Source organism: Hibiscus syriacus, unplaced genomic scaffold (genome assembly GCF_006381635.1).
Source record: "Hibiscus syriacus cultivar Baekdansim isolate YM2019G1 unplaced genomic scaffold, ASM638163v2 tig00110198_pilon, whole genome shotgun sequence".
NCBI classification, from domain to species: domain Eukaryota; kingdom Viridiplantae; phylum Streptophyta; class Magnoliopsida; order Malvales; family Malvaceae; genus Hibiscus; species Hibiscus syriacus.
In genome coordinates, this window is record NW_024062623.1 from 1 (window position 1) to 435,000 (window position 435,000).

The 435,000-nt window shown below is 33.6% G+C and overlaps 45 protein-coding genes, 3 long non-coding RNA genes, 3 other non-coding genes and 26 pseudogenes across 60 annotated transcripts; 23 read left to right on the top strand and 54 right to left on the bottom strand.

The window, feature by feature from the left end:
* Positions 1–162: 162 nt before the first annotated feature.
* LOC120218445 (sucrose nonfermenting 4-like protein) lies at positions 163–18,698 on the bottom strand. The gene is made up of 10 exons (XM_039215373.1): positions 18,688–18,698; positions 7,906–7,910; positions 2,762–2,870; positions 2,459–2,623; positions 2,264–2,351; positions 1,722–1,841; positions 1,187–1,321; positions 1,033–1,092; positions 663–752; positions 163–533 (listed from the first exon to the last, which is right to left on the bottom strand). Exons 4-10 carry the CDS (start codon positions 2,587–2,589, stop codon positions 369–371), a joined length of 789 nt encoding a protein of 262 aa, XP_039071304.1. The 5' UTR covers positions 2,590–2,623; positions 2,762–2,870; positions 7,906–7,910; positions 18,688–18,698; the 3' UTR covers positions 163–368.
* LOC120218373 (cysteine-tryptophan domain-containing zinc finger protein 7-like) lies at positions 7,364–9,871 on the top strand. The gene is made up of 5 exons (XM_039215325.1): positions 7,364–7,457; positions 7,554–7,673; positions 7,761–8,191; positions 8,300–9,504; positions 9,670–9,871. The coding sequence occupies exons 1-5, from the start codon at positions 7,364–7,366 to the stop codon at positions 9,869–9,871; spliced, it is 2,052 nt and encodes a 683-aa protein (XP_039071256.1).
* LOC120218443 (cysteine-tryptophan domain-containing zinc finger protein 3-like) lies at positions 10,015–11,538 on the top strand. The gene is made up of 2 exons (XM_039215371.1): positions 10,015–10,062; positions 10,156–11,538. Exons 1-2 carry the CDS (start codon positions 10,017–10,019, stop codon positions 11,451–11,453), a joined length of 1,344 nt encoding a protein of 447 aa, XP_039071302.1. The 5' UTR covers positions 10,015–10,016; the 3' UTR covers positions 11,454–11,538.
* On the top strand, positions 11,455–14,459 carry LOC120218444 (cysteine-tryptophan domain-containing zinc finger protein 3-like). The gene is made up of 5 exons (XM_039215372.1): positions 11,455–11,857; positions 11,970–12,127; positions 12,262–12,422; positions 12,875–13,035; positions 13,791–14,459. The coding sequence occupies exons 1-5, from the start codon at positions 11,564–11,566 to the stop codon at positions 13,989–13,991; spliced, it is 975 nt and encodes a 324-aa protein (XP_039071303.1). The 5' UTR covers positions 11,455–11,563; the 3' UTR covers positions 13,992–14,459.
* On the bottom strand, positions 14,804–16,938 carry LOC120218446 (cullin-1-like). The gene is made up of 6 exons (XM_039215374.1): positions 16,913–16,938; positions 16,063–16,348; positions 15,703–15,750; positions 15,391–15,594; positions 15,220–15,297; positions 14,804–15,085 (listed from the first exon to the last, which is right to left on the bottom strand). Exons 1-6 carry the CDS (start codon positions 16,924–16,926, stop codon positions 15,005–15,007), a joined length of 711 nt encoding a protein of 236 aa, XP_039071305.1. The 5' UTR covers positions 16,927–16,938; the 3' UTR covers positions 14,804–15,004.
* Positions 18,699–18,918: 220 nt separating the features above from the next.
* Positions 18,919–32,051, top strand: LOC120218375. Its single transcript, XM_039215326.1, has 3 exons — positions 18,919–18,954; positions 19,024–19,179; positions 31,573–32,051. The coding sequence occupies exons 1-3, from the start codon at positions 18,919–18,921 to the stop codon at positions 31,849–31,851; spliced, it is 471 nt and encodes a 156-aa protein (XP_039071257.1). The 3' UTR covers positions 31,852–32,051.
* A 258-nt stretch (positions 32,052–32,309) lies between these two features.
* On the bottom strand, positions 32,310–36,425 carry LOC120218447 (mitochondrial thiamine diphosphate carrier 2-like). Its single transcript, XM_039215375.1, has 7 exons — positions 35,943–36,425; positions 34,502–34,618; positions 34,180–34,291; positions 33,822–33,949; positions 33,259–33,411; positions 32,913–33,059; positions 32,310–32,739 (listed from the first exon to the last, which is right to left on the bottom strand). The coding sequence occupies exons 1-7, from the start codon at positions 36,057–36,059 to the stop codon at positions 32,521–32,523; spliced, it is 993 nt and encodes a 330-aa protein (XP_039071306.1). The 5' UTR covers positions 36,060–36,425; the 3' UTR covers positions 32,310–32,520.
* An 11,019-nt stretch (positions 36,426–47,444) lies between these two features.
* On the bottom strand, positions 47,445–52,157 carry LOC120218449 (TOG array regulator of axonemal microtubules protein 1-like). The gene is given in 7 exon segments (XM_039215377.1): positions 47,445–47,761; positions 47,763–47,855; positions 47,922–48,116; positions 48,222–48,360; positions 48,440–48,546; positions 48,631–48,716; positions 51,876–52,157. Coding segments are annotated over 7 exon segments (912 nt in total). The 5' UTR covers positions 52,009–52,157; the 3' UTR covers positions 47,445–47,602.
* A 1,134-nt stretch (positions 52,158–53,291) lies between these two features.
* On the top strand, positions 53,292–58,140 carry LOC120218448. The gene is made up of 12 exons (XM_039215376.1): positions 53,292–53,648; positions 53,756–53,939; positions 54,062–54,130; positions 54,209–54,307; positions 54,506–54,585; positions 54,678–55,476; positions 55,756–56,450; positions 56,841–56,925; positions 57,090–57,141; positions 57,250–57,299; positions 57,438–57,485; positions 57,669–58,140. The coding sequence occupies exons 1-12, from the start codon at positions 53,356–53,358 to the stop codon at positions 57,843–57,845; spliced, it is 2,631 nt and encodes an 876-aa protein (XP_039071307.1). The 5' UTR covers positions 53,292–53,355; the 3' UTR covers positions 57,846–58,140.
* Positions 58,141–59,647: 1,507 nt separating this feature from the next.
* Positions 59,648–65,196, bottom strand: LOC120218451 (annotated as a pseudogene).
* A 1,756-nt stretch (positions 65,197–66,952) lies between these two features.
* On the bottom strand, positions 66,953–68,590 carry LOC120218450 (translationally-controlled tumor protein homolog). Its single transcript, XM_039215378.1, has 5 exons — positions 68,470–68,590; positions 67,705–67,778; positions 67,493–67,621; positions 67,250–67,407; positions 66,953–67,155 (listed from the first exon to the last, which is right to left on the bottom strand). Exons 1-5 carry the CDS (start codon positions 68,495–68,497, stop codon positions 67,038–67,040), a joined length of 507 nt encoding a protein of 168 aa, XP_039071309.1. The 5' UTR covers positions 68,498–68,590; the 3' UTR covers positions 66,953–67,037.
* A 3,355-nt stretch (positions 68,591–71,945) lies between these two features.
* Positions 71,946–73,409, top strand: LOC120218452 (annotated as a pseudogene).
* Positions 73,410–74,258: 849 nt separating this feature from the next.
* Positions 74,259–78,546, top strand: LOC120218456 (annotated as a pseudogene).
* Positions 78,547–79,486: 940 nt separating this feature from the next.
* Positions 79,487–82,569, top strand: LOC120218376 (UDP-glucuronic acid decarboxylase 4-like). Its single transcript, XM_039215327.1, has 6 exons — positions 79,487–80,086; positions 81,304–81,451; positions 81,621–81,700; positions 81,776–81,934; positions 82,007–82,099; positions 82,306–82,569. Exons 1-6 carry the CDS (start codon positions 79,487–79,489, stop codon positions 82,528–82,530), a joined length of 1,305 nt encoding a protein of 434 aa, XP_039071258.1. The 3' UTR covers positions 82,531–82,569.
* A 3,305-nt stretch (positions 82,570–85,874) lies between these two features.
* On the top strand, positions 85,875–88,309 carry LOC120218457 (annotated as a pseudogene).
* A 1,094-nt stretch (positions 88,310–89,403) lies between these two features.
* LOC120218458 lies at positions 89,404–93,129 on the bottom strand (annotated as a pseudogene).
* Positions 93,130–97,330: 4,201 nt separating this feature from the next.
* On the bottom strand, positions 97,331–99,022 carry LOC120218455 (annotated as a pseudogene).
* Positions 99,023–99,931: 909 nt separating this feature from the next.
* On the bottom strand, positions 99,932–101,216 carry LOC120218377 (annotated as a pseudogene).
* A 2,360-nt stretch (positions 101,217–103,576) lies between these two features.
* Positions 103,577–105,364, bottom strand: LOC120218454 (probable pectinesterase/pectinesterase inhibitor 21). Its single transcript, XM_039215379.1, has 2 exons — positions 104,383–105,364; positions 103,577–104,307 (listed from the first exon to the last, which is right to left on the bottom strand). The coding sequence occupies exons 1-2, from the start codon at positions 105,362–105,364 to the stop codon at positions 103,607–103,609; spliced, it is 1,683 nt and encodes a 560-aa protein (XP_039071310.1). The 3' UTR covers positions 103,577–103,606.
* A 1,280-nt stretch (positions 105,365–106,644) lies between these two features.
* On the bottom strand, positions 106,645–107,709 carry LOC120218378 (annotated as a pseudogene).
* A 63-nt stretch (positions 107,710–107,772) lies between these two features.
* LOC120218459 (eukaryotic translation initiation factor 3 subunit J-like) lies at positions 107,773–110,798 on the bottom strand. Its single transcript, XM_039215380.1, has 7 exons — positions 110,688–110,798; positions 110,547–110,596; positions 109,796–109,917; positions 109,119–109,255; positions 108,759–108,906; positions 108,512–108,668; positions 107,773–108,147 (listed from the first exon to the last, which is right to left on the bottom strand). Exons 2-7 carry the CDS (start codon positions 110,557–110,559, stop codon positions 108,056–108,058), a joined length of 669 nt encoding a protein of 222 aa, XP_039071311.1. The 5' UTR covers positions 110,560–110,596; positions 110,688–110,798; the 3' UTR covers positions 107,773–108,055.
* An 880-nt stretch (positions 110,799–111,678) lies between these two features.
* On the bottom strand, positions 111,679–113,128 carry LOC120218460 (peroxidase N-like). Its single transcript, XM_039215381.1, has 5 exons — positions 113,060–113,128; positions 112,777–112,999; positions 112,513–112,698; positions 112,265–112,430; positions 111,679–112,174 (listed from the first exon to the last, which is right to left on the bottom strand). Exons 2-5 carry the CDS (start codon positions 112,993–112,995, stop codon positions 111,753–111,755), a joined length of 993 nt encoding a protein of 330 aa, XP_039071312.1. The 5' UTR covers positions 112,996–112,999; positions 113,060–113,128; the 3' UTR covers positions 111,679–111,752.
* A 4,326-nt stretch (positions 113,129–117,454) lies between these two features.
* Positions 117,455–118,131, top strand: LOC120218461 (annotated as a pseudogene).
* Positions 118,132–119,293: 1,162 nt separating this feature from the next.
* LOC120218659 lies at positions 119,294–119,489 on the bottom strand. The gene has a single exon (XR_005525253.1). It is a non-coding gene; the product is annotated as a U2 spliceosomal RNA (small nuclear RNA).
* Positions 119,490–122,283: 2,794 nt separating this feature from the next.
* LOC120218466 (protein DEHYDRATION-INDUCED 19 homolog 4-like) lies at positions 122,284–124,611 on the bottom strand. 3 transcript variants are annotated; one of them, XM_039215384.1, is made up of 6 exons: positions 124,328–124,608; positions 124,095–124,243; positions 123,548–123,625; positions 122,987–123,249; positions 122,456–122,583; positions 122,284–122,371 (listed from the first exon to the last, which is right to left on the bottom strand). In XM_039215384.1, exons 1-5 carry the CDS (start codon positions 124,404–124,406, stop codon positions 122,475–122,477), a joined length of 678 nt encoding a protein of 225 aa, XP_039071315.1. In that variant the 5' UTR covers positions 124,407–124,608; the 3' UTR covers positions 122,284–122,371; positions 122,456–122,474. The 3 variants fall into 3 exon arrangements, 2 of the variants coding, with proteins under 2 accessions (XP_039071315.1, XP_039071314.1); XM_039215383.1 differs by having other exon boundaries at positions 122,284–122,583; positions 124,328–124,607; XR_005525238.1 differs by lacking the exons at positions 122,284–122,371; positions 122,456–122,583 and adding an exon at positions 122,854–122,879 and having other exon boundaries at positions 122,919–123,249; positions 124,328–124,611.
* A 909-nt stretch (positions 124,612–125,520) lies between these two features.
* LOC120218462 lies at positions 125,521–128,303 on the bottom strand (annotated as a pseudogene).
* A 3,005-nt stretch (positions 128,304–131,308) lies between these two features.
* Positions 131,309–132,305, bottom strand: LOC120218468 (GATA transcription factor 15-like). 2 transcript variants are annotated; one of them, XM_039215387.1, is made up of 3 exons: positions 132,117–132,305; positions 131,859–132,014; positions 131,309–131,767 (listed from the first exon to the last, which is right to left on the bottom strand). In XM_039215387.1, the coding sequence occupies exons 1-3, from the start codon at positions 132,135–132,137 to the stop codon at positions 131,510–131,512; spliced, it is 435 nt and encodes a 144-aa protein (XP_039071318.1). In that variant the 5' UTR covers positions 132,138–132,305; the 3' UTR covers positions 131,309–131,509. The 2 variants fall into 2 exon arrangements, with proteins under 2 accessions (XP_039071318.1, XP_039071317.1); XM_039215386.1 differs by having other exon boundaries at positions 131,859–132,305.
* Positions 132,306–135,003: 2,698 nt separating this feature from the next.
* Positions 135,004–138,163, bottom strand: LOC120218465 (annotated as a pseudogene).
* Positions 138,164–140,039: 1,876 nt separating this feature from the next.
* Positions 140,040–164,090, bottom strand: LOC120218463 (acetate/butyrate--CoA ligase AAE7, peroxisomal-like). Its single transcript, XM_039215382.1, has 5 exons — positions 164,089–164,090; positions 150,160–150,168; positions 142,650–142,895; positions 141,098–141,688; positions 140,040–140,996 (listed from the first exon to the last, which is right to left on the bottom strand). The coding sequence occupies exons 3-5, from the start codon at positions 142,860–142,862 to the stop codon at positions 140,100–140,102; spliced, it is 1,701 nt and encodes a 566-aa protein (XP_039071313.1). The 5' UTR covers positions 142,863–142,895; positions 150,160–150,168; positions 164,089–164,090; the 3' UTR covers positions 140,040–140,099.
* On the top strand, positions 156,672–156,745 carry TRNAV-AAC. Its single transcript has one exon. It is a non-coding gene; the product is annotated as a tRNA-Val (tRNA).
* On the bottom strand, positions 160,282–162,206 carry LOC120218467 (GTP-binding protein SAR1A-like). The gene is made up of 3 exons (XM_039215385.1): positions 162,005–162,206; positions 161,710–161,841; positions 160,282–160,668 (listed from the first exon to the last, which is right to left on the bottom strand). The coding sequence occupies exons 1-3, from the start codon at positions 162,131–162,133 to the stop codon at positions 160,351–160,353; spliced, it is 579 nt and encodes a 192-aa protein (XP_039071316.1). The 5' UTR covers positions 162,134–162,206; the 3' UTR covers positions 160,282–160,350.
* Positions 162,970–163,724, top strand: LOC120218469 (60S ribosomal protein L29-1-like). Its single transcript, XM_039215388.1, has 2 exons — positions 162,970–163,138; positions 163,473–163,724. The coding sequence occupies exons 1-2, from the start codon at positions 163,037–163,039 to the stop codon at positions 163,554–163,556; spliced, it is 186 nt and encodes a 61-aa protein (XP_039071319.1). The 5' UTR covers positions 162,970–163,036; the 3' UTR covers positions 163,557–163,724.
* Positions 164,091–165,914: 1,824 nt separating the features above from the next.
* Positions 165,915–176,332, top strand: LOC120218470 (annotated as a pseudogene).
* A 1,396-nt stretch (positions 176,333–177,728) lies between these two features.
* Positions 177,729–179,755, bottom strand: LOC120218368 (DELLA protein RGL1-like). The gene has a single exon (XM_039215322.1). The coding sequence runs from the start codon at positions 179,706–179,708 to the stop codon at positions 177,918–177,920; it is 1,791 nt and encodes a 596-aa protein (XP_039071253.1). The 5' UTR covers positions 179,709–179,755; the 3' UTR covers positions 177,729–177,917.
* Positions 179,756–180,606: 851 nt separating this feature from the next.
* LOC120218363 lies at positions 180,607–183,600 on the bottom strand. The gene is made up of 7 exons (XM_039215318.1): positions 183,533–183,600; positions 182,604–182,980; positions 181,732–182,275; positions 181,441–181,541; positions 181,258–181,347; positions 181,044–181,171; positions 180,607–180,968 (listed from the first exon to the last, which is right to left on the bottom strand). Exons 2-7 carry the CDS (start codon positions 182,958–182,960, stop codon positions 180,824–180,826), a joined length of 1,365 nt encoding a protein of 454 aa, XP_039071249.1. The 5' UTR covers positions 182,961–182,980; positions 183,533–183,600; the 3' UTR covers positions 180,607–180,823.
* An 814-nt stretch (positions 183,601–184,414) lies between these two features.
* LOC120218379 (probable pectinesterase/pectinesterase inhibitor 61) lies at positions 184,415–185,029 on the bottom strand. The gene has a single exon (XM_039215328.1). The coding sequence runs from the start codon at positions 185,027–185,029 to the stop codon at positions 184,415–184,417; it is 615 nt and encodes a 204-aa protein (XP_039071259.1).
* Positions 185,030–187,636: 2,607 nt separating this feature from the next.
* Positions 187,637–188,248, bottom strand: LOC120218380. The gene has a single exon (XM_039215329.1). It carries the CDS (start codon positions 188,246–188,248, stop codon positions 187,637–187,639), a length of 612 nt encoding a protein of 203 aa, XP_039071260.1.
* A 7,301-nt stretch (positions 188,249–195,549) lies between these two features.
* On the top strand, positions 195,550–200,649 carry LOC120218381 (annotated as a pseudogene).
* Positions 200,650–204,529: 3,880 nt separating this feature from the next.
* LOC120218471 (21 kDa seed protein-like) lies at positions 204,530–205,212 on the top strand. The gene is given in 2 exon segments (XM_039215389.1): positions 204,530–204,637; positions 204,640–205,212. Coding segments are annotated over 2 exon segments (678 nt in total). The 5' UTR covers positions 204,530–204,532.
* Positions 205,213–208,820: 3,608 nt separating this feature from the next.
* LOC120218472 (21 kDa seed protein-like) lies at positions 208,821–209,536 on the bottom strand. Its single transcript, XM_039215390.1, has one exon. The coding sequence runs from the start codon at positions 209,508–209,510 to the stop codon at positions 208,836–208,838; it is 675 nt and encodes a 224-aa protein (XP_039071321.1). The 5' UTR covers positions 209,511–209,536; the 3' UTR covers positions 208,821–208,835.
* A 3,195-nt stretch (positions 209,537–212,731) lies between these two features.
* On the bottom strand, positions 212,732–213,589 carry LOC120218474 (annotated as a pseudogene).
* A 3,227-nt stretch (positions 213,590–216,816) lies between these two features.
* LOC120218473 (21 kDa seed protein-like) lies at positions 216,817–217,638 on the bottom strand. Its single transcript, XM_039215391.1, has one exon. The coding sequence runs from the start codon at positions 217,602–217,604 to the stop codon at positions 216,933–216,935; it is 672 nt and encodes a 223-aa protein (XP_039071322.1). The 5' UTR covers positions 217,605–217,638; the 3' UTR covers positions 216,817–216,932.
* An 8,911-nt stretch (positions 217,639–226,549) lies between these two features.
* LOC120218383 (jacalin-related lectin 2-like) lies at positions 226,550–227,146 on the bottom strand. Its single transcript, XM_039215330.1, has 2 exons — positions 226,934–227,146; positions 226,550–226,840 (listed from the first exon to the last, which is right to left on the bottom strand). The coding sequence occupies exons 1-2, from the start codon at positions 227,144–227,146 to the stop codon at positions 226,550–226,552; spliced, it is 504 nt and encodes a 167-aa protein (XP_039071261.1).
* A 589-nt stretch (positions 227,147–227,735) lies between these two features.
* On the top strand, positions 227,736–228,708 carry LOC120218384 (annotated as a pseudogene).
* A 1,983-nt stretch (positions 228,709–230,691) lies between these two features.
* LOC120218385 (13S globulin basic chain-like) lies at positions 230,692–231,450 on the bottom strand. Its single transcript, XM_039215331.1, has 2 exons — positions 231,412–231,450; positions 230,692–231,358 (listed from the first exon to the last, which is right to left on the bottom strand). Exons 1-2 carry the CDS (start codon positions 231,448–231,450, stop codon positions 230,756–230,758), a joined length of 642 nt encoding a protein of 213 aa, XP_039071262.1. The 3' UTR covers positions 230,692–230,755.
* Positions 231,451–234,835: 3,385 nt separating this feature from the next.
* Positions 234,836–235,373, bottom strand: LOC120218386 (jacalin-related lectin 2-like). The gene is made up of 2 exons (XM_039215333.1): positions 235,161–235,373; positions 234,836–235,075 (listed from the first exon to the last, which is right to left on the bottom strand). The coding sequence occupies exons 1-2, from the start codon at positions 235,371–235,373 to the stop codon at positions 234,836–234,838; spliced, it is 453 nt and encodes a 150-aa protein (XP_039071264.1).
* Positions 235,374–236,788: 1,415 nt separating this feature from the next.
* Positions 236,789–237,866, bottom strand: LOC120218647 (glutelin type-A 2-like). The gene has a single exon (XM_039215575.1). It carries the CDS (start codon positions 237,857–237,859, stop codon positions 236,789–236,791), a length of 1,071 nt encoding a protein of 356 aa, XP_039071506.1. The 5' UTR covers positions 237,860–237,866.
* Positions 237,867–239,435: 1,569 nt separating this feature from the next.
* On the bottom strand, positions 239,436–242,814 carry LOC120218387 (annotated as a pseudogene).
* Positions 242,815–252,129: 9,315 nt separating this feature from the next.
* Positions 252,130–252,214, bottom strand: TRNAM-CAU. The gene is given in 2 exon segments: positions 252,130–252,165; positions 252,177–252,214. It is a non-coding gene; the product is annotated as a tRNA-Met (tRNA).
* Positions 252,215–252,947: 733 nt separating this feature from the next.
* On the bottom strand, positions 252,948–255,835 carry LOC120218477 (annotated as a pseudogene).
* Positions 255,836–256,949: 1,114 nt separating this feature from the next.
* Positions 256,950–261,922, bottom strand: LOC120218475 (serine/threonine-protein kinase pakF-like). 4 transcript variants are annotated; one of them, XM_039215395.1, is made up of 13 exons: positions 261,483–261,922; positions 260,896–261,313; positions 260,198–260,792; positions 259,921–259,961; positions 259,396–259,464; positions 259,183–259,283; positions 258,953–259,031; positions 258,691–258,789; positions 258,524–258,592; positions 258,344–258,393; positions 258,134–258,215; positions 257,835–257,929; positions 256,950–257,512 (listed from the first exon to the last, which is right to left on the bottom strand). In XM_039215395.1, the coding sequence occupies exons 1-13, from the start codon at positions 261,905–261,907 to the stop codon at positions 257,386–257,388; spliced, it is 2,250 nt and encodes a 749-aa protein (XP_039071326.1). In that variant the 5' UTR covers positions 261,908–261,922; the 3' UTR covers positions 256,950–257,385. The 4 variants fall into 4 exon arrangements, with proteins under 4 accessions (XP_039071326.1, XP_039071325.1, XP_039071324.1 ...); XM_039215394.1 differs by having other exon boundaries at positions 256,950–257,560; XM_039215393.1 differs by having other exon boundaries at positions 259,840–259,961.
* A 10,699-nt stretch (positions 261,923–272,621) lies between these two features.
* Positions 272,622–273,667, top strand: LOC120218478 (annotated as a pseudogene).
* Positions 273,668–304,513: 30,846 nt separating this feature from the next.
* Positions 304,514–306,230, top strand: LOC120218479 (probable WRKY transcription factor 48). The gene is made up of 3 exons (XM_039215396.1): positions 304,514–305,124; positions 305,215–305,358; positions 305,473–306,230. The coding sequence occupies exons 1-3, from the start codon at positions 304,598–304,600 to the stop codon at positions 305,918–305,920; spliced, it is 1,119 nt and encodes a 372-aa protein (XP_039071327.1). The 5' UTR covers positions 304,514–304,597; the 3' UTR covers positions 305,921–306,230.
* A 5,996-nt stretch (positions 306,231–312,226) lies between these two features.
* LOC120218388 (Werner Syndrome-like exonuclease) lies at positions 312,227–312,922 on the bottom strand. Its single transcript, XM_039215334.1, has one exon. It carries the CDS (start codon positions 312,890–312,892, stop codon positions 312,227–312,229), a length of 666 nt encoding a protein of 221 aa, XP_039071265.1. The 5' UTR covers positions 312,893–312,922.
* Positions 312,923–314,583: 1,661 nt separating this feature from the next.
* LOC120218389 lies at positions 314,584–315,240 on the bottom strand. The gene has a single exon (XM_039215335.1). It carries the CDS (start codon positions 315,238–315,240, stop codon positions 314,584–314,586), a length of 657 nt encoding a protein of 218 aa, XP_039071266.1.
* Positions 315,241–318,134: 2,894 nt separating this feature from the next.
* Positions 318,135–321,595, bottom strand: LOC120218480 (annotated as a pseudogene).
* Positions 321,596–324,897: 3,302 nt separating this feature from the next.
* On the bottom strand, positions 324,898–325,254 carry LOC120218352. Its single transcript, XR_005525235.1, has 3 exons — positions 325,228–325,254; positions 325,082–325,140; positions 324,898–324,998 (listed from the first exon to the last, which is right to left on the bottom strand). It is a non-coding gene; the product is annotated as an uncharacterized LOC120218352 (long non-coding RNA).
* A 42-nt stretch (positions 325,255–325,296) lies between these two features.
* On the bottom strand, positions 325,297–326,486 carry LOC120218351. The gene is made up of 3 exons (XR_005525234.1): positions 326,399–326,486; positions 325,495–325,638; positions 325,297–325,423 (listed from the first exon to the last, which is right to left on the bottom strand). It is a non-coding gene; the product is annotated as an uncharacterized LOC120218351 (long non-coding RNA).
* A 971-nt stretch (positions 326,487–327,457) lies between these two features.
* Positions 327,458–332,129, bottom strand: LOC120218481. Its single transcript, XM_039215397.1, has 10 exons — positions 331,895–332,129; positions 330,414–331,376; positions 330,015–330,144; positions 329,510–329,925; positions 329,222–329,302; positions 329,041–329,139; positions 328,739–328,888; positions 328,512–328,598; positions 328,177–328,248; positions 327,458–327,925 (listed from the first exon to the last, which is right to left on the bottom strand). The coding sequence occupies exons 2-10, from the start codon at positions 331,236–331,238 to the stop codon at positions 327,587–327,589; spliced, it is 2,199 nt and encodes a 732-aa protein (XP_039071328.1). The 5' UTR covers positions 331,239–331,376; positions 331,895–332,129; the 3' UTR covers positions 327,458–327,586.
* A 3,078-nt stretch (positions 332,130–335,207) lies between these two features.
* Positions 335,208–335,699, top strand: LOC120218390. Its single transcript, XM_039215336.1, has one exon. It carries the CDS (start codon positions 335,208–335,210, stop codon positions 335,697–335,699), a length of 492 nt encoding a protein of 163 aa, XP_039071267.1.
* A 4,543-nt stretch (positions 335,700–340,242) lies between these two features.
* On the bottom strand, positions 340,243–342,481 carry LOC120218645 (transcription factor MYB108-like). The gene is made up of 3 exons (XM_039215574.1): positions 342,298–342,481; positions 340,966–341,095; positions 340,243–340,870 (listed from the first exon to the last, which is right to left on the bottom strand). The coding sequence occupies exons 1-3, from the start codon at positions 342,464–342,466 to the stop codon at positions 340,357–340,359; spliced, it is 813 nt and encodes a 270-aa protein (XP_039071505.1). The 5' UTR covers positions 342,467–342,481; the 3' UTR covers positions 340,243–340,356.
* A 10,196-nt stretch (positions 342,482–352,677) lies between these two features.
* LOC120218366 lies at positions 352,678–354,657 on the bottom strand (annotated as a pseudogene).
* Positions 354,658–357,020: 2,363 nt separating this feature from the next.
* On the top strand, positions 357,021–359,027 carry LOC120218483 (craniofacial development protein 1-like). Its single transcript, XM_039215398.1, has 5 exons — positions 357,021–357,226; positions 357,586–357,675; positions 357,796–357,908; positions 358,005–358,253; positions 358,485–359,027. Exons 1-5 carry the CDS (start codon positions 357,193–357,195, stop codon positions 358,845–358,847), a joined length of 849 nt encoding a protein of 282 aa, XP_039071329.1. The 5' UTR covers positions 357,021–357,192; the 3' UTR covers positions 358,848–359,027.
* Positions 359,028–363,299: 4,272 nt separating this feature from the next.
* On the bottom strand, positions 363,300–365,515 carry LOC120218484 (annotated as a pseudogene).
* Positions 365,516–366,220: 705 nt separating this feature from the next.
* Positions 366,221–367,390, bottom strand: LOC120218649. Its single transcript, XR_005525249.1, has 3 exons — positions 367,155–367,390; positions 366,495–366,589; positions 366,221–366,353 (listed from the first exon to the last, which is right to left on the bottom strand). It is a non-coding gene; the product is annotated as an uncharacterized LOC120218649 (long non-coding RNA).
* Positions 367,391–373,395: 6,005 nt separating this feature from the next.
* On the top strand, positions 373,396–374,758 carry LOC120218358 (annotated as a pseudogene).
* A 1,194-nt stretch (positions 374,759–375,952) lies between these two features.
* LOC120218486 lies at positions 375,953–377,822 on the top strand (annotated as a pseudogene).
* Positions 377,823–378,073: 251 nt separating this feature from the next.
* On the bottom strand, positions 378,074–381,645 carry LOC120218485 (annotated as a pseudogene).
* A 3,249-nt stretch (positions 381,646–384,894) lies between these two features.
* LOC120218487 (probable inactive DNA (cytosine-5)-methyltransferase DRM3) lies at positions 384,895–390,094 on the bottom strand. The gene is given in 14 exon segments (XM_039215399.1): positions 384,895–385,253; positions 385,255–385,516; positions 385,518–385,886; positions 385,888–386,057; positions 386,059–386,361; positions 386,559–386,638; positions 387,095–387,197; positions 387,454–387,566; positions 387,796–387,898; positions 388,593–388,700; positions 389,047–389,093; positions 389,196–389,292; positions 389,541–389,713; positions 389,992–390,094. Coding segments are annotated over 13 exon segments (2,118 nt in total). The 5' UTR covers positions 389,667–389,713; positions 389,992–390,094; the 3' UTR covers positions 384,895–385,016.
* A 1,751-nt stretch (positions 390,095–391,845) lies between these two features.
* On the bottom strand, positions 391,846–395,653 carry LOC120218488 (YTH domain-containing protein ECT4-like). The gene is made up of 7 exons (XM_039215400.1): positions 395,533–395,653; positions 394,645–394,787; positions 394,486–394,559; positions 393,910–394,353; positions 393,237–393,785; positions 392,912–393,124; positions 391,846–392,709 (listed from the first exon to the last, which is right to left on the bottom strand). The coding sequence occupies exons 2-7, from the start codon at positions 394,727–394,729 to the stop codon at positions 392,101–392,103; spliced, it is 1,974 nt and encodes a 657-aa protein (XP_039071331.1). The 5' UTR covers positions 394,730–394,787; positions 395,533–395,653; the 3' UTR covers positions 391,846–392,100.
* A 1,360-nt stretch (positions 395,654–397,013) lies between these two features.
* Positions 397,014–402,942, bottom strand: LOC120218489 (DEAD-box ATP-dependent RNA helicase 46-like). Of its 2 annotated transcripts, none has more exons than XM_039215402.1 (7): positions 401,800–402,942; positions 400,982–401,200; positions 400,545–400,613; positions 399,712–399,981; positions 399,223–399,573; positions 398,533–398,810; positions 397,014–398,447 (listed from the first exon to the last, which is right to left on the bottom strand). In XM_039215402.1, exons 1-7 carry the CDS (start codon positions 402,925–402,927, stop codon positions 397,280–397,282), a joined length of 3,483 nt encoding a protein of 1,160 aa, XP_039071333.1. In that variant the 5' UTR covers positions 402,928–402,942; the 3' UTR covers positions 397,014–397,279. The 2 variants fall into 2 exon arrangements, with proteins under 2 accessions (XP_039071333.1, XP_039071332.1); XM_039215401.1 differs by having other exon boundaries at positions 400,982–401,215.
* Positions 402,943–407,834: 4,892 nt separating this feature from the next.
* Positions 407,835–411,077, bottom strand: LOC120218493 (annotated as a pseudogene).
* Positions 411,078–412,220: 1,143 nt separating this feature from the next.
* Positions 412,221–415,423, bottom strand: LOC120218391 (the record flags this gene model as incomplete). The annotated part of the gene is made up of 7 exons (XM_039215337.1): positions 412,221–412,476; positions 412,931–413,060; positions 413,199–413,398; positions 413,479–414,154; positions 414,588–414,758; positions 415,037–415,252; positions 415,340–415,423. Coding segments are annotated over 7 exons (1,635 nt in total), but the record flags the coding sequence as incomplete, so codon positions are not given.
* Positions 415,407–416,163, bottom strand: LOC120218495. Its single transcript, XM_039215408.1, has 2 exons — positions 415,873–416,163; positions 415,407–415,733 (listed from the first exon to the last, which is right to left on the bottom strand). The coding sequence occupies exons 1-2, from the start codon at positions 416,009–416,011 to the stop codon at positions 415,501–415,503; spliced, it is 372 nt and encodes a 123-aa protein (XP_039071339.1). The 5' UTR covers positions 416,012–416,163; the 3' UTR covers positions 415,407–415,500.
* Positions 416,164–416,811: 648 nt separating this feature from the next.
* On the bottom strand, positions 416,812–419,048 carry LOC120218494 (EEF1A lysine methyltransferase 4-like). 2 transcript variants are annotated; one of them, XM_039215405.1, is made up of 9 exons: positions 418,790–419,047; positions 418,595–418,708; positions 418,439–418,507; positions 418,335–418,354; positions 418,196–418,248; positions 418,070–418,100; positions 417,865–417,943; positions 417,097–417,236; positions 416,812–417,014 (listed from the first exon to the last, which is right to left on the bottom strand). In XM_039215405.1, the coding sequence occupies exons 1-9, from the start codon at positions 418,971–418,973 to the stop codon at positions 416,994–416,996; spliced, it is 711 nt and encodes a 236-aa protein (XP_039071336.1). In that variant the 5' UTR covers positions 418,974–419,047; the 3' UTR covers positions 416,812–416,993. The 2 variants fall into 2 exon arrangements, with proteins under 2 accessions (XP_039071336.1, XP_039071337.1); XM_039215406.1 differs by lacking the exon at positions 418,595–418,708 and having other exon boundaries at positions 418,790–419,048.
* A 5,533-nt stretch (positions 419,049–424,581) lies between these two features.
* On the top strand, positions 424,582–426,350 carry LOC120218491 (S-adenosylmethionine synthase). 2 transcript variants are annotated; one of them, XM_039215403.1, is made up of 3 exons: positions 424,582–424,727; positions 424,901–425,825; positions 425,929–426,350. In XM_039215403.1, the coding sequence occupies exons 2-3, from the start codon at positions 424,911–424,913 to the stop codon at positions 426,193–426,195; spliced, it is 1,182 nt and encodes a 393-aa protein (XP_039071334.1). In that variant the 5' UTR covers positions 424,582–424,727; positions 424,901–424,910; the 3' UTR covers positions 426,196–426,350. The 2 variants fall into 2 exon arrangements, with proteins under 2 accessions (XP_039071334.1, XP_039071335.1); XM_039215404.1 differs by having other exon boundaries at positions 424,630–424,739.
* An 825-nt stretch (positions 426,351–427,175) lies between these two features.
* On the bottom strand, positions 427,176–432,240 carry LOC120218490 (annotated as a pseudogene).
* Between the last annotated feature and the right edge of the window lie 2,760 nt (positions 432,241–435,000).

The following is a 435,000-nucleotide window of genomic DNA, read 5'->3' on the forward strand; positions in this document are numbered from 1 at the left end:
TGCATGACCAACAAGAGAGTCATACACCACTTGTCTAGCCTCTCACAAATGGCATGGCAGAACGGAAAAAGAGAAGAGACAGAAAGGCAATGACTTGTTTTCTCACTGGATGTGATTCGTAAAAATGAACTACAGCTACATTGAAGTTGAGCTGAAATAAGGTTCCAGGACGACATCATAGCAAAAAATATCTAGTTATAGTGGTAACCATCCAGACCTAGACTCACACTACACCTGGATATGTATGCATATGTCTATACTACCTCAATAACAAACCAAAAACATGAATGGAGAAGCAACTTGCTTCATTTGTACAAACAAACAGAAAATGCACATGCAGGTGCAAAATAACAACATTTCTTAAGTTATTATCCATGGCAAAGCATTAAAACACTAACAAGGATGATTTGTCTTGGAATTGGTCTTCCGTGTCCATCAACTTGCCCATTCATGTATGCCTTTCCTTCTTTCCAGGCAGCAATAGTGTGTGTTTCAAGCTCTTCTTCTGTTAAATTTGATCCATGATTTCCAAGCTGCATAACAAAATGAGTATGCATTCAGAGAAATACACCGAAATATATATCATATATCAGACTAATACTTAGTTTAATTAAGAAACTTTCCTAGCACAAAAAACACTTGATTAAGAATCATGAACATACCTCTCTCAGAATCAAAATAAAATCCGAAGCACTAATAACTCCAACAAATTTCCCCTTGCTGAAGTCCCAAAGCGGAGCAACAGGGATACCCTGAAAACGGCTCGACTCAGAAAAAGATATGTATACAGCTCTTTATCAGCAACAATCAAATAGGCATGAACATTACTAAGAATGCAAGTAATGTCCATGGAGAAATCTAGATACATCTACAGCTAGAAAAAGGCTCTAAGAAGCAATGATTAGCAAAGGAAAAGTACAGACACACTCTATCTTTTGGAACATGTATCTTAACCAACAAAAAGATCAGGAACGCACAGATATCCCAAAAATAATAACTAAACTCTAGCCTGTGGATGAACTAAACAGATACCTGCTCAGCCAGAATATGAAATGCTTGTTTTACAGGCAAATCAACAGCCAAGGCAACAACCTGCGGAGCAGATCTGTCTAAATTAGCAAACTGGAAGTAACATGCAGAGAAACGTGTATATCATGGAGGAGGGCCAATGGGAATGCATCCAAACCTTGCCTGACTCAGGTAGTAACTCATAAGCCGTATGTGCTGCCAAGAATGCAGAGATTTGACTGCGGGCAGCCTGTACATCCTCTTCTGAAATCCTAGGCATTACTTGATTTAATATAACAGCAGAAAGTTGCTGCTGGTATTGCAAAAAGGTATCAAAATCCGCTTACATGAGAAAGTAAAAGGAAGTAATAAATGAATAAATAAATAAATAGATGTAGTACGTACTGAGCATGTGTTAAGAACTAAAATGAAAGCACCAAAACAGAAAATACTACAGTGCTTGCAATGCCCATCTAATCTCTGACGAGTTAAATTGATATTATAAAAAAAACCAAATCATTAGAGTCCATTTGACATTGCGATTGGAATTGCATTTGACTGCAAACTTATGCCAAACTAGGCCAAATTATCAACATCCATCTCAAAACTAGGCTAAAGAAGGAAAATACTTCAGGAAAATGTTATGCATAAATCTATACCATGACACTGTTATCCACTCTCATGTTATTAAGAACCTCTGAATGAGGTTGTACCTGAGGAATGACCTCTGCAGGTACAGGCCTAGTGTCGAAAGTATTAACCATTCCATATTCGCTGCTCCTATAAGGTTGTTGTTCATCATGTCGCCATTCACCATCGACAAGAAACTTGTACTATATGTAAGAACCAACACAAACAATCAAATAAAGTACAAAGAAAGGTCAGGGCTAAAAGATTTGAAATCACATGCTCTATAAGTCGACAATAAAGTCACCCAAAACTAAATATCCACTCATTTCAACTAATAAAAGTGACACAGCAATTATATAAGAGCACTGAACATATTAAAAAGATATGTTACTCAGATTCAAGTGTAAGAGTCAACACGGGTACATTTCCAAAATTTGTATGTTCAATTTCAATGGAGCAAACTTGGAGAGTTATATACCCATAAGTATATTAAAAAATGCGTCAAATATAGGTGTCAGATACCAATAAATCAAGAAAAATGACAGTCGCAGCAACAATGTTAGAAATTACAAAAGTTTCTAAAAGTTTGAATTTCCAATTCCTATAGAGCAAACTAACCACCAACCTCGTGAGAACCATGTGGCACGGCACAAACGGCTTTAAATACATTGGGGCAACCTTCAACCTGTGACATTCCCACGAGCTCAGTCCACCTTCAATTTCAAACGATAATACATTAATCCAATTGCTAATCATACGCCTAAATATCATATCAATAGCATGTTTAAGAAAAAGAGAAATAGATTATTTAAAGTATCACCCATTGAAAGAGCCGGAAACAGAGACACTTCTTCCACCATATGGCCATGTAAATTGAATTGGAAACAACACCATGCCGGCCGTGGAAACTCTGCCGCCATCCCTCGCCCGATTCATATCGGAAGCAAACATTTGGCAGCCGCCTTTTTAATTGAATTAATCCTTTGAACAACCAAAAGGGGGGAAAGAATTTTTTCAGTAATCAACTCCCTTTTTTAAGACAATTTTTATCTTCTTCAATCACTGCAAATAAAGAAGAAGAAAAAAGCTCAATAAAGCAACAATAATAACACCGAAGACTTACCTTTAACTTGATTGCACGGACAACCTGGATTTTTTACGAAACAGAAAGTGAGAATTGGAACTCAACAAACAATGGAGGCAAAAGGGTCGAATTTTGTTTTGGGGGGGAACTGTTTAATTGAGGATGAGAAAAATAAAAATCCAAATCTGAAAAGGGATTGCCAAAGTAAAAAATAAATAAAAGTTCGAATTTTTCCTGAATTTATTGAATGTGGGTGAAAAGATCGAGATTGGGGTTCTTGCGATATGGAATCTGCTTTTCTTAATAAAAATAATCTTTTATTATTAATAATAATAATAATTTTGCAAACCCTAAGGAAGAACAGATGAAAGCTTTGAAAGGGACATTGTCTTCGGGTAAAATATAAGGAGATTTTGATGCTGAAAGTGAAAGGGGATTTATATATATGTAATATATTCATTATTTTTCTTTGTTTTACCATCTGTTATTCCATAAGCATATTATAAAAATTAGGATAAACTCATATTTAGTATCTCAACTATTATTTTTGTTTCGTTTTGATCAATTAATTATTATTTTTCAAAACAATGCATAACGTTATGTTTTAATTTCATTTTGATCATTCGCCGTTAAAAAAATTAACATATCTGTTGATGTGGTATTTTTTAAGCTTCTTCAATGATGACATGATAATATCTTATGGCAATACATCAACATCACTATTAAATTTTTAACAATTGGTGGTCAAAATGAAATTAAAATGTAATGTTAGATATGATTTTGAAAAAAAATTAGTTAGATTATCAAAATAAAACAAAAATGATAGTTGGAGTACTAAATGTATTATTTAATCTAAAAATTATCTTTTAGTTTTTTTCTTTCACAATTAAAATTTAATTTTATCTAACATTCTAAAGTATGATCATTTAATTATTCATATGATACGATATAGTATTAATGAAGTTTACGATAATAATTATTGTTTGATTTAATTTTGTTTAATTAATTATTAATAATGTAAAATAATATAAATATATAAAATTAAGTATATTTTAATGTTTAATATTGTTTAGAGTAAATTCTATTTGATGATCCCTTTATTTTCAATTTGTCTTATTTTGATCATCGATTTTAAAAAAGTTATATTTTGATTCCTTTTATTTTCAATATTCTTATTTTGGTCACTCGATCTTCAACTCTTGTTGGTTTATTGACCCTTAAATCCGATCAAAATATCCATCACCACTAGGGTGCTTAATGAGTCAAGCAGCTCGTAAGTTGTTCGAACTTGACTTAATCAAAAAGTGGTCAATATTTAATTCAGGTTGACTCGACTCGAGACCTTAACGAGTGGAATTGAACAAGATCCAACTCGACTCAATAAGTTCGCTAGCAATTCATTATTTTTTTTATAATTTTTTAATTGTTAGCTTAATAAATTATTTCATTAAAAGTAAAAATTCTCATTAATAATTACTAATTTACAAATAGATAATAAAAAAGATGCTAAATTGCTTATTAATAATTACCACTAATTTTATTAAATTTTCTAATAAAGAATAAGAAATGTAATGAATTATTAATTTAATTATTAATTTACTAATTATTAATAATTAATTTACTATATTTTATATCTATTAAAAGACAAGATAAAAAATTCTGATGAGCTTAACGAATAACAAGTCGAGTTGGACAATAATTTTTTTTAACGAGCACAAACCGAGAACTGCTCAACCTACAATAGACATCATTATCACCACTCGTATTATTATTACATGTGTTGAGAATGTAATTATAAAAGATCATTGTATTTAAGTAAGAGTTCAAGGAAAGATCGAGCCGCGACCTATCCATGTACAAGTTTAAAATGTAAAGTTAAATGTCATTTTAAACATTTATGTTCTTCGAATTCACAAACTTTTAAAACAATAAATCAAAGTTTATCATTAGTATACGTAAGAAATGGATTTAGTCTATATACTTTAATTTAATTAATTCTAATTATTATTCTTTTAAAAATTTCAATACGAAGATATAATCAAATAAAAGAATAAAAAATAAATCTATAATTTACGTACAATATGTAAACTAATAACTGATTTTGACTCAATAGATTTCAAAATAAAATTAATTAGACTAAATCTAAAAATAAATCTATAATTCAAAATTCAGAAAGTGTAGAAATTAAAATTTGACAAAATAAAACTAATTAAACTAAAGCTAAAAGTTTTACACAATAGAAGGACTAATAGAAGAATTTGGAGAAAAACACTAAGAACTAGGGACGACCATTTCACACATATCCGACAGGTTGTAACCAGACTTGATTTGATCGTGACGGTTTCTTTATTTTAAAGTTTTGGGTTAAAGTTTGAATCAAATTTTTTTTAAGGATGAGATTGAGTATGAATCAAATTTAGGGTGAAAAAACTCGAGTTGAATGTAAATTTTGACCTAAAAAAGAATTATATATATAAGTTAGATCACATCAGGTAGAATAAAAAAACTTGACACTAATAGATATTTATTTTACATAATAAAAACGAATTACATATAAGTTGGGTCGAATCAAGTCGAATGTATATTTATCTAAAATTAAAGTCACGTTTGAGTTAACTGAGATCTTTTTTTATTTGATCGAATTAAATATAAATGAGGATATTTAATTTTTAAATCAAATTTGAATAATAAAAAAATTTGATCTAACCCAATTATGGCCATCCTACTAAGAACCTAAAAGAAAGAGTTGCTTCATGTGGGAGGAAAAAACAAAAAAGATTCCCGTTTGTCCACAAAATGTGCAACCGCAAGAAAAATGCCCATAAACGTTGTCGTTTTGTACCGGTTACAAACAGTCCCACGTTTTCCACGCGCCATCAACGGAATTTATTTACACCTGAGAAAAGGAAACAAAAAGAGCGAAGCCCATTTAATATTATTAAAAAGATAAAACATTTTGTATATCTATTTATTAATCAATTAATTTAAATAAACTATTATAGAAATTCATTATAATAATTTCAACTACTTTACTTTAAATATCAATATTCAAAGATTTGATTTTTACATATAATTTATAATACAAATATTTTAAACTTTGTAAGCTTTTTTATTTTTTTAATAAATATTTTTTTTTTAATTTCTTCAGACGTAAGTGTGAACAAATTTGCTGGAAATAAAGAAAGGGACCACAAAACGAACTCGGCACCGCGTCGCGGGAACGAGTCAATCATGCGTCGGCGCCATTCGTCGATCACTACAATCTTCGTCATCTGACCATCAACATTTCTCTGACTGTGAGTTAAAAGAAGGGGGGAAAAGCAAGAAAAATGAGAAAAATATAAATTAACGATTTTTGTCAAATCGATTGATATTAAAATGGATTGCTTATGCAATATTTTTCTTGTCTTTTAATTTGATAGGATTCCCTTCGATTTCGAGACATTTTCTTTGTGGGGTTTCTAGTATTTTTTTTGATATTTTGTTTCATTTTCATTTATATTTTTAAATTTTGGTAATGTTGAACTTTGAGGGGTTAAGGTTTTGCGAGGTTAGGGTTAGGGTTTTTGGAGGGGTGGTGGGTTTGGAGATGGATGAAATTCAGAGCTTGAAGAAGGAGAAGCTTACTTTCACGATTATGAAGACGACAATATTAACCTTGATACCGCCTTCTCTTACATTGTAAGGCTCTGTTTATTGTTATGTATTTTTTTGAAGAAAAATCCAATTATTTCTACTACTGCTTTCTCTTTCTGAAATTTGGAATTGTGCTCTAGTTAATGACATTTGAGTTTTGGGTAGGAATTAGGTTGAATTCCGAGTTCCAATATGCATTTATGATATGTAGGCAATGCAATTCTATTAAGCATAATAAGCAATGAACTTATCAGGATAAGTTGTGGCTCTGAGGCTTTAGGTTTGAGTTTATTTGTGGTATGTGAACATTGATTCACTAATAGTCTAATACAATTTGTTGGTATAGAAATGATGAAGAGTGATGATGGCGAATGTTGATAAATGAGATGATATTTTAACTTCCTTTGCATACTTGGTGGTTATCTAGATTAATTTTTCATCAGTAGGAATGTTAAAAACAACTAAAAGAGTAGATTTTTAATGTCTTCCTGCAGTTTTTATAGCTAGTAATGCAATGTGACAGTATTGATAATGATAAACTAGATACACCATTTTCATATCATTTTCTAACTTATTAAAAGTTTGTGGTCGTGTCACTTTACTACTAATAATTTATTGACATATTGTTTGAGAAAGACGAGACATAGAAAAGAAAGTAAATGATAAGCTGAACTTCATAAAACACTTGTCTTGTCTCTCGGTAGAAATATGCCTGTATGATCTCCGAAATTTCCTCAACATTTTGGAATTTTTTATGTTGATACTGTTTGCCAAATGCCCAATTAAATTTGATTAGCTTTATTTGTTTTCTTAACTTATTTGATCTAAATTTCTATTTGAAATATTGAACTACGATTAGCTCATATGTTCCTGAAAAGAATGAACTTCAAGATGCTTATAACAGTTGGCTTGTTGAGTCTGCTATAGCTTTACTTCAATCTGGTCTATATTGCAGTTTTAATTTACATAAACTTTCAAAATTCTCTGTGTTATTCTGATAGTAATATGGGATTTTATTTCTTAAAGGATGAGAAGATCAAAAATGTTTTGGGCCATTTTCAAAAAGATTTTGAAGGTGGAGTTTCTGCAGAAAATTTGGGTAAGTGGTTGATCGCTGTTTTAACAAATTTGCAGTTATATCACAAACTTAATGTTTTCCATTGAAGACGATGATTTGGACTTATTTTTTTTTCAGGGGCAAAATTTGGTGGATATGGGTCATTTTTACCTACCTATGAACATTCTCCTCCAAGATTATCATGTCCGAAGATACCACAAAAAAACACCGGCATCAACCAACAATTTTTCTATGGAAGTATATGGACGATATCCTTGCTATAGTTTGTTAATTTCTTTGGAATATGTCCATAGCTGTTGCTTTGACAACTTAATGAAATTCTAGTTTACTTGAGTGCTGTGGATTGTATTACCATACAGGATGCATCTCAGAATTTGAAAGCTCCTCCAAATGCACTCCCAACTGGGAGAGCAAGGAACATTTCCTGCCCAAGTGCCAATATTGCAGCTAATCACGATTCACATTTGACTTCTGCTCAAGTTGTTGAGAAGTCTGCCTTGAAGGATGAGAGTTTTAACAGAGCAAGGATTCCAAGTGATCAGAAGACATTGAAGGTTCGAATTAAAATGCGGTCTGAAAAAAAAGCACAAAAACTTGCTGCAATCTATAGCGGTCTTGGGCTTGATTTTTCTCCATCTTTGTCATTGGGTGACAGTCCTGATGAATGTGGAGGAACATTAATGGTATCTCAAGAAACCACCAGCAAATCACCCACTAGAATTCTCCAGGTAGAGGTTTCTTTTGGTTCTTTTCAGGTCTGCTTATGAACTAAAGAAGTATGCATTGATATTTTCTGCCTTTAAACAGGTTATGACTTCCAATCATGTCCCTGGTGGTATGCTCATATCTCCTCTTCATGACAGTCTGCTATGCTTATCAAGAAAGGAAAATCTTCAATGTTAATAGATGATTCTGTTTTGGGTAATAGAAAACAATTACATGAGAAGAAACCAAAATTTTTAATCAGGAAAAGTGAAGAGCTGGTGGAATCAAAGCATAGAAATCACATGTATGTTGAGAGTGGGAAGACATTGCTCATAAAAAAGAAGCAAGAGACTAAGATTGCAGGGGGGGAGTCATTGCCCAATGACTTGAAACACACATCTCCATCTAGCCCTTTGAATATTGCTATGGAGGCCACCGCCAGGGTCTGTGATGTCTCTGCAGAAGCTAATCAGAATGCATTGAGGGGTGGATTGTTTTCTTCTGACTCTGGAAAGGAGGATTCTTTGGAGTCGATATCTGGAAGAAGCAGACCGAGTGGCAAGAAAAAGAAGCGGGATAAGAGGAGTAGTTTGGATGAAAAGGGTTGGGAACAAAGTGTAGATAATTCCAATAAAAATGCTTCACTCGACCTAGGGGACAATTTTGGAAGCAAATGCTACCAGAAGTCTGCTCCTTTAAAACTTGAGGAAGATTCAAAAACAAAGGTTGGTCAGATAGCCATATTTCATGTACAAAATAAAATAAGTATTCCCTCCAAGAAGGAAAAGACGCTCGAGGGCAAGAAGTCAAAAGATAGCAAAAATACTGGAGAAGTTGCTGATTCGATGAAGGAAAGCTTGAGACCTGATGTGGGTTTGACCCTTAAAGATACCACTAGTTCTAATCAAGGTTTTTCTTCAGATAAAGATAAGATTTGGAAATTGAAGTTACAGGAGGATATTAATAAGGTTCAAGGTAATGGTAGAGATGCACTGGAAACAAATTCCGAACAGAAATGGGGCCAAATGGGGTCAACAATGAGGCATTTTCAGAATAGGCTAAAAGGTTATGATCCAATGGATTTTGAGATGGAGCACGATGGCTATTTGGATAAGTTGAAGGTAAAAGTTAGTGGTAGAACAGTTGATAACCACCTGTCTGGAGTGGCTGCTCCAGATGTGGTTCCTCACCTCTATGATAGGAGGCTTCCCTCTCAGATGGCTGCACCAGCTGCACCTGCTCCTGTAGTCATAGAAGAAAATTGGGTTCTGTGTGATCGTTGTCACAAGTGGCGACTTTTGCCTTTTGATACTAGACCAGAACAACTCCCTGAGAAGTGGTTGTGTAGCATGCTTAACTGGCTGTAAGTTATTTAGATTAGTATCTAATAAATTTTTTGTTGAATATATCTCTCTTTGTTTGAGTGCACACAATGATAGGTATATGTATATATGCATTGTCCACCGTGTGTAAACATATGCATTTATATTTTTCTTTTGCTGATTTCTTTGTTGAAATCATTGTATAGGCCAAGAATGAATCAGTGTGACATTAGTGAGGATGAGACAACAAAAGCTCTCAATGCATTGTACCAGGCTTCAGTTGCTGGGAATCAAATAACCCACAAAATCATGCAAATGGAAGTATGCCATTTATTACTTCAGCTCAGTCTCAGCATCTTGATCAGAACAACTCTAGTTTCAATTCTCAGGCTTTATCTATTCAAGTAAAGAAGAACAATGGTCTTAAGGAAGTGCAGAAAGTGGGTAGCTGTGGCCTGAATCAGATGTCAAACTCTAAAAAACAACAACAGTGGGAATCTTTGAAAAGCAAGAGCCTAAATGACATGACTCAGGCCCCTGTGAACCAATTGTCATGAAGAAATCCTCCTTTGAAAAGAAAGAAAGGCTTATAGCCGGAGGTATTTAGTTGATATTACAGCCTGAAATTCAGTAGCAGTTGGACTTTTATATTGAGATTATTGTTATTCATTTTGAGCATTGTTTGAGTGTAGGTGAGACCAAGAAAACAAAGATGAAAAACAAGAGGGAATCTGGTCCTTATGCATATGAAGGTTCAAAGAAAAGCAAAGTAGAAGTAGAATACACTAACGAGAAACATCACAGTTCTAACTTAGATCACAGAAGGGTGGGCCTTAGTTCAAGAACTAGCTTGCCAACTCAAGCAAACGGAAGAAGCATGAAGAATTGTAATGGGGGCTCTAATTCTGGGGATGTAAAGCATGATATTAAAGAAAAATCAGTAGCTTCCGTGAAGAAACTTGTGGATCAAACTCTGGCGTCATCAGATGGTGGGTCATTAGACATGAAAATATGTGATAAAAGGGCTACTGTGAAGAAAAGGAAACCGGATGACTGGCAGGACAGTCAAAATGGGAATGAGTTGTGCATGAAGGATGAAAGTAGTGAGAGTGGTTTTAGGAATGAAAAGAAGTTACGGTTTTCTAAGATTGAAGGGAAGCAGTTCAATAGAAATGATGGTGACAGTACAACAAACAGGAAAAGTATGGATCATTTGATTGGTGGCATTGAGGATGTCCACTGTATTGATAGGAACCTGAAATTAAGTAAGCAGAAGAAAAAGTCATCATCTCAAAAAGAATTGGATGGCCTTGATTTGTCGAGAAGGGATTCCGGAACTGGACGAATTTTGATAGCAGCAACTTCTAGTTCTTCAAAGGTTTCCAGTTCTAGTAAAACCAGAGGAAATTTTGAAGAAGCAAGGGGTTCACCAGTTGAATCAGTGTCTTCATCGCCAATGAGGACCTCATATCCAGGAAAACTTGCATCAACTGCTGGTTCAGGGAAGGATGCTGCTAATAGTGGAATTCCTTCAAGTGGCAGTCTTGGAAGATGTTGGAATGGTGAAGGTGATTTTGAGCTTGCTCAATCTGGTGTAGAAATGAAAGAGAAAGTGTCAGTTGATTTTAACCCTGGATACCATAAATTTTCTACCTTGGATTATCGGGATAAAGACTCTGTTTGCAAAATCAGCATTAAAAGTAAACCTTCTTCTAGGTTGAGCCATGTGCTCAATGGTGATTCTCGTTCTGCTGAAAATGCGCAGCATACTGTAGAATGTTCCCATAATGAGGATAGACTGAACAAGGAGTGTGGTAGGAATGCATTATTTTCTCAAATATCTAAGAAGGTTTCTACTTCACAGACAAAAGACAATAAAAAATGTTCTGCTGCAGATAAGATGAAATGTAGCGAGGATGGGAAGAACTATTCTGGAAGGAGGAATCCTTCAGGACAACCATCAAGTGATAGTAGAATGGGGACCCAATAAAAAAAAAGCATGATGAATTCAGTGTAAAATCTGCTGCTCCATGCAGCAAAAAGGGGAACAATACCCCTGAGCAAAATGTGATCCAGGATTTTAGCGGTCAAACTAAAGTAATGCAAGTAGAGGTAAGAAGCGGAATGACAAAATCATCCCTGTGTTCTGGAACTGAAAGTTGGCAAGAGAAAAAGTGTCATCGAACAGTCCCAGAAGCAGAACATGGAGTTGTCTCTGATGAGGTTCCAGTTAATGGTTCTTCCAGCGTCAATGTGTCAAAGGCTCTAAAACAGCCTGGAAAAGCTAGCAGCAAGAATGCTTGCAGTCTTGTGAGAGAAAATTCCTTCAGCCTGACAGTAACAAATGCACTGAATGATGCTAAAGGACTTAGAATTTATGCCGATCGTCTAAAGGTTTCTTTTCAGATTTTGTCCTTATATTGATAAGCTTCTTCCATAAAAAGTTATATAACAGAAATGGTTTTGTTATTCTAACTGTTACTACCATTTCCTTGCCCATTTTCAGAGTTCTGGCTTTGTTTTTGAAAGCAATGAGATTTACTTCCAAGCTGCTCTTAAGTTTCTTGGTGTTGCTGCCCTTCTAGAGACCAGTAATAGTGAGAGCGGTAGACATGGAGACATGAACCAAATGCAAGTGTATAGCATTGCCACTAAACTTTGCGAGTAAGTGAATGTTTCTAAAGTGAAGGGAAACTGTTGTTTCTTGAGCTTGAATATAATTTTTTGGTTTAAATTAACAGTATGAGGGTTGATATATCCCTATATTTTGCTCTATCTTGAAATTCTCAATTTGACAGAATGTGTGCCCAAGAATATGAAAAATGCCAAGAAATGGCTGCTGCTACTTTGGCCTATAAATGCGTGGAGGTAGCGTACATAAGGGTTGTTTTTTGCAAACATTCTTCTAGCAGCAGAGACCTGAAAGAGTTGCAAGCAACTCTACAGATGGTCCCCCAAGGTAAGAAGTCATTGGAGGAATACTTGGATTTTCCCCATGATTTATTGCCAATCCCTTTAGATGGTATGAACCTTCTATATTGTAATGTTTCATTTTAAAATGTGAATTATGTGCAATATAAGTTGTGTCCTCTTTAGGGCAGGAGCTCTGCAACTGTGATTTGTTTATTTGGCAATCAGCAGTGCACGTTGTTTTATGCCATGTAGATATTTCATATTTGGTTTTCCCTTCCTACAGAGCACTCATTGGGCTAGTGCCCCAATTGTAATTGCATATCATGCTTTAAGGAGTCTAACATAAAGTATCCACTGTAAATATATGCTTTTTGTTTTGGTTAAGGTGCGACATCAGTTGAAAATTTTGTTTCTTTCATATTAATTAGTAGTCTCGCTTTCATGATGCAATGCTCAGATTAAATACTTCCCAACATCATTTTAAATGGCCTCTTTCAGGTGAATCTCCATCATCTCCTGTATCAGATGTTGATAATAACTTAAATAATCAAGCAATTGTAGACAAGGCTCCATTAGCCAAGGGAAATGTTTCACATGTTGCTGGAACCCATGCCGTTGTTGCTAGAAACTGCCCGAGTTTCAGACGGCTGCTTGACTTTGTAAGTTATTTCTGTCTGAAAGTGCTAATCTTCCCCATCACCATCCTCTCTCTTTCTCTCGCTCTATTACGCAGTGATTATGCCTATAAATATTCTTTTCCACTTGAATGTTCCTTCATAGTTGAAGACCATTATATGGACTTATAAAGTAGTTATGAGGTGGTTGAAGATGGATATGTGTTAATTTGGTGGAAATAAGATGATAATCTGAATCCTATCAAAAAAAAAAAGATGATAATCTGAATGAAGACTTGTCGAACAGGATAATGACTAATGAGATTACCTAGCAGGCTAGCCCTGGCATACAGTATAGATTTGCATTTTCTGACCAGGGTTCTTTGGTAGTGTAGGTCTTTCTTAACATGCTGGCAGTAGAAATAATTCTTTTTATTGTTTTGCTATATGATTAGAACAGGAAGTCAATGCACTTGTTTTTATGTACCGTCTAATAGATTGGTGTTAACACCCTGGCCAACCTTCTTGTAGATTTAGTGTCAGGCTTATGCTGTTTTTCTGCTTAATTTGAGAGTTTGCCTGTCCTGGAGTTTGGAAAAAAGAAAAAAATAATAAATAAGATCTGAAGTCTGTGCGATGTTTATTTTAAATAAAGCTACAAAATCATTCCGTACTGGTCATAGATAACCACCTGGTATAATCTCATACGAACTTGGTAAGAGTTCTGTCTCTCAATGTCTATGCTAGCTGATTAGGTGGTTCAAGTAGGTTAAATGTGTTAATAAGTTAATGTTCTGCAGACACAGGATGCAAGTTTTGCCATGGAGGCCTCTAGAAAATCCCAAACATGTTTCATAGCTGCTACTTCATCTCTGGAAGATCCACAAAATATAGAGTGGATTGCTTCTGTTAAAAAGGTGATTGATTTCGGCTTTCAAGATGTAGATGAACTTATATCTTTGGTTCAGCAGGCTACGCAGGCCATAAGTCGTTCTGGCTAGGTAGTGCTAGAGATTAAACACCCTGTATATAATTTTTTGTTTTTCTTTTTATAACCCTCCCGATGCGCATTGGAGAAGAAAGGTGAAAAAGATGCCTACATAGACCTGCATTTGGAAACAAACAAAGACACCGGTCGTGAACAAACTATTGCCTCAGTGTACATCTGTATAAAGTGAGATTGATTTGCAAATTTGCAATGTATATTTTTTCTTAGCCTACTCATCAATAAGAGCACATGATGCTCGCAAAGAGGGGAAATTCTAGCTTGTTCAGCTAGAGATTCGGAGTTCTATTTAAGATATCGGTTCTTATCGTACTTTATTTTTCGCTCCATTTTTTCGGGGCCGAGGAAAAGAATATATAGGGAGTTCGGAATTCATTAGGCAATCATTTTCAATAGGTTGAATACTGATTAGTTTTGAGAAATAATCAATTTATCCACTAACAGTTCTCTATTCTGTTTCCAAATTCTCTCTCGGAATTCTATTGGAACCGAAAATTATATTCTTTTGGAAGATGGTTGTGTATTTTAATTGTTGTCTAGCTGAGTTTGATTCAGATAACAGTGCAGGTTTCCAACATAAAGATTTTTCTGGTGCTTGTTTCTCCCTTGTTCTGGCTTGTTTCCATCGCTTGTTAGAACTGCAGGATATCTATGTTACTTGGATTCGAGAGTCGGATACGTTAACATTTCGTATTATATAAGATTTTAATATGTTTGTCTTTGTATCATATTCGGATTATGTAACTAAATGTATTAATCGGATTCGGGGCTTGTGTCATATACCATCATTTCAATACCCTTATCTCAACTACCAAAGCTACAAAATATCCTAATTAACAAAACCCTAAGTGTCAGAATTTGCCAAAAAAAATCATAACTTTAAGCAACAAAGTTGTGACTTGAAACACTAGCAACATTTTCTCAGCAACCAAACAAGAAATTAAATTTAACATTGAAGTAAAGATTAACAAGAAAGCCCGTTCTCTCAAACATGGATCATGTTGCTTCTCATCCTTCAGGAGATTCATCAGCCTGTTTCTTCTCTTTCATTTCATTTTCATAAACAGATATCAATTCATATTCAACAATCTGTAGCCATTTGAAAATGAGAAAAATAAGTCAGAAACAGAGACTTATGTTACTTGGACATGAGTGTGAGTGTCGGACATGTATCGTGTTCGACATGAGTACTTCCAAGTAAAGAAGCGAAACAAGAAACGAACCTCAAGTAACTTCTTTTGGCTCGTATTCTGCAAATAACAAGAAACTGTCTCTCTTTCATGTTTCAAGTAGCATTCAACCTAAATTTTCAACATAAAAAATGCAGAAGATTGATCAGTTCTGGATGGAAAACAGGGATTTAAATGCATCTGAATACATGTCTGCGACCGCACCTTAAGCATGTAATCGTTGTAAGATCCATTTTTGATCCAGTTAGCGGCCTTGGTGGAATAAAATGCAGCAGTAGCTTTAAGCATGGCTTCTTCAAAGTCTCGTTCATAGTATTTCATCGAGCCTTGCCCAACATCTACATAGATACCTACAATGTTCTTCACCAAGGTTTGATCAATGCCTTCTCCTTCCCGCTCCTGATTGATCTAAATTAAAACCAGATACTTTACGACATTTAAGTAGTTGTAAATGCAGCAAGACCGAAAACGCGAATTTTAAGTATAGAAGAAATGCATGCAGAAGCTTGTTCATACCATGGACAATACAACATCTCTGATTTGATTATTGAATTCTCCAAATACCTTGACAAAACAACACATCCATATAACTAAAATTTAGGTTTGTCATTGAATATTGTTGAAGCATTTCATGTTCATAGGGCATTTGCGTTCAATTTTTTATGAGATTTTGTCTCTCGTACTCTTCTGTTTGTGTGCGGAAAGATTCGATCTCATAACCTTAAGTATGACTCGAATCTTCCTACACACAAATGCTCACATTTCACATTTATGTAAACCTTTCGTGACTCTTCATATGATCGAGTGAACGACAAATACGTAGACACCTCAGAAATACAATATCGAATATTATATACAAAAGAATTTAGGACTGACCAGATTATAGAACGATAAAAGAGCAGAGTCTTGGAGAGTAGGAAGCTTCCTTTTAGGAGCAAAGTATCTATCCAAATAGTGAAAGAATCTAACGAGCCATCTGGTCATAACTTTGTGATTTGACCATCTTTTTACTGTCTCTTTCACCAAAGCTTCATCTTCTTTCCCTTGCAGTGATGGCAAAACCTGGCTGTTGATGTAATCTTTGAAAACATCGTTATACTTCTCATATAATACCTCACACATTCCACCAGTAGGGTTAGGATTACACATGTTGTACACAGTTCTAACAATTAGTTAAGGAAACCTACCATTTTTACGATCTGAAAGTATCAACCGAGCAAAGACTCAATCAACTATTGATCAGTAGGATTAGGCTTACACATGTTGTACACAGTTCTAGCAATCAGTTAAGGAAACCTACCATTTTACTATCGGAATGTATCAACTATTAACCGATCGCTAAGACTCAATCGACTATTGACTAGTAGGGTTAGACTTACACATGTTGTACATAGTTCTAGCAATTAGTTAAGGAAGCCTACCATTTTTACGATCCGAATGTATCAACCGAGTTAAGACTCAATCAACTATTGATCAGTAGAGTTAGGCATACACATGTTGTACACAGTTCTTGCAATTAGTTAAGCAGAACCCACCAATTTTTACGATCTGAATGTATCAACTGAACTAAGTCTCGATTGACTATTGATCAAAAGGGTTAGGCTTACAGATGTTGTACACAGTTCAAGCAATCAGTTAAGAAAACCCACCATTTTTTACTATCCGAATATATCAACTGAGCTTAGACTCGATCGACTATTGACGTTAAAATCGAATAAAAGGATACGTGTAGATGTTCATGTACTCTTGGGATGAAAACTTTGGGTCTTGTCGCCTTCTATGATCTGAATCAGTTTGTCGATTCCTTGTTGAATCACTGCCCATCCTTCTTCAACCTCCATCATCATGTGCTGTTGATGTTCTTCGGTGCCTGCCATGGTTTTCAAGGAAATGAGATGGAAGATGGTCTGGAATTTGATAATGTAACAATCGTTGACTGAAAAGACTTTGAATTTTCTTGTCTGCTAAAGCCGTTGAGTGGAAGTTTCTTTCATGATTCCTTTATTTTACCCAAAGCAAACTTCGTCGTCCTCTTGATCAAACTAGTCATCATCAATATATTGGGTAAAAAACACAGGATGTCACATACTATATAAAATTATATTTTTGGTCAACAACCTTTTAATTATTACAAAATAGTCATTAGACTTCTTAAACAGTTACAAAATGATTTCCTACAACGTTAGAATAATAATATTTTTTTATAAGACCATCTTATAATAGTTCGATAAATTTTAATCATCATTTTATAATTTAAAAGATTAATAATATTTTTTAACATTAGAAAGATTATTGACCAAAACATCTCAAAACAATTAAATAAGGGTTTAATATTTTCGTGTCTATTCAAATAATAACCTGACCTTTTAAAACGGTTGAATAAGAGCTTAACATTTTTTTAATAAACTCAAGTAGGCTCTAAAACTTTTCAAAAACATTATTTTAAATACACTTATTTGATGAAATTTAAAATTGTTGAATCCTTATTTAACCGTTTTAAAAGGATAAACACCTATTTTAAAAGACCTTGTTTGAAGATGCATGGGAAAAAATGTTGTTGATATTAAAGGGAGTATATATAAAATAGACTCCTTTAATTGCATGCAAAAATTAATTAAGGCACTGATTTTTTTCCCTTTCGATTTTAAAATTTTATCTTGATTAATCTCGATTGACTTGTATCGTGCATCTAATTTGATAGATGAGTTTCTCAGCAAATATTTTTTTACATATATAAAGTTTTAAACTCGAGAGATGCTTAAACAAAATCTAATTAATTTTAAGATTAATTGACAGTACACGTCATGTTATTCATTGTATAATCAAGAGACAAATTTTGTAATTTAATACTTTTAAAATTTTATTTTTATTTTTATTTTTTAGATATACAAGTATTATATTTCTGAACCGTAATATATCACAATCTTTTAATTAAAGACTGATTTGATTATAATTTTTTATATAATAATACATTTAATAAATAATTTAATATAGGAACTCATTTGATTTTTAGGTATAATTAAAGTAAGGCAAACCAACGTTGTTTCATAGAAAATCACCACGTGGTAAACAAGAATCAACCGTCACTCTGCTATATTAAAGAAACTAGCGCGTGGTCTCCACACATGATTTATCCTCTTTTTCCTTCGTAGCTCTCTTTCTACCCGAATAAATCCCAGAAATAATAACGTTGGACAGTTTTAATATACGGTTAAAAAAAGATGTTATCAGTTTTATTATTGTTTAAATAATAAATCAATAAAAAATGATCGAAAACATTATTAGGCGTAAAAAATGACCGATTTTGTTATTATTAGACATTTTAACCGAATTTTCAAAAGAAATATCAAAAACATTATTAAACGCTAAAAAATAACCGAAATATTACTAGACGTTAAAATATTAAAAAATAATATTTTAAATAAAAATAATAATATTATCAATAATTTTTATCAATTTTATTATTTAAATAATAATAACTGATAATAACTTATTTTAAACTTAAATTAAAGTGTCCGGGTTTTTAAAGACCGTATAGTTTGGGAACAATGATATAGAAGCAAAATAGCAATCTGGGTGTTTTCCTTTATCCCGGAAAGCAGAAGGTTATAACTAAATGGGCGGAGAAATAAGGGAGAAAATGGGTCAGGCATTTCGTCGAGCGACTGGTAGGCTCCGATCGGTGGATCAATCACAACCCACAAAAAACAAGAAGACCTTTGGGTCCCACCGATGAACAGAAGATACCCAGAGCTTCCCAGCATGAAGGTAATTCATTTCCCTATTCAGATAAAATGAAAGTTAATTTTTACTTTGAGTTCTTATGTTTCCTGGTAGATGATTGAATTTGAATCTTTGGGATTTAAAGGTAGAGTTACGAGAAGTAATCCTGAGAATGTGCTGGAAGAAAGAGATCCCAAGTATGATGCAATGCTTAGTCAAATAGTGGGTAGGATTTCAGCTAAGCCTGGTGGCAAACTTGAGATGGGTGAGGTCAGTTCAGTTCATTAAAGTTTTATTTCTCTTTTCTCTAATTTGGTTATATTTTAGTGAATAACAGTTAATTCAAAAAGGTAATTTATAGCTGTAATAGTTAATTCAAAAAGGTAATTTATAGCTATAATAGTGTTCGATAGAATCAAAACAATGCCTTAGGTAGGATTTCCCCCCAAAGGTTTCCACTTGAAGGAAATGGAATGTAGAGACTAGGAAACCATTCAAAGAACTAAACCACTAAACATATTTGAAGTAAAATTGCTCAGAAGTTTGATTCATGGACTGGCTATGCCTTATAGCCGTTTCAATTCTATTATCCAAAAAAGCCCTTTCTTCATATTGAGAACCTAAAATCGAACAAAACTACTAAGTGAGACTCAATCTCGTTTAATAAAAACAGAAACCTGCTTTTGAGTTGAAAAGCTGGAATGGAGAGAGATAGTGACGTTGAGAGAGTAAAATTGAGAGGGGAATTTTCTTCAGAGAATGTTTGGACGGCGTTCGTTGATCATCTCAGTAAAAGAGTGTCTCGACGAGAGTTAAGGGAGTTGTTTTCATCTCACGGTCCGGTAGTCAGAGTGTTCATTCCCAGAGAAACAAGGAATCCGAAATACAAATTCTTCACTTTTGCTTTTGTGCATTTTGGCAATGAGGAAAGTCTAAGAAGGGCGATAGCCAAACTGAATGGTTCGATGATTGATGGTTGGAGGATTTCAGTGGGTACTGCAAGATACAAGGATGCTAGGGTGAGGTCAGTCGGGAAGAACACTTCTTTGGTGATGCCTTCAAGGTCGAACACAGAAGATCTTTCAAGGTTCAAAGAGAAAGGTGTTATTAACAGGAGTGTAAGGGATACAAGATCTTACAAGGAGGCCTTACTGTCTGATAGATTGAAGAACAATGCATCGGACCATAGGGATCGGTCGATCGATGGTTTCAACAGGAGGAAAGGTATAAAAAATAGTTGGGAAATGCATATTCCGTCTGAGAGCTCCAGTTGGGTGAAGAGATCATTAACGGGGATCATCAAACATTCTTTTGAGTTCGAATTAGTCCAGAAGGCCTTAGTTAATGAAGGTTTTGATGTCCAGATCTCCAGATGGGGTTATGTCTGGAATTCGTGTGTTATTACATTTAAGTCGACTGAAGAAATGATGGATGCATGGCTAGAGAAAAATGATGAGTTATTTTTCTGGTTTGATAGGTTGGCACTTTTATTGAACGATGATGGTGTTCCAATGGCTTTTTGCCTCGTACATCTGTTTGGGGTTCCATTGTTATGTTGGCAAAATTCCTTTTTGGAACGGGTAGCAGGAAAGTGGGGATTGGTGGAAGAGATTCATGAAGATATAGTTATCAGAGCAGACCTATCGATGGTGAAGATTTTGGTTAGGGTGGCCAGCCCTTATGACGTCCCTGAGGAGATAACTATTGGATCCTATGGAAGATCGTTCAAAGTTAAGATTAAGCTGGGTTCGGTGCTTGAGTATTCTTCCGTTTCCTTTAACAAGTCGCCGGTGGGAGGTTCCGACGATAGACAATTTGGTGAGGAATTTTCTGGAGACAAGGTTGACAGTAGTCTGTCAGATAGCATGGAAAGTGCTGAACGTTCAGAAGAAAACAACAGACAAAAGGTAGATATTTGGTTTGACCAAGGAGCTAACACGGGTTTGGTTGGAGTTGGTGAGGAAATTCAACTCCCAACGTTTAACAAAGTTGGGAAAGGCATTAATTGTGTGCTGTCAGCGTGTCAGGATCTTGGGACTAACAATTTTGGTGAATACGCGGGTTTGGGATGTAGATTTTCAAATTTTTCGGCTGATGGGTCTATAGCCCAATCATCAGATAATGGGCAACTTGGTTCTCCACCTCTAAAAATTATTCCAGCTGGGCCTGGTGTTAAGCTGGATAAATTTGGGAAAATGGACCAGAAGCAGTTTCTGGTTGAATTTGCAAACTCAAAGGAAGATAAAAATGGAGGTATGCCACTTTCTGGTTTGAGAAAGTGTTCTAGAGGATTGGAATCAAATTTAGAGGAAAAGTCGATTGACTACATTTTATGTTCTGGAAGTAAGATTTCCAGGGGAAGAACGCTTGATCGACCCAACTCTCCATTGACTACAAAGAGTGAACCGTTGGAAAAGAGAAGTATTAGCTTCAAAAGGGTCTACAAGAGATCCAGGGAGAGAAGACATTGGTTAGAGAAAGATGAAATTGTTGTTCCTCGAGAAGAGGAATCTCTAGAGAGGCTAAATGGGAAGATTTTGGATCCTAATTCAGTTCTGCCGGTCAGTGCAGTTGCAGAACCTAATTTGGAAGGTTGTATGGGGTCTACTTTGGAGAGACAGGTTGTTGACAGCAGTTTGGATAGTATATGGGAAGGGTGGCACTTAGAAGGAGATAGTTATTCCTTCAACTCTAAGTCCTTTAATAGAAGAGCCAAAGATTGTTGACCAGATTGGCATTGGATCAAGTTAGCATTGAAACAGTTTCTTCTTCAGATTTTGTTGTTCTTTTGGAGGAAGCTATAGCTACTTGGGAAATCAGTAATAGATTGGGTGTGTCTTTCAAGGGTGGGAAATCATCTTTTTTGGAGAAAATCATAAAGTTGGAGGAGGATTTGAGGCTGGTTTGATTTTCGGTGTTTATTGGGTTTTCTAATACTTATTTGAATCATGATGAAATTTCAATTAGCCATTATTACGTGGAACGTTAGGGGTTTGGGAAGGAAGGAAAAACACAGAGCTGTTCAAAATCTAGTTTTAAAGAGACGTCCTATTCTTCTTCTATTGCAAGAAACAAAAGTGGAGAAGGTTCAGGGACAATTTCTAAGGAGAAGTGGTTTGAATACTCTTCAAGGTTTTGCAGAATCTCCAGCAGTGGGTTCTTCTGGAGGGCTATTGAGTTGCTGGGATGAGTGCTCTTTTGAAGTTGACAACCTTATTATAAACAGAAGGTTTATTGCAGTTTTTGGAAAGTTTCTAACTTCACAGTTTAGGTGTGGTTTTATTAATGTTTATGGGCCTAGTATCGAAGAAGAGAAAGCAAGCTTCTTTGAAGAGTTAGCTGTTTTTATTTGTGGACTGAATATCCCTTTATGTGTGGGAGGTGATTTTAATGTGCATCTTTCTGAAGAAGAGAAGGTGGGGAGAGCTCCAAACAGAAGTTCAATAAGAATTTTCAGCCAATTTCTGCAACATACAGGGTTAATTGATTTACCTTTACATGGGGGCAGATTCACTTGGTGTACCAACCAGGATTTACCCACCTATGTTAGACTGGACAGGTTCCTCGTTGATGTTCATTTCCTAGAAGCATTTCCTGATGTTACACAATACTTGTTGCCAAGGTCAGTGTCAGATCATAATGCTGTTTTTCTGGAGAATGAGGGGGTCAGTTGGGAGAAGAAACCGTTCAAACTCTTTAATTATTTGATGGAAGAGGACGGTTTCCAGAATTTAGTTGAGTCTACTGTTAAAGAATGCAAGTCTGATCAGAGGAAAGCAAGAATTCTATCTATCCTGAAATCCACTAAACTGTCGATCAAACAATGGGCGGGGAAAAGAGACCATTTTCCTTCTGTAGAGATTACAGATTTAGAAAAGAGGATTCACTTGGAAGAGGTGAACTTGCAGCAGAGGCAAGGTACATATGTTTGGGACACAGGATCAGATTTGAACAATATGAGATCAGAATTATGGAGGTTGTATAAGATTGAAGAACAAATATGGTTTCAAAAATCGAGAGCTAGATGGGTAGAAGAAGGGGACCGCAATACAAGATTTTTTCATACTTGTGCGTTGATTAGGAGAAAGAGGAATTCCATGAATGTTTTGAATGTCAATGGAGAGATAACTCAAGATCCATCTGTCATCAAAGCTTGTGTCAAAGATCATTTTTTTGGAATTTACAACTCTAGTTCTACTTTGGAAGTAGAAGATATGAAGATGAATTTTTCAAAAATTTCAGTGGAGCAAAGTAATATTCTGGAAAAAGAATTCACGGAGGAAGAAATATGGGAGACTCTACAATCATGTGATAGCAACAAAGCTCCCGGCCCGGATGATTTTAATATGGGTTTCTTCAAGAAATTTTGGGTTGTTCTTAAGGTTGATATTCTGAAATTCTTTCATAACTTTTATTTAGTAAAAGATTGGGAACATGGAGTAAATCATACTTTCATTACTCTTATCCCCAAGGTGGCCAATATTGGTGGATTAGATGACTATAGACCTATAAGCCTTGTAGGAGGTTTGTACAAGATCCTCTCAAAATGTCTTTCGAGGAGATTAAGGAATTGCATTTCTGATGTAATGAGCCCTATGCAGTTTGCTTTCATTCCAGGTCGTCAAATTCTGGATTGTTCTCTTATAGCCAATGAGGGGATTGATTTTTGGAGGAAAAAGGGACTCAAAGGATGTGTGTTTAAAGTGGATTTTAGAAGGGCATATGACACTGTGGATTGGTCTATTCTTTTTAAGGTTATGGAGAAAATGGGTTTCGGTTCTAAATGGAGAAGTTGGATAAAACAATGTGTTACTACTGCTTCTATTTCAGTTTTGATAAATGGGGTACCTTCTCAGGAATTCCTATGGCAAGGGGTCTCCGCCAGGGCTGTTCTCTTTCGCCCTTGCTTTTTAACTTAGTTGGGGAACTCCTAAATGTCTTGCTCTTAAAGGTTGTCTCTGATGGATTGTTTTCTGGTCTGCATATTGGGAGGAATGAGACTGCTTTCAACTTATCTCATCTGCAATTTGCAGACGACCTAATTATTTCTGTGGGGCTTCGAAAATGGAGATTTCAAATGTTAAAAGGGTTTTAAGAGTGTTTGAAGTTATGTCTGGTCTGCAGTTGAATCTTAAGAAAAGCAAGTTATTTGGTGTTAATACGGCTACATAGGAGGTAGAGGAGTGGGCGTCGTCTATTGGCTGTGCAGTGGGGAAATTTCCTTCTGAGTATCTAGGTCTGCCGCTTGGTGCAACACGGAATTCAACATCTCTTTGGGATCCGGTTGTTTCAAAATTTAACAACAAACTAGCAGGTTGGAAAGCTGCCACCCTTTCCTTGGCAGGGAGATTAGTTTTGATTAAATCGGTTCTCTGTTCTCTTCCTACTTACTACTTGTCTATATTCAAAATTCCATCACCAGTAACTTCTAAACTCAACTCAATCATGTCTAAGTTCTTATGGGGAGGTGGAGCGAAGAAAAATAAGATTCATTGGGTTAGTTGGCTTAACGTGTGCAAGCCAAAGGAGGCTGGTGGTTTAGGAGTGTTAAATATTAGCAATATGAACAGAGAACTATTGGGGAAATGGTCTTGGAGATTTGCTAATGACAAGGATGCTGTTTGGAGGAGAATGATCTGTTCAAAATACAATATTGATCCTTTTTCTTTATTGTTCAATAGCAAAATCCCAGCTCAAGCTTCTTGGATTTGGAGCTCGGTGGCGAATTCTTATTTTAAAGAAGACTCTTTTGGTTGTTATTTCCGCAGCATGTTCAGACTAGGAGTTGGGAATGGTCAATTTATTCAGTTTTGGCAGGACAAATGGGCAATGGACTACCCTCTTAAGGTTTCTTTTCCGAGACTGTTCGCAATCTCTACAAACCAGTTTGGAAAACTGATTGAATTTGGCGAGTTCAGTTCTTTGGGATGGATCTGGAATATTCAGTTGAGGAGAAGCTTAGCCGATTGGGAATTTGAACAGTGGGCTAACCTGATGGCTATCATTTCTAATTTTTGTCTGTCTAAAGAGGCAATCGATGGTCTGATTTGGAAAGGAAACGAAACTGGTGTCTATTCTGATAATTCATGTGTGAAGACTTGTTCTTTGGCTCAGAAGGAGGATTATGTTTGGAAGAAATTTGTGTGGAAAGGTCTGGTGCCACCAAGAGTCGAGGTATTCATGTGGCAGGTAGTTCTTCAAAAACTGCCAGTGAGGTCTGAACTGGTTAAGAGAGGGGTTACGGGTATAACAGATCTTTCTTGTCCTCTATGTAATTTGGAGGTTGAATCTTCTTCTCATTTATTTTTCTCGTGTTCAGTTGTGTGGTCACTTTGGAACAAATTTGTGCAGTATTGGAGTCTTTCTGTGGTTTTTCATACAAATGCGCAGAAGTTTCTTCAAGCTTGGGAAGATCTAAATCCTAGGTCTGCTATTTGGAAGTTCATTCCTGCCGTTGTTATTTGGACTGTTTGGAAAGTAAGAAATGATATTGTTTTTGATAGAGGGAAGTTTGACCATCTTAATCTATTTTTCCTAGCAAGAGTACGACTTGCATCTTGGTTCTCAGCTAAGTTTGCAGATTCTGTAATTTCAATGGATTCTCTAATCGGGGACCCTTTTCTTGGGGATTCATGCTTTCCTCTCAACAAATCGATTGTTACTACAATTCCTTGGTCCCCCCCTCCTAAGGGCTTTGTAAAATTGAATGTGGATGCAACTACAAATTCTGATTGGAACAGCAGTGGAGTTGCGGGTATTCTAAGAGATGAGGAAGGTATTATTCTAGGATCTTTTAAGGAGGCCACGGGTCCAGGTCCACCTATTATGATGGAGCTAAGGGCTATTCAGAAGGGCTTAATTTTCTTTGATTCAGTGAAAGGAGGTATTAATGGTCGTTTGTTGTTAGAATCAGACTGCAAATTGGCAGTGGATTGGGTTAAGAATGGAACTTTCTGCCCTCAGATTTTTGTCATTCTTGTAAGGAACATAACAATTAAGCTAAAAGAAGTTGAGGGTGTTATTAGATGGGTTGCTCGGACAGCCAATATTGAGGCTGATGGGTTGGCTAAATCCGCCATTGGCTAATTCCAGTGTGTCTTAGGGGTATTTTATGTTGGGATTTTCAAATTGTTGTAAGGGGCTTATCTTCTTGTTGTAATCTTATGTATTTTCATTAATGAAGTTTAAGGCACTCTTTTCCTCCTTCCTCTGATGAAGGAACTCATTATAAGTTCCTTATTCAAGAAGGGGGTTTTTAATGAGGCTTACAATTCCTATCAAAAAAAAATTCTATTATCCAAAAACATGGAATTCCCTTTTTAGGATGATTTTGCTCACTCCTATGTATTTCTAGTATTGTCAAATTTTTATTGATTTTTTGTTGTGTAGTGGGATCTGCTGTTCTTTTGAAATGAGATGGACCAGAATGCAAGTTCATGTCAAAATAGTGGTTGGTTTAGCACCAATCTTAAGCAACATTCACATATGGCCTCTCTCTTGAGCTTGACTCAGATTGCTAGGGACCTTGTTTTTTCAATTTAAGGAAGTGACTCTGAAGTCCCTATGCTATCTCTCTCTTATACCGTTTAAACTCTCTGCCTTTGCGTTGATTCATCTTCTAGTGCCATTTCTATGATAACAAACTTTGTAGGATTTGATGAAGTTTAGAGTCTATAGACCTCCATTTGACCTGAGCTTTGTCTTGTTTTCACTGAATTGAATAGTATACTATGATATTCATTGGGATAGAGGGATGAGTTACTAGTGTAAATAATTTAGTAGAATGATTTCAATTGGTCTTTTTTTTATAGGAATTGGGCCCCGTTAAAAACCCCCTTCTTAGTTATTGTGTTGAAAAACACAGTAACCAAAGGAAGGGGAAAAGGGTGCCCTAAGTTTATTACCAAACATAGGAATTACAACCAAACCGAAACACACACAAAAAAACCTTCAACAATAACCCTGAAACCCCAAACTCACACCCTCAACACTCACTATCCTATTCCAGATTTAGCTAAACAGTCAGCTTCCCCATTAATACATCTGTTGATATGCCAAAGAGTAACACTAAACTGCAACACTGTCTTCTGAATTTCTTTGATCAAATCAACATAGAGAACCGGACACAGATCATGGTTGTTGATCCATTTTAACGCAAGAAAAGAATCACTTTCCAATATTAGATACCCCTTATCCCTCCAAGCTGAATCAAAAAATAAGTCTAACCCTGCTTTGATCGCAAAAATCTCTGCCTGAATCGGAGGGTACGGATCTGTTGCTCTAGAAAAGGAAGCCAACTTCATATTATCAACATCCTTAAGGATTCCTCCTATTCCACTTCTTCTCCAATCAAAAGTAACTGCCCCATCAACATTCAACTTAAAATAACCCGTAGGAGGAGGACACCACTTCAAATTTTGCAGCCGCACCTTTGAAGGTGAACGATGCACATCCGCTAAAGATAAATCACCCACAAGGCTATCAAAATGAATAGAAATACTCTTATATTTAGCAAAGAACCACGAAGCCACCCTATACCTTACCAAAAAGAAAAGATTAGCATTATCCATCTTGCCATTCTGAAACACAATCTGATTCCTACAAATCCAGACAATCCACAAAACTGCACCCTGAATAAATTGCCAAATAGCCGATAGGCCTTAATTCCACCCATGAAAGCAAGAAACCTTTAGGGTTATTGGGTAGCACTGAACAAACATTCCACAACCGGAGGAATTTAACCCAAATCTCCCAAACCTGAACACAGGAAAAGAATAAGTGACTCACCGATTCAGGTTCCCCTCCATAGAACACACAATTAGGATTTTCGATACCTACGTCACCTCTGCTCAATAAAACTGATTTGACAACCAATTTATGGTGAACAATTTGCCAAAGGAAAACCTCCACTTTAGGTGGAACTAACCCCTTCCACACAATCTCCGCCCAGGAGACATCTGGCTCGGATAGTCTTGAAAAAATCCTAGAGCTGGACTGCACCGAAAACACGCCATCCCCGCTCCCTTTCTAGGCATAGCAATCTTCACCCATCAAACTAGGACGGAAATTATTCAACAAAACCATCATTTGCAGCCATTGATCAAATTCCCTGTCCATTAAATCTCTCCTAAGCTGAACAACCCACTCCCACTCCCTATTACTAACACTCCCAAACTCAGCCACAACTCCATCCTTATTAACCGAAAAAGCATATATCCTTGAGAATAGAGACTTCAAGGTATAGTTACTTGCCCATACGTCATGCCAAAACCTAATAGAATCACCTTTCCCAACCTGTAGCACTAGGTTATTTCGAAAACAAACACCAAAAGTATCATTCAACCGATAGTTTTGTAATATGCCATTCCAAATCCAAGACGCACTTGTATGCAAATTAGCATAAAAAACAATAGACCTCTTATCAACGTTGTACTTTGCACAGATCATCTCCTTCCACCATGACTCCTTCTCACTACCAAACTTCCAAACCCATTTGCCCAAGAGAGCCCTATTCCTAACCTTTAGATCTGAAATTCCCAGTCCCCCAAATTCTTTATTCTTGCAAACAGTATTCCAGTTGACCCAATGGATCCGTTTCTTCTCTTCCGATGACCCCCATAAAAAATTAGACATTAAAGATTCCAATTTTTTCCGAACAGCCACAGGCATTTTGAAAAACGACATATAATAATTAGGAAGAGCATTCAGGACTGATTTTAACAAAACAACCCTTCTTGCAATGGATAATGAACCTGATTTCCAGCCTGCAAGTTTCTTGTAGAACTTATTCACAACCGGATCCCAAAGTTGAATTGAGTTCCTCCTAGCTCCCAAGGGTAACCCCAAATACTCCGCTGGAAAAGAGCCTCGCGAGCAGCCTATTGAGTTAACCCAATCCCCGACAATTGAGTCATGTAAATTAATGCCGAAAATCCTGCTCTTTAACAAATTCAGCTGCAGCCCTGTACACAACTCAAAGACAGTCAAAACCCGTTTCAAATTTTCCAATTGACCTTTAGAGGCTTTGCAGAAAATTATCAAGTCATCGGCAAACTGAAGATGAGAAAGCAAAACCGGAGAAGAATCACAGCCTATCTGAAAACCTTCGAACAAACCCAACACTACTGCTTTAGAAAGCAGAAGATTCAGAAATTCACCCACTAAATTAAACAATAGCGGTGATAAAGAACACCCTTGTCTAAGCCCCCTAGAAACTTTAAAACTTTTAGTAGGTGAACCATTAACAAGAACTGAAATAGAAGTTGTATTTAAACATTTAAAAATCCAAGACCTCCATCTTTGACCAAACCCCATGCACTCCATAATTTTGATTAAGATATCCCAATCCACGGTATCATAAGCTCTCTTAAAGTCCACTTTAAACACTAAACCTTCCCTACCTTTCCTCCTCCAAAAATCAATGGCTTCATTAGCAATTAACGAGCAATCACAAATTTGTCGCCCCGGGATGAAAGCAAATTGAGAATGACCAATCAACCCTCCTATGCACATTCTTAGTCTTTTTGACAAAACTTTGGACAGAATATTGTATAAACCCCCTACCAAACTGATAGGTCTATAGTCCTCAATACCAACTGAATTCGACTTCTTTGGAATTAGAGTAATGAAGGAATGGTTCACACCTTTTCCGAACTTCTTCCCATCATAGAAATCTTTAAAAAAAATTTGGATTTCTCCTTTCAAAACCGGCCAAAATTTCTTAAAAAAGCCCATATTCAATCCATCCGGACCCGGAGCTTTGTTGCTATCCGAAGACTGAATTGCCTCCCAAATTTCCTCCTCAGAGAAATTTCTTTCAAGAAGAGCTCCTTGCTCCTCCGATAGCCTGTTAAAATCCAGATCAAGCTTCTCAACCGCAACTGTCGGCTTGAAGTTGTAAATATCCTTGAAAAAATCGAAAATAATCGATTTTATCTTTCTAGGATCCTTCATCAAATTTCCTCTCACATCCAAGGTATTAAGAGCATTGACCCTCCCTCCATTCGTAGCACATCGATGAAAGTACCTCGAATTACGATCTCCATCCTTGATCCAAATCGCCCTAGATTTTTGGAACCAAACTAATTCCTCCTTTTTGTACAAAGACCATAAATCTTTTTTCTCTTTTGAAATATACATCATTGATACCATTGGATTCCTTTGTTGAATTTGTTCTTCTCGGGTCGAAATTAACCTCTCCTTGCTATCAATTAATTTAGGCAACTCCAGTCTGCACTCGTTAGACCATCTCTTGATCTCATTCTTTGTTTCTCTAAGCAGCACTTCAATACTCGGCCTCTTCCTCCTCTTCAAGTCTGAAATTTTCGATTCAACAGCATCTTTAAAGCCCTCCTCATCCATGACGTAATTGAAAAGTCTAAACGGTTTTGGACCCCAATTAAACTTGTTGGATTCTAGCGTCACTGCATTATGATCCGAGAGAGATTTTGGTAAAAGAATTTGGACAATGTCCGGGAAAAGACTAAGAAAATTATTCGAGACTAGAAACCTATCCAGTCTCACAAAAGAAGGATCTTCCCTATTGTTACCCCATGTAAATTTCCCTCCAACCAAAGGCAAATCCAAAAGATTAGCTTGAAACAGAAAGTCCCTAAACAGACTGATTGAAAAAACAGAAACTGATTTTCCCATTTTCTCATCTTGAGCTAAATGAGTATTAAAATCACCAGCTACACAGAGTGGACAAACCACTGAAGAAATAAAGCTTAATAATTCCTCAAAAAATGCCTCTTTATCCGAATCAACAGAAGGCCCATAAACATTGACAAAACAACATTCTTCTTGACTATCCATTAATACACCTTTCATAGCGACAAACCTAGAAGAAATTTTCAACAATCGAGGAGAAAACCAATTCTCATCCCATAAAGTCAAAATGCCTCTTGAAGCTCCGACAGCCGGAGACTCAGCAAAACCACCAAGGTAATTACCCCCCAACTTTCTTCTCAAAGAAAGATTAACCACCTCCAATTTCGTTTCTTGCAGAAAAAGAAACGAAGGTTTCTTATTCGACACTACCTTCTTCACTGCCCTAACCTTCTCCTTCCTTCCTAAACCCCTAACATTCTAAGTTACACAATTAACACCAACCATTACTAAAAAAAACTAAAACCTTCAGAAGAAAAGTGAGATTAGAGCCCACCCTCCTCACACCTATTCGGATTAACCCCCAAAAACTTCTCAGCAAAGGCGGACTTTCCCCCCTTAAAATTAACACCTAACATTTTGCTTATCCTCCAGGTTAAGTCCAAATCCACATTCTCTAATGGACAGTCATCTGCATAAAAAAACTTCTCCGAATCGCCTCTTTGACTCTTCTTCCTTAGCCTGCTATAAACTCTATCGCAGAAAACAGTTGCAGCATATACCGGGCGACTACGAATTAAAGGAGGGGATGAAGAACACCTCCTGCTAGACAAAATCCCTGCTTGTGGAGTGGAGTATCCTTTCTGAAATAAATCATCACCTGTTTCTGACGAGGTGATATCAGTTTATTTGTTACCCTTCTTTTATATTACAGTTTTGGTTTGTGGTACACCCGATACAATGATTGTATCTGCTAATGGTGTTGGAGAGGAATGTTTTTGACACGATATAGTGTTCCTTTAATGTTGGTTAATAATTAACTTCCTCCTACTGCAGGCATTTGTGGCCGAAAATCCTAGCAGACCCTTGCCAAAATTGCGGAATACAACGCCCGAGTCCACAAGGTATGAAGAAAGGACTGCACCTCCAGGAACCTTGAATGTGAAACAGCTACACCACATCATGCTTTTACATCAGGGCAAGGCCGAAGATCATGATGGTCCCATGGATGTTAACCGGATTGCAGATAAGTTCAGATTGGATGTCTCAAAGGTCCAAACAATCTTGCAATTCATATCCCTTCCTCCAGAGGACATGAAACCCAAAAACCGCTAAATGAAGAACACTGACTTCCATTTTCCTCTTATTCACAAGTTGGATTTTGTGTTTGAATAGGGGTGCTGGTTTCATTTCAGAATAAATTTTGAAGTTTATCAATTGACATTAGTTTATATTCCTCAGCATGTAAAGGAACAGTTTAGAATGTTTTTGATGTTCATTCTGATAGACACTGTATTATGTATGAATTTATGAAAAATATAATAGAAAGATGGGTTGTTTTACCATGATGCTCATCTGATTCTTACATTCCAGAGGGAGTAAATCTCACAAAGCCTTGAAATCGGATAATGTCATGATGAAGAGTTTCAACATTACAAAACAGAGTTATCAATATATGTATCATTTTGGTTCTGATATTGATCTATTTCGATAAGAACAAATTCGCGATGATTCAACATTTCAAGCTTTTCATAGATCATGCATCTAGGAAAAAGAAATAGCATTTCCTTGAGTTTCAGAGGTATAAGAAGTTACTCTCCATCTTTATTTCACCACTGAATTCTATAAACAATATCAACTTCCTGTAAATAATGACAATTGAATGTAATAATATGATAAACCCTTCCCCTCATTTTCTTATGAGGGCCTCTACAAAATCCAGGGAAAAAGAATGAATGATGTAATAGATGAGAAGTAAAACAAAAATGAAAATCCGGTTCAGCATTAAGTCGAAAAGGACTCTAACCAATCTGATGTAAACTCGTAAGCCACAAATGTTACAGCACCGGCCGGCGCAGCTTTGATTGTTGACGGAACAATCCCCTTATAAAGACCATGTAAACCCTCTGATTTCAGAATCCGATTTAAGGCATCAAACATGTTCCTGTAAGCACGATGTTCTACTCGGGCACCGTACTTCGGGTGCCGCTGTAATCCTTCAATCTGCAACCAGACAATAACATTAAAGCTACATAAAGTATTACTATCTTTTAAAATGATACAAGGAAAGAGATCTAACACCTTCAGCACAACATCTAACATAAAACAAATAATTATCTAACATTCAGAGACCGGGTGATGGAGGAACGTGAGTTTCAAGAAGCCCCGAGATGTACCTGGAACCTTTTCTTGACTACATCAAGGGGATGACAGACAAGTTTCGCACAAGTACCAGCTGCTAGTCCACAAATGAGAAGTTGTAAACTTGAAAGGCTATCATCCGTGGTTGAGCTTGTATTTGATGATCTTAACCGGTTCCAAGCCTAAGATGATGACATAAATACCAAACCAATATGTCAGAAAAGTGCTCTTTAGAAAAAACATATTCAACGCTTAAATGTATCAGAAAACTAAGCAAGTCTCAAGAGCAAACCAAAATTTCAATATATGCAAGAAATTTCATTTTATTGAAATCTAAAATTTAAGCAGTATTAGTCTCAGTAAAACAAAAAAAAACCTCACCATGATCCAACGCTTAAATGTATCATAGGTGCCAAATTGCAAGCCAGCATAAGGAATGATCTCAACCAGTGTTGGTGACAACCCCGCATACAATCCACTGAAGCCACGAGTTTTGAGTATATCAAATAGTGCTGATCTCATGTTAGGATATACCTACATGTAATTGGGAAATGCCGAATAAATGAGCTACATTAAAGAAATTAAAGCCTTTGCAGGCAGGGTTTTAAAAAACGGTCCGCGACAGCTATTTCGGCCGCGATATAGCGGTTTCGCCGCTGTCCGAGTTACCCGCGACTGCCGCAATAGCGCCCGCGACGACCGCAATCACGGTAAATCCGAAATAACCGAAACCGCGATTTAAAACCCTGTTTGCAGGTAAGAAGTATGAGGATACAATGGGCGCTTGCATGCAATAGTTTTCACACATCACTTTATGGGTTCAAGGAATTTCCAAAGAGATTATGAATAAGTAATTGTATAGGGATTCAAAATTATATTTCCCACAAATGATTGAAATGTTGTCAAAGCAGAAAATGACATCACAGAATTATACAATTTAATACCTTAGGTTCACCTTGTGAAGCTAATAAAGTCCGTAGAAGATCAAAAGGATAAGATCCAACAGTAGCTGCACAGCCTGCGAACCCTCCACTGACATAAGACAGGTAGGGGCTTATGTTAAGGTGATCCGCTGCACCGTTACAAAATCAAAACGTAAGAAACAACATAAGGCTATCATCTGAAATAATAAAAGCTTGATATTAAAATACCACATATAACGGTGGACATTAAGGACAAATAATGTGTATGCTTCTACATTAAATAGCTGATTGTCCCAGATTAGTGTCAATACAGAGCATAACCCGAAACTTGTTACTTTTGATCAGAACATAAGAAAAGACATTGGGCAATGTAAAGTACCTGAATTGGAAGAACCAGAAGCAAAAGTTTTCAGTTTGTGTAACACCGCAAATTGTATAGCAGTATATGGCATAACCATAAGCAGGGCTGGGACATTACCTCGCCAAAAGCCCTGCCATAAACAAGCATAGTGAATAAGAGAAAAAAGAAACAAATCTACCAGAATTCAGGAAAATCAGCAAACATAAAAAAGAAAAGACTAACTAACAATGTGGCTAACTACAGAAATTAATAAGCACTATATATAAACCATTATCAAACATAACCAGATAAATAAAAGAGGAAACAAACATACAAATCTACAAGAAAATGGCCTTCTTACCCGTAAACCCTCTTCCCTGAATATCTCCTTTGTTGCTTGAAACATTCCAGTATATTTTGATGATCCAGAAAGATCTTTCCGGATCAAAGACCATGAAGATGTAGGCTCCAATTGTACCTATCAGCATAGAAAAAAAAACTTCTCAGTGCTTGCAACAAAGCATTAATATATCCTGATCCATGCCCAAAGGTGAAATGAAAATTTTCATAAATGGAAGCATATGAGACGAGATGAAGGTTGCGTTTCATCATCATACAATGAGGATAAAAATATGAAAACATGTTTAAGATAATCCAACATGAAAGAAGGGGACAAAAAAATTGCTATGGTGAGAAAACAAGAATGAATAGCAAACTTTGAAGGGGATGACATAGAACATGGTCAGAAATTATAGAAGAAAAAAACTGATTTTTGCTGCTCTCATCTGATATCCAATGTCCTGAATGCTTATATACACTTAATAAAAGACTCACTTTCATTCATTCATTAGACCAGCGTGAAGCTAAGAAAAAAAATATATACCTAAGGCAGCATACAAGCAAACCGTGCACTTTCATACACTTTCATTCAGGATATCCAATGTCCTGAATGCTTATATACACTTAATAAAAGACTCACTTTCATTCATTCATTAGACCAGCGTGAAACTAAGAAAAAAATATATGCCTAAGGCAGCATACAAGCAAACCGTGCACGCTACAAGAAAAGGAGAGATGTCCGCAATTGCTACCACAAGAGAGCCACCTCTACCATCTATTAAGGGGGCCGTCACTTTGTTCGTACCTTCTTTTAGCAGAAGATAGGCCAAATATGAAGATTATGCAGTCAGTATTTCAAGGGTGATTTCACACTATACATAATTGTCCAATGAGAAATTTCAAAGGTCTATGAAGAAATTATCTTTATATATACATAGTTACATACTACTACTGTGTTTATTCTGACAACTATTACTTAATACTTATCAATCAAGTGAAGCATATGTTTTGAATTGCAGCATTGCAAACTAAACTCCTTGAATTCACCAAACATCCTACGAAGCCTAACAACCTGTTCTCTAAGATTTTGCTAGGTAGCAAGGCTGGAGAAAACTTGTAAAGCTACAAAGTAAACTCATTGAATTCACCAAACACCCTACGAAGCCTAACAACCTGTTCTCTAAGATTTTGCTAGGTAGCAAGGATGGGAAAAACTTGTAAAGCTACGAAGTAAACATATAATACGAATCCAAACCATTAGATTATCGAGCTTTTGATCTTTGACCTCTTTCTATCAAATCCCACCAAGAAAATCCTAAAAACAGTTTAATTCACAGAAAAAAGGGGAAAAACCAGAAAGAATATCATAGATATAACAACATATGCAGTAACCCCAGTGTTCATCATATTAAAATAAGCAACAGCAATGAAAATAATAATAATGAATAAAACCCCTCGTTCACCTGGAATCTTATCTTAATAACATCAAGAGGAGAAGTAACTGTCCGGGAAATTCCACCCGAAACGGCACCTGCGGTGGCATCGAGTAATGCCCTGTTTAACTGCCCTCGTTCTTCCATTGCCAGAGCTTTGCTTTTTATTATTATTATTATTAAAAAGAAAAAAGAGAACCCTTTCTTTTTTTCAATCGCTCTCTGGAATTAGGCTACCGAATTGAAAACCCAATTTTCAGAAGGGAGAAGAACTAGAAAGATGGGGTTAGTGAGAGAATGCAGGTGAAGAAGAAGAAGAAACGTAAAGGTAGCTGGAAATTGGGAATGGGCTGACCGCGTGAAAGGTTACCGTCGGATTAAAGCTACTTCTTGAAGGAAATTAAAGGGAAGAAAACAGATATGTTAAAGGAACGAGTTTTCTCTTTTTGCCGCCTTACTGAATTGTGGGAGCGGCGAGTCCATGTGAAAACTGAGAACACACAAGGAAAACTGTAAAAATTACATATACTCTTAGTGGCTGTTTGATCTGGAATCTACATTTTTCTGTTTGATATTAATAATGGATTTTTTAAGTTATATTATCGAGAATTTCATTACTTTGCTTTTCTTATGTATTATTGAATTATTAGCGTTTTGAATTAAAATACCGTTAATTTTTTTTTCAAAAACATCATTATTTTGTCATTGAATAATAAAAATTATACGAAGGTTAAATTACAAATTTATCCTTAAACTATTTTAGATTTACAAAAAAAAATCTATAATTAAAATTTTATATAAAGTTCAAGGGGTTAAAATTAAATTTTACCCTTTCATTAAACCTTTTTATATTTTTAATTTTGTAAAAAATTATATAAATTTTATGAATTTAAATTTTTTGAAGAAAATATATAAATATTTTCTAACTTGTTAAAAAAATATATATAATGAGAATAATTTGGTCAAATATACATTTCCATAATATTTTATTCCTTTAGTCAAACACAGTAATCTTACATTCCTGCTAAATCAACTAAACACAAAATACAACATTCTCAGTAATCCTATTCACTGGTAATCTTTTATTCTCACTGGTAATCTTACATTCCGTGAACCAAACGCACCCTTAAAGTTGAGAGAATATATTTCAGTTAGATTCTGTTTTAAAATAGATTAATCATTAATGATTTTTATATATATATACGGTTAAGATTTTGTTACATTATAAAATTATTTTAGTTTTACATTAGATCAATATAATTAGATGATTGAAGATTAAAGAGTTTAACGTTTGCACAATATAAAATTCTTCTAATTTTATATAAATTTAAAAATGTTAGAAGAGTGGAAATAAATAATTATGATTGAAAATAATTTTAATTATAAAATAAATATTCAAATCATACAATTTCTTTTAAGCAATTAATCTTAAACTCTTAACTTTTAAAAGTTTTTAAATTCAAAAAGAAAAAAAAAACCTTAAAATCACTAGATCAATCATTCCTAATCCTCGGATCATCCACTGATTCATTATTATAGACTAACTTGCATCGCTAAATTATTCACCGTTGTTTATCTTTTTTGTTATTGGAATTCATTGATTGATCACTAAATCATTCACCATTGTTTATCTTTTTTTGTTTATCTTTTTCGTTATTGGAATTCATTGATTGATCACCTCTTTATTGTAGTAGAAATATTCAAATCTCTAAATAGTGGTGAAATTTGATAATAGAGTTTGAGATGTTAATTTAATTTTTTTTTTAAAATAGAGATTCAAATTTAAATTTTCAAAAAATTTGAAAGGTTTGATTTATAATTTTTCAAGAAAAATGGGGTCTAAATAAAATTTTAATATGCTTAATGAGAATTTTTAAAAATTATGAGAGGAATTTAATCAAAAATATTTAAAAAATTAAACTTAATATGAATTTCTAATTCCAAAGGTCTAATTTATATTTTTTGACTTTTTTTTTTTTGTTGTGTCCCTATTGTGTTTCGCCTTTATCTCTAAATCTCCTCAAAACATATTTTTTGTTTATCAATTATCACCCATTGATTCGATAAAAATTGTAAATCTACATCTTTATCTAAATCGTATCGATATATTATGATGCATGAATCTCTAATAGGTTTGAGAGGTTTAGAGATTTTAATTAAAAATTTTGTACCATAACGATGGGAGATGTTTAATCAATGGAGATACTACGAGAGAAGAGGATACAAGAATTTGAAGATTTTATGAATGATTTAAAAAGTGACTTTTTTAAATTTTAATTAAAAAAACAAGTTTAGTGCTATGTATTTATTGATTGACGAATTTTTTATGGCCATTAATGGACCGACCTTAAAATGATAACAAAATGAAATGTTAAACATTTATTTTGAACCAAAAAACTTTAAATGTATAAAATAAAAAATATATAATTTAAATATTTATTTTTATATTAAATTGTGATAAACAAAATATATAATGATAAAATTAGTCCTAACATTTGCACAAATAGTCATTTTAAAGATCTCAATATTTTAATTTTTTTGTCAAAATAGTCAATGTTGAATGAAAATTTTTAGTTGATTAACGACGGTGAACATATGTTGTTAATTTGATATTTTAATATGTTTTAGTTGATGATATGACATGTATTACGTTATTAAAGTAACAATGTAATATATACCTCATCACTCAAAATAATAACATGACAAATGCGACCGCATTAATCTAATAGATTCATCTTAAAATCTTGTAATATTTTATACTATTAATATTTTAATAGAACAATTGTTTTTTATATACATAGCTAAATTACGTGTGGTTCCTTAAACTCTTAAATTAAAGATAATTATATTTTTTATGGTAAGATAATTACATTCGAATGTATGCCAATTTATTATTTTTTAGTAGGAATCAAGCGATTTTAATGGTGAAGTGATTTGTTATTATTTCTTGAGATCTTGATTTTGAGCATCGTAAATGTAAAAGATATTAACGTTTATTGTTAAATTGTTAAGAATGTTTGAATAACTACTACTTTATATTTACTCAAGAATTATCAAAATAATTTATCTTAAAAAAATACCAATTGAGGGAATACTCGAAATGATTCTAAAAGATTAACTAATAAATATAACAATTTTGTATTTAAATTTAAAAGAGATTAAGTGATACATTTTTATCTCACACATACGTACGTATACGCGCGCGCATATATATACACGCGGGAGGGATCCATTTAAAGCAGTGTAAAAATTCACGAAAACTTTTTTAAGATTAATATCTTAATAATTCAATCATTGAATTTATTAATATATTTGTATTTATTATGTATATAAATCTTTAATTAAAGCGATATTTATTAAAATATTAAATTTATTAATATATTTATATTAATTATGCATGTAGTTTTTATATAAAATAAGTAATCAAATATTTTCAATTTACTCAAAATTTAATATACATTATTTACGCAAAACACAATAAAATTCGATGGTTAATTTATTAAAATATTGATCATAAAAAATTAAAATTATTTAAATTTTAAACTAGTGTAAATAGATGCCTTCTTATGATATTTATATAAATTAATTAATTTAATTTACATATGAAATTTGTGTTTATCATAGAGATGCTGGTGGTTTTGTCAACTTATTGCATTTTCATATAAATTTTTTGAATTTATTAGTTAAGAGATTCATCAATAATTTTGTCAACTTGTTCTATTTTCAAATTTTAAATAAATATATTTGTTTATTGAAGAGATGCCGGGGTTTTATAAATGGTTAAACTATAAGTTTCAATCATCGAACTTTGATAATATTCCTGTTTTGGCTACAATCATTTAGAAATTTCAATTTGATCATATAACTTTGACATTACTCCCTTTTTTTACTATACTGTTGATTATTTAATAATTTTATTACAGGATATATATCTTTTAAAAATAGTAAAAATACCCTAAAAAATCTTTAAAATTTATTAAAATAATATTGAAATATTCTTTCTCAAATTTTAAACTTGGCTTTTCAAAATTTTGTTATTTTTTCGACGTTGAAACATCTTTCTTCGTATCTCAATGGTGGGGAGATGAAAAAGGAAGAGACAAGTATTTACTTCATGGTTATCATACTATGTGGATCGTAGACCGAAGTTGTTTTCTTTCGAATTTTAAGTTGAGGTTTTACGGGTTTCTAAAGATATTTTGGGAAAATCTAAATTGATTTAATGATAGGGGATGATAAGCTGAATTTATCGGGTCGAAAGTGGTAAGAGAAGATGCTAAAGAACGACAACGTCGATGATGACTTGATATAGGATTAAAACTCTAAGAGTCTTAAAATTAATTGGGAAGATAATTAAATGAGAAAAAAAATATAAAAATCAGAAAAAGAGGAGGTGGCTTCCACGACAATAAAAAAAACCCACATCAGGAAAAAAATAGGACATGTCACCTTGTTATTTATAATTTAATACCCGAATAACTAAACAAAGCAATCTGAAAATAAAAATAGGATCAAAGTTGAATGATGAGAAGTATAATTAATTTTTTATACATAAATAATTTCAGTCAAAAGATCAACGGACATTAGGTTTTATTTTTCATTCAAAAGATGATAACCAATATAGTTGTTTGATTTTATTAGTTTTAAGTTGTATTTTATCGTATTTCTAAAAATATTTCTTCTTTGTTAATGAACAATGAGTCGAGTCGAACAATAACTTTTTTAATGAGCATGAATTGAGTATTATTCAACTCACGATCAACTCGCTTAATAAACACCCTTCTCACAAGTCAACTGAACCCTAATTATCTCTTGTTAGATCAAAATGAGTGGTGCTTGGTTTTTCAATAGACATGCAACTCTTCCAATTGAGAATCTTGGTTTTAAGTTTGAGATGTTAATTTAATTTTTTTTTTAAATAGAGATTCAAATTTAAATTTTCAAAAAATTTGAAAGGTTTGATTTATAATTTTTCAAGAAAAATGGGGTCTAAATAAAATTTTAATATGCTTAATGAGAATTTTTAAAAATTATGAGAGGAATTTAATCGAAAATATTTGAAAAATTTAAACTTAATATGAATTTCTAATTCCAAAGGTCTAATTTATATTTTTTGACTTTTTTTTGTTGTTGTGTCCCTATTGTGTTTCGCCTTTATCTCTAAATCTCCTCAAAACATATTTTTTGTTTATCAATTATCACCCATTGATTCGATACAAATTGTAAATCTACATCTTTATCTAAATCGTATCGATATATTATGATGCATGAATTTCTAATAGGTTTGAGAGGTTTAGAGATTTTAATTAAAAAATTTGTACCATAACGATGGGAGATGTTTAATCAATGGAGATACTACGAGAGAAGAGGATACAAGAATTTGAAGATTTTAGGAATGATTTAAAAAGTGACTTTTTTAAATTTTAATTAAAAAAACAAGTTTAGTGCTATGTATTTATTGATTGACGAATTTTTTATGGCCATTAATGGACCGACCTTAAAATGATAACAAAATGAAATGTTAAACATTTATTTTGAACCAAAAAACTTTAAATGTATAAAATAAAAAATATATAATTTAAATATTTATTTTTATATTAAATTGTGATAAACAAAATATATAATGATAAAATTAGTCCTAACATTTGCACAAATAGTCATTTTAAAGATCTCAATATTTTAATTTTTTTGTCAAAATAGTCAATGTTGAATGAAAATTTTTAGTTGATTAACGACGGTGAACATATGTTGTTAATTTGATATTTTAATATGTTTTAGTTGATGATATGACATGTATTACGTTATTAAAGTAACAATGTAATATATACCTCATCACTCAAAATAATAACATGACAAATGCGACCGCATTAATCTAATAGATTCATCTTAAAATCTTGTAATATTTTCTACTATTAATATTTTAATAGAACAATTGTTTTTTATATACATAGCTAAATTACGTGTGGTTCCTTAAACTCTTAAATTAAAGATAATTATATTTTTTATGGTAAGATAATTACATTCGAATGTATGCCAATTTATTATTTTTTAGTAGGAATCAAGCGATTTTAATGGTGAAGTGATTTGTTATTATTTCTTGAGATCTTGATTTTGAGCATCGTAAATGTCAAAGATATTAACGTTTATTGTTAAATTGTTAATAATGTTTGAATAACTACTACTTTATATTTACTCCAGAATTATCAAAACAAATTATCTTAAAAAAAATACCAATTGAGGGAATACTCGAAATGATTCTAAAAGATTAACTAATAAATATAACAATTTTTGTATTTAAATTTAAAAGAGATTAAGTGATACATTTTTATCTTACACAAACGTACGTATACGCGCGCGCATATATATATATATATATATATATATACACACGGGAGGGATCCATTTAAAGTAGTGTAAAAATTCACGAAAACTTTTTTTAGATTAATATCTTAATAATTAAATCTTTGATTTTATTAATATATATGTATTTATTATGTATATAAATCTTTAATTAAAGCGATATTTATTAAAATATTAAATTTATTAATATATTTATATTAATTATGCATGTAGTTTTTATATAAAATAAGTAATCAAATATTTTCAATTTACTCAAAATTTAATATACATTATTTACGCAAAACATCATAAAATTCGATGGTTAATTTATTAAAATATTGATCATAAAAAATTAAAATTATTTAAATTTTACGCTAGTGCAAATAGATGCCTTCTTATGATATTTATATAAATTAATTAATTTAATTTACATATGAAATTTGTGTTTATCATAGAGATGCTGGTGGTTTTGTCAACTTATTGCATTTTCATATAAATATTTTTGAATTTATTAGTTAAGAGATTCATCAATAATTTTGTCAACTTGTTCTATTTTCAAATTTTAAATAAATATATTTGTTTATTGAAGAGATGCCGGGTTTTTATAAATGGTTAAACTATAAGTTTCAATCATCGAACTTTGATAATATTCCTGTTTTGGCTACAATCATTTAGAAATTTCAATTTGATCATATAACTTTGACATTACTCCCTTTTTTTACTATACTGTTGATTATTTAATAATTTTATTACAGGATATATATCTTTTAAAAATAGTAAAAATACCCTAAAAAATCTTTAAAATTTATTAAAATAATATTGAAATATTCTTTCTCAAATTTTAAACTTGGCTTTTCAAAATTTTGTTATTTTTTCGACGTTGAAACATCTTTCTTCGTATCTCAATGGTGGGGAGATGAAAAAGGAAGAGACAAGTATTTACTTCATGGTTATCATACTATGTGGATCGTAGACCGAAGTTGTTTTCTTTCGAATTTAAGTTGAGGTTTTACGGGTTTCTAAAGATATTTTGGGAAAATCTAAATGATTTAATGATAGGGGATGATAAGCTGAATTTATCGGGTCGAAAGTGGTAAGAGAAGATGCTAAAGAACGACAACGTCGATGATGACTTGATATAGGATTAAAACTCTAAGAGTCTTAAAATTAATTGGGAAGATAATTAAATGAGAAAAAAATATAAAAATCAGAAAAAGAGGAGGTGGCTTCCACGACAATAAAAAAAACCCACATCAGGAAAAAAATAGGACATGTCACCTTGTTATTTATAATTTAATACCCAAATAACTAAACAAAGCAATCTGAAAATAAAAATAGGATCAAAGTTGAATGATGAGAAGTATAATTAATTTTTTATACATAAATAATTTCAGTCAAAAGATCAACGGACATTAGGCTTTATTTTTCATTCAAAAGATGATAACCAATATAGTTGTTCGATTTTATTAGTTTTAAGTTGTATTTTATCGTATTTCTAATAATATTTCTTCTTTGTTAATGAACAACGAGTCGAGTCGAACAATAACTTTTTTAATGAGCATGAATTGAGTATTATTCAACTCACGATCAACTCGCTTAATAAACACCCTTCTCACAAGTCAACTGAACCCTAATTATCTCTTGTTAGATCAAAATGAGTGGTGCTTGGTTTTTCAATAGACATGCAACTCTTCCAATTGAGAATCTTGAGTGAGTCATCATCAAATTACGAAACCAGTCACCGCAAAGTGCTCGTACACGCCCCTTCCAATAAAGTGATCACCTACTGTGAAATTTTTAAAGAAAAATTATTATCTCTCCAATGAAATAAGTATCATGATAATCTTGAGCTTCTTTAGTTCCATAAAGTCATAGAGAAGCTATTATGTCTATATGATCTCTTTTCCTAAATATTTTTAATGAGTTCAAATCCTTATACATATACAATATTATCGTCCAAAACCGTGAATCGTTTGAAGTTAAGGATATGTAAGTTAATCATATTTGATCAACAATAATTATGTGTGGGATTTGGTATTTAAAGTAAATTTGGGTCTTCTTCGATCAGAAGCGAAGGCCTAAGGGTTTGCTTGCATAGTAGCTTTGGCTAGTTTGCCTAATTTGTCAACCTTTTATGATCTGAGTTAATTATATTATATATCCTCAAAGTATGATCTTCATTTTGAATTAATCCATAAATTTTTAAAATTTTCAATTTTAATGAGCAACAAAATAGTTTTCTCTTAAAGGGGAGGGGGAAAAACAAGCGTCTTCCCTGAACTACTAAAATGTGAAGAGAAATGGCATAATCGCAAATATATAACAACGTCAGTGTCTTTCTCTTACTAACAATCAGTTATAATCCCAAATCCTGCCCTTCTTTCCACTCGCTGCTTCAGCGAAATTAGAAAACTAGAGGACCTAAAAAATGGGAAGCTTTAGATTCTTCTCCAACTTCCTCGCCATTTGCACGATACTGGCCTTACACGTGGTGGTTTTGCCCTCGTCTCCCACCCTCGATTTCCTCGGCTACCATTTTCTTCCAATTAAATCGGAGTGCCGCGGATCCATCTCCGAGTGCCTAATGCTAAATGGGAGGAATCTTCGGGATTCAATGCCGAGTTCGCCGTGGACTCCCATATCAGTAGGCGCATTTTAACGGCGACTCGTTACATCAGCTATGGTGCGCTGAGGAGGAACACGGTGCCCTGCTCGCGACGTGGCGCGTCGTATTACAACTGCCGACCGGGAGCTCAGGCTAATCCTTACTCACGCGGCTGCAGTAGAATTACGCGCTGTCGGCGCTAGATTTATTATTATCATTTTAATTAAAAAAAGTTTATTGGGTTTAAGTGTATCTTATATTTGATTCATAATTATGTGTATTGTTTTTTCAAATATTTTCTAAATTTTTTGTTAAATGCGTGCTCGTATATATAAAAGTTGTAATATTTATTTTATATAAAAATAAATCAAATATCTTTATAGAACCTTATAGAAATATGAAAATTGTAATAAAAATATATACAAAATATTTATAAAATATATATTAATATGAGAAAATTATAGAACGAACGTTAGACTTCATAACATACTACTAATATGACTTCTCGATGCACATAATTAATTGAAATATCTTTCATTTTTATCTCAGTAAAAGTGTCTGTTGATTTTTTAAGATATATTTTTTACAAAATATCTTTAATGATAATGTTCACTTCACGTCTTAAGCTGATTGTTTCGAAATTTTTTATTATTTGTATTACACTATTAGTATATAATATATAATTTTTTAGTATATAATATATAATTTTTAGTATATATATATATACACACATTAAATGTTAGTATCTTACTAAATTAATATAAAATTTTGAATTTTTCTATTTAATATTCGATTTCTTTTCACAATTTTCTGTTTTTGATGCACTGCTAGTGTCCATGAAATTGGATACTAAGTCATGGCGGTAGTACAGTTAGTTGGAGGAGAAAAATATTTTAATTTGTAAAATTTTTGGATATGGAATTTCATTTTTTATTTTATTTTTTCATATTGAGTTTTGTGGTACCGAATCTCCCTTTCTAAAGTGATTTCAGACAACAAATGGCCCCCAAAAAAGTACAATTTGTTGTTAGAAAATAGTTGGATACATTAAATTGTCCCACCTTCATTTAAAGTACAATTTTAAGAAATAACCATTGTTATTGTAAACAGTCAGACTGAAATCGAACCAATATAAAATCAAAATTGAAATAGAATAAATCTGAATAAAAATCTACATAAACGGTAAGATTCGAACATACAAATATACAGTGATCATAAGACTCAATTTTAAATACTAAAAGTATCAAGACATCAAAAGATGAACAGAGTGGAATGTTGGAGTTAGGGTTGAGTCGGATACTGATTGACTCAAATTTGACTCGAATAATTTACTCTCTTTTTATTACTTGACTCAAGTTTAGAGAGATTCCACTTATTCTGAAACCCGGTTTAATTTTTTGAAATAAAAACTCGTATCATCGGCTCTCTCATTTTTTATTAGGTAAAATAGGAATCCAATTGAAAAATCTATAAAGAGAAATATATTATTGTAATTATCTTTAAATATATAAAGGATAATTATATTATTATGTCTAGTTAGGTTCATATTGTTCACCTTAAACTAGGATGTAAATGAACAGAGCGTTCAGTGAAATGTTTGTAAACTAGTCATATAACGCTCGTTTATGTTTGTTTGTTAAGTTAAATAAATGAGTATGAATAATTTTTAATGCTTATTTAATAAACGAATAAAGACAAATAAAGGTGTGTTCAATTCATTTATGTTCATGAACAAGCTCGTTTATGAACTCGTTTATAAGCTCGTTTATGAGATCATTTATCAATTCATTCATTTATGTTCATGTACAAACTCGTTTAACCGGTTCTCCTTTTCCTTTTATATTTTTTTACATTTTAAATATTTATGAAGGTATGGACTAAATTAAACAAAAGGTAAAAGTTAAAATTTAAACTGTAAATTTTAAGGAATTTAAGCATCAATGGTGTCATTTTATCATTTTTTTTAGCTTACAAATGAAAGAGTAAAACTATAATTTAACATATAAATGAACACTAAACAAACATTAAACGAACATGCTCGTGAACGCTAAATGAACACATTCGTGAACATAAACGTATACGTTCGCGAATATTGAACGAACATGTTCGTGAACAATAAATAAACGAATATGAACACCTTAAAAAATAAACAAATGAACACAAACATAACATTATTCGTTCAAATTTTGTTCATTTACACTCCTACCTTAAACCCGATCCAACCTTACCTCCGATCCAACCTTACCTCATTTAAAAAAAACATCTTAAATCAGAATTTTCTATTTTTTTTAAAAAAAAGATAAAATCAAATTCTGAGTCTTGAAACTCATCGGGTCCAAATATCATACCCATCCGTAACTGGAGGTGTCAAATTCTCATACATGGTTTAAATGTTTTATTTTTATTTTCTATTAATAATTTAATTTCACTTCTTTTAAAATTTTATGATTTTAAACCCCTAATTTTTAAAATAACTTTTTAAAAATTTGTACCTCTAATAAAAGATCGTCCGTGTTGCATCAAATCATACCTCTAATAAAAATTTAGTTCGGTGATGCATATGAAATGCTTGTTCTTGAACATATAATAATTGGCTGATAGTGTATTATTCCATCACTAAAAAAAGAACAAAGTGGAGGAAACAAGAGTTCTATGGCCATACCAGACCAGAACATCGACATTTCTACTCAGAAATAATGTAAAAACAGCATTTACATGACAGAATTTCAAATCTCAAAGCATTATTCTACTGTGAAGAAGAAGAAATAACTTTGATCATGGACTGAGCTTGAATGGTTGTCAAATTCGTCTCACAAAAGCTTTGCCAAGCCTCCCCTGGATTCGGCTTTTCGTTTTCCATAAATGTTTTGTATACAGAAAACACGATGCTTCTCGCTGCTTCTCGCTGCTTCTCTGGCCTCTGGTAATCTGTCATTCAACAGATCTGAAGCTATTTGTAGCAACGAAACCGACCTGAACTCTCCAATTTCTTCGGATCCCTGCGATATCCGATGAGTGAGACGATGTTCAAACGTTATATAAATGCAAAATAACGGTAGTTTTACCATCTTTGAAACGGAATTGGAAATGGAAACTGCAGCTTTGGCTCGGACTCTAAGGTTGCCATGGTTAACAAATCCGTGGAGCCTTTGAAGAAGAGGTAAAGGAGCAATGGAGTTAACCAGCGCCGTCAGAGACTTATCGGCTTCTTCGCACACGAACTTCTTGTCTTGAGAAGCTTTCAATAACAACTGCAATAACTGTAAATCCACACCGCGAGATTAGAATCATTTCCAACACATGAAAACGAAAACTTGTAAACCTGACAAGAGAGATGATAATCAGGGTCAAGTTGGATTACCCACCAACTGATCAAATGCACTAGAATCAAGCATCTTTTCACCAAAGGAACCGAAGATATCCGAAGCAGCCATAATCGAAGTCTTGCAAAGAGCACTCCTTGGGTTCTTCATTGCCTTTACCTCCACCAAAATCACCTTCTCTCTGGCATTTTCACATACATTTTACCAGTTTAATATCCAGTAAGTATGGCTTTGGTACACTATAAAAAAGGGAATCTTACAGGACTGGAAGCAGTAAATCGGAGTGATATATAGCGAAACGCCTAACAAAATTCAATGACTCGCAAACCGTTACCCAATCCTTTGAATCTAACCCTTCAACCAAGCTCTGAAATTTTCAAAATAAATAAACAGAACGATCAGAATCATGAAACCTTGAACAAGGCTTACTTTTTAAGTAAAAATGGATTACTTGGATGTTTGATTCTGGGTCTTCAAAGGGTTTGAGATTCTCGGAAGCGATGTAATCGACGGAAGCATCGACGGGTTGCGGCAAAGGAGCTGTAACATCCGTAATATCGGGTTAGTGACCAAATTGTAAAGTTTCAGAATTTGGTGACTAAAGTAGAAGAATGAAAGAATTCAACGATTATTTGAATATATATATCGAAGGTTATTTGGTAATTATTAAAGGAAATTAAGGGTATTATGGTCATTTGACCAGAAAGATTTTTATAATTTTTTTAAGGTAATATAAACGTGGGGAAATTGAGAAGCATCCAGAGTTCTCTGCTCCTTTCTTCTTCTTCATACGTGGGAGAGCAAGGCAAAGGTAAGTTTAATTTCAGTTGGTTAATTCTTAAGTTTTAAGCTTAGTTTTGATTCTTTGGGTATTAAATAAGCTTAAGGAAAGCTTATATGGGATTTAAACAATAAGATAAAGGAATTATGAAGGAATTTGCAATATGAGTTTTAAGATGAAATTTTGATATGGTATGGTTGTTGAAGTTTTATGGATGAATTTGACTTGTCATCAATCCAATTAAGAAGTATGAAGTGTTAGAATTGGAATTAGAACACATTGAAAATTTGGTATGATTTTTGAATCTCATATGGAAGATAAGATTTTGAGGTTTAAGATGAAATAAATGAATATAGATTGGTTTAAGTATGTGTACTAGAGTTAAGAATGAAAAGGGGATAATATATGAAGTGTTTGAGTGGAAATGAAGTAATTTTCGGGTTGAAAATATGATTTCTGGGCAAGGGGAATCGGTACCCATTCAAGGGGAACCGATACCCCTTCAAACGAACAACATTTCCAGAATGTCATTAGGGAATCGATACCCCCATAGTAGGGAACCGATTCCCCCTAAAAGAAATTGTGAATATGGGTTTAATAAGTTCGTTTAAGTTGCTAGTATCCAATTACAAGGTGTAGGTATCTAATGATTGCCTCAAAATGTACATTTATGTAGATTCTACGCATAAAGCAATTCCGGAACGTTTGGCAAGTAAGATCGATCAAGGGGAAAGATAAGAGATTGGAATTGACTAGTGAGGCCAGGTGAGTGCATATTCAATAGTATACGATGTGCGATGGGAATAAGACTTGCGATGAGTCTATTTCCTAAAGTGTTACACATGAATTCATGATTAAAGGCATGAGTGGAATATGCATGTATGTATGCTTGATTATATGGATTGATCTGTTCTTTTATGTGTTAGGTGATAAAGTATAAGTAATTACATAAGAAAGGTTATGAATTATATGAGATATAAACTATGTGATCATAGTAAAATATAATTATTATTATTATATGATAAGTGAAATAAGCTGGAAAATATTGATCTATAGGATGAAGTGAGAATAGTACACTAACTAGGAGATTTGAACATAAATGATAAGATGAACATATAAGATAAGCTAGATGGGAAAGATTCATATGTTTAAATAAAACTATAACATATGGGTTGTATGATAGAAATTTATGAAGTTATATGAGAAGATTATAGGAGTTATATGAAATTGAATTAAGTAAACAGATTAGATTATATATATAAAGAAATAATAGAAGTGAGATGTGTTTATAAGTTGCCATAGATGAATATGAATATGAATTATAAGAGTGCTATATGATTTATATTAGCATAAATCTTGAGGATATATATATATAGATAGATATGAAATGAAATGAGTTATAGGAATACATAATTATGTGATGAAATGGTGGATTACCCGAACATGTGAATATATATATATATATATATATATATCTAAGAGAAGGCATAAGGGTAAGATATAAGTAAAGTGACTATAAGTATATATGCTCTAAGTGATATGACTTATAGTTATTTCTATTATAATGTTACATGATATGTTATGTATGTTAAATGAATTATGTGAAGGTATAAGAAATGATATGAAATATATATGTGAAAAAAAAATATATGTTATGAGATAAGACCTATGACTATAAGCTACGTGAAAGTGTTCTAGGTGTTTCTATATATTATATGAAGTATATGATCTTATGTGAACAAGATATGATAAGTATGTTTACATAAATAAATGTGATTGGGTGAGAAGTGATAGAATTATATGAAAACATGATATATGTGACATGTGAATTATATGGAAATGATCTACGTGTAAGTGAACTACGTGACTATGTGATAATATGAAAAGAAGCTATGTGATACGTGATATGTGAAAGTGAATTACATGTTTATGTGAATATTTGAAATGAAATAAATGATAATGCCCATGTTATGTGTCATGAGAGCTAGGGATATAGTTGGCATGCCAAGAGTCGAGGGTTTACCTATGTTCTACGGAACATATGGACAGTTTTACCTATGTCTTTCGAGACATATGGACAGTATACCTATGTTCTAAGGAACATATGGACAGTTTACCGAGGATCTTTATGACCTCTGGACAGTTACCGATGATCTTTATGACCTCTGGATAGTTACCGGGGTCTTTGTGACCTCTGGATAGGTCCTTCGGGACATTTATATGAGCTGTGGTGACAGCATAGTGGTGCACAACCTCAATAGACTCACATATCTACAGTTCTCACAGGTGCACATGGGCTAATAAGAGATAACATGGAATGGAATGTATAAGATATATGTGATGTATATACTTATGGTGATATGTCATGTGTTGCTTGAATTATAATGATGTTGATAAAGATAATAATATACATGGGCAATGCAATTGGAAGACAAACGAAAAGTGAAAGTAATACAAGAAGATATGTTGCGTGTGTGTATGACATGATTATATATATTGTTATCATGCAATAGATACATGCATATTGAAATGTCATGATTCAATGGTAGAAATGCACGTTCATGAATTTATTGTTATATGTTTAATTATTGCCTCACTAAGTCAACGACTTAGCGTGTGATTGTTTCACACGTATGTTTCGAGAAGAATAAAGAGTAATGCGGAACAAGACAGGTCAGTTCTCCTTACCAAATGTCAGATCAGAAAATGTATGTACTGTTTACAGAGTGTAGTTGGCATGTAGTCTAAAGATATAAATGGTATGAACTCTGATATCTGTTGTAAACGTTTTGAAATAATTTAAATGTTATCAAAGTTTTTAAATTACTCACTATTTTATACGAATAAATGTTTGAAAAGTCAATGTGATACTTCGGACTCGTATCCGGGTTGGATACGGGTTGGGGGTGTTACAGGAGCTTTGTTCTCGTCATTTACGCCAACCTCGGGAGCTCTTTTCTGGGTTTGAATCGACACCTTGGCATGTTTCTTGAGTCTAGGATTGTCTGGAGAGATGGGCAGTGCATTATCTATGGGTCTCAAAGCCATCTTTTGCTTTTGAGAAGAAAACGAGAGGAAATCTATGATCGGGAAACAGATTGATTCAAAGCTATGAGAAAGGATTTGAGGCAGAATTTGAATTTTAAAAGGGTTTGAGAAATTGAATTTACTTTCTGATTCGGAGAAGGGGTGGGGGAGGGAAAGGGTTAAGAACGTTTCGAAAATTCAAATTTTGAAGAAAGTAGGTGAAGGAGGCGTTGGACTTTATCTACTAACGGTCGAATCTTTAAAGCGTTAGTCTCTGCAGGTTAGCATGAATTTTTCAAACAATATATATATTAAATTATTTTAAATATTATTATTTAAAGGGTACAATCTCACATCCAATCTGATATGACTCAATATGGATACAAAAGAATCTTTTTTATTTAATAAAATAAGAGTTAAGTTAAAAAATATAGAGATGAATATTATAAAAATTATTTCTAAATATATATAAAAATGTACTTATATAAGATAACATCTATTTAAAATATTCGTTAATTATTAAAAATGTATACATCTGCAGATATAACTATTTGAACTCAATATTTTTAAATGATAAAATTGTCTAAATAATATGATGAAAATTCTTTTTGACTCATTTGGGATGTATGATAAATTATTTTTTCAATTAGGGTGAAATGAACGACGAGTAAGAGAAGACAATCATATCATCTGACGTCTTTATGAAGACACGTGAAAGATTCAAAGTATCTATATGCTCCCATGGTAGGTGCACATCCATACCTTCTTAGACTATATAAAAGATGCTTACTGTTTCATGCGTCTTTCTTGGACAATGTAAAAGACGTCAGTTTCTCTATACGTCTTTCTTATGTTATTGTTTAAAATATCCTATTTGAGAGAATAATTTCAAGGATACAATATATAGGATATTTTTTCATTGCCATATTTGATCGCTTTTGTCCTTTTAGAGAGACCAACATCCCATTTAACTATTGAGATCATTTGATGTGTTTAATATAAACTAGACTTAATTAAATGGTTAAGGGTTATTAGGATATAAGGTTTCAACTTTAATTCATGCTAACATCAAATTAAAAATATATATATAATTTAAGGATTAAAATTATTGTTATATATAAATTAAATTTTAAGTATTAAAATTATTGTTATATTCTATAATGTCATTGTTTCTATTAAATCAACGATTAATCTAAACATTAAGGATCAAAGTAGAAGAACAATTAATGTTAGCCACTATTTTACAAATAGAAATATAGTTAGGCGACCAAAAATAGGTACCAATTAGCCAGTTTACCCTCTTTTTTGTATGTTTATCAATGGCTGCCACTTTCTCTTCCTCATGAATCTTAAACGAGGACGTTTCGGATGGAACCGCAATTCTCGAAGCACCGATCGTACGGTCCCCCGGCGCACCACCGTCACCGCCAGAACCAATCGAAAATGATGATTCCGACTCCGTCACCTCCACCGCCACAGCACTCCGACAACGATCGGAGCTGCAGCGAACTCAGAGCCTTCGACTGTAACCTCAATTCCCTTTGTGAACACATCCAAACGGAAGGTTTCAACGGCGGTTCATTCTCCGATATTGTCGTTAACGCCATGGGATCCACCTACCACCTCCACCGCTTAGTCCTCTCTCGTAGCTCCTACTTCAGGTATAAAATTAAGACAAGATTAAAATTCTGAAAACGAAAAAAAACCTAAAAAATAACCTAAGTTCTAATTTTTCTATAATTTAAAACTATTTTTATTTTTGAATAAGGAACATGCTGCACCGGCCTTGGAAAGAAGCTAATTCTCCGGTTGTAACGTTAAACGTCGACGATAGCAACGTTAACGGCGAAGCAATGGCCGTCGCGTTGGCTTATTTGTACGGACACCACCCCAAGCTTAATGATAATAATGCCTTCCGCGTTTTAGCTGCTGCTTCATTTCTCGATCTTCAGGTCATTTAAAAGATAAAAAAAAATTTAGTGTTTTTCTTTTTAATTGACCATTTAGAGTTAATGAATTAAATTTTATATATATTTGTTTATAATTTTTTTTCGGAATTTGAAATTGATTGCAGGATTTATGTGCTATATGTACGGATTTCATTATATCTGAGCTCTGGACTTCGAATTTCTTAGCATATCAGGTTTGAACTATGATTTAACAATTCCATTTTTATTTTTTGTCTCTGCTTTTTTAAATCGAAATTTGGATTTACGTTTAGGTGTTTGCCGAGAGTCAAGATTACGGGATACATGGAGAACGAGTGAGAAATGCTTGTTGGGGTTATCTGTGTCAAAGTGGCGCCATGGAATTGAAAGAGGTAAGCATAAAAGGTCGTAATTTTGGTGTTTTTATGGAGCATGACTGAATTGTAGAGGAACTAACTAGAATACAGAAAATGAATATTAAGAAGCCAAAACATTTTCCCTCAATTGTAGGTTAATGGTGAATGTTATTTGTTATGAATTTTCCAGTATGCTTATCTTATTGGTCATTGGGTTTTCCCCATCATGGATAGGTGCTTCCTAAACTTTCATCTCAGACTCTACATGCATTGCTCACGTCTGATGAGCTGTGGGTACCTAGTGAAGAAAAACGGTAAGATGTGTTGGCAGCCCTGTAGCTAAATCTGGGTTTTGCGGTTTGTGATTAAGTTGTTTGATGATAAATTGTCTTCATTTTTATAAAAGATTTGAGCTAGCATTGTACACCCTCCTTGCAAAAGGTGCTTTTTACCAGCCTGAAAGATCTGGTCAAGGAAGCCACTCTCCTGAGATGGATGTGGGCACTTCTCTTGAGTCTTCTAAAGAAAAGGGAAAAACCTTGGTTGATAGCTTCCAGGGTAAGACATTGGAATCCGAATTGGGATGCCTAAATTTAAAAGATGACCAAGAGCATTGTAAGAGTGCTCAGAAGCTCCCGGTTGATCTTGCAGCTTGTGTAGTTGACATACCGGCAGGGGTATCTGACCAACAGGTTCAGCGACCCAAATATGCTTGCTCAGAACCAATGTATCCCTGCAACAAAGATCAGTCTTCATCAATGAGTAGCTCATCTTCAGAAGGGATAAGAACTTCACGTTCGTATGCTGAACTTCCAATTGGTGATGGAATGAGTGGAGGAATGGCTATGGAGGGGCCATCTGAGGAAGGTTCATGTTATCTGTTGAATAACAATAACTGGCTTGCAAGCAATCAATCAAAGCATTGCTCTTCCGAGGATAGTGGGCTCATGTTGAATGATTGGGGAAGATGTGACATGGCTTCTCTTTCTTGGGGTGGCAGGGTTGTGGGTAAAAGACAGGTGAAAAGCTACGCAAAAGGGAACTGCGGGGTACATGGCGAGGAATATGATGCTTTTGTCAATATATTTGAAGGGGGTTCTCTTCTATATTGCAACATGTCCTTTGAGGCACTCTTGAATGTGAGGAAGCAACTTGAAGAATTGGCGTTCCCTTGCAAAGCTCTGAATGATGGCCTTTGGCTGCAGGTTTGCTTTCTGTTCCAATTTGTTTCCATTTCTGTTCTTCTGCTGTATTAAGAAATACTTGTAGGAAGTTGGATATATCAACATATTAATGGTTATGCTAGTTATAAACACAACTGATATTGATGATTAGGTTTTAGATGGTATAGTAGAGTTTCCCCCTCTCTTTTTTGGGGTTCCCCCTCTTTCTAATATAAGAATTTATAATTTCTTTAAAAATTGGTTGCTGCTTCTAGATTTAATAAGAACTTGATTGCATTTGTTTGCATTTCTATAATGTAGATGCTGTTACACCAGCGGGTGCAAGAAATTGGAGCTGACACATGCAAAAATTGTTGCCTGACTAGTATGCAATGCAGTTGCAGGCAGCCCTTTGGATACCTTCATGGAGTAGCTACTACAGGTTATTACATGCAAGAGCATGATCAAAATCATCTAACTGCCAACATTGAAAATGTATATATGGCTGAGAATGCTCCAGATGAAGGAAATGGCCTCTTTAGGCCGGTAAGAGTGCAGGTTAGGAGGGTTAATGATGGGCTTGCAGGTATCGGGTGTGGTGCTACTTTTGTTCCTGCCACTTCGTGGACTCCAACACGTTTTGTCTTTTCCCGTGTGCCCTTTGGTATTGGCATCCGAAATGGCCAGCAATCTCTTGCTAATGATGATTCAGAGGCTAGAGCAGACCATAATGGAGACATGTCTGGAGGTGGCTTAACGGCTCTGGTGGAGTTAATCCAAGAAGGAAGTAATGCCAATAATGTTCATGCAGAACAAACAGATAGGAGTTCTGAGATGGACTCGCATAACAAAGTGTCTGTAACTTCCATTGCAGGCCCGGCTACTAGTGGGATTGCTGTGCAGATGTTAGAGTCACCAGAGCATGCCATTGGAATTGATTGGGAAAATGCAACTAATTCTTCTATATCTTTGGATTTGAGAACCCCTCTGAGTCACTTCCCTTCCTTTCGTTTTGGGTAAGTTTTTTCTTGTCATGCAACTGTTGGTCTGTGCTTCTGTGAACTGTGAAGGTTGGTGCATACGATATTGGTGGAAATTATTCTACTTGGCGTCTTGCTTGTGCTTTATTCTATATTTGTAGAAGATAACTTTTCTCTGTGATAATTTTACCGATGTTACTTTTTAATTTTGCATTCTTGATCTTGTTTCTAACACATGCCGTACTTATCTCAAGAGAAGCAAGACCTCATTGGTTGGGGTTTTAGGGCTCGTTCGATTTGTTATATAGTGCCTTTGTTAAAATACACCTATCTTGTCTCAGCATTATTCCGTTTCTTTTTATTTTTCACTATAGAGTCGAAGACTATTTTCAATAATGTTCTGTAAATCTTTCCCCGGCTGTACAGGGTTGAATTTGAGGATGTGCTCAGGCTCAGTGATGGTCAAGTCAAGCACTCTCCTGAGTTCTTTTACGCTGGTTCATTGTGGAAGGTATTTAAATATGAAAAATCCTTTCAGATCCTTCAGGACGGATTTACCTCCCACAACTGTCCTAATTCTCCTGCTTATAGAATTTCTTGATGTTACAAGGCTTTTCAATTCTATATTCCATGTTTTTGTGAAGATTTGCATCATAAGATCCATTTCAATTACAGGTTAGTGTTCAGGCCTTCAACGACGAAGATCCTCAAGGACGAAGGACTTTAGGTGATGTTCTAACGGAAGGCTCTATCTTGAGAACTTATCCTTTTTTTTTCGAGATCATTAAAGATGGTTTTGCAATTGTTTTCTCAACTCATTTTTGGCCCACTTCAGGATTGTTTATTCACCGTCGGAAAGCCGAGATAACCGAATCTCTCAGTAAGGTCAGTCCTCTTTCACCTAATCATGAGATGGTCCTTTATTTCATGCACGGAGACCAATCTTTTCCCGTTTTTGTTATTGTTTGATAACTGTAATTATAGCTTTTGAATAATTAGGAACATCTTGTTTCTACTTTTCAGGTTCACATGTATATCGATTCTCGGGAAAAGGTTACGGCTCGATATCAGGTACTAGATTCTATTACTTAATCTAGATTTTAGTACAGTCGATTCTTGTTGTCATCTTTAAGTGGGGACAATATCGTCTTGTAAGTTTAACCTAATTCTTTGGTTAAAGATCTTATGCCAAAAGAAAGCATATATGTATTTGATTAATGCTTCCGATTTTGATGCGGCGTTTCATTTTTCCAGCTAATTTGTCCTTCAAAGCGAGAAGTAATGGTGTTCGGGAGCTTCAAACAGAGGGGCACTCTTTTACCGAAAGCTCCCAAAGGTTGGGGATGGAGGACAGCTTTGTTGTTTGATGAACTTGCTGATCTTCTACAAAATGGGGCTTTGAGAATAGCTGCTGTTGTGCAGCTTGTATGAAATCAAACAAATCAGATGTACAAAGGCTTTTTTTTTTCTTTTTTCTTTTTTTCGAGTTAATCAGACTTGGATGAGAGATTCGGATTTGAGTATGTTTGCATATTTAGAGATTTCTCGGAAGGTTCTAAACTTCGATACTTCAAGAAATGCGAAGAATCGGAGAAACGGCACGGATCATTCAAGAAACTAGAACTTGACATCCATCGTCTTCTGCACTTGTAGTGACGATTCTTGTATCACGGTGAATTATATTTAAGTCAAGCATATGATAAAAGTACAGATAATGCTCCTTGAATCACTTGCCAATGCAATCAATGCAGATTTCAAGAAAAATTAACAATTTCAGCCTTTTTACATTTTACTTGATCAAAGTTGTAAAGTTAGTTTTATTTTGTCTTTATCTTTGTATTTTACGAAAATTGAAAATTTAATCCAGTTATTGATGAACACATGTACTTGCATTGTTATTTTTTAAAATTAATTTCTCGTTTCTAAATTGTATGATTACTGGTTTTCTTTTTTCTTTTAATTTTTTTAGAATAGATACCAGTGAATCATTGTTTATATTACTATACTTTCAGTTTTCAATTATGATATTGAACTTTAGTTTTGACTTTAATAATACTATTGGTTTGTTAAAATTTAAACAACGAATATTTCAGTGCGACTGTTGACCCAAAATAATATCGTTTAAGAGACTAAACTGCATCACTTTGTGCTATTAAAATTTTAAATTGTTCACTTTTAGGCACTGCACTTTTTTTTATCGTCATTGGAAGTGAATCATCGTCCATCACATGGAATCATTCATGACAAGATTAATATCAAGATATTTACATTTCACTTCACACATCATTTTCTTAGTATTGATTTTTCATGAAACTTACTTAAAATCAACAAAATTATTTCAAACCGTAAAATAAACATTCGAAACGAGTGGAACATCAATCCAGACTTCAACAAAGAAAAAGAAATCGCCCAATTTAATAGCACCTCTCATCCAAATATTCGATAAAATGGTCAGTTTTGACCATTGGTAAAAATATTTAAGTATATACATATATATTTCTTAAAACCATATAGAATATTACATGACATGAACAATGAATGTGCTTTTGAGGTTATAAACCAAAATAAAGAATGAAAAGGTTTTTTTTTTAAATATTACACTAGGCATCAGATTCATCACAGATGTACCTGAATTGCAGCTAAATACGCCGGAAATATGCGAACAAGCAACGTCGATGCCGGTGTGAACGACCCGAGATTTGAAGAATTGCGGAGTTTTCTTGAAGACCCCTAAAAGAGCTCCCATGCATTAGACTGCCATAAGCGAGTAGATTCGTACAAGAGAATTTATCTTTCAGTAGAAATATTTAGGATAAATTACACTTTTAGTACCTCAATTACCACTTTATTCCGTTTTGATTATTCATCTATTTTTTTCAAAATCATACATAATGTAATATTTTGGTTTTATTTTGGTCACTCACTGTTAAAAATTTAACAGAAATATTGACGAGATATTTTTTTAATGATAATATAACATTATCTTTCGGTGATACGTCAACATCACCATTAATTTTTTAATGATGGGTGACCAAAATAAAACAAAAACTAAACGTTAAATATAATTTAAAAAAAAAACATTTACATCACTAAATGGAATAAAAGTAATAGTCGAGATATTAAATAGTAGTTTAGCCAAATATTGAATGTAAATGGCGACCCGGGACGGGTAGTACGTAACTAGACATACGAGAGATGGAGTTATAGGACAGGGTCGGATGCGGCAACGAAAGCGGTCGTGGCGTGCGTTAACGAGGAACTTTCTTCCGACTCAGTATCTCCTCCTCTTTAAGTCGATGCTGGAACCTGGCAAGGCGAGCTTGAAGGCTCACTAGGCTGGCGGCCTTGCGCGAAAGCACAAAACTCAGCTTGGTAACATAACTGTCAATCTGGCTGCCTGGTTGGTCCACCTCAGCCAACAGCTTCATTTCCTGAAATAAAGACGCAAAACACAACAGACATGTTAATTTTGAACTAAAAGGTATGATAATCGCGAACTTATCGATGCGTGTTTTGGTAGTTCATGAGGATCATGACTCAGAAAAGAACGTAAAAGGCATCGTAGATGTCTAGTGTGAATCACTTATGAGCCATGAATCGGATGGCAAATTCAGTTCATTGCTAAGCCTGTATAATTTAAAAGCTTTGAACAATGACAAAAATATCTCTAACATCTACTAAACAGTCATTTTTGACTTTTTTTTTAGTATTTGATCATAACATTTTATTTTAAACAAAATGATCCCTGGTTCGATATAATTAACTATCAATATTCTTCATTATCTAGTAAGATCTACGTGTACATGAGTGATACATGACACATGCCACATATTCAAAATGAGATATACACATAATACGTATCTAAAATGATAACACGAGTACATGAATGATGGCATGACACATCATATATCCAAAGTGATGACGTAACACATGTCACATGTCTACATTAATGACATAACATGTGATACATCCTCATTTTGGACATACAAGTCTTATCACGTGCTTTTATTGTTAGTTAATTAATTGTTTTCATCCAAATAATGGTAATTTTACCTGAAAATGAAATATTGTTAGTCAAAGTGCTAAAAAAAATAGAGACCAAAATAACTATTTAGTTAAACGTCATATATATTTTTAATATTATGAAAAAAAAATACCCTTAATTAAGCGCAAGGTTCTTACTTCGCGAACAGTCTCCATTGTATCCTCGATTTCTTTTCTGTGAGCAACGATTAAAGCCTCTTTCTCCTGCAACAAACCAAAAGTATAAGCGAAATGAAGAAAATCCAGAGAGATCTTACCAAAATAAAACATAATGAACCGTATTGATCTCTACATCAACTATTGATTTGATATTCCCATCCGTAGGAAGCTCGGGATCACATTGTCTATGTCCAACATTATTCGAGCCGATATAATTAACATAATCCGCCAGGCTTGAGTTTGTAGCAGACAAATCAGATCCTCCTACATCATTCTTGATCCAGTTCTCCTCCATCTTCTCAGAATTTTCTTCTCTAGTCGCTTTTCGATGCGGTGGTGATACCTTGTACACTTTCTCTTCTGTATCAATTGAATTTTGAGAACTTAATGAGTATGTCCTTTGACATGCTGAACCACCATAAGAATTATTCCCTTCAAGTCTCTCCCTATCTGTTGGGCCAGAGCTCGTTCCACTTTCCTCCCTCCTACCTAAAAATCGACTTGAAGAAAAAGCCGAAGGTTGTTTGTCAAAGTTGACAGTACACACATCTTTCTCTGTAATCCTTCGATCTGTATCGACAACTTTTACTTCCTTCGGTTGCTCATAAACATCTTCTACATCTGAGGTAGCTGAGAAAGAAGATGCATCCTTATTACTTGGTGGTGAAGAAATTACGGCCGGCTCTTTTTTGGGATTAGCACTTTTTGAAAGACTTTTAACCCTGTTCAGTTGGATGACAATAACCTTTACTTAGACAAGAAGTAAATACAATCTACAGTAACGAAAGGAAATTTGTTATAGAAACAAGGATACCTATTAGCATATCTCAGAGTATTGAGAGTGTGTTCACATGAACCGGCGTTCGGAGAAATACAGGAGATCATAACTGTCCTCGAGCTGCCAACAAAAGAGTCACGGAGCACTTCAGTAAGTTTGCTCCCTCGGAATGGTATATGGAGCTTGTCATTTTCCAGAGCACGAATGCACTCCTTAAGAGCCAAAAGGCTCTTATTAATTTCAGCACCCTCAATCCTGGCAAAAATTCAATGAATCAAAAATAAACCAGGTATGTAGGGGAAAAAATACATGTTAATAGGAAAAATCGGACTTACCTTGTTTGCCTGTCATTGTCAGTGGTGTCCGCACCTCTTTCACTGCCAGCAAGATCAATAAACGAAATTTTTCCACAACCTTCCCGGCTTTGGACTCGTTCCCATCATTGTTCCGCTTGGACACCTTCGCCTTCGAGTGCTTCTTGATGACAAGTTGTAAAATAGCATGTGACCTTGAAGATTCCTCATTTGCACCAGTAGATCCTGTGCTTCTAGCAGCATTTCCCCTCTCAATGTATTCCTTCACGATTTGCACGTCCGAGACCTCAAATTCTTGCAGTCCAACAATGCAGACGCTTTGTTTCCCATCTTCTCTCATAATAAGTCTCCTACAGGAGGAAGTTTAGATTATTGAGTGAATCATTTGTTTTTATTACATATGTGCACACATATGTAAACCGGAAATGCATCTTGAAAGAGAAAAGGTGTGCTTGATATGGGACAAATTGTGCTCGATACGGTCAGAGCAGCAGACGTTTTCAAAGCCATTATATATAGCATAAATCAATCAGGTATGTCTTCAAGAAAAAAATAAAATGGAAGACACACAAGCAAGAGAAATACTTTCTTTCACTCAGAAGGTCGTAGAGTTTTCCGCCATATATCTCATAAAAGCCAAGCCACAGTTTAAATCTCTGATTACGATAAACTGGCTGGTGCAAGTATCTAACAAGATCTTGGGCAGCTCTGAGAGGTAATGGTTGCATTGTGAACGTCTTACCACTACCTGTAAATAATATATATATTCCGTGACATAGAGCAGAAATTAGTAACAATGCCACATTACCACGAACTAGAGACGTGCAGAAAGATCAAGAACCAAGAAAAATGAAAAAAAGACTACCTAGATATAATTTTAAACCTCCCAATTAACGTCTATCATGTTTAAAATACTAAAAGAACTCCATTTGGTTCTCACTAGAACTAATTTCTTCCCAAGTCTTTGAATACGGTAAATGATTTAGAGTTGAGCAACAATCTACATAAACCAAGGCAGAAGTTCCCGGCATGTATGAGGGCAAACATCAAACAGTGCAATAGAAAATAACAAACAGTTGCTTCAAAAAAAAAAAACAGAGCCCAAAAAGATGTTTGTACATTTAAAATCCAAATTTATTTCCCAAGAAGGTCTGAGAACCAGTTTCATGTAAAAAATATAACGTCAACGAAACTGAAAGGAATAGATCATAGATGCCTACGTGCTATCCAAGATGCATGTAGCCTTTGAACAGTTTTCCTTCGACACGAATATAGCATAAAAACAGAACATAATATATATAGCACATGTGCCTGCCATTCTGGAAGAAGGTTTAGAAACTATGCACCTGTTTGCCCATAAGCAAAACAAGTGGCTTTTGTTCGCTGAAAGATGATGGGAATAATCGGCTCAACAGTTTCTCGATAAACCTGTTGAAGCAAACAATAGAATAAATTGATCTTTTGCTCTAAGAAATCAACAAACAACTTTGGTCATGCACATAACATTATTCAGGAACCATGTTCGGATGGCATTAAAGAAATATATTTCAACTAAGTATTACCTCATCATTGGTTACATGCTCATCCAGAACAGCATCAAAACAGAACTCATGCTTCTCAACATATGCTGTCAAGTCCACCTCTCGTATAACAATTAAAGCAAATATCAGAAAGAGTGGAAAAACATATCAAACAGGTAAGAACAGTTTAAAATATTCATCTCAGGAACACTTAGTGTTGTCACATAACTACTGTTAATAAGGAACAAACCTTTAGCTTGGGTTCATGGACCGTCAAAACATTCTCTCTCACAGTTACTATGTCATCCTCCTTCCGAGAAATTTCCTTCTTGTTTAATGGTCTTTTACGTACCTTTGTACCACAAGATAGAGAAAAAAATAACTTACCTTAGGATTAATAAGGAATCTACTTCGTCCAGCACATATATAATGAAAGGCAAAAATGCAAGATAGAGAATATAGACTGTAATCTTAGTTAGATGTCCCCATCTCTACAAAAGGGTGAGAAAGAGAGGAGAGAGAAACGAAGCACCATGGATAGAAACCAACATACCACAACTTTAATCTTAGCAACATTATTTTCCTTCATGCTGATATCCTTTTCATTGGCAGAGCATAAGGCATCTGCATCACCTTGATCTTTTTGCTGCTGACTAGTACTAGATTCATTTCCAAACGGTTTGTTCACATCAGGCATGAATGGTGATGGTTTAAAAGGCTCTGAGGTAACATGCTGCAACCAAAAATAAATAAAAATTTCTTTCCTGGAAGGGAAAAAAAGAAGGCATGCAAACTTAAATTTGAAGTATTTTTTTTAATTTAAAAAATATCAAAAGGAAACAACATCAAGAAATATCTAATCAAATCATCACAAAAATGAAAGAAGAATGGTAGTCACATGCAATCAACCTAAACTTCTAGCGACCAACCATTGTAGAAATCTCAAGCAAAGCCAGGTGCAGTGCCCTAAACCATACCCCAGACATAAGTTCTGTATCATCCATAGCATGAAGATCCAAAAGCCCAAATCCAAACACCCCCCTGGACTCTGTAGAATAGAACCTATCAGATATAGCTTGCCCTCCGAAACTTTGGACAGTTGGAATGCATGGCTCCGATCTAGATTCCCCATTAAAATTGAGGTTCCTCATTAATGTGACAAGCCTCTGCTTCTCTTCTGCAGACTGTGCTCCATAATCCTTCAATAATGAAATAAAAACTTCCCATTATCTAAAAATTCCCAGAATGTAAAACATTTTAAAACTTATAAAAGTAACCGCGCAATGAAGTTTCTAAAACATAGCGTTTCTTTAACAAAAACAAAAATCAAATAGTGTTCAAAATGAGATGAAAAACAACAAACTCGTGAGAAAATAAGATAATATGCTTCAGAACGATCAATTAGTTATGGACTTCAATTTTCTTAAACTGCTTGTCGCCTTAACCGTTCACGACTTCATGCTAAAGTGGAATTAGTTTTTCAGAACTTCACGCAAAAGAGAAAAGAACGTTTTCATTCCATCAACTGTCATGGAATATAAATTGTAAAAAAAGGGCATATGATTAGGTGCAGAACAATGTCGAAACTTCAAAAACACTTCCCTTAACTAGACTGCAATAGTCACGGTTGTTTTCATCAAATGAAGTTCCACCAAATATGAAATTTCGACGTAAATTTAAAGCATTCAAAAACATAAACGTGGAGATTAAATGTAGAGCGTTGCCAGGTTTACGGTTTACCTGCACTAGGGGATTGGAAAAAGGCTTTCTTCGATGTCGGAAGAAGCCGAGGGAGATGCAAGCTGCCGCAAACCAGCAGACCGCAACCACAGCGCCATAACGGCATCCTCGGCATCGCCACCGCTAGAAGCGGAATCAGCGTTGCGCAATGATTCACAGCCGGAGTGATCGTAAAGCGCCGTCGCGGCTGCATTGCTTCGATGCATTTGGCCACCCACGCAACGCTGCGATCGCCTCTGAGGAACCGATTCTTAAGACCTGTTTATCAAAGCTAGCCAAAAAAACTCGTAAACAACAATAACGATAACAACAATAAAATATAATAAAATCGTAACTGAATTTCACTTTACAAGACGAAGACAATCCGAACTCGAAGAAGAACATGAAAGTTAAATGCTAGAGAAAAAACGAGATTTCCAATAATTCGTGCAATTTTCTTAACTCTATCGAAGAAAACAAAAAAGTCACTCAAAATTCACGTATTCAAATTAAAAAAAACACACAAAACATAAACAAACAAATGAATGAATGAATGAATTACCAGAGAAATAGACGTCGGCGATTCAAGATCTGCAATCAGATATCAAAGACAATGTGATTGTACGGTAGCTTTTGATCATATAAAAGAAATTTTAAAATTTAACGAGAGATGCGATATTATATAACGTTGATCGTTTAGATTTTTGTTTCTTAAGCTAAAACTTTTATTTTTTTCATTAGTTTTTTGTTTGCAATAATGAGTTTCGTTTTGGTGGCGAAAGAAATGGCTATTAACGTTGGTTTTTCTACCTTTTAATTCTGGATAAATTACACTATTAGATTGTTCAATTATTAGTAGAATTATAAACAGGTTACTGAATTTAATATATATATATATATATATATATATATATATATATATATACAAATATGTCACTGAGTTAATTAATTGTATCAAACAAATTATTCTACCCTTGAAAATGAAACAAACATTAACTTTTTAGTTACAATATGATCACCATATTTATCACTTATAATAATCAAGTGACTCTATTTATCGATTATAAAATTATAACTAAAAAATTAGTACATTTTATGTAACCTAATTTTACATTTTAAAAATTATATAAATAGGATATAACCTATTTTATGTATAACTATGAGTAAATTTTGTGTTATTAGACATATATTTTTAAACTAGGGTAAAGCACATCAATTTCACTAAACTACACTTAAAAGATAATTTTGATCGTTAAACTTTTAAAAGTTATGAAACTGTCATTAATTTTTTTTCATTAATCACTGGTATCTGATCTTTTGATCGACTAATCTGATCGGGTACTGTAGAGGAGTGGGTGACCTAATTTATTCTATTCACAAATGATAAGGTTCAAACGACTTACCTTTTGAAACAGTGTTTTGAAAGCGTTTAGGCGAATGAAATCGAGGATTGAATGTGGTGTTAGGTTGTTGAAAAGTCATATTTGTGCACATTAAGCTTTTGAAGTGTCCTGTGTTATAAATAATTTCGATGCGTGGTTAATTTGTTGAAATGCTATCTTTGTATTCTTAAATGAAAATGTGCAAAATGATAGTTATGATAATTATAAATTGTATGAATTGTTTTTAAAACACGCTCCGAAGTTGGATTGATGATATACTGAGTTGGATGTGCACACATGGTGTTATATATGATGAGTTTTAAAAAAATTTGAAGTAGTGCACTTGAATTTATGAGTTCTTATAGTATCAATACTTTTTACCAGAATATCAAAATTAGAGATTTCAGAGAAGATTCTCTTGTCCAAAAGTTACAAAACAAAGACATTGTCGGTTATTTTAATAACAAAGTCATTGTACGTTAACATATTTTAAGAAAATTTGTCCAAAAAACAAACCAAAAAGAATACCAATTAAATAGAGTACTAACAAAACAAGGGTTTAAGTTATTATTAATCAATGCATAAACAATTAAAAACATAACATCAAAAGACACAAACCATTGTCTTAGAAGTACAGAAGATAGAAAATAAGGGCAAAAAACAATAATAAAGTCTGAAACTTGAACAAGTTTGGTGCTTCAAAAACCTCAGCACTTGACCTCCTTCAATGCATAAGCAAAGTACAAAAATGTTGGGTCAGTAGCACCATCCTTGTAGTATGCAAACACCAAACATCCGTCATCGTGCATGCTCTCTCCGACGAAACTGCAAGAAAAAAGTTTCCCCAGTTTTAATTACTAAAAACCAAGAAGAATTCAAAAAAAATGCAATACTATGGGAATGGTAAGATGCGACTCACAATTGAAGGTCCTTCAGTTTCGGAAGCAAATACTTGATTGCTCCCTCAATGTTCTTCTTAAAGGTTTCTTGCTTCTCCCCATCCAATTTGGGTGTCAAATTCTTGATAAACTTCTTCATGTTTGCGACAAACGTCTTCTTGTCAAAGGGAGGTTGCTCCTGCAAGAGTCGAAATACAATCTTCAGCTTCCAACTCAAAAGGTCAAAATACATTAAAATAACATTTAGAGTAAAACAGACTAACCTGAAGCCTGAAAGTGTCAACAATGTCGACAACCTTCACAGCTTGATCATCAACACCCTCATCATCTTCTGCACCTTCAGCAGAAGGATTGGCACCAATGTCAACGTTAACAGCTCCTTGCACAACCCACTAAAGGTAGCAAAAACATCGAGGTTAAATTATTTTCTAAAGTACAAAACTTTTTAACTTAACAATTAAACCAAAATGCTAACCTTTCCCTCAACTTCCCAAAGCATCCCATTCTCGAGTTCCCTGTAGGTAAAGGAGTCGGAAAGAAGCTCGTCACCTGAAATTAACCAACATAAAACAATTTCAAAACATGTCCATATGCATGGTAACAAAAGGATCGGTATATTTCAACTTTAAAAACATCAAGATTACTAGATATTTTAAACCAAACAGTTAAAATTATTGATATTGAATTTCGTTAGCTAAGTGAAACTGTCAACTCGACTAAATCCCACAAAGTTCAACACACATGCATCTATGTAATCCCATTAAATTAAATCACCCTAAGCATAATAGTCAAAGATCCATCAAAGGTCAATACACTTGCACAGCAAAAAAAATCACTGATAAATAACACTGACCATAGAAGTAAAAAATAAATATTTTTTAGACTTAAAAAGTACGAAGAAACTTAAAGATCAGTCAGCTAAATAAACACTTCGCTCAACATACTTCAATCGACAAGACTGCACAGCATATTCTTAAGCAAAGTAATTTAAAGATCTGCAATTTTTTAGCTTTAAAACATCAAGATAACTATAACTCCCAGACCCAAACGCTAAAACCTGAAATTTTAATAGGATTTTTATTTTTTTACATATTAAATATTACATCGAAACAAAACCTAATAAAGTCAAAACATGAATTAAACTAAAACCCCAAAAATCACAAAAGCAAACAAAAAATATATACAAATCAATAGAAAGCATATCGAGGTTGAAGAAAACAGCAAAACGAACAAAAATTACCGGAAATAAGATCTTGATAGACCAACATGATTGCAGCCTCTCTCTCTTTGAGGAATTGAAGCGAGAAGCTAGAGAAACTTAGGTATGACGATGGAGAGAGACTCGTGGGGTTACGGTGGCTATTGCGAGCGAGAGAGGGTTTGAGAAGATGAGACGATAGGTATTTATAATCGAGGGTTTCGGCTGAGGACTTGGGTTTTTAGGTTTGGGCTAAAACTTAACGCTAAGACGAATCTCTGCTTTCTACCGTGTTTGGGAATAGGGATGAGTGTGTTCATTAGAGGGATAGGATAGGATCTTACTGTTCCGTCTTCTACAGCCCAACTTTGGTAGTACTTTTAGAAAGTGGGATGAAAAAGTGATTTCAAAAATAATTTTAAAAGGTGTTTCTACGTTATTTGTTTTAAATTTTAGAAAATTAGTTTTTTCATACTTTATTTTTATGAAATCTATTTTTATATTATTTTTATTTAAAATTTTGACCTCTTATTTAATTTATGTATAATTTAATCGTTAATTGTTGATTTGGTAACTAATTTTTTTAAATCCTTATGATAATATTTTCCATCAATTTAACTTTCTTTAAAAAAAATCAATTTAAGAATTATCATTAATTAAATATTTATAATTTCAAAAAAATCAATTTGATAAAATTATAAATTTAAAGGATTAAATAAGTTATTTAGCTTTTTAGGCATCAAATCATAAATTAACTATGAGATTTAACATAAATTAAATAAAAGACTAAAATTTTAAATCAAAACAATATAAAATTTATAATTTTAAATAAAATATAAAAAATTAAATTTTAAAATAGTACAGGTACTATTAAGACATCTTTATAAGAAAAACTATATAAATGATTATTGATGTTTGGGTAAATTTATCTTCTTTCATCAACGTTTCGAAAATAAAATTAATCATTTATTGTTGTTAATAAGATAACAAATTGTTGATGTAATACGTAAACCAACTGACATGATACCGTTTGGTCATACAAGACGACCATTTGACTCTCATCTCTTTGTAATTTAACTGTTGAAGATATTGTTTTTTGTCACCATCCATCCACCATCATCCTCCAAAAGCATCGCCATTGGGCCATCATTCACCCAACCCAACTGGTTACTGACATCTTCGAGGTTATAGTCGTCCCAGGCAGCTGAGTTTGTGCACTGAAAAAAATAAACATGACCATAAACTACAAGTCGCCATTTCACGAGAACAAAAGGAATGATTGCTTTTACTGATGTTCCAGGTTCAATACGTTTTGGAGTGGTTTTGATAATTCGACTACCTGATAATAAAAATCAAAAGATTTATGTTTCTACTATCTTTCCATTTCTTTTCATATCGAGGTTTAAGATTCACTACGTTATTCTAGAAATTCATGATTACCTCCTCTGTTGTAGGTACACAAAGATGCTTGGTGCTATCTAGATATCGGGACAGTGCATACTCTATGGATCGAGCTGAGGAAGCTTTGAGTATATTTAGGATGTTCATAAAAATCTGAATTATTCGATCAAACCAAAAAAAAATCTGTTAACGATTAATAATTTATCAAACTTTAGTTATCGATTAATTCAATTAAACTTCAGTTAAAATTTTTTGAAAAAATTCTTATCTGGTTAACGGTTAAAGGAAAAAACCGATTAATAGATTTTGGATAGTTTAATTTGATAGCTTAAACGATTAACCGATTGAACACCCCTAAATATTTTGTAGCTATGCTTCCTGACCATGTTGCATTGAAACGTATATGAAAATAAACATAGAAATAGATATAGGAATATAAAACGATAATTTTCAAAATAATAAGATATGAGTATAACAAGCGTAGAATAAATATAAATAAATTTTAAAATTCTAAAAAATATAATAGCATCAGAAATATTCATTAGAATTTATAGATAAAATTTTTAAATCGCATATTAGACTCATATTCAATTTTTCCTTGCATTATCTTCACTAAAATATAGATATTTTGAGATATTCGATTGATACATTAGAAATATAACTGAAAGAAAATTTTATACGTAAGAGAACATCTCAACCCATAATTACTTGGATCCCATCCGAAAAATCATTGTAAATCAACTAATGTTTCAGACTTCAAAATCAATTTCAAATTCTTATTCAAAGTATCTTCTTCTTTTTTTTTTGAAAAACAAATATAAAAAAAAACTTTCAGTACATACGTGAAGATCAAACTTCGTCTCCGATATGTTTTCGAAAATTGTACCCAACTGATTCTAATTGTACCCCTTCAACATGGAAAGTCCTCTGTAAGTACCTAAACAGTATCCATCTTGTATCCATCTCGAATACATGTTGAGTACTTGAAACAACATTGGGTTGTCATATGCGTACAACATATCTCTATGAGATCCAATACTTCCGGTTTAATCCAGGTACGAAACAGGTTCGTTGTGGCTTTCACAGTTGAGGGTTGGAGGTATATTTTACTAGCTCCTGGCATGATATCTCCATAACCAGCTTTAATCCAACCAGTTTTAACTTTGATCTTGAAATATATCTTTGTGTAAGAGCTCTTTAGTTAAATAATTACGAACTTGTCATTGTTTTATATTGTTGCCGTTGCCCCTTTAGTGGCTTAACGTTGTGACGTGGAGCTGGATGAGACTGATCCAAAACAATTCAGATTCCTTGAAGAACGTATGTGACCTATACACATGATGAAAGATGGGCACAAAGTCTGAAATCTCCAGCTTTTTTCGGGTCAATGTCATCAACTCCACATGTTCCAACTTTCTGGTGCCATGATTTTTAAATTCATTTTATGCTGATTGAGTATCCTCATGAAATAGTGATTTACAGTTCATGGTTATGTTTATTTTTTTTCAGTGTACAAACTCAACTGCCTCGTCACTAGGACGACGGCTATAACCTCAAGGACGCCAATTCCCAGCTGGGTTAAGGATGGCCCAACCGCGTGTTTTCAGAGGTCGAGGGCGGATGGATAGTGATGATAAACAATATCCTTATAATAGTTAAATTATAACAGAGGAAAGTCAAACGACCGATTAAAATATTTATCCTGTATGATCAAATGATTGTGTCAGTTGGTTTAACGTGCTACGATAACATTCTATTACCTTAATAACGACGTAAATCAATAACATCAGTAATTAGATCATTATTTTTAAAACAATACTTAGAAAAAGAGAAAATTACTCGAACATCAGTGACTACTTATATAGTTTACCCTTTAGGTAATGGAAAATGGAGAAAACGAGAACGAAAGCTTAGATCCTCATATATCGTCCCTGAGACTGACATGGCGTGTTCTCATTCCGTTTCCATGAAGCATAAAATTCAAAACTCGGGTCATTCATGCCATTCTGTTGAATTCCAGTAAACTCCTTCTCTGTCGTTCTTCCAATCTTCGATCTCGTAAGTTTCCTCTCTCCCTTATCTTTAATTTTGAATAAAATTTCTGCTTTACACTATGCACTTTTTGCTGAATTTTTTAGTTCCATAATCTGTATTTCCTCTCGATTTAGTTACTCTCTATTCTGGGATTTTTTTTTGTTTCTATTCAAAGTTTGTGAAATTTCATTGGGAAAATTTAGGGTTTTGGACTAAAGAGATTCGGTATTATGGATAGTAATAAAGATGAAGCTTTAAGATGTTTCCGCATTGCTGAAGAAGCAATTGCTTCCGGTAACAAACAGCGTGCGCTCAAATTCATTAAAATTGCCCAACGCCTGAATCGTACTTCATCTGTTGATAAGCTTTTGGATGCCTGTGAAAATCTTGATTCTGGGTCGTCCCTGGTTTCTTCTGTCGATGAAAAGTGTGTTTCAAATGATACGAATAAAGGCGGTTCATCAAAGTTGCGTGAGGGTTTTGATGGGGAGAGAAGTTTTACCCAGGAACATGTTCAGCTGATTAGGCAGATCAAGAGTAACCAGGATTATTATTCGATTCTTGGTGTGGAAAAGACTTGTTCGGTCGATGAGATCAGGAGAGCGTATAAGAAGTTGTCCTTGAAATTTCATCCGGATAAGAATCAGGCTCCGGGATCTGAGGAAGGATTTAAGAAGGTGTGCAAGGTGTTTAAGTGTTTAAGCGATGATGATTCGAGGAGGCAGTATAATCGAGTTGGTTTAGTTGATGATTTTGAGTTCAATCAGTGGTGTAATGTGAGACAGAGACGGAGAAGATATGGGAATGATTTGATTTTGATCCTGATGAGATATTTATGTCGTTGTTTACTCAGGGATACATGTTTAGGACATCTCATGTTTACAGGTCTAGAGGAATGGGTGGTCATCATCAGAGGGAGGAGCAGCATAGAGGAAGACCTAATTTCATGCTTCTTATCCAAATGCTGCCAATTTTGTTGATTTTCTTGCTTGCTTACCTTCCTGGTTCCGAGCCTGAATACTCTTTTTTTAGGAATTACTCCTATCAGATTCCCAAGACAACTGAGAAACATGGAGTGGAATTTTTTGTCAAATCATGGAACTTCGATGTGAACTTTCTGCAAGGAAGTGCTGCTAGAGCTAATGTTGAGGAGTCTGTGAAAGGATTACAAACATATGCTCTGGCGGTATTGCCAAGTAGAGCACCATAAGCGCTGTTGGAATAAGGATTTACCAACCCCACACTGTAATCAACTACAAAATCTTGGATTCACATGAAGGTAATGTTTAACTACCAAGTGTTTCTGTTTCTTCTGTGACTGTTGTATGATGTGATGTTACCGATTTGCATTCAAATGATACTTTTTTCTGTTCGAATGGGGGATATGACTAGACTCTGCTAAAGCACCAGCAAGATGTTACCTTGCTGGGCAAGGAACCTGGAACTCACACGATATTGTCAATTCCAAGGGTGTTATTTTGCCATAGTTGGTCATTTGCGGAGATGGTTCTGGACTGATTTGCATTGTATCCCAAGGTGCTAATGAGGCTTCCCCTGGATATCGATTTGCATTGTATCCCAAGGTGCTAATGAGGCTTCCCCTGGATATCGCTAGGCGATAATGCTTCTCTTTTGGTAATGTGATGAAATACGACAATATGACGTTTGTACCTAGTATGATCATCGTGCCGATAGAAGGATAGTTTGTGTAAATAATGTAACTAGAACGCAAAATGGTCTTAGAGATTGTTTCTTTTTTATTGATTTGAGGGGATGTATTTGTCAGATTGTTTCACTTCTAATATCACAGAGCCTTAATATTTCTAGCATTTGTGCTACAAGTAAGCAAAAATAGACCTCAGATCAACAACTAACAATTAGGGTACGCCCTTGTATATTATACACGAAACCAGATAAGCATCGAATATGCAAGCCAAATGCAAGCATTTAAAAAAAATGAAGAGTCGGAACAACATAAATGAAATAATCAGCCCATGTAGAAGACAGTGTGAATGGCATGAAACATTACGATCAATCTTTAAGCATGGAATAACTGTGATATCTAATCTAAGGAGAGTGAGAAGCATTTCGGTTTCCACCGCATTGTAAGAGTTTAATGTTGATTCTGTAATTTTTAAAAATTCAATCTTTATGCATTTAATATTTTTTATCCAAAATAATTTTAATTACAATTTCAATCAATATATCTATATGATTATATATGACTAATATTTTAATGAATAAATTATTAAATATATGTATTTGTCATGTATATAAAATCTGAATCAATTCAAATATATTTATCATTTTGCATTAATCCTATGTTTTTTTTTAAGAATAAATTAAATCCCATGTTTTTATATTGGGTTAAAAATTGTGTCGAATTAAACCTTCTTACCCCTGCTTTACTCGTCAACACCCGACAGCTACCTCTCCCTCTTCCTCTCGCTGGAATAAAAAGGAAAGGGTTTAAGGATTCCAATTCGGTTTGAATTAACTTAAATCCCTAAATCCCAAATCTTCTTAACTGGGAGAAGATGGGAGGGCCAACGCTGGAGATGGAGCCGGTAGAGCCACAGTCATTGAAGAAGCTCAGTCTTAAATCCCTAAAGCGCGCACTGGATCTCTTTAGCCCTGTCCATGACCATTTCGCTGCTCCTGACCATTTCGCTGTTCCTGACCCCGAAAGGTTTAATCTTTTTTACTTTTAAATTGTACAAATTGCAATTTCCTCCCTTCATTTGTTCACTCAAATTTCGTTGAGCCGTACTTGAAAACTAAGCTCTTTTTTTGGTTGAGTGCAGCAAAAAAATTCGCATGAGCTACAAGGTTTGTCTGTTTTGCTTGAACTTTAGTTTTTATCATTAATAGTAGTACTATAATGTGGATTGGTTATTGAATTATAAGTGTATTATTTCTTTTGATTTAAATTTGTAAGATAAACGTGGAGTACCGTGGAATTAAAACTGCCCCCGGTCAACCTTCGAAGCAAGTTAATTCCGCTGCTGGGAATCAAGGATTGGTGCCTTCGAATTTCCTATCTCTTACAGGTAATTCCAGTGCCGGAATCAAAGTTCGGCGCCTTCGAATTGCTTGATACTTAATGATTGTTTGATACAGTGATTTTGGCATGTCATGTTGAGAAGCAGGTCCATCTGACTCTAGGAATTCTCAAAAGGAAGGCACTCAAAATGCTTTAGTTGTTGGACCATCTTTGCAACCAAAGGGGAAGTAAGTTCTCTTGTTCTAAACGTTCTATATGTTTACTTTGGTACTGTCTTCCCTGATGAAACAATCAGATGTGGGTTCAATGTTAAATGGGATTGATTGTAATTTGTATAGACCACTACATCATTGTTCTCTTGGAATCTTTTTCTGTTATGTAGAAGAAATTTTGTTGCCGATTCGTGTGACTAATTTTTGTCTTTCTTTCTTCTTACCAGAAATGATGTTGATAATTCTGGCAAAAGCACTGTCATTACTTCTGCTTCGGCACCCTTTTCTGAAAGGTTCTCTCTCCCCCCATTCCTCCTCTCTCTTTATTATGCATCTCAGGCTCATTAATAATTCTGGGAGTTGTGTTACCATGTGATTGTTATTCCGCCATGATACATTTCTTTTCCATGGTGTTTTGTTTTTTCATTGTTTACCTGCTGTCAAATGTAAAAATTCATCTCTCACACAGTTAGGTCTATAATTTGTTTGTATCTTTAATTGACCTTTGTTTAGGCATGGCAAGCTTTTTACGTGAATGTGCTGAAGCATGTTTTCACATTTGAATATAGAAGTATTTTTGTGGTTATATGATCTATTTGTGGATTGCAACATGGCGTGCCACTCTTATCCTTCAAATATAGGACATTTACAGCTTGAAGATTTATGGTTTCCTTCATGTGACAGGCTGACAACCTCTGCTATAATAGAAAGAATCCCAAGCAAATGGCCACGCCCCGTGTGGCATCGTCCATGGAAGAACTACAGGGTGAGAATCTCTGTCTCTGCATCATGGTAGTTGATAGAAATATCAATGGAGTTTGTTGCTGATTTTTTGGTCACGTGTGAAATATTGTTTTCTTCTCTAATTCATTTCTCCTTGGGGGAACATGCTGATTGCGTGTCTTATTCTTTTGATAAACATGTTTATAACTAAAGCTACATCGAGAATATTACTCACTATTTTTTCTATGTATAATGCCAGTCGATTTCATTTGTTGTTTCTTGTTGAACCTCTTTCATCACTGATTCTGTGTATTTCAGTTCCTGTAGATTTCTCGACATGTTTAAATGATTAATGTAGGTCATCAGTGGACATTTGGGATGGGTGAATCTGTTGCCTTTGATCCAAGTAACAACTGGTTCTGTACTGGTTCTGCGGACCGTACAATCAAGGTATATAATTGTGTAGTTGGTAGTTATCCATTTTTTTCTCATTCTCTCATTGTTTCTCCTCTTCTTTAATGCGAGTCTATAAAACAGATATTCATTTGAAAATCCAGTCGTTACTTTTTGAAAATGACTTCCGCCTCTTCCTTGACTTGATTTCGGCATGTTAGATATGGGATGTAGCAAGTGGGAGGCTGAAGCTCACACTGACTGGACACATTGAACAGATACGAGGTTTGTTTTAAGAATTTTTCTCGGGTGTGAATAGTTTTTATGGGCCAACCATACTGTGGGTGATGAATATCAATCATGGATTCAGAATCATTTGAAATCTATATTTTATTCACAGGCCTTGCTGTCAGTAGCAAACACACCTATATGTTCTCCGCTGGCGATGACAAGCAAGTAAAATGCTGGGATCTTGAACAGAACAAGGTTAGAACTGCATAAACTTATTATTTTGGATCCGTAAACGAGTAAGAAATTAGAATGTTTTTATCTGTTGTTGAAATCATTCTTGTTATAGAAACTTTTAAATTGCTGTATAGGTTATCCGGTCCTACCATGGTCACCTAAGTAGTGTTTATTGCTTGGCTCTTCATCCCACAATCGATATATTGCTAACTGGGGGACGTGATTCTGTCTGCCGGGTATGAAAATTTCAACACGTAGAAAACCCTCGGAAATTTTGTTTTAATACAATAATTTTAGTTGTGCTTATGTATATGTGTTTTCTTGAGTCATGAAATCTATTTCATATCTGAGAATAACAATTTTCAGGTATGGGATATTCGCACCAAGATGCAAATTTTCACACTTTCTGGGCATGATAACACCGTTTGCTCAGTCTTTACTCGACCAACGGTACAATGACTATTTTTCCTTTTACAATGCTTTTTGTTAATTTACTGAAAAGAGGATAGAGTTTACTGGAAGAGAAAGAGAGTTATTTTTCTCTGCTATTCCTCTGTTATTCGGATAAACAATTAAATCAGACCTATTAAAATAAGCTGAGTTACGACAGTAGAGTTTTCTAGGTGTTTACTTTCTTATCTGAACAGATAACTATATTATCTTCTACTAAGATAAATTTAAAATACAAGTTTAATACAAAGTAAAACACTGCATACAAAGTACACGGCTATATCCTACACTTTTACCGCAAGAAATTATTGAATGACGGAACTTATGAGTCTCGTGTTATAGGATCCACAAGTTGTTACTGGCTCTCATGATTCAACGATAAAATTCTGGGATCTTAGACATGGTAAATTGAACGTATGCGACTTTTTTTCTTTCTATATTTCCCATCCTTTTTGTTCCATTTATTACATATTGGTTGTTTAACGTCCAGGAAAAACGATGTCGACTCTAACACACCATAAGAAGTCTGTACGAGCAATGGCACCGCATCCTAAAGAGTATGTGCCCCGACATCCAATTAATTGATTTATGCGAAAAACGGAGTTATTCCGTGGTTTTAAATATTTTGCAACTTTGCTGCGTTAGGCATTCTTTTGCGTCCGCATCAGCTGACAACATTAAGAAGTTCAGTCTTCCGAGAGTTCTTACACAATATGCTGTAAGTGAAAGGCATTTTACTTCCATGCTTGAATTCTGGATGTGTGTGTTTGTTCGTATTTTTAATGTAACACGGTGTCGATTGTGTTTCCGGAGCAGCTCTCAGCAGAAGACTATTATTAACACCATGGCTGTAAATGAGGATGGCGTAATGGCTACCGGAGGTGCTTATAATTTCGGTTTTCGTATCAAAATAATTCCGATTTTGTGAATTTCCGTGTACATGCCTCTTTGTAGCCAGAAATATGCAAGGTCTTCTAATAATTTTCCGATGCAAATTATTGAAGGTGACAATGGGAGTTTGTGGTTTTGGGATTGGAGGAGTGGTCACAATTTCCAGCAAGCTCAAACAATTGTACAGCCAGGTATGTTTTTCCGGATTCTTTATCTGTTAATTCTTGTTGATCGTGGATATGGGAGGACAATTAACACTACGGGTTGCTTTTATTACAGGCTCATTGGATAGCGAAGCCGGTATCTACGCTCTCTCGTACGACATAACCGGTACAAGACTGGTAAGCTGTGAAGCAGACAAGACCATTAAAATGTGGAAAGAAGATGAAACTGCAACTGAACAAACTCATCCTCTCAACTTCAAACCACCAAAAGACATTCGCCGGTTCTAGCTGAGCATGTCGGTTTCTCAGGTCGGTGTCTCTATCTTAGTTTTGGTAAAATTTGCTTTTGAGATAATGGAAGACTAGTAATGATACATTCATTAACCCTATTTTGGTGTTAATTGCTAATATTATTATATTCTAAAGCCATTGCTGGCGGTTCAAGAATGTAAGAAGTTTCATATAAAAGTCAATCTGGAGATTATTTGAACTAATCAGTTGATAATATTAATTATTTGAATTCAATTATTACGATTATAAATGAGTTAATTTTTTGTTTGATGGAATAGTGACATTGTTTGATTATATGAAACAACAAAGAGTTGTTTTTATTGAATTATTGTTAATTAGGATTAAATTGACCGAATAACGATATTTTTTTTCTTATTATAAATTTAATTTTAATTTTAATCCTACTTAAAGGAGAGGAGAGGAAAGGGGTACTTAAGAGAAGGAAGGAGAATGCTTCTAGTGGATATATAAATTATGATCTAAGGAAATATGAGAGAACAAAAATGATCAACTTAATTAATCAGCCAAATGTATTTGCTTAATAATGACATTGTTTGAATAAGTTTTTTAAACTGAAATTATAATTATATCAAGTCATATTAAATGTTTGATTTTTTTTTTTAAACTGATTATAATTATATCAAGTCACATTAAATATTTAATTTAATTTTATCGATGGATTAACTTGTTTATAATAATATCTTAATTAATTAAATAAATCATATATTTTTAAAAATTTATTTATACTCAATAAATAATTAAGTAACCTCACGTGTAATTTAACCTTAAAAAACAGACAATCGTAATAAAATCTTCACACCGACCAACCACAAAGCTCGAGAGCGATTATCCCGCGCCAATTTTGATGCAAGAAAACCCTACTCAACCGGTGAATTGCAACAAATGCTCACTCTCTCCTCATAACTCTCGTTTTCTCAACTTGTGGAAACATTCAAGTTCCATCCAAAAAGCAAAGCTTTTCCCTTTAATTGAACTCGGTTTTAATGCCTGTTTTTCATCATAAAAGGAAAATGGCGTCCGAACTGACTCAGAGAAACCACACAGCACCACCCACGGACCAACTCTCGCCAACTCTCACTTCTTCGATCCCTGCCGGAAACTGGAAGACCCCATTCCGTTACATGGCTCAGAAACAGCGTTTTGTCTACGTTCTCGTCGGGATCGCCATTTCCGCCCTGTTTTTCAACTCGCTCCCTGTTTCCACGTTGCAGCAACCGAGCCACGGTTCAAACTCGGTGTCCGAGTCGAGTTCCATGACTCGGAGAGTTCTCTACGAAGCTTACCCCGAAGTCATTCGAGGGAGGAACGCTGGCGGCAAGGTGCCGTTGGGGTTGAAAAAGAAGAGCTTGAGGATTGTCGTGACCGGTGGAGCCGGGTTCGTGGGGAGCCACCTGGTGGACCGTCTGATCGCTAGGGGTGACAGTGTGATCGTGGTTGATAATTTCTTCACGGGTCGGAAAGAGAATCTGATGCAGCATTTTGGGAACCCGAGGTTTGAGCTGATCAGACATGATGTTGTTGAACCGATTCTGTTGGAAGTTGACCAAATCTATCACTTGGCTTGCCCTGCTTCCCCTGTTCATTACAAGTTCAATCCTGTCAAGACCATTATATCCTTTTCTTCCCTTCTCCTTTTCACTTATTTTTCGTTCTTTTGAAATATTCTTATATCGAGAGATTACGGGACAGAGCCATGATAATAGCTTAAGGGGTAAAATATAATTAATCATAAAAGATAAGAGGGATAAAATGTAATTAATCACATAAAATGAGGGGTAAACTTTGTGAAGTGTATTAACATTTAACGATAGGTAATTATGGTTAGGGATCATCATGAGTGAAGTTAGATTAAGATTTTAGTTATTTGAATTCGATTTGAGTATAATATTTTTTTATTTTTCATCTAACCAAATCTAGGTTTAAAGAAGTTTTATCTAATCCGAAATCTAATCCAGTTTCAAAAGTAAAAGCTTATACTCGACTTGACCTGATTAGGAAAAAATATAGACAATGAGTATTATAGTATTTATCTCTAAATATATAAAAATTAATTTAAATATTATTTTAAGATCAAATATTTTTCATTTTAAATTTGAACTAATCCGATCTTATCTTTCAAAAAAATACAACTCCACCTCACCCGAACTTGCTTTTTAATTTTTTTAGAAAACCCAATCTTATGTGTTTAAATAGAGTAAAAATCCGCCAAGTTTGAACCAAATATCTATCCATAATTATACCAAAAATGCCTCGAGAGAACGGTATGTACACATACATGAACATGTGCACACGAAGGGCTTATCAATTGGGCTAGTGATCCTTCAACATGTATGGAGGATATATTGGCTCAAACATTTATTCAAATCCCAAAAAATATGAATTCGGGTTAAGTTCATCTATTTGACATACTATTAGGCTTATCAATTGAGTGGGTCGAATAGATTTGAGTTGAATTAATTTAATGCACTTTACTTTAAAACTTTTTCAAGTCATTATATTTTTTTAGTAATTTTAGGTTCGATCATTTTGGATTTGACTTGTTTCAGATTCGAGTTATTTTAGATTCAAGTTACTTCGTATTTTCATCATTAAATATAAAAGTTAAATATTTTGTTCAGTCATTATCTGTTTAGATCATTTTAAGTTTTAATCACTTTAAGTTTGTGTCATTTCTTTGGATCATTTCTGATCCAGATGAGTTTGAATTCGAGTCAATTCAGATTTAGTAGATAAGTTTAAATTGTTAAATTGGTTTATATTTGAATCGAGTTAGATTGAATTTTTGGAATCCTTGATTTTGATTATTGGGGCTATGGGATGGATCCACAAGACCAATGTGGTGGGAACATTGAACATGCTAGGACTTGCAAAAAGAGTTGGGGCCCGTTTCTTGCTAACCAGCACCAGTGAGGTCTATGGTGATCCTTTGCAGCATCCCCAGGTTGAGACCTATTGGGGCAATGTCAATCCCATTGGTTAGTTCATTCCCAGTTTATGTATATTTACAAAAAAAGAATCGTAATTCGAGATAAGAAAAGGAGTTATAGATGCATAAGTTCTGAACCGTAACTGATCGGAACTCGTATAATCGAGCTAAAATCTGATTCATATGTATTTATTTAACATATTTTGATACGCCGGTAGGTGTACGGAGTTGCTACGATGAGGGCAAACGGACTGCAGAGACCTTGACCATGGACTACCATAGAAGCCTTGGCATTGAGGTTAGTGTTATATTTTATAAGACTCGGAGTGTAATAATCAGAGTAACATAGTCCGATTAACCGTTTATTCAACAGGTGAGGATTGCTCGGATTTTTAACACGTACGGACCACGAATGTGCATCGACGACGGTCGTGTCGTCAGCAACTTTGTAGCCCAAGCATTGAGGAAAGAGCCGATGACGGTCTATGGTGATGGAAAACAAACCAGGAGTTTCCAATATGTTTCAGACCTGGTAAAACCCTAATATTGATATGGAAAACTAAATTAAAACCGCGCTATCATCTGAGTCACTTATGATGCATAGGTGGAGGGTCTAATACGGTTGATGGAAGGCGATCACGTCGGTCCTTTCAATCTCGGAAATCCCGGAGAATTCACCATGCTCGAACTCGCCGAGGTTAAAAATAAAACTCGAAAATCCTCATTATTCATTGAAACCCTAAATTATTCGATGAATGTAACATACTTATTAGGTCTTTGTTACTTTAAAGTTAAACCGATTTAATCTTGAATTCATCCCTGAATGTAAACATACTCTATGAGAAGCACATACCGGTACAATTCGAAGAAGCTAAAGATAGTTCGATATTGTTGTTGTTGTAGGTGGTACAAGAAGCAATAGATCCGAATGCAAAGATAGAATTCAGACCAAACACAGAAGATGATCCACACAAGAGGAAACCAGACATTTCCAAGGCCAAACAGCTTCTTGGTTGGGAACCCACCATTTCCCTACGCAAAGGCCTTCCATTAATGGTGAATGATTTCAGGCAAAGAATCTTTGGTAACCCTAAAACACTTGTTGTCGGAGGTGCTGCAATGGCTTAATAATCATAATTATTAGTTTATTACTCTTTATTAGAAAAAAACCATAGCTATAATATTAAATATAACTTGAGCACTCTTTTTTTTCTTGCTTTTAGAAAATAATAGTAATAAATATAATCATTTTTGTATTATCTTTTTGCAATATATAACGTGCACGTATATTTATGATGTAATAAATATTTAAAAATTAAAATTTTAAAATATGTATCAAGCGATTTGTGTTTGAGTCTTATTTGGACTATGTACTTCAAATAAATTATATAATATTTTTTATCAAGTATTAATTCAGGTATCATCTCTTAAATATCATGTTTTATAATGTATTTAAGTATAATTGCCTTCTATTTAAGATTTAAGGAGATTATAGATATTTTAAATATTGTTTAAAAGGATTTAGACTGCTATTTTAAAACAAAGACTCCCAAAGGAAAAAGAATAGTCGAAAATATGGAATGATTTCATTTTAAATATATCCGATAAAGTTGACCCGTACTCGATTACCTAAACAGATTTACCCGACCCGAGACCCGATATAAACCCAATTATGATGACCTGAAATTGAAAAAAAACCCGGAATAAACCGAATCGAATCGAAAACGACCCAATTTTTAGTTGAATTGAAAACAACCCGAACCAAAAACAACCCGAATTTAATTTACCTATATTCGATTCCAACCGAACTTCGACCCAATTTTAACCCAATAATCGAGTCTAAGTAAATGGATTATTATTATTATTTTGATAAATAGTAAAATGATGCATATTTTATTCTCATTTTGTCCTGAAAATCTAAATATTGACCTGAATCGAGACTATTCAATTCGATATTGACCCGACCCGAAATCAATCGATCTGGTATTGACCGACCCGATCAATCGATCCGATTGATTCGACCCGAAAACCATCGATCTGATATTGACCAAACCCAAAAACCAACCAATCCGATATTGACCTACCTGACACCGACCTAACTTACCATTGACCCAAATTAAAATCAAACCCAAAATGGCCCAACCGACCCAAATCAAGTCTCAAACCGAAATGACCCAACCAAAAATGACTCAACCCGAACCCGATCCGAATGACTGCTTGCCACCTCTAATTTTAAATAAATTTTAAAATTGATCTCAATTTGATGAGATTATTATTTTTATGTAAATAATTAAACAAATAGATAAAACGCATGCAATTTATATAATATATATAAAAATGAATGCATGATTTTATATTTGAATATGAACTTTTTAATATTTTAAGAGAACGTAATTAGATTATCAATAAAAATATTAAAAATATATCAACTTTGAAATTTTCAAGAAACGATTATTCCGCGTTACTTCTCTCTTTCTCCTCTCTCTTTCTCTCTATATTTATTTATATATACACATCTAGAACTCAATATCTATATCATTTTCCATAATTAACGAACCATGAAAATAACGTATAAACAAGAACTTGAGCTGCCGCCTTTACGGGCATCAACCCAACAAACATTCCTTCAAAGCAAAGTTAGAATATATATATATATCTCATAAATTTTATAAAAAAAATATTAGCATAAAGTACACAAATAGTCTCTCTACTAGAAGATGATGTTTTGTTGAGTCTCTTAATTATTAAAAGTTATAAAATGACCCCTGGTATAGAGAATTTTTTTGTTTAATCTCTTGATTATTAAAATTTATAAAATGATCATCTAACTATTCATGTTTTCAAAATTCGTCATTTTTCATTAAAAATTAACAGTAGTCTGGTTGGATTTACTTTGTTAATTCGGAATATGATAAAATCATATTTTAATAATGTCTACTAGCATCATCGTTGCTTTCAAACACTTGCTTGACAACACAATGTTTAAAGCACTGACTTAACGACGTAATGTAAAAGGAGAGTTGATCCATAAAATACAATTTAAATGGTTTGAGGATCAGATTCTATCATATCTCAATTCACATGTTAACATCCAACTCAGACGACCGCTAATCTTTTAACGAAAAAGGACGAGTTTGGAACATGTGAATAGTCGAGTGATCATTTTATAACTTTTAATAGTCGGAGACTCAACAAAGTATCTCCATATAGTCATGATACCATTTTCTAACTTTCAATAGTAAAGAGACTCAATAAAACAACGTCTTATAGTCAAAAGACAATTTGTGTACTTTACCCAAAAGATTATAACATTTAACTAATTTTATATATTCATTTGGATTTTATTCAATCTTGTGAAAAATAATATAATATAAAAGTTTAGCTAACAATCAAGGCAGTAAATTTTTCTTTTTTGAGAGTTTAATTTAAGTGTTAAAATTTTAATTAAAATCGAGTTTGAAATCAGATCAAGGGAAGCAATATAAAAAGGACTCGGGTGGGTAAAAAATTGCCCCACCCAACCTTTTTGGGTCATATCTAATTATATTATAATTATTATATAGCTTTTTAAAGAAAAATATTAATTATAAATATTGAATATTTTAATTTATTGCATTTTGGGATTTTTACAGTTTAAACTCGTTACTTGAGTTAATGGATGAGCATTCATTACCATTAAACTAAACTACTAAAATTACGATGATAAATGATTTGTACTTAAATTTATTGGTCTCACATTTAATCTTTAGTGTTTTTTTTTAATTTACTTTATTTATGTTATATAAAAATGTAAAGATAAGCTGTCAAAAAAATGTAAAATAAAAATATCATTAAAATATTATATATTACACCCTTAAATTTTAAAATTCAGTTGAGTTGATGTTCAATTAACCTATGGCGTAAAACTCAAACATACTTTTATTTAAAACTATAATTTTTAGTGAATTATTTTTATAATTTATACATGAATTTTAATAAAAATATGTAATGTAATTCATAAGTTTTACTTTTATATATAATTTATATATATTTTAACTTGATATTTACAAACTGTTAAAATTATTTTCAATGGAGTACCATTTCATTTGAAGTAATAGTTTGAGATGAATAAAAAATAATATTTATTCATAATTTTTACAGTCGTTGACAATACACACTGTAAACACAGTTATTTGAATCCAAACTTTCAAAAGATAATAATATTTTCTTTTATCACTAAAATTATTCAATGAATACGATATATATATATATATATTGAGAGAGAGCTAAAAATATATATATTTTTTAAAATAATATTAAAAAAATAAGTTTAATGACGAAATTGGTAATTCAAGTACTAATTAGGTATAAAAAGTACCAAATAGATATAAATTGAAAATTTGGGGACTGATGAAAAGGTTTACCCAAAACATCAGCTGAGAGTACATTTACATAGTGACTTACCGCTCACGATTGCAAACAACAGAAAAAGTAAAAAAAAAAAAAAAAATCAATCTTTGTCCTCTCTGCTCTTTCCTGTCGTATCTTGGCTCTGAGATATTTATCTTTTTTGGAGAAAAAAAAAACTCTGAAAATGAGCAGTGAAGAATCAAAGAGAAGCATAACCGGAGCTATGACGGTGAAACCGAAAACGGATGAACGGAAGAATTCTCCGGCCCTTACTGCGGAATCGACTACTTCACCAGCCAGAAAAGTCGTCATCAAAAGCGCCGACATGAAAGACGATATGCAAAAAGAAGCTGTCAATATTGCCATCTCCGTTAGCTCCCTTTCTCAAACTTCCATCTTTTACTAGATTTTAATGGTTTTCGATTCGATTTCGTTTCTGGGTTTTGATCATTTGATCTTGATTTATTAGTAACTATTATAAATTTGATATCTCTTGACTGCTTCTTTTTTCTTCTGGGTTTTCGATTAGGCATTTGAGAAGAACAATGTAGAGAAAGATGTGGCGGAGCACATAAAGAAGGAATTCGATAAGAAACACGGACCCACTTGGCATTGCATGTTGGTCGAAATTTTGGTAGCCCAATTTCCCATTTAGATTTAATTTATCTTCATGAATATACACAAGTTTGATTTTTATGCAAAATAGTTTCTTTCCAGTAATGCTGCTATTTTAGATTAAATCAAAGCAGATCTAGGCTTAAAAGAGATTTAGATTTCCATTTACTTTATCTGTTTCTGGTGTTGTATTGTAATTGTTTCTTCGTTGCTATGGAATTTCTGGGTTAAGATCAAGAATGAATTTAGTATTTCAATGTAAGGGAATACTCCGATTTTTGGTCTCAAACTTTATCTGGCGCTTCAATGAATGATTTAGTAACTTTTGTTCGGTCAAGAGTATGGCCTAATCCGTCTTCGTTCAACCCCGATTTATCTTTTGTTGTTATATTTCACTATTTTTAGTTTATACAGGATTTCATAGAGCCTGGTTTCATTAGGGGTGTGAGTATGGCCGTTGGCCATGTGTGGATTTACTCCCAATGTTGTCAAGGGCGGTAGGCGCACTCTAAGGGCTAAGACCTCCATATAGCCCGAGACACGAGTTGCAAAAAAAGCCCAGGTTAATAATAATTCATCAATGTGCTTAATAACCTATTTGATACCTCCAACAGCCTTATTGATATGCTATTTCCATTTAGTTGATGGAATTAATGTTGGACCTGTGTTTTGTACTGTATATCATACGTGATATATCTTTTTCTATTGAATAAGAAAGTGGTTGGAACTCAGATTCGAGGAAGGAGATGAGAGAAGGGGTGGGGGATTCATGGGATGTAAGATCGCTAATAGGTTAGATATACCTTACTGCATTACAAAGACAAGTAGCCGATATAAGTGAAACGCATATTACCCAAATATGGAGCATGTAACAATACTATGTTTTTAATGAGGCTGTTGTAATTTTTCATACATTCCGCAGAATTTTAACTGCTATAATTTTGGGAATGCGTTGGTAGTTTAACCAAATCATACTCTTTGGGGTTCATCCTGGATTCCGTGGATTGTATGCTACACGTTATAATAATTGATGTATGCTGTGTCATGGTATACAACCTATCTAAAATACCCGTATTTATAAACTTGGACTGATAGTGCTACACTTCCTCAGTTCTTAGTAATAGTGCTACCTGTATTTATAAAGTAGTTCTGGGTAATCTACATCCATAAGGTGGATATGGAGTTATAGTGCTTGTACCATAGGCATTTATTAGAACATTTTCTTTCAGGTTTCTTTATGAGATGAATATTTCCTTCAAGTTTTAGATCTTCTTGGTTTAGTTGAAAACATATTAGAATGATAATTCCGTCCACGCTAAAAAACCATGTCACATTAATATTTGTTTCTTTTAATTTGATGCAGGTTCGTACGTCACACATGAGACAAACCACTTTGTTTATTTTTATTTGGATAAGAAAGCGGTTTTGCTCTTCAAATCCGGTTGAGCGTGTTTGTTATAATGATGAAGAGTGGCGATCACGACGATCTTGAGATCAAGAAGCTTTTACGTGTCCCAGCTGTGGTCAGAAACGGTATGTTTTAAGCCGAAGCGTTCTTGTTTGTTTGTCTGTCAATCCTCTATCCTAAAGTTCTTGTGCCTAACTTGTATATTTCGTTACACCTGAACTCGAATTTGAACCATGGATGTCAATTACAGTCTGTCGGTTACGGTATCTTCGGTGTCGCTCTTTTAATAATTTTGGGTGTGGTTTTCTTGTTACTAAGAGATTGATAAGGACGTATTATTATTCCTCGTAATGGTCTTTTTGGAGGGGTACGGTGTTGCTAAGGAACTTCGGCAATTTCAGCCACCGTGCATTCAACCAAAGGGAGCTATGGTTGTTTGACTTGTTTCATTTCGACATATCGGAATCTATTCGAGCTAAAGTCAAAGTGTGTTTAGTTGCATTTTCTGGACCCTTGTTTTGTTGAGCAAAGAATCAGAATAAATCGAATTGAAACGTAATATTTTGGTAGTTTATAGTTCACATGTTAAAAATGATTATCGGTGGAACCAAATTTTATTTTTATTTTACATTTTTATATTTTTTATAATGTACAAACAAGTATATGATATTTAAAATAATAAGAATAACTTGAGAGTAATAACTTGAGAGTATTATATAAGTTTTTTATTTACAATGATATTTTAACAAACTGGTCGTTGAATTTAACAATATTGTTGCACTTGTCATGTATATAAATTTTCCAATCAATATATTATCTCTACAATGTCGACTCAAAATAATATTTTTATTAATATGTATTTAATAAATCAAAAGATTTTTTTATATAAAATAAAGTTAAAAATTTTATTCAAAACTTGATGTTTATTATCTAAATAAATATAGAGTTAATTGCATTATATGTCATCGAAGTATGATTCTCATTACAAATTGTTCCCTAAAATTTTAAATATTTTAATTTAGTCCCTAAACTATAACTATCATTCTAAATTCTCTCAAACTTTTGAATATTTTAATTTCATCCCTAAACTATGACATTCATTTTAAATTAGTTCCCAAACTATACGTATATAATAATATCCCTTGTTAATAAAATCGATACAAGAAGTTATATTATTATATGTTTAAAAACAAAATTTAGGTTAAACTATGGTTGAAACTAGTTACATATTTGGATGATTTGAGGATGAAATTTAAATATTCAAAAGTTTTGGGAACCAATTTAGAAAGAGGGTCATAGTTTAGGGATAAAATTAAAATGTTCAAAACTTTAAAGATTAATTTAGAATAAAAATCACAATTCGAGGATGAAATTAAAATATTCAAAAATTTAAGGACCAATCTAAATTAAATTATAATTTAAAGACAAATAATACAATTAATTCATAAAAATAACATAAAATTTAACCGTTAAATTACATTATTGAGCGTATCTCGATAAACAAAAAGTATTAGCCACGTGGCTAATTTATGTTATAGAAAGTAACAAGTTGACATTATCATTACATAGCATGAGTGCAAACTCTACAAGGAAAACATGTAATAGTAGTATATTAATACAAGCCATTTGGGACAGAGATAAAAACATCCTAAGACTGAGTTACACCAATAATACAAATTCATACCTAACATTGTCAAATAATATAAAATCTATGGTCAGAAATCTTCACAGCTATTCAGCTGAGCTGTTGAATTGCTGCAACAACAGAAGACTGCCCCAACTTCTACTCCATGTTTTGTGTCACAATGCCGATTGCAAGTCCACGGGTTCGACCAATCGAGATCTTCGTCTCCTCTTGTTTTCTGGAGTGCACCTTACACTGCCAAGCTTTCCAAGCTTAGCAGAAGCTTTGCGGTTCTGCTGTGATGACAACTTTGCTGAACAATAATCTGAATCCGAATTGACCGGTAGACATTTCTCGGGTGAAGATGTGTTTTTATCACATTTTGTACGTTTTTTACTCAAGGGCGATTTAACTCTATTTTTGGGCATTCGAAGTTCCACCCTTCTCTTGTCATGCTTGAGGAGTCGAACATGGAAAGGGTTTATGTCCGTATGACAAACAGACTCTCCGTCAAGTCCGCTTCGATCTAAAGCAACATCTCCATTGTTCACCTGTATGACAAAAGTCAAGTTTCGCGTGAAAGTGTTACTACAATAATTTAACCACCGACTTCTAGCTAGAAAGAACCGACTACAAAGATTTGCTAACAAATGAGAAAGAATTACCAATTGGAGAAGTGCGCTAAAGGATCGAGCAACATCATGCTTTTCTTGACCCTTAACAAGACCACCGAACGGCATGACATCTCCTTTGTCGGATTCAAGTGAGAGTTTGTCAAGAATCGTTTCACCGTACTCATGAATATCAAATGGAGGATGTGAATCCTATTAAAAGCAAAACGGCATCCTTACTGTTAATCGCCAGGAGAAAAGAACAAAGCGATTATAATGATGTAAAACCAAAATCAAGAAATGGAATTGAACCTAAATTCATTTACCTGCTCTTCCAAGTTGAGCTCGATGTTCTTTTTCCACGATGAAACTCGAGCAGCCAGTTCAGATTGCTTCTCGTTTTCAGCCATGCTGGCAAGGAGAGCATCCTGCAGGAAAAACACATATAACTATTCAAGCAATTGATATCCAAGCAACAATTCATCATCAAACCATAGTTCAATGCATATTTTATGGTGCCAGCCTGAGCTAACCGGCAGCAACTTCAACATCACCACTTTCCCTTTTTATTCTCTAAACTAGTCACAACTTCTTGATGGAGAAAATCAGGTATTCAAGCATCTCTCCTTTTTAAGAGAATATTTAGGAATACAGTCCTGAGTAAAGCAGAAATGCAGAAGAGCATCGTAGAAACCGTGTTCCGTGACCAATGATGGGAGAAGGTTATCGATTGTTTGCTTAATGTAAATGTAAAGACAGAGTATGCTACCAGGTGAGAGTGGCAGAGATCTTCCAGGCTTGCTTGAGAACACGGATCTCCATCATCAAACATTTCATTCCTTCCAAACTCAGCATCACCATCCCAATGCTTTGAAAAAGATCGCAACAGAAAATCTCACACTATCTAGTGGCTAAATATAAGAACGAATCAAATCACTGATATGCTAACCTTTTTGTTCGTGAAAGGTAAATCTTCATCCATAGGCATGTTCTCTGGCATGCTGAAATCGGGTCCACCAAAATCAACATTCTCATCATTATATCCATAGTCCTCGTTATCTTCTTCGAGACTATGAAAAGCATTAGTAGTTCCCGTTCCTCGCCCAATTAGTGATTGACGAAGCTGAAATAAGCAAACTTGTTTTACAAATCAACTATCCATCACCTTCACCTATGTAAAACTTTTAGTAAATATACCTTTTCATATAACGGAGGAGACTTGGATTCCCTTTGTTTTTCAAAGGCATTCTGCTGCTTCTCCCACATTTCTATAAGTTCGGGACTAATGGTCCCATGCAATCTAGAGAGTGGAAACAAAGTAATTATAGGATTACTCTTCGTAGAATTTACCGCGTGCGTTCTGGAAGCTTTTACTGCTTGTGAAGGGGCAAAAAATGGACTATTAGGTACTGATCAAAATTAAAAAGGTAGAAAAAAAGCATGCAAGAAACCAAATTTAACTACCTTTTCTGAAAGGCATCACTTTCAAGTTTCCAGGTTCATGGGGATTCAAAGGTTTCCATGGATCATTATCATCGTCATCTGAATCATCTAAGTCTCTAGGTTCTGAATGCCTATCATCCATATCAAATCCATGATCTACATTTCCAAAGTCATCGGCGGCAGACTGATCAGGCCCTATATTATGGTCATTAACACCAAAATCGCAATCAAGCCTGGGAGTTTGATTAACATTAGTATCCTTATTCTTTCCGTGAGATGATTTATGTGCAGTCCCCCCTGAACGCCGTGTGGGAGACTGAAAGGTCTTGCACCTTGAACTGCCCTTATTAGTGCCATGCTCACCTTTACCAGCATCATTACCCTTCAAATAATCATCGACTGCTACCGAATCATATGGATCTAATAGAATAAAATCCTGGTAGAGATCATTTGTTGCCAACTACAACCACAAATATGTGCATACCAAACAAAGATTTAGGCAACATAGTTTGTCAAACTTCATCATACTATCGAGTGAAGCAACTATAAATACCAGATAGGACTCTAACTCGCTGCCATCACCAGAAGTGACTAAGCAATCACCTTCGAGAACAACTAAATTTGCAGGGGGCTTCACAAAGTGGTTAACCAGAGTGTCTTTGTTGGACAAACTATCTAAGCTAATATTCGTTTCCACTGCAAATGTAAGCACTCATTTCAGCTGATACTATCAGTATAATTTCAACCCAAATGGGAAAAAAGTCATTGGTTTAAGGGTCACCAGGAATGTCATCTAAGCCCCAAAATTTATCATGGTCCTCATCCGAGGCAGCGTGTGCACACTTTGTTCAGCCTGATCCGATGCACCATCGGGTTGGTCCTGTTGCCTGTTCAAATATGCACCATTTTAAATAAAAATGCTTCATTTCAGGACCCTTACTGAAATGGAAAATAAAAATGTCGAAAAACAGAGAATTTGGGAACTTAAAAGAAACCTCTTTTGAGAAATAAACTCCAAAGCATGCAAAACCAAGTTGTATAGATACTCTACTTTTCGGCTATACACTTGAACCGAACCCTGAAGCAGCAATGCAGCTACACACAAAATAAAATAATGCATAAATACATATAATTAGAAAATCCAGCCAGAATTTAAAAGAAGAAAGATTCATTTTTAGGGTGAATAACAAATTAAGGCAGAACCTTCGGTGAAATTCACTGAGCTATGTCCGTCATCATATTGGGAGCCAGTAATTTCACCGGAGCAAATCTTCAAGAGGTAGTCTTCAAGCTTTTTGGCAAGATCGACTTCCCAATTAGCTTCCAAATCACGCTCCGGCTGGACTCCGTGGAACTTCCCAAAATCGCCACCGCCGGATGTTCCTGCTTGGGGGTTGTTCTGGTGGCCGGTCATCTTCTTTCGTCCGTAGTTAGGGTTTGTTTTGGCGTTGACGTGAGTTGAATTCATTTGAGGGGGAAAACCAGGATTTTGGGGTGGGCAAATTTGGGGGTTTCTTCTGTTTGTTTTCCGAGAAAGTTTTGAGAGAAACTCAAGGAAAGTTTGGGACTTTGGGAAAGCAAAACACCAGTGGATAACTGGATATGGCGAAGAGAGAGAGAGGTTTCAAAAACTTTCGAGGGACTGTTTTTCCCGCTTAGTCGAGAAGTTTGCTTTTGCTGTTTCGTGGGATGGTAAGAATTGGGTCAGGCCGGGTTTGACATGCGATGTGTCTATGGCGGACCGGTATGATTTGGGTTATTATTTAATATTAAAAGTTTTATTTAAATTTAATTACATGTAAGTTTTATAGAGAAAATATATAATCTTTTGATATTTTTCTTCTAAATAATATAAAATATATCTAAAACAATATAAATATAAACTATTTTTAAGATTACTAAATTATTAATCCATTCTATTTACTCAATTAATTTTTCTTGAATTTAATCTCAATTTTAATTAAAAATAAAAAATAAAAGAAATCAAAATGTAAACTTTTTTTTTAAATCAAGATGGAAACTTGAATATAAGATATAAGGATGGTAGACTAATACAATTTCGTAGATTCAATTAGGGCGGCAATGAGTATAAGTTTAATAAGTAATGGGTGGGTGAGGATGTAAAAAGTCATATTCGCCATGAGTAAAGGGTAGGTGATGCGTTTGAAACATTACTCGCCCCGTATCCTCCCGCCTACTAACTCCCGCCCATGTAAATTTTAGATCATTATGAATTTAGGTATAATTTCAGGGACAATTATGTAATTCTTAAGATTTTATAATACATGATTTGTAATTTAACCAATTAATCATCTTATGTAATCTGTAAGGTTATTGTCAGGTGGGTATGGACATGTACATATGAGTACGAGATTGGTGGTAGGTATCCAATTGAATAGTATGTGTGGGGGTGGATTTGAAAATATAATAGCGTGAATTTAAATTTTTTACCCGTCATAAATATCTGTACTCGTCTTGTTCGTTTGTCATCCCTAATAAGATATAGCAAGTATGCATACACTTAATTATTGAATCAAATTTAATACTTGATTTATAATTAATAGTATATATAGACTTAACTAAAAAATAAAGTTAATTGTATCATGTGTCTCTAAACTATAATCTTCATTTTAAATCAGTCCTTCAACTTTTAAACATTTTAATTTCATCTATAAACTATGATCTTCTTTTTAAATTGGTCCCCAACTTGAACATTCCAATTTCATCCCAAATTCATTCCAATATGTAAATAGTTTCAACCATAATTTAATCTATTTTTTTTCAAACAAATAATAATATAACTTGGTCTAACAATTTTATTAACAAGGGATGTGATAAGTATATACGTATAGTTTAGGATGAAATTGGAATTTTCAAAAAATTTAAAGACTAATTTAAAATGAAGGTCATAATTTAGAGATAAAATTAAAATGTTCAAAAGTTTGAGGATTAATTTAAAACGATAGTAATTATTTAAGAATAAAATTAAAATATTAAAAGTTTAATAATTAATTTAAAATGAATATCATACTTGCAGAGCGATTCACTTCTGTAGCTCCTCTTGAAATTTGTTCTACTGGGTGCTGATACAATTTAATTCATTATTCATCGATTATTTTTTTCTTTTATTTTTTTAATTCTATTACTATAAAATTATATTTTTGTAAAATTTTGTATATTCATTATAGTACATCAACTTAAAATTAACTTTTATTCATTAGCTATTTATAAGTAATCCTCAATTCACCACTGTGAGCAGGTAATATAACAAAGACCTCTAGAGCATTTACAACTTCCTATAACACTAAGAAAATCAAAAGAACTTTAATTTTTAAAATTAAATTTAATAGTTTTTATAATTATATATAATACTTGAATTGATTTTTTAAATTTAGTTAATAATTTAAAATTTTATATTCATTTATGAAAAATATCAAATAAAATCATAATTTAATTGTTGTAGAAAATAACAATAAATTTTCTAAGAATCCGATACTTTGGATCAATGAAAATTACAAAGATACGTAAAATTCTTGTCTATCTTCCACATTTATTCTTCTTAACCTACTAAGTGAACGTAGCAAGACCCTAACACTTAGATCCTTTTTCTAGTCTATAAACAATAACCTTACTCTCCTCCTTATTCTCATTCTTCTAATCAACGTGTGATGTAATACCCCAAATATTGAGTTGGTGACCATAGTGAAAGGATAAAAATGTTGGTGGATTAAATTGAGTAAATTGACAAGTATAAGGAATGATTTAGGAAATTGCGTTTGAGACTTATTATTAAGAATGGAAGAATGGAGGGGCAATTTGGTCCTTTAGATGGAATGAATTTAATATTCATCTAAATTGGGTTATTTAATAAGTGAATGGGAGAAATAAGAGGATACGTTCCGAAAGTGGTTATCTCCTCTTCTTCTTCATGTTCTGTGTCCTCCATAGCTAAGGTAAGGATTCTTCAATGTTGATTTTTCCTTTCGTTTTTGGGTTGATTTTGAAACCTCAAGTGATATAGAGGCTTAAGGAAAGTTCAAGGAGGATTAAAAACTTAGAGATGAATGTTTTATTTGAGATTTAATAAAATGGGATTTTAAATGATTTGATTAAATATGGTCAGTTATGGAAGTTTAAAGGCATTTTTGACTTGTCAAAGAAGTGAATAAGAGAATTGGAGCATTAGAAGTGATTATAAACAAGTTGGAAAAATTGATATGATTCTTAGTTTTGAGTGTTCTTTGGAGATTTTAGATGTTATGAGAAGATTTATGGATGTAATTTAGTTGGATTAAGTAATGATGAATTTAATGGTATGGTTAAGGATAAAAGTAAGAGATTTAGGCGAAAATGTGATAAAAATTGAAGTGAAATATGTAAAATATGGGTAAAGGTAAAGGTATTAGAAGAACAATATCGATACTATAGGATTAAATTTGAGGAAAGATGATGAACACGATGAACAATATCGATACTTATGCAAGTAGTATCGATTCTGAAGTGGGGTATCGATACCAAGAGGAAAATATCGATACTATTATTTAGAAATGAATTTCAGAATGCAAAATTGGTATCGATACTGAATAAAGTATAGGTACCACAGTATAGATGTATCGATACCATATGAGGGGTATCAATACTATTAAGCCTGGAATTTTAAGTTAGGATGAATTTTAATAAAATTCGAAAATAATAGTACTTTTAAGTATTATTATTTTATATAAATGTTAGATAGTATACTAACAATTGTTATGTATATATGATTATGGATGCTTGTGTAGATTGTAACCAAGCTCCTAAATCTAGCAAGCAAAAAGGTAAGAATAAAGTTGTAGAACAATCGGACATCAATAAGGCATAATAGTGAGACATACCAGGTGAGTGCATTTATTGTACTTATATGAGATGAAGATGACTTGCGATGAGTCAACCCCGAATATTTGATAAAAGTATGTTTTACAGTATTTTGATATGTTTTCATAATGTTTATGGAAATAATATTACGAATAATTATAGAGTATGAATTGCTCTAAAAAATGAATAGATTAACGTTTATGTTGTTTAATCTGCTAAGTTGTTTGAATAGCCCATGGTATGTGCATTGAGAGTCATAAAAGTTATTGAACGATTTTGTTTAATGCATAACGATGCATTTTCATATCAGTACTATGTGTACCTTCGACACTAAATGTACAATCATGGTATTCATAATAATTTTGTGAATTACCATTTCGATATACAATTATGTATAAAAGTTATCGATCGATTTTGTTTAATGCATAACGGTGCATTTTCGTATAAATTCTACATGTACTTTCGACACAGAATGGGCAATCATGGTATTCATAATCGGCATTTCGGTGCAATGCATGTACCTTGCATTAAATATAACTTATCATATGACAAATAAAGGATAAATTAGAAAATACAGATTGATATGTATGCTGGACATACTAAATATAACTTATCAGGTTATGTGAATGAAACTTGGTTTACTAAGCTAGTTTATGATATGTTTATATTTAAGTACACTTCATTTTGTAATAATATGTCTCACTAAGTAAATACTTAGCATGTGTTGATTTTACATGTAAGAAATAGCAAAGGCCAGCGGAGTAAGGAGTGTCGCGGATATCATTTATCAAAGGTTGTCTCATCAGTAACTGTAGGAAATTATGTATATATACTTTTGATAATTAAATGGTATATATTGGATTTATGAAAATGCTCTGGATTGTATTTGACTTATGTTTGTAAAATGTTATAATTTAAGATTATTTTAACTTCTAAAAGTTAACGAATGTTTTATTTTTATTATATTAAAATGTTTCAAAATATCTATAGACCAGGGATCATGCCAGCAATGTAAGGCACCCCGGCGTTCTGAATCCATTCCCCACCACGTAAGAACACACCGGCGGTGAATTGCTGGGCTTGAACGCCGTTGATCTTTTGGATACCTCTCCATTTAACCCTGTTAGTTTGCACGGCGCCCGGTCCCCGGTTGTTAAACTCTGCGTACCATAGGGTGTCGAGGGCGAAGTTGCCCTCCCACGGCATCCATCCATCTGGCGCCACGATGTCGTCCAGTTGAGATTGCATGATGATGGTCCTTGAGTAAATTTTCCACGGCCGACCAAGGTACGTCTTGCTTCTCGCCTTCACCGGGAGGTAGTCCGGGGCCCCAGTGAAGGTGCAGTTCTGGAAGACGAAGCCGGAGTCCTCACGACGATCCTCCCGTCCTTGTGCGGTGACCATGCATTGTTGTTTGTCAAGCGGCTTCCGGACGATGAATTTGCAGTTTTGGTAGACCGAAGCGGCATCGCCAAAGACGAAATCGATGGTGCCGGAGACGGTGCAGTCCCTATAATATTGGCGATGACTGTGAGAGTAAAGGGTGTCTTGGTAGCCATCCATTTGACAATTATGGAAGATGGATTGATCACCTTGGACCTTAAGGGCCACTGCTTGATGCTTGATGGCTCCGGCAGAGTTCTCGAATCGAATGTTCTTCGCCATGAATTTTGGACCAATGACAGCTGCAATATATTTCATGTTATACAAATTCAAGTATGAGTTTTATAATATTTGAATTCAACAGTAAATACTAACCAACAGTTGCGGTCTTAAATGTGGCAGTGCCATCGACGAAGTTCAAGCGTCCGGTGATGGTGGTCCTAGTCGGTCCGTCTCCGATGACAACATTCGACATATGCTTATCAACAATAACATATTCATTGTAAAACCAGCCTTGATGTATATCACAAATGGAGAAGCATTTTTCTTAGGGACTTCTTTCAACGCTTGATTGATGTTATCATATTTGCCACTACCATCTTTAGCGACGACGACATTAGGTCTAATTTGCGATGGATTTTGTAGCAATAACTTGCGTTGCCTAAAACTAACCCACGAAGGGAACCCATCTTTAGCCATTAGCCGACGTTTAGCCCCGCCGGTGTCACTTTTCCCGAAACCCGGAATGTTGAGATCATGGACGAGTTTAGGAATTTCACTGACCATGGCTAAGCCGTTGCTAGTGAGCATTTGTGAAGTGTTCATCAGTTTTCTCATTTTCTCACCTGCCTCGGTCGATACATTCACGAACCCGTCCAAGCATGTTTGTTGATACGTGATGGAACCACCCATCCAAATCTTGAGGTTCTTGACGTATTCGTCTAGCTTGCTAATCAGCTCTTTGCAATTTTCGAGAGCTTGACGAGACATTGGGTCTTTGGCCGCGTCTTGAATGGTGCCAGAGTTGTGACAACCTTCTTTATCTCGCGGATAGCCGCTTGGAAACCCGCCTGGATGAGCGCCTTGGTCGGTGGTGTTGGTGTCCGCGAGGCTGTTTTCGCATGCTTGTTTGTAATCGGTGGGTTGGCAAATGGTTTGCACCGCCTTCGTGGAAGTCGTCGGCTCATCACTTCCGCCTCCTTTACGACTGCGTGTCACACCAACCGCCACCGCCACCACCATGGCCACCAGTATGACAGAACAAACCCCTATTATTGCCGGTGCTTTTCCCATTTTTTTCACTACTGTACTTTTAGAAGAACAAAGACGATTGTTGATTTGTATTAGGTATTTGAAACAACTGAGGGAACTCTTTCTTCAAATATATAGAAGAAACTTGAGAACTTGAACCATTAAAAACAAGAACAAAATGAAGATTTATCGTTAAAAAACATTGAACTTTATACTGATATGAATCTTTGGTTTCAATCTAAAATATTGGGTTTTGCTTGAAAATTGAGTGGTGAGATTTACTCTACACCCATTGTCTTGGGGGTATTTTTAGTTAATTGGAACTATCTTTCACACAAACTAAACAGTCTAACAAAGCATTTATTTAGAAAGTTAGAAAGGAAAAAATGTTAAATATCTTGCTATGATAAATAAGTACTAAATAATTAGAAATTTAATAATTAATCACATAATTATTCTACACTATGTCCGATGTCGTGTCAGTCACTCTGATATCGTTATTATTGCAGCATTGCCAATTTAATAGTTAAATACCATTTTCGTGCTCATGCTAATTTTGATTGTAAAGATTTTTTGTCACTAGAGATTTATTGCCATTTTCGTGCTCATGCTAATTTATGGGTAAACTACGCCAATGGTCACTGATGTTTGGGTAAGTTTTCATTTTCACCACTAATGTTTCAAAAGTTACAAATAGGTCACTAACGTTATCATTTGTGACAAAAAGGTCACTGGCTGTTAACAGCCATTAAGAGGCGTGACGAAAAATACAGCTGGACCATTATCTGCTGAGATGATCGTTGACTGCCATTTTGATCGGCTCTTCTTCTTCTTCTTCTTCAACCCATTCCCCATCTTCTTCTTCACTTTCTTTCTCTTCACTTTTCTTCATTGTTCATTTAATACCAAAATTTTCGTTCAACATGTTAAAGGTTAATCATGTGATCAGAACTAGCTAAAATCTATTGTGGATTCACTAATGAATGAAATGAGCATTTGGGATACTTTCCCTGCAGTTGTATTCTCTGGCCTCTTTGATTGAAAACTCCAGGATTCCAAGTAAAGCATATATCTCATTTGCTTTTGGATGAGATTTATCAACAAACAAGAAACTCGTGTACATGTCCATTTAGTTGTATCAAACTACAACCGGGGACTTTCTTTAGTCCTTTCTCTTTAAGAAGTTTCCTCATTTTAGCAAATTTGTCCTACTTCCCTGCGACTGCATACATGTTCGATAGTAAAACATAATTTCCAGCATTTTCAGGTTCCATTGTTAATAGTTTCTCGGCTGCAGATTCTGCTAACTTGGTTTCTGAGTGCAGTTTACATGCACTCAACAAGGGCCCCCACACTCGAGTATCAGGTTTGAATGGCATTTCGTTGATAAGTTCTCTCGCTACATCAATACGTCCGGCGCGCCCTAGTAAATCCACCATGCAGGCATAGTGTTCTTGGTTGGGTTGACAACCATAGATTTCCCTCATCTCCTTAAAAAAATACTCGACCTTCTTTAGATTCAGTAGTACCAAGAAAAGTAACTTGATCCAGTTCAGATTCAACTGTTTCATCCAGTTATACAACTTGAAACATTGTGGCCAGTCTCCATGCTTAACATTAGCACCGATTATCGAATTCCATGTTATGATATCCTTGACATCAATTCTCTCTTCATCAAAAAGCTTTCTAGCCAAAACTATGCATCCACATTTCGCATAACCGATAAGAATTGCATAATTAATCGATGACAACAAATTCAGACCGAGCTTCAATGAGCATCCATGAAGGGCTTTAACTTGTTCTAGGCATATTCACACATGTAGGCAAGAAGTTGATAACTATAATGAAATCGGCTTTAACTCCATCTGCTTTCATCCTGGAGAAAAGATAAAGAGCATCATGATTCTGGTCATGGTTTACCCATCCTTTGATCATTGAGCTCCATGAAGCCACAGTTTTCTCTGCTAAATTTTCAAAAACCTTTTGAGCATAGGTTAAACAATCGCATTCATAAATACATATTAATAAAAGAATTATGAACAAACACTTGATAGCCTAAATCGTTTTTCATCACATAAGCATGCATTTGCTTGCCCCACCCAATAGATTTCAACTGCCTAATAGAGGAAATAGCAGGAATAGCAATAAACATATCAGCACTAATCCCAAAATTTAACAAGCACCTCAAATTATGAACATAGCTCCATTGTTCATTTAATACTAAAATTAAAGTCATTTCAATTTTCAGCTTTTTGATTCGATACGAAAGAAGAAAAGTGAAGAGAAAGAAAGTGAGGAAAAGTGAAGAGAAAGAAGAAGAAAAGTGAAGAAAAAGATGGGGAATGGGTTGAAGAAGAAAAAGAGCCGGTCAAAATGGCGGTCAACGATCCACTTCAGCAGATAACGGTCCAGCTGTATTTTTCGTCACGCCTCTTAACGGCTGTTAACGGCCAGTGACCATTTTGTCACAAACGATAACATTAGTGACCTATTTGTAATTTTTGAAACATTAGTGGTGAAAACGAAAACTTACTCAAACATCAGTGACCATTGGCGTAGTTTACCCCTAATTTATAAATACTATAAATTTAAGAAATTTTAAAAATAAAATATATAAATCAAAATTTTAAAAAATTAAAATTAATATTAAAAATATATATTTTTTGGTTTTGAAATTTATATATTTTAAAATTGTAAAATTCATAAAATAGAAAATCTTTAAAAAAAATAAAAAATTGAAAATTCTAAAAAAGCAGTAAACTTCATGTTTTAAAATTATAAAATTATAAAATGTATATATGTTTAAAATTAAAAAATATATAAATTAATATTATTTTAAAAAATATCTCTTAATTTTTATTATAATAATTTATTTTACTATTGGCATTCTTTGATATGCTACAGGACATTTTCTTACAATGTCACAATAAGTCAAAGCATGTGGAATCTGCACATATAATAAGCGTCAAACTAATAGTGTCCTTCACTCCAAGACGAGACTACTGAGATTATTAATGTCATTGGAGAATCTTACGGTAAAAGAAAATGCAATTCACACTCAAACACTTGCAATCCAGAATGAATAGATCATCATAACTTGAGTTATGAACCAAGACCATAAAACATGTCATATATGAATCAACATAACACTTTCTATAAACCACAACCATATTCATTGTCAAAACATCCCTCGGAAGACACAGTGCACTCTCTTGCCATAAACCTACAACAATTTCAACAAGCAACAAGGTCGATTATTAAAAATCTCGAAACACATGCCATTTTTAAAAGAAGAAGATCTTTGTAATCCTAATCTAATTTTACAAGGAAGACCATTTTTAAAAACATTAAAAGCAATAACTAGTGTGCATGATGGTGCCCTTACTATGGAGTTTGATGGGGATGTCATCCAATTAACATAAATGATGCCATGAGAAATTATAGAGATGCATTTGATTTGTTTTCTTTAGATGTCATTGTCCCTTTTATGCATGAAGCCTTGGAAACGATTGAATTGAATATTATATACAATAAAGCACCATCATCGATAATAAAAGATAACATCATCAACATTAACTTAAAAATATGTTAGTCATACAATTTTTAGCATCGAATCGAGTTGAAATTTCTAATTTTTTGAGTGGACTCAAGTTCTGCTCACAACTACCCTTAGGTGTGCTCAAATAGAATAGAATTATATCCCGACTTCCCAGTGCATTTGGATTTAGGGATGGATGTACTAAGTTCTAGAAAGGAGTATTTGTATACTCATTATTTTGAAAAAAATAATTAAATTTAATGTGTTAAAAAAAGAAAAAAATAAAGAAATGTTTATACTCTAAAAAAATAGCAACAGAACTCAATTCACCAACTCATAAATCCAAGTAATAACCGCATTAGGTAATTGAAAAGAAAACACGTTTTACTAATATCAAACGGTATAAATAAAAAAATATCAAACGGTTTTACCCATAAATTTGCATCTAAAAATATACGTTTTTGTTATTGGTGTTTTAAATATCTAATAATATGACTTAATATATTAGTAAAGGAGTTAAATTTTGATTTAATCCTTTAATTTTAGATAAAATATTAATTTAATATAAAAATTTAAATAAAGTATCAATTTGATCCTTAAAACTTTAGATAAAATATTTATTTAACCTCTAAATCCGACTTTAAGAATCGACCAATGCTCACCACCGGTTACTGCCAATTTTGTGGTATTTTATTTTCCAATGCATAATATATGTTCTTTTCACGTTTCAAGTTTGATTAGGGTAAATTTAGTTGTTATTAGCTGCTCGTAGATAATGACCCTCTTGCAATTGACATTGGATGATAACATTGCTTTCATAGATAAAAATTTACGTCCCATTCTTTTTTTAAAGGTCTTCATAATGTTATGCCTTCGTCAAACATTCTTCGCATGTTATTATTTTCTTTACACCTCGAAGTCTTCAAAAGAATAAATTTCTCTTTAAGTAGGATCTCGAAGAACATCTTCGAAGAAAGAACTTCAGAAGACATAAAAATACATCTCTAGAAGAAGGATCTCCAATATCCACCAACGTTGCAAGCTATACGTAGATGAATACTTATTCATATGTATTTTGCTTAGAATCTTTATAGACCGGGGATCATGCCAGCAGTGTAAGGCACCCCGGAGTTTTGGATCCACTCCCCACCACGTAAGAACACACCGGCGGTGAATTGCTGGGCTTGAACGTCGTTGATCTTTTGGATACCTCTCCATTTAACCCTGTTAGTTTGCACGGCGCCCGGTCCCCGGTTGTTAAACTCTGCGTACCATAGGGTGTCGAGGGCGAAGTTGCCCTCCCACGGCATCCATCCATCTGGCGCCACGATGTCGTCCAGTTGAGATTGCATGATGATGGTCCTTGAGTAAATTTTCCACGGCCGACCAAGGTACGTCTTGCTTCTCGCCTTCACCGGGAGGTAGTCCGGGCCCCCAGTGAAGGTGCAGTTCTGGAAGACGAAGCCGGAGTCCTCACGACGATCCTCCCGTCCTTGTGCGGTGACCATGCATTGTTGTTTGTCAAGCGGCTTCCGGACGATGAATTTGCAGTTTTGGTAGACCGAAGCGGCATCGCCAAAGACGAAATCGATGGTGCCGGAGACGGTGCAGTCCCTATAATATTGGCGATGACTGTGAGAGTAAAGGGTGTCTTGGTAGCCATCCATTTGACAATTATGGAAGATGGATTGATCACCTTGGACCTTAAGGGCCACTGCTTGATGCTTGATGGCTCCGGCAGAGTTCTCGAATCGAATGTTCTTCGCCATGAATTTTGGACCAATGACAGCTGCAAATATTATTTCATGTTATACAAATTCAAGTATGAGTTTTATAATATTTGAATTCAACGGTAAATACTAACCAACAGTTGCGGTCTTAAATGTGGCAGTGCCATCGACGAAGTTCAAGCGTCCGGTGATGGTGGTCCTAGTCGGTCCGTCTCCGATGAACACAACATTCGACATATGCTTATCAACAATAACATATTCATTGTAAACACCAGCCTTAATGTATATCACAAATGGAGAAGCATTTTTCTTAGGGACTTCTTTCAACGCTTGATTGATGTTATTATATTTGCCACTACCATCTTTAGCGACGACGACATTAGGTCTAATTTGCGACGGATTTTGTAGCAATAACTTGCGTTGCCTAAAACTAACCCACGAAGGGAACCCATCTTTAGCCATTAGCCGACGTTTAGCCCCGCCGGTGTCACTTTTCCCGAAGCCCGGAATGTTGAGATCATGGACGAGTTTAGGAATTTCACTGACCATGGCTAAGCCGTTGCTAGTGAGCATTTGTGAAGTGTTCATCAGTTTTCTCATTTTCTCACCTGCCACGGTCGATACATTCACGAACCCGTCCAAGCATGTTTGTTGATACGTGATGGAACCACCCATCCAAATCTTGAGGTTCTTGACGTATTCGTCTAGCTTGCTAACGTCAAACGCACCGAGTTGGTCGAACGAGTTTTTGAGGTCGTCGATGGCGTAACCCATCAGCTCTTTGCAATTTTCGAGAGCTTGACGAGACATTGGGTCTTTGGCCGCGTCTTGAATGGTGCCAGAGTTGTTGACAACCTTCTTTATCTCGCGGATAGCCGCTTGGAAACCCGCCTGGATGAGCGCCTTTGGGTCGGTGGTGTTGGTGCCCGCGAGGCTGTTTTCGCATGCTTGTTTGTAATCGGTGGGTTGGCAAATGGTTTGCACCGCCTTCGTGGAAGTCGTCGGCTCATCACTTCCGCCTCCTTTACGACTGCGTGTCACACCAACCGCCACCGCCACCACCATGGCCACCAGTATGACAGAACAAACCCCTATTATTGCCGGTGCTTTTCCCATTTTTTTCTCTTTTTTTGCACTACTGTACTTTTAGAAGAACAAAGACGATTGTTGATTTGTATTAGGTATTTGAAACAACTGAGGGAACTCTTTCTTCAAATATATAGAAGAAACTTGAGAACTTGAACCATTAAAAACAAGAACAAGAATGAAGATTTATCGTTAAAAACATTGAACTTTATACTGATATGAATCTTTGGTTTCAATCTAAAATATTGGGTTTTGCTTGAAAATTGAGTGGTGAGATTTACTCTACACCCATTGTCTTGGGGTTTATTTTTAGTTAATTGGAACTATCTTTCACACAAACTAAACAGTCTAACAATGCATTTATTTAGAAAGGAAAAAAGTTAAATATCTTGCAATAATAAATAACTAAATAAATAGAAATTTAATAATTAAACACATGATTATTCTACACCATGTCCAATGTCGTGCGGTCACTTCCGATATTATTATTGTTGCAGCATTAACAATTATCTCTTCATTATCACCGTCATTGTTCTTATGCGGAAACACCGTCAGCATGACATTATTAACGTCGCCCACGGTTCCACCGCTATTATTAACTTCACCCAAGCTCACATAGTTATAAGTGAGGCCACTAGGGTTTCCAAGCATGGAAAGTTCGTTAGCATGAAACCCTAAGTTCATATTGGCTTGATTTTGGAGCGTGGCGAAGGCTAAGCTGAGGTCATTCACTGATTTGTATCATAGCTCAAAGGTGGGAGGGTGGTGTTGGGGTTAATTGTTGATCTTTGGTCCTTTTTGATGACGATGACAACGGCTTCGATTTTTCCTACAACCGCCACGAACCGAAACGTTCCTCAGTGTGCCACTTTTGGTCCAATATCCCCTACATGACTTGCAGAAGTACTTTGACTGAGACAGGCTGTAGTTGTTGTAATAACAGAACTTGGTGTGGTGGAATCACATCTTGGACACTTGAGAGCTTGGTTCGGTTATGGCCTTGGTCTCCTCTCTTGTTGTTCATTTTCTTTTGTGGTAATCACCATGTTGTAATAACAGTTTTATCTGATGAACACGTAAATGGGAAAAGATGTACAGTTTAGATATATTCTTTATATTAAGTCAATTAATTACACAATTTTTCGTGCCAACATATATTATACAAAGGTATTTTCTTTAATGTTACTCGAACCGAATATAGATATTATCAGAAAAAATGAATAATTGAAACAACTTCGAACGTGACAATGAAGTCTTTAGCACATTCATTTTCACAATGAAATGATCCTTTATAATGCCTCTATCAGAATCGGTTCTTCCAGCACTTACAAACATGGAATCCATACATCACCTCGTCATTTCCGATTTTCTTTATTTTCCTCTCTTTTCCTCCACATGCTCTTACGGAAAGCATTGCCGTCCGATGTTCTTTTTTAACTTCCTACATTATTCTACATGCATTCGGATTTTCCTCGCTAAACATTGATGTGATATTTTCATTGTCGTTGCCATTGTTGCTGATGCCATAGCATAGTTACTGTACTAGTCATTGTTGTAATGATCGATCCTGCTGTAACATGAGTATCACGGCAGCGAACGGACATATTCGTATCCGGTTACATACGGTGACGGCTTGTACGTGTTGCAGCTGTCACTTACGAAGGGTGGTTGTGGTTACGAATGTAGTGGAAAGGTTGACCACTAGGACAGAAACTGTATTGGCTGTGGCAAGTAGGGTATTGCCTAGTGCATGGTACGTCGTAACAATGGACATATCCATATCTCGGTCTGTAATCGGGTGAATGGTGACATATTACATGAACTTCTCCTGCATCTTTCGGTCCGAAGGTTGCGACAGTTGTTGCTGGCCGGCATTCACATTTGTATCTGCGGCAGCAGTTGCTGGCTCAGGTTGTAGATTCTCCATAGGTGGTTGGTCTTTCGGTGGCTCTGCAGTTGGGGCTGCTGCTTCAGGCTGTGGAATAGCAGCTTCTGCTGTTCCAGAGGCTGCGCAGCCACGTCTGTTCGGAATGGGAACAGATTGTTACAGTCTTTGTAGTATTCCGAAGGCTGTGGAATAGCAGCTTCTGCTGTTCCGGAGGCTGCGCCCAAAGGATGTGGAATAGCAGCTCCTGCTGTTCCGGAGGCTGCGAAGCCTCAGCCACGTCTGTTGGTTCCGAATGGGAACAGATTGTTACAGTCTTCGTAGTTTTCTGAATTGCCTTAACGATTTCATCAGGATCCGCCCATCCTATAACTGTCGACTTCTGTTGAGCTATATCCGGAAAAACTTTATAAATAACGATAAAGAAAAAAAAATAACCAACTCGGAATCCTTGATTAAGTGAAGACATCTGATGAGTTGACTGATACATTATTAAATGACATCACAAACAACTAGTTCTCATAATGCACAAACAGTATAACTCTCTTTCTTTTCTTACAAATAGAATCAGTTTTCAACATTAGGCAAAACAACATCCTTTGATCTTTTGTTCTTTTTGGAACTGCCCAAAACAATCTTAGAAGACTTTTGTCTCTGAAAGTTCAATCTAACGGTTCATCATGTAACACTATTCATATCCATGGTAAGGATTTCTCCAAAAATTGGAAGAAAAAAAAAAGAAAACGAAAAGAGCCGCTGGATCCTCTTCTACATTGCTGCTGCAGTAACCACTGGATCTGTATTGCAAACACCAAGTGGTATTTGTACGAAATGAATCACATAAAGTCATAATCATCGACATCATCATAAGCATTGACAACCAAATCGTCATCTGGTTTATCGACATGAAGCTGTTTTTTCTTCCCACCTGGAAAACAACCCCCCTTGGGATCAGAGAAATGTTTCATATCTAAAACTCACAGTAAACCAAGATTTCCGAAAAATGTGCATTTCTAGGCTTTACCCTATAATATCGAAGAAAATTTTTGTTGGGAGAAAGGTAATCAACATACAATGAAATTACGCAAGGGAGTGGCAGTTACCTGTGGCTTTTTACCTACTCTTGCTATTACCATAGTGCTCAATTATACATGCAAGTAATTCTGCTTAATGTAATCCATTAAGTGAAAAAATCGAAACCACTGCATGTTTCTATTTTCTCTTCTGACAGACGTTTATAACACGGGTACACGGGCTACGAGAATGAAAAGAACAGCAGATTGCTGTTTTACCTGTCTTCTTTTTAGTTGTGGCTTCTTTTTCTGCTTTTAGCTTTTCATTTGCAATTGCCGTGACTGAAGATGCAATATCTTTGACATCGGCCGCTTTCAAAGAAGTCAATGATAGTCTCATTACGGCCTTGAGTAGTGCGGTATAATGGTAACTTTTCTGCATCAAATAATGTATTTGGGCAACAATCAACATGAGAACTTCCTCAATGCAGTGCCAATGAAGGAACAGAGAGACGGTTAAGTTCACCTCATACGGACAAAGCTTGTGAGAAATAAGCTCGGCATACTCCACAAAGTCACTTTCAGATTTGGGAATAAAATTATCAAGAGTCTTATCATCTCCTTTTTTGGAAAAGAGCTCAGTAGTTGACCTATAATCGGCTTCTTCCACAAGCCTATGAAAGAAAGCAAAATGTCAGATCATGGCACCTTACCAAGAAAAGCAACAAAGTATGAGAAAAATATCAATTTCGGATACATACGTGAGTGTATGTGTGTAAACATGAGCGGAAATGGTGCCTTAACATTTAGAAACAAACTACAACCTAATGACAAAGGAAATACCTCATTGTCATCACTGTGGAAGTTAAAACTACTGAATTTCTACCTTTGTTGGCGAAGTTTCTCGGCCACTGGATCAAGGGGCTCTTCCTTAGCTACTTCAATAGTTTTCCCTTTCTTTTCAGTAGCTTTGGGTGCAGCCTTTTTGGGGGCCTTCTCCGCTGGAGCTTTCACAACAGGTTGCTGATAGCAGTTAAGGAAGAAAATGAGTACAAGCAAATAATCTTCACTCCATTATCGGAAATACAAAAAAAAGGCCTCATGTATCACATAGAATGTCCACGGAAAACAGCTAAGCTACAACTTAGACGTGCTATAGGTGACATTCTAATTAGCATTCAAGCCATTCTTATGCCATTACCAAAAAATGCAGATTTACAAGACAATACAACAGCTCTAGGAGACACTCTAAATACTTGATTCTAACTCCAAATGGTAAGAATTAAGTGCAGAGAATCACTATTAATCACCAATCAAATTTCTTAAACTGATGCTGTATGATGTTAACAAGCAACAATAAAGATTGAATTACCAAATCCAAGTTACAAATCAGGTTTGCTAATTCAAGATTAGATACTATTTATCCATCTAACAATGCCCAGAGATACAAATATCAAATTCAAATCAGGATCAATCTGAAAAGAAATAATAACTTTCAGAATAACAGTAGCAGCTCCATACATCATGCTGAAATAATCCAAATTACAATGAAAACCATCATACCTGAGGAGGTACAGGTTCATCTTCATCCTCCCATGATTCCTTGACATCGGAATCATCAATATCTTCATCATCCCATTTGCTTTTAGGTAGCACCTTTGTAGGGATAGGTGGAATCTCTTCCTCTGCAACAATAGCATACAACTTCGTGAGCAAAAGAAAAGGGTTAAAGAAAACGAAATCACGAAAAGCAGCAGACCAAAACAAAAAGAACGACTGAATGCAATAGGTTTCTTCAACTAAGATTCGAAGTAGACCATAGTTCTAGGCCTAGCCCTTAATAAACATTAAAAGCATATGAAAGATAAAATAGAATTGAAACCCTTAAAACTTTAAACCTCCTATACGATACTATGAAACTAACTTCACAAAATGTCCTCGGCGCAATCAGGGAGCAATAACTAGTGAATCCTGTCAATTGAATCCAGGTAATGCTGCCGCAGTGACTAATCTTAATAAAGAGAAAACACCCTAAATTTCTCTGTTTCACCTGGCAACACCATATCCAATTTCCCAATAAACTTTTACTCAAAGAATTCAGCTTTGAAACATCACAACTCCATCTCATTAAAACGAAAAACAAAAAACAAATAAAAGCTCTTAATTTCATTAAATCCAATTAACTTTTAGCACTTAAGGAAAGAAATCTTACACATTCAAATTCACGCATAATCAAACAGACAAAAGTAAATGGAATCACTAATCGGTCAAAACCCTGCCAATAAACAACAAATTTGGGCAAAAAGAAACGTACCCCAGTCTTCCATCTTCACTGAACGACTTTCCACTAATCGAAGAACAATCCTGAATACCACAAGATAAAAAAATATATAGTCCTTTAGATTTTTTTTTCCAAAAAAAATTCAATCAGAAAACCCAAGAAGAAATTACTTGCCTTTAAAATAACTATAATTGTTTGTAGTTGTGTGGATTTATGTGTAAATCTCTCCTTTTCTTCTCAGTTCAAATCAGATGCCAAAGAATCAACCTTAAGGAAGTGAACTGTTTTAGGGTTCTTATATTGTTATTTTTAATAAACATTAATATTTTGTATTTTACCTAAATGCCCTTCCACTTAGTACGCTTTGCAAATTTGTCCCCGGGATAAAATCCTTACAGTTTAGTCACCCAAATTACAAAGTTATTTCATTTCAGCCAGATGAACTTCCTATCAGCTTATACATTATAATATAAACAAATTGATTTCCAAATCTCCCGTATAAAAATAGGGTATACTATTCGTATGACTTAATTATACATTTTTTTTATTTTGACCATTGATTTTGAAATTTTATCAATCAAAATCACCTAACTATTTAAATAGTTCAATCAAGTCACTTATTGTTAACATTTAACACAGGAGATGATATGACAGTTAATAAAATTGACATAATTATACATTTAGTCCTTAATATATACATGTTCTATCAATTTAAATTACAAGACGCATGAAATATAAAAAAAGGAAAATAATTTCATGTCATTGTTGTCGCTAAATTTTTGGAGGCAAGTATCAAACTGAAACATAAATTAAATTTTAAATATGATTTAAAAATAAAATTTAAGTATTAAAATAAACAAAAAATGATCATTTAAGTACTAAATGTATAATTTACCTTAAATTAATAAAACAAAGTTTACCCTATTTGAAACATAATGAACTTTCACCTGGTTTATATGTTAGTTCTGTTTATAGGGATGTATTGAAAATTCATATTTTCTTATATAATTTAGAATTTTTTTATATTTTTATTTATAATTTATTTTCGTCCCTAAAATTTTATAAATTCATCCTTTTAAAAATTTATAAATTCGCCGATCCCAACACAAATTCATGCATATAATACTTTCTATTTGATTGGTATTGATGACACATGCAGGGTATAGTTCTTCCATCAACACCAAATTTAAGTATGATTCTTTTTTATTTGATCAAACCCTGTTACTATTAAACTGCAAACTAAGAATTAACAGCTCTGCAGTTCTTCCTAATCTCTCCATTAGACCCTGTAAGTGGACTTATGTTCCCCATCTTGATCATGGAGTTGGCAAAGTCATTGAAGAACAGTTTCGAATCCTTGCTGTAGCTTTCGACGAGGCTTTTAGTCGTCGAAACGGCCGAATCACTGGAATATAATATCTGATCAGAACCTAATAACCCCTTCCCATCCACCAAGTTCTTGAAATAATGGTTGTCGAATAGATCAGTCGAGTTCCTATCGAGCACGGTGAACCTGTTGCTGTCACCGTTAGCCGGACAGAAGCTTTTCAGATCCGATAACATGCTCACCTCCATCGTACCGTCGGGCGCACCGGTTCCCGAGAAGTTGAATAGCCTGTTGTTGAAGGTGGAACACTTTGCTAATCCGATTGTGTGACCGCCTAAGAACATGAATGTATATTAAATTCCGAAGTTTATCGTGATTCTTCGTGATAAAATTCGAGTTCGTGACCATGATTATAGTAGCTTACCTGATAATGACACTACATCAGTTACGTTCAGGCCAACATTGGTGTACTTTTGAATGATTTCATCCAGTGCCTCAAATGGAGAAGGAAGCGTCGCATTCGCTTGCGTCGCGCTCGAAGCCGTTCCGTCTCTCCTTCCTAATAAGACTCTCCATGTCGGTCCTCCACTCTGCGAACGAATAATTTCCAATTAAGATCGAAAAAGGGAAGCAATTTGGGTTGGTATGTGTCATGTGTGTGTGTTAACTTACTAAGACAACAGAGTCACGAGCAGCGATGGCTAATATATCAGCACACGATACAACTCCGCTGCACGAGCTCTCTATGGCACTTTTTATCGCATCAACAACTTCAAATCCCCTCGCCGAGTTTACGTTAGCAAGAGCGAACTTCTCGGTCGTGTTGTCTCCGTCCAACAAAACCGATGCATCGCAGCCCTGCAAAAAACAAGGCCAAATTGTTTAATGATTATGTTTTTGCTTCATAAGAATGCTGCCTGCATTTTCAAAGCTCACATTCACAAAGCAATCATGGAAATGAAGCCGGAGCAGAGAGGCCGCCATTCTTATCTCCGTCTTGATCGCATTTTGAACTTGTTTTCGGACGATCGAAAGAAGAGTCGGGCATGTTTCCGAGTAGAAATCAGTTGTTAGTTGGGATCTCACACCTAAACAAAGCAGCAAGCTGATCAAAAGCAGAGAATCAGCCTTGAAGTTGTTTGAACTCTTCATCATTAATTCTATATATATACAATTTCCACACAACAAAGTGTATTATGGTACTCGGTGGAATCCTAATGCTAATAAGGTTTAGGGCCAAGGGGTGACATGAATCAGAAATCTTTGAAGCTCTATTTATAACCGGTGTAATGGATGAATTTGTAACTTTAAGTTCCATTTTGTTAGTAACAAATGATATTATTTTTTTAACTATAGGTTTCATTTGTTTATCCCTTTAACAGTTTAAATAAAAAAAAATTATCTTTGTCTAATGGAAAAGATCACAATGACAATAATTTTATGTATTTATAAACGCTACTGCAATTTCAAGATCTCAGATATGAGATATTAATTAAACTAGAACAATCTTGTACCGATTGATCTAATCACTTGATGGTGTGATTAGAGGTGAGTAAAACACGATTCGATTAGACTCAAATTTCATACATTTGACTCGGCATGTAAAAAATTAAATAAAATGTGAATGATAAAATATGACTCATCAACTCGACTAACTCGAATTTTGTTAACTCAATTCAACTCAACTAACTATAATACTTACCCTAATTCCTCTAGAATATATATGTAGTAGCATCAATTCATGTAGAATATCTATGTGACTTCAATTCTTATTTTTAAGGATAAAATATTTATATATAATTTAGTCATTTAACTTTACATTTTATTCCTTTAACTTTGCATTTTATTCAACTTTTTTTTTTTAACAAATTCTTTCTTTCCATCAATTTATTAACTCTTTTATACACTCTTTAATATTTTTTCCCTAAAATACATTAATTTAAAAAAATAAAATTATAAATATATTTTATAATTTCATATATATTTGATTTATTAAATAACATTGCAATGTTAAAAAAATATGAATGAATATATAAATATATCTTATATGATTAGATAAAGTCGTTAAATTGGACCAATCCATACCATAACATTATAAATATTTATAAATAAATTTGAAAATAAATTCAAAATTTTGACTCTATGTTATAAACTCAACTGGAAAAAAAATTAAATTAAATTTAAATTATAAAATAAAACATATCAATCCGACTAATTCGAAATTTTTTTATTCGAGTTGACTTAATAGTCACTCCTAAGTATTATATTACTTCATGGCTGAGTAAGTGGTGGTCTGATGTATGGCGGCTTCTTGGTGCTGCTAGTGCTCACAAAAGATGCAGTAAACTTGGTATATATATCTCCGCGTAAACCTGACAGATAAACCCATTTAATATTGCAAACATTGCAGATATAGCCAAAATTCGTGCGTTAATAGTTATCAAATGAGATACCATATATATAGTAATGAATGCTTTGCTTTGCATGCAACAAGCAATAAAGCAGCAGCAAAGTGCTAACTTTCTGCTACCACTAGGGCGCATGCATGCAATAAAAAGGTTCAGACTTCAGACTTTATAAAAAAAAAACAAGCATTAGCAACCAGAGAGTGGGCGGATTCATATCGGCACGTTGATTTGATGGTTCAATTTTGAGTTTGTAATGGCAGCTGGTGAGTTTGACAGTGGTTGACTTTATTAGTGCTGTGCAAGTCATTAAGCAAGCAGGTTATATACTTAATGATTTTTATGGCATATTCATTTGAAATGGATTATGGGTTTGTTTAAACATTGAAGAAGATGATATTTCGGCAATATTTTGAGCTTTAAATTACTCCATTCAGTTTTACTTTTTTTTAGCATGGGTGTACTTGTTTGGGGTTGCTTTCATGTTCATGTTCCCATCAAGTATCCAAGAAATAAAAATTGGGAAATTATTTGGTACATTATGGGAACTTCTGTTGTGCGGCACTTAAAAAACGGTTAAAAAATGGCGTGATTTGTTAAATAAGTGATCGGTTAAAATTTAGACCGGTTATGTTATATCATTTAATCGAAAATATTAGCAAGTACAATAATATATTAGGTATCGCTTATACAATGTAATAGGTAGCGTTTATATTGACATATTTTCTAACAAAATAGATATATTTAAACCGATAACATTGTAAATTTACCTATTACATTATAATTATTGGTTTTGATGTTTTTGGGATTGATATAATTTTAAATTAATCGACACTTTATGCGTGCACCTCGTTGTGCTTTCATTTTGGGAAAAAAAGATCGACACATATTTAAAGAGTATCGATACATAATGTAAACATATTTGCTAATTAATCAGTATATTTTTACCGGTTACATTGTAAATTTACATGTTACATAATAATTATCGATTTCAATGTTTTTTGGATTGATATTTTTTATAAATGCATTGACACTTATGCGTGTACCAGTTTGAGTTCTTCAATCAACAGTTTCAATGACACAAAACCCTAACAAAAAAAAACTAAAACTGACCTAACTTTATCATATGGAGATAATAAGATTATATCATAAGTTTGCGTTAAGAGATGTCTGTTTTTGGGTTTTTGTTCTTTGAGAAATTGATAACATGGTGGGTTTCTCAATGTTATTCTTTTGTTACTGTAAATTTTTTGTTCTTTTCTTATTGGGTTTTACTTAAAATATTCAACTTTTTTGTATTAAAAAATGAAAATTCTGAAATAAAAATGACCACACAAGCACATTTTTTTACTACCGATTTTGTCATTTCGAGACTGATTTTGTCATATTTTTACATGTTATATTGTTATGGATCAATACATTTTATAAAGTATCGACATTTTATTGGCGCTATAACTTCTTTTCTTTTAAATTCTAAAAGTGTCGATACTTATAATAAAGTATCGACACTTTCAACATATCCGATAGCTTTTTATCGGTTTTGTCATTTCGAGACTGGTTTTGTCATATTTTTATCTGTTATATTGTTATGGATAGATACATTTTTATAAAGTATCGATACTTTATTAGCGCTATAACTTATTCTCTTTTAAATTCTAAAAGTGTCGATACTTATAATAAAGTATCGATACTATCAGCATATCCGGTAGCGCTTTATCTGTTTTGTCATTTATAGATCGGTTTTGTCATTTTTTTACCTGTTATATTGTTATAGATCGATACATTTTTATAAAGTATCGACACTTTCAATATATCTTGTAGCGTTTTACTTGTTTTGTCATTTATAGACCGGTTTTGTCATTGTTTACCTGTTATATTGTTATGGATCGATACATTTTTATAAAGTATAGACACTTTCAATATATCCGGTAGTGCTTTACCTATTTTGTCATTTATAGACCGATTTTATCATTTTTTTACCTGTTATATTGTTATGGATCGATACATTTTTATAAAGTATCGACACTTTCAATATATCCAGTAGCGCTTTACCTGTTTTGTCATTTATAGACCGATTTTGTCATTTTTTTACCTGTTATATTGTTATGAATCGATACATTTTTATAAAATATGGACACTTTCAATATATCTGGTAGCGCTTTACCTGTTTTGTCATTTATAAATCGGTTTTGCCATTTTTTACATGTTATATTATTATGTATCAATATATTTTTATAAAGTATCGACACTTTCAATATATCTGGTAGCGCTTTACCTGTTTTGTCATTTATAGACCGGTTTTGTCATTTTTTACCTGTTATATTGTTATGGATCGATATATTTTTATAAAGTATCGACACAAACCGACAAGCTAAGTTTGTCGGTTGCCAAATTTTTTAATATTTCTTCATGATTTTCACTTATTACATTATTATTACTCGATATTTCCGGTAGCGCTAAATCGAATTTGTTAAATATCTTTTAATGTATCTGGTAACACCGTATATTAATCCGTCTTTCCTGATTGTGAGATAATCTAGTACATTATGATTAGACTCCCCAATCAATGTTCGCTAAATGATTAAAAATAGAATTTAATTTATTGACGATAAATAATTTTTATATGACTAATGAATAAAATTATGTCAAATTAATTATATGTATAGGGTTTTTTTTCTTTTTTTTAACCTAAGTTTTATCTTAATATTTTTGTGTTCACCTTCCTCTTTTCCTTTGATTTTTGTTTAGTTCGATGTGACATTAATCTTAATATTGATTGTCGATCGTTGGTGATTATTATTTTTCTTGTTCTTTTTCATACTATTTTTTTTTAATTTTTTTAAATTTAAATAAGAATTTTTGTCATTATGACACACTTTTCTCTATTTTCGTGATAAGTTTTTTCTATGCTCATGTCGCACATTTCATGACTTTTGGTAAGTTTTTCGCATATTTTTACGGTCGTGTTGATGCTTGCACAAAGATTCTGGTTTGTGTATTGGCTTCGCATGTTCTTGGATATGAAACAGATAAAGAACAAAATCATGGATCTTTGAAAGGAAAAAAAATAGTCCCTCTATTAAAATATCCGTCCATATTTTCTATTAAGTATTGATGTGACTATTAAGTATCTGTTTCATATCGAAGAACATGCGAAGTCAGTACATAAACCAGAATCAGTATTGTAAGTTTCCTCAGCTGATAAACAATCCAATAAAAGAGGCCATGCTTCATTATTCCCAGTCTTATAAATACTGCATCTTCAGGTTTACATGTCCACAGCTCCAAACCCTCAGTGGTCAGTAGAGAATCATGGGAGTTTTCACTTACAAATCTGTGATTAATTCATCGATCCCACCGGCCAAGATGTTTAAGGCCTGTATCCTTGACGGCGACAATCTCATCCCCAGGATTGTTCCACAGGCTTTCAAGAGTGTTGAGTACATTCAAGGCAATGGTGAGCCTGGCAGCATCAGGAAGGTCACTTTTGCACAAGGTTACCTCATTTTGTAATTTATGTAACTTTATGTATACTTAAAAGTTTGAAAGGAAAAAAGGGTGAAAATCATGTGTTTTTGGACATGCAGAAAGCCGATTCAATTACATGAAGCAGAAGGTAGAAGCAGTAGACCGAGACAATTTGTAATACGTTTACAGTGTGATCGAAGGAGATCCATTGATGAACAAGCTCGATAAAATCACTTACGAAATAAAGTTAGAGCCATCTCCAGATGGAGGATCCATTTGTAAGACTACCAGCAAGTATTACACCAGTGGTGACATTGAGCTCAAGGAAGAAGACATCAAGGAAGGCAAAGAAAAGGCTTCGGGAATACTGTTCAAGGCCATTGAAGCATACCTCCTGGAAAATCCTCATGCCTACTGAAAACATATTTGCTTCATGGTTTTCCCAGAAGCTTCATCTGAAATGAGACTAATAAATAAAAGAGCATCGAATTAATTAGCTAATAAGGCTTCAGCTTGATGTTATATGTTAGAATTAAGATAAGTACACAAACTAGAATCAATTGAGAAGGTCTATGTATTTTTCTAATAGTGAATTTCAAAATATCATGTTGAAACTATGTTCTCTGCAAATCAGTAGAAATGATGGGTGTTTTCACTTATGAATCCGAGGTTATTACAGCAATCCCAGCAGCCAAGTTTTAGGCTTGGGAATCTTTAAGACAAAATTCTTTAGACCGTCTCCCTCACCAGCTATTAGAGTGGAACAGCGGAAACATGGTGAGCCCATAACCCACATGTCCCATGATCAAAATTCGACTGTGACATGAAATTTAGCTCAGCTGGTCAATATTCTCTATAACATTAACTTATAGATGAAAATGCGCATAACCAACACAGAATGCAAAAAATATTTGAGTAATAATGACGAATGTGAAGCCCATTAGGAAATAGCAATCCGAGGAATCTCATGAGTAAACAAAACCAATTATGTAAAAATATATTGGTATCACAACCATAACAGAATCAAAAAAGTAGAAATTGACCCGGATTTTTACATCAAATTTAGAACCAATTGTAATAGTAATCACAAGCTAAGTAGCAAAGAAAAATGATACTTATCACAACCCAAGTAGAAAAGAAAAATGATGATGAAGTAAAGATAAAACAAAATGCTTGTTGGTGAATTGAAATAGTCACCCACCTGGCAGAGAAACATTTGAAGGCCACCGGAGAGGAAAAGATTCCTTCCGTACTCGTTGACGGTGGCAATGAAAACAAGTGTTTCACAAAAAAAGAAAAAGAAAAAAGATCAAACCAGATTTAAAGTTCTTTAAAATTTTGCACAGAATTCTCACCATTATATATACATACGTTATATTTAATAAGAAAATATTAAAATACAACAAAATTATTCGAACTCATTTACAGTTTTATAATATTAATTACAACACCCACCAACAATTACAAATAACCTACTTACTGCGATAAAGAAGCTAAATAATCATATAATTTCTTTATTTAGTAAGGCTCTTGTAAACACAAGAGCAGGCAACTGAGAGAATAATTTGTACTGAGATTGGGTGGGGTGCGCCAGGCCCGAGCTTTAGTGCAACGCTTGGGCGACGCTTGAGAGACCCAATAGCAAGCTATTGTGGTGGCCTCTCCCCCTCAAAAAATAAATTTAATATCGTGTGAGCCATTGGCCCACGTATCAGATATTAAACTGATAAGAACAGATTCTACACTTGATCTTAGCCAAAAGGCCGAGAAAGGTATGCCCTTCATCTGCCAAGCCATCCTCTTTTATAAGCAGCTTCTTTCGTCTTCTTTTCATGCCTTCCAAATGTGGGATTTGGGACGACTACCTTCATTCTCATCTTCAAAACCTTGTGCCATGAAACTCCAAAACAAACTTCAAAACAGTCATTTCTTTTCCTTAAGTGTACATTTTTCTAATATGAATGTTATTATTCTCGAATTGCTTAACTTTTATTTTTTCCTGATAATTCTTTTGCTATTCTTAATTTATGTTTTTTGTATTTCTTTTCCCAAAAATAATGCTAAACTAACTTCAAAATTGGCACTGTTTTCTTTTCTGGAACGGTGGACTTGGAAATTCATTTGTCATTAAACATTAACCACGAAAACTACAATTTTTATAAATATTTTTTATTTCGAATCTAAATAATCTAAATAATATAATGTATCAAATTCAAATCAATATTGAAAACCACACTAGATGACGCCAATTACTGTAATAAATGATGAAGATTATCACAATTGAACACTTAAATCACTTTCAAATGTACTCGAAGATGTTCTTTGCTTAAAAGCTTAACCGCAGAACAAAATTGTCTGCTCTCGTGTTGTGTCGATAACTCAAGATGTAGGACTTAAAAAATTATCTTAATTCGATAAAATTCATTAAAATTAATTCTTCGTTATTCAAAAATTTAATCATTTAATCTGTACTCTTATATTAAATTTCATCAATTTAATCATCTGTGTAAAAATATGTTTGCATCAATTTAATCATCTGAGTAAAAACATGCTTGCATGGGCAACGAAACTGCATATAGATATTTAGTTATAATAAATCAGCTAATTCTGGGCATTTTTCCTGAAAAATAACCGTTGAACAGTATATTTTTCGATCAGGCACCCGTCAAACTATATTTCTCGATCTAACACCTATTGCAATATAGTGCACCCCAGGGGGCGCTTTATCATACGTGGCGTAAAGCGTGCTCCCTGGGGGCTATACCTAATTTGTAATAAATCCGGGTGTTAGTTTTGTAAATATTTTTAAACTGGTGTCTAATATGTAATTAATTTCTGTTAGGATGATATTTGTGTACAAATTTCAATTTCAAAACAAACCAATATGCAGTTTAGACAAATAATTATGCAAGTAATCTTTGATGGCCCCCACACATTTTTACTGTCTTTCGTTTGTCTCTTCCGCTGCCAGATTTAAATTATATTTATCCTACTATGACGGATTCAATTACAATGTATTACCCCCACAATTTATTATTCGATTTTAATTATCCTTTTTTGTTTAGCTTTAATTTTTTTTATTTAGAAATATACTAATATTATTACAGAAAAGTTAACTTGTTATTTCCACATAATAATTATAGAAAAGTTATACAATTTAATTAAATAACAATAATTAAATTTATATTTTATATATAATATATAAATCAATAACACAATTTGACAGCCTTAAAACGTTTCTATGATCCTTTGCATTATTTGGAGAATTCAGCCGAGTCCTTGCTTTTATTTATTTGTGGTTGGCACTGCCACTGTCAATGCAGGGAGTCAGAGTTGCCTTACAAGTTGTGCTTTTTAATTCAATGCTAATCACTTTTGTTTTGCCCTTTTTGTTTGATTGACTGTTGCAAACAAATCAGACTTAAAAATTATTATTTCTTTATTTAAAATATTCTTTATAATATTAATTATAAAAAATATAAAATAAATAAAAATGCAATAAAAAATAATTAAAAATGAATAAAATTCAATAAAAATATAATGTAAAGCTAAAAAATATAACCTCTTTATTTAAAATATTATTTATAATATTAATTTTAAAAAATATAAAATAAATATTAAATTTTAATTTTATTAAAAATGAATAAACATTATAAATATTATTAATACATATATTATTTTGCATGAATGTTATAAAAAAAGGAATTCATACGCAGGAGAAAATGATAAGACAAAACAATTTTTGTGAAGATGGAGCAGAAAAGATCAACTCTTTGATCGAATGTTTATCCATAGTACAATTGAGTTGATATTTAGACATTAGTTAGACAATTTTGAGTTATTAACTTTGTATGATCAAATTTTCATTCAATCCCTGTAACTTTTCACACCTACGACTGTTTAACAATCATAAACTTGACTTTAGGTCTTGAAAATACAATAATTTAAAATTAATTGTTTAAAAATATAAAAAAATATTAAAATAAATTTTTAATTACACTTGATAGATCAAAGGAATTATTATTCATTAATTATTATTTTTTAACAATAATTAATAATGTTTATTTATTTTTAATAAAATTAAAATTTAATATTTATTTATTTTTAAAAAAGTGAATAATAATTTTTAAAATATTTTAAAAAAATAATTTTAAAAGTTAATAAATATTATTAAATATTTTTAAAAAATAATTTTAAAAGTTAATAAATATTATTAAATATTAAAAAAATTATTATTAAAAAAAAGACAGTAAAAACGTGTGGGGCCATTCCTTGCAGTTTGTTTTAAAGTTGACATTTTTACATAAATATCACCATAATAGAAATTAATTACATATTAGGCACTAGTTTAAAAATATTTACAAAACTAACATCCGGATTTATTACAAATCAAGTATAACGCACCTCAGGGACACGCTTTACGCCACGTATGGGGCACATTATACTGCAATAGGTGTTAGATCAGAAAATATAGTCTGACGGGTGCCTGATCAAGAAATATATTGTTCAACGGTGATTTTTCGGGAAAAATGTCCTACTTCGGGCACAAATACACACGCATATATATATATAGGATAAAAGTTATTCCATCTTTCCATTATGCACAAAAGCCCTAAATACAATAGGAATACATAGTTTTGTTCGAGCTTTAACCAACCGATTGCCATTTATGAGGCAGACTGAACATCTTCCTCTTTATGCTTTACTCTCAGACCTATTATTATATTTTTGCCAATAGATTCTACAAACACCCTCATTGACTTATAAATTCTCATCGAGTATAGTCGATATCAACAGTCCTCGGACAAATTCACACCTTCGAGCCTTCTCCTCGTGCTCCTTGTCTGACAGTTGTGACTGTTGAGGTTTTCTGTCATGATAAACTATTGTTAGAAACTTGAATCCAACTGAAAATTATGGATCCACGGGGAAGTAAATACAGGCAAACTCTAAGCATCCACTGCCATTAAAATTTCGTGGATTGAAGGCATTGATTGCCTTCATAGCCCTTTCCTACAAGGGAGGCATGAGTAAAACCGACAGCCTTCTTAAGACTTTAGTACCCGTATCTACCTACAGGCCAGCATCGCTAACTATAACAGCACAGTATTTTTTTTCCTAAGCCACACCATTTCATAGCATTGACGACTTGCTCAAAGTCATTCACTATATCGAAGGGCATAGTGGACTACCAACAGCTCGACTTTTTTACAGGACCAGATAAAGAAACAAAATGACTCGTATCACAAGGATATATGACTCGGTATTTTTACCTTTCTAGAGATTCTTTATCTAAGCTTTCCTTCTCTGCACTTGGTTCAACAATCGAAAGAGACTGAAAGCTTAAAGGCTCATCGGTTGTCAGTGGATTGAACATAAAGGATGACAGTAATGGATCGGCTTCAACATTGGAGGGAGAAACAATGCACGAAGATCCTCCAAGAAGGGAATGCAAGTTTCCTTCTCGCAGTTCTTTTCTCAACATAGAAAATGTCAAATTCGATCCACCCTTGCGTAATCTTCGCCTGCGCTGTAGGTAAATTCCAGTCAAGGAATAACCTGAACCTTTCAAGACATTCCAACTCGCAAACAAACAAAAGAAAATTAAACATACAAAGAAAAAAGAAAAGGCTTTAACGGGGCCAGCAAAGTATAAGTGTGGCAACCGCGAGCCGAAATGTATTCACGTTTCACATGCATTGCATCACCATGGCAAATGTCACACCATCGTAGACATCAAATCAAATTGAAGTGTTTAGCATTTTTAGAGTAGCGAATATTATATAACCATCAAAACCAAAAAAGCCCAGACAAAAGCATCATAAAAAGGATATCTTAAGAAAATTCCCATGTTGCATAGTAATGTGGCTAACAATATCCATCCCGACTCTCTTCACGCAAACCGGGCACACCTGAAAAGGTTAACATTCAACCAAACGCCTATTAAGCAAAATTCAAATTTAACTCTCATGCAATGTTGTGTCTAAGAGACCAAATAATTTTAAAGTTTAGACCTAAGCAGCTTCATGCCATACACCAGAAATGAGAATGATATTCAAGCAAACAACATCTGTAACTCTAGCAGCGGTAAATTCACAGTGAAAGACGCATAATTAGTAAAATTAGCAAGGATCTATTTTAAATTAAATTCCCCAATTCAACACAAACTCAGCTGTAAATCCCTAATTCAAATTTCAATTTCCTTTTTTCCAATTACGAAATACTACATATACATTTCTCTACTTATAAAGTTCAAACGCCCTCCCCCAACAACATTCAAACAACCTAAAAAGTTCAAATTGATTCCTGATAAAGTCAATAAGAAAAACACAAATTTCATCACTAGAAATAAACTTTTACGAGAAATTAGGAAAAAGTTACCCCATTTTTTACTTCTAGGGGATGCTCCTCATCGATGTGACAACAAAGTCCAACAATATCGAAATCCTCAGCGCAGAACGGACATAAAAACTCCGCCTTGAAATCCTCATCTCCGTCAACTTCTTCATATCCTCCTCCCAGAAACAGATCTAAACACAACAAAAGCAAAATTGATCAAAAAATTAATTTTGAAAAATCATTTTCTAGAACCCAACAGAAAGAACAATACAAACCAGATCGGGGTTGATGACGCCTTGAGGAAGACGAAGACGAAGAATTGGAAAATCTAAATCTCCATGAATTTGACTCCATTTCCCCCTTTAGTTGAGAAAAGAACGCTACTTTTCCCCCTCTCGTTTGAGTTTCGATCCAAGTAGTTGAGGATTTTTTTATGAATTTATTGAAATGGAGTCCCTAAAAAGTCTATAAATGGTTAGTTTATGTTAAAAAAACCCTAAATACGAAGAAATGAAGAATTAAAAGTGAGAGAGAAAACAAAAGGGAGGGAAACAGAGCAGATACTCTCCACCGAACTTCTGGTATGAGAGTCAGGCAGGCGTTCAGCTTCTTTTATAAACACGTTTAATTTATTGGTTGTTTTATAAACTTGCCCATTAAGTATTCCGAAATTATGGAAACGCCCCTCTCCAGTCTCCACGTTCGGTTGATTTATCCGAATATACTATTTTAAAAGATTAAAAATCAAAATGGTAAATACCTTTAATTATTTATTAAAATGATATATTTTAGATGAAATTCTATGAAAATGTAATTAATCAGATATACCTTTTCACATATGTGATACAATCTTAAAAAGATAAATTGATGAAACATGTTTTTATTAAATTTCAAATAGTGTAAAAAAATATATTCACAAATTTAATAATAATATGTGTACGATTCTTATCTTTAGTTAAAAAATAATTATATTTTAGAAAAATATATATTTAAAGAGATAAAAAAATCAATATCTAACTGATGTAAATTTTACTAATTTATATTAAGTATTGCGAATGAAAAATATCATTTTACTAAAATTGATTTTGGTAAAGAAATACTATATTAGAAATTTTGCTATAGTTTTAAGTGTCATTCTTCATGCCACTCTTTTTGTAATCACGTTATTTTATATAATAATTATATTTAAAATAATATATATTTTTCATAATGTTTAATACGTTTACAATTTATGTTATAAAAATTTAATATACAACACATAATTGAATCATTTCCATGTTTAAAAATGGCTTTGAAATGGACCTGAGCTTATAATAACTTGTGTTATCATAATATCTAATTTAGATTAATGATCAATAAATTAAATATTAATAATTATATAAATGATAATAATAATTTAATAAGAAACATTAAAAACTCAGTTGGATTAATAAATAAATAATTACATAATACCAAAAATATAATCAGCTTGGGAAAATCCCCCCCGCCCTGTATTGTAAATCCACATGTTGTCCAAGCTCTTCATACATGAACAAAACAGAAGAAACGGCAGAAAAGGACAACTAAAAACCAAGTAATGGCACATTAATTTCTATCTATTGTTGAACCAAGATGAACACAAGAACAGCTAGGAAGATTGAGATTACCGTTGTAGAGCCCTTCCGATGACCCCCGTTTGTTGGTAACATCGAAGGGAGTGCACACTCCTCGCCGTTGAATAACACTTTCGAGGGGAATCCATCCCTTGCAGCAATGTTAATGGAAGGGGTAGTTTTCTTGGTGAATGAGATAACTGATTGTTGTTTGCCGGGCACCCTAGGATCTCTCTCCGGGTTCGCTCCATCGGTTTCTGCAACTATATAGTTTAATCCGGGAAGTCCTTGCATGAATATAGTATTGTTAACACCATCCAACTCCAAGGCAGTTCCATTGAAGGAATACATCTTTTGAAACCCAGGGGTTGCTTTATCCAATTGTACCGCAGCAAACCAATCCGGGAAGGCGATTTCATCCCAATTGAAGATTGTGATCCTAGCACTCCATCCTCGAGAGAAGTCCGAGTAAAGATGCCAGTTTATGCTGACCCCACAATTGTCACCGCACGGCATTGGATTCGGCACTTTTAGATGTTTAAGATCGGCCCATGCATTGGTTACAGCAATTCGGTTCTCAAATGGGACAAGAAGTGCCTCCGGTGGAACAAGAACAGCCGGAGCATTTGTTCTACAAGTGTTGTCAGTGCTGCTAGGGCACCCACATGCACAAGTCGGGCATGGATGACTGATTCGTTGAAGTATGCGGAAAACGATACACAGCACTTGGGCTTTGCATTCTTGGGCTGTGTAATATTGCAAACCACCTGCCAGCTAGCAACTACTGTCTTATTTGATGGCAAACCACTAGGATCGGGGAATTGGCTGGGGCTTACGCGGACTGGGGGACCACATTTGTAATCGGGGTTCAATGTGCCGTTGATCTTCCAATTCTGAGGAGGAGAGAGCTCAGAGCGGTTGAGGTCCGGTGGCATTTTAAAGACCTGCATCTGGAATACTGAACTTGACTTGCTAGGGTCCATTGTTAGTGGCAAGATTGTACCATTACGGCAACAATTCGGTATCAGCCCAAGGGTCGTATCATTGGCCTTCGTCGGGGGCAGGTCAATAATTGTTGGCCTCCTCTCACAATTTAACACATTAGCAAAATCTAGCTCCCTATAGTACTGCCCTTGCGGACCAAATAAGCAGTCCGTTGAATCCACAATATATGGATAAGCCCCTTTCATTATATATATAAATTCATCCCTCATCCAATCAAAACTCAATTTCCAATTATCAAGTCGCCCAAGGGGGTTATGGTTTGAGATAGTAACCTGTGCCCAGTAATTTGAATCATATGTTCTCGTCACATCATACATGATACTAAGATCACCGCTTTGCCGAGGTAGGTAGTCATCGTCTACCGTAACATTAGTTTTGAATTTTGGATCTTTGGTACAACAAACTTGCATCTCACTTTTACCTGGAAGAACCGGCAACAGCAAAATATAAGTCCATCAATACACAAACAGCAAATCCAAATAAATTCATAAAAAGAAACTATCGGAAACAGAGATGAACAAAAAACTAGACTAATGCTCGAAATTATGTTCCGACAACAATAATCAGTCTAAAAAGCAGCCATGATAAGTTGAAACGAGATCAAAGGGTTTCCATATCTATTCAACCATGGTCAAGAAAACTAAACTAAACTAATGCTCAAAGTTATAATCCGATAACAACAATCCAACTAATTAGGAGCTATAAGAACTTGAAACAAGGTCAAAGAGTTTCCATATCAATTCAACCATGGTCAAGAAAACTAAAGTAAACAAATACTTGAAATTATGATCCGACAACAACAATCAGTCTAATTAGGAGCCATAAGAACTTGAAACAAGATAAAAGAGTTTCCACCTCCATTCAACCATGGTTATTAAAATGATAATTAACATTGAAAAAACCGGGATAAGAGGGCTAACTCTGTGATAAAATCTGTAACAACATATGATTTTCATTGCAACAACAGAAAAAACCTCGGTTGATCCAACCCAAACATTGAAATTTGACCAAATCCAGAAAAATCCATGCAGGACACAAGAATCAAACGTATACATATACATATAAAATATATAAAAAAAATACCCATTTTTTTACCTTGCATAGAAGGCTTTGGACAAATGAACCCATCATTAGCAAGCTGAATGGTTTCAGGCAAAGGCACATTGGGAGGCTTCACTCCAAACTGAGTCCCAAGAAGCTTAACTTGAACTGAATCTGATTTAAATCACCGGCTGTCTCAATCGCCGTTTTCAGATCGGTCATCGGATACCCAGCAAAAACGGTACCGTTACCAACATTAGCAGGCAAACTCGTCCCATCAGCCAAAACCGCATTCGACGCCGAAACCAAGTACTCGTCATTTTGAAACCCAACAAAAACCTTCCACGATTTAAGTTTCTCGTCGCCGTTGTTCAGCACCGTTAAAACCGACTCGAATCTGTACGGCTGGTGCTTGGGATCCGTGGGTTTTAGCTTGGTTCCGGAGCTGTAAGCGTAGGATAAGTAGATCCCATTGCAAGAATCGGCGGCAGGTGATGGAGCAACGTCGACGGTTTGAGATGAAGAGAAGGGTAAAAGAGTGAAAATGAGTGAGAGGTTGAAGACGAAGAGCGGATTGTAGCTCTTGTTTGACGCCATGAAAATTGAGAGTTTCCGAGGAGAATGATCGAAACAACGAAAGCAAATCGAAAGCGATATTTGTAGTGAAAAGGAAACGCGTTGGATTGGTGTTCGAACAGGACAGCTTAGAAAAAGCTGGAAATTTTTTTAAATTATTAAACTCCACACGACAACGCTTTGATCGACTTTTTCATTTTTTATTGTTTAAGTTTTAAAAATTATAAAATAGTCATTAAATTTACTAAATCGATACAAAACAATCCTTAAATTGTTGAAATTATTATTTTTTACAACATTCAATGACATTTTGTAGATTATTTTATAACTTCTAGGTAACGTAGATTGAAAAAAGGTGAACAACTAAGCAGGATTTCAGGATAAACTAGGCAAAATTTCAAGATTAATATAATTTATTTTTAAACCGATGTAATGATTGATAGTGACATATTAAAATAAATTATTTTTAAAAAATTGAGAAAAAAAATTAGTAAAATTTTCAAAAAATATTAGTTTAATTTATCTTTTTGAAATAATTCAATAAATAAAATAAAATCTTAATTTAATTTCAAGATTGAAAATTGAAAACATAGGAATGCTGATTTATCAAAACCTAGGGTGGGCTGTCAACCTTCAACAAGCAAAACCCATCCCCAATCACGGTCACTAATGTTATCAAAGCCAAACTCCAAATTAGTTACTTCTGTGGAAACTTCCTGCAACATTGGATTATCATATAGATATAATAAATTATAATGCCATCAACTTGTGCTACTTAAGTTAAAATCAAATTCTAAATTCATCAATAGATCTCAGTAATTAAACGTAAGGATAAACGTTCGATCGAATCGATTTTAGTATAAAAACAATGTGAGTTATTCGAGATAATAAGTCCTATTTTATAATTTGAACTTGACTTGAAAATTTTTCAATTCAAGTTTAGTTTTTGTTAAAATTTATTATAAATATTTATAATACTATAATATTATTTTATTTCAATTTAAATAGTTTTTATAAACATATACAATACATATATATTTCTTCGTATTTTTTATGTGATATACATATATAATACAGCGTCGAGGGACTCGACTCATAAGGGTGAGTATTCGGTCGAGTCGAGTTGAGTCAAAAACTCTGAGTTATTCGAATCTATGAGTCATATTTTATGACTCGAACTTAACTTGAATTTTTTTAGCCAAGTCGAGTTTAAGAAATTTGAGTTGTTCAAGTTTCTATACAAATCTAATTGTAATAATTTATAGTACATATTTGTTCCAATTTTTCGACTTTCTCTAACTAGCTAACTATATATATATATATATAGTCATATTCTTTTCACATTATAATGTTATTTAATATATCACATACAATCTAAAATTATAAAATATATTTACAATATTATATTTTAAAGGTATTTTGAAGATAAAAGATTGATGTGAGTATTAAGGAGTTAAAGGATTGATGTGGAAAAAAAATTGCAAACAATTGTAGTCAAAAGATTAAGTATGTGGCTTAAATTTAGTCAAATACATACTTAAAATGAAGGATGAATTTAAGAAATATTTTAAAAAATAGAAAATTTGTTATCAAAAGTGGAATTGAAAATATGTATGTATTCTGTGATGGTTTATAAGCATGTGGTTGAAACTAGGTAAAAAACGACTTAAAATGAATGAGAATTTGAAGGGATATGACCAAATCACAAATATGTTAAGAATACTCATCCATGGTTTTTCGAGTTACTCAAAAATTTGAAATTCCAACTTGATTCGAACTCAAAAACTGAATTGATAATTCAAGTTAACATGAATAACTCGAAAATGATAAAAATCGATTTTTTGAGTTGAGTTTTGCTCATCTCTTTCGGCTCAAACTTGAAAATCAATACATTAATTACAAAAAAAAATCGAGTTATTCGAGTTACTATTCAAGTTACTATTCGAATTATTCGAGTTGTATTTTTATTTTATAACTCAATTTGATCTATGAAATTTTTTTGAGTCGAATTAAATTTATAAAATTACAACTCGATATCAATTCATGTTGAGTTTTTTTTAGTCGGGTAGAGTTTCGCTTACCCCGAGATACTTATTTATAATAATTTGGCCGGATTATAAAAAATCTGAGATCAAATCGTATAGTTTATTTTTTTTACAAATAATACAATTAAGTAATAATAGTACAATTTGTTTTTTTAAGTTAAATTTAAATAATATTAATAACTAGTGAAGAAAACTTTAATGTCTAAGCATAAAATTCAAGAGTTTAAATATTAAAATTAAAAATTCAAATTACATAATCTAAATATAAAATTTAAAAATCTAAATTGCATTATTCAAAGTCTTAACATAAAACTTAAAGTTTTTAATATATATTAATAAAAAAATATAGTTCATTGACGATCATTTCTTACCAACCTAAACATTACCTCAAATCATCTACTTAAAATTTAATATTATATTTACATGTGATGTCTAAACATCATCCTTTTTATCAATGAAAATTGTAGATTGCTCCAAAATCAAATCATACATATAAAAAAATATTTTAAATATATAATAATATTATAATAACATATATTTAGAAATAATAATATTTAAATATTATAAAATAAAAAAAAAATCAAATTCAAATTCTCAACTTCAGCGTATATTTGGAAAAAGGTCTAAAATAAAAAAAATTATTTAAAAGGTCTAAAATAAAAAAAAATATATTGTCTGAGTTATCGAGCATCTATCTTAAATACCAATATAAAACAATAATAATTAATATTATATTGAAAATTTTAAAATTCAAATTCTCCACTTCAGCGTATATTTGGAAAAAGATTTGAATCCCCACCACACAAAAAAAAGAGTAATTTCCACTTTATGCTGTTTGGCGCCTCAGAAAATTTCATTTGCCCTTTTTCCTGTCAGCCTTATCCTTAGTTCCTCACTATCCTTCTCTTCCCTTTTCTGGGATCCAAAGCTGGTACTGAAACTGGGAATTTCCCCTTTTGAACAAATACATATAAACCACACGTTCATAACGAGAACGTCAAATTACTAATACAATTTGATTAAGAAAATCAGAATTAAAAACCTCCATTTTCTTACACTTTCCTTCCTCAAACCCAAAGATATATAGAGTTAGCCAACACTAAAAAGAACTACAAATTAACCAAAGATTACACTTGAAAACGGTTAGATACCCATCACAGAGCCTATTATGTTCGTTCTAAAATATATATTCCACAAATTAAGCATAAACAGAGCCGTACGATAGCGCCATTAAAAGGACTGCAGCTTGTTCTTCCTCTCCTAACTTTCTTCTTTGCTTCTCAACCTTTGATCTTTGCATCAGAACTTCTCTCCGTAAATATAGCAATCTTTGCTTCAAATTATCGCCAAAATTTTTATTGTTTCCCTTCTTTGATTTCTTGTATTCTCCTTTGTTTAATCCCATAATTGCTCTCCTCTTTTTCCTGCTTCTGATTCCACACGCATTGCATAGTGACTGTAAAACAAACAGAAAAAAATAAGATTAAACGCCAAATCAGATCAAATCAAAGTGAAATAAACGTCAAAATGGGTTTGAACAAAAATACCTTGGGGCCAGCTGGGCCTCCTCTCCAAAGGGGAGTCTTAGAGGTACCGCAATCGGCACAATTCTTCTTTGTTTCAATGCTAATGGCTTGATCTAGCGATTCTTCTGGTGAAATACACTCTGGGTATTTCTTGTTTCGATCTTGAGAAACTGATCCCTGCAAAAAAAAACCCCAAGAAAACAGAGAATCAGCTAAGAGAAATGGGAAGACGAAGTACAAGAACGAATCGAATAAGGTAATGAGAGATAAATCACTCACTTTTTCACTTTGATCCGACATTTTTACTTCATATTCCGAAGATCTGAAACCAACCCAAGTTCTTAAACACGAAGAGTTAGAATGGGCAGTGAGAATAAAAGCTGATTGGATAAGAAAATAAGGTTAAAGAGATCAGATAAATGGATGTTTTGGGAGGAAATTGAAGGAAAGTGACAATAAATAAACCGACATGAAACAACACACGAAGGGCGGATCTAGATACCGCTTTTATAAACTGGATGGGAAACCCTAGATCCGAGCATATGAAATGACGAAAATACTACTGGTAGGTATAGTATTTATCGTTTGTTGCCACCCGCCAAATTCCCTAATAATTGTCCATGAAATGAACAAAAAGGGCGTCATTGTTCTTTTTGCCTTCATTTGTTTCTGTTTTGGGCTCCAAATTTTTAATTTCGTTTACTGTTTGTTTTCCCGGAAAAAAATTGGATTTGAAAGAGGTCATTTTTATTCGGTTAACTTACGTGAATAATTTTTTATTATTATTAAAGTAAAAGATGTTTTAAAATTTTAGTTTAAAAATAGCATTTTTAATATTATTATAAAATAAAACATCATAACATCAATTGTTAAAAGCAATTTTTTAAATAATTACTATGATCCGATTTATTGATAGACTAATTCAGATTAAATATTGCATAATAAGAGTGACCCCCTCAACTTAGTTTATTCATTTCACAAACCCCAAGATTTTAATTCTTAACCTTACTTAAATAATCTAGTACGTCGCTTTACTAAACCAATTAATTGTTGGTAGTTAAAAATAATTTTTTAATATTATATTAAAATAAAACTCATTTATTATTATTATTATTATTATTATTATTATCCCATATGATTTGAAACAGTATTGACCTTTTTAAGTTTGAAATTGTACTTTTGATAATTAAACTCAAAATTGTTAATGTTGGGCATATGAAAGTCAAAAGAAATAGAATAATTAAACTCAAAATTGTTAATGTTGGACCCTAATCATATTTATATTTATTGTCTTCAATCTTTTTTTTTCATTAATAATATCGGATGATTATAATATAGTATATATTCAGAAGTTTTTTAACCAATCGACGACATACATACATGTTACAGACGTAATTACTTAAACTCAAAATCTATATAGACAATAACATTCTTTTTACCATAAAGTCACTTAATGTTTTATCATCAATCTTTTTATTTAATAAGCCATCCAAGGTGAAATTATTCCAATAATATGATGCTTTTTTTTTACAATATAAGATGTAAAAAAATATTCAAATAGGATACTTGTTACGAAATCCATTAAAAATTGTCAGTATTTTATAATGATTTTTGAAAAATACTTAGACCATTGAACGGGTCCTAGAATACCGTTAGTTTTTCATATCATCGTACATAAAATATAAAGAAAAAGTCTTACAATCCAAATAATTTTCAAAAATTATAGTGTACTTCAAACGACTTTTAATAAAAGTTGTAATAAATATATTAGTTGAAAATATTTTTTTTCATAGTCTATAGGATCAATTTTTCTTTCAACACAGTATTCAAAGAATTTTGTCAATATAAAATATTAAAAATCTAAATTGTTATAAAATTATTTCAAACTATGATATAAAATATATATTATAAGTCACATTATATTATAACAAAAATAGGATAAAGGAAGGAGCAACTGGTTTTTGTGGTGCACAAAACTCAAAGCCAATGACAAGTGAGTATCAAACAGCTGTTAAAATGAAACAGTCCATTGAAACATTCTCAAACAAGTCAATATTTGTCGGTAAGAAAATGACTCCACCCATATCTATTTCGATTTACTTTTTTAATTTATTTTTTATATAATGGTTTGTTTATATAGATTAATTCGGTTAAATTAATAAAATATTGTAGTTGAAATTCCTTTATTTTATAATGATTATTAAAATGATTAGTAATTGAAATCGATCTTAACAAAATTATTTGTAGTTTCTAGTAACTTTATTTTAAATTTTTTATATTTTTAGAATCAAACTAAAAAAAATATTAAAAGTATAATAATTATAATAAAATTCTCAAGAATACATTCAAAATAATTTTTTAAAATTAAATTCATTTAAAACTGATTTCTTAAAATACTTATTTTAGTTCCTCCACTTTTTTATATTTTAATTTTAAAATATAAAAGTAAAAACAAAATAAAATTATCGACGTAACACTCACTTCACTATTATTTTTTCTTTTATACTTTTAAGATCAAATTTAAAGGATATTAAAAGTATATAATTTAAAATAGAATTTTATATTCTATAATAAAATGAAACGATGAGTTAAAAAATCGCCCAAAATGATTTTTGAAAATTTAGTTCACTTAAAATTAATTTCTGAATTTTTTTAGTTCTTTTACCTCTCTTTTTTTACAATTTAGTTTCAAAATATAGATTTATAAAAATTTTATACTCGATATATATATTATCTAAATGTATCTAAGAATAACTTTGAAGCTCAATTAAATTTAAAAACTTATTCAACACAAAAAATTGCTTAAATAATGACAAAATCAAGAGAAGAGACAGTTTATTAACACTATTTTTCGTTATTATCATTATTGAAGATAAAAGTATTTTATTATCTTATTTACATGATTTAATGAAAAATTTTATTTAAAAAAATAAATATTTGAAGTAAATGATAATTGTGAAAGGCACGTGATTTTCTCCATAATCATAGGACTTAATTTTTCAAAAGACTGGAAAAAAAATGACTGACTAATTAAAATTTATCTTTTTTTCAACAAACAAAACCCAACTACTTCCTTAATATTCCGTACATAGAAAATACACACACGTAAAGACATGCTGTTAATTTCTTTAATTCTTCTGGCAAATAGAGAAACCATAAAATGAGGTTTATCAATACTCAGTACTCAAACTCTATTTCATGTGACATGGGACAAGCAAATAACGACCGAAACAAATTCAGACACAAATACAAGGCAACTACCGCAACCCACATAGCCATTTGAGTGGAAGGGCCATACTTATACAATGATAAAAACTCATGGAACCTCCCATGGCATTAGGTTGCACCAGTTCACATGTAATTTTATTGCTCTCACAACAGTAATCACTCCCTTCGTATTCGGATATACCATATTTTCATAGACTTACCTCGGTAACTCGTTCATCACAGTGAAAACCGGACCAACTAGATAACTGGACACATTGAGGTGTCCTGACCAAACTCAACCAAACTTTGACTCCAAGTATCAATCATTACCCCATTACGAACTGATTGCTTCATCAGACCGGCTGAGACCTGCGATAGAATTAACAGTCAATTTCAGCAAACAATTAAAGAAACAACCCTTCGAGTTCGGGGTTAAATCCGATGAAAGAATACAAACCCTCAACTGAAGTTGAATCCACCAGATGGAACTTTAACATCATTTCCTCCAAACTGGAAATTTTGTTGAGTACCATCACCAGGAGGCACTGTCTCTTCATCCTCCTCCAACCAGTAAGTCTCGAGAATCTTGACTGCCTTCTCATAGATCTCGTTATTGTCGTGACTCTGTAGATTTTCAATCTTCTCTAATCCCTCGGCATCTTCTATCAACTGGGCACAATAGTTAAGCTCTCCGCCACCAGCAGCCTTCTCAGCTTCACCGACCTTCAGAATATTCTCCAACCCTTCTAGACAGACTGTTATAATTCTTGGATCGGGGCATGCTAGGAGATCACACAAAGGTCTTATGCATCCTTGACTGACCAGGTACCTACATGTTCACATCAGGACAATGATTTAGTGGTTGGTTCAATAAGAACGGAACCAAGGAATCAAAACAGGAAAACAGATAAGTTGAACAAATAACATACTTGATTTGATCGTGAGTGCCACCAGAGGTAGCATTTGAAATTGCCCATGCTGCTTCTTTCTTTATATCAAATTCAGCACTTTGAAGTAGGTTCACCATGGGACCAATTATCCCAGCATTGATCACATCCTAGAATAATTTTAAATATAATGATAAACATAGCATAAGCGAGAAGTCCAGTAGTAAAAGGAGCAGCAAATAAATAAATTCAGACGATTAGAAACATGTTTGAAGCAAATATTGCCATAATTTCTCACCTGAATCTGTTCCTTGTTTCCGGCTGTAATGTTTGAGATAGTCCAGCAAGCCTCCTTTTTTATGCTCTTTTTATGGTTATGGGTCAACAGGCTCAAAAGGCATGTTAATGCACCATGGTCAATAATACACTGAAAATGAAGGCCATGAAGTCATAAAAGAATAAAATAAAAACCAGCAGAAGCAGAAAGCAAAAAAATTAAGAACGAATCAGAATCTTAAACTGTACCTGAGTCTGTAAATCATCTCCCGTCACAATATTTCCGACTGTACGGAGAGCGGGAATGAGCACTGAAGGAGACGAACTACTGCAAAAAAAATGTAAAAACCATTTGGTTCACAGAAAAATAAAGAAGACAACCCAAAGATGGTTTTAGGTGTTCTACTCACAGTAGGAGCTCAACAAGACGTGGGCAAACTCCTGCCTCAATCACAGCTTGAATTTTGTCATTTGTGCCATCAGACAGATACGATAGAGCCCAACAGGCATCAGTGAGAACTTCTTCATCATTTGAATGAATGAGACGCTCAAGTGCAGGAAGGGCAGGACTCACCTAGCCAACAGATATACAACATTTAAAAGCTCAATTAAAAACACAACATAAAGATGGGTATAAATGACAATGCACGAAAAAGATGAAAACTTGATCAAATGGAGGTTGTGGCTTGCCCCTGCAGAAATTTGATAATGTCCAGGTCGCATTTCTCAGCATTGACAACTTCGAGTGTTCATTCAACTGTGCTAACAGCGGCATCAAGGCCCCATGACTGAGAACAAGATCACGACATCTAGGGGAATCTCCAGCAACATTCCCTAATGCCCACACTGCCTAAATATTTACAAACATATCACTCAATACAAAGCTCTTTATCATCATTACTAGTTAAAACAACAATATTCTAAAAATTGCAAGTCTCAAACCTACTTCAATTAGGATAAAACTTCAAAAAAATATACCTGCTCACGGACATCATCACTTGGGGAAGCAAGAAGCTTTACAATATAGGAACAGCCCCATGATCAATAACTACCTTTGTATTCTCAGATGTTCCAGAAGCAATATTTGTAAGTGCCCAAGCAGCCTCAAACTTCATGTTTTCCAAATAGACCAATGGTTATTAGCAATCAAGAAGCAACATTTGCAAACTCCCAAGCAACCACAAAATACAAAATTTCCCGTTATATCACCAATAATAGCATACAATTAAACCCAAAATATGGGTTTTAACAATCAAGAACTTATACCTGAAGCTGGGGGAAATCTTCCCTCATAAGAAACTCAACAAAGCGAGGAACGACGCCAGACTGTATCACTTCCTCAATTGGAGGACTCCGCTCTGTTTATTAAAAATTCAAGTTTCCTTCAACAACTTGGTTAACAATTAACAAAAAAAAAAGATAAAAATGTATAAAAAAAATTACCAATTGAAAGCAATTTCCGAAACTGAGTTGTTGCTTCTAGATGCGCTGCGCCGTCAGCAGACCAAACGCCGGCAACCATCGAAGGGAGACTCTCTAACTGCAATAACAAAACCCCAAATCAATAAAATTTCAGGGGTAAAGAAAGCATAAGTTGGAAATTTTGCTTAAGCGATTTTTAGATTACTTTTTTCTCGACGTTGGAAGACTGAAGAGTAGCGGACAATTGTTGAGCTTGGAGACCTTCGCGACGCTTCTTCTGCAGACTCTCTTCGCGCTTGCTTTTACGGATTTCAACCATGTTGTCTTCCCTTCTACGGCGACCTTCCTCCGCGTCAACCGCCACCTTGTAGCGGTTACGGCGGACCTCCGTTCTAGTGCTCGGTCTCAAAGACATATTCGGCGGCTGCTTTTTCAAAAACGAAACCAGGGAAAGGACAACGTCCAAGAAATTTGAGATTTTATAGAAATGGATCGAAAGAAGAAAAACCCTAGGGAAATTTGGGATTTTGAATTTTTATATATTAATGTTTTTTAGGAGAGAAGTTTAAATCATTAAATCAAAAAGAGAAAGTTGCAAGAGTGGGTTATATTTCTTTTTCATTTTAATAGTTATTGATTTTCAGGTTCGTTAAATATAATTATTATAAATTTTAATCATTTAATTACGCTAGTAAGTATAATATAATTATATTTTAAATCCTCATTTCATATTTAATTATATGAATTTTAAATAATTTTAATTTTAAACTATACAAATCATTTTATAAATATCTTAATATTTAAAAATAAATATTAATATTATAAAATTATAAATTATAGAAATAAAATAAATTATAAGCAAAATTAAATAAATAATTACGCTGCAATTTTTTGATAGGAAAACTATATGCAAAACTGAAAACAAAATATCGATTATGTTAATATTATAAAAATACGTATTATAAAAAATAGGTTTTTCTGATAGCAAAATCGATCTTTTTATAATATTATAACTATAAGCAAAATTATAATTTATAATTATAAGCAAAATCGATCTTCTTCTTTTTTACCTATTATGAAGATGGAGCTTTGATTTCGTTAGCTTTATAAGCTTTATTCTCTCGCTCACCGAAAAAAAAAAGCAAAACAAAACAAAAAAAAATCATATAAGAGTTATACAATAATTTTTTTAATTTGAATTAGTCATGTAAACGAACCGAATGAACACGAACAAGGTATGTTCATATTTGTTCGTTTAACTTTAACTGAATAAATCAACAAACACAAACATAAACGAACGAAAAATGTATTATTCGTGTTTGTTTACTAAGGAATGTAGCTTGTTTGTGATCGTTCATTTAAATGATAAACGAACACAAATGAACGAACATAAACGAACACAATAAACGAACGCGAACGAATACAATAAACGAACATAAATGAAAATATATATTTTATTTCCTAACAATTTTAGGATTATATTTTATTTACTTTTGAGCTTTTTTAGTTGTATTTAAAATTAATTGAATTTTAAAATATTTATGTGTATCAAATTAAAATTTATTAGGCTTTAATATTTTTAATGGGTCTAGAGAGATTGACCTAAACATAAATGAACGCACATAAACGAACATATTACTGAACGTTCACGAGCGTAAATGAACGAACGAGCCTTCTGTTCATGTTCGTTCATTTAATTAAACGAACAAAAAATATTGTTCATGTTCGTTCGTTTAATAAATAAACGAACATAAACGAACTTCCGGCCGAACGATTTACGAACGATTCGCTGAACGTTCGGTTCGTTTACCTGCCTAATTTGAATAATTATAAGTAAACAATTTAATATATATATAACTTTAGACCTTCATAATACATATAACTTTTTTTAGGAATATACATAACTTATTAAGAAAGCTCAATTATTATCCTATCAAACGACGCAATGATATTAATTAACCTTCAAAATCATTCCTTCTATTTAAAAGCGTTAAATTAATGCTTTTATTGTTCCGAGGAAGGGATTAACCTTATTTCAAATTGTACATTAGATAGACAGTTTTAGAATATTCCGAGAAATTACGAATTTCTTAAATCAAATTTAAACTGTATTTTTATTTTTTTTATTCTCGTTGATGATAATAAATTGAACTTATCATTTTTATATTTTATTTCTTTCGACGTAAATAGAATACAGTTGACAAAGGAACAACTATTGATCGATATTTTTATGTTGAAAAGAATTATTCATATAAAATAAAAAAAAAGAATATAAATATTATGAAAGTTTCAACTCATTTCTCAATTGTGTTGAAAAGTATTTATAATGTTTTAGCTGATAACACAAAATTATATGACATTAACATCGATAAAACTAAAAAAACATAACACCATACGAAAAAACAATTCAAACCCACAATGATACATAAATCATTAGAGTATACAGACTTGTATGAATATACTATCCAAGTTACAACTTACTCATCTTCACGGGTCCCAGTTGTTTTGCCTTTGCTCTTAACACATGCTTTTGGATCTTACCTGTAGCTGTCTTCGGCAATGGACCAAACACCACCGATTTAGGAACCCAGTAAGCCGGCATTTTCGACTTGCAAAACTTCATTATGTCCTCCGCTAACTGCTGCTCTTCCGATTTGTCAACCTCCACTTTCAAAGTCACGAAAGCGCAAGGTGACTCTCCCCACCGTTCATCGGCCCTGGCTACCACGGATGCCTCCAACACCGCAGGGTGTAGGTATAGACTATTTTCTACCTCAACACTGCTGATGTTTTCACCTCCGGATATGATGATGTCCTTTGATCTATCTTTTATTTCAATGTACCCATCTTGGTGTTTCACACCGAGGTCCCCAGAGTGAAACCAGCCATCCGCGAATGTCTCCTCATTTGCTTTCGGGTTCTTTAAGTAACCCTTCATCACAACATTTCCGCGCATCACTACTTCTCCCAAAGTTTTTCCATCAGCGGGGACAGGCTCACATGTTTTGGTATCAATGACGTCTAGTCGTTCTAAAGTGGTGTATCGAACTCCTTGACGTGAATTTAGAAGAGCCTGAGTTTCATCCGGAAGTGAGTCCCACTCGGGCTTCCATGCACAAATCGTAGAAGGACCATAGGTTTCTGAGAGACCGTAAGTGTGAGTGACTCGGAAGCCTTTCCGAGACATTGCGAAGAGAACAGCAGGAGGCGGGGCAGCACCGGCTGTCATTACTTGAACAACATGTGGGAGGGGTAGAATGGTGTCCTCAGCTGGGGCATTAACTATGGTATTAAGCACCACAGGTGCACCACAGAAATGAGTCACGCCATACTTTGCTATAGCCGAATAGACTCCCTTTGCTGTTACCTGCAGATACAAAGCACTACTGTATTTAACACCAGTGTCTTATAAATTCACGACTCCGACATTTACATCTAAGTAAAGCAACTATTGTGCATCAAAATTACCTGTCGAAGACATATGTTTGTTCCACAAAGAGCTGCAAGTGCCCAAGTGAAACACCAACCATTGCAGTGGAACATAGGGAGAGTCCACAAGTATACAGCTCCTTCATTCATTCCCCATACAAGAGGATTACCCAAAGACATTAAATACGCCCCTCGGTGATGTAAAACAACCCCTTTCGGGCTGGCGGTCGTGCCCGACGTATAACCCAATGATATACTTTGCCACTCGTCCTTGGGAGGTTTCCAAGCGAATTCAGGGTCACCACTTTCTAAGAACTCCTCGTACTCGATGGCTCCTTTTTGCAAAGCGTACCTGAGTTCTTCGGGATCACAGAATTCGTCCCCTACGACAACCAGAAGCGGAGGCTTGAAATGGCCTTGGCTTTCTTCCTTCATGATTTTCAAAGAATCCTCTGCTAAAGTGAAGAACTCTTGGTCCACAATGACAATGGCAGATTGTGAATGGCCCAAGAGGAAAGCGATGGTTGAAGCATTTAGTCGAATATTTACTGGGTTTATAACAGCACCACACATGGGGATTCCAAAATGAGCTTCGTAGGTCGCAGGGATGTTTGGTGCAATCACAGCTACCTGCCAATAGTTCAAAATAACTGAACAAGTCAAATACATAAAGAATTAAGAGCAATTGAATCACTAAACTTCCATAAAAGCATTTCTTCCTTTAAATATACGAAAAACTTCAAAATTAAAGTTATAACACATTCATATCGAACATATGTAGAGATTCATATCCGAAGCTCAATAACCATTCTCGGTACTATAATAATTTGTTATTAAAAATTAAACATTTCCAGCGTTTTTCTAATAGAGTAATTGCTAGAGTTCCACCAGATTTCGATCTGATTCAAATTGAGTCGGGAAAATGGAAAAACAGGAAATTTAGTTTGATTTAAGACAATTAGTCTATTCCATTTTATATTAATTGAGAGTAATAAACATAATTTGACTAATGTAATTAGTTAATTATCTTGTTTATAAATATTAGAGTTTATGGTTAGATGTGAAGTTTTATTTTTCTATTTTTGATATTAGTAAAATTTCTCCACTTCTATTTGTTATTTTTTCTAAAAATATTTTCTACGTAAAATCTTAATATCTATTTTATTATTCAGTCAATATTATTGTTGTTATCTTTCAATATTAATACATTTGGCAACTGCAACAAGACCATCACCAAATATTGACTAAAGTAAACAAATCTATCCATATGCATAGGGACGAAGCTAAAAGTATCACGAACAATGTGTGTGTACGTGTGTATTTAAAGAAATATATATAGAAAAAAATTAAGACAATATTCATCAATCAATCCAAAACATACCTTAGTATTTAACAATTTACAAACCTAAATTTGAAATTAGTAAACATCAATCTCTTTATACTGCAACTAAAAAAGTTGGAAAGCGGACAAAAAATCCATAAGATTCCTTTTCTTTTTTTCATTTCATTCTCTTTGTTTGTTTGTTTTTTTCTACTCGGCAAGTAAAGCATGACTAGAAACGCATGAACTACGAGGGGATATTTAGATTACCGTGCTACCGACTCCGACGGACCGTTTAGACAGAGCCGACGCCAAACGACGGCAACGCAGATAAGTTTGGAGCCACGTGTAAGTACGAGATCCATGGACCACCGATTTTCTGGTCGGATGAACCGTGGCGGCTCTTTCCAAGAACCACAACGGCGTCAACGCGGTGTAGTTTGCGGCGTTCTTCGGAAGATCGTCGATATCTCTGATCTCCATCACCGTCGATTCACCAACTTTCTCAGTTGTAATTTTTTTTCCTTGTTTGGCTCAATTTTTGTTGTTGGACTTTTGGGGCATATTCCTGAAGAGATTGTATTTATTACGGAGAATAGTGTCTAAGGCGCCACGTGAAGTGTTGAAGAAAATATTATACTTTTATTTATCTATTAAATATCCATTTATCTATAATTTCATTAAATTAATATAAAAGTATCATTCAATATTTTTTACAATAAATATAGTTATAGAAAACAAAATATTAATAAATTACTCATAAATCATTTTCTTAAAAAAAATCAACTGCTTATCACATGGTTAGAATTTCAAAATTTGTTGTTGTGATTGAGTTTAAAAATAACTTTTAAATGTATTTTTTCTTCTTCAGAAACAGCCTAGCTATTTCTTCAACGACCTTATTGCATTCTCGAGGGATATAAGTATTTTCAGGGGATTGTTTCAGGAAAGTCGGGTTAATATACGGTTAATATATGGCAGTACCAGATACATTAAAATGTATTTAATAAATTCGGTTTAGTGGTATCTATTATGTAGACAACTAATAATGTTTTAGGTAGAAAATATGAAAAACTATTAAAAAATTTGGTAACCGGTAAACTTTGGTTATCGGTAAGTATCTATCATTTTATAAAGTGTACATACTTTTACTTTTAACATATCAAGTAAATTTACCGGTTTTGTCATAATAAATCTGGTTTTGTCATATTTTTACCTGTTATATTGTAAAGTATCTATCCTTTTTATAAAAGTGTCTATACTTATTTCACTGTGAAAATATATTTATTATTATCTTTGGTTAATATTGTTAAATTTAAATTCTAAATAATATTTTATAAAATATCAAAACAATCAAATAATTTTGTGTGTACATGAAATTATTAAATTAATATTGTAGGTGAAAAACATGAAACACTATTAAAAAAAATTGAAACATAAATTACATAACTTTAAAAAAGTATATATCATTTTTATAAAAATGTTCATACTTATTTCACTGTGGAAAACATATTTATTATTATCTTTGGTTAATATTGTTAAATTTAAATTATAAATAATATTTTATAAAATATCAAAAAAATCAAATAATTTTTTGTGTAAATGAAAATATTAAATTAATATTGTAGGTGGAAAACATGAAACACTATTAAAAAAAATTGAAACATAAATTACATAACTTTAAAAAATATATATATCATTTTATAAAAGTGTCCATACGTATAAAAGTAGGTCTAAGTCATGAAGAAATATTAAAAAATTGTGCTACCGGTTCGTGTCGATCCAAATAAAAAATGTGTCGATCCAAAACGATATAACAGGTAAAACTATGACAAAACCGGTATAGAAATGATAAAATCGGTAAAACGTTACCGGATACATTGAAAGTGTCGGTACTTTAATATAAGGATCGACACTTTGTGAATTTAAAAGAGAAGCAGTTTTAAATCCTATAAAGTGTCGATACTTTTAAAAAATATATCGATCCACAACGATATAACAGGTAAAAATATGATAAAACCGGTATCAAAATGATAAAACCGGTAAAATGATACCGGATATATTGAAAGTGTCGATACTTTCGTAAGTACGTGTAATAAATTATCGACACTTTCAAAGAAATAGGTAATTATCCTTTCGAAAGTATCGACACCTGACATAAAAGTATCGACACTTTTGTATTTGTATCGATTAAATATAAAACATATCCGATGAAATATAAGCTAAATATCCTCTGAAAATAGATAGAACGGACAAGTTTTTGAAATCGAAGCGTAATTGTTGTTGCATTTCAGAAGGCGTTTCTAAAGCGAAGTTTGTTTGTTGCTGCAGTCGAATCGAAAAGTATGTTGTCGAAGCCCTAATTTTTTATTATTACAGTAATCGCGATAGGGTTTTTATGTGTTGTTTGGGGTTTTGGAGTAAAGAAGAATTTGGGAACGATTGCAGGTAGAAAGTGATATTCAAGGAAAAATATAAATGTCGATACTTTTATTAAATATTATAGGTAGAAAATGATATTATAGGTTGTATAAATGTGCCGACACATTTTGGTGTGGCCATTCAAATTCTTTTGAAGAAAACCGTTTTACCACAAGAGTAGTTATCTATATTTGTATATTGAATAAAGTGTATGTAACAAAATAATTTGATTTGCGTAAACTGATATATGAAGGAAAAATGGAGTCAATGGGTTGGAAAATTGTTGGTGGAGCAGATGACTTTGAAATTGAGGCCGAGACTCGAAAGCAACCCAAGGGTGGATATATGTACTTCTAGTAAGTATCAATGTCTTTTTGTTATTATTGTTGAAATGGTAATTGGATTAAAGTATCGATAAACTTTAAATTGATTACAAATTTTAAATGTTGACAGTATGGCCGAATGCAAAAGGATGAAGGAAGATGGCACACAGAGCGGTTCGGTATGTAAAATGAAATTGAATTTGAGTAGTATTTAGTGTTAATGTATTGATTAAGAAACGTTTATGTTTTATATTAGGTGACAAAAGATGTGAGATCCAAATGGAATTCAATGAGTGATGCTGAAAAGGAACCTTACATCACACAATCAAGGAATGATAGTAAAGAATACAAAGAACGGAGGAAAGCACATGAAAATAAGGTATTCATTAAACTTGTAAATACGTTGGTACAAAATATATAAGAACTATAACATTATATATTGTTAAAAAATGTAGGAAGTATCGACAAGATGCAGCATTAAAAGGGTGAATTTATTAATTAAACACCTTAAGGAGAAGGGTCAGTTGAATGTGCTGGGAGAAATAGGTTTTGGATCGTTGGTAGGAGTAAGGGATCGACCTATTCGGAGGGAATTGTGTCGATCCTTGATGGCGCAATTTGATGTCAGGCAATGTATTGCTAAATATGGTGATTTTTCATTTCCTCTCGGGATCCCATGTGCTGCAGCCGTATTGGGGGTAGAAAATGAAGGCAAAAGTGTTGTAGAAGTTTGTAATAGTAAGGACTGGAAAGCACTTGCCTCCAAATATGGTTTGAAGCATAAGGTGACATATGCTGAAATTGAAGAGGAAATAAAAAGTAGATCTTACGTTGGGGATGAGCTGAAGGCCAGAGTTCTATTATACCTTGTCGGTATCTTTCTTTGTCCAACGGGTAATACGTCAACGAACAAAGAACATATGAAGCTCATTTGTGATGAAGGCTTGAAGGGTGAATTCAATTGGGCTGAATATATCCATTCGAGATTGATTAAATCAATAATCACCTTTAAAAAGGGCAGCCAGAGATACCTCAAAGGGTGCATAGCAATCTTAGAGGTAAATGAGTTGAAGAACTTTTTTGTGTTTTTATATAAAAATATAAATTTTATTATAAATGCAGGTTGCACTGTTCGATTTTTGGTCGGGCTGTGAGGCAGTGCCGACTTATGAAAGAACCGGAGTGGCACGCATCCGTGCATGGGGGAAGGAAGAGGTGGTTAGAGTGATGGTGAAGTTGAAGTTGGATAGAGCGAAGAAGCAAGAAAGGGTAATAAATGTAATTAAATAATATTAAGAATATAATCAATGTCTTAATATTGTAATTTAATTTTGAAGTTTATTGGCAAGGATGTAAAGGAGGCAGTGGAGGCAGAGGAGAAGAAATGAGGGATGGTTGTATTGGGGGATGACGGTGAGTGGGACGATGGTGAGGGAAAACGTAGTAACTTCGACATTTTGATGTCTGAATTGGCTGATATCAAAAAAATCCAATTTGAAATCATGCAAAGACAATCAAGAGTCGAAGAGAAACTTGAGAGAGTCGAGATACACTTGAGAGGCATAAGGGGTAGTGGAAGGAAAAATAGATGGAGTGGTGAAAGAAGTAGAGGTGTGAGGGGTGAAGTGGTGAAAGAAGTTGGGGTGTTAAGGGGTGATATTAAGATGGTGACGGGTGAAAATTTGAGGAGTGGTGAAGGAGGTTGTGGAATTGAGGAGTGAACTTACGGGGGTGAAGGGGTGGTTGATAAATACTTGGATGAAGGAGATCAATTGAAGGGTGAAATAAAAGAGATGAAGAGCTATGTAGAAAAAATACGATGAACTGAAAATATGAAGAAGAAAAGAGGGAGGAGAAGAAGAAGAGATGGAAGAAATGAGGAGGAAGGAAGTCAATGTCATTTATACACCGGAGAGTGTTATAGCAGCAGATTTGGATTCGGAATGTCCTGCACCCCAGAAGAAGAAGCAGAAGGTAAGTTGAATAAAAGAAAACTTTTGAGTGAGTTTTATTATGTTGTTGTGACAAAAATTTGTATGCAAAATTGTAGGTTGAAAAAGCGGATATTCCAAGCGGAATTGATGACATCGAAGCTGCAATTTGTGATTATTTATGGAATAGCGAGTTAGAATCGGAGTAAGTGAAATATATTGTTTTGTGAGTGATATTTAAATATTTCATGACAACATATTAATCCTAATGATTCATACATATATTCTGTAATCTCAATGGGAAATCAATTCGCTACTGTATACGACGTTGCAACGTTGAAGCCTACGGAATGGGTTGGCGGTGTGGTAAGTAGAAAGTAGAAAATGTTTAAAACTTATTGAATATGTTCTGATTGTGTAATTAATTTTGTTAGGTTATCGATTTGCTCGCCTGGACAGTATGCTACGATTCTCAAAAGTCACTCCGGAGGATTGGCTACCTTCCATACCTCTTAGCGGTGAGTTAAATTAATAAATGTTGAAAAGTAGTGTTATAGACGGTAAATTAATAATGTTTGTTGCGTAATTGCAGCAACAGGCGTTGGATGCCAACAACAAAGAAAGTGTTGAGGGTATTGCTAGCTTATGGGGTCTCATATTGGATAACTATGTGAAATTCATCGACTGTGAGAAGGTAAGACACCATACCAATTGCAAATGATGTTTTCGGATATAGAATGTTGAATTTTGTCAAATTGGGTGTGAAATTTGTTGCAGATCATGATCACAATAAACTACCATAATTCACATTGGTATCTGTTGGTGTTGGATATGGTAGATCGTGTTGCAACAATATATGATAGTATGTTTACAACTGAAGCAGCTAAACTGAGAGTGAAGGATGCTAAGAGATTGGTATGTATGTATGTATGAAAGGACATTATGTAAATTATAATGCATAATTTTTTTGGTGCATAACTTCTTCTATTTTAATGCAGATTAAAATATTAGATTCTTATAATAAGAAACGCATTTGGGTTGAATCCTGTGGATCTCTAGGAAAGTATCCCTTGAAAAATTTCAAATTTGTGGAGCATAAGAAGAATAAGCAATTAAATAGGTATGAGATGTTATCACAAATAGAAAGCTTAATTTATGCAGTATTCATCATAATTGGCATGTGTGGTTTTCAAATTTTGTAACAGACATGATTGCGGCATGTATGTGATGATGTGGATGGAATCGATCGGTTCTACAGGGCAACTGGTGATTTTGTAAGTGGATAGAAAAATTCGTTTGTGGTAAAATTGTTAAAAGTCGTAGATTGAATGCTGTAGTTGACAGTACTTAACGTTCTGACAATTTGAATATAGGTTGTTGGAGACTGGGATCGATCGCGAATATTAAACGATCTCGTAAGCTACAATCAAAATGAACGAAGACAGGAGATAACAAAAGCTGCCATATTACATAAGAATAACAAAAGGATGCAATGATGTAAATGTAGGGTTAATTTTGTATAAGATTTATAATTTTGTATACGATTATATTTTGTATGTGAATATAATTATGAATGAGATGAGAAAAGTTAGCCGTATGTTGTTGTACATGTTTCTTATACAATTAAGGGTCATGTTGATACTTTGAAGTAAAAGACAAATTACAATATGGCCAACAGGGTGCAACCATAAAGTGTCGAACCATATATAAAAAGTGTCGATCCCAAAAACATCGAAAACCAAAAGTATAATGTAATATGTAATTTTTCAATCTAACTGGTACAAGTATACCGGTTTTATGAGAGAATATGTCTAAATAATGTGTCGACACTTTTTTAGTTTGTGTCGATATTTTTGTTCCAGAATGAATGGCCAACAGGGTGCAACCATAAAGTGTCGATCCATATATAAAAAGTGTCGATCCCAAAAACATCGAACCCAAAAGTATAATGTAATATGTAATTTTTCAATCTAACCGGTACAAGTATACCGGTTTTTTTGAGAGAATATGTCTAAATAATGTGTCGACACTATTTTAGTTTGTGTCGATATTTTTGTTCCAGAATGAATGGAAAACAGGGTGCAACCATAAAGTGTCGATCCCAAAAACATCGAACCTAAAAGTATAATGTAATATGTAATTTTTCAATCTAACAGGTACAAGTATATCGGTTTTATGAGAGATTATGTCTAAATAATGTGTCGATACTTTTTAGTTGGTGTCGATATTTTTGGTCCAGAATGAATGGCCAACAGGGTGCAACCATAAAGTGTCGATCCATATATAAAAAGTGTCGATCCCAAAAACATCGAATCCAAAAGTATAATGTAATATGTAATTTTTCAATCTAACCGGTACAAGTATACCGGTTTTTTAGAGAATATGTCTAAATAATGTGTCGACACTATTTTAGTTTGTATCGATATTTTTGTTCCAGAATGAATGGAAAACAGGGTGCAACCATAAAGTGTCGATCCATATATAAAAAGTGTCGATCCGAAAAACATCGAACCCAAAAGTATAATGTAATATGTAATTTTTTAATCTAACCGGTACAAGTATACCGGTTTTATGAGAGAATATGTCTAAATAATGTGTCGACACTTTTTAGTTGGTGTCGATATTTTTGGTCCAGAATGAAGTGAAAACAGGGTGCACCTATAAAGTGTCGATCCCAAAAACATCGAACCCAAAAGTATAATGTAATATGTAATTTTTCAATCTAACCGGTACAAGTATACCGGTTTTATGAGAGAATATGTCTAAATAATGTGTCGACACTTTTTAGTTGTGTCGATACTAATTTAAATATCAAGTGTTTTTCCACCGTTCACTATATAGTACTCTTAATCGAGAAACCCTAAACATAAAGGCAAGCAGGCAGAAGATAACTTCCTCTTTCTTCTACCGTTTCATAAGTGACGATCAGATCAGGTAAATTTATCGATATTTTAGGGGTTTGATTGATTTCTATATTGGAGTTTTTTCCCTGAATGTGTTTGTGTTCCATTGTAATAGCATCCAACCAAAATGGCTCCAAAACGTCAGCGTCAGAAGCGAGGTCTTTCTCAAAGCTCTTCTCAACCCAGTTCTTCTTAACCACAACCTCCTTATGTAACAAACGATTCTTCTCAGGAATCAGGTCATTCGAACTCTGAACTTTAGATCCGATATGGAGAAACAAAGATGGCATACGAGTTTAAAGTAAGGAAGATCCGTCCGAACGAAGTGTCATTGACCTGGGTTTCTGTTTGATGATAAATATGCATTAGTTTTAAATCCATATTTACATCTTGGGGTTGGCTTGAATTCCTTGGTGTAGAACCAGATATTATCCCAACCTAGTTAGAGTCTTCTACAACAATGCTTCCTTACAGCACGAGCCTAATAAGACTAATATAATAGGAATTATACACATGTCATGGGAAGGATATATATATCTCCAGAAACTATTGCGGAGGGTTTAGGTGTAGCGAATACAGGCGATTCATGAAAATGGTGTAGATTGGTCTACAATTAAACGGGTGCTAGAAATAGCCAATTCACCTCGATGTAGAGTCGAGAGTGTTTCACAAAATGCTCATATGGTATATCTGCCTGGGGGAAACATTCAACGCTTCGAGATAAATTATTGGGGATAGCAAAGTATAAATCCAAAACGGCTCCAACATTGCAAAACTCATATTTATACAATTATATATGGTCACAAAGGGAGCAACAATTTCAACTACACTACCATATGGATGTGTCATCACCCATCTGTTTGAAGAGAAGAAGAAGTTGCTTTTTCGCATGACGCCCCTGTTCGATTAACCCGCAAGATTGACATGGTATTATTAAAAAAGCGGGATATGATTTTGTTGAAAACTCGGTTGAAGCGTGTCAAGGAGGTCGGATTAGATCAAGAGAGGGAGGAAATGGACCCCGTTGGCCATGAAGAAGAGCAACCAAGTGGAGACGCAAAGATGGAAGAAGCTCCAGTTGCAGAGGATGTCACAATTAAGACCGTGATGGAATACATGGTCAATTTTCGGGAGCATATTGATTCCTTGTGAGTGGAATGCGATCCGATATTTCATCATTGCAACGTGAAGTCTCCATGTTTGCGTAACGAATTACGTCAACGACATCAAACGAGTTAGGTAATTCATTATCTATGTTTCTTAACATTTACACGTTATGAACTTATTTTATTTTCTTTTAACAGATGTGGACAACCAAGCGGTCGTAGAAGATGAAGCTGACGATGAAGATGACGATGATGATGACGATGAAGCTGACGATGAAGATGATGACGACGACGATGATGATGATGAAGATGATGATCCAACAAGTATATCGTGGCTACAACGCCGCCTTCAAGAAACTTTTTAATTTTTGATCTCAATGTGTCCTTGCCTACATCCCAAGACTGCATGCAGGTTTTAATTCTATTCTTTTGTATCCATTATTTTAACATATAGCGTAGAACTTTAATCTCATTTTCTTCATGTTGTAGATGTTGTCATCAGAAATGATTATTTGAATTTATGCAATTTGTGTCGACAATTTGTTGTTGCCCTTTAGTCTTCAAGATGAGGTTAGAACATGTTTGAAGCAATTGAATTAACTGTAGTCAAAATCGTATTATACATTGAATGTTAACATTCAAACTTGATTACAATCTCAGGCATAACGTCGACCGTGTACTTGAGAAACTACCTGTATTTTCCGAGCATTTTCTATTCGTGTGGGTAAGATGAATGTCATTACAACTTGCTGACTTTTCGTTGTCTATGATTCCTACATATTTATGTTCGACTGTTTGTGATCAGGATCAAAAAAAATGCAAAACATACGATTCTGTTACCTACTGTAAAGATCTCAATGATGTTTGGAACGCGTGTCCAGATTTTAACGAGCTAAATACACTTTTAGTCGATGATTCAGCGGAAAAAATGATTTATAATCCGGTAAGTTGCATTTATGCAATATGTTTTTTCCAGTTGAACAGGTGTTCAGACATTAATTATTTTAACAACTTATGTGTTATTTATAGAAATACAATTACATATGTCCACATACCTTTGACGCTGCTTCCCATTCGAACGACAATGCTCTAGGTATGACACAAATTTATTCAGCTTATGCGAATTTAGTTTTATTGTTAGTAAATTGCACCTCATTAGTTTGATAATGAAATTTTTATGTATGTCCTCAGAAAAAGGCAGAACATACGAGAGTATTTGGAAAATTTGTTGAAGGCCTCTAATGTTCCGAACTTCGTTAGAAATAACCCTTTTCATCGGATAATTTTGTTGTCGGTACATTATTTGAACATTCTTGTGTATTTATATTTTGGTGTGATTATATTGTGTGTATATTTTCATTAATTATTCCATATTTGCTTCTATATGTACATATACATTTGAGGATTGTTGAAATATCAATACTAATGTATTTTACATCTGCATGCAAATGTATCGAAACACATGACTATAGCATTGTTTTCGATGATATCCACAATAAAGTGTCGATTTAAAAAAGTGTCGACTGAAAAATGTAATAGACAATTTTGTAATATAACGGTATAAAATATCGGTTTACTTATAAAATAGGTAAATATAAGCGCTACCTATTATATAACTAACAATATTATTAAATTAAAAAACAATAAACATATATTACATATTTATTATTATCTTTGGTTAATGTTGTTAATTTAAATTCTAAATATTATTTATAAAATATCAAAACAATCAAATAATTTTTTGTGTAAATAAAATTATTAAATTAATATTGTAGGTGGAAAACATGAAATACTATTAAAAAAATTGAAACATAAATTACATAACTTTTAAAAAAAGTATCGATCCTTTTTAAAAAGTATGGACACTTTCAATATAATAGGTAAAAAATGATGTATAGGTAGCGCTTATATAATGTAATAGATATCATTTATATAATGTAATAGGTAGTGGTTATATTGTAAAATATCTATCCTTTTTATAAAAGTGTCTATAATTTTTTTCACTGTGGAAAACATTAATTTAAGGTTATCTTTTGAGTGAGTTTTAAGATATTAATTTAGTAATTATAGGCGTCTAATGATATTTTTTACATTACGATATATATTATATTAAATTAAAAAATCTAATATATTTATAAAATATCAAAAACAATCAAATAATTTTTGTGCAAAATGAAATTATTAAATTAATTGTAGGTGGAAAACATGAAACATACTTAAAAAAAATTGAAACATAAATTACATAACTTTAAAAGAATATGTGTCATTTTATAAAAAGTATGGACACTTCAATATATAGGTAAAAATATGATGTAATAGGTAGCGCTTATATAATGTAATAGGTATCGTTTATATAATGTAATAGGTAGTGGTTATATGTAAAATATATCCTTTTATAAAAGTGTCCATACTTTTTTCACTGTGAAAACATTAATTTAAGGTTATCCTTTGAGTGAGTTTTAAGATATTTAATTTAGTAATTATAGGCGTCTAATGATTTATTTTTACGTTACGATATATATATTATTAAATTAAAAATTCTAAATATTATTTATAAAATATCAAAACAATCAATAATTTTGTGCAAATGAAATTATTAAATTAATATTGTAGGTGGAAAACATGAAACATACTTAAAAAAAAATTGAAACATAAATTACATAACTTTAAAAGAAGTATCGATCCTTTTTATAAAAAAGTATGGAACACTTTCATATAATAGGTAAAAATATGATGTATAAGGTAGTAGGCTTATATAATGTAAAGGTATCGTTTATATAATGTAATAGGTAGTGGTTATATTGTAAGTATCTATCCTTTTATAAAAGTGTCCATACTTTTTTCACTGTGGAAAATTAATTTAAGGTTATCCTTGAGTGAGTTTTAAGATATTAATTTAGTAATTATAGGCGTCTAATGTATGTTTTTTACGTTACGATATATATTTATTAAATTAAAAATTCTAAATAATATTTTATAAAATATCAAAACAATCAAATAATTTTTTTGTGCAATGAAATTATTAAATTAATATTGTAGGTGGAAAACATGAAACACTATTAAAAAAATTGAAACATAAATTACATAACTTTAAAAGAAGTATCGATCATTTTTATAAAAAGTATGGACACTTTCAATATAATAGGTAAAAATATGATGTAATAGGTAGCGCTTATAATGTAATAGGTATCGTTTATATAATGTAATAGGTAGTAGTTATATTGTAAAGTATCTATCCTTTTATAAAGTGTCCACTTTTTTCACTGTGGAAAATATTAATTTAAGGTTATCATTTGAGTGAGTTTTAAGATATTAATTTAGTAATTTAGGCGTCTATGATTTATTTTTTATGTTACATATATATTATATTAAATTAAAAATTTTAAATATATTTTTAAAATATCAAAACATCAAATAATTTTTTGTGCAAATGAAAATTATTAAATTAATATTGTAGGTGGAAAACATGAAACACTATTAAAAACAATTGAAACATAAATTACATAACTTTAAAAGAAGTATCGATCCTTTTTATAAAAAGTATGGACACTTTCAATATAATAGGTAAAAATATGATGTAATAGATAGCGCTTATATAATGTAATAGGTAGCGTTTATATAATGTATTAGGTAGTGCTTATATTGTAAATTATTTATCCTTTTTATAAAAGTGTCCATACTTTTTTCGCTGTGGAAAACATTAATTTAAGGTTATCTTTTGAGTGAGTTTTAAGATATTAATTTAGTAATTATAGGCGTCTAATGATTTATTTTTTACGTTACGATATATATTATTATTAAATTAAAAATTCTAAATATTATTTTATAAAATATCAAAACAATCAAATAATTTTTTGTGCAAATGAAATTATTAAATTAATATTGTAGGTGGAAAACATGAAACACTATTAAAAAAATTGAAACGTAAATTACATAACTTTAAAAGAAGTATCGATCCTTTTTTATAAAAAGTATGGACACTTTCAATATAATATAATGTAATAGGTAAATTTGCAATGCTATCGTATAATATACGGTTACTTATAAAATAGGTAATATAAGCGCTACCTATTACATTATATAAGCGCTACCTAGTATGTTATTGTACTTTATAATATTTCCGGTTAAATAATATAACATAACCGGTCTAAATTTTAATCGGTCACTTGTTTAACCGGTTACGCCGTATATTAGCCGTTTTTTAGGCGCCGCACCGCATAACTACCCGTATTTTCAGCCTCAAAAACAGTTTTAGAAATGCTAATCTGGATCTTAATAAGTTGATAAAGATTTTTAAGTTCAAATATCAAAGTAATGAAAAGAAAATATTTAGTTAAAAAAAACTAATTCAAACCGAATTGGAACAATAGTATAAATTTCTTTTATATTTTTAAATAGTTATTATAATATCATTTTTTTTATTTTTTTTGTCAATTAAGTCTTTATTTATTAAATAAAATAAGAATTTTAAAATTTAAGTCGATCCAATGTGAAGTTTTACCTTAAAAACAGTCGATTAAAATCCTTTTAAATCCGAATTGAGTTGAAAATCAAATAAAAAAAGTATAATACTTAAACTAGAATTGAATTAATTAGATTCGATCCATTGTCATCTGAATTAGAGCCATTTATTATATTAAGCCTTGTTTAAATGTAGAGATTATCTAGCATTTTTTTAAATAGTTTGATATCCTTCTTCAAATATTATATGAAACCAAGGCTTATTTTTTTAATTAAATGTGTATTTTATTTTAATAAAATATTTTTATTTTGTATTTGAGTGTTGCATATCGATTAGTAAATGATTTCTTTGAAATTAAAATCTAAACTGGTTAGTAAAATAAAAAATATCATGAACGCTCATGTAAAACAATATCTATTTAAAAATTTTAATTATTTTATAATGAATGTTTATACACCCTACATATGTCACGCTTATACTCCGGAGCTCTAAGGATAATAACAATCTCTTAACTGCTGAGTTCGCTCGGTTCATGAGTTTATCAATTGATTTAAATATATTTAAATATTTATTTTAATAATTTAATATAATAAATCATGTATTTTAAATTTTATATCATATTTATTTCAAACATAATCTGAGCTGATAAATTAAATTTGGAAAGGAATTCATAGAAACGTCGAGGTTACAGAACTTTATGGTTAAGTATAACTTGCTTTGTGATATTCGTTTATATTAACTGTTTTGAAAAAAATATAAAAGTTTATATTAAATAAATTTATATTAGATGTAAAATTAGTTTCATATGGAAATAATATCAAATTTATTATACAAATAACGATATTTGAATGTTAATGTAAAATTAATTATAAATATATACATTTTCTAATCTTAATCTTAAGATTTCTGTTTATACAATAAATTTTATTAAAATTTTAATCAAGGTATGTATTTTTATAAGAATTTTAATAATTAAATTTAAAATTTAGAACTAAAGCAGTATAATGAATTACACAAAGTAATTATTCCTTTTAACTAGTATTAATTAAAAGTACGAACGTCACTGATGCGTTTTATTAGTAGCTGTGAATCTTTTTTATTTTATTTTATATATGAGTAAAACGAATCAAACCACAAACAGTAAGAGGTGTCGTGGTGTAGTTGGTTATCACGTCAGTCTAACACACTGAAGGTCTCCGGTTCGAGTCCGTGCGACGCCAAATTTTTTCCTCAAAACCGGGTGTTGCGTGTCAGGGTTGAAACCCCATGGGCCCAGATCTGGGAGACGCCAACAATGTTTATTTATTTTTCAAATTGACTGTTGCATGTCTGTGTTAAAAACACATGGGCCTGGCTAATTTTTTTTCTTCCTAACATCATTTTTTACTTGATCCTTTATTATTTTATTTAATATTTAGAAATATTTTTATCTATATACTACTAAATTAATTAAATATTATATTAATATATAAAATTTAAATAAAATTAATATAAAATAAAAAAATCATTTTCAAATCCCATCCAAACCTAGTAGGTTATAATACATTATAATTATTATCCATTTGATTATAAGTATATAAAGGTATTGATAGTATTTAAAAAGTTATGCGTAAAGTATACCAAAATTATTGAATTATGTTAAATAACTTTTTATGCTATTAATCTTTTAAAAGTTATAATATGATCATTCAATTTATCGAATGGTTATAAAATGATCATTAAATTTATTGAATGGTTATAAAACAATAATTAAATTTTATTAAACTATTACAAAATAATTATTAAATTATCGAGTTACTATAATCTCACAAATTCAAAATGATCAATTCGTAACGGTATGATAAGTGTAATGACTATTTCATAATTTTTAAATTTTAATGATTAAAATAATTATTTCAACAACTTCTAATATACTTTATCCTAATTTTATTTGTGATTAATTTAAACGGTAGTTAAATAGCGAAGGAGGTGATGATTAAGCTATTTGGCCAGGCCAATCAGATGTGTAGTAGTTGAACTTATAAATCAGCTTAGTACTTGAAAAGTAGAAAAATCAAACAACCGTCCACAGCATTTTCTATTGCAAACTTGTTTTATGATAATCAAAGACTCTTAATTTAATCTTTAAAGCAGTTCACATCTCACTATATATTTATATATACGTATAAAAAGCCAAAAGATAATCATGTGTAAAGAAAATAAATGAATAGTGGTTAAGGTTATGTATATATAATTATGTATAGCATATCTAGGTTATATTATTTTATTTAGTTTGATTAATTTTTTTTCGTGGAAAAATAATGAAGGAAAAAAGGTATCAGATGTTCTTGTCTTTTTAAAATAAAACTAATGTGGTCATCGTATTTTTTTTTCACCCAATGTAGATTTATCGGCGCTTATATAGAATAGTTTTATTAGATTAATCGTGACTTACAAATTTTGTTTGTGGTATTGATAGTTGGAATCTATTCGTTTGAATAACATACATTAACTTTGGTTGTGTTAATTTGCTTTGACCTTCATTTATCTATTAATTTGCAGATTTTAGTCATTGGATTCTTTCGTCAAGGTTACGAACATTATGCTAAGACCAATTTGTTTTGCGTATGTGGTTATGTATGTGCCTCGGCAGACATCGTTCAGGTCCGGGTTTATCGCTGTTTGTTATCGCAGCATTCCCTGGGACTAGTGAACCTGTATATGAGCCTTGACAGTGACAGCCGTAAACCCATCAGCCGAGTGCTTTGTTTCGAGTATCGTACTCTTTTTTCGCGTGATCCAGTAGTGCCTGCAGAAGACGAGTCCTGGTGGGAGGAGTTCCTATTGCAGTCGAGGCTTGCTTATTTGCTCTTCTCTACTTCCAAGCTCCTTAACATTTTGTCGAGCAATAAAGTGTCACTAAATACCCCGAAAGAGGCTAAGAAGTTTGCTTATAAAACTACTAACATATCCGATTGTCGGACATATTTGATTAAGTCATTCAAAGAAAATCGGGTTCCGTCTACACAAGATAAAAATAATTTACTTGAAATTGCTTTAAAGAACAGGCTAAGGACTGGCTGTTGTAAAGAATAATCGAATGCGGTAAATTACCCGAATACGATACTCGAGGTCAAGGTGTTCTTCATCTGAGTGCCATTCTTGGTTATACTTGGACTATTCATCTATTTTCATTGTCTGGTCTCTCACTGGATTTTCGTGATAAATATGGATGGACAGCTCTTCATTGGGCAGCATTTTATGGGTGGTATGTTTTCAGTTTATTCTTATTTCAATGATTGTTCGTTTAAGCGAACATATTTTTTCTTAAAAACCTTCATATGCAGGGGAAAGATGGTCGTTGTTCTTTTGCCTGCAGGGGCAAAGCCGAACTTGGTAACGGATCCCACCACCCGAAATCGAAATGGTTTTACTGCTGCTGATCTTGCATCTTCGAGGGGTTACGAGGGACTAGCCGCCTATCATTCAGAAGAGGCTCTAGTAGCACACTTCAACGATATGGCGGTAGCCGGATACACTAGCAGTTATCTTTGAACTAGTAGAACGGAGTCGACAAACTGCAAGAACCTTAACGAAGACGAACTATTTTTGAAGGAAACTTTAGCAGCTTATAGAACAGCCGCTGATGCAGCTGCACGGATACAAACAGCATTCGGGGAGCACTCCTTGAAAGTACGAACTAAAGCAGTTGAGGCTTCCAATCCAGCGAGGACAACCAAAACAGAAATAAAATATAATGTTAGGTGTGATTTTGAAAAAAAAATAGTTGGGTGACTAAAATAAAAAAACTATAGGAATAAATGGGATGACTAAATACGTAGTTTACCATTAATTTTTTTAATAGGTGATCAAAATATAACTTTAGATATAATTTAAAAAATAATAATTTGATGATCAAGACGAACTGCTAGAATACTTGGACGACTATAAGTAGTTTACCCTATATATTATATCAACCGTTAAAAATGTCTACGAATATTGCCTAGAAAATTGGAATAGAAAAGATTCTTTGACAATTGACATTGCACAAATTTAAACTAGGCAATTTTCCATGGCTTCCAAGTAAGGAGACAGTACCGTAAGATTCTTTGGTCAGTCGGTGTGGTCGAGAAAGCGATTCTGCGGTGGTGATTAAAAAGACGAGGTTTTCGCGAACTAAAAATCAACACATACGAACCAGTTGCAGAGCGAAGCCAAGAGCCCAAGAGACTGACACAGAAGAGGACTTCTATAGAGATGGCCGAAGACAAGGCGAAGAACGCATCAAAAAATCCGTTGTATGAGTACAGTCTTTGTTCCGATCAAAGAAAACACAGCAGGAGCACCGGAGGATGAAGTTGGCTCATGATAAAGCAAAGGTAAGTTACTGCCAATCCTTTAGTTTCTTTCGTTTCGATTTTGATACGTTCGATTCTGATCAAGTCCGCGCTTCGGGTGTACAAGCTAGGTGGAACTTGGATATAGGGTAATGCGCGATATGATCCCAGTGTAAATTTGCATAAGCAAAGATCTTTCTTTGTCCCTTGTTTCATTCTCTTGTGAAAGATGTTTCTATGGTTTGAGAATATAGTACTCCGCTCCAATTGTTAACAATAACAAATCTGATAAAACCACAAGAACCTCGGACAGAATTAGACCCTATTTTTTTGTGGCAAGAATGGAGTTGTATGCACTCCCAAGTACCAAAATCTTGTTTCTCAACAGAGAACATAACAAAATAAACAGAGTTTCAAGCATAAATACAATATTAAAATGAACTTCTCAACAAGGACCATACATGTTTTCTTATAGACATGGGAATTGTGTTATTGGTTTTGCTTTTTACTTAAATGTACTGAGAGAGCCATCGGAAACCATCACCGTACCCCATCTTACGCACGATGCTGCACATGAAAACTTCGAGCGGCCTTACGTTGGTGCCTTCCAGATTAACCTTCCCTTTCCCTGTTGTGAAGTTTGTCAACCCCATATGGTAACGTAATTCATCCTCTGAAGCCGCATAAGGTAGGTCGATCTTGTTCCCTAGAATGAGGAACGGTACATCTGCTAGTGATTCATCTGAAAGGAGGGCGTCGAGCTCCTTTTTCGACTCTGCGAATCGCTCCTTGTCGTATGCGTCGACCAGGTAGACCACAGCATCGACCTAGGTTACAATTGACATCGCATACAATTCAGTTTAGCAACAAACAAAAACAACCAAATTGAAGAATCAAATAGTAGGTCTCTTAAAAGTACTCTTTAAGGTTATTAGATGTATGTCTTTAGCTAATATGGAACTTGAATCATAGCTCATATCTATACAATCACACTTTTAGGATGAGACTTCTAACAAGTATGGAGTTCCAATCCCCGGAATATGGAACCCCTGCCCCTATCTCCAAACCTAAGAACTCCTTTGTATCGAATAATATTCGACCAATTCTTATAAAGTAATCATCATTAATATCATTAATATGAACAAGTGCATCATCATTCTCGGTAAAAACGACCTATGTTACTAGTACAATCCATTTTCCCCTTAAGAATTCGTATTAAGGAAACCTTCAGATATGACATTAAATAATGAATCTAGGATAGTATAGCTAATGACAGACCAGGGTAAGGAAGCTTAAATAGCTCCCTCCAGGGGAAAAGGGTCTGAAATCACACATGACTCCGAACATACGGAACGAATCGGTCCAAACCCTAAAACCATCCCAAAATGATTTCAATCGCATAGGAAAAGTTACCAATGTTATCCATACCTATGCAGATCAAAACAATCAAAATCAAAGCTCTTTAAAGGATGAAAAAAATGTCTATCCACAAAATTACAGCAAAAATATGGACACAAAACGAAGCAAATGCTAATTATCTGGATCCATGGCACTAAAGTTTAGGCAAAACTTTGCTGACTTTTGAGTTTTTTCACCATCATCAACCATCCATTAACAACATATGTGATGATAATATTTGATAAACACTTGACTTCTAATAAAACCAACAAACCAGAAAGTGTTTATATACATAGATGGACGGAGGGGCGTCAGGCTGATAATTTCAAGCTATCTTATGATTTAGATATTTTATATTGATAATCTATTTTTACCGCCTAAAATTTTATAAGTTCGTCCTATATAAATCATGTGTCCATATATATATATATATAGAGGTACACAATACACATCCACATGAATGCAAATACCTTGGCGTAATAGTCCTTCCAGACTCTACGAGCAATTCGATGGCCACCCAAATCAAAGGCCTTGAATTTGATCTTCCCTATGCTTAGTTCTTCCGATGTTGGGTACTGTGTTGGCTGATGCTGAACAAGTCTCTGCAATTTTCAACTCCCAGAATTTCACTCACGATTCAACAAATATACACTGAGCTACCATTTCCTTACTTTGCAGATGATAAGTACCAAACCAGAAAAAAGGTATTCGTATTTGATTATTACTTTGAAAATAAAATTGAAAAAAAGCAAAAGAAGAATTTACCTCATCTTTGAGCATATGGAGCAGAGTGGTTTTTCCAGCGTTATCGAGTCCCAGAAACAAGATCTTTGCTTCCTTCTGATACAAACCAAGAGATGCTAAAATCCCATAAAACCAATCTACAAGAAACATTTTCCTTTTTTGTTAATTGAAATTGAAGAATTGAAACAAAAATAAGAAGGAAAGTTCTCTTCTTCTTTCTTCTCTAGACTTCGGTTTGTTGGTTTTTAAAAGATTTTTCCGGGGTTTTGATTTATATATAGTCTTGAGCTGGCTAAACGGGACTGGTTTGGCCGGTGACGGTGCTGACGTGTGCGGTGAAATGGAGAGAGAAGTTACTGGAATCGCCGGTTATTTTAAAAAGTGTTGCCGCCGTGGAGGACGGTGATTGGTTGGTGCGCGTCATAAGGGGGTGACGTTGCCGTTTGATTTTAGAATAATTAATAGTAACTTAAATAGCTTGAATTTTTTAGTAATTAGTAAAATATTTTTTAAGTTTGAGTTTAGTTACTCAACTTTGTATTGTATATAAAAAAATATGAAGAAACATATATATATTGTATATGATTATAGAAAATCGTTTAAATTAGAATAAAATAATACCACAATATTATAAATATTTATAATTACATTTAAATATAAACTCGAATAACTTGACCCGAATAAAAAAATTTAAATAACGTTTGAGCTATACAATAATATTCATCAACTCAAATAACTTAAATTTTTTTACTCGATTCGATCGAATGCTTACCCATTGTACAATCAAAATTCTAATAACAGGGGGGCTTTATTAGAATTTATGAGGCCCAAAGCCCAATAAAAAGAGTTTAACCCCATTTTACGAGATGACTAAAACCCGACCCATATATAAATGTACAGTTCCGGGGCATTATCGTCTTTCAAATTCTCACACCAAGTAATTAGGGTTTCCAATTTTCCTCATATATAAAATCCAACAAGAACCCTCGCAAGTGCCTCAGCTACAGCATCTTGATATACATTTCTCTTCCGTCAGATTTTTGTTGAGCGAATATGGCTAAGTCAAAGAACCACACCGCACACAATCAGTCTTACAAGGCTCACAAGAATGGCATCAAGAAGCCCAAGAGGCACCGCCATACTTCTACCAAAGGGGTATAATTATTGTGTTATTTTCTTTATTCATTTTTGAGTAGACTTGTATTCTTGTTAATCTTTTAAATTTCCTTTTTTTTTGAATACGTGTAGATGATCCAAAGTTCTTGAGGACCAGAGGTACGCGAGGAAGCACAACAAGAGAATGGAGATCTGCCGCCGGAAGAGTAAATTTTAATGGAAAAAAGAATTAGCCCTGATTAGGGTTTTCTAATTAGGGCTGTTTTTTCTACCAAAGGGGTATAATTATTGTGTTATTTTCTTTATTCATTTTTGAGTAGACTTGTATTCTTGTTAATCTTTTAAATTTCCTTTTTCTTTTGAATACGTGTAGATGGATCCAAAGTTCTTGAGGAACCAGAGGTACGCGAGGAAGCACAACAAGAAGAATGGAGAGTCTGCCGCCGAGGAAGAGTAAATTTTAATGGAAAAAAGAATTAGCCCTGATTAGGGTTTTCTAATTAGGGCTGTTTTACTTTCTTCTATGGAATGTAGTGTTTGCCGAGCTTTAGTAGTGGCATTACCTTTTTTATTTTGGGGATTGTTGATTATATATTTGTTAGAAAAGATTTGAGATTGTGAGCTTTTCATTGAATTTTTAATAATACTATATACCACTAAGCTCTGTATGTTATTTTTTTATACTATTGAATTTTTAATTTTATTAATTCTAATATCAAATTTTATTTTTACATTCAATTATGTCACTGGTTGTTAAGTTACTAACCTGACGAAAATACTTTAGTGGTTTATAGTTTATCTTGAAAAAAAATAAAAAAACTTTGGGTAAGTTATGCATTTAAGTACCTAAATTATCAATTTGATATGTTTTAATAGTTAAACTTTTAATTTTTAAAAAAAAATCATACATAACATTTAGTTTTTGTTTCATTTGAGTATCTCATCGTTAAAAACTTAACAAATGAGCTCGCTTGTCATCGCATCTATAGTCGTCGCCCAATAAAGCTTTCAGTCCGCACTTTTTCGACTCTCTAAACGCGATTGTGACCCCCGTTTTATCGAAAAACGCCTAAATCTCTCCAAATCGACGATTGATATTTGCATCTTTCAATGCGTACAATAACATTAATGATAACTTCTTTACTTTTAAAACGTCAGTAGTCAAAGAATAAATTTATAAATACTTTAGTGGTTTATATAGTTTATCTTGAAAAAAAATTAAAAAACTTTGGGTAAGTTATGCATTTAAGTACCTAAATTATCAATTTGATATGTTTTAATAGTTAAACTTTTAATTTTTTTAAAAAAATCATACATAACATTTAGTTTTTGTTTCATTTGAGTATCTCATCGTTAAAAACTTAACAAATGAGCTCGCCTGTCATCGCATCTATAGTCGTCGCCCAATAAAGCTTTCAGTCCGCACTTTTTCGACTCTCTAAACGCGATTGTGACCCCCGTTTTATCGAAAAACGCCTAAATCTCTCCAAATCGACGATTGACTCTTTGATTTCTTCATTCTCCGATCTTCATGGTCAATCATCTAATGAACTTGAAATTTGACTATATTGGTTGACTCATCATTCTCTTGTGATCCACACTTTGAATTGATTGTTCATCCGTCGGAGTTATGCCACGTCAGTCCATCAGTTAAGGGTCTGTTTGTTTGGTTGTAATTGATTTTCTGAAAAATGAATTCCTGGAATTTGAATTCATAGAATTTGAATTACTGAAAAATGAATTACTGTAATTTAAATTCTGAAAAATGAATTACATTTATGGAAAACGTTTTACGTAAAATGAATTACATTTTTTTGAAAAACATCTGGAAAACGTTTTATGATGTTTGAAAGATGTTATTTAAACATACTAATTGATGAGTTTTTTAAAAATTATTTATTACAATTATTAAATACAATAAATAATATTATTTATCATAAAACTTAATATTATTATTTTAAAACATTAAAACAATTTATTTTTTATTAAATATTATTTTTTATAATTTAGAAATAAAAATATGATAAATTATATTAATTATTTATTAAAGTAATAGTGTTATATTATATTTTAAAAATATTAATTAGTATATTTAAATATCTTTATTAAAATATTATTAGATTATTATATTAATATTAAATATATAAATAATATTATTCATTATTAAATATATAAGCAATTTATTATATATTTATTAAAATAAAAATAAACTATCTTATATTATTATAATATAATTGACTATTTTATTATAATATTAAAAATATAATATTATATTATTATAAATATTAAATATTTCAATAATTAATATTTTTGATGAAAATAATATTAAAATATTTTATTAATATTAAATTCATAAAATAAAATTATTTTGAGTATTTATTATTTGAAGTGAAAAGTTTGGAAAATGACTTACGGAAAATCAGACCGTAAGACATTTTTCAGAAAACACATAGGAAATTCTGTTGACCAGGAAAATGAATTATGTTGACAAACTAGTTTTCCTACAACCAAACACTTGAAAATATTTTTCGGAAAACGAATTACGTGAAACAAACACAGGAAAACATTTTCCGGAAAACGAATTACATGAAACAAACACAGGATTTCGGGGAAAACCAATTCCGTAATTCAAATTACGACAAACAAACATACACTAAGTTTTTAACTATGAGTACTAAAATGAAGTAAAAATTAAATATTAAGTATGATTTAAAAAAAATAAAAGTTTAAGTATTAGAACGATCAAAATTAATAGTTAATACTAATGTGTAGTTTACCCATAAACTTTCAATTGTTTTTCTAGTTTCGTTTTATTTTCTATTGATCCCCTTTCACAGGGGAAATTCTTATTTCTCTCCCGCCTAGTATTCCAATAGCCCGCTCTTCTCTCTCTTCTCATTTCCCTAAAGCCCTAATTCTTGAGTCTCCCCTAAGTCTCAATTTTAACTTCCGAGTCCTCAATCTTTACGGTTCCCCGTGGCTATTTTCTTGGTCATCGAAGGTCGGGGGAAGGAAAGAAGTTATTCTCAGCGTAGAAAATACAGAAAAGGAGAGAGTGGAAAAACAAAAGAAGTTTCTTCAGCTTTCGTTAATGGCGGTTAGGGTTTTCTATTGATCCTCTTTCACAGGGGAAATTCTTATTTCTCTCCCGCCTAGTATGCCAATAGCCCGCTCTTCTTTCCCTCTTCTCATTTCCCAAAAGCCCTAATTCCTGAATCTCCCCTAAGTCTCTCAATTTTAACTTCCGAGTCCTCAATCTTTACGGTTCCCCGTGGCTATTTTCTTGGTCATCGAAGGTCGGGGGAAGGAAAGAAGTTATTCTTAGCGTAGAAAATACAGAAAAGGAGAGAGTGGAAAAAGAAAAGAAGTTTCTTCAGCTTTCGTTAATGGCGGTTAGTGTTTTCTATTGATCTCCTTTCACAGGGGAAATTCTTATTTCTCTCCCGCCTAGTATTCCAATAGCCCGCTCTTCTCTCATTTCCCAAAAGCCCTAATTCCTGAGTCTCCCCTAAGTCTCTCAATTTTAACTTCCGAGTCCTCAATCTTTACGGTTCCCCGTGGCTTTTTTGGGATTCCAGAAATTTTGTAATCGGAGAGCGAGAAGATTCGATGGGCGCTCAAGAGAAATCTCAAGGCAACTCAAATTCGCTTCAGGTCAGTTCATCTTTATCTGCTCTTATTTGGGCCCTCTAAATTTTCCTTATTTTTTACCAGTTCACTCCTAGGATGAGTTGGGTATTTGCTTCGGCTTTTGTGTTTTTTTTCATTATCGAGGAATAATTGGAATTTACGGTGTAAGTAAAGTTCTTATCTTTCGATTAGTTCTAAATTCATTTCTGCTTTATAGGTAAAGTTGCGACTCTTTTTTTTCCTGTTGCGTAGTACTATTTATTAGGTTTTGGGTTGAAGTGTTTCGTGAAGTGAATTAACTTAAGAAATGTGGTCAGGGCTTTGTTTTTAGTCTTCGGTAAATGTTACGCATGAGAAATTTGGAATAAGTCATGATTCATTTTGCAGTATGTCTCTACTTCAGTTGATGACTACAGACTTTTTGAAATAAGTAGTTATTCATTCCACATGGTTAAATGCTTATGTTAGGTTACTAGTTAACTGGGATTTTAGCTTGTTTTGCTATGTTAGTTAAATGTAGGTGTTATTTTATGGGAAAAGGATATCATTGTCTAGTGAACTAGATTTGTACCATTTTCGGCCGGTGTTATATATTCTGTGAATTCATCACGAGTTTGAGAATTCTATTTAACTATTCTCTTCATTTTTTATTCAAATGATATCTTCTTATGGTAGAAGGGCTCATATAGCTGCTAAAGGTTTAACTTCATGTTGTGGGACTATGCAGTGTTTTAATGATATAATCCCCTGGTACACCAGACCTTTTTTCAGTCTGATGTTTGTTTCTTGAAATTTGCTCGAGTCTTCATATGCTATTGAACTAATCTCCTTTTTTGTGTCAATTTATCGTACTTATAAATTCAGCGAGTTAAAGTCTATCGTTTGAGTGAGGACGGTAAATGGGATGATCAAGGAACTGGGCATGTCACTGTTGATTACCTGGAGGTCTGTTCAGATCTTCTATTTGATTTAGGTTTTTCTGTTTTGAATCTGGATATACTGGATTTAGTTTTTGAAAATAAGTTATTTTGATGAAAATGTCTTCCTCATTATAAAAGCATGAACATATTATAATTCAGAGATCAGAAGAGTTGGCTTTGTTTGTTTTTGATGAAGAAGACAATGAGACGTTGCTTTTACACCGTATCAGCCCTGATGACATTTACAGAAAACAAGAAGGTATTCTTTTGCTTTCACTAAAAGCCACGTCTGTTATTTGTGAAAATATCAGTTTCATTGGATGATATGTGCATTTATTATCAGATACAATCATATCATGGAGGGATTCCGAGTATTCTACAGAATTAGCACTTAGTTTTCAAGAGAACACAGGATGCTCTTACATATGGTAATAATGTTTATAAATTGCTTCATCCTCTTTCAATGCTTTTGATCGCAATTTTTATATCCTTTCTCTTAGAGTTCACTGTGCTGGAAGTTTATGGTGTCAACCATTTTCCTTTCTTCTCCCCTTTGTTTATCCTCTTTCTCTATTGCAGGGACCACATCTGTAACGTCCAAAGAAATATGCATTTCGCTTCTCTCAACAGTAAGTTTTTCTTGAAATCCTTGAAGCTCTTAACTCTTCATTCAAGTTGATCCAACATTGTATCTGTGTAAATGGTTAACTCTCTTAGTAACTCTGGTCCAAACAAAGATTTTAGGTTGGAAATTTTCCAAAAAGTTCTTTTTAATCAAGTAGTATATTTTTCTTCTGCCTTAGAGGTAGGAAGACCTTAATTAAATGGGATTCTTTAGTTGAGTGGTCATCATCTTCGGCTTTGATGCACAGAATGATCATTTTCTGAGAATGTGCAATGTTTTTCTATTAGACATAATATAAAAGTTATCATTGTGTAATTTTGGAGTACCGTCATGAATAACAACTGTTTCATATGTTATTACTGCAGGTGAAACATTTCACTCAATGAATAGTGAGTTGAGGGAGTTGCCAGCTGTGGAGCTTACCACTCTCCCCATAATCCTCAAGGTTCTAATGTGATTCAGTCCTCTTGATTGTATTTTGTTTAGCTTTATTTTTGTTGCATGGTGTGAGTTTTTGGGTCTTTCCTTTAAAAGTATTGGATATTTTCAGTCATAATGCTTTTCATCCTCATTTCTTCCTTATTTTTCATATGAATTAAGGGGGTTTATTTATTTATTCATTTTTTATTTATGCATGCATCGGTTATCTATATTTGAGCTTATGCTATAATTACTTGTAAATTGTAATATGGAGTAAGTGGTTCTTTTAGTCTCTATATTTTCTGTATGCCCTGCTTATATTTTTGGAAAGCTTCTTCAGATTACTCTGCCTAAGAATACCTGTTTATACATTTTTTCATTAAGTTGATCGATTTTTCGCCGCAGATAATGACTGAGAGTGGCATTGATGATCAGATGCGGCTGACAGAACTAATATTAAATGATGTATGCTTCTTTGAAAACTTTGCTCAAGCATATGGATTTCTTCTGTATCTAGATCTTGTGCAGTTCAGTATTCTGTGATTAACTCCCATTGAACCTTTGATAATGTTGGTATTATGCCATATTAAGTTATTGGTTGTGGCTGTGTTATGATGTTTGTAGTTTGGTTTCCTCTGGCTTCTGTACCTTCTGAGATTGTGTAATCTCAGTGATTTTCCATTTCATATGGGAGAGAGATTAAACATCGTTCTTCTACATGTAACTATGAGCTTTATTTATTGGTTAATTTCATTTATTTTCCATATGTTTTTATTGTTTAATTTCCTGGTTTTCTTTGTTTCTGTTTCAACTTTGTATTTTAATAACTTTGTCTCGACTTTCGACATGTGTTAATTCTAAATACTCAGACATGCTAAACTGAGTTTGATCACAATGCAGCAAGATTTCTTTCAGAAGCTGGTGGAGCTATTTAGAATCTGCGAAGACTTGGAAAATATGGATGGTCTTCACATGATATTTAAAATAGTGAAGGGGATAAGTTAGTCCACTTTCACTTGAATGTTCTTTTTTAATTTTGTTAATACATGTTGTATTTTACAGCTGATTCGTGAATCCATGATTTATATTATTGGTTGTCTTACAGTTTTGCTCAATAGTGCTCAAATTTTTGAGAAAATATTTGGGGATGAATTGATCATGGATATTATTGGTTCTCTTGAATGTAAGTACACCACTATTTGTTTATGGATTTATCATCAGTGACTGTTTGTGGATTGAATTGGATATTCAATTTGCAATTTTACTTATATAACTGTTTGGATGTGGCCTTCAGTAATAAAATCATGTACAATTATTTTTTATGCTAATAACCTTTTTAATTTTTTTTTTCATTTTGAAAGTTCTATGTTTTCAAGTTTATTTCCCTGAAGTTGACAATTACTTGACGGTTTAGCTTGTTTTGGTATGATGGTTTCTTCTTCTTCTTCTTTGGTTTGCAGATGATCTGATGTTCCTCGGGTGCAACGCTATCGTAATTTTCTGAAAGATCATATTGTTTTTAAGGAGGTAATGTTTTCTTCAATGGGTCTTACTGCATACTGCGTAGGTGTATATAGGGGGTTTAGATCCGGTGAAATAATGTAAGAAAGAGTTTATTCATATTTTTTTACAGGCTGTTCCAATTAAAAATTCAATGGCCCTATCAAAAATTCACCAGACATACAGAGTTGGTTATTTGAAGGTAATGATCTTAAATGTTTACTTTTGAGTCATCCTCATGTCTTTAGATGTGTAATTCTTGCTTTTGATTGCTTCTTTCAGGATGTTGTTTTGGCAAGGGTATTGGATGAGGCTACAGTTGCCAGTCTCAATTCTATAATTCATTCTAACAATGCAATAGTAAGATTTTCATTGCTTCTTGTTAATATATTAGGCTATTTGTTTCTTTCGTCCTTAAACTGCTTATTGTTTTGTAGGTTATTTCTCTGTTGAAGGATGACAGCACCTTTATTCAGGAATTGTTTTCTAGGTTGAGATCACCCACCACAACTGCTGAATCAAAGAAAAATTTGGTAATTACCCACATTGAAGTTTAATTGTATAATTATTTTTCATTTGGTTATGAATGCTGCTTCATTTACTCTTGAAACTAATTGGTATGAGCGGCAGATTCTTGGAGATATAACTTTGTTGACTCTCAGTTTGTGCCCTTCTCTTTTTAGAATTTGAGGGAGATTATTGATTTTTTAATTTTTAAAAATCCATTTTGATGTTAGATTCCAGGCTGAAATAACAAAAAAAAATCCTTTGAACTTTATCACTTTGTCTAGGTATGTCCTTTGTTAGCAAGCCATCTCAGGTTTACAAGCGCTACACTCTTGGGTCAAGTCAAAGTGTAGGCTGCAAAGTAATTATTTAAGTAATCTTTGGAAGTTCTCTTACTTAGGTTATTTTCTATACAGTTGTCAGTTTCTCTTCTGTATTTATGACATCCGAAAATTAACAATTTATACTTCAGAATTCATCTTATTCTCAAGAGGTCATCAGGTTATGTCCTTAGAGCATGAACAATTGTGATTGTAGGTTGAAAGAAGAAAACCCCCTTCCTTCATCTTCAAAATCCATTCGCCTGTTAAATAGACCCATAATTGGATCCAATTCGGGAGACCATAACATCCTTACATTTCTAGTGTACCCAAATACGACATTAATCTATATTTTAGTCTGAAATAACAAAAAAATCCTTTAAACTTTATCACTCTGTCAAGGTATGTCCTTATACTTCTATTATACTTATATTGTACCTCAAATAAGTCATTAACTTTTAATTCTGTGGAAGCCCTTAACGTAAGTCTAACTTTCATTTGATATAAAGGCTTATATAGGTACAAATTGAAGAACAAGGGCTTATTGAGTACAATAGAAGTGTAGGGGTTTAACTTAATGAAATGAAAGCAGTTTAGGAGTTTCTTTTCGTATTTTACCATATGTTTTAATTCATTCATAAAATTTTTAGATTTTGATTAAATGAATTATGCTTAGTTCTGGACTGTGAGTTTGCTTAGAGCTTCCTTGCTTGTACTTTGTCTAAGGTGATCGGTTTTTTTGCTTTCTTGTATGCATTTAGATGTTAGATTTTTATATGGTCCTGAAAGGTCTTGCTTTGGGTGAGATCAAATATCTGAATGTTTTTCGGTTTTGAATATCTGCAGCTCTTTTCATGGTTCAACTATATGATTTATTCCAGTTGATTTGGCATTAATTATGTTGACTTTTTCTTTTTTCAATAGGTATATTTCTTGCACGAATTTTGTAGTTTAAGCAAGAGCCTGCAGATGGTGCAGCAGCTTCAACTATTTAGGTAGGTTTTTCTACAAGTTAGGCATCTCGTATTAGCATTCTTTTCATGTTGCTATCTTGATTCTGAAAGCTACTACTTCTCCAGGACTATATTTTAAACAATTAATTGGTTATATTTTGTGGCTGAATGGTTCTTTTTTCCCTATCATTTAGGGATCTTATAAATGAAGGTATATTTGACATTATCACTGATGCTCTGCAGAGTCGAGATAAAAAGCTTGTACTAACTGGGTAATTCAATTTTAGTATATCTCTTTATTATGTTTGTGACTTCCTGCTTAGTGTGTAAACTTTTCTTTCCCTAATTACAGTCCTAATAATAGATCTCAATAATGGATGCAGGACAGACATCCTCATACTGTTCTTGAATCAGGATCCAAACCTTCTGCGGTCTTATGTTGTTCGACCGGAAGGAATTTCTCTTTTAGGGCTTTTGGTACATACTTTATTCGAGATTTTTTGGATGATATGATGTACTTATTTCCTATCAAAAAAAGATATGATGTACTTATTGTATGGAAGCATTACTACTGGATGAACTTACGAGATATCGATCACTGTGTTAAATATGTTCTCTGTGGAGGTAGAATTAAAACTAATATAGTGTATGCTCACAGGTTAAAGGGATGATAACAGATTTTGGGGATGATATGCACTGTCAATTTCTTGAAATTCTCCGTAGTTTACTGGATTCGTTCACATTGTCAGGAGCCCAGGTGCCTACCTTTATCTCTATTTTTATGTGCAAATGTTATATTTTGGTAGATGGGAATTGTATAGACTTACAGTTAACCTAATTTACAAAATAATTGGGGTAGGTTACATGAATTCTTCAAGGCCACAAGACTTTTGGGTCTAGCCTATCCTTTTTTCCAATCTTTACGTGTCTTAAGTTGCTTTACTGCACGAGAATATGGTGCTTTTCTTTAATGCAGTTCTTAGAGAAGCACATAATTCTATAAATTAGATTCTAGGTGGTTGGAAGATGAGAGTCCTGAAAACAAGTTGAGTTGGCTTATGCATAGAGTTATAGAGTTAATTGATGAGATGAGTTCTTACAAAAGTTTGCTAAATTCATATTTTCACGTCTAACTTGCCTAATCAGAATTCTGTAAGCTTCGTTTTAAAAAAAAACTTCATTAGGCTTATGTTTGATCCTCTGGTTGTTGTAGATTACTAAGAGATTGTCACCATATAACTTAGATATCATCGAAGAAGAAAGATTAGTATTGATTTTCATGCCTCATATTTTGGTTGTGCAATATTTGGAATCAACAACATTTTTTGCCTTCACTTGTGCAGGTGGAAGAGTTTTGTATGTTGAACTTTGTTTTATTATATGTATCTGTTTATTATTGGAAAAATGTCAAACTTTAAGATAAGTTTTAATCTAATTTCCTTATGCTGGTTTCATTGCTAGTTCCTTTTTTATTTACCATTTCCATTTTTTCCCTGTAAGTGCTTGACCTCATTTCATTTTTATTGCAGAGAGATACGATTGTTGATATCTTTTATGAGAAGCATTTGGGTCAGCTTATTGATGTCATAATATTATCATGTCCTGATGTGGCTGGGCAGTCAACAAGTAATTTGACGAGCAGTGCTGAAAGTCAAAATAGCACAACACCTGAAATTCTGTTAAACATATGTGAATTGCTTTGCTTTTGTGTTGTGCACCATCCTTACAGAATAAAGTAATCTCTTGGATACTTTTTATGTATCATTTAGAAAATTTTGGCTTATGAATCTAAGATGTTATTTGGCCTTTTCTTAATTGCTCAGGTGTAGTTTTCTCCTTAACAACGTTATAGACAAAGTTTTGTTACTTACACGGAGAAGGGAAAAATACCTAGTAGTTGCTGCAGTTCGCTTTGTTCGCACTATTCTCTCTCGTCGTGTAAGTGAGTTCAGTTCAAGCTTTAGAATAATTCTATCCCATCAAAGTTGAAATGTTCACACTCACCCTTGATGATATCTTTAGAATGAAAAATGGCATTGATATATGAAATTGGAGGTGAAACAATTTAGTGTCCAACTGTGCTTGACTGTTGTTGGTTTCTTATGGGGACATGGAGAATTAGTTTCTCAGTTCGAAGATCTATTTATCTTTTGAGATATGTGGTATGTATATGTGGCTCTGATTCTTCATTTTACCTCATGTTATGCTGGATATCATTTGACACCGTCGTCAAAGTGGACATAAGCTTTGGCCTAGAGACACCAAATGATAATGGACGCATGCCATCTCATATAGGGGTACTATGAATAACATAAAACGCGGTTTGCTAATTGTTGGCATATCTTCTGCCTCTGGTGTTTCTACTGTTGTTGTTTCAGATGGCTCAGTTAAAAATTGAGTTATTCTGTTTGAATGATTGCTACACTACTGGGAAGGGTATTAAATTATTAATAGGAGAGGATGGACACCTTTTCACTTCCTTTTCTGAACTTTTTCCTCATAGCCTGTTGTGCATGTGATTGTATATATTTTTTTCATTTTTGTGCATTTGTAAGATACAATTTCTAGGACTTCGATTTTCCCGTTTTTATAATTATTTCAATTTATTGCAAATTAGCAAATTTATGGACACGATTTGATTAAAAGCTATTACATCTTTTAACTGATTAAGCTTTCATTTTGCAGGATGAACATCTGATAAATCATTTTGTTAAGAAAAACCTTCTCAAACCAGTTGTTGATGCTTTTGTTGCTAATGGAAATCGTTACAATGTACTGAACTCTGCGGTCTTGGAACTTTTTGAATATATCCGGAAGGTGGAATATTTATCTGCTGCTCTAAATAGTGATGTTAGACATTTCTTGATGATTCTTTCTGCTAATAACTTTGTTTCATGCAGGAAAATGTGAAATTATTAGTTAAACACATAGTTGATTCATTTTGGGATCAGTTGGTTAAGTTTGAGAATTTGGCTTCCATTCACTCTCTGAAAGTCAAGTATGAACAGGTATGCCAGTTAGTTACTAACCTATTTTACTGCTGAGATTTTCAGATCCAGACTTTCATTGATATGACTTGTCTGTTTGCAGTGCTTGGAAAATTGTGGAACAAAAGCGAATGTTAATGTGTTGGACTCAAGAGAACGAATTGATAAGCGTGCTCTAGGGAAAGAGGAGGAAGACAATTTCAATGAGGACGGGTATGCTTTCATCAACAGATGTGTTTAGACTTCTCCCACTGAGCCATTTTCACTATAGTGATTATATCTGGATGCATATGCAGTGACGAAGAGGATACAACATCTGAATCTTTCACTCGGAAAGTACAATCTCAGCCTGTTTCATCTGATGGAGTTGCTGCAAGTTGCCCATCATTAAGGTATTTCAGCCTTAACCTCATCCTAGATGGTTGATGACTGAAAATGCTGTACGGTGTGCTTGGGTTCATAATTGATATTTTTGTTCTGATTATTTAGCCCAAGATCTGGCGGACTCGTTGACTATGATGATGATGATGATGATGATGAAGACTACAGACCACCCGCCAAGAAGCAGACTGAAACATCAGAGGATGATGAAGGAGGCCTGGAGCCCCTTAAGTTAAAGCGAAAGTTGATTTCTAGGGAGCATGAGGACGATCTAGCTTATAAGAAGCAGGGTCTGGGTAAAAGCTCCAAATCAAGAGAGAGTGTATTTGCGACTTTGCGTTCGACCCTAAGCCAGGCAGTGCTGCCAAGTAAGAAAACTGCAAATGCCGTGCCTTTATCTAGTCAATCAGCTGATGGGAACAAAGGTTCGGGTGAGAAAAATCATACAGAAACAGAATCTAGCAGTGTGAGAAGTTCTGATAAAAGTAGTTCAGAAGAGGACAGCCAGAGAGATAAGGAACCTCCCAGAAACAGTTCAGATTGCTTGCATAGCTCCTTGGACAATAGACAACTTAGTGGCGAGGACTGTCCCTTGGTACCACCAAAATCCTCACCTGAAATGGCTGTGAATGGATCTTAAGGGTAATTTCGGAGAATCACTATGCACAGTTTAACTCGTTTTCTTGATTGTTGAATTCGACTCAAGGATTTGCTTGGTGACTAAAGGGTCTCGGCATTGGCTACCACAGAACCAGATTCAGAAACATTGGGAAGTGGATGAGAAAGAAATTCGAATTGTTTTGTCCGTTGGTGATGGATGATCCAGTGCAAGCGGAGGTGCAGGAAAATTATACTGAAGTATGCAAAAAGCCAGGAGGCTTTTCCGATGCTTTGAGCTCTGAGCTTTGGACTTTCTGCTTTTAGGCTCACCACCAAACTGTTGCTTCTGTAGAAACATACCTGTTTTTGTCTAATTTTTAACTTTTTTTTTTTAAAAAAAAGAATATATTTTAGCATTCTGAACCGACTGATAGAGAGACTGGGGCATGCACAAGTGTTGTTGAGTTTTGGTGGTGGGTGTTGTATAGAGGAAAGGCCAAGTTTTATTGTTTGTAGGCTAAAAATCTCATCAATAGACCCACTTTGTACATTACAAGTTGGTAAGTACATTTTTTTTTCTATTTCCCTTATGTTCATCATCCTTTTTCTTTTTGCTCAATTGAATACAAAATTGGATATATATACAAATTAATGATAACATGTTAGAAACGCTTCATTTTCTTCTAAATTGGTTAACAAATGCATTTTTCCAAAATTGAATATTATGATAAAAGCAATACACAATATGATAATACAAATAAAAATAATTAAAAAAAATAACATAAAACAAGCCTATGAATTCAAAGCTCGTAGGATTTTTAGTGACAGAAGCTGCAAACTAGGGGGATTTGGTTGGATGCTGGGATTTGAGCCCAGGTCTCCACGGTCATAACGCGGAATTCTTACTACTAAACTACAATCACTTCGTTGATACATTTAGCTCAACAATAATAATTATTTAGAATCTAGGATTTATCTCTCTTGTTTTGTCATGTTGAGTCTGCCCGGTTGATACATGGACCCAAACTTCCAAATTTTACGTTTTATTGCCTGATGGCTGCAATACTTTGCTTCCCAGACATTGTCTAGCTTCTCCATGTTCATAAATGTCTTGTAGTGTGTGTATATAGGGACTATATAAAAATAATACACATATAATATGTTTCCTGTCTCATTATGCGTATACTTGACATGGCTATTTCTCTCATAAACTAGTAGTGCGGCAAGGAACCGGAACGCCGGCTGGTAGTGGTACTGAAACCATGGTGGAGCCACCAACGCTGGAAGAGGCGGGAGTAAAGCTGGAAAACTCCTAGGGTGAGGGCCCGGCATGCTGTCCACTTGCAGAACCATGTGGTTTGCTGGTCCTGCACTTGCCATGGTGGGCGGAACCATTGGCTCGAGCTAAATGGTGTGTATGAGTGGCGGCGTTGTGAACGCCTCGAGCAGCACGCCAGCACCCTGGATAGCTCCTTCAAAGGCGGCCAAAGGGTAAACCAGGAACCGATGGGCTACGCGTTGCAGCTTATTTATTTTGTATTCTACTGGACAATGGGTTCCGAGTTTGTGTTCGAACGAGTATATTTAAATTTTGAAATGTTTCCGAAATATTTTTGGAGAGTTGTATTTTCGTAGTCATTATATATATATATATATATATATATATATAAACGAAACGAAACGGATATCGAATATAATTTTTTGAACAGTTTAGGTAAGAGGAATTTTGCTCCTAGGCATCGAAAACTTAAAAAATAAAATAAACAGTCAAAGCTAACACATTCAAAACAGCAAAATCACAGAGCTTGTTGCTTCCACAAAATTTCAAAATGGACATCCATAAGCAAAGATCATGAGATAAAACTATATCATCACATTCACTGCTGCTGCTGCTGCTGATTGATGATGATCACGACTTTCATACTTCAAACAGTTGAACGGAAGTATCGAAGATTAGAGACGTTAATCCGTCGGTTTATAGACACTTCCAAACCGAAATTGAATGCATCGGCGTTCCCTTCCAACCTATGAGTAGACTTTTTCCATTCATATCGAGCGTACAGCAAGTTCCACAGGCAAAATTTTTTAGAATAAGGTCTACCTGGTACCTGGATAACATGCTTAATGCCGCCTCCTCCATCCCATACCGAACGAAAAACGCCCTCCAAACATCGAACTTCACGTGCCGGACCTTCCTTTCGTCGCCTTCACTCGCTATCATGTTCCGAATACCCTCACAAAAGAACACTGATTCTATGATCTCTCTGCTTTTGATATCATGTTTCATGCAAGTTGCGATGCAATCGAAGTATGCACCGAAGAAAAACAGTACTTCGATGAAACGGTTCACGAAGATTGGTGAGTTATGGTTGGCTTCGATTTCGGTTACCACCATTAAACAAGGATTCATAACTCTGAGTACCCTCATTATATTTTCGATCCGGTTCGGCATCACGAGCATTTTCTGGAAAGCAAACCCCGCATATGCCACAATGGATTCTTCGGCATCAATTTCAAAGAGATCTTCTTTAAGATCTAACATATCCGAGACCATAACAACCTTGAAGGCAAAGGGTATTCCTAAGCTCTGAGCAAAACCCAAGAGCCTCTTGCCGGTGCCCTCAACGTAAGCCTTCGCTTTGGTCGAAATGGCTGTTATTTTCAGGAGCTCCATACGGCATTCGTGTTGTTGAGATGCAAGAGCTTGCATTAAGATAGTCCACTGAACACCATGTCTTATTTCAAGATCAATTATGTGAACCTTTTTTGCATCAGCAACATTTTCCACAATGGCCTGGATCCCTGCAAATTGGGTAACCTTTGAAAAAGGAAGCTCTTGATGACATGCCAATACAGCCGGGTTCATGGTCATCATCGCCTTGTCGATATCAAAAAACGGCCTCCACTTTAAACCCTTTGACGAACTTCTTTCGATCTTCTCTCGAAGCGCCTCGGTGAAATAATAGACTACTCGCTGAACTGGATTTCCGGTTTTCGACGACATGAAATCACATTGTTTAAGCAATCTGCCAGCACTTTCATATTGTTGGTACCCTATTTTTTCTGCAGTGGCTAGAAGAAGCACAGCAAGCTCGACGTCTCTCGTCTCCTGGTCCGACAATCCCGAAAAACAAACATTAGAAGGTTGATCAATCATGGAGATTCCATCAACACTTTGGCCACATGACTTTATAAACATCTCTCCAGCAATCCTCATGATTTCTTCAGTCGAAAAATTTCGGTCTTCATCATCCCGAGCGTCGGATACGGTTATATCATCTTCTATTCTTCCTTCCCCATGCAAACGTTTGAATCCATTGCCGTAGCTGTTCAGCAGTCCAAGGGAAGATAAACAACGAGGCTGCTGTCTTCCCTTCTTTTTCTCATCAATATCCTCACAAACTCCATCCCTGATCCGACCGAGCTCCGTGATTTCATTGAAACATGTCGGAATCAATGGAGATTGAGCATTGAAACTCACACCATCAAGGAAATCACAACACCTAATATTCTGTTGCTGCTGCTGCAGGCCTCGTTTCGAGTAACCGAAACCTGTGGCAGCCATTGATTCATCTCCATAGAATTCATAATCAGAAGGCAAGGAATCAATGGCTACAGTTTCACCCCAAGCTTCAACACCATAAAAACCACTTTGTTTCCCTTTAATACCGCCAGTAAAGCTCTCGAATCCTTTATCGGAAGGACTTAACTTATCTGGAGCTGCATAAATATTAAAGTCGTCCCAAGAATGCACATAATTCCCCATGGTAGACAGAAATGGAAACTAAGAGACCCCTCAAGGAAACTATATAGAAAGCACTCAACAATTCCAACTAATTCAATATGATGTATAAAAGAAAATATTTTTATGAACAAGAAGGAATATTTTAGTATATTGTCCAATGAAAGAGTCTTATTGATGTTTCCAAGGTGGCCTGCACCATTGATGGAAATCAACCACATTTACTTGAATGCCACTTGGACTAATGAATGAGTTCTGTAATACAATTAGACAAACAGTTGGTATCCGAGTTCAAACTATGTTACTCAAACTTAGTATGAGTAAATTTCTTCTTTCCGATAATATGACCGATATGGACGTTTCGGACCTAAGTGCTTTAGAAAAATTGAAGTGTCGGAGGTTTATTTATATGTCACAGTCTACCTGATATCATCTTGTCGGGAAAGTAATGAATCAGACAATTGCATGGTTACAAGCACTAAGAAAAACATAGAACGGTAAGCAAATAAGAAACAAAAAAGATTAAATAGCTTTGAATAATCATAAAGTAAAACTTTGAAAAGGACTTGAAAATGAGATCTGACAATGCAGCCTGCAACAAAGACTGGAGCTTTGAGATTGACAACCAGGAAATTTACTTACATTTTTGTCCTTTGTACATATTTCCATTGCCATCTCCATTTTTATGTATTTTTGGAGGAAAATCAACTTATTAGCTTAGTCATCAACTTGGGGTTTTCCCAATGATGATGGTGTCATAACTTGGTTTTTAAAATCATTAAAATTTTACAATCACAAAGCTCATAAAAGACCTTGCTCTTGACAGAATTGGGATTTTAAAAGGTTGAAATAGATTAGGAGAAGAGAAAATGGTGGAAATAGAGAAAGGAGAAGAGAAATGGTGAGCTTCTGTTACTGTGGTTAGGTAAATGAATACATCCTCCTCGAACAAACGAGTTCGAAATGAATAAAATAGCAACAATGAGGGAGAGAGAGCATCGTCACTCGGTAGGAGCTCGAGCTCGAGCTCAAACATTAGAAGTGAAAAATGACAGTTCAATAGTCACCTTCAATTCTCATCTCAGAAATAATATAATGGAACCATTTCCGCATCAGTCAGTGAAATCAAAGGGAGAATCTCAACATGCAATCGAAGGTTGAGCCTTTGCCTGTGTTGCTTTGTAGCAAGCAAGACTGCATAATGGAAGCTTCGACTTGGAATCTCGATACTTGTATGGATTTGTACAATTCAGACCCGCGCATTTTTCTCGTGGCGGTGGATAACTAGAGGGAAAAGAAATGCATAAATAACATGAAATTAATGGAAAAACATAAAGACAGACGGATTTATAAGAGTACCTTGATGGTGCTGAATTGAATAGCTGTGGTAGACCGATATCTTCGGAAAATGTAACTGTTGTTCCACTAGGACTCATAACCCATCTCACTGTGTTCGATGCAAGAGTTTCGGATTTGGTAGCTTTTTCCTGCATCAATAACAGCATCAAAATGAATGAAAATAACACTACAAAGCACACAGAAAGATGCATGATACCTAAAAAGAGTCACGAACCTGTGCCAATTCATCCCGCTGCTTCTTCATCTTATCCTCCTTTTTCTTTCTTGCGGAATCCTGACCGAGTATTTTTCTGATTGCCTCAGCCTAAGACAAATTCAAAGACCCTACTGAATATCGTTTCTCAAATGATCATGGAGCAACAGTAAAATGAGACAAAAGAAATAGTGGGTTAAAAACCTCAGCATCCCGGGCTGCTTTCTCGGACTGCATTCTACGTCTCTGTGCAGCCACGGCCTTCTTCAACTGTAGCTCCACTTCAGAAAGTATCTCCTTTTGCTCTATAATAAACAATTATTATTAAAGCAATCAATTTCGCGATCTTCAGCATTTAAAGCTCAAATATACTTAAAAACACATTGAGGCTGAATCACCAATCCAACTTATTAAAAGGGAAGTTAAGTGAAAGGATTAAAGTAGGGTTAAAAACAAATGGATGTAAACAAAGTAGTGAGTGAGGGAATTGCTAACTTTTAGGTGGTGCAGTAGGTAAACCATCTTGGAACTCAACAAGACCAGCACCTGGACCAGATAAGTGATCTTTCCAAGACTGAAGAGCAACATTACGAGTAGTGTGAGTTGATTTGGTTCTTCCATCCACAAAAAAATCAACCGATCCACTTCTCATCTTCTTCCTTTTAGATCCAGGCTCTTCGTTGGATTCCCACTCGTCCTCTTCCACATAATCTCTATCCTCACAAATAGCACTCTCTCTCCCGTTTATCTCATCCTCTTCATCTTCATGATTCGAGACACCATTTGAAGCATTCAGTCTCCCAAGATAACGGATTTCCTCGTCTTCATCATCGTCATCACTATTTTTGCCTACATCCAAGACACGCCTCTTAGGAACCCGCTTGCTCTTACGAGTTGGCTCATTTCTGTCAGTTTCATTCTCATGTGCCTTTCCCCTAGAAGAATGTCCCTTTCCATAACCCGAGCCACTTCTGGATAAATCCTTCCATTGAACTCCATAGCCTTCTTCCTGATCAGAAAGATGGGAGCCTTTCTTGCTCTGCAGTGAGTGTTTATGCAACAAATCATCAGCTCACAAAAAGTTCAATTGCATTATAAAGAATACCCGAAGAACAAATGAGACACAATAAATTTGTATATATACACACATGTGCATATATACGGCAAAAATAAAAGTAAAATGACAACGAGACTAGATCAAAGACTTATTTTCCAAAACCTGTACGAGAAACCTCTTCCCATTGCAATGACAAATGGAATAGAGAAGGATCAATTTCATAGTTCACACCAGATTGCTGATCATGACAAATAAATTCTATACAAACAATATAACCAGGCAGTGCTGTGTTCGAATAAGATGGAAATACCAGAAAAAGGGGCCTTTCTACGGCTTGAGAAACTTCAGAGAAATTGGAATACTTAGTTAAGCTAGGCTCGCTGCCAAAGGCATGATCAGCAGTGGAGTTAGTGTGGATCATACGCGTAACCCCACCAAGCTTGAGCTTAAGTTTCAGCTTATTCTCATTTCCAAAACCATTATAACCGTTCTTAAAATTTTGATCTTTGTTGCCACTAAAACCTATGGTTGGTGTTGGCGATGACATTAAAACATGATTATGCGTAAATGTCGGTAGAGTAACACGTGGACGACGTAACATGCCACTCCTCTTCTTCTTCATGGCACTACCCACGACAGCTAACGCCGGCCCGCCAAAGCTTTCCATAATGGCCAGGAGATCCAAGTCTTAAGTAGCAAATGATACGAGTAAGCTCAAAACAGACAGCGAAAAAAAATTAAGAAAACAATTCAAACCACAAAAGAAATTCAATAATCATGTTCACAATAAATTAAAACAAGAACAAAATTCTTAGCAGATAACAAATCCCATACTTCTTTAGTCAACTAGGTCCTTTACAAGTCTAAATCAATATTAATATAGTAGAAAATCAACCAAACCCAACTTTAAAAAACAATCCTAGATGTTTCCATTTCATATTTACCTAATAAGAAAAAGTATTAAATAAAAAACTAAAAAATAATATTCACTTTGAAGCTCAAAATCTTCAATGCTAAGGCAAAGATCGATTAAAAAAGGCTGCATTTTCACCCTAAAAACTACAACAATGAACTTAACAAAAGATTTAATTTTCCGGAAACTAGCTTAAAAGTATACACGTTTGAAATATCAAAAGCAATAAAAATCGAAGCTTTCTACGAGATTTTCCAAGTAAACAAACAAAGGGTAAGAAAAACCGACAAAGAAGAAAATGAATAAAGAAAAATGTAAACACTTACCCAATTACAAGAACTGAAAAAGAGAGGTAGTCCCTTTACAGAGGGAGGGATTTGTCAAATTTTCCTTTGCTTTTCTGTTCTGAGGAAAATTTGGGTTTGAGAAAGAGGAGGGTTTAGCTCTTACGAGGATGGCTTTGGTAAAGGATACTGTAAGTAGGAATTTCCAGTTTTCCGCTCCGTTTTTATTTTCAATTTCTTTTTTTCGCTCCTAAACAGTGGGCTTGGACCCACTTTTCTTTTATTTGTTTATTTATTGTTAATTTTTATTTACTAACCGGCGGTGATGGGCAACGACAATCAACGATGACCAGCGACAATGATGAAGAAATTTAAGGATTAAAATAATATTTTAGTAATACTTAAAGTCAAATTAACATTAGGTCTAAAATTTAAAGATCAAGTTAAATTTTGTGGTAAGCTACTCACATTAACTATGTCGTTTGTTATATAACGACATGTTACTACATTGAAATCACCTAAATAGTTATGTGATTATATTGTCAAAATTAAAAATATGATTGTTATATCGATACCAATCCTATAACTAAGTGGTCATTTAAGTAATTTATGGTTTACTCTAAAATTTAATCATTTACCTAATGTTTCACGTTAGCAAAGTAACAAAAATTAATAATACAGTGATCAAAATAAGACAGATCAACAATAAAATGACTAAAATGAAACTTTTTCAAAATTAGTGATCAAAATCAAACAAACCTAAAAATGAACCATCAATATTTTGAATAATCTTGATTATAAAGTAATATTTTTAATAATTTTATTAATCTATTAACAATGTATATCCTCTGTAAACTAACTTTTCGAATTTATATAAAAATAAGACGTTCTATTTTAACGGTCATTATTCAATAAATTCTAGTATTATGTCAGTATCTTTGGTATTATGTCAGTGATAACGTCACCGATATTTGTAAGTTTTTCATTAATCTTCGCCATTGGAGAGACTCCGTCAGTAATAGTATTATCCGGGTGCCTCGTAAAACCATTGTCACAGATTTCGTAATCGTCCTGGGCTTGAGAAACCTTGGTTTCGACTGTTTCGATTTCACGAACCAGAACCGCATCCATGGCTTCTTTCAAAGCCACCAAAGCATCGTCGTACTGTTGACGGCAGCCGTTAAATTCCGACACTAACATCGGATCATCGGAGTATAAAGGGTCAGCAGCCATTTTTGTTGCAGTTTTAATCGCCCTTTTGGAACGCTCACTCATGGCTTTTATCAACATTACGGCCACGGATTGTGGGTCTGTTTTGCCATTGAAGAATGGTTCAATGGACCTTATGCAAAGACGGGGGTAGAAAGTTTTTGCACATAAGGTCCTGATCCGAGGATTCGAAGCCGCCGTCGACGGCTGTGGTATAGGCGTCGGAACCGGAGCTGAGGCAATTGTTGGAGCGGATGCCGGCGGCTGTTGCCTTACGCAAATGACAGGGTTGAAGAGAATGATGCAGCAGAAGAGTAAGACAAACACCATCTTTTGTTGCAGTGATTGTAGTACAAGAAACTAAAGAGAAATGGTGTATTTAAAGATGAAATTAAGAAATGTGAGCTTTCGGACGTTGCTTTTATTTATTGTAATCGGGGAGTTACCAGTTATCCAAACTTACATAACTTTGTTTAGTATTTATTTAACAATAAATTTAGTATAAGGAATTATATCACTTCAACAAAACTGTTATGTATCGGTGATTTCAGCAGCGTTGGAAGAGTAAATGCCACAAATTTAAAATATATAGCGGCGTTTACAATCTAAACACCACAAAAGTGACACTTTAGTGGGTTTTTTTAGATAAACGATTTGATATAGGTGTACGTTAGCGGCGTTTTGATACAAATGCCGTAATATGATTAGTTTATAGTGGTGTTTTCCCAAAAAAACGTCGCGATAGAGTAGTAATTTAGCTTTTTTTTACAAATTTGCAGACGACGTGATAAAGAGTACTTTAGCGGCGTTTTTATACAAACGTGAGCCAATAAAATTTAAAAAACAAACCAAATTTAGAGATAATGATTAGGCATCATCTTCTAACTAAAACATCTTTGTTAAAATTATTTTTCATTAGTATTAACTAAATAAAGTATTTGATGAAATACTCCAATAAAATAATTATGAATAAAAGTGCTAGGACGAAACAAACAATATAGAAATTCATAATTTTCATAATAATACTCGAACACAATATAATACGATAAAAGAATTGAAAACAAATTCTATAAAATGATACAAAGGTATTTAAAAAGATAGAAACCGTCATTACAAGCCACAGAGGACCGACTAATCATATCACACATATCGTGCATGCATCATGAATGCTATGATTATACACTTCACAAAGATATATTATCTTAGTGATCTAATGATAATTTAGGCATCGATTGTAAATTTCATTACACATTAAACATGAAGAGCTAGCGGCTTAAGATATACTTATATCTTTAAATTAATTTTCAGCATGAATTCGATAAGACCTCAATCAGAGATGAATCAATAGGAGCAAATAAGGGCAGTCACCACTTGAAAATTTAAAATTATCATGTGTTTTAAGTTTTTTTATAGGTATTTTCTATTGAAAATCTGTTTTTGTCTCCTAAAATTTTATAAGTTATTTCATTCTTACAATTTTAAAAGTTGACCCCTTAACATAAAATCTTGCGCCCACCTCTAACTTCAACAATGTATTAACGTATAGAAACATGTCTCCACATACTAGATGTTAAGGGTTAATAAGATATCATCTAACTCTCAATCTTTTATACACAATAATCGTAGGCGCAAGATATAGGTTGCTTCAACCGGTCTTCTGTTAAAGGTTGCTTGCAGTAATAATAAATGACCTTTTAACTTTCATTAGATACAATTTAAAAACGTTGACTCTGGATATATTATTATGCTAATTATTTAACGTACACATATCCTTCATTAAAAGTTAACAATATAGTGACTGAAATAATCAAACGTGACGGAAAAATATATATTTTTAGCTCAGTATCCAAAATATAATTCAATTAAGTCATCTTACCATAAGTAATTATAGTTTAAACCCTTAAAGAAAAATAAGTTTACAGGAAAGTCATCCTACCATAAGTAATTATAGTTTAACCACAATGTGATATTGTACGTACGCGAGTACAAGTTAATAAACCAACAGTAACAAAACGCGTATATAAATTTTATCTTCAATTATTTAATGAATTCGTAGTTAAAGGTTTATATTTAATTAATCAAAAAAATATTTATATTTAAACACTTAAAAAACTTCATATCTAAATAATGTGAGAACTTATTCAATATGATAATTAGAGACAATTATTACCTTTTAATTTGAAATACTCGAGATCCTAATAACTAAAATTATCTTTGATTTTTGTACTAATATAAGTTTAGATATGAGTCTGAACGATAGATCTTTGACAATCATAATCTATAATTTTTGACAATAAGATTATGAAATCTCGTATCGTTTAAATATAATTTTTATAATATGTATTTATTGAGGGATTGAATATAAATGTAAGAGGAAAAAAACCAAGTAAAATGCATCTTCCTTCCTTCAGTTCCTTGGAGGATACTGGAATTCGTACAATGAGAATCTGCTTAAGTTGCTTCCACATTCCACATTCCACATTCCACATTCCACATTCCTTCGTTTGTAATATAAAGACATGTGACTATATTGAAACTACCTAAATAGTTATATGGCCATATTATCAAAATTAAAAGTATGATTGTCATATCGATCCAATCCTATAACTAAGTGGTCATTTAAGTAATTTGCATTTTACTCTAAAATTTAATCATTTTATCTAACGTGTCACGTAAGTAAAGTAGCAAAAGTTGATAATAAACTGATCAAAATAAGACGGACCGACAATAAAAATGACTAAAATGATCAAAATCAAACAAACCATAAAATAATGAACCATTATTATTATTATTTTGAATAATCTCGATTATAAAGTAATATTTTTCATAATTTTATTAATCTATTAACAATGTATATCCCTATGTATACCAACTATTCGAATTTATATAAAAATAAGACATTATGTTTTAACGGTCATTATTCAATAAATTCTAGTATTATGTCAGTGATAGTATTATGTCAGTGATAACATCACCGATATTTGTAAGTTTTTCATTAATCTTCGCCATTGGAGAGACTCCGTCAGTAATAGTATTATCCGGGTGCCTCGTAAAACCATTGTCACAGATTTCGTAATCGTCCTGGGCTTGAGAAACCTTGGTTTCGACGGTTTCGATTTCACGAACCAGAATCGCATCCATGGCTTCTTTCAAAGCCACCAAAGCATCATCGTACTGTTGACGGCAGCCGTTAAATTCCGACACTAACATCGGATCATCGGAGTATAAAGGGTCAGCAGCCATTTTTGTTGCAGTTTTAATCGCCCTTTTGGAACGCTCACTCATGGCTTTTATCAACATTACGGCCACGGATTGTGGGTCTGTTTTGCCATTGAAGAATGGTTCAATGGACCTTATGCAAAGACGGGGGTAGAAAGTTTTTGCACATAGGGTCCTGATCTGAGGATTCGAAGCCGCGATCGACGGCTGTGGTATAGGCGTCGGAACCGGAGCTGAGGCAGTTGTTGGAGCGGAAGCCGGCGGCTGTTGCCTTACGCAAATGACAGGGTTGAAGAGAATGATGCAGCAGAAGAGTAAGACAAGCACCATCTTTGTTGCAGTGATTGTGGTAAGAAACTAAAGAGAAATGGTGTATTTAAAGATGAAATTAAGAAATGAGAGTTTCGGACGTTGCTTTTATTTATTGTAATCGGGGAGTTATCAGTTATCCAAACATACATAACTTTGTTTAGTATTTATTTAACAATAAATTTAGTATAAGAAATTATATTCATCTTATCGGTATATCCATAATCAAATGCATGACATTCCTACGTTATTATTGATGAAATTATAAGAGTAACAATTCACGTACTTTTATTTTACATTATATAAATAATCAAAATTGATAAAATACATGTAAGATAAAATATATCTTTCAAATATTTTTCACATTTAATTTATTTTACATTATTGATTTTAAGGTTAGGTTTAGGGTTTTGATTTTATTGTATTAGGGTTAGTGATGTGAATTTATTGGTTATAGATATAGGGTTTAGGGTTAAAATTCACAATAATATAAAACCTGAGCCAATAAATTAAAAAAAAATTTAGAGAAAAAGATTAGGCATCATCTTCTAACTAAAACATCTTTGTTAAAATTATTTTTCATTAGTATTAACTAAATTAAGTATTTGATGAAATACTCCAATAAAAGAATAATGAATAAAAGTGGTAGGAAGAAACAAACAATATAGAAATTCATAATTTTTATAATACTCGAACACAATATAATACGTTAAAAGAATTATAAACAAATTCTAGAAAATGATACAAAGGTATTTAAAAAGATAGAAACCGTCATTACTAGCCACAGAGGACCGACTATTTATATCACACATAGCGTGCATGCATCATGCATGCTATGATTAAACACTTCACAAAGATATATTATCTTAATGATCTAATGATAATTTAGGCATCGATTATAAATTTCATTACGCATTAAACACGAAGAGCTAGAGGCTTAAGATATACTTATATCTTTAAATTAATTTTCAGCATGCATTCGATAAGACCTCAATCAGAGATGAATCGATAGGAGCGAATGAGGGCAGTTGCCACCTGAAATTTTAAAATTACCGTATGTTTTAGATGTTTTCTATGTATTTTCTATTGAAAATATGTTTTTGTCTCCTGAAATTTTATAAGTTATTTCATTCTTAAAATTTTAAAATTTTACCCCTTAACGTAAAATCTTACGCCCACCTCTAACTTCAACAATGTATTAAAGTATAGAAACATGTCTCCACATACTAGATGTTAAGGGTTAATAAGATAATCATCTAACTCTCAATCTTTTATACACAATAATCGTAGGCGCAAGATATAGGTTGCTTCAACCGGTCTTCTGTCAAAGGCTGCTTGCAGTAATAATAAATTACCTTTTAACTTTCATTAGATATAATTTAAAAATGTTGACTCTAGATATATTATTATGCTAATTATTTAACGTACACATATCCTTCATTAAAAGTTAACAATATAGTGACTGAAATAATCAAACGTGACGGAAAAATAATTATTTTAGTTCAATATCCAAAATATAATTCAATTAAGTTGAGTGACTGTGGTTGTAGTTTACTCATTTGATTATCATAATGTTTAATGTTACCAATACTAATTCATGGGTAGATTTTTGCTATTCCTGGATTATAATCCAAGTAAGATGATCAATAACAATCCTTTGTAGAGATGCATGTAAGCATGTATACACGCTACAAAGTAGAATTTATACCTAAAACAAGAATCAGTAAGTCATATCAGCGAAGTCAAGGACAATGCCACCAAAATTTTGAAGTTCTTCATTAATATCCGCCATCGGAGACACTCCGTCCGGCTGCATCGCAAAACCAGAGTCACATTTATCATAATCATCCTCGGCATTAATAACGAGGTCTTCGACGGTGTCGATATCGTAAACCTGAATATTATCCATGGCTTGTTTCAAAGCTTTCAAAGCGTCACCGTACAGTTCACGGCAGGCTTTGAGTGCCGACACTATCCTCGGATCATGGGAGTACATAGGGTCGGCAGCCTTTTCTGTTGCGGCGGTAATAGCCCTTTTGGTTCGCTCGGTCATGGCTTTTATCAACATCACGGTCAGGGATTGTAGGTCGGTTTCGCCATTGAAGAATTGTGCGATGGAGGTTAAGCAAAGATCGGGTTCAAAAGTTTTGTGACAATAGCTTCTGATCTGAGGATTCGAAGCCACCGTCGACGGCTGTGGCGATGGCGCCGGAACTGGGGCTAAGGCAGTTGTTGGAGCATAAGCCGGTGGCTGTTGCCTTACGCAAATGACAGGGTTGAAGAGAATGATGCAGCAGAAGAGTTAGGCAATCACCATTTTTTCTTGGTTTGTTGTTGCTGTGATTGGGAGGCCGTGGATTCGAAGATTAAATAGAAAATTTATAAACTTTCGGTTACTTTTATTTATTGTAAACGGGGGAGTTATCAGTTATAATATCCAAAGTGAATATTGGTAAAAACATACTAAACGTAAAGGTTAATGCAAGGGCTTGCTTTAACCCTTGAAGAAAAATACGTTCAGAGGAAGGTCATCTTACCATAAGTAATTACTGTTTAACCACAACGGGAGATTGTCCGTACACGAGTACAAGTTAATCGAACTAGAAGCATATATAAATTTTATCTTCAATTATTTAATGAACACATATTTAAAGATTTATATTTAATTAATAAAAAAATATTTATATTTAAACATTTAAAAATTTTCATATATAAATAATGCGAAATTCGAAAATCACGTGATCATAACTTATTAAATACGATAGTTAGAGAAAATTATTACCTTTTGAAATACTCGAGATCCCAGTAACTAAAATTATCTTTGATTTTTGTACTAATATAAGTTTAGATATGAGTCTGAACGATAGATCTTTGACAATCATAATCTATAATTTTTGACAATAAGATTATAAAATCTCGTATCGTTTAAATATAATTTTTATAATATGTATTTATTGAGGGATTGAATATAAATGTAGGAGGAAAAAAACCAAGTAAAATGCATCTTCCTTCCTTCAGTTCCTTGGAGGATACTGGAATTTGTACGATGAGAAATCTGCTTAAGTTGTTTCCACAATCCAACCCATTTATCCTTTGGAAATTTGCGTAGTTATTGCATAAATCCTACAACCCATGAACAAAAAACCCTATCATATAGGGTTCTCAATCGATAAACAAGGAATTCAAGTTTGGGGGTTCTGAGGAAGATGAATGTTGACGAAAAACATTTTAATAGTATGTTTAAAAGTTGAAGACTAATGATAAAATTAATGAAAATTTTAAAGGCTAAATATGTTGTTACTAATTCTATTAGTGTCACGTCATCTTTTATTAAAAAAATAACAACGAATCAATTTATTAACTTTTTTAAGTCGAACATTTTTTTTGGAATTTAAGTTGAACAATTATTTTATGATTTTTATAATTAGAGGATTAATAAAGATGTCTTATAATCAATCGAAATGACCATCCAGCTCAATTGATAGAGCACAAGGTTCTTAACCTTGAGGTCGTGGGATCGAGTCCCATGGAGGGCATTTTATAATTCGGAGGTCTCTTACGGAAGCTGCTATCTCCCTAGTGTTGGGGGTAGCCTACTATCTTACCTCCCCTTACCCATATATATGGGAAAAAGAGACAACCATTTTTGTTCTTATAATCAAATCATCGTTATGTTTGTTTTATTTATTTATAATATAACTATAGATATTTATGTTCAATTGTTTCATATAAAAATAATATATGTGTTCATATATTATTTATTTATTATTTATGAACATAATTTAATTATTCATGAATTGTTTAAGTATATACTATACTTAAAACAAACAAATATGAATAAAGGTTAATTCAATAAAATTCGATTGGTTATAATCTAAATAAGATTTAAATGTTTAGTATTATTATAAAAATTACATTTGAATAGAACCAAGTGTCTTCAATAACAAAAGAGAACATTGATTTATTTAGAGGTATTAGGTTAAAGTAGCGATGTTGAAAAATTCTGAATATACTACCTTATAATCACTATAAACTATTAAAAATATATTTGAATAAATTAAGTATTTATTTATACATTATATTTCAATGTATGAAAAGTTTGATGATATAAATCCATTTGGTTTTTATGTCGAAAGAAAACAAAGTTAACAGCACATTAATCAGATTAATCGTGACGTAAAACTATTTTTTTAGTTCGATAATCAAAACTAATTTAACTTGTAGGTGAGTTACAATAGATATGTTGTTCAAAATATCATTGATGTCAATCGTATCAACGATGTCAAGGATAGTGTCACCAATATCTGTAAGTTTGTCATTAATCTTCGCCAATGGAGAGATTGTATCAGGATCCTCATCCTCCATAGGAGAGACTCCGTCGGGAATAGGATCCGGCTGCATCTGAAAACCAGAGTCACATATAAAGTAATGGTCCTTTGCTGCAATAACCATGGAATCGCATCCATGGCTTGTCAAAGCGTCCAAAGCATCATCGTACTGTCGACGGCAGCCATTATGTCCCAACACTATCGTCGGATCATGAGAGTATTTAGGGTCAGCAGCCATTTTTGTTGCAGTGGTGATTGCCCTTTTGGTTCGCTCATTCAAGGCTTTCGTCAACATTTAGGCCACGGATTCGAGGTCTGTTTTGCCGTTGAAGAATGGTGCAATGGTCTTTAAGCAAAGACGGGGGTGAAAAGTTTCTGCACATATGCTTCTGATCTGAGGATTCGAACCCGCCGTTGACGGCTGTGGTATAGGCGTCGGACTGGGGATGAGGCAGCTCTTAGAGCAGAAGCCGGAGGCTGTTGCCTTATGCAAATGACAGGACAGGGTTGAAGAGAATGGTGCAGCAGAGTAAGACAAGCATCATTTGTTGTTGTTGTAGTCAATTTAGTGATTGTAGTTTAGAAACTAAACGGAGATGATGGTTTTGAAGATTAAATAAAATGTATGAAGTTGAGAGCTTTTGGATGGTTACTTTTATTTATTATAATTTGCAAATGGGGAGTTATAAAGTAAATATCGGTAAAATCATGGTAAACGTAAAGGTTAATGCAAGGTACTGATTTTTTAATAGTTCGGGATAATTATAATGTAGTATTTGTTTAAAATTTTTAAGGGTAAAGTATAATAATGGTCATTGAACATTTCAGAAAGCTTGCATTTAGGTCCCCAACATTTAAAACTTGCAATACAGTCCCCCAACATTTATTCCGTTTGCAATATGGTCCCCAACTTAAACCACAGTTAGAAAATTAGGATAAATTATATAAATGGTCATTGAACTTTTCAGTCACTTGAATTTAGGTCCCCCAACTTTTAAAACTTGCAAAACAATCATCAATTTCATTCTAAACCCCAATTTCCAAGTAATTCAATTTTATTCTAAACCCTAAATTCCAAAATACTTAAATTAAATTCAATTATGTCAAAGTTATTATTATTTAATTTCATCTTATTTCATGTGATACGTATTTTTTATAAATATAATAGTATAATTCTTATCTGTTGAAGAAATTTTTAATTAAAAAAGTAGTTAGGATATAAAAGAGGTTGAAAATAATTCGAATTTTAAATTTATAAAATGTTATTTTGACGTATAAATAAAAGTATAAACTACTCGGTTGACAACTTAACTATCTAGCCCTTTTTACTTTTGTCATCGATCTTTTAAATTTATCAATCATACCACATAATTATTTAACTGTTTCAACTAAGCCACTAGTCGTTACCAATTGATAAAAATGATGATGTGGCAGTTAAAGGAATTGACATATTATACATTCAGTCTTTATTTATATAATCAATTTGGTCCTAAATTAAATAAAATTTAATAAATTAATCATTTAATTAGGATCTGACATGTGTTAGCACATGATCATGACACGTGTCATTGGTGACACGTGTTACCACCTAATTATTTATATATGCTATCAATTTGGTCCTAAATTAAATAAAATTTAATAAATTAATCATTTAATCAGGATCTGACATGTGTTAACACATGATCATGATATGTGTTATTGGTGACACATGTCACCTCCTAATTAGAAGAAAATTAAGTTACAAAGAAGTAAAATTTGGGTCTTGGGCAAACTCAAACCTGAGTCACGCAAATGAAAGATATAGGGTGGAGCCACTAAGCTAACACCATCGTTTGTGTTAAGATATACAATAATACATATACTAATAGTATGACCAATGCCAGAAAAAAAAGAATATAATGTAAAATGGAAATAATGAGATTTGAACTTCGACAAAAAATTTGAAAGCAATAAATGATGGGAAAATATATATTTTTTACAATAAAAAATATTATATTTGATAAATTGTTTGATAGATTTAATATATTTTTTAAATATTAGTTGATACAATATTTTAAAAGAATAAATTTAAGATTTATATATTTTAAACTAAATTAATAATTATATTTTCATATTTATAATTCATGATTATATATAAATCTTAAGTTGAGTATTTCTAATATAATTAATAATTTTAATTTCTTATTAAAAATAAAATATTCAAAAATATAAATGATTCATACATTAATATATGAATATATTTTTATTTATACATCTAAATATAAATATACATTTATAAATATTTATTTTTTCGTTGTGTCTGTGCCTTGAACTCTTTCTTCAAGCCTATATTACCTTAAATTGAAGTATTTTAGAATTTAATTGAAGTATTTTAGAATTTAGGGTTTAGAATAAAATTGAATTACTTTGGAAATTGGGGTTTAGAATGAAATTGATGACTGTTTTGCAAGTTTTAAAAGTTGGGGGACCGAAATTCAAGTGACTGAAAGTTCAATGACCGTTTATATAATTTATCCTAATTTCTAACTGTGGTTTAAGTTGGGGGATCATATTGCAAACGGAATAAATGTTACTGTTTGCCAAGTAAATGTTGTATCTTTAGGGAAATAATATTTATTTTTACCACTAAAACCACTAAATGGATTCAAAGATATTGTTTTTCGATTAAGCCAAAACTTAATGCCAAAAGGATTAAAAGGAAGAAATCCGGATATTTTAATGATTAAAATGAAAATATTTATAGTCAAGTGACTATAAAGAAATATACAAAAGGTTAGATGACTAATAGTATAGTTTACTCAACTCAAGTGCCAATTCACGGGCCACTGGGCTAAGCCCACTTTTATATTTGGGCGAATAATCCGAACAGATTTAAAACCACGTCCTAATCTTAAACCTCTAAAGAAGTTCAAATTACAATAAATGCCATTGCTTATTCAATAAAAAAAAAAGCAGAATCTATTTTTTTTCTTCCTTTAAAATAAAAAATATCACTCACAGTTTACTTCAGAGCAGTTCTTCAGTCATCTTCAAGATAAAAAAAGTATTCAGTCTGTGGAGATCGAAAACGATGGCGTTTGGTGGCCGATCATCGTTCTCGCCTTTGCCTATGCGATCTGTCGTTTTCTTACTGATGCTCATTCCCCCAAATGTTCCATCCATTGATGTCGATGCCTCCGACGGTACGTATTGGATACGGAAAGCACGTATAATTTTTCCTTCTTTTCTTATACGTATTTTATACTTTCTACATCTGATAATTTTTTTCATTGAATTGTTTATCACAGTTTGGATGACGGCAACCAAACTCAAGAAAACAGCTTTATTTACGTGAGTATTCCTTTATTTCTTTTTTTTTTTCAATTTGTTTTCCCTTTTTTGAAGTAATTTATTGAATTCGAACTTTAAAGATTCGGTTTGTTTAGTGAATTTTTGTTACTTAAATGAGCTTAATGAGTGATGATTTAATGAAATAGATTAGCGATTTATTGCAATGTGGTTCTGATTAAGCTTTTTTTTCCAGTTAAATCTTGAATCAGAGTATCTTTTTTAATACTTTCTTTTAGTGGACTGAAATGAATCTAAGATACACTTGATTGGAATTGATTTAGAAATCTGGTGTAATTTCTGCATGTAAAATTAGAAATAAATTTTGAATATGATAATTTCGTAGTTGTTTTTTTTTTGTGAAATGAGATAATGATTATTGATTTAATGAAACAACTTCGACAAGTATTACAATAAGGTTCCGATTTAAGGTTTCTGTTTCCTGATAAATGATTATTGATTATTGCTCCTATTTTTTAAATAAAAATACTTGCTTTTACTGGAATGAAATGCATCTGAGGTAAATTTGATTGAAATTGATTAATTAATTGAATATAAATTTTGCATGTAAATTAGAATATGCTTTGATATGATAAAATTGTAGTTGAGCTATACGAATCTAACTTCATGTTTGATTGTACTTTTGACTGCTTGCGTTTTACTCTTGGGATAAAAAAAAGGTTATAAGCAAAAGCGTGTAGTTTTTGGTTACTTTAATCTCATGTAGAAATGCTGTGCAGATACCGCCGAGAGGAAGGACTCAACAATCAGACAGAAAGTTCAATGCTATGAGCCAGCTACTATGAAATACTGGCTTTTTCCCGGCATTAACACCGCCGAGGTCAGTGGTGTTCCGGATTACATTTTCTAGAACTGCTAATGAAGAGTATTTATGTGTTCATGCTACACACCCTAAATGGTTCACTTTGTTATTTTTTTTGCCAAAGCTTCTGCGTGCATGCATGTACGTGTAGCCCATGGACCACTTATCTGTTTGCCTGTTTGTGTCAATGGATGTATAGTGTTTATACTGCTCATTGTTATATCCATCTATATGGTATGCTTAGGTCAAGGAGCGTGTGGCACAAGCCCGGAAAGCACAGAAAATTTGGGCAAAAAGTAGTTTCAAGCAAAGGCGACAGTTTTTGCGGATTCTTTTAAAATATATTATTGAACACCAAGAGCTTATATGCGAGTAAGGATTCTGTTCTTTATATGGAGAGTGATTGCTTATTTTTTTTATTTTATGTCATTTCCCCTTTTTCTCGCATTAAAAACTTTATATTCTGCATTTTTCTTTCATGTATTTTCTATTTTCTGTATACTAGAAAAGTTAAACGCGTTACTTGAACATTTTTATGTGACCTAATGTCTCATCATCTTACTTAAGAGTCTCTTCGCGCGATACGGGAAAACAATGGTTGATGCCTCTTAGGAGAAATAATGACTACATGTGAGAAGATAACCTGGCTTCTTTCAGAGGGTGAAAAGTGGCTCAAGCCTGAATACCGGTAATTCCAGGTTTTGATATGTTTTCTTCTTTCTAGATATTCTTGGCTGGATCAGGACAAGAGACTATCCATAATTGCATGCATCTTACTTTTTATCTTTGAATTTGTAGGCCCCACTGACCTTTATTTGCTAATGGAAAATCAAGAAATTATTTTTTGCATGTATTTACTTTGTTGTGCCATCAACATTCTGCCTGGAAACTGTGTCATAAGCTTGAAGATGAATGCCTATATATTCTACAGCAGCATTATTTTCATTTCTTACTTCTGAAAATTAGCTTTTATGGTGGCTTACTATTATTTGGAATCGATGATCAGTGTTTGCTATCGTTAAAATTAGTGTTTGTATGTCAATATTCATTTGAACTTGTGCAGATCTTCTGGAAGATCAATGTTTTACAAGAAATCCAAAGTGGAATTTCATCCGCTAGGGGTAATTGGGGCTATTGTTTCATGGAATTACCCTTTTCATAATATTTTTAATCCAATGCTTGCAGCTGTGTTCTCAGGAAATGGTGTGGTAATTAAGGTACTTAATGATGGATCCTAATGCTTTAGTCTGTTTTCATCCTTTTATCTTATTCATTCCAGAACTGCTCTCTTGTCTCACTGGAATTAACAGTCATTTTTGACATTTTATAACTGTGCTGATTGGAAACTATGTGATTGTAAGCATAGGTTTCTGAGCATGCAAGCTGGTCTGGCTGTTTCTACTTTCGGATAATCCAAGCTGCTCTTGCTGCAGTTGGAGCTCCTGAAAATCTGGTTGAAGTAATTACAGGGTATGTATTTATCCCAATTATTCTGGACATACTATGCTCTTGGTTTCCATTCATGTAGTTTTAATTGGACTTCTCTTTCGTAGATTTGCTGAAACAGGAGAAGCGCTGGTATCTTCTGTTGACAAACATATTTGTTGGATCACCAGGTGTAGGGAAGATGGTATGACCTCATGAATGGCTCTGCTGTATTAAATCTATTTAGTTACTCGATGCTAATTACAAATTTGATTTCACCTTCATATTATTCAGATTGGATTTATCGTTATCGATTATGTGGTCTTCAAGTATGTCACAATAATTTGAATAAAGCATATATTGAGAACTACTGTTCTTTAATACTAACAATCGAAAATAAACTACTTTCTCTTTTGCCTCTATTCATATGTTAGTTTCTAGAGCAGGACTATTGTTGCCGAGGGAATTCACCATAAACAAGTTTTATCTAGATGGGACTTATTTTAACTGCAAAGGGATTGACATGTTTGCTTTTATTGTAGATAATGGCAAAGGCTTCTGAGACTCTTATACCGGTTACACTTGAGCTTGGTGGGAAAGATGCTTTTATTGTGTGCGAAGATGTAGATATTCCACACGTATGAACCCTTTCCACCTGTTTTGATAACTAATATGATTGAACATATATTCTGATTGAGAGCTGAAATCACACTGATCAGTGCTGTTGAGCATATATTCTGATTGAACATATATAGGTTGCGCAAGTCGCTGTCAGGGCTGCTCTTCAATCAAGTGGGCAGAACTGTGCTGGCGCTGAGAGATTTTATGTTCACAGGGATATTTATACTTCATTTGTCGATCAAGTGACTAAGATTGTGAAGTCTGTTTCAGCTGTAAGATGTCCCTTCTAATACATCCTCCGTGAAAAATGTGTTTGTCTGTCTAGGCCGGTATTATAGCCTGTTCTCTGCTACATTAATGTTAAATATAAAATATTTACCAGCCATCCACTGCCATTTGGCTGTTGTGTTCGTCTGTGGCTTATAAACTATAACCCGCAGTTTCAGCTTTCCGTTAGGTCTATAACTTGTGTGCTTACTTCTGGAGTTCAATTGCAGCATTTATTGTTGAACTGTCACTAATTTACAAGCTAACTCGGCCTTATATGAATTGAAATTAGATTTCTAATATTTGGATATCTTTTATAGGGCCCACCACTAGCTGCAAGATACGATATGGGTGCCATATGCGTGCAAGAACATTCTGACAAGCTTCAACACCTTGTAGATGATGCTGTTGACAAAGGAGCAGAAATTGTGGCTCGTGGAAGTTTTGGCCATCTAGGTGAAGGAGCGGTCGATCAATTTTTCCCCCCTACGGTGATCATAAATGTAAACCATACAATGAAGTTGATGCAAGAAGAGGTAAAAGGTTGTGCTAGTCTTATTAGAATTTTCAGTGCCGAACTTTATTTTTGCACTCGACTTGTTTCTGCTATTTTAACAAAACTAGACTGCCAATGAATATATCTCCAAGAAAACCAAGGCCCGTGAACATGGTTATGTGGGGGAGTATTTGCTAATTTGTTATAAAACTTGAGTGGCATGCAGACTTTTGGACCGATCATGCCGATAATAAATTCAGCACAGATGAAGAATTGTCGAGCTTGCAAATGATTCAAGATATGGGCTCAGCTGTGCTGTATTTTCGGGCAGTCAAAGGCGTGCAAAGGAGATAGCTTCCCAAATACAATGCGGAGTTGCTGCAATTAATGACTTTGCAATCAAATTATATGTGCCAGGTACCTCTTTTTTCCTTCTATTCGTATACGAGGTGTCACCATTTGTGTTTGCTTGAGTTGGAATCCATCATTCTTCGATCCCTATTAGAACAGTTCCAACTGTGGAAATTCTCTTTTTTTTATTTTTAATCATACTGAACTCAAGATGGTATTGCGCTCTTGCAGTCCCTACCTTTTGGTGGTGTAAAATAGTGGGTTCGGGCGGTTTGCTGGTGTTGAGGGATTGAGAGCTTGCTGTCTGGTAAAGTCAGTCGTCGAGGATAGATGGTGGCCTTATATAAACCAAGATACCAAAGCCTATTCGGTCAGCCTTGCATCCCTAACTATTTGAACTGAACTTGCTGAATTGTTTTCGAGCCGAACCATAGCAATTTACGAAGAACAAAGTGTCTTGTTTACGCGACTAATCATCTTTCTCTTTCTTTTTATATGCCGAACACAATAGTATCCCGTTGCTGAAAATGGGTTTGAGTTTCAAGAATCGCTGGTGGAGTGTCTTTATGGCTTGAACATTTGGGATCGTCTTCGAGCTTTGGTCATGTTCTAAAGATCGTTTCGGAGCAAAACCCTGTTGCCAGTAGCAAGAGAAATGATTGAGTTCCACATCCCCACATGCAACTAGTTAGTTCTACTCTCTCAAGCATTTATATTTCAGTAATCTAAATCAGAAAACCCAATTACCTTTTTCTAAAGCCTTAAAATGTTGTCTTTTTTTGGCCCAAATTGACGAGGATATTCAATCTACTATTAATAGATATTCCACCCCAAATCTCCATTAATAATCTTTGGGTTTATCCGATCAATATGTTACGCCTTTGAGCTTTTTAAAATAGAATGACGTAAAAATGTGAGTTAATACAAGATGAAATATGTATGTTCGCTCCAACTATTTCGTATATTTAAATATGAAAATAAATATTTATTAAGCATGAATATACTTATTACTTTTTCATATTTGATGTTCAGACGAATATGCAAAAATATGGAATGTGTACATCTTCAATTCTTAAATGCCAAGTTGGAAGATTAAAGGTTCTGTGTTTTCAAATTTTCTTAAATTCAGTTAGAAAAAACATTCAAATTCAGTTCCCGTTGATAATCAAATTTATTGCAAATATTTTAATTATTTTATGTTACGTGAAATAAAACTATAATATTATAAACATCCAATATTAGGAGTAAAATATAGCATATTTTAAATGTCATAGGACCACTTGATTCTAATAAAATATACAGATAATGACCTCGGCAATGCTGTTGTCGGTTAACAAGTCTCTTTGTCCAAAGCATGTGGTTGATGTTATGTCTCTGCTTTGTTTTTTTAATCAAATCTATAGTCAAATAAACAGCTCTCCTAACCTTGTTTTGGTGGAAAACAAATATTTTAATAATTTGTATTAATAGTATATTGTTGTTCTGTCTTCTTACTCTTATCTTGCAGCCAAATAAACCGATGCCATGAGATTCCTCATGTTTGCACCAATTTTTTTATGAATAGTTGAACTAGATGCAATCTAATATTTTTATTCATGTTTCTTTCTTATTAATCTCACACAACGAATATCTTTTCAAAATTTTTTCTATCATTAATTAATTGCAAGTGGTAATGTACAGTAATTAACTACCTAATCACCATGAAAGTGTTCATGTATAATTTTTTTTTTATAACGTAGGACCTCCCAAGACCAAACTGAATGAAAGTGTTCATTCATAATTCTACTAGTTTCTACATGTTTTTTTTTCTTCTTTAATAAAAATTAGAGTTAGAAAACTTAAATATGATGCGTAATAATTTATTATATTTGAAGCTTGAATAAAAATAAATGTAAAGATAATGATAATAAGAAACAGAAATTAAAAGAAAAATTAGAACCTTAAATTATAAGACATAATTGGCTTGGTAATTGAAGTTGTGGAATCTAAGATAATTTATTATTTTTTGGTGTTTAAGAAGTTGAGACGTCTATCTCTTAAAGTACAACATTCTTACACCGACAATAGTACAACTTCAATGAACATTGAACTTAATTTTATTTTTTTAAATCACTAAACGACAATCAAATTTTGAAGGAAAAAATTCAAGTCAAAAATAAAATTTTCTGTCAATTTGTTTACTGAAAGGAGAGTTAAATGAAAAAAACAAATAAAAAAATTATAAGAAATTGATGGGCACAGAGAAAGTAAACAATCACAAAACGATGAAGAGCTATATTCACTATGAAAAGACTGGGCAAACTCCAAAAACATACGCATGCTGCTTTCAATCAAGCACGAACAGCTTGTTGAATCCCCTCTGTTGCCTCTTCTGCTTTGGGAAAACATAAATGGCCATCCTTGGCCAGTGGTGAGAGCCAAACGTATATGTCCATATGCATCCAATATCTTGATATTTCGTTGCATAAAGTCGGGCATGAATCACCTACTGAAGGGCAGTACTTCAATTTGTAAATAATTGTTGCCGACCTTCTCTATTTTAAACCAATTCATCCGAGTATCCGGACCTCGATTTCCGTTAGTCCCTCAATTGACACGCACCATTTTCCTGTCAAATCGTCGTAATCGGTGAGCGTCCACAACCGTTGATGTTTGGCAAATTTTTTCTCTAAGTGGAATGAACTCTATGTTTACATCGAGGATAGGCGGACAATCCATCACCGGGTTTGCATTAGAGAACATCACGGGAGTACCGTAACCGCCAAATCGTATCGGAACACCGCTCTCCGGGCATGGTTTGCTAGACCAGCCTATGTCAAGCACTGCACCACTGGGACCTGATATCGCTGACACGATGTAGTATTGGACGCCTTGCGGAGCTGTTCACCATCAGTGTCGAGCACAGGATCATTTGTAGCGTTTTCAGTGTCGAGCACAGGATCATTTGTAGCGTTTGCCACCCAAACAAAAAGGATGACTGCGTGATTGAGAAGACAAAAAGAAGGAACACTGAAGCTGTTGTGGTTCCATGGTTTGCAGACTGTATTTGTTATGTGTTGGTTTAGTTTTAATGGTTTTAATTCTTATTAAATTTAGTTATATGTATTTTTTTAAATCACATAACCCCACCGCAACAGCTTTTATATATATATATATATATATATATATATATATATATATATATATCTTATATATATATATATATATATATATTATTTTTTGTCTTCTTATTTAACTAAGCATGTGTATGAGTAATACATTCAAACTAATTGATTACAAAATATTATTTTTCCTGTGTATAGAATACTTAGAATATATATCCTACAAGTTGAGTTCCTATATAAGTGTGTTGTTTATGTTATATTGATACCCAAAAAAGAGGATTCTCTTATTTAATTATATCATCATTTGAAAACCTTAGCTTTTTTTTTCTTTTTCAATCCGTTAGTCTTATTTTTTCTTTAAATTTAATGTTGATCCTCAATAGTCGATATTCATTGTTTTTTATTTTATTTTATTATATTGTATTTTACTTTTTTTTATTTTTTAATAACTTTACATTTATGATATGTTTTCTCTATCTTTTAATATATTTTCGGTTGGTTGAACATTATTTTTGTTTATCCTTTTTCTCAATGTTGGATTTGATATCGTCACGATTGATCAAGATGACATTTATTTATTATCATGCTGATCTTCTTTGTTTTAGACCCTCGAATTGGATTTGGATACATTATTTGCATTCATGAATAGTTTTTTTCACATCGCTCGACTTTGATTTACGATTTTTTGGTGTCTTTCAATAGCTTGATCCCCCTTTGTGATTTGTTTGCCGATGTCAGTCAGATCTATTCGTATATACCTTTTGCTCAAGTTTATTTTATTAGATTTTTTTAATATTTTCTTTGTATGATCTTTATGTGATCTTAAATGATTAGTTTTTTTATAGTTTTTGTTAGAATTATAATTTTATTCGGATTTGATGGATTTAGATTTGATAGAATCATCTTTTTATTTTGAAAATTTAGGGTTTGGGTAGGATTCCTTTTCAAGAGTTGAGTCGAATCCGATTTGGATTTAGAATGAAAAATTCGATCCAATCTGATTCAATATAAAATTATAATTATCTCTTATATATTTAGAGATAATTGTAATAATACATCTTTTATATTATTTTTTTAATTAAGTTATAATATTACATCTACTGTGTTGCATTGGGTGAGACGTGCAGGAGTAAGTTCTGGTAGTTAAATTGCTATGGAGTTAGTAATATCCACAGTTCCATCATTACAAACTAAAAAAACAAGATATAAGTAACATAAAATAACATGCACACCGCACTTATACATGAATTTAGCTTGTAGGATATATGTATTTTAATATTATGCACAAAGGAATGATAATATTATTCTCTCTTCAATTTGAATGCGTTACTCATACATATGCTTTAACAGACAACACGAAGACAAAAACAACAATTAAAAACACAAGACACAACGTGAAAGCTGTCGCGGTGGGGTACTTCCATTTTAAAATTTTATATTTATATTCTAATCAATTTTGAAATGTGGTGTATTATGTATATTCTAATGAATTTTGAAAGTTCAAGGGGCCTTAAACCTCTACAAATTGGCATGGTGAAGAGCTTCAAATACAGCCTGCAAACCATGAAAACCACAACAGCTTCAGTGTTTCTTCTTTTCATCTTCTCAATCACACAGTCATCCCTTTTGTTTGGGGTGGCCAACGCTACAAATGATCCTGTGCTCGACCAATGGAGGGAGAGCTCCGCACCGGCGTCGAATACTACGTTAAGTCGGCGATATGGGGCGCCGGTGGTGGAGGGCTTGCCATAGGCAGGTCTAGCAAACGACCGTGTCCGGAGATTGTCGTTCAGAGACTATCCGACATGGACAACGGTATTCCCGTGATATTTTCTAATGCGAACACCAGCGACCGCGTTGTCCGACTATCGTCCGACGTGAACATCGAGTTCTTCCCCCTGAGGGACAGACTCTGCATGAAGTCAACGGTGTGGAAGTTAGACAACTACGACGGTTCAGCCGGAAAATGGTGGGTGTCACTGGGCGGGACCAAAGGAAATCCAGGTCCCAAGACTTTGATGAATTGGTTTAAAATAGAGAAGTCCAGCTTATTTGGCTACACCTTCAAGCACTGCCCTTCGGTTTGTGAATCATGTACAAGTTTATGTAACGAAATTGAGAGAGATTTAGACTCCGATGGAAAAATGCGTTTGGCTCTGTCCAGAGAGCAAGGAGGAATGCCATTTATCTTCAAGAAAGTAGAAAAAGCAAGAGAGGAGATTCAGCAAGTTGTTCGTGCTTGATTGAAAGCCATCGTTATATAAATAAAAAATAAGCCTTTGGGAAAGGTTTCCTTGTTTGAGGCAGCACCAAGCGTATGCTTACCTGCTTTGTACTCTTTTTCAAGTTAATCAATGAAGCCATTTAGTTGTTTATATCTTTTGCTCCCACTGATTCTACTATTACACTCCTTAACTTGGATACCATACTTTTTAGTTAAAAACACACAAATTTGCTTTGATTGGTGTAGTCTGCATTAGACGATGTTCTCGGGATCAACACAGACTTTCTAAAAAATTCAAACACCAAATATTTAAATAAAATATTATTTTTTTAAAGGTCGTGAATTTAAACAACGATGTGTGTTTTTAAGGTATTTGAATTCTTTTATTTAATGCTCCATTTGTATTCTATAACATATTAGAATACCCAGAGCAAATCCACCACTTCAAAGCAAATGGCATGGTGGACTTATAATATCTAAATTTAATTATAAAAAGGTTTTGAAATCAGAGCCAACTCGTTGGTATTATCCAAACAGCGTGCGTACTTCCCTCGGCAAGGCTTCTTCTCTTTGTTTAAAGCATGGTGGTTGGCGTTATCGAAAATCTAAAAAAAAAACAGTTTAATTTTAGATTAAAAAACGGTAGAATTAAGCATTATTAAAAATGTTATTGAAAGACAGTAATATTTTAGTTTGAATATAATTTAAAATATTATATTTTTATAATACTTTATTAACTGAAAATATTACGCGGAAGATAACATTTTAATTTCAACCTAAAATATTATAAAATCGAAAATATTATAGAAAATATAATATTTTAAGTTATGTTTAACGTAAAATTTATAATTTTTAATAATATTTTTTACAACGCCCATTTCTACCATTATTTTAACTTTAACTTATTAGGTTGTACCCCTTGATAATGTGTCTTCTTACTCTATTCTTTTTTTTGTCAAAATATATCCATTTTTATAATAATTATTAATAATATATTATTTGCTTTGTCTTCTTACTCTTTATCTTGTAGCCAAAATAAACTGCTCCCAGAAGATTCCTTGTGCGAAGCAATATTTTTTTAAAATAATAATAATATTAAATCTTGAATGAATTTAATTTTATCAGTTTCGAAGTCACTTATAATAATTCAAATATATTGAGTTTTAAAATAGTTTATCATGTGATTAAAATCATTATTAATTGTTTTAGATTATGTATGATCGAATATTCATAAATTTGATCTACGTTTACATTGAAATAATGATCAGATTAGAAAATTAATTACGTATGAGGAATGTTGAAACACTCCCGCAATGCCCGAGGTTGATATATGAAAGGATTATGTTTCCTTAAAAGAAAATTGTCACAATTACGGGATTAATTAAAAAAAGGAAAAAAATATGTGAAAGTGAAGAACATAGTCAAAGGTAGAATCAAATAAAAAAATAATCAGTAATTAAGGTTAAATTTATTAATTAATATTCGAATTAAGGATTAAACTGAAGTTATTAACAAATTTAAACTAATTTTATTAACCAATTCTAAATTATGGACTAAACTAAATTAAGTAAGAAAGTTAAGTCAAATTTATTAACTAATTTTAGATTGTGGACTAAACTAAATTAAGTAAGAAAGTTAGGTCAAATTTATTAACTAATTTTAACTTGTGGACTAAACAAAATCTAATTAAGAAACAAGATTAAATTTATTAATCAATTTTAATTTTGGGAACCTAGTCGAATAAGTTCTTAACTTGGGCAATCTCTAAACTCCAGTTGATCTGTTGTAAACTTGAGTTGAGCTTCCTGCTTTTGTTCATTGATTCCAACTGCTTCATGTCTTTTCTCCTTTCTCATAGTTGCTTAATACCTTTTTCATCACCATCATCGGCTGATTATGAGATGGACCAATGCTTGGGGGTGCTCCCATGGATTCCTGGTTGTCCTCCTAACAACCCTAGTGTCTGATGTGAAGTTAAAGTATCATCTTCTGAATCTAATCCAAATTGGATGCAGAAACCGACACTTGATTCTCATTTGCAACTGTAGAACCAAAGTTGAAACCAGCCTGCAAGCTAGCCAACTGCTGATTTTTCATCACTGATACTGAATTTGTATACCAGCTGATGCTTTAATCCACTCTGATGCTTGACCTATAAACCCTTGTTGCGTGGGAACTGAACTTAAAAGATGGTGTTCTGAATCAAAAGAGTCGGTATTTTTACAAATTTCTTTTATGAATTTTGAGACTAATTTCTCAGTGTTCATGTTGAATTTTTTCTAATAAAATTTGGATTTTTAGGTAATTTCTTGACTTTTTTTATAAGTAATAATTTTCCCTATCTTTTATACTGTTACGTTTAGTTTCTGACTTAAGTTTTGTAAAGGGTTCATTTATATGGTAACTCAAAAGTTGATTTATGATTTATACCTAAATCATTTGAGAAACAAATTTGAGAACAGAAATTAAAAATTGGTAAATGATTTAATATTTTATACTAGACCTACATAGCAAAAAGTAAAATTTTATCTTATTAATTATTTTTTAGATTCAATATATTATTTTTTATTTTTAAATGTTATTCAAATAATTGATATGCATGTTAACAAAATTAAAATACAAAATTAAAACGAATTGTAATAATATACCATGGAACCCTTAGATTTCCTTTAAAACAAAACTATAATAATAAATTTATCATTAATATTCATTTAAAAAATAAGGAAATCAAATATATAAATATATATCATAATCAAATCCAAATATTTTTAATTGTAATATTATTATATTATATTTTTTATGTTATAATTTTTTATTTATAAAAAATATTACAAACATAGTAAAAAAATATAACATAACAATATTATAAATAAAAATTATGGATTTGATTATGATATAGATTTATGTTTTTGCTATTTCTATTTTTAAAGAAATATTAATTATAAATTTGTTAATTTAGTTTAATTTTAAAGGGAGACAAGGTTTTTATGCTACATTTGTTAAGTCTAGAGTATTTTTAAGTGAAATAGACATCTTATTGTGTTCAAAAAGTCAAAAAAGACTGAACTAGAAATTTTAAGGTAAAACAGTCGTCGATGGGGGATCAATGGCCATTAGTGGGTGTCGACAACAATAGCAATTGTGATGAGTGACAGTCGATAACGGGAGACTTTGATCGAATTTATGAATTAAATTGATATTTTATTTAAAGCTTAGGTATTAAATGAATATATGATCTAAAATTCATTAATTAAATTAATATTTTATTTAAAGTTTAAGAATCAAATTAATCGTTAATCTATTTTATTAATATGTATCACATAAATAATTGAAGTAATGCGGACCAATATTTTATTCATATAAATTTGACAAAACGTTGTGTTCCTTCCACTATATTTTTCTAATTACCAAGTAAGTTATCAAAGTTAGTAGTCTAATACTATAACCAATGGCAGCAAGAAGTAAATAACTACATAGTTTTATTCATTTAGCTGAAAAGAGTACAAAGTCGGGCCACGAGAGGCATACCCTGTAAGCATTAGCATGCTGCTGCCTCAAACAAGGCAACTTTAACGATAGGCTGTCTCAGAATTAAGCAGTGGCCTAACCTTTATTTACTTAAAACAAATATTAAAGTAGTAATTAAGCATTAACAACTTGTCGAGTCCTCTTGTTTACTTCGTTTGCTTTGATAAATACCCATGGCCATGGATATCTTGAGCCACCGGATAGAGCCAAACGTATTTGTCCATCTTTATCAACAACTCTCTCAATTTCGTTGCAAGCAGTTATGGATGAATCACATACTGAAGGGCAGTAGTAGTTAAATCGATACGTACCATACTTGCCGGCCTGCTTTATTTTAAACCAATTCTCCAAAGTGTCGCAACCAGGGCCTCCTTCAGCCCCACCAAGTTCCACCCACTTTTGGTCGAGATCTACCTTCCACACCGTTGATGTTAGGCAGAGTCTGTCTCTAGGTCCAACGAACTTCATTTTTACGTCCGTGGACACACGGACAACATCATCTTTAGTGTTTGCATTAGAAAATACCACGGGATTACCATAGTCCCTATCGGATCGTCTCTGAACGACGATTTCCGGGCATTTTCTACCGCTCCCCCTGCCTATGGCAAGCCCTCCACCTCCAGCGCCCCATATGGCCGACAGTACATAGTATGGGACGCCTGTGACGACCTCTTCACCGTCTCTATCCAGCACAGCATCGTCTGCAGCGTTAGCCACGCCAAACAGAAAGGATGATTGTGTGATTGAGAAGACGAAAAGAAGAAATACAGAAGCGATTGTGGTTTTCATGGTTATCAGATTGTGTTTGAGATGTGTTGTGGTTTAGTTTTCCGGGCCAATTTATGGAGGTGTAAGGTCCATGAACGTCCAAAATTCATTGAGAAACGGTATCACGCATTTCAAATGCGACTTTAATTATTAGAATCACCTGCTACATGTCATGTTAAAATTTTCAATATGTATTTGAGGTCCCAATGTGTGGAATCCCAACACCTATTAATCCAAAATTCAGTGGGCGACTGTAGCATTTATTCTTATTTCTGAAGTTGTCTGCCATACACATTTATTTTTGCTTGAATTTGGTGAGCCTTTTAATTTTTGCTCTTGTGTGTATACAGAGACTGTTGAAAAGAAAAGTGAGAGCAAAACCACAAGGGCAGCTTTGGCCAATTTCAATCAATTATTCGATTGGGAGATTAATAGTTGTTCAATTAAACAATTCAAATTTTCAATATTAAATCTGTCATAATTGCCAACTTGTAATATCGGAAGAGAAATTGTACTTTTTATGTGTTTTAATTATTTGGTTTCTTTCCAACGAACCTATATAAGAGTTTCGTTAGTGAGTCAAGTAGTTATAAAAGTTAATGCATGCACATATGTGTGATTTTATTCAATAATGTGTTAAAAACAATATTTACAACCACATTGATAAAAATACATGCACATACATCGTGGGAAAAGCTTAAATGCATGTTCGCTTCGAAATCAAGCAACAATAAACTACTTTTCTTAAGGAAATGATGACGTTCGGATATAAAGAATGAACATATGCATCTGACAATGTTAGTAAGTTCCGTTTCAGTATGATATGAAATAGTTACTTGGATTAGTGTCAAACCGGATTATAAGATTTTATGACTTTAGTTACTCACTGCTTTATTAAATTTTTGGTAAACTTTTCAAGTTTTGCTAATTAATTTTGCTCTATAAAATATTATAATTTTGAACTTAGTCAAGAGTGTGGTGTTGAATACAGATTTTATAAGAGAGTCTCATGGTTCAATGTCACAATATGTAAGGGTGAGCATTCGATAGAGTTTAGTCTAGTTGAGTCAAAAAATTTCGACTTATTCGAGTTGACGAGTCTTATTTTGTAACTCGAACTTAACTTGAACATTTTTCAAGTTGAGTCGAGTTATTTTTGTTTCTATACAAATTTTATTATAATTATTTATAGTATTATGGTAAGGATTGATTCCAATTTTTGGTTTTATTCTAACCGTATAAGATATATATATTCATATTTTTCCCATTATAATGTTATTTAATATATCAAATACAATCTAAAATTATAAAAAAATATTTACAATATTATATTTTAAAAAAGATATTTTGAGGGTAAAATATTGATCAGACTATAAAAGAGTCAATGAATTGATGGAAAGAAAGAATTTTCAGTCAATTGTAGTTAAAAGACCAAATTGAATAAAATGCAAAGTTAATGGACTAAATAAAATGAGAGTATATTTTTAATCAAAAAAATAGGAATTGAAGTTACATAGGTATTCTATAGTGGTATAGGAGTATGTGGTTCAAATTTGATAAAAAAAAAATAGACTTAAAATGAAGGATGAATTGAAGAAATAAGAAAATTATGAAAAATTGAGAACTAAATTATTATTTTTTAATTATCAAAAAGATAAATTGAAAGCACATAGGTATTCTATGATGATTTAGGAGCGTGTAGATCAAATTTGGTAAAAATCGACTAAAAATAAAGGAGAAATTGAAGGAATAAGGAAATCATGGATTAAATCGTAAAACTGTCAAAATAGTCAATCAAATTTTTAGTTTTTCGAGTAACTTGGAATTTTCAAATTTCAACTCGACTTGAACTCGAAAACTGAATCGATAACTTGAGTTGAATCGAACAACTTGAAATTAAAAAAAAATTAAATCGAATCAAATTTTGTTCACTCTCAATAATACTAGATTTTGATTACCCAAAATAAGGGAGAAACAAATAAAAAGATAAAATGATAGAGATAAAAACGGAATCAAATCATGACCCAAATACAAAATTCTTTATTGATGTCATTGTGACAAGAAAGACAAAGAAATAATACAAGTGAAAGATGGAGAACAAAGGCAGTAGTGATAAAATAAATACATAATTTAAAATTAACAAACAAAAATATTTATTTGTACGTAGACATAGAATCAAATGAAAAAAGTTGATTAAATAAAAGAATATTTTTTGTTGAGGAATGTATGAATAGTTTTCTTAAACAAATTCATCATTTCTTTGGTGTTTTCAATACCGTTAGACGTCAATCTCTAATGATATAATAAACACAAAAGTAGTGAACAGTCAAACATAATCTTATATTTTTCTATCATCAAACAAACGAATTTGAAAGAACTTTCTCTAGGGTTTTTTTTAAATGTTATGTCTAAATTGTCTACTCCACCGAAAGACTCAACAAATATAGCATGAAACCCTTAGATTTTCTTTAAAATAAAAGTATAATAATAAATTTATCATTAATATTCATTTTAAAAAATAAGGAAATAAAAAATATAAATATATATCATAATCAAATCCATAATTTTTTAATTGTAATATTATTATATTATAATTTTTTATGTTATAATTTTTATTTATAATTAATATTACAAACAGAGTAAAAAACTATAACATAACAATATTATAAATAAAAATTATGGATTTGATTATGATATAGATTTATTTTTTTGGTGTTTCTATTTTTAAAGGAATATTAATTATAAATGTTAATTTGGTTTAATTTTAAAGGGAGACAAGGGTTTTATGCTACATTTGTAAATTAGAGTTCATATTCGTGTTTAGAAAGTAAAAAAAAGACTGAATTAGAAACTTTAAGGTCGTCAAACAATCGTCGGTGGGTGATCGATGGCGATCAGTGGGTGTCGACAGCGATAACAATTGTGATGAGTGACATCTGATAGTGGGAGACTTTATTCAAATTTATGGGTTAAATTGATATTTTATTTAAATATTGGTATTAAATAAATATCTTATCTAAAATTCATTAATTAAATTAATATTTTATTTAAAGTTTAAGAGTCAAATTAAACATTAATCTATTTTATTAATATGTATCACATAAGTAATTAAACTAGATGCGGTCCAATATTTTATTCATATAAATTTGACACAACGTTGTGTTCCTTCCACTATATTTTGCTAATTACCAAGTAGTTATCAAAGTTAGTAGTCTAATACTAAAACCAATGGCAGCAAGAAGTAAATAACTACATAGTTTTATTCATTAAGCTGAAAAGAGTACAAAGTAGGGTCATGAGAGGCAAACCCTCTAACAAGGCAATATTAACGATAGGCTGTCTCATTATTAAGCAGTGGCCTAACCTTTATTTACTTAAAACTAATATTAAAGTAGTAATTAAGCATTAACAACTTGTCGAATCCTCTTGTTTACTTCGTTTGCTTTGATAAATATCCATGGCCATGGATACCTGAGCCACCGGATAGAGCCAAACGTATGTGTCCATCTTCATCTACAGCTCTCTCAATTTCGTTGCAAGCGGTTATGGAAGATCACATACTGAAGGGCAGTACTTAAATTTGTACGTACCATCCATGCCGGCCTTCTCTATTTTAAACCAATTCTCCAAAGTGTCGCAACCAGGGCCTCCTTCAGTCCCACCAAGTTCCACCCACTTTTGGTCGTGATCTACCTTCCACACCGTTGATGTTAGGCAGAGTCTGTCTCTAGGTCCAACGAACTCTACTTTTACGTCGGAGGACACACGGACAACGTTATCTTTGGTGTTTGCATTAGAAAATACCACGGGATTACCATTGTCCATATCAGATAGTCTCTGAACGACGATTTCTGGGCATTTTCTACCGCTCTCCCTGCCTATGGCAAGCCCTCCACCTCCAGCGCCCCATATCGCCGACAGTACATAGTATGGCCCTGTGACGACCTCTTCACCGTCTCTATCCAGCACAGCATCGTCTGCAGCGTTAGCCACGCCAAACAGAAAGGACGATTGTGTGATTGAGAAGAGGAAAAGAAGAAATACAGAAGCGATTGTGGTTTTCATGGTTATCAGATTGTGTTTGAGATGTGTTGTTGGTTTAGTTTTCCATGCCAATTTATAGAGGTGTAAGGTCCACGAACGTCCAAAATCCATTGAGATATGGTAACACATATTTCAAACATGAGGTAAATAATTTTTGCTCGAGTATGCAGAGACTGTTGAAAAGAAAAGTGAGAGCAAAACCATAAGGGCAGCTTTGGCCAATTTCAATCGATTATTCGATTGGAGATTAATAGTTGTTCAATTAAACAATACAAATTTTCAATATTAAATCTGTCATAATTACCAACTTGTATCATCGAAAGAGAAAGAGCACCAATTGTACTTTTTATGTGTTTTAATTATTTGGTTTCTTTCCAACGAACTTATATAAGAGTTTCGTTAGTGAGTCAAGTAATTATAAAAGTTAATACTAATAAGATGATTATGTTTTTTTAAACAATATAATATTTATGGTAAATGATATGAATAGTTAATTTTGACGGAATAAAATGAAAGATATATTCGGTTATGTATTTTCATACTTTTGCTACTCAAAAATGATGAGAAATCGAATATGAACATAAACATATATGTGATTTTATTCAATAAATTGTTAAAAAAATATTTACAACCATATTGATAAAAATAAATGCACATACATCGTGGGAAAAGCTTAAATGCATGTTTGCTTCGAAATCAAGCAACAATAAACTACTCTTCTTAAGGAAATGATGACGTTCGGATATAAAGAATGAACATATGCATCTGACAATGTTAGTAAGTTCCGTTTCAGTATGATATGAAATAGTTACTTGGATTAGTGTCAAACCGGATTATAAGATTTTATGACTTTAGTTACTCACTGCTTTATTAAATTTTTGGTAAACTTTTCAAGTTTTGCTAATTAATTTTGCTCTATAAAATATTATAATTTTGAACTTAGTCAAGAGTGTGGTGTTGAATACAGATTTTATAAAAGAGTCTCATGGTTCAATGTCACAATATGTAAGGGTGAGCATTCGATAGAGTTGAGTCTAGTTGAGTTAAAAAATTTCGACTTATTCGAGTTGACGAGTCTTATTTTGTAACTCGAACTTAACTTGAACATTTTTCAAGTTAAGTCGAGTTATTTTTATTTCTATACAAATTTTATTATAATTATTTATAGTATTATGGTAAGGATTGATTCCAATTTTTGGTTTTACTCTAACCGTATAAGATATATATATATATATATATATATATTCATATTTTTTCCCATTATAATGTTATTTAATATATCAAATACAATCTAAAATTATAAAAATATTTACAATATTATATTTTAAAAAAGATATTTTGAGGGTAAAATATTGATCAGACTATAAAAGAGTCAATGAATTGATGGAACGAAAGAATTTACAGTCAATTGCAGTTAAAAGATCAAATTGAGTAAAATGCAAAGTTAATGGACTAAATAAAATGAGAGTATATTTTTAGTCAAAAAAATAGGAATTGAAGTTACATAGGTATTCTATAATGGTATAGGAGCATGTGGTTCAAATTTGATAAAAAAATAGACTTAAAATGAAGGATGAATTGAAGAAATAAGAAAATTATGAAAAATTGAGAACTAAATTGATTTTTTTTAATTATCAAAAAGATAAATTGAAAGCACATAGGTATTCTAGGATGGTTTAGGAGCATGCAGTTCAAATTTGATAAAAATCGACTAAAAATAAAGGAGAAATTGAAGGAATAAAGAAATCATGGATTAAATCGTAAAACTGTCAAAATAGTCAATCAAATTTTTAGTTTTTCGAGTAACTTGGAATTTTCAAATTTCAACTCGACTTGAACTCGAAAACTGAATCGATAACTTGAGTTGAATCGAACAACTTGAAATTAAAAAAAATTAAATCAAAACAAAATTTTGTTCACTCTCAATAATACTAGATTTTGATTACCCAAAATAAGGGAGAAACAAATAAAAAGATAAAATGATAGAGATAAAAACGGAATCAAATGATGACCCAAATACAAAATTCTTTATTGATGTCATTGTGACAAGAAAGAAATAAAGAAATAATACAAGCGAAAGATGGAGAACAAAGGCAGTAGTGATAAAATAAATACATAATTTAAAATTAACAAACAAAAATATTTATTTGTACGTAGACAGAATCAAATGAAAAAAGTTGATTAAATAAAAGAATATTTTTTGTTGAGGAATGTATGAATAGTTTTCTTAAACAAATTCATCATTTCTTTGGTGTTTTCAATACCGTTAGACGTTAATCTCTAATGATACAATAATAAATACAAAATTAGTGAATAGTCAAACATAATCTTATATTTTTCTATCATCAAACAAACAAATTTGAAAGAACTTTCTCTAGGGTTTTTTTTAAATGTTATGTCTAAATTGTCTACTCCACCGAAAAATGTTGAAGACTCAACAAATATAGCATGAAACCCTTAGATTTTCTTTAAAATAAAAGTATAATAATAAATTTATCATTAATATTCATTTTAAAAAATAAGGAAATAAAAAATATAAATATATATCATAATCAAATCCATAATTTTTTAATTGTAATATTATTATATTATAATTTTTTATGTTATAATTTTTATTTATAATTAATATTACAAACAGAGTAAAAAACTATAACATAACAATATTATAAATAAAAAATTATGGATTTGATTATGATATAGATTTATTTTTTGGTGTTTCTATTTTTAAAGGAATATTAATTATAAATGTTAATTTGGTTTAATTTTAAAGGGAGACAAGGGTTTTATGCTACATTTGTAAATTAGAATTCATATTCGTGTTTAGAAAGTAAAAAAAAAAAGACTGAATTAGAAACTTTAAGGTCAAACAATCGTTGGTGGGTGATCGATGTCGATCAGTGGGTGTCGACAGCGATAACAATTGTGATGAGTGACAGTTGACAATGGGAGACTTTATTCGAATTTATGGGTTAAATTGATATTTTATTTAAATTTTGATATTAAATAATATCTTATCTAAAATTCATTAATTAAATTAATATTTTATTTAAAGTTTAAGAGTTAAATTAAACATTAATCTATTTTATTAATATGTATCACATAAGTAATTGAAGTAGATGCGGTCCAATATTTTATTCATATAAATTTGACACAACGTTGTGTTCCTTCCACTATATTTTGCTAATTACCAAGTAAGTTATCAAAGTTAGTAGTCTAATACTAAAACCAATGGCAGCAAGAAGTAAATAACTACATAGTTTTATTCATTAAGCTGAAAAGAGTACAAAGTAGGGGTCATGAGAGGCAAACCCTCTAACAAGGCAACATTAACGATAGGCTGTCTCAGTATTAAGCAGTGGCCTAACCTTTATTTACTTAAAACTAATATTAAAGTAGTAATTAAGCATTAACAACTTGTCGAATCCTCTTGTTTACTTCGTTTGCTTTGATAAATATCCATGGCCATGGATATCCTGAGCCACCGGATAGAGCCAAACGTATGTGTCCATCTTCATCTACAGCTCTCTCAATTTCGTTGCAAGCGGTTATGGATGAATCACATACTGAAGGGCAGTACTTAAATTTGTACGTACCATCCATGCCGGCCTTCTCTATTTTAAACCAATTCTCCAAAGTGTCGCAACCAGGGCCTCCTTCAGTCCCACCAAGTTCCACCCACTTTTGGTCGTGATCTACCTTCCACACCGTTGATGTTAGGCAGAGTCTGTCTCTAGGTCCAACGAACTCTACTTTTACGTCGGAGGACACACGGACAACGTTATCTTTGGTGTTTGCATTAGAAAATACCACGGGATTACCATTGTCCATATCAGATAGTCTCTGAACGACGATTTCTGGGCATTTTCTACCGCTCTCCCTGCCTATGGCAAGCCCTCCACCTCCAGCGCCCCATATCGCCGACAGTACATAGTATGGGACGCCTGTGACGACCTCTTCACCGTCTCTATCCAGCACAGCATCGTCTGCAGCGTTAGCCACGCCAAACAGAAAGGACGATTGTGTGATTGAGAAGAGGAAAAGAAGAAATACAGAAGCGATTGTGGTTTTCATGGTTATCAGATTGTGTTTGAGATGTGTTGTTGGTTTAGTTTTCCATGCCAATTTATAGAGGTGTAAGGTCCACGAACGTCCAAAATCCATTGAGATATGGTAACACATATTTCAAACATGAGGTAAATAATTAGGACCACCTCGTCCATGTCTTGTTAAAATTTTTAATATCGCAGTACCCCACCCCAACTTCGTTTTTGTTGTCTTGTTAATTATTGTTCTCGTCTTCTTATTATTTATTTAAGCACGTGAATGAATAGTAATTCAAATAATTGATTCCAGAAGGTCCCATTTGGTAGTATATATCTTAGGCTTGTTATAAAGATTTTTTATTTAGGTGCTTAAATTATATTTTGATCAATTCAGATATATAAAATTGTAAACATTATCATTTTAAGTATCTTGACTGTAACGGCCTTCAAAATATATAGTTAAATGATAAGTGTCTTATTCTTATAATTTTAAAGATTTTATTTAATAAACTTCAAATAAATTAAAATGTTTCCCCTTCCCTTTCACTCACCCATTATCTCCCGGTCCCCTTTTCTCAATTTTAACATTTGGTGACGTTATGTTAGTAACGATGATTGTATTGTCGGTGAAGGTGTGATCGACAACAACGATGATAAATGATGGTGGTCGGCGTAGGTAAGATATTAGAATAATTGTTTTCAAAGTTTTGGGTATTTTTAAGATTTTCAAAACTTTTGGATTTTCTTTATAGAAATTATATTTTTAAATTTATTATTTTAAATAAATATTTTTTAAATTATCGGAATATGCCACGTGTCACCTAATAAAAATTTTTAACACTACTACGGTCGGATACTTAAAATGGTATCTTTTGTAAGTTAGACACTTTAATTAATCAAAAAATAGTTTAGACACCTAAATTGAAGAAACAAAATTAGGCGTTTATTTTTATATTAAGCTTTAAATACATCATTTAAATTCAATATATTAAAAATTATTATGAATATTTGTGTATGTGGATTGTGTATTATTATCATAACGATATGTATTAAAATATAACTTTTATGCACATTATTATTAGGATTTCGGTATCCATTAAGACTAAAGTTTTATGTGATATACACTTCTTACTTCTATAAATATAGAGTTTAGAGAAATCATTGTATACAATTCATATTGAGAAAATAATACAGATCTATCTCATTATTCATATCACTTCTTTTTATTGTTCTTCTCATTACTTCGTTTTTTTTAAATTTAATTATAACATATTATCAGCAGAACTTGTTCAGAATGAATAATTTGGTTACGTTGAAGAATTGATTCACCATTCACGACTCTTAGTTCAAGATCTTAAATGGTAAAGATAATATTTTGAACCATGTCAATACACCACAATTTTAAATAAATATATCATATACTACTTTTGTATAGATTAATGCTTTATATATTTTTATTTAAATATCAGTTACATATTTATTTTAGTTAGATTAAATATTAGATTTTGATTAAATCTTATATGTTGGTCTTTAATAATATATGTTGGATGAAAGGTTTAAAATAAATCTTTGATATTTTTTAACCATAATTAGGGATCACTATTCATTTATATGATTCCATAAATAAAAGTTTACATGTTTAAGTTTATTAGATAATTTCTTGGAACTTTTTAATCTCCCCCTCTACTAATTGATATTTTATTATGTTTATTTCATGAGTTTTGTTTTTCAGAAAATAAAAATGAGTTTTATTTTTCAGAAGAAGCTTTCTTGTTTTTCTTTGTTCATGTGTGTTGTCTTGTCATCGGTCTTGATTTGCTTTTGATCGAAACAACCCTTTGGAGGAGAGAAACCAATGAACATGAGGGCATATTTTAAAAGAGGAGAGCATTCGATTGGCGTGAAAATCACGCATTTCCGTCGTCAGCAAGCGACAATCGACGCCGACATTGGATGACCGACACGGCGAAAACCACCGGAATCTAAGTTTCTCTAAAAACTGGTTGAATGCTCTATAAACACTAAAGAATAATTGAGAGATTTTCTTTGAGGAATTTTTTTATCAAAAATTTTCAAATGAAAAAAATAGAGTTTGTTCTAGTATTTGACTTTTATTGAAGAATAGATGATCCGCACGGATCCATGAAGGGTAGGGGATATTCCTCTCCGTGGTCCTTCCAATATTGTTAGAAAATCCTGATTAGTCTCCCCTTCAAATAAATGACTATCTTGTAATTTTTAGGAGTTTGATGACTAAAACAAAAGGTAGAACATAGTTAAACCAAAAAGTAACACGTCTTGAATGTTAAATTCGATGTTAATTAGGACCCCAGCCTTTTTTGTTTTATTCATGGTTTTACGAGGCAACTCGTAATGGCATAATTGGTTTTATTACTGTTTTTTATTTAATTAGGACCGGCAAATGTCAAATTCTATGTTACCTAGGGCCACCTCGTCCATGTCTTGTTAAAAATTTCAATATCGCAGTACCCCACCCCAACAGCGTTTTTGTTGTCTTGTTAGTTATCGTTCTCGTCTTCTTATTATCTATTTGAGCACAAGCATGAGTGAGTCATTCAAAATAATTGATTCCATAAGGCCCATTTGGTAGTAGACATCTTAGGTTTAATATAAAAATTTGTGTTTAAATTATATTATTTTTTGGTCAATAAAGGTACATAAAATTAGAAATGTTATCATTTTAAGTGTCTCGACCGTAAAGACCCTTAAAAAATCTCGTTAAGTGAAGCATGTCGTATTCTGGTAATTTTAAAGATTTTCATTAAAAAAAATTGAATAATTTATTGTATTTAAAAGATATATATTTTAAAAAAATATGAAATCATTAAGAATATTTAATAGTTTATTCTATCAATTTGTTTAATTCATCAAGTTTGTCTAAAATAAAAATAAAAATAAAAATGGTTGTTCCTTATTCCCATATGTGATGGGGTAAGGGAGAGGTAAGATAGTAGTCTACCCTCAATGAGAGCAGTTTCCGTATGAGACCTCTAAATTATGAAATACCCTCCATGGGACTTGATCCCACGACCTCAAGGTTAAGAACCTTGTGCTCTACCAACTGAGCTGGATGTTCATAAAAGACAACCCAAAATCTTAGATTATGAACTCATTAAGATCATAAAAGGTCATCCTTTCATGTTGGTTGATTCATCAAGTCCATCCGACTATGATTATCCAAAACTTAATATATGAATACATTTAGAGCAAAACTCAACCTTGTGCATATACATTATTCGTCATAGCTATAGGTAGAAATGTGCAATATGAATCTTTCTATGGTTTAGTTTAACCACATAAAACTTAGAAGACTAAATTAAATATCCACCATAAATTCCTCAACTAATGAACTTAATATCCTCTCGATGAATCATGAACCACTTTCATCTTTAACTCCTAAATTAAGGAATCAACATAAATCCTCTTCAATCATCTCATATTTCAACATACATACTCATGTTTGCTCTTATCATTATAGATTTAATTTTAAATCATACATATTATAATTTATGAGTCACATAAAAATACTAAGGATGAAAAAAAATGTCTTTAAGGATTTTCAACAAAATAAATTCATGTGCAATTCATGTACCATCGGGTAGTAGATACCTCTATGAAGATTTTCCTAGTACGGTATACAGTTGTTTGCATAATTTTTAAGAAAATATTTTGTACTACTTTTTAGGAAAGATAAATTACTTCATATATCACTTAATTTTTTCAACTCACTCGTTTATTTTTAATTTTATCAATTATAATATTAAACTTAATTTTATATTTTATTATATTACTCCATCGTTAAGTCAATAATAGAATTATGACATGACTAACAGTTGTTGATGTGATCCGTCACACCAAAATAACATCGTTTTAAGCACTAAATTTTAAATATATATTGATTTATTTTAAACTTTTAAACAATTTATTTTTTTGACATTACACTTTTCGATCGACGGCCAATCAATGCATGTCATCGGTCATAATTCAGGACAATATCAGTACCAAAACATTCGTATTTTACTTCTCTTTCTTCTTCTATGATTGATTTTTTACGAAACACACTTAGACTCGACGAAAAAATTAATCTTATGAGAATTGAAATACGAATGTTTTGATACTGAGTTTGTCGCGAAAGACAATCGATGATGGGTGGTGAATAACAGTCAAAAAGTGTAGAGCCAAAAAAGTAAAATATTTTAAAGTTCAGTGATGAAAGGATACACCATTAGAGTTCAACGTCTAAAATAATGTCGTTTTAGGCATCGGGACAGTCGTACCAAAATAATGTCGTTTTGGTGTGACAGGTCACGTCAATAACCGTTAGCTATGTCTTCATCATGTTAATGACTTAATGACGGAGTGACATAATTAGATGTAAAACTAAAATTTAATGCTATAATTGACAAAAATAAAAGTTGAATGGTATAAACGATTCATCATGTAAAATGAAGTGATATCTAAAGTAGTTTATCCTATATTAAATTACATCTTCAAGCGCTGTTGTTTCCCAACTCCATATATGATCAAATCAAACTCTTTGAAACATCCCAAAACAAATTTATAAGAATTTAATGAGATTCAGTGGATACTATGTTAATGAGATTAAGAACTTAATGTTTTGGTAATTATTTCGGTTCAAACAAAACAAATATTCAACTCTTTTTAAAATATTAAGGCTAAAAGTACACAAGTGGTCCCGCGGCTATGGCGTGTTGCTTTGTTGAGTTCTCCGACTATTAAAAATTATAAAATGATCCCTCGAATATAAGATGCTACTTTGTTGAGTCATCCAACGATCAAAAGTTACAAAACAATCATTTGACTATTCATATGTTCCAAACTTGTCATTTTTCGTTAAAAATTGACAGTTTGTCTGAGCTGGATATTAACATGCTCACTCTGATATGATAAAATTTGATTTTAGAACCCTTTGAGATGTATTTCACTATTTTGTGGATCAAGTCTATGTTTACATTATATCATCGCTTCATTGCTTCAAACATTATGTTATCCAATCATTGCTTGAAAATAACGACGGTATCGGTAGACATAACGTCTAGTTCAAACTACCGTTAATTTTTTAACATAAAATGATGAGTTTATAACATATACATAGTTGGATGATTATTTTATAACTTTTAATAGTCAGAGACTCAACAAAACAACACCTTATAATCGAGATATTACTTTATAGATTTTAATAGTCGAAAGATTCAACAAAGTAATACCCTATAATCGAAATATTATTTGTGTATTTAACCAAAAAAAATTAAATTAAATTAAAATAAATGACTAGAATAAAAATAACAAAATTTATAAATATTGAAAATTAAAATTACCTTTATGCTGTTATATTATGAAGATAGGAGCACGTGATTCTTCTGTTGTTGTCAGAATAGAGGACAAAGTTTTCGTACTTCGTTATCTACTCAATTATTGCGTTGTCTTCTTTCCCTTAACTTTACCCAAAACAATTGATCCCATAAAAATGTCTTGTGGCAAGGAACTACAACCACCATAATAATAATTTTATAAAATAATTATTATGAAAATTTTAACCTCCTACAAGAATATTCCTGATAAATTACATTTTAAAAAATAATAATTAACATTCTTAAAAATATTTAATAAATTATGATAATTAACAATTTCAAATAATCAATAAGTATTACTCCTTGGACCATTATATCAAATATTAAATATGAATATTACTCCTTGAATCGGATACAATTCAAGTGTTACATAAACATATATAAAAATTCGAATATTTCAAAATTTATAAATAATAAAAATTAAGGGTAAAGTACACAAGTGCTCCCCCGATTATGACGTGTTACTTGTTGAGTCATCCAGCTATTAAAAACTATTAAATGATCCCTCGAATGCTCACTTGGATATGATAAAATTTGATCTTATAACTCTTTGAGTTGTATTTTGTGGATCAAGTTTATGTTTACATTATATCATCGAGTCATTGATTGAAAGCAACGACGTTATCGGTAGACATAATTAAAATATAATTTTATCATATATAGATTAGCAGTTAACGTATAGTTCAAATGACCGTCAATTTTTAACAAAAAATGATAAGTTTGGAATATATAAATAGTTGGATGATTATTTTGTAACTTTTAATAGCCAGAGACTCAACAAAACAATACCTTATAATCGAGATATTATTTTATAATTTTTAATAATCGAAAGACTCAATAAATTAGTACCTATTGTCGAAAAATCATTTGTGTACTTAGCAAAAATAAATAAATTAAACTAAAATAAATGACTAGAATAAAAATAACAAAATTTATAAATATTGAAAATTAAAATTACCTTTATGCTGTTATATGTTGAAGATAGGAGCACGTGATTTTTCTGTTGTTGTCAGAATAGAGGACAAAGTTTTCGTACTTCGTTATCCACTCAATTATTGCGTTGTCTTCTTTCCCTTAACTTGTACCCAAAACAATTGATCCCATGAAAATATTTCTTGTGGCAAGGAATTTTAATATACGATTAAAAAAATGTATTATGAAAAATATTAATATTTTAAATAAAATATTATCTAAAATATTATTTTTACTAAAAATATTAATTTTATTATTTAAATTTTGGTAAAAAAAAAAATATTTTAGGTATTGTTCAATATTAATATTTTCGGTAGAAAAAATAATATTTTATGTAGCGATTTACCTGAAATGTTAAACATTTTAGGTAGCATCCAATATTAACATTTACGATAAAAAAATAATGTTTTAGGTAGCGCTTTATCGAAAATATAAAAAAAATTATTAACATTTCTGATAGCGTTTTTCCCTTAACCGCATATTAAAACTGTTGTACCTTAAACATCTCTCAAGAAACTACAACCACCATAATAATAATTTTATATAATAATTATTATGAAAATTTTGAATATTCTTGTTATGAGAAATTACATTTTAAAAAATTATAATAATTAACATTCTTAAAAATATTTAATAAATTATGATAATTAACAATTTCAAATAATCAATAAGTATTACTCCTTGGACCATTATATCAAATATTAAATATGAATATTACTCCTTGAATTGGATACAAATCAAGTGTTACATAAACATATATAAATTCGAATACCTAAAAATTTATAAATATTCTATTCAAATGAGATGCATGTATTTTCTATTAAAAAAAATATTAAATTTTATATTTAATAATATTATACCTCCTTCGAACAACCTTCGTTTTCACTATTTTTAGTATTATACATATTGAAGCTCTTGGTGATCGAAGCGTTTAGAGGAATTTCTTCACCGATCAGAACTTTTAGAGATCCATAGCATCTAATCATTAGAAGTTCATTGATATTATCTCTTGTAGACCCACGTGATCTTTCAAAATCAAATTTATTGACAGACGATCATATCTACTTGCCTTAGCAACCTATGAGTAAACATTAGAATCTTATGACTCACGTCAACACTAAGGGTAGTTATATACATTCCTCATGCAAGACTGAAAGGGATATGGACTCTCTCTCTCTCTCAACCTCAAATCACCTATGGCCTTAAGCTCATTATTACTCATAGAATCTTATGACTCACGTCAACACTAAGGGTAGTTATATACATTCCTCATGCAAGACTGAAAGGGATATGGACTCTCTCTCTCTCTCAACCTCAAATCACCTATGGCCTTAAGCTCATTATTTTCTTAAATATCACATATTATGGTTTTCTATCTAAATTAGAAATGGTGAATTGCCTACAACTATAGTAACCTGAATGTTATCATAAACAATTGATGTGGTGAGCGTGAAGGTACCTCCTCACTGAAAAGAATCATTCGAGATGAACTCCCAGAAGAAAATTAACCAGTGTTATTTCTTGTCTTCTTCCAGAAATTCCCCCTAATGCGCTCATAGATTCTAGCCAACAACTACAAATTGTGTATGATCCAGCATACTGACAAAGCTCATTGCAAGTTATCTCTGGAAGCTCATTGCGAGTTATCGACTAACAGAACAAGTTGCAAAACTTGCATTCGCGGTTCTAAGCCTCCCAAGCGGCCCTAATACAACTACAGAAGCAATGCCAACAAGCGTTGACTCAGAAAGCTTCTCAAGAACTATTGATTCCTTGCCATCAAGGAATCAGGTGATGTGAAGAAGGGGGACAACATGAACACTATGACGCACTATTCTCACTCGGATCATTCTTCCTATAAGCGCTTGAAATGTGAAGGTGACACCCCTTTGGGACTTGCTTTTACGAGACATGTTCTTCTGGTTTACTCCATCTCGAACCCCATACAATTTTCATTTATCTGGACGTCCGAACATAAGAACGAAAAAAGTAACACGTATCGTCGGTCTCAAACAACAGGTTAATGAGTTTCCTAGGCTAATTGACCGAGAAGTGGAGAATGCTGCTACCGTGGATATTACCACAACTCCAGAGGTAACATTGATCGTGGTTGTGACTACAACTTGCTGATAATAAGTAATTTTTCAGAGGATATTCGACATATTATATTGTTCTATGGCGAGCGTTTGAAGCTCTGTTTTCAAGATTTCCGAATGTATGGTGTTGAAGAGGTGATCTCAACATGGAGAGAACATAGAGGATGTCGGGATTTGAAGAAAGCAATTCATTGGTGTTGAATTGTCCTTGGTGACCATGGTTTAGTTTGTATGTTTCACTCATTAAACGCGAAACCAATAGTTTGATGGATGCTTTAGCCAAAGTGAAATTGATCATAAAACTTGATCTTTTGTGCTGTGATTGTGGAGTTGGATTGGATGTGTTCCGATGAAAAATCAAATTAGTTGTAAGGCCGATGAAACATCCAACAAAAATTTCAGAATAAGAGAGATAAACTTAAATAAAGGATAGAAATACATAATAATTGCGCAATAAGATATAGCAATATTATGCATCTGAATTCTGAAACCATGACATTTCATAACATTCATTAATTGGTCCAAAGATAAACTCCAATGGAGGTTAGTTGTCCATCTTTTAAGCGGCCAAAAAATCCAGCAAGCCGGCGTGAATCCCCAAATTGTAAGTCGAATGGTGTGTAAGAACAAACAGGCCAATTAATGAGTTTACCAGAACCACCAGCAGCAGAATCATCACCATCGATGTAACCGAAGGGTCCAAATTTTCTTTTATCCGTTATAAAGGTAAGTGATCTAATACCTTTCTCTCTATCGAACATCCCCTTTACCCCTGTGATGTACTCTGAATCATCGAGACTTACCTTCAATATATACGCACGTTAAGATAAATAAATAAATGACTTGTACATTAGAAAAAAAGATTAAATATTCAAATAATATGCCATATAACTTACAACATTGAAGTGTGAACCATTGGATTTTCCGTATTGCAAGGACAAGACATTTCTTGCACATAGATTTGTATACTTAAATTGTAAAGAAACAATGGTAGATGGGGTATAAGAAATATATATTCGAGTGATTTCATCAAATCCCTTCACATTCCATTCAAATCCCTCGTCATCTTTCCCAATCGGCCCTATTTTTACCATTTCTGGGAGACTCATTTCCGAAAAATATATAACTACAGACTTCCCTTCCTACATATCTCACACACACACACACACATATATATAGGTAGAGCATGGGTTTAGCATTATTGCGTGTTTTTGTTAATTGGATGGCATTGATAAGTTTTGTTGATTTACGAGGCGCTAGGGTTATCAAACCAAGAATCATATGTCAATGAATCAAGGTCAAGTTCATCCTTTATTATTTAATGTAATTTAATGATACTTAATATGTTGGAAACAGTTAAATCCCTTCAATTATATTAACTAAAGATGAATTGAATTTAAATTAGGTATAATATAAAAAAAATATCTGAATTACACTTCTTTTCTCATTTAGATGTCTAAGTTTTTTTCGGTTAATGTAGATGTCTAATGTTATTAACTTTATCATTTTAAGTACTTAAATCTGTTAAAAATCCACCAACCACGCAAAATATAACACGTGACTTAATTTTTAATTTCATTTATTAAAAAAAACGTAAATTAAGAAAAAATTATTTTTCAAAATATAACTCAAAATGGAGTTAGGGTTAGTGATTGATTTTTGAGGAATTCAGGCTGTTGGTTGAAGGGATGGCCAACGATGCGGATACTGTCGAAGGGTGAGCAGGCGGCCATTGGCAGGGCAGCTATGGGGACGACCAGCGAGTCAATTGATGTTTGGAAATTAAAGATTTAAGGAATTTTTTGAGATTTTAGAAAAAATTTGTAGATTTTTAAAAGAAATTAAAAAAAATTATAAATGTGTCACATGGGACATTTTGAATGGTTGATTAATTTTTAAAGGACTTTTTAATAATCGTGACAAACCAAATACTTGAAATGATAGTGCTATGCACCTTGACAAAAAAATTAAAAATACATGATTTGGACACTTTTTTAAAATTAAGCATTTAATTTACTAAAACTGATTTTGTGAAAAGAGCATGGGATGTGGATGATGAAACTGTTAAAGCTCTTATCGGCAACCAAAACGGAAAAGGCATCATCAAGCTCGATGCCAATGTTAAGATGCCCGAACCGAAGCCGGAGCATCGAAAGGGATTGGCTTTGAACTGCAAGGAAGCTCCGTTGGATACCGACATCAAAGACGCTGACAATGTTGTTCTCTTGAAAACCAAAAACCTCCCTCTAGTCGGTCAGGTAGGGTTAGGTGCTGACCTCGTTATGTTGGAAGGCAATGCAATGTGCTCTCCTGGCTTCTCTTGCGATTCGGCCTTGCAAGTTACCTATATTGTCAAGGGCAGCGGTCGTCTCCAAGTCGTTGCAAGCGGGTACTGGAGACCATTGTGAAAGCGGGTAATCTATTGATTGTTCCGAGGTTCTATGTTGTTTCGAAGATTGCTGATTCGGAAGGCTTGTCGTGGTTCTCGATCATCACTACGCCCAACCCTATGTTCACACACTTGGCTGGAAGCATTGGGGCATGGAAGGCCTTATCTCCTGAAGTTCTTCAAGCGGCATTCAATGTTCCAGCTGACACAGAGAAGGTTTTCCGTTCAAAGAGGACCAATGATGCCATTTTCTTCCCACCACCAAAGTGAACAAACAGAACCCTAAGCCATCTTCTTTAGCTTTCTCCTAGTCTTAGTTTTATCAAATAAATGCTTTTTAGTGATTTTTTTCTCTCAGCTCTTTTTAGTGTCAGTATTTTTTTTGAAAAGTTTAGTCTTCTTAATTTTAATTATCAATGTTTTATTCTTTTGAGGTCTTGGGTTTAAGCACAATGAATATTAGAGATGTGAGCATTCAATATCAAATGGTAAGTCATCTTTGAACATATATTAAATCATGAAAATTTTATTCTTTAGCATTCAATTATGAAAAATTATATTTTGATTACAAATATTACTGAATTATTTTATTTTAAATGGTATTATTGTACTCTATTATTAAAAACGGTTTTATATCAATTTTTTTTTCTGAAAATACAAATAAAGATAAATTTAAATGTAAAAATTTCTTTGAATTTTTTTTGACATATGCTACAATTATATAAAAATTCTGAAAAATGTTTGGCGTGATCATGAAGGTAGGTTCATTGCGGGTTTTACTTGGAATTTGGGTATCTCCACAGTAATTAATTCCGAGCTGTGGGGAGGGGGGGTTTCAGAAGGTTTAAAGTTTGCTTGGAGCAGGGATTTTCATGTAGGTTTTCATGAGATCTTGGATCGAGATGCAATCGAACCTCCTTGTATCCATTTTTGTCAATTCGCCTAACTATGTGTTTTAGGCTTATTTCTATTCGAAAAAGAAAACTAAATTTTATATTTTTCATGGAACTCAATTTTAGTAATTTGAATTCAATTATCTTTAGTTAATATAATCGAAGTGATTTTACTATTTCCAACATATTAATTACCATTAAATTATTTTAAGTAGAGCATTTGGATGAGTGGGGGAGCGGTAAAATCACTGAAATATATATTTCTTATAACCCTTCTACCATAGTTTCTTTACAATTTAAGTATGTTAATCTACAAGGAATGGATGTCTTGTCCAAGCAACATGGAGAATCCTATGGTTCAAATTTCAAAATTGTAAGTTATGCGACATTGTACTTTGATTTTCTTGTACTAAGTATAAAGTAATTGTTTTCATCTTGGAGATATATTTGTCTTCTTCATAATGTTTGTCTATATATATTACAGGTAAAGCTTGAGTTTTCAGAGTACATCACAGGGGTAAAGGGGATGTTCGATCGAGAGAATGGTATTAAATTGCTTACTTTTATAACCAATAAAAGAAAATTCGGACCCTTTGGTTTGAACATTAAGTGTTAGTTTTGCTACTGGAGGCTTTAGCAGTACATGTTAGAGGATTTTTATATTTGGATATTGATTTTTTTTATTTGTTTCTTCCCTATTTAGGGTAATCAAAACCTCATATTATGATATAGAACTATACGACCTTCTGACATCTTTATCAACCCACCATTTTTTACTAAATCCAAAATTATATTATCTTATGAAACAAAATTAATTAGTAAATCCTGAAAAGTCAAAAATTAAAAGACTCACCAAATTCAAACAAAAATAAATGCAACAATCGCCCACTGAATTTTGGGGTGATAGGTGTTGTGTTTCCACATATTGGCCTGGAGAACTAAACCAACAACACAATCTGCTAACCATGAAAACCACAACTGCTTCTCTATTTCTTCTTTTCGTCTTCTCAATCACACGGTCATACTTTCTGTTTGCCGTGGCCAACGAGGCTGTGCTGGATATTAACGTTCATTGATTCAATGATGATACGACCGGTAAAGTTCATTTATTAATTTGATCATAATTTAATTAATAATATTATATATGTTATGGTGGTTCATATTATCTGGTAGTGACTATCTTTTATATGTAAAAGACTGATCATTAGAACTTCATTTGAAACTAAAATTATGGACATATATGAATTCTCATCATTTATTTAATAACACTAACACTAGCCTAAAGTTTAACATTAAAAATTTTAAAAGAGCTGAAAAAAAACCACTAAAACATATTTATTTGATAAATCTATCGCTAGCAGAAAGTTTAGGCTTCAGTTTCTTCACTTTGGTGGTGGGAAGAAGATGGCATCATTTTTCCTCTTTGAACGGAAAACCTACTCTGTGTCAGCTGGAACCTTGAATGCCGCTTGAAGAACTTCAGGAGATATTGCCTTCCACGCCCCAATGCTTCCAGCCAAGTGTGTGAACATAGGGTTTGGAGTGGTGATGATAGAGAACCATGACAACCCTTCCGGATCAGCAATCTTCGAAACAACATAAAACCTCGGAACAATCAATAGATTTCCCGCTTTCACAACGGTCTCCAGTACCCGCTTACCGTCGACGCCGACGACTTGGAGACGACGGCTGCCCTTGACAATATAGCTAACTTGCAAGGCCGAATCGCAAGAGAAACCAGGGGAGCAAATTGCATTGCCTTCCAACCTAACGAGGTCAGCACCTAGCCCTACCTGACCGACTAGAGGGAGGTTTTTAGTGTTCAAAAGAACAACATTGCCAGCGTCTTTGATGTCGGTATCCAACGCAGCTTCCTCGCAGTTCAAGGCCATTCCCTTTCGGTGATCCGGTTTTGGTTCAGGCATCTTAACATTGGCATCGAGCTTGACGATACCTTTGCCGTTTGGGTTGCCGATAAGAGCCTTAGCAGTTTCATTATCCACATCCCATTCTCTTTCCACATCCCATTCATTTAGCAACTATCAAAACATGCATAATCCACATCCCATCCATTCAAAATAGTTTCGATAACCCAAGCGTCTCGTAAATCAACAAAACTCATCACTGCCATCCTATTAACAAAACGTGCATTAATGCTAAACCCATGCTCTACCTATATATATATATATATATGTTAAAGTCAATGGTGGCGCCAACAATTGTTGAAACTAAAGCAATTTTTTCGGTGGCTTTAAATGCACCAAAAGTTTTTTGAAATTGGATAATTATAATTAGTCCCTGGACTTTAGGGTATTTATAAGATCAGTCATTAAGCTTCAACTATAAATACCCTAATTCATTTAGCTTCAAAATCATTTCAAATCATTTCTTTCTTCTAATACTAGAGAGTTTTCTTGTGAGTAGTGAGTGTTTTGTAAACACCTGTAAATTTTCTCTCTTAGTAAAAGATCTGCAGCAGTCCGAAGACGTAGGCATAATTGGCTGAATTCCGTTATCAATTTCGGGTATTATTTTCCGCTTTTATTTCGCATTCTCACTAATCTGGTTATAGGGAAATTACTCGTACTCGATTTATTTTCAAACAACTGGTATCATAGATGTCATTTTCAATGAGAATGTGATGTACAAAGAAATGTCAACCATAGAATCAAGTAGCTCCAATACCGAAGTTGAAACAAAGGAATTTGTTGAGTTTGAGGAAATTTCTGGAAATGATGTTCAGATCAGTCCTGAAGCAGTTCAAGAAGAACCAAGCACACCAAAACTGAGACGCTCCTCTAGAATTCCTAAACCAACCCAGTGTTATTCACCTTCTTTGCACTACTTGTTGCTGACTGACAATGGTGAACCAGAGTGTTATGATGAAACAATGTAGGTGGAGGATTCAGTCAAGTGAGAGTCTTCCATGAAAGATGAGATGGACTCGTTTATGTCAAATCAGACGTGGGAATTAGCTGAATTACTATCAGACAAGAAAGCGCTCCATAACAAGTGGATTTACAGTATAAAAAAAAGAGCACGATGGGAGCAAACACTACAAAACTAGATTGATTGTCAAAGGTTTTAAGCAAAAAGAATGTATTGACTACAATGAAATTTTCTCTCCAGTCGTGAAACTGTCTACAATCAGACTGGTGTTGAAAATTGTAGCTATAGAAAATCTACATCTTGAGTAGTTAGATGTAAAGACAGTTTTCCTTCATGGTGATTTGGAGGAAGAAATCTATATGAGGCAGCCAGAAGGCTTCATAGAGGCAAACAAGAAAAACCTGGTATGCAGGTTGAAGAAGAGCTTGTATGGTTTAAAACAAGCTCCTAGACAGTGGTACAAGAAGTTCGATAGCTTCATGAGTAGCAGTGGTTTTACCAGATGCCAAGCAGATCATTGTTGCTACATCAAGAGGTTCGACAACAACTTCATTATTTTATTATTATACGTTGATGACATGCTCGTTATAGGCTCATACATGCAAGAGATTATAAACTTGAAGAAAAAATTATCGAAGCAGTTTGCTATGAAAGATCTGGGCGCTGTAAAGCAGATTCTTGGGATGAGGATTAAGAGAAACACAAAGTCGATGAATTTGATGTTATCACAGGCTGAATGCATCAACAAAGTACTCTTCTGGTTCAACATGCAAGATGCTAAACCAGTAAGTACACCTTTAGATGTTCATTTTAGACTCTCCAAAGAACAGTCACCAAAGATGGAGGAAGAACGTGCACACATGGTGAAGGTGTTGTATGCCTCAATAATTGGAAGTCTGATGTATATCATGGTTTGTACTAGATCAGATATTGCTCATGCAGTGGGAGTTGTTAGTAGGTACATGAATAATCCAAGCAAGGTACACTGGAAGCAGTCAAATGGATCCTCAGATATCTGCGGGGTACCACAAACAAAACACTTTGTTTCAAATGTGGAGATACGATACTGACAGGCTATGTAGATGCTGACTTAGCCGGAAATGTTGACATCAAAAGGAGCACTACAGGGTATGTCTATACTCTAGGAGGTACTGCAGTGAGTTGGATTGCTCAACTACAGAAGATAGTTGCTCTCTCCACAACTGAAGCAGAATATGTCGCTGTTACAGAAGCCATCAAGGAGATGGTTTGGCTCTAAAGTTTCTTGGAATAGTTAGGCAAGAAGCAAAAAAACAACGTCTTGTATTGCGACAGTCAAAGTGCTATCCATCTAGTGAAGAATCCGTCTTTTCATTCCAAGACGAAGCACATACAATTGCAATATCATTTTATCCGGTCTCTTCTGGAAGATGGGATTTTGAAACTTGAAAAGATTAGTGGAGCTCAAAATCCGGCAGACATGTTGACAAAGACGGTGACCACGGACAAACTGAAGTTGTGTTTAGCTTCAGTTGGCATGCTAGAATAACAAGACTAGAAATGATGCTGCATTAATCGAGGTGTGAAGACAGATTAAAATCAGTCTTCAAGTGGGAGAATTTTAAAGTCAATGGTGGCGCCAACAATTGTTGAAACTAAAGCAATTTTTTCGGTGGCTTTAAATGCGTCGAAAGTTTTTTGAAATGAGATAATTATAATTAGTCCCTGGACTTTAAGATATTTATAAGATTAGTCCTTAAGCTTCAACTATAAATACCCTAGCTCATTTAGCTTCAAAATCATTTCTTTCTTCCAATACTAGAGAACTTTCTTGTGAGTAGTGAGTGTTTTGTAAACACCTGTAAAATTTCTCTCTTAGTAAAAGATCTGCAGCAGTCCGGAGACGTAGGCATAATTGGTTGAACTTCGTTATCAATTTCGGGGTATTATTTTTCCGTTTTTATTTCACATTCTCACTAATCTGGTTATAGGGAAATTATTCGTACTCGGTTTATTTCCCAACAATATATATATAATTGGCTGAAGTGGTCCATAGCTGAGGAGTTGCCGTTGGAGAGAATCCAAGCAAGGTTACACTACAGGACAAGAGCAATGACACCTGTAAACAAATAATTGGTGGCTGTTAGAGCCTTATAATATATATTTTGAGCTAAAGACTATCATTTATTCATACGGATGAGCACATACAATTGCAATATCATTTTATCCGATCTCTTCTGGAATATGAGATTTTGAAACTTGAAAAGATTAGTGGAGCTCAAAATCCGGCAGACATGTTAACAAAGACGGTGACCACAGACAAATTTTATAATTTCGTCATCTTAAATATTATAAATTTATATATAATATAAATTCTACATCTAATTATTAGTGACATTACCAAATAATAAAATAGTTCTGGCCTCTCAATGATGAACTTTACACAAACAAAAAATTCCATCTCAAATATCAAATTACTTGCCAAGTTGGCCATAAATCCATACGAGATTTCAGATAAAAAGATAGATTCTTAAATGAAAGATAATATTATATTTCCAAACAAAATACAAATGCAGTAAGATAAAAAGCATATGAAAATCCAAATGAAACCATGATGTTTAGCATATATTTCTTCTTCATAATATTCATTATTCATCTCTAGTCTTAAGATAAGCTCCAATGGAGGTTAGACATCCATTTTTGGTGTGGCCAAAAAATCCACCAAACCGACGGTTCAGCCCAAATTGAAAGTTGAATTCTCTTGAACGAGTGTTAACAGCACCAAAGGGACCGAATTCTCTTGCATTGGTTATAAAAGTAAGTGATTCAATATGAAAACAACATTTCCCCTTTACCCCTGTGAGGTACTCTGAAGAATTGAGCTTTACCTGTAATTTACAAATACATAAAAATAAAAAGTTATAATTAGAAAAAAAAGATAAATTTTTTGAAATAAAATGGCGTGTAACTTACAACATTGAAATGTGAACCATTAGATATTCCATGTAGCCTGGACAAGACCTGCATTCCTTGTGGATTAACATACTTAAATTGCAAAGAAGCAATATAATAAGAGCAATAAGAAATATAAATTTCAATGATTCTATCATTTCCCTTCTCATCCCATTCTCCTCCAGAACGATCATTTCCGACCGGCCCTACTTTTATCATTTCTGGGAAACTCATTTGCTAAAAGTAAACAAGGATGGACTTTCCTTCCTTCTTAACTCATATATATATATATATATAGGTAGAGCATGGGTTTAGCATTAATGCATGTTTTGTTAATTGGATGGCAGTGATGAGTTTTGTTGATTTACGAGACGCTATGGTTATCGAATCAAGAATCATATGGCAATGAACCAAGGTCAAGTTCATCCATTCTTATTTAATGATAATTAGTATGTTGGAAAAAGTAAAATCACTTCCATTATATTGACTAAAGATTAATTGATTTTTTTAAAGTAATACGGGAAAGTATTTATTTATCGGAAATCGTATCAATAACGTCTTGCCAATTACAAACTGAACAAAAACAGTTGAGACTATCATAACACCTTACAATGATCACCTAGTGATAGCTTGATAAGTAAAAGTATGAACAAATCAAGCAACGATGGATATAAATTGATCGCACCAACAGCTCCAAGCACCAACCATGGAGGAGAAAAACTTGGAGAATATCCAAAACGATAAACGGAGAAGACGATTTCCCCGAAAGGTAATCCCATTCATGGAACCATATTGAAATACATATCAAGAAACAACCTACACCGAAAGTCCACAAACACCAGCCATGATACCCTTTACTAGAAAAAAGGCCAAGAGAAAACCATAATAAAACTAAAATTAAAAATTAGTAAAAGTAAAAGGAAAGAACGAAAAATAGAAACAAAAGGGCATGGAGATGGCCATGAACGACCACCACCATTGTCTCAAAGATCCTGTCGATCGGCTTGTAACTCCTGAACAGCCTCAGAGCAAGAACAAATTTGATAACTGCCGCAGAGCGTGTTGGTAACTTTTTTTTAGAGAATATAAATGTGAGTAAACATAAGATTAATTGAATTTAAATTACTAAAACTGAGTTCCATCAAAATATATAATTTAGTTTTCTTTCTTATAATTTGAATTTTTACAATATTTTTTGAATATTTCACATAATTATTACATTTATAATTTTTTTAAAGATTTTTTTGTATTTTTTATTTATCGTTAAATTTTTTTTATAGAAGCATCAAATTAATAATTTAATTATATTTTTAGGAAAATTAGATATTAAACCTTTTTTTAAGATGCAATATCATCATTTAAAATAAGATGATTTGATAATATTAATAATTAAAGCATAATTTTCCATAATTGAATGGTAAAAGTAATATATACACATAAATAAACCATTTGTAATTGATTTATCTTTTTATATATAAAAGATTGGTGATGAAAATTTCATTAGAATCTAAAATAATGGACATATATGAATTCTCATAATTTATTTGATAAAATTAACATTAACCTAAAGCTAACACTAGAAAGAGCTGCGAACAAAAAAACTAAAAAAAAACATTTATTTGATAAAACTAACACTAGCAGAGAGTTTATCACTTTGGTGGTGGGAAGAAGATGGCATCATTTGTCCTCTTGGAACGGAAAACCTTCTCTGTCTCGGCTGGAACCTCGAATGCCGCTTGAAGAACTTCAGGAGATAAGGCCTTCCACGCCCCAATGCTTCCGGCCAAGTGGGTGAACATAGGGTTGGGTGTGGTAATGATTGAGAACCACGATAAGCCGTCCTGATCCGCAATCTTCGAAACAACATAGAACCTCGGAACGATCAACAGATTACCCGCTTTCACAACAGTTTCCAGTACCCGCTTGCCGTCGACGCCGACGACTTGGAGATGACCGCTGCCCTTGACAATGTACGTAACCTGCAAGGCCGAATCGCAAGAGAAGCCAGGAGAGCACATTGCATTGCCTTCCAACCTAACGAGGTCAGCACCTAACCCTACCTGACCGACTAGAGGGAGGTTTTTGGTGTTCAAGAGAACAACATTGCCAGCGCCTTTGATATCGGTATCCAACGGAGCTTCCTCGCAGTTCAAAGCCATTCCCTTTCGATGATCCGGCTTCGGTTCGGGCATCTTAACATTGGCATCGAGCTTGACGATGCCTTTTCCGTTTTGGTTTCCGATAAGAGCCTTAGCAGTTTCATCATCCACATCCCATGCTCTTTTCACAAAATCTGTCGTGAAGCCGGTGAAGATGCCGTTGGAGCCGGTGAGAAAGAAATCCGTGAATTGACCGGCTTTATGACCTTTTGAAGTATCTCCCATGAAAAGGACGACCAATTCAGTGTCCTCCTTGTTATACCACCAGGTGATAACACCGAAAGGAAGGGCGATGGCATCACCCTTCTTGATAGAAATCACCTTCTCCTCGGATTCAGGCAGAATAATCCCGGCAACTCCGACTCCTTGAAGAACATAAGCAACTCTAGAAGAATCCGAGTAACCAGGAAGGGCAAAGCCGTTCTTTTCAAGAGCTAATTTGGCAGCACCAATGTTGCCTTGACGCAACATAGGAAGTTCATTAGGGCACCAAGCATGGTAGCTTCCACCATCGTCTCCGTATACTTTCTTCGCCAACTTCGGAGAAAGATCGAGTTCCATCTTTATGATTCACCTGAGAATTGAAACACAAAATAGGGCTATTGGATATATATAGCCGTGAGATGAAGATGTTTAGGGCTATTGGATATATATAGCCGTGAGATGCAGATGTTTGTTTCTCTTTTAATCACCAAAATCTAGAGTCCTATATATTTAAAACTTCTAAAACAAATCACTCTGTTGATAATTGTTAACAAACAAGAAGAATTCAATGATTACACAAATCCTTAAGGATAGTTGATATCTACTTAGTTTTGATGCACAAATTTATATTATATTGATTACTTAGACATAATATATTGTATATACAATTTTAAACTTTATTATAGACAATTAATATAAAATATTTATATGAAAACTATTAAGAATAAATTGTTACAAATATTATCAATTAATATAAAGAATTTATGCAAAGTGATTTGAATATAACATTAAAATTTAATAAATATATAAACTATTTAATTTAAAAGATAAATATCCTTTTATTTTTGAAAAAAAAAACCCTTTTCACGTAAATATAAGAGTTTTCTTTTTCTTAAAACTTTTATAAAATTTGTAATATATTGTACTACGTACCTCCTTCCCATTAATTGTGTCAATTATTGATTTTTTAAAAGTTAAAATTTTTAAACTTTGATCATAATTATTTTAAATAATTAAATTTTATAAAATGTATATTTAAAACTACTTGATTTAAGATTTTTAAAATATATTTTTTTTCATATTTTTTTTTCATTTGTATTAGACTGATAAACCTCCCTTGACGTGGAAGCAAAGATTGGAAATATGCATTGGAGATGCAAGTGGACTTCACTCTCTTCGCACTGGCGCAAGGTATCCAATCATACACAGAGATGTTAAGACTACAAACATTTTAGGGAACAAGTCAATCTGGCCGATTACGCTCTGCATTGCCAAACGAAAGGAACACTCTATCAAATCATCGATCCACATCTTGAGGGAAAGATTAACTCGGAGTGCTTTAAGATATTCTCGGACGTATCGGTAAAGTGTTTATCGGATAACAGGATTGATCGACCTTCGATCGGCGACCTGCTTTGGAATCTCGAGAAGGCCAATGATGCTTATGATAGTGTTAGTTTTATCAAATAAATCACGATAGTTCATGCATGTCCATAATTTTTTTTTCAAATGAAATTTTAATGGTAAGTGTTTTATATATAAAAGACAATTAATTACAAATGATTTATATATATATATATATATTACATTTACTATTCAATTATAAAAGAATAAAAAATCTATTAAGTATTTAAATTTAAAAATCGAGTGAAAATTTTTAATTGACTAATTTTTAAATTAAAAGAACTAAAATACCATTATACCTAAAAAAATTGGGAGGCACAATTCCCGATCTCTTAGTGGCTTCATCTCTGCTAGTAAAATTTTGATCAAATAATTAATCATTTGCTATGTTGCTCTGGCTAGTTCATTCTTATCCTAAAATGCATTTACTTGATATCCGTATCCGTATTCGTATCCGAGACTTTTTTACGTGAATACAGGTGTGGTTGTCCAACATGGAACTCATCTCGGAATCCAGGTAGCACATGTATCATCTTCCTTTTGGATCCGCAAACGTTGAGTGAATGGGGCTTAACGTGCTCGATTCGACTTCATTGTTAGCTATCTGTTCATAAATGGAGATCGTTGCAGCATGTATATCATAAGCATCATTGGCCTTCTCTTGTGCCAATTCAACTCTTCCAGGGTTTTCCTGCAATTGAAGGCAGAACTCGAGATTCCAAAGCACGTCTCCGATCGAAGGCCAATCGATCCCGTTATCCGATAAACACTTTCCCGCTATGTCTGAGAATATCTTAAAGTACTCCTGGTTAATCTTTCCCTCAAGATGTGGATCGATGATTTGATGGAGTGTTCCTTTCGTTTGGCAATGTAGAGCGTAATCGGCCAGACTGACTTGTTCCCTCGGCAAGTTCGAATCCAATACCGGCCTTGCGCACAACACCTCGAAAAGGACTACTCCAAATGAGTACACGTCGGATTTTTCGGTTAATTGTTGCCTACGGAAGTATTCAGGGTCCAAGTAACCGAAGCTACCTTTCACCATTGTACTAACATGAGTTTGGTTAAGACTTGAACCGGTTTTCGATAGTCCGAAATCGGAAACTTTCGTGACCCAATTCTCATCCACTAAAATGTTTGTTGTTTTAACATCTCCGTGTATGATTGGATACCTTGCGCCAGTGTGAAGATAGTGAAGTCCACTTGCAGCTCCAATGCATATTTCCAATCTTTGCTTCCACGTCAAGGGAGGTTTATCAGTCTGATACAAATGTTCCCTTAAGGTTCCATTAGCCATATAATCGTAGACCAAGATCATCTCCCCGGCTTCTTCGCAAAATCCGATTAACGAGACCAAATGCCAGTGTCTAAGCTTCGAGAGCATCTCGATTTCGTTCTGGAATTCGTGAAGTCCTTGTTCCGAAGAAGGGTTTGCTCTTTTGATAGCAACTTTAGTCCCTCCATCTATAGTACCCTTATAAACATTGCCAAATCCACCGACACCGATGACCTGTGATTCATGAAAGTTCTTGGTTCCGTTTTTTATATCCAGTAAGGAGAAATGCCTGCAGAGACCGGCGGCCGCTGCTTTTTCGGCTCGATTTGTCTCCACGGGAACTGCCATAAATTGGCAACAGATTGACGGTTTGACTAGCACCATCATGCTGGCTCTTTTTCTTAACAAAAACAAGTATGGCAGCCACTAAAGCACAACTAGTAATCCCTCCAGCCACCCCACCAAGCATTTTCTCAACTTTAGACCTTGATGTTGAGAAATGTCCACCATCTTGTTCTTCTGCATTAGTAAGCATTTCTGATGGCAACGGATTCGGACCGGCCAATTGAAAACCTCCAATCCGTTAAGAATCGAATCATAACGCTTGGTTCTCCTCCATCGGACCGGATGCAATGTCACCCGAATCTCGTCCACTCCGGTTTGATCCAAAACATAGAGTGCATAATCTTTATAACTGGTCTCCCCTTAGCTCCTGACCATGCAAGTACATCAGCCCTTCGCTCTGCTGTTTGGTTGTTAAGAAAGATATCAAACACTCTTTCCCTGATACTACTCAGCTGATTCTCACAAAAATGAAGCCTAACAACATATGTGAAATCTGCATCAACATGGAAAATCCAAGTAAGGTTATGTTTCTCGTTAACTTTCGAATAAGCCCCATCGTCCGCGCCTTGCTATGCACATTCAACGGCGCGATGTCTTCGGTTACTTCCTTCGTATATTAGATCTTAACATCTCTCTTGGCATGGGAGATGGCACCGACCCCACCACCGAAAAAATACGGCAAATCGTTGTACCACGTCCGAGTAAGGCCGGAGTCGTTGTGCGGTGCAATGAACCGTCCGCCTATGTGTAGCCTAAACGTCGTTTGCAGAGTTGAGCCATGGAGATCAAGAGTTTCAGGCTTTCAGCACTATATCCAGCAATACCAACAGGTTTTTGGAATATATCAGGCATAGGGATCACTTCAATTCCATTGATGAATGCATACGATTCCTTGCAGGGTGTGATCTTAAGGTTGAGATTGCCCGATTGGCATCAAAGAGAATTCCCTTTGTGGCGATTGGTTCGGTGGAATATTTTTGAGAGAATTGAAATCTGGGAATGAATTGAAATATGTATGAATTGGAATCTGAATCTAAAACTTGTTTGGTTAGCAGAAAATTGAATTGAAATTTAATTACATATTCTGTTTAGTTCGCAAAATGTCAGATGAGTTTGATTTCAGTAATGTAAAATGACAGAATTACTTTTCTTATTTTTTGCTTAATTTTAGTTTGTTTTATAACTTACATGTAGCAATATATTATAAAAATTTAAAAAATATTAAAATTTCATTTTATTGATTGATTATTCATTTCAATAAATTATAAAAATCATACTAATAAACATCATAAGTTAAAATTATTCCAATTAGGATGGTCATGGGTCGAGTTGGGTCGGGTTTTTGGTCCACCCGACCCGAGAACAAGGGAACCTCCACCTGAGACCCGACCCGACCAAAATAAAGTTTCACCCGACTATATAAGGTAAAATTATATTTTTTTCGGGTCGGGTCGGGTATTTTTCACCCTAAACCGAACTCGACCCGAATATCAAACTTAAAAAAACCCGACCTGACCCGAACCAGAAATTTTTTTAAAAAAATCCGACATGTTCCCGAATTTTTTAAAAAAATTGACCCTAACCCGACCCAAATATCACACTTAAAAAACCTGATCCGAACCCGATTTTTTAAAAAAAATCCGACCCGAATACCAAAAGATTGATGAGGATAATATGGTCAAATTTCACATTCTCTCTTCTAAAGGATTTCAATTCCATCATATTATGGATGGAATTTACTTTCACTCTTGATGAAATTGGATTCCAACTCTCCCTTTAAAAACTTGAACCAAACATGGAAAAGTGATGGTTTTGGATTCCAATTCCCCTAATTCTGATTCCAGCGAACCAAACGCCACCTTAAGACATAAGCCTGCGTGAACGCTTTCGCCGTGAAAGCCGCGCTGAAGTTGTTGAGCAGCGTGATGCCGTTGGCAGGGACGGAGAAATAGGCGCTGAAAGGATCGAAGTTGCCGTACGTGGCGGGGTAAAAATGGAGCCGAAGCCATAGGCGAGACTTGGAAAAAACCGGGAACTTTTACATCGTCAACGATGATTGAAAAACTCTGGCGTTCATTTATGGAACTGTCGATGGCAATAAAGGGTCCTCGAATTCAGCCTCGACGGCCTCCGTATCATCTCTGCTATCGGACGAAGCTATAAACTCCTGGTCGGGAATCCAATTTCGGCCATCGGAATCGATGCCATCGCCACCACAGCAAGAAAGGATGTAAGAGACGGGTGCTGATTCTGGACTATTTTCTCCAAGAACATGAAATGCGTTCATAGTAAAAGTGCAACAATAAAAAGCGAGAAACAAGGATTTGGAGATGGATTTCATGTTCAAGAGAAAAGGAAGAAAGAAATTGTGAAAGATGGCCAAAAAAACAGAGGACTTGCAAATCCTCAACAATCCAGGAAAACAATGAAATCCATGGATTTTTTTTTTTGGAATCTTGGAAAAGAGAAAGGCGATGAAGGATGCATGAGGGACGTTCAAAGAACGATTAAAATATGTGTGTAAATGGTGATTTTTGGAAAGTATAACGTTCTATAGAAAAACGGCAAAGTTTGGAGTTTGCTGCATTGAAATATGGCTTTTTCTGTACGTGAGAGCACTTGGCGATTCTTTAAGGATGTAATATGCAAATAATCATGCAATTATAGAGTGATATTTTTAATCTAGCAAAGCTATAAAATATTCATATGAGATTAAAAAAATAATAAATTAATTAGATTATATGATTGTTAACAAATTGATACAATTAAATTTTAACCCTCAATATCTATATATTATTATACTTTATTTCTAATTCTAAAATTTTAACCCATAGTGTAAGAGGGAGTGTATTTATCCCTAGAGGTTTCAGATTTAAATAGTTGCGTTTGTAGGTGTGTGTATGTTGTCAATTATTATGAAAGATTTTGAACATATAGTATCTACATAAATTGTCATGCAATCGAAGACAATGATGATGATGGTCACAACGTGGAGGAGGATGACAAAGAGGCTAACGAGGGACGAGAAGAGGCGAAGGGAGAACACAACGGAGATGCAACTGGAGATAATATTGGATATGATGTAAATAGGGATAGATCAAGGGAGCATTAACCGTACGAAAATTTCAAATTCTTATATATTTTAGATTTTTTTGTATTTATATTGATAATTTGTTTTTATCCCTTAAAATTTTATAATTTTATTCTTTCTAAAATTTTATAAGTTTGCTCCGTAACATTAAATTCTACGTCCATCTCTTGAAGTAATGTAATTGTAAAAGAAGATCTTGTGAGTATGGTAGTAGGATTGGGTGATTGTGAATAGGGATAATGTTCAAGTACAATACATGCCTAATGGAATTTCGATGGATTTGCAAGAGGTATTAATTGGTGGATCGGATTGGTTTGCTGAGACTCAATGAAATTTTGATAAATTTGTAAATATTTTAAGAGAATTGAGAGATGATTCAGATTGGATTGTCTCAGTGAACTTAAGAGTTGAAGATATAGGAAGGCATCCATTGTGACCAAATATATAGTTTTGCAACTTTTCAAGTTAGTGTAAATGTTATTTATAGAACACGTCAAATTGTTTCAGTGATAAAAAGAAATATTGCTTTACTTAGAAATCACGAGTCCGAACAGCTACGTCTACAGAATATTTGTTGTCAATTAATTAAGAAATTTCTAAACAATTATTACCTTATATTCCCATCATACTATTAAATGTTTGTCTTTCTTAGCCTCTAATTTTAGTTTGGAATTCATTTAATTTTTGCTGTTAATAAGTATAATACTTGATAAATAATTGAAAATTCGAAAAGTAGAAAAACTGAAGATTTTGTCAAAAGAGAAGAAGGGTGAATGAGGTTAACTTGGTATAATATGGAATGTTGGGATTAATTTTTAAAAATTATAATTATATTCAATTTTTTAAATTAACATATCATCTTTTGTTAAATTTTAAAAAAAATCAAATTGTTACTTTTTAAGTCTGATGATCATTTTATATTTTTTCAATAATCAAAAGATTTAACAAAAAATACCTTAAAATTAGATGATTATTTATATATTTTACCCTTTGAAATTATTTGAGTTTGATATAAATTTAAATATTTGGATATATTAACTCATCAAGCAAACTCAATGATAAAAAGGAGTGTTGTTCTCCCTAGAGGTATCGGATTCGAACAGCTGCATCTGCAAGATGTGTATTGTGAATGACTAAGAAAAACTCTAAACAAATATTAACTTATAATCATCATAGACTATATAAAAAAAAATTTGGATATAATCATGTTTGGATCGAATTGAGTCCATTTTATTAATTTTTATAATTAAATGAGATGTCCACCTTGCTCGCATTCTTTTCATGAACTTTGCATTGTGACCTAGCTGAAGAAGAAACGCTGCCCTTGTTGTCTTTTTGACATGTCAAATGTGAAAAATAAAGTTTAGGTGAATGTACTTATTAAATTTATATATAAATATATCAATTTTACTCGTATACTTTTTAAAAACTAAATAAATTCAAATAAAATTTTAATTTTAATTAAAGAAACGAATAAGATATTATTCATTAAATTTATATATTATGCTATAGATTTTTTTTTAACAATGGTAACATGATTTCATTAATATAAATAATAGAAAAATCAAAATTACAACACATCTAAACATAAAGCAAAAAATGAGACAATAGTCACAAAAAAACTCATAGATAAAACGAAAATATTAAAAGATGCGAAGAAAACGAAACATTCTACTAAGAATTACGTCCAATATCAAAAGAACCTAGTAACCCTCATAAAACTCATTGTCTCTATCGAACTAGACACTTTACGAAGTGATAAAAGAGTTGTGAGTGAACCAAACAATTTAACAAGCTACTTCGCTACACAATTTTGATTATATCAGCAAACAACATTTAACCAATGAGGGGATCTGACAATACGTGACCTTCAACAAACTAATCAGAAAACAAATATCGTAAGGATCTTTGTGCAGGCATCAATACGGTCACAGAGGTATTCGAAAAACATACCAAAACTGTTGCGGAAGACGGCTATCGGATAGAGCAAAATCACAACTGATAATTTGAGAAAATAAAAATGAAGATAAAGAAGACACAAAATTTACGTGGAAAACTCCTAAATAATATAGGGTAAAAACCACGGGCAACTGTAGAAGAATTTCACTATGAGAAAAATAGGAATTACAACCTCTCTCGATCTACCAAGGAGAAAACAATGATAATTCTCTCTTGATAAAAAGGAGAAAACAACTCTCAAGAAACTCTCTAAATTCTCTATAGTATTGGAAGAAAGCTAGAATGCTTTGGGATGGTTTTGAAGCTAAATGAGCTAGGGTATTTATAGTTGAAGCTTAAGGACTAATTTGTAAATACCCTAAATTACAATGACTAAAATTAAGATTTTACCATTGTTGATTTTCAACAAATAGCCAACCCCTTTTGACAAAATTGGTGGCTGCCACCGAAAGTGGCTTGGCCACTTGTTTATTTTTCAACAATCTCTCACTTGAAGATTTGATTAGAACAATCATATCTTCATACAATTCTTTCTACTTTGTACCATCATGTTGCTTATGTCTCTGACAGGCCACAAGAGGATCGACACCAAGTAAATTTATCAACGTTGATCGCCTTTGTCATGAAATCTGCTATGTTGTCTTTGGTATGGATCTTCTGCATATCTACTGTCCCTTCTTTCACCTTTTCACGAATGAAATGATACTGAACTCGTATGTGTTTTGTCCTTGAATGAAATGTTGGATTCCTTGCTAGATGCAAGGCGCTTTGACTGTCACAAAACAGAGAGACATACTCTTGATTATGCCCAAGCTCCTCCAATAGCATCTTCAACCAAATTTCTTCTTTACTGGCTTGTGTAGCTGCTACATATTCTGCTTCTGTTGTGGATGTAGCCACAACTGACTGCAATTTTGAAACCCAGCTTACAACTCCACCAACAACTTTGAACACATATCCTGTAGTAGATTTGCTTTTATCCAAATCCCCTGCATAGTCAGAATCTACATACCCATTTATTAGTAAGTTTGATCCTCTGTAACATAATGCAACATTTGAGGTCCCTTTGATGTATCTCAGGATCCTCTTTACTGTATTCCAATGCTCTTTGCCTGGATTCGCCATGTACCGACTAACCACTCCCACTGCTTGTGCAATGTCTGGTCTTGTGCATATCATAGCAAACACTAAACTTCCCACTACCGATGCATACGGTACTCGAGACATCTTCATCCTCTCTTCTTCACTGCTAGGACTCATACTGGAGGATAATTTGAAGTTAATAGGAAGGGAGATAGAAATTGGCTTACAATCTTGCATGCTGAATTGTGACAAAATCTTCTTTAAGTAATTCTTTTGTGAAAGCCAAATCTTCCTATTACTTCTGTCTCGGTGAATTTGCATCCCTAGAATCTTGTTTGCTGATCCCAAGTCCTTCATTTCAAATTCCCTAGCCAGTTGTGCCTTCAATTCGTCAATATGATCTTTTTTGAGTCCTGCAACCAATATGTCATCCACATACAACAGCAATATAACAAAATCGTTATCACCAAACCTCTTAAAATAAGCACAAGGGTCTGCATTAAGTCTGTTATATCCAAGGCACATAATGAAAGAATCAAATCTCTTATACCAACACCTCGGCGCCTGCTTTAGACTGTACAGAGATTTGTTTAACCTGCAAACCAAGTTCTTCTTTTCTTTTTCTTCAAAACCTTCAGGCTGGAGCATGTAAATCTCTTCTTCAAGATTTCCATGAAGAAAAGTTGTTTTAATCTAGCTGCTCTAGATGTAAGTTCAATGTAGCACACATTGCCAAAACTACTCAAACTGTTGTTAGTCGAACAACAGGAGAAAATATTTCATTGAAATCAATACCTTCTTTTTGAGCATATCCTTTAACCACCAGTCTTGCACGATACCTCTCAACTTGATCATCACCATTTCGCTTGATTTTGAAGACCCATTTGTTACCAATTGGCTTCATTCCTTGTGGTAGTGGCACAATGTCCTATGTATTATTTTTATGAAGGGCTTCGATTTCTTCTTGCATCGCCATCATCCACAGTGAAGCATCTGAGCTGTTTATTGCCTCCTGGTATGTTGATGGCTCACCGTACTCTGTTAAAAGGCAGTATGCAATATTACCTTCTATAACATAATCTGAGTTCCAATTGGGACGTCTTCTCACACGATCTGATTGACGAGTTGTTGGAGCTTCAGAACTCTCTGGTTCTTGTTCATCATGTGCTGGTTCTGCTTCAGAATAATCTCCTTGTTCAACCTCTTTTTCCATATGTATCTGTGTAATCTCTGACTTTTCAGCACTATCATCATCTTCTTTTCTTTGTAATTTATCTTCTACAAAGATAACATCCCTGCTGATGATCACTTTGCGGGCAGTGGGATCTCACGAGCGATACCCCTTTACACCATTAGCATACCCCAAGAATTTGAATTTCCTGGATTTTGGATCTAGCTTTGAAATTTCTTGGGAGTTGTACACCACGTACACAATACTTCCAAATACTTGGAGGTTTGAATAATCAGCTGGTTTACCAGTCCATATCTCCATCGGTGTCTTTAGCTCTATTGCAGTTGATGGAGCTCGATTCACCAAATAACAAGCGGTATTGACTGCTTCTGCCCAGAATGATTTTTCTAGGCATGCATCCCTCAACATTGCTCTTGTTCTTTCTAACAAGGTTATGTTCATCCGCTCTGCCACTCCATTTTGTTGAGGAGAGTTCGCCACTATGAACTGTCTTTTGATGCCTTCTTTCCTGCAAAAGTCATCAAATTCTTCGCTTGTGTATTCTCCTCCATTATCTGTTCTGAAACACTTGATCTTATTTCCAGAATCAAGTTCCACCCGCGCTTTGAAGTTTTTGAAAGTTGAAAAAACATCTGACTTCTTCTTAATAGGGTATACCCAGCATCTCCTAGAGTAGTCATCAATAAATGAGACAAAGTATTTTGCTCCGCCTAGGGATGTAACTGGTGCTTGCCATACGTCAGAGTGAACCAATTCTAGAACACTTTTGCCTCTAGAATTTGTCGTGTTGAATTTCAACCGGTGCTGCTTACTTGTTATGCAATGCTCACACAAGGTAAGTGATACCTTTGTTAAGCCTGGAAGTAGGTTTTGCTCCACAAGGACTTTCATTCCTTGTTCTGACATGTGTCCAAGTTTATGATGCCATAGCATTGCAGAATTTGAACTACATGAGGCAACAGAGGCTTCTGCTTCTAGCAAAGTCTCTCTCTTCAGCATGTACAAGTTTGCAGCTATCTTTTCGCCTTTCAGCACCACAAGCGCTCCACGGAACACCTTCATTATTCCTTTCCGTGTTTCAATCTTGCTTGCATTATTATCCAATAATCCGTAGGATAATAAATTTTTCTTCAGGCCTTTCACGTGCCGCACATCTGGAATAACTTTAATTGTTCCATCATATATCTTTAATTTGATGGTTCCTACACCAACGATCTCTAAGGCATGATCATTGCAACTATACACAAATCCTTCTGAGACAAGTTCAAAATGATGGAACCATTCTGTTCTTGAGGTCATGTGATATGTCGCTCCCGAATCAATGAGCCATATATCTGCAAATCGTTTTATTCCTTCCACGGTGGTTGACGCTTCACAGCATAGAGCATCTCCACCATCTGAAGTGTTTGTGGTATTGTCTTGTGGATTGGAGTTTTTATTTAGACTCCAACAATCCTTCTTCAAGTGACCCTTCTTTCCACAGTTGTAACACTTTAAATTCTTCTTGCTTCTCGACTTCGATCTACCATGTTTGTGACTACTGCTTTGGCCACGTTCTGTTGATCTCCCTATCATCGTTGTCAACGCTTCTGCTTGTTGCAGATTTACTTGTCTGTCTTCCTTGTTATTGCGCCGATTTTCTTCTTGTAGAACAGTAGCTGCAACGTCATCGAAGACTACAGCTTAAGGATGTAAGCTGGGAAAATAAAGTGTTCAGTGTATTTAAGTGCTCCGTCACTGAAGTAGATTCTGGCATACGGAGAATGTACAATTTTCTCTTAAGGAAAATTTTAATGTGCAGCGATGTGGCCTCGTACAGTTTGGTGAGATGATCCCATATCTCCTTAGTTGTCTTCTTCTCCTCGATACTTGACAATACTTCATCTGCTAATGCTAGATGAAAGTTTGCCATACCACTTCCGTCCATTTCGATCCATTTGTTATCGTCTGTGAAATCTACTGGCCTTTCGCTGATAGCTGCTAGACAACCGTCTTTCCTCAGGATGGCCTTTATCTTCAATTTCCACAATGAGAAATTTCTCCCATTGAACTTTTCAATATCAAATTTCGTTGTCACTGCTTCGTTTATGGATAGCTTCCACTATTTCACTATCGTGAATAATTCTCTGGAACCTTCAAAGATTGGGTAATAACTTCTTACTTTCTTATGTTGGAGGATCCACCTTTTGGTGGCAACCACAAAGACAATAAATAGATATTACACACTCTAATCTAGCTCGGATACCAATTGTTGCGGAAGACAGCTATCGGATAGAGCAAAATCGCAACTGATAATTTGAGAAAATAAAAATGAAGATAAAGAAGACATAAAATTTACGTGGAAAACCCCTAAATAATATAGGGTAAAAACCACGGGCAACGGTAGAAGAATTTCACTATGAGAAAAATAGGAATTACAACCTCTCTCGTTCTACTAAGGAGAAAACAATGATAATTCTCTCTTGATAAAAAGGAGAAAACAACTCTCAAGAAACTCTCTAAATTCTCTATAGTATTGGAAGAAAGCTAGAATGCTTTGGGATGGTTTTAAAGCTAAATGAGCTAGGGTATTTATAGTTGAAGCTTAAGGACTAATTTGTAAATGCCCTAAATTACAATGACTAAAATTGAGATTTTACCATTGTTGATTTTCAACAAATAGCCAACCCTTTTTGACAAAATTGGTGGCTGCCATCGAAAGTGGCTTGTCCACTTGTTTATTTTTCAACAAAAATCATAAGAAATGTGCCACAATAGCAGAGAAAAACGTGTCACAATAGCAAAAAAAAATATGCCACAAGGGCATCGAATCTTATTTAAAATTGAAAAAACTCAAAAAAAAAACATAGTATAAAGAAGAACAAGAAAAATAATAATCGACGGCCAACAACCAATATTAAGATTGATTTTGTCCCGCTAAACAAAAATCAAAAGAAACGAGAAGCTGACACAAAAATATTGAGAGAAAACTTAGGTTAATATCGTTTTAGATGTTTTTCAACTTATTCAAACATTTTCAAATATATATTCGATTGTTTTTTACGCTTTAAAGTTGAATTTCCTATGAATTTTGGCTCAAATGATGATGTGGTTAAAGGATTGATATTTTAAAAAAAAATGATCATTTTGATTCCAATAGTAAGTGGGCCAATCTAAGTTCTTTTTAAAAAAAAATCGATGAAAGCCTAAAAGGATCGGTCCCTTGACTAACAACAATCAAATATTTGGAAAAAAAGATTGATCTATTATGCTGCAAAAGTAGTTTTTCTTATAGGTAACGACTGTTTTGCATCCCCAATAGCTATAACTCATTCCACTTTATATAAACAATTTAATGACACTTGAAAAAAAGTTAATACATTATATTTCATTTCTCTCTTGTACGTTGTATATAAAGTTTTGTTGTATATTTTTTTATATTTCATTCTTTGTGAGTTTAAATTTATAAACACCCATATAGAAATGTATTTTTTGTTTACGCAAATCAAACATCGTAAAAGGAGAGTTCTAATTTTTCCTTTAAAAAAATAGAGTGATTCTAACTTAATCATTCTAAAAGATTATGGTGAAAAATTAAAGTATTAGATGTACACTTCCATTGATAAATTTGAATCACTTTAAATTGATTGTGGCAAAAGTTTTCATTTTCAATCAAGTTTTCAACCGAAATTTTCTAACAGATTATTCAATCTCATCTTAACGATTTTCGGATGATCGATCAAGTTAATATCAAAAGATCTACTCCTTATAATATATTTTTTTCTTTTCGTTTCATTAATTCAATTACAATTAATTTATAAATAATCACTCACTTCATATTTATACAGAGAGAAAAATAAAATATACCCTTAAAAATGATATGATGAAAAAACAGATAAAATAAATAATTTTTATTAATGAAGATCATGAATGATGTGATGAGATAAGTTTATGTAATGATTTTTCAATTTCTAAGATTGGGTAAATGGATTGATCCAAACAACCATGTTAAATCGCTAAAATCGTGTAATACGCAACTACTTAAACTGACAACAAATAAAATCTTTGGATTTTTCAAGCTAAAAGGTGATAATTAAACAAATTTAATTAAAATTATTTATCATGAAAATAAAATCTTTGGATTTTTAAGTCTAACTATATAAGTTTAATTAAAATTATTTGTCAGCTTGATATAATAAACTTGGATTGATATACATTTTTAAAGGTGCACTGAAGTGATTTTTGAGTTAATTAGCCGTATAAAGTTATAAACTGCTAATTCAATCTGGAAAAAGAATTGGGGTGAGAGAGGCTCGAACTCTCGACCTCAGGATCACTCATTAGCTATGAGACCTACGCGCTAGCCAACTGCGCCACCACCCCCTTGAAAGCTACATTTCAAATTTCATTATTCAACATAGGCACAGTATATATTTTTATGGTTATGTTTAGTCACTTTTATTCTATTTTCATCACCTAACTATTTTTTGTTTCAAATCATACATGATATTTAGTTTTAGTTTTATTATAGTCACCCACTATTAAAAACTTAACGGTAATGTTGATGTATCACTATAAGATAATGTCACATCATCATCAACAAAAACAAAGAATGTCACATCAACAGTTCTATTAATTTTTCAACCGTGGGTGACTAAAATGAAACCAAAACTAATCGTTATGTATGATTTTGAAAAAAAATAAATGAGTGACCAAAATAAAATAAAAGTGATAGTTAGAATACCAAACATGTAGTTTACTTGTATATTTTATGAGTATAAAAAAAGAAAATGATTGTATATATATATATATATACACACAATATTTTTGAAGATTAATTTATTACATTAGATTAACAATATAAAATTAAATTAATATTTTTATATTTAAAAAAATATTAAAGTTTAGCCAATAGTTTAAACTTATAATGACCTTGAATTCAAATCGAAAATTAATCTAAATTAAATCAACCCAATTTTATTAAAATTCCAAATTAATTTAATCTAAATTGTCTCTATCCAAAATCAATCGAATTCGCTCAAATACAAGTGAACATAGAATTAATCAAACATCATTACATCAATATTCATGACGTTTCGTCCATAAAATATTGTCACAACTTTTGCTGCATTACATAGAATTTTGCACTAAATGTTGCCTTTGGCTTACACTCTTTTAACATTTTACAATTCGGAATCCGAATCCGATTAAAACAACCTCATCGGATCGTTCGCATTTCGAATCCTTTGAGCAAAAAACAGAGGAAACACAACTCTAGTTGGTTTATGAATCATATATGTGTTCTAGTGCGCTCAGGATCGATACAGGAGGGTCTTGGACAGCTCCTCTGGATATAAGATTGTGATTGAAGAATAACACAATAACGGTTATATCATCATGAAAATGGCGTCGAACCTTCTTGTCGATCTTCCGAAGATCAGAATATCCCATTTCTCGTTTTCGGGCTGCTTCTTGTAGAGCAGCCTTAACAAGTCTTTTAGCACTCCCCCGCATTTGTAAAAGGTTCATCGGCAACACCTTAAAACCCATTGATTATCTCTCATATCCTAACAAAATCCAAACTTGAACAATTCGGTTTGTGAATGGTATCGGAAAAATAGCTAAGTCGATAAAAGCATAGAATTCCAAATATGATGAACTCAAGATCGCATGAAAATGCAGAGACGGAGGTAGATACAACTTATCGTCCCAAGGATCGAGAAAAAGCAGCTCAGTATCAATAACAAAAGAATCGGAAATACGAGGGGTACCAGAAACGATCAGACAAATGAGAATTAGTATCAAAACCAACTACGGAACGCAGTGGACACCAACTCGAGTGCTTTACTGCGAGCAATTATGCCTTCAATAAACACAGAAATAAGGGCAAAATCTTACCGCGCGTGGATGACTGTGGACAATATCCACGGCTTTTTCATTACTCAAGTGTTCCCATAGACCATCTGATGCAAATATAAGGAAATAATCATCTGGGTGGAGAGCATGAGCTATGATGGTCGGATTGGCACTCAATATAGGCATATTCATTGGTTCAGGAAGTCTGAATTTTGCGTTAATCGGTTCCCTGTTATATTGTGCATGTTTCATGTAAACATCACCTATAGATCTCGAGACCTGCATCAAATACATTCTCTGAATTCATGACGACATGATGGTTTATGAAGTTATGAAATCGAAAGAAACAGGGCATAATGCTAATACAATTTAATTGGTTCTGAAAGATTTACATAACGAATAGTTACTTTGACTATAGAGTGTGATAGTATAACTTCCTAGAAAGTGAACAACGGCACGAAATACTTCATCCAGGAGACCTAGGACCCGTATCTCTGAGCTGGCTTTCATGGATAACCCTATAAACTAAACAGTAGCATGAAGCCTTCAGCAGTGCCAATGATTAGAAAGAAAGGCACAGAATATTAAATTTTTTAAAGTCCGAATAGGCGGAATTTTGAAAGTTATACCTGAATAATGCCCTTCACTCGCCAAACTCCATGCTTGAGGACAACGATTTGCGGATCATTTGGGTGTAATTCCTTAAGTTCATACCTGATAGCCTCAATGTTTGCATTGTGTTCTGTTGACAACTGCATAGCAGCCATTCCACCAGTGTTTCCAACTTTCTTGCCCAGAACAACACGTGAATCACCAAGACTTGCGAACAAAAAGTGTTTGTCGATATATTACTCCAACCAGACAGCATGTCCCGACTGTTGCCATGTTGGGTCGAGAACTCCATAATTCCGACACAAGGGAAGTAAACTCTTCTTCCGTTTGATGAAAAGCTCTTTGAATGGTCTCGGCAGTCACAACTCCCTCCGACACAGCTGTAATTGCTGCATAAACATAAAGCCTAAGAATGCCAACATAAGAACAGCTCGATTTTGTAGAAATTAAGCACAAAATCAAAAGAAGAAACAAGAAGTTAAACAGCATAATACAAAGAAAAAATTAAAGCAATAAAGAGGTATTCATTCATGGGGTCGACTCTCCCTAGCGCAGATGCCTACATTGTGCACATGTGGCTTTCGGCACGCCCGTATTAACGGCTTACGGCTCTCAACACGGTCGTGTGAATCACTCGAAACACTCCCAACACCCTCTTCAGATTGGGGAGACAAAATTCCAAAACTAAAACCGAACGAAGACACCCCGGAAATACAATATTGATTATTGGTTTCGACCAACTGACTGATGGACAATTCCTAGACTTCTCCCCAATGGATTGAAGACTGCTCAACACAACTAAAATAGCGACTAAAAACCAACACCAAAGTACCAAAACAGTTTCGAAATAGTTCAAATATCAACAAATCAAAGTTAACATTAAACTTTAGAATTCATTGAAAAGAATCCAATATACAGTGACGAACCTCGAAAGTTGCTGAACAAGTGATCGCAAACGTAACGGGCCGCTTCGGGGCCTCCGTGCCCATCATAGATCCCAACAAAAGTGCCGAACTGGCCGGATTCGATCTGGCTTTGATCCTCAAGCACCTGATTTGCTTGGACCACGGCCATTGAAAATTCCCCGAATCCATATTTTCCGATATCCCGAAACCAAAGCAAACCGTCTTTACCTTCTCTAGAACCACCAGTATTACCACCGCCGACAAGAACGCCGTTTGTGTTGAGATTTTCACCGTCAGGCCCAAATGCTTACAGCACAGCGAGAACAGATTCATCAATCCCTGGAGCATCAGTCATCTCTCGTTTAAAACATAATCAGAGTTCCTACACTTTCCGTACCACTCCAAAAATATTTTTGTTTTATAATCTGATTATGTGATCTAAACCTTTTTAAGCGAAAATTAAAGAAACCCTTTTTCCTTTAAGACCCTAAAAGAAGCAAGGCATCAAAGAATGGTGTGATGGTTGATGGGAATTATGTGAGATGAGCACAGGGTGCGCACGTTAGAGGGAGGTGAAAGGTGGGTGTTCGGTGGTAGAGACACAGGGGTGGGGTCGCTCGTTTTTGGTGGTCATTTCTTTCTACTGCGCATCAATATAATACAATATAGGTTAAATTCTACTATTAAATACAACTTTATATTATATATCAATTTCACCATTGAATTTTTTTCTTAAATACTTTAATTTAAAGCTTAATTAAAATATTAAACCGTTAAATTTAGGTTAAATTTGGATCAATAATAAGCTAAATTCAACCAATTTATCACTATCAAATGGGCCTTGAAAAACCAGCAACATAAGTTTCAAAAAATGAAGGATTGATAATCAGAGTCACCCTTAGTGAAAGTGTCAATTGGCGTTCAAAATTAAATTATTTTTTATCAATAATAAGTTAATTTAATAACACGAGACACTAAATTTATTAAATAATATCAAAAATCTAAATTTTCACGACTACAAATAGAACAAAGTTAAAAAGATATTCATATAATGAATTTCTGTAAATTATAATCTGAATTAATCAACAATAGGTTAAATATCTATAATTAATTCAAAAATTAAATTATTTTTAAAAAAAACTATTTTTTTAAATATTAAAAATGAAAATAACACTACTTTTATAGAATATTAAAATATTTTATAAATAATTGACAACCTTCAAAGAAAATTGACAACTATAAGTGATCAATGTCCACTTAAAAATTTATTTATAAAAATTTGAAAATTTTGATACTGTAATTCGCACACTTAATCACTCTCTTACGCTCTTTCAACTGAAAATCAGGTCGCCCAAGGAGAGAGAAGCCGCCGTAAAGAACATCACGGCCGATGTGGACATCTCTGCCAACTGAATTCTGCTATTTTGACAAATAATTAACGAAACTGCTGAAGTGTAGTTTTGCCATAATAACAATTTTAACTCTCAATATTTACACATTTTATCAATTTGATCATAATTCTAAACAATTTGACAAATTTAACCATATATATTTACAAGTTCTATTAATTTAATCCTCAAACATATCATTCAAAGGATTCGGGGGGATGATTCAGCACCTGAAATCAGCTTAAGCCTTTGGACTTTCGTAGTCGTCTTTTCGCTAAACTCAAGCAAAATATATAACATTATTATTTTTTCCTCATATTTCTACAAGCAAGTCATTTAAGAACTTGAGAAGTGAAAGATTCAAAGCCTAGACATCTTGTATGTTTCAAGTTTTCCCATTTTCCGTACTCTTCGGTTCGCAAAGTATTCATATTTAACGCCTGTGCTCGATACAGAAGAATATGATTCTGAAAATATATATGGAAAAAGATACCTGTTTCGATATTCCCTGTGAATCTGAATAACATAAGAATTTCCAGGCTGACACGAAAAGAACTACCAACATCACTCAACTAATCAATACGAAACTCAGGGCTGCTCGAATGGTGCCAACTACTATCTCCTTTTTGAATTTCTTTGTCCAACCATTGTCGTAAATCTAAGTTGCAGTTTTGCATTAACCGTTGACCGAACAGCAACGAGAGTAAACCTTGGAGGAAAACTGCCCAGGCTTCTGAGCAATCAACAGCTTTTTGCCGAGAAGAAAGAAATAGACCAAAAGCAGGCATTTGATTCATGATCCCTTTTGAGAGTCACCCCCAGACGAGTAACGAGCTTGCTGAAATTGGTTAGTGCCTTGTCTCTGAAGATCTCTAAGCTTGTCTAGTAGTTCCCGGAAAGTTGGCCGACTCTTCGGATCACTGGTTTTCAAGAAGTTACAGTTCCATGCATCAAACCTCAAATGCCCACTGTATCATAATTGCTAATTATAATGGCTAAGGTGAGGGAGAAAGAAAACTGGCCTTAATTCTGAAGATTATTGTATCATAATCAATGACTAAACTACTCCTACTTAAACCAACGATCTAAATGGTTCTTAAATAATTCAGACCATCACGATGGTAGCGAATCTGATTGTAATGGGAAGCTTGACACTAGTAACGGTACGCGATACCAGTAGGCTACAGCTCGGATCTAGAAAAATGGAAGCAAATATGTAAATGTTATATAGGAGATAAGCACCTGAGCCAGCAACTCTCAATTATGGAAGCCCACCGTGGATCTAATTCTTTTGGGATCTCAAGCCGTTGGTTCATGAACCCGACAATTGCAATCACCTGCAAGTATTTTACTGTAGTTCATATATGCAGAGCTACAAGACTTGCAAAGCTCAATTATTTCTAGAGGGAAATACGAGTCGAAGAAGGGAACCAACCAACAATCTTCTCTTTAGAAGAGATACAGTTGGTTTGATGATGTTCAACTCTTCACATACAAATGTCTTGCAATTTTTATTGTCATGCTCTTATTGAAAACTATACCTGCATTGAGTTGAGACCATCCCAAGGTATCTTCCCAGTAGCGAGTTCCCATAATACGACTCCAAAACTATAAACATCGGACCTAAGTGTTCCCCAGAAAGAACAAGAAATACAAGGTCAGCAATGAGAGAAACGGTGAATGCGATGGGGCTTGGGGACGGGAATATGTTGTGTGAAGTGAAAAAAGAGAGTAGAGGATTTGCAACGAACTTCTCATTTGAGGGTTCATTACGAAGAACCTCCGGTGCCATCCATTGAGGCTACAGAAAGACATGGTACTTATAAGTCAACCAAGAAACTAGGAAGTCTGCATCCTCTCACAATGATTTAAGCTCGCTAGATTAATATTATTGATGAATAAGAAAAGGTTTCATTCAATTCAGTTGATACCGTTCCTTTCCCGGACATTGAAGAGAGATATGTTGCATGCTTGAGACGTGACAAACCAAAATCACCAACCTGTTCAAATAAAGTCTTACGTTTTACCTCAGGAAAACAAAACATAGTTCCAATACCATGAAGCAAATTAGTAAAGATGCACATAACAAATGGCAAACCTTCACAGTCCAATTCTTATCAACTAGGAGATTTGAAGACTTCAAATCACGATGAACGATAGGCGGATTGTAATGATGAAGATAATTCATGCCTCGTGCCTGTAACAGTTCAATCAAAAAGATGAATTAACGAGGCACTCCAGTGGTGCAAATAAGAATGAACTGAAAAAATTGCAGACCGGCACATGTTGACACCATATCCATCGCAACTACAGAATCATGAAATTCAAAGGAAAAAAAACCAAATCTACTTGATACTCACAATATCCAAAGCCATATGGACACACCGTCTCCCCTCTAATTTTGCAGCATTCTTCTGTAGCAAGCGAAACAAACTCCCCCTGCATCAATAAAATATAAATATAAGAGCTAATCAACAAAGATCAAAGAAGTAAATTAAATCTACAGTCGCAAAGAACAATAGATGTGAAATGTGAGAGTTACATAAAGACTACCAGCACAAAAAAGAATTTCAAAAAGTGGAGATCGGACCGTGAAAGGAATTCAGTGACAATGCAGAGACGTTCAGGAGAAGTGACGGCTCCCATGAACAGCAGAACATTTGGATGCCGCAGTCTTTTCATCAGAGAAACCTTCAAATCAAAAGAAAAATAGCGAGAGCAGCATTAAAAGAGGAAGAAGAAACTCGAAACAATAACAAATAAAGTTATAGAGATTGAAAAGAAATTTAACAAGAAAGCACACCTCCTGTTTAAAGGAAATTATGACATCATCTGAATATTCCAGGTTCGGGAATATCTTGATAGCAACATCCTGCAATAATATGAACATGATTGATTTACAAAAATAGTAAGATGAATACAATTTTTCATTCTCCCTACCATGTCCAAGTAAAATTAAAAAATAAAGAGCAAAAGGGTTCATGTATAGCAGTGACACCATTACTTAAATCAACTGGAATTGACTGCAAGCTATAAGATCCCCAAAAGGACTCTGGATGGTTCAATTGTCTATATTAGACTTAGGGATCGTATATAGGTTTGATGAACCTATATTACATAATACCACACATAACAATTGCCCAATTGATATGTCACCATTTTTCCAACTTATATGCAAACTCTATTTACATGATAATATAAATATGGTTAGAAGGAAAAGGCCAAAGCAAATAAGGATATATCTTACACTGAAATTTGAACTTAGATTCATCCATAATGTGTTCATCTTATTAAAAATTAAGGCAGAGAAAGGAGCAGGAGAACATACTGATCCATACCACAGACCATGGTAGACCGTTCCACAACAACCTGAGAGGAAAGCAAAGAAGAAGTAATCAAATAAAATAAAAACATCACTGAGAAATGAGTACAAAGTTCTGAGTCATTTACATGATTATCTAGAGGTCTTATGGGGGTTCATTTATATGAGATCTCATTCATGTTTTGATATTATCTGGTGGACTTAAATGGCTCCACTGCTCCAGTTATAAGCAAATTCATAATTCCTTCATGTCTCCCACTTGCTGTTAACTAAAGGAAATTACCTTGCCCAATTTGCTCTTTGATCATCAACTCTTCCCACAAGATTCCGTAATCTACACAATCAGTGTCCAAGTCAACTCTATTACCAGGACTACTGCCGGTACTCCCAGAGCGGCTGGAACTGCTCGTACTTTTAACATTAGCAGAAGATGACGAGTAACCTGATGCCTCACTATTGACAGGTCTTTTACATTCATCACTATGGTCTTCATATTTTAAACCCAAAAAAGGGCTCTTTGGCTTGAATGCTTCATTCTCTTGATCATCAACTGCCCAAGGCCATACAAAACGTGCAATCTTAGCCTCTGATTCTTCTCGATCTTTCCCTTTCCAAGGCCAAGATATCCCTTTCTTAGCCATTAAGTTAATAAACTTTTTGCTTGCAGGTTTTCCTTCAGTCTCATCGCCACAATCTCTAGAGATTTGTACTGTGGACTCAACATTTAAAGGATTAAATACACCAAAGGCAGTTGACTGTGTCTCTCCCCTTGGTGTACGGGCCCCATTGCAAGGTGTATCTTCTTTATGATCAGAATGATCTACACAGTTCTCAACTGTCCAAATTCTGGACTTCACCCTGTTGCTCACCTTGGACGCCTGTGTTGGTTAACTCATAACAATCAACCGAAACCAAACTACAATTAAAATAAAATAGAGAAACCAACCATAACCACATACAAAGAATTAAGTAAAAAAATACCAATTTTGATATCTTTGATGCAATTGCAGTTTGCAGAGGCTGCTGCGGATCAAGACCAAGTTTAACCGATACAGCATTTTTAGACCGGCTAAAGACTGAAGAATCTGCTTCTGGTTGCCTTTCAGTTGAAAACGAAATCAGCATCTCTCGAAAAGGCCGTGAATCACAGGACACTGAAGTGATTCCAATTAAAGAACCATTATCATCATAGAAAGGAGAAACGGTTGCAACTACAGAAATCATCTCTCCCGATTTATTCTTAATCGGAAATAGCCCAGTCCAACTCTCCCCAATTGAAACCCGATTAACTATATTATATGCAATAGCTAATTCCCTAGGAGCAACAATAAGCTCAAGGATATCTTTTCCTAAAGCCTCTGCTACTGAATAACCATGAAGTATTTCAGCATGTCGGTTCCTGCAACAATAATAATAATAAATGAGCACAAAATTTGAAGAAAAATAAAAATTCAGAGATAAATATGCTTTGCTTACTTACATAATAAGAAACAAAAACTAAATCGTATTATGAATCACTAATTTAGAAAATAAAAATCATGAACAAAGGAAATCATTTCTAAACTTACCAATAAATTATTCGGCCATTAGGCTCATATATATAAACAGATTGTCCCATAGACTGTAAGATGTTTAAATAATGACTGTTAGTGAGATTATGAGCAGCTGGCCGTGAATTCCTGGTTTTTCCTCCTCCACCGCCTCCGCCATTTGTGGAGTCATAGCCTCCGCTCTCTATTCGCAAGGGATGTCGATAAGAACCGATACATCTGTTATAAGCCGCCGCGTTCCCGGAGAACTGCGGCCGTTGAGGGGAAGCGCAGTGGTATGTCCGACGAGTTGAGTAGGGAATTGACTGACCAGCGCCGGGGTGTTTTACCCTCGATATTTCTTGCTTGAGATGTTCATGTCCCGCCTCTAGCTCTTGGATTTTCCTCAGAAGATCCTCTGCTGGGAGCGTTTCCCTTTTCGGTTTCCTTTCTTTTCCTTCCATCCATGCAAATCGATTGTAGAACTTTTATAACCAAAGATTTGTTGTTGTTTTTCACGCTCTTAAAACTCTCCTTTTAAATAACCAATGAGAAAGACTTCTTTTGGCGGTTTTCATTTTATTTACGCTTAATATAATTTCAAAAAAAATCAAAAATATTATATAAATATGATATGTCAGCTTATCCGGTGTAGGATTCATAGCCACGAAAACAACAGAGCAATTCCATGAAAAACAGACAAATTTGCTTGGTTTCCTATAAACAGTGGCTATGAATCCTACACCGGATAAGCTGACATGAGCCGCTAGATCATTTCATGCCCCAACAAAAAAAATTGATTTTTAATTTATTAATAATATTTTTAATAATATAAAATGATTATAAAATAATATTTTAATTTTTTAATTTATTTACAATATTTTTAATAATATAAAGTGATTATAAAATGATAAGTATCGAGCCTTAGAGAATAAGTTTACATATTTACCAATTGAACCTAAATTGTTACCAATATTGATAACATTTTAAGTTTGCTTGATAAATATCGAAACTCAGTGAATTTTTTTATACTTATCGTAAATATACTCAATCTAAAATGTTATATATTTGATAACATTTTTGATTTGCAACTTAAAAGGTTATATTTTGATGACTCTTTAGTTACAACCTAAAATATTATATAATTTAAAATATTTTTAATTTCTTTAACCTAACTGTTATATATCACTAGATATCAGTATATATATATATATATATATATATATATAACATTTTAAGTTGATAATTGATACCTAATAAAAAAATTATATTATTTTTAATCGTATTTTAATCTACGGCACAGTTAACTCACCCTCACCCTTGAAGAGTACATATGCGACTAATGGAATAACAAAATACCTTTTTTGAAAACAAATAAAATATGGGACACATATGACAAGACGTGTTAATAAAAATATTTTATAAGTTATACTATTTATATATATTAATTTTAAGAGAATTTTTATTATACGATTATATCGACAAAATAAATTTTAAAATAATTATTTACTACAATATAATAATAGTTTAATTATTTGCTTTTATTAATTTTATGGTAAACTCTCATTCCGATCCCTTAATCATAGGTGTTATTTTATCTCCCGGTTATGAAAAACTATAAAGTGATAATCTAACTTAAAATAATAATAAATTGATACGATTTTGTCAAACTTTTAATGACATGTATTATAATAATTAATAAAATTGACATAGTAATAAATTTAATCCTTAATTTTTATGTTTTATTTAATTTAATATCTATTTAAAAAATAGCAACTTTCAATTTAATCATAATTATATCGATTTAAGTTCTAAAATTCCATCCTATCAAATTAACTCAAAACAGACTGTTAAAGCCAAAATTGAAATAATAATAATGAAAAGTATACCATATAATGTCTTTTAAGGATTTAGATTCAAATTTTAATATGTTTAATTTTAGATTATATTTAAGTTGGATTTAGTTTTGTTTAGGATTTGAATATAAGATTTGGGTTTTTTAAGGTATGTGACATGTCATTATAGGTTTAAACTATAATAAATTTCTTAAAATGTCAAAATATATTAATTTAATTTTATATTATTAATAAAAAATTTGTTATATTAAATAAATTAGTTTTAAAATATTAACTTTTTAGAATTTTAGTAAAAACATTGTATAAAAATATATATAATCATATTTTTCTGTGGAAAAAGCATTTTAAACTGTGTCAGAGAATAAAAAGTGTAATTCACATCTAAGGGATCAAAGGGGTGGTGGCGCAGTTGGCTAGCGCGTAGGTCTCATGGGCACTTCAACCAGAAATGTATATTTCGTTTGAGTTCATCACCTTGTTTTCAGTTCTTTCAAAAGTCTTATATTTTTACTTAAGATTCATAAAAGTTGAAAATGGATTTTGCAGGACCTTATGCCCTGCAAATAACAGATGCCTATTTGAAGAACAAAGTAAGCCTATCGCTGTTGATCCCAATGTTGCATGAAGTTCCTAACACTGAAAGGTAATCCCCATGCCAACTTTGCCATCGTCGGCTATTTTATTCCCTTCGATCATAACAATAATGTGCGACACCATGGGAGATACACGAGCCATGTTGGTTCCTTGCTTTAGTAAAAGCAACACATCCTTGCCGTCCGTTTCAAATTTGAAATGTCGTAGATTCATGTTCCATGATAAACTTAGCCCTTCATAAACCCCCTAAAGCTCCGCATCCATTGACCGTTCTCAAAGCCTTGTATCCATTGACCGTTCTCATCCCGGATTACATCACCGCATACTGCCGAGCCATTAAAAAGATTGCGTGCACCATCAGAGTTTATTTTACACCACCCCGTCGGTGGGGGCGACCACTTTACCAACCGACGGTCAACTGCATCCCTTTGAGAGCTATGTGCTTCGTGGACTTGCAACACATGCAATGCCTCCTGCTGGAATCAGCGACTACGTTGGAGGATGCTTGACTTCAACAAATTTCGGATCATAAATGCCTTTATTTCTTCGTATCCCTAGTCCCCATATTATCGAACCAAACAATATATCTATCATCAGCATGTTTAGGAAAATATTTTTGACTGCTGAATATTTACCCGAATCCAATCCATCAAAGACATGTTCAAAAAGCCATCTAGACGCTCCGATTTAATTATCTCACTCCAAACCGAACGGGCGATAACACATTCACAGAAGATGTGTGATGTGGTCTCCCTAGCTGCACCACAGGAAAAACATCGGCTATCATCAGAAATATACCGTCTCACCCTCTCCATATTCTTCATTAAGCGGTTCTGACTGGTAAGCTATAAGAGCGTGCGGACTCACGGCAACCCCCTATAACGTGAAAGCATTTTCCAATAGCTTGAGTTCATCGCATCGTTCTCACCAACCGAAGCTCGTTGGCAATATTCACTTCCAACTGAAAATAGCCTGTTATCCTTCCATCGCCACACCGGTCTATCCTCGCCACCATCTTCACGAGAAGGCTTGATCGCAGCAAGGCTAAGAACTGCCTCCCAGGGAGTATATTACGCAAACGTTTCTATTTCCAATCACCTCTGGGATCGACCATGTCCCGTATATTAACTTGACTAGTAGATGTAATCATTACATCAGTTCGGACAGCCTGATTTAGTTCTAATTATAAAAAATATTAACTTAAAAATCTAGTTTCAACGTTTTAATGTTTGACTTAATCTGAAATTAAGTGCTCAAACTATATTTTAAATTAATTTTAGGTGGTTAAAAAATATTTCGATCAAAATATGTGATTAGCTTTTTCGACGTAACACTTGTAAGTACTTGAATTGTAACCGTCATTAAAAAAAACTATTATTTGACACACATAACTACTATATATATATATATATATATATATATATATATATATATATATTGAATTTTTAGTTTTTTTTAAATAAAAATATTATTTCAAAAAAAAAACTTTTTCTTAAAAAAAATCTTCCTGTCTCCTTTCCCAGATTCCTTTCTCCTTTTCCAAATTTCCTCTGTTCCCCTTCGTCCCAAATTCCCCTCCCAAATACTCATTAAATTTAGGATTAGATGATTAGAAGTTTAGGTATTTGGGGGGTTTGGTGTAATGACAAGAGTGATGATCGGTCAATAATTAAGTGCTGATAAGTAGGTGGCCTTTCGGCGACAGTGATGGTGATCGAAGATGGTCGACAATGACAATGACCGGAAATAGGTTTAAAATTAATTATTTTCAGCTTTTAGGGTTTTTGATTTTAAAGAAATTTGAGTTTTTTTTAAAATAAATTATATTTTATATTTTATTTTAAAATAACATTTTTTAAAATTTTATAACCCTGACACGTATTAGATAACGGTCGAATTTAATGCACATAACGAACTAGATACCTAAAAGTGTTACGGAAAAAATATTAGACAACTATTTTTAGTAAAAAATTCCTTTAAATACCTAAAATTAACTTAAGATATAATTTAAACACTTATTTTTACAACAAACTGTAATATTTTAATATTTCTAAATAATAAAAATGGGTAATTTCGACTACCGGATCTTGAAAATTTGTTTAAAATACTGTATAAAAAATGTTATAACACAGTTTTGGGTGTGCCCCATTTGCATAACCGATTGATAAAGGTTACTTACTAGTATTTAGGGAAAATTATAATAATACATCTTTATCTATATATTTTTCAATTAAGTTCATATTTTATAAAATAAAAATAATTTTTTTATATATAAGTGTTGGGTTAAATATGTATTTTTTTTCAAAAAAACTGATGGGATGAAGCCTATCTAATCCCGAATAAGATGATGGATGAAAGGATATATCACTCGAGTTGCATTCAGATCGACCCAAAACCCCACCCGACGGAACCCTCGTTCATCCCTAGTAGCAGCAGGCAGCAGCATCAATTTTGTTGATTTGTTGTGCTGATTGTGTTTTGTGCTTGGGCTTTCTTAGCCTGGCCCATTTCATGAAGTAAGCTTTTAAACTGTATTAAGAGCCGAAATTTGCGCAGTTCTTAATCGCCATTTTTTAGCATTTAATCAACTATAAATAGGCCATTTCACCTGTCAAAATTTGAAATTGGAAGCCTCCCGCCAAAAAAAGAGAGATCGAGATTTGAAAAAATGAAAGAACATTCACGATCCTCGGATCTCGCCAATCGCCGATCAGATGGTTCTCCGGCGAAGAAAACCCCATAGAAGGTCAGTGATTATGATAACCGATAATTCCTCAATTTCCTCTGCATTTGTGAGCTCATTTATTTATTTAATTGTTCTCGTAGCAGATTGTTAGAAAGAGTTCGACCCAAGCTTTAATTCTACCTATCGAAGATGTTTTACCTGATATTTCAGAAGAGTCCATTGATTTCTCTTCGATCTCTGATTTTTCAGATGCAAATTTCAACATTGAGACCGCTGAGGTACGAGTTATTACGTTGCTTTCTATGTGTGTGGTTGAGTAAGAATTACTGGAGGCAAATTAACTGCGAACGTTTCAATTAATTAGTAATCTGAATGCGCGAATAAGCTTAATCTCTATTATTGCTTTCAAATCATGGCAAAATAATATATCTTGATTTTCTGTGAAAAACAGTTCTCAAGGTTGAATCGTAGTTTTTATTTAATTTCAAAATCATTAAATTATTTATATATTTCATGTTTGTTGTAAAAATTTATGATTATATTTTGACAAATGTGATTAGATGAATGATAAATACATAATACGTGGCTTCGGTTGTTAAATTCTTTGGCTTCAGAACCTTGTTATCTTATCGAATCCATTGCTTTCAACTTCATCAGAAACGTTCACGTTACCTGAAATTGCTCCTTGATCAAAGATAAGCACCGCAAGCAGAGATGGACAAATAGACTTCTCAAAGACTGGTTCAGCAGAAGCAGAGATTCTAGTGAGCCTTCTAAAACAAGCTCGATTCCAAGCATTGGATTCTGTTGATATGGAGAACAAATCCAAGAAGGTTCTAGATGCCAAGAGATAGATAAGTTACCTGAACTTGTCTGTACAAATGTTTATGCCCGATCTCTCTGCTTCTTGCTTATGGTTGTAGCGGTGACGTTATTCTCCCTCTATCTGTTCTGCTATTCAAGATTGGTTCCCTCTTTCACGGGACTGCCGCCAGCATGAAGGTTTTTTTTATTAATTGGATTTGAGTTTCAATTTTTTTATAATACGTTGCACTTTCAATGTGTAGGGTCTTGTTCAGATCATTTCATTATTTCAAATTGATATGACTGATATTGCACATATTAAGTAATCTGTGTTAGTTACTTGAATGTTTTTTTATCCAGATGCTTGATTTTAACTATAGCTTTGTTGGTAACAAGCTAAAGCTTAAAGTGATGGTAACTAAAGACTTCCATTAGCAACAAGGGTAGAGTCTTGTTGCAAAGATATGCATGTCTACCCACCTTTATTTGTCAATAATTTGATGAATTGGTCAATAATTGAACTTCATGTACTCTTCATGCTAAACACCTAAAGAATATTCTTATGGATGAAATCTCTCTTATAAAGAATTTTGAAACTTTGTTTTGATGAACTGGTCGATAATTGAATTTGTTTATTGTATGGTAACAACTTTATGTCACTTTGCTCTAAACAACTGAAGTATATTCTTCTGGATGAAAGCTCTATTATAAAGAATTTTGAAACCATGTTTCTTGCACTCTTGTTTTTTTTTTTAACTTGTATTATATTCTGACATGTGTGCCTAATAATCCTCTAAAAACCCTTCAAAAACATAAAAAAAACTTTGGAAAAATAAAAATACTTAAGGTTAGAGTAACATAGATTTGGAAACATTATATTTGCACATAGAATATTGATTCATTTAAACCCAGAGTCGGCTTGTGAAGTGGTGTAGGACCTTCAAAAGATCCCATTCTATTTAAATATTCCGCAGAGCCAGATTTATTTCCATGCTGTATTTTGTAGAATTCACTATTCAGTATTCAGTAATGGGTTCAATGTTCAAAGTTATTACTGTTTCGTATATTTGTTTGTCGGACTTCGGTAAAACAAGTCAAATTAGCATTCACTATATTATTAGAATAAAATAGTTCCGTTACATGCTAGGACAGCGAATATGGAACGATAGGTTCTCTTAGAGGAGGTAGTTAGGAATTGTGGTAAGGTATATGAATATTTTTGAGAAGTATTTCATATGAATTTAGGTAATATTGGATATAAATATTTATTTAATACGATATACTTATTTTTAAATATGTCTCAAATAAAATTAGTTGACGTAAATTCCTTTAGAGATAGTTTAAAGTTTGGATAAAATATTGTAACATAGCTGGTGACACCAAATGCATTCTTATAGACTCTTTATATGGAAGTGGTTGCATGAGGGATTTGGTGTAATCCACAAAACTTTTGTTTGTTTATGGAGTTAATGACTAATGCCCACCTAAAACTGAATAATACTTATTGCACTTAATTTTTAGGCCTGGCTGTACATAAAGAGCTAAGATTCGATGTAATCCACATAACTTGTTAAATAGTTAAAGCCCTTTTTTTCTTAATGAAAGATCTAGCTGTACTTTAAAGCAATGTTTAGAATAATAAAAGTTATTTTGAGTCGTCAATGAGGGATTGTGACATAATCATTGAATGCCTGCTTTTCATCAACAAGTGTCTTTGTGCTAAAATTTGGATTAATCATCAAGCTAGAGCTTTTCAGCGTTTAATTAATCTCAAATTGATCCCTAAGAGTTGAACTAGTACGTAATCAAGGGGAATCAAGCTTTAGCTGTAAAAATTTTGAGCTTGAGCTCAACACAAAATTCGAAATTTAAACTCGAAACTCGAAGTTTGCTACACGTCATGTTACCTAAAAGATCTGTTTAGAATTTTTAAAAAGTAATTGAGTACATTTGTATAAGATAAATATTTGTTCATGTTCTGGAATGATAGATGATTAGGCTGATTAACTTCACTTGATTGACATTCTTTTCCCCGTCTTGTTTATTGTTTTGCCTTAGGATGAGCTGATTCTAGTTATAGCCGTGATTGGTGTCGAATTCAGATTCAGATCGAGTTGCAAATTTATCAGATTTTCAGTAGATCGCTTATTCCTTCAGGTTTGATCTGAACTGTTCTTCTTGCTTGCCTCATTACATATTCTAGGACTGAACTTTTACTCTTTAGACATTGTGTTAAAAGTAGGATAGCTTTTGAAAACGTTCCATCAGAAATAATCTCGAGGCATAATTAGGGTTCACTCTCGATTTCATTGTTTGATTCCAAATATAGATTAAATAAATCTTCACCATGGTTTATTACGTCGCACACAGGGGAGGCAGTCTCTCTGGCACCTCATAATGTCATACTAGTTTTCATTAGATTATTATATTTACTTTTAAGATTTCATCCATCTAATTCTCTTTTGGAATTCATTGGCATGCACATGGGAAAATGATTTTGGCTCTTGATTATATTAGAGAATTTGGAGCATCTAGAAATTATATTGTTTTATTTACTAAAACATAGGATAAACCGTGGATTATTATTTTCTTGAAACTATCACCCGTATTCATTATAAGGTTTTGGTTTTGTTATTTTTTATTTCCTAAATAGTATATTTAAGAATCCATTGAATAGCTTCATTGATTAAGGGAGTGTTGTTCTCCCTTGAAATTTTAGTTTAAACAGCTGAGATCATAAACAAATGTTACCTTGTAATCATCCGATAATATTAAGAAAAATATTTAAAGAGTGTATATAATAAAAAGTATCTGATGAATAGATCGTATCAACTTTAATTAAAGTATGTATATTTTAATAGTATATCTATTATTTATGGTTTGTAATTCAAGATTTAGAATTTATATCTAGAATTTAGCGTTTAATATTTTAGGTTTTATTGTTAGTAATGCAAAGATAGAAATCTCATAATGAGGAGAGAAAAAAGACTAGGTGAGATATTTATGTACCGACTTTTTCTTTCTTTTTTGTTAAGGGAAGTCTTGTCCCATGTACATTGCTAAATTAAAAATCTATGAATTTTCTAAGGTAGTAGTTTATCTGGTACATAATCAAAAGTTTCATTTATTTTTTCAATTTGATTATTTTCAGTCATTACTAACGATATTTTTTGTAATAATATCATTATTTTTAACATTTATAATTTATGATTTATGTTTAGAATTTAATATTTAGAGTTTCATATTTAAGATATCGGTTTAAGATTTTAAATTGTAAAATTTAAAATTTAAACAAATATAATTAAAGATTGCCGTCTCAACATGAAAATTATATTTATATTTAAATGTGTTTGAAATATAAATATTAAATATAAATATTAATAGAAAAAAGCAAAAGATTCGACAAACACTAGTTGCTGTCTTTTCCATTAAAATATAAATCTTATTGAGCTTTTATAGGTGGGGGACTGGAGCTTTGTGGCCAAGGTCCTAGACAATTTCTTTTCGTAATCTAAGGTCAGCTACGCATAAATTATAAATTGATTGAGAAAATAATTTGATTTAAATTTATAAAAAAGTATATATATTGAGCTGGAAATGTATGTAATATATGGTGTATGAGAGTGCTATTTGAACAGGTAAAAATGATTAAAAGAGTGATAAAAAGCACAAAAAATTCCTTTTGGGTTAATTAGTGGATACCTTGTTTTTAAGAAATGTTGGGATTAATGAGTCCTTTCCTTTTAATCCGAATAAATTATTTTAGTATTAGTGATTAGAGAAGGAAATGGAGGGGGGCTGTAATGGCAGGAAATGTGGAGCACAACTGCCCACACCTCAGAAAGTGGGGAAAATTCCAAAACCACTTCACTTTTCCCAACAAATTACAAAACAATGCCCAAGATAGTAAAGTGCCCGAGAAACAAACAACCCACGTTGCACATGCATTCTTTTTCTCTCCTTTTACTCTTTTCTTTTCAGTTTGGGTAAACTACATGATAGGGCACTAAACTATATTTAAATGATCATTTTAGTTATTATTTCTTTTAAAATTATAAAATAATCATTAAATTTTAATATTTATTATAATGTTAAATGATAATCTTGTAAATTTATACCAATAACCAGTTGGTTTAATAATATGAGATACTAATTTTTAAACAAAATTAAAAATAATTACACTAGGAGAATCGTCGTCATTTTTGTATTATTTTATTTAACTTATTCAATTAATTGATCGGATAATATGATTATAAAAGAAATACAATCTTATAACTTCGATATAATTTACCTTTTCTTATGGATCCACTCCAATGATCATTGCACGGAATGAATACAAATTTTTTAAATGGGACCTGGTCTCCAGTCAGTTAGTGGAAGCCAACACAACATTTATGTCCAGTTGCATATGGACACGTCAGTATGCTTTTCTTCTGTCTTTTTCCTTGCTAATTTTGATATTTTGGTATCATGGACACTGAATTGTGCCAATTGCTTCCTTTTTAGGTAAATTTTGATGGAAAGTCGGCTTTCTAAATTCTATTTTTTGGGGTAAAGGAGATATTTTAAAATAATAAATAATATTTAATTAAAAACATATAATTATATAAAACACAAACTCTTGATATCAATATACTAGACAATCATCCCTATAATATCTACCGTCACTTGTGATAAAGATTCACAAGAAATTAAGTACTCGAATCTCAACTAACTACCATGTTCAGGGAACTGCCATTGCTTTTAGTTCTTTGTTGAAAGAAATAATGTAACTCAAAATTACTAAACATATTAAAAATAGTTTAATTTTAATTAATTTATATTAGTAATTTTAAGAAGCTATTAAAAGATATATTTTTCTCATAAAAATGAGTTTCAACCCTGAACTCTCTTCCCTCCATATGTCAATCATGCATATTTTAAGGCATTGTAATTATAATTCTTTACTCATTGGAAAAATGAATCATTATTAACCGATTAATATATCGTCAATTTTAATTTATTTAATCACCTTTAATTATAATCTCTTATATTATACATAATAATTCTCTTAATTTTTTTGATAATTATACTTTATCTCAATATTCTAATTTCATCCTTGCAAGTCAAGGTGAGCCCCTATCGGCTCAACCGGACCGACCCTCACATGTTACCAAAGGTCGCACCCACAGAAACCAAAACCCCAAAAGCAATAAATAATAAGGCAAAGCCTCCCAAGTAAATTCGACGCGTGCTCTCTTCCCATTCCTGTTTTTTGCCTTATAACCCCCCATTCTCTCCATCTATAAAACAACAAAAATAATCGAACACCGTTCCCGTTCCGTTCCGTTCCGGTCAGTCCCTCTCCCCGTTCTGCTTTTCTCTCAATTCCACTTGTGTTCATCACATCGGTAATAAATTCTTTTCTCTCTTCTTTGCAGAATTTTGATTTGAATATTTTCTTCTTTTTATCTAAAATTAAAAATTCATTTTTTATACAGTTTCGATTACAATTCACCTTATCATACGGTGAATAAGGGCGTTTGGTCCGGTTAGACATGGCATCGTTGATGACGAATCCAGTGACGAACACAACAAATTCTGATCGTATCAGAAGGAAAAAGAAGAAGAACTTGATGATGAAAGCGAATCAACAGCAAAAGCCGAGCCATGCCGCCTGGAAATCAGAGGCACAGCAGCAAATCTATTCCTCGAAGCTTCTCCAAGCTTTGAGCCAAATCAATCTCAACAGTCCTACTCCTTATTCCGCTTCGGCTCCGCGCGGTGGTCGAGCCGTCCGTGAAGCGCCGATAGAGCCTTGGCCGTCGCTTCTAAAGGGAGAACGAGGTGGAGCCGTGCCATTTTGACGAGCCGGCTTAAGCTGAAATTTCGGAAGCATAAGAGATCGTCGCAGATAGGATCCACCGCCGCTGCCGTGGCTGCTGTAACCAGGACTAGCCGTTGGAAGAAACCGAGAGTTAGTGTTTTGAAATTGAAAGCGAAGAGTGTGCCGACGGTTCAAAGGAAAGTAAAGGTTCTTGGCAGATTGGTTCCCGGTTGCCGGAAGGAACCGTTACCGGTAATTCTTGAAGAAGCGACTGACTACATAGCGGCGCTTGAGATGCAGGTTCGAGCCATGAGCGCTCTCGCCGATCTGTTATCTGGCTCCGGTCCCGCTAGCTCTATGTCGGCTCCTCCGCCTCAGGGAGCATGCCGCCGACTGGACACTGATGCTTTTTTATTCACTTAATTGACAAATGCCATGTGTGATCATCCCCCCTTCTTTTATTAATTCTTCTTCTTCATATTATCATTATTACCATCCTCTCCCCCCCCCCCGAGTAACCTCTTCCCTTAAATACATTTCTTTTAAGAGTTTTTATCTGAATATAAAAATATTAAAAAAATATATTATTTCTGATTAATTCTCAAAATAATTTTTATTTATCACAAAGAGTAAAAATATAAGAGTTTTGTTATGAGGTAGTCTTAGGGATGGGCATGGGACTCGAATACGACGGATTCCGACTCGATCGATTCGAGTTTTTTTTCAAATTTAAGTTTGGGTTGGTTGAATTTTTTAAAGATGATGTTCGAGTCGAGTCGTGTCGAATTGGGTTTTATGATGAAAAATATCCGATTCGACCCATATCCAACCCTAGGTAATCTATTTAAAGCTTAAAACAATAATTTTGAGGTGCATGTGATAAAAATTATAATATTTTAAATTGATTCTAACCTAAAATGTTATTTTTATTAATATTTTCAGTTAAAATAAAAATGTTACGACAAAGGTATATTAACATAAAAATATTGTGAAGAATGTAGATCGAAAATGCTAGAAAAATTAAATATTTTAAGTTACATTCAACTTAAAATATTATGATTTTTATCATAATATGTATTACGTGACAAAATCATCGCTTTTAACCTTAAATTAACCTACATCTCCTAAACTTCTTCTAAAAACGTAATATTCTATCATAAAAAGAGAAACAAAATGTTCTTTTATCTTACATGACACAAATGGGTTAGAAGATGTAAAAGACGCATCTAACTGAAAACGACTTTATAATATTTGATTTTGTATTTTGATTAGTGGTTTAGGATTAATGTTTTACGTTTGGTGGTTTAAGGCAGACACAACGTGTGATTATGATTAATGAATTAGAGTTTAGAATTAATAATCCAAAAAAATTATATTATTTATGATTAATGAATTCGTAATATCTTAATTTTTATCTACCAATAGCAGTTGAGATACTGTAAGAATGCAAAATACTAAAGGACATAAACATTGGATAAATAAAATCTAGTATTAGTTTAAATACATAGAAATAAAAATTATGATACACACCACGTATCATCCTCCTATGATTAATGAATTCGTAATATCTTAATTTTTATCTACCAATAGCAGTTGAGATACTGTAAGAATGCAAAATACTAAAGGACATAAACATTGGATAAATAAAATCTAGTATTAGTTTAAATACATAGAAATAAAAATTATGATACACACCACGTATCATCCTCCTCGGTCATGCATTTTACTCTAATGCCAAACCTTAGAGATTCAATGATAATTTGAGAATCGATTGTATGTGTCATCAAATATATAAACTGACTGTATTGACTGGTCAAGGGGTTGAGTTTTTAATAAACCCACGATCATATCTTAGGTAAGCATACGGTAATACGTTAGAAAATCTTTGGTGTTCTTATGTCAAATGTGAAGTGTCGATAAAACTTAATAACTCTCTGTTTCTTGTTCCCTTGTATCTAACATCGTGGTATTTTATCACATCATCATTTGTTCATACATGAGTATATCACGTTTACATTTCAATCCACGTATATCTACTTAGTTAGAAAAACATATTTGTCGTAACCGTTTTCCGGGTGGAACAATCGTTTAATTGTTTAAAACAGTAACAACTTTAATTTTTGGAAAATCCGGTGATTTGGAATTAATTTGGGTAAAACTGAAAAGAGTCGCCATCAACCTTTGGGTTAGGTAGGTCGAATACCTAAAAGCGTCTTTTAAAAACAATTTTAAGAAAAATCATTTTTTAAGACAAAAGCTGATCTGCGTTTACCAAAGATTCGATTAAAACGAGTTCGGGAGTCGATTACGCGTGGGGAAGGATTAGCACCCCCATAGCGCCCAAAATTGGTACTGTGTCGCTTACACGTTGTCGTAATGATGGAAATCTGAATCAATATAAAATTAAATTATGATCAATTTATTAAAGTTAATTAATTTCTTCAAAATAATTTTTTTTTTTAAAAAAATCCTTCTCGATAAGATATCTAAAAAATATGAGCTCAAATGATTAAAATAAAACAAACAAAAATTTAAGGGATTAAATAGAAAAAATACATTTAAATGACCAAAATAGAAAAAAATAGAAATTCGTAGACATAATCACAAATATAATAAAAGAGTTTCTACAGTGTAATCTAACCCAAGATATAAAATTATGATATTAAATTAAATGTTTTCTTTTTAGCTAAACTATATTAAGAATCAAAGTACTAACTAACCTATCAAATCAAAACCCCACTAATTCTTAATAATTACATTCTATTCTATTTATAAGGAAAAGTTAGCCTAATATGAACGTAGAACTTTGTGTCTTCAACATTAATTTATGGGGTCTATATGATATTATTTAATAATGTTTAATTAATTAATTAATTATATTATGACATTAATGTCAAAATTGGAAGATAATGGCATGTGAACTGTCAGCAAGCATAATTTTCAATTCTCAAATATCATCAAATCTAACATTATTTTATTCATATTTTTTTTCTCTTATTTTTATAATATTCTAATATTATAAACTAATAATAAAAAAATTATTGAAGCTTAAGGACCGCATAAACTATTGAAATCAATCAATCTATTGCAAATTTCTTAGATCAAAATATTATATAATACCTATACTAAAAGTGAAAATATCCAAAAATAAAAACCTTAAAATAAAATAAACAGAAAATTACAAGGATTAATAATAATTAAACCTAATGCTAGATATTGACTAAAATGAATTATTTACTAATAGTATCTAAATTCGAATATTAATAAAAATTATAAAAATAAATTAGGACTAAAAAGAAACATGCAGAAAGTTAAAAATCAAATGTATAAACAAACAGAAACTAATTACACTACTAATTAGGATTGAAATTAAATTCGGGTGGAGACAAAATTGGAACCATACAAACATTTATTCATGAACCAAGTTAAAATGCGCATAAATATGACTCTCAAATTAAATAAAACTAGATTTAGGACTAAAACTTATAAACAAATCATGAAAAACTCGAAGACTAAATAGCCCAAACACTATAATTGATACCCAAATATTAAAAATGACAAAATCAGGACAATAAAAAAACCTTATTCTAAAATAAATCTTATTAGTGACTAAAGTAAACACATGGTGAAATTATAGTGATCTTAAAAACATTAACCTAATAGCCCTAAAGCTTTAATATAAAACCTAACTAAAACTAAATTTAACCTAATGTGTAAACTAAACTCTCAGCCGCATACCTCTTCTCTACTCTCCACCCCATGCGCCGTTCTCATCTTCCTCTTCACTTCTGGCTCGACCGAGAGCCACAAAGGCTCACGTCGACTGCCCCAAGGTATCGTTTGATTCCTCTTTAAATCTCCCTACCTCTTTTCTTTACTTAATATTTTTTATATTGAAATCTATGGATTTGCTTATGATTTTCGTATATGGTTGCTTGCTTTAAAGAAAATGTTAAGACACTTAATTAACATCTGGTTCTACTGCTGATTTCGGTTTAAAAAAGAAAACAATAAATAAAGAAATGATATATCCTTTAAAGGAAAACTTTGTTCATATTCTATTTTTGCATGAGATTTATCTATTACAACGATTATGCTTTTCTTCAATGGATGCCGAGTAAAACTGTTACAAGCGATCTCTCTAAATTTCTTTGCACTTGTTTTTTCATCACTGAGCCCCCTCTGTGTACACTGATTTTTTTTTTTTTTTTTTGCCCCCTTGATGTTCATATGGTTCTCCTTTATGGTTTCCATCCTCACCGAATCCCCTTGTTCCTTTCCTTTTTTTTCTTACGTTTTGGTAAGATGTTGATGGTTAGGTGAGATTTGTTGGACTAGTATGGTGCACGTGATACGGCTTGTGGTGAACATGTCGTGAAACTGCTGGGGGAGATGTCTCGGGTCTGTATGTGGCATGCATCAAAATATTAATTAAATAATAAATTTTTAAGCCAGTAAAAAATGGGTGTCTACAGCTGCCCCTCTTTGCACATTCTTGTGTTAACAAGAATAGGGCAAAGATGAAAAAGGACAACAGTTTTTTCCGATCTTCCTTTTTTTTTCAGCGTTTGATTTGATATCCTTCGTTGTAAAGCGTTGGATTGAACAAGTTCTTCTCATTATGAACTTCTTCTCTCTTGTTGGATGAGTTCTTCTCATTATGAACTCTTCACTGAAAATGTTGATCCACTCCTTCTGTGATGATCGAACCAAGGTTGAACAAGTTCTTCTCATTATGAACTTCTTTCCTCTTGGATGAGTTCTTCTCATTATGAACTCTTCACTGAAAATGTTGACCCATCTCTTTCTGTGATGGATTTGAAAGGAACAAGTTCTTCTCATTATGAACTTTATCCTTTAGATGAGTTCTTCTCATTATGAGCTCTCCATTGAAAATGTGATGCGAAGTTGAACAAGTTCTTCTCATTATGAACTTCTTCTTCTTCGGATGAGTTCTTCTCATTATGAACTCTTCACTGGAAATGTTGATCCCTCAAGCGAGGTGTCACTGATTCGAAATGTTATGAATCGAGTGATAGGTCGAACAAGCTCTTCTCATTATGAACTTCTTCTCCCTCTGTCGGATGAGTTCTCTCATTATGAACTATCCATTGGAAATACTGATCCTTCAAGCAAGGTGTCACTGATTCAAAATGTCGTGAATCTAGTGATAGGTCGAACAAGCTCTTCTCATTATGAACTTCTTCTCCCTCTGTCGGATGAGTTCTTCTCATTATGAACTCTCCATTGGAAATGTTGGTTCACCTCCTTCTGCGGTGAATCTTAATTGTTATTGACTCTCTCTGAATTTCTGTCAAAACATTCAAAGCATTTCAATGAATATGAATGAATGAGCATGTTCCTATTTATAGATGCTTACTGATGTATGCATGATGGCATTTTATTATTATGAACTTTGTGGTCCTGCAAATTTTCATTTTAAATGCATCATTCGTCCTTTCGTTTGCACTCCACATTTTGCTTGGGTTATTTACGCAAATTCTCATTTCTCTTGTTCCCATGCAAATCCTTTTATGTTTCCTTTTGAACTGCTCATCTTTGTCAGCGTATCAAAATATCAGTGTTTTCAATGTGCTTTCTTTTCTCAACTCAATGCATTTTCTTTGGCCATATCATACCCTAATCTTTTCAATCATTAGGGCTAGAATCTCTAATATGGAAGTATTAATTCAGAGTAATACCAAAAATCTTTTATTTTTTAATGCCATGTCAATCTACTTATAAGAAGAATGAATAAAATTGGAACTTGAAATAACAAACTTCGAATTTACTGACAAGAAATTGAATTTACAAAGTTATGGCAATCACATGAATAATGGAAATTTAAAACCATAAGTCAAATGTCCTTATGGATCATTAGCACGAATGTTCCTGAATCAATCCACTTGATATAACTATTGAGTTGAGCTTCTGTCTGGAGGACTTCGAGAATTGCCAAAATGTCTATAGATGTGAAGCTTCTCTCAAATATCAGACCCTCAAGAAGATTTAGTTGTCTGATGCCTAATCTCAAAATGCTTTTGAGCCGCCTTTTCAGGTTTTCAACTCAAAGTCTTCCTTTGGTTTCAAAATGTCCTTTGCGGATTTCATCTCAAACCCTCCTTTTTCTCTTTTTATTTTTCATTTCTTTTTTCATTTTTCATTTTTTCTTTTTCATTTTTTTTTATTTTTCATCTTTTTATTTGTTCCTTTTTTTTTCTTCAAGCATAGTACTTCTTGACAGAGTCTGAGTTTACTGGATTTCTCAATTTTTCTCCATCCATCTCTGCCAAGATCAACGCTCCCCAGAGAAGGCCTTATTGACAACATATGGACCTTCCCAATTAGGCATCCATTTCCCTCGGAAATCTTATGAATTGGCAGGATCTTTTTAGCACTAGATCACCCTTTCGAAATTCTCTTGGATGAACTTCTTATCATGAGCTCTCATCATCCGTTTCTGATACATCTGACCATGGTAAATAGCTTTTAATCTCTTTTCTTCAATGAGATTCAATTGGTCAAACCGAGCCTGAACCCATTCAGCTTCATCCAATTTCACCTCTTTCAAAATTCGAAGTGATGGGATTTCTACTTCCACTGGCAAGACTGCTTCCATCCCATATACTAAAGAGAAAGGTGTTGCCCCTGTCGAAGTTCGCACTGTAGTTCGATATGCATACAAGGCAAAAGGTAATTTATCATGCCAATCTCTGTAAGTATCAGTGGTCTTTGTGATGATCCTTTTAATATTTTATTGCTGCTTCCACTGCTCCATTCATCATTGGACGGTAGGTCACTGAATTAGAATGTTTTATCTTGAACTGAGTACAAAGTTCTACCATCATCTTGTTATTCAAATTAGTGGCATTATCTGTGACAATTCTTTCTGGCAATCCATACCGACAAATTATCTCTTTCTTTATGAATTTGCAAACTGTAGATCTCGTGATATTTGCATACGAGGCAGCCTCAACCCACTTAGTAAAGTAATCAATTGCCACAAATATGAAACGATGTCCATTCGAAGCCTTTGGTGTAATTGTCCCAATGACATCCATGCCCCACATAGAAAACGGCCATGGTGTGGTCATCACTTGCAAAGGTGACGGAGATGTATGGATCTTATCCCCATAGATTTGACATTTGTGACATTTTCTTGCATAATCAACACAGTCTGAATGCATAGTGGCCCAATAGTACCATATCTCATGATCTTCCTGGCCATAGAAAGCCCATTTGCATGTGTTCCACATATCCCTTCATGCACTTCTTCAAGTATACCTTTTGCTTCTCGGGCATCCACACATCTCATCAAAACTTGATCACTACCTTTTTTGTACAGAACTTCCCCATCTAATACATATCCGGCAGCCATTCTCCTTATTGTCTTTTTATCTATCTCAGTCGCACATTGTGGGTAAGTTTGATGCTTGATGTATTGCAAAATATCATAATACCATGGACGACCATCTACCTCTTCTTCGATATCATAACAGTGTGCCGGGGTATTATACATTTGCATATAATTGGCATCATGTCAACTCTTCTATTTGCTTGGAACATTGCAGCAAGTGTGGCCAAAGCATCAGCCATTTGATTATCTTCTCGAGGGAGATAATTGAAAGTGACATCTTCAAATTCTTTTACCAATTCAAGGATCAATCTTCGGTATTCCACTAACTTTAGATCCTTCGTCTCCCATTCTCCTCGCAATTGATACACCACTAGTGAGGAGTCTCCATATACTTGGAGCACTTTGATTTTTCTTTCTATAGCTGCTCTTAACCCCATGACACAAGCCTCATACTCTGCCATATTATTGGTGCAAAAGAACTCCATCTGCTTGTAAAGGATAATAGACATTTTCTGGGGAAATCAGTACTGCTCCAATTCCTTGTCCTAAGCATTAGATGCTCCATCAAAATACAACCTCCAAGATTTATCATCTGAATTTGTTTCCTCCTTGGTTGTGATGCACATCAGATCCTCGTCTGGAAAATTAAAATTTAAGGACTCATAATCATTTGAGGCACGACTTGCAAGGAAATCTGCTATGGCACTCCCTTTGATGCTTTTTGGTTCACATATACAATGTCAAATTCTGATAACAACATCTGCCATCTAGCCAATCTACCAGCTAAAGCTGGTGATTCCATTAAAAATTTCAAAGGGTCAAGCTTAGATATCAACCAAGTAGTATGGTATAACATGTATTGTCTGAGCCTTCGAGTAGTCCATACCAAAGCACAACATAGCTTTTGAATTGGGGGTATCGACTCTCACAATCAGTAAACTTTTTGCTTAGATAATAGATAGCTCTCTCTTTCTTTCCAGATTCGTCATGTTGCCCCAATACACATCCCATTGAATTTTCAAAGACCGTTAGATAAAGGATCAATGGTTTACCAGGGACTGGTGATACCAGAATTGGAGTTTTAGACAAATATCCCTTGATTATCTCCAAAGCCTTTTGGCACTCGTTGTTCCAAACTTCGGGGTTGTTCTTTCGAAGCAATTTGAAAACTGGGTCACATTTTTCAGTTAATTGTGAAATGAATCGAGATATATAATTTAACCTTCCTAAGAATCCTCGAACTTCTTTCTGTGTACGAGGCGGCGGAAGATCTTGAATGGCCTTTACTTTATCTGGATCAATCTCAATTCCTTTTTTACTAACCACGAAACCCAAGAGTTTCCCTGACGTTACCCCGAATGTGCATTTAGTTGGATTGAGTTTCAATTGATATTTCCTCAACCTTTGGAAAAGCTTCCTCAAGTTTTGAATGTGTTCACCTTCAGTCTTGGACTTGGCAATCATGTCATCCACATACACTTCAATTTCTTTGTGCATCATGTCATGGAAAGAGTCACCATAGCTCTTTGGTAAGTTGCCCAGCATTTTTCAAACCAAATGGCATCACTTTATAACAAAATATTCCCCACATAGTCACAAATGTGGTTTTTTCCATGTCTTCAATGTTCATTTTTATTTGGTTATACCCCGAGAAGCCATCCATAAAAGAAAACCACGAATGACCAGCAGTGTTATCCACTAAAGTATCTATATGAGGCAATGGAAAATTGTCCTTCGGGCTTGCTTTATTAAGATCTCTGTAATCCACACACATGCGAACTTTACCATTTTTCTTTGGCACAGGGACTATGTTGGCAACCCATTCTGGATACTTTGCCGCTTGAAGAAACCCTGCATCAATCTGTTTCATCACTTCCTCTTTAATTTTCAATAACATTTCTGGCTTCATTCTTCTGAGCTTTTGCTGAACTGGCTTACACTCAGGCTTTATCGGAAGCTTGTGCACCACTATGTCTGTACTCAGTCCTGGCATATCTTGATAAGACCATGCAAAGATATCCTTGAATTCTCGGAGCAGATCTATCAATTCTTGCCTATCTCGACAGAAAGTGTGCTGCCGATTTTAACCTCTCTCTTGTCATCATCAGTTCCCAAGTTTATAACCTCAGTTTCTTCCTGGTGAGGTAAGATCTGTTTGTCCTCTTTTTCTACCAGTCTTAATAGTTCGTTAGGAACATCACATTCTACCTCATCCTGACATTCATTGATTTCTTCCAAACATATGGGCTGCTCAAAGTTTATCTCAGTATTAAATTCAGAAACATTCATGCTATTGATATTGTGACACCTGCAAATGGAAAATTGAATCGAATATATATTGAAAGGAGACCAAAATTTATGAAATGAATATAAAGAATGAAATGAAAATGTAAATAATGATAGCCATTTAAGAAACAAAAGACTGTCTTTTATTGAAAGCAAGTAGAGTTAACATAGCTGCCCTTATGAAAATTCCTTAATACTTGCGGGCACAAGTATAAGGATTAGTATTGGGTATTACTCTGAATTAATCTTAAAAACTACAGGGAGATCCTCTGCAGTCCAATTTTTCAGTGTTTCCCCTGGGAAGCAAGGACGGATTCCAGCCAAATATCTTCCCGCTTTATCATCCCCAGTTATCATGTTAATGACCAAACCCTCCATAGCTTCATTGAACAAGCCTCTGTCTTTCATCTGCTCTTCTTCATCAATTGATCTGGCTAACTGTTGCTCCATATCAAACACTCCTCCAAACTTGAAAGAGCTCATTAGAGGAGGAAAAGACATATGCTCCCATGGAATGTCCTCTCCTTTTAGTCTAGCTCTTCTTATTTCACATCTCTTTTCATTTCTTTCTTTCTTTGCTGAAAATCAGGCTTAAATCCCAGCCCAAAGCGATCGCTCTTCATCATGACAAATTTGGGATATAAAGTCCCTTGCAGGCATCTACCAAGACCCTTCCTATCTTGGCTCCTTTTCCTAGAGTCTCTCGCACAATCATCTTAGTACAATCAGATAAACGTGGGCGAGGAATCTTGTTTCCTTCAGCAACAAAGTAGCATTGATAAATTCTAAGGCTCTGAAGGAACACTCTAGAGCATTCTCATCTGTCTCAATATATGGGGCGTCAGTCGTCACAGAAGCAATAATTTCTTCCTCTGCCCCAATACTAATCAACTGACCATCTGACACTAATTTCAATTTTGGTGTAAGGATGAAGGGACTGCCCCTGCAGAATGAATCCATGGCCTCCCAAGCAAGCAATTATATGAAGGGTTGATGTCCATCACCACAAAATCAATATTGTAGATAGTGGTCCAATCAACAGTGGTACCTCTATCTTTCCAAGCACATCCGCTGAGTTCCATCAAAGGCTCTGACAATGTTTTGATAGGCCCTCATATGTGAGTTGTCCACCGGTAACCTTCGTAATGTGGCCATAGGCATAACATTAAGTGCAGACCCATTGTCAATCAAAACACCTGGTAAGACATGACCATGACAGTGAGTTGTGATATTGAGGGCTTTTACCGATCCCATTCCTCCATCAGGAATTCATCATCAGTGAAAGTTATGTAGTTGTCAGCAGCTATGTGCCCTACAATTCGATCCAACTTGTTCACTGGTATATCCTCAGGCACAAACGTTTGATTTAGCACTCTCAGTAAAGCATTCCGATGTACCTCTGAATTTATTAACAAATCCAGAATCGAAATCCGTGCTTGTTGCTTGTGTAGCTGCTCAACTACACTATACTCACTATGTTTTAGAAACTTCAAGAATTCTTGAGCTTGTGTTTCTGTTACCGGCTATTGATCATTGGTGGGAGTTCATCGTTGAATATCTTCTGCGGTACCACTACAACTTTTCCTTTTGCTTTCACTTTGTCTACTTCTTTCGATACCTCGGGAGAATAGCACCTCCCACTTCTTGTGAAGTGACCAACTTCATTCACTATTTCAGTTATCAAGTTGCCTCCTGGTGCTTCACATTCAACTACCTTTATTTTCTCTAGCGAACCAGATTCCCTTATTAATGAAACATTGGCAGTGTAGTTCCAAGGCACCTTGCGGGTGTCTTTAAATGGGAATGGTGAAGGAGCTGTGATTATACTTTGGTGTTGACGACCCAGAATTCATTGCTGATGGTTTCACAGTAATGACCACTGGCTTACTTGTTCTGTGAACGGGCTCAGAATTTTCTGTCATGAAGACATCTTCTTCTCTTTTTTCCTTATCTTCCTCAAAGAACTCTACCTCCTTATGATCCATCAATCTTTGTAATAACCCCCTGAATTCAGGGCAAAGCTGAATTTCATGTCCTTCTTCTTGGTGATATTTGCAATAGTGTCCACACTCATTGGTCTTCGGCTTAGGATCTTGTCGAATTATGCCAGCCTGACAGAGTTGTTGGAATACCCAACTGAAGGGAGATTTAATTTCATGAACGTCTTTCTTTGCCTTCCTCCTATTCTCCTTCTGGATTGCATTTATCCCTTTGCCTCCATGATTCGGTAGTGGGTGTTTTTTACATCTGTTGAGTCAAACTGTAATCCTCCTGTGTTAATCAGATTTTGCACTATCTTTTTGAAGGCAAAACAATTCTCAATAGAATGGCCAGTAATTCCATCGTGGAAATCACAATGTGCATTTGCGTCATACCAATGAGGGTACGGTGGTTGAAGAGGAGTCAAACGGTAGGGGCGTACCACATCTGCTTTAATAACGAAGCGTATATCTCTGAATAGGGTACGGGTAGTGGTGTGAATGATACTTTTTCTCTCCTTGCGAGGTCCCTTGAAATCATTTCTGACGGTGTTCATGTCATTCTTCTCCGCCTTTGATTGTGTTATTGTGACACTATTTGCAGTATTCTTGTGGTATACACTTGCACTTCATTCTCTTTTTCCGGTATATGGGTTTTTTGGAGCTAGACCTTCAGCTACTTCAATCTTGCCACTTTTTATAGCATTTTCGATGAGCTCACCAGAGATGATCAAATCAGCAAAATTTTTGGTGGCATTTCCAAGCAAGTGCCCCAAGTATGGAGCTTTCAAAGTGTTGACAAAAATTACAGTAGCTTCCTTTTCGAGTAAAGGGGGTTGGACCTGGGCAGCAATATCACGCCACCTTTGGGCATATTGTCGGAAAGTTTCATTGCTTCTTTTTTCCATATTTGAAGAGTCCACCGATCAGGAATTATATCTGTAACATGGTGATACTGTTCTAGGAATGCTTTTGCCAAGTCCTTCCATGATTTGATATGAGCCCTAGTTAATTGGTTATACCACTTAGCGGCAGAACCTGTCAAACTGTCTTGAAAACAGTGAATCAACAGTTTTTCATCATTCACATGGCCAGCCATCCTCCGGCAAAACATGGTTATATGAGATGAAGGACAAGTGGTTCCATTGTATTTTTCAAACTCGGGAACCTTGAACTTTATAGGGATAATCAGATCTGGGACCAAACTCAGCTCTCTGGCGTCAGACCCATAGAACGGTTCAATCATTTCTACTGATTTTACCATTTCTTCCAATTTCTTCAACTGTTGAGTTATTTGTTCATTGGCTTTTTCCTTTTCAACTAACTCATTTAGATCTGGAGTTAAGTGTTCAGTAACAGGCTGATAATTGTTTGGGAATGCAGATCCCATGTGGTGTTGCTGATTCTCATTGCTGACATATACATGAGGTCGTGCTTCTTGAGGTACCGAAGGGTGAGCAGAGATATGTACAGGTGTGAAACCAGGAGGAGGACCAGATTCTGGTGTAAACCTTGGTAGGTGCTGGGGATCAGAAGTAAACCCCGCAGGATGTGATGCCCCTGGTTCAAACCCTGGAGGATATGATAAATCTTGCTCGGATGACGTTATTTGGCCACCCGTGATCCTTCTACCTATAGCATGTTTCTTAAACATTTCTTCCATCCTTGTAGTAGACCAGTTTGCGAATTTGTTATCTCTGCTTCCATCTTATTTAATCTCTCTCTCATTTCTTCTTGAGCTTGTTTTTGTTCTTGCTCAAGTTGAATCATTCTAGCTTCCATTTTCTTAGTTGTATTCCGAGTACCGTACGGTGTGAGTTGAGTGCCAGAATAACTACAATGATTGAAAATTATATTTACATTATTTTGGGTGTTTTAATGAATGAATGCATGTATTAATGCAAAATATTTAAAATAAATGCAATGCAGAATGAATGTATGTAAAAGGTATTGATCTCAAAAAGTTAATTATCATAGAACAACTTCCATTGGAACACAAAGTTTTTATTACACAATAGTTCACTTCTACAGATACGGCCTAGCCATCCGATTAAGTTCGACAACTTCTTTAATCAACCAAGACATCTTCTTCCCAAACTCAGAAACCGGATTGATGTGATGCTCGATGACCTTTGCTTCGACAGCTAATTCCCCAATGTATCTGGCAACTTCACTCATCTGTATTATAGCCTCTACTACCATGTTGCTTCTATCTGCACTCTGTTCTTCATAGAAATCATTCGATGTTTGCCACTGTTCAATAGTTCCTTGGAGATTTCCTTCTAGCTCAGTGATTCGTACTTGGCAACTCTGCAGTGTGCTTTCCAGGCTTCGAATTTGATTTCGCAGTAAGGCATTCTCTTCATAACTTTCCTGAATGTTACTTGGTCCTATGATAATCCTTCCTCGGAACAAGGATTCTTCGAGTTGCAGGATATAATCACTGAATTCTGTGATTTTAGTCCGACATTGAGCCAGATCCTCTTCAAGTCTCGTTTTTGTTTCCTGCATCCTTCGATTAAGATTCTGTATTTGTACATTTTTATCTCCACACCTTTCATCCAGCTGTTGATTGTCTCTTGTCTTGCTTCGAGCCTAGTATTGAAGTGTTTCTTTTCTAATTCCCACCTATTTCTTTTAATATCAAATTCTTCGATTTTTTGTCCTCTAATATCAAGTTCGACAAGCATATATTTATTTCAGTTTCAAATCCCCTGATCGTGATGGTCTTCTCAGCTTCTAGCTCTTTGACTCGATCTTTCTCCCTTTTTAGTTCTTCCATAGCTTTGCGACTCTCGGCCTTGTATCTTATGATCTGCTCCCTCTTATCAAGCTCAAGCTCTTCTATTTTTTCTTCCCTTTCTCCAATCTCTTGAGTAGACGATCGTTTTTTTCCTTCAAATCTCTATTTCGATGTTTCTCTGCGTTTAACTTTTTGGTTAACTGGGCTGATGCTCTACTTGACCCAATTGTTATCCTAGATTTTTGCAGCTTGTAGTAACCCTTCTTCAGATTTTTCAACTCCGAATCTACTTTTTCTTTCTCTTTCTTAGCATTGCAAATTGTGCGGCTGAAAGTCAACATCAATACTCAACATGAATTTGTCTTGTCGAATCTCTTCTAGTTCTTTCGACCAACCTTCTTTCTCAGCTTCGAATTCTGCTCTTAAGATCTCTATCTCCGATGGGACTATCTGAATTCGTTCCTCCATAGTTATATCCTTACTTTGGTCAGGTAGAGGAATATTTTCATTCTTTCTTATAGACCTCCATTCTTCATAATTTGGCGTCAACATTACCTTGGCTGCATCGGCTCTAGTACAGAAAGTCTTCTTCCATCCTCTAACTGCATTCGAGATGTTTTTCTTGTAATTGTTCCCGTAGCATACAAACTCAGATGAGTGCAATCCAGCAGTGACTGGGATAAATTGATGGCCACCATATTGCCTCATAACCAAAAGTGGTGCGTACCCAATTGCTCCCCATAAACCGAGCACATCACCCAATTATAGTCACCGCACTTATAGAGGAACTCACTTTGTATTTGCCAAGGGGCACGCCAAACGATATCCTTGTCTTGCATATTCTTAAGGGCATCTATCCACATGTCTTTAGTGACTCCTTTTGGCCAATCTTTCTCTAGAAATTCTCTCAAAGGCGAGTAACTTGTACTAAACCGATGATATGAAATTTTTTCAATTTTCCAGAAGTGGCTACGGATCCAGACATATAGTAATTGTGCGCATCCTGAAATCGACCACCTCCAAGCCTTCGACAAGCATTCAAGGATCGAAAAGTCTCTGCTAAAACTACAGGAGCAGGGTTGACCCTTTTTTGTAATTGCTCGAATAAATCCACAACTGCAGCCTCAATAATCCCAAAGCCTTCGGGAAAATGACTAAGCCATAAATACCCAGTGCAAAGAGGTCAAATCGCACCTTCTCGTCAGGATGACTTTGAATGATTCCTTTAATAGCAATCCAAGAAATGCCTTCACTTTCACCTTTTTGTTTGGTACGAGCAACCACCCATTCCTCACGCACTCCTGCGATTTTGGCTAATTTGATTCTGAAGGGTTGAGTTTTGATGGACTTGGAATAAATCCGATTCTCTTGAGCATCCTCTATGCGCAACAAGGCAATATATTCTTCGATGGTAGGAACCATGTCTTCTTTATTGAAAGTGAAACAGTTGTACCCTGGATTCCAAATTGAATCAAGGCTCGGATCAACTCATCATCTATATCAATATATAACAGATAGGAAATATCCCCATAACACTGGTAAACTGCCGCTTCTTACTCGACTCCCATTTTTCCCAAATGTCTCGTAAGTCCTGGATGTCATTTCTTTTAAGAGAAACGGAAGCATAACCCGCTAAATCTGACATGTGATCAGCTAGCAAACTGTCCCCTTCCAATCTTTGCAATGCTTCAGCCCACTGTCGTACCTCAGAGTTTTGAACTACTTGATTTAAATACTTTTCGTCCATTATTGAAAGCTTTCCAATTTGACGATTAACTAAAGATCAACACCCTTAATCTTGAATGATGCATGCAGATAACAAAAAACACAAAAATGAAAATGAATTAGTACAAGTAAGAAAATTGAATACAATAAAAATGTCATTTAAAGATGAATATAACACCTACCCCGTCATGATATCTACCCAAACATGTTATATACCCACAATGATTTTTCAAGAAATTAATCCTAACCACATGGTATCTAGTTCGCATGCTGTTATTAAACAATATTTAAAGCAAAAAAAGAAAAAGTTCAGAAACGCTCCTCCTTGTGTACACCTATTTTGGGTACCTACTGACAGACATAGGTTCGATATATCTATACCTCAGGTGATCGTTCTACGGTTCACTATATGCGTGGTTGCGTTTCTAACAGAAAAGGTACTCGAATTGTCCTTGATGTTAGTGCCCCCTTGGGCTGCCAAACCCTCAATCCTCACCCATTATAGGCTTAAACGGATCGAGTTCAATTCGAGAGGATACATTCCCTTATGTCTATGCGGAGAATAAATTCTCACGAAACATAAGGTATATGAATCCCGAAGGTTACTTGCTAGGCCTGCACGGAGAATAAATTCTCACGAAGGCGTCGCTTTCGCCTCCACTTAGAAAGGTTCGGAGCTCGGGTATAGAGCTTATGTTATGCAAATGCTCGGGACGTGTGTGAGGAGGAACATTCACCCTTTGACTCAAAAGGAAAATGACACCATTCGACAAAACTTCGGACAAATCTGAAAACAAAGATAAAAATGTTAGTAAGACAATAATAAAATGAAGCAATTAAAAACTTAATAAAAGGATCATAAGTTAACTAAAGACTCGAACTCATAATTTCTACCAAACGACAATGTGTAAGCGACTTACAGACTGACTCTCTAAATAATTCTGTCCCCAGCGGAGTCGCCAAGCTGTCGTAACCGTTTTCCGGGTGGAACAATCGTTTAATTGTTTAAAACAGTAACAACTTTAATTTTTGGAAAATCCGGTGATTTGGAATTAATTTGGGTAAAACTGAAAAGAGTCGCCATCAACCTTTGGGTTAGGTAGGTCGAATACCTAAAAGCGTCTTTTAAAAACAATTTTAAGAAAATCATTTTTTAAGACAAAAGCTGATCTGCGTTTACCAAAGATTCGATTAAAACGAGTTCGGGAGTCGATTACGCGTGGGGAAGGATTAGCACCCCCATAGCGCCCAAAATTGGTACTGTGTCGCTTACACGTTGTCGTAATGATGGAAATCTTGAATCAAATATAAAATTAATTATGATCAATTTATTAAAGTTAATTAATTTCTTCAAAATAATTTTTTTTTTAAAAAATCCTTCTCGATAAGATATCTAAAAAATATGAGCTCAAATGATTAAAAAAAACAAACAAAATTTAAGGGATTAAATAGAAAAAATATACATTTAAATGACCAAATAGAAAAAAATAGAAATTCGTAGAACATAATCACAAATAAATAAAAGAGTTTCTACAGTGTAATCTAACCCAAGATATAAATTATGATATAAATTAAATGTTTTCTTTTTAGCTAAACTAATATTAAGAATCAAAGTACTAACTAACCTATCAAATCAAAACCCCACTAATTCTTAATAATTACATTCTATTCTATTTTATAAGGAAAAGTTAGCCTAATATGAACGTAGAACTTTGTGTCTTCAACATTAATTTATGGGGTCTATATGATATTATTTAATAATGTTTAATTAATTAATTAATTATATTATGACATTAATGTCAAAATTGGAAGATAATGGCATGTGAACTGTCAGCAAGCATAATTTTCAATTCTCAAATATCATCAAATCTAACATTATTTATTCATATTTTTTTCTCTATTTTTATAATATTCTAATATTATAAACTAATAATAAAAAATTATTGAAGCTTAAGGACCGCATAAACTATTGAAATCAATCAATCTATTGCAAATTTCTTAGATCAAAATATTATATAATACCTATACTAAAAGTGAAAATAATCCAAAAATAAAAACCTTAAAATAAAATAAACAGAAAATTACAAGGATTAAATAATAATTAAACCTAATGCTAGATATTGACTAAAATGAATTATTTACTAATATAGTATCTAAATTCGAATATTAATAAAAATTATAAAATAAATAAATTAGGACTAAAAAGAAACATGCAGAAAGTTAAAAATCAAATGTATAAACAAACAGAAACTAATTACACTACTAATTAGGATTGAAATTAAATTCGGGTGGAGACAAAATTGGAACCATACAAACATTTATTCATGAACCAAGTTAAAATGCGCATAAAATATGACTCTCAAATTAAAACATAAAACTAGAATTTAGGACTAAAACAACTTATAAACAAATCATGAAAAACTCGAAGACTAAATAGCCCAAACACTATAATTGATACCCAAATATTAAAAATGACAAATCAGGACAATAAAAAACCTTATTTCTAAAATAAATCTTATTAGTGACTAAAGTAAACATGGTGAAATTATAGTGATCTTAAAAACATTAACCCTAATAAGCCCTAAAGCTTTAATATAAAACCTAAACTAAAACTAAATTTAACCTAATGTGTAAACTAAACTCTCAGCCGCATACCTCTTCTCTACTCTCCACCCATGCGCCGTTCTCATCTTCCTCTTCACTTCTGGCTCGACCGAGAGCCACAAAGGCTCACGTCGACTGCCCCCAAGGTATCGTTTGATTCCTCTTTTAAATCTCCCTACCTCTTTTCTTTTACTTAATATTTTTTTATATTGAAATCTATGGATTTTGCTTATGATTTTCGTATATGGTTGCTGCTTTAAAGAAAATGTTAAGACACTTAATTAACATCTGGTTCTACTGCTGATTTCGGTTTAAATAAAGAAAACAATAAATAAAGAAAATGATATATACCTTTAAAGGAAAACTTTGTTCAGTATTCTATTTTTGCATGAGATTTATCTATTACAACGATTATGCTTTTCTTCAATGGATGCCGAGTAAACTGTTACAAGCGATCTCTCTAAATTTTCTTTGCACTTGTTTTTTTCATCACTGAGCCCCCTCTGTGTACACTGATTTTTTTTTTTTTTTTTTTGCCCCCTTGATGTTCATATGGTTCTCCTTTTATGGTTTCCATCCTCACCGAATCCCCTTGTTCCTTTCCTTTTTTTTCTTACGTTTTGGTAAGATGTTGATGGGTTAGGTGAGATTTGTTGGATTTGCTGACTTTGGTGATGGTTTAGGTAGAATGTAGTTGCGTGGGTCTATAACTTCCACTAACAATTTTTTTTTAGCCTTCCATCATGCAGATAAATCCAATTGAGGATGGTGCCCATATCCTTGAATCTTGTCACTACTAGTATGGTGCACGTGATACGGCTTGTTGGTGAACATGTCGTGAAACTGCTGGGGGAGATGTCTCGGGTCTGTATGTGGCATGCATCAAAATATTAATTAAATAATAAATATTTTTTTAAGCCAGGTAAAAAATGGGTGTCTACAATATTGGTTATTAGTTAATTCACGGTTTTCATCTAACAAAAAGTGTTTTGACCTAACATTAAACATTAAAATTAAAATGTTTCAAAAAAAATTAAAGTTACTATATGATCAAACATTAAGGATGAATTTAGACATTATACCTTTATTTACAAGTAAAAGATGTGTCAACATACTTTTAAGATTATTACTATGTAAGTAAAAGATATGTACATGTCGTGTCAAATGCCCTGAAATACATGCTTTTACTCTTCACATTACAAATAAATGCTATTTTGATAATTAATCTGAAATATGTATTATTTTAATAATTTTTTTTTTATATTTTGGTGTAAAAAATATTATCTCCCGTTTTTACTTAGGAGTTGTTTGTTTGCCTCTTAATGGAATTATTTAGCGCTGAATGTTGAACCGTTCAGAATTCAGCGCGTTTGTTTCGCAACTCTGAATGATTCAGTACTTACTGATTCAGCAAAACAGTGTGTTGAATGATTCAACACAGAAGTACATTCTGAATGATTCAGAGCCATTATCAAACAGTATGTCACATTCAGAGCTAATTCATACAGAACCTCTAAATCATTTAACATTTAATCATTCTAAAGTAAACAAACAACCCCTTAATTTTATCTCTCATTTTACGTTAATTTTCTCTATGGCTTTTAGTTCTTGTGCCACTTGAGTCAAATTCGCTCTATTTTTTTAGGGTCGTTGCTTGTTTCCCTTTTTCATCTTATTTAACAGGAGGCCGAATCAGCCATTGTGCTGATCACTGACCATAATCTTTCTTTATTTTTTATTTTTAATAAATATGTGGCACTTATTTCTCTACTTTTATAGTATGTATTTCTTTACCTTTTTGGCATGTTTTATTATCTTTTTTATCGGTTATTTGTTCGTTTAATTATCTTAATGTTGGATTTGACGTCGCATCGACTGATCAAGATGACGCTTATTTATTATTTTACTGATGTTCCCTACTTTGGACCCTCATATTGGATTTGGATACATGATTTACGTTCGGAGATAATTGTCTCACGATGCTCGATTTTGATTCGCTCTATAGTTTTATCCCTACCTTGTATGGTTTTTGTATGATCTAAAGTAACTCATTTATTATAATAAAATATAAATATTTTTTTCCAAAAATCAAATTAAAATAGTAAATTTTAAACAATAGCAAATTCATTAAAATTATGACTAAAAAATTATTTGATTGAAGAAATAGAGGACGAATGAGTGATGGATTTGAAATAGATCGATCAATAAATTTTATGATATGACGTATTTAATAAATAATCAAATACAAATTTTTTAAATCGATATATATATATATATATATATATATATATATATTTGTATTTTCATTTAATAATCTTGTCTACGTCCCTCTATAATTTTAGAAGTTAGTTTTAAAACTATTGAATGAGTGAAAAATAAATAGTTGAATTTAATAGTAGAAAAAATAAAAAGAAAGAGTTAATTTTAGCATTTTATTTCCACTCATGTTAAACTAAAATATTAAAAAAGTCTCAAAATCTTTAATCTCAAAGTATCCACCACACCTGTTGACCGTCCACCAGCCTACCCATCAGTTGTCCTTAATCGTGGCTTCAAACTCCCAAAATTCCTAAACTCAAATCCTTAATTTCAAACCCAAAATCCCTTAATTCCAACACCCATCCATCTCAATTGGTGGGTGAGCGGTGGTGGTGGCCAACGGGTGAGTCGATGATCGCTAGTGGTGGTGGTGGTAGGTGTCGGAATTGAAAGTCTTTGGGCATGTTATGAAAGCTAGGAAAAGTTGAGTTTTTAAAAAAATATATGATTTTTTTAAAATAAAGGAAATAAAAAAGCCGCATGTCAAATAATTATTAGTTGACTTATTTTTAACGGATTTTTTGACTACCATTATGGTTTAACACCTAAATGATAGCATAAAAATGTCACCTAAATTGACAAAAAAAAATTAAACACATAAATGAAAAAGATGTATAATTTAGACAATAATTTTTATATTAAGAAAAAAATGAAATGGATGAAGAAGGAAGAAGGAAGAAGGAAGAAGAAATGGGGGTGTCAACATCCACCCACCGGACACAACGTGCATCTGATTGGATGTCCAATTTTAAGCCAACTTTACGTTGCCTCTCTCACCCTCAGAGTCTTTCCTTTTGCTTTGAATTTCTTAACACACCCATGTTCCAATCCCACCCTAATTTAAACATAATCATTTTCTGCCTTTAATAAAGCTAAAAAAAGGGAGCTTTGTACATGTTAATATATACATCTTTTTGTTAGGAAAAATAGATTTTTATAAAATAAAATATCAATAATTTCCAGAAAATAAAATAAAATAAAATCATAGTTGTGTTGTGAAAAAATTGTTTTCTTAAAAATAAATTGATGTGATAATGAAATGGATGTCTCCCTCTAAAATTAATAATGTTTTTCAATATACACACACTTAAATATTGAAGTGAAAATCAATTGATTTTATTTTTATGGAAACAAATATGTTTTTAATTCCGAGTTTAACGTGTTTAATACATTAAGTGCGAAACATACGTCAAAAGACTTGTTAACTTATCATACCATCTAAATTACCATTAATATATAAACATAAATATTGAATAGCAGATTGCTCTCATCGTCCACTTCATCCAAACTTTTAATGGTATTAAAATTGGATGAGGCACTAGGTCCCTTAAATAAGGTTAGAGGTTTGAATCATGGCGTTTGCGAATGAAGCTAACTGGGTTGGGAGGGCCGCCCTCGCCTCTGTCGTACCCGATATGGATTAGTCGATCAATAGATCGGATACCAGTTATTAATTCAAAAAAAGAAGGGTAAATTACACCATTCCTCATTGAACTACATTCTCACTCCTATTTTCCTCACCCAACTTTCAATTTTTCTAAATTGCTGACATAACTTTACAAATTGAATCATTTTGCACATTCTGTCGTTAACTATTTAACCGTGTTATGACATAGCACAAAAATGGCAAAAGCATCAAAATGAAGTCGATTTGAAAAACTCAAATATACATCAAAACGACGTCGTTTCGAATCCATTATACAATCCTTTTTTCTTCTTCGTTTCTTTATTTTTTTTTTTTCCTTTTTTTCCCCTTATTTTCTCTATACTTTGCAACTGATTGCCTCCACCCGCCACCACACCATTTTCATTTCGGCCATCGGCGTTGATGGTGGCCATACGGTCCCAAATTTCATAGTTCTGTTCATCTCGACCCCTTGAATCTGAATCTGGTGGTTATTTTTCCAGAAATGTCTCAAAACCCGTGAATTTGGACTGAAAATTTTTTACTTACTCGTTTTCAATATCAAATTAGTGGACTTCGGAGAAAATGGATGTTGGATTCGGACTCACAGTGTCGAGGTGAAACGACCCATGAAATTTTAAGACCGAATGACCACTATATACGACAGTCGACGGTGGCCGACACTTGCATTCGACCACCTTCAATTTTTTGTTATTTTCTCAATTATCTTATATTAAAATACAATTTAAAAAATTACACATCATCAAAACATCAGAGAGAGAATAAGGGAGTGAGCAAAATGATTCAATTTATAAAATTCAGTAAACAAATTAAAAAAATTGTAGTTAAGTGAGGAACGAGATAATTTACCCTATTAAAATTTAAGTTTTAACAATTTCTTTTTTAAAACTGAAGTATATATACTATTTATAAAGTTTTTAATTGAGTTAGTATCATCAATTTATTTATCAAAGTGATATTGTCAAAATTGATATATAAATCTATTAAATATTAAAATATTTATACTATCTATAATGTCTGTGATTGAATTAATATCGCAACTCAAATGAGTCTATCTTAGGTGAAAAATAATTCTGAAAATATGACAAACAATCTAACATGATATATTAGTTTTTCTAAATAAAAAAGTAAATTTCATATCTTATACATTTTTAAAAGAATCTTTTATACATCATATTTACTAAAATAACCACAACACTAACTTAACTTTCATATACCTTCTTAAATCCATGTTAATGAATGTACGATTCAAACAGGGTTTTTTGTCTTTTTGTTTTGTGCCGTCGTTAACCTTTTGTTTACTAAAACGTTGATAAGCAAATTAATATTATATGAATTAAAAATATCCCGAAAGACCCAATTGTTTGACATTATGCATGAACGAAATTAAATCAAGAAAATTATACCAAGACTTGATATAATACGACAAGAATAAAGTAGACTAATTATTTAATTAATTAGTGGGGTTTGCTTAAACTCTATGAAATGAAATGTATGATTGGAAATTAGAAGAAAAAGAAGAGATGGTGGCATCACTAGTGCTAAGCATGTGGCCAACAAAGTTGGTTAATTTCACAACGCTTAACAGCAGCCTCCATAACTTTCTTTAACATGAAGAGATTAATAAGAGAAGGGAATAACTTTATCTTCGGTGACGATGAGCGTAAAATTTTATGCTACGATGTGAACTTTTAAAAGTTTTTAAAATTTTAAACTCAAATATATTATCAATGAAAATATAAAAAAATATATGATATTTTAAAATTTTCAAAAGCGATTATTTCAGACTCCCTTTGTGTCCATCCTTATTTATCTCTCAATAATTAAACTTGGGATTCTTTTCTCTTTCCATATTGATTGTTTGTTTCATTTCTCTTTATAAAGTTCTCTAAGATATTATATAAGAATTTGGATTTAAATTATAAAATTAGGGTAAATTGAGTAATAAAATATCTAAAAACCTCGTATATTTGTTAGATACTTTTTCAAACAATGAATTAGGTCTCATTAAATAAAAGACAAGGTATAACAAAGTCGGTCGAAATCAATAGTGAAGGGGGAAAGTCGGTCGAAGCACACAATATCTTAGAGAACCAATATGACAGATTAAGAGAAACAACAACACCTATTAATAATCTTCTTGTCTCTATTCAAAACTAGAAGCAATATTGATGTAGACATGGAGATTAAGAGAACCAATATGACGGATTGCTTTGCGAACAATGTTGAATGTACTGATAAACTATCGCAAAAGTGATCAAACTATACGAGGCCGTTCATCTTTCTTGATCATGAGGTGGACCGTAATGAATGCAACACAAAGTGTCAAACTATCATTACGATATACAAATCCCTGCCATAAAAGTAAAAGAAAAAAATGCGTCATAAAACCAAACAAAAACAAACACTTCAAGAACATGCGAAAAGAAAAAATAAAATCAAAATGAAGATAATATTTATTTAGATCCAAATCAAAAAAAAATAAATTAAAAAGAAAAAGAGAAATAAAAACGACATTATTAAACCGCCGTCTAAGACTACACTTTTAAAGAAAAATTAGGGAACCACCCTAAAGAGAAAATTAGGTTTGTTAGATACCTATTGAGTAGTGATTTTAAAATCCTTAATTTAACTTTATATTTGATAAATTCATATATTAAATTGAATCTTAACTATTTATTCATAACCCAATACATTTCATTTTTAGCATTTACAAGTTTATATAATCAAAATTATATTTTACCAAAACTTGTACGTTGTGTGTCGGTGGTATTTTATAAACTAAAACTCCAAAAATTGCAGCCAATCCCTATGATTTGATAAACTTTCAGATTTAATCCTTATAGTGACTTGAACTTGATCCTTTAATTTTAAAAATTTAGTCCGGCCGATGTTATCGTTAGTATTTTCTATTAAAATTCACTATCATTTATAATTATCAAGTTTATAGTGAATTGTTTGTGAAATTGGTATGATTATATGAGTGTTTTGATAATAAATTTTGATGTGATGTAAATAATTTTATGATTTTTTATAATAAATTCTGTATGATTAAACCCATCAAGTGGTTTCAATATTTTAAGAGAATGTTCTTCTCCCTTGAGGTCATATGTTCGAGCAACTACGTTTACAGGATGTATGTGCGTTGCCAATAACTAAGAAATTTTATGAATATATAGTACTTTATAATCACTCATCCTACTAAAAAAAGTAAAATATCTATTTTTAAGTATACTTAATTAGTCTCCAACTTTATTTAATAAAAATAAGAGAGAACATCACATGATAAAACACTGAGATGTGTCAATTTAATTAGGAATTAGATTAAATTAAATTCAAATTTTAAAAATATTTAAATTAAAAAATAATTGAGAGAAATCAAAATTGAATAAAATCGAAAATATCATAATCACTATTTATTATAAGTATCGATTAAATAAAAAAAATAAACTAGAATACATATAGATATATAATTTATCATAATCAAATTTATTGTTATAATATTCAAATATAAAATCCTCAAATTAATCTAAAAGAGTTTAAAAAAATGCACCCGTAGGTGCAGGAAATAAATGTCTGTTTTCACATGGATGATTCAAGGGTCAAAATCATTCATCTATCTGTCCACCTTCCTTGCGTTGAAACCCTAGCTTTATTATGGCAAAAAAACTTGTCCTGAAATGGGGAGAAGGCCCCATGGATGTAATTAAAAATAAAATAAAAAAAGGGAAATTCAGAATGTATTGGACCGATGTACATTGAAACTATATTATATATCCCATATGGGGGCCATGCATACGTTGCAATCAGACCATTGAAAATTTTTCTTCCGTGGTTGGACCTTGAAATATAATACTATATTATAAAAGTTGAGTTTGACAATGGCGATTGAATGTTGAAATGTCGTCCACTGCAGAAACAACAAAAAGGGTCTGTCGTTTTGACCAATTTTGTTAACTATTTGAAACATATCCCATAAATAATTGTCCCATTGTATACTAAGATTACCACGTGCCTATGGGGTAAAAAAAGTCATTTTCTGGATAAAATAGTTAGTTAACAAATGATTAACGCTTTAAAATAGGGATTTTTTATTCTAAAATTAAAACGTATCAGTCAAAATACTCAAAAATAAAAAAGAGTAAGAGTCAAAATGATTATTCAATCAAACGTTATAGGTCTTTTTACCTTAAAATAAAATATTATAATCAAAATACTCTGGAAAAAAAATGTTAAAATGATCATTTTAATACATGTTGAGAGTTAATTTTGACATTATGTCTTTCCTCAATGGTTGACATCTTTTTTCATTGTATTCGTCTGTTATTTATAACGTAATTGATATTAAAATGGCTATTTTTCTAATTTTTTGTTTTACTTTTTAAAATTTATTTAAAATCGATAAAATTCAAATTTTGATTATATATTGATTTGATCAGTAATTTCCATCGTTTGATAACATCGATTAAAAAAATATTATTTTTCTCTCATTCTTGACCTTCCCAATGTTCAAATTTGAAACAAAATACTCTGATAGTTATTAATTATGAGCCTGGAAACTTGATTTTTGAAAGGAAAGTTTCGGGTGGGTTTGTCATAAATTTACTAAAAGAATATAATCAACGACAAAGAATTAACAGCCGAGTTACATAAACGAATGAACTTAAAAAATTTGACGATAATTTTAAAAATATATAATTATATTATTAAAAAGAAATATAATGATTTTTTAGAAAAAGAATTTTTTTTATAATAATAATAAGACGAATACATACAAAACACATACAAAATCAACATCGTTAAAAACTTCTCTAATATTAGACAAAGAAAAAAGAGTATACCATGTCGATGAAGTCGAAATAAATACAAACAATATGACCATAAAATAATTATAATATAATAAATTCAAAAAAACAATTAATCATCGATAACCACAACTTGCAGACGTAAATCTTTGCATTAAAAAACTTACAGAACAGTGATATTATATATATATATATAAGTGGGCCCTTGATTTATTATTTTTAATTGGATTAAAGTGCATTTGTCTCCTTGTGTTACAGAAACGGACGCGTTTTAACGTTACCATTCTTTGGTTCATATAACTGAAGTCTTGGTGATTAAAATAGTATTTTCTTTTAAAAAAATTAATTTTAAAAATTATGTTTATAAAATGTGAGGCTATAAACAAATCGAGTTAAACTTAAATACTATTAAATTTAAGTCGATTTAAAAAATATAATATTAAAATTCAAATATTTAATTTTACTTAAAAAAATTAATGCATCGTTTCATCCTATTAACTTACATATACTTTTGACTTCATTTTTTAATCTTATTATTTTTATTTACCTATTGCAAATAAATCTCTGACTCACACTGCGATCTGCTCATTCCCGCAATCTCCGCTAGGCGTTTTCATTCTGAGTCCACTTCTCCACCTCACTCATTCACAATCATTCCTTCTAGATATAAACTACAAGTTTACAAATATAAGCTCGGAATGTCGAATTTATTTAATAATTTCACTTAATTGGTATAAGACACACATCATTTAAAAGTATGTTATGGGTTAAAATAGTTGTGTCTACATTACGTGTGATTATAAGATAATATATATTATACAGATTTTAAATCATTTAATAATAAAAACTTAAAAAATTTTATAAATCTCTATTACAAAAATTAGCTGTAGTATATTCTAGGCATATAATAATAATCGAAAATTGTCCCACGTTCTCATAAAAGAATAGTGTCTTGGGAACAAAAATTTGAAACTAAATGATCAATTGTCGTAAGCATTATTTAATTATTATTATTATTACTTGTTAAAATATAATATATAGTAATTATTGACTTGCTCTAAAATCTACATATGAGCAAGACTCCCGTGGATGTCAAGTTGTTGAGTTGACTATTTAGCCTAGTCTTTATTATGTAAAAATTGAGCGAGACCAATTAATAAACAATATTAATAACAATAAAAAATATAAGTGAAATAAGTGCAAAAAATCATTCAATCAATGTTATCATATAGATTTAATTTCATCCAACTTTCTTTTAATGATATAAGATTTGTTCAAAACTTTTTAATCTGTTAACAACGTATACATATTCTACAAATATTGTTACTCGAACCTATAATCTCTAAGAAGATTAGTGTTCCCTTTTATCCAAACCTAAGTTATCCTAATAATATATCGTTATATAATTAAGTTATTTTCTTATTATACAACTTGATAAAATAAAATAACAAATCTCTAATTTTGTTAATGTTAAAAATATTATTCTACTATTTTAATTATTATAAATTTGGATGTGTTTAAACACATAATAATTTACGTGTTTTTATGATAGCCCACTATATCTATCATCAAGCTATGATTTTTTTTATGATTGATTGTAGTTTCGATTAAAACTTAGGATGTCCTTTTTTTTTAATCCAATTTTTGCATAATTGAGAAAATATTTAAATATATAGGGTGTTGTAGGAGATGATTATCCAGCTCAGTTGGTAGAGCACAAGGTTCTTAACCTTGAGGTCGTGGGATCGAGTCCTACGGAGGGCATTTCATAATTCGGAGGTCTTCTACGGAAGTTGTTCTCAACCTGGTGTTGAGGGCAGTCTACTATATTATCTCCCCCTTACCCCAGTATATATGAGAACAATGGACAACCATTTTAAGAGATGATAAAAGGCTACGATCATGGGTTTTGGACACTACCTCCCCGCACCCACTAAATTATGGTCCGTCATCTACATCTAAGACATTAATATTATTGGTAAACTCTTTTAAAGGGAAAAACTTATATAAAATAAGAAGAATATTGCACCTATAAACAATATAATGAAATTAGATTGATTTGTATTTACTAAGAAATATGGAATATATTATATAATATCTAAAATATATGAGAATATATAATTTTTTGGAGTGATGTCTGCTTCCACCGCATCCCTTTAGGTTTATCTTTGAGTTAAAGTTCGAGTAGTTGTATCGGTAAGATGTGTGCACTATTATAGGCTAAAAAAATTATGAAAATATATCATCTTATAATCATCCTAAATTGTTTAAAAAATTTAATTTATTATTATTAATATTGTCATAAAAAAAAGGGTTTTGACCTTTTGACCAGGTCGTAACGTGTGATAGTTGAGGTGGAGATGTCTCCTTCCCCGGTCGGTGTTCGATGTATCCTAGATGGTTTTCTCGGGTCTTTCCATAACCAAGCGCCAACCCGTATCCGTGTTCCTCACGTTCCTTCCTCGATGAATCTCCTTTTTCAAAGCTTCCTCGCAACACATGCACGTGAAATCAGTATACTCTGAAATTTATCTCTATCTTATAAAATAGAAACATATTCATATTTTTTACAATATTATTGAGTGCTATTTAAATTATACAATTGATTGAAATATTAAATGATTAAATATTATATTTTCATGGTAGTATTATTATTAAATTTTTAATATTTTATCTCTTTATCCTATAGTTAGTGACGGAGCCACGAGATATGTTACAGGAAATATAATTCTAAACACTTTTTATACAATAAAATTTAAATTATTTTTAATATAAATATTAGTCAAATATAATCTTTATCACTTCTGATTTTTAAATATTTAATAAATTCTTGTTCATTTAATATAAAATAATTTAATTCCTTTCCATATTTGATCTCAACTCCTCCTTTATCTGTAACGAGTCCTAAAAACGTCTTGAAAAGAAAAGAAACACGATTCAGAAATCGTGTAAGGTATAAAATGTTATAATTTATATGTACAATAATTCGATTAAGAATTTAGTGACGTGGACGTGATTTTAGAGCTGGGGGGGACTGAAATATGGTATCTATTCCAATATATTATCAAGTGTCACCTTGCATGTTTCACAATGTGTAGAATTACATTGTATGTAAAATAAATGTATTAATGATGATAAAATTATTTTTCTCTTTCTTTTTCCCTAACAATGAATATTTGAAGTACGACTATAAAGTTCTCCATTAATTATATATTACTTATTTGTGATAGTTCACGACAAATTTCAGAAAATGGTGAAAAATGACATAGCTTAGCTGTGCTATCTAGTTTTTAAATTACCTTTTCTTAATTAAATAATTTTATGAAATGGTGGAAATGTTGGGATTAAATTGAAAATTTGAAAAACTTGGCGTTGGTTTGTCGGGGAAGAAGTGGGAGAACGGGCGAGTAATGTTATTATGAGGATTACATAAATTATTAAAACTTTTAGGATAAGTTATGTATTTAGTAATTTACATGTATTTGTGATTATGTTTTAGTCGTTTAATTATTTTTTTTAAAAAGTGTAATATTTTGTTTTGATCATTCGTTATTAAAATCATATAATAAAAAAATAATATCATCATTAAAAATAAAAAAATGTTACGTTAGTAATTCTACTTATTTTTAACTATAAATGATTAAAATAAAATAAAAATAAAACATTAATTATAATTTTTAAAAAATAACTATGTTATCAAATAGAATTGTAAAATTGAATAATTGACTGAATGCGTGGTTCACCTAAACTTTTATAATGATTCGTATATTTTTAAATTACATAAAATATTATGAAATTACTTAATTTATTATGGCTTCTTAATATTTACCGTAATTAATTGAAAATTATAATTTATGACGACCGGTTAAACCGGTTAACAATATGCGTACGTAAAAGTGGACCCAAACAACGAGAGGGCGGTCCAAAATCAATAAATGGCCTCATTACCGTTTCTCTCTTTATTTCGACACGTACCGTGGTCATAATTGACCGGCAAATGTCGGTCACCTTCTTTCGAAAAAGAAAATCCAAGCTGTTCTCCAAATCATAAGAAAAGAAATCCATTTCACATTTCACACTGCAACACTCTGCTCCCCCATTTTCTATCTTTATTTTTTTTCAGTTCAATCAAAAGGGGGAAAAAAGAATATGTGAATAAATTATATGGAGAAGAAGCAAGAGAATCCCATGGCGAATATGAGATTTCCCGACGATATTCCGCCGTCGACCTTTGGTGGTGGTGGTGGGAGCATCTTTGACATGGCTGGAACATCATGTGAAGGGAGTGGTGGTGGTGGTGGAGATAAGTGGGGGTCATTAGGTTTCATGGATTTACTCGGAATCCATCAAGATTTTGTCGCTCCTTCTTTATTCGATTCTTTCAATCACCCTCCGGTTCTTCTTCCTCCACCACCACCATCGTCGGTTGAGCTAGCAGCAGTGTTCCACGACCACCACCACGATGTATTATTAAACAAGCTCGACACTAACAACAACAATAAGCAGCAGAACCTCCACCAGGGAAGCCACTTGTCGCCGGTAGCTTCCACCGTACCGGAATATTCTGAGGTCTTGAACAATCCCGCAACACCAAACTCTTCTTCCATCTCTTCTTCCTCCAACGAAGTAACCGCAAATGATGAGCGGAACAAAGCTGGGGATCATGATAATGAGTACAAGACAAAGAAACCGTAAGCCTTTTAATCTTTTGTATGTAAGTATATATACACTTTTTTGCTCAATTTTTGCTGGTTTTTTAAGTAAAGTTTTAATTGGTTTAGGTTGAAACCCAAAAAGAATAATCAAAAAAGGCAAAAGCAACCGAGATTTGCCTTCATCACCAAGAGTGAAATCGATCACTTAGATGACGGCTATAGATGGAGAAAGTATGGTCAAAAGGCTGTGAAGAACAGTCCTTATCCCAGGTCTGTGTATTTATATAATCTTACGATCCACTTTTGGTTTAATTAGTATTATCATTTGTGAATCTGTTCCTTTTTTATTGTGGGATTTTAATATATTATTGGGAAAAAATACAGGAGCTATTATCGTTGCACTACAGCAGGGTGTGGGGTGAAGAAGAGAGTCGAGAGATCGTCCGACGAATCGACCACCGTCGTTACGACGTACGAAGGCCAACATACACATCCGTGTCCGATAATGCCTCGTGGAACCATCGGATTTGCAATCGATTCCTCGAGTTTCAGCTCTCCATCGTCGTTCGTTGTTACTCAGCCTCGGTATCTACATCATCAGCCGCAACAATTACAACCCTACGTATATACCTCATCGCCTTCTTTGAACATCACCACAACGAGCTCAAACTCGAACCATCATCCCTCCTTCAATGCATTTTTTCAAGACAAACCACGTTTTAACAATCCAAACTCTTCTGCTTTAGCACTTAGAGACCATGGGCTTCTTCAAGATATTGTTCTCACACCGACGAGGAGAGAGACAAAGGAAGAGGAAGAAGAAGATCAGTAGGGGGAAAAATTGGGGTTTAATTTGTAATGTGTTTAGCACTGGTATGTAGCTTTCTAACTTCATCACCATTTTTAATTCTGGCTATTCTTCATATTTAGAGAGTACTCAACCATGGAGATATGGGTTTTGTTTGTTCTTTTGTTTTCTTCTTTTATCTTTTTTTTTTTCAATGTGTGCACCCATGCATATTGATGGCGAAATAGATTAGGGTTAGGGTTTTTTTCTTATGATAAAAAGTAGATACTTATTGTAATAGGGACAGATCAAGTTGTTCAACTTTATAGGAAAACAAGGGCATTTCAATAGGAGATGATAGTTAAATTTTACTATATATTCTATGTTGGATGTTTTTACTATAGATAAATCTATATGACTCAATGAAATATATAAATTTATACATTATTGAATATATGCATCAAATATGATATACATATAACTAGGATAAACCGAGGTGATGTTGGGACTGCGGTTACACCTTTGGAAATTTTAAATCTTGATCTAATTTAGATATTTTATGTGTATTTTTTTTTGATGAATCTAATGCCGCCCCTCAGAAATTTTATAACTTTACAACTCTAAACTTTTAATATAATTTTTTAAGCTAACATATTCTAATATAAAATTTTCTACCTTCGTCCCAACATACAACAATATAACTTTTAACCATTCCATCCATTAATTAGCCTTTTTAGAGCTTCCTTTTTAAGCTAATTATGAAAGAAGAGATGGAGGGCCAATAAATGATGGGAATATGAACATGTTAGCAAGGAAATGGATAAAGTGGTATAATCTCTTAGATATTAGAAGGGAATGGCGAGAGATTTTTTCGCCATAAATCATTGTCTCAGCTATATTAAGCTTTAGGAACAAGGTACCGTACTCCTCCTCGACACTTGCTAAGCTACTTTTATATATATATATGCACACGTATGTATGTATGTATGTATGTATGTATATATGTATGTATATGTCCATATGTACAAAAACATTGTTGTTGGAAAATAGATCATATATTATATATATAAAATATAGAACAATTCTATTTGCATGCATTCCTTAGGATATATCATGTAAAAGAATATTTCATTCGCATATATTCTTGCTTGAAATATGTTATGTATGCACTAGCATTTTCTACATCTATGTATGTATATGTATATGAATGTGTAATGTAACTCAAAGAATTGCACTCTGTTATTTTTTATGGTCCACGCTCTTAGTGTTGATAATTGTCCTACCGATAATGTCGTTTTCAATTTTCGAATCTGAATTCTCTCCTTTCAAGTAGCATATAACTTATTGTTATCATGTTTTTAAAGCTCATTAGAAAACTTATTTTTAATAGAAACCGCTAGTTTTGTTAAAAAGTGAAAATATCCAAAATTAAAATATGAGTTTACAACTATCATCGTAAACTAAATACATAATTTGAACATTTTCATATAACATTGAAACTAGCCGCTATATATCATACAAGGACATATATAGAAAATGTTAAAAATCCAACCAAAAGACTCGATCAAAAAATAAATACAAACAAATTCGACTGCATCGACAAACAAATCATAAAAGGAGATTAAGTTATTGATACATATATACACTTTATATACAATAAGTAACCAAAGTGAAAGTTAACATTTTCGAGGGTGTAATCTAAGATGTTTGAAATTCGAAAACTTTATATAATTATTCTCATATATATTCTCTTGTATGTTATAACAACGTTAAAACTCAATCAACTTTTAAATAACTTATTTTATATAAAAAAAAATTACTTTAACGACAAATCACATTAATCTCACACAATATATGTGAAAAGTTTTTGGCTACAGCTAATAATTTGTAGCATTAATAATATTTTAATAAATTGAACCTTATATATCATGTTCTATTCAGAAAGATTATTCATGCTGATTTGAATAAATTAAAAAGGCTATTCATTTAATATGAAAAAAAGTTTTAAATATTAACTCTTTGTTTGGTACAAAAGATAATGTAAAATTTATTAATCGAATTGTTAAGATTCATTACCATTTAACACTTTAGATTAGTATGATTAAAAAGAAAAGTTTGGTTTCAGATTTTTTAAGTTTAGAGAATATAATTATATTAACAAATTTAACGACTCAATTACTAAAACATTAGTAAATATATATAAAAATAGCATAAACAACACGTTTAGTATCCCAACTATTACTTTTGTTTTGGTCACGTAACTATTATATTTTTTTAAATCATACTTATACGTTACGTCTTGGTTTTATTTTGATCATTTGTCGTTAAAAAGTTAACAGAGCTGTTAACACAATATTTTTCTAAAGCTTTTTCAATGATGACGCGTCATTAACTTATGGTGACAAAGTCATCATCGTTATTAATTTTTTAACAGTGGGGGCCAAAATGAATTCAAAACGTAACATTAGGTATGACTTCAAAACAAAAAATGATTGGGTGACCAGAACGGAACAAAAATAATAGTTGATGTACTAAATGTGTAGTTTACCCTAAAAACACCATAGTTTTGTGGATCCCCTTGTATATGGTGTAATCATGGGTTAGTCACTAGTTTACTCAAACGTCACAAGGAAGAAGGGATATGCTTCTTTCTATAATTTTATTTTCTTTTGCCTCGTCATTATGAACACTTCCTTAATTGATGGGCTCGATAGGGTTTGCTCGAACATTGTTGGAAAGTTCAAAAGATTGAAAGCTTAGTCTTGTTTGTTTCCCGAGAAAAAGAAAAAAAAGAAGCAACTTTCTAGTATAATCGATCAAACTAGAAAGGAAGAAAAGAAAAAACTCTCATAGTTTGTATAGGTGCCAAACTTCTATAATATTGTTATTAAAGATGAAATTAGGATCAAATATTATAATGGGTGAGTTACTTAAGTTTAAAATAATAAGAATTTGTTAAATATTTAATCTAAAAAATTGAAAATGATAAAATCTAATTTTATTTGAATTTAATTTAATAGACATAACATTCTATCAAACTAAAATTTTTGACTCCGACTCTATATAGCTCCGTGTACAATTGATTACGTAACTAATTGGACTAAATTTTGGGTTCAGAGCTCTCGTATTTGTGGCCTATAGTGATTAGACTCCAATACTTTCTGTATTTTTAATCTAAATAAAGTTATTACAATCGAGGATGGATCGAAGGGGTCCTAAAAATTTCAAATTCCTATATATTTTTAATTTTATTATTAAAAATATATTTTTATCCCTTAAAATTTTATAAGTACGCATCCGTTAAAATTTTATAAACTCGTCTCCTAACTTAATATTTTATATCCATCCCAAATTATAATAATTTATTTTTAAAAAAATTAAGATTTCGAAGTTACTTAAATATCTTAAGAATTAAATAAAGAAGAAATTATATATTAATTTCTGTAGAGGCACATGGGTGTATATATGTAGATGAGGTTGAACATCAAATCTTGTCATCACTTTTCAAAAGAAAATAAAAATTATTTCAGAAGAATAAAGTTTGTCCTTTTGAATTTTGAGCACTTAGATGCTGTCTTCACTTGTATCGGATTAATATTATTGAAAAAAATTTATTAAGTGGTTTAAGTGATTTTTAGAAGTCATAAGTTCGAGTAATTGCATTTGCAGGGTGTGTATATCGTCAATAATTAAGAGAGATTATGAACAAATATTATCTTATAACACCCTGACTATTAAAAAAACATTATCGGCCTTTTTTCTATATTTCCTTAGCCTAAGTCACCCTGCTTGTGGACATGATGAGGCCTGAAACAAGAGATCTGAAGCCCAATGGTTCAGAAAATACAAACAAAAATGGCAGATTGCCTTTTAACTTCTCTTAATACTTCAAAATCTTCAATCTGCAGAGCAACACGTGTGTGCGTGTGTGACCTTAAAGTTGCAATTTGTAGATGGTAAAGACTATAAAGATGGGCATGTGTTTGATTTTGTGTCTGTGTGGTAATGCTTTCCATTAATGTGGCTAACACCATGAACAGAACATGCGTCGACTACGTTAGCGTAGCGTTGCAGATCGACTTGTAAGACAATAGCTGCCAGGATGCAGAATCCATCGTCAAAAATGTAGTTTCCCAAGACTCTAGAATGGCGTCTTCGTTGCTTCGTCTCCGTTTCCATGATTGCTTTGTTAATGCAAGTCACTCTTTTAACTTGTGTTACTAAAGGGTGTATATGTGATTGAACTTGAATTCTCTGAGGGGATTCGAAGTCATCGATGCTATTAAATCTGAAGTAGAATCCATTTGCCATCAAACTGTTCCTTGTGCTGATATTTACAGTGAGTACATGCATACACTACCATTTTGATTTTGGCATAATGCCAAAAATAGCTCCCAACATCTATCAAAATGGTCATTTTGGTCCTTATTCTTATTCTTTTTTGAGTATTTTGACCTCCAACGTTTTACTTTGGGGCAAAAAGCTCCATCTATATATAAAAACCATTAGTTAACACACGATTAATGATCCAAAATAAGAGCATTTTTTAATCTAAAATGAAATGTTGAGGGTTAAAATGCCGCAGAAAAAAAGACTTAAGGGACAGAGTGATTATTTTGTCAAATATTAGGGGCCAAAATACTCTAAAAAATAGAATAGGGGGCAAAATGACTATTTTGGTCAACGTTGGAGGGCTACTTTTAGCATTATGCCTTTATTTTTTGGTCAAGTTATTGTTTTGACCCTTCTATAAAATAGAGGAACTAAAACCACAATTTGACTCTTTTATTCTAATTTTCTTGAAATATGTCTTAAATTCACGTCATGCTATAAAGATATGATCCTTCAAATATATAAAAGAACTTTTTAGAAATTGAACATATTCATATCGGGCAAATCTCTATCTAACTTGTATCCGAGTATTTCGAAGAATAAGAATATAGATTTTGGAATATGTTTAAACCATTGCCATTGGCTTCGTTGCAGGATCACACACGTCGGGAATGGCTCGATGCTTTATATTCACCGGGCGGCTTCAAGGCTCAAACGGTCCGGATATTAACCTCTATTTCCTTTATAAACCTGCAGAAGCTGTGCTTACCAACGGACGGGAACTCTAGGTTCGCACAACTCAATCTGATCAGCTCAGCAACGTTCCACCAGTATTAACCTTCTTTTCAGAGAGAGATTGTTGCCGTTCGATCAGACACCCTTCACTGACGATTATCAAACACGACAGCAAATATTCTCCTATGCCGAGGACCCTTTGGCCTTCGAGGACTTCAAGAATTCGACGCTGAAACTGGGAAGCTTAGGTGTAATAACCGGTACCAATGGCCAGATTCGGAAGAATTGGCGTGTTATTAATCAACGAACTTCGTTGTCGGTCAGCTCGACTTGACTGTAGAATTAAGAATGACTAACGTAGTTATAGTTTAATATATTTGACTTTATTATCAAGGTAAATCATTTGAATTAAGCTTTGGATTATCTGTTTTAATGACCAAACTAATCAAACCGACCGATTGCTCATCAAAACAAGAATTATTTCCTTTTAAAAGGTAAACTCCACAGAAGAAACTCTAAGAACCAACTTGGGTGAAGCAAGATCGCCACTGAAGAAACTGTTCATTACTCATACTCGGGTGTGAGTGTTAGATATGAGTAAGACGCAGATATATGCTTTTTCTTTTCCGAAGTTTCACCGTGTACTTAGATAATCTTTGGAGGGTCATATTCTAATAGCTATGTTCAGAAATGTAACATATATAAACAGTGGGCACTAATAGTGTACTTCAAGAAAGATGAAGAATCAAAGCAACATAATTTCAATAGGAACTATTATCGATATATGTAAAGAAGAACATCTTGCAATAGGATGTATGGTATACCATTTTAAAGTCATTCATGGCACTTGCATAAGTTCAATTTCCAAGTTAATGTTAGCATGAAAGATCTAAGCCAAGCTAAAGTTCAAGTTCAACCCTCAGCTTTCCCAATGGCATCCTAGATGGAAACCCATAGTACTCTACTCGGACTCCAGTGCAAGTTTCGGATAAAGATGAGTGTCTAACGAGAAAGACGAATACTAATGCCAGAGAGAAGTATTAGTCTCCATGATTGTATACTTCACTAGCATCACATAGAGTTGAACTTGCTCTATAGGATGAATGAAACATTGGCATCCTAAAATGATCATCAATCACCATAACAAGAACTTAAACAGCACCGCAAAGCTATTCGCATATAAAATATATAAAAGCCATATCCATGAAGCAAAATAAAGCGTGTTAAAAAGCATATATTCCTGAGGAAGAAGAAACCCTAATCGGACATTGAAGAAGAAGACACTTAGTAGCCTTCATATTCATCCCAATCCCAAACTTCCAATGCCTTCCCCAGTTCAAAGCTAACATAAGCATCAACACAAGCATACTGGACTTGCTCCACAGAAAGACGATAAGTGTCCCAAGCACTGCAACCAATCGTTTTAGGCTTCTTAACACCACCGGTACCCAAAATAATCTGAGCCAATTTCTCCATCGACAACTCCCTTCTTAACCCACGTCTCTTAGCAGCAAAATCATGAGCATCGACCAGCCTAGAAGTCCAAATCCTATGGTTCGACCAATACAGCTTGGCCGCGTCAAAAAGATTCCAAACACCGACGAAAGTATTACGAGGATCGACCAAGAAGCGACGGAGAGATAAAGGCACGGCGTTTGCGTACAGGAGTTGGAAGATGAGGCATTGGCGTCCGATGCAGAGCTGAAGAGTGGCCGCTGGAGGCGAGTGGACGGAAGAGAAAGGGTTCCATTGAACGCCGAGGCCGACGACGAGCTTGTCTCGTCGGGAACTGTGGATACGAAGGACTCTGTGAAGCCAGTCGCGGACCACGGAGGGGGTGGCGGTTACGGTGGTCGTAATGGGGGTCGAGAAGAAAGTAACAGTGAAAGTCCTGAAACTATTTGGGTTTGGGTTGAAATGGGAGGAGATAGTGATGTAGTCGTCGTTCATGGCGGATTTGGGGCGGTTTTTAAGGCTCTACAAAATGGGTTTTAGGTCGAAAACCAATCAAATATTAAGGAGGACGAAATTGAGGAGAAAATTGCAAACCTTTTTCGTTTTTATATTGGGGATTTAAGGGGAAAATACGATAATAATCGCTTGCCGTTTTATATTTGACTACGGACTATCATTGCATCAGGAAAATTAAAGAGTAATTTTCATCAATAGTCTTTTAACTTTTATTCGATTTCAGCCCATAGTGTTTGAATAATTTCATTTAAATCTAAATACAACCTTTAAACAATTGAAGATAAGACTTGTACATATGCATCATTGTTGATGCTCAACTCATGTCAACATGCATAGAGTATCACACATGTTACTTCTTTTTAGATAAAAGTTATAATTTTTTTTGTATACATTATTTTTCCTTTTTTTATTTCTATTTTGATCCTTCAATGGACTTTTTCAATGTCGCGTAAGACAAAAGCATATCACATCAAACACGTTTTTAAAAATCGTGATTGGCCTGATACATTTTTTAAAATCATATTTGATATGACATACCTTTACATTATGTGATACTGAAAAGATGTCATACCGATAAATAATTGATAATACATGTCATTTTAATATTTAATTATTTTATGGTAATATTCAAATATGGGAGTCTATTTGCACGGCAACAGGAGGGAGATACAAGTACATTCATTTTCTACTTAAGTTTAACCGAGTAAATGAATGGTCTTCATAGGGTTATTCTCATATTTGTGTTTACCATACCTCAACCTGGTGTTGGGGGCAGCCTACTATCTTACCTCCCCTTACCCCATACATATGAGAAAAAAAGGACAAATAAAATAAATAAATAAATAAATATTCACATAAAATGAAAAATGTTGTTGTTTATCGGACACGTATTTCAAATAAATGAAAAATCGAACAGAGATACACCGTTACTCTCTTTGATACAAACATTTTGGCAACACAATTATGCATAAACAATTAATAAGGAACTATTAGCATACTATGCAAAGGAGGATATCTTGCAATAGGAGGCTGCACATCACATTTTCAAGTCATTTATGGAACTTGCATAAGTTCAATTTCCAAGCTAATATCAGCATGAAGGATCTAAGACAAGCTACAATTCAAGTTCAAGAATCAAGTCCCAACTTTCCCAATATAATCTTAGATGTAAATCGATATTATTGTGCTCTAAATGTAAGTTTCAGATAAAGATAAACGTCTAATAAGAAAGACAAATATTAATATTAGAGAATAGAGCATCAACTCTCCCAATATAATCTTAGATATACTCGAAGTTTCATATAAAGATAGTGTTTAAAAAGAAAGACAAGTATTAATGTAAGAGAGAAGAGCCTCAGCTTTCCTAATACAGTCTTAGATGAAAATCTATATTTATTTGAACTCAAGTATTAGTTTCAGATAAGTGTGCAACAAGAAAGACAATATTAATGTCAAGGAAAAGTATCAGTGTCCATTATTATAGTTCTCACTAGCATCTAGGATCAATGGAACAGAGACATTTTTCAAAATGATCATCAACCACAAAACAAGAACGTAACATGGTTTCGGCGAAGTACTAAAATCCATTATCCATGAAGCAAAATGAAGCGTGTTAAAAAGAAACCCTCATTAGCCATTGAACCAAAGACACTTACAAACCCTTCATTTCTTCAGTTCTTCTCCCAATTCCAAGCTTTCAACGCTCTACCCAATTCAAAGCTCACATGAGCATCAACACAAGCATACTGGACTTGCTCCAAAGAAAGACGATAATTATCCCAATCACTGCAACCAATCCGTTTAGGCTTCTCAACACCACCGGCACCCAATATAATCTCAGCCAATCCCTCCATCGAGATTTGTCTGCTCAACCCATTTCTCTCGGCCGCAACTTCACGAGCATCGATCAGTCTCGAAACTTTCAGCCCGTACTTCGAGCAAGATAGCATGGCTTCGTCTCTATGGTTCCAAACACCGACGAAAGTGTTACGAGGATCCGCCAAGAAACGGCGGAGAGCTAAGGGCACGGCGTTGGCGTGCATGAGTTGGAAGATGAGGCATTGGCTTCCGATGCAAAGTTGGAGAGTGGATGCCGGTGGGCGGTCAATGGGAGAGGAAGGGTTCCATTGAACACCGAGGCCAACGACGAGCTTGTGGCTGCGGATACGGTGGAAATAGAGGACTCTGCTGAGCCATTTGCGGACGACGGCAGGGGTGGCGGTGACGATGGTTTTGATGGGTTTTGAGAAGAAAGTTACGGTGAAAGTTCGGAACCTGTTTGGTTTTGTGTTCGAATGGGGGGAAATGGTGATGTGCTCGTCGTTCATGGCGGATTCAGGTGGAAACCCGGGAAAGGGGTTGGTTATTTCAGGGGAAATATTACAAAGAACAAGATTGAGGAGAAGACTGCTAAATTTTCTCCTTTTTATTTTGGGAAATTTAAGGGGGAAAATACGAAAATAATGTATTATTTTGATGGCTTATAGTTGACTTCCTTTGCAAGTAATCTTCGCCTAAAGGGTAAATTTCGTTCATGGCGTTTAATTTTTGTTTTTATTGCATTTTAATCCATAACTTTTGAATTATTTCATTGATTAAAGTAGTGTTGATCTCCTTTAAAATTTTAGATTCGAACAGATGAGATTATAAACAGGTATTACATTGTAATACCCCGATAATATTAAGAAAAATATATTTAAATAGTGTATATTTATAAATAAAAAAAGTATATGATGTATAGATCGTATAAACTTTTCCTTTCTTTCTTTTTGTTGTACATCCCTATATTAAAAATCGATGAATTTTCGGTTTGTTATCTTAATAGTTTCCGCGAAATTAAAGGCATAACAAACAACCTCTTTAATTGTGTTTTGTTGACGTTTTTATACTAATTCCAAATATATGAACAAAGAGGTTTTGTCTAATCATCTCAACACACTATTTCTTATTCTCTCTTAGTTCTTTTTTATTGACACCTTTTTAGTTATTTATCTCATCATTGAAATAATCTTTTACAGCCCTTTTTCCTCTATTTTGAAAAGAACAATATTACCAAATTTTACTTTAAACTTCACATGCATGTTTTCTTTAAAGAATAGTGTTAATTGTAATAGTTGATATCCAATACAATGATTAGATCAATTATGATAATTGTATTTCTAAGGTAGTGGTTTATCTGGTACATAATCAAAGTTTTCATTTATTTTTCCTATTTGATTATTTTCAGTCAGTGCTAACGATATTTTTGTAATAATATCATTATTTTTAACTTTTATAATTTATGATTTATGTTTAGAATTTAATATTTAGAGTTTCATATTTAAGATATCGGTTTAAGATTTTAAATTATAATACTTAAAGTTTAAATAAATCTAATTTAAATTTAAATTCGAGTTTCATATTTAATTGTTAAGAAATGATGGGATTTGTGAGTCCTTTTCTTTTTAATCCAAATAAATTGTTTTAGTATTAGTGATTAGAGAAGGAAATGGAGGGGGGCTGTAATGGCAGGAAATGCGGAGCACAACTGTCCACGCCTCAGAAAGTGGGGAATATTCCAAAACCTCTCCACTTTTCCCAACAAATTACAAAACAATGCCCAAGATAGTACAGTGCCAGACACACGAACAACCCTGCATTCTTTCCTCTTTTCTTTTCAATTTTGGGTAAATTACATGAGAGGGCACTAAACTATATTTAAATGATCATTTTAGTTATTGGTTCTTTTAAAATTATAAAATAACCATTAAATTTTAATATTTATTATAATGTTAAAATGATAATCTTGTACATTTATACCAATAACCAGTTGGTCTAATAATAGGAGATACTAAAATTTTTAAAACAAAATTAGAAATAAATTATACTAGGAGAATCGTCCTTATCTTTGTACTATTTAATCTAACTTAATCAATTAATTGATCATATATTATGATTATAAAAGAAATACAATCTTATAACTTCGATATAATTTACCTTTTCTTATGGATCCACTCCAACACCATGTTCAGGCAACTGTCACTGCTTTTAGTTGTTTATTGAAAGAAATAATGTAACTCAAAATTACTAAACAGATTAAAAAATAGTTTTAATTTTAATTAATTTTTATTAATAATTTTAAGAAGATGTTAAAAGATATATTTTTTTTCTCAATAAAAAGGAGTTTCAATTTCAACCCTAACTCTCTTCCCTCCATATATGTCAATCATGCATAATTTTAAGGCATTGTAATTAATAATTCTTTACTCATTGGAAAAATGAATCATTATTAACCGATAAATATATCGTCAATTTTAATTTATTTAATCACCTTTAATTATAATCTCTTATATTATACATAATAATTCTCTTAATTTTTATTGATAATTATACTTTATCTCCATACTCTAATTTCATCCCCTATCGGCTCAACCGGACCGACCCTCACATGTTACCAGAGGTCGCACCCACAAAAACCAAAACCCCAAAAGCAATAAATAATAAGGCAAAGCCTCCCAAGTTGATTATAAAATTCGTCAATACTGACGTGGGAATTTAAAATAATTTTCCAGTACTTAAAATCTCATTTCTCGACCTAAAACTTATTCATATAAATCTGTTATCAACAAGATTATATTATCATCTCCTCCCATTTCGATCTAAATTTAAATAATTTTAGGAATTTCACTGTTTTATTATGACCATCGTAATCACTGTTTTATACATTAAAGTACAATTTAATCTCTAAATTTAAATTTAATTTTGATATGTATTAATGAAGAAATTGTTGTAAAAAGTACAATTTTTATTGTGTAAACGATGTGGAAAAAAAATTAATGTAGATCATTTTAATTAGTTGAGATTATTGATGATATGATGGAAAAGGTCCACAAAATAACCAATTAGTTGAGTACGGCAGGGTCACCTTTGGCCATAGGAACATCGTGCTTGACAGTGGCGTTGTGATGATCAACGCAATCGAGCAAAGGCATCATCAAGCTTTGGTCTTTGGTTTTCTTAAGTAAAGCCGTGATCTGTCATAGTGTTGCGGTGGCTTTGGCTTTTACTTTATTTGCTCCGATTAGGCTAGCCCTTGTGTCGGCACTCGAGCTGTAAGGGTCCGATAAGAGAGCCGAGATTGTAAAGGTGTTGTTTTGCAAGAAAGACAGAGATCAGTGTAATCATCTGTTGATTATAAAGTGTAAAACAGTAACCTACTGCGAAAGACAACAAGAATCCCCCTCAGTTTCTTGCTATAAACTCTCCATATTGATCCCCATCGTATGAACTAGGCAGCCATAAGAAAGAAGACCAGAATTGCAAAACGGGATAGCCTAATTCTAAACCCCGGCACTCGGATTCGGATACTCGGGGTCCCCATTAGTCGGAACGTATCCGACAACATAGTGCGGAAGGTGTTGCGAGTATATAGGAATCCGTTGTTGATAGTAGTCGATTATCTTCCAACAAGATTTCGTTCCTTTCCCGTTTACGGTATCGGATTGAGCACACTTGGGTAGTTGAGAAGCTTGGACAATGGATAATTCCATTTCTCCTAAAGGACCTTGATAGCCGGTACAGAGATTCCTCCAGAAAACATCCTTCACGGATTCAGTATCTATGGCATTAGTTTTGCCTGGTTGTAAGCCCCAGTAAAAATGACGTGTAGCTTTGCCGTGTCGATCGATATATTCTGCAGGATTAGGGTCACATATACCCTGTACCTCCTCTAGCTGCAATAAGTAAAACCTCATTAAAGAGGAGACCATACCAAAACATGGATTATGTGGAAATCGAGCAGGGACTTCGAAAATGAGAGACATTACGTAGCAGAGAAAGTACTGAAAGCATTTAGTACAAGTAGAATGTGATCAGATAAACCCCAAACCTAAATGGTCATTGTGACAAAGCGCCCAATTCAACCTCTGAAAACTCATCTACCAAGTATGCGATTGATAAGTGTTCTTTACCATGAACCTTGAAAAACAATGACATTTGACTTGCTCGTTTATACCCTAGATGCATCAAGAATATATCACTCAACTCTCTGAGACCTATCAAATCGTCCCCCTCTTCCTGTAAATATAAATGGGGGTCCTATGGGAGAAGTGTACCTTGAAGAGAAGACAGCGAAAGCGAGACTTTATCCAACCCACCCAGTCTCCAAGTTCATCCTGTTTAGAAGCCGAAAGAAAATCTTGAGAAACCGAGTATATTTCTTAGTGTATGGAAAAGGCTCCAATACGTTGTGCCAATCAAAATCAGACTTCAGAAGATCCTGCAATACCAAAAAAAACTGCTTTTAATCTGTTGTAAATGAGTGAAAGATAGACTTTATCTATAGTAGACGATCATACGGAAAGGGAAGGTGAAAGATACTAATCAAGCAGGCCGTTCAGATCTGTACGTAGTATATTTCTTAAAAATAATATTTTCCTTCCCTTCTCATTGATTTTACGCTCCTCACATGTGGATTTTGGTGTTTGCAGACAAAAAGAAAAGAAGAGGAATAATAAAGAATAACTTGTACCTTGGTAAAGTTATGGCCTCGAAGAAACTCGGCTCTGATTTTATAGAATGTGCTTCTGGTAATGTTTGAATGACAATATTCAAAAGGACTAAACGGCAACCGAATGGGAATAAATAACTGCGTATCTGTGGGATTTACGGTAGGATGCAATGTTCCATCTTTCAGCTCTACCGGTCTAGGCCAAGGCCAGAAAGCAAATTTTTTGAAGAAAATTGAAATTAGAGCACTCAAACAGGCATTTGGCTCACACTGACAAACAAAGGCAGCAAGAATTGCCAAATGAATTCCTCCAAGAAACCCATTTAACTGCAACCGATACATCATTAGTTGGAGTAATTAGCAAAATAAATAATCATATGCTGAAGAAAAGATGAAGTCGAGAAATGGAAAGCACATTGCACTTACATTACCATATACTCCTCTTCTCTTTGCCCAAAATTTGACATATCGTAACATCGATTGGAATTGCTAAAGTACAACAAGCATTAGATTCACAAACACCGAAAATGCACGACATTCCAAATGAAAAACTGAGTTTCCAGATGCCATCAAAATTAAAAAGAAAAGAAAGGGCAGCTGAAGAACCTCCAAGTTCGGAACAAGCTGACAAATCCGCCTGTTTGAACACACTCCAGACAGGCTTTTCCAACTGGTTTCATCAATATCCCTCAAAAAGAGGGATCAAAAATGTCTAGATTCTGCAGTTCAAAGGATAAGGCTAATTGATTTTTCGAAACATAATATCTTAATGCAAATCCATATCTCTTATGCTTACCTCGGAATAGCCAACACTTTAAGCTGGACATAGGGAAGATCTATTGAGATTCCATCGAACTCGAAACACATTAGCGGGACTTTTGCATCCTTCACACGATGAATCTCAGATACCTCGGGTCTGCTCTTAAGCATGTTATATAGAACGATAAAGAAATCCTCCTGCATTATTACAAATACCCATATTTGAAACCATACTAATTCAAAACCTCAATTAGTATATAAAGAACAAAGTATGAAGCAATCAATCTACTTACGGCCATGGTGGCAAAGTAAGGACCAATACATAAAGCATCGATGTCGGACTCCGAACCATGAACCTGTTCAATAAATTGTTACAATTCAGTCGGCAACAATGGCAAGCTATGCTTATTTATTCTTCTTTTCCCTGCTAAACAGTTCAAGCATCGTTTTGCCTAAACCGAATTCTCTCACATGTAATCTCGAGGATATTCTTTCGTATCAACACATAACAGCTGTTAAATTCAGTAAGGATAACACAGAAAGCATCAATGTTATACTCCAAACCATTAACCGGATCAATAAATTGCTAAATTCAGTTGGCAAACTATGATCATATAGTCTCTTCTTTTCCCTGATAATTCGAGTACCGTTTTCTCCTAAACCTAATTCCCTACCAGGTAATCTCATGGATGCACTCTCTTGTATCAACACATAAAGCATCGACATCGACCTCTGAACTCAATAAATTGTTTAATTATGCACTCTCTCTTATCAACTTGGTGCATCTAAGACTTCAATCCTAAATGGCACGGATCGAACACCAGTTCACTTAGAATTTACGCCTAAACCGTGCAGATCGAACCCTGGTTCACTCGGAACTTAACTCCTACACTAATCTTGTGGGTGGCAGCCTGGCGGGACTATGCATATAGCTACAAATAATTTAGGGAGGAAACTAAATTCACTTACTCCGAGACCATAAGAGCCGTGTGTTAATAAGGTAGCACTACTAGCAGCTATGTCTTGTTTCGGAAGCCGGCGTTGCCAAGCTACTCGCTTAGCCCAGGCCATTACTATCTGCAAAAAGGAAGAAAAAAACATGAAATTTCTCAGCCATTAAAAAAGATTTAGGAAATGATTCAATATAGTCAAATGAAAAACAGAGATCAAAGGGTAGACTTTTTTAAGCTTTTCAATGACATTTTTCCTTCTTTCTTCTTCTTCTGGTGATGGCACCAGCCCTTCATTCACCATTAACTACAAAATTCAACCACCATTTTTTTTAAATTACAAAAACTAACGAAAATAACAGAAACGATGAAATACAAATAAAGAAAAATGAGGGAAGTTTCATTTTCTTTCACCTGAAGAAGTGAACTTGATCTTTCGTCCTCCATTTTAATTTTCTTTTGGTTTATCCCAAAGAACTGCGGGAATTAAAAGGGAGTTAGTAAGGGTTTAGTGGGAAGTGGGGCAGACACGCGGCGATAAATGGCGGCGGATGAGTGTTTGTTGTTTTTCACCTATTAAACTACACGTGTACTTATGTTTCGTAAAAAAAATTGAAAACTTTAGGGTAAACTACAAGGGAAACCACTAAACTATGATAGAAAATCAATTTGACCAACAAAGTTTCAATTGAATCAATCTAACGGATATGGTGACTGTCCATTAATAAAATTGACATAATTATATATTTGGTCCTTAATATTTACATATTTTATTAATTTAATCATTATTTTAATTCAATTAAATAAATTTAATTATTCAATTAGAACGTGGCATGTGTCATAAATGATCGGAAGGTTTTATTTATAAACTTTAAATTATTTAATTAAATGATTTTTCAATCCAATCAGTGGTGACGAGTCACCACCCAATTAAAGTGAAAAAAAATGGACAAAATTGCACCCTCGAGATGTGAACTAGTGTAAAGGGGGATTATGAGCACCCAGACGCCCAAACAATTGGGACAAAGATACTTAAAGGTTTAAAGTTACAACAATTTGTATTTGTCTTTAAAAGGTTTGTAATGATAAAAAAATAAACAAAGTATTTGTCTTTTAAAGTTTACAACTAGGGGTGTTCAAACGGTTAATTCGGTCACCGACCAAACCGAATTAACCAAATCGAATTAATCGAATTTTTTCTTTAACCGTTAATCGAACCGAAATTTATTTGAAAATTATTAGCCGAACCGAACAACTTTCGGTTAATTCGGTCAATTTTGAATTAACCTAAATTTTTTAAAATTTTTAATTTATATAACAATTGAATATTTTTAATTAAAAACAGTTTACAATAAATTTAAATAATATAGTCGTGAATAATTTATTTAATTTTTAGTAATTTTTTGTAAGGCAAATAATTATTTAAACAAATAATTTGTTTAATTTTTTATCATTAACAAACTTTTAAACAATACAAATTATTGTAAGTTTAAACTATTTGGGACCTTTGACCTAATGGTTTGGGTGCCCGATTGCTCATAATCCCCCCTTGACATCGGTTTGAATCTCCTAGAGTGCAACTTTATCCTTTATTTTCATTTCAATTGGTGGTAACACATGTCACCACCTGATTGGATATAAAAATTATTTAATTAAAATTTAAAATTCATATAAAACTTTTCAAGCATGTATTGACACGTGTCACGCTCCTTTAAATAGTTTATTATGATTATAAAATAATATTTAGTATTAGAATAATTTTTAATTATTATAACACATTTATAAATTTAACTGTTTGAACTCAAATATATAAAGAGATAACACTCCAATGAGACTACTTAATAAATTCACTCTATTTGTTTGGATGATTTTAATCACTAATTTTTTAATTTTTGATCAAAATAACTTAGATTGAATGAAAATAATTAATTGATTAACCGCTAATATATATATATATATATATATATATATATTACTGACATGTTGCATATTATTTATCAAAATGACAATGTATCATGTTCTACGTCTTTTAAATAATGATATGACAATCAATGACGGATATAAAATTTTATGTTCGATGATAAACTTTTAACATAAAATTTTAGTAGAGGAAAAACTTATTAACTTCTAAGGGAAGCAAAAACATATTTTTTTATAGAAAACACATAAGAAAATTAAACTATATGATAATTTTAAATTTTCAGGATGTGACTGTTTCTACCCATCCCTCAATCCATCCCTAATGATAATAGAAACAAATACATGTTAGAATGTTTATCGTTTGTGCAACGTTCCTGATGAAAGTGTAGATAATCTCCTACAATGCTGCTGTGTAGCAAGGCAAGTTTTGGAGTCCCTACGTATCGTCTACCCCTAACTCGCAGATCTCAGATCATAAGGAATGAGTCTTTCTACAATGTGATGTAAAATAAGGAAGACAATGGTATTAGCTTGCTAGGTAATTTGGTATGCTCCAAGTTTATCCATGGAAGACAACCTAACAATTGAACACATGTGAAAATATTACGTCGTAATATGTGTCGATCATTAGTCAACTAACGGTTTTCATCCAATAGGGTTTGTTTTGATTAAAAGTTAAAATGTTGAATGTTAAAATACTCTTAAAAAAAATAAGAAGCAAAGTGACTATTTATAGTAATTTTATAATAATGTCTAATTTAAAATTATAAATCTCATTTAACTTTAACTCATAAATATTCCGTCGTTTATTTCGTCTTTCCTCATCTCGGAGTGTTTAGGCATCCGCCATAAGCTTTTTCTCCCTTAATTTTAAGAGTATGTTATCAAATGCAATGAAAAGATCTTATAAATGTCTATGATTGCTCTCTAGGTTAGTACATATGAGATTTGTTTCCATTTTTTTAATCAACTATTAGTGTTCTTGTATATATATTTAACAATTTAAACAAAAATTCATGAGATTTATTGCTGAGTCTAATTTTATTCTAGGGTAAAATATACAAATGATCCTCCGACTATAGGATAGTATTTCTTTAGTCATCAACTATTAAAAGTCACAAAATAATCATCATAATTTAATAGATGATTGACGCAATAAAACAATATCCATAATCATGAGATCATTTTATAACTTTTAACAATTGAGACAAAAATAATATCATATAATCAGACCATATGTATAATTTACCTTTTATTCTAATAGCGAGGAGAATTCAATATTAACAATGGTATGAAAGACGTCATGTGAAACTACATATCAATTGTATTAAAAAAATTAATTTTTTATTTTTATTGAAAAAGATAGTTTTTGAAAGGTTAAAGATCAAATTTAACCCTTCGAAAAGTTCGGATTAAATTTAACTAAAAAATAATAAACAAAATGTGTAAATATTGAGGGCTAAATTGACTTAAAAAATATTTATCTTTTAAAAAGAAAATAGGTTTAAGCTTTAAGAAACCATTTCTGAAAGATAAATTGGGATTGATTAGCAAAACTTGGAACAATCATAAGCATTCGCGAAGTGTAAAAAAATACCCAAGTTCAGTTCACATCTTTTCTCTATATCACCAGCAAGGCTACCAACATATAAGACATAAAGTCTACGAAAATATGATGAAAATTGTCTCAAAGAAAGTAATCAAAAGGTAAATCCATTAATGGTTTTACGACAAAAACACCGAAGAACTCTGTTGCCAGCAAACAGCCGGAGTCAAAGGCAGGGGCAGTGAACTCCGCTTCTCTTTCCGATGAGGTGTTGTAGATTGTTCTTCAGAATATATGCACAATGTCATAGGCAAATCTGTTGGTGTTAAAGAAAGTACCGATAGGCAAAGAGGATGTATTAAAAGATAAACCGGAAGCCGGTAAATTTTCAGTCCTAAGATTTGCCGGCTCGAACGAGCGTTACTAGCAAATTTAAACAAAAAAATCAGAGGCAATGCAGAATCTACGAGTTAATAAGTAGGGTTTGAGAGTGTGTGGAGTGTTACCATTTGTGTCCGTGTACCATTGCAAGAAAGAAAGGATACGTCCAGAATAGCACGAATGACTGCAAAAATTTAAAGAACATTGTTAGCCGATGAAAGTTTAGAACATGGAATATGTAGAGTGCAACTCGAAACCTAAAGAAGCTTACCATAAGTCCACCCATGAAACCATCGAGTATAATCCGGTTCCAGCTATCGAAATATGAATGAACTGAGAACTTCGCCTTTGCTATGAGTCCAATTGAAGTAATTGCCATGACAAGAAAATAAAAGACAAACCCCATAAAGCCTGTGAACCCTAAAATCCCGGCAATAACCCCTCCGATGATAGACATAAATGTTCGGCTGCAAATTGAAACATAAATTAGATATTGGCATCGATACATATCACATTTCTGTAAACATGGAAAACAAACCTGTAATATAACTTTCATGTTATTTTGCATATTCTCCGCGCTAAAAACCGGTACAATCGTTCATAGCTTCACTTGATTTCTTCTCAGACGAACTCGAATCACTATGTCCCGCCATAATGTATTTTTTGTGTGGTCTACAACTTTCTGGAAACAAGAATCCGACAAATGTGTTAACAGTGAAAATGATACAAGCCACCAATAATCTCGATAATTCTAAAGAAACAAAAAATAAATTGAGCAGAGCTCATATGTTGCATGGCAAGAGAGAAACCAAAAAATGTATGTTAGTTAAAAATTATGGATCGAAGGAGCTTCAAGGAGCCAATGGGGCCGATGCCCTTGCCAGCCGCCCCTTGGATCTGCCCAAGTTGCAGCTTGCAAGGTGAATTACCTAATGAAGCAGAAGACAAACACTTGGAAGTTGGAACAAATCATAGGAACATCATACCCAAGAATCCCAAAGGAACATTAACAAGGTTTTTCGAATCAACTCGAAGAAACAATCAAAAAGCGAGATTTGCTCAAGAAGCAACCAATAGAAACTAAATAATCCAAAGGCATGTTGGAGAGAACCAAAAAGAGCTAAACTTTACCATTCCAATAACCCAAGATAAGTAAGGGCGGCAGCGTTTGGAGATTGGATTCAAAAGAACATGGTATATCAAATTTCCAAAATTTGAACTATTAGTACAAATTACGAAATAAAATAAGAAAAATAACCTAATCTTCTCACATCCAAGATGATTGAAACCTATGGATCGTATTAGATCTAAGCATCGACAAATCCTTCAAACACAAACAATTAAATACAATTTAAATAAATGAAAAGCGGATTTTGATGATAAATCACTGGACTGCAATCGTAAACAAAATATTAAAGAAAAGACAAAGAAAAAGGATTTACCCAGAGGATCGGATAATATGATGCGAAAGACTTCGTTTTCCTTCTGTTCTGCTACTGAGAATTCACTTCGGACAGCAGCCGATATTTGTTTTGCACTTCATCGTTTTGACCTCACGTATTTTTAGTAAATTCATCGTTTTGCCCTCAATATTATTTTCAAATTACGGGAAGGTCCCCAATAATATCCTACAATTTAAATGTAGTTCAAGTCTTTCACAGTGAAATCTTGTTAAATGAGATAAACTTTATTTTTAGTCCTTGTATTTGGTAATTTTTATAATATTTTTTAAATGTTTTTATATACGTTAGCTTCTTAATCAAACTTTAAACTCAAAAACTAATATTAAAACAATACCAAACCTCTAATTTTAAGCTTAATTGATCAAGTTCAAAGAATATTATATTTAAATATTTAAATATTAAATATAATTAATGCTCGTACCATCCAAGTTTAAGATTTGCACTGTGAATTATTAGAGAGTGAAATTATAACATCAGTCATTTTTATTATACGTAAAGTTATATATTTAATTCCCATACTTTTATTTAGTCAAAATTATCCTCTAAACTTTTAAATTTTAAAATTTTAGTCAAGACTCAAATGACACGAAAAATTAAATTACAATTCCTAAAAATAACCAAATCAAAGTAAAAAAATAAAATAACAACTTGCACATAGTTTAGAGACTAATAACGAATTAAATTTTGGTTTTATTATAATTTCATTTTGTCCTAATTCAAACATAAAACAAACCACCCAACTCCGAACTTGACCTAAACTCAAATGATATGAATCCGTAATGATCATACCTGAAAAACACGAGCCTCAAACCCAAATGACCTAAACTCAACCCTTCTAAATCGAAATTGACCCGAATCGAAATGATTTAAAAATATAAAACCCAAATGAACCAAAAACTAGATTGACTTGACCCGCCCAAGCCCAAGCACATTTGACGTATAATTCCACTGATGAGAAACCACACATTTCAAAGCAAAACCTCCCTATTGTTATATAAGCTATTTTTCAGCTATTCTTGCCATGCATTTAAATCAGTATGAATATGATCCTCCATATCTATTTATTTGAAGTTAGGATGAAGATAAAATGCTATACAAAATCTGCATGTTTTATGCTTACAAGGGGACTTTCTAATCATCAATGCCTTCGAGTCGCTTGATGACTGCTTACCAATGTTTCTTTCCTTTCTTCTTTCTCTTGTTTCCGCTACCGCTACCTCCGCCGCTGCCCATATTGCTACCGCCAGTCTTCGAACCACTTCCAGGTTTGGCGACTGGGCTCTCTGCAGAGGTGCTACCTATAAAATCGTCAAACATGCCTGCTTGTGCTGCATTCTGTAACCACTCTACGAATTCTGCCTCTGTCATGGTTTCTTCTGGATTAGGCGTTGGTATTTTCCCGCCTCTGTGTCCAGAACTAGATCCCTTTCCGGTACTATGCTTGGATGTCAAACTAGTGTTGACGTGAAAACTTGGCTTATGTGTGTTCGGGGGACATCTCATTCCCTGCAATAAAAATCCAGCAGCATTCGATTGTTTTATCCACGACTAAAGAGGGTCTAAACAGAGGATGCAGATTGCAAGAGTGTCGAATGAAAATTCTAGCATTGTATTGAACTCCAGATATCTTCGTATTAACCAGTTTCTGACATGTATTTAGGGTCAAGCTTCCAGAGTGTACTTTGAAAAGTTCATTTGTAATAACCAGAAATTACTTGCTTAATAAAGGGATGCAAGCAAGATAAACATCGGTTTACCTGACAAATATACCATTCCGTAGCATTATAAATCTTACTATCGGCACAAACATAGGCAGAGGGAGCATCCACCTACACCAATAACGAAATAACTATTACGTAAAGACGAAGAATAAAATCTTGAGATCTAAAAATATCGACCCAAAAAAACTCAACCCTAAACCAGTTGGTTTGTTTTGGGGCCGTAACTATGTAAATATTTTAGAAGTAATTCCCATTCTTCTTATTTTCAACTGTATTTCTAGAGAATGTATAATTGATTATATGTTGAAACGAAGATGTAGAAAATTCGGGAAAAAAGTATCAGCCTGTGATGAGGGACGGAAAGTACATACCCTCTGCAATAAACCGAAAAGGAAGGGCTGTGAAGATTGTTCAACCCATCCATCTCCGTCTTTTGCTAGATGAAAATCTTTGCAATCCTTTAGACAATATTCCAGAAACATAAATAATTCATTGTAAGGGATAGGACACCATGTTATCGAAATTGGGATCTCGTGCAGTCGTGCTCGAAGGACAACTTAAAAAGTATAGATGATGATTTAGGAGGAAGAGGAAATACCTGGCACCATCTTGCTCGAGATTTTGATTTCTTTGTATGTATCCAGACATGAAAGTTACCGCATTTTTTACAGACAATTCTCCTAGGTTCTCCGAAAGCTTCCTCCCCATCAGCCTCTGACCATCCAAATCCAGAATGATGTCGACCATTCTGCGCATTCAAAAGCAATAAAAAGGTCGAGTACGATACAAAGATTTGATACACCTATTCAGGAATATATATATTTCAAGTAAGAAACTTGAACATGATAGACATTCGACCTTTATATTTTAGTTAAGAACGTGGAGGGCATATGTTCAAACCTTTTGAGAAGCATTTTGAAACCGACGGAAATAGTTAAACAGCTCCTCCCTCCTAAGTTCATCATCGTATGCTTTTTGCTTCATGGAATCAAGTAAGACCTATACATAAAATTGTATTATTATTCTCAGAAAATAAATAAAAACCATATCCGGTGAAAAACATAGTAAACTGAGATATTACCTCATATGCATTTTGAAGTTTTTTAAAAGCTTCCACAGCCTTCTCATTTCCCATGTTCTTGTCAGGATGGACCAGCATTGCCTATCGAAGCAAAATTCAGTATCAGATAATGTCTTGTTCCTTTTTATTATGGTAAACAATTCGAAAACAATAGCAAAGGTTGGTTATCAAGTGTAAGCTGATCCAACGGAAGTTTCGTAGAAGCTCACTTGGATTTATTAAGAACAAGACCATAACAAATATGATGTAAGATCATATCCAAATAGTGTGAAAATACTTAGGAAGTACCTTTTTTCTATATTCTCGCTTCAGTACATTAACATCGACATTCTGATATCTCGACAAACCCAATGCAGAATAGTGATCGGTGCAGTTCAACAATCGAGCAACTTCTTCTTCAGAAGTTATCTCGGTATCAACCCCACTAGTTGAAGCCACCCCAGGACCACGATCTGCTGAAAACCCCGGAGCATTTTCAGAGAAAGAAGCGTGCATTCCATTTGTGTGTTCTGGGTTTGCATTAGGCCTTGCTTGCTGATTTATGTTGTTCTTTAGGTAGTAGATCAAAACATCACTTGAGATAAATGAGAGGTTTAGAGCCAAAAGCAAACCGAGCCATCCGCTATACATCCAAGCACAATATACAGAATATGTAGTGGTGATCGTTAATGCAAGACGCTCATGGCTAAATGAATATGCCAAACCTGAACAACAGCAAGCATTAGAATTCCATACGTTTGAAATAATTAATTTGCAGATGGAAAAAAATACAATCGAAAGGAGAAGTAATCACCTCCGAGGAAGATCACAAGAAGAGTTGTCCAGAAACTTCCGTAAAACCACAGCAAAATAGATCCAAAAACAGCAACTACCAACATCGCTAAAGTAAACCCGATAAAAACCGCCGCCAGAGCAGCTATGACCTATGTAGCCAGCATTTAAAGCAGTATATGAAGAATTTGTCAATAGCTCAAGAAGATTTTCCAAAGGATCAATAAATCATTGTTAAACAATTACACAAATTTAAGCAATCGATAGATAAAAAATCCTCCAGAATGTCAAATAAAATCCTTGTGAAAACATTTTTATGCAGTCGATAGTTCATGGGATTCGTAAAATGCAAATTGAGGTAGTGGGATCATGGACAAAGAAACCTTAAGAAAAACAAAGATGAGATGCAACCAGAACTTACCAAGAGCATAAGAAACTTCAACATCCCAACCATTGCAAACACCGAGAAAATACTGCACCATATGACTGAAAAAAGTGATGTTGTACCCATTCGGAGAAAGGAATCAATGCCCCTAAGAGTACAGTCCAACCAGATTATTGACAAAAGAAGCATGATATTTCCAAAATGCTTAAGCCACGTCAACATGATGGGATATAATCGATCAACCTTTACTTTGACATGATCTCGAGCATTATACACTTTCGTTGTTAGGGAAAAGAAAATTGGCCTCTGCCTCTCGAGCCACTGGCTTATCACATTAAAGGTGGATGCAGCAGATGCTTTCGCTGCTGCTCTCATATTTCTTACCACCACATAATCTGAAAACTTTACATTCTCCATCGCATCTTTAAGGTGAAAGCCATTCAATTTCAACAAGCAGCCCCAAACTCCTTTTTTGTGTTTTGGATGAAGGTTTCCATCAGGTGATATTTCATTTCGTTCCCTTCTAGTTGAAGCTTCATCTGAAGCTGCATTTCCAATGCAATCCCCAGAACTACTCCCAGAAGATATTGATTGACCAAGAAACTCAGCTGCATCACCATGCTTCTCTGTTGTTAACGATATCTCAGGATTCTGCCTATAATTATTCTCAGTCCCAGCTTGATGACCACTTCTAAAAGTCTCAGTTAAAGCACTATCTGGTGGATTACCATTTGGTAGTTCCTCTCCATGAAAAACCATTTTCTCACTTGCTTTTCCTGTTCCTTTTGCACTGGAGACTCGATATCCTGCCTCCATACCCCTTTGTTTTCCATTCTTCTGCTGATTACCTTTCCGAGCCATGAAATTATAATAGCCTGTCGCTTCCTTGAAAACGGAAATCAGTTTAAGCTGTCCCTAGCCTATCAAGAGAACCATGGAAGATGGTTTTGAGATTTGACATTAAAAGGAATAAGTTCTCCCCTAAACAAAACATTGCACCTGCCAAACGTACACAGTTAGCCAATACATATATAATTCAAGTGCATAAACAAAGCATTCATGAGGTTTCCAATGTTTCCATCATTAGATATCACACAGAAAATGAAAGCAAAAGAGGTCAGATGTTGCTAATTGAGAAACTACCAGTTTGACATAAAGTTTCATATCAAACACAATTTCCATAAAACTTCAACAATTAATTAGAGGGCAAATTAAGTCGTAGGGAGAAAAAAGTAAACCCTCCTTGGAATTTCTATGAATAACTTAAGTTCACTTTTACTTTCATTCCCAGTAATTAACAGCCAACTTCTCATCAATACGTTACAACTAATACCAAACCTGAAACACAGCTAAATTCAAAACACGCAGACAAATCATTCATACAAAAAAGAAGAGCAAAGAAATCCCATTTGGGAATCCAAAACCCAACAAAATTTCACAACAGAAAAAGGGAAATTATTAAACGAAACAAAGAGTTGACATTTAATAGAAGAAAAGGTAGGCAAATGGGCAATTACCTTGAACCAGGGGAACTGGGGAAGTGCAGTGACAACGAAGAAGAAGAAATGAGAGATACCAAACAAAGAGAAAATCAATAAAAAGCCCTAAAAAGTTGGGAATTAAATGAGCATCGAAGAAAATGGGTCAAATAAAGCGTGATATTCTTTTGTTCTTAAAACCGTTTCTTTGATTCTTTTTCCCACTAATTTAAAAAAAAGGTTTTTAAATTGAAGGGAAATTATTACTAAAGGACCGAATTTGGGGGCCGCAGAAAAGAGAGTGTTTCAACACGAAGCTCAAAGATGAAACTGTGTGTACTTCCAATCCCAATACAGAAAAAGGGCAGGATATTGTTGGTGGGGTCTGTTTGGTTGGTTGCTGACTTTTGGTTTTAACCTGTATTTCTTATTCCTGATTAAGGTTATTCTTTGTTTGGTTTACGGGAAAAATTTGTAATTATTTTTTAAGGAATTGTATTTCCATGTTTAATTTACGAAAAAAAATTATTATAATCAATAGTAATATATTTTGATTAAAATTGTGAGAATGTTATTAACTTCAAATTTTTTGGTATTGTACAATTCTCATCATTTAAGATAAATATATCCTTAGAATAATAAATTATTTTCATATGAATCATTCTCAATTTTTATTCTTCATGTTTTGCTTAAAATTATAAACATAACAATAATAAATAACAATAATAATATACAAAGAGTTTGATATATTAAAATATTAATAAATTTAAATAGTTAAAATTATTTTATATTTTTAATATGAGTTAATTACATTATATGTCCTCAAATTATAACTCTCATTTTATATTGATCTTTAAACTTTTGAATATTTAATTTCATCCCAAAACTATGACTCTCTTTATAAAATAGTCTTTAAACTTTTTGAAAATTTTAATTTCATCCCTAAACTATGACCTCTTTCTAAATTAGTCCCCAAACTTTTGAACATTCCAAGTTCATCCTTAAAGTCATCCAAATATGTACTTAGTTTCAACCATAATTTAACCTTAATTTTGTTTTTTCAAACATATAATAATATAACTTAACCTAACGATTTTATTAATAAGAGATGTGATTAGTATATACATATAATTTGGGATGAAATTGGAATGTTAAAAAAGTTTGGGGATAAATTAAAAATGAAGGTCATAGTTTGGGGATGAAATTAAAATAAGGGTCATACTTTGAGGACATGTGATGTAATTGACTCTTTTAACATTTAATAATTATTTATAATTTATGGGGTGAAGAAGATGATATTATTATAAAATGTTATTTAAAATAATATCTAACTTTGAGTTATTAAAAAATTGATCTTATACATTCAAAAATAATATATTTGTTCACTCAAAAGTACAATATTATTTTTTATACAAAGTATAAATAAATATAAAAAATAATATTGTAGTCTCGAGTGAACAAATGTATTATTTTTCAATGTATAGTTATGAAAATTATTTAAAAATATAAGTTTTATATATTAATTATATGTTAAATGTATTTTTTTCATTAAAAATTAGATAATATAACGATTAAAATATTTTTATAAATTTTCATTCAAATATTTATAATTTAGTATTCAAGTTTAATTTATTGAAAAAAAACATATATCACAATGTTAATTTGGTAAAATATGCATCAAAGTATTCCTATATTCATCTCACCAAACATTGTAATCTTATATTTCTGTTGAATAAACCAAACAAGGTAATACAATATTTCTAGAGTAATGTTATTTTCCAATAACCTTATTCTCAAATGTAATCTTACATTTCGTGAATCAATATTCTCTTATAGGTATTTGGTTTTTAGGGTTAATATATGTTCAATATCTATCTTAAATCGATATCAAATAATTATTCATTTTAATTAAAATTTTATAAAATAATTTTTTAATAATATATAGTAATTAAACGATAGTATTTAATTTAATAAATAATTTATTGACTTATTAAAGTCACTCAATTAATTCTTTATAATATAATTTTTAAAAGTGTATATATTAAGTTTTATAAGTTTAAAGATTAAAATAAATACATGAATCAAGCGACTTCAATGATTAAGAGATTGTTGTTATCCTGAGTTATCGAGTTCAAGCACCGCATATGCAGGGGTATGAGCGTTAATTATTAAATGATTGATCTTTTTTGAACATATACTACCTTATATTAAACAAATATTTATCAAAAAATAATAATACGAAAAATATACAATTATTAAACTAAAAATTGCATACCAACAAGGATTGGTTCAAGTGGTAAGCAGCTTGATATCGTTTAAATAAGATCACAAGTTTAAGTCATTGTGTATGTAGAAAATCTCTGCTAGGAGACTTACTCACCAAAACTACGTGTGCGACGCGGGTCAATCCTAATTATTTAAGGCGAAATCTTCGTATCGGGGGGCAAAAAAAACTTAAAATTACATAAATATTTTTTAAAAATTAAAAATGTATAATAAAAAATTAACCTTAAATTAATCATCTACAAGACTACGAGTATGAACAAATTTAAATATAATTTGAAACTCGTATTTTTGTACTAGTGATATTAAATATTAATTATGTTATACCTAACCAGTATAATCCGATTCTAAGATTTAATTTGATATTTGAGTATTTATATTCAATTAAGTATCTGAATTTTACTTTCTTTTCAAATTAGTACTTAAACTTGACTTTTTTATTATTATTATTTGATAAATTTTAGGTGAATACAAGGTAGTATCTATTTAAATATTTTTAATTATTTGACAATAAACGCTCATACCCTTGGCATACGCAGTGCTCGAACTCGAGACCTCAATGGATAACAAATCCCTTAACCACCAATATCACTTGGTTCGTGCTTATGATCTTTAACCAATTTGAACTAAAAAAAATATAAATTTAAACACATATCTTAAAAAAAACAAGTTCAGATGATATTTAAAACCAAAATGGTGTTTTTAATCTAAATAGTTAAAATGACATAATTTGATCACTTTACTTTAAAAAAGGGTGTTTCTAAATAATCCATATTAACGTAGTAAAAGCAAGAGATCAAATCAAGCTAAACTGGAGAACATGAACTAGATTTCAAATTTGAATATAGTAAAAAGACCAAAACCATAATTTGGTCTAACCAAATTTTTGGGACATTGCCGAACACGACCACGTTGCACCCAAATTGCCATAAACAAAAGGAGTTCAATTTGAGGTGAAACACCACAGCAATACTCCATCTTCAACCTGAAACCCCTCGAAATTCAAATCCCTTTGTCCGAAAAAAGAAAAAATAAACCCTAAAAATGCCGTCTCATCTGGTAACAGGAAATGAAGGCCAAAGCCGAAGTTTACCACGGAAACGAAACATGCACAGAGAAGTTCACGTCATTGTTAGAAGAAAAAGGGTTGCCAAAGGGCTTGCTACTAACTCTAAAGGACATACACGAATACGGTTACGTTAAGGATACCGGCTTTGTCTGGCTCCGACGCCGGTCCCGACACGAAACTATATCAAAGAGGGACGGCCTCCACATGTTCGATAACATCAACATCAGGTACGACGAGGAAATCAAGGCATATATCGAGACTAACAAGATCAGGAACCTGACCGGTGTTAAAGTCAAGGAGTTCATGATTTGGTTGGACTTGACCGAAATCTACGTCCAACAACGATCCTGTTCGGCGAAGTCGATGATCACATTCAAAACTCCGATGGGGTTGACGACGTCATTTCCGGTATCGGTGTTCAAACCTCAGTTGGCCATGTTCGGTGATGATGCCGTGAATGAATTAGCTGGGGAAGCCAACGAAGGAAAGTAGTGCAAGATAGAAAGGTAATTTAATTTACTTCGTTGAAGTATATATTATGATGTTCATTTTAAAAAATATATATACATATAATTGAAGTACATTTGTAATTGTATAATATATTATTTTATTAATTTGGGGTGAATACAACATAATATATTTTTAGTGACTTTTAATCATTTGACATTAAACACTCATACTTTTGTATATGTGGTGTTCGAACTTTATACCTCAAGGAATAACAACAATTAGTTGGTTTAGTGAGAGTCGGCCTGTAAACTCGACCTGACTCGGCTCGAAAACTCGTGAGCCTAAAATTTTCAAGCAAACTTTAAATCATGAATTGAAGTTCGAAAAAGTTTGAAATAAAAAAAATCTTAAACTTAACTTGATTAAAGCTCAAAGTCGAACTCGAACATAAACCTTAAGTACATGAAAATCTTATATTGCATTTAAAAAAAACACATAAATGTTAATATTATTAAAAATTTAATTTTTAAAGAATATAATTTTAATATATTATTTTTTTCAAGTTGCTCTTGAGTTTTTCAAGTTTAGTATCAAATAGTTTGTTTCAACTTGTTAATATTTCGATTCGAGTTTGAACTCAAGTTGAGTATTTATCAAGCTTTGATCGAGTGAAGTTCGAGTAGCTTACGATCATAGAATCCTAAGGGAGAGATGCTAGATTCCTTAAGTAAGGTCAAAAGTTTGAATTTTAGTGTTGCAAATAGAGTAAATTAGATTGAGATGCTCATTTTCAGAATGAGTTTCTACGGTATCTGTAATTAATCAATAAATCGAATAGTGATAGTTAAACAAATTTCAAAAGCTAAAAATGTTGGCGGCCCACTTTTGATATTCAACTTGATCTACTAAACTTTTGGATTAGATATCTACAAGTTTGAGCCTAATTATTGTAACCATTTATACAATCAGCCCAAATAATGTACTTTGGGCCTCCTAAAAGGATTTGAAGTATATATATATATATATATTATTTTGTTACACAATGTAAAATTCTTTTAATTTTACACAGATTTAAGACTGTTGGATGAGTGAAAATTGATGGTTGAGATTAACAGTAGAAAATGAAAAGATATTCACTGGAAAAATAAAAACAATGAATTAATCTCAATTATCTATTTTTATTCATCTGATAGTCCTAAATCTCTGTAAAACTAAAGAGTTTTACATTATGTAAGTGAATCTTAATCATATATATAGTGAATCATGTATGGTACGCTGTGATTTTTAGTCATTTTATTTTAAGATTAAAAATATAATAATATATATATTATCATCTTAAGAAAAACTATTATTTAATATTTTAAATTGAATTAGTAACTGACTAACCTATGGCTATGGCCTCAGTTTAATTAGGGGTTTTAGGAAACGATTACGTTGACCATTCAATTATTTAATGATCAATCGTTAAAGGTAACGGTCAAATAATATTTTTGATGAAATTCATCAAATCGAGTGTTTAATTTTTGATGATAAAATCCATCATTGAACTTTTTGGAATAATATTTCAATGAAGTCGGACACATATAACCTATAAAACATTTGTTTAATAGTTTTAAGTAATTATAACATAATATATATTCTTAGTTTTTTTTAGTCATTGATAATTCACATATATTTTGTAAATACAATTGCTTGAATTTAAATTTTTTAAAAATAATATCATTCTCTTTTATTACTTAAATTTCAAATCGTTTAATGAATTAAAATTTAATTATTTAAAGAAATATGAAAGTTTTGGACAGCAAATTCCCTTAAACTCCACTAAGAATGCCGTAATTGAGAACAAGAGTGATTAACGTTGTTTGTTGTAATTTAAAGATGGTCTTAACTCTTATCCCAAAATATTCGAGGATTATAATTCAAAAATAATAACGATAGATTCAAAAATATTTTTTAGGACAAACATACATGCATTTCACTCATAATTTTCGTAGAGTTAGCATAAATAAAATTTTATGGTATACAAAATCAATAAAATAATTAGTTAAATTAAAAAAAAATTGAATTTCATGAAAGTTATGTACTTACCCTAAACTATAGGTGACCGACAACAACACAACATATTTAACGCATGTGTCATTTTCTCACTTAAACTAATTAACTAAATTTATCACGCAACTAATTGCGCCCATATATCCCGTTAATCCGTTCTTTCTTTTAATTATTTTAATTGATTCATTAATTAACATTTTTACTCGTAGTTAGTTGTTAATATATACTCTCGTGGTTTCACATGAACTTATTTGATAAATTATTGGAATTTGTTGTTTGCATTCTAAACCTGTTTTGAATGATGTTGTGTAATGTGTCCCTGAATTAAATTATTCGTTAGATCTAAATTAAATTATATTTAAGAATATATTTTATAATTTGATTTAACAAGAAAAATTTAATTATAAGTTTTGATAACTTTTTATGATTCGAATTAGGGATGGACATAAGACCCGAACACAATGGGTTCTGACCAGACCCGACATGATCAGGTCGGGTTTTTTAAAGGTGATTTTCGGGTTGGGTTGGGTTAGTTTTGGTTTTAGGGTGAAAAATACCCGATCTGACCCGAAAAATATAATTTCATCTTATATATTTAAGAATAATTACAATAATATCTTTATATATATTGATTTTTCAATTAAATAATTATTTTTATTTAATAAAAATATTTTTTTTATTTCGGGTCGGGTTTAAAACTTATATAAAAAAATCAAGTCGGATGAATGATATATATTTTTCGGGTCGAGACAGGTCAGGTGAATGATATAAATTTTTTGAATCAGATCGGGTTGGTCGAAACCCGATCCATGCCTTCGATGATGCGGAAGACTGGATAATTAATTATAAAAAATATTATGATTCTAACACATATAAAGGGAAATAATAACTTTTTTAACTCATGCTTTTGTTATTAAAGTCCTTTTTTAGTAACCTAGTTCATTAATTTAACATGAAAAACAATAAACTAAATAATAGAGTTTTCTTTATATAAATATAAAAAATAGATTAAAAAAATATGGTAAGGCAAACGTGGAATTGTCGCATTGGGCTGCTTCAAGAGTTGCGGCTGTGAGTGCTTTGCAGTTGTGGGTTGTGACTTCCAATAAAAAAAATATAAATTCCACTAAGAAGACACGTGTCATAATAGTAACACAACACAATGATGACCACATCGGTAGGCTTCCCCAATAGACACGTGGCCTACAAAGAATCCCCAGCCGCCATCCTTCTCTCTACACTATTCCATCACGTGTTTCACCTTCTCTTTATCCTCGCACGCGCCATCGCCCTTTATATTTACACACGAATATGGTTGCCATCATCACCACCGGCTATAAATAATAAAACTGATTTTATTGTGCTTTTAGCCATTTTACTATGTTAAATTTTGAGATTTAACCCTTCTGCTTTAATTTTGTATAATTTGATTCTATTGTTAGTAGATTCACATTGATAACATCATTAATTATTATTGATGTAATTAAAAATTGTTTTTTAATAATAAAAAAACCTTAAGCATTCAGTTGGATATAATTTTTTATCAATTAAAAGAGTTAATTGGATTTTCATATGATCTTAAATTGCAGCAATTGGATTTTCATATGATCTTAAATTTCAGCATATAAAAGACTACAATTGTAATTAAACCTATAAAATTGTAACAATCAATAGAGGTGTTCATTTTTCTATTTTAACCGAATTAACCGACTTAACCGAATTAGTTCGGTTAATTCAGTCGGCCACCGAATTAGTTCGGTCAAAGAACGATTAATAATTTTTTTAGAATTCAATTAACGGTTAATTTGGTTTAAAATCGGTTAAATTGTTAATTAACTGAATTAACCAAAATTAAATTTTAAATATATTATATATAATATATATGTTAGCCTAAATCATTTAAAACCCCATTGATAATTTAAGATCTAGTAACTTTTAAATCTAAATCAATATTAATTAATTAAAGAAAACCCAAAACTAAATGGTTGTTTTTAATTTTATAATTAGATATGATTTAAATTATTTGTAAACCATTTTTTAATTAAAAATATTCAATTTTTATATAAATTAGAAAATTTAAATTTTTTTGGTTAATTCGAAAATTGACTCAAATTTATTTGGTTCAATTAATAATTTAAAAAAATCAGTAAATTTGATTTGGTCATTGACCGAATTAACGGTTTGAACATCCCTAATAATCGAGTAAATCAATCAACCATAAATCCCATAAAGGCATAAATCATAATCAAAACATGTAAATATAAAAAATAGATAATAAACATTTACTTAAAAAAAGAATATAAACATTTACGATATCTAATATGAAAAAAAACATTAAAGTAATTCACTATTATATAAAAGTTACCATATACGTAATAGCTTTTTAGCTGACCCTTATTCCCATATGTAATGGAATAAGGGGAAGTAAGCTACGTCAGGTTGAGAACAGCTTCCGGGGAGACCTCTATATTATGAAATGCCCTCCGTGTAACTCGATCCCACGATCTAAAGGTTAAGAACCTTGTGCTCTACCAACTGAGCTGGTTGGTCATTTCTAATTTTTTCTTCTAAAATTCTCTAATTTGCACTCTTCTTATCTTTCTTATATACAATTGAATTTCACCCCAAATCTAATGGACAAATATTTTCAAATGTTGAAGTTGAACTGTTGCTGTAAGAACAAGAAATCCTCAGCATTCAACAAATTGTCCGAAAGATCACAGCCATCCAACAGGGGCTGATAATTGTTGGTCTGGTAATCAACACCGACATCGCCACGGTGGTTGTAGTAATTCTCTGATACATCGGAGTAATCAACTTGGCCGCTGGCCTGGAAACCATAATCCGGATTAGGGCTGTCATCAAAATGGAAGCCGTGGCTGTAAGTACAATTAGTTAAATCCGAAACTTGGGCCTCGATAGAGTCCGAAGACGCCGCTGTTGCGGTGCTCGAATTCTCCGCCGTGCGATTGTCGGTTGTGGTGGCGGCTTGAATCCTTTCGACCAATCTAGGCATCCATAAATAACGCATGGTGTCCTTGAATTGCTTACTGTTGACATCGCACTTGAGCTGTTTAGCATGCTTCTGGACACGGGTTCTCCAGTAGTTCTTGATCTCATTGTCGGTTCTCCCCGGCAAATGTTGGGCGATTTTCGACCACCTGCAACAACAAAACCTCCGTAAATTGTCTGGAAAAAAAAAACCCAAAAAAGAAATAATTTCGAGAGAATTAAGACTCTAAAACATTTGATTTACCGATTTCCCCACCGAGAGTGAAGCTCCAGAATCAGAAGCTGTTCTTCGAGAGTGATGTTACCGCGTCTAATATCCGGGCGTAGATAATTCAACCATCTCAGCCTGCAACTTTTTCCAGTTCTCTTCAGACCTGTAATTTCATAGAATTTAACATTCTTTGGTAAAGTTGTAGCTTTTGGTTTAGGAAAAAAAACATTTATAATTGAGTTCTCTTTATAAAGTCATCATCAACCTCGCATTCTAAGTCACAATTTTTCTAAAATATGGCTTAGCTTTTTCGTTAAAACGTGAAGCCTTTACTTTTGGGTAAACTACACTCCAGGTAGTTGAACTATGCTCCGATGATCATTGTAGCCACTGGTCTTTTGAACATTAAAAAACGGCAATTAGATTTATCGAACTATTACAAAATAATCAACGTTACATTATAATAAGTATACAATTTTGATAAATTTAATGAAAATATTTTAACAAGTTGATAAAATTTAATGATTATTTTGTAATAATTTGATAACTTTAATGACCCATTTTGTAATTTTTAAATTTCAGTGATCAAAATGACCATTTGAGCTCAATTTTGTGGCTTCTGATGTACTTGACCATTTACTTTCTAACAAGTTGGTGTTAACTGTTAAGATCCCTAGGATCAATCAAATCAGACCCAAGTTCTTTTTAATTTTATATAGTATAAGGAGTAAAACAACAATTAGACCACATACAAAACAAGAACTTCGCATTTTTTGTTTATCGCCATGAAAATGATTTTTACGTGAAGGGGTCACTTTTGATTCGGACTCGACTGATTTTGATCTGACTTGATTTATAAAATTAGTTTTTTTTTTTTGAAAAATTAGAGTTTGAGTTGGATATTTCTTTAAGGATAAGATTAGATAGAGTCGATTTCGACTTTAAGATGAAAATTTCCTTATTTAACTTGAACCAAGATAATAGTACGATTATATTTTTATATATTTAAGACTAATTATAATAATATTTTTTTATATTTTCAATTAAATCACTATTTTACTTATTAAAATTTAAACTATACATATACGTCAGGTTGAATACGAGTTTTTAATTCAAAAAATCATGTGAGTTTTAAGATCAAATAAAATTATTTTAAAAAAATCTGATTTGATAACGGATAAAAAAAATAGAATATTCAAATCAATTTTAAATTAACTAAAAACCTGACGGACCTGATCCGATTCAGACACATCCATGTTGACATGATTGTCATTTTAAGGAAAAAACATGAAGATTTTACAAGGTTGAAATCAGCTTGTTATATGCACAGGAGTAAATCAAACCCAGAAAGAAAGATGAAATTACCAGCGGAACGAGCAAGGGAGTTCCAGCGACCTTCGCCATGAATAGCAATGTAATTGATGAGCTGACAGTCTTCTTCAACAGTCCAAGGACCTCGAACCAAATCCATCTGTTCTTCTTCTTCACTGCTTCCAACCTTTCTTACGCATCCCCTCGCTTTAACATCTTCCATTTGCAAAAACACAAAACAAATCCAAGTTTTTCACTTTTGAGATCACAGATGATTTGTTGAGAGACAAAAGAGAGTTTTTGATTTTTACAGGGAAGATAGACAAGTAGATGGGGTGCTTTTATAGAAGGAGTTTGGTTTGAAAAATGGTGGGGTGGGAAATGGTAATTAAATCTTTTACAGAGAGAAAGAGAGACGAACAAAGCCGCAGTAGAACTTAATTGATGGGTTAAATCATTGTTTGCTCCATGAACTTTATATTTTTTTAATTTTATCCATAGTATTTTTTTTTGACAAATTCGAAATCTAATCTTAATCCTACCTAAAGGGTATGAGAAAGGGAGACTGTGGGAAAGAAGAAGAGTGCTCTTAGTGGGTATAGAACCCATAACTTGAAAGAATATGAGGGAACAAAGATGAACAACTTAATATGATTGACATAATTTCAGAGTATCGTGTCATCAAAGTAGTTACATATATTATGGTAAAAGTTAAATAGGTGGTTGAACTGGCTAGACTATTGATTTTTGATTTAACTGATTTGAGCGATCTAATTTATTAAATCGTTAATTCTACAATAATTAAATTTTAAAAAAATAAAAAGAAATTGAATTCTTAATTTTTCCCCCAAAAACCGGTTCAACTAGTTCAGTCACTGATTTTTAACCCGTAAGTTCTTTTTTAACGGTTCACACTAAGTCACACAATTTTCAGTTTTATCACATTGATTCAATCGATCAGGTCATTGATTCCGATTCAGTAGGTCGTATCAACCGGTCTGATTCGGTTCCAACAATCATAATTGAAAACGGAAAAAAGTTGTCAAGTTCAAGACTAATGTGAACCAAGAAAACGTTCAAGACTAAATTGAGAAAATTTATTGAGTCAGGGACTAAAAAATTAGTTTATCCCTTGATTAATTAGACCCATAAAGCTTGGTAGTAACTTATATTATAGTTAGCAAATAGCAGCAAGGCTTTGAAAGTTTGACTTTCTTTTTCTTCTATTAAAGTTTAATTTATTAGTTCTCCACACGGGAAAGTCCAAAATTGTGTCTATCTTGGTTTGTAATTATGAACAAATTGCAGTTCAAACAGTCAATTCCATTTAGGGTTCGTTCATAAACAGTGGGAATATATTAATTAGGCAAATTAAATAATTATGGATTAGGCTTAGAAACACAATTTCAATAGTAACGCTCCGTTCCGTTTTCGTTATATTAAATTTAAAATTTTATTTTTCATTTCTACAAGATGAAAATAGATATTTTATATTTAAATTGATAGAAATAATTTAAAAAAATAAAAACATAAAATCTATTAACCCAAACGCACACAAATAGTAAAATTTAGTTCAATTATATTTCATATTCGACTCTATTTCGAATTAAAATTGATCCAAAATGAATTGTTATTGCTCCTATGTGTATATTTAAACCCGAAGCTTAACTTAATTCATTATTTGATTGTTGTTTATTAATGTTGCTAATTGGTAGCTTAGGTAGCTGTAGGGTGTGGGCATGGCTCTATTGTTGTATGGTTTTAGTTTAAGATTGCACGTAATATTTTTATGTTAAGAGTGTGACATTTTTGAGAATATATAACAAATTTTGGAATATGAATTATAAAATTTTAAAGGTACAAAATTAAATTATCAAAAAAAAAATATTGAAATTGTATGAAAATTTAAAAATTTCAGAAAGTACGATTACTCCCAACACCAGGGACGGACACACGGGATAGGTAGAGGAGAAATAGCCCCTAACTTTGATGGTTTAATTATTTTCTAGGCCACTGGTAGTTTTGGAATCATTGCAATTAAGCCTTATCCCTCCCATTTTTTTTTGTATAGTTGCTTTTAGGATACTATCAGTTTTAAAATTAATGGAATTAAGTCTTGAACTGAAATTTATATAGTTTAATTACTTTTTAAGCCCTTTAAAATTTATAAAAGTAAACCCTCAATCTATAAATTTTTATAATTTAAGTACCTTTTAGGATCCTATTTATTTCAGCTTATCTCCTCAAGTCCAATCCTAATTCCGTCTCTACCCAACACCCATCGATTTAGTCGAATGGGCGTTCACATAAACTGCTAATATTTCCATGCAATTTATAGCAAAATAAGCCAAAACCATTCAGTGGCTAATAGAAAAGTGTGTAGAATTCCTTTAAAAAATATAAAATTATAAGTTAAAATATAGTAAAATTGCATTTTTAATCCCTCCGAGATGATAAAATTGTGTTTAGTGCTTGATTTGCAGTGAGGTGGCGGACCAATTATGGGTGGAATATATATAAATATATAGTATACCACAAAAAGAAAATTCCACACGTTTTCTTTTCTTTTATTATTTTATATAAAAACAGTTTTTTAGTTGTTTGGTCGGAGGATATCGTTTCTTGTCTTGTTTAAGGGTTTTGTTTGGACGGTGCTGTATTCTCAATTTATCATGCTCCAATGGATTTTAAATTGTTTCTTAAACCCCTCTTAAAATTTGTTGGTTCAATTTAGTCCTTTTAACATTAAAATTTTTACTCTCCTCCCAACTATTTATATTCTTATTCCGCCCCCAACTAGATATTACGTGACTCCACCCCACCCTAGTCCTCCTCTGGCCGCCAACCTACCATCACCCTCTAGCCCGACTCCCCTTGTCTCGGCCCTCTCCCACCACCACCTTTGCAGTGTCACCCTCTTCTTTTTCTTCCTCATTAGCTAATATTTTTCTGTTTTTCTACGTGTTTTTCTCTCTAATTTTTTTTACTCTGGAGTTGTTACAAACTCGAGTTTGTATTGGGTCTGAAATGACCCATTCATCTCGAATTAGGTTTGTTACATCAGTTCCATTATCACCGGAGGCCGGAGCTAGGGCTTGGATATGAGTTCTCCACATCAACGTGACATGTTTCATATCGATGGTTGATCATGTCTAACACGTTGCGGTAGGAATATTCTTGATACTCATTATTATTTTTAATATATATTCAACGATAAACTTTTTTCATCAAATAATTACATATTTTTAATTTAACTGAAAATCGATATATATATATATAACATACATAATGGAACATAAAATATAACAGTTATATTATAAAAATATTAATAGTATAAAAAATAACATTTTTATTTTACTTGAGAATCAATGCAATCATTGGTAGTTTAGAACATTGAATATTATTCTTAAAACTTTAGGAGAATCCTTTAATAAGTAAAATAAAATTGATACATATATTAATGTTTGTCCCATATTTATATATTATACTCCATATTTTCCAAATTGTAATCACTCAGAAGATTATGCGGAAAAATCAATCCAAGTGAGTAGAATGGATAGCTGAGATGATTTTCCAAGTGTGAAAAGGACTTTTTTTTAAATAAATTATTGAAAAAGAAAGTAGAGGTTCTAGAGAGATTCGAAGAGCTCAAAGTCCTTAATTAGTTATATTAAATTAGTTTAATATTATTTAATATTTAATCTTGTTAAAAAATTTGATAGTGTCACACCTCACATTCCAAAAAAATAAAAATAAACGATCTGTCTAAAATTTAAAATTGATGATAATATACATCTTATTATATATATATATATAAAAGGTTAGGATCTACTTATATCTAGTGTAAAATTAAAAGTTTTATACCTTCTTAGGATGGTTGGATGAGGAGAAATCAAATGTTGAGATTAACTCATTGTCTTTTTCCAGTGTATATCTTCACATCTTCTATTGTTAATGTCATCATTTGATTTTTTTTCTCACCAAACGATTCTAAAATGATGTAAAACTTTCTAGCTTTACACCATATAATTGGATCATGCCTCATATATATATATATATTGAGAAGAGGATAATAATCTATGGAAAAAAGAAACACAACACAAAAGTTGAAAAAAAAAAGCACAAATTCATTGCCTTTAGACACACTGCCCTTTAAATTCCAGCTAATATAGCCTTTCTTATGGGATTTAAACACCGCTTTGTTTTTGTCGTTTCTTTTTCAAAATCACGGCGCCAACCCCATACCATATCTTCTCTTTTGTCATTTACACAACTCGATTTGTTGATGAAGTGTCGTATTTATTTTCTGACCGTAAAATATTCACCAAAAGAACGAATGTCAAGTTTTACGTAAAATTAAATTAAAAATGTACGAGTGCAAAATTATAAAATTTTAAGACATACAGAATTTGATAATTAATAGAAAATGTAAAGATATGGAGTGCTTAATGCACCGTTAACCCTAATAAATGGTATAACAAGTGAGACCACAATTTTCATGAAGTGATAGACTTAAACCTAAAATCAATTCAAGAACTTAAAGCAACTATCACTTTACTGAATGGTTGCAAGGTTGAAAAGCTTAACCCTATCACAGCCAAACTTTCTTTCTTCTTTCTATTTTTATTTAAAAAAATAAAAAAAATGTTATATTTATATATTTTGTAAAAACTTAATTTACGGGCAGAAAGAATCAAATTAAATGTTTTTAATTGTTAACTAAATCGAAACAATTGATTTCGATAGAAAGATATAGGCATGATGTCAAAAATCGTCCCTAATATTTACCAAAATGGTTATTTTGACTCATATTTTTTTAAAGTATTTTGGCCATAACATTTTATTTTAGGGCAAAAAGGCCCTTAATGCTAGATTGAATAGTCAATTTGACCATTATTATTATTGGAGCATTTTGGCCACCAACATAACATTTCAAGGTTAAAATACCTATTTTGGATCATTAACAATTTCTTAACTAACATTTTCCATTCACAGAGGGGTCCTTTTACCCCAAAATAGAACGTTTGACGACCAAAATACTCTTATAAAGAAGATGAGTCAAAATGACTATTTTAATAAACCATGAAAACTAATTATAGTATTATGCACAAAATATATTAATACTAAATCATATATTATGATTATAATTAATTTTTTCGATCCGAGTTTTCGAACATGAGCCACCAATGAAAACCATGCATCCATTGTTTTTCATTACACCGATTTTGTCAAAAAGCAAATGGTGTATAGGGTTGACAATTCTAAATTCCTAATGGCATGCCGGTGCCTTCATGTCCTTGGACATGATTCAATTATTTATTTTCTAAATAATTTATACATTATATAAAAAGAATAAATATAACATGAATAATATGTAAAAAAATTATATAATTATATAATGTTTTTAATATCATATGACACGAGTAAAACTATACCTAAATTATCGGATTTAATTATAAGCATTAATATAATCTATAATTTTCTTAATTTTTTCGCTAATTATTCTTCACTTTCATGTAAAAAAAACATTTTCTTTGACTATTTTAGGCATGCATATATATTATTATTATTTTAACAAAATTAGGTATAAAAATTTATCATAGTTTGACCATTGTATTTTTCAAATAAAAATAATATTTAAATAATTATAGATTAGACAGTTGTACTATAAACGGGTGAAAAGGCACGTTCAAATTGAAAATGTAATATCAAATCCATTGTATCTTTTATAATATTTGTATAAATCATCAAATCATTAGCAAGAAATTAAGGAGCTGCTGGTCCTCGGAAAATATCTAATATATGGTTAGATGTAATTAAAGAATTTTATTTTTATTCTATGGATTTTGATTTTGATTTTATTTTATAAAATATTTATTTTAAGAATTAAGTTAAAATTTAGTTGGGTTTTATGATTAATGAAGTTATATTGGGTTAAGTTTGAGTTTTATCGTAAAAAATCTTTGATTTAACTTAAGATAATATTATAATTTTTATATACAGAGAGAGACAGATAATTATTATTATGTGCATATCTGTCAATATTTTTAATTCTCTTGGTTAGTATGTGACCTTTAAGTTTGGTTCTGGGTGTTTATAAGGTGTTCTGGTTCCTGCAATGGCCAAAAGGGTGAACTAGTTATATTATTCACGGTTAATATATTTTTGGGCATTCTTTTCCTCTTCCGCTATCGTGATTTAGCTCCGGTTTGATCTTGGTATGAAGGGGTTTATGAGGCTCACTTTTAATTTTTTTTAAAAGTCTATTTTACTGAATAAAAATGAGAATTTAATTTTTATATTTACCTTGGGTTGAGTGTGAAATTTTATCTCAAAATTCAGGTCAAGATTTCAATGAGATAGAACCCCCTAAATCTGAATCGAGTCGAGTGAAGGGTGCATTTACTTGAGTCAAATCAAATTTGCTGGAAATCTGACCTAAACCATCTCATGATCATTCCTAAATGTAATATCACAAGATAAATATCAAAAATCAAAATACAAATAATTAATCTGAACGATTCGATCAATAATATAAAGTTTTTTTTTTGGTAACAAGGTTTCCATTGATCACTCAGTCAGGTAATCTATTATCAAGCCAAAATTGTCCTTATGAAAAATGGACTGAACCGCAGACGGTGGGTGTCTGAAGAAAAGGAGACTTTGAGAACCCTCTTGGCCTAGATGAGCTAAAGCGTCAGCAAAGCCATTCACCTCTCGCGTGATACACGTAATGCGGACACTCCAACACCGACCGAGAACACTGCGGATACAACGTGTTATGGCGTCGTCATACAACTAAGCGGGAGAGTTTAAGCGCCTCACAACCTCACTGTTATCAATTTCGACAACTACGTCCTTGAAACCTAGGCTCCAAACAAGGTGGAGCCCGTCGAGCACTGCCCACATTTCCGCCTGGTAAGTGGAGCAACGTCCAATTTTCCGGTAATACCCGAAAATCCAATCTCCATTGCTGTTGCGAAGAACTCCCCCGCTAGCTTCCATGGTCGCCTGAATCACGGAGCCATCCGTGTTAAGCTTAACAGTATTTCGACGACGGGGTGTCATCTTCGCTTACGTCCCTGGTTCTTGCCAAGCTTTGCTTCATCGTTCTTCCCGGTTTTAATCGCTTTTGCCCAGATCTAAGCAGCCTTAATCATCTTCGGCACCGACCAAATCTACCTCTTGAACAAAAAATTATTCCTTTGCTTCCAAAGCCTCCATGCCAGAATACCGAACGTGTGACTCCAGTGGAAATCCGCATGGTCCCAACCCGTTTTATGCATAAGATTAGATCTGAGCCAATCAATTAAGTTGGAGGAAAAGAAACTTATCTTAGCAGCGGGTGGAATAAGTTGCTCCCAGGCCGTTCGTGCTGTGATACAGTCCCGAAGAATATAAATGATTCACCATTGCAGCAAACCGGGCCCCTTGGATTCGAAATCAAGCCTCTCCGAGCCCGTTCAGCATTAGTCACGAGTCTTTGCTGGATTACCAACCAAAGGAAGTGTCTCACACGTTGGGGGCCATTGTACTTCCAAGCGATATTCCAACAATTAATTGGGGCATTACAACTATCCTTTTGCAGCTTAAAATACGCTGATTTAACCGAGCACTCACTGGTCTGTTCCCACCGCCACGAAGGACGATCCTCACCGATCCCGTCACAAGGAGGAGGCATGGCCGTGACCCACTGAATGGTAACATCATCGAGGGAATGCTTAAGAAGGTTGAGGTTCCAATCACCATTATTGGTTATGTAGTCACGGACAGTGGCATGGTGATCAGATATAACCGATCGAATGACAGACTCCATGATAGGACCTCGACCCGGAATCCACGCGTCATGCCAGAAGAGAGTGCTTCTCTCATCACCGACGGACCAGTAACAATTATCCAAAATAAAATTCCAAACACGAGCTAAAGACCTCCAAATAAAAGATCCGTTTCTAGCTTCAATGGAAGCCGACAATCTACCATGGATTTTGTACTTTGACCGAAGTACCTTCACCCATAAAGCATCGAGATGAGAAATGAAGTTGTACCCCAATTTAATAAAAAAAAGCTTCATTCTAAGCTCGGGTTGAGCGGATGCCAAGATCACCGTGGTTGTGAGGTTGGCAGCAATTATTCCAATTAACGAGATCAGGCTTATGAGAGCCATTGGACCCACCCCAAATAAAGCGGAGGGCAATACCTTCAATTTGGTCACAAACTCCTTTGGCAATGGCCACAGTCTACATGGAATAATTCGGGATGGCTAAAAGAGTATATTTTGCCAGCGTCACCTGACCGACCATAGAGAGACTGGACGCCGCCCAATTACTAAGCTTACTCCGCACCTTGTCAACAATGAATTGGAAAGCGCTTTTAGTAACCCTACTGTGAAATAGAGGCATTCTCTGGTGCTTACCCAAATTATTAGAGCGTTGAAAACCAAGCTTATTGCAAATTCTATCAGCTAAGGACATCGGGGTATTAGCCGAGAAAAAAATCTTAGACTTGTTAAAATTGACTTTATGCCCAGAGAAATGGCTAAACTGATCTAGAATAGCCCCTAGGAGATTAACTTGATATTCAGACGTAGTTCATCCTTACTAAAATTTTACAAATTCACCCTCAACATAAAATTTTACTTCCGTCCGGGTTCAACCTCACCACTAACTACCAACCACTCTTCAAACTACTCATCCCCAACTGTTCATTCAAAGCCTTTTCCCCATAACTCGACACTATACCCTAAACAGTCCCAAAATCAAAAAGTTAGCAAAGGAAATTTGTCTTCCTATCCTGTTACAGGTCCTGGGAAATGTCTCGGAGGGAGGGAGAGGGCACGGTCCGAAGATCATGCAATCTTATAACATTTATTGTGATTTACCTCTCGACGTCAAAACATCACACGATAATCCGGTTAGGGCTTTGCGATTACGAGGACTGAATCATAGAATTGGAAAAGCTTGGAGGACCAATCAGGTCATCGCCTTTACACGATCTCTGGTCCGTGCCCTCCCTCTCCGAAACGCTCCCCGAGTCCCCTTACAGGATAAGAAGATATTCTTTTTACCATCCACAAAATACAATACATGATTATTGGAGATTCTAATAGATCCACGCAATTTAAAGATCCCTCAATAACCATCATGCACTTCCTACAGCAGTTGTGTGTGTCTATAGTGCCAAAAGGATGTAATAAACTTCCAAAATTAAAACATAATAATGAAATTGAATGGTCAAAGGCTGAAGGCTTATATTCTACTGCTGAAGTATGTCATTTGGTTATAAGAAAGCACTTGGACTACTTTCACAAAGTAAATTATGTGGGAATTTGAAGGGGAAAAAAAAGCAAAAATCCAAATGAATTAAGAATCTTCTGCTGCTGCAGGAACATACCGAGGTATAAACCTTCTGCTGGAAGGTCCGATGTAAGGGGACCTAATATCCCATCTGGGCTCAGAGTTAACCCACTCCGCAACAACCATCACCGAGTTAATACGCATAAACGTTAATCTAACACCATTATTTCTACAATCTTAGATTCTAACTAAAATCGTACCTTGGGCTGGAATCTGAGAATGTCTGCACGAGCCATAGCTTCTGCTTGAGCAATTCTCTGCCTGAATGTCTGAGCCATCTCTTCAGCCTGTTGGATAAAGGAGAGACAAAAAAGACCAAATTCATAGTTGTTATGCTGAATTGCTGATCATTCCAAGCAATAAAGAAGAGGATCGAGACTGTTATCGGGAACTACCTTCTCATACACGAGAGTTGGATTGCAAATCATTTCTCCAGGGGTAGGCTCTAGTTTCTTTGTAGAAAGACTTACTCGGCCTCTTTCACTGTTATCGGGAATCTCATTCTCGGTAATGTTTTATTACCAATAGTAGATTTTTTGGTATATTACCGGGAATGTCATTACTTCCATTCCCTTAGGTATTATAACATTACCGGCGTTTTTGGATTAAAATGCGCTTAAATTTTTATTTTTTTTCAAAAATATCATTCTTCTGTCATTGAATAATAAAAATTCTACGAAGATTAAATTACAAATTTATTCTTAAATTATTTTAGATTTACAAAAAAAAAATCTATAATTAAAATTTTATATAAGTTCAGGGATTAAATTTTTTGTATCATTTCATTAAATATTTTTTATATTTATAATTTTGTAAAAAAAATTATATAAATATTATGAATTTAATTTTTTAAAGAAAATATATAAATATTTTACAATTTATAATATTATACAAATATATAATAAGGATAATTTGGTCAAATATACATTCCAATAATCTTTTATTCCTTTAACCAAACACGGTAATCTTACATTCTTGCTAAACTAACCAAACACAAAATACAACATTCCCAGTAATCTTATTCCTTGGTAATCTTTTATTCACACTGGTAATCTTACATTCCGTGAACCAAACGCACCAGGTTAAAGAACTGTAGCAATATCTGAAACATGATTATGACTGATTTGACTGACATGAAGGAGGCCGTTAATTCCACCAATGTCAATGAATGCACCGTATGGTTTCAATCTATGAACTGCTCCAAGGACAACCGATCCAATTCCGAGCTGTGCCTGGCTATTGGCCATGGCCTTGCGGTTACTGAAGACAAGCCTGGACTGTTCCTCATCGACCTCAACAACTTCAAAGGGAGCTCCTTATCTAAAAGCTCTTCTGCAGTGGATTTCTGATGAGACATGAAAGAATCAATTTTACGATGGAGGATTCATAAAACCAAACTATTGGCACCATAAAGCCAGATATTGAATGCGAAATACCAGCCAACTTACTAGTGCAAAATTTTGACATCGAAGGGAATTTGGTAAAGTGAAATACAGCATATAGAAAAGACACGGTTGGGATCTCGTAACTAACCGACGATATCTGTGAGAAAGGAACGAACCCCCAAAGACCCTCCACCAATGCCACTACTCCACCCTTGTTTGCACCAACAATCTACTTCGTTCATTTAAAAAATAGTCGGAGCAGTGCGCAACAACGCTTGAATAATTATAAAAATTTTCAGGAAGCTCTAGACTCATAAGTGTTTCAATATTATTACTAAATTGGACACAAACATCAGAAACACGCACCTTGCCCTTCACGACAACATCCTCAGCTTGAAGTTGCCTGCATCTTTCCCAGGCAAGCTCATATTGAATGGACTGTGAGCTCAATATTAAGCTACATAGACCTCATTTCCACCGATAATTATAAATTCCTCCCTCAAACCAGGAACTATACCAGCTTCTTCTACATGTTTAATTTTATGAATGCTGGCCTCTTGGACCGGCAGATAAGTAGAAGATTTTGCAGTAATATCAACTAATGCCCCATTGGCATCTGTGCAGAAAACTGTTCCTTTAACCTGAAAACATATACATTTTCTTTATAAAAAAAATAAGCTGACCCTATTCCCATATGTAATGAGGGTAAGGGGGGAGGTAGGGTAGTAGGCTGTCTCAATGCAAGGTTGAAAGCAGTTTCCGTGAAAGACCTCCGTTATAAATTGCCCTCAGTGAAACTCGATCCCACAACCACAAGTAAAATTGTATAAGTTCGATTAATCTTCTTAACAACTAAGACCAAACTAACTCAAAATCCAACCAACTCCACCCTCAAACATAATTTCAACATGGTTCACATAAAACACCTCATCTGAGTTCATAACTTAACAAAAATCTCTATCACAACCCGGACAAACCCATCGGACCATATCACGAGAGCATAACCCGAAATTGTCCTCTTGGTACTAGATCCCTCATCCCTTCAATGTTTTGTCACCTTTAAGTGTGTCTCTAGAAATTCGAATCCGCATAACAAATGAGTGTACTAGTTTGTGTTCCCTAAAGGTGGCAAAATATCAAGAACCGGTGCGTATTCAAAGAGTATAATCCCGTATTATGTATTCACGATAAAGCCTAGCGAGCAAGGATGGACCGAGGGGTGCTGGGAGTATAGTCACACCTCTCAAAATTTTAAATTCTCCTATAATTCAGATATTTTATTTGTATTTTCTATTGATAATTTAATTTTACGTTTTAAAATTTTTTAATATAATTTATTAAGTTCATACCATGGACATAAAATATTACATCCGTCACTGATTCAATCGGATCGTGGCAATCTCAATCTTAATTTTCAAATGAATGGCCAGTAAAGTAAATACCCAGATCACAATATCCGCTATCAATTCTTTACTCAAGCTAATAGGATAAATTTCGAAACTTTGAATTAAACGAAAGAACAAAATGAAAAGAAGGGGGGGGGGGGGAAACACCTTGGCTCCAAGCTCAGAATCAAAGTCATTTTTTTCAAGAGCAATTTGGAAATCTTCAAGAGTGAAAGAAACGCCTTCCATAGGAGCATTCCGGTAGCGTTCGTAGGCATCCTCGAACATCTTCTTGAGTTCAAGCTTGTCTTTTGTTGGTGCATTGGAGATGCCGACATTGATATCGATACATTTCGATCCCAAAGAAATTCGAATTTGATAAAAATTGATTTAAAAAAAAGATTGGAAAATTTTGATATAACGATTTGAGATTAATATATTTAAAATTTAAAATCAATATAAATTTAATTAACATTTTAAATTTATTTGATAATTACTGATAATTATTCACATCCATGAATTTTTGTTGAATCTTCCGTTATTAAAAATTAAAATTTTTAAATTATATAATGTTATTTTGTTAAATATTTTAAATTATTAAAAGTTATAAAATGATATATAATTTTAGGACATTGTTTGTTGAGTCTTTTAACCATTAAAAGTTACAAAATGGTCATTCGATTATTCTTAAATCATCATTTTTCTTTATAAACTTACGATCATATGAGATGGGTATTAACTTATTGTTTGTGATATGATAAAATATGATCCCAAAATCGTGTGAGTTTTATTTTATGGATCTACTCTGTTTACATTATGCCATCAAGTAAATGCTTAACACATTACGTTGTCGAGTCAATGCTTGAAAGCAACGGTGGTGCCACTAGATATCATTAAAATATGTATTATACATTAATTAATAGGTTAAAATCAAACTCATAAAGCTAACAACTTTTAAGCAAAAAAGAACAAGTTTGAAATATATGAATAGTCGGGTGACTATTTTGTAACTCTTAAAAGAAAATTTAACAAAACAATATCTTACAATCGATGAACCATTTTGTAACTTTTAATAGTCGGATGACTCAACAAAACATCGTCATATAATTAAAGAACCATTGATTTACTTTATCTAAAATCTTATTATAATCATTAACGTTATCAATTTATAACAATATGAATATAATATCATTAATATTTTGGAGAATGGTTGATTGATATATAATCTTAAGATATTCCGAGTTCAATAAATTTTAAATTTATAGATATTTGAATTTGGATTTTATTTAATTTAAAATTGATATTTACTCTATTAAAATTTTAAATATATTTGATAATTATTAATAATTATTTATGTTGATAAATTTTAATGAGAGTAAATTTCACCACCAATAATTAGAGATGACAACTGGTCGGGTTGGGTCGGGTTTTTAGTCAATTCGACTTGATCTGAAAAATATATACACTCCACCTAAACTTGGCCCAACCCAAAAAATATTTACCTTTCACCATATCTGATCCGACTTAAAAAATAAATATCTTCCCCTTGACCTGGTCTGACTCGATATAAAAAAGTTAATTAAAAAAAATAATAGAGAGGAGAGGTATTATAGGAATCCATACATTTATTTGAAGACATTGCACTATTACTTTCATTCATGTCAGGTTAGAGTTTTTCCATCCTCTACTCGAATTTAACCTCATTCATTTATAAAATTTGACCCGACCTAACTCAAACCTAAAATTATTTTTAAAAATATCCAATCCTATTAGGTTGAGAGAGAATCTGTCAAATTCATATTAAATTGCCTCCCTACCAATCACTAAGGGTGCGTTTGGTTCACGAAATATAAGATTATCAGTGAGAATAAAAAATTACCAGAGAATATGATTACTAGGAATGTTGTATTTTGTGTTTGGTTGGTTTAGCAGGAATGTAAGATTATCGTGTTTGGTTAAAGAAATAAAATATTATTGGAATGTATATTTGATCAAATTATCCTTATTATATATTTGTTTTTTAACAAGTTGAAAAATATATATATATTTTATTTAAAAAAATTAAATTCATAAAATTTATATTTTTTTACAAAATTGAAAATATAAAAAAGTTTAATGAAAGGGTAAAATTTTATTTTAACCCCTAAACTTCATATAAAATTTTAATTATAGATTTTTTTTTGTAAATCTAAAATAGTTTAAGGATAAATTTATAATTAAACCTTCGTAGAATTTTTATTATTCAATGACAGAATAATGATATTTTTGAAAGAATTTTTTAAGGGCATTTTAGTCCAAAATGCCAGTAATACAACAATACCTAAGGAAAGGGAGATAATGACATTCCAGGTAATATACCCCAAAAAATTCACTATTGGTAATGTAAGATTACCGAGAATGATATTTTCGGCCAACCAAACGGGAGAATGTGGATTCCATTCCCATAAGAATCTCACATTCCCCAACCAAACGCACTCTAAATTTTTGGGATGATTTTTTTATTATTATTTAACTTTGAAAAGTTAGATTACAACTACTAACGTTATCAATTTACAATAAGATGATCATTCAGTCGTTCATGTACAAACCGACACCGTTTTAATCCTTTAGACAAAACGAGGGACTTAGGGAGTTGTAAGTTGTGTAACTCAAAAATCTTTCGATTTTCCTTATCTTTCGTATTTTCTCTCACTTTCTCGCAAGGGTTTCCAGTTTTCTCTGATTTTTTTTTACCGTTTTGATTCCACCCAAACAGCGCCTTCAGCTGAACCCGTCAGAAATTTAGATCCCTCTCTTCCAAATAAAACCCTAAATCTGGTTTCAACAATGGCTACGACTTCGAATGGCCCTGACAACTCAGGTTCTTTTTTTTTCATGGTTTTTGTTTAAAAAAAATACAAAATCAACTCTTTGGTTACCCTTTTGCTTATAACTAGGGAAAGATGTTTTTACTCCATCATTTCGTTTAATTAACTTCCAATTTGACTGGGATCTTTCTTTCTAATTGGAATTTTCGTATGTATGTTTATTCATTGGAATTTAAGTTGTTATGCATGAGAAGGAAAACATAGGATCGGATTGAGTTATAGTATTATGTTTACCAATTAAAAGATACCAATTGCAATAGTTTGTGTATATTGGAGAATATTGATGTATGGGTCTTTGTCTTTTTCTGATATTTTAACGAAAAAGATTGTTTTTTATTCTTTGATGTTTCAGGTGATGTAAATGGAAAAGAGGGAACAGTGAACGAGTCTGGGAAAGAAGATGCTATTGCTTTGAATTCGGAGCTGAGTCCTGAAAATACTGGTGAGTTATTAATATGATTTTCTTAGCTTAATGTTCCCTCAATGATCCAGTTTTTGCTTTGTTGAGAGTGAGAATTATGTTTATCATATAAATTATTGTTGTTGTTTTTCGTTATGATAGAGACGAAATCACCCGTGGAGGCGATGTGGGAGCAAATGAATAAGGGAATACCTAAGAATGCTCTGAGACAATTCTCAAGCAGTAAAACCTCGGCCACAAATAAAGCTTCAAATGTGAGCAGATCGTATGCTCTTCCTGTTTTTAATGAAACTGCATGCTGGATGATAGCTGTGTTGTGTAGTAATGTTTTGCCTTTCTTTGTCTCGTAGAATTGGATGAGCTATCTGCAAATGAAACCGGCTGCACCTGCAGGGGCTCAAGAAAGACAGAAAGAGGTGAAGGCTTCAAGTGTGACCAAAGAGACCGATGTCCTGAATAAAGATAAAGCATCGAAGGAAACTACTGTGGTGCAGAACAATGTCAGTGATGAGGCGAAGAAGATTGCTACGGCTGCACTCTCAGCTGTGAAAGACGCTGCTGCCGCTGCAGCTGCTGCTTCGAATAGGGGGGAAATTGAGGTAGGCAATTAGAAAATGTGTTTGCCATGGAATTTTATGGTTTATTGGAGCATGCAAGTATGTTTATGGACCTCTTACTTTCCGTCAAGTTGGATTCTAACTTAGCTTCAAAATTATTGTCTTTAACAAAATGTTTGATCTATGTTTCAATATTTGAGCAATCCAAATGTCTGGAGATGAGTAAACAGCAGACCTGAGCAATGTTCTTAATTTGATCTTTCCCTCTTGCAGATAAGTGAGGTTCGAGACTTTGCCGGTCAAGATATTGAAATAAAAAAGCGAATTCAGGCTGATTCGAAAGAAGCAGCTGATAAAGCAAAAGGTACACCTTCTGCAGTAGATGCCATTCTCGAACAAATCAAGAAGAAGCCAAAGCTCAGTGTGCTCGACAAGACGAAAAAGGATTGGGGAGAATTCAAGGAAGAAAATAAGGGGATGGAGGATGAATTGGATGCATATAAGAAGAGTTCAAACCAGTATTTGGATAAGGTTTCTTTCTTGCAGCGGACTGATTACAGGGAATTCGAGAGGGAGAGAGATGCAAGGCTTGCTCTACAGGCTAGGAGGAAACCGGAAATGCGGGAGGACCCTTGAATGCATACAACCTAAGTTGTGTTTTATTGCATCATCATGCCGGAAGCTTCCGTAAGAAAGAGTTGTTTGAGAATTGTGCAGGGGCCTTTTGTTCCCATGATTAGAATGGAACTCTTTAGCTACATTTCCAACTCATCTGTGTTTCAAATAAATGTTTTTGTGGTCTCACTTCTCGAGTTCTTTCCCACTGCCGATCACATATTATTACACAGCACTTTGCTTGTAGTGTTTGCATCTCCTGGATGTCATATTTCTTTTAAAAAAGAACATCACCAATGCCAGTTAATATGCAAAGTTACAAGTAGGGTTGCACAGAAGTCGGATTTCAATCCGATCCGGATCGGTTTTTATCCGATCCGGTTTTTTCCCATAGAAAAAAAAACCGGTTTATAAAATAACCGGTTCGGTTTCTAACCGGTTTGGAGGGCCGGATATCCTAACCAGTGTAACCGGTTTCGGTTTAAAAAAAAACGGTTTTTTTAAAAAACCGGTTATAAAAAAACCGATTTTAATATTATTAAAAATTACATCGTCATCAATTGCAACAAAGTTTACGATAATTTGTTGAAAACATTTTGATATTTCGATATAACAAATTAAGTTAAATGAATTTTAAGATTTTCCAAATGATTTTCTAAGTATATTCGATATAATTATTCGAATATCAAAACATTACTCCAAATATTTCAAAAATTATTTTTAATCCTTACTTAAGTGTAAAATTAAGTTTTAATCTTAAAACAATTTCAAAATAATCTTTCAAAATATTTCGAACAATTTCAAAGCCAAAAATTCCAGATTGCTCAGAGGGAACCGATTCCCCCCCAAGGGGGTACCGATTCCCCCTGAATAGTTTGGCTCCGAGATTTCCAGAATGCTCGGAGGGAACCGATTCCCCCATAGGGGGTACCGATTCCCCCTATTCAACGGTCGAAATATTTGAATTTTACACTTAGGGAACCGATTCCCTATGAGAGGGTATCGATTCCCCCCACGCTCCAAGCATTTTTATTAAATGTTTTCACACTTAAACGGCTATATTATCTTCATTAATTATCCCTAACGTTCAGAAGTGATTCAAGGTGTATTTAAGCAAGCTTAGAAGCCATTGATCAAAGACAAGAAACATCAAGCAACTAGAATCAAGAGAGAATCAAAGAGAAAGCATCAAACCTCAAGTTTGAGCATTTCAAGCCTATTTTCATTCAATATTCATTTTGCTTTCAAGAACACATATTGTGCTCAATTGTATTCATCTTTGAGTGTTCTTTTCTTTGTTATAGAATTGTGCAAACAATCTACCTTGTGAGGATTTCTTTGTAAGTTTGTAAATTTGTATTGTTCTCTTTGGGAGATAGTTTTTTCAAGAATTTGGGGTATAATTCTTGAGGGTTTGTAAGGTTACTCTTTGTCCTCAAAAGAAAGACAAATTAGTGAATTTGTGGAAAATCCTTAGTGTAGATAGCTAAGGTAGTGGACGTAGACTTTGATTGAGAAAGTCGAACCACTCTAAATCGCTGTGCATATCTTTTCAATTTTCTGCAAAAGCTTCCACCGAAATTTTAATTGCCAATTCACCCCCCTCTTGGCCGATTCCGTCGATCGATTAACTCAACATAATTGAAATACTTAAATACTTCCAAGTTTGATAAATTCAAATACTTAAAAACTTCCAAGTTCGATAAATTAAAATACTTAAAAACTTCAAGTTCGATAATTGAAACAAAGTTTACGATAATTGAAATAAAGTTTAAAAATAAACTACATTGACATCTCTTCTTCTTCATCTTCGTCTTCTTCGTTTGGAGGGGATATTCCAAGTTCGACTTCTTCAATGTATAAGTTTGCTTCCAAATCGGCATCAATTGCATCTTCTAGGGTGGTGATATGTTACTTACGAGCCGCTCCATCCAAATAATCCTTTAAACAAATGCATACTTCCACCGACTCGGGACTTAGTATTGATCTCCGTTGCGATATAACCCTGCCACTAACAGAAAAAGCGGATTCCGAAGCTACCGTAGAAGCTTGGACGGTTAGTAAATCACGGGCTATGGCGGCTAGAATCGGAAATTGTGCTTCCTTTTCTTTCCACCAAGCCAAAATATCCAAACTTTCAAACTCTTCAAATGTCATTTTTGATAGAAAATCGCATGACATGTAATTTCCTAACTTGCTACTTGGGGTGGTAGTACGTGATCGTTTGGATTGAGAATTTACAAGAGTGTTAAAAAGATTCAAATTTATGTTACTTGGACGTCTACTAGATGATTCCGCATTCATTCTCATTTTGATCGTGTATTACACTACTTGATCCGTATTTAGTTAAATAAATTGCAAACATGTCTCGAAAATATTTGTTAAAATAATTTATTTGGTTTTGGACAAAGTTGGGTTCATCATCGGTTAGATTAAAAGCAAACGCAATTTGTTAAATTATTGTTTCAACCCCGCCAACATTTAACGTTGGGTTTAAAGCGGCGGCACAAGTAAAAATGGGGGGAATCTCCTTAAAATATTTTAAAAGTTTTTCCTTCATTGCAAAGCCAATTTCTTGAAAAACTTCAGTTTCAAATTCAAAGTCATTTAGTCGGGTAGCCAACAAAAATATTTGATTAAGAACCAACGGGCTAGTAGGGTAATAAACACCGGATAAAAAAGTTGTTGCATTTTTAAAAACCCCAAGCAAATCGGTTATTTTGGCTATAGTTTCCCAACTCGAATCCGGATAAATGTTTGGGACATGACCCCTCTCGAAAAGCCGATCGTGAAATGTTTGCAATGTTTCCCTTTGCCTTAAGGCAGTATGCATCATCATCCAAGTTGAGTTCCAACGAGTTGGACAATCCAAATTAGGACCCAAAGTTTTTTTATTAACGGACTTACAAAATCGTTTATAATCATTTAGTCTTTTGTTGTTGTTACAAAGAACCAATTTTATCATTGTTTTAAATTCTAATCTAATCGGCTCAATAACCTCCAAACCGGCTTGCATGGATAAATTAATTATGTGTGCAACGCAACGGGTATGAAAAAACGCACCGTCTAAAATCGGTGAAAGTAATATTTTCAATCTTGGAACCGCGTTTGTATTATTCGATGCATTATCAAAGGATATAGAAAAAACTATATTTTCTAATTTATAAAGACAAATTACCCTTTTTAAAAGTGTAAATAAATTAGCACCGGTATGCGGCTCACCGAATAATTCAAACGCGATTGTTCTTTTTATCATTTGCCAATTATCTTGATCTAACAAATGTAACGTAACGGCTAAAAAAGAATTTCCGGTATTATGAGGGGAACTCCAAACGTCACATGTAAGCGACACACCATAACGGTGTTCTTGGAATCCTAAAATCATTTTTTCCCTCGCCGTACGCCACATTTTTATAGCATCTCTTCTAAGGGTAGTTACTTGAGTATAACGTGGTTTAGTTGTTAAATTGTTGTCGTGAAATCTTCATCATCAAAGTAGTCGAACGGCAATGCTTTTGTAATCACGAACTTTGTAAACGCTTCTCGTAATTTTTCGTTGTCGTAAACAAAAACACCACCTTGCGGTGTAAGATTCGATTGACTAGGATCCGATCTTGAGCGAAGTGCCTTTCATGATTTTGTCAAATGGTTCTTCAACGTTGTGTTTCCTTCCGATGCAAGAAACTTTAGACAAAGTTTACAACGCGTCCTCCTCGAGTCATTTGACATCTCACATAAATCGTAGTGATCCCAAATATCTTTGTTTCGAGTGTGTTCGATCACTCTCACGACTTCAAGGTTTCCCCCGACGGAAGATTCAGCCGTGTTACTCATGATGAACAAAAAATTACAAAAATAAGATTTGAGAGATGTTTAGGTGTTGTGTAATAAGATTTGAGAAAGTTGTAATCAACCAAATACATCATCAACCTATTTATACATGTTTAAGGTGGTAAAATGGTAATTTTTTAAAGAAAAAAAGGGTCAAAAATGGTCACAAAACCCCCCGCAACGGCTATATTAACGGCTAGTTTTTTAAACCCAGACCGGTTTTTTTTTCGGATAAAAACCGATTTTCTTCAAACCGATTTTTTATCCGGTAAAAAAACCGGTCTAAGTTTTTTTCTCCAAACCGGTTAAAATAACAAGTTTAAAAAAATCCGATCCGGTTTAAAAAAAACCGATTTTTCCTAAATCCGGTTTCGGATATTTTTTTCGTAAAATCGAATATTCGGATTTTTTGTGCATCCCAAGTTACAAGCATTAGTATAGCTTTTCTACAACATGGTAGTGTTTACCAACGTAAAATGCGAGTTCCTTTCTCGTTTAAACATATGTTGCTTCGATAAATAAATGTAAATCATCTGAACCAGAAATATGCTTCAAGGTATCAAGTTATTAATTGCAGATCAATGATCAAAGAGATGACTGAACATGCTTAGTTATTCTGCCACCATGAATATGTGAACAATAAATGGCAAATGATGTCTATTCAAGCATGCCATCTGCTTCATGTAAGAACAAACAAGAAAATGAACAGTTTGTGCTGACTGCTGCCAGTCAATCTCGAAAATTATCAAACATAAATCAAAATGGAGTATAACACGTAAAACTTTCAGATTTCTAGATGTGAATTGGCTTGTCATAGGTGGCCATTGCAGCTTCCTTCAACGCCTCGCTCATTGTAGGATGTGCATGGCACACTCGTGCGATGTCCTCGCTTGCTGCATCATAATTAATGGCAAGGACTGCTTCGTGGATGAGCTCTCCTGCATTTGGTGCCATGATATGGACTCCAAGAATTTTGTCCGTCTCCTTGTCAGCCAATATCTTGACTATTCCTTCAGCATCGTCAATAGCCTTGGCTCGGCTATTTGCCAAGAAAGGGAACTTCCCAACACGATAGTTGAGACCAAGTGCCTTAGCCTGCTCCTCGGTCTTCCCGACAGATGCAACCTCAGGATGAGTGTAGACAACTCCGGGGACCTTGTCATAATCAACATGGCCATGTTTACCAGCTATAAACTCCACACAAGCAACACCATCTTCTTCTGCTTTGTGAGCCAACATAGGCCCTGGAATTACATCCCCAATGGCATAAACACCAGCCACATTTGTAGCAAATCTATCATTGACTAAGATCCGTCCGGCCTTATCAGTTTCCACTCCTATCTTGTCCAAGCCAAGTCCAGATGTGAACGGTGTTCTACCAGCGGAGACAAGAACAACATCAGCTTCAAGTGTGGTCTGATCGCCACCAGCAGCGGGTTCAACTGTCAACTTCACCCCATTTCCAGTAGTATCAACACTTACCACCTTAGTTTTGAGCATGAATTTCATCTTCTGCTTCTCAAGTGAACGTTGGAATTGCTTGCGGATTTCTGCATCCATTGTTGGAACAATATCTGGGGCAAACTCAACAACAGTAACCTCTGACCCCAATCGGGCCCAGACTGAACCCATCTCAAGCCCGATGTAGCCTGCCCCAATGACTATGAGTTTCTTAGGGACTTCTGACAACGCTAAAGCTCCAGTTGATGACACAATCCTCTTCTCATCAATGGTGATACCAGGTAAAGATTTAACATCAGAACCAGTGGAAATTATGATATTCTTGCCTTTCACAACAGTATTTTCACCTTCAAGAGTGTCCACAGAAACTTCAGAGGGATATGAACTTGCCATAGCCTTTGACATAGTTCACCTTGTTCTTCTTGAATAGACCTTCGATACCCCGGGTAAGATTGGACACGGCTTTGTCCTTTTGGGCCATCATCGCAGGCAAATCAACCTCAACAGAGGAGAGTTTCACACCGTGGCTAGCGAACGAATGCTTAGCTTCATGATACATGTGGGATGAATGAAGAAGTGCCTACATAGTTACAAAAAAGAAAAATGCAGCATTAGAAAAACAAAAAACTCTTAAGGCAACTAATAAAGTTCATCTCAAGAGGCTTGCAGTAATCAAGTAGGCATTTTCAACCTGAGTTTATTGAAAGAGAACAGTAAAGATGAGATAGTTTCTCTTCAATTTGCTAAAACAAATATTTCCCCAAAAGGAAAATGTATACAATAAGCAAATCCCATTTTCAATATTACAGATAGAACATCATATCAGCTTTCTATACATTTCACCATACAATTCATGACCTATCACAATCTTAAAAAGACAAAAACAAAAGAACCCATGGAAAAAAATCCAAATCTTACTAAAGATTTATAATCAAAATCGATTATGCAATTATGATTTTTTTAAATAATCCAAAATTGGAACCGCGGAGCATATATACCTTAGAAGGAATGCAACCAACGTTAAGGCAAGTCCCACCAAGGGTACCGCGCTTCTCGATACAGGTAGTCTTGAGACCCAGCTGTGCAGCCTTGATAGCCGCAACGTATCCGCCGGGTCCGCCGCCGATGACGACGACGTCGTTCTCTTCAGATCCTGAGGCAAATCCCCTCGAGAAATTGGTGAGTGAAAAAGAGTACTTCAACGCATCCGCAGGCGAATTCGACAGGTTTCTAGACAACAGTATGCCTTTCTTCTGCCAAGCTTGCCAAGCCATTTTCTTTCACTCTGGTTGGTGTATGAGAAAACCGTAGAGTTAATCTATGAACAAACAAACATGAATGGAAGTTTGGTTATATTATTTGATCAAAAAAGCTTGCTTCTTTAGACTTTTAGGGCAATATTTTATTGTGTTTTATCAAATGCCCATTTCTGCTTCCTCAAATATCTCTTATTTGTTGGTCATTGCCTGCGGCGGCTTACACGAAATATATGTGTTCTACCCAATACCAAAATGACACTTTTAAGTGAAGGATCTAGAAGTTGGCAACTGTTGATTTAGTTGACCATTAGAGATTGACTCTCGTGGGTTCGAATGTCTATTTTACTCTCTATTCTCTATGTTTAAGTACAATTTCTCTCAATAACATATATATTTTTTAAATTAATCATTGGTATTCGATCTATCGATCAACTAATCCAGATCAGTACTGTATAAACGAATGCACAATAACATAATTTTTTAAATTCCAACTTAAACTCTTTCTTTTTAGAATAAAATTTGTCTTATCTTATGAAAGAAACCTTAAGAACTTAGATGATATTTTCTTGATGTATTATTGAAATATCAAACATTTATATTTTCATAAAACCTTAAGAACAAATTTGTTTAACGTATTCATATTAAATCAGGTTGAATCAAAAACATATTTTTATTTTAAAACATAATATGGTGAAAATATCACTAAATGTCAAGACAATTTTCAGTTTTAACCGAAGAGTTTTAGAAGAAAAAAATTAACCTATTCTAGTTAGGACCGTAAATGAGTTGAGCATAATTTCATTTGATTCTAAAAGTGTAAAGTTGAGCTCTCAATTCAAAAACTCACAAGTTTAAATATTTCAAGCTCGACTCATCAAAGTTATGGTGCCCACTATCCCAGCTTTGACAGCAACAGGAAGATTTAAAGAGTTTAGTGCCTCTGCCTTCAATTTTAAATCTTTGAGGACAACATCTCCTGTAGGAAGGGAGAATATTTTGTAAAACGGTGTCATCATGTTTCACTTCTCAAGTTGCTTTCATAAGAAACCATCGTGTAACAACTGTAGCTCAACATATGTGGAAAAACAAGAATAAAGAAAAATAAGCAAGAACTAACAGTATTTGTGAAGAAACCTGCCAAACACTGATCCTTAATGTCTCTAATGAGAGATCATGAACACTCTCCCAAGTATTTCGAATCAAATGCAGAACCTACAAATAAGGAACAATATGCACGATTCATAACATTGAAAGAAAGCTAGAAACATCTTATACTATAACAAGTGCCGACTGTCGTAAAGCACCATTATAAGTAGTGACAGGTGCACGCATAATGATTGAATACATGAATACGGGCAACAAGTGTAAATCAAACAGCCAGATATAACTGAATTTGCAAAAAAAAAAAAGTTGAGTCTAATTTACGGTTTTGTCACTCTTCTCTTATCATATCTACGCAGCTGTTATGTACTATGTGATGATCACCTCGCACCTCATTTCCTATTCTACTTAACAATGGTTTCAAATTATCTAATTAAAAACAAAACAACATTAAATTAGGTTCCCCCAATCTCCAAATTCTTAACATATACTAATGAACTATAACAATTTAATTGCCAATTGATGAATAAAGTAAAATCAAATTTTATAAGCTTCGGAGTTCTAATAACATTCTCCAGCTATATAAATTCAGTACGGTACAACTACTAACGTTAAAATTATATATACGTATACATATGTATATAATAAATAAAAAGGAGAATGGAAAGAAGCTTACCTGGGCTTCAAACATGACGATGATCACAATGCGGTTCGTCCCCGGCTAAAAACAGGAAGGCGAACCTGATTATTGTGTTTGAGTTGTGGAAATTGAGTGTGATGGGGGTCCAACAAAAGGCATCTCAGACAAATGGTTTTGAAATCGGATGGAATCAGGACTTTCGTGGAGGGGCGAAACCATTGATCGATTCCACTGTATACACCAACAGAAGCGGACGGTTTGTTGCAATGAAGGAAATGGGGGTAACAAACGGAAGAAATGAGAATAAAATTAGGAGCGTAAAAAAAATAAAATTAGAAAATAAAAACTGTTCTGCCGCCATTAAATTAAAGAGTAAATTACACAAATGGTCACCCGACTATAGGGTATTACTTTATTAAGTTATCTGATTATTAAAAGCTAAAAAATGATCCCTAACTATAAGATGTTTTGTTGAGTACCCTGACTATTAAAAGTTACAAAATAGTCACTTCACTATTTATATGTTCCAAAATCGACATTTTCCATTAAATAATTAATGTTCGTCTGAATTGAATGTTAACCTACTAACTGAGATATGATAAAATCGTATTTTAATAATGTCTACTAGCACTGTCGTTGCTTCCAAGCACTGATCGGCTAGTATAATGGTTCAAGCTTTGGCTCGATGACATAATATAAACATATATTAAATCCATAAAATAAAGTTAAAAAGATTATGGGATTAGATTTTATCATATCTCAGTTAACATGTTAACGTCTATCTCAAGCGACCATCAATTTTTTAATGGAAAATGATGAGTTTAGAATAAATAAATACTCGAGATATTCAACAAAACAACGCCTATAATTGAGTGACTATTTTATAACTTTTAATAATTAAAAGACTTAACAAATAATATTTTATAGTCAGAGAATCATTTGTGTAATTTACCATAACTTAAATTGCACGTCCATCACTAACACTGTAGTGATAAAATATAACAAACAATAGTGATATTGACATGTCATCATAAGATAATGTCACATCATCATTGAAAAAAATAAAATATCATGTCAACATTTCTATTAAAAGGTACCAAAAGGAAACATTCACTAAATATTAGACATAATTTAAAAAAAGATAAAGTTTGAGTATTAAAAAAAATAAAAATAACAATTTAGTACTAAACTAAGTTTACCCTTTAGAAAATCTATTAATCCATCAATTGTCAATTTCTTCACCCGTGATACACATAAACTCCAAACCCGTGAATTCTCGGATGACACGTGCCCGTTTTCATCTTGCCACTATCTACCAGATATCTGCACGTGAATTTTTGTTTATGTTGGAACACTGATACCAGTGGAAGTGTATCCGAATCGATAAAAAAAATTATCGAATTTAAACTTTTAAAAGTATTTTATTATTTAAATTTAAATCTTAAAAAAGTTTATTTTATTTTTAAATTTAAATACTAAAATCATTAAAAATTAAATTTATTGAAAAAATCAGTAAAAAACAATTTAATAAACAATTTTATACATCCTTAATTCTAATAAACTTAAAATTGGTTCTTTTTCGTTTTTTTCTGCCTTTTACGGAGGCCCCACGAGCTCGTAGCCATAAAGTGACCGGCCTGTTTAGTGAGGGGTGGGCCCAGGCAACAACAACAAGGTCCAGAACAAGCAATGGACCAATAGCGCAAGCGCGTGTAATCTACGGCAATCTTGCGTGTCAACCCCCAGCCACAAACTCTGCAATTCAATGCTTTTTTGTCCGTCGGGAATAAGGAAAAGTATTCCTGTCGATTGTGTTAAATAATTTTTTTTTTGAAATTTTAGGTTGTTTAACAATATTTGTATATTTCTTAAAATTTTATTTTATTTTACTTATCTATAAGTTTTTTTTATTAATACAAAAATAAGTTTTTAAACTGTGCATCAAAAAACGTTTTAGTGCATAATTTTTTTTTGTTAAAAATATGTGTCAATGTTTTCTCCGTAATCATTTTAAGTGTTCAGACGTTAATCACAATTAAAAATCTCTATTAAGTTATACGTATCACGTTATGGTAGTTTTAATTTTTTTTATTTAAAATAAAAATATATTTAAAAAAACCTTAAAACTTTTCAAATCTTAAAAAAACCCAAAACTTTTAAAATTTTAATTTTAATCATGTTGCCACCGTCGACCGCCACCAATGCCGTTAATCGGCCTAACACCCAACGACATGTGACCAACCACCCACCCACGATCAAAACTCCCATATTTTTCGAGACTGGCCGAACACCCAAAATCGATCTAAATGAAAGATTTTGCTTTAGGGTTTTCGTTGTGAGTGGTTGATCAGTTACATATCGTTGGGTTTCGGCAGATTAACGACATTGGGGTGGCCAATAGTAGCAAATGAATTAAAATTAAGGTTTTAAAAGTTTTGATTTTCTTTTTAAGATTTGAAAAAAAATTAGGTTTTTTTAAATATATATATTTTATTTTAAATAAAAATTCTCAAAATTACCAGATTGTGACACATGTCACTTAACAGGAATTTTTAACGGAGTTTAACGCTTGGACACCTAAAATGGTAATGGATAAAACCTTAGACGCTTGTTTTTAACGAAAAATTATTTAGACACTAAAACATTTTTCGAGGAATAGTTTAGACACTTATTTTGTATTAAACCTTTTTTTTAAATATGATTTCAGAAAATAAATTTAAATTTATCAAATATTTTAGAAATATTTATATCCTATTATTTTTATAATTTTATGACATTTTTGAAAATTTCATTCGGATGACATGCCATTGAAGATGTGATTTTGAGGCGGTATTTTTGATGAGGAATGGTTTATTTAGGGATTGATATAAGATTCGAATTTGATGGATTATCATCTAACTTAATTTTATGAGATTAACGTTTTTTTTTTAAATCGAGTTTGAGTCAGTTTGGATTAGTTAACAAAAAGATAAGATTGGATAAAATCAGGTTTGAATTTGAGTTTAAAATAAAATATTTTGAGCCGATTTGATTTGATATGAGATTATCCCTTATATATTTAAAGATAATTGCAATAATCTCTCATCTCTCTATTTTTTCAACTATATATCTATTTCACTGTATAAAAATACAAATTATACATACACATATTTTTATTGGGTCAGATCAAATAAAAAAAAATTATTCTAAAATTCAGATCAACTTTTGAAATCAAGAAAGTTAAAAAATAGTGTAAATCTCAAATTTCAGTTTATTTTTTTAATTAATATGTGATAAATACAATGCAATATTTGTTTCAAGATAACTCTCAACATCCCGATATTAAATGTTCACACTCCTAATAATTATGGTGCTCGAACCCGAAGTCATCAATGAATAACAAAAATTCTTTTACCACAAAAACTAATGGTTCGTGTTCAAATTTCAGTTTACATTAACAAAATAAACGTGCACTATATGCACTCTCAATCTCACTAAATCCCCAACTTTTGAGCCCTTTAAACCCCACCCGTGAACCCTTGCATGCATAACGCCATTCCCTTCATCAAAGAGACAAAGACTGACCTCTATAAAAAGCATCAGTCTTAGGCTTAACCCAACCTACATCGTCACCCATTCTTCTAAGTTCTAACACTCCACATCTGCTTTTTCTTCAACAAGTACCCATGCATGCATGTTGCAGCTCGTCAACAGCACTTGTGGTTTGATTTGCCTATATTGTCAGGTAACTTTTATTAACACTTTGATTACGATTATGATGTATAGACTAATCGTCCTCTTGAAAATTTAAAATTATTATATATTTAATTTTTTATGTATTTTTTATTGGAAATATAATTTCACAGTTAGAATTTTATAAATTATCTCATCTTAAAATTTTAAAGGCTCAATCTTAACACAAAATCATACATTCATCCCTGATATGACTTCCGAAAAATATAAATTCATATGTTATTATGTTATCTCCCTACGTTATCGAAATATGAAAATATTGATTTATCAGGATACACCTATATGTACAAATCTTTTGGTCTAATGACATTTTTATCATCATTTTAAATCCTATTTAACTTAGCCTTCCTCCTGTCACACTTTTAGGTTTAATTACTTAACATGTCACTTATTTTTTGAAGTTAAACAATTTGATCCTCTAACTATTTGATCTTGGTTTCGTCTCCGATGGTAAATAAGAATAGTTATGGGAATGGTTCTGATCTGACACGATAAAATATTTTTTTAAAGTTTGATTAAATTTGGGTTTTTTTATGATAAAATTGAGTTGAATTGAGTTTAAAGTGAAAAATCTTTAACCGACTCAAGATAATAGTGTAATTATCCCTTATGTATTTAGGATAACTGCAATAATACTCTCATCTCTATATTTTTTAATCCGCTCTCTATTTTACCAAATAAAAATGAGAACTATATATATATATATATATCAAGTCGAGTTGAAGTTGAGTTTTTATCTCAAAAATCATATTAAGTAAATCTATTTAAACTTGAATCGAGTCAAATGACAGGTAAAAAATATAATATTTGAATCTTCGAATACGAAAAAAATAGTCTGACTTAATCCATACTATCGTTAGATAAGGCATGTTACACTTTTGACGGAAAATGTATACTCGAACTCAGAGAGAACAATTCACCAAAGATATCTTAATCCATTGGTTTATTGGAAGGGTTTTTTTTTTCTCTTGAGGTTAGTTTTCGTCTAATGGGCCATATATAGACTTGGACTGACCCTGAGTGGTTTAATTCTGTTGTCGTCCACTGAGTACAATGTTTCCTACTGCTCCACATATGGCCATAAAGAGCTAAACAACAACACAGAGTCACGAGACTTGTTGCTTTTGCATTAACCAAAATGAAACCCCCCATTCTCATCAACAGATTCCCATTGTTGTTGTTTATTCATCATTTTTGTGTTTCCCATGCCCACATTAGTCAAACCAGCTAGCTTTCCAGAGATTTCTCAAACGTGTAAGTAACCTAAATGGACTCACATGAAGATCAATGCAGACAAATTCTATAGGGAATTAAAGGTGGTGTATGTTCACAAGCTTACAATAAGCTTGACCGTGGGAATTTTTGTGATGGAGTCGATTTTAATTTTAATATTCTCAAATTATTTGATTTGACAATTTTGGTGTTGATCATTTTGGATTTGATTATTTTGTGTTATTGAAAGGTACATGTTAAAAAAACATAATGTTAAACTAGCCTTCAACGTGGTTTGAATGAACATTTTAGCTCCTATTCATTTAATTGGAGCATTTTAGCCCTCCAAACATTTCAATATTGGTTAAAATTTTTTTTGAATGGAAATCATTAATTGACTAATGATCAACGTACGTTTTAATTGTTGACATGTCATGTCATCACCTTATATGATGTGATATATGACACATCAGCAACATGTGTTAACGGTTAGTCAAATAACAGTTTTCATCCAATATAAATCATTTTGATAAAAAATTGAAACGTTGAAAATTAAAATATTAAAAAATATATGAATTAAAATAATTATATATACAAATGTTGGGGGTTAATTTTGACCTTACGCCTTTAAAAAAACAAAAGAACAGCATTTTCTATATACATGAGATATCAACCAGCACTTGGCATGTGTCCTAAACTATAGCAAAATAACAGCTTATATACAATTTTCTTTGAAAATTGTAACTTTTACTTCCACTTATTGTTCTTCCTGCTCAACGTTTGATACATTTTCTCAGATTGGTTTGGCTTCAGCTTTCTGTCCATTGCTAATGGAACTTGCTCGTGGGTTATTATTCTTTTGGATTTTGGCAATTCTCTCCCTTCATCTCTGCACAAGCAATGTGAGTGCAAGATATCATTACCACAAGAAGCACAAGCCTAAACACTCCAATGGAAGGTCCCTGTTAATGTCCCTGCCCCCAACACCCTCACCCTCCATCTATTCCTTCGGACCCGTACCCCAACGATCCTGGCAATACAACGGACTGCATTTTCGACGTCATGTCGTATGGTGCGGTCGGGGATGGTTGTTCGGACGATACTGCGGCATTCAAGGAAGCATGGAAAGCTGCTTGTGCAGTAGAGTCTGCCACTCTTTTAGTTCCTTCAGATAAAAGTTTCATTATAACTTCAACCATCTTCTCAGGGCCATGCAGACCTGGACTGTCTTTCAAGTAATCTCATTTCTCTCCCCCCTTTCATTTTAGGTATCATTTAGTATTCTAATGATGGAGAGTTGTGTCATTGAATGAGAAAGGTTGATGGGGTCTTAATGCCACCGGATGGGCCGGATTGCTGGCCGAAAGCTGATAGCCGTCAACAATGGCTCGTGTTTTATCGAATAATGATATGAAACTCACCGGTAACGGAGTCATCGAAGGAAATGGACAGAAGTGGTGGGATCTCCCTTGCAAACCTCACAGGGTATCCATTTTTCTAATCAACTAATCAAATAATTTTTCATCCTTAAGTAAAATCATGCACATCTGAGTTCTTGTGATGCTACTAATATAGGGTCCAAATGGTTCAACTCTGCCAGGGCCATGTGACAGCCCTGCTGTAAGTATAGTTTTAACTCGAGCTAAATTTAGTAACTCATGATGTGCAAATCAGCTCAATTTTTGTACTGCTTCTTGCTTTTGCAGATGATCAGGTTCTTTATGAGCTCCAATTTAGTAGTCAGTGGCATAAAGATCCAGAACAGTCCTCAGTTTCATATGAAATTCGATGGGTGCGAAGGGGTCTTGATTGACAAACTGTTGATAGATACCCCTAAACTTAGCCCGAACACAGACGGAATCCACATCGGAAACACAAGATCTGTCGGAATATACAATTCGATGATAAGCAACGGTAGGGAAAATGGAACCTGTGTCTGTTATACTCAATTGAGTATCATTACTTGCAATGATCCAACTCTCATGATCTTAAATAGGAGATGATTGCATTTCGATTGGTCCAGGATGCTCAGATGTACACATCGAAGGTGTCACTTGTGGTCCTAGTCACGGAATCAGGTATACTACCACTTTGAAAGTATGTTTCTAGAGACTGCAATCTCCTTTGTACAAAAGGAAAAGTTCATATGAACATACTTAATGAAGATATAACTTAACCGAGCCGTGTTTATTTCTGCAGCATCGGGAGCCTCGGGGTGCATAATTCCCAGGCATGTGTTTCGAACATAACCGTCCGCAACTCGATGATAAAAGAATCGGACAATGGGTGAGGATAAAGACATTGCAAGGGGGCGCAGGTTCTGTATCAGGCATATCATTCGAGAACATCCAGATGGAGAACGTTAGAAACTGCATAAACATAGACCAATACTACTGTTTGGAGAAGGCATGCCTGAACCAAACGTCGGCCGTTTACGTGTCGGACGTGAAATACAGGAACATTAAAGGCAGCTACGTGAGAACTACCCCATTTTCGCATGCAGCGACACGGTGGCTTGCACGAACATAACAATGGCGGATGTCGAGCTTATGCCACATGAAGGTAAATTAATGGAGGAACCATTTTGTTGGAATGCATATGGAATTGAAGACACATTAAGTATACCTCCCATTGGTTGCTTGCTCAAAGGGATGCCCCAAACTATAGGAGACTCAGTATAGCTGCTGAGAATGAGAAATGGTAGATTTTAGTACATATATATATTATATTGTTGATTACTATTGTTATAGAAATAGTGTTGTTGCTTTAGGCTTCATCCGTCCCTGTTAAGGTTGTTTTTCCCCCTTATAGTGTGCGATGAGATGAGTCTTTAGAATGAGATGTATTAGTTTGTATACTATATGCCCCATTGGGTCTATTAGTGCTTTTATCCTTTGTGAACTAATTTGAGGGTCTATTTAGAATCTTCATAATTTTTCGAAATTAAAATTAAAAACAATTGAGATATGAGTTTTTTTAAAAAGGAGAATTAATTGAAAATATTTAAAGAAATTAAATTTTAATAAAAATTTTAAATTTTTTAAAGAATTAAGTTAAAATTTTTAATCAAGTCTTATGGAGGATGAAGTCGGGTCGAGTCAAATTCATATTTAGGGTGAAAGTATCTGATATGACCCCATATAATACTATAATTTTCATCTATACATTTTAAAATAATTGCTATAATACATTTCTCTAATTTTTTTGGTATAATGACAAAAAAAACCTAATTTTTGACAAAATAGTCACTTTGGTCCATATTTTTTTAGAGCATTTTGCCTCCCAACATTATTTTTAGTCAAAAAGACCTCTTTATGGATGAAAAATGTTAGTTAAAACGATCAACACATCAAAAAAATCTTTTTTGTTTTAAAATGAAACGTTGAGTGCCAAAATATTTCAAGAAAAAGAATAAAGACTAAAGTGACTATTTAGTCATTTTTGCACTAAAACAAAATGTTGGGTCTTCAAAAAAGAATATAAATAAATTGACTATTTAGTTAATCATTTAGAGTATTTTTTGGTATTATATCTATTTTTTTCAATTAGGTCCTTATTTTGTCAAATTTTTATATATATGCTATTAATTGGATTGGGCCATATGTCAGTCGAGTTTAAAGTCTGACAGAAACAATACAAACCAATATAAGTAGAAGGCCCAAGTATTAGATCGTTTCGTTCCACTTCTTCCTTCGCCGGTTCTTCCAGTTTCCTGGTGCTAAGCTGCCGCACGAGGTTCGATCTTCCTATTCATCATCTCGATCGATTCATTTTTTTACTCAGCTCTTCAATTTTCACCATTTATTTTCTTCTTCTTCCAAATTTCGATTTTCTCCGGCACTACTAATTTATTGCCATGTCTGCGAATTATTGATCAGATACGAAGAAAAATGCCGTCTTTACAAACAGCGTTGCCCCTGAGCTTGCTAACAATGTCATCAGAGTTAGTATTCTTCCATTACAGGGTTTTTTTGGTTATTTGAATTCGTAAATACACTATAATGAAACTGATGCATTTTAATCTTTGGCTGCGGTTTAATTCTTGGCTTCAGCTTTACCGTGAGTGTCTCCGGAGAGCTAAATATATAGGACATAAGGTAATCTCATTTCTCCATAATTATTCTGTTTTCGGTGCTCGTAGGAGTTGTTCAGTCCATGAAAGTATTAAATTTTAAAAAAATTGGGGTCATTTATTGTTTCATTTATTTACCGTATAGTTATCTGGAATCTCCTTGTTTTATGGTTTTGATATCATGTACTGTTAGCACGATAATTGGTGAGAGTTGTTACAGAAGTGAATTGCAGGCTGATTTTCATGTTAAAGTTCAATCTGTTTGTGTCCTTTTTAGTTCTATTCTCATCTTTCTTGATATGCTGGCTGCAATAAAAATGCCCTTTGCAGATTATAGATTTTAAATCGTGATAAACAGGTCTTGGACTTGTTATTTTTCAAGATTTTATTTGCTTGCTTAAGGGGATTTTACCTCTGAATTAATACATCCCATAAGAGAAAAGGATGATGGTGAATATGTTTAGATTGCCATTGATAAAACTGGGAATTGCTTTCAAATGATGATGAAAATTTGGTCAGAAGAATCATATTGTGCCTTACCCGCTCTTATGTTGCCTTTTGCTTGCTCATTCTATGATTGGCCTTACAGATATTTTCGGGGGTTGATATATGTTATAGGGTTCATCCATGAGACCCCAGCTTTTAGTTGATCCACCATGACGTAGATAGCTTTTCAAGGTCTTCTATTGTCTTATCTTTATAGCTTCCATCCCAGGGACTACATTCCTGGTATTTAGCTCATAATTAACTTCGAGTAAATATTCAAGGTTTGTAGGTATGTGCTGGAACTCTGCATGTTACAGGTGGTGTTTTATTTTTATCAAGTGAATGTGTAAAGGATCTATGATATAGCAGAACGCTTTTGATCATTGGTGCAAAAGATTTTGGATCAAGAACTTGTGCCTTATAATTTTGACAAGCCTTCTATTTTGAGGTTACCAGTAGTGTTGTTTGCATGTATAGTTAATAGGCTACTAAACATCATGAAACAATGTCACACTTTCTTTGATTTTGTCTCTAATATATTTGAACGTATGGAAAATAACTTAAGCCAATATTTATTTTACTGTGCAGCAACATAATACTGCACTGGTTGTTGATATGGTGAGACAGCAGTTCAAAAAGCATATGCACGAGACAGATCCAGGAAGATTCAGAAGCTGAAGGATGAGTAAGTCTTGACTTGTCTTGTTTCTTACATTTTCAAGCCATTTATTTGGGGTATATGCTTGGTCTGTTGTAGAAGAATGGAGTTAATATATTGGTGATATATTACGAGAGAACAATCTTTTTATTACCTCAGCTTGAATTTTGAAGATATGCAGCTTCATATCCTCATTCTGGATTGAAGGAGATATGCTTGCATAGATGCTTATGCATTTATTGAATTTCAACTCTTTCATTGCATTGTTTTAATTTTTGTTGTTTGCTTTTGCAGTGCTGCAAGAGGACTAATTAACCACATACTCTACGAGTCTGAGAAGCTGTCTGGAAGAAAGTTCAGCAATAACTCTTGATAATGTCAGTTTTTTATTTGATATATCAGTGCCAGTCAGTTTTCACGACTATTAAACCAAGTAGTAAAGAGGCTTGAACTTTGGGTCTCTGATGATTTTCATGGTGTTATGCATCATGTTTAATGAAACTTGCCTAATTATTTATTAATATATGTTGTCTGATGCATTACACAGTTTTAACATAGCATCATACGTTGATGATGCATTATACAGTTTTAATGTTGCATCATCTCGTAAGAATGCCAGTGTTCTGTTTCCCTCTGTATACCTGTATATCATACATCATTCATTTAGCTTTGCAATCCTCCACCGATATATAAATATATACACCGCATGCACACACTACCAATAAGTATATACAACTACAACTCATGATTGCATCAAGAATACCATTCCTGTAATGTACTTTTCATAGCATCATAGTTTTTCTTTACTAACCAATATCATTATTTTTCTGTCATCCAATTTTGGTCGGTCGATTCAGATGAAAAGAATGTATTGAATACAAAAAAATGGTAGATATGAGTGAAATACATTCTAGATTTCCTTGATGTTCATCAATCTATTATCTGCCTATACTTTTCTTTTGGCAGCTTTGGTGCAATACATGATTAAAACCACTCTTAACCACTTTTTCGTAGATTTGATAGCCTGGCTTCGTTTGTTCTTGGACTGAATGGCCCTCTTGTAACATTCCTAGGACTTCTTTGCTCCACTCCGTTTACTTGGGGGCTGTACCTCTGTTCCGAAAAACGTGGGCTCTCAATCTCAGTGCCCTCTTTGGATGGTGTTCCAGTGGAGCTTGTTTGTTTTAGGCTGCACATGCGTCTGATTTCACCCTTGCTTCGTGTTATCATTCCATCTAAAATCTCTCCTTCATCGGCAAAAGAGGTCCTAATCAGATCTCCTTCCTGCAGTAAAAAACCAGGCATTAACTGAAATTGTCAGTGTCATTTGTGTTAGACTGTAGATCAGCTGAATGTCCTAGCAACAGGGCAATCATGTATAGGCACCCTAATACTATGTTGTTCCAACTCTTCATATTTCTTTTAAGTATCCAGTCCAGGACATATTCAGACATGGGTACGAGGATATGATCCTCACCCTTATCCGACACTCACTAGGGTTTGAGTAAGCTTATCAGGGGTAAGAGAATTATAACAACTTACAGTGACAAGGCTGAATGGCACAGCTGGTGACTCCTCATACTCTGCAGCATCTAAATCTTGAAGATGTGCCCCTTTGAAAAACTTGGGCAAAATGTATTGTCTCACAGGAACAAGAAGCATGATCGTTAATGGGAAAAGAACCCCAGCAAGTGGGATCCAAGTAATCCCGAAACAAACTAACAAGTACGCAGCTTGGAAAATTGTAAATACTGCAATTGTCTTGAAAGGCACAGTTTCCACGAAGGTTGCATGGTACTCCTCCAATACTCTGAAACAAATGCAATTCAGTTGAAAAAATGGAAGTGCTCTTCAAGATGATAAACCAAATGGATTTAAGAGTTTACTTGTATCGTCTACTTGGTGCTGAAGAGCAACAATATCCGCTCCCAGAACTGGTTCCCTGGCAAGCTTTCGATGGCCATGAATGCAAAGTAGCCCCAAAGCACTGAGGTCGGGATCCTTTTAATGAAAGGCATTCCTGCAACATCCCCCCCGACCATTATAGCTTGAAGCAAGTTACTTAGCCGCTGTTCTTTTACCTCAATAGGCAGCAGATCATCAATTTCCTTCTCGATATCAAATACCGTCTCATCAACAGGGGCATCAATATTTCCCATGCTTGAAGCCATTTGAATCGTCGATGCTTTCAGTTCATTTAGTCCCTGTTCACAAAGCTTAGGCCAGGTTACTTACAAACACATAAGTTCTTGAACTTTCGGGGTCAAAGGTTTTTTTTTTAAACAGTGCTAATGTGAAGAAATCGTTATAAAGTCGGTACCCGAGCAGAAGGTTCTTGGTAAACAGTGGACTCTGCATTTGTTGATAGGCTTCTTGCATGCTGTGATACACTTGTCCTAAGCTTGCATTATTATGCATGCATTTGCGGGCTGTTGCTACTATTCTGTTTCGAAGCAACTGTTAAAGCCGGAAGAAGAAAAAAAACGCTTTATCTATTGGTGTTCATGGCCGCGGCATGATGAATAGTAACATCGAGGCACTTAACAACTAATTCAATATAATTACCTGGTGCTTCAATGTAGCTAAGCTTTTAGTATGCATTGGAGACTGTGGAATGACACCATTTGCCGGAGGATCCCAATAAGACCACATATTATCGTCTGCCATCAAGCACCAAATTTATACGCATAAGTTGGGCGACTAAACACGATAAAAGTAGCAGAACACAAAGCACGTATCGAAATGGATAAAGTATTTGAACAGTAAGTCCATGTACCAAAAATCCCAGAAGAAGTAAATCATAATGGAAAGAAGGTGGTTTCCTCAAATTGAATTCCTTCTGTTGAGCTAGTTGTGAAGCTACACTGTGATCAAAATAATACAGGACAGCGATCATTGTTGCTGGAATGAAAGCTCCGATTATATAGAGCACCGGAACCTTTAGCATGTCCTGTTAGTTTTTGCCATTAATCATCATTCATCAATGTCCTTTCCTTTGTTTCAGAAAACAAATAAAAAGAAATAAATTTTTCATTAAAGTTAAAAAGGATGACTCGTATACCTTCATGACAGTCCAATTTTCATATGCACCTGGGGACCACGGATTAGGACTGAAAAGGCGCCTCGGAATTCCTTTTGGAATACTTCCTGTCGGTATATAAGAACAGCCGTCCATACCAAACCATTAATGGCACACCATAGTCTGCTATGAAGCCTCGCAATGATCCTTGAGAAGATGGAAGACATTCAAGCAAATTTTCAGTAAGCTGACTTAATCAACATGATAGAATGAAAAACACAATTCGATATCAAGTGAAATGAAGGTTTTAAGGGCTTGTTGGATGATAGCCTATGATAGCTAATGAATTTTGGTTTCTCTTATGCTGGATATATGAACTTGGAGTAGTTTGGCGAGAAGCATGCAAGGAAACTAACAAAAACTCACCAGATCCGTATCTCCAAGATCGTGCTTTTCGGCTTCTTAGTGCAGTAAACAGAAGGCCAAAGGACAGAACCAAAGCAAACATTCCATTCGCAAATCTCCATGAAGGTTGAAACTCAAGCAACTTTTTATTTTCTCTTTCAGGCACACGAAACTCGTCAACAAGTCCCTGGTAAGCCCAATTCAACAGTTTATAGTTTGAAAATCATGACTGCTTGAGACACACAAGCTTCAAGCAACTTTAGACTTTTATTGGTTTGCTTAAATAAGGCGCGAGGATATAATAGATCAATAGGGTTCTCACCTTAATAGCTTCCTGCATGAAGAGCATTGCGATAAGAAGGCCAAACAACTCGCCGGCAACACGAGTAAATCTGTTGATAATGGAGCAAGCTCCTAAGATAGCCAGCAGGAACAGTAAGATGGCAGTCCACACACATACCCTGCAATTATATATCGTAAATTTCCATCAAAATCAATCATAATGAACATAATGTGAGGAGCAAGGAGTTGAAATAGGTTAGCAAGAAACAAAGAAGATACCATGCTGTCCATGCAAGAAAGAGCTCGGATCCCAAATCCGGCCTACTTTTGGCAAAATTGAACATAAATGTGTACATAATCACAGTTGGCTCTGCAACTCCAAGGATCAGCAAAGGCTGACCTCCTATAATAGAGTGTATTATTCCACACAGTGCCGTGGAGGCCAATGTTTGAACTGCTGTGAGAATCCCATCTGTTAACACAAAGGACAACCAAAATCAGTCATTCTCAATCCATTTTGCCTCAAATTTCATCTCCATTCAATAAAATAAGTGGCAAAACTTGAACAAAAATGTACATTCTTACCTGTTTCTCTTTCCAATTGTTCTCCAAATGAAATAACTGGGATTGCAGATGCAAAAAATATATTGTGGTGGGGGCCAAATCCTACAAAGATTATGAAGCAAACATCAAAATTTTCTACAATTGGTGGTCTCAAGGACATCAAAATTTCTACAAGAAAAATAGGTACCTGAAACCTGCACCGAGACCACTGGTCCAGTCTTGCTTGTAGCACTTCAATCTCCCTCGAAGGTCGTTCTTGATGCCGCGAAATGGTACAAAACTCTCTTCCATTGTCTATTCTACAAGCTAGGGCAACAAAGTTTTAACGGACTCAACTCTTCAACTGCTACGGTGAGTATAAGCTGGTCATTGAGATTGACAATCTTAAATCTGCCAAGAAAATAAAACCACATGATAAAATCAGCTCAAACCTTAGAAGATGCTTAATATCTATATTTTGTTATAAGCCTATAGCCCAAACTCGGATACTGATTTAAATTGTACATTACAAGCAAAACGCACACAAAAAAGGAGAATCTTGGCAGCATTACATCAAATCCAGTCTCGAGTTTAAAGTTCTGGGCAACCTTAAAAACCCAGAATAAGAATGCCGAGCAAATTCAAAATTGATTCGAGCATTGGATGTTTAAGTTGCAGAAAATGCTACCCTTTTAGCTTATATTGAAGATTCATGTTCATAAAGAAAAAGTTAGTAGTTAGCAGCTTTAATGGAATATGCATAAAATGAAAATGCTCATTTGGAAAAACAGGAGATTCAAAGTAATGAGCTTTCAAGGAAACAAATAAACAAAAATGGCAATGATGATCATTTAGAGTACTCACCACCAAGTGAAAACCAAAGATAAAATGCTGGGTTTTCTTCCTTCTTCCCTTCTTCCCTTCTTCTTGTTTCTTTTTTTCTTTTTCAGTTTTTAGAGATGATAAACTTATAGAATAGAGAAAGTGCCAGTTTATGACAACCTGTCTTGCAAAGAAGCATCCAAGAGGCTTCCTCGGCCATGTAGGGCTCGGAAAAAAAAATTCCCCGCCATACTCAAATTATTTATTAAACTGGGATTGATTTCATAAGTCGTCAAATATTCCTTAGGACAAATTCTTCTATGTTGCAACAACTCTTTTTTCTTCCTTTACTGTTGTAGTTTTATAGATCGCCAAATGTTTTATAGATCATCGTGTGTTCAATAGGTCGACGTGTGTTTTTAGAGACTTATGGAGGTCGTCATATGCCCTAAAAATCTATGGTGATTACTGTAACAATCACCTTACTTAATTAAATAATTATTCGACTGCACTATGTGAATAATTTTTTTTCTATTACATTATTCAAACACTTTTACTCATCCAAGAAGTAATTATTTTTCTGATCTCCGTACTACAGTTTCTATATAGTTTTTTTTTTCTTTTCCAAATCAAAATAGCGAATTTGGTTAATTTAAGATTACAAAAATTATAATTGGTTGTAATTGTAATTGAAATTATCAAACTTTTATAGTAAGCTTAGTAATATCTTAGATTAAAACCAATAATATCAAGTTTTCTATAATAAATCATGTAAATTGTACAATCGTTATAGTTGTTACTCAAAAAATTACTATTAAGAAACTCATAATATTATCGGCCGTAACTGAAACTATTATTAATTGTGTAACTTTTTAGAGTAGATAATGTAACATTTTAGGTTTAATTCCGCCACAATGTAACATTCTCTTTTGGAATCAGATTATTATTAATTGTATAATTTTTCAGAATAGATAACATTTTAGATTAAAACTCGTTGCAAATTAACCTCAAGTTTCCCATTGCTGCAACAAAACTATCGAAGGGAAATTTATTTGACATTTAAACAATTTATATCATATTTTATCGATTGCAAATTAATTTAATAAGATAAGACTTTAAAATTTTGACGTAGAAATTAAGATTATCTTTATTATAAGAATTAAATGCTCAGAAGCAGAAAAAGGGTGATATTATTAAAATGGTGGTACCAACAATTAGGAAGAAGAAAGGACAAGGTGCCCTAGTTCAAGTCTGTGAGTGGTCAAAACAAACATGCCCAACCCACCTAAACAAGAGGCGTGACGGTGGATGTGAAATCACAAAATAATTTCAATGACTATTTTTTTTTAAAGATTTAAGATTAAATAGTTAAATTTATAGTAAAGTACATCAATGATATTCGACTATAAGGTATTATTTTATTGAGTTTTCTAATTATTAAAAGTTATAAATCGTTCTTCGATTATAGAGCACTGTTTTATTAAGTCTTCCGACTATTAAAAGTTACGAAATAGTCGCTTGACTATTCATATGTTCCAAGCTCGTCCTCCGACTCTCCGTTTACATCATGTCATTTAGTCAATGCTTAAACATTGTGTAGTGGCAATATTTGAAAGCTACGACAATGTCGTAAATATTAAAATATGATTTTATCATATCTCAATCAGCATATTAACGTTCAACTCATGACTGTTAATTTTTTAATAAAAAAGAACGAGTTTGGAATATATGAATAGTCGAATGATTATTTTGTAACTTTTAATAGTTGAAGACTTAACAAAACAACGTCTTATTATCGATGAACCATTTTGTAACTTTTAATAATCAGAGAATTCAACAAAACAACACCATGTAGTCGAATGACCATTTATGCACTTCACCCTTAAATTTATAGTGTAAACGTTACTAATAAACTAAGAAAATAATGAGTTTAGATATATTCTTATAAATAAAAGTTAGATTTTCATTAAATAAAAAAAGTAAGCTACAACAAATATAACCCAACCTCGATATGAAAGTTAGATTATCTCACTCTAATTAGAACGACACTTTTTTTATATTTATATTTTAAAATTACAATTCCTTAATTTTATAAATCGACCAAAAAGTGTTAATAAAGTACAATTTGAGTAAGAGAGAGGAAGCATTAATTTAGAGATGATAACGAGATGAGAAAATTATTTTTTTTGTTTTTTTTTAGGTTTTCAACTGGTCTCGTCTCAATTGAAAAAAAAAAACCTTTAATTTTCTCTACAAACCACATGTCTAGATTGGTTATTTTATAAGTTTAATTAGAATCAATTAGTCCTACAGTTCAAATTAATAAATTAAACTTAAAAATTAGAGAACCGGCCAAAAATCAATTTTTAATTTTACAAAATATATCTTTTACTATATCTTATTTCATTTTCATATTTTTATTCTTATAAGAATAAAAACCTAACCGATTCAAATTCGATTTTTCCAACCATGAACCAAACATGTCGTCGTCGTCGTCGTCATGTCAAATCTGTCTAACAAGGCCAGCAACCAGCATGTTGCCTGCCCCCCGGAGCTTTGCATGTTTAGCCACGGTTTATTTGTTAAGGCAAGCCAGTACGAGACCAAGGTTCTCCTGCTTTTAACATATTAAGATTATAACAAGTACATAGATATCGGACATCGAAGTTAGCTGCGGCTGCTACTACCGCCGCTCCTCCGTTGCATCATACTTCTAACACGTTGCAATACACGAACGAATTCATTAAACATCGAGAAGTCGAAACCCGGCAGAGTATCTTCGTTCACACTCTTCATGTTCGAGTTTTGACAGATTATCAGGTCGATACCTCCTAGCTTAGCTAACAGGCTCTCCAGTCTTTTACTCGTTAGCTTTTGGATGTCTTCTATTATCACCAGCTCCCCCGGTTTGTCCCGTCTTTTGCCACCAATTCTGAAGAATCTTTTTCTTTACTTCCGAAGTCTCTATTGCCACAACGCCTTTCAAGCGGATGCCAAGCCGATGTAATGCGACTGCAGCTCCACCGATGCCACTGAAAACAGATAACATTGTTAAACCTCCAGGATACATCGGCTTCAATACCGAGAGATGATAACCCAAGGTGTCGGTTTGGAAAGATTCCTGGAGTAAGTGTAGCCTTCGAGTCAAGTCATTCTCCAAAGCTTGAGTGTTTGGATGGGTAGCCGAGTATGCGTTCCCAATGTTCAGGCTGCGCGAGGCAAAGCTTGTATAGACCGATCCAAATGAGATTCGATTTTTGGCATTGACGAAGAATATGTTTCTCCTGCTCCGTTGTGAGTATTCCTCGAGAACTGGATAAGATGCCCCCAAGCCTATCGCTCAACGTTGATGCTCCTAGAACTTCAGACCCCATGCAATTCAGGTGTTTCCTTGTATCCCAAGATGGCCACCACTTCAATGTATGCGGTATTGCATCCTGTATGGTCAACGGTGACCTCGGACGAATGTGAAACCTGTTTTCGGCTGGAAGATTGTGTACATAGCCTTCATTTCTATTAAAAGCCGAAAAGGATTGAGTTCACAAATTCAGGCTCGATCCCGTACAAGAACTGTGAAATCTTGACCCAACCATCATAAGGCAAGTTGACAACATTTCCATACAGAAAATATGGCGCTTTTGCTACCGCCTTGTTCACAGTCTTGCACGAATTGGTTTTGAAAGGTCTGGGTATCTCGAAACTAGGGGTAATCAAGGCCTATTTTCTCTTCAAGCCATGCTGGATCAACGAAAGGACTTGCATTATCTACATAGGCTTGCTTTGGTCGTTTCCCTTCGCGTTTTTTCTCATTAAGAGATTGCTTCTTCGGAGGAGTAGAAACCAGGACATCATCCAGACTCTCTTCTTTCGGTCTTTTCCCGTTTGAAGAAGATTCCCCAAGGTTGATATTTCCCGACTGAGGAACAGAAGCAGCACTGCAATCCTCAGTTTTAACTTCTGCTTTATCATCCAGATTATGTATCAACCCACCGCCTGAAGCCGCTAATTTTAACTGCAATGACAATGTAAAAGTTTCTTTACCATGAAAACCGGCTAAATCGGCTGTAATATTATGGAAGAAAGCACAAAAATTAAAAGGAAAAAAGTCCAAGCAGAACTTTTTATCATAGAGCTTCAATGAATGCATAACCATGCCATTATGCACTGAAATGGAGCATATCAACTAGAAAATTCAACATTATTGTGAACCTTTTTACTTTCGACATAGCTATGAGAAAGATGACCGGTGAACATGGCATCTGCAAGTTCTGTAATTGGAACATCGGAACCTGCAGAACAAAAAAAAAAAAACCAACAATTCAACATCCAAAGTAAGGTGAGTAACACAGAGGTCCTTTGTAATGAAAAAAATGCAAGTGAATTGATCGGCATCTACAGGTTAAATAAGTATTAAAGGACACCAATCATGCAAATTATTAGCTATAAAGCAAAGGCAGGAATAATTGTAAACAGAAATAAGAAAAGACTTCATTACCATTAAACCTCTAAAGAGCATCTTGGAAATCTTGTCTAGCAATTACAAACTATTTAAATAAATATCCGCGACTTCAAAATATGAAATGCATTTTTAATCTCAAACTAACAGCAGGAAATGATACCCTACAGATGTAAGTAACATAACCAGCTCCGGGATTAAGAAATATAGTATGCTTTATATTTATGGATTCTATACGCCAAATGACATTCATGATCATTCAAAAAATGTTGTCAGAATAACTACTCACCGAACTTCTCAATCGCAATTGAAACCTCGTTCTCCGAGAAACCCATCTCAAGCAAAGAAAGTGTCTTCTCCATAGTCCCAAACAGAGTTTCATTAGTATCATTCTGGTGATCATATGGAGAAGTTATTAGCTACTCTAGAAATGCAAGGAAACAAGGAAATTGCATCTTATTTCACTCGGACTTATATATATTACATTATATTAATGTTTCCAGAAATATTATATGCATAAAGATATAAGATTATCATCGATCTCCTTCAGAGCTTGAACTGGTGAAATGAAAAACTACATAACAAAAGTTGTAAAAGAGAGAAAGTGTTCTCAGATCAATTAGCATAACAAGTTTGTACATTAAAAACCTGATCATTTTCTTCCCCACAGCTGAGTGAATCTTCCGATTCCTCCTCAAGTTTTTCTGCTATTTGAGCAGCGGTAATGAAGTCCACTAATTCATTTAAGGGAGCATCTTCACCTGAAATTAGAAATAGTGAGAAAAAAAAAAAAGACAAGCTACATAAACAAACCTCAAATAAAGGGAATTATCCACTCTACTTCCTTGTTAAAGTTCCGCAAAAAGATGGAGGAACAGAAAATAATGTTTTGAATGACAACAATGATTGAACCAAGGTGCAAAAACATAAGTAGAAAAAAGAGCATTTGAAAATACAAAGTAAAAATGCTTCTACAAAATTTCTACAAACCAAGCTTATCCAATGCAAATTCGACTTCATCTACAGAAAAATGCATCATCAGTAAAGATGCTCTTTTGTCAATAAGATCTTCATCATCGAATACATCTGGCTCCTGAAATAAAAAAATAGAAGAAGAAGAAGAAGAAGAAAAGAGATGGCAGGTTAGATATATTGTTTAAATATAACCAAAAAGTATATAAAAAAATTATAATAGAGATTGACACAGACAATACTGAAAACACTATGGTATTAAGCAAATATTAAATTCATCAAAGCCCACCAGTGTATAACTGAGAGGGAAGAGGGAAAGAATCTGGCTCCACAAGAACTCGGAAGACAGAAAGGGAAATAATTAGTCTCAAAAGAAGGGATTATAGCAAATTCATAATTTGGTCTTGGTCTCAAAGCCAATGGTTGCCTTACCTATGAATTTCACAAATACCCCAAAATGTAGATTTTCAAAACATTTCATACTGAAAAGAGTTTAAATTGGATAGATTTACTATTGTCTCCAAAGCCATAAATTTCAAAGTTCCATGGATATTTACTCAAATAGTCTCGTGATAGATATCTACTCAAAGTTCCATAGATATCTACTCTTTCTTTCTTTTCATCTTTAATGTTATATAAGAAAAGGGGAGTCAATGTAGCATGACTGGTTCCAATCTAAAGAATAATAGTTACTTGCTAGGTATTAACAAAGAAATTATAAAAACAACAAGAAGAGAGTAAAATGCCCAAGACAAAGAAAATGAATCGATCTGGTCTGATGGGGAAAACAAGAAGATCTATTAAGAACAACTTACATCTTTTGGTTGAATATAATTGTAAATCTGGGGATAACTTCCTGCGTCCTCGCCAACAAACGAGTTATTGAGATGGCCTGCTGACTGAGAATTTGTCTTTTGAACATCCTATTTCATTCCATCGAAGGCCACATTTAACAGTTAAGAGTTTGCATCTTAAAGAACAAAAGTTCATTTTGGTTTAAACTGCAAATTAGCCACTGGCAACATGGTTGAGCTCATGATGTCATGTGCTTCTAAGTTCTCAGCATTCACAAACAACAACGAAAATGTGAGACATAGAATGATGACGATGATGATGAAGAAAGATTTTCACAGGAACTCCTAAAGAGATTAGTTTTTAAACCAAAAGAAATTCATATATTGAAATGAAACAACGTCGAGGACTACTTTGAAAAGTTCTCTAATGCCTAAAGAAAATCTACATTACACTGTATAATGTCTTATCACTTACAGAATATTCAGTAAGAGTCTCCAGTAACAAGTCAGCATCATCTTCACCTAATTTAGGACAAGATGCTTTATAAGAATTTTCCTTTCTCTACAATGAAATTTTAGGATATTAAAGACATTAATTAGGATGTATGTTAATGCATTACATACCCTTTTCTTCAATGACTTTGTCAACGAGAGATGGTGAAAATCCCATCCCAATGAAAAATGATCTCACATTGCTTCCTGATGAACTTGCAACATTGTCCTGAAATCAAGTAACAGAAGAGAAACGAAACAGAAGCTTTAAGACAACAATGGAATGTCAGAGAAGGTAAAGAATTCGGTTGAATTTTTAAGCCCATTTTAGCTACCAAAATAAACATCCATTACATTATACTCGGAACTAAAGATACGCAAAGAGGGAAAATATTCAAGGGGAAATGTTTTCATGCAACGGCAACAATGATTAAAAGGAGATTACTTTAAAAAAGGGCAGTCAAAGTGAAATTATACCCCAACATGCTGAGAATAGAGTGCATCCTCAGGGAAATCAAAATCCAACATCTCAGGCTTCGGCACTATTGGCTGATTCTGCCCCTCCTGACTCGACGAACCTTTCCCATTTATATATCTCGTCATGGCGAAGGATCTTTAAGCAAAATAGAACTTTGGGTATTGATTAAATGCTGCTGAGAAATACATGCAGTAGCAGATCAGCTTCAAAATTAATAGGGGGAAAAGGAGTGCGAATCAGTCATGTATATGCAATGCAAAAACCATCAGTGTCTCAAAATTTCCTCTCTTTTTTTTTTTTTTTGAAGAAAAGTAATTAAAAAGTTCAAATTGTTTTATACGATCGGTCACCGGACTAAACACAATTAAAGAAAACAGAGTGGGATTGAGCGGGGGGGGGGGAACAAAGCAAAAACTCCTAACGAATGGTTTAAAAGAGGGGGGACTTTACTGTAAGAAGCAAAACATGAGTGATGTGATGAGGTTGAGTTCCACTATAGCTGAGCCGATGGCCGGGGGAAAGAAGAGCGGCTTCGGGAGGAAGATGAAAATAAAAATACACAAGTAAAAATGAGATATATTAGATTTTAGGGACAAATATATAATTATTATGTATCGTATTAAATAAATAGAGTTAATTGTACCAATCGTTCATCAACTATTATCCTCATTTTAAATTGGTCTTTAAATTTTTTAATATCATTCCTGAACATTCTAAATTCATCCTAAACTAAACTATCAATATATATCAGGCATAATGCTAAAAAGTATCCATAACGTTTTAAATAGTTATGTTAACCATTTTTTTAATATTTCATTTTAGAATAAAAAGATCTTTATTTTTGGAGCATTTTTGAAACACATATACATTTTAAATATTTTTCGAGTCTACAAAAAACAGTTTCGACATATAATACTCTGAAAATCATTAAAAACTGTCCAGAAAATTAAGAAATTTAAATAGACTATTCGACTAGAGTTTTAATTTTGGTAACCTGAATTTTGAGATTTTACATTACTACTTCGACACTTGGATTCTTATATATTTAAAGAATAGCTGCTTTGAAATTACAGTGATGAGAGATTAAGTGATACGAATCTCTTTAGAATTGTAACAAATGTAGACTTTAATATATTTAAAAATCTTATATGACAAACCGTACAAAGCTAAACAGAATTGGTCATTTGTCAAAATGGCATACAGATTAGAACAATCCGACACACCAACTGGAAACTCCCATTATAACTTGACGATAAGCCATTTGTTGTCGACCATATCATACGCCATTAAAGAACATCTTGTACCAGACAAACAATAAGCACCCGTGTGGTCATGATTTACCATCCACGTAGTACGCATAAATATGACCATTGGAGTCATCGGAACAGAAGTGCAGCAAATTCCGAGATCGAGGAGAACATCGAGGATCCATATTGAGATAAGAGGGGGAAGACGATAATTCCCAGTTTATTCCGACGTATATCGAAAACCTTGACGAAATGTTCCAAAGCGCATATCCGTCGTCTCTCTCGTGTTCAAGGGGATCGGAGTTGGAGTAAAAGACACCGACTTGGGGGTGTTTATCGAGCGAGTCGATCACAATTAAGCAGTGCTCGACTCGTGCCTGTTAAAAAAAATTTAACATCTATTTTATTATCTAATAGTAAATTAGTAATTTTTAAATGAAATAAATATTTTTTAAATAACTACAAAAAGAATTATATAAAAAAATTAACGAGTTACTCGCTAATTTATCGATTCAAGATGTAGTTTACTCGACCTAACTCGTTAAAGTCTCGAGTCGAGTTAGACTTTTCTAAACTCAACTCGTTAAAGTCTCGAGCTCAAATCCAAGCTTTGACCGAATCAAGTTTGAACTGCTTAACTCGTACACAATCATGGAAGTGGATTCCTTGCCAACGGTACAAGTGGAGTCCATGAAATCATGATCCCCGGAGGACGTGAACGAGGCAACGGCTGTGGAACCATGACGAGCAGCGGACGGCACTGTTCTCAAAAGTCTTACCGATTTCAGAGTGTGCTAATCGACCTTAAAATTATAAAGACCAAATTTAAAATACAGAGATAAGCATAATAGGACCAAAAGCAGAGTTTCACCCTTATTTAACGGAACAAGTAAATACAAATAGATGATAAAATGTAATGTTAACAATACAAATGACAAAAGCAAGAAAGTGTAATAAAGGAAACAATTCCAATGCTATCTCATCTTTTTCTAAAAGCAAAAGAGGATTCTTTTTATCAATTATTGAAATGAAAATATTTATTCGGAGACAAACCTTTCCAAACAAAAAGCGAAAACACTGTATTTGAGTATTGACGGATTTGAAGCCAGCTTGGGTAATTAAGGGGCTAAAAGAACCAGCAGCATGCAAAAGCTGACCTGATCATGTTACTTATAGATTAACCAGCCTGTAACAAGGAACAATGATGATACACTCAGGTTTACAACAGTCAACACTGCCACCATCACTACACCAGGTTTCAGTATGTTCCAGTCGAGAATAAGATCCAACGGTCGACACTGCCTCAGCACGGTTACTTACCCTTTTTAGCATAAATACCCCCTTCATCAAGCTGTAGGGTCTTGGGATTTAGAGGAATAGTACCAACAGTTAGAACACCAGGTGATTCAGTAAATCTATTGACTTTTACCTTCACTGATCCTACGTTTACCACCTCAGCAGCATCAGTTTTCGTAGCAGCATTTGTGGAGAATTTAGACTCATCCTGCTTTGAATTTATGTTGAGAGAGCTAATGGTTAAATTAGATGCATCATCTATAGCTTCAGCTGCAATTCGCTCTAAACTTCCATTCGTTGATCTTTCATTAGTCATATCCAAATCCGAAGGAACCTGCTGACTTGATGAAGGAACAATTGCCCTCAATAGTTCAGGATCCCTTTGCTTGATACTTCTCTCATTTTCATTTAGAAGTAGCTCAACGTGGTTTAGCTTATTGGCAGGATTGAATGCACTCACAGGTGGTAGGACTGGGCTCTCCAAACTTTTAATTAGCTGCATGGCTCTCTCATCCTGCATGATTCTCTGACGATTTTCATAGTACATAAAGTCGTCAAGGAGAGAAGTCTTCATCACATGATTTTTGAATATTTTCAACATCTCCATACCTTGCACGTACATTATCTGGCATTGGCATAACACTTTATAAGAAACAAAATAACATGATATCATCAAGATCATAATCCTGGAGTAAACAACTCGAACTTCACAAGCCCACATAGGAATGTTGGGTCATGGGAGAAATGAAGTTTTCAAGAAAACAGTAAACCAAGTTTGATATTTATTGTTTGCCTTTAGTTAGAAAAAGCTAAAGCTCTAAACATACCTCTTGTGTATCCCTGCTATTAGTTACTGGCTTGTTTTCGTTGTTCCCTAATATGATGTGTCTAAAATGGTTGTTTGGAACATCTTTAATGATGTGCCACTTGACAGGGAAGCTTCCACTCCACTTATCTTGCTGCCAAAAATCCATATCCTTCTGGAAGTCAACTGGACCAATCATCTCCGCTACACCACAGAATTGTCCACTGGCATTAACCTGCGTGGACAAAGTACCATATGATCACAGAGACTACTTCCAGTTAACAAAAATCTAAAATGGGTTAAAATTGACACAAATCCCCTAATAGCCAAACAGGTACAGAACTCACAGAAAAGAAGAGGAAAATTGGGCAGCTGCTAGGTCTCCCTGCAGCTATTTTTTGTGCATCTTCAAAAGCATTCTCCAGTTTCTTATTCCCATGGGGTGTAGAGGACCAAACATTGTATTTAATGCTCTTGTGTACATCATCCTCGCTATATGATTTTATTACAAAAAACTTGGCGTCAACATAGTCAACTGGAAAATCATCCTTGTTATATTGGTCAGTATAGATAATGATGTTTCCTTCGGCATCACAATTTCCTGCTTTACTTGTGTAGGCTTTAACCACAAGTTGGTTTTTTGATCTGTTGATTCTAGGACCTCGATTCTGTTCAGCCCATTTATCAGGGAAGCCATTTGCATCATTGAAAACCTTGCCAACGTGGATCTTTGGTCGAAGTTTATCCAGAGCAGCACGTCCTGGTGCACTTACCCCATAATAGTCAGAAATGGCATTACCAACTGGTAAGTCCGTTTTTAATTGATTATGGTAAGATGGAAGTTTCCCACCAGGAATGTTGCCAATGGGATGAATGGAACCAGAAGCAACTCTAATCTGCAAAGATAATTAGTACGAGAAACTTCAAATAGGGCACCCAGTGAAATATCATAGCATTTACGTCAAAAATCAAGAAAATACAATTCAATATAAACATAAAATAGAAACTATGCATATGTACCTGATGAGGCTGTGCTGAAGCTGACCCAGAACTATCAGGAATGCTTCCCTGGATCGCATAATTCTTACTTTTTCCACCTGTCACCCTGCTCAAGGAATCTGCCTGATTTGGAGCAGATTTTCTGGAAAGGGCTGCAGATGCTGAAGGAAGGTTATCTTTAGCTCCTCTTCCATCAGGTCTAGTACCAACCAATGCATGAGTGTCTAACAAAGAGTCCGTTGAACTATTTGGAATTTCATCTGGTTGAATGAACACCGGAACATAGGCAGTTGGAGATACTGGGCTTTGATAAGGGGGAATAGCATAATATTGTTGCGCTCCTAGAAACGGGCCGTCACTAATCACAGCACCAGGTATGTAAGGATTGTATGGGTTGTACAAAGACTGTGCATATCCATAACTAGGTGTATAATATACATAAGGCAAAGGTTCAGTTTGGGCACCCTGAAGAAGAGAAAGTAGGCCTTAAGCAAATTTGAAACAATAAATCACTAAGAACAACTCATCTTGGATGCACATCTGAGTTCGACTACAAAAATGTATCAACTAAAGAGTTAAAAAGATTAGTTTACCCACCGCATATTGGACTTCTGGACCATCCGCAACTAAAATATTCTGGTGGTCCTCCCAATCAACTGGTGATTCAAAACCTATGCAATTGCAATCAACAGTGTACTTGAGATTTTAAAAGTAATCACATCACCGTGTACAATAAAATTGAAGCATTTATATTACCTGTACAATAATATCCATAGCTGGTGGTTGTAGGATAGTACATTTCCTGATCAATAACAAGCTCAGGGACTCCTTCCTGATACATAACTTCTACTAGTTCAAGAAGTGAACTTGTCTTGCGGGTTTAGCAGAGAATTTCAAATCTGAAATTCAATACACCAAAAATGTCATTGATAATACAATTATACCTACATGAGAAAGTGAAAATGAGCAAGACTAGTATTAAGTAACAAATAAATTTCAAGCAAAACACATTCCCCTTCCCATACCTACATGGAAGGGGAGAAAACAATTCATAGTAAAGTCCGTAGCACATAATCAGAACAACTCCATTGTTACAACACTAAAAAAAGAGGCTTTTCTATCTTAGTCGATCAAACCACCACCATCACCCAAACGAAATCCCTTGATCAAGAAAACAAAAAGTAGAAGAAAAAACAGTAGATAAAAACAAATGAAAAGGCAAGCAATGGAATACACGAAGCCGAAGCGGATTCCATTTAGCTATTAGATTTAGAACTAGAAAGAGAACAAGAAAAAGGGGTAAAACGCGTCATAAGTCGGCAACTGCTGAAAATCCCCAAAGCAACAACTGAAATTCTCAAAATTACCTGAAGAAATTCCAAGAAACAACTTTGCAACACTCAAAGAATCAAACACCTTTTTTTCTCCAAATACACGCATTTCATCATAAGCAAGTCAACAAAATAATAACAAGCTCAACCAGAGCACCACAAAATCTAGCTGCGAATCAAATCTATAAGGAAAAACTTCAAGTTTTCCGGTCTCCAGTTATAACGAAAAAGGGGATAAGAAAATCAATCAAAGAAAATCAAGTTCGAGGGTACAAAGTTAAAAAAAAAAAGCTTCAGGAAGAGAGAATTTTACCGGAAAAATCAAAGAATCTAAGCTTTAGTTGACCTGGAAGAAAATTCCTGAAACTTACAGAGAAAGAAATGGGTTTTCCGAGAGATTTCCTTATATTAGAAACCCTAACCCTATTAAAAAAAAGAGTATATTCTTTAAAAACATATATAAAAAAGGGAAGGTGACAGGATAGAGTTCAAAAGGGCGGTTCTGATGGTGTGGGTTAAAAGAGCAAAACCGGAGAGTTACTTGACGATAATGGACGCAAGTGGTTTCGTTAATATCGATATTACCACTGTCTTGAAACGTCGTCGGTTGGCTTCAGCTTCTAGAGCTACCTGCTGTGACTGTTTTGGAAGGACAATCCAATCATGTGTTTTCTAAAAAGGACAAAGAAATAACATCTTGTGTCGACCGTGTTCTATCATCTGTGAGAATAGGAATGGTTGGTGACTGACGGACGTCATAATGTGATTTTGTCGATGTAAGAGTTCAAATCCTTCTATAAATATATCTGCCTGGTGCTGTGATTAAATATAGGGATTTCATAATAGCTGAGACTGAATGATTATTCATGTTATCCGGATTTATGTGTTAATATCAAATATAAATATTATTATTTATGTTATAAAATAGTTATTAGATTTTATTGAATGGTTGTAAAATAGTTATTAAATTTAATAAAACATATGATTATTTTATAATAATTTAATAAATCTAATAACTATTTTATAATTTTAAAAACTTAATGATCATGATTATCATAATTTATTAATTTCTATAATACTTTATCTATTTAAGTAAGTCAGTTTTAATTTGACCTGAAAATATCTAATCTAATAAACATGAACCTAACTTTGATCTCATAAAGCGAACAACTTAAACCTACAAATTCAAATCTGAAAACGAATTTGAGCTAAAATGATCAAATCTTAAAACAGATTTGAATTTGATTATTAATTCGAACTTAAAATGATTCAAATTATCTCAAAAGATGTATAGATTGAAAATAAATTATGTAATCGGAAGGTTCCATTGGTAGGTATCGGCTTCAGCAAGACGAAGAGAAGGGGGAATTGGGATTGCGATAAGGATTCCATTGAGGAAATCTCATTTATCTTTGCTTGTGGAAGAACATATAAATAATATATTGTAGATTTAATTAGATGCCTTTCTTTCTTAATAATAAAATAATAAATAATCAACGAATAATATTGGACATTTCAACCCACCAGGAATGAATTGTGGGATGATTCTTCCTTCCCCAACTTTTTTATTTTTTTGCAGACAAAAGTGAAATTCCTTTCTCATTTCTCCCATGCATACACACATGAATGCATGCGTGCATACATGAAACTACATAAAAGAAAGAACTACTCAAGATTATTTAGTTGAAGTTCCTTGGTTTATATAATGAGAAACAAGAATTCAAAATATTCTCCTAGAAATATAACAAATTCATGATGCAGTCCAATGCAAATGAATAAGCAAGGCAGTTCATCCAACAACATGATACTGCACATCCCACAACATTAAAGTTCAGTATTCAAGAGAATGTGCTACCATGCCATACCAAAATATCTATATTGTTTGGCGCTCCTAAAACAGAAACTCCCAATAGCAGCAGATCATGTAATGTCACAGCTGGTTTGATTATTATTTTCATCATTCTGAACCTGATCTTAAAAACATTATCTGCTTCGTCTCTTTAGGAAGCGGGCACCAACATTAGTCGGGGTCAACCAATTGCCTAGCTGCAAAAACAGGATTAGGGCTCGGTCATCGACTGATGCACTTGGCCTGCACTCGCTTCTCCTTGAGGCAGCTCAGCACTTTCAAATGTTTGTAATGGTTCTATAGAACTATTTTCAAACCCTAAAGTGCCTTGTCCGCCAGGAGACATGCTGGAAACAGGAGGAGAATCGAATGCCTGCTTTGTAATATCCTTCTGCTCAGTGTTCTGTTCGTGGGAAGCAGGAGGAGAATCGAATGCTCGCTTTTCAACATCCTTCTGATCCAAGTTCTGTTTGTAGGAGGCAGGAGGAGAGTCAAATGCCCGCTTTGAAACATCCTTCCACTCAACGTTCTGTTCGTTTGGCTTCTCATATCTGTCATAACTGAGGCTACTGCTTCGACTGCGGCGACCATGGCTATGGCTTCTGCCTTGACCAGGACTACGGCTGTAGCTGCGGCTACGACCACGTGACCAGCTCCTGCTTCTACTTCTGCTTCGACTCCTACTCCAACTACGACTGCGGCTGCGGCTGCGACTACGACTATGGCGCCATGTCCGAACCATGTAAGGACTTCGGCTATAGCTTCTGCCACCACTCCTATCAGCAATGCCTCTTCTGTTATCAAACCGTCCCCGACCACGACCACTACCTCTCCCATCAGAACTATTATTTTGATCAAGCAAGCTTCTTTCATTCCTGCCCCAACCTCCTTGACCACCAGCAGGACCACCAAATCCACGTCCTCTGTTTCCACGTCCAGAAAATGGTTCACCTCTACCTCCAGGGCCACCAAAACCACCATCCCTCATTCCACCACGCCCACCAAAGCCACCATCCCTAATACCGCCACGCCCACCAAAGCCACCATCCCTCATTCCACCACGTCCACCAAAGCTACCATCCCTCATACCACCACGGCTTCCATTGTCCCAGCGCCCACCCCTACCACCAGAATTAAATCTACTCATTCCGCCTTGATCCTTCCCAAAACCAGGCCCACCACGAGAAGCTATCTCTCGCACCTCAGGAGGCACATGCTGGTTTGCTCTCTCCAGAACTTGAATCAAGTCAGGGGCATACTTCCAGTCCTGCTCAGAGAAAAAGGTGAAAGACACTCCAGTTGCACCAGCTCTTCCAGTTCTTCCAATTCGGTGAACATAATCCTCAATGCCAGTAGGGAAATCAAAATTGATAACCACCCTGTAGCAAGAAAATTTTATGAACAAAAATAATTTTATTTACTGAATAAAACGGTTCCAGACACAGAAAGGAGAGAAGAACCAACCTTATATCTTTGATGTCAAGCCCACGGGCAGCAACATCAGTGGCAACTAATATTGGGGATTTCCCACTTCGGAACTGACTCAAGACCCAGTCCCTTTCAGTCTGAGATTTATCCCCATGGAATGCAACAGCTCCAAAGTTGCGTCCAAGACTACGAGCAAGCTGGTCACACAACCTCTTAGTGGAGCAAAAAATAATAACCTTTGAACCACGTTCCTGAGCTTGGAGAATCTCCCCCAGATGCCTCTCTTTCTCCATCTGGGGGACAACCTCAACATACTGCCAAATCATGAAATATTTGTAAGCTTATGCGAGAGATTTATACGTCATCCCCAAAAGCAAAGAAATATTGAACTCCTGGATGACACATTAAAATTCCAAATATCTATACATCCAGGAATAACAGAAAAAGGTGTCATAGTTTCCAATGAACTCGGACAAAGCATTTTTCAAATTTACCGTACCAACAGGAATCAACATAATTAATTACGTCAATCTAAAAAGAAGAAACCAAAATGCAATCATAATCAAAATAAGAGCAATAACATCACAATTTCCTATGTATAACATTTAATATTTTGATGATGACCCATCAACCAAACTCCAATAAAAGCACCTAATCCTCAACATTCCAAGACTAACGCTTCCATGAATGCTACCAATCAATTATCTTTTAGACTTTGGAGCATACCTGGGTGATAGACTTATTGGCAGCAAGCTCATCAACACTGCCAATGTTCACTTGTACAGGTTTGACAAGAAGGTCAGCTGCTATTTTTCTAACTAATTTGGGCCACGTTGCTGTGTACATCAGGGTTTGTCTGCGAGGAGGTATCTCATTAACAATCTTGCGGATCTGGGGCTCAAATCCCATGTCAAGCATTCGATCTGCTTCATCAAGAACAAGGAGTGACACCTGCCCAAACACAATTTTTTTCATTTCAAGGATGTCATTCAGCCGACCAGGAGTTGCCACAACAATATCAGCTCCTCGATCTAACTCTTTCAACTGATTAGCCTTTGGAGCTCCACCATACAAACACTGAAGAGAAATTTGACAAAATCAGAAAACCAAATTCAGTTAAAAGGAAATTACAGAGCTTATTTTGACTGCATGTCTGTATGAGCAAGATTTTATTATAATCTTTTCTTTTAATAAAGAAGAGCAGTCAAGCCCCACCGTGCAAGAGACTATTGAAGATCGGCCAAATTTGATGACCTCTTCTTGTATTTGTGTAGCAAGCTCCCGGGTTGGAGCCAAAACCAACACTGTTGGGCCCTTCAGAGGGTTGTTGCGCCGCTGCCTCAAAAGCATGAAAGCAGGAATCAAGTAGCCCAATGTTTTACCAGAACCAGTTTTGGCAATTGCCACAATGTCCTGACTTTGTAGTGCAATGGGCCATGTCTGTGCTTGTATTGGGGTGGGGGATGAAAACCCAGCAGAATGAATCTGAAAGAAAGTATAAATTGTACATAGTGAGAATTAACAGAATTCTGCATTGGATCCTAAATGTTCTTAGAATTAAGAGGGCAATAAAGAAGCAACTTGAGGAAACAAAAGAGGGCAATAAAGAAATAAGAGGCTATCATGCAGTTTAACAAAAAAAATCATGAGTATATGTTGCTTACGGAAGCAACTTGAGGCAACAAAAGAGGGCAATAAAGAAATAAGAGGCTGAGCCATTAAGCAAGGTCCCAGTCACATCAATTGTGATTTGGATGAAGGGCCAACCACCCTTTTAGAAGATGTACAAGAAAGGCTCCTACTATCCATTTTGCAGCCTCCAAAAATGAGAATATTGTTGGATTTGTAAGTGTACCAATTGCAGTGTAGCGTACGACATTTGCTCCTACTCCGGAGCAGATATCGCACCTGCGACAAGCAAAAAGAATTAAGTTTAAAATAAATTTAAAAAGGAGAAGAAAAGCTATAAAGCCACCAGATGGTACAAGAAGCATTCATATTTCATTTCCAAACCAAAATTTAGGGATCAAAACATCTGCAAAGCTTACCTCTCTCAGTATCTCTGGAGGGAAACCAGTATCTTCAAACCTAATGAATGGTGCCGGAACATCGTCTCCCTGTGCATTTCAGTAAACAACCGAAGTCAAGATTAATCTAAACTGATGCAATTATTTCTTCAACATTAAAACAAAGACGACTCTTTAAAGATATAAAAGATGAACAGATTCAAGGAAATGAAAGAAACACACAAAGCTTAAGAAGATTCCAAAAAATATTTATCCAATTCCCTTCCCTGTCAGAAGATTCCAAAAGTTGAATTGTAGCACTTTAACAAGAAACTACCCCAAAATTTAAGAACATAGGTATTGATTATTTATTCTATCCTAGTCAACTAGCTCATGAACCGCTGTCTATCAACTAACAAACATTTTCACAATTCACCGAACACATGTAAAATGTTAGCAAGAACAGATGAAACACAGACCGTTGCCGTGACTTCATGTTGTTTGCAGTATGCTTCGGCTGGAGACATATTATTAGTATCCACGGGTGCAACAAATGGGGGCCTCATCAAGGAATTATTTGGATAAGGTGGACCAGTATGACCATACATGTTATGCATTGCATGACCTCCGATAGGATTGAATCCCCCACCATGACCAGGTATGGCATTTTGAGGTGGCAGACCACTTGCCCTCGTCTCCTGAGAGGAAAAGCAGTATTATAGAAAATTGTATTAACATATGAATTATGAAATGCCATCTATAACCAATTTATTTGTGCAAAGAATAAGCAGAACCTTCACATGCAAAATGAATAAAAAGACTTGAATTTTCCAATAAATCAATTTAAAAACTGGAAGAAACAGAGTAAATGATGAATGATATACCTTACACTAGGTGCAAATGAGATGCATTTATGAACTAACATAAGAAATAAGAAAGCAACCAAGAACAAACACCAAAATGACTACCCCGTGAGGAGGATACTAAAGTCAGAAGACATGTGACAGACACAGTTAATTCCGTGATGTCCTTCATCTTACTTCTGCCTCTACATATAAGCACTCAAATTAACATTAACCCCAACCACGAGCATGAACTGCATAACTATTCAGGGTGCATGCTTTTGATTTCTAGTAGTAAAATGATCCTGTGTTTATACAGGCATGTGTAAAATAAGAAAAGTTGGCATTTGCACAAACCAGGAGAAGTTTTCCAAATTAGCCACCAATATAACACTTTTATATTGCCAACATATACATTATATATCTAGAAATTAAAACATTAGTTGATATCTCACTATGGGTATAGCTGAAAGTGAGGGCTGCCGTGGACCCATCATTGGCCCATCTTTGCCACTATTGAAGTAGTAATCATTTCCAGATCTGCCATGTAGTTTATCTTCATAACCAGTATTTAAAGCAGGAAGAGGCATACTAGTCTGTATCACGGATGGGCCCATCTGATTCTGAAACCTATGACCCTGCTGCCGCTGAACCAAATCTGTTCCAGTTTGCTGTGAATGACCCATAGAGGTTGGCTGAGGCATATTGATGGAGGAGCCAGTAAACTGCTGCGCTTGACCCAAATTAAAACCTGGCTGTGGCATCGGAACTGAATTAGTTCCAGAGGACTGATTCTGAGAAGATGTGCCCATCTGTTGAAATTGAGCAGGAGAAAATCCAGTTTGGTTCCCTAGCTGAAAATCAACATCTTCTTTTTTGGGAACTGCTGCTTTATAATCTTCCTGATTTGGATATTGCTGACCCTGGTGTTGAGCACCATGAGGAGCCAGCTGCTGAGAACTTTGTTGCCCATGTGGAAGCACACTTTGTTGATATCCCATATACCGCAAATGCTGATGTGCATATTGATGTCCTTGCGGCTGTCCCATTTGTGAGTTTTGGTGTTGCATCGTCTGCTGTCCTATTTGAGTCATCACTTGCTGATTTGGATGCTGCATTGTCTGTGGTCTATTCTGCTGTGCAATAAACTGCCCATGCTGTCCCATTTGAGGACCTGGTTGTTGTGAGCCCTTCTGATCAGAAACCTGTGCTACCATTGAACCCGGCTGCTGCCCAATTATCTGTCCTTGCTGTTGAGTTAATTGACTCATTTGCTGCCCCTGCTGTTTTCCACCATGGGGAACTTGTATTTGGCCCATCTGTGCCGCCACACTATTAGGTTGTGCTGAGTGGGCTGCCGGGATTGGAGCTAGCTTAGGTGTGGAAACTGGAGGAGGGCCAATTTTCAAGGGTGGAGTCATAACAGTAGGCCTCTCATACTGGGTAACATTGGTCTCAGGATTCCAGTAATACATAAGGCCAGTGCTTCCATCAATCAGCCCCTTCCAAGGATTCGGAAGAGTAGGATCATCAGGTGCATATCGTGGGCCAAGAGTGGCTGCCCCCGCTTCTGCACTCGTCATTTGTCCAATCTATATCTAAAACCACATAAAGTCATCAGATTTAGAACGAGGGCAAAAAACCCAAACTGCAGACAGTCTAATGCAACATCATTTCTAGTATGAACCCGCTCACCCAAAACAAATACAAAGCAAACCCACGGAAATAAGTAAAGTTCAGCTCCAAAATCAGTAAATTTCTAATCCCATTACAGAAAATAAGACAATATTGCATAAACCATTGAGAGAGAAAACCCTAAAAGTAGCAATACTTAACTGCTTTAAGTAATCTGAAAAATACAGATATAAATAAACCATATCATATGAAAAGGATATCTTACAATATTAATTCAGACTACTCGTAATATATCAATCAATCAAGGCCCTGAAAAAAGAAACAAGATAAATGCATTGAGTCATAAAGTACGTAGGCTTTCAAGTTAAAGTTTAGGGTTTCAAAACTTACCTAATTTAATTTCCTGGTGCGTCGGAAACAGAAGGGAAGAGAGGGGTTTGGGTAGAGGGGATAAAATAGGAGGAAGAGAAAGACGAGGCTTGTTTGACGGCGGGCGATGTGTGAAGAGAGATTAAAGTGGGTCGAGAATTCTTAAAAGGAACTTTTTAATTAATTTTTTTATATTAATATATTATTTAAACTTAATATAAAAATAAGTGTTAAAATTATAATTTTTTAATTTAGGCAAAATTCTAAAGTCTCTCTCATCAAAAAAAAATTAAAAACTTTGAAAATCTTTATTCTAATTTATATTTTATGTCTGTCACTTTCGTTTGTCATCGTTGCTGTCGATCGGATTTTCACCCGACGAAAAGTCAAACATGAGAACCCAGAACTCATAAACTCGACGAACAACCGATGAAGAAAACAACGAAGTTCGGATCTCAAACGACAAAATCATGATACCCAGGTGACCTGACTACCAGGGCCGGTCCAATGAGTTTTAATGTCCTGGACGAGATAATAATTTTATGCCCCTATACTTGTACCGTGTAATAGACAAAACATAAATAATTTTTTTAAAACAAACATGTAATAGAAATAATAGTCAAACAATATTAATATTAATACAAACCAAAACTTACAATACTACAAATATCACATAAAATATGCCTTTCATGCATTTTTTTAAGAAAAAACTCTCTTATTTTACGATAAACAAGACTTCGTAAAATATCTATAAAAAAGTGAAACGATTTAGCACCATTCATGAAGAGGGAATTTGCATTCAATGTAATAACGGCTCATCTTGCTTGCTTGAAGTCGGCTTGCCGATGAGGTCTCTTTTGATTACATGCCTCGTTCTCTATTGAACACGGTATGAACCCCATGTTTATAAATCGTGATCCCGATTCTTTCATTATCATCCTCACAAACTAATCCTACACAAAAAGAGTAAAAATAAAATGGTGGGATTCCCGAGGAGGAACGGGTTAACGGCAACAAAATCTTAGCAAGTGTCAAATTAACAGTCAGGAGAGAAGGCACTAATTATTCAAGTGTAAGGGTTACCTTAAGTAGAAACAGATGCTATACATCAGCTTCCTACGGTTCTTGTTATCGAAAGAAATCATAATACCGTCAACTGAATCCTCCCATGACTCAACAGCTTCGATCTATGCATGGAAATCACATGAAAAAGGAAAGTATAAAATGTTTAAAGCCTACTAATGAAATATTAAAGTCAACAGAATATCGGTAACATACAAATAGTTGGCATGTACCTGTTCACAAATATCTAAAGCAAGACGGGCTCCAAGGGCTGCTTCCTCATGATTATCTTTAACTTCTAAATTGATCAACAACACACTTTTCAAGAGAACTTGATCCCGGTTGTGCAGATCTGCCATTATCAACACATCAAGATGATAATCAATATAAGCCATAAGGGGCACAAGGAAAGGAAAAGAAACCAATAGTCAGCAACTTGTAGGAGGAAAGCAAAATCATCTCCAATTCATGACTTCCAACATTATCTTGGATGACTTTCAGTCAACAGGTAAAATTAAATTTATATCTACTAAACATAGGAGAAGATTCAAATGCCCTAAAGTTCTGAAGAAAAGAACAAGCTCCATAAGCTTACGAAAATAATAACCATACTAAGGTGTAAAATAAAAGGGGAGAAATGTTTCGAGGAAAGGTCCATTGGAAATAGTTTCACTTCAACAGCCAACAAATTAAGACATTTTATTTCATGCCCCCCTCAAACATGATGCCCTGGGCTAAGGCCCATCTGGCACATGTATTGGGTCGGCCCTGCTGACGATGCTCGCGACGTTAAGGGCGATGATGATCAACAAAGGAGGTGTCAAGGGTGGCAGAGGCAGCGACATCCGTGGTCAACAATGGCGATGGTAAAGTTAATGTTAGAAATTTTAAGGTTGATTTTAGAGATTTTCAGGGATTTATATTTTTTTAAATAGAGAAATTAGGAATTTTTGTAAATATGATAATTTTTATTTAAAAAAATAAATAAAATTATCAAAATTATCTGAGCGCAACCGTGTCACTTAACGACAAAATTTAACGTCCGTTAGGACTGATGTACCTAAAAATATAATATTAATAATGTATTGGGTTGACCGAAAAAAATTTAAGAACCTAAATCGGAAAAGAGATATAGTTTAAACATTTATATTTATATTAGACCTATTGTTTATAGATAAATTTCAATAGTTTAATTAATAATGAAAAGTTTAGTTTAAAATTAATATTAAATATATTAAAATATTCATTAAAATGTATTTTTAAATTATTTAATTTTAATGGAAAATTAAAAATAATTTTTAATAATAATAATAAAATACTATTTATTAAATTAAAAAAATTAAATTATAATAAAAATGTAATAGAATATTAATATAAAGTGTAATGTAATATTTATTCAATTTATCTATTCACATTTTATTTTTATTTTTATTTTTAATAATAACTAAAATTAAATATAATTAAGATTTAAGATGAATATAAAAATTAAATTTTATATCTAATAATAAATTTATTTTTATATATTTAAAAAAATAAATGTTTATATTATGATTATCCTATTTTTAAATTTTATAATACAAAAATTAAAATTTTAATTTATTATTATATTGATCATTATCGTCATCTGTTGCTTTAAAACAAAATTTATTTTATTTCATTTCCTTTAAGAAAATTTAAACTTTTAATAGCCATCAATCTCGTTCACCATGTCATCATCATCTAGTGTTCTTAATAATCACGACGATTGATACCTCGAATTGAACTAAAACGACCCTCTAACTTTATGAACCGAGATAGGTCTAAATGCTTTTTTTCTTCCTTTTTTTTTTCTCTCTCTTTTCTTTTGGTTGTGGATGCTTTCTTATGGGTTTAGGGAAGCAGTTTTGAATGAGGGTTCAAGCAGGCTAAAAACCTCAATTTTGGTTATGGTGATTATGGAGAGGATCAGATTAATATTTGATGCAATTTTACTGGTTGCTGTAATTTTTCTGTAATTGTATGTCTTATTCTCAACAATGATAATACATATTTTATTTGAAATCCGTCACAAGAGGTGTGTAAATTCCGTAGTATTTTTTAAAATGAGACGTTTAAAATATCTTATAATGAAAATTAATTTGTCAAAATCGAAACTATAAGTGATCTATGAAGTTATTTTGTCAAAATTATAAGTTTAAAGTTTATAAGAATAAACGAATGAAAATTCGACTTGAAAATATGATCAACAAAGGTGAAAAGTTTATAATCCAAAGTCCAAACTAGGAGCAATTTTGTAGACGATTTTTTTTATAAGGATTATATTTGAAAATTAATTAAAAATATGACATCTCATTGACAATATATTACTTGGTCTAAAGAAATAAAAGCCTTTTGATATCATGTTGGATGCATGATTTGAATGAAGTGCAAGTCTTCTGTTATTATTGTAACATCTTTCGTTTGATTTAAAAATCGGATCGAATTCTGAATATTACATCGGATCACTAAAGTGACCCATGAATGAAACCCTTCACTTGAATTGTCATGTACTCATTGGGTTGTCTAAAAGGAACTATGGATTATGGTCTTCTATTCACTCCATCTCATCAGTTGCTACTCTACTCCTTTTCTGATGAGGATCCAGAATAGTGAACTAGACGACCGTCGCTCTATTTCCGGGTATTGTATGTTCCTTGGCTCTACTTTAATATCCTGGAGTTCTAAGAAGCAGTGAGTAGCATCTCGTTCTACAACGGAGGCTGTGAATACCGTAGTAGCTTGGCGGATGCTACTTCTTTGGGACTCACATGGTTACAATCCCTGTTGTTCTTGGCATACAAGTGTCATCTATTCCAAAGCTATGGAGCGACAATACAATTGCAATTGCAACGGCCGCAAACCCTGTACTCCACGCCAAGACGAAACATGTCGACTTGGACTTGCATTTCATTCGGGAAAAGGTGCTCGATGCCAAGATATAAGCCAACCATGTTCCGGCTAAATTGCAAATTGCGAATAATTTAACAAAGCCTCTTTCCACTGCTTAATTTTCAGAGTTCCGCAAACAGCTGCAAGTTTATTCTTTATTTGAAATTCAGAATGCAGAAAAGAGGCAAGTCAGGTGAATATCAGAAGAAGTAAATGCATTAGAATGTAAGCTTAAAGCAACAGGTGCCATGCCAATGAGCCACAGATATGTAATTTTTCCTATTAGTTGTTTATTGCCACAGCAATCTTTTTCTTAACAGAAAAAATAGGATAACATGCATGAAGGAATGGAAGTAAAGATACCAAATTGACCGGAAAAAATTCTTTAGGTATCAAACTGATCAATCCCCTAATATGCATGGGCTAATTTACATATTATGCTATTTCTGATTCAAATATCAGTCAAGGTAGACGAGGGGGAACCTTTTTCTTTTTTTCTAGAAACCACCTTCACATGTCTGTCTCATTTTCTTCATATCCTTCTTTTACGACAAATTATCCGACACAGAACTCGATGTTTCTTTGGAAGCAAGGCTTGCTTCCATAAACAGATTATAAGATATATTCCAAAGTTCTTTTGCAAGTTTGGCATTGTGTGAAAGTCCAGAGGAATCAACATATCTACCTTCTCCACCAAAAAAGTATATTCCAGATACTTCCTGAAATCAACAGTCAAAAATCAATAGGTTCACTAAAGCACCAGAGATGTATTATTTTCTCTCAAGATATGATGCTGTGTTTACATCGGACAATACTCAAACTAAGTTCAAACTTCATCGTCTATGACTAGTTGATGGTAAGACTTAAGAAAGAAAAACTATGATCATATATCTCAAATTTGACTTACAGGATGGGCAAGGGCTGCATCAAGAATAGAGCTAACTCCATCCTCGGGTGATTGCAAAAGGCCCAAAGGTCTCAAAACTCGAAACGCCAAATTCGAAAGACATGAAGGGAATTCCCTCATGATGTTGGTTTTTACAAATCCAGGATCAGCAGTACTTCAAAAACAAAACAAACCATATTACATACCATAAACTGAAGCATAGATGCACTAATAGGAATGGTAATCTAGATAAAACATAGTAAAGATGTTATGTAACTGAATTGTCATGAAATCCATCAAAAGAGAAATGATAGTTCAAACTTTCAAATGTTTCTCGTTTTCTTTGAGAGAATAACAAAAATCGTGTAAACATATACTTTACAGAGACATGACTAGGTTGATCTGTTAAGCCGAGTTGCTGGTGGAGCTCATATGAGAAGAGAATCAGGAATACTGTTCAAACAAAATCATGCATCAATTATAGAATGGACATGAAAGGTAATCACAATAACCATCCAAGATAAATGAATTACGTTTTGAATACTCATAGATACGAGCGAACGGATATTGTTCCGATCTCAAGAAACGTGTCCCTGAAACAGATTCCTTGTCAACCTGCACATCAAAAACTGAAGCAAAGTGCACTAATGAAGTTATTTGTGGGTTTTTCATTCCCCTGTTTTGAAACACGATGGTTTCCAGAAGAATATTTCATAAAAGCTAGAATGATACTCACCACTTCGATGCGTAAAGGATGTGACATTTACTATCCGAGAAGGAACAGGGCTTCTTTTCAGAAGAGGTAGTAGTACTTTGGTCAGAGAGAATGCTCCTACGTAATTTGTACCCATCATCCTGAGAAACATGAGTGAAATTATAAGGAATTAAAGGATGGAAAAGGGTTATCGTAAGCAACGGCGAATTGATGTACTAGGAAGTGCCGAGTGATTTTAGCTCAAGTTAAATTTTACATGAAGAAAATGTAGCATATTGGAGCTTCTGAGGAATTTGGGAGATACAGATCACACATTTTCCAGCTGGTAAAGAAGTTTGAACCAATATGCACAATCAAAGATAGATTAGTAAATTACTGATCATAGCCTTCAGGCGTGATTCGCGATGCTGCTGCCAATATCCCGGCATTATTAATCAAGAGCTGCACAGACGAATGCATTTTGCAATCTGAAAGCCACTGCTGAAGTGAGCTTCTGAATTCCGAAATAGATTGGCATGACGACAGGTCGACCACAAAAGCTTTGACATGGGCATCCTTATTCTCGTTTTTATTTCTGTCATAGTCTATAAACAATAAGAAGTTAAAAAGGAAGAAAGAAATGATAAAAGAGCATTATCACATGAGGCCACATGCAATAAGAGACTTATTGCATATGTATCATATACCTTTGATAACAAATATGATGATCGTCCAACTGCAGAAACAAACGTAAAAATAATGTCAAAGCGAGATGTTCGCTTCTAAAAACTCAAAATATGCCGTTTCTTTTATTAGTCTGGGTTTTTGTTCGAAACACTCAACCATTTGACAATGAACGCTCAAACACCCTGTAGACGATGTGCTCGAACCCGAGACCTTTAGAGATAACAATCATCCATGTAACCACTGAGTTTTTGTACTTCGGCAAAGTTTGAAGTTAAGCCTTCTTACATTTTCGATTTAAAAATACTAATCCAAGCATTGACATCATTAGTATTTTGACTATAATGCTTATTGTCCTATGAAGTTGTCACGTTTGCATGGGTGTATTGATGACAAATTTTAACAACCATAGACTATCGGTGTCAACGATTAAAACTTCAAAATCTAAAAAAAGTACAGATACAAACACTAAATCTCAAATTTTATTAAAAACGGACTATTGACATAATTTGTCATTTTAAAGACACAAGATAGTTCACTTGCAATTAGGGGTGACCAAAACCCGACTCTACTAAAAAAACCTGAATTTTTCTACTCGACTTGAATTAATTTCAAATAAAGTTTGAGTTATAAAATAGGACTTGAATAATTTGAAAAACTCAAATTTTTAGTAATTATTAGATTGCATTATATATGTATAACACATATAAAAGAAATATATATGTATATTGTATATAGTTATAGAAAGGTTTAAACTGAAATCAATTAGTACCATGTTATTATAAATATTTGCAATTAAATTTAAACAAAAACTCGAACAACTCGACTCAAATTTTATAAATCAAACAACTCGATTCGAAAACTTTTCAAGTAAATTTGAATTATAAAATAAGACAAGAGTCAACTCCACTAACTTGAATATTTTTTACTCTGAGTCGATCGCATACTCGCAGCTACCGCTAATGACAATAAGCAAAACCAGAATGAACTAAATGCACCCAAACGAAGGTAAATTGAAAGTAAATGAAATAAGTAGTGGGCAGGGCAGAGCAGAGTACCGAGAACTACATAGAAACCTTCCAGTGAAAGAGCGAATGCAGCAGCAGCTCCCAGTCCTGATGTAGCCTGCATCAATGAAGAAACAAAACAAAAATGAAAGCAAAAAAAAACACAGCACTTCAAGCTATAAATTATCCAGGCAAGTGAGAAAATACGGTGAAAACAAAGAAGACTTACGCCGGTAATGACGCAAAGAGGGGTTAGAGACTCAGAGATTGGAGGATGACATCGTGGGTAGGATTGAGCTTGGCGAGAAAACACTCTCTTGGTGAGTAACTGGAAGTATGAAACCAATAGCGAGATTGTCCAGAACACGGCCATTCTCCAAAAACTGACGGACACGGCAAAATGGAGAGCTTCTTTCAATTCCTTAATCATGTTTTGCAGCTCCAGTGAATTCAGAAATAAGATGCTAGAAATAGTAGAGAAGATGACCAAAGTCAGGTAGATAGACCGAGTTTCTTTGAGACAAATTGTCGAACAGTTTATACTCTAAAGACAGATTTATTAGTTTGATATTGGTCGAGCGGTTTTCTCGAAGTCAATTGGCCTACAACTTGTGGGTCAGAAAGATATATTATGTAAGAGAAAGAGGGAAATAAATAAAATGTCTAATTATAATTATAGCATCGCTACTATGTTAAAGCTGAATATGTGATCTACAATAATTAGTTTAATATAATATAATAATTTTGTTTATAATGTTATTAATAGATTCATATTTATAATATTATTAACTATTATAATTAAAGTGGTTACATTTGTACCAACAATTAGTTAATTTGATAAGATGATACACTAAATTCTTTAAATAATATCAATGGTTCAAATTTTGATATTTGTGAATAATCCAAACTGGATTAGAAAAATCGCTCATAATGAATTTTTTTATAAAAACTTAAATCTCAAATTTTAATAAAAATTTAAAACCATAATTAAAACAAAAAAATTATCAGAGACGTAAGTAATTACATTATAAGAATATTCAATTTTAAAAATAAAATATGTAGGTTCATAATTTTACATTTTTAATAACATTTATTAGATTTTTATGTAATAATTTTGCTTATTCTAATTTCCCGAACTTTTAGATAATAATTATTCTTAACTATCACCATCATTGGCATGAGAGCTACAGTACACCTTTCCATCTCACTAATAGCAATCTATTACTTGCTATTGATAGTGCTGAGAGATGATTCGATTCAATCATCATTAGATCTATTTTTTTCCTCTCTAATTGAAAATCGATCATTTTATATATTCGACAGTTCTAAATCTATATAAAAGTAATATTTATATTTTTTTGTGTTAAAACAAATAGTTAAAATTGACTTTTTATATTTTTTATTCAATGAATATCTTCTCATTTTCTAATGTTAATCTCAACTGTTCATTTTTATTTATTCAACGACTCTAAAACTATATAAAACTAAAAAAATTTACATTATGTAATAGAACATTGTCTCTTAATTTAATTTTATTAGAGATATATAAATCTTATAGAAAGAAAACCACAACAGCAATTTGAATATATTCCACACCCGCAAGCCAATTAATTTCCTCTCAAATCCAAATAACACAAATCAAACTTTTGAACGCCCAAAATAACAAAATTAATGATTAAAAAAATACAAAACCACACCCCATATATCATGTGATATAAAGTAAAAGAAAGCTACATGTATTGGTGGGAGAAGGGACTACAATCGGGGTACGCATTAGTGAAACTTGACACAAGCTGAGAAGATAAAGCTTGTCTTTTGATAAGAACCTGGTGGTATCTTCCTATCAGTGATACCACCATTTTCTCTTCGTCTACTTCTTCCAAATTACCTGTTGTCATCCATTCATCAGTCAGCATTCAGCGCATCATATGATTTGTTTTATAAAAGCAAATACATATAGCAAATTGATTTTCTAACGGCAATGGTTACCAAAATGTATGTGATTCGACCCGCCGATTGACCACACCGAGTGGTTTAGGGCAAGATCAATATACATTAGATCAATTTGGATTTTTTAAAAAAAAATGGATCATTTTGATTTGGGTCAGTTTCAGGCTTGAGCTGTTTCAAGTTTGAGTCATTTTGGTTTGAGGTTTGGGTTTTTCGAGTTGAGTCATTACGAGTTCAGATCATTTCGATTTTCAGTCGGTTCAAGTTTAAATCATTTCGGGTTCATGTTTGGATGAGTTCAAATTATTACTGGGTCGGATTTCAAATTCAGGTTAGAGTTGACAAATCTAAAAGTAATCATTTATATAGAATAACAGTCATCGAAAGCTTACCTAATTCGATCTCAAGTTCTTGATCTTCTGCATCCCCTTCTTCAACGATACCATCCTCCAAGGCCGAAGCTGCTTGCGCATACCTTTCCAGAAACTGTTCTTCAGTTTCTTCAAGTTCACTCTCAGATTCCTGTCCCCCCACCCAAAAAAAACAGAACATGTTATCTACCAGAGTACCAGTGGACAATGCTGAATTCCTAAAAAAAAAAAAGGAAAAAATTTGCAACTGAATGTTCTAAAAAAGATCGGCGAATCTCAAGAGTTGGACCTCATCATCAATTTCGATTTCGTCATTGTCCTCCTCGTTATTATCATATTCTTCACCATTTTCCTCATCTTCCATTTCTTCATCCAGCTCTTTCAGTTGTATAGATGTCTCAATCAGCGAAGTAAAGCAATCTCTCAATAAGTCACCACTTGGATTGCCTACTCCCAACAACCTTTCAATCATCTTTACCAGTGTCATCACTGCGAACAAAAAACCATGAGAGTTTCTGTCGGTTATTTTACCGGGGGGAAGGACACTGAGCAGCAAAATAGATACTTACCCGTCAACTTTATCTCTGACTTTGCAGACAGGCCGACTTCAGAAGAATGAGTGCAAGCAAAAGCCAGTGCAGACGCCCAGGCCACAAAGCCTCCATCGCCCTCCTTCTCCAGTACTGCCTCCACTGCTTCAGGATGACATAAATAGCATGATGCAATAGCAAGCAAGTGAGGCTTCCATGACGAAGAAGGCTTGCTTCTTACTCCTTTGAAACAAGAAAATGCTGCCCGACAGAAGACAGCTGCCAATGATAGCCGCACACCTTCTGTTTCACCTGAATAAGTTGGGACATGTAATAGTATGTGAACACAGGAGCAAGCTCTCCACGTTGCAGACGGGTATTGTAAAATGACCTCACTGACAAATGCACTTATTGCTTCAATAATGGATCTCTGCGGCAGAGGTGGAGCAGGAGCAGGCGGGGTCTGTCTAACAATGAAATTCTCCACTCCATATTTACTGTGCAAATTAACTACTTCCTTGATGCAATCAAAGACAGACATATCTTCTGATTCTTCCCATGCATGCCAATCTGAAATCAAGTCGGCCCAAACTAGTAGTAATTCTGATAGTTTAAGCTCTTTGATTACATTGCGTCCGGTAACAGAGAGTATAATGGATCGAAGCAATGTTGATGAATGATCTACACATGATGGAGGGGGTGATGCCTCGGCTTCCTGATCATTGCAATAAATTAAGGAAAAAGTAAATATGCCATAAAAAAAATTAAGAAGTTAATCAGGTAACTTCTGATAGCAGTGTATTATCATCTGACGAATAAAAAGCACGAAGTGGAGCAACAAATAATGTCAATTACAAAGCAGATGAACAAAAAACAATTAATTCAATGCCAAGTTTGCACCAGGAACATAGCCTAGATATTAATTTGAATATATAAAAAAATAAGTAAAACAAGGAGCTTAAAGACATCATATATCAAGATCTTTTATGTTCTAATATAATTCTGAAATTTTATATGCTTGTATACAAATTTTACCATCAGCAGTCAAAAATGGTAATTCTCTTGCCCATTAATATGTACGGTATGCTTAACTGCTCAAGTACCAAAGAATTGTTAAAAGCTCATATTACAAGGAGAAGAAAACTAACCAGTGGTGCCGTGAGCCAAGCCTGTTGCAAGAGAGCTGATAAAGCTCTACCAATGGCAGCCTGACCAGATGCCTTCTTTTCACTTGAGTCATTCTGTTCAACCTCTTCGTCCATGAAGTTTTCCCAAGATTGAGCCATCACTGCTAATGCTTCAAAGCCCCGTACAACCACCTATATTAAATGTAATGCTTTTCACTAATAATCCAAATCAGGAACGCTCAATAACAATTTACATTAGAGTCCATTTTCAACCATAATCTGTCAGAGGTAATGTATGCAACGCTCCAGAAATAAAGCAAACAATTTTGGAATTTAGCTTCCTGACAGAAACCCATGTTTGACATGACATGCTGCTTTTTTGTGATCATGCTAGCAAACACCAAACTTACAGAAATTAAATTTTTTTAAGGAGAACAAAAAGAGTGAAATGTACAGGAATTCATACTTACATGAGGCCATGGCTCCAGGATAGGATGTATGGACTTTGAGATCACATCAACCAATGATGAAATAATATGAGGAATATGAATTGCTGTGTTCTCGTTTCCAGCCTCTACAATAGAATTGAGAAGCTGAAACAGAATGATGTTTTCTTCATCTTCATTACCAATGCTACTAATTACAACTTGAAGAAGAGGTAACCACTCAGGTGGAAGATACTCATTCTGAAAAGAACAAACAAAAGATAGGTGAGACATTAACACCAAAATGGGAATGCCTTGTAAAACTAAGGATTGTTTAGGGGACCCTACTTCAAGGAGCCCAGCAATTGCTCCTGCAGCAGCTACTCGCACAGGGTAACAAGAAGTATCCTCTTTATCAGCCAAGAATTCTGCTTAACAAACTCTGAGACGACAACTATTCGAAACTGCCAAGAGGGAGACATCGGTATTCATATGTTATTATAATTAATTTAAACATTAAATAGTAATATCATCATAATAGTATAAAAATTGCAGAAACTCGATACCGCTTCCACTAGAACTTTTAGAACTTGCGCTTCGGCTTGAAGCAAAGTTCGCATCAGTTGGGCCTTGAATTCCTTGCTGACTTTTGAAGACGATCCATCACAGACCTCAATGTTTCGCCTCGCGAAGTTTTTAAGATAAGTTGAAGCAGCGACTCTTTGACCTTGACTTTGACCTCCTATAAAAATCATTAAAAATAATTACAAGCACTGTGAACTGATGCATAAAAAATGAAATCTCGTCGAGAGTGAGATAATTCGGAATGAAACCAAAGGAACACTGAATGGAAACAGAAGAAGAAAAGCGGATTTAGTTTACGGCGGCGATGGAGAGGAGAGCGAAAGGGAATTGAGGTAGCGAAGAGAGGCCATCGAGAGCGTCGGTTGATGCACGGACAACGTTTCCATCGGGGCTGAGCGTTTGGTCGAGCAGCTGAGCAATCTGAGTCAGGTCCATGGCAACTTCGATTTTTTTTTCCTTTTTTTTCCCTCTATTTTTTGGTTTTCAAAACCCTAAAATGTTGGTAGAGAGGTGCGGGAAAGAAGAAGGCGGGAAAAGTTTAGTTTTGGTGTAAATAAGGGTAAGCAGTGCCAGTAAAGATGCTTTTGATTCACAGGCTCTCGTTGCCCTTGCTCTTATGAAAATAAAAATGTGCAATTTCACCATCAATCCTTGTATTATGTATAAATTATAAATATAATCCATATGATCCTTTTCATAATCTCAATAGACACATTGTTGATGTATAACTAATCAGACAGAAGTTTATAATAAAAATGGGCAATTCATGTTTTAATGTGAGTGGAAAATTGTCGAAAATATTTAAAAACAGTTATTAATATCGATTTATCTCTTTTAATATGATCGAAAAATAACTAATAAATAACAATAATCGGAGATAACCCTCAAATAATATCTTTTTGTCAAAAAATAAATAGTAGAAAGAGGGTACAATCTCCATTGATAGAGGGAATATATATTATATGTCTTTAATATCGTGTGACGACTATGGTATGTGATAATAATGAGTCGTTTTCTTCGCATATCAATTATCTGATAATCGAGTTAAACAGATTAACCGAATTATGCCGTTTATCGATTGTTGAGTTGATGAATAATGAAAGAGAATACGACTACCGATCAGAGTGTTGTAAGATCATAAGGAGTGTTATAACGTATTATAAAACTGCATCTGTCCGAGAAAAAAAATTAAGGATTTCAAAATAATCTCCAGATGGATAAAGCAAAACGTGTACCTTAAGTGGTTCAGTTATTACATATGCTCTTAGACAGGTTATGGGCAGATTAAATTTGAATAAGCTCAGGGTATCATGAAACAGAACACCACAGAAACTAAAGCCTGCAACAATCAGGTACAGCGAAAAAGAATTGCACAAACGGTTCAACCTCGTCCTCGTCATTCTCGTCGCTGTCCACTTCATTGCTTTGCCTTGGGTAGCTGCTTTTAAAAGCAAGACTCGTCAACCAAGCCGGTTCCAAGTTTTAGCCACTGGAGTTGTTTGAGTAGAAGATTTTCTCACCTTGGTACAAACATAGATGTAATGGACGTCGGGGTTCTTTCCGAGTACATCTTCCACCGAGCTTCCACTCTCATCCAACGGGATTGGGTCTGTCAATTCCCTCGCTGGTTGTTCAGAACTTCCTTCGGGTCCAAATTTCGCTGCACGATGAAGAACTAGATTAAAAGAACATCATACATGCCAGGCTATACCATATATTTATGGAGGATGAAACTCATTTTATAGGCTTCAAGGATCTAATTAATCTAACGGATCCTGTTCTAAATCCGGAGTGATTTATGCTGCGGTTAAGTTGATTGACATTTGTTGTCTCCGGCTTTTCAGCTGTAAGGTAAGAAAACTTCGAAATATTTGTCGTTCCAAACCTAGCTTCCGTCTCTAGTCTTCCACAACTCGAGGCTGTTTTTTCTTTAACAATATTCATTTCATAGGTAATATGCAGTATGTTTAAACAAGCTCTATTTGTCGTGATAACTCAGCAATCTGCACTTCAGATTTACAATTCGAGGTATCGAGAGCGGTCAATATTATGGGATGGGACACCATCACCTAACATCAAGAAACGGAATGCTGGCCGTCTTATATGTATCAAAAGTAAATTTCTTTACATCCTCTATAGCATATAACTGATTGTTAGAAAGCATTATAAATTCTACTCAAGATTGATCATTCAGCTATCACTAGGATTACGGAACACATGCAAAGTGTTCAAAATCAAACCAAAGCGAGAACAACAACATAACGACCATAATGAGGAATCCAATCAACCTATCACATGCAGTTTTATGCTCCATGTGCACGATTCTTTCAGCAAGCCGAGACGATATACCGGAGCTCCATATGTAACCTGCAGCACTTGCAAGAACAGTTAGGGAAGCAGAAAATGATCAACTGCACATACACACAGAGAGACACGTAGACTGCGAGAACGGATAATCTCTATGAGAACGGAATAAAAGGTGAGTAACGTTACCAGAATGTACACTCCTTTTTCCTTGAGGACCCTATAGTTTGTATTCAACTGCTTCAATATATGGTGAACGGATCAAGAATACCCATAAAAGGAAAAATTCTAATGAAGACAAGTATGATCATATACCTCCAGACTTCATCGAGCATTTGAGCCGCATTCTGCCTGGAATTGTTTCCACACTGCAACACAAAACATTCCCATCAGCTTATCATACTCAAAATTGGATCTCGACAAACACGGATGAGCAACAACTGATAGTACTCACCAAGATAGAATCAAGAGTCCCTGGAAACCAACCAATTTCAAATGAAAATCAGTAATTAAAGACCAACAATCATCGAATCAACACACATTAAAACAAATCAACACCTTTATCGATAACAGCATCAAAGGAACCAGATTGAAAAGGACTCATATCTCGTACATCCAATTTAATATCTGCAGAAATCATTAGAGCATAAACAATAACACGTCAAAAACATATAAACTGGAAGAAAATTTTGGAATAACTGAAACCATTGATACATTTTAGCTGCTGCCAGTTGGAGTACTTGGCCTGCATAGCTTCGATGACAACAGAGGAGATATCGACATTGACAACAACCTCGTACCCATCGTTCACCATCTCTTCACTAAACGCTGCAAAAACAAAAATGCGGGGATTTATTACATGACAGCGATATATCCGATGGTATGGGTTGATTTCGGGTTTGTGGGTACCTGAGTTGCCGCAGCCGACGACGAGAACACGCTGATGGCGGTGGGGGACATAAATGCGAATAAGGGGAGCTAAGGCGGGGTACTTTTGGTACCAATCAAAGGGAGCTGATTCATGGGCGTAGCGATTGTCCCAATACCACGGCTCACCGTATGCTTGAGACGACGGTGGTGTACCCGTGGTCATCGTTGTCTCCGGTGAAAATCTGAGTTTTGTTCCGAGTTAATGCTTTTTTTGTATTGAGATTTGGGTTACAGAGAGTTAATTGCAAAAATGAGGTGAAAACGATCAGGTTTGTCGCAGGAACACCGTGGAGCCTTTGTTGCTATTGGGCCATGTTTAATGATTCATCGTCGTCAACATCAAGAACAACTACCCCAACACGTGGACTTGTCTTAACAAAAGGAAAACCACCGGTTTTTTTTTTTATTTTGGACTAATAATAGTAAGGATAAACTACACGGGAGACCACCAAACTATGGTCCAAAGTCAATGTGACCATTGAACTATTTTTTATCTCAATCAGACCACCAAACTATTTAATTGATTCAATCAAACCACTGGCTGTTAATTTTTAACAGAGAGGTGACTTGTCCGTTAATAAAATTGGCATAATTATATATTTGGTCCTTAATATTTACATATTCTATCAATTTAGTCACTATTTTAATTCAATTAAATAAACTTAATTATCCAATTAGAACATGACACGTGTCAATATAGTGTAAATAAATTTAAAATTCATACATAAAACCTTCCAATCATGTATTGACACATGTCATGTTCTAATTGGATAGTTACATTTATTTAATTGAATTAAAATAGTGACTAAATTGATAGAATATGTAAATATTAAGAACCAAATATATAATTATGCCAATTTTATTAATGGACACGTCACCAACTCTGTTAAAAATTAGTGGCCGGTTGTTTGATTGAATTAATTAAATAGTTTGGTGGTCTGATTGAGACAAAAAATAGTTCGGTGGTCACATTGACTTCGAACTATAATTTGGTGGTCTTCCATATAGTTTACCCTAGTAAGGGTAGACTAATAGTAGGTAAATTATAAAAGTGATTATTTAATTATGAGATTATTCTAATTTAATTATTGATAGTTTAATACCATATGTCGTTAATGTTTAACCATCTTTCAATATCATTAGCAATTAACATTTGACGAGAAAATAACTTAGTAGTTAAAAGTTTTAATATAATTATATATTAGATTTATGTTATTTACATATTTTATTAATTTGGTCTTACTTTTTAGATTTATTATATTAAATTAAAATTATGGTCAATGTATAAATAATATAGACCAAATATACAATTATACTAATTTTTGTAACTATCATATTTTTTATCAGTTAGTGGCTTGTTGACAAAATTAAAAGGTCAATGATCAAATTAAAATTACTGCATATTTAAGAGGTCATAGCTGTAAATTACCCTTAATTTTATTATATAAAGAATAAATATAAAAAATTTATTGAGAATTATAATAAATTAATCATGTTAGCTTATTATTTTTGCTACAATCATGAGAACTTACAACCTAATCCATAAAAATAAAATAAGAAAATAACATGTTAAAACTTTAATTAAACCGCTCGTAAAAATGATAGATATAAGTAAATGTTATCATTGATAATAAATAAATCAATAATAATATAAAAATACATATATTAATAATAACACGTTGACAAACTTATTTTATAACAACTCAATTGTGATCTATATTCACGATTTTGAGTTCCCATCAACACGATGATATAAAAAAATCAATTCAAAAATCCAAATTAAAGATAAATTAATTATATAACTAAACATATTTACAAAACATAACCAAATATATAATAGAAAAACATCATTAGATTTAACTTGCTTTAAAAAAAAATCATCGGTGACTGATATATTTATTGGTCTAATACCGGTCAGACTATATTTCTCGATCTAACACCTTTGCAATAAAGCGCGCCCCCTGCACCGCGTTATATGTTGATTTGGCGTCACGTGGGGTAAAGCGCGTCCCCTGAAACGAGCCTTATGCTGACATGAATACACGTGTGTAAAGCGCGACCCCTGGGGCGTGCCTTACGCCACGTACGTGTATAGCGCGGGGCAGGGGTCGCGCCATACCTTTAACTGATATAATTATATAAGGCGCGGTATAGGTACCGCGCCTTGTAACTTTTCCCGACTATAAATACTCTTCTCCCCGATTAAGTTCCTCACATCTCTCATCTCAACTTATAAATTAATACAACAATTCTGTCAACGAGTCAATAATTCTGACAATTTTCTCATATTTTATTCAGAAGTTTGTTCGATTTTTCGTTATAAGGTAATTTTGTGATAATTTTTTTTATATTTATTGTTTATTATGATTATTTGAAAAAATATTATACTAATTGTTGTAAATTAATTTATGTGTTTGTAAAATTAGAAAGCGGGAATATACGTCGAAATAGTTTTGCGGTACAAGTAATAATATAAATTTATATTATTTAAATTATTTACGTTTATGTGTAAAAATGTTATTCTGTTATATTTTCGTTCATATATTATTTATTTAATTAGCATTGTTTCAGTTGTTTTTTTTTTGCAGATATAATATTGCCGCACTTTTAAACTCAAAGAATGACGCGACTTTCAGCTATTGTTTATTATGATGATGAGATTCGAGAAGATGAAACCGGCGTTGTGTTCGTATCAAATGAGCGTGTTAAAATATCATTGAAGATAAACATAAATCTTGAGGAGCTGATAACGAAGATTTCGAGGAAGATTCATGTTGGAAGTAGTAGAAGAATGTCGTCGTTGCAGTACAGATTTCCAACATCATTATTGTTATTAACTTATATAGCGTTCGAACTTTTAAACAATGATGATGGTTGAAATAGATATATTTATAGGAAAGTTTGAGGGTATTGAAGTCGGTGTAGTTGTGTAATTACACCTAAGGCGCGCCGCAAGGGGCGCGCCTTCCTGACACTTGTCAGATTCACAGGGAAGGCGCGGCCCCTGCCCCGCGCCTTAGGTGTAATTACACACTTACCCCGCGTTTTATTCATGTGTATCCATGTCAGCATAAAGCGCGTTTCAGGGTGCGACTTACCCCACGTGACGTCAAATCAACATATAATGCGGTACAGGTGGTGCGTTTTACTGTTAAGGATGTTATATCAAAAAATATAATATGACCGGTGTTAGATCAATAAATATATCGATCACCGATAATTTTTCGAAAAAAAACCCCCTATACGTGTCCCCCCAACCAAAAAAAATCAGGCTGGGTAGAGCTTTTTTAAATATGGATTGAATCAAGTGACATGTAGAGATATTATACTTGGATTGAGTTTTGGTGCGCCAAAAAATTGGCCTAATCCAATTAATGTTCATCACTAATCGAGTATCATGGAATAAAGTAAGTGGTGGATGATATGTTGTAAGCGTTTTTTTTAATCAATGATATTTAATCTATTGATCGATTAATCTAAATCGTATATTATAGTGATTCTTTATGGATAAACTTTCAAATATAATTTACTCTATTTATAACGACATGATTCAAACTTATAATCCTGTTTAGACGATCTATTATCTCATCTCCTCCTATCAACTTATTATTGATTAAAGGTTAATTTATTATTATATTTCTCTCGTAATAAAAAAATTGAATTAAGATTCAAGGTTTTTAAGCGTTAGTTTTTTTTAATTAATAATAATTAATCAATTAATCTAAATCAGATATTCCAACAATTTATTATAGGATAATCTTTTATATATAATTTACTTTATTAATAACATCAAGATTAAAACTTTTAATTTTACTTAAATAATTTAATATCCCATCCCATCCCATCATATCAATTTATTATTTGACTTCTCTTATGATGAAAAAAATAAATTAAGGTTGCATGTAAAGGTTGAAAATGCAAGTGATTTGGTGGTAGAAAAGCTCTTTAAAATGTAGGTATCAGAATTTGACTAGATTGCTTGAGAACTTGAAGCGGTGTCACTATCTCACCAACCCACCATGACATATCCATTTATTCAAATATTTTTCAAACGTATAAATTTCGAATTATTCAAATTATATTTTATAACTCAACTTAAATTTAATTTTTTAAATTGAATAAAGTTTATAAAATTATGAATCAAAATTAATTTGATTCAAATCAAGTAAAATAAAATCAATTTTTATAATCAAATTTAATTTTACTCATCCAGAATGCACCCAATATTAAAAAGGAAATATACCTCAAGGCAAAGGGACAGGCTGGGAATTGAAATTTACAACTATGATTGGACCGGGAATCCCATACTCCCAAGTTAAAAAACGCGTTGGTCACGTCAAACAATGTGCTTAATTATTCAATTAAAAATTACTTTAAATTTTTTTTATATATTAAAAGAAAGAAACCACTTTTTATTTTTTTAAATCACTTTGTTTTTGTTTTTATTTAATTATTATTTTAATTTGTAGTTTTTATTCATTTATTTCTCAAATATATTATAAATACTTATAATTTTGATTTTGATTCAAGTAAGTATCAAAAATTATTTTTTTAAAATAATAAAAGTTATAAATAAATATTTTGTTGTGTCCTGTCATATTTAATTTTATATTCTCTAATATACTATACCAACAATAAATTAATCGAATTAAACTTGATTGACCAGACAATCATATTAATTTATAAAGTAATATATATATATATATAAACACTAATTGAGGTCGTAAATGCTAGACATTGAAGTAGTAGGTTAAAGAAGTAATATGTGTAAAAATAAAAAATAAAAAATAGTCAGATATCCTATGTTTAAAACCTACACTTAAATAATATAATATTGAGTTTGTCTTAATAATTTTTTATTTTCTATCTATATAAAAATAATTTTCATCCATTATTAAGAAAATCATTCCCTATTGGTTATAGGAAAATAATAATTAAATACTTAATATTTTTTTTTTGCTTTTAAAATTAAATAATATTGAATCAACTTATAGCATATAATCTTAAATTTTAAACACCGTTTATCATTTTTTTTCATATTTAATTGATTGATAATGATATTAATCTCGTCAATGTTTTTTCTTTTCATTTATTTTTTATACGATATCTTTTGTTTTTTAGTAATTCAGATACATCTTCTATCTTTTAGCATGTTTTTAATGTTTGATTGTTATTTTTATGGTTGGATAAGATTATCAATCAATTAAATATTAAAAAAATGATAAACAATGTTTAAAATTTAAGATTATACGCTATAATTCGATTCAATATTATTTAATTTTAAAAGTAAAAAATATTAAATGATATTTATTTATTATCATATTAATTTTTTATGCTTTAAACATTAAATTAAACTTGAATACTTTATTTGTTGTTGAGAATAATTTTCTTACATCAATTTATTATAATTTATGATTTGTTAATAGTTTTTTAATAATTTAAACACCTTTTATAATCAAATTTGAAAAGATAAAAACCGACACATCTCATTATCATCACTAAGGTAAGATACGGATGAATTAATTTTGGGGGTATCATGACAACGATGAAGACATACATCTCTATTGGTAAGAGGTGAATATGTATGAAGTGATATTTCCCAGAAAGAAAATAATTATCTCACCCACCGCCACCGACTCACCACCTATCTTTCCCGCAGTCCAAACAGATCTCCACCACGTGCTTGATTTTCTTTTACGCGTTGACAGGCTCCATTACAGCCGTCAGATTGAAATCTCACCTAAACACACCTCAATGAAGTACCCTAAATTTCGTTTATGACCGCTGCCTGCTTCCTGGTACCTTGGTTTCTCTTACATTCTCCCCTTTATAAACTCTTTCTTCCCCACCGTTTCAACTTGCCTCAAACCCCATCTCCTCTCTTGAGCTCAATTTCAAGGTTTACATTCCACCACAGGTTTCATCAGAGGTACCCCACTATTCTCCTTCTCTGCTTCTGGTTTTGGTTGCATCTTTTAGTCTGCAGATCTTGTTGTCTTGAATTGCAGAATTTGGTTTAGTTTTCATGGTGATTTGGTTTTAATTGCAGAAATTGGTTTAGTTTTCACGGTGATTTGGTTTCAATTGCAGAATTTAAGGAATGGAGACCTTCCTATTTACATCGGAATCTGTCAACGAGGGACATCCTGACAAGCTCTGTGATCAGGTCTCCGATGCGGTGCTCGACGCCTGCTTGGCGCAGGATCCCGACAGCAAGGTCGCTTGCGAGACCTGCACCAAGACCAACATGGTGATGGTCTTCGGCGAGATCACTACTAAAGCCAACGTCGACTACGAGAAGATCGTGCGGGACACCTGCCGGAACATCGGTTTCACGTCCGCTGATGTCGGTCTCGATGCCGACAACTGCAAGGTGTTGGTTAACATCGAGCAACAGAGTCCCGATATCGCTCAGGGTGTTCATGGTCATCTCAGTAAGCGTCCCGAGGAGATAGGGGCCGGTGACCAGGGCCATATGTTTGGCTACGCCACTGACGAGACACCTGAACTGATGCCCTTGAGCCACGTTTTGGCTACCAAGCTCGGTGCTCGTCTCACCGAAGTCCGGAAAAACGGAACTTGTCCTTGGCTCAGGCCCGACGGCAAGACTCAAGTCACCGTCGAGTATTACAACGATAAAGGCGCCATGGTTCCTGTTCGTGTCCACACCGTGCTCATCTCCACCCAGCACGATGAGACCGTGACCAACGATGAGATCGCCGCCGATTTGAAGGAGCATGTAATCAAGCCCGTTATCCCCGAGAAGTACCTCGATGAGAAAACCATTTTCCACCTCAACCCTTCGGGTCGTTTCGTCATAGGAGGTCCACACGGTGATGCAGGTCTCACAGGCCGGAAGATCATCATCGATACATATGGCGGATGGGGAGCTCACGGTGGCGGTGCGTTCTCCGGTAAGGACCCAACCAAAGTGGATAGAAGCGGCGCTTACATCGTGAGACAGGCTGCAAAGAGCATCGTTGCTAATGGACTCGCTAGGCGGTGCATTGTTCAGGTTGTTAGATTAAAATTTAAAATCCGTAATTGTGAATACATAGCAATTTATCATAAAAATATGACATAAAATTAAATAATTAATTATATATTATGTGTTGTAGGTTTCATATGCCATCGGTGTACCAGAGCCATTATCCGTATTCGTGGACACTTACGGCACAGGAAAGATCCCAGACAAGGAAATTCTGGAGATCGTGAAGGAGAACTTCGATTTCAGGCCCGGAATGATTGCAATCAACCTTGATCTTAAGAGAGGAGGCAATGGGAGGTTCTTGAAGACGGCTGCCTATGGACATTTTGGACGGGATGATGCGGATTTCACTTGGGAGGTGGTCAAGCCACTCAAGTGGGACAAGGTCCAGGCATAAGTGGGCTTCTTCAGCTGTTCTGTCTACTTACCATATTATGAGTCTTGCTGGTCGGCTTTTCTTACTATTTGCTTCATTTGTATTTTTGGGTTTGGGATTTGATTAAATTTATAATTTACTAATATGTGATGATGAGAGAAATAGCAGTGGAAAAAGATGTACTGTCATTTAAAGATAATAATAATAAGATTTTTATACATATTCAACTTTTATTAAATATAAATAAAAAAATAATTCTATTTATTTACCGTATTAAAGGGCATGACAGCATGGTGTGAATTTGAGAAGCAGGGCACTGCTGTACCTACCAGTATTTCATGTGAATTGTGTAGGTGGTAAATGAAATTTGTTAATCGAATTAGTTGAGTTATAGAAATGAAATTTGTTAATCGAAATAGTTGAGTTATCGAAATGAAATTTATTTATTAAATTGAGTAGTTAAATATTAAATCGGTTAATAATTAAATTTTAAGAAAAAAGTTTAATTAATTAATTAAATTAAATTGATGTAAAAAATATATTAACTATTTAATATACATTTAATTAAAATCCATTGGAAACTAGAAGATACGTATTTAATTCAAACCCATTGGAAACTAAAAAATTTATATTTAATTCAAATCCGTTTGAAAATGATATTAAGCTTTCTAAGATCCATTAAACTTTAAAACAAATAAAATATACTTAAAATAAATTTAAACTATTCTAATTAAAAAACCAATAATAAATTAATTGAATTTTGTTGAGTTTAATTGATAGTTTTTAAATAATTTTAATTCAATTAATTTAATGTTTTAATGTGCGAGGAAAGGAATCATACAAGATGTGTAAACTCGAGGCCTGCAAAAGATGAGTCTCGAGAGAGAAATAATGCTGGACTATTTTTAATTTTTAATAATAATATGAAGTAATTATAAGATAATATATTTATAATTAATATTAATATTATTTTAATGTATTTGACCGATCCAACTAAAATATTCCACCAAATAAACCTCCATGACTGAATACTATATATATCTTCAGTTGAATTATCACAAGTACAATATATGGTGTTTTTTCCGCCTATGCTTCTATAATAACTACCTCAGAATCAGATAGACCCGTACTTCAACTGTTCCCACCGGAATGGTCGGAATACGAAAAGAACTTCGGGGGAGCTTTTGAAGAGCAGAGCCACACATACGCACACAGCAGCGATAGCCACCATGGAGAGCATCGTCGGCCTATACACCAGCGATGTTCTGCTGTTTCCGTAGGCCAGCTTCCTTTTACATGTCTTGCAACCCTCCTGCCTTGCTTTCGTCTTAATCTTTTCAGTCTCCAGACTGACTGCCTTCGCCGATCTCGTTCCATCTGATGGTTTCGGCTTGGAGTTGCAGTCTAATACGGTTCCCGGGATATCCAGCGTGATGTATCCTGATCTTTTGTTGATTTTTCTCTGAACCAGGTGGATGTAGGAGCAGTGACCTTGAAGGCACGCATAGTCGTTAGGTGTTCGACCCGTGCTGTCGTGGGCAGTTTTCCATGCTTCAATTGCAAGCTGGACAGGGCACAGAGTTAGATCGGTACAGAAGAGGAAAACGGAACGAGTTAAGACGATTTTATACCAGAATGCATGCTTTCTGATGTAAAAAATAAATGCATTATGCAGAAAATAGGAGAGATATGAGATACCGATCCCGGATCGTCGGTTAATGCATCTAAAACATTCTCACAGCCTTCCTGACTAGCTGCCAAGTGAAGAGGAGTCAACCCGGCAGGCCCGGCAACATCTGGTTTAAAAATGAATCCATATTCATTTCCATCCACCCGAGGCTTCTGCTTGGATCCTGGTTTATCCAATGGTTTATTAGGAACATATCTTAATAGTAATTCTACCATGGGTCTGCAGTTTCTTCGGACGGCTCTGTGGAGCAGGCACATATCCAACAAAGCAAACTCTGTAGAACTATGGTCGTCTAAATCGACAGTTCCGTCAAAGAGAATTCCCAGAAGTTTCTTGACTACGGCACACCAGTCATGGTCCATGGAGAATTCCATAAGCCACTTGAACCGCCTGAGAGGAAAGAGATCTCGATTGGGGTTCGTGTGGCCCAGCTTCCACTCCAAGTGATTTCTGTGAAGAAGCCATCCCAGTTCATGTATAAAGTCCAGTGCTTTATTCTTGGTTTCCATTTTCTCGTTTTTGTTAATGTCAACGGCAGGTACAGCTGTTTCTATCACACCCTCGAGAGTACAAATCTCGGAACACACATCTTGCTCTGCAACTATGAATGGAAAAAAGGTGCTGCTGAGTCCAAAGTCTTCAACCTGATAGAATCAGATGACCAAAATCCATGCTTCATCATATATGCGTCAGTAATTTACTACATCCAACCAATTTTCTCTGTGAAAAAGATGAAATATAATCGGAAAACACCAAACAATGAACACACCTCGATAAATCCTCTTCCGGAAACATTCGGTATAGAGCAAGGGAAACAAAGGTGCTGGAGTTTATCTTGTTCATCGATGGGATCAACAACCTCCATCAAGTCATAACAATTTTCCTGCACCAGATATTTTCCTTCGAAGGCACAGAGTAACCTGAACTAGAGGTCGGATTTAGTACTTGTTCAGGCAAACTAAAATCCTATTGTAAAAGGATGAAAAGAAAGCATAGCAGGATTCAAGGGGACTGAAGATATACCTCGCGCTGGAGCGATTAAGGTTAAAACCTTTAACAACAAATCGAGCTCTCTCTGTTATTGATACAGCAATAGGTCTAATGCTCGAGATCCTACAAGTTGTGTGGCTTTTCGGAGGTAAAAGGGCATCCAATACAACTCTACCTGCAGCATTGGTAGAGAGAACATGGGCTTTTCTCTTGACAACGTCTACACTAAGTACTATATTTGTTGGTAATTAAACAAAAAGGATAAACCGCGACCAAGAAACTGTATATGTGTGTGTGTGTATAGAGAGAGCGAGAGAACCATTAAATATAAATGCTAGAGAGTACTGAACCCTAGCATACACCCATCCTGTTTTCCAGAAAGAGTCATCGGACACATCAACTAGCCGTCTCAAGCTGGAACCGAGATCACGACATAGCTGAACATACAACAGTTAGAAAGAAGACCGGTGAGGCTTTTCATTAATAAAAGATACAACTCTGGTTTTACCATCTCTGACAAAGCATACCTCTTCCCAAGCAGATTCTCCTAAACGAAGATATATTGTTAATATTATACAGCCGGGTCTTATGTAGCTTTCAATGTCGGTAGGACTATGAGATAGCCACTCGAGGATCTGAAAGATCAATTATCTCCACAGAATGAATGCAAGTCCATGAAGAATAATTGAAAAGACTTTTGAGCCTAAATAATTTATTCAAATTACCTGTCTACGTAGAGCAATAGGAAAATCATTTGGGTTCTTTCCAAAGAGCTTAAAAACGATCCGACCGGTGCGACTCTGAAGATAGGTAACACCATTTAACATTTATAAGAGAACTTCACATAATTCTGCTTTGACTTAAAAGCCTTTTGTTAATGGTAAGTAGTCATATGATCCAACAATATTCAATTGAACCATAATGATAACAAATCATTCTAGATGGTAATCAGTCAGCAAGCAATTTGTTGTCTATCCTAAGATATAGTAGGACGGAGACAAAGCAATTTAAAGCTAAGGAAAAATCAAGCTCTCGAAAAAGAAAGAGACAGGAAAGCACCTGAGCCTCCCCACTGGAAGTAGATGGTGACTGACTAGGGGATGAATCCAAGTTCTTACTCGGTTGAGGGGGTTTTGACCCGTGTGATTCCGACATGACAATACAGCTACGCAAAGAACCATTTGCATCTTTTTTAAGTCCCGGAGATCTTTCTAAGTTCTCTATGTAGTATTGTGAATCATCGTAAACATTATTCAAGTCTAAATTATTAATTCTAATCCCTTCAACTGTAGCATCTGCATCATTTGCTCTGGATTGAAAGCCGGCTCCCGATGGAATCAGTGTTCTGGATGGTTGACCGGACAAAATTCCATCTTGAGCAACAGTTTTAGCTCTTCTATTTTCCAAATGAGAAGCAGGTACTGTCCCACAATAACCCATAGCCTCCTGCCTCTCCGGGAGATTAGCACAGTCGTCTATTTTAGAGGCAGAACCAGAAGGCCTAGCAAGTTCCGTACCACCGGAAACCACATCATTCACCTTTTCAAGATTCCCGAGAGATCTCCCGGCATTCTCTACACCTTGAGAACCTTGAAGTAATCCTGATAAGTTTCTTCCGTTAGTCGAACAAGCTGCATTGGCCAGGCACCTCAACAGATGAGAAAGCAGATCTTGATCCTTAGCTTGGTCGGAGTTGTTAGCTACAAGTTACAAAAGCCAAAAGATCTACAAGTTACGGAGAATGGAGGAGGAAACCGGAGATGAAGCGGGGAAAAACGTATCATTACTAAACTAAAAACGTATCAAAATGAATTGAGAAATATGAACCAAATCAGACATTTATTCACAAACGAAAGACGGTACAATTTGCACGGTCTTATTGACAAGTAAAAGGCAATGTGCATAAAGCAGAACATCCAGGAGTGTTGATCTAATCCCTAGCTTTTAGTAGGCCATCTAACAAATCAACCGATGCAACTATCCTCGTTAAGCAGCAAAATAATTAATTTTGGTTTGGAGCAGATACTTACTATGCATATTTGAGAGAACCCTCAGAAGACTCATCAACAAAAAGCTACTATTCCTTTCATCATTCAGTAAACCGGCAGTAGGTAAATTATCAGGATGTGTCTTCCTCCTGCGTCGGTTATGACCGGCCAAACGTCTACGACAGCTCCTCTTTCCTTCATCGAATTCTTGAAGAATATGGAACCTGCCCCAGAAGTTTAAGCAAGTTGCATCTAAATGATAATATGCGAAACTAAACCGTAAGTAAACAAGAAATCAAAAATGATAATATGTGAATTGCACTACGCAATCGTATATTGGCCAAGATCAGGATCATCATCTATGCTCTAAGATGCAGATATTTAATAGTATATATTCTACACATACACACACCAAAGTTAACCCACCTGCTACATTGTTGACAGAACCGCTGCATAACATTTCCGACCAGTGCTTTACTGGCTTTAGAATGCACTTCGCAAACTTTATGCCGTCGATGATAATCCTTGGCTTTGCTAAGATCAGCCCTACAATCCACCACCTGACAAGCGGTAACCTTAGTTTTCTTCCCACACTTTGCATCTTCATCCATGATAGGGTAAACTTGTCCTCCAAGCTTTAAATATAGGGAACCAACATCAGCATTTACCTCATCATCGCCCGCCATCGCCATCATCATCTTCAACCCTCTTCCGATTATGCAACTTCCTCTTTCCTTTCTCATTTCCTGGACTGTTGTTATGCTCTGAACAAGAAGATGAACTATGCGAGGAACCCGCCGCGGTTTCGGGCACATCGGGAAGCAACTGCCTGCTCCTACAATCCGATGGCACCGAGTTCAAATGAGTAGCAGTAAAAAGATCACCATCCCATTTCCAGTCATTCAAATCCCATTCTAAACTCTTCTTTTCGGCTGCTTTCAAATCGGACACCATTGGAGCATATATATTATGAAGCTTGCCCCCAAATTTACCCTCCATTCACACAATTCCAATTCAATTGAAGACAAGTTGAGAAATTAAACAAGACGAAATTGTCCAAAGAGACAAAAACCTAGAACTGATTATCCTTTCTACCCTCCATGGACTAAAATAAGGGTTACCCAAATCTCCAAACTGATGTAATCATCCAGTAATTACCTCAAAATGCATTGCAAAACCACCTTTCTGGAGCTGATCACCAACAAGCGTGATAAGCCTTCAGACAGAGGAAACATCAAATTCATGAGGGGAAAAAGGGGAAAAGCAAGCAACTTTAAAAGAGAAACTATCCCATAAACTCCATGGGAGAATAAGGGGGAAGAAGCTGTGGAAAGGTGAAGGAGAGAAGCTGAGAGAAATTAGGTAAAGGTTAGGAGAGAGTTTGGGAAGGTATAAATGTGGCGTTCAGTGGGGAGAGAAGAGAAGAGAAAAAGACAATACCTTTTGTGTTTATTAAAAAGTACAGCATTTATTTTATGAGGAATCCAAGCCCCATACCCCCGTGTCTTTCGCTCTCAGATTGTTCAACTCAACACTGTAATAAAAGTAAATCAGTATAGAAAAACTCACCATGAACTGGATACTCCATCGTTGTACACCATAACACCCCTTCTGTAAATTTAACCCTTTGCCCTTGGTGGGTTTGCATGGACTACTTTCATGTCCATTTTTCAACTCTGTAGACAGTTAAAGGTTTGGAGCGAGTATTCAATCGTGTTAACTCAAAAAATTTTGAATTAATTAAGTTAACTAATCTTATTTTATGATTTAAATTTATTTAATATTTTAAAATTAAATTAAACTTACAAAATTCCAGTCAAACTATTAAAATTTATCTTTAAATTTAATTATATTATTATTATATTGTGATATATTGATTCAATTTAAACGAATTTCTTTAATTATATATAATATGTATATATTTTTTCATATTCTTTTCTAAATATATAAATAAAGTTTGTAATGTTATTTAATAAATAAAATAAATTCTAAAATATATTTACAAACAGTTTTAAATAATTTTTAAAAACAAATTATTGATCTAAGTATAAAGGAATTAATGAAATTGATGGAAATAAAATCATTACAAAGAAGTCGGCCAAATAATCAAATTGAATAAAATAAAAGTAAATGACACAGAGAATAAATTTGTTGTTAATATTAGGAATTAAAGTTACGTGTGGATTATATAGTGCTAATGAAGCATGTAGTTTAAATTTGATACAAAAATGAACTTAAAATGAATGTACTATTAAAGAAATAAAGACATAGTGAAAAGTTGAGGGACTAAATTTAAAAAACAGAAAATTAATTTTTAGAAATAGGAATTGAAGCTACATAGATTTTCTAAAATAATTTAGGTGTGTGTGGATCAAATTTGATCAAAAATATATATTTTTTAATAGTATGAAGTGATTATAATGTATTATCTGTTCATAATTTTTTTAGTCATTGACAACACACACATATTGTACAGACACAGTTACTCGAACCCAAGACTTCTAAAATAATAACACTCTCTCATAATATATTTTTTCAAATTAAATCAAATTTTACTCACTCATAGTAACTAAGATCTGCAAAGTCATTGTTTCATTATAATTTCTTTACTATAAAGAGACACATTTTTGTCCCTTTACTATATTAACAGTACATTTTATTCCGTTTATTATTAAAATGACGTTTTAATCCTTGTAGATTTGAAAAGTGATTTTTTCTAAAATTTCAAAGGGTAAAGTACACATATGGTCCCCTGATGATAGGGCACTACTTTGTTCAGCGATGTACTATTAAAAGTTATAAAATTATCCCCTGACTATAAGGTGTTGTTTTGTTGAGTCACTAACTATTAAAAGTTATAAAACAGTCACCTGACTATTCATATGTTTCAAACTCGTCATTTTTCATTAAAAAATTGGAGACCGTCTGAGCTAGACATTAACATGCTCACTGAGATATGATAAAATATGATCTTATAACCATTTGAGTTGTTTTTTGTGGATCGAGTCTTTGTTTACATTATGTCGTCGTGTCAATGCTTAAAAGCAATAACATTATCGGTAGATCATTCAATATGATTTTATCTTATATCAGTCAGAAGGTTAACGTCTAGCTCAGACAACCATCATTTTTTTAACAAAAAAGGATGAGTTCGGAACATATGAATAGTTATGTGATCATTTTGTAATTTTTAATAGTTGAATAACTCATCAAAGCAATATCCTATAGTTGGAGGACCATTTTCTATCTTTTAATCGCAGGACTCAACAAAACAACATCCTGTGGTCGTGGGACCATTTATGCACTTTACCCAATTATAAAATTAGTTAACTTAAATATTTTGGTTTAAACATTTTTAAGTTCTTGCCAATTTGAAATTGAATAAATTACTCTCTCCTATAAAATGAGAGCAATTTATTCGACCTACATTTTGAAGGTGAGTAAATAAGAACTATATATGAAAATGTTATCCTTTACATTAGTACATGACACGTGTCCAACTATGATCGAATAATTTTTTAAATAAAATAAAAAATATATATAATTTTATAATATTTGTGCATAATATTACAATTTTTATTGAAAATTTAAATATTTTTATCATATTTTTCAATCAAATCCTCACTCTAACTTTAAATTTAAAAATTATAATTTTATTTGATGTAAAAAAAATTAATTAAACATTTTAAATATTTTTTATGTTTTAGCTTGTAATTGTAATATTATTGTAAGTAAAGATAACAACATTTAGAGTTAGAATAGGAATTAATTATATATTTATATTTCATAAGTGTAAAATTGTCATTAAAAATGCACAAAAAAATATTTTGATAGAGATTAATTTCCTCACATTCAAAATTAAAAGTGACATAAAGAATACTTAAATCAAAATATTATATCCAACTAACAATAATTTCAACGTTTTTGTGTAAAATATTTTTTTTCACACGTAAAAAGACTAAAATATTATTCTTTATAGTAAATATATTAAAATAAATTTTTAAGTATAATAGATAGATAGATAGATAAAATATTTTTTTTTATAGTATCAAAGTTGGTATAGTGGTGGAGTATGTGCTACGACGAGGGAAGCGGCTCCAAACGGAGGTTGTATATGAGTTCTTCCCAAGGGCACTGTACGACTGAAGTCACTTGCGT

Excerpts from the sequence above, each read along its gene's own strand:
- LOC120218448 (XM_039215376.1), top strand. The coding sequence starts at position 53,356 with ATGGAACCGCAATTCTCGAAGCACCGATCGTACGGTCCCCCGGCGCAC. Across the intron at positions 53,940-54,061 it reads CTTCATTTCTCGATCTTCAG|GATTTATGTGCTATATGTAC; the intron begins GTCATTTAAAAG and ends AATTGATTGCAG. Across the intron at positions 54,308-54,505 it reads GCGCCATGGAATTGAAAGAG|GTGCTTCCTAAACTTTCATC; the intron begins GTAAGCATAAAA and ends CATCATGGATAG.
- LOC120218463 (XM_039215382.1), bottom strand. The coding sequence starts at position 142,862 with ATGGAGATCAGAGATATCGACGATCTTCCGAAGAACGCCGCAAACTAC. Across the intron at positions 141,689-142,649 it reads CCGTCGGAGTCGGTAGCACG|GTAGCTGTGATTGCACCAAA; the intron begins GTAATCTAAATA and ends AACTATTGGCAG. Across the intron at positions 140,997-141,097 it reads CAAACATATGTCTTCGACAG|GTAACAGCAAAGGGAGTCTA; the intron begins GTAATTTTGATG and ends TTGTATCTGCAG.
- LOC120218647 (XM_039215575.1), bottom strand. The coding sequence starts at position 237,859 with ATGGAACTCGATCTTTCTCCGAAGTTGGCGAAGAAAGTATACGGAGAC.
- LOC120218368 (XM_039215322.1), bottom strand. The coding sequence starts at position 179,708 with ATGGGGAATTATGTGCATTCTTGGGACGACTTTAATATTTATGCAGCT.
- LOC120218489 (XM_039215401.1), bottom strand. The coding sequence starts at position 402,927 with ATGACGAGTGCAGAAGCGGGGGCAGCCACTCTTGGCCCACGATATGCA. Across the intron at positions 401,216-401,799 it reads CACTTTCAGCTATACCCATA|TGCTTTTCCTCTCAGGAGAC; the intron begins GTGAGATATCAA and ends TTTCTATAATAC. Across the intron at positions 400,614-400,981 it reads AACATGAAGTCACGGCAACG|GGAGACGATGTTCCGGCACC; the intron begins GTCTGTGTTTCA and ends TGAAATGCACAG.
- LOC120218495 (XM_039215408.1), bottom strand. The coding sequence starts at position 416,011 with ATGGACCTGACTCAGATTGCTCAGCTGCTCGACCAAACGCTCAGCCCC. Across the intron at positions 415,734-415,872 it reads TCTCCTCTCCATCGCCGCCG|GAGGTCAAAGTCAAGGTCAA; the intron begins TAAACTAAATCC and ends TGATTTTTATAG.
- LOC120218479 (XM_039215396.1), top strand. The coding sequence starts at position 304,598 with ATGGAGAAGAAGCAAGAGAATCCCATGGCGAATATGAGATTTCCCGAC. Across the intron at positions 305,125-305,214 it reads GAGTACAAGACAAAGAAACC|GTTGAAACCCAAAAAGAATA; the intron begins GTAAGCCTTTTA and ends TAATTGGTTTAG. Across the intron at positions 305,359-305,472 it reads AAGAACAGTCCTTATCCCAG|GAGCTATTATCGTTGCACTA; the intron begins GTCTGTGTATTT and ends GAAAAAATACAG.
- LOC120218445 (XM_039215373.1), bottom strand. The coding sequence starts at position 2,589 with ATGTTTGCTTCCGATATGAATCGGGCGAGGGATGGCGGCAGAGTTTCC. Across the intron at positions 2,352-2,458 it reads GTTTCCGGCTCTTTCAATGG|GTGGACTGAGCTCGTGGGAA; the intron begins GTGATACTTTAA and ends TTGAAATTGAAG. Across the intron at positions 534-662 it reads TTATTTTGATTCTGAGAGAG|CTTGGAAATCATGGATCAAA; the intron begins GTATGTTCATGA and ends TTTGTTATGCAG.
- LOC120218444 (XM_039215372.1), top strand. The coding sequence starts at position 11,564 with ATGCAAGTAGAGGTAAGAAGCGGAATGACAAAATCATCCCTGTGTTCT. Across the intron at positions 12,423-12,874 it reads TCTACAGATGGTCCCCCAAG|GTGAATCTCCATCATCTCCT; the intron begins GTAAGAAGTCAT and ends GGCCTCTTTCAG. Across the intron at positions 13,036-13,790 it reads TCAGACGGCTGCTTGACTTT|ACACAGGATGCAAGTTTTGC; the intron begins GTAAGTTATTTC and ends AATGTTCTGCAG.
- LOC120218483 (XM_039215398.1), top strand. The coding sequence starts at position 357,193 with ATGGCTACGACTTCGAATGGCCCTGACAACTCAG. Across the intron at positions 357,676-357,795 it reads GCTGAGTCCTGAAAATACTG|AGACGAAATCACCCGTGGAG; the intron begins GTGAGTTATTAA and ends TCGTTATGATAG. Across the intron at positions 357,909-358,004 it reads CCACAAATAAAGCTTCAAAT|AATTGGATGAGCTATCTGCA; the intron begins GTGAGCAGATCG and ends TTTGTCTCGTAG.
- LOC120218466 (XM_039215384.1), bottom strand. The coding sequence starts at position 124,406 with ATGGAGTCAAATTCATGGAGATTTAGATTTTCCAATTCTTCGTCTTCG. Across the intron at positions 124,244-124,327 it reads GCGTCATCAACCCCGATCTG|ATCTGTTTCTGGGAGGAGGA; the intron begins GTTTGTATTGTT and ends TGTTGTGTTTAG. Across the intron at positions 123,250-123,547 it reads AACATGGGAATTTTCTTAAG|CTACAGCGCAGGCGAAGATT; the intron begins ATATCCTTTTTA and ends ACTGGAATTTAC.
- LOC120218379 (XM_039215328.1), bottom strand. The coding sequence starts at position 185,029 with ATGGTGTTTGTCTTACTCTTCTGCTGCATCATTCTCTTCAACCCTGTC.
- LOC120218373 (XM_039215325.1), top strand. The coding sequence starts at position 7,364 with ATGGGATTTTATTTCTTAAAGGATGAGAAGATCAAAAATGTTTTGGGC. Across the intron at positions 7,458-7,553 it reads AGTTTCTGCAGAAAATTTGG|GGGCAAAATTTGGTGGATAT; the intron begins GTAAGTGGTTGA and ends TTTTTTTTTCAG. Across the intron at positions 8,192-8,299 it reads TTTCTTTTGGTTCTTTTCAG|TCTGCTATGCTTATCAAGAA; the intron begins GTCTGCTTATGA and ends TCTTCATGACAG.
- LOC120218385 (XM_039215331.1), bottom strand. The coding sequence starts at position 231,450 with ATGGCAGTGATGAGTTTTGTTGATTTACGAGACGCTTGG. Across the intron at positions 231,359-231,411 it reads TTGATTTACGAGACGCTTGG|TTGCTAAATGAATGGGATGT; the intron begins GTTATCGAAACT and ends ATGTTTTGATAG.
- LOC120218469 (XM_039215388.1), top strand. The coding sequence starts at position 163,037 with ATGGCTAAGTCAAAGAACCACACCGCACACAATCAGTCTTACAAGGCT. Across the intron at positions 163,139-163,472 it reads GCCATACTTCTACCAAAGGG|ATGGATCCAAAGTTCTTGAG; the intron begins GTATAATTATTG and ends GAATACGTGTAG.
- LOC120218375 (XM_039215326.1), top strand. The coding sequence starts at position 18,919 with ATGAACAGAAGATACCCAGAGCTTCCCAGCATGAAG. Across the intron at positions 18,955-19,023 it reads CAGAGCTTCCCAGCATGAAG|ATGATTGAATTTGAATCTTT; the intron begins GTAATTCATTTC and ends GTTTCCTGGTAG. Across the intron at positions 19,180-31,572 it reads GCAAACTTGAGATGGGTGAG|GCATTTGTGGCCGAAAATCC; the intron begins GTCAGTTCAGTT and ends CTCCTACTGCAG.
- LOC120218472 (XM_039215390.1), bottom strand. The coding sequence starts at position 209,510 with ATGAAAACCACAATCGCTTCTGTATTTCTTCTTTTCGTCTTCTCAATC.
- LOC120218488 (XM_039215400.1), bottom strand. The coding sequence starts at position 394,729 with ATGTATCAGGAAGGAGTCCCTGAGCTTGTTATTGATCAGGAAATGTAC. Across the intron at positions 393,786-393,909 it reads CTTCAGCACAGCCTCATCAG|ATTAGAGTTGCTTCTGGTTC; the intron begins GTACATATGCAT and ends TTATCTTTGCAG. Across the intron at positions 392,710-392,911 it reads ATAGCAGGGATACACAAGAG|ATAATGTACGTGCAAGGTAT; the intron begins GTATGTTTAGAG and ends TGCCAATGCCAG.
- LOC120218389 (XM_039215335.1), bottom strand. The coding sequence starts at position 315,240 with ATGAACGACGAGCACATCACCATTTCCCCCCATTCGAACACAAAACCA.
- LOC120218494 (XM_039215405.1), bottom strand. The coding sequence starts at position 418,973 with ATGACCACGGGTACACCACCGTCGTCTCAAGCATACGGTGAGCCGTGG. Across the intron at positions 418,709-418,789 it reads CGTCGGCTGCGGCAACTCAG|CGTTTAGTGAAGAGATGGTG; the intron begins GTACCCACAAAC and ends TTGTTTTTGCAG. Across the intron at positions 417,944-418,069 it reads AAAAAGGAGTGTACATTCTG|GTTACATATGGAGCTCCGGT; the intron begins GTAACGTTACTC and ends CAAGTGCTGCAG.
- LOC120218459 (XM_039215380.1), bottom strand. Across the intron at positions 109,256-109,795 it reads ATGAACCTGTACCTCCTCAG|CAACCTGTTGTGAAAGCTCC; the intron begins GTATGATGGTTT and ends AACTGCTATCAG. Across the intron at positions 108,669-108,758 it reads ACAAGCTTTGTCCGTATGAG|AAAAGTTACCATTATACCGC; the intron begins GTGAACTTAACC and ends TATTTGATGCAG.
- LOC120218383 (XM_039215330.1), bottom strand. The coding sequence starts at position 227,146 with ATGAGTCTCCCAGAAATGGTAAAAATAGGGCCGATTGGGAAAGATGAC. Across the intron at positions 226,841-226,933 it reads ATGGTTCACACTTCAATGTT|GTAAGTCTCGATGATTCAGA; the intron begins GTAAGTTATATG and ends TATATATTGAAG.
- LOC120218447 (XM_039215375.1), bottom strand. The coding sequence starts at position 36,059 with ATGGAAGAACGAGGGCAGTTAAACAGGGCATTACTCGATGCCACCGCA. Across the intron at positions 34,292-34,501 it reads TCAGGGAAGAGGGTTTACGG|GGCTTTTGGCGAGGTAATGT; the intron begins GTAAGAAGGCCA and ends TGTTTATGGCAG. Across the intron at positions 32,740-32,912 it reads TAGTCAAGAAAAGGTTCCAG|ATTGAAGGATTACAGCGGCA; the intron begins GTACATCTCGGG and ends GTCTGGTTGCAG.
- LOC120218388 (XM_039215334.1), bottom strand. The coding sequence starts at position 312,892 with ATGAACGACGACTACATCACTATCTCCTCCCATTTCAACCCAAACCCA.
- LOC120218468 (XM_039215386.1), bottom strand. The coding sequence starts at position 132,137 with ATGTCGGATCAAAGTGAAAAAGTGAGTGATTTATCTCTCATTACCTTA. Across the intron at positions 131,768-131,858 it reads GAGGCCCAGCTGGCCCCAAG|TCACTATGCAATGCGTGTGG; the intron begins GTATTTTTGTTC and ends TTTGTTTTACAG.
- LOC120218454 (XM_039215379.1), bottom strand. The coding sequence starts at position 105,364 with ATGGGAAAAGCACCGGCAATAATAGGGGTTTGTTCTGTCATACTGGTG. Across the intron at positions 104,308-104,382 it reads ATTTAAGACCGCAACTGTTG|CTGTCATTGGTCCAAAATTC; the intron begins GTTAGTATTTAC and ends TAATATTTGCAG.
- LOC120218390 (XM_039215336.1), top strand. The coding sequence starts at position 335,208 with ATGAAGGCCAAAGCCGAAGTTTACCACGGAAACGAAACATGCACAGAG.
- LOC120218450 (XM_039215378.1), bottom strand. The coding sequence starts at position 68,497 with ATGTTGGTCTATCAAGATCTTATTTCCG. Across the intron at positions 67,779-68,469 it reads CTATCAAGATCTTATTTCCG|GTGACGAGCTTCTTTCCGAC; the intron begins GTAATTTTTGTT and ends GGTTAATTTCAG. Across the intron at positions 67,408-67,492 it reads TTGACACTTTCAGGCTTCAG|GAGCAACCTCCCTTTGACAA; the intron begins GTTAGTCTGTTT and ends CGACTCTTGCAG.
- LOC120218481 (XM_039215397.1), bottom strand. The coding sequence starts at position 331,238 with ATGGCTCGGAAAGGTAATCAGCAGAAGAATGGAAAACAAAGGGGTATG. Across the intron at positions 328,889-329,040 it reads TTCAAAATGCTTCTCAAAAG|AATGGTCGACATCATTCTGG; the intron begins GTTTGAACATAT and ends TTGAATGCGCAG. Across the intron at positions 327,926-328,176 it reads CGGAATGGTATATTTGTCAG|GGAATGAGATGTCCCCCGAA; the intron begins GTAAACCGATGT and ends TTTTTATTGCAG.
- LOC120218446 (XM_039215374.1), bottom strand. Across the intron at positions 15,751-16,062 it reads TTTTATCGTTCTATAATCTG|GTATTTGGAGAATTCAATAA; the intron begins GTCAGTCCTAAA and ends TGTTTTGTCAAG. Across the intron at positions 15,595-15,702 it reads GAGATGTTGTATTGTCCATG|ATCAATCAGGAGCGGGAAGG; the intron begins GTATGAACAAGC and ends GTTTTAATTTAG.
- LOC120218473 (XM_039215391.1), bottom strand. The coding sequence starts at position 217,604 with ATGAAAACCACAATCGCTTCTGTATTTCTTCTTTTCCTCTTCTCAATC.
- LOC120218645 (XM_039215574.1), bottom strand. The coding sequence starts at position 342,466 with ATGGAAGATGTTAAAGCGAGGGGATGCGTAAGAAAGGTTGGAAGCAGT. Across the intron at positions 341,096-342,297 it reads CTCCCTTGCTCGTTCCGCTG|GTCTGAAGAGAACTGGAAAA; the intron begins GTAATTTCATCT and ends ATGAAATTACAG. Across the intron at positions 340,871-340,965 it reads CACTCTCGGTGGGGAAATCG|GTGGTCGAAAATCGCCCAAC; the intron begins GTAAATCAAATG and ends TTGTTGTTGCAG.
- LOC120218491 (XM_039215403.1), top strand. The coding sequence starts at position 424,911 with ATGGAGACCTTCCTATTTACATCGGAATCTGTCAACGAGGGACATCCT. Across the intron at positions 425,826-425,928 it reads CTAGGCGGTGCATTGTTCAG|GTTTCATATGCCATCGGTGT; the intron begins GTTGTTAGATTA and ends TATGTGTTGTAG.
- LOC120218460 (XM_039215381.1), bottom strand. The coding sequence starts at position 112,995 with ATGATGAAGAGTTCAAACAACTTCAAGGCTGATTCTCTGCTTTTGATC. Across the intron at positions 112,699-112,776 it reads TCCATGATTGCTTTGTGAAT|GGCTGCGATGCATCGGTTTT; the intron begins GTGAGCTTTGAA and ends TGTTTTTTGCAG. Across the intron at positions 112,175-112,264 it reads TGATGTAGTGTCATTATCAG|GCGGTCACACAATCGGATTA; the intron begins GTAAGCTACTAT and ends TCATGTTCTTAG.
- LOC120218363 (XM_039215318.1), bottom strand. The coding sequence starts at position 182,960 with ATGGAAAGCTTTGGCGGGCCGGCGTTAGCTGTCGTGGGTAGTGCCATG. Across the intron at positions 182,276-182,603 it reads TAGAAAGGCCCCTTTTTCTG|AGCAAGAAAGGCTCCCATCT; the intron begins GTATTTCCATCT and ends CACTCACTGCAG. Across the intron at positions 181,172-181,257 it reads AGCGGGATGAATTGGCACAG|GAAAAAGCTACCAAATCCGA; the intron begins GTTCGTGACTCT and ends TTATTGATGCAG.
- LOC120218467 (XM_039215385.1), bottom strand. The coding sequence starts at position 162,133 with ATGTTTCTTGTAGATTGGTTTTATGGGATTTTAGCATCTCTTGGTTTG. Across the intron at positions 161,842-162,004 it reads TCCATATGCTCAAAGATGAG|AGACTTGTTCAGCATCAGCC; the intron begins GTAAATTCTTCT and ends TGAAAATTGCAG. Across the intron at positions 160,669-161,709 it reads GGAAGGACTATTACGCCAAG|GTCGATGCTGTGGTCTACCT; the intron begins GTATTTGCATTC and ends ATTGTAACCTAG.
- LOC120218380 (XM_039215329.1), bottom strand. The coding sequence starts at position 188,248 with ATGGTGCTTGTCTTACTCTTCTGCTGCATCATTCTCTTCAACCCTGTC.
- LOC120218475 (XM_039215392.1), bottom strand. The coding sequence starts at position 261,907 with ATGGAAGGAAAAGAAAGGAAACCGAAAAGGGAAACGCTCCCAGCAGAG. Across the intron at positions 259,032-259,182 it reads GTCACTGAATTCCTTTCACG|GGGGAGTTTGTTTCGCTTGC; the intron begins GTCCGATCTCCA and ends TTATTGATGCAG. Across the intron at positions 258,394-258,523 it reads CAATGTCCGGGAAAGGAACG|CCTCAATGGATGGCACCGGA; the intron begins GTATCAACTGAA and ends GTCTTTCTGTAG.
- LOC120218386 (XM_039215333.1), bottom strand. The coding sequence starts at position 235,373 with ATGAGTTTCCCAGAAATGATAAAAGTAGGGCCGGTCGGAAATGATCGT. Across the intron at positions 235,076-235,160 it reads ATGGTTCACATTTCAATGTT|GTAAAGCTCAATTCTTCAGA; the intron begins GTAAGTTACACG and ends TGTAAATTACAG.
- LOC120218443 (XM_039215371.1), top strand. The coding sequence starts at position 10,017 with ATGAAGAAATCCTCCTTTGAAAAGAAAGAAAGGCTTATAGCCGGAG. Across the intron at positions 10,063-10,155 it reads AGAAAGGCTTATAGCCGGAG|GTGAGACCAAGAAAACAAAG; the intron begins GTATTTAGTTGA and ends GTTTGAGTGTAG.
- LOC120218376 (XM_039215327.1), top strand. The coding sequence starts at position 79,487 with ATGGCGTCCGAACTGACTCAGAGAAACCACACAGCACCACCCACGGAC. Across the intron at positions 81,452-81,620 it reads GGGCAATGTCAATCCCATTG|GTGTACGGAGTTGCTACGAT; the intron begins GTTAGTTCATTC and ends ATACGCCGGTAG. Across the intron at positions 81,935-82,006 it reads TCCAATATGTTTCAGACCTG|GTGGAGGGTCTAATACGGTT; the intron begins GTAAAACCCTAA and ends TATGATGCATAG.